The sequence below is a fragment of the Ursus americanus genome, chromosome 28, assembly GCF_024610735.1.
Source record: "Ursus americanus isolate L20-20 chromosome 28, mUrsAme1.1.p, whole genome shotgun sequence".
NCBI classification, from domain to species: domain Eukaryota; kingdom Metazoa; phylum Chordata; class Mammalia; order Carnivora; family Ursidae; genus Ursus; species Ursus americanus.
This window is the reverse complement of record NC_142154.1, coordinates 13,767,328-14,344,043: the sequence shown is the minus strand read 5'-3', so window position 1 is coordinate 14,344,043 and position 576,716 is coordinate 13,767,328. Positions and strand designations below refer to the sequence as shown.

The following is a 576,716-nucleotide window of genomic DNA, read 5'->3' as shown; positions in this document are numbered from 1 at the left end:
TACTGTGAAATTGATGACCATGGTGTTTTCCTCAAATTGAAGAACAGTGGGCAACAATGCCTCATTCAAGCTCTTTCTTTACACATACCTCCAATTCCTTAGATGTTGAGTTATCAGTTGTTGGGGTTGGCTGGCTCGCTCACTCTCTCCTTCCCTTCCCCACTCTCTCTTCTAATCTCTAGACTCACTAACCAAGGAAAGTGAATAAACATGACAATGGACTTCAGGGTAAAGAATGGTGGACTTATTGTGTGCATCTATTTTTATTAATGGACAATAAAAGGTTTTTTCCCTTAAGGAAAAAATCTTCGAGACAGGAGGAACTGAAGATGTTACAATAGCATGAAAGTTTTCAAAGTTGTAAGGCAGATAGAAAAATAGCTAACACAAGAAAACAGAATCCTAACCTAGCATGGGAAAGCAGACCATTGACCCAATTCATACCGGGCATCCCCAAAAGGCTCAAAATTCAGTGCTATCAGATAACTCTGAAAATGGTCATGGAAAAGTAGGTGCTAATACAAGGAGTAAATGAAAGTGTGTTTTTTAGAAATACTCAGATTCCCAAATCTCTCCCCATCTCTACACACTGGGTGATGTGTTCCTTCTCCACCCTAGCAAAAGATGAGCACTCCAGTCTTTGAAGAGGGAAAAAAAAAAAAGTTTTGGACTAGGTAAACACCAGACACATCTGAGGGCAGGTATCATATACAATCCAGGGGGAATCCCAGCACTGGGTGTGGTGGGACCCATAGCCCTTCATTGGCTACAGTGCCAGAATGCTCAAAACTTGACCTTCAAGGAAAAGGTTAAAAGACCTTTCAAATAGGTCACTGCCTTCTTCCAGAAGGAAAGACTGAAAGATGTTAACATTGGAGATTCCCCAACTAAATGGCCCAGTTACACCACACTAAAGCTCCCAGATGGTAAGCTCCAGTCAAGTTTTCGAATTCTTTTTTTTTTTTAAGTTTTTATTTAAATTCCAGTTAGTTAACATACAGTGTAATATCAGTTTCAAGTGGGGGTGCCCGGGTGGCTCAGTCTATTGAGTGTCTGACTCTTGATTTTGGCTTTGGTCATGGTCTTCGGGTCATGGGATCCGGCCCTGTGTGGGGCTCCACACTAAGCACAGAGATTCTGCTTGTCTCTCTCCCTCTGCTCTTTCCCCGATCAAATAAATAAATAAATAAAATCTTTTTTAAAAATTAGTTTCAGGCATACAAAATAGTGATTCAACACTTCCATACATCACCCAATGCTCATCAGGACAAGTGCCCTCCTTCATCCCCATCACCTATTTCATTCATCCCCACACACTCCTCCCCTCTGGTAGCCATCAGTTTGTTCTCTATAGTTAAGAGTCTATTTCTTGTTTTTCTTCTCTCTGTTTTTCCCAAATGGTATAGCCACTCTGGAAAATAATATGGACGTTCCTCTAAAAGTTAAAAATAGAATTCTTGTTTCTTAAGCACAATAAGTCAAAGGGAAATTATGACACCAGGAAAGCTTCTAACATGAAAGAGAGAGATGAGAACACATAAAGAGAAAAACTTGGAGGTACAGAAACATTCAAAGAAACTATCATTCATATCCCCTCAAAAATAGGAGAAAGTAATGCAACTAGGAACAAATTTTTTTAAAAAAATCATAATTAACAAAGTACAATAAGATAATATCCAGTAAGGCATTATATTTTAGGGAACATTTAGAAAACTAACCAAAAAAAAACTGTTAGAACTTAAAAGCATAACAGCAGGAATAAAAATATCAACAGAAGGGTTAGAAGTTAAAATTAAGGACATTTAAAAAAAACTAAGCACAGTGACAAAAAGAAAATAAAGAAAATATGTGAGGGGTGCCTGGGTGGCTCAATTAAGCATCTGACTCTTGATTTCGGCTAAGGTCATGATTTCAAGGTCCTGGGATTGAGCTTCAAGTCAGGCTCCATGCTCAGCATGGAGTCTGCCTGTCCATCTCACTCTGCTCCTCCCTCTGCTTGTGCTCTCTCTTTCTCTCTCTCTCAACTAAATGAATAAAATCTTTTTTTAAAAATTGTGAATGTTTCACATTTTCACAGTGTGTGAACAAGACCTACGTAAGACCTTCAGTATCTAAGTAACAGAAGTTCCAGAATAAGCAAATAGAGAAATTGGAAGGGAGGAAGTCATCAATGAAATAATTTGAGAGATTCCCTCAGAACTAAGGGATATAAATTTCCAGATGGAAAGACTCCCATCGAATGTTAGACATAATAGATGAAAATATGTCCAAACAGGCACATTGTCGTGAAAGTTCAGAATGCTGGTGACAAAGATAGGAGCCTACCATCTGGATTTGGAAGAAAATGGGTTGCATAGGAAAAAATGAGGTATTAGAAAGACTTTCAACTTCTTAACAGTAGCACTAGGAGCTAGAAGCCAATAGAATAACACTTTTAACAACCAAGAAAGAAAAAAAATATGTCAACCTAAAAGTCTATTTCTGGCAAAACTAATAATAAATAATGAATATAAACATTGCCAGGTGTGTAAGTCTCAAAAACATTTTCCCTCCTGGGGCACTTGGGTGGTTCAGTCAGCAGGGGTCATGATCTCAGGGTCCTGAGATGGAGCCCAACTCTGTGCTTCATGGGGAGTCTGCTTGAGATTCTCTCCTTCCCCCTCTCCCTTTTCCCCCTCTCCTATACCCTCTCTCGGCTACTGCAGGATGTACAGTACTAAATCAAGGGAATAAACCACAAAAGAGAGATGTAGGAGAGGAGAGAAAACAAGATCCAAACAGAAGAGCAGAGGGATCTCCAGAATCTCAGATGAAGATTGGGGCATTGGGAACTGAGCCCAAGGTGGAAATGGCAACCAGCCTCGCTGAGGGAAACTCCAGGAGAAAAGATACAAGTATTAGAATAGAGAGTATATCTGAAGGTCTTGAAAGGAGTGTTTGCATAGTCTTAATGACATAAACACTAAATTCTGATCTAACCAAAACTTCAAAATAACTATATCGGATCAATGAAAATATAGGGAAGCTATGAGTTGGCTTAAAACTGAAAAATCAAGAAGTAAATATCAGGTAAATAATAGATAATATCTATTATCAAAGATAAACAGCAAAGTCAAGAAAGTGGCTGCTCCTAGGGTGGAGAAATGTGGGGGAGGGAGGCAGGGGTCTACTGGTTTTCCTAACAAACCTTGTAGAACAGCTATGTCTCTATTAAATTGTGTGCATACGTATCTTGACTTTTTAAAGAAAGGGTGGCATTGTACTTCTGAATAAATTGCTGAAGACATGACACTAACAAAATATTGGCAAGTCTTAGAGAAAAACACAAAAATCCTTGTATTGGCAAGGCAGGAAGCAAAAGCAGAAAGGGAGCAATCAAAATTTGGTTTAAATGACTTCAATAGGGGCAACTGGGTGGCTCAGTTGGTTAAGCGTCTGCCTCCAGCTCAGGTCATGATCCCAGGGTCCTGGGATTGAACCCTGTGTCAGGCTTCCTGCTCAGTGGGGAGTCTGCTTCTCCCTCTGTCCCTCTCCCACTTGTGCTCTCTCCTTCTCAAATAAATAAATAAAATCTTTAAGATAAATAAATGACCTCAATATAAATTAAAGGTACACCTAAAGAAAGATTCCCTGGCCATCCAAGTAGCACATGCCGTGCAAAAGGAGTGGAAAACTTTAAGAAAGAGGAAGGAGAATCACCCATCTCTCATGGTATCAGTATTTGACTTTATCTGCAAGGATATCACGGAAAAGGTTCTCAGTCCCATTGTTGGGGCATATGTTGGGGTATGTTAGTTGGCTATCCATCCAAATTCTCTTGCATGCCTTTTGTAATTTAAAATCAATTAATTAACATATAGTGTATTATTAGTTTCAGAGGTAGAGCTTAGTGATTCATCGGTTGCATATAACACCCAGCGCTCATTGAATAGATTAGGAATCACTAACTGGCATAGTGATTCCTATGCTATTCCTATAGAGAGTTCTTAAACTGTTAGCAGCTTCACTAACTAAAACAAACCCTTGGATCTCAAGGAAGCTCAAGAGACATTAAAGGATAAAATGTTCCCAAGATAACTATTTCTCTATAGGGAAAAACATAAAATATGTTAAATTAAGTGGGGAAAAAAACTCCTCTGTTCACAGAAAGTATTGTTTCTGCCATAGCTCAGCCTTGCAGTGTCTTCAAAGATAATCCAGGTTTTACTCTACTTCACCTCCCCAGGAGGTGACCTGCAATCCCTCCATACTGTACTGCATACATCATGGCCCTCGATAGTCTCCACTTGGGGAAGGGATCCATATTCCCTACCCAGCATTCCACATCACTTAAATCTTCTTATGCCCCAACCACTGTCTTGTCACCCACCCCAAGAAAATGGGTAATTATGACGTTGATAGGACACTAGTAAAAATCAGTTATCATTAAAAAACAAAATGAAATAAACAGATGACGACAAGGAAGAGGAAGAAGAAGAAAGAGAAGGAGAAGGAGAAGGAGAAGGAGAAGGAGGAGGAGGAGGAGCAGGAAGAAGAGAAGGAGGGGGAGGAAGAGAAGGAGAGAAGGGAGAGGACAAGGGGGAGGGGAGGAGGAGGAGGAGGAGGAGGAGGAGGAGGAGGAGGAGGAGGAGGAGGAGGAGGAAAACCTGCTGGTTTAAAGTAGTTCCCACCTCACTTGCTGTAACAACTCATTCCTCTCCCGCTCCTGAAAAGCAATGTCAAAAAAATAAGGAAATGAGGGGGACTTTATCATAGTAAGATCAAGATATTACTAACCAATCACTAGGAACATACCCCAACAAATGCCCCAACAGTGGGATTGAGAACGTTTCTTGTGATATCCACACAGATAAAGTCAAATATGGACAGCATCCCTTCCACGTGCTTCTATCCCACCATTTTATGTTCGAAGACAGCTTGCCAGCCCCACCCAAAGAGTCATCTTTGCAGAGGAGGTATTTCTTAGAACTGAGCTGATTCTTAGCTTGAGCCTTTATCAAGTATACATTTAGAATTGTATTTTTATTTTATCTAATATATGCAATTGTCTCTTTTTTTCCCCCTAACACTCTCCCCCATTAATGGCTCCACCTAAGCTTAAAATAAAAACTCTACATCTTTTCTAACAGTTCGACCGCTTTTGACCTCTCCCTCCTGCTTTGCTACATCAGACGACATTTTTATTTTATATGTAAGCTCACATTCATGAATTTTCTTTCTAGAATGTGGTCTTGTAAGACTCATCCCATCATCCCAACGTGCTGTGATTGCTTTTGTCTTGTTCTGAGCTTCAGATCATGCTCACATTTGATAAGGTCCATGTATATCCTTAGTGATAAAACTGACATTTTGGTCAAGGGCAGAGCCAGGTGGCCAGCCACTCAAGATTTCTCTCTGGGTGGATCCAAAGGTATTAATCGGCTCTTTTGTTCTAGGAACATACTCCACCCCGGTCGTAGCTACACAAGAAAGCCATTCAAAAGTTGATATGACAGAGGGGCATGTCTCCTAATTACTTCCCAAGGCAAAGTCTTATCCAACTATGTCTCTCTCTTCTTTGAACACCCCCTGTCTGCGTGGTCCCTTTTCCTGTTCTATTCTTCTAGATTGTTGCATTCCATTGCTAATCATTTGGCTCTTTTCCCTCTTGTTCTGTTGTCGCCCTATGAGGAAGCATTCTTTCTCTTGAAATGGAGCTGCTTTAGATTTCTATCCTAACAGTTCATCTCTCATGACATAACGCTTAAAGGCCTCATCTTTGAAATAACTTCCCCTCTCTTGTCTATATGTCTGTCATGGGGGGGGCAGCAGCACAGAGTGGTTAAGAATACTGACTCCCAGGTGCACTTGGCTGGCTAAGTCAGTAGAGCATGAGACTTCTGATCTCGGGGTTGTAAGTTCAAGCCCCGCATTGTATGTAGAAATTACTTTTAAAAAGAGAGAGAGAGAGAGAGAAAGAGAGTACAGACTCCTGAACCAGATGACCTAAATTCAAAATCTGGCTGTAGCCTTTACTGGCTTTGTGACCACTTACTGGCTTTGTACCGTCTTTGTGCCTCCGGAATGTAGCTCAACAATTATGACTATCTCCTAATGCATCACCACCACCTCTGGGCATTTTAGAAGCCCCAGATCCTTTTCACATCTGTAGGGTAATGAACTTTAGCTTCCTTCATCCTCTGCCCTGTGGTTTCAGTTATTTTCCCAATCCTGTTTAAGTAAATGCTCATTCTATATGAAATTCAGACCCTTACTAAGCAAACACATCTTTATGACAAGCTTCCTTGTCCTTCTTGTTGGCTGGATTCTGCCCCAAAATTCCTCTTCTACAGAACCACCACTGGTCAGCGGAAAGTGCTTTGAAATCAGACAGAACCTGTGTTTGAATCATGCCTCTGCACTCAGATCTGCACAATTTGGAGCCAACCAGTTTCTTGCAAATGAGGCAGAGAATGATTTGGGTTCATGTGCAACTCCAAGTGACATAGCAAGGTACATTTTGTTTTCCAAAACAAGAGCTGGAAAGCTTTAACGGGCCACATGAAAATCATAAGATATTTCTGCATTAACAGGAAGGGCAAATTAATTCTAGGAGGTTATTTGATTCGGGCCCTGTAAGAGGTTCCAACACTTACAAAGATAGAGACGATGATTCAGAGTTTTAAAAATGGAACTAGGAAGGAAATGTTCTTCTGGGAGGGCTGAGCCTACAAGGGCTCCAATAGTGGTAGATATCAAATAAAACAAATTCTTATCCCTGAGATGTCCAACAGCTGTTTGCCATTTCCCCCTAAAAGCAGCAGGAAATTGGCTTAAACTGCAAGGATTTGAGTTAGACATAAGGAAAATATTCCTGACAGTAGGGGTTGTTCAACAATGGAACAAGTTAGCAATAACAATTGTGGAATGGGCTTCCCAGAGCTCTTTGGACATTGTACCCCGTTTGTCTGGGAGGTTTTCATATAACCTGGCCTATGGGAGACAGCCTGGGATCTTTCCAGCTCCCTGGATCTTAATTAGTTCAGCATGCTTTTGCATTAATAGCATTATAATCCTGGTCACAACTGATTAAAGGACAAAAATCAATTTCCCACTCGAATCCCCCAAACGAGAAGGTGTTTTGCTCCCCCATGCACGAGAAATGAGATGGTCCACACATTTTCATTCATATGTTTTTAATTTCTTTGGGGAAGTTAGAAAACGGAGATTTCCATAAACCAAAGTTTAGCTTAAGAATACATTGAATTATAAACTGGTGGAAAAGCTGAATAGAGATGTATAATGGAAACATTAACAGAGCTTTAGCAGTGATGGCAACAGCGTGTCACTACAATGCAAGGGAATCATGTTAAAGTAACTGCTATTGTAGATAAGGGGGTGCCGCTCTTAATAATGGATTTTTCATGCATTACTTCGATGCTTTTAACATTTTTTTCCATCATGAACAGTGACCTTGGAATAATGTGAAGAACCATATTTTGTATTTAACCTAAATACCAAATTTAAAGACTTAAATAGATAATACAAAGGGCTTGATTCCATGCTGCTAAAGATTGTGGAAGGTTGTAAAATGCTTCCACAAACTCCTATGTAATGGAAGTAAATCTTTTTTTATTGAAAATACGCAATGCATAACTACTTCCTTCCAACAAAGCCAGGAACAGTTCATGGAAAGGGAAAAATTGTAACTGAATTGACAGGTAGATACCATGTAGGGCAAAAAGGAGTGGGAAGAGCTTCATCCTCCTCCCAGAATTCCCCACACCACACCGCCCCTACCCCAGAGCCATCCTAAAAGTGGTTAAAGCAAAAATAGCTCTCTCGCAGTCACAGCCTCCAGTAACTTCCCCTAATCCTTCTTCCAACCAGACTGCTGTCCTAAGACTCTCCATCTGAATTCTATAACTCCAGTGTGTATCAAGGTAAACAAACAAAATTTACTGGGTATATATTTATCCTGGGCCTAGAGAAACTGAAAAGTGTGGATTTCAAGTTTGTTGACTCATGCCACTTCCATAAAGACACTTAACCATTCTTCCCCCCACAACTCACCCGTCTCCTGTGGCCAGCATACTTGTCACCCTCCACTTCTCTGGGTCTGTCTCTGCCCTGATCCTGCTCATATCACTGCCTTCCCTAGTCTCCTTCTTTTCAGGATCCGGAGGCCAACCAGCAGACCTGATATATTTGCCAGTCCCCTTGTCTGATGGGAAAGGGGTAGGTGACTGAAGGGCACACGGTCTGAGCCAGGTTGCCTCATGTTAAATGCTGCCAGTTCCACCTCCGTCTATGAGCTCTTGGAAAGCACATGTGACCTCTTTGCTTCCTTGTCTCCGGCTATAACAGGGAGATGGTAATACCACCTATTTCTTATGTTATTGAAGATTAATGAGTTAATACGCATAAAACAGACAGTGACTGCACAAGTAAACACAAAATAAATGTGAGCATTTATCTGACATTCAAGAGATAAGACCTTGGTTTCTCCAAAGTTTGGGATCACATTGCCAGAATTTCAGCCCAAGGCAAGCAAACAAAGGAAATCCTTGCGATGGTGGGTCCTAGATCATAAGTAACAAGTGTTCTGTCCATGAGAAGGGACTGGAGAAAACGGTGTAGTGCGTAATTGTGCATATGTGTGTCAGTCTGGTTAGCAAAGAATTTTCACCAACAAAATCCACCACCCAAACGATCCCTTCAGAATAACCTTAGTTCCAGCATTGGCTCCCTTCAACCTGTACGGCTTTGGAGAAGTCTGTTGGCCTCTATAAGCTTCATTTCTTCTTATCTGTAAGTAGAGACAATACTGATCTCACCGGAGTTTTAGGAAATGCAAAGGAGACAATGTGAATGGAAGGAGTTATATCAAAGGAAATTACAGAGAATGAGATAATTTGGCATATTGCTACTTTTTTAGAGAAATGCAAGCAGGTGAATAAAGCACCAGATAAAAGGGACCCACAACCATGTTGGAAAGACCCAGTCTCCAGGGAGGCTGTACAAATCCCCATTGTGACTATAGACCACAAGCAGGATCAGACAGACGATCGCATGTATCTTGTAAACTGGGGTGAAAGTTATCACCTGGGCTCTATTGCAAGTACCCACATATTCTAGGGAAAGATAGGGGGGAAAGCTAGGGGGGAAAGTAACTGAGTGAGAAGGAAGAGAGAAAGGAAAGGAAAAGAGCATGAAGGCTATAGTAGCTACACTTATTGAGCACTTACTATGGGCTAGGCATTTTCTCTTTTAATCCGTATCACAATCCAGTGAGCTAAGGATTTCTTTTTCTAAGTAGGCTCCATGTCCAACGTGGGGCTCAAACTCACAACCCTGAGATCAAGAATCAGACACTCTACCAACTGACCGAGCCAGGCACCCTCTCATATTCTCATTTCTGGTGAGAAACTAAGGCCACAGAGCTAGTAAGCTGTGGCTCCTGGGATCTGGGAACCCAGATCTGTCTTCTTGGAAGCTGGTGCTCTTGACCTTCTATACCCTCCTACCCAGCCAAGATGCCTTTCATATGCCTTTAAAATAATCAAATTAAGCTTGCATATTATCACAATCCAACTTGTCAACTACTGAAGGAAAGAAAGTAGCGAACAAAAGTAAGCTTTTAATTAAGTTGGCTTAAGAACTTGTTCCTTTGATTCTCCTGCCTGTGGAGTAAGCATTCAACAATGAACCCTCCAGCATCACACCCAGTCTCTTTCTGACCCACCTTACACTGGGCCTCATAGCGTGCTTATCTATGTAATATTTTTTCAAATCTGCTTCAGGAAAGCATCAGGCTAAGTGCTCAATGATACCACTTTGTGCTCAGACCACTCTTACTTCCAAAAGGCACTTCCTCTTGCAAAATCTCTGTGTTTGCACTCCACACAAAAGCCTGGAAACCCAGGAAGACATAAATCAAATCCAGCTCCACCACCAGAAGTACAACCTTGAGCAAGTTCCTTGGTAGAAGTGGTTCCTCACTTTTTATAATGGGTATAACTCAGGAGGTCTCATGAAGATCCAATGAAACTGGCATGTAATGTGTCCTGTTGGTCATGGTGAGGACTGATGACTTAGCCTACAAAGATGGCAGCTCTTCTGGGACCAGAATGTTCATACTATCTTTCTTCCCTGGAAAGTACTGAAGAAACCCCACTAACTTCTGGCTTTTTATGTATCTTTTTATCAAGTCCTGTGGTGGTGGCAGATAGTGTCCTTTTTGAATGTGAAGACTCATTTTTAACACACACAAAATTCACTGATGTCTCATAGGATGATAGCTATTGATTGAGAAAATGGCTGTCACCAGACCCCTTTCCCATATTGGGAATCTTGGTCTCTGGTTATTAAGCCCCTTCTGTTAAGAAATTCTCTCTCTACACACCATATAAGAAAATAGGTCTTTACTCACCAAATAGCAATCACATTCCTGCCTTTCAATCCTGCCTTCTGTTAAGAATTACAGGGTCACCTGGATCGGACTGTTGGCTATTCTGAAACTCCCCTGCTCAACTTTATAGAAAATGCCTTGGTTTATTCTCACAGATGGTTCATCATGTCCATTGTTCATGAATTTTTAACAGTTTAATACTCTGAAAACAACTTTATTTCCCTTTATTTTAAGTTCCTGGCAGAGCATGTGGGAAAGAAAAGATCTCCCTTGACCCTTTGTACTTACAACACAGACATCTAATAAACATCTACTAATTTGGTTCATGATGTTGAGATTTAAAGGAGATATTTGCATTCTCCATACATGCCTGACACTTTCCCAACTCTCAGTTTTCTCTCCCTAGAGGTGTTTCTTTTCATGGTCAAATTCAGTCAATGCTTCTAGGTGCCGATAATGCTCCAACACCAGCACCTCTATGAAACTCTCCTCCTCTAAACTCCTGACAGCTTGCGTCCAAGCCTGGCCAGGACATTCTGTCCCTAAACACACCGCGTTGGTGCCAGCTTACAACTCAAACCCTGGCATCACACCCCACAATCCTCATTATGCTCCATGCCCCCCCTGCTCTCACCCCTAATTTCCTCTGTTCTACTTGAATCATTCTCCCGTACTCAAAAGTTTGATCCCTGGGTCTAGGGATTATTTTTCTTTGTGTTTCCAACACCCAAGGGTACATTCGATGCTAAACCATGGAGTCCTGGAGGATGGTGACTGGCCAGCATCACTTTCTCTCCTTGTGACCTCCAACTGCTTCTCTACTTTCTCCACTTTCCTTCCTGCCGACAATATCGGCATTTTGCTTACAGCAAACAAACTCAGCGTATTCCAGGCCCCCACACCCACACAGATTCGCGTGTAAACCAAACACGAAGTAAATGGAAAAGAGAAGGGTTTCTATTTCCTATTACCTCCGCTATCTGATCATATTTCAATTCTAGACACGTTTTCCATTGTTATTTCCCTGGCTCAATTAGGTTACTGGAATTACAAGGCAAAGATTATGGATACGAAGTCCAGCGCCCATGAGTTCATATGAGATTAGGATGCTAAACAGTGGGTCCCAAGGATTTCTCCTACCCACAGGACTGAAATGATGAACACAGAGTACCATTAGACAGATAGAGATATAGATACGGATCCCGGCCATTTATTTTCTTACTTGTTGCCCTAATACATCACACAATTCGGGAGCCACTTTAGTGGTTACTCAATCAACAAAGACCATCAAACGCCGGTATTACTTTTTACCTAATTGCCTCCCTCTTTTTCGGAGGCTTGTACTCCACAGCCTCGAGCGTGCTTTGACTAGAAGGAAGGGGTCAAGGTGCGAAGTGACTGCCGTGTTAATGTAGGTGTCACATAAATGCATTAGCTCGGTGGACCAAATAAGGGAAAATATTTTGATGGGAAAATGGCATTTAGAAGTGTTAGTGCATTTAAAACATTTTCCCCGTGTGGTTACATTAGCAGACCTAAACAATCAAGGGCCAGGAGGCGTTGCAGCAGGGACTGTGAGCTTACAAAGTTACCCTTGTTCTGACACCTATTAATAACCACCTTTGGAGAATTATAAAGGACAGCGAAAAGAGAATTGTCTCTGTGCCTGCAAATATTCCATAACTATGACTTATACAGACCAAAAAAAAAAAATCTATACAGTATAACATATGTTGATTCTCTGCTGAATCAGAGGCTTTGGGCAGTAAGAAATCTATTGTGTGTGATTCTAGGGACCGGTGGCATTTGGGACCTTTTTCTGACATTTCCTACTTAAGAACCAGACGGGTTGCAAATGCATAATGTTCATTGGCAAAGAATTCAAAATATATACTTACTTGTTCCAGCTTTGAAAGAAGTTTTGCTCCCTAGACTAAAGAAAACCTCAACATATGGGGAAAAGGGAACATTTCTCATCTTAAAGCTTTTTTTTTTAAGATTTTATTTATTTATTTGACAGAGTGGGAGACAGCCAGGGAGAGAGGGAACACAGGCAGGAGGAGTGGGAGAGGAAGAAGCAGGCTCCCAGCGGAGGAGCCTGATGTGGGGCTCGATCCCAGAACACCGGGATCATGCCCTGAGCCGAAGGCAGACGCTTAATGACTGAGCCACCTGAGGCTCCTCTCATCTTAAACTTTTGATTCAACTGCCTCCTGCAGCAAGTTCTGGGAATGCCTTCAGTCCCACTGACGGCTTCCATTTTTCACTAGAGGAAGATGGTTTTGAGGGAGGGAGGGAACCTCAGGGTCTGTTGGTGGTGAGGGTTGTGCAATCAAATGTCAAGCCAGCTTGTGTGACAGAGTTAAAGAGACAGGATCATGCTGCATGATGAGAAGTTGCTGCAGCCAACCTTCCATTTCCACTGGCATTGTTAATTTGGGCACCTTGAAATCTCCTGCTACGGATGTTGAACATAAATGTTACTGGGAAACTGTTGTCCCTGAGGCAGAGAATTCCCAATGTGGATGACTAGCAGAAGGAGTTAAAGACCCTGTGCCCTTTTCTTGAGTCAGCTGCTAACAGGTCAAATTTGAGCACCTTCATCGGAAGTGTCAGCCTTCGAGGTATGCAGCTTCTTTGACAGAGCTCAGATTCTAACCAGGGGCCCTTGTACTTATCTTTGGGCAGCTGTGGTAAAGTTTACACCACAAGAGAGATTCCTTCTGGCCAAACCAGTAGGGGCTGTGATAAGCTAGTTGGAGTTTTAAGTCTTCCACAAAGACTTACGACGGATTATAGGGAAGACGACACCTCAGTGTAAGTTCAGCTCTGAGGTCAATGTCAGCCCTCAGACACAGAGTTGACTGGCAAGGAAAAGCCAGTTGGAGAGGGATGCTCATGGCGGAGGGGACATTGGTGTGAGGATGGGGATCCTGTGTGAGATGTAGGTCTGCAGGACCAGGCAACAGCAGAGTTACTTTGGTGTTCGGAGCTTGACAAAGCATTCTCTTCTTATTACAGATAAGCAAACTGAGGTACAGAATCATAAACTGATAAAAGTTCAGGATTGGAAAGGATCTCGGAGGTCATGCTGTCCGATCTCATGCTTCCTTGGGTGTCATCATCGACTTCAGTGGCACCGTATTTAGCATCAGGGCCACTGTCAGAGCATTAACTGAACAGCCCTCCTCAAGCATGATTCCACTGATCTTCCCATCGAGCCTCTGACGTGGGTATTATTAACCCATTTTACACATGAAAAAACTAAAAAATTAAATGAGTAGCCAAATCAAGAGGAGCCGGGATTTGACTGCTAAATGTCCTATTATTTCACTAATTGGTCACCCAATATCAACTTGAATACTTTTAACAACAGGGAGCTCAGTATTGCCCAAAGCAGACATTTTTATTTCAAGACAGTTCCCTTTGTGCCTCCATGAAATAAGCTGAATTTCTACCTTGTCATTGAAAGTCTGCCTACTGAGGTTTAATCTGTCTTTCATATAAAAACTCTGCAACCATCAGGAGACAGTAATTATGCATCTCTATGTAAGTCTTCTTCCCTTCAAGCTAAACTCCCTTCTGTTTTCCTCCTTAACACTTTCTGTAACTAATGACGTGAGATCCTAGCCTCAAACCCGAGCTTTTCTAGAGTAGGAACCATTTTCTACTCATCCCTTGTCCTCAAGACTTAGCACTGTGCCTGGTACAGAGCAAGTTCTCCATAAATGCTACAGGGTATAGTAGCTGATCAATAAATTTTCAATAGTAAGTGTTCAAGAAATGCTAAACATCTTGAATGTTTGTCCTCAAAGTTGTAACAACTTTTCACAGTCCTTTATAGACTGTGGAGCCAAAATGAAACAGAATCTCTGTGTGTGATCTGGCTTTTAAATTGGGTAAGACTAGCACATCCCTTCTGAGAAATGCCAAGTTACTCTTAAGGTAGCATAGGATGGTGTCAGGATTTGACTGCCTGCTTGCCCTGCTGACTCATGCCAAAATTAGGGGAAATGAAGCTCCAGGTCTTTTTGTATGGGCTGTTTATAACCCATGTCATGCTAAAACAGTAGCTTTAAAACCTAGGTGCAGGACTTTATACCCATTAAAGCTTATGTTAAGCCCATTGTCCAGCCTCTAGGACATTTGGGGATCCTGCAATCTGTCATGGAAAAGAGTCATTTCCTCTTCTGCCCTTGTTTTATTCTTGAAATGTGTGAAGCCAGACATCCATGATTTTACCCCCACCATGGAAGGAAAATCTTTCATGGCTTGGTTTAAGCTCCTCTTCGCCCACAAAGTGAAATTCCTTTAATTCCTCATTAGTAGATGCCTTCATCCCTGCCTCTAGAACCAATCCTGATCCTGGAAAAGAGACTTATAAGGAGCTTCATCCTCAGGATCCGAGCCTCAGCTCAACCTTTATCATCCAGCTCTGATCTCCTGGACTTCTGGTTAATTCCTTGGTATTCTGGTCCCTGGGTTGGTAATTAGTACATGAGTTGCATGTTAGTTCAATTAAGCTAAGGTATGTGTGGGAACAAACGAACCTCTAAAGCTCAGTCAATAACACACCCACGTTCGTCTCATACTTACGCAAAGTTGGAGAGTTCACTTGCAGACAGATTCCATTTCACAGTGCTACCATTTCAGCATATGGCTGCCACAGTCACCACGGCAAGAGAGAGAGCACAGGAGCCCACACTTGCCTGAGGTGCTTCCTTCCAGAAGTCACACAAGTCATTTCCCATGACACCAGTGGTCAGAACATGGCAAAAGGCCCCCACCCAATAGGAGGGAAGGTTTGCTGTGTGTCTTAGAAGAGTAAAATGATACAGGACTTGATGAGCACACAGTGTTGTTGCATTCTTCCTTCCTTCTTTTCCTCTGGGACCAAATTCCTCCCCAAACCAACCACAGTGATAAGAGCTCTACTTTTCTGGTGTTTCCCGCCTGCCATAGCTCTTATCATCACCCCTTCCTGGGTTTCTCACTGACAAGCTTGAAAAATCCCACATATCAGTACTCCTGCTACAAATAACAGAAAATTCTACACACAGAGATTTAAGGAAGAAAGGGAATTTATGACCTCACATAACAGCACAGTTTAGATGTAGATTTAATTCTGAATTCACAGCCCCGACAGTATCATTGGCATTTGTCCTCTCTCCAGATCTTGGGTTGTGTCTATTCCTATATTGGTTTCATTCTCAGGCTCCACTCAGGGCACCAGACTCACATTGTCACAACATCAAGGCATGTTCTGGAGCAGAAAGAGTAGTAAGTCCAATTCCTACCCAGCTCAATCAAAAGTGCTGAATACCTGTCTCCTTGCTCCTGATTAACGAGCCCAACCCAGCGAACATCCCTGAGCCAATCACTGTCTCTCATGAGATCTGCTGCTTTGATTGGCCACCCCTGGGTCACGTGATATGTCCTAGCACCAGATGGGGGACTCCAAAGGAACAGCATGCACACAAAATAGGAATATGGTGGATCCCCAAATGAAGACTTGAGCTTCTCACAACATAAACGAATAGGTGCTGAGAAGCCACAGAGAGTGACTGTCCACTCACCATCACTGAACTTTGTGTTAATCAGGCCCCACCTTGATGCTGACTGACCTGAGCTTCTGCTGCCATAGCCTTTCCCAGTTGACCTGCTCCTGTTCCAGCCCCTGGGAGATCTGCTTGCCAAGACCCACCCTCACCTCGGTAGTAGGTGGATTGAAAAGAGCCTGAGACCACCCTCAAGGTGAAGAGCAATACTTTATGCAACACTCTAAAAAGCAATCAATCCACCAGCCCTGAATTTCACTACCACCCAATTTACATTTCTCCATCTTATTTTATAAGGCTCTGGCGACGGACTGCCTCAATTGTCTTTCTGAAATCCATACACACTTCATCTCCCTGACTTGTAACTGTACCCAAAAAGGAAATGAAGTTATTAATCTGGCAAGATTCATTCTCAGTGAATCCATCCTGGTTTCTAAGACCACCACTTCCTTTTGTGAAGGGCTCACAAACCATCTTCTTAATAATCCATTCTAGAATTTCACTCAGGATTGACATTAAGCTCACAGGTCTATAGTTTGCAAAATCCCCTTTCCCCCTTTTCAAAAGCCAGGGCTGTGTGTGTCAGCCTCCTGTCTCTCAGCACCTCCTCCTCTTTATGAGACGCAGCTAATGGAGGATTTGCCTAATGTCTCTTAATGAGGCAGTGCGGAGCCAGGATTAGAAGTCAGCAGACCGTGAGGATCCAGCCTTTTGCTTCTCCTTTTCAGCTGTGATGATTTCCCCACCCGGTGTTTTGAGATGAGCGCTCTCTACCAGCATTGCCAAGCATGAGATCTCATTTCAGAGGCTGGCCACCTTCCCTCTCCCCCTTATGTGCCTCCCCTGGAGCATTGGAACAGGGCATCGAATGGAGAGACTGTGGCCTGAGGTCTCTGTGTGCAGCACAGTCCTGATCTCCAGTGAGGGACGATCCGTGTCACTGTCATTGCTGTGACTGATAAGCATTCCCCCAGTTCATTTTTGAATTGAGTGTTTGAGGGGATTTCACCTGGAGGTCCTCTGAATCTGAATGTGAAGGAATGGGGGGACTTGGGATTGCTTCTGTACCAAGTGGCAGGTTGGAACGGCCTCTTAACCCCCACCATCCAAGCACCCACAGTTTTCTGAACATCCACACCCTCTGGGTTGATCTCATTGGGCAGAACTGTCTTCCTTTCCAGTTTTTTTTTTTTTTTTTTTTTGCCATTTTCTTATGTGAATACGTTCATCTTTAAGTATCTATCAGCCCAATTCCCATCTCGTATTTTAAAATCTCAACTAACTTAGCATAAGCTAATCAGAAAATCCATGTTACGCTACCTTCTGAGTTCAACTACACAAAAAATCAAAGTGGCATTGGGCATATGGCTGGGACAAGTAGATCTGCAAATTGGTGCAAATGTACTTAATATTGATAGCACTGTAATTTCTAGAAGGGTTCAGAATCAGAGTGATGTAATTAGGTTTTATTGAAAGTTTTCCGTTAGATTTAAAAGGAAAGAGAGGGGGGAAATCAATATATTACCTTGCTATGAGGTAAAAATAAGTGAATCACCCGTCTGTCTTAATTTATTCTGTGAACTGAGGAGAATAATATTCACCTTTCTGGACGATATTATTCATCATGAATAGATACGGTGCTAATTTTTAAAGGCTAAATTCAATATTTCCACAAAACAGAAAGATTGTTTTTCACTCATGACTTACAATATAATTGAGTGTAGAAATGACGCATAAAATTTGTAGGGAACTTTTTAGACCAATCTATATACTTACCATGCCTTTCGCTTCGTGCCACAGTGTGGCTCTTATGAGCGTAAAGACCTTACAAGAAATGAGAATGCCAGCAACAAAGTAAAATAACAGACCAAATGATAAAATTCTGTCCCTCTTCATGTGGGGTAGAAGAGAGAACACATTTTATTGAGTGAAGAGGGCACAAAAATTTGAAGGGCCCAATTTGACCTGAACCACCTCTTAGTGCTGTAAACTGAGGCAGACCATTAATATCTCCAAGTCCCCCCATGTATAACATGGAAGTAATAATGCACACTTAGTGTATAAGTCAGCTATTGTTGTAATGGTGTCCTGTAACAAACAAGTCCCCCCATGTATAACATGGAAGTAATAATGCACACTTAGTGTATAAGTCAGCTATTATTGTAATGGTGTCCTGTAACAAACAAGTCCCCCCATGTATAACATGGAAGTAATAATGCACACTTAGTGTATAAGTCAGCTATTGTTGTAATGGTGTCCTGTAACAAACAAGTCCCCCCATGTATAACATGGAAGTAATAATGCACACTTAGTGTATAAGTCAGCTATTGTTGTAATGGTGTCCTGTAACAAACAAGTCCCCCCATGTATAACATGGAAGTAATAATGCACACTTAGTGTATAAGTCAGCTATTGTTGTAATGGTGTCCTGTAACAAACAAGTCCCCCCATGTATAACATGGAAGTAATAATGCACATTTAGTGTATAAGTCAGCTATTGTTGTAATGGTGTCCTGTAGCAAACAAGTCCCCCCATGTATAGCATGGAAGTAATAATGCACATTTAGTGTATAAGTCAGCTATTGTTGTAATGGTGTCCTATAACAAACAAGTCCCCCCATGTATAACATGGAAGTAATAATGCACACTTAGTGTATAAGTCAGCTATTGTTGTAATGGTGTCCTGTAACAAACAAGTCCCCCCATGTATAACATGGAAGTAATAATGCACACTTAGTGTATAAGTCAGCTATTGTTGTAATGGTGTCCTGTAACAAACAAGTCCCCCCATGTATAACATGGAAGTAATAATGCACATTTAGTGTATAAGTCAGCTATTGTTGTAATGGTGTCCTGTAACAAACAAGTCCCCCCATGTATAACATGGAAGTAATAATGCACACTTAGTGTATAAGTCAGCTATTGTTGTAATGGTGTCCTGTAACAAACAAGTCCCCCCATGTATAACATGGAAGTAATAATGCACACTTAGTGTATAAGTCAGCTATTGTTGTAATGGTGTCCTGTAACAAACAAGTCCCCCCATGTATAACATGGAAGTAATAATGCACACTTAGTGTATAAGTCAGCTATTGTTGTAATGGTGTCCTGTAACAAACAAGTCCCCCCATGTATAACATGGAAGTAATAATGCACACTTAGTGTATAAGTCAGCTATTGTTGTAATGGTGTCCTGTAACAAACAAGTCCCCCCATGTATAACATGGAAGTAATAATGCACACTTAGTGTATAAGTCAGCTATTGTTGTAATGGTGTCCTGTAACAAACAAGTCCCCCCATGTATAACATGGAAGTAATAATGCACACTTAGTGTATAAGTCAGCTATTGTTGTAATGGTGTCCTGTAACAAACAAGTCCCCCCATGTATAACATGGAAGTAATAATGCACACTTAGTGTATAAGTCAGCTATTGTTGTAATGGTGTCCTGTAACAAACAAGTCCCCCCATGTATAACATGGAAGTAATAATGCACACTTAGTGTATAAGTCAGCTATTGTTGTAATGGTGTCCTGTAACAAACAAGTCCCCCCATGTATAGCATGGAAGTAATAATGCACACTTAGTGTATAAGTCAGCTATTGTTGTAATGGTGTCCTGTAACAAACATTTCCTAAATCTCGTGGGTCACAGCTCAATAATTTATTTCACACTCATGAGTTTGTATGTTGGCTAAGGTTCAGCGGATTCTAGCTGGATTTGGCTGAGCTCAATGGACCACAGACCTTGCGTGAGGTGGTTTGCTCTCCATATTTTCATTCTGGGATCTGGGATACTCTCTTCTCAGGGAAGAAGTCGGAAACTCCAGTGAGATGAAGGGAAACACATGAAGCCTCTTACAGCCTTAGTTCCTCAGGGGAACATTGACACTTCTACCCACATACAAGTAATCAAAGCAAGTTTCTTGGCCAACCCCTGCATCGATGGCATAAGAAAGTATTTCCACCCATAGTGAACATGACAAGGGTGTGAGAGAAGGAAAATATGAGCAAGTGTTTCATTCTGTCCCACTTCACATAGTTGTTATAAGGATGTTCAAATGAGTTAAGTTATATAAAGCACCAAGCATATAATAGGCACACCAAATATAATGGGCATTGTTTGATCCTCAAATTTTGTAATTAAGAGCTCTAAAAATTATTAACACATTTTCTCAACCCTGATTCTGATGAGCCCTTACAGACTGGCACTGTAATCACTTGATACTCTGCCATAAAGTGAGTGATTTCTTGCTGAACAAATGTTTTACCCATTTGACGTCATGCATGTCAATACTCTGGATATGGCCAAGATGCAGACTGAGGAGTGTGTCTGGAATTGGCACTGCTTGGTTACATTGTCCTGCACTTATCTGGACAGATATGGACAGGTAGCTGCCCTTTGCTGGGTCAGCTGGTGAAACTGTTATGAGTGGTGTTACTGAATAAAGGAATCAATGAAAATTGTCACAATTTTTGGAGTATCTGGCAGATCTGCTCCTGGGTGAGATTTCGCGAAATTCAGAGCCTGCTTTTTTTTTTAATTGGTATTTTCCAGTTTGTTTGTTTGTTGTTGTTTTTAATCTCAATGCAGTTCCCTGCTTGGGGAAAAAAAGGATCACTTTAGAAAATACACTTTATGGTTTAAAAAAATCCTCATAGAATATTCTGGGCAGGCAAAAGCAGCCCTGAGATCCTGTCCAATGCTTACTCATTACTGCTAGAAGTACAACTCAATCTTCCTGCACCTACCTCTCCTCAACTTTAAAGGAAAAAGATTGGCTTAGAAAATCTTCACGATCTTCTCAAGATCAAAAATTCTATAATCCTAACTTAATTCTTGCTCAGATTGGCAAGTGCCTCCACGTAGATTTGGCCTGGATCCAGAGGTGATGTCAGTTGTCAGGGACATCCACAGGCAAAACCTTAGTGAAGTATTCAATGCAAAGGGTTTTGCTGAAACTGAAAGGCTGTGTCACCATTGGATTATTTTCTCCTCCTTTTTACCACCAACATTCAACTTCCAGCACACACCTCAAATCTCTTCATGTGATTCTCCATCCCCAGTGCAACCACCTTGCTCCAAGCTTCCCTCTCTCATCGGAACATGGTCTCATCATTGGCCCCCCACTTTTGCTCCAATCCATCCTGTTCTCCACCCGACACTCGGAAAGCTATTTGTAAAATCAAAATTAGATCATTCCTTCTTTTGGAACCCAATGCCTTCTTCTAAACCCTTCCATGGACTTCAAGGCCCTACAGCCTCTGGCCCCTGCCTCACCCCAACTTCTTCGCCCTCCCTCCCCTAGCCACACAGGTCTACTTTTCGTCCTTGAACACGTAAACTCACCTCTCAGCTCCCTTACTCCACCATTCTCTCTCCCTGAACATCCCCCCAGACTGTCAGGTGTCAGCTCCATTGTCACCTACTCAGAGAGCTTTCCTGACCATCTCATCTAGAGTCTCCCCCTGCACACCTGAGTCTCTATCATATCACATTCTTTAGACCCCTTATCGTTATGTGAAATCATCTTCTTTATTTGCCTGTTTGTTTCTTACCCTAGTACCTAAGCTCTGTCTAACCCCTGCTGGTTCCTAAGCAGCTAAAAATATTGCATGGAATATAATTGGGGCTCGACAAATAACTATTAAATCAGTTATGAAAGTAATGAGGTGAGCTGGCATATGGTATACCTCACCAGCTCAGAGACAGGGAGAATTAGTCTTCCAGTGGCTCTTTGAGTGATTGGGACTGTGTTCTCCCTGGAATCATAAAGCAAAAGTGTCTCTTTTTCCTGAGGTGAGTGAAGATTCCAGAAGTTACTGAGAAAGAGAGTTAAGGTTCAGATAGACTTCACTGAGGTCAATACCCACACCATTCAATGTCAGGATGGCTGTCTTGACCCAAGGAAGGGAAAGTTCCAGGGACCCAAAGGACCTAGGTAGTGAGTATCAAGAGAAATCATGAGTTATCCCTAGACATGATTCTAGCTTAGCCTTTAACTTCTGACTTCTCTGTGTGTGTGTGTGTAATGGGTCCCTTGTCCATGAAGTAGGAATAATAAGAACAATGATTGTCACTTGGTGGGATTATTAAAAGGACTAAATCAATGTATGAGAAAAGGCTCTAGTACATAATATGCACTCGGAAAATTACATCAATTAAGGTGTTAGGGGCAGCAAGTAAATTCCTGAATAAAAGGGGTTTAAACAACAGGAGCTCATTTTTCTTATATGACCTGAGGCTGGAAGTGATGGTCCCAGGGCCCAGTCACCACAGTCTGGCTTACATGAGATTCTGTCCACCTTCTCCATCCACACAGGTACAAAACCACAACCATGGCTTCAATCAGCGGGTCTCTCAGGATAAGTGCTGAAGGATGAAGGAAGGTGAAGATACTTCTTTCCAGTCTTCTCTCTCGGGCTCTCAGGGTCTCTCTGTTTCTTTCTCTCTCTCTTTTCAGGCAGTACCTTGAATATATATATATTTTTTTCCCTTCTATGTCCTCTGTGTGCCTTGCAGGTTAACCTTCCCAAACCTAGATAGCCTCCCTTGGCCTCTGCCTTCCAGTTGCATTTGGTTTCCTCCTCCCCTCCAGTGGGCTGCATACCTTGACCGAAGGCCACAGCTCCTATTAGGTGGCCCTCTCCCACAGTGACATAGTCTGTCTGGGTTCTGATGACCATTCCCAATGTGCCCTTTCAGTCTCAGGGTGGCAATGCTGATTCTAGCCCCACCATAGATCTCCTTAACCATCCCCTGTAAGCTTCCCTTAACCCCGCTCAGAACTTTGTAAACAGTCACTTGATTAAATTCTCCTTAATTACCCTGCCTGAGTGAGCCATCTGTTTCCTGCTGGGACCCTGACTGGTACAGGAAGAAAAATCTCTCTCAGAAGCTGTCCAACACTCCCATCCCTCCTCCTGCCTGTCTCAGCCAAAAAAAAAAAAGAATAAGAAGAAAGATCTTTCCTTCAGATCTCTCCCTAGGATTGGATCATGCAATGAAGTCTGGGAAAGCAAGTATCTGACATTTCCAAATAACCATGATCGGGTGGTTATCAGTTGGCAACCAATAACGTCTACCTTAGAGGTACCCCAACTCTTTACCAAGAGAAGGGATAATGTTGATGGGCAGAGTAGGAGAGAAAAGTCAGACAAGTGGCCCCACTCCTGGTTTTCTGGCAGCCCGCAGGAGTTCTCCTTGCTCATGGTTCACCCGCAGTTACTGCAGTTATGGTGATGGTGAGCAACAGGAACCTGCTCCAGAGTGAAGCCAAGGAGGACAGCAGAGGGCTGCCAGCCACCTGCCATGGGCTCATGGAAACTCCTCACAGCACTAGCAGTGGTGAGAGGAGCCTTTGTTGAGGGAAAACACAGACTTTTAGATCCTCATGAGCAAGCCTTGCTTTTCACACTGAGACCCAAAAGAGAAGTGTGTATTGCTGTGGTTGGGTTGTGGTTGTGGTTGTTTTGCCCCAAGTCCTTCCCTTTGGGTCCTTACACAGACAGAACACAAAATTCTTTGGCCAGGGAGGAAATTGCATTTACACACACAACATACAATTAACTCTTAATCAGCATGAGCTAACAGGACATCTGATATCAACGGGGACCTGGTAGGGATACGTGGATGGTCATCTACTTAGACTGGGTGTGGTCCTAAAAGCCTTTTTGCTTTGTGTCGCATATCCTTTTTGATTGGCCAGGATACAAAATCACCCTGTCCTCTGCCTTAGGAAGTAGTTGTGTTCTTGTTTTGTGTGTGTGCATGTGCTTGACAGGACTGTGTGTGTGTTATTTGGTTTTTAGGTTTTAGCCATTTGAAAATAATAGGGAAAGATCTTAATATAAAATATGATCCGGCATTGAACACATGTTATCTATCCATCCACCTTGGGTGTTGCATATTAACTTGATTTCCATGGTTTCTCCTTTGTTCACAAGCCTTTTACGACAGTCACCAAGGTTGCTAAATAGACACAGTTTATTATATGTATTCATCTTGTTTATTGAGTGTTTGTCTCCTACTAGAATGCAAGAGCAGGGATTTTTGAGTGTTGTGTCCCCTGCTATATCTCCAATACCTAGAATGGTAGCTGGCACATAGTAAATGCTCAATAAATATTCATTGACTATAGGATTGTATTGGTAGATGAATGAATGACTAAAGGTAACCTCTGACATTACCTGCTATCTGGAGCTTAGACAATGGCTGGCTCATGACGTCACTCTACACTTTGCCAGACAATATACTCTGACTAGCCAGTGACTGAGTAAGAGGCCTGGGGCTTTAGGGGTGCCATCTAAACATTCACTCACGTCTGGGGGCCCTTGAGGCCACCGGCAGAGGGATCTAGCCAGTAGCTTCTCTATTCGGACAACTCTCAGGTGAGTGATGGCCGAGCAGGTGAATGTACAGCCATGCCCACAGACAGTGGTCTCAGAACAGTCCTCTGGGGCATTGCCTTTAGCTAGCACAGAGGGTATTGCTGTTATTGACAAGTTTCTGGAAGCATCACGCCATATTTGACATATCCTCTAGACTGACAGTTGGTCCTATTTTTGTCCAGAGGAAAGGATATGTTCCAAAGACCAAAGCAAGGTCTTAAACTTCACAACAGCTGCCCAGTACAGGTGTTAGGAGAGGAGACTACGAGGAGTGAAGAAGCCTCAATTCCTTCCCCACCTGCGGCCCCAAGAAGACCAGACAAATGTGCAACGCACCTCCAGCTTCAGATCACCTGCTGGGCCCTGCACTGACAGACTCACCATCTTGGTGGACACACCCTGTTGCATCATTCCCAACTTAGAGGGCCAAGATCCAATGTTCTCCTCCGTAGAATCATCCTTCATGTCTATTACCCCCATGCTTCTTTCTGGCCAATGCCACAGCCTGGGAGGTCTGCTCGTTTGTATAGCAATGTTCACTCTGGCAAAAGCCAGAGCTAGGCATTTGACAAGAGGATCCCAATCTCTCTCCACTGAAAGCTGGCAGTAAATTTCTAATCTCCTTTTATCAGATCAGAAAGTCTTTCATTACTGGTCTCACAACCCTTTTATTACTCAAAAAAATATTAAGTGACCAAAGAACTTTTGATCATGTAGGTTTTATGAGTCAATATGTACACTATTAGAAATTAAAATTGAGAAGTGTTTAAAATGTTAATTTTAATGAATTCTAGAATAACGAAAATAAACTATTACATGTTAACACAAATAGCACATTTTAATGAAAAATAATAATATTCGCCAAAAAAACAGTGAGAAAAGTAGGCTTGTTTTACATTTTTATAAATCTATTTAAAGTTTGGCTTGATAAAAAACAGCTGGATTCTCATGTCCGCTTCTGCATTTTATCTAATGTGATATCACACAGCTTGCAGCCTCTGGAAAGTTCCACTGTATACTCATGAGAGAATAAAAATGAAAAAGGCAAAAAAAATCCTAGTATTATTATGAGAGTCATTTTGACAATTCTCATCTTATTTCCCTTGGGTCTATTTGTTCCCCTCCACATCGAGGCTCTGGCCCAAAGGGATGGGTACTCTTCTCTGGTGGTAGACTAAAGAAATTCATTTTTCAAAGAGATCAGTCTCCTTCTTTTTTCCTTGAAAGAAATAGATTATTTCCCCCTTGCTAGTTACAGTCATTTTGTCGAAATCAAGCAAAGTGTTCTACATCACAGGTTTAAGGAGTTTCCTAGGCACTAAGCATAAAAAGTCCATAAATGTGCTCTAATAGAATATGCCAATATCCACTTATACTATTATTTGAAACTGGTGGTTTTCAAACTTACCTTAACCATTGAACGCTCTATTTGAACGAAGTCATATAAGAAGCTCGTGAAGACAATCATGGTGAAGAAGCTCTGGTTGCAAGAGGCTCTGAGCCCCTCCTCAGCCTGCTGCCTCTCTGTGCCCCAGCACTGCCCCTCCTGCTGCAGGACCCCCTGAGGGTGAATTCCAAGGATTCTCTGGGAACTACAGAGCACAGTTGGAAAGCCAATGAGTCCAGCCGTTGGAGATCCATCCAGGGTCAACTTAACTTATGTCCCAGGCTACTCTTCAAAGTCTTGGCCCAATCCCAATGTCCCCTGTTCCAGATCCCAGATCCAAACCTTTTTCTGTGACAAGTCAGGCATATAGAAGTAACCCCAAGAGATAAAATTGAAAACAATAATGATACCATTTTATACTCATCATATTGGTAAAACTTTTATTCTAACATGTTAAATACTACAAAAGATAAGGAAAGCTAGGAGTATACTGTGCATAGAAAAGCAAATTGATACAACTTTGGACAGAAATTTGGCAGTTTCTAGAGTAACTGAAAATGTACATTCCGTACAATCCAACAGTTCTGTACCAATCTATTCTGTTTGGAGGGACTCTAATATGTGAACAAACAAGTTATACCCTACGATATTTGTTACAGTTTCTTTGTAATGGCAAACAAACAAAAAAAGTGGAAAAGATTAATCCACATTGATAAGGGAAAAGAAAAATAAGTTGTGCTTTATCTATATGCTGAAATACTAGGTAATAGTTTAAATGAATTAATTCAATATATATTACATACATATCATATATAATATATATATCAACAAGGGTATTTCTAAAACATATTAACTTAAGTGAAAGAGAAAACTACTAAATGATACTTCTAGCAAGTAACATTTATATAAAAGTTTAAATACTAGGAAATATTACGTAGTATTTTGGAGGTACTTATTAAGATAGAAAAGTATACAAAACAGCTGGAAGAATACAATGGTGGGTTTTTTTTTTTTTAGTATTTTATTTATTTATTTATTTATTTGAGAGAGAGAAAGAGAGCATGAGCAGTGGGAAGGGCAGAGGGAGAGGCAGAGGGACAAGCAGACTCCCCACTGAGTAGGGTGACCAAAACAGGGCTCCATCTCAGGACCCTGAGATCACCACCTGAGCCAAAGTCAGGTGCTTACTACTGGGTGTTTACCCCAAAGATACAGACGTAGTGAAGAGAAGGGCCATATGCACCCCAATGTTCATAGCAGCAATGTCCACAATAGCTAAATCGTGGAAGGAGCCGAGATGCCCTTCAACAGATGACTGGATTAAGAAGTTGTGGTCCATATATACAATGGAATATTACTCAGCAATCAGAAAGAATGAGTTCTCAACATTTGCTACAACATGGACGGCACTGGAGGAGATAATGCTTAGTGAAATAAGTCAAGCAGAGAAAGACAACTATCATATGATTTCTCTCATCTATGGAACATAAGAACTAGAATGATCAGTAGGGGAAGAAAGGGATAAAGAAAGGGGGGGTAATCAGAAGGGGGAATGAAACATGAGAGACTATGGACTATGAGAAACAAACTGAGGGCTACAGAGGGGAGGGGGGTGGGGGAATGGGATAGACCGGTGATGGGTAGTAAGGAGGGCACATATTGCATGGTGCACTGGGTGTTATACACAACTAATGAATCATCGAGCCTTACATCGAAAACCGGGGATGTACTGTATGGTGACTAACATAATATAATAAAAAATCATTATTAATAAAAAAAAAAAAAAAAAAAAAAAAAAAAAAAAACAAAGTCAGGTGCTTAATCGCCTGAGCCACCCAGGCTCCCCAATGGTGGCTGTTTCTTGAGGGATCAAAGGAGGTTTAGGACTGGGTAGAGTATTGAAAAGGACTCCTACTTTATCTGTGATGTTTTCTTTCTCTTTGATTGCGTGTGTGTGTGTGTGTGTGTGTGTGTGTATGCAAAAAAAAATGATAAAATGTCAACTAGTAAATCTGGATCATGATAACACGGGCAAACATTGTTTGATTCTTATTCCATATTTTCCAAACTTTTGGAAATTTTGAAAAGTGGAAGTAGCCAAAAGCAAGTGTAGTTCACTCTTTTTTGAATGCTTCGTCTGTGTGCAGCAGATTGGGTAACTTAATCCTCAAAACAACCCATTTAGGTGATTACTTTTAGTATCTGGGGAAATTTCAGGCTTAGAGCCCATGTTCTCGGCCCCTCTGCCATACTGGAGTCTACTTCCACTCTATTTCACCCAATCCTGGAACAAACCCCAGATCCTTCCTATCTTCTACAGCCTGGGCTTCACGTCTCTAAAAAATGATGCATAACAAGAACAGGTGTTGAGTTTCTGTAATAGTTACTCTTACCCATTTGTCTAAACATAGAATCACCAAGCAAGCTCCACGTCTGCGAAACCGAAAGTGAATAAGCTATTTATAAGCAAAATTGCCGGTGCTTGAGCCCTTCGTGGTAACCACGTCGCTCGGGACCCAGAGTTAGAGCTTTCCAAATCGCCACATGCTGGAGTCGACTCAGTGTTCGTTGTTATCATATTCCATCCTGGAAATGGGGTGGGGCAGGGCGGGGGCAATGGTTGTACCCACTCTGAACAATAACCGCCCTCTAGGGAATGTGTGCCAACGGCGGTATAATCAGATTTCCCCATCTCCCCAAGTGCCCACCCACCACAGGTAAAATCATAACGATAATTAATAATATTATTAATAATAATATGAAATCTCTGGCAGGTGACCTACAGCAGAGCTGACGTCATAAAAGTACCCACTCCAGCCCCAAGACAAAGTATGTTTAAGGATGGTCCTTCTTTCAGAAATGATACTGAATAAAGCAATAGTGCTGATACTTGTTTCATTTAAGAATTAATCAGAAGTCTGCAACATGTAGCTGGAATCATAAAAGTACCCATTTCAAGCCCATTGTGGTTTTAGAAATGATCCTATGTAAAGCAACCATGCTGATACTTGTTTCACTTAAGAATTAATCAGAATTCTACAACAGGAGGCATTTGGGGAGCAATTAATCTCCATTCACTCCTCTGTAAAGGTGGAGAGGGAAGAGGAATCCTCCCTCACTTCCTCCTCAGTGAGTGTGCTTAATGCTTCCCTTCTTGCTCTAGCATGGAATTCACAGAATGTCAGGGTAAAAGACCGAGAAGCATGTCCTCAGCCTCCAAGTGGCCACAGCCCAGTTTTGTGAAGGTCCTCTAGGTCAGTCCTGATTTCCAAAATTATCTACCTCTCCAACAAGAAAATTCACCTTTCAAGATTAAGTTCTTTTATTAAAGTAAAACAAAATCACAAAGAATATTCTTATGGCTAAATGTTTGTACACATTCATGGTTTTTATCACAGTGGCTCTACCCCCAGGAAAAGAGGAAAATTCCATCCAGCCAAACGGAATTAGTTAAGTTCACACTAGCATTAAACAAACAAATATGTATAAAGTGCTTGGTGGAAGCCTGGGACAGAGCGGGTTCTCAACAAAATAGTATTTTTTATGCAAGACAGCCATGATGGGGATTACATACGACATTTTTAAGATGTGGGAAAATAAAAAAGAACGTGGTTGAAACATGTCCACAGCCTACTGTAAAGTAAACATAATCTTTTCAAGAGTATGCGGCCAGTGATTTCATATGGTTTTTTAATATATTAAACTGGTTATTTCGGAGTAGCAACATGAAAATTTGTATTTGACTCATTTTGTTACTCTGTTTTCTAAGACTGAAGCCCCCTACGATTCTAAGATTGAAGGTGAGAAAATGCATTCTATTTTCAAGACATGTAATTCAGCAGGGTTACTAAAGTCTTCCTGCCTTCCAGGCTCCCTCCCCCTGAGAAATGCTATGACCACTACAAGAAGAGGCACTTGGAGCCTTCTTGGTAGCTCTGTAGACACAGACCAAGGCTCTGCTGAGCCACTGCATGCGCTGGGAACGGGGAAGAGAGCTGGTCAGACTTGACAATCCTACGCGTGGGTTTGCCCAGAAGTGGGTCAGAAGCCATCACGCTGATCTTCAGCACAGAAGCCTTTTTCTTTTCCCTCTAGGGTATTAGTCATTACAGGAGAAACAGAACACATGGCGGGCTCTAATGGAAAATCAAGAAGCGTAAGAGAAGCTGCCTTTCCTCCAAGACCCAGCTGCCATGGAGCCTGGTGATTTGGGTTAAGGAAGACCAGACTTAGGTCTGCACTCTGCTGATGACCAGCTAAGGAACCAGAGCAAGATTCTGAAGTTCCTTGGGTAGGTTTCTTCACTTACCGAGTAGGAATCATATTATTATCATACTTCCTAGGGTCTTGTGAGCACAAAATGAAATAATACACCTACAGTACTTAGCACAATGCCTGATGCAGATGGGACGCTCATCAAATATCAGCTACTGTTACAATTATTTGCCAACACCATGGAAAAATAATGAGCTATTTTCATACTTAATATTAAGTACTTTAAATCATACCATGCTTGGTATTTCTGTAGAACTTCTACAGTTTCCTATTTATTCTAGAACATTCGGGCATTTAGCAAATTTCCTATTTTGGATATTTACTTTCATTAAACTTTTCTTTTAGCCTGAAGACTAAAGAGTTGAAGCTCAAAAAAAAAAAAAAAAAAAGAGTTGAAGCTCAAAAGTTCACTATGTCAGGGCCCCTGGGTGGCTCAGTTGGTTAGGTGACTGACTCTTGATTCCAGCTCAGGTCTTGATCTCAGGGCTGTGAGCCTAGCGTGGAGCTTACTTAAAAAAAAAAAAAAATTCATCATGTCTATTTTTATCTTTAGTTGGCTTGATAGCTTTTCTCTAACAGAAAACTTCTGTGAAAAAATAAACAGAAAGATTATAACATTACTCTTCTAAAAATGGACTATATGGACTGAATAGACAGCCCAGTTTAAGAAAGAGCTATATTACAGAAATAGAAAGTTACAATAATTATTCTTAATGTTTTTTTGAGAAAAATGTCTATGGATTCATCATTCCCATTTTTGTTTGTTTTTAACTTAGAATTCCACTACACTACAGGCATTTTCAAAATATTTTGTGTTTATGTGTGTTGGCTGTTATAAATAGATGTACTGGGTCACTTATTAGAGGGAATGGAATAAAATACTGGAATAAAATTAGATGAAAAGTCACTTTGCACTCTTACCCAAGAGACAATATAAGACATCCCTGGGAAGCACCATACCCTAAAACTGAATAAATAGGTCCAATAAATATCTATGTAGATGCAGCAATAGAACGTTCTTGGTAGTTTTTATTTAAATATCCTGCTCTGTGGTACCCATAGCAACATTATTGTAAGACCATGGGATACAGAACATGTGAGCATTGGGTACATAATTGTTTTCCCTCCAATGGCTCCCCAACGTGAGAGACAAATGGGCCACTGAATTCTACACAATGTTCGTACCTTATCCAATCAATACATTTTCTCCTCAACCAATTCTATTCTAGGTCTTTCAGTGTAGGAAGCAAGGTGTTGTGATAGGCACTGCCATGCCTAAGTCTTCTTACTAGCTGCAATATCTTTTGAGTTTCCCCACTACTTAGCAGGTGACCCACCTTTCTTCTGCAGACTTCCATTGATAAAATATGGTGGAATGTCAGCACCCATTTGGTACCAGTTACCCATTTCAATACCAGCTTGACTATCTTAAGTTTTATTTTAAAGAGGAATCATAACTATTTATTAAATGCAATCTCATATTTTAAAGCCTCTTCTCTATTCCACTACAAACCGTGTAGAGAAGACCTGGTTAGAACAAATCATTGTATTCACGTCAGTTGCAGGAGGAAGCCACTGACGCTGATGGCTTCCCTGGGTCTCTCAGCATGAAGAGGAAAGGGCAGTAGGAAGCAGCTGAGTGTGCTTTACCTTACTAGCCTCACAAGGCAATTCCCCTTGCCTGCAAAAAGGGGATTGGTAGGGAAAGAAAGGGGAATACACAATCTTAGCCTTTACCTCCTACCTGTAGAACATTATTATGACCTATACCAGAGTCTTGGGACTTGAATGAATTTTCTTTAGACTTGTGTTACATTTAAATAACCTACTCACAACATTGCACTCAACAACATGACATACTCAGTGGCCTCCCTGATAATCTGATAGTGACTTCAGGATGGTGACCATGTCTCCTTCCACTTTGAATCTAAGACATGGCCTGACACTCAGGAGATAATCCAAAAACGGTGACTCAGTGAACAACTAGCTTTTTGGATAAAACCCAATTGAACTACACATGCACTCACACATACACCCGCCCTATCATCTGCTTCTCCGCCACGTTGCTTATGCCAGTATCTCTGCCTAGAATCTTTGCTGCCTTCCTCTTGCCTCTAAAATTACTCTCATCCTTTAAGGCCCCAGTTCAAAATTTCACTTCTTCTGCAAAGATTTTGCTAGGCCATGCCACTTTCTCAGTGTTGATCTGCCTATATATGTTTCGCATCACGTATGCTTCATAGTTTGACATAAGCTGTGGTATTTTTTGGTTTTGTTCATGCTTATGTTTTTGTCTCTGGTCTTCTCAGTAAAAGAATACATTACCAAAGGATATAGAGAGACTGTGTTTTTGACTTTAACAAAAGGCCCCGGACAACCAGAAATCCTGCACTCTCCTGATAAATGGGTAATTTAAAGAAGTATTTTAAATGGGTGATAAATGATAAATTTCACAATATTTTGGAAAACTCATTGGTAGTGTCTACTAAGGCTAAATATGTGCATATCCTATGACCAGCAATTAGACTAGAACTGTTCATCCGAACATGATGTCTTCATCAGAAATGTGTGTATATGTGCATATATGTTCTCCAAAACACATCACCTAGAGTGCTCTGGTGGTACTATTTGTCGTAGCTAAAACTCAACAATGATGCAAATGTTTTCATAATATACCTGCAAATGAAAAAACTGGTAACTATAAATGTATTTTTTATGTTTTAATTTTTTTAAGGTATATCGGCTATTTAAAAGCAATTTTTAGGGGAATCTGGCTAGCTCAGTCAATGGAGTATGTGACTCTTGATCTTGGGATTGTGGGTTCAAGCCCCTCATTAGGTATAGAGATTACTCAAAAATTTTAAAAATTTTGGGGGTGCCTGGGTGGCTCAGTTGGTTAAGCATCTAACTTCAGCTCAGATCTTGATCTCAGGGTTGTGAGATCCAGCCCTGCATCTGGCTCCTTGCTCAGGGGGAAGTCTACTTCTCCCTCTCCCCCTCCATCTGCCCCTCCCCCCCAAATAAATAAATAAAATCTTCAAAAAAATCTCTTTAAATCTTAAAAAGAACAATTGTTAGAAAAACATTGTATCTTGGGGTGCCTGGGTGGCACAGCGGTTAAGCGTCTGCCTTCGGCTCAGGGCGTGATCCCAGCATTATGGGATCGAGCCCCACATCAGGCTCCTCCGCTATGAGCCTGTTTCTTCCTCTCCCACTCCCCGTGCTTGTGTTCCCTCTCTCGCTGGCTGTCTCTATCTCTGTCAAATGAATAAATAAAATCTTTAAAAAAAAAGAAAGAAAGAAAAACATTGTATTTTAAGAATTAAGGACATATTGAAAAGCAAGATATATGACAATCACACAGCGAACAGGAGAGTGTGAACAGAAGTGTACTGTTACAAGAGACTTCCACTATGCATAAAGTGGTACGACAGTATTTGAAGCCAGTCTGTGATAAGACAGTGCTATATACTGTAAACTCCATAGCAACCACTCAAAAGTAAAACAAAACAAAAACTAATAATAAATAATGGAGAGAAAATAGAATCATCGCAAGATGGTACAAAAGCAGATAAGAAAACGGGAAAAATGTAAAACAGCTCAATCATAGATTAAACCAGAACGATTTGATAAATACATTAATTGTAATGGTTTAAACACATCAAGTAAAAGGCAAAATTTGTCAAATTTGATTCAAAGGCAAGCCCCAACCATAAGTTACCTACAAGAAAGATAATTTAAATATAAAAACAAAAGGGGTGCTTGGGTGGCTCCATTGGTTAAGCATCCAACTCTTGATTTCAGCTCACGTCATGATCTCAGGGTCGTGAGATCAAGCCCTGCATCCTGCTCCATGCTGGACATGGAACTTGCTTAAGATTCTCTCTCTCCCTCTCTCCTTTCCCACCCCACTCACTCATGCTCTCTGTCTCTGTCTCTCTCTCCCTAAAAATATATAATAAATGAATAAATATAAAAACAATGATAGGTTGAACATGGGAAGAGCGGGAAAGGATACATACGCAAATACTAACCAAAAGGAAGTTGAATGGCTACAGTAATAGCAGAGAAAGTAAATTTCGTAACAATAAATATTTCCAAAATAAAGGGGATGTCATATAAGGACAATTCATCAAGGAGATAAAACAAGTCTGTATGTGTATGCACTCATTAACTGAGCTTCAAAATACATGGGGCAAAAACGAGTAGGTCTAAAAGAAGAAATGAGCAAATCCACAATTGACTTTGAAATTTCAACATTCCTCTTTCAGTAATTGGTAAAGCAATGAGATAGAAAATCAGTAAGAATTTAGAAGATTGGACACCACTATCGGTCAACCCAACCTAAATAACATTTATAGATCATTTTCCAGCAACAGCTGAGTACACATTCAAGTGCACATAGAACATTTACCAAGACAGATAATATTCTCAACTATATAAGATGACTCAATACTTTTAAAAGAATTGGAACAACAAAAAGTGTGTTCTCTGACCACAATAGAATTCAATTAGAAAACAATAACAGAAAGACATCTTCAAAATCTGAAAATACTTGGATGTTTGGCAATGCACTTCTAAATGTCCAAGTGTCAAAGAAGAAGTTACAAGGGAAATTAGAAAAAAAATTAACTTAACAAAAATGAAAGCAAGATATATCTTGGTGTGATATCACTAAAATAGTGCTTTTGGAGGGCTATTTATTAGAATTAAGTACTTATATTAAAGAAGAAAAAAGAAATCAAGTCATTTATTCAAGTTTTAAACCTAAGAAACTAGGAAAAGAAAATTATATTAAACCCAAACTGATGAAGAAATGAAATGATGAAGAACAGAGAACTACAAAGTGGAAAACAGGAAAACTGTTAGTTGTTTGAAAAGTCAGTTTTTCAGAAAACAACAGCTCTAGCTAACCCAACCAGGAAGAGGACAGAAAATACACAAATTTGGGGCGACTGGGTGGCGCAGTTGTTAAGTGTCTGCCTTCGACTCAGGGCGTGATCCCAGCATTCTGGGATCGAGCCCCACATCAGGCTCCTCCGCCAGGAGCCTGCTTCTTCCTCTCCCACTCCCCCTGCTTGTGTTCCCTCTCTCACTGGCTGTCTGTCTCTGTCAAATAAATAAATAAGAAATCTTAAAAAAAAAAAAAGAAGAAGAAGAAAATACACAAATTACTTTTATCAGGAGTGAAAGAGTAGACTTCACTACAAACGTTTCAGATTTTAAAAGGTTAGTAAGAGAATATTATGAACAACTTTGTAACAAGATATTAGACAACTTAGATGATATGACAAACTCCTTGAAAGATGCAAACAATCAAAACTTACTTAGTCAGGAAGAATTAGATAATGCCAATAGCATGACATCTATTTTTAAAAATTAGCTTATGGTTATAAAACCTTCCAACAAAGAAATATCCAGAGCCAGATGGCTTCACTGGTGAACTCTTATCAAACATTTAAGGAATGCATAATAGTAATTTACACAAATTCCTCCAGAAAATGAAGAGGATGGAAAATCATTCCAACGTATTTCATGAGGCCTTGGTTTTGGTCATTACTATGAAATCTAGACAAAATTTACAAGAAAAAAACATACTTGCAGACCAGTATCCCTCATGACCATGAACACAAACTTAAAACAGACTAACACCACCAACAAACTATATGCTTATTTCAAGAGATGACCAAAAAAGCCATTGACAAAGTCCGACATCTATTCATCACTCAGTAAACTTCCCCAATCTGAGAAAGGGAATCCAAAAAACAAAACAAAACAACAACAACAAAACTACAACACCATACTTACTGGTGAAAAACTGAAAGTTTTCTCCCACAGAAAAGGAATGAGATTGTATGTCCACTCCCAATACTCATAATCCACCCTTCTACTAGAGGTTCTAGCTAGTGCAATGGAACAAGAAAAAAGAAATAAAGGCATATATATTGAAAAAGAAGAAGACAAATTTTCTTTACTCACAAACATGATCATCTAGGTAAAATAGTCTAAGAAATCTGTTTTTAAAAGCTACTATAACTAATAGTTTAATAAAGTTTATAGGCTTTAAGGGCAATGTTTAAAAAATCAATTGTATTTCCATTTATTAAGAATAAACAATTATAAAGGAAATGTACAAGTCATAACATTTGCAACAGCCTAAGAACATAACATACTTCAGGACACATTTAGCAAAATATGTGCAAAGCACCACTGAGAGAAATTAAAGAATACCTAAGTAAATGAAGCAACACACCATGTTCATATGCTCAGTATTATTAAGATACCAATTATCCCTAAACTGATCCATGTGCTCAGTGAAATTCTAACCAAAATATAAGAGGCATTTTTGTAGAAATAGACAAATTATTTTAAGATTTATATGGAATACAAAGGGCAAAAATACCCAATTTTGATTTAAAAAAGAACGAATTTGGAAAACGTACACTTTCTTTTTAAGACGTATTATAAAGCTACAATAATCATAAGAGCATGGTATTGCCATGAGGTTATACACATAGTACGATGGAATAGAACTGAGTGTCCAGAAACAAAGACAGATGTATATAATAAATGAATTTTCAAGAGATGCCAAGACAATTCAACGGGAAAAGGAAAATCTTCTCAACACAGGCATTGTAACCATTGTACAGCCTTACGTGAAAAATGAACCTCAATGCTTATTTCGTATCATCAATAAAATTAACTAAAGCAGATAGTAGTAGACCTAATGTAATGGCTATAACTATTAAATTTCTAGAAGAAAACATAAGAGAAAATCTTTGTGCCGTTCGGCTAGACTAAATTTGTTGAATAGGACAGAGACATGAACTACTACAAATATATACGAATTAGATTTCATCAAAAAATTTTAACTGTTGTTCTTCAAAACACTCTTAAAAAATGAGAAGGCAGAGTACAAACTAGGGTAAAATGTGTCCAAAACATCTATGTGACAAAGAACTTTTACCCAAAATATAGAAGAAAGAAATTCTACAACTCAATAATATGAAAACAAACTAATGTTTAAAGTGTACAGAAAAACAACTGAAGAAAATACATGAATGACAAAAAAGCACATGCAAATATATTCAACATCATTAGTCATTAGGGAAATGCAAATCAAAACCACAAGAAATTCTACTGTACACTCATTTTAATGGCTAAAATTAAAAAGACTAACACTATCAAGTGCTGGCAAATATGTGAAACCGGAAGTGTCTTATATTGCTAGTGGAATGTAAAATGGTACAGTCACTTTGGGGTTTTTTGGTTTTTTGTGGGTTTTTTGGGGGGGGGATGATGAGAATGTCTTACAAGTGATTATTATAATGATGGTTACAATTTTGTGATTATACTAAAAAACACTGAAGTGTACACTTTATTTTTTTATTTAAATTCTAGTTAACAAATAGCATAGTATGGGTTTCAGGAGTAGAATTTAGTGATTCATCACTTACCTATAACACCCAGTGCTCATCCCAAGTGCCCTCCTTAATGCCCATCACCCATTTAGCCCATCCCCCCCCCGCCCCTCCAGCAACCCTTGGCTTGTTCTCTATAGTTAAAAGTCTCTTATGGTTTGCCTCCCTCTCTGTTTTTATCTTATTTTAGTTTTCCTTCCCTTCCCCTATGTTCATCTGTTTCGTTTCTTAAATTCTACATATGAATGAAATCATATGATATTTGTCTTTCTCTGACTGACTTATGTCCCTTAGCATAATACACTCTAGTTTCAAGCATATCGTTGCAAATGGCAAGACTTCATTCTTTTTTTTCCCCACCGAGTAATATTCCACTGTTATGTGTATGTATATGTGTATATATCACATCTTTTTCATCCATTCATCAGTTGATGGACATTTGGGCTCTTTCCACAGTTCGGTTATTGTTGATAGTGCTGCTATAAATATTGGGGGGCATGCATCCCTTCAAATCAGCATTTTTTTATCCTTTGGATAAACATCTAGTAGTGCAACTGCTGGATTGTAGGGTACATCTATTTTTAACTTCTTGAGGAACCTCCATACTATTTTCCAAAGTGGCTGCACCAGTTTGCATTCCCACCAAAAGTGCAAAAGGATCCCCCTTTTTCTGCATCCTTAGCAACATGTCCTTCCCTGAGTTGTTAATTTTAGCCATTCTGACAGGTATGAGGTGGTATCTTATTGTGGTTTTGATTTGTATTTCCCTGATGCCAAGTGATGTTGAGCATCTTGTCATGTGTCTGTTGGCCATCTGGATGTCTTCTTTGGAAAAGTGTCTATTCATGTCTTCTGCCCATTTCTTAAATGGATTATTTGTTTTTTGGGTGTTGAGTTCGATAAGTTCTTTATAGATTTTCGGATACTAACCTCTTATCTGATATGTCATTTGCAAATATCTTCTCCCATTCTGTTGGTTACCTTTTAGTTTTGTTGATTGTTTCCTTTGTTGTGCAGAAGCTTTTTATCCTAATGAAGTCCCAGTAGTTCATGTTTGCTTTTGTTTCCCTTGCCTCGGAGACCTTTCCAGTTGCTGCGGCCGAGGTCAAAGAGGTTGTTGCCTGTTTTCATTTCTAGGATTCTGATGGATTCCTGTCTCATATTCAGGTCTTTCATCCATTTTAAGTTTATTTTTGTATATGGTATAAGAAAATGATCCAGTTTCATTCTTCTGCATGTCGCTGTCCAGTTTTCCCAACGCCATTTGTTGAAGAGACTGTCTTTTTTTCCATTGGATATTGTTTCCTGCTTTGTCAAAGATTAGTTGACCATTACAGCCACTTTGGAAAAGAGTTTGGCAGTTTCTTACAAAGTTAGATGTATATCTACCCTATGACCCAGCAATTTAAAATTAAAAAGAAAAAATACTGATACACAGAGCATCAGGATTAATCTCAAAAGCATTATAATATACTGAGTGGAAAAGGCCAAACACAAAATACTATGTAAGGTATGATTCTATTTAAATGAAATTCTGGAACAGACAAAACTATGGGGGCCAAAAATAAATATTAGTTGTTGGCACAGGCTAGAAAGGGAGGAAATTAATGACATAAAAACATGAAGGAACTCTTGAACGTGATGAGAATGCACTACAGTATGACTGTAGTGATGGTCACGTGACTGCATTTGTCAAAACTCATCAAATTGTCTCTTAAAATTGGTGACTTTTATTGTATATAAATTATATTTTAATGAAGTTGATCAAAAAGTCTTCAAGGAGAAAAATTGTATATATACATATATGTAAATACATACACACACACAGCACACACACATATACCACACATACCCATAGATACCCTTTTTGAATTAAACCTTTACACCCATGCAGAATAAAGTATGAATCATCCAAAATAAGATAACAGCCATAAAAATGGCGTCTTCAGAAAAATTTTATATATATTTGTTTGCTCCCTTCCTTCACACTCAGAAAAATACGATACTTATATATTTTCTATACAATGGTATATGAAATAATATTATCAGTTTCCCTGACAATCTACCCCAAAATGCTTACTCACTCCAGCCCTTGACTAAACCATACTAAAAAAATTTAAAAAGCTCCATGTTTTAGAGGACAAAATCAGACTATGGTTGATGGAAAGCTAATACTCAATCCATATTTAAATATATCTTATCAGACTATTTCATTTAACAATGTTTGTGAAGAGGTTTTCCATCTGATTGGAGAACTCTTTCTTAAATCCAAACTCAAAGCCATGGTGACTCCATCATCGTATTGTGACAAGAATGTACTATTTTTCTTACAACATACAGGGCAGAATTCAAGGTTAAGGGTAGAATACCAAAGACTTGCTTCATGAGCAATTTTAATGGTAAAGGAACCTTGACTTTTGCTTCTTACATTACTTCAACTAAAACTGACCTTCAATGTATGAAGATTTCATTTTCACAAATAAATGGCTGGCCTGATGTCTTTTATTAGAATCACAAACAGTCATCAGCCTGCTTTCAAGGCCACAATCTTTCTTTTAATTCAAACTACAGATAATACGGATAATAGAACGGAAGTCATGGGAGGGCACTAAAAGCTAAAGTAATCTTGTTTCTTAAGAACACGTAACTATTTACTTAGGGATCACATTGTGCCACTTTCCAACATTATCAACAGTTATCATATTTATCCTGTTAACAGGATGGATTTATTGTTTGTGTATAATAATTTGGGCCCAAGCTGCATTGATGTGTTTTATGGCATGTAGTCAACGCCGATATATTGCGGGTCTATAACCGCTCCATAAACTACAGATGCCATCATTGAAATGAATGAGCCCAAGTATCTACTGAGCTGTTTTTAATTATATGTTTATCTTTCCTCATTCCTTTGACTCACATTTTATTTATACCACATGTGGTTACATGTGGTATAGAAGCAATTTTAGGAGGTTTTGGAAAACCCTGAGCAATCATCTTATTTTACTCAGCAAAGCCACATTACTTACATTGACAGCAATTATGTCTCTATATATCATAACATTCATACAATTTCTGGTCCCTTCCAACCACACTATTTCCATTTGAATTCTCCTAAAGACAGAAGACTTTTAAATGAAGCTTATTCATTGGTCTTGAAATTTTTAATGATTCTCTTAATTGTGTTCATAGTTATAACCGTGACATAATATCTAAACCTAATTATTTAATTATAATATATCATCCTATGCTAAAAAGAATCACAAATATTTACTGAAATTTTCAAATCATCATAGGAAATAATTGCCTGTAGATGCCATTTAAACAGCTATGTTGATTAATAGAGTCTATCTATACACGTAATACCTTTGTTTTGACTTCACAGGGGCTGGAAAGATGGCACAAATTAAAATTCTCCTGCTGCCTCAGAGCCCCAAAGCCGAGGATTCTCAAGAGCTGACATGGTCATTTTCCACCTGTGTGGCTTCCAGCTCACACTTACCAACCTCACTCTATGCTGCTTGCGGTGCTATCTAAGTAACTTCCGGCGTTAGTTTGATGGGTACTTCAGCTGCTCATGGAATGGTAACCTCTCTCCTGGGTCCTCCTGGTGACCCCTCCCCTGAAGGCCAGGACTTTAACTATGAACTGTGGCTCACTGCCTCTCACTCCCCATGACAATGAATGCTAGGCTTTTTCTCCTGCTCTTACCCTAGCCTCCCCTATATCGAAACCTCCCCGCCCACACCTGAATTTACAATGCCCTTCAGCCATCTTACCTTTACACCTGTGTCCCTGTACCACCTGGTCCAAACTTCCTGCTTTCCCCAGAATCCCTTGCACTCAAGCCCGCTCGCATTATGCCAGTGGCTTTGAACTCTCACGCTGCCCTGTATTTTCATTTTTCTCCGGGCACTTAATTTCTGCATATAAATAACTACTATTTTATCTAGGTTTTCCTGTGCTGGTTCTGCTGCAGAGTATCATGAATAAAATATCACTGGGATGACTTCAGGAAGAGAAGGAATGTTCTCTTACAACATCATCTAATTGGGCAGAATCTCTGGTTGAAGAGAAGTTTGGGACTGTGAGTTTTATCATCAGGACGGGGCTCTTGAAAAATCTAACAGGTTGTCTAGAGATAGCAGAGATTAGCGAACAGTATTGAGACATTCAGAATAATTACCATTACAAATCCACTTACATACTTGGCACTTTGGACAGGTGAAGGGTCAAGGGCTTACAGAACAATTGTTTCCAGTCCATCCAGACAGCTGGATATAGCCAGACTCACATGCACGATTCAGTCCCCATCAGACTGGCTGTCACTTATACTCATAACACTGGCTCGAGATCTGTCTGCTTCGACTTACTTGCTATAAACCAGACATACACACCCAGCAGAGCTCATGGGGAGGCAGGCTCCTCCAGGGATATATTTCATCACAAAATGGAAGCCATACATGCCTTCCAATAAACATTCTTGACTCTTTGGAGAAGGAGACTCAAAAGGCCAATGGTTTGTTTCAAAGCCAGGAAGGAAGCCAGTTGAAAGCATTAGCTTTGTTCCCCTTTGTTTTTTAAAGAATTCAGGGCAAGCCTGAATCTGAATTTATAAATTCTAGGGGGTGGGCTTTATAATTTAGAAGTATGCATAGTGCCTCATTGTCTCAAGCATTTCTGAGAGCTCATTTTCATCTCAGGAAAGATTGAAATATTGCAGCTTTCAAGTTCATACATTTGTTGATTCATTGAACAGCTATTTATGGCTATGAATTCTGTGCCGGAAGTGTTGGGAATATGGCAGGGGGATAAGAACAGATAAAATACTGTCTTCTTGGTTCTTATGTTCTGATAGGGAGGAGTGACAATAAACCAGAATTCATACACGTCAGAAAGCCAGGCAGTCACAGGTATTATAAAGAAATAAGAAAAGGGTATAAGCAAGGCGAGGAAAGGGGGCAATATTACAGCCAGGACAGTCAGGAAAGGCCTCTCTGAGGAGCTGACAATTGAATAGAGACCGACGTGCCTGAAAAGAGTGACCCAGATAAATATCACGGAGAGGAGTCTTCCAGCAAAAGGAAGAGAAGGACCAAAGTCCCTAAAGCAGAGAGAAAAACAGCCTTCGTCTGTTCAGGGAGAAGCAAGAGCCCCGTGCGTCTGGTACTAAGAAAGCAAGGGAGAGAGGTTAATACTCTCCAGCATGGTCATTTCATATCACATTAAAAAAAAATTTTTTTTTCCTTAGCATGCCGAGAAAATGCTGCTTTAAATCAAGACTTTCTTTCCTGACCTCCAACCTGCCTCAGAGTCACCTTTGTTTGAATTAATTATTTAATCACTTTCATCACACATGACTTCAAGAACCGCCTTGTGTTTAATTCAAGACAGTTGGCTTTCCCTTTGAAGACAGATTAAAAACGGAGTGGCAGAATAGAGAGGTGGTGTCTTAAGCTTGAGGCGGCTTCAGAGAAGAGCGGGGCGGGGGTGGCCATGGTGCTTTCCTTTGATTCACAAGAGCTGTTTAGATTCTGGCAGTGACAAGCTCCAAATTTACCCAAGTGACAATGTTCACTTCACAGAACAGGGAGCCTGAGCTAATGTAATAAATAAATCAATCCAGGGTGGGAGCCATGCCTGTCCAACTCCCATCATTATGCGACCAAGGGGTTCTGGAGACAAGAGAATGGGGGTGGGGTGGGGTAAACTGGGTTAGAAAGAGGGCAAAACCCCATCAGCCAAGCCTCCTTCTCGGGCCAGTGTGTGATCTCCCCGCTGCACCGCTGTCTGCTTTATCTGATTTTTTTTTTTATTTTTATTAGACAGCTGTGATCTTCTCCCTTCAAACCCTTGTCACCACCGTTCGCAGGAATGTAAGTGATATGATTAGGGAACATGGCATCTTGTGTAATCGGTCATAATCACCGTCTGAGGGTTTCGGGAACACGACACCCACTTCTAGGGCTGCCCCAGAGCGGCGCACTGAACGACGGGAGTTGCACGCACGTCTTCACCTGCTCACCCTCGACCCTAGCAAGCCCAGCCTACCGGAAAAGGCTCCTCCGAGGGCACCTCTCTGAGGGAACGCATGCATTTGGGAATCCTTTCCTTTTTTAGGTTAGATGTTGCATTAAAACTTTGCACTGCCTCTGTCAACGTGTTCTGCGTCAGGGAATTTTCCAGATAACCGAAGAATTTACCTGGAAGTAGTCAAATAATTCATCTTGCAAAGCAAATTCCTGGAAATCTTTCAAAACAGGTTTTCATCGTCACTTGAGAATGGATGGCAAGCCTTCCTCTTTTCTCTGAAATAAATATATTACAATTTAATGGTACCTTGAGGTCAAAGGAGTCTCATTGTTATTGTATGAAATGATACAATGAAGTCCTCAGGATTTTTTAAAGGTTAGAGCCGTTCACCCCTTATAGGTTAGCCTCTGCAGGAAAAACCCAGTAGGGGATACTCGCTCTGCCCCTCTCCAGCTCTGTGACCTTGGACAAGTAGCTTCACCTCGATGAACTGGTTTCCTCCTTTCCAAGAAGGGACATGGTAAAATCAGTTTCTCAGAGTTGTCTCATGCTAGTTTGTGCTAGTCAAGGTTCTTAGTTGCAAAGAAGAGATGGGGAGTCTGGCTACTTTAAGTGGAGACTAAGCATTTGGAAAGGGAAATAGGGACAACCAGACAAGGAAAATGAGGAGGAACCAAGAAACTAGGCAGCACGGAGCACAGGAGAAGCCAGGCTACTGGCTGTCCGGTGAGAACACCTCACGGGACACACCGCTGTCAGATTTTTGCTGCCATGATAGGGGCACAGTGGTGATGTCGACAGTGTCTAGCTGTCTACCTACCATCTCATGCGCTTCTACTGCCCCTCAACTCACACCACAAAGATACTGCAACAGAAGAACGGGTCAGCTGCTGGGAAGACAATGAACATCCCACAAAACAAAGAAGGGGATATATGGTAAGCATCCCTCGAGGCACCTGGCACATAAGACGGATTCAGTAAGTGTCGCTCTTCTACTTCCAAGCCTTTTTCTTGGCTTGCTGATTACCAGCTAGCGCTTCCGGATCTCCCCTTCCCCTCCAAAATGATTACTTTTTATCGACGGAGGTGGTAAGCCAGATTAGTAAACTGGTCAGAATCCATGAAACCGAAAACGTTTAGCTTCCCAGTGAGCCCATAAAACATTTTGAGCAAAGTAAAGAACTAAATGAATTTAGGATATTTACAGACGTTGTTGTGTTAGACTTAGATTCTGGGTTTCAGAGGTTGAAGTGTGCTATTAGTGAGATCTAGACGGAGGGGGTGTCACTCTAGCTGACTTTTGTTCTTCCCTTTTATTCCCTTAAAAATAGTCATTGGAGAATCAGGACTGGCAGGACTTCTGGGTTCTACCTCCTTTCTGAGTCCGAAGCTGGAGTGAGTTAGTCCCATTTTTTTTTTCTTTTTCTTTTCTTTTTTTTTATGTTCAGTTAGCCACTATACAGTACATCATTAGTTTTTGACGTAGTGTTCCATGATTCGTTAGTTGTGAGTTCTATACAAGATAACATAGATGCAAAGCCCCCAGCCCCATAGCCTGGTACCTAATGGGTAAATTTTCATCAGATGCTTCTCACTCTTTACAGTGTGCTGAGATCTTGTTCTTTTCTCTCTATACCTGTGGGGTTTTAAAAATCCCCATGCCCAGACTGCACCCCAGACCAATTATATCAGAATCATCTGGGGAAGAATCCAAGGCACCAGTATCTTCAACAAGACTCAGGTGACTGTCACCGGCAGCCAGGTTGGGGAGCACAGTTTTCTACTCGCTCACCCCTTCTCACAGTTGCACGGAACACACGTGATCAGTGGCCCACGAACCCCATCTCCAGCCTTCACAACGTTTATCAGTTCTGTATTTTAGCTACCTCTAGTCAATCACTATGCCCACCATTACCTGAAATTCAGTAGCTGCACATCGCACATCTGAGTAGGCTTCCTCTCCAGCCCTACGTAAAATTACACTGATGCATCTTCAAACCTCCCTTCTCTATGCTTGGCCTCACCACTCTCCTAAGGCTGGGAATCATAGGTATTCATTTTTTTCCCATCACCTAAGGATTCATCAAGTCCCTTCTTTGCTGTGTGTCTCTAATGAAACCATGCTCTTTAGTACCATATCCCAGCTCTAGCACATCATACCTAGACCTCTCTATTGGTCCCCAGTTCAAATCTCTGTACCCTGCCTCCAGATTAAACTTCACTTCCTTTGTGACACCTCTTCTGTTAATCCATCATGACCTTTCATTTCCCATTGGATAAATTCTAAATTCCTAGTCCTGGAAAGCAAGGTCTTCATAATTTACAAAAACCCTATTTTACTCAACCTTCAAGTAATCAATCCATTAATCAAGTAGTAATCATTATTGATTAGTAGATACCAACCAACATCTCCCTTATGCACCAGCTTGATGAGAGGGTTCAGAGATTCCTGGCAGCCAAAATAGAAATCTAATCCTACAGTGAGGAAATGCACCTGTGTTTGTGTGAGCTGCTCGCCCCGCTGAGTGGAATCAGCTCCCCTAGAACACTAAGACTCTTCTAGAAATAGGGGCGCCTGGGTGGCACAGCGGTTAAGCGCCTGCCTTCGGTTCAGGGAGTGATCCCGGCATTATGGGATCGAGCCCCACATCAGGCTCCTCCGCTATGAGCCTGCTTCTTCCTCTCCCACTCCCCCTGCTTGTGTTCCCTCTCTCGCTGGCTGTCTCTATCTCTGTCAAATAAGTAAATAAAATCTTAAAAAAAAAAAAAACTCTTCTAGAAATAGCCTCTTGCACCCCACCATGGAATCCCAGAGTGAACCGAATGCAGCTTACCCAGGTTTGCTACTGAATCACATATCCTTTGTAAATAAATAAACAAATAAATAAATAAATAAATAATAGAAACAATATAGATAGATAGATAGATAGATAGATAGATAGATAGATAGATAGATAATAGATGATGATAGATGATAGATAGATAATAGATGATGATAGATGATAGATAGATAGATAGATAGATAGATAGATAGATAGATAGATAGATACCAATATAGATGGAGAGAGAGAGAGAGGAAGAAATCTGCCCCAGTCCAATCTCCTTTAAAAAAATCATTTTTCATAGAATTTGCAAACTCACTAACTTGTTCTAAGCACTACTATCTGCCAAACATATTCACTGTTTTCAACTGCTTTTATGCCAGATTCCCCTCATTTTATAGATGAGTAACAGATTTCCTGTAGTTAGGAAACTGGTTTTCAGAGTTAGTTAAAGCCAGGAATGGAATTCAGTTCCCTTTGTCTCCAGACCCAAAATCAGAACCTTTGAGCTCCAGGGCCCACTGAGCTTTAGAGCTGGAAAGAGGCTTGGAGATGCCGCTCTAATGCTCTCATTCTACTGATGAGGACATAGGTTATCTACATTTTACATGGTCTTGCAGGATGGAAGTGCCAGAGCCAGAACAAGAATTAGGTCTCCCATCTCCCAGGAGCTTTTGCTTCCTCAGCTCACAGGATTTCAAACAAAACTAGGTCCATCACCCCACCTGACCTCATGCTATTCTCACCACCTAAGAGTGCCCTCGGTTCCCCCCTTTTCATACCCAAATCCTACCCCTTCCTCCAAAGCCATCCTAGAACTTTCCTCCTCAAGCACACTGTGTTCCTCTAATTCTTCCCGGGTTTGATCTGAAATGGTCCTGCCTGTATTTGCCATGTCAGCTTTTAATCATGTACCTCTGGTATCATTTCCTGTTCATTTGTGGTGAAGACCATGTCTCCCTAATGAGATTTTACAGGCTTTCTGCAAAAGCCATCCAATTCTTCATGAGGTTCTCCACGTCAGTAATCCCAGAGGTCTTATGAGGGACAGCGTAGGTGCTCAATAAATGCATGCCAAGTTAAATTAAATTTCTGTAATACAGAAAACAGTCCCGATCATCAATAATAGATGCTTCAGCCCCCTGCATTTATTTTGCGAGTTGCATTTACATCTGAGCATTTCTCAGCATATTCAATGAACACCGAAGACTAAAGTTAAGACTCTGTGTTCTCCGCGGTGTTGGGTGACCAGAAGGCCAGGGATAGCTGACAGGTCTGTTTTCGTAAGTCCTCTTCTTACAACTGCCTTAAAATATTAATGTTGTTTTATTTTCACATATAAGTGAATCGATGTTTTTGTATCAATTCCAACATGGGTGGTTGAAAATGCACTTTTCTGAATTGGGTTGCTTTAGGTCAAGTCTTAAAAGAAAAATGTGTGTATGGATAAGTAGTTCGAGATTAAGTCTGTAAACAGCCCTCCATTTGCTAATGCTCTTTTGTCCTCTTGGTTTTCTATTTTGCAACAAAATAACTTGAAGAATGTTGTGACATCCAAATGTACAAATGCAACCTATAAAATTGATTTAAGTGAAAAATAGGTTTGAGGGTAACAATTAGGGTAAGAGTCAACAAATAATATAAAAAACATAAGGGGAAGGAAGGACTAAAACCTAGTGGCAAAATTCTGCAAATTCCAGCATCTATATTTTTTGCTCTTAGAAGCTTGCAGGCTTCATCTTTCTATGTGGACAACAGCCTGTGTCCCCTCCCTGTATGTGTGTCTAGCTCTTCACAAAAAGTATTAACTACCTGCCTCAAGCTTATACTAGGAAATTAACATAAGATATTTTCATTTGACCGTAATCACATGAAGCCCTCTCTAATCTCATTTGGCACATTACCCATCAGATTTATGGAAATTCTCAATGAACTCTGACACTGGAGTGTAACAATTGCATAAACTGTATGTGAGATGTGGCTGTGGTGGTCACAAGGTATGCCCTTGACCTTGGCTCCTGACTGAGTCTTTGCTGGGTCTACCAGTCACCCTGGAATCCAAAATGAAATGCACAGTAAAACCAGGCTTCCAAATACACGGCACTGGGGCTGATTAGAGGGAGGGGGTAAAAGGAATTAATAATGAGGGGAATTAAGATAGCCAGCAACTGCAAACAGCAGGGATCCTATTTCCACGGAACTTGAAAATAAAGTAACAATAGAAAGGGTAGTCCTCTAATTAAATAATAATTTTTTTCCTCTTTAATGGTGTCCATGTTATTTAATGCCTTGACTTCTTCAATCATTTGAACCATAATTTCAACATAATTATCAAAAGGAAAGTTGTCAAACTTAACAAGCTCACAATCTGACCATAGTAAGTAATATGTCACAGATGGGGGAAAAAAAATTTCTTAAGCCATTTGGCAACAAGGTGCACGATAATAAGATTGGTATTTGAAACCACGTTGGTAAGCTTCAAACAAGGCATGCTTTGCAACCTTATCATCTGCCACAGCTCTGAGTATTAGAAAGGAGATGGGGAGGGGAGAAATTACAGAAAAAATAATTATGAATTTCCTTCAAACTAAGCAGTATTATCATCTGAAGGGAGCACAGGACAGCGTCTGTAGTTCTCCACCGAGTTCAACCTGCGTTGTTAAACGTACGCATTTTTGATTCCAAAAACTAATGCTGTTCAGAGCACAAAGTCAGCCCTCCTGGTCTGAATGCCCACTCTGCCATTCCTTAGGAACATTGCTTAACTTTATTACACCTTGGCTTTCTCATTTGATAGACCTACCTCACCTCTTAGGGTTTGCATGAAGATTAAAATTATGCAATTTATACAAAATGCTTAATACTGGACCTAACCTACAGTTAGTGTTCAAAATATTGTTAACAGCCTCCCCCTCCTCCTCTTCCTTCTTATCCTCCCCCTTCTCCTCCTTACGCTCCTTATCTTCCTTTTCTTCCTCCTCTTCCTCCTCCTCTTTCTTGAGACATCTTCTCTTCAAAATAGGAACTTCTCCTCCTGACTCCTTTTCAATATATGTCTGGGTAAATGCAACCACTACTTTGCATTTTTCCACTATTTAAAATAGACTTAATTATTCACTGCTGGTTGGTGTCGGAAGACCAGTCTCCTCCCAACACGTGAGGAAACTGGAGTTCAAAAAAAATAAATGGCATACGCAAGCAGTAACCCCACGATTTACTGCTTTCTAAAATGATAAAACAACTCACGTCACTCACATCCACACATTATACCAAGTGGACTTTCATTGGTCAGTATAAATTACTACTCTGCTATTTGGAGGAACTCTTGAAATAAATTTTTCTCAGCTTCCTCAAGGTCTGTGTTAAACAAACCTGACTACTTACTTTTCTTATTGAACTACCTTGTTTGGATTGTTTTGATTTTGGTTTTTGAATTTTTGATGGCAAATAGGCAAGGACCAGAAGTGTTGAACACAACTCCACACCAGAATCACCATTTTTAGAACATTCTAGAAAACACTGATTTCCCAATCTCATTTACTGAGGCAGGACTTCCAGGACATGCAGTGCCTGTGACTCTGAATATTTAGTTTTGTCTCTGGCGATTCCAGATCTGAGGCAATTTTTGGGAAATGTTGATAGAATAAATCATCGTCTTCTAAACATGATGGTGTACAATTGTGGAGTGCAATGGAAAGTAGGAGATTTTATAGGCTCTGAATAAGTTTACTTTTTTTATTTTTAAAAAAGATTTTTCTTTTTTTAATAATATTTTTTATTATATTATGTTAGTCACCATACAGTACATCCCTAGTTTTTGATGTAAAATTCCATGATTCATTACTTGCATATAACACCCAGTGCACCATGCAATACGTGCCCTCCTGAATAAGTTTTCTGTTATTATTAACTCCTTTACCAATAAATAGTCTAAAGATATATCTTACTTCTTCACAGTATACAAATATATGTGTATATGTCTAACTAGTATTTTTCCACTCATGGTAGTTTTAATTCCATGTCGACCTTTCTGCAGCCACAGCAGCATTGAAACGGTAATTACCTGCTGCAATCCTGGTTTTATTGCCATTTCGATAATTTCATTATATGAGGATTACTGGTTTTACCCAACTTCTATGATGCCACCACAACTTACCAGTCAGATTGTTTTGAAAACAACTCCTTCTAAAATATCATCAAGAACCCATATGGACATATACACATTGTATAATTAATTTAAAAATAATTATTTAATTAAAAATTAATTAATTAAAAATTAATTAATTAAAATTAATCAATTAATTAAAATAACTTCAGTTTGAGAATTTCACATCACCCTTGCCCTAAATAAAGACAATTTAGGGTCACAAAGCCAGTTCCTGAACTAGAAATTATAAATGTTTAACATGATGCATGCCGCAATTTCTAAAAATGCCCTTCTGTAGAGAAGTTTAGAGCATGGAAGAAGATGTGGTCATACTTCCTATGGCCTGAAACCTTTGAACCACCATGCACTATTTTTTCCGTTTATTCTTGATTATGACCCATTTTCTACTGAATTTCCATATAACTTAAGAAACCGCCCCTCCCTTATGTGCCAGCGTAGTGAGAGGGTTCAGAGATTCGTGGCAGCCAAAATAGAAATCTAATCCTACAGTGAGGAAATGCACCTGTGTGTGTGAGCTGCTTACCCTGCTAAGTGGAATCAGCTCCCCTAGGACATGAAGACCCTCCTAGAAAAATAATCTCTTGCACCCTCAATGGAATCCCAGAGTGAACTGAATGCGTCTTCCCCACATTTGCTACTGAAGGATCAACCCAACATAGCTTTACAGGCCAGACAGCCTCCTGCTGTTGAAATCATTTGTCAGAAAAGTAGCTGTAGGTATCAGGGCTAAGCAGCACCCACACAGAAATAAGGGAGTGCCTCTTTGATTATTCAAGGGAAATATTCAATGAAGACTTTGCTTTATACTTTGTGTGAGCCCTTTGCTATTACTCTTTAATGCAATGAAACAAAGAAACATGGATAAGACATTGTAATGGAGTTTGAGCGAGTGTCCTGGGAATGCAAGGTTTCTTTTCTGCTATAATTGCATTACTGGTGCTGTTCCATTCAGCATAAATGTGGCTACTAGTATTCATCTAAAAGATGCCCTAAGGCTTAAACCTTCCCCAAGTGGTGAGTAAGGATGGTGGGAATGTGGTTGGGGAATTTAAAACCCACTCAAACATCATTAATTAGAAATTCCCTGATGAAATTAAACCTTTGTATTTTGTTGGGATCATTTCTCGACATTCCGAGTAAGTCTGTTGTTCTTTTTTTTTTTAATTGCAGCATACTCAGAGCCACGTTTTTAAGCATACCAAATTTCTAAGAAAACTCGCCAAATGAGCCATGTCTTTCCAAACCTCCAAAATGAATAGATAAATAAGTCGGAAATTTTGACAGAATTTTATACTCAAGTGGCTTCGATGTACCTAGCTCCAAGGCCTGAGGCTAGACTTTCAACCTCCAAATCCATTGTCATCGCTGAATACCCTGATCAGGCAAATGGGTGGAAGCGTGTGCCATGAGCATTCATGGATGTCAGAGCATTCATGATCTGAAAGCAGAGCAGAACAGTGGCGGGCGGGGAGGAGGGGTGGCTGCCATGCCTACAAAAGAATAGGAATTATTTTAGCTAATTTTAATTCTATTTTAGCTTCTGTAAATTTCCAGCACAGAAATAGAGGGAGGTCCTAGAGACTGGAAAGTTCAATATTCCACCCCAAAGAGGTCAGCAGCAATCCACCGACCTCATAAAATCCATCATAATTGTCACCTGGAAGTTGGTCCCTGTGACCAGTGTTTGGTCTAGAACATTCTTCCACCAATGCCTCCGTAGTAAGTTGCAGTCTGGGCTGTCTCATCTACCCGATACTTGATTACATTAATACCCGCTATTGGCTATTTAGAGCTGTTCATTGTTACTTATTAGTCATTACGGTTCACTGAGTGAATAATACGGGGAAGGAACTGTGCTAATCAATTTATAGATCATATCTCAATCTTCACCATAACTCTTTGAGATGAGTATCGTTAATCTCCCATTTTGCAGACGAGGAAACTGAGTAAGTCAGGTCACATACATAGTAAGAGGAAAAACTGGGAGGTCCAGCCCAGGACCACAGCAAAGGCTCTCTCAACATCTCCGGACATGGTTTGTTCAGAACTAGGCTCAGCACATTACCGTTTCTCAGTCTTTTGTTTTAATTAATTCTTTTATTTGAGTCCCCAAATCTAGATGCCTGCATTCTAGAACATGGTCGGTACTCACTGCAATATTACTGAATTGGAAGTCACACAGAAGTTGGTGAGGCCAGGGTTATAAAAAGGTGTTCATCTCATCGCCCAACGAATAAACTATAGATGCTGATGAGAGAAGCAGTCCAGTCCATTCACTACTCACACACACACACACACACACACACAATTATAGAATGTGCTTAATAAGAGGAATATCTTTTTTTAACAGCTTTCAACTTGTCAGCCAGTTTCATTCCTCTTCTCTCCAATGGCTTCATGAGGATACTTAGCTCGGGGACCACGGCCTCTAGTAGAGACCCTGATGGTGGATCCAGGAATTTCCAGGGCTTAGTTATCAACCATTACCAGTGCAACCGGTCCAGCGGTGAAGTCAAAAGTGCAATTGTCTAGGAGCCAGGAGAATTGTCTCCTAATCTTGGGTGGGTGACCTTCGGCAAATCCCTTGGCCCCTGGAGGATCTAGAAGATTGTATGTTTTTATTTTCCAGGTAGATGTTTCTTTACGAGGCAATTTAAATAGCTCTCCCCCCTTTTTTTTTTGGTAGCAACTGCTGATTCAATAAAATAGTAATTAGAAAAGAAGGTTTTTCTGTATCTACCTCTGACACGATAGTCTGAGAATAAGGATTGCTGTCTTTATTAGATAACTAATTAAAGCAGCAAGCTAATTTCAAGTGTCAGGACGTTATACATACGTGTTCAAGTTTGCATAATATAAAGATCTTGAGTATAACTTCCATCACAGAAACCACTTATTTCATTTAACAAAAGTAAAAAAAGAGGATTTAACTGTACTAATATTAAATCCAAGATCTGCTAAAGTGATTATGTCCATTGGATTTTATATACTTTTCAAATTCTGTGTTCTTTCCAGAAAATCACATTGATGGTGGTGGGGGGAGGATGTATCTTTCTTTAGTAAAAACAGAGTATTTGTACAAGTGAAAAATTAGGGTTAGAGAAAAGGAGGGAGGAGCTTGAGCTGTGTATCTTCAGGCCAAGCAACTCAGCCAGAAGGTTTCCAGATGCTTTGGCAGTGGTCACTCTCTGACCCAGAGAGTCTGAGGTGGGATGTCGAGGCCAGTGGGTTCACCCAAAGGCTTGCTGGTGAATTTGGGTAGCCATGGCCTCCCAGATGCTCAGGCAGAGCCAAAAAGACTATGAACTCTTGGCGTGTATCCACTAGTTCCAGGTACTTAGTGGAGCTAAGACGAAAGAAAACAACAAAAGCGTTCATAATGACTTCATTTTATAGGTATTTTCACCTTCTGAGCTAAATATATGTTTGTACTGTTTGATATTTTACAACCGAGATATCTTAATTTAATCATTAAAAGGGGACAATAAAGATATCGACAGCACTTTACAAATGATGTCTTATTTGACTCATTCATTTCAATAAATATATACTGACCCAGGCTTGGGCTAAGGCCCTGGGAATGCAAAAGTGAAAATGACCAGCTGTTGCCTTAAAGAACACTGCAGATTTTTTTTAACTTTTTCAAAATACAATTCATCTTATACTTTTCTCAAAAACCTATGCCTAAAAAAAAATATATTAACCATAGCTCAACAGCGTGGGGAACTGTGCCAAAAGAATCTTTAGACCAAAAAAAAAAAAAAAAAACCAAAATTTCCCCATCACAAAATAGAGCTACCCAGAGGATAGCTTATCTAATTTAACTCCCAAGGAATTTAACTAAAGATTTTCTACAGTATTAAAACTTACATATTGTACAGCCATTTCATTAGTTTTAGGGGTTTTTTTTAATGGAAAAGACAAATAAAACATCTATGGTACACACGTCTGTCATTTCCCCCCTGCATGTTATCTTCGAGTAGGACTTAAATGTACAAATGATGCTTAAATCGTGATACATATAGTATGTTCTCCTCTAGCACTCAGATTCTCTATCTATCTATCTGTGTAAATATACACAAAACAAAGTGTCTGGAATGGTACATATCATATGTAAATAGTTATGCTGTTGAGTGGAATTCTGAATGCCTTTTATGTTTGTTTTTATAAAATATTCTAATTTTCTAAAATGATGATGTGTAATTTTTATAATTAAAAACATAGATTTACAAGTTCCTTCACTTATTTTCTAAATTTTATGCAATAATTGTGTATTATTTCATGATCAGAAAAAGTACACATTATTTTTTATTCTTACATATAATATATATGTCTCATAAGATCACAATTACGTTTCAAACATAGCAAAAACAGATGGAAACACACGTACTTATTAATAGTGATTATCTACATGTCGTGGGACTAGCTGGAACGGATTTTTCCATTTTCTGATTTTTCACCTTTTTCTCTAAAATGAGCATGTGTTGATTTCATAATGAATGAATGAACTTTAGTTTGTAAATGCAAGTCAAAAGAGAAACGCCAGATTAAACTAATTGAAGTACATCGTTTTCTGATCTAAGTCCCTGAAAAGCTGTGATCTTTTATTGACAAAGTATGCTTAATGTTTGTGGACAAACTTTTAGAGTGAAAACAAATAAGCAATAATATATTTTATGACTGATTTAGAGCAAACATGAGCCCAAGTGTGTTCTAATAAAGAAAAATCGAGTAAGAAGCATCTTTTTATTTTTTTTTTTTTTTAATGTTTGACCAGGATTTCGAGTATGAAGCATCTTAAATGGTTACCACGTCATGGCTTTGGAGCCATCACTTACAGAGAGCATAGAACTCTATAAAGAAGGTTAAAAATCCAAGTGTGTTTTCATATTTCTCTAACTCAATGGAAGTGGGATCCATCAATGGAAAAATCTAACCGTATGTAAATGCAAAAGCCAGGGAGAAAGATGCACAAAGCAACAAAGTCTGACGAGTCTGAAAGACTCTCCTGGGCAGTGTGGGAATCTGACCCGTTCACAGATTATAGCGCAAGGTTGTTGCCATCTGACCAGGCAGAGAAAAGAATCCTGGTTCCCAGCATCACAAATGAAAGAGGGTTCGAAGTAGAGGAGCAGAAGGCAGAGTCTGAGTGGTTTTCAGGGCTGTGAAGGCAGCTCGGGATTTTTCCAGGTATCCGGAGCCTTGGCCACTGTTGCTTAGGGTTTGGATGGAGACTTTCAAGACAGAAGAGGTCGGTATCTAGTATGGTTCCCCACATTACAAAGACTCCAGGGAGGTCTATACCTTGGTGTGTATTTATTTCCTCACCTCAAACTTGGTGATCATTCAGTTATTCATAGAATGTATATTTATTTAGCATGCTCTATGTGTCAGATGCTCTCCTAGTTTCTAGAATTTTAAGAATAGACAGAAAAGTAACGTGGTGATAAATATCACAAAGAAAAATGAAGCACTGTAAGGGGATGCTCTAAAGGGAAAATGGTCCTGCCTCGTGCACTTTTGCTGGGATGGGAATTGGTGCAGTCACTATGGAAGACAGTAGGGAGGGTCCTCGAAAAATCAAAAATAGAACTAAGGTATGAGCCAGCAATCCTACCTGCGGGTATGTATTCAAAGGAAATAAAAACAAGATCTCAAAGAAGTTTCTAGACCTCTACACCTCCATGTTTATTGCAATATTATCCTCAATAGCTAGGGCATGGAAGCAACTGAAGTGTCTGTCAACAAATGAGTGGATAAAGAAAATGTGAAAATATATATATGTGCACACACACATACATGTATATACTACATCGTATATTCATATATATACATAACAGAATATGATTCAAGAGAAAGAAGGAAATCCTGTCATTTGTAACAACGTGGATGAAACTTGAGGTCATCATACTAAGTGAAATAAGCCAAACAGAGGAAGACAAATACTATAGGATCTCACTCATATGTGGAATCTAAAAATGTCGAACCCAGAGAAACAGAGAGTAGAATGGTGGTTACCGGGGTCTGGGGCGGAGGTGGGTGGTGTCGGGGAATGGGAAATGTTGTTCAAAAGGTACAAAATTCCAGTTATAAGCTGAATAAGTTGTGGGGATCTAATGCACAGCAGAGCGATTATAGTTAATAATACTGTATTATATACTTGAGACTTGCTAAGAGAATAGATCTTAAATGCTCTCACCACAAAAAAAGAAGTAGTAATTATGTGATATGATGGAGGCGTTGGCTAACCCTCTGTTAATGATTTTGCAAGACATAAGTATATGAAACCGTCTAAAGCTTACACAAGGCTATATGACAACCTTATCTCAATAAAGCTGGCAAAAATAAGAAGAGGAAATGGTCTGGGGAGTCTCTCGGGAAGTGAGCAGATTTCTTTTCTTTTTTTTTTTAAGATTTTATTTATTTATTTATTTATTTATTTATTTATTTATTTGACAGACAGAGACAACCAGCGAGAGAGGGAACACAAGCAGGGGGAGTGGGAGAGGAAGAAGCAGGCTCCTAGCAGAGGAGGCTGATGTGGGGCTCGATCCCAGAACGCTAGGATCACGCCCTGAGCCGAAGGCAGACGCTTAAGGACTGCGCCACCCAGGTGCCCCGGGAAGAGAGCAGATTTCTGAACGGTAGGAAAGAGTGAGCAAGGGGAAGAGCTACAAGAGCAGCGTGAGCAGAGGTTGGTAAGTTTGAACAACACGCAGAAGGTCATGAGGGCAGAAGGGCAGCAACCCCTGGGTGAGGGGTAGGAGGTGGGGGAGCTCATCATAAAGGAGCATTCTGCAGGTGATGAGAAGCCATTGGAGAAGGAACCAATGGGCATCTTTTAAGAGTTCATTCTGCAGAAAAGACTCATGGATGGACATGAGTGGAAACAAAGAGGAGACCAAGGAGCCACTGAGTTTTTTGGTTCTGACCCAGATTGGGGAGCTAGCAGTTGGAATGGCAAAAGAGGTCCAATTCTGGATATTTGAAAGGTAGAGTGGATAGGGCTTGCTGATGAAATGGATGTGGAGGAAGTTAGAGAGAGGGAAGAATCAAGGATGACTTGTAGGTTTTGTCTAACTCATTGAGTGAATGGTGGTGCCATTAAGACAGGGAAGATTGGTGAAGGGTAGGGTTAACCCTAACCCTAACCCTAACCCTTTGTAAACTCAAACAGAAAACATTGATAAGATTATGCCACAGGATTTCAAAATTGTCATCTCTCCTCTTATAATTGCAAAGAAACATCGCTTACGCCAAGTAGAATAAAATAAAGACCTCATTTCCTTTAGGAAATTTTCCCCTGATGAACCCCTCATGAAATTTCACCTATTATGTCGAAATGGAGTTGATGGTTTCTATCAGGACCCTCTTAAAGTCACAGTGGAGTGTTCCCCCGGGAGCTCATGTATTAAAATTGGAACAATGCAGAGATCAGCATGGCCCCCACACAAGTGGTGGGAGAATCTGTATCCTTTTTTGCACTGCCCATATCAACATTTTTAAAACTTGGGATCTAAATTAAGATGTCTTTCTTTGGTCTTTCAAATGTGTCTTTCCCTTAAAGTTTTAATTATTGATTGTTTTTTAATCTATTTTATAGCTTCCACATTCTTTTTTGTAAGAAATTTAAATTGCTGTCTTAGAGAGTCTGAAATAGGCTATTTCTGCCTGAAAGATTTATCATAATATTAGACATGTACTTTTTCCCCCATGAGATGAAAACACACACACACACACACAGGATAATTTTACATTTTTATCATGAAAAACATAGTATACTTCTCCACTTACGATGACATAAAATTTGTGTCTATTTCGTGATCTATAAGTTTCAGATCTGGGGTATTTTTACATTCATTGATCATCATAAATGTAGATATCTCAAATCCTGCTACTTACAGGACACATTTACCGATTAGTTTTAGTTGTTCATTCTCCATTTATTTTCATAAATTAAAAAAAGGGAACGATGTGGTTCAAAATATGACTCGTGATTCGTTGCAGGTTACCTTGAACGTTTGCTTCTGCGCAGAATATCAGTGAATTCTTTTTCTAGAGGCAGATGGAAAGGAGTGTCATGATCATGGACTTAAAACTCAGAGCTGGGGCGCCTGGGTGGCTCAGTCATTAAGCATCTGCCTTCGGCTCAGGGCGTGATCCTGGAGTTCTGGAATCGAGCCCCACGTTGGGCTCTTCCGCTGGGAGCCTGCTTCTTCCTCTCCCGCTCCCCCTGCTTGTGTTCCCTCTCTCACTAGCTGTCTCTCTCTCTGTCAAATGAATAAATAAAATCTTTAAAATAATTAATTAATTAATTAATTAATTAATTAATTAAATAAAACTCAGAGCTAGGTCGGAGTGATCTTGGGCCCTTCCCCTACGTCACTGAGCCTTTGTCTCTGTGTGTACCGTGGTGCTGCTTATGTTCCATTCTTCATGGGACTGGCCGCAGATTAACTCAATGGTGTGTGCAGAGTGTGTCAGGCCCATGGCGGGCACCCAAAATAGGGAGTGCATTTCTACGGTGCTATTCGTGAAGGCCGATGTGTTTGTGCCGTGACAAACCCAGCGAAGGTGTTTAGGCGCTAGAAAAGACAGCCAGAGTTTAGAAACAGTTTCTGGACTTTATCAACACACGAAACCTTTCGTTAATCTACACTAGGTAATACTAACTTTTAATTAATTAAGAACCTGGCTGAGTATTAAAATGCCTTACTATTTGATTCATGGAAATTGATTTCGAAGGCATTGTTTTGTCACACGAATGGTGCTTTCGATTGCGCGACCAGAGAGAGAGCAAATGACACGGGACAGCATCTAAACAAAAATCAGCAGCTACTAATGAGGCTCGTTAGTGATGCTAATCTATGTAAATGTTATTAATTGAGAACATCTATCTTTTATCTCCAACATTTGGTAATCAGGCAATTAAAAAACAATGACATTCCCGGTGGTTGTTCTTCCTGGGTTGTTTTGTTTTGTTTTGTTTTTTGTTGTTTTTTTTTTTTTAAGTGATCAAAGAGTTCAGAATAAGAAAAAAGAAAGTCCCTTATCAAGAGGTAGGCCTTGCCTTGGGCTACTAGGCCTCATTAAAAGCAGAAAAGCTCTGTTGATCACCAATTAACCTGATTTGTAGGAACTCTGATAAAGACCTCGAACAACAACGGGAGTTTTCTTACTGTGGCAAATGACACAGTTTGTGGACAAAAATAAAAGCAATGCATTGAAGAAGGAAAAAAAGAAAAGACTGTAAAGGAGTCATTGGCACTGAAAGTCAGTCTACACACAGGGGCCTGTGGTTTGCGGAGAAAGGAGGTTTTGCCCCTCTGGTGGCCTAATCTCCACACCCAGGGAATCAATCCCACCTTGATTTAACCAGGTAAAACCAGAACACAAAGATGCTTCTCCCTTTCCAGCATCTTGTAAGATCTCCACCTGCTTCCAGTTACAGCAGACGAAGGAGTTTATCAATTCTGTGAAAAATGATGGGGCCCTATTGAGTGTGCCCCCATTCCCGGAAAAATAAAATTCAAATCCAGGATTGTCTTGGCACCCAGTTGTCGAAGTTTTCAAGTATTCAGCTTTGTAATCTAGCACAGTTTTAAATTACGCTGGACGATTTACATTGTATGGTTTATACACCGAAGACCTAGTTAAGAGGAGAAATAGCAAAATAGCAATAAAGACAGCAGAAATGGGAACAGTTCTCTGTGAGGTAAGGCACTGACACGGCATACACAGCACTAAGCACTTGACCGTGACTCACTCCTACTGGTATTCACAACAACCCCATGACGTGCATTCCATTCCAGCGCTGGATGGATAGATGGTAGATAGCTGATGATGAAAGAAAGGAAAGGAAAGGAAAGGAAAGGAAAGGAAAGGAAAGGAAAGGAAAGGAGGAAAGAAAGAAAGAAAGAAAGAAGAAAGAAAGAAAGAAAGAAAGAAAGAAAGAAAGAAAGAAAGAAAGAAGAGAGAGAGAGAGAGAGAGAGGGAGGGAGGGAGGGAGGGAGGGAGGGAGGAAGGAAGGAAGGAAGGAAGGAAGAAGGAGGGAAGGAAAGAAAGAAAGAAAGAAAGAAAGAAAGAAAGAAAGAGAGAGAGAGAGAGAGAGAGAAAGAAAGAAAGAAAGAAAGAAAGAAAGAAAGAAAGAAAGAAAGAAAGAAAGAAAGAAAGAAAGAAAGAAAAAGATCCTGTATTTGGCACCTCACTCAAAATTCATAATTCATCAAGTACACTTTGAAATGATTTATTTCAAGCAGCTCCATTTGGTTCTGTTTTTCTCTTTCTCTGATGTCTTTAAGGTCTTTGAGGAACCCTTAACTATTTAAACCAAAATTCCAAGTTTGGTGGTCAACAGGCAAAGCAAAGTCCCAACAACAGAGTCAGTCCTCTAGGGATTCAGGCTAAGGCAGCCAAAGCATGGATAGGACAGCTGTTTCAAACAACTAGTCAAGGGGTATAAATCTTAGTGAAACCATTGATACAGTTTTAGAGGTAAATGTGTGTGGATATGGTATTTCTGGCTTTTTTTTTTTTTCTTTCCCCATTGTGCCAAATGGCCCAACACAGGCCAGAAAGCAAGCAGCCTAAACACTGACCCCCACGGTCATAAAAATGGTACATTTGCCTGATCTCGACCCACCTCAGGAGCAGACTAAGAAGGAACATTCTGCCAGGACAATCAGAATCTCTATTGCCGTCTGTATCATTAATTCTTACGAAATTATAGTTATCGATGGTTGTTAGATTCAAATCAGTATAAATTTGAACATATTGTCATTTTCATATATCATCTTTAAAATACGAAGTCTTCGAGAATTAGAAAGGTTGAAAATACTTGGTGTGGTACGTTGTGTTATTTCTTCAGTTTGATGGTCGAGGATAGACTGTCAGGACCAAAAGACAATTAAGCTCTTTAAGGGGCTGGACCACACTCGGACTTTATTCCTATCATGTGATGAATGATGCAATCAAAAGATTTAGGGACAAGATTGACTTCTCTGAGTCTTAATAACTGCATGTTGATGTGGGTGGAAGTGTAGGATATAGGAAAAGGCCTTAATCAGGCACTTGTTTTATCTGGCCTGAATGTTCTGAATGCTGGGTAAAATTTGCAGCCAAGTACATCTGAATGTTATGATAAGGCAGTAGTTTTCAAATGTTAATGTACGTAAAAATTCCCTGAATGCTTGCTAAAATTCAGTAAATCTAGTGGTAAGGCTTTAGAATCTGACTGAGCCTAAGAGGCGCCCCCTATAGGCATACACACACACACACACACACCCTAAGGGACAATTACAAAATAAACTCAAAACAAGAGCTACGGGAACCCATTGTCAATTGCACCTGAAAGCTAGACAATCCATCTGTGGAGATTTGAATTCATGTTACAATAACAGTTTGGTTCTCACATTCCCTCTTGACATATTTTGCAACAAGAAATTAATCACATGAGCCCCAAATCTAGAATATTGGATTCTATCTTCATTTTAAGGACTGAGTAGTATTGGAAACGTATGCACGAGGAGAGAGGGGACAATGGATTTACTGATGAGCGATTTGGGGGAACCATCAAGTGACCTGGATAGTGTACAGAGAATATAAATCACACCATCTGCATTTTTGTTGTTTGTGTTTTCATACCTCTTTCTTGTATGGTCACCTCTACGTGGTTTGAGCTAAAGGGGATCTCTGGACAACTGCCTGGTGACTTTCTGGCTGTCCTCAGGCCAGCAAAACCCGGTTACGTGGTTACAAAGCACCAGTAGGTAACTGAGGTGTGCGAGAAGGGTTAAACACTAGGGTGATGGGAAGGATGGCTCAAGTCAGGTGCACATAATCTAGAAAGTTTTGCCCAATAGCTGAAGGAAGCAGTGCTGAGAAGAAGAGAGATAAAGAGTAACCAGGATTGCTTGGTGAAGAGGCTCTGACAGCCACAAAGGGAGCAGGAAGGGGAGAGATTAAAAGTGACCTAAAAAGGGACTGCCCGACCAAAGGCCTTGAAGCCAACAGGTAATAATTCGAATGTGACCCAGAAGCTAATGGGAAGTCATTTGAGGGTCTTGAGAAAGGGAGAATGAAAACAGCAGGCATAAAAAATTATCGGAGGCACAGAAGATTGGGCCAATTGGAGGATGAGAGGCCAAGGGCTGGGGAAGGCTGACGGGGACCCCGGGCCACAGAGAGGCCCTACAGGAAGTGGCAAAGCCAGGAAGGTTAAATGGCTTGTCCGGTGGACCCCCTTGCGAGTTTCTTTGCTTGCTTATCAGTATTCTATATATTTTTATGTATACCCTGTCTTATTCTTAACACGAGATTTAATAAAGCTCATTTATCATGCATATCTACTCCACCAACTTCCAAAAGGGTTTACCCAATAAGCTGTAAGCCAAAATCAATGCACTCAGAATTTCTTGGGGCATGGATCTCAGGTTTCTATATATATAGAGAGAGAGAGAGCGGGTTTATATATATATATATATATTTTTTTTTTTTAACCCGCTCGGAAGTTGCTAACTTGCAGGGAGGGTTGACAACCGCTTTTCCAAAGGCAGCAAGGGGAACAGATGTTCTCCCGTCCCAGGGGCTCAACACTGATGACAAATTAGAGGGGTTCTTAGTAGCTAAGGCCAAATGGGACAGGCACTGGGTGAGCAGTTTTCCTTTTCAGCTAAAAGACAGGATAAGCACCAGTTTTCGCAGACCACATTTTGTCCAGAAACTAAACTCAAGGCAGAAGGAAGTGCATTATCTTTTCCTAAGGGTTTTGTGGGGAAAGTCTTAATGTCAACTACAGTTTTAAGAAAGTCTTGCGCACGCTTTGTCCAAATGTTCTCCTGTAGACCTTGGTAAGTCACCAGTCCTACACCGTTGGTGTGCAACTCAGGGAAGCCTTTACTCCAGGAAGCTGGACAAAATGGCTGGGCCCCCTCTCCTCCTCCTCCTCCTCCTCCTCCTCCTCCTCCTCCTCCTCCTCCTCCTTCTCCTTCTTCCCCTCCTCCTTCCCCTCCTCCTCCTCCTCCTCCTTCTTCCCCTCCTCCTTCCCCTCCTCCTCTTCCTCTTCCTCCTCCTCCTCCTTTTTCAATCTAACATGCTAGATGAATATAAGATATTTGAACAAACCTCTAGCAGATGCTGAATTGTCAACAACTCATGAAATAATTCTCTAACAAGAACCTATAGTGACAATATTTTATGATCTTATTTAAGTTGGAAACCATATGCTTTCAACACTGGACAGGAAGAAAAGTTAGTAATCCATTTCTTGTGGTTTAAGAGTGAGATTTTTTTTTCAAGTTCAGAAGGAGACCAACCCTATTCAAACAAAAACCGAACGTTTTTTTTCTTCAGAGAGATCCAATATTTTCATCTAAAAGTAGGTCTAACTCCTTTTGTAAAATTCAGATACCTGGTGGTGACCCAGCATCGTATGTCTTACACTGTAGAGACACAGCTAATTAGAAATCCATCTGGAACTACTACTCTGCCCAGATCTTACTCCCAAAACTGTGCTCCCCACACTGCCTCCCCCCTGCTTTCCATTCCACATTTTCATATTAAAGACGTTAGGACTGAACTCAGAACATGAGTACAGGAAAGGAGTAAAGGAAGAAAAACCAAGACACTGCACGATTGAATAAGAGTGGAGAAGAGAAAAACAGGACAGAGGCAGAAAAATTGGAAATTGGCAATTTCACATGTTTGCCTCGCGCCAAAACACCCAGATGAAAAATGGTTGTTTTAAAAAATCAATGACCTGGATGCTTTGCCAACATGATATCAAACACGAGGTCATCCGGGACATCGGAAAGGTTGAACAAATTCTATATTTTTCCATCTGAATGTTTAGCATCACATGAACACCACCAGACATCATTTATGGAGCACACGGCTAGGAAGATGCAGAAAGAGAATATGGCTTCCTTTGTCAGAATCAAATTAATCTTACTAATAAGGTAGAAAAGTTTAATCCAAAGAGGGGTCTATCTGGTTAAATCTGGATCGACGGAAAATATGCCACATACACACACACACACACACACACACACACACACACACCCCTAAACAAAGAACAGCAGTAATTACGCCCACATGAAAGAGGGGAATGAATTAAAATGGCAACAGCAGACCAGAGAGCTTGCCTTGCAATATGGCGAGATTGCTGTAGTTGTATTAAGACGTCTTAATTATATGATTGATGTGGGCTTCAAAAGAAAACTCAGAAGCCACACAGTGGCTCTAAGGGCATGAGTATTATCGAAAGGATAAAGACTGCTTCCCCAGAAGAAAATCACTCTAAGAGGAAGCCTGGGAGGTTTGCATGGCAGAACTAATCAATAATGTCTTGGTTTTATCTATATTAAGTTTAATAAAATTTGATGACATCCGTGATTGAAGATCACACACACAATTATGGCAACATCAAAGGTATTCAGTAGCCTACGTTCACCCTGAGAAGTATAGCAAATGAGAGCCTGAATGTATATGACACCGCCCAGGGAACACACAGACCCACATAGGGGAAAGGGACTCTGGGTGCCTCCTTCCATGTTTACAAAAACCTGCATAAGCTTTCTCACCAGCCTACAGAAGGCCCACCTTCCTCTCATCCTCCCGGGCTTCTGAGCTCAGGACTTGAGAACAACAGGAAAAAGAGCTTGCCACCAAAAGGAGCTCCAGAACCTGCCAAGTACACCAGAGTCCGCCCTGGATTGGTTCTGGCTTTACCACGTTCCGTGAAGCCAAGGGAGACCAGAGTGTTTCCAAGTAGACACAGCCGAGCAGAAAGGGAGGGATCTGGTGAAACTTCCACCCAGTCCCTTGCAAAAAAAAAAAAAAAAAAAGGGCGGGGCGGGGGGGAACTTCCTTGTCAAATTTCAGATTCAGCTCCGCAGAACAAGAGAAGAAACCGAGACCTACAATTACCTCCGCTTTAAGAGCTCAGTGCAAATCACGTTAATCCCCCGGACTTTGTACCACTGTCAAATTTTATTTTCTCTTCAACAGGTGTACAAATGGTTTGGACTGTCCTCACGAAAGCCATTCAGTTAAGTGAGCGTTCGCTGACTTTATATCAGAGAAGCAGAGCAACTGTTGCTGGCTTCTTCAACTCCAACTCTTGGACAGAGGAGATAATGAATTTCAGGACAAACTTTCTTATACTCACGTTTGATAACCATTTTAGACTTGAGGATCTCTCACAAGTTGCATGCCAAAGCAATGTGACTGACATGACACCTGAGAGAGGTTGGCTTTTTCTTTTTTACTTTGCTTTAAAAAAAAGTAGTTAGTTGCAGAGCACCCCCCCCCAAAAAAAAACAGTCGTAAAGTCATGATGATTATTAACCAGTCAGAAAATAACTCTGCTTCAAAAATAGCTGCTTTCCCCCAAAAAAAAAAGAAAAAAATAGCTGCTTTCCTAAGACTCTGATTTGGTTCTGTTTTCCTCTCCTAACTTTGATCAGATGAGAATTTTCTAGACGTCAGAGAGGTGATCTATTCTTGCCAAGCACAACACTTTCATTTCTCTATCCAAGTAAATAGAGAACCAGAACCCTAAGAAATCAACACACTATCATATTTGAAATACCCTCATTCTTCTAGGTTTATCCCACGGTATTTACCAGAAATTTTCTGAGGTCATTAAGACACCACAGGTAGGGGGACCCTCTTCTCCCAACATCACAGCCCATCATGACTGCATTGACAGTCAATCTCCCCACTGTTAAAAAGCTCAGATCTGCAGTTCAGATCCACAGAGAAGCAGAAGCCAAGGCAGGATTAGCCAGACAAGAGATTTGACCAGGGAAGCCTGGCTGACTCGGTCGGTAGAGCCTACGACACTTAATCTCGGGGTCGTGAGTTCGAGCCCCAGGTTGGGCGTGTAGAGATTACTAAATAAATACGTAGATGAGAGATCTGACCAGGGACACTTGTAAGTCCAGCTCCTGTGGTAGGAGCAGGCCAGATCCTAAGAAGGTTACTACCAATTTGTGCATTGCTTCACCCAGAAGACTTCACATCTCTCTGTCCCCCGAAGAAGCCAGCCGCACGTTGCATTTCCTTGCCCCGTTCGGAGACTCCGTATCTTGAGCTCGCCAGAGCCGCCATCCCCAGTGAAGAGTGATATTATTAGCTCTGATTGACCAGGGCTGGCGGTAAGAGAGGCAGAGTTAGTGTTACATGAATTGCACAGAGTGTGTATCAAGATGAAAATAAAAGCTGCTATGTGCAGACAGGAGGGGTGAAGGGTCCATTGAAAATCAGAGAGATTAGCAACTCATCACATTATTTGTGGGTTATCAGGAGACAGAGGTAATGAAAGTGAGACCTATATCCTTGATCAATAAGAGTTTGACTGCATTTTGAGTTCATTTTCCCCTGCCGAGAGAGAGACAGCAGGCTTACTATTGATCACCGTGTTAATCCATAACCAGACTGGGCCTTAGCCTGGTGAAGCAAGCAGGAAAAATAAGATAATAAGCAGGAACTCTTGATCTTTTATTATGGTGTGCTAGATAAAGAGAGTGCGGGGGTTCAAGGTGGAATACCTTAGAGTTAACCCTTACCTTCCCTCTCCATTCGGAATGCATGAGAAGTGTAGCCCACCTGACTCTGACTTCTATTTGACCTTATTTTGCCTGCTTCCTAACTAACCTGCATCAAGGACCCTTTTGAAAGATTGGAGACAGATAGTAACTAGGCCAAGGGTCCGTCACAGCCATGGAAGGCCCGTGGTCAGGAGGAAGCTCCCCCACGCCCCACTCGCGGAAGCCCAGTGAGATTCTGTATTCGCGGTAGCTATCGATATTTTACCGTATGTTTTACATCGTTGTGGGGATATTTCAGAGCCACTAAATCTCAGAATTTTTATATAAGTGAATTGTCAATAATATGGTTTGCTCCGCTGTCTAAAGAGTGAGCACCATTTAGCGTGTAGTTAGGCAAACAGGAAAAATAAAGACACATGAAGTTCTTTGCAATGACTCTACGGTCTCAGAAAAGACTACTGGGTCACCAAAGACAGCATTATAGGCGATCTAGAACCATCTTTGAAAGATAGCAGTTTATCTTTTCCTTCAAAACCTCCTGATCTAACCTCAATCCCTGTTCTAATTTAGGCATTTCCTGCCCTGCCTTATCTAGAAAAATATCAACTCTTTGTCAGTGACTCAATATTTGCTCACAGTAGTTTTTGCTGACATTTAGACCAGCCCGACCACTAATCCCTCTGATATCTTTGTACAAATTAGGAAAATGTGACCCCTCTCAGCAAGCACCGCCCGGGCAGCTGGGTAGGATTTCAGCCTTCCCTCCCCCTCTCCCCCGGGTCCCAGAGGAGACCTCAATACCCACACAGCAGCAAAGAAGGTGGGTTGATGGTGTGACCATAGCCAGTCCTGTTACACCTTGCGCAGACATGGTTTACTTTCCTCTCTGTGTCCTTGTCCCAACTCAGCTATTTCTCATTTAGATTGTTCCTGCGATGTTCCAACTGAGTTTCCATCTGGTTCTTCAAGATGCTCATCCTTCCACGCAACGAGCACCTCTTCGTAAATGGCAGCTTATGCCGCCCCAGAGTGAAGTATTCAGGAACAAAAGGAGAAGGGAAGGGTGTACGTGTCAGCACGTTAGTTTTGTGCGAGAGAAGGGGAGTTCCACTTTGGAAGCAGCATTCGTAAGCTGGTCCAGTTAAAATAACTGAAGGATCCATTTGAAGGTGACAAGTTTAACTCTACAGCATTCTTTTTTTTTTTTTTAAGATTTTATTTATTTATTTGACAGAGAGAGAGACTGCCAGCGAGAGAGGGAACACAAGCAGGGGGAGTGGGAGAGGAAGAAGCAGGCTCCCAGTGGAGGAGCCCAATGCGGGGCTCGATCCCAGAATGCCGGGATCATGCCCTGAGCCGAAGGCAGATGCTTAACTACTGCGCCACCCAGTCACCCCAACTCTACAGCATTCTCGAATGAAATGCCTTCATCATTTATCATTTTATCACTTAGCTCTTTCTCTTAGGATAACCAGAGAAGTTAAACAACTCGAACAAGTTCACGTAGTTATTAGGTGGGGAAAGTGGACCCTAAGCCAGAACTTCTGGAGCTGGAACCCAAGTTATTTTCACAAAATGAAGTTTAAAAACATTGAAACAGTGTAGGTTACTAAAAAAACTCTCTCTCAGAATCAAAAGCAATGGCTTTAAACTACCATCCTCGATGCTTGGGATGAATAAGGAAGGACGTCCCTCTGACGTGGGTGAGGTACAAAAAGTTCTCTGCAAAGCTTAAGGGTGTGTTGTATTAATCTGCATTTCAAATGAAGAAAAGATTGTCGAGGAAAAGATTTCCCTCCATTTTAACATGACCAAAGGGGGCGCCTGGGTGGCTCAGGTGGTTAAGCATTCAGCTCTTGATTTTGGCTCAGGTCATGATCTCAGGGTCCTTGGACCAAGCCCCGCATCAGGCTCCACGCTCAGCAAGGAGTCTGCTTGAGGATTCTCTCTCCCTCCCCCTTTGCCCCTCCCCCAACTTGTACTCTCTCTCTCTCTCTCTCTCTCTCTCTCGCTCGCTTTCTCTCAAATAAATATTTAAAAAAATAAGAAAATATGACACATGCAAAAGAATGTAAAAAGAGCAAAATATTCATCAAAGCCAGTATAGACACTTTATAGCATAAACCCTCAGGTTTTTGTTCTATGCTCATATACAAATGCAGATTCAGAGATAGAGACAGACAGTGAGAGAGGGAACACAAGTAGGGGGAGTGGGAGAGGAAGAAGCAGGCTCCCAGTGGAGGAGCCCGATGCGGGGCTCGATCCCAGAACGCCGGGATCACGCCCTGAGCCGAAGGCAGATGCTTAACGACTGAGCCACCCAGGCACCCCACAAATGCAGATTCTTGACAAAGTTGGGAACACATGCTAGATATTCCTTGTCTTGTTTTTTTTTTTTCCACTTAACTTGTAGGATTATTTCCCCATACTCTTAAATATTGTCTAAAAACTAGAGAATCGAAACTTCTAAATGTAGTCTTCCTCTGAATTAAATGTAAAGTCTCTTTCCCCATTTGTAAACAGGCCAACACAACTGGGTCAGATCCTGAAAGACAAGAATGATTCTCAAATAGCCACAGCACCATCAGTAATTAGAACATTCATTTCTTTAAACAAATCAAGGAAATGATCATTCCCAATCTGGCTCTCATCAAATACTAATTTTCCAAGTGGCTTAGCATATAAAACATAGAATAAGTCCTCTGCTCTGGAAGGATGGCTAGAACCACTAGGGTATGCTTCATCTCTGGGTGTCCTCTTGGTGCATTCAGACTGCTTGTAGCGGCCTACCATACTTTGAGTCCCTGTAAGCAACAGAAATGTATTTCTCACAGCTCTGGAGGCTGAGAAGTAGAGATCAAGACACTGGCAAATTCAGCGTCTGGTGAGAGTCTGATATCTGTTTCATACAAGGCTGTCCTGTACCCTCACATGGCAGAAAGGGTGTGGGAGCTCTCTGGGGCCTCTTTTATAAGGGTGCTAATTCCATTCATGGGGGCTCCACCCTCGTGACCTAATCATCTCCCAAAGGACCCACCTCCTCATACCATCATACTGGGGTTAGAATTTTAACACTTTAACTTGGAGAGGACACAAGCATTCAATCTCTTGCAGGGATTGGAAGACACTGTCTGTCTACTCCATGTAAATGTGCAATAAAATCACCCTTATGATTGATTTGTTTTTGGCTTCTCTTTTTACTTAACTTATTTTCCCTGATTTCAAGGGCTTGATTTATTTCATTAGCTTTTCCTATACCGGTTAAAAAAAAAAAAAAGAGTCTAAAGACTAATTAAAATGTTCATTTTTGCATTTGATCAGCCAAACTCAGGCCTGCCCTTTCCCTTGTGCTGTTCTTCTTCACCAGGATTCCACTATGCCTGTGATAAGAAGAGGCTTTATTCCACTAAGCTGGCTAATAAACACATATTTTTAAGAGCAGCTTGGGAACCCTGAAGTATTTTTAAGGCTTTTACCAATCCATGCATCACAATCTGGGCTGATCATTTTCTCTTTGCAAGCCCAGATAGCCTCCCAAGCAGGCAGAATCTCAGATTCAGAAGAGAAAACAGGTATAATTTCTGCAACAAATTTTCTCCCTTAACAATAGTGGTAGTTGGGGTAGCTGGGTGGCTCAGTCCGTGAAGCATCTGACTCTTGGTTTGGGCTCAGGTCATGGTCTCATGGGTCATGGGATTGAGCCCCGCATCAGGCTTCATGCTCACCATGGAGTCTGCTTGAGATTCTCTCTCTCCCTCCATCTCCCTCGGCTCCTCCCCCAACCTGTATGTTTTCTCTCTCTCTCTCTCTCTCAAAAAAAAAACAAAAACAAAAACAAAAAAAAACCAAAAATCAATAGTGGTAGCTGCCAGGCATTACAGTGGTGGACATTTTTTATTTATTCCAACTGTTTAAACATCTCTTCATTGTAGGTGATATTAGCTCCATTTGACAGATGAGAAAATGAACGCTCTTGGATCTGAAAGCCCTAATTAAAATGCATGAAATTTCCAAAATGGTAACAGTGGATACCTCATCTTTTACTTAGATGACTCAGCAGATCCCATTGCTTAGTGTGTCAGAAAGGGAAAAGCAGCCTGGAAAGGGGAATCTGTGGTCCTCAGAGACAACGTCTACCTGACTGTATGCAGAAATGTATTTACACTGGAAACCTTTAATCTTCACCCATAAAATGGCTTGGCATTCATGTTGTAGGTATTACCTCAGCATTTGAAAGGCAGCGGGACTGGACAGTCTCCAAAACTCTTCCCACTCTGATATTGTAGAATCCCTAAGCCACCCCACAAATACATTTGTCACCAAGACAACTGACAGTCATCCCAAATACTGGGAAAATCACACAGGATCTGTGCCTTATGGTGTTCCAAACACTGGGTTATCTTTGGAGAAGGAACTTTGACTCCCAAAGAAAAAAGCAGAGTGCTGTTGACTCTAGAGTTCATTATTTCAGTGGATAAGTTAGTGTTACTTCTGAGATCAGACTTTTGGTGATGGCATTCCAAATTCCCATTTCACTTGGTTCCATAATCAAGGACAGCAACCCCAATCTCATCTATTTTTGCAAATTCCCATGCCATGATCCTAAGAGAGAGAATGAGAGAGTGGTGTGATCTGTTCAGATACATCACACAACAAAAAGGTACTCTCTGGGACTAGAAGAATAAAATATTGTTCTTCAAATATATATATAAATTATATATTCAAATATATATTTTTTCAAATACATATGTGTTTATTTTATATATATATATATATATATATATATTTCTTCATAAAACATTCAAGATCCCTGCTTTTCAGTGATGCAACAATTCTCTAAATTCGTTTTTTTTAACCAGAAACTGGCAAAACAGAAATAGCACATGAGAAAATGAAGATCTCATGAGCTGTAAAGTTTATACTTTCAAGTATTTTGTTTTTTCATTAAGAAAATGGTTTTTGGGGGCGCCTGGGTGGCACAGCGGTTAAGCATCTGCCTTCAGCTCAGGGCGTGATCCCAGCGTTATGGGATCGAGCCCCACATCAGGCTCCTCCTCTATGAGCCTGCTCTTCCTCTCCCACTCCCCCTGCTTGTGTTCCCTCTCTCGCTGCCTGTCTCTCTCTCTGTCAAATAAATAAATAAAATCTTTAAAAAAAAAAAGAAAGAAAGAAAATGGTTTTTGAATATGCTTTTTTTCAAAGATTTTATTGTTAAGTAATCTCTACACCCAATGTGAGGCTCAAACTTAAAGCCCTGAGATCAAGGGTCACATGCTCTACTGACAGCCATCCAGGCGCCCCTGAATGTGCTTTTTTTCTTTCAAGATTTTATTTATTTATTTGACAGAGAGAGTGAACACAAGCAAGGGAAGTGTGAGAGGGAGAAGCAGGCTTCCCACCAAGCAGGGAGCCCAGTGCAGGGCTCGATCCCAGGACCCTGGGATCATGACCTGAGCCGAAGACAGATGCTTAACAGCTGATCCACCCAGGTGCCCCCCTTAATGTGCTTTTAACTCTACAGCTGAACAATAGAATATTCACCATTATAATACAGCAGGAATCTAAAAGAAAATGAGGAACCATTCTGAATTCTTCAGCAAGTATTATCCACGATCATGCACATATGCTTCCACTCATTTCTCCAACCTACTACATGCTAGAAAAAGATTTTTTTTAGAGACATAAGCCTATAAGGATAGGGAGAATGAAAGATAATATTAAAGCAATAAAAGTTTTGAATCTAGAAAGCAGGTGAAAGACTGGTCACTGAATTAGCAGATCCCAGACAACTGAATCATAAGCCAACCATAGGGGAATCTGTGAAGTAATGTGAATTACACTAACTAATCTCCAAGGGTACAAATATGCATGGCACCAAGTATTTCTGGAACTTAGAGTGACAGGGGAAGGGGAGGTGAGGACAGTAAAACAAGAAAAATTGTTTTAAAAATCAGCTTAAGAGCAAGTCAAATCTCTAGATCTTCTCCCCAGATCACACACCCAAAAAATTAGCCCACCCTCGCCCTAGAAAAAAAGGACTGGAAATTTAATCTCTGGAGTAAATTTTCAAAATATCTTAAGGCCAATGATCTCTAACTTAGATTTCTATACCCAGCCAAACTAAGTATAAAACTAAAGGCTAGAATTAAGACATTTTTAGACAGGTCTCTAAAATTTTCCTTCCATGAACTCTTTCTTAGAAAGCTATCATTTTATTCCACCAAAATGAAGGACCAAACAAATTGAAAAGGAGATGTGGGACCCAGGAAGCAAGAGATACAATTACTTTCAAAATGTAGATGTTTATCTCTCTCCCCCCGTAACAGTCTTAGGAGGGGAGGTTGGCTGTTGCTGGGCTCTGTGATGCCATTCAGAGACCCAGATTATGCCCCCCCACACTTCATAGTCATTATTTCAGGGCCAGAGCTGGGTCACAGTCATACCAATTTTCCAAGTCTTGGGAAGAGGAAAGAAAACTCAGGGGAGTGCGAGTACAATGTTTGAAGGTCCAAGCAATGAAGTGCCATATATCACTTCTGTCCTACTCTGTGTCACTCACATGGGCACATTCCCCTGCAAAGATCCGTTGGGGAATTTAGCCTCTGGCTGGGCAGCCACGTGCCCAGCATGCTTATTAGCAAAGAAGGGGACAATGGGAAGAATTGATTTCGGTCACATTTTTTTAAAAAAAGCAAATGTCTAAGACTGTGCATTCCAACTAATGAGTTCAGGAACATTATTACTCCAAAGAGGCCAGATAGGAGCAGAGACCAGTAAGAACACAAAAGATGTCACCTCCTCCCCCGCAACCACAAGGTCATCTTAGGTGTTACTTCCGAAAGAAGCAACAAGGAAGGAAAGCAAGCCAAAACATTGTGCATGGGCCCAAAAGAATCAGTTTTCCAGACAGTTTAAAGCAGATAAGACTGTCTTTCACTAAGCGGCACATTGAAAGTTCAATCACCCACCACCAAGACCACTATTACCCTCCGATAAGTTAGGTCGTCGTGGAAACATCCCATCAAATATCAAGAAATAAAAAGGCTGCAGATTCTTTGCATATCTAGGGTTAGTAGGTGTCAGAACCAATCTCCACTGATGGACATCAGCATGCTTCCAACTTTTTGTTTTAAGCAATGCTACCAGAGGGCGTCTGGGTGGCTCAGCCGGTTGAGTGCCTGACTCTTGATTTCGACTCAAGTTATGATCTCTGGGTTGTGGGATGGAGACCTGCCTGGGGCTCCACGCGCCCCACAGAGTCTGCTTGTGATTCTGCCCGTCTCCCTCATGTTCACGTCCTCTCTACCTCTCTCTCTCAAATAAATAAATAAATATTTACAAGGAATTTTTTTAATTAAAAATAAACAATGCTACCACGAATACGGGTGTGCTCACATGCACCTATCTGTGTCAGTACATTTGTCAGATTTGTTTCCTTTGGATCACATCTTAGCAATGAAACTTGAATTGAAGGGAATATCCTTTTTTTAAGGTTGTGGATATCCCTTGCTACCCTCTCTCCGGTACGGTTGTCCCAACTTACAACTGCACAGTAGTGTACGGGAGTACCAAGCTGTCCCATTCTAAGTGTTGGAAATACCTTAAATACTTCACAGGAAATTCTTATCCTGAAATGCCCCTCTAGACAATTTTGTTTTCACGGTGCATCGTGTCCATTGAATACAGATCTAAACGGCGAAACTAGTAGGGAAGTGTTAAGCTCAGGAATAAGTACTAACTCATTTCTAATCACTTACTAAGATGTTCTGTGGTCAGTGCGGTAGAAGAAATACCTAACAGGGACCCAGAGTCACTACACTCAATAGCTACTTCTAGGACTAGGAGCTGTGTGACATTAATAAGTCACTCAACCTCTCTGGGCATCAGTGTCTTTGTCCTTACAAAAATCGGGGATAGAGATGAACTTATAAATGTCTTGTCCCATAAAGTATCAGAAATCTTAATGATAATAAATGTTATAATTTTCATTTGAGTCAGAGACCCTCGCCTACAGGCTAAGCCATGCATGATTGCAGCAGAAAACTCAAAGGAGATGAAATGTTTCAGTTCGTACCGTCACCAAAATAATCTCACTGGAAACCTCATTAAGGATTCCCCTATGCAAGAGAGCAACTGCTGGCTTACATTCAGATGGATGGCGGTAACTAATGTAAAATTTTCAGCATCATTTCACTTAAATTCAAAATTCAGATTCAACAAACATTTATTGCGCCGGAAGCTATTCCACGTGAGGAATATAAAACAGTGACCCTGTCCTAAAGAAGCTGACAACATAGTTAAGTCATTTTCTCACAGTGGGGTTTTCAACCTAGAATCGTTTCTACTTAAATACTAGGAGAGAATACTAAGACTAGAAATGCCAAAATTAAATAAAATTTCCAAACTAATCTCAAGACTGAGGCTCACTTCTGGCAGTTACATGCAGATTTTTCTTCATATTTTATATGTTTGGTGTATTTTGTAAATAAATGACGTTAATAGATTTGAGCTCTGTGTGTTGTGTGTGTATACATAATCACTAATAACTGATACTAATTCAGTATTAAAATTAACTATTTATACATTTAATAATGCTTGAGTCAAAGTTTCAAAATTAACGGAGAAATATGATCGACATCAGAGAAGTAACATGTTATAAAATAAAATTACTTAATTTTAAAAATTAACTCCATCTAATTAACTAATACACCAATTAAGCAATATGTAATTAAGTAAGTTATAGTCCCTGCCACTTAGTCATTTAATCATAAAAGCAAAGCATTTTTATAAACAAATAAAATAAATATGAAATCTATTAATTGAATGTGTGGTTGGAGCTAAGAATAAGCATTAAGAATAAAAATTATCTATTTCCACACTCTGTGTAATCAGAAAGCAGGTCTTGTGATCCAGTGCATAATTATTGTATTAGAGTGCTTGGTATGGAGTGTGGCTCAGTCCCTTAGTTTGGATGCTGGCTCTGCCACATACCAGCAATTTAACTTCATCATGTTGTTTCCAGAATTAAATGAGATAATGCACAGATAGTGCTTAGCTAACCCTGGACACCTGGAAAATCCTAGGCACAATTGTTACCTAATCAGTCTGGGAAACAGTCAGCTTCATGCGTAATTTGATATAGAACAGAATTTTGTATACATGTATCCTTACGAACTAGTTCATCTCTGTGATTGGTACGGAAAGTAGAAGAATGGAAGCGCAGGAGTGTTCTTATTTGGGTAAAGGTCTATAAAGTCCTGCCTTCCAACAAAGTTCTCCTTTCTGTTTAAGGGAATCGGGATATTGCTACTGAAATTTTCACCCAGTGCCACTGGCAAACCACTTTGGCAAACTACAGTCTGATGACTGTCGGCTCACATTTCCAAAAGAGAACGGACGTAGATGGCTGCTTGGAGGGGAGACAACAGAAAAATTACTCTGGCTAACGTCAAGTGGAGAAAATCCGCTGGAAGGAGATTAGGAATGGGAAGACTGTAGAACCAGGTTTGGGAGCAGGGAGAAAGAGAGGCGAATCTGGAGGGTAGAATCAAGCTCACGATCTCCCTCACTGTAAGAATTTTCTGTTCAGAAGCCTCTAGTGAGGACGGTCTGAAGCCTTCTCCCATCTCTTTGCAAGGTTTAGGACACATGCCCCAGCCTGTCTGTACTGGGACAGAGAAAAGAAAGATGCGTTCTTTCAGACTGCGCTGGCAAGATACCAATCCCAGAACATAGCAAGGGATGGATGGATGCTGTGAGAAGTGTGAATGGATTCTGGGCAACCTCACAACATGGGGTGGTCACAGTCAAATTCACGAAGAATCCATGGAACTTCATGAAAATAAAATATAATTGTATTCAAGTCACTGGGTGGAGTTCTGGGGAAGCAGTGTAAGCTCCTTTCTAGGGAAGTTCAGCAACCACAATCTTTTTTGTTGTTTTTTTTTTTTAATTTTACTAATTTATTTGAGAGAGAAAGAGTGCAGGGGGAGGGGCAGAGGGAGAAGAAGAGAGATAATCTCAAACAGACTCCTCACTGAGCACAGAGCCTGACGTGGGGCTCGATTCCATGACCCTGAGATCATGACCTGAGCCGAAATCAAGAGTCTGTCACTTAACCAACTGAGCCACCCAGGCGCCCCTCAGCAACCACAACCTTTGGAAGGATTCATATTGGGAAAGGATGCGTAAAACCAGAAGACATCATAAACCTCCAGAGTTCTGATGTCGTTGAGGATTAAATATACACATGTCTGTGAAAATCCTTCATAAAACACAGCCCACTCGGCAAATGCAAAGTGATGGATCAGTCTCACTCGATATGTATTAGAAAGGTAGACACCATGGGGGCTCCTAGCTGGCTCCGTCAGTGGACCGTGCGATTCCTGATCTCAGGGTCGTGAGTTTGAGCCCCACGTTGGATGTAGAGACTAGTTAAAAAGAAAAATCTTAAGAAAGAAAGAAAGAAAGAAAGAAAGAAAGAAAGAAAGAAAGACCAAATATACATACAATTTACATACAAGAAGAGGTAAGATTTCTCTTCCCTCAACCATTGTTCCCCTAGCAACTCGCTTGTCTTTTTTTTTTTAAAAGATTTATTTATTTGAGAGAGAGAAAGAGAGAGAGTACGCGAGTGGGGGGGAGGGGCAGAGGGAGAGAGAAAATCTCAAGCAGACTCCCCTCTGAGCTCAGAGCCTGACGCAGGGCTCGATTTTATGACCCTGAGATCACTGCCTGAGCCGAGACCAAGAGTCGAGGTTTAGCCGACTTTGACACCCAGGCACCCCAACTCTCTTCTCTTTTAACAAGATCGTGTTTTAATCACGGCGAAAATAGAATTTTAAAGAATTTTTTTTTATTTTTAAAATTTCAAGAAACTGTAGTTAGAAAGAATACATACACTCAGGGTATGCTAAATACACGCACACACACACAGGACCCATTTTATAAACCTACTCATAAAATAATCCTACAGCTTTAATTGGTAATGTTCAGGTATGGCAAAGAAGGAACCTCAGAATGGGCAACGCTTCCCAGTGAGGCCCATCTCTGGAGCTGCAGTCACATAGGAATTCAGGGGATGTTCTGACATTAGTACTGGGAGGACTAATTTGTTTGCATCCGTTACATTTACAGTGCTTAACTTTTCAACGCCAAGAGTGTCAAATTTCCAGGAAATGTTTTATTCTCTCAGTTTCCTTTGTCTGCAAAATGAAGCTATCACTGAAATATTTCCAGGGAAATCCCAGCGGAGATCTTTATAGACAAAGGGGTAATTGCATAGATGGAATGAATTAGCTCTAAGACTCCGTACATGTAGGAAGGCAGATAATATTCCAATGATAGTGAGGTTAGCGAATTTGGGGTTTGAGAGGCAAAAGACACAGAGCAATAGAGATGCCTAATAGTGACAAAGAAGGCAAAGGAAGTTTTAAGGAGAAAAAAGCAGGTTAAAAAACATCTTTTCTGGGGCGCCTGGGTGGCGCAGTCGTTAAGCGTCTGCCTTCGGCTCAGGGCGTGATCCCGGCGTTCTGGGATCAAGTCCCAAGTCGGGCTCCTCCGCTGGGAGCCTGCTTCTTCCTCTCCCACTCCCCTGCTGTGCTCCCTCTCTCGCTGGCTGGCTCTCTGTCAAATAAATAAATAAAATCTTTAAAAAAAAAAGAAACTTTTCCATGCAATGTTCAAAAAATTTATATGTTTTACTAAATGTTAAAGAATCCCAATTATACTAAAGTTCTATAAAACGGAAACAAAAACAAATCCTGTTCATTTTCTTAATAACATTTTTTGATAAGTAGAACATACTTTGATGAAGTAGTTTATCTTTTTTATATTTAATTTTTATCTTTCTTAAAATGTCTTTAAATTCTAAGAAGTATTTGCCTACCCCATATGCTTAAAGGTGGTATCTTTTTTTTCTGGAAGTCTACTATTATTGCTTGTACTTTGAGTCCATGGTCCATCTGGAATTATAGCTTGTGTGTGGTATAAGTACTGTATTTCTCACTTGCCTATCCAATCGTTCCAGAATCATTTATGGAAAATACTCTCCTTTTCTTCACTGAATTGCTTTGTGTCTCTGTTGAAAATTAACTGACTACATATGAATGGGAACATTTCTGGACTCTTTTATTAAAGTCTATTTGTCTTACCTTATACCATACAACACTGCTTAAGTATTGTAATTTTACAATTGTAAATTGTAAATCATTGTAAATCAAGTGCTGAAAGTCCTCCCACTGTATTCTTCTTCTACAAAATGTTCTTGGTTAGTCTAGGTTCTTTGCATTTCTATGTAAATTTCAGAATCAGCATGTCTTGGGCGCCTGGGTGGCTCAGTCGGTTAAGCATCTGCACTCTGCTCAGGTCATGATTCCAGCGGCCTGGGATGGAGCCCCATGGTGGGTTCCCTGCTCAGTGGGGAGTCTGCTTCTCCCTCCCCCAGCCCTTGTGTTCTTGCTCTCTGCTCTCTCTCTTTCCCTCTCAAATAAATAAAATCTTTAAAAAAAAGAAGAATCAGCATGTCAATTTCTTTACAAAAAAAAAGAAGAAAGAAAGAAAGAAAAAAAGTCTAGAATAGAGTTATCACATCTGCCCTAAACAGTCTATCTCTGGACTTATCCACAAGGATAAGTACCTATTTAAATCTATCCTATTTAAGCCACTCTCATTGTGGATGTTTTTCACTGAAAACCAAACTTAATCATAATTGATACAAGCTTTGATTGCCTCTAATGGACAACTTGCTAAGCCCTGGACCAATCTTGATGGCCAAGAAAGTACGATGGAAGCAGCTCCTCCAGAGCCCCAAGAACCGATAGTAGAGAAGAGCTAGCTGCCCAGGAAAGTCAGAACGGGACCTAGAATTAGCAGAAGCTAAAAGGAAAAAGGGTCAATAACTCAGCATACATCTACCATCCTGCCGGCATAGCCCCAAAACTAAACAGGCTGGAGGATACATATGCTTTGGTTTGTTTTGGGTCTGATGTGGTTTTTTGAAAAAAAAAAATTCATTTGCTTTAAAATGTACGTCTAGCCATCCAGTTGCTTCTACATTCTGAAATAGAAACAATAACATCCAAAGCAAAGCATATGAAAGAGACATGTAGTGATCCCAGGGATCCCCAATCATGGTCTGCTGAAGAACTGGCAAGCCAACTCAGCTTTCGGAGAAGCCAGAGATCCTCGATCCTATGAGGACGAACTATTGCACCTGCCATATGAGGGAACCTCAAAAAGTACTTTGTTTGTTTCTGCTTTTTTTAATTTGATTGGCACTGACCAAACAACAAGCTTAAACCAAAATAGGAAGGGACGTGGTTTCAGATCAGGAAGTCACTACCAGAAAGTTAATTTAAAAAGCCAAGTGCTTGAGGCGATGACCTCTGCCAAATGTTTTCCGGAAACCCAGATGAAGTTAGGAAACATGGATGTGGCCGATGTACAAACCCCAGAGCAGAACCCAGACCAGTCTCCCTATTAATGCCTGATGACACTGCATGGGCTTTATAATTTGAACGAGATGTTGAGAGATGACTTAAGTCAGGAAGTTGGCAGAAGATCGAATTTCCTTGGAAATGTCTCCCAGCCTGGGTTGAACTCCCTGCTCTGAGCTAGCGGGCTGATCTTTGCTGTGTCAGGCTATGGGGGAGACTGAGAGACGTCTCATCCCATGAGCCGCCTAACCACATTTCAGAAGGATGCTCAGCTGTGGCGTTCTGAGGATTACTCCCTCTTTCTCCTGTGCCCTTCCCTGATGCCATCATATCACGGTCTGAATCATAACTTCCCAAGTAGTACAGCCAGAAAGAAACTTAGAGGTCCATAGCACCCAACATCCTCATTTCCAGATGAAGAGACTTGCAAATAAGTTCTGTAGAAATTTTGTTTCAAATGTGAGAGTCTTCCCTTGCCCTTAAACAAGAAACATTTCTGTTTTGTGTTTATCTTGTTTCTTTCCCATGGTTCATTTTGTTTCTTCTTCTGGAATCATCTATCGCAAAGCTCTCCCTCTGTATCAACCAACCAAATGTACTGAACTCTAAAACAAATGGAACGGAAAAGCAAAGACAGACTTTCAGTGTTGAAGTGTATGGGGGACATGACTGTGTATTTAATTTAAAGCAATTCACCTGAAGCATTATCCTCAACCTGATGGTACTGTTTTAACGAAAACCCTGTGTAGCTACAGTGTTGTGTCAGATTACAAATGGAATTAAGTGGACGGGATCCCAGGCTTCAGATTTACGATACCATGCAGGTTGCTTTAGGGAGGTCGACGGCCACGAATGCTCTTCATAGGCGTCACCCATGACTTCGTAGATCTCAAGTGTAGGTAGTTCCCATGAGCACCTCGGTAGACTTCTCAGGCAGTCACACACCCAAGAGGGCATCCTGAACTAAGGCTAGAGACCACCCTGCCTTCACATGGCCCATATCACCCCCTCACGTGGTGCTCTTAGAGACTACCCCTTCTTTATGAGCTCTGGGTCAAGTCATCACCCACCACTAGCAAGGGAAGAGGACTTTATGGGATGCCATTTTGTACGTCATCTTCCTTTCCTTCTTATTTTGTTTTATTCGCTTTTAATTTATTTTATTTAGCAGTATAATTTACATTTTTGTTAATCACTTTGCAACCTTTACGGGGCAAGGTATGATTTTTATTTTGTATTAATTATACTATATCAAGTGATACTACTCTGTGTGCACATAAATTCGGAAGTATCCCGGGAAGAGAACAGACTTTGGAATCATGCTGTCCTCCTTTAAATCTCTCTCCTGCCACTTAGTGCCTGTGTGATCTAAGATGAGGTATTTCACTTCTCTGAAATTCAGTGAACTAGAAGTGAGAGTATCTACCTCAGAAAAGGTTGTTAGGACTAAAGGTAGCATAGATAAAATACCCTGCACGTTGTCTGGTGCTGAGTAATCACCCATGTATCAATGACTATACTTAGTTATGAAGCTGATTACCCACAAGGTGTTTAGGGGTGACCCTATCTTCTTTTTTATTTTTTAAGATTTTATTTATTTATTTGACAGAGAGACCATGAGAGGGGACACAAGCAGGGGGAATGTGAGAGGGAGAAGCAGGCTTCCTGCTGAGCAGGGAGCCTGATGTGGGGCTCGATCCCAGGACCCTGGGATCATGACCTGAGCCGAAGGCAGACGCTTAACGGCTGAGTCACCCAGGCGCCCCCAGGGGTGACCTTATCTTCTAAACAGTATGGAGTACAAGCAAGAAAAGCAAACACAACAAGCAATGACACCAAACTAAAAAACTTCTCACAACAAAAGAAACCATCAACAAAATGAAAAGGGAACCTATACAGCAGGGGAAAATCTTTGCAAACTTTGGATCTGATACGGGGTTAATATTCAAAATCTATAAAGAATTTATACAGCTCAAAACAACAACAACCAAAAAACCAATCCGATTTAAACAATGGGCAGAGGAACTGAATAGACATTTTTCCAAAGAAGACATCCAGATGGCCAACAGATCTATGAAGAGGTGCTCTACACCTCTCATCATCGGGGAGATGAAAATCAGGGGCGCCTGGGTGGCTCAGTCGTTAAGCGTCTGCCTTCGGCTCAGGTCATGATCCCAGAGTTCTGGGTTCAAGCCCCGCATCGGGCTCCCTGCTCAGCGGGAGGCCTGCTTCTCCCTCTCCCACTCCCCCTGCTTGTGTTCCCTCTCTCGCTGGCTGTCTCTCTGTCAAATAAATAAATAAAATCTTTAAAAGAAAAAAGAAAATCAAAACCACAGCGAGATGTCACCTGACACCAGTTAGAACGGTTAGGCTCAAGAAGGCAAGAGAAAACAAGTGTTGGCGAGGATATGGAGAAAATAGAACACGTGTGGACTGTTGGTGGGAAATGTACATTGGTGCTGCCATTATGGAAATCTGTATGGAAGTTCCTCAAAAAACTAAAAATGAAACTACCGTATGATCCAGCAATCTCACCTCTGGGCATATACCCAAAGGAAATGAACGCAGGATCTCCAAGAGATGCCCACAGTCTGATCCTCATTGCAGTGTCATTCACAATGGCAACAACCTAAGTGTCTATCGGTAACTGAATGGATAAAGATATGAGATATATATACAATGGAATATATAATATATGTATATATACACAATGGAATATATATATATACATACACACACACACAATGGAATATATATAGCACACACATAATGGAATATTATCCTGCCATGAGAAAAAAGGAAATCCTGCCATTTGAGACAACATGGATGGACCTTGAAGAGATTATGCTAAGTGAAATAAATCAGAAAGGAAAAATACAAATACTGTATGATATCACTTATATGTGAAATCTGAAAAACAAAACTAGCTCATAGAGACAGAGTAGAATGGCGGTTTCAAAGGGCTGGGAGGTAGGGGAAATGGGGAGATGCTGGTCGCAGGGTACACACTTGTGGTTGGAAGAGGAAGATCTGGCGATCTAATGTACAGCCTTGTAATTAGAGTTAACAATACTGTATTATGTATTTCAAAGTTGCTAAGAAACTGGATTCTTAAACGTCCACACCACAAGAGGAATGATAATTACGTGATGTGATACAGGTGTTAGCTAATGCCGCCATGGTAATCATGCTGCAATATATAAATGTATCAAATCAATATGTTGTACACCTTAAGCTTACAGAATGCTTATAATAATAATAATAAATAAACAGGATTGAGCATTTCCTGCCAAGTTAACAGGGCTGAAACTAACTGCATCGGTACTGTATGTCTTCCCCTGTCCTAATGCAAAAGTGCCAACTACGACCTTCCCTAAGGTGTCATCTTGAGACAGGGAGCGAAGGCAACAGGAGAAGCAGAGGAAGAGGAGTCAGGAAGACTCCTTGGATGAATCACATGAATACCCAACAGTAACCAAGCCAAAGGGAGCCATACTATATGACTGGCTCCCTGCTTGCAAGGTCACTAGCCGGGATGGGTCTCAGTACCCATTGGCAACTTATAAGAAACGCCGACCAGAGTCTCTTACTGTGGAGCCCAGAAGTCTGTGATTTCACAAGCTCTCCAGGTGGTCTCATGCACACCAAAGTTGGAGCAGTACTGCCAGAAAATGCTAATGATAGAAGGTAGCTGCAGCCGTCAGCCGGTCCGGATGGAAGAAGCCCGTGACTCATAAACAGCATCTCGCCTCCAGGATTCTCCGTCTGCAACTGCAAAATAATATTTGAAATAGCCACTTTCACATGTTGAAAGTTGGCCTTACGAGGTTATCTTGAAAAATCAAAAGCTGTGATAAAACTGAATTTGCATTTCCGCAAGGCCACATTTAACAAGGGTCAAAGAGTGGCACCCCTCTTTCGAATAGTCTGTGCCCTCCATTTTGCCATGGTCCCCACCAGTCCCAATTATCATGGATCCCCACAACCCACCTAGAGACCCGTCAGCCCCCTCTCATGTACATTTGGAACGACCAGTCCGGAGTTGGTTCAACTCCTCGATCCCCCATTCAGAAAAATAAAGCTCATGTCAGAGAGTTTAGGAAAAGTCAGCCAGCAATTTAGGAACAGAATAATGTCTTATATAAATGGTAGCTGGTGTTACAATATCATTTATTAAAAGAAAAAAATAATTTGAACCAGAACCCTGGCTTGCTTCTGCATCTGCTTCCCTTGTGACTGTCCTTGATGTTTATTTTCATGAGATTTCTCCCACATCAGAATGTTATTGGAAAAGGAACACAGGGTGATTTGCAGACTTTCATAGGAAACAATCCAAAAAGCAGTTTTGCTCTGATACAGACTACATCTTGTTTTGGTATTACCTAGTCAAAATGTCTCATTTCTTCTTTTTTTTTTTTTTTTAAGATTTTTATTTATTTATTTATTTATTTGAAAGAGAGAGAGCATGAGTGGGGGGTCACAGGGAGAGGGAGAAGCAGACTCCCCGCTGAGCAGGGAGCCGCATGCAGGGCTCTATTCCAGAACCCCAAGATCATGACCTGATCCAAAGGCAGATGCTTAAGCCACTGAGCCACCCAGGTACCCCCAAAAGGTCTCATTTCTAACAAATACCAGAAATTACACTTGCAAATGGTACGCTTGTGTTTGTGCTGGAAGACATTTCTCACGTATTTGTATAACGTGGATATTTAGTTTCCCAGATGATTCCATTTCATGCAACCAGGTTTAGGAAACACTGATCTGTTCCACCCAACCATAATTCAATTATCCTCTCTCTGCCACCCCTGACAGACGGGGTGGTCATTTTTAAAATTATTTTTAAGCCAATCGAATTATTGGAAAATTCTTTCTTATGCTGAAGTGAAATTCACTACCTGCAATGCCTGTTTTCTACCTGATTCCGTTTGAAAGCTCTTTTAGGACATATTGCACATCCCACCCCAACCGTCTCTCCACTGATCTTTATTTTGTTTCCGAACTGAGATCTATTGCCGTCATCATCTTTAGGAGCAATGATGAGATTAGTCTTTTATGAATATCGGCAAAGCCAGAACTGGGTCCAAGGCAGTCGTGCTAGTCAAAGCTATGTTGGCCTCGCACCATTTGGTAACCAGATCTGGGCACAATTTTTTTTTTTTAAATGGGAGTTTCCTGGTCTAGAACACTATGCTTTCAGGTTTCAAGTTAATAAGCATATCATTGCATAATTTGTTTTAAACTCAGCCTCAGGGGCGCCTGGGTGGCTCAGTCGGTTAAGTATCTGCCTTGGGCTCAGGTCGTGATCTCAGGGTCCTGGAATCGAGCCCCATGTCGGGCTCCCTGCTCAGTGAGGTACGCTTTTCCCTCTCCTTCTGCCCCTCTCCCCATGCTCTCTGTTTCTCTCTCTCTCTCTCTCAAATAAATAAATAAAACCTTCTAAAAAATTTAAAAAAATAAAGCCAGCCTCCTATATGACTGGTTGGGTGATGAACCCAGGAAGATGCCAACATCACCCAGCCCAATGCATGAGCCATCTCTGCGTCCACTCATAAGCGCCAGGGCACTGGGAATGAGCTTGTCGGGCCCTTAAACACAAGGACTACAGTCCTGACAGAATAAGGGGAAGTACAGCATTGTATTCATTGAGGAGGAGGCTTCATGAGGGGTCGGGTGGTGGACACTATACCCAAGTTTTGACCATTAACTAGAGGCTGTACATGGCGGGGGTGCGGGGAGAGCGTGGATTGGTTTGTTTGCCTTTCAGTTTTGGTTTTGGTTTGCTTTGTTTTTGCTGGTCCCTGTTTCCCTGCATTCCTCTTCCATCTTCCATTTTAAAATAATCAATCAGTGAGGGGCACCTGGCTGGCTCAGTTGGTAAAGCACGCAATTCTTGATCTCAGGGTCGTGAGTTTGAGCCCCACGTTGTGTGTGGAGATTACTTACACATAAGATCTTTTAAAAATAATAATAAATGAATGAAAATTAAAATTTTTTTAGAGAGAGAGCAGGCTCCACACTCAGCACAGAGCCTGACACTGGGCTCTATCTCAAGACCCTGAGATCATGACCTGAACCGAAATCAAGAGTCGGACATTTAACTGACTGAGCCACCCAGGTTGCCCCTGAAAATTCAATTTAAAAACAACTGCAGCCTATAATTCCAGGGAATGCCCCCCCCCAAAATAAAGAATAAGAACTACAGAGTGGCCTGGCATGCTCAACTAACATCCGTCTTTTTTCCACATCTTACCTTACACAGCAGACGTCATGGAACCTACATATTGCAAATATGAGCTTGGAATTTCTGTGTCTTTGTCAGAGAGAGATGAGTTCATTTCCGAGGCCTCACAGACTCCTCCTAGGATTTTATTCTATGGGACTGCATCTTTGCGGACAATCATTTCACTGGAAATGCGTTTATAAGATGTGACTTTTTAACCATTTACAGAGTGGAGTCAAGTGTGTCAAACGATGACTTGCCTTACGTTGTAGATACTGTTTCAAATTCCGTTGGATGGCTGCTTCAAAAGAAAAACAAGTGTGAACTCCAATGTATGTTTTTATTTTTAAACAGCTCCAGCAAATGGAGTCCCTTCTAATTGAAAGTTACCTGGTGTAATTACGCAGCCTCATGAACAATAGCAAAGTCAGTTTGCAATCACTTGATTTATTTCAAGTTTTGCCACCCTGCCGTTATTAAATTAATTCACCTTCTAATAAAAATAATTCCTAATGTTGAGAAAATACAGATAAGTAGAGAGAAGCTTTATTAAGATCATCAGTATTAAAACTAAATCCTTTTTTCTCATTAAAGAAGATACAGTCAATTTAATTAATTCACATTAATCCCTAGTTGACATTAAATTCATCTAAAAATCTACACTCATATAGATTATTAACACGGAGCCATAAAAAATGTTTAAAATGATTAATATATAAAAGAAACAGTTCTAAAGATTCAAGTGATTATATTTTAAAATGTTCTACAGGGGCGCCTGGCTGGCTCACCCGATGGAGCATGCAACTCTTGATCCCGGGGTTATGAGTTCGAGCCCCACGTTGGGTGCAGAGATTACTTTAAAAAAATGAAATCTTTAAAATAAATAAAATAAAATGTCCTGTGGATGAACTAATCTTCTGAGGTCACTTTTTCAGTTTATCAAATACTTGTAATTTAGAAAAACAACAAATCAGTGGAGTAAATTTTCTAAGGAAAAAAAGTAGAAAATTTTACTAGGATATTGACTTAGGATTGATATTTCCTTCTAAATTAACTGAAAGTGATCACACTATAAAAATTGAGCCCCAAATGATCTTCACACTTACATCATTTAAATTCTTATTTTGAGAGACGGCTCTATTTTGTGATGATTTCTGATATTTTGTTCCTTTACTTTTTCTAGAAAAGGAAAATTATTATAAGGTAATCAATAGTTCACCTCCAGCACTGTCACATCATTCTAGATTGTAAAGCCACCTTATTTATCTTTATGTACGAACTTATTTTAATTGGACTTTTAGAACTGACCTCTAATTATGAGTAAATATCAGGTGGCATATTTTTATTCTGGCTTTATAAATCTGTTTTCAGGCTCTAGATCACTTAACAAAAAAATGTCATCGTGTATGTTTAACACGAATTTCAGATTGAGTCCTCATCCCAAGTCCCTGCTGATCAGCGTTATAAAAGCGTAACTTCGGTTCATGAGCTCCTTCACACAGACTTCAAGTCTTCTACCAGAGCAAGACAAGTCAAGCAAAATAACTGTCCTTTCAATGTACACTGACGTAAAGAACCCACCTTTCACATCACGTAACAACAACAAGAAATAGACTTGTATTTTATCCAGCTTTTCAATTTCATGATAAGCCCTAGAGCTAATTAATTTAATAGACTAAAAGATGCCAATTTTCTTTATTTACTTTTTTTGTCTCGATAAACATTAGTGTGCTTGAGTGGACACCTCTGTTTTCCTTGGAGTTTTAAAGCTTCCTTTCATGTGGGAGAAAAATGGCTAAATATGTCAGGGTTTATCAAACAGAGCCTTGCTTTTTTGGCTGGTCCCTTTTGCCTTATCTAGCAAACACATTACCCTCTCCATCAAAATGTGGCAGAGCAAACATGCGGTAGGCCCTCACACATAACCAGAGCTACCTTTAAACAGCCTCTGGACTCTTTAAACTCAGCGAGAAAGCTGATTAGGTCCCAGATCTTGCACATTATCTCATTTTTGATAGCTGTGCTATGAAAAAGCAATAAAGAAAAAGCCGTCTAATAAGAAGGCCAGTTAAAGTGTCTGCTTACTTAAGAGCTCTACTTAAAAGGAAGGGGGAAAAAAGAACTGTGTAAACTGGTTTAACTATTTGCAAATCTCAAAGGGAGTAGCATTCAAAAAAAGAATTTATATGTGAGTTAAAGGGGAATCATGATATTTCCTTAAATCTCAGCATTCGCATACAGGAAACAACTTCATCCTATCTGCGGGGAGTTCTCATATCTCTGTTTAGTACATTGTAGGCAACTTTGAAGCTGTTGTTTGTCCAAATACCAGAAAGTCAAAGATCCCTTCCAGGCCTGTGGAACAACCACAAAAAGAGACATAGGAAGTTATGTATATTTCACTAACATTACCTTTCCCTGATCCAAAAGAGTAACTTAATTAAAACGTGAGAAAATATCTAACCCTGAAGCTGATGTGAAACATCTGAGACTCGCTTCTCTTAGCAAATAGAGCAATGACAGATGATATTTAGGGGGAAATAATTTTAGCAATATTTCTCAACATTTTAACACATGAGCAAAGTACAATGCCTGTTTCTCTGCATCACAACCTCCCCAAAAGTCCAACTTCTCAGGACTTTACACATTTCTGATGCATATGCAGAGTGGAGACAGTCTTACACCATGGAGCAGATTGAAAAGAAAAGATGTGAGTAGGATGTGGAATGCTGATTTAAAGAGATGAGGGGTGTGGTTCAAAGTGGCAAGGTCAATGTTAACATGTGTAAGAAAACATCAGCTCCTGTCTGGGCTTGTTTGCAAGATTTCGTTGGGGAAGTGACATAAAATGAAAACTATTCGTACCCAAGGTTCTGCGATCTAACTGTAACAAAAGCAAGTCATATCTGTATCCATGTAGAGTGACTGGGAGGGCGTGAGGAGGGGTGCTGTTAGCTGCTTTTCAAGGACTCTGGTTTCACTTAGCTCAGATCTTGAGTTACTATCTGGAAAGGCAATAGAGCAGCTCAAAAACATAAAGAAAGATATTCCATAGTTGAGGTAATGCTGATTTTATTCCCCACTGAAACGGGCATTGTCTTAATTTCAAAACTCAACATGTGAAAAAAATCAAACCCTGAAAAAATATATTATTTATTTCTTTCCCTTTCACATCAAGATCCTAGTTTTTAATCAACCTTCTAACATATGAGGAAACATCCCTTTCTGTTAAAAATAAATTTCAACTCAAACAGCTTAATAGAGTGTAGTGCGTGCCACATAGAAAAAGAGTATCGTAAAACCCGGAGGATGTTAAAATATGCCACGAAGGATTTAGGCACATCAGGCAGAATGAGGATGGAATGTGCCAGCATCCTTACCAATGAGGGGCTGAGAAGTCAGTCACATCGCTGTTTGCCTTCTTAAGGCTCTTAGTGGAGTTTCCCTGTGATTTGGTGTACAAACAGCTCAGTGGCGTGCCAACCACGCCCTGGAGTTGCATTTTACTTTGTTTACAAAGAAGGTGACTTGGGGCGCCTGGGTGGCTCAGTCATTAAGCATCTGCCTTCGGCTCAGGTTGTGTCCCAGGGTCCTGGGATCGAGCCCCGCTTCGGGCTCCCTGCTCCGCTGGAAGCCTGCTTCTCCCTTTCCCACTCCCCCTGCTTGTGTTCCCTCTCTCACTGCCTCTCTCTCTGTCAAATAAATAAATAAAATCTTAAAACAAACAAACAAAAAAAAGAAGGTGACTTAGTGTGTCTGGGGCCTCGGGAGACAGGGACAAGGACAGTCATCGCTTTGCCCCAGGGGCAGTTTTGCACTCAGCACAGCCCAAGTTTGAGTTGCAATGCTTTAATAGGACCGCTTGCTAATTAGAGTTTAAGTTGTGGAGTCTAGGCACAACATCTTGGGTGACCATAACTAAAAGCACTGTTGTCAATAATAAAATTAATTAATTAATATATGCTGATGCATATATGAGCTATGATAATAGCAGGTGCCAATCTAGTAGCAAATATACAGCAGACACAGCTTTAAGAGCCCCATGTATTAGCTCATTTCCTACAGCAGCCCCTGAAGGAGGTACTTATTATAACTTCACTAGATGAGGAAACCAAGGCACAGAGAAAGGAAGTAACTTGCCCAGCGCTGCAGAGCTAAGAAGTGGGCAAACTTCAAAGAAGTTCCTTTGTAGATGTGTCTGTGTGTGAATACGTATTAAATATGATAAAAGTGCTCCCACTGGAAAGAAATGGGGTCCCACCCAATTTATTTGTCTCCCCAGGAGACAACATGTGGAAGTTGGTTTTTTTTTTTTTCATCATTAGGGGTAATATACATTGAATTCTATTCAAGAAACTTGGTGGTAGATGGCTTTTAAAAGGTTTCTTTTCAATGCAAACTGATGATTCGTAAAACATTTTGGAAAATGGCTGCAAATTGATTCACATGGTGTCTCAAAACTCCTTAGCTCAACTAATTAAAATGTGTAGATTTTGTTCGCCACAAATTGGCCTTTCCTTCGCCTTGCTTGATTTGCCTTCGTATCCCCTGGTTGACACTCTGTCATAGGTAAATACTTCCTTTGTCAGTCTACCTTTCACTTTTCTGTGGATATTGTGTCTGTACTTACTTTTGATAATGACTTTTTTTTCTCAGCAGAAGGATGCATGTCCTGGAGTTTTGCAAATATTTTGGTTTTTGTCATTGAACACCATCTAGGGATAAATAGCAATATCAAAAAATTTTTTAAATGCTGAATATTATTTTATCAGCAAAAAAGGTACACCATCAGAGCCTCTCAAACCTTCCCCAAATATAAGGGACACTTAAAATATTAGCTGGAATGGAAAGTATAGATCACACTTGATTAATTTCCTTACCACCATTATAAAGTACACAATCAGGCAAATCCACACTAAAGAAGTAGGGGAAATGAATGAACAAGTGGATGAATGGATGAAAGAGGAAGGGAGTTTTAATTACAAATGTTGCCACTGCTGCCATCACTGGGGTATACAAGATTTTTTTTTCTGCAATGTTAACTGAAGAGCTGATGAGAAAAATAACTACTGAGATGTGCTGAATCATTTGGGGTGGTGCAATTATGCATTTCATATCATTTTTAAATGCTATGACTCCTCACCCCCTGGTGCGGCATTGTACACTTGTGCAATTGACCACATTGGTAATGACCTTCCCAGCTGATCTAGAATGACAAAATGAAACTCCGGTAGACAGAGATACATAGCAGTGCTAGGATTGCCTTTCCAGGCTTCGCGAGTCAACTCAAGAGTTTCTAAAGGACGCATGTAAAAGTACCAAACACAATAAACAACAGCACCTCTATTACTGAGAAATAGCACACATCTGAGACTATACCTTTACACACACACGCACACACACACACACACACACACACACAAAACCATTGCTAACCAAATTAATAGTAATCCAAGAAGATGCACAGAAAAACGTGTTCCATTTTGGAAATATTTTTCAAGCACAAATTGGTTGGTACACATACATACCCATTGGTACTTTGTTTGTGTTCATTTTTAAAAGCCAAGGAGAAAGTTCCTTTAATCCAGAAATCTCATAGGAAGTAATTATTCCTTGGTCCTTCAGTAGGTAGGGCTATTTTCAGAACCACTCAGATGTGCCCAGATTATTCGAATCATTTAATTGAAGAGACCCAAATATTAGGGACGTTTATGGACAGTTTGTACTTGTGGGAAAAAAAAAATCCTTCCTCACTCACAGGGGTCAGGGTCTGGGGGAGGGGGCGCGGGTCATTGAAGCCGAGTAAAATCTGCTGCCCAAGGACTTCAGGACCTAATTCAGGACCTAATTCCCAGTGCAACTTCAGGAAAAAAAGAACCATTTTGTCTGCCTTCCTCCTGCTTCCATATCCCAAACCTGTTATTGAAAGAAAGACAGCAAAGGAGAAGAAAAAGAGAAGCCCACACTTATTCGGCATTTTCACCACCAACACCACCCCACCACCAAGCCACCCCCCCTCCAGTTAAGGAAATGTTAGTCCAGCCACAAATTAAAATGAATAATCTGATTACACTGGGGGAACCAGAGTAAATAAAGGTTGTGTGCCCTGTAATTATACAAGCTGAACCATCTCAGGAGGTATTTAAAATATTTGGGGGTTGCAGGTGGAGAAAGGTTTCTTGGCAGTAGTTGTTCATTGAAATCTCTTACTGGATTTTTTTTTTTTTTTTTGAAACCTAGTCTGTGATGCAGAGCCTGCTGTGCTAAATTATGAACCAAAGGCTTTGGGGTGGGAACAATCAATCAAAATACCTGGGGTAGTGTGTAATGTGCATGCTCTTGTCAGCATGAGCAGGCTGCCCCTGAACATAGTCCCTCAGCAGGTTAAATAAATATGATACTATAGACAAACCGACAGGATCACACGGCTGCATCAATCAGCTGTTGATAAAATACAATCTTCCTTTAATACACACTGAGAAAGTTATTTAACACTTACAAAACCTATATCCATTTCTTGTCCTTTTTTTTTTTTTTTTTTAAGTCTTCTTCCAAAGTGTAACTCTTTTAAAGGGCACGGGGAAGAAGTTGCGCGATCTCGGGTGGAGGAAGGGCATTTAATGGAGCCAAAGAAACAGCTGTCGAACCAGGGGGTGTACCGAGAACAGCTGCAGGGGTGGGGGAACTGGCCAGAGGGTCCGTGAGAAGGCAACCCACACCTGCAGCTGTGCCACGGATCTCACAAACCTAGACACCCTGTTGCAACTACTCCTGCAGGGAAGTCATGCAGAAGCAAACCCATGTTACTTCCATTCCGTTCTCATTTCAGCTCATTTCAGCTCTGCAGTTTGCCTGCATCAGGAACAGATGAGCGAACTATTCTGGGTTTCTTGAGGGGGGATGAAGGGGGGGGTTGCAGGACAGAACATCATTTAAAAGGCGGGGGACTCCGGGGAACTTAGAGAGGTGACCGCAATAGAGCTGATGGTAAAGGGGAGATCGCGGATGACTTCACGGCGGTGAAACTTGAGGGATCAGGACTAGGGAAGCAGGAAGACGATTGCCTTGAGTTAGCGAGAGTGCAAGCGCGCGTGTGCTTTGTGGCTTCAGGAAAAGCCTGTCTCCGAGGACGTATTCCACGCTCCCCACCTGCAAACAGGCGAAAACGCCAGGGGTGGGTGCCAGGACCCTCTGGAGCGCCGGCCCAGGCTGGGCTGTAATTTAAGTCCATGTTGACTTTCACCTCCAGCTCGCGCCGGGCCTCTGCCACACGCTCGCTCTGCCCCAGGTTAACCCCGGGGTCCTCTCCGTTGTCGCGCGTGGACCCTCGACACGGCGCGCGCCTGTGGCTGGGCCCGCCGGGGAGTGGCCGAGCGCCGGAGGGGGGGGGTGTGCAGCGGCTGCGGAGAGGGGGAGAGCCCCGGGTAAATACTGACAGGCTATCTCTTAACAAGTGAAGATTAATGTCCCATCTAAAACTAAGCTCCCCTAAGTGCCGTCGCGGCAGCAGAAATACTGGGAGTGAGGAAAGGCGTCGCCTGTCACTCAAAATGCCGATCTTTCCCAGCCTGTTGAAATAACCCGCCCGGGCAGCTAGAGGTGTTGACGGCCACGTTTGTCAGCGCGTCGAGCAGCCCCGGACCCTCCTCGGCGGCGACCGGAGCTCGGAACCAATCCAATCCGGGCGTCAGTGGCCTCCGCCAGAGCTGCTCCTCCCTCGATCACGCACGCCCTCCCCGCCGGCTTCCCGACGATTCGCGCCGGCGAGGGGCTGCTCTGGGGACCCAGGGGCCTGGGGTCCGAGCGACTTAGGTCACCCCCTCCCCTTCGCACGCAGGCTCGCCCGGGCGGCCACCGCCTCGTAGGCGCAAAAGGCGACCGATCGAGACCCGGCACCGAGCCCCGACCGGGACGACCAGCCTCTACCCCCTCCCACCCTGTCCCTCTGCGGACGCCGGACGCAGCCCCATGTCCTATTCAGAGGCCCGGGTTCTCTAGGCAGGAGGCGGGGAGGGATCCAGGTGAGGGAGGGGAGGAAGGAGGAATCTGGCTGCCTTAGTAGCGCTTTCAACCCCAGAAAGTGGCTTAGGGTTCCTCCCCCCACCCCCCACCCCCCCGCCCCGGGTGCGGATTCCGCTTGCGGTGGCGGCGACCGGGGCCTCGGGGACTCGAGGAGGAGGCGCTAGAATCCTTGTAACCTTTTTGGAGACTTTGCGCTTTCAAGAGCTCTTTACCTGAAACTGACACCCGCAAGCACTCTCCGGGGACCTGTTGGGCAGATGGAGTGGCAGGGCCAGGCGGGGCCTGTTGGCGAGACACGGGGACATTTGTCATGGGTGACCCGGCGCCTCGGCTTCTGAGCCCACGCCGGCTCGGGGAGGCCTGCGCTAATGTAATAAAGCGAGAGCGACAAGAGGAAAGGCCTCTCTCGCCCCGGGGCCGCCACATGCTCACTCCGTTTTACTGTCAGGGCTGGTCGAGGCTGTGGCTTCATTTCATATTCCATTAATATTTACAGCAGCTATTGAATTTCCCATTACAAAGTTCACCATACACACTGCTAATATGAAATTTTAATAGTATTGTGCACATTATGAAAAGTCCCACCATTAAGAGGGGATGCGGGAGGGTCCTAGGGAGAAGTTGCCCTGGGAAGTTATCCTCCACTGAACGTTTGAAATGCTCCCACCCGCCCCCCAAGTCGTTAAATGAATTCATTTGCCACTATTAACATAAAGATGTGAAACGGTGGGCATGTTATCAATATTGAAATCAAAAGTGAGGGAGGGAATAAAGTGGGTAAAAAGCTTGCCGGTTAAATGGAGTTTGCGAAGTTGTGCGTGTTGGTGCTTGGCCTCGCTTACAGTTGTCTCCACTCCTCTACAGAGAGCACTCCCCGGGGGGGAAGGAGGCGGGTGAGGAACCGGCGGAAGTTTCCAGGTCCTGTGGGGCTCTGGCTGCGGCGGGTCCTACGTGGAGGCTTTTGGCGCCGCGGGCCGGCAGGTGTGTGAGGCCGCCCTCTGCTCCGGGCTTCCCTCCACTCTTTGCTCTAGTTCGCAAAGGTGCAGTGCTGGGGTGGCCCTGGGGGGGGGACTCCCCCCAAGAACCGTGAGTATCATCTGTTTGACACCTTCTCAGGACTGGCGCCCGAAGTTCCTGGCAAAAGATTGTCCTGAGAAACCCCGTTCCTTTTCCAGAGTTCTGCCACCTAGCAGAAAGGGACAAGTGCTAACTTGGAGGGAAAGGGGGAGGTGGGAGAAGGAAGAGAATGAATCTGGCCTGGACTGTTGGACGTGTTAATGCACAAATGGGACCCCAAAGTCCTGCCGCCTAAAGTGGCCCAAAGGGTGTCAAACCCAGAGGCTCCAAGATGGCCACACCGAGTCCTGGGACAGGGCTTCTCTCCACCGCGGAGCGGTGGGCTTGGGCTGGCTCATGATCTGACACAGAGGAGCGGCCGGGGAGAGCGTCCCCTTCTGCAAGGGCTCCCAGGCCAGTGGACTAGGGGCTGCGCCCACCTCCTAGTCTTGTCCGAGACCCACCCACCTGAGTGCCACCCTCCAGCCACCCTCAAGCCACCCTCCAAAGTGTGTCCAGCTTTCCCAGTTTAGGCAAGTGTAAGGACAGGCAACTTCCTGGAAGCCCCAATCAGCCCCCAGACTCCCTCTCGCTTCTTGGATTTAACCCTATCCTAGAAGGGATAGTTAAAACAGAAGCAAAATCATACTTTATTTTGTTAGGGGGTGCCTATGATGTAATTTCTTTCGTCTGCCCTAGGCTTTCACACCCCCTGCCCACCCACCCTCGCACCATCCCCTTCCCCACGCTCCTGGGGTGTAAATTAATGGCAGTACTTGCCGCGCTACTGTGGTATCTTAATAGGCTACTATTTCTGCAATGAGAAGGCAATTTCTGAATCTTTAGGTTACTTTTCAGCTCCAGGAAAATGACAGTACCAGAAGGTAACGATGGGTGACATTTCCACAGGAAGATCTGGTGTTGATTTTTTTCCCCTGGGTTTTAAAAATTATTACTATTATTCTTATTACCCCAATTTTGTCTGTGTCTTTTTTTTTTCTTTACAGCCCCTAAATGTGTCATGCTTTGTCACATCCTCTGTGTGTGTTTTTAGAGAACATTTGAATAAAAGGCTCGATGCCAGGTATTGGTGACACAGGGGGTGGAATTTTCAGCCATTCCACAAAGAGTTGGCCGCCTCTATTTGCATAAGGTCAGAGTAGCGCTTCTGATAGAACTTTAGCAGCATCTCTGTCTCTTAGCAACACTCTTGCACTCTTGGTCCCTGCATTAAATTGACTGGTCCCTTCCTTTTCTTCCTTTCATTGGGAGGCTTACAATAAAATGTCACCCTTCCAACCTGTGCCTGTCACCCAGTAGGTCATCTGTATCTCCCCCTTCCCCCTCCCGTCCCCCTCCCCTCCTCCTCCCCTTTCTCTCCAGTTCCAATTAGACGAGGAGATGATTCATTTGGTGGATTCCCAAAACTGTTTCATTTTCTTGTGTTAATTAATATTAATACCATTTCTCCCTTTGTTATTATTAAAAAAGCCCTCGTAAACAGAGGCGTGATAAGGAGCAAATTGCCAGCACCTGCCGAACAATGGGCCTGGAAAAGGGGTAATAAGGCGAGTGCAGATAGAGAAAGCAAGGTTTGGGTCAGCCTCCCCACCCATTTAGTTGATGCAAGGTTGAGCGCAGCCTGAAAACCCTTGAAGCACTTGGAATATGCCAGGCGGCCCTCTTGGCTCTGGGATGGGATGCAGTGACAGGATCCAGATGCTGATAGGTGGTGTTAATGGAGGGTCACGTTTGGACAATAGTATCCATCACTTGCCTCCTGGCTCTCCTGTCACATTTCTGACTACTCCATCACTCAGATTTGGGATAGATTCAATTATTACCTTCACCCTGGCAACGGGATATACAAATCGATGCCTAAAGGACAAAATTATTGCTGTTATTTTTATTACTATTATTATTATGATTATTATTTTGACCGCACCTCTCCTCTTGTTCATTTTAAAAGAGGAAGCCCCTACATGTTCAAATACCCCTTTCCTGTCTTAGCCTACCAACAGCTGCCGAGTTCCTCAAGCCCACCGGATAATGGGCACTTAATTAACACAAAGAAACTTCTGTTTGAATGCCTGAATGATTATTGCTGATTTTTATAATATTATTGGTTGCCTAAATGAAATAGGGTCTGGATGTTTTCTCAAGTTTTGGAAGAGCCCAACTCAGGGTCTTGGGGCTACCTTGAAAAGCGCAGAGAACATGTTTCTTCCCTTTTGAGAAGTGTTTGCAACTGGGCAAAAACACAAGTTGAATTGAAAAGAGGAGGAGGAAGTGGAGACGGGGAATAGAGGAGCCCTGGGTATGGCCATTGGTCCTAAAGTTAAGAACTAATTTCTCTCGGGTTAAAGATACAGAAAATTAAAATCCTGAGAAGTTCTTCTTAAAGGGAATGGGAATCAGATGGAAGGAGTGGTGTCAAAGATCCTTTAAATTCTGTCTCTGCATCCTTGGACAGAGAAACTGAACTCTTTCTTAGAAGAGTGGTTTGTTTTCTGTAACATCCCTGGAGTGGGGCAAATGGGAAGGTAAAACACCCTGCTTTTCCCTGATATTTTCACAAACCCTGGCTTTGCTTTTTCCTCTCTTCTTCTAGCTTGCACGCCCTGTAATTCTTGCAGTATATTGCTAGATAATTGTGCAGGTAATGGGGTCTGAGAAAAGCAATCAGGGTTAGAAGTCAACTAGCTCCTCTTTAATAATTCACGTGTCATATTTCTTCCACTATGTCAAGTTTGCTAAAGAAGATGGACAGGGGCTGACGGGCAGCCGCTTGAGTTTACTATTCTAAGCCTCAGAAGGGAGGAAAACCATAAAAAGAGATGTCCCCACTCTTCTTACAAAGGGGCTAAAGCCGGTCAGACCTTCCTCAGTGTTCTCTATCCCATCTTGCTCGCCCTGCTTTCCAGCTCCTCTCCAAGCTGCCTGGAAGATTTGTAAAGATAGGGGAGCCAAAACATATTCCTGGGGACTTCGCCTATTTCGGTTTACCTCTCCTTACAGATCTGTCCCCTTGCCTCTTCCCCAGTGCATTCTTACTCTCTTCCAAGTGGCAATTCTGTTCTTTTTTTTTTTTTTTTTTTTTTGGCCACAATACAGAACACCTCTGCCAGGTCAATCTCAGTTACAGATGACGGCTCTTGTTTTAACTTTCCTGCAGATGACCTTTCTTATTTTTGCAACTTTTTTTTCCCTCTGGCACTGTTGGTGACAGCTTCACATATCTTCTACTTAAATCTCTGTTCTCTTTCTTTTGGGAAGGGTGGGGGTGGGGGAGCATGAGATGTGCGATTTTCTTTACTCTCAATCATTGGCTGTTTCTAGAAAGAGGGAGGGGCACAGTATATAGAAAGGACAAGAATATGTGAAATCAATGAAGTTTTAAGCATACTTAAGTTGGATTCTGGAGGACAAATTGATATGTCTGTGTGAATATATATATATATATATATATATATATATATATATATATATATATATATATATCCAGATTCCAGAAAGGGAGAGAGAACAAAAAGATACATAAAGATTTGATTCTTACTTAGGTGGTAAGACTTTGCCCCAATGCAGAAATGAGTATTATGTTCAGGGCAGTTTGCATTTCCCTATTGCTCAGGTGGCCCCAGCAGATTTCTAAGAATTCCTATTTACACAGACCAAGCCAGGGAGTGATTTCGTTTACAATTTCTCTCTCCCAATCTTTTCAAAAGCCAAACATTAGAGGAAGGCTTTCCATCCTGAGGGCTAAAACTTTTTCTTTGTGTGACTTATTTACTGAAAAGAACTCAAGAGTTGCGCAGAACTTTTAGTTGCTGGGTTGTGGATGGTCAGTCATATAAAGAGCAACTATTTTGCATTTTTCAGTTCTGAAGAGTTTTCAAACAAAAAGATCAGCATAAGTCCATTTTTGAGGAAACACTGTTTTATCTTCAAGTTACAATGATCACTAATGGCACACATCATGACAGAAAAATAGTATGTCCTATTCCATTCATTTGGTGACTTCAGTGCTATAAAAATGATCTATTTTCCAGGTGCCTTGCCCACTCAGTTTAATGGCTCTCTAAATTTAGCCCGTTTCTCCGGCAGATGCCCAGGGAGGGCAATCAGGATTTGTTTTTCAGCCTCAGTTGCTGTAGCATGAACTTTCCCAAATTGTAGTCACAACACTGAAATGCAGATCTATTTATCTGACAAAGTTGTTGGGGGGAGGGATGGTTCACTGAAAGTCCAGGGGAACAGCAAACAATGGTTTATAAAAAATCAGGCATACTTTGGCATGAGGAGAATAAATAGTTCTGGGGGGGAGAAAACCTTAAGAGTCAAAGATTGGTTTGAGGTTGGAAAAACTAAGTTGGGTTTGCGCTGGTGCAGGGGAGGGGTAAGATGTGTCTGAGATCACCACTCTCGGAAACCGCCTATTTAAAACCACTCTCTACAACTTTGTTGGGTCGTTACCTTTTATCCTCTTCAATCATCAGGCAAACACTAGAGCAATTTTTCAAACACCCCGCTGGACCCAGCCCTCTTTAGAGAGTGGGAAATATTGATGGACACTAGTTACGTATTTGCAGTTTAGCTGCTCTTTCTTCCTCCTCAAGGATAGACGTTCGTATTTTATTTGCATATATATTTTTTTAAGCCAGGATTGGGGAGGAGGCAAAGAAGGATCTGTAGGGGTTGGGGGTTTTGTTTTTGTTTTTGTTTTTAAGCTTTCTATAGTGTGCTAAGTATTGCTGGTAGAAAGTTTCTAGTTTTCTGGCTTTGATTAAGCTCCAGCCCTTCAAAAAAACGAATTTTGTACGGAGCCTTCCTTTTGAAACTACCAACCATGTCTTCTCTAGATTTGAGAGATGAGGATGGAATTTGGATACACGTATTACCCTTTTGGGGATACAACGTTGCGCCCCCAACTCCTTTTCTCCTGCACTTCTCCAGATAACTACCCTCACCCACCCCCAATTCAACCGGCATCCTCCGACCACCCCAAAGCTTGCAAGCTTTCTTCCAGTTGGGGCGCTGGCTTTGCGTTCCGTTTGGGGTCCCCTGTCCCACTCGGAGTTGACGGCAAGACAAGGCTCTGCAGGTGTGAGCAGTCACAAAGACAGAACTATTTTCCACTGGCGATGGGTGATGAAAAGCATTTGAAAAGCTGCCAGGGAGAAAGGGGAAGGGGAAGGAGGGCGCGTTCCCCACCCTGCAAAATCAGCTCCTCAGAGGGACCCTGAGCCCGCGCTACGGCTGTTGTGGTGACTTAGCAGAAACCCCCGAAGACGCATCTCCCATCTCGAAGAAAAAAGAAGTCTGCCCGATTTCATTTTTCTTCCGTTTTAACCAGGCGAGAGGGTGTGAACTAAGAGGCAAACCAAAACAACTCAAAGAAAATCTAATGCAACTGTGTACGGGGCACATCGTAGATTGTAGGCTGAACATCCCTATCGTTGCAGAGGTCCCCAAAGAAACAGTGTCCCGGAGAGAGGGAAATGCAGATTTCCTGCCTATAACCTAAAACACAAATTTGGGCGGAGGGGGGCGGCGCGAATTTTCGGGGGCGATCTCGGGCAGCGGAGGGCGGCGTGGCTCCCGGAGGGAGGGTCTCGGGTCGGGTCGGGGGGACCGCGGGCTCTCGGGCGCCGGGTGGCGGGCGGCGCCCCGGCCCCCCGCGCACCCACGCGCTGCGGCCCCCGCCCGGGCCGAGCCCGCACATTCCATCTCGAGTCCTGCTCACACCTATCATTTGAAGCCATCTTCGCTCTGTCTTCCAAACATCTCGAGCATTTGTGATTCCGCTCGCCGCTCCTCCTTACTGAGTTCTCCGTGTCTCTCGGCAACTTGTCATAACCTGTAATAAAATGCCCTTTCTGGCGGGAGGTAGAGTCCAGAGGGCAGCGGTTCTATTTTCAACTGATAGCCGAGGAAAGGAGCCGCAGCGGCCTCCCTTTTGTCTGCCTCCGGCTTTAACTCCTGCGGGGCCGGCCCCGGGCTCCCGAGATCCCGGCCGCGGGGCGCCCGCCCCCGAAGCCACCCCTCCATCCCCCTTCGGCCTCCGGGCTAGGCTCTGGGAGAAAGTCCTGGGCTTCTGGGACGGTGCACACACGTGCGGCTAAGGCTTGTTCCTCAAAATGAGAAAGGAGCCTGTTTGCGCTTTTCATTTCTTCTTTTTTTAATGGGGGGGGGGAGTGAGCTTGACCTCGAGGAACAGAACGGGATGGGGACAATTAGAATGATACCGAGGTCGCCTCGGCCAGCATCCTGGGAGCTTTTCACTGGGCTGGTTATTTAACTGGTCCGAACCCTTTCCTTAATTAGACCCATCCTGTAATTATTTTCGTAAGGTGTATTCGATATTTTTCTATCCGATGTGTGAAGGTTAAGGGTTCCCACGGCCTGCGATGTAACCTCACCGGGGATGGAGAGCCCGAGATGGCCGGGGACTGGGGGCCGGTGCGTGATCTTCACCGCAGGGGTGAGCGCCCTTGAAAGCGAACTCTGGCTTTGCAACTTCCCCTGATCCCCCCATGGTCTGGAACCCCTCTCCAGCAGCCGCCATTCTGTATTTAGAAGGACCCCCTCTCCTATTTCGTCCAAGCTGAGTACCCCCCTTTCCCGGAGAGAAGTCACCTTAGAATTCCCTGAGGTCGCCGGTGGGCGACATGGAATCGACCGAATATTTTTCATGCATCTTTCACCATTTGTGACAGATGTCGCCAGATTGGGGGGGAGGATTAGGAAGGCAGGCAAGGGTGGCAGGACTGGGAAAGGACTGGCAGGACCCAAACCCAGAATCCCTGCAACTATCTTCCTGCTGCCTTATTCTGTCCTTGGTTTATTTGTTGAAAGAAGGAAGTAGGGTGGCCAGTCATGGCGATGGTGTGAGTGTCCCCTCCCTGACCCCTGAGGCCCCATATCCAGCCCCAGAACTCTTCATCCAGGTCCCCCGGAACGAGGAGGAGGCTGTGACGTTACTGTCTTCCAGTTGTGAAGCAGAAACAGCCTACCCTTATCTTGCTCCCTAGGCCTGCCGCCCTGACCTTCTCAGGGACGCCTCCAAGAGAGATGTCCAGGGACTCAGGCCTGGCCGACTGAGATTCCCCACTTCCTGTGCCCACCCCCCTCTCCCAATCCACACACTCTTCGCTGATTTCTTTCTACACCCAGAAGCTAGAAAAACCTTCAAAACAATACTTGAAAAACCCAAACCACATTCTAGCCCCTCAAGAAAACCTGCAGAAAATGGCCAGCTGAACTCTGCAGGCGATTTCCTTTTCTGGGGGGAGAGTGGGGGAGGAGGAAGAGTTTGGGTCCTAAGCTATGATAAGAGACAGATCGTAGGAACATTTGATTGGAAAGTAGAGGCTATTCGGGATTCCTCCACAGGAAAAGTCCCTTCTGCGTAGTGAAGAAAAAACAAATCCATTTCTGTCTCCTGCACGGCAGGAGCTGGTGAGATCTAGTGGGGAGAAGTTTCATATATCTGGGCAAACTTAAGAAATGGAGGCTTTTAATCCCCCCAAAGGAGAAGGAAAAAATTAAGAGAAAAATAACAAGAAGACAGAAAATGCATTTGGGTCAGAGCAGTCGTTTTAGAAATACTCTCCCGCATTGTTGATTGCAATGCCTCGTTTCTCTTTTTGTTTTATTTCTCAAGCTTGAAGTGTGGGTCTCTAGGAGGGCCCCCGTTGTTGGGCATCTGTGGTTTTCTGTGGGTGCTTCCGCCTTTATGAAGGTGATTATTGCCGTCACTTTTACTCTCTGGACAAAGCCAGACTCATTTTCCCCTGCGTGTCCTACTTTTGTAGAAACTATGAGGCTGTAAACCCTAGACACCGTGTTCATTTCAAACACTGTTCAGAAACACTGAGGACATATTTGAGGATTCTGACAATTACAGTCCCATTCTCCCCCAGTTAGCTCATAGGCTCTATTCAAAACGCAGCTATTTGGGGGCATGTAAAAGCCAGTAAATTTCCCGATGCACAAAAGAAAATGGTGCTTTCTGCCCACTGCCTATTTCCACTCGAAAGTGAATAATGCCCCGGTTACCACCAGGCCTGACTTGATTTATCTTGGTTAATAGGATTAACGTGTCAGCCCCTCTCAAGAATTTCCAAATGCAGATCTGGAGTGTCCTGACTCGCTGGTGTCTTTTTTCCTCTCTGATGGGCGTAATGATGTACCTCCAAGCAGAGGGCCTTTGTCCGGTGGGAGCAGGGAGATTATCTGTCTCCAGTGAAATAAGGCGTGTTGTAGCCCCCTTTGCCAAGACCCAAAGCCAGAACCCAGTCACTATGAAATAATTGTGTCACTACCTCACCAGTGCCCTGTTCGCGTTTCATTTATCTTTTGACTGTAATTGAATGGTTGAAAAGCAAAAATGTAGACAAATTCCAGCTGTATTGAGATCTGTTTCTTCCTCCACTACCTCGGCCCATCATTAGATACTTTCCCTCTCTGCACAGGAGGTCAGAGTGTATAAATATAAATTGCATTTTGCATTACTTCTAGATGAGTGAAGCTGTCAAAGCAATAATATGAGCTTTCAGTCCCACATTCTACCACTTCTTTCCCATTTTTTGGCCAGGAGGTCATGTGCAAATTGAACGTGACAACCCAGAAGACATGTCCAACAGACTCGTATTGTTACTCCGCTCAGCCTCCTGGCTCATAACAACATTAAGCCCACATTAGTCTCCAGCCTCCGCCAGACAGGAGCTCCTAACCATGGGACCCAGGCTTCTCAGAAAGTTCGCTTCGATGGTGACATTTCGTCTGAAAGTGGTAAGCGGCGCTAACCTAAAATATTTTTCAGCCAAGATTAATGAGGATGCTATCCTTAGAAAGACCGGGCCAGTGTCTTATAGGACCAAAAAAAGGACAGGTGAAGAGCTAAAGAGCCCCCCAACACACACACATGCGCACACACACACGAAAATACAGTTGCTTCTATTTGAAATTATTGAAATTTTCCAGAATCCAATAGCAATGTGGTTGGAAATCATTTTCATTGTAATTTGAACAATGAAGATGTCACTCAGGAAGCCACCTTAAAATACAGATTGACCTTGGATTCTTAGCAAGGTCTGGTTAGCATTGTTTTAAAGACCCAATTGCATAACCCAAATTAAAGTTTCAGCAGCTTATCACCGTCATTAGAAGATAACCCTCCTCAAACTGTATTGTAGCAAAGGAATTAGAAATTTTCATCAATCTGAAGGAAACCGAATGGCTTGGAGGATTGGTAATTGGCTATCAATATGACCCACTCATGTCTTGCCCAGATTGCAGTTAACGCAGAGCTGTTGTTCGCTGACAGGGTGTTTGATGGTTTCTAGGAAATGAGTGGCTGTTTTCATTCCTGTTCCAAATGGACAGGTGTCTACATCAGAATTGGCAACCTGGCTGGCACGCTCAAAGAGTGGCCAAAGAGCGAATTGTTTATGGAGAATAAACTTCCCTCCCTCCTGTGATGCTTGTGCACACATGTGAGTGCTGGCAGTGGGGAGGGGGCAGGAATGGAGATACTGGAGGCAGAGGGATTGATACAGGTCCTTGAAACTTAAGCAGGCTAACGCCCTTTTTGTTCTGAGTGGCGCCATATGCAACCGCATCTCTCCTGAAGCTCATCTTGTGCTTGACCACGTTATACTCTAAGTGCACAAATAAAAGTCCATGAAAGGCATTTAGCCTTCCTTAAGATGCTCTTATTGGTCTCAACAACAAAATAAAATAAAATAAAATAAAATAAAATAAAATAAAATAAAATAAAATAAAATAAAATAAAATAAAAATAAAGAGTTTTTTACATTTTATTAAATAAGCTTTATTCTCATACATCTTTCTTTTCTCAAAGAAAGTTTCCTTACTTTTTATTATTTTTAATTATTTATTTACTATTATTATAATATTTATCTTCATTATTATTATCCCCTCCTGCATAGGTCAGATGAACTACATATGTTTAATAGCGAACGTGAAGAGGTGGTAACTTTAAGGAGCATACCTGCTAACACCTGGCCCAAATTAGAAAGTACCCCTCTTAACCTCAGTGGATACCATCACATTTTATCACATTATACCTTCGTGGTGACCTTCAGATCTATAAAAGTATTTGTCTCTCCTTTCACTTTTACATATAATCCTTACCTTCCCAAGTTATTACTTACGCAGACGATTTTTATTTCCTCAGTGTTACTAAGAAGCAATGCATGAGTCATATTATTAAGAAAAAATTAATCACTGTAATGCCCCAGGACCTGACATCCTTTTATTGTCTAACCTCTAATTTCACAAGTGTTAAAGTTGTTTTAAGTTTAGGAAAAGTTTTTTTAAAAAGAATTTAAAAAGAAAAAATACACCTGGGCCTATGGAACGGAAGCAGCCACTATGATTAGTTTTTCCAGATTTAAAAATCTGAAGCTTCCAGTCACAAGATTTTATCATTCTTTTCCTTTTTCCTAACTTTTCTCTTCTCTTCTTAATGAAATATTTGTGTAAACCCACTATCAATTTTTAGTTCATTTTTACTCCCCCACATTTCCAGAAATTAATGAAGGTCAAAGGCTGTGGAGTGAGGCCCTTACACCTCTGTGTGACGCCTTCTATGACCTTGGGCACATCCGACAATTCTCTGAGCCTCTGTTTCTTCATCTGAAATGTGGGGATATGAATAGTCTTAATTTACAAACTCGTTTGAGGACTTGCGAAATACCATGCTTTCCACATTTCTGGAAAGGAGTCGGTCCAAAATCAGTGTAAAGCGTCCTCATGCCATTTATGATGATAATGTAACCTAAGTATTAGAATCTTCATCTGTGGAGCAGAAATAATAGCAGTAAGGCTGTAAATAACGTGTGTGAGGCCTTTGGCGTGATGGCTAAACCAGTGCAGGCCTTCGGTAAAGGGGGTGGTGGTTTGTTGCTGTCCCACTCAGAGATGCAGTGCAAGTGAGTGAAGGACTCACTTTGGAAAGAAATTCATTCTTCGAGAGTTCCGCCTGGCCGTTCTTCATGTCTGGATCTAGAGGCTACATTAGTAGCTTTTGGCATAAAGGAAGCCAAGCTGAGAACAATGCCCAGTTATCTTTCTTTGTCCCCTGACCATAACGCGATACCTAGCCCTCTCATGAATTCGTCCTCACCAGGTTGGGGTGAGAAACCCTCCCATACACCAGAGTGGGGTGGGGTAGACAACCCAAGTCTACCTCTACTGCTGAAGAAAACAGACGACATGAGACTCAGGGAATGTGTTTCATTGATTCGAAGATGAGTCTTGAGAGCTGAAGGAAAATGTAGATAGAGAGTTGGAATATATTGTTTACCTTCTGAGACTATAAACTTACTTCTACATATAGGCTCCAACCTTTCCAGAATTCGTATATGAGGATAGACTGAGGTGCCATTTGAAGATTCATCTCAAAGGAACGCAAAGGGACCCTGAAGCCAACAGCCTCCAGCGCCTGCAGACAGAGCCAGGCAGTTCTGGGAAAATCTGCTCTGCTGGGAAGGAGCCATCAGCCCTGGTTCTCTAGGAACTTCACATTAAGCCGATAACTAAGTTTGATTTGGGCCCTTGGGGGCGGTGTGTCTATATATATGTGCAATAAAATTTCACATTGAAAATAATATTTCATAGCTTGGGAGATTCTCTTGTATATCAGAGTTCATGAGTATAATCTCCTTGGGGGCCGGGGGACTTGGCAAGAACTGGAAATTTCCAATCTTAAACCATTTATGTATAACACAACTAAATAAAATGCTTGTACTGGATGTGTTTAACACTTCTGCATATAAAACCACACACTCTTTGAATGATTAGAAAGAAAACCAGTTTGCTCAGACAGACCCTATTGCTGATTCATTGTATCAGATTTGCTGTGTGTGTGTCTGTTCCCACTATGTCAACTGCCCAGTGATATTTAAAACCTCTGATGTCTTCAGTTCAGCATGAAAGCCAAGTGGAATTGGGTTCACTCCATTCTCTCTAAACATAACTGCCTCATTCTGTAAGAGTAAATTAGATTTAGCGAAAATTAAAATGTAGGAGAGAAGAAATAACTTCTCTACCCAGTCATCACTGAAGACCCACATAGCCAAGTGTCTAGCATTTGCCTGTCATCTGCTTTTCTGACCATAGGGAGCAGCTCAAATGACAGGCACACAGATGGACACGTCGTGTGATTAATGGCATCTACCAGGCCTGGTGGTGAGGATGCAGGAAATGGCGGCAGACATGAGCTAGTGCCCTTTTTGGTTTAGTGCTCCTTCCAAGGTTTGAAGTAGAAAGGAATCAGGAAAAATCCCAGCCCTATTCTTCACTAGAAAATCTGAAGGCCCCCTTCTTGCCTTCTCCAGAATCACTTGCCAAGACCAGACCTTTGATGGGTAGCTATCCCAGCCCTCTGACCGGCCCATCAAAATTACATTCTCCCCCCCACCTTCTTTTGTTTCTTTTTCTCTAGTTCTTTGTTCTTTTTCCCTCTTGACTTTTTTCCCTCCCCTTTTTCCCAAGCATTGTCTCACCTCAGCAACCTCAGAGTGCAAACTAGCCCACCAGAGTGAGCTCCACTGAATCTCTAAGGAACAGATGGAAGTGGGTGAAACTGGGAAGGGTTTGAACAGGCAGCATGAAGACCTAGAGCAACCTCCAGCCTAGTGCCTCTGGATTTCACCCCAGCTACCTTCTACTCAAGTGGGTATTTCTAAATATGGCACTTCTAACACATCAGGAATATAGGAGACCAGTGGGGCGCCTGGGGGGCTCAGTCAGTTAAAGCTCTGACACTTGATTTCAGCTCAGGTCATGATCTCAGTGTCATGTATTGAGCTCTATGTCGGGCTCTGCGATGACTGTGGAGCCTGCTTAAGAGTCTTTCTCTCCCTCTGCCCCTCCTACCTCCCTCCCCCTCCACTCTCTCTCTCTCTTAAAAAAACAAACAGGGGCGCCTGGGTGGCTTAGTCCTTAAGCATCTGTCTTCAGCTCAGGGCATGATCCCAGGGTCCTGGGATCGAGCCCCACATCGGGCTCCCTGCTCTGCTGGGAGCTTGCCTCTTCCTCTCCCACTCCTCCTGCTTGTGTTCCCTTTCTCACTGGCTGTCTCTCTCTCTATCAAATAAATAAATAAAATCTTTAAAAAAAACAACAAGAACAACAACAACAACAAAAACAAAAAACATACAAAAAAAAAAAAAAAACCACCCAGGAGACTAAGATTCTACCACTAGAAATGGCCCAAACTTGATGCCATGGTCTTGGGATCATACCCAACTTGAGAATTCTTTCCTTTGCTGGCTTTTAAAAATTTAATTTGTTTTAAATAAGTAATCAAGACATGCAAAGGATAAGAAAGGGTGAAAATTTTTCCTCCAGTCCTATTTTCCAGCCCCTCCCACCCAAACTACCAATGCCCTGTTTTTGTTTTTAATTCATAGATTTTTTTGGAGCAACTTAGATTTATATAAAAATTGAATGGAGGGGCACCCGGGTCCCTGAGTCAATTAAGCATCTGACTCTTGATTTCAGCTCAGGTCATGATCTCAGTGTCCTGGGATCGAGCCCTCCTTTCCACTGGGCTCTGTGCTCAGAGGGGGGTCTGCTTGAGATTCTTTTCCTTCCCTCTTCCTATGCCCCTCCTTCCACTTGCACTCTCTCTCTCTCTCTCTAACAATAAATAAATAAATCTTTAAAAAAAATTGAATGGGAAATTTAAAAAGGTTCTATATCACCTTACACCCCTCCCCACCTTTCCCCCCCATTATCAATATTTTGCTTTAGTGTAGAACATTCATTAGAATTGATGAGCCAATATTGATACATCATTATTAGCTACTGTTCATAGTTTACATTAAGTTCACTCTTTGTGTTGTATGTTTTATGCGTTTTGGCAAATGTATAATGACACATATCCACCATCATGGTATCATATGGAATAGTTTCACTGCCCTATAAATCCTCTCTGTTCTACCTATTCATCCCTCCCTCCCCCTCCAAACCTCTGGCAACAGCTGATTTTTTTTGCTATCTCCATACTTTTGCCTTTTCCAGAATGCATATGGTTGGAATCATACAGTGTGTAGCCTTTTCAGATTAGCTTCTTTCTCTTAACAATATGCATGTAAGTTTCCTCCATGTCTGTTCATGGCTGGAGTGCTTATTTCTTTTTATTGATGCATAATATTCTATTGTCTGGATGTACTAGTCTGTTTATCCATTCACCTACTGAAGGACATCTTGATTGGTGCTATGCTAAGTTTTGCTAATTATGAATGAAGTTCCTATAAACACTCATGTGTAGGTTTCTCTGTGGACAGAAGTCTTCAACTCAGATGGAACTCAGAACCACCAAGGAATGTAATTACGAGATCCTATGGTAAGAATATGTTCAGTTTTGTAAGAAACCGCCAACCTATCTTCCAACTCAGTGTAGTTTTTTGTTTTGTTTTGTTTTCAGTAGTTTTAAAGTACATATTAGTTAACAGAATGGGTTCTTAGCCAAGACAGAAACCCAGAGCCCACCAGCAGCTCCTGGGAGACACCAAGCCAAGAGCTGTCGCCATTTGCAGGGACACAGAATCTACCTTAAGAGCATGAACTTGACCAGGCTACAAGGGCTTACTTTTTGCCTTGCTTACTTACTTGATCTGTGACCTCAGGCATGCTTATTTGCCCAACTGCAGTTAGGCTTGGTAACAGTACCCAGATTCTAGGATCCAAGAATTACTGAGATATCCCGTGCACATTTGGCACACCACTTGGTATAAGTGCGTGCTCAATAAATGTTAATTATTTGTATATCTTATTACAAAAACCACCATCTCTCCCCCAACCCCTTCCCAAAACAGCCAGTATATCTTTAGGGACGAATCTGTGTAATAGTACATTCAAGGGAGCCGGAGACAGAACAATTTGATATATTGTATAATCTGGTGAGAAAAAACAAAAAAATGTGCAGCAGCTAAAATAAAAAGAAATCAACACTAGGAAGGAAACGTCTTTAAGCGTAGAAGGTTTTGATGGGCAGAATAAATTCCCTCACTCTCCTCTCACCCTGGGTTCCCATTAGTGTTTTGCTGGCTCAGAATCCTCTGGGGCGAGTCCTGGATTATGAAATGCCCTCTCTCTGGTGTCCTGCCAAAGCCTGCTCTGCAGACACCCAGACTAACCTGGCACTGGCTCATGGTAAGAAGCCTCCTCACCCCGAGGGCCTGACTAATGCTCATGTTTTTTCCTTTCTCAGACAACTCCACAGGTGGGCTGGGGCGGGCGGGGGGAGGTTGGCATTAAGCAATCCATGTGGTTATTTTTTTTTTTCTATTTCTTTGGGCAATTCTTACATGATGACATAATGATATGTGCTAACAATGAAAAATACATGCACTGTGGCTGTATCTCTTTGTATTGGGTTTATTTTGGAAATTCACACACACACGAACCAGAAATCCTCTCCCGCGCATTCCTGATTAATAATCTATGGCTCCCCACAATGCCCACACACTGGTGGAGACGGAAACATTTGAGCGCGTCTACCAGCTGATTTGCCTTCATGATATCAGATGACTAGTTTTCCTGTTTTAACTGCACGGGCAGGGTTTAGGTGTCATGAGGTCAGAGTGTATGGAATTTTTTTTTTTTAACCAAGGGTAAACAATGAAACCTGATAACTTATTCAGGGCATATGGCTCAAAAGCAGGCACTCACTACTATGAGGCGTATCGCATTAATAAAGCCCCACACTCAGGGAAAATTTGGAGCAAAATCTTTCTGATTAACTGTAAAACCAAAATATGCCCAGCGGAGCTCAGAATCCTGCTGAGGAATTACAAACAGGGTACGTTTGAAAAGTTGAACCGCAGGACACGTGGGTCTGCTGGAGTCGTCCAGATCGATGGCCACAGCCAGGTTTTAAGACTGTTCAGCCCATCAGTCCTGTGGGAAGGAGAACAGGAAGAGGGCAGAGGGTCAGAATGAGCAGGGTCTCTCTTGTTCCTCTCTCCCACCCGACTCAAGGGCCTCACCATTCCAGTATAGTTTAATGGAGTCATGAGAAAAGGAAAGGGAGAACAGAGGAAAGAAAAAAAGAGCCAGTCCTCAGGAGAGATCTCCCACTCTAAATTTGCTTTGGGTACACACTGTGATCCAGGGAAATCCCTCTTCTTTTCTAGAAACTTCTGTGTGTGTGTTTTTTTTTTAAAGATTTATTTATTTGACAGAGAGAGCGTGTGTGAGAGCAGGGGAAGGGGCAGAGGGAGAGAGAGAGAGAGAATCCTTACACAGACTCCCTGCTGAGTGCAGAGCCTAACTCGGGGCTTGATCCCAGGACCCTGAGATCATGACCTGAGCTGAAATCCAGTTGGCAGCTTACCTGACTGAGCCACCAGGTGCCTCTAGAACCCTCTGTGGTTTAAGGTCCAGTCTGTTGAGTCTGGACCATGATTAATGGCACAGTATCCAGACCAAACAATAGAAACCAACTTGAGTTCTGGGTCCATCCCATGCTCGCTCTATGACTTGAGCCCTTCTTCTCTAAATCTCACCCTCTTTGGCTGTGAAATGGAAATGGGACCAATATTCTACCTCCCTTCCAGCTGCTGTAAGCATCACAGAAACTAACAGGGCCTGGTACGGTCTCTGACGTAGTGAGTGCTGAGTCTAGGTTTTTATTGCATTATTGTTGTCATCGTTCCTATTTTGAGTCGACTCCCCACTTATGGATGTTTTTCTGTCTGGAATAGGAAATAGGCAGGAAAGGGGTTCGTTGTAGCAGGGCTCAGGTATGGACACTAGGGCTGGGTATTTCAGTAGCCTCAGAGGCCACCACCTCTCCCTTGTCAGCCATTTAATTCAGTTCAACAAATGGATTTTGAGAACCAGGGTATGGATGAACATCCCATTGTCCCTGCCTGACCACCGCTTGGCCTGACCAGTGGAATTCTGCAAACATGGCTGTCCAATTAAAGTGATGTCATGTGAAGTTGGAGACAGTCCCTCAAAATTAAAGACTGGCCTCTCAATCTGAAATAACAGACATATTATCTTGATCCCTCTTCTCCCCAAAATATATATATTGTATTTCAATAAAATAATTTCTGTTCAAAGTCCTTCGAAAATTCTCTGGCAATTGCTATAAAATATATGTAGGCAAGAGTTGTGTCCCAGGTATCCTTTAAGAAAAACATGGTTTCAAATATTTAAGTCCTGCAAGGGCCTGTACACAGTTTGTCTGTTTGCATCCAAAGTGTTTGTCCGCCACTGTGTAGACATGGTTGAATTATGGCTATTTAACAATTTGGCATACAACCTCTGCTTCAATTTTCATTTTTTTTGTCTGGTCATGAAAGGGTATTAAAGCCAGAAATGAAATGATGGTGTGGGACCCCATTCTGATCCCCCAACCAAGCTTCAGAATTTATTCTTATGTTCGCAAAAGAGGATCTGTATCTTAGATATCTCGCAAAACCACTTGCCTTTATTAGGCCAAACAGAAAAACACATTAGGATAAGTAAGCAGTCTGTTAAACTGCGAAGTTGAGCTAATTCATTAAGAATTATTTGGAAGAAGCATGTGGGCCCACACTGCATTCTTGATGTCCTGTGAGTCAGGACTCCAGTGGCAGAGCTATGCTGGGCTCTGAGGAGGCCTTTTCCAGCAAATTTTCTTTCCCACTTGAAGCTGAATGTCCCTTGGTATCCTGGGGGTCATGGGGACATGGATGGATGGTTGCATGCAAGAGGATTGGGGCTTTTATCTCCAGGCGCGTTAAGAGCCCTGTACTTATATTTCTGTACCAATAAAAAGATGAGAAAGGGGAACATGACTTTGACCTTTAATTTCGTTTCATTGTCAACAAAGTGACCCTTGGCCTGGGTGAGAAAGTTAAAAAGTTGCTTAATTTTTCTGACTTTTACATCTTTGATGGAAGAAAGAAAAAGAGAGAGAAGAAAGAAAGAAAGAAAGAAAGAAAGAAAGAAAGAAAGAAAGAAAGAAAGAAAGAAAAGGAAGAAGAAAGAGAGAAAGAAAGAAAGAAAGAAAGAAAGAAGAAAGAAAGAAAGAAAGAAAGAAAGAAAGAAAGAAGAAGAAGAAAAAGAAAGAAAGAAAGAAAGAAAGAAAGAAAGAAAGAAAGAAAGAAAGAAAGAAAGAAAGAAAGAAAGAAAGAAAGAAAGAAGAGAGAGGGAGGGAAGTAGGGAGAGAGGGAGGGAGGGAAGTGGAGAGAGGGAGAGAGGGTGGGAGGAACAGAAAGGAAAGAAAGAGAAAGAAAGATAGTTTGAGAGCCACTAGTAAGGTATTAGTACATGAACCAGTGTCTCTAGGTCTCTCTGAGCTGTATGTACCTGATACTGAGGCGCGCTCTTAGAGAGATCTCCCTGCACCAGGTGAGCTTCTTTGCCAGTTTACAGGTGAGTAACTAATCTCTGCTGCATCCAGCTTATCTCTCTGGGCCGCCCCTTACCCCATATTCCGGTCCCCATACAGGGACAGGGAGACAAGGATGCAGATGTCTGACATATTCTTGAATTTCTAAGTTGTTTCTTAGAACTTCAAGGATTCTGTTGTAATAATTACAACTCTACCTAATCTTTATTCGACTTTGGGGAAAGAACCCCCGCTTGTCCCCAAATAGTTTCCCAAATACTGTCATTAAGGTTTTCAAAGAAATCACTGGCACTCCAACCCTTGATGGCCTCAGCAGCAGAACCTTCCCCTGCAGCCTTGCCCTCCACCCCCATCCAGCCCAGCCAGGCTCCCTTGAGCTCCTGTGCCAAAGCTGTTTGCTTTGTGGATGACTTTTTCTTCCCCTAACTCCTTCCTCTCGCCAACTTCCACCCATCATTCACATATCTGTTTTAACATGGCTTCCCACAGGAAACCTTCACACCCCCCATCAACCAGGACCTGGCTCTTTATCCATGCTGCTCTGGTTCCTGAAAGATGACTCCTAATGCACTTTATGCAACTGTTTTCTGAGTGCTAGGTTCCTGCTCTGGGAGCTCAGGGACTACTTCCTGGCTTTCCATTGTACCTCAGTGCTTAGTGCCATATTTGTACATAATAGGTGCTCAGTAATCTTTGATGGGAGTAAAAGAGAAAGAACACAGGAAGACACAGAGAGAGGAAGGGAGGAAGGGAGGGAGGGAAGACGAATGAGACAAGAAAGGCCAAAAGTGTGTCACTGTGGAGGCATTCCTAATTTGTCATGACCCACCGCACCACACAGACACACATGCACGGGCCTCTCTCCTCTGTTTTCCTCCCTCCTCTATTTTCTCCTCTTTACAGAAATGCCATTTTTTAAAAAAGATTTTATTTATTTATTTTGACAGAGAGAGAGACAGCCAGGGAGAGAGGGAACACAAGCAGGGGGAGTGGGAGAAGAAGAAGCAGGCTCCCAGCGGAGGAGCCTGATATGGGGCTCGATCCCAGGACCCTGGGATCTCGCCCTGAGCCGAAGGCAGACGCTCAACAACGGAGCCACCCAGGCACCCCCAGAAATACCAAAATTAAAACGAAGTTAAAGTTATTCCTGCTTCAGTGTGTACCCCAATTTGATCTTTTTTTTGGTCATTCTAGGCCCCCACAATTCAAATATATTTCAAAGCCAATTTAGTCGACAAGCATGAAACAGCATGTCTTTCCCACACACATCTCGATAAATAAATGACAAGATATGTTTTATTAAAATGTAATTCTTCATTTAAGTTTGAAAATCTTATAGAAGTTTTAAGTCATCAAATAATTCCATCTTGACAATGACATTGCAAAACTAGTAAAAGGAAGTCACCAGAAATCATATGATTCAGGGGTCAGGTAAAGACGAGGCATATCTCAGCAAAAAATCTAGAGAAAATGTGGTCTTTGGACAGATGCTTTACTTATAATTTTATTTCATTAGTAACGAATTTCTGAAGTGTCCGTCTATTTGATAAAGTGACGTCTATCGTATTTAGTAAAAAGAAGCCTTCCTTGCACCCAGGAGATATCCAAACTGGAACAGAGTTGTGTCGAACTCCTTTAGGACATTTCCTGTAGGTTAAAAAGTCCCAATCCAGGGGCGCCTGGGTGGCACAGCGATTAAGTGTCTGCCTTCGGCTCAGGGCGTGGTCCCCGCGTTATGGGATCGAGCCCCACGTCAGGCTCTTCTGCTATGAGCCTGCTTCTTCCTCTCCCACACCCCCTGCTTGTGTTCCCTCTCTTGCTGGCTGTCTCTATCTCTGTCAAATAAATAAATAAAATCTTAAAAAAAAAAAGTCCCAATCCATAGAGGACTATAAGATGAGCCACTGCACAGTGTATGAATTAGATATTTTATTTTATTATTTTATTTTATTTTATTTCATTTTATAATTTTTTAAGTTGGCTCCATGCGCAGCTTGGAGGGTGTGGGCAGGGCTTTCCCTCACGACAGTGAGATCGAGACCTGAGCTGAGTTCAAGAGTCGGACACGTAACCAACTGAGCCATCCAAGCACCCCAGTGTATGAATTAGATAAAAATATTTCCAAGAATTTTCCCTTGCTCTGGCTGAATTTCTCTTTTTGTGTGCAGAGAAATCAAGAAGATTTAGAAAAAAGAAGAAGAAGAAGAAGAAGAAGAAGAAGAAGAAGAAGAAGAAGAAGAAGAAGAAGAAGAAGAAGGAGAAGAAGAAAAGGAAAAAGAAGGAGGAGGAGGAAGAAGAAAGAGCATAGTACAATAACATCACAGAGGAAAATACGACAGGTTTGCCTGTGTTCTTGTTCACCTTTTACTTCCTCCCCCGAAGGAAGGTAGGGCAGGGATGGCAGAGCTGCGAGACAGGGCAAGAAATCGAGTGCACCGTAGATTCACTCACGACAGGAGATTTCAAAAGTTAGAATTACTAAATCTGGGCTGGAAAATAAGAGAGATTGACTTAGGCATTAAAGGTAGGTCCTGGCCAGTAAAACTGATAGATACTTATTACATTGTCCCGAAAGAGACTGCACTGCTCAGCATAGCTAATGCTAAGGAAATTTAAAGCAAGTTATAGAAAATACAGCTTCACCTGGTAGAATTCATTCAGAGGAATTTGCTGCCACAGGCAGTCATGAAATCAATCACGGAGCTGGATTTTTTCAAAGGGGCAGGATAATGTATGAGCCACTCTTCTGGCTAGTTGGGAAGGATAGAAGCAATCAATTCGCCTGCTTCTAGGAGATCACAGTTGATTACAAGTGGGGTCAGCGAAAAGATGTCCCCCGCACTTGATCAGGATAATTAAAAAGTGTTTGCCCATGCTCACATGTCCTGGAAGGAAATAGGAGATAGGATATAGAGATCAAATGACATGAGCCAATATGACAAATGTTTTTTGACAGGGACAGAGCATTAAACAACACAAAGATCAATTCCAAGAACTAATTATAGGTATTCCTAAAATGTTTTTTCATCAAAGCATTTTCTTCTGGTAATATAAGTATTACAGGTTTTGTTTTTTAATCTGATTCTCTGACCAGTATTCTTGGAATACATCTACCAAACCTGAAAACACTTAACATTCATGATTTTTCTTTTTCCCAGTGGAAAGTAGAGCTTAGTCAAAAGTTGTGAATGCACTCAAAATATGACCAAGACGATGGGAATTTTGACATTGTCATGACGAAGGTCAGTAATAAACGTCTTTGATAAAGTCACCACAGGGTAAATTCAGCATCTTTTTCTTTTGTAATCAATATCTCACCTCTACCTTACTTTTCTTGGAGATGTGTAGTCTCTAGGACATCACTCGGCACTATGGCAGATGTGTCAAAGCAACATTGCAGAGAAAGACAAATACCACATGATTCCACCCATATGTGGAATTTAAGAAACAAATGAATAAAGAAAAAAGAGAGAAAACCAAAAAACAGACTCTTGACTATGGAGAACAAACTGAGGGTTACCAGGGGGAGATGGGTGGGGATTGGGGGAAAGAGGGCACGGGGATTAAAGAGCACACTTCTCATGAGGTGCACTGAGTAATAAGGTACACAATTGTTGAGTCACTATAGGATACACCTGAAACTAAGATAAGACTGTATGTTAAAAAAAGAAGAAGGAGGAGGAGGAGGAGGAGGAGGAGGAGGAGGAGGAGGAGGAGGAGGACAAGAAGGAGAAGGAGAAGGAGAAGGAGAAGGAGAAGGAGAAGGAGAAGGAGAAGGAGAAGGAGGAAGAAAGAAACAGGGGCTCCTGGCTGGCTCAGTGCATAGAGTGCGCAACTCTTGATCTCGGGGTTGAGAGTTCAAGTCCCATGTTGTGTGTGAAGATTACTTAAAAATAAAATCTTTTAGGGCGCCTGGGTTAAGTCGGTTAAGCCTCTACCTTCAGTTCAGATCATGATCCCAGGGTCCTGGGATGGAGTCCTACATCAAGCTCCCTGCTTCTCCCTCTGCCCCTCCCCCACCTCGTGTGTTTGCGCGAACACATGCACGCGCTCGCTCTCTCAAAAATAGAGAAAATCTTGGGGCGCCTGGGTGGCTCAGTCGTTGAGCGTCTGCCTTCGGCTCAGGGCGTGATCCCAGAGTTCTGGGATCGAGCCCCACATCAGGCTCCTCCGCTGGGAGCCTGCTTCTTTCTCTCCCACTCCTCCTGCTTGTGTTCCCTCTCTCGCTGGCTGTCTCTTTCTCTGTTAAATAAATAAATACATAAAATCTTAAAAAAAAAAAAAATAGAGAAAATCTTAAAAAATAAAAAAATGAAAATAAAATAATAAACTCTTTTTTAAAAAAACAACATTGTACCTCTGGCATTCTAACTCATGATCTTTGGAGAGACACTAAAAAAGGCATTTCAGGTGTGGTTGGAGCCTGCATTTTTGTTTGGGCACAAAAGAATGAGACGCCATCTATGAAAAAGGGAAATTTTGCTTTACAAAATTACAAAACAAAATCCTGGGTGAGTCATCATAAAACCTAGTCTTTGAATTTCAATAGTGTCGCAGTCCTGAAAAGGCATCATTGTCACCTCCTGAGAACCAGGAAGTGTTATCTACTTTAGGGGACAAGGACCTGCCCACTTTTATTGCCTACGTTAAAAAAAAAAAGCAAATGTAAAGATAAAAGGTGTCTGGAAGTTTTCCCATGATAAACCACCACAATTTGAAATAGTAGTTATAATCTAAACTTAAAGGCATCCTTGTTTCCATAAGCATGTTTTATTAAAACATCATCTTGACTAAAGACTAAAAAAAATGAAAGTATATATCTCTGTGTTAATATCAGAAAAGTTTTCTATCACTTGCCTGGACACGGTATTGGGTGTCAGCTGGGTTACCTTGGGAAAACCACTTCACTCCTCTTACCTTGACATCTTCATCTGTAAAATAGGTACAACAACATGGCCTACTCCACAGGACTGTTGTAAATTTAAATCAATATAAAGGAAAAACAAAAAAAACTGCCTGGAATGTAATAAGTGCCTAGAAATTACTATTTTCCTTCAATCCCCAGAAAGCCTGGATTTTAAGGGAAGTCGTGTTTCTCCTGGGAGAGAGAGGGACAGTGGAGGTCATTTCCTGTCTCGTGGTTTTGGGGGTAAGAGTGAGAGAGAGGTGTCCATTGTTATACTCCCCCCCCTCCTCCATTCCCACCCGGTCCTCTAACCCCCTCTCCTGCCAGATTTCTCCTTGAATTCTGCACTCTGCCGTCAGCTAGGCGTTCTCCCTCCTCCCAGTCCTTCCATCTGCTCTTCCCTCAACCTGCAATAATTGCCTCTGCTCTCCCCCCACCAAACCCCGATTTGGCTCACTCACGCTCATCCATCACCCTCTGCTCAGATGTCATCACTCCCCACATCGGAGCGAGGTTCTCTTCATACGTGCACTCACAGCCCCCATGCTTCCATCACCACCTTTCAATATCCCTTCACTCTCCATACCGACCGTTAGACTGCAAGCTCCTCTCGGCCGGTATTTGGTCTTGTGCCCTCACCACTCCTCCCCGCCACTGGGCTTCATTTCTTTTTCTTTTTCTTTTTCTTTTTTCCTTTCTTTTTTTAACAATTTTATTTATTTATTTATTTATTTATTTGAGAGAGAGCAAGAGTGAAAGAGCTCAAGCAGTGGGGTGGCGGGGAGAGCAGCAGAGGGAGAGGGAGAAGCAGAGAGCCCGACTGGGGGCTGGATCCCAAGACCCAGGATCATGACCAGAGCCGAAGGCAGACACTTAACCGACTGAACCACCCAGACGCCCCTGGGCTCCATTTCTGACACACCATTCCACGTCCCAAGTGGCTAAAAGAAGCAACCAAGATCAACAGGGAGACTGCCCCTTCATAGAACCACGCTTTCTGTTTTCATTTGCCTTTATGCTGCCAAACCACCTGTTGATGAGGAACTGCTCAAATGAAATGGTTGTTCTGACCATTATATTCAGAGCCGACATGACAGGAGAACCACTATCCAGGTTGTGTGGAACTAAGTGGTTTATTTTTTATAAAACTAATACTGGGAGGGTGCCTGGCTGGCTTAGTCTGAGGAGCATGGGACTCTTGATCTTGGGGGTCATGAGTTCGAGCCCCACATTGGGTATAGAGATTACTTAAAAATAATAAAATCTTAAAAAAAAGAAAACAAAACAAATTCTGAGAAATCTATAAGGCAGTATGAATTGGAAAAGTTCAAAACGAAGTCAAATGCACGAAATTCTTTCTTTGGGGCTTAGTTAGTCTAAGAAGAAAGACTCAAACGGCTGTTGTTTTTACATAAGTCTAAACTTAACTGTTCAATCATATTGCAGAGTTCACATTTATCTGCTAGAATATGCAAAGAATATTAACCTCATAATCTTTTAAGTACAGATAGCATATACTTGGCCTTGTGGCGGGTGATTGGAATGAAAATAAAAAATAAATCGAGCAATTAGAAGACAAGTATAGACTGATCAGAGTTCAGTGGTGTTTACAATTAATTGATCACAGGCAGTTACAGGTTTCTTTGCTCCTTCTCCACTCCCATGGCTTTACTTGAATCGAAGAAGAAGGAGAAGGAGAGGAAGAAGAAGAGGAAGAAGAAAGAGGAGGAGGGGGAGGAGGAGGAAGAGGAGGGAGAGGAAGAGGAGGAGGAGGACAACCAAGGAGAGGAGGAGGAGAAGAAGAGGAAGAAAAAAAGAGGAAGAAGAGGGAGAAGACAAAGAAGAAGACGAAGGCAAGTATAGGAAGGTAAGGGTTGATTCAGGCAATTCAGCCTCCCATTCCACCCATACCTGCCAGTTGCAGTTAATAGAGGCAGAAGCATGGAACCCTACAGATGAATGATGCAGTTCTTTGTTCTCTCATTGTGACTGGAGGCTGAAACTACATTTAGAGATACATGATGACAGCTCTAACAATAATTAGCTTATTCAAGCTGGGGCTATATATGGAACCTTTGCTAAGCACTGTCCATGCATTATGCCATTTAATAATCACAAGAATCCTATGAGGTATGGAATAATTACAATGATACAGATGAGTAAGCGATGAAGAACTTTGCCCAAGGTCACAGACACAACTGACAATCAGCAGAGCCAATCTTCAAACCATTTGTCATTTGATTCCAGAGTTTTCTTCTTAGCTTCCAGCCTACACTACGGCCCTCACCCAATCTCAGATAATGAGATGTAGTGGGGAAAACTTGAGGTCTGGCATCTGAAGGCTTGCATTAATTATCAGTTTGAGTAGGTCACTCCATCTCAGTTTCATCATTTGTGGTATGAGAATAATCATATCCACTCCTCCTGCTTTCCAAAACTCCCATGATGATTAGGCAAAATGGTTTACAGGCAAGAACTTAAGAAACAGGAATGTGCTGTACAAATATCAGCTGATAGGGTTTATTTATGAGTGTAGTCTGTTGATGGATTTGTAGGAAATTGGTTGGTGCTTAGGGAGTATTTTATGTGTGACAGTCAGAAATGAGTTCCACCCAAACCAAATATGATAAGTGGATGATGGACGCAAATGATGGACTTTGCCCACACAGATAAATGGGTGTGATTTGAAGAAGGAAGTATCTGTCCTATGGCCATGCACTCCAGGCTTGGGGAAAGAGTAACTGTCGCCTACAGAAGAGTAGAACATCAAAGACAAGGTTCCTCTTCTGAACACAGTTGTGTTGGGACCAGCACTGCTTACAGATTAAGCACAGGCAAATCCGTTTGAATAACAGAGATTTCCTGGGAATTAAAAAAAAAATGATCTCACCTAAAGACTAGACCAGCATTTCCGTATGTATTTACTTGGAGAAGACCGATCGCTTGTATGGTTTCAAAATTTTGTTTCATAACCTTTACATATTCCCCCCGATATCTTTTTCCATGTGAAATGAAAATGCAAAAGATGTTATCCACTTCTATTACATTTCTGGGGAAATGTAGTGTTACAGAGAAGAAGGTAACTTGAGATCCAATTTCATCCATCGGATTTTTCCACCTGTCCTTAGCATCATAACTCTTGTTGCTTTTCATGTAAAATAACATCCTTGACTACAATAATTTATTTTCTGGTACTCAGCATATCGTTGAGCACTAGAATAGATACCTGTAGTTCTTCTCTGTTCAACATCCATTCCCTCTTCAGGTAATAGCACCTTGATTTTCCTTTAAGACACCACCTTCTTTCTCTGTCCTCACTCCTTAAGATTTCAGGGGGGCTCACTCCGTCTATTGTTTCCATTGGTTGGCCAGTGACCCAACCCTGACCAATCAAAGTGATGGTGGGTTTTTTGTGGTTTTTTTGTTTTTTTTAAGGCTGGGCATGGGACCCAATCAAGACTCTGGGTATTAATCCTGGAATGTTTGGTGTGACTACAGGGAAAGAAGCTAATCTTGTAAGATATCATCTTTGAGGTGCTCGTAGTCATTGTTGCTGCCAATTGAAGAGAACCTACTTGAGGACAAGGCCAACACAAAGAAAAGTGGAGCCAAAAGATAGATAGATAGAAGACAGATAGATAGATTGATCTTATCTATATAGATATATAGATATAGATAAGATAAAGATAGATCATATATATATGTAAGTCATATCATATATATGTGATATATGATATGTGATATATGATATATGATATATGATATATATATATGTAAGTTTCCTAAGGGCTTTATTGGTGCACTTATCTCTCCCTTATTCTTTTCCATTATGTGACCTAATACATTCTCTTTTTGATTAAGCCAGTTTCTAGTGAGGTTCTGTTACTTGCAGCTGAAAGCAATCTCACTAGCCCTGATTTATCAGTTGTGCAACAGTTCTATGAATTACATGTTTTTCTGCCAGGACTCTCATAGTTTCTCAGAAATAGGAAGAAGAGATCAAAAAAGAATTTATGGAGCAAGGATTTACTCCTTTTGTTTCATTTTCCCTCCCTGTTCTTGATCTTTCCTGAGTGTTGAGTGACAGTAACAGCAAACATGTATACAGCACACGCACTATGACAGGCACTCTTTTAATCCCATGTTTTTGGTATAATTATTATCCTCATTATACCAATTAAGGAAACTAAAAAGAATTTCTTTCAGTGTTTCAAAAGACATCCAAGCACTTGAGATGTAAGTTTAGCCTCAATGTAACACCTTCCAGATGTTAACAGGTGTTGTATTTGTATCAACATAAGAACCTACAGAAGTATTTTAGTTAAGAGTCAAATTATGTTCTTCATTCTGTCACCGCAAAGCTGTTGAAATTTGGAGAAAGTCACCTAATCATTCTTCCAAGCCAAAAAATCCTGAATGCCAGGAAATAGGAAGGAAAAAAAAAAAAAAAACTAGCTTGTGCTCTAGTATTGATCTTAAAGATCAAAGCTTTGGATTGTAGTCCCATTAATTGGCTGCGTGAGCTTGAGCATATCATGCCATTGCCCTGGGTGTCTGTAAAACCAAGTCAGTGATTCAACCTGCTTATCTCTGGTATGTTATGTGTAAGGCAAACAAGAAAAGATATTTAAAAGCGATTTGTGAAATTGAAGGTTCTTGGTACATGGAAGATATTGTGACTACTTCCAGTGTCAAAAATTTGCATTTGCCTGAAGATATGAACAGACACTTTTCCAATGAAGACATACAAATGGCCAACAGACATATGAAAAAATGTTCAAAATCATTAGCCATCAGGGAAATTCAAATCAAAACCACATTGAAATACCACCTTACACCAGTTAGAAAGGCAAAAATTGACAAGGCAAGAAACAACAAATGTTGGAGAGGATGTGGAGAAAGGGGATCTCACTGTTGGTGGGAATGCAAGTTGGTACAGCCACTTTGGAAAACAGCATGGAGGTCCCTCAAAAAGTTAAAAATAGAGCTACCCTATGACCCAGCCATTGCACTACTGGGTATTTACCCCAAAGATACAGATGTAGTGAAGAGAAGGGCCATATGCACCCCAATGTTCATAGCAGCAATGTCCACAATAGCTAAACTGTGGACAGAGCTGAGATGCCCTTAAACAGACAAATGGATAAAGAAGATGTGGTCCACGTATACAATGGAGTATTACTCAGCCATCAGAAAGAACGATTACCCAACATTTGCAGCAACATGGACGGGACTGGAGGAGATTATGCTAAGTGAAATAAGTCAAGCAGAGAAAGACAATTATCATATGGTTTCACTCATTTATGGAACATAAGGAATAGCAGGGAGATTGGTAGGAGAAGGAAGGGAAGAAAGAAGGGGGGGGTAAACAGAAGCGGAATGAACCACTAGAGACTATGGACTCTGGGAAACAAACTGAGGGTTTCAGAGGGGAGGGGGTGGGGGGATGGCCTACCCCAGTGATGGATATTAAGGAGGGCACATATTGCATGGAGCACTGGGTGTTATACGCAAACAATGAATCATGGAACACTACATCAGAAACTAATGATGTACTGTATGGTGACTAACATAACATAATAAATTTTTTTAATTTGCATTTGCCTGAATAAAAGAGAATATTTCCTTCATCATGATACTAGAGGATATGGCTTAGAAATCCCCCAAGCCACAACCAGAAAATAAGCCTTGGCTGGGGTGGGATAGGAAAAGAAGAAGAAGAAAAAGAAGAAGAAGAAGGAGCAGGAGGAGGAGGGGGAGGAGGGAGGAGGAGGAGAAGGGGGAGGAAAAGGTGGAGGAGGAGGAGGAGGAGGAGGAGGAAGAAGAGGAGAAGGAGAGGGAGAAGAAGAAGAAGAAGAAGAAGAAGAAGAAGAAGAAGAAGAAGAAGAAGAAGAAGAAGAAGAAGAAGAAGAAGAAGAAAAGAAGAAGAAAAGAAGAAGAAAAGAAGAAGAAGAAGGAGAAGTTAAGAACACAGTAAAGTCATCATTCTTTAGTCATAAGTGATGATTTTTCTTTCTTTTTTTTTTTTTTTTTAGATTTTATTTATTTATGTGACAGAGAGACAGCCAGCGAGAGAGGGAACAAAGCAGGGGAGTGGGAGAGGAAGAAGCAGGCTCCCAGCCGAGGAGCCCAATGTGGGACTCGATCCCAGAACACCAGGATCACGCCCTGAGCCGAAGGCAGACGCTTAACGACTGCGCTACCCAGGCGCCCTGATGATTTTTCTGACATATTCTATAGCTCGGCAACATTTTTGTGCCATCAACTTCTATACAGAAAAGAGTTAACTACTATAAAAATGACAGCAGAAATAATACCTGGTATCAAAAAAGCTGGCTCTGCCACTAGCTTATTTTGTGACCTAGGTCACAGGTACCCCTAGACCTCAGTTTCCTGAAGGGATTGAATTATGTAATGTGATGGGCATCACTGATGCTCTTTCGTCTCACTTTCAGGTACTTGGAAGACTCTATTCATCAGACTGCAGTTATGCTTGGCCAGGTGACTTCTTCTTGCCAATAGTGTATGAGCAGAAGAGATACACGCCACTTCTAGGCAGGGGACATCCCAGTAGTCTCTTCCCTTGCTAGGGCCATAGAGGATGCCACTAATTCAAGCTGGTCTATTGTAGGTGTAGCGCCTCCATCCCCGGCCCCTTGGGTGGGTATTTGGAAGAGTCCTTGCCAACTTGTAACTGGTATGAAGAGTGAACACGAACTAAACCTTTGCTTTGTAAAGCAACAAATATTTTAGTGCTAATTTATTACAGCAGGCATAACCTAGAATAATGAAATCGTTTTCTAGGGGCACCTGGCTGTCTCAGCTATTAAGTGTCTGCCTTCGGCTCAGGTCATGATCCCAGGGTCCTGGGATCTAGTCCCACGTTGGGCTCCCTGCTCGGCGGGAAGCCTGCTTCTCCCTCTCATGCTCCCCTTGCTTGTGTTCCCTCTCTCACTGTCTGTCAAATAAATAAATTAATAAATAAATAAAAATCTAAATATATATATATATAAAATAAAATAGTTTTCTCTTTTTTTTCTCTCCAGTCTCACTTGCTACAAATGCTATGCATATGTTTCCTATGCTGAAATAATGGGTTAGAGCAAAAAGAAGCTATGAACCCCACAGATCTGCTAGGATGTTTTCCTTTATAATTGTAAGCAGAGATGCAGATAAGGAGAGGCCATGGAGTTTCTCTGCCCTCAGGAGGGGGTATTCTAAAGATTTCCTCAATCTTGTTTTCCAATTCCTCCCACCAAGACTTCAAAAAAAAAATTAAAAGGAGTGTTTAACTTACTAAATATCAGAAAAATGGATATCAAACTTGGAAGACATATGTTAATGTAAATGTGTAGAAAATAGACACCTTAGTTTTATCACACTCAGATATTACACATAATGTATTGGTCATATCTATTTGCACATGTGGCCCAAGAAACTTGCATAGTAAGAACATTTTAATAAATCTAATAAGTAACATAATATTCCTGGCTATGCTCATTATATCTTTACTCTCAAAACCAAGAAGTTTGTTCAAACTGGTTGATGTATGGTAAATTTTATGTATTCATGTTTTGCCTAAAAGTCAGAACACCCATTCCAGGAAAATACAAAAAGGTTGAGAATGAGAATAACAGTCTGTTTGGAGCAAGGAAGCAAGTCAAATAAGAAGGATATTTTGTCCATGTTACCCTAAGACTTACATGCTTTTTATTGACATTCATAGAAGCCCTAGACTTCTACTTAAAATATAAAACATAACTGGATCCATCCTAAAAAACTCGTTTGCTTGGCAAATTCCAACGTGCCTTTACAACAGAAGCACAGAACATGAGTAAGGAGAAGGCAAGCAAGGAAGGAAAGAAAGTGGTTCCAGATCTACTCCTGGTTTCTCCTCCCCGGCCTCTCCATGCACGGTAGGTAGGTAGAAGGGGAAGAGGAAGGGGAAATGAGGGACATCACAGGAGTGGATGAGAGCAGCAGAAACTGGCAAAGTGAGCAACGTTAACATGATAAAGAAAAAGGAGAAAAGAACATGCAGGGCGTCTCATACAATTGCAAGCATGGTCAAGTCAAGGTGAAACAACAAAGCGACAAGCAAGGGAACCACTTTTTGACTTGACTCCCTCATGAAATAGCTTTGAAATCTTTTGGTTGAGATGTTCCTGCAATGGCTTATAGAGCTAAAGCCTCAGAATTGCAACTTAGATATATGGAGGACCGGCCATGGAGGTCACTTTGAGTGGTGCAAGAGGAGCCTCCAAATGCATTAAGAGAGACCAGTCAAAAGGCAGAACCAAAACTGGAGGGAAGGCCACGTGCAATTGAGAGGACAGTGGTCTGAAGGTTCAACATCTTCTCCAGAGTCCAGTTCTATACACTGTTAACGTATCCCATCTCGCCAGGCTCCTCCTGGGGTAGCAGAGAAGTCCAACCACGCTTTAGTCATACTTCTTGTCTCTAGATGTTCAGACAATCCCACCATACTGCTAATGGATAAAGACAGAGGTGCCCATGAGCAGGAAAGTGGTCTAAAAATGGAGGAAACAGAAAAACTCATAAAAAGAAGCTAACAATTTTTGAACTAGCTATTGCATGCCAGGTGGTAAGCTAAACCTTTTCATACCTTGTCTTTTCAAAAATCCTATATCATACTCTGCGTTGGCTTGATTGATAGATTATGAAAACGAGGCTCCAAAGGATGAAGTAAGCTCTCCAAGTTCTCATAGTTTGTAAATAAAAGAGGTGGGGTTCTGAGCCAGATTATCTGACCCAAAGGCCAGCTGCAGTCACATATCGCACCACAGAGAAGATGGGTGGCCACATCCCTCTACAAGTTGCTCTCATTAACTGTTAAACGCCTTGCACACTTCATATCCCTCAGTTTGGTGATTGGCTTCATTCTCAGCCACGAATACCTTGAGTGTGTCAGTGTAGAGATAACTTCTGTCCTTCCGCTAACCCTTGACTCATCTGGGTTAGTTGTGTCTACCTACTTAACAGAAAACCTGGGCCTTAACTTATGTAAAAGCAAAGACATTTGCAGAGAGAGCTTCAATACATATTTCCTTATAAAACCCTGGCAGATGTCCAAATGGGCTCACAAGTATTTCACAGTTAAAGAGTGGTTCAAATAGTAGCAGCAATAAATATTTGCAGAATGACTGAACTTCTAATAATTAAAGAGATCCTCCCTTAGAAACACTCTTCCATGAAACTGTTTTAGAAGAGGCTATAAGATAAGGAAAGATGTGGAAGGATATAAATTAAACTTTTCACTTATTCATTTTAATTCACACTCTCCACAAATATTTATTAGCCTTCTAGTCAATCCCAGACACTGTGCAACTTACTTCTCAGGGATGTACTAGTTATCTATTGCTGTGTAACAAATTAACCCCTTGGCAAGTTAAAGCAACAAACACTTATGCTCTCACAGTTTCTGAGGGTCAGGAATTTGAGAAGAGATTAGAGGGGTGCTTTTGGTTTAGTCTCTAGAGAGGCTGTGGTCAAGTTATTGGCTAGAGCAGAGGTCATCTTAAGACTTACAGAAGCTGAAGAATTTGAGTCCAAGCTCACTCACCTAGGTGTTCCTTGCTGTCTGTTACCAAAGACTCCAGTTCCTTGCCACGTGGGCCTTTCTGTAAGACTTCCCAGAGCCAGAGATCCAAGAGAAAGAAAAAGAGAGAATATGCATCCAAACCAAAAGCCACAATTGGCTTTTTATTTTCTAGCCTCCGAAGTCATTCTAGGTCACGTCTGAAAATCAGGCCCCACCTCTCAAAGACAGAAACATCAGAGAATCCCTGGATATAATTTTAAAACCATGGAGGGGAGCTGATTGGAGGGGAAACTGATAAAATTGGCTTTAGGTACTCGTCCACGTTTTGACTAATTACAATTACCCTGTGCTGTTTTATAATGTAATTTTCTATCCATAAACTATATATGGCCACGTGCTTGGGATGGGAAGGGAGACTAATTAGACATAGGTCCAGGGGGTAAGCATCCTTCTCTTTCTCACCCTCTCCATAGAAGACCGAGAAAGCATCAATTCCCCCATCAAGACATTTGGTGTCTTTAGCTGAGGGATGTTATTTTCCATTCAGTGTCAAGGTACAGCATAGACCCAAAGTTCTAGTCGGGCACCGTAGTAGCTAGCTGAAAGAGCATGGGGGAATGCGCAAAATGACACCGAAAAGACTAGCAAAAAAGATCATCAGGGAAGCTAGAAACTGCCACATAAATGTATTTGCCAATGATTTTCAACGTTCCAATTCATTTAACTTTTAATGGTCTGTATTTTGACCTGTTGAACTGTTTAGCAGATTCAGATTTTCACCATTGTCCTTCACATCAAATAATGAATTCTGAAGCAGCATATCCATCTGTCGGTTTAGAGGATGCGGCATCTCATCTCCATAGTGAAATCAAGTTCCCCTCACCTTTCAACAGCCAAAGCACCACTTCATCGTCAGCAATGTGGAAAGCCACAAATCAATTAAACTTACCTCGCATTTATGAGTGCCCATGAATTGCACTTAACAATGGTTTTGCAAAAAAAAGTGACCATGCCGGGTTCTCGACAAAAGCACGAAAGTCAGGTCATGGCACATTTGGGGTCCATGACACCTTCCCTCTTTGTCCTGTCTGTGACTCAAGCAGACTTCCTCACGTATTTTCTTTGGGCCCACTGCCGTATTCACTTTGCAATATTCCTTGTCGCTTTATTCAAATCCAAGAAGAAAACCACACGCAGGTTTCTGAAGAGCCACATGTGGCTTAGAAAGCCTCAGGTTAGAATGCAGCCCCTGTAATCCCCTCACAGGGGTAGAGAGAAAGCAACTCCCGAGAAGGTTCCGAATACAACCAATACCCCTTTGAGCGAAGTTTTGCATTTCGTTTTCTGCTTTAAAATCTCTATTGGCTGCACATCTGAGAAGGCTTAAGAATATAATTTATTCCATATAAAGTTCCCGGTAATTTATGCTCACTAAATTGGCAACATAGGAAGAATTTTTTCATTGACTACCATGAAGATTATTAAACGCCATTTCGTACAAATAAAGACAGTGCAGGTAGCCATACTTCGTACAAAAGGAAATATATTAGCAGCTCAAGTTTTAAATTAAAACAGTCTCTAGGGGCGCCTGGGTGGCTCAGTCGTTGGGCATCTGCCTTCGGCACAGGGCGTGGCCCTGGGGTCCTGGGATCGAGCCCCACATCAGGCTCCTCTGCTGGGAGCCTTCCTCTTCCTCTCCTACTCCCCCTGCTTGTGTTCCTTCTCTCGCTGGCTGTCTCTCTCTGTACAATAAATAAATAAAAAATCTTAAAAAAAAAGTCTCTAGCTTTTCATTTCCACATTTATAATTTCAGGTTTTGGATAACTCTCCCTTCACACAAAATCCTTCTCTAGATGGCCCACATTGTACCTTTTTGGTCTGGTTTGGTTTGGGTTTTTTTTTTTTTTTAATTATTTCTTTTATTATGTTCAGTTAGCCAACATGTAGCTTTGCTGTAGCTTTCAACGATTCATTAGTTGCGTATAACACCCAGTGCTCATCACACTGTGTCTTTTTTTTTTAATGATTTTTTATTATATTATGTTAGTCACCATACAGTACATCCCCGGTTTCCGATGTAAGGCTCGATGATTCATTAGTTGTGTATAACACCCAGTGCACCATGCAATACGTACCCTCCTTACTACCCACTGTATCTTTTTTAAGTGCTTCTGTGTCAAACTGGGTAAATCCAAGAAAACCTTCTTTCTATAGCTCACTTTACTTTCATATTTTTTTTCAAAGTCAGATTTACACCAAGATAATAGCTCATGGCTCCGAAATGCTTGCTTTCCTGACTCGTAAATATTAACTATTTGTTCTCAGCTTTGCTTTTCTCGGGAAAAGACAGAATTTAGTATCAGCTCTCCCTTTGTTTTGTCCCTGAATAAAAAACAGATTAGATCGATGTGCACAAAGCCAAGCCTCTGGTTGCAAAGGAAGAAATGTCTTCCATGAGTTATAGGAAAACTCCGGAACATCTAGATATTTAGTCACTACTCAGCGATGGATGAGTTTTTCATTTTCCTCCCACTTTTTTTGCACCTAATAAAGACCATCATGGGCTGAAGAATGATATTTGTAATTATTCCATAATGAGGTGGTAGCTCTCCCTTCCTTACAATTTCTTAGAAATGCCTGAGTTAGGAATATTGGATCAATACATCTGTTGTAATAATTAATTAGATTCTTAGGTGTAGCATGTATGCATGAACGTAATTCTCCAAGGTAAAAGAAGGTATTATATTGGCTTCTTATCAGAGTCTCAAGGTGAAGTCTGTTTGGTGGTCTCCATAGAGCCATTGGCTGGCTATCGACCAAAAGATGGATTTCCCATCTTTTGCATGTGTGCATCCAATCCCATTGGAATCTATTGGCATGGGCTTTCTGGAACATATTTTAACATTGCTAATAGGGAAGTTTGATCTTTGCCCCTGGAGACCCACAGCCCTCGAAGTTTTGTCTTTCTTTGAGTATATGCTGGGGGCTGGGTGATATTTCTATAGTATCTCAGCTGTCTGGGTACCAAGACACAGGTCAGTATCTCTGAGATGATTATAAGGCTCACATGGCCTCCTCAACTCAAAACAAACAAAAGCTATCAGCATCTTTACTGAAAATTTCTACTGCTCCCAGGAGCGATGAACCACAGTAAACACAGTGCTCAAAATGTGTTCTATTTCACTTGTGAATTCTTTTGCAATTTGAATTCTAAAAAGAGAATTCACAAGACAAATAAGGTGGTGGGGAGGACTTTTATTTCTTTTTAAGGGAGAATGTACTTGGAAAAGAAGAATGAGAAGATGTCTTGCCACTAAGCCAGTGGGAATTTGAAATTTCTCCAAGCCAAGGAGCCAATAGACTGGCTAAAACATAAGGTAGAATTCAAAGGGAGCTGATCATGTTTTGATCTCATTTTATGCTTTTCTTCATGCTTGCTTCCAAGATCTAATTGGTGACTATGTTAGAGAATGTTAACACGGAACAGCGGTACAAAGAAGGGCATCAAAACATCTTAGATTAATCTGTCTTCCTACATAGATCTTGCCCTTTCCCTGGGCAAGTGGCCATTAGGTACTAACTTTTAAGAATCCAGATTATTGCCGCTCCTTAGGTCACCCAAGTTATATGGAAGCCATAGGAAAAACAAGAAGTCTTCTTAACCAAGCTTTAGCCCAACTGAGAAAGTATCTTGGCCAATGTACGGACTATACATAAAATGACAAATAACAGCCACAATAAAACATATGCATGAAATTAAGTTTTGGTCACATGAGATTTTACATAAAAAGCCCAATACAGAGAGCCTGGTCGAGCCTTCCTATCATGCTGAGAAGTAACTAAAGCAGCAAACTACACACGAATTTGAAGCCTCTAGCACAGACGTTTTCAAACCTGTGGCTCTCAAGTTTCTTGGAGGTGACCGTCCAAGGTCAAGGCAGAAGACACAGTATAATATCTCTCGTGCTTTTGCCCTTGACTTCAGCGGGCTAGTCCCACTGTAAACAAAAACCAGTTGTATAAGAACTAGTTTTAATTGTGATTACTTTGTATAATTACAATTAAAAACCCAAAATGATAGGGGCACCCGGCTGACTCAGGCGGAAGAGTGTGTGACTTTTGATCTCAGGGTCCTGAGGTCAAGCCTCACCCTGGGTGTAGAGTACTTAAATAAAATTTTTTAAATTAAAAAAAAAACAACAGTCATTGCTCCAATTATCATTAACACCAAAGAAAACCCAGTATTCTTAAACTCACATCACTCCTTCATTCAGAAGGCATTGGGCTCTTATCATGTGCCTGGCACTGTGCCAGGGGCCGAGAACATAAGTGAATCAGTATACTCCCAGCCTCCAAGGAGCTTCCAGCCCCAAAGCAGAGAGAGAGACACATAAAACTAACCAAAACAGCGTGTTTCATCTGTTCTGATAGAAACGCAGTCACCCAAGAGGAAGTCAATGGTACCAGAACTTTTTGGCATACTTGCCAAGTTAGGAATACATTCTGGCAGGATTTCTTTTTCCCCCACAACGCTCAATATTCTAATCTCCTCTGATATTTCCACAACCTTGTCTACTTTTATGGGTCCTTCTTTCTGTCTTAAACCTTCAGTACATCCTCAGGACACAAGGAGCTGCATTTATTTACTCTAGAAGTCTAAATGTGGCTCGTCGGTTGGACTAAAAAGAAACTCCATCCTCAGGGAAACATTTTCATCCACTCCTCCCTGCCATGAACAGGACAGGGAGGCAGACGTGTGAGAGCCCTGCAGCTTCTCTACGCAAACCCCAGTAAGCCAGGGAGCAATGACCTTGACTATCCCTCAGAGAAAGACCCTGATCCGGCCCTCTCTACCTGCACTCTGCCCTTCCCTCCACCGCGTTCCCATTTCTCTCTCTCGTCCCCAGTCCTGCTGTCTCATCTGCCACATGTGCTGAGTCTCAGGTCAGATCACCCCCACGATGAAGTCCTTCCCGGGCAGTTTTCCATGGCAGGAGGGACCGCTCTGTCCTTCAAGCTTCCAAAACTCTTTGTATCAGTTGTCAGAATGGATTAGGTCCCATTTTCTTGCCTGTCCCCCACAAGCTTGAAAATGGCTTGAGGCCAGGGTCCATGACTTATTCATCTTTGTGTCTACAAGTGCCTTGCACTAGGCTAGAAACATCTTACGTGTTCGGTAGGTGGGTGTTAAATAAATGCCTATGTGAGAAAGAGTCCCCGAAGAGCAGGAAGATAACCATTCCTCCCCCTTCTACTAGGTTCTGTATTCTCCATGTTACACCCAGGGCCCTACCCACACTTCTACTTCCTCCCAGGACCCGCTTGCCAAGCCAGGGAGCTCTAAGTGCAGTATATAGGCCTGGGGTGTAGCCAGATAGGCACAGCCAATCTTGCCTAGCAGTGTTCCCCTAGGACTGGCTGCCCCAGCTAACCACATCCCTCCAGAGGAGTAACACACATTGGGAGAGTTCCTTCCTGCAAATTGAAGATTTGGATACTATCTGTCACTCTGCTCTCTTGAACCATCGTAATAATGACTAACTGGGTACACTGATTCTACAACGGCCTTAAAAATATTCATTAGATGCTCAGCCTTATGGCAATGCCTCAGTCTTGCGGAGATGCAACTCAGAGCTTACACCAGGCTGCCAAATTTCAATCCGAATCACCAGGTAGCTTTGCTCTGGACTCTCCCTTCTGTTTGGCTGAATGTGTACTGTTAGCCGGCTTCCAGCGTCCCACGGATCTGCCATAAAGGATGTGCAGAAAAAGTTGGGGCTGTCCTATGTCTGTGAACCAATGTTGGCACTTCTGGTTTGAGTCAGTGGGCTCTGCTGGGAAGGATCCTGCACTGGTTGCCCTGGGGCCAAGACTTTGGCTCCTTAGCATTTCAGCATCCAAATGGGTCCCGCCCCTCAAGGACAGTTTCCTAGCATGGTTTGCATGTGTAGTCACAGCCCGCCTGTGAAAAACAGGCAAAGATTCTTCTCACCGCTGAGAAAATGATTCCAGGCAGTCAGTAGAACAGAAAATAAAAATAAAAACAAAAACAAAACGAAAACAAAAAAAACACAATCCAGCCACCCTTCTGAATGTTTGTAGAGACCGACACATGTGTCGTTGCATCTAAGACAGGGAAAAACATCTGGATCTCCTAAGGAAGTAAGAATTTTGAGGGCGATCATGAAATGGAATAGTGAGACAATGGGGGAAGGAGGAATACAGTTATCTTCACACTCCCCACCCTTCGATCCACCCATCCTCCAAAAAGAAGAGAGCCTGAAATCCAGACAGGATTTCTCATATAGCCCGAATGGACACCTTTGTGATATCGACTTCATTAGCAGAAACTCTGTGGTGAAACAGTCTTGGTTCTGACCTTCCCTGTGTCACTGACTAGCTGTGTATGACCTTGGGCATATTACTTAACCTCTCTGTGCCACACCTATAATATGGGGATAATATAACTAATGGTGTCCTATGTTTGGTGCAAGAGTTAAGTTAAAGGACTTAAATAGGGGCACCTGGGTGGCTCAGTCAGTTAAGCATCGGACTCCTGATTTTAGCTCAGGTCATGATCTCAGGGTCTTGAGGTCGAGCGAGCCCTGCACTGGGCTCCATGCTGGGTGTGGAGTCCGCTTAAGATTCTCCCTCTCCCTCTGCCCCTCCCCCACCACTTACACAATAAATAAATAAATAAATAAATAAATAAATAAATAAATAAATAAAATAGGAATATGCCTGGATCACACAGCTGAGGGGTTCTTCAGATAAAAGTTAACAACTGATGCCACAGGTCTAACATTAGAAGTATAGGATACAGATAGAATTATCCTCATAATGGCTACTTGCTTCCACTTGCTGTGTGTAGGTCTACGTGGTAATGATTGGGGCAAACACCATAGATTTCGGTATATATAACACATACATTTATGTATCTACTTAAAGTAATACATATGTATTTAAAGCAAGCAAATAACAACATAAAGAGTATATAAATATATATTTATAGAGACTATAAATATATCATTATAGAGAATAATAGAGGGGTTCTAAGGAGAGTACTTTCTTTTTTTTTTTTTATGTTTTTTTATTATATTATGTTAGTCACCATACAGTACATCCCCGGTTTGCGATGTAAAGTTCGATGATTCATTAGTTGCGTATAACACCCAGTGCACCATGCAATACGTGCCCTCCTTACTACCCATCACCAGCCTATCCCATTCCCCCACCCCCCTCCGCTCTGAAGCCCTCAGTTTGTTTCTCATAGTCATAGTCTCTCATGCTTCATTCCCCCTTCTGATTACCCCCCCTTTCTTTATCCCTTTCTTCTCCTACCGATCTTCCTCGTTCTTATGTTTCATAGATGAGAGAAATCATATGATAATTGTCTTTCTCTGCTTGACTTATTTCACTTAGCATTATCTCCTCCAGTGCCGTCCATGTTGCAGCAAATGTTGAGAACTCGTTCTTTCTGATGGCTGAGTAATATTCCATTGTATATATGGACCACAACTTCTTAATCCAGTCATCTGTTGAAGGGCAGCTCGGCTCCTTCCACGATTTAGCTATTGTGGACAATGCTGCAATGAACATTGGGGTGCATATGGCCCTTCTCTTCACTACGTCTGTATCTTTGGGGTAAATACCCAGTAGTGCAATGGCTGGGTCATAGGGTAGCTCAATTTTTAACTTTTTAAGGGACCTCCACACTGTTTTCCAGAGTGGCTGTACCAACTTGCATTCCCACCAACAATGCAGGAGGGATCCCCGTTCGGAGAGTAGTTTCTTAAATTCACGAAACATGGACTTCCTTAGCTAAGAAACCACCCTCGCGAGAACCCTGAAGAAGGAAAACCTTAAAAAGTAAAGGAAAATGGTTGGGGCAAATAGTACACATCCCAATCTGGTAGAATAATGAATGGCTCTCTATCCTTGCTACCGCATAAGTCTGTGAAGTGGGTTAAAAAGAAAAAGTGGGGAGATGCCCTCCTTGCTCTGTCCTTCCACTAACACCTGCAGACAGGTCCTTCTGGTGATATAAATGGACAGCTCTCTGTTCCACCCTGAGAACATTCTTCCGGGGTTCCATGAGGAAATGAAACTTTGGAGTAAAGGAGAAGTTCTCCTTGTGTTTACATCGGTATCTCGCCCCATGTAAGAGGGAGCATGTTGGAGTGACTGAAATGTAACTGCTTGTTTTGGTGTTGCAAATTACATTATTTGCCATCTCCCAGAATAAATATGCCCACTGTTGCCCCAGATCCTAGGTGCTTACTTTTCTTTTTCCCTCTTTCTACCCGCCCCCATCGCTTTACATACAAATGCAAGTGCTCTTTTAATGGGACCTCAAAAAGGAATGGTTATCTCTTACCTTGTTTTCAGGGACGCACGACACAGTAAGCGCCTCTGGTTCCTCTCAAAAATACAGAAAGCACAAGGTCATGGCTCTCAGCCCTAGAAGCAGCAGGCTGTGCCATGGAGGGAATTTGCTGACCTGGCTGCCTTCGACTCTCAGCTGAGGGGTTCAGGCACTGAAGCCTCTCCCTGGCTCCCTGCAGACTGGGGCAGATCTCCAGGGAAGGACACTGCTGTGCCCCAGAGAAAGGCTCTGTTTTGCTCTCCAGGTGAGCTGATTTCTCTCTTGGGTCCAGGCTGGGACAGAAACTGGTTTCTAGTAGGGTCTGCCTAGTTTCATCCAGGCCTGGCATATTGCTAGCTGGCTAAGCTCGGTCAGGGCTCTCAACTTCCCTGAAGCTCAGTTTCCCCAGCAGAAAAAAAGGAGACAATAGTAGTACCTGTGTCTTAGGGGTGTGTGAGCATGGAAAGCGATAACTGAAGGTAAGGGGCTTGGCCATGTACAGGGCTCAGTGATGCAGTCCTGTCCCCTTCTTCCTATTTTTCTCCGTATCATTTCTGAAGGAATCTTTCTAGCTGTTGACGAGTGACTTTGGTTAATGCCAAAGGTTGACGTCTGGTGAAAATCACTGCCGGGCAAAGTTTAGAGATGGGAGGGGGATCAAAACTGTATGTAGATTTCATTAGGACTGGGCGGTAGACAAGGGCAGGGGGTGTGGATGGAGCTAAGCAGTGGGCCTGAGCCAAGGCATACATCACAAGCCCCGGTTTGTCTGCAGTCCTGGGTGAGAAGGGGCTTTTGTCGACCAGACCCACCTAGGTCTTGCTATTGATCCAGGGCAAGAAGAATGACGTCTTGCCCTGGACTCCTTAACACGTTCTAAAGCCCTTTCTCCCTCGGGTGTCTCGTCCTGATCACCTCCATGCAGATACGGAGCGAGGCAAGTGAAGGACTCTCGGTGTAGAAGACGCTGAGATACAAAACCAAGAATCCGCGGTTCCAAGCAGAGAAAACTGGGTCCAGATGTGGACCGGGTCCTACCCTTCTTCTGTCCTCAGCTGAGCCTTGAAATAATCTACTCCCAGTGTGAACCAAGGTCTCCCCCATCGAAGCCACTTTCCCAATTCTTGCAGATATTCCTGAGCTCCCCAGTGCCGTCTCCACCTGCTCGCTTCTGCAGGAGACCACGAGGACCAGGGGCAGGGAATTCTGCACACCTCATCCCCTGAGTACGCAGGAAAGGAAAAGAACTTGGCTTTGCAGAAAAGTAGATGTTGCTATGGGGTTGTTGGGAGGAGGAGAGGGGATGTGCTCCCAGCTCCCAGGACCACAGAGTGCATGCTCCTTCACCTTTCTGTCTTCAAGAGCAATATATTTTTTGGTTCCGAAGATACCTTAGGTCTAGCAAGCTCCGGAGGACGCTGAAGATCTCTCAGGAAAAGAAAAGTTCAGTTGGAGTAACATTGATGCATGTGGTGGATGCCAAGTTCCCCTTCTCCATGTCCTCCCACAACCCCCTCCTTGCCCGTGAGCCTGAGCGCGCACACACACAGGTTAAGTGAGTCCACACACACACACACACACACACACACGTGCGTGCCTGCGTTAGGTGAGTCCCAAACAAAGGCCATAAGTCTTTCCCACATGGCTGCAGAAGGCCAATCACGGTGGTTTTTCCTCCACGCAAGGCTTTGCCCCTTCTCCCCTGTTCTGCCTCTGGTTTCAGCCTCAACCTCCCCTGGACAGTTCTTTCGAGCCTAACTGATTTCTGCCCGGCACCGCACTGGACGGAGAGGGGAGCCCAGCCTGGCCGCGAATGTCTTAGCCTTCTCTGGCTGACCTACGTGTCTTAGACACAAAATGCTCAGGTCTGCGGGGTACCCAGCCGCACTCTGGTCACCTCCCAGGGCCTGTGAGGCACACTCCAGCCTCTAACACTGGCCTTTCTCTTTTCCTGGCTTTTAAACTAGCCATAGGGATCTTATTCAGGGCGTTGGGGTAGGGAGATTCCCCTGCCCCCTCCTCCCCCATTTCTTTCAACCTGCCATTCTTCTAACGACCTTGCAGAGCTTGCGCTGAAGGCCGGCCGATCCTGGCTGGGAGGCGGTGTAGGGGGTGTCCTATGATTCTAAATTTTGCTCTTTGCGCCGGGCCAGTGCGGAGCGAGTGGTTCCAGGGAAGAGTGTTGGCCTTGCGGTCACAGCGAGGACACTGCTGCAGGATAAGGGAGATGCGCTCAAGGGTGAGAGGGGTGAAGGAAGGTTCCAGAGGCCCAAGAAAGGTCAGAGGCTGCGGCAGAGACGGAGAAGGATCTTGCTGGCTCCAACGTCGGGCCCCGAGCCGCAGGGCAGAAATCCGAGGCTAGGGAGCTTGATCAGAGTCTGAGTGGGGGTGGGGGAAGTGTGCGAGGGGGCGTCTCAGCATCTGGCCCCAACCTTTGGCTCCTAGCCCTGGGGCAGAAAACTTTCCTATCTCCTTGGGACAATTTGGTACCCAGAGAGGCCAGGCCACAGCCCAGGGAAGGAGGAGGGGGAGGTGGCGCTGCCGAACCACCTCGAGCTGCGGCAGGAAGCGCTGAGAATCCACATCCAATGGAACAGAGAGGGCAAAGGCCTTGGTAGCTCAGCCGCATATTGACTTTCCCAGTTTCTGCAATTCCAGGTCCTAACCTCATCTCTTATTCGGTCTTGGCTTCGAGTTCCAGCCCACTCGGGGTGCCCCGCCGGGTTAGGGACGTCCGCTGACCGGGATGGATTCGCCGGGGGCCAGGTTCGTCCAGCTCCGCCCGGGGACGCGTCGAGCCCTATGCCCCCAATCCCGGCGTGGCAGCTCTGCCTGGTGGGCGGCTGGCGATGGCAGGAAGAGGACAGGCAGTGCAGGCCGCGAACACAACTTTTTTGAAACGCTTTGCTGTCCCCCTGAAAGGTGTTATAACAGCAATTCAATTACAGTAAATGGCGCGCATCGTCCTCGCAGCTGGAAAGTCGGTAACTAACTGTTACCGACCGGTGCAAAGGAATGCGGCTGAACGCACGTTACTTTTTTTTTTTTTTTATTCCCCGCTCCACCTACAAAGTCCCCCTCTTTCCGGCTTTTCTTCGCTCTCTATTAATTGTAGCTGGACCTCAGGTTAATTAACTCCAACGAGCTTAGTCTATCTGGACAGAAACACACTGAGAAATTGGCACAAGATCCTAAAAACTGGACGTGGCGTCAAAAAGATCGCCCGAAGTTCCTCGCGTTTGCTTCCACCGCTCTAGCGGTTGCCTCCAAGGAACAGAGTTTTAGTCTCCGGTGGCAAAGCCCGCCTGGCGATGTGACCACCTGGGCGTGCATGGGCACATGGCCGGGCTTAGGTCAGGGAGCCTGCTACCAGGAGATGGTGCCCACTAAGTCTCTTGCGGCCTCGTCTGCAGGCACCCAAGGAAAGGTCGGGTCCGTTTCTAGCGCGCCGCACTTGGAGTTCATGGAAGATAACAGATACACTGGCCATTCGTGTTATGGCACGTGCATTTCATGCTAGACTTTAAATAGCGGTCCATGAAATTAACAATATCCACAAAAAAGTGGCAAGGTGTTGGGGGGAGGACGAGGCCGGAAAGAGCGGCTTGCTTTCCAGGATAGGGGTAAAAGCATCGCTATACTCCGTATGTTAAAATCTGGAGGGAGGGATGGAGGAGGGGGAGAACCCCTCACGAGTCAGCCTCGGCGATCATTTAAATAAAGGTAAAATTAACATTGGCTCCCTGAAGTTAGAGAGTAAGATGCCTTAAAAGCGCATTTTATTTATGTCGTATTAAAACGGAAAGAAACGCGTTGACTCGCTTGGTGTTTCTAGTTTCATGACGTTGTTTAAAAACGTCATTTTACAAAAAGCCAAGATGGCAACGTGGGAATTCGAGTACTTTGTCTCCGACCCTGCGGGGCGGGCCTTCCCCAGCAGCCACGGGAGGTTTCCAACGCTGGAAATGCTCAGTTTTCCGCGCCAGTGGCAACGCAGCTGGAAGATGCCTCCGGTGGCTCCGCTTCTCCCTATCCAGCACTCGCTAGACCGGGGGATGTTTTAGTGCTTTACTCCTGGAGACAGCAGAGCGCGCGAGATAGACGTTGGGACGGGGTTCCGGCTGTGGTCGCCCAGCAGCCAGCTGCCCTGAGTTCTCCCCCTGAGCCCCGCACCTGCCCTGACCTGGGCGGCGCCCTCAGAGCCAGACTGGCCGGAGAGGTTCGGCAGCTGCAAAGAGGGGTGCACACTGGGTCTACTAACTCGAGGCCAGCCAGGCAGCGGCGCGCGGGGCCCAGCTCAGGGTTTGGCCCGAGACGATCCTGGACCAGAGTGCTTGGCGCCCGCACTGCGCTGGACGCACTGAGCTCTGGCCCACGGGCAGCCAGAGGCGCTTGGGTTGTTTTCGGCTTTGTTTGCTTTAAAACCTAGAGACGCGAGTTGCTCTCCAGCTCCGTGAAGCCTCTGACCTCCAGTCTACAATTCTCCGCTGGGCCCTGACTTTTTTTTTTTTTTGTAAGGCGAGAATGGGACAGCGACAGGAAGGTTACTCGCATGTCCTCAACTCCCGGGGCTGGCGATGGTAGGAAACGAGGACCCATCAATATTACCAGAGGTCACCGGCGGCCTGTGATTTGGAGTTGTCACCCTTGTCCCCGCCCCTGGAGTTCCTGGTGAAGTGATTGCAGAAAGGACATTCAGCGCGGGTCCCTTGTGCGGTCCAAGTTTCATAGGTTTCACCTCCCCTCTTGGTCCGAGAAAATCCCACTATTGCCGGCAAAGCGGGCAGCCCTCAAGACCGTTTCGCTATTGGGGTGTGTGTGTGTGTGTTTACGGAGGCTCCCGCCAGCTCCGCATTCTGCGGGAAGGATTACCCCCAAGACCTCCCACATTCCACCCAAGGAGACTGGAATCCCTCTCGGGCCCGGGTGAGGGGAAATCCCGGACACTCAGCTCGCCTGCGGTGGCGTCGGTGTCCGCGGAACCCTCGCCCGCATGCGCCGCCTCCCCGCTGGGCCCGGGCGCGGCTCCTGCCCGGAGGAGACAGAGTTCCCCCCTTCGGCCTAGGGTCCTTCCCAGACTCTCCTCGATTCTTCTGCTTATCCTGCTGGCCCCTTTCCACTCCAAGCGCTTCTCGGGGTGCCAGGAAAGGCCCCGTAGTATATTCACTGTACTAAACCTCTCTTTTAAAGCCCAGCTGGGGGGCTTGGTCCTTGATGGGAGACAGAGAGCGAGCGAGATTGAGGGCCCTGTGGGCGGCCCTTTTGTAAAGAGAAAGCACCCCTTCGTTTGCATCTCTGGTCGAGTTTTTAAAAGTTATACTTGGGGGGCTCCTTGGGGGGCTCAGTCGTTAAGCGTCTGCCTTCGGCTCAGAGCGTGATAGCGGCGTTCTGAGATCGAGCCCCACATCAGGCTCCTCCGCTATGAGCCTGCTTCTTCCTCTCCCACTCCCCCTGCTCGTGTTCCCTCTCTAGCTGGCTGTGTCTCTCTCTGTCAAATAAATAAACAAAATCTTAAAAAAAAAAAAAAGTTATACTCGGAACCTGCTATTTCTGTACTGTGATTCTGGGGGAGGGGGCGGGGTGGAGAAGCATATTTTGAGGGTAGAGGCCGCCCTGCACACATAGAGCCACCCTTTCCAAAGCCCCCAGGGCAGGCAGCTTTGTGTCTGGAATTGGCCATTTGGGTGTCTGCGAAAGCTCTAAATACGGGACCTGAGGGGCATGCACACTCCACTTTTCTCCACCTTCGTTCCAGAATCACCAAACCCAGGGCGCCCGCGGCGGAGTTCTCCCTCTCCGACCGGCACATCAGAGCTGCAGGAGCTGGGGCCTGTCCCACCGCCTGGCGACCTGCGGGGTCCTCCCCCCCGTGCCTCAAATCTGGGGTGCTCCCAGTTGCGTGGCCCCAAACGACACACGCTGGAGGAGCCAAGGATTTGAACTTGTAAAGCCAGTTAGTGCAACTTTCCCGTTTCTGCCCACCTGTTAAAGAACACAGGTTATTAACGGTTTGATTTGATAAGGCAGGAAACAGGAGACCTCCTTTCTATTGGTCTCTTCTCTACTGCAGGGTCCCTTCCCCAGGAGAGATCTAATATATGCACTTCAGGGAAGTTCTTAAGAATCTTACTTTTGCTCACTGGTCTCAGAGTTAATGAAATCCAACTATGACTCAGATTATTTCTCCCAAATACTTTCTTGTTTGTCTAAGATAGCCCGCTTAAACTTAAAATTGTCAAAGTGATGATAAATTAGCCCTCATTTTACTCTTCCTAAAGTTTGCTAAACCAGTAGAAACTAATTTGAGATGATTCTTATTTTGGCATACGCAGAATTGCTTCTGGTTGTTGGAAAAGTGTTCTCCAGCCCTAGCTGTCTAATCAGCTTTTTTTTTTTTTTTTTTTTTTTTGCTTCTACTGAGCCTGGTCCCATTTCAGAGTTCCTTAGTTTGATCTGTTCTCATAGAACACCCCCCCCAGTTCCTTTTATTTTCTTTCCCTGGTGGATCAATCACAGAGACAATTGATTTTTCTGTGTCCTGTTTGAACCAGATAGTGCTGACATCTTTGGGGGGTGGGCAAAATATGAGTGAGCATTAACTCCCATGAAATAAGAGGTAGCCAGGCCAATCTCCCGGTTTAGAGATTAAAGTTGTGTGTGCATCCATATATGTAAGTATATACTCAGGATTATACACCTGATCTTGCATACAACTGACGGTGGTAATAAATTTCAGTGTAATGCAGGAACACACACTAAATGAGAAATCATCTTAATAAGCCAGACCAAGGAAGAGGAGAGCCAAACCTAAATGTGCGGGAGTTGATCATTAATTATGAAATCCCAAACTCTCGAGCTATGGTCCTATACTAGCCAGAAAAGAATAATTTTCCCCCTCTTTTATGGGAAATAAGACCCTAAATTCCCTTTGACTAAAAGGAAGTTACGAGACAAGATGCAATTTTCTCTTTCTTTTCTGACAACTCTGTCATCTAAAGGATCACAGCCATGTCAGAGTATCTGTCTTGGAAAGAAAAGAGAGGGAGAGAGAGAGAGAGAGCTAGTGAGAAGCCCTGCAGCCCGTGGCCATCTTTGCATCAAAATTTTCCAGACCTCTATTTTTGATTGTGATCCCACTGATCTGAGTTTGAAATGCGAGCACAGTGAAGCCCCTAAGCCTTCAATCGTGTGAAATTTTCAAAAGATCTCTAGAAGCAATCTCAGGCTGCCTGACCCCTGACAGGCGCCGATCTCTTTATTCCTCTCTCTGCCGGCACTTCATTTCTTGGAATATCTTTCAGATTTGCACCTCCAGATGACAAACCTGAGTGTTTATTATGTGTACATGAATCGGAAATCTTCAAGCCCGCACAAAAGCACCATCTTAAACATAATATTTAATTTCCCAGCCTAAGTGCCTCCTTCTTTATTTGCTTTTCATTAGCTTAAATATTTTTTTCCAGGTCTCCCATGTGTCACTTTGATATTTAGATGATTCTCTCTTTTAATCATCATTTCCCCCTTGAAAAATCCCCTGTCGCTGGCGTCTGCGGGACTCATACTGCTGTGTCACTGTGTGGCGGGCGGCGAGGCCGCAGAGCCGGATGCAGAGCGGTTCTGGGTGTGGGGGGCGCCGATCCAGGCGGGATGGGGGCCCTTGAGATGACAGAGAAACGCTTGCTTTTAACTAGCGGCTAGAGCTGGGTCGGAATCAGTGGTGACCCTCCTCATCCCACCTTTCCAACTCAGGCCCTTTTAAATTCCTTACGTTATTATTATTATTTTTAAACCACACACACAAAACAAAACTGCAGGTGCCTTGCAAAGGTGCTTTAGCTGCTGGAAGTCTGCCCCAGTGCTTACGTCTCTGAGCGGGGGCTCAGCGTTTAGACTTCTCACCCAAATCAGTCAGGCATTCCCTCTTACCTGCCTTTCCGGGGAATCCCTAAATCCTGGAGCACTAAGGACACTAGAGGGAAAGGAGGGAGCTTCTTGGGAGAGGACTGCTTTGTTAAAATGCCCTCTACCAAATAATTCCACAGACAAGATTTTGGGGTCGATGACACTGCCCACCCCTCCCCCAATCTCAGCCCCAGGGCTGGGGCTTCCAATCCCAGCCAGGCACCCAGGTGGACTGAGTTGAGACAGAGTCGCACCCCACCCCCACAAGCAGGAGTTGAATCGCCACCCTCAAGTACAGTTCCAGGTCTGGAGGTGGTGGGCTATAGCCTGAACCACCCCCCCTCTGTGTTTGGATGGGCCATGTTGCTATGATTAACTTATTAAACCCCTTCATAATTATTTTAATTTGACTCCAAAAAATACTTTGGGCCGCATTGCGATGTGTTTGTATTTATCCATCCCCCCCATAAAACCTGTGTTAAAACAAATGTTACTTTTCTCTCTCTGTACATAGACCCTCCCTTTTTGAAATAGACCGCAGGGACTGCCATTAGATCGAATGGCAAGTCTTTATGGAAAGTGTTTTGCATAATTACATACCAAAGCCAGAACAGTCACCTCCACATTTTATGGGTCACAAACCATCAACAATTGCCACATTATTGTCCACGAAACCTTAGTCCCTTCATTGACGGAGCGGACTCCACTGCCTAATCTAGAACGAGAGAGGATGGAAATTTCTTCTAATAAGAACCCGAGAAGATTAGGTCCCCACTGACAACGTGTTTACATATAGTTATAAAGTTCAGAGGACCGACGGGGAGAGGAAAGGAAATCGGACGAGGCCTGATTAGGAGCGTCTCGTCGGTCTAATATATAGATAGCGCATCAAAAGGAGGGGCTGAATGCCTCTCCCCTTTTCAGATCCAACCCCTTTCCTACCTTTGTGATGCAGTAATTAAGATATTCTTATTTAGACAGACAGCTTCTCTGGTAACTGAATAATATTAGCTCCTTTGATGTCAAACTTTTGACAGTTATCACCAGCACTGGGCAATTTAGCACAAATGCCCTCCTTAAAAAAAAAAAAAAAGAAGAAGAAGAAGAAGAAGGAGAAGGAGAAAGAAAGGAAGAAAAAAGAAAAAGAAAAGAAACAAAGTAAAAGAAAACCCCCATCGGCTTTGAAGAAATCTGATAAGTGTGATCCTTAGCACCAAATGATCTAAATCGCCGCCGACAGGCCGCCCGGCTATAAATTACATTCGGTGTTACATAATGAAGCTGAATTTGGGTTTTAGCTCATTGAGCAGTATTGGTGGAAACTAGAGCGGAGGCCTCCTAACTCCTGCACCCCCATTCCTGACCCCTCAGAGCCGCTGCCTAGATCGGGAGGGAGGATAGCTCTACAGGGTCGGCAGGGTCAGGGCAAGGATGGGGGGTGGTTTCCGGCCGAGGTGGGGGCAGGTGCGGGCAGAGCTCCGAGCCCTTGGCCCCACTCCGGAGAGCCGGGCAGGACCAGCCACCTACTCCCGGGATGACACTTCGCCGTTGCCTTCGGAGCTTGGTGGCCAAATTTGGGATTTGCCAGATGGCAGGATTATCTTAGCGTCTGTTATATTATGGGGGGGGGGGGGTGCGGGTAGAGAGCGAAGGCAGGAAGTCCAGAGACCGCGCTGGTTCCTTTAAAATACACGCACGTTGCCTCTCTGCCCACTGTCGGGCTTGGACCCTTCCCAGAGCTCTGGGAGCTCCCAGCCGCCCTGCGACAGCCAGCAGGCGGAATCTCCGCCACCCCTGCCCTTCGGTGCCGGCCCACGGCCCGCATCTCTGTACCCGGGACCGAGTGCCCAGTTGCGCGGAGCTGGGGGAGGAGAGAGCGCTTCCCTCAGAGGAGAAAAGGAGGGGGATGGGGTGCGTAGGAGAGTTGGAAGGGAAGGGGGCAGAGAGGGCGGGTTAGGAGGGATGAGACTGTGACGGTGACACCTGGAAGGCACTGTCCTTGCGAGCGACACCTGTCAATCTCCGCTCCGGGGTCCCGGGGCCGGGGGCGGGGAGGCCGCGGGTCTCCGCGGTGATGTCATCGCAGAGTCCCTTCCCGGTGGAGGGCGGAGAGGACTGGGAGGGGCGCAGAAACACCGCGGGCTGGGAGAAGGGTGGGGGAGGAACAGAAAGAAAATAAACAGAAATCACTCTCACTCGCCGCGTCCTCTGCTCCGGATTTACTTGGAAATCAATAATCCAACTTTAGTGTTATTTCTGATCTTGATTGACCCGTGTTGCCTTTTCACTGGGGGAGGAGGAGGAGGGTTATAGCGTCCCATCCCACAACCCGCAATCCTCGGTGGGGAGCCCTGTTACCCCAAAGCCTTGAGGTGACTGACCCTCCTTCCAGACCCAGCTCCCTCTTTTCCTGGCAGTTGTTCCAAGAGCAGGCTTCAGGTTTAAGGAGGAAACACTTGGGGCTGAGTTTTGAAAGTCTTCCGATATTGCAGAGGGCGAGGGGAGAGTTAATTAACGCAGGGCTTGCTCAGCAAGTGGGAGAGGGGGCCTCAGCGTGGGTGGGCGGGCCAGGTCCAACACCCGCGTGCGCGCAGCGCGGGAGGCGTGTGATCTGGAGGCCGCAGCTCGGAGGCCCCGGCTGGGGGAAAGTGATCTGCAGTGGCTTCCGCCGGGGGGCTGCTGAGGTGCCCTAGGCAGTCGCCCGCAGGTCCTGGGGAAATTCTGATCTCCCACCTACTGCGCTCCCACCCCCACCCCACCGAGCACTACTGGACTCTCCCTCTTCCTATTCTTTTCGGCCTGAGCTAATTAGCAGCCTGCCAGCGGCCTGATTTATGGAAACGCTCGGGCGGGCGGAGACGCGCTGCTAGCCGAGTCCTAGCCGCCTCGGGGCGGAGTGGAGGAGGAGTTTCCACCGGCCTCCTCCGAGGAGTTTTCCCCCCGCCCCGCCGGAAGCTGGAAGTTGCAGTCCCTCCTCCCCACCCTCCACCCAGGCGGGTCCTGGAGGCCCCAGCACCCTCGGCGCCCCAGCCTGGGACTCCGGGCACCCTGGCGCCAGCGGGGCGGGCGGGGGCGGGGGCGGGGGCCGCGCAGTCTACTGCGGAGTCTCGGGCGCGCAGGTTCCAGCCCCAACTGACCTGGAGGGCAAGCTGGGGACAGATAGGGCGGGAGCCTCCCTACCCACGATCGGGTCTCCGAAAAAAGGGAAATCTGACCTGAAGGGGGGGAGGGGATGGTGCTTGAGGTCCGCACCAGGCCCTCGGGCCGGGAGGAGGCGTCACAAGCCAGGATGGGGCGGAATGGAGCCACTAACCCAGCTAGCCCCCCAGAAGCTAAGGACTGTCCCAAGGAAGGGCGTGGTCCACTTCACTCTCCCGACCCCCACCCCTCACTTTCTCCTGGGGTCTCATTCTCAGAGGGTCCTCGGCGTTGCAGCCTCCAGGCAAGAGTCTGGGAATTTTGAGTTAGGCGAATGCGGGGCCACAGACCGTGTCTAGAGCCACCCAGCCAGGCACTTGCCCAAAGACGCGGGCACCAACTTTTCGCCCTCCGTGGGTTTTTCTCCGCGGTCAAGCGGGAGGGGGGCCGGGGGTGCTCCCTGTCCTCCCAGTTGACCCAGACGTGAGGATGGAGAGAGAAACGGGTGGAAGAGTCAAGGGAGGAAGTGCGCTAGCACCTGTTACTGGCTGGTTCTTGCAGGAGTCTGGGGAGAACGCTAACTGACAAGCAAGGACGGAGGGCGGCAAAGGAGAGGGGGAAGCGTCTGTACCCTCCCCACCTCCGAGAAGCCTTGGAGGAAAGAGAGACTAGCCGACCCGGAAGGCCAGACACCCGGCCTGTTCTCCGGCTCAGACTTGGGATGGGATAGGGACATGGGGTTGCAGTCCCTGGAAAGAGAGCCATGCCCCAAGTCTGGCTGTGATGAAATATGCAGTTGAGGGGAAATGAGAGCTACAAGGAAGTGTGTAGAATTTATTTTAAAACACCCCACCAGTTCACCCTCCAGAAACCGTATCTGAACTCTGACCCCGGCATGTGCAGAATTGAGATCCTTCTCCCCCATCAGGAGACCTCCAAATGTCTGTCCTAGTGCCCCTCCTTGCTGGAGTTCCCTCCCAGATTAGGACCATTTGATGTCCCTGAGAACCCAACACCCGCCCCCCAGCCTCAGGGAAATATGATTTCCTGCTCTCTTCCTCACCTGCCTCCCTCCCCACCTCTGCCACCACCATTTCCAAAGAGTTAATAAGATCAGGGTGTCATTCAGGCCCTGGCCCTTCCCTGCGGGGCTGGAGAAAGGAAGTGGACACCCTCAGTGGGCTGGGGAGCCAGGCTGAGCTCCCGTCTATACCGTGGCATTCAGTCTCCTGAATTTCCAGCTGTACTGAAGGCTGGGTTACCTGCCCAGACATATGAGGGTGGCCCCAAACCGTGGTCGAAGTCCCAGCAGAAATGAAGACCCGCCCCCAACAAAATGGGGCTTCAGACAGTGGGGGGGTCTCAGGCTGGCTCGATCACCCAGGGCCACACTCCAAGCTCAGGGCCTCTGGGGGTACCCCCGCCTGCAGCTCTTACAGGCCGACTTCAGGACCCGCAGCCCGCACAGCAAATGTTGGCTGTTAGGCGCCCAAATAATATTCTTCATTCGTCTTTTTCAAAGTTGATTTATAGCAATCGACAGGTTAAAGCCTCATCTGACTTCATTACTTTTAAAAGCTGTCTATTTCACAACTGTCACTTTTCATCACTTAACTCAAATAAATACTTGAAGAAATGAATTGGAAGAGACTTTTAGATCATGTTTATAATTCTTGGTCGCTACGTTAACATTCCTAATGACCTGACCCTCTGAGTTTCTGTAGACTTCTAAATTGGGCTGACAATTCCTGCATTTGTAGTAGAAAACTTCAAGGAAGGTGAGGTGGCCAGAAATATCGGCTAAATGAAGTGCAGCTGGTAGGGAGCAGGCAGTAGGGTGCAGGCTCAGCAAAGCTTCCCAGCGGCTGCCAGGGCCCAGGCCCGGTGCCCAAGGCCACTGCGGAGGGCGGCGGCTCCCTGGGCGTTCCGGTGCAACGAACTGCTGAAAAGAGGGCCCAGCCTAACCGGCGCGCTGCTCGCTTTGCTCCCGCTTCGCAGAGCCGGGCTGCAAACCCATGAGGAAATTCATGCAGGATGGAAATGCTACTCATTTTGACTATTACTATTCTTATTTCGATCGTTTCAAAAACAGTTCGAAAGGGCCCCCACGACCACAGGTTGAGGATGGCCGGGTGAAAGGCACTTCCTGCCGGTCATCGTTGACCTAGAGTTTGTTAGATACCCAGGGAAGGCAAAAGTGTGGAAATGAAATCGCAAGGATGGAAATGCGTTCAATAAATTGAAATAGTTTCTTCTTCAATTTTGCTGCCCTTTGCCAATGCTGGGTCCTCCAGGGCTGGTGCCACCCCCCCTTCTCTTTCTTTCTGCCACCCACTCACACAGAACCATCTCTTAGAAGTAGGAAAGAGAAAGAAAGAAAGAAAGAAAGAAAGAAAGAAAGAAAGAAAGAAAGAAAGAAAGAAAGAAAGAGAAAGAAAGAAAGAAAAAGAAAGAGAAAGAAAGAAAGAGAAAGAAAACAGGAAAGAAGGGGGAGAGTAAAGAACGAAAAGGGAAGGAAAGGAAAATTACAGGAAAGAAAAAGAAAAACCTAGCCAACAGGAAAACTGCCTAGTTTGGAGGACAAAGCAATATCGAGTGCATAAGATTCTTTCCTTTAATTTTTCTTAAAACAAGAAAAAAGGAAGACGTCTCCCGACCCTCAGGTGGAAGAGTTGGGCGACTCCCTGGCGTGTTGGGGGCTGGCCTCCCCCTAACTGGGCAGAGTCCGAACCCCCACGCGCCGGTCCTGGAGGCTCTGAGGTCCCTGCACCCTCGCGTCCTCCCGGCCCGGGTCCCACCGCGAACACGAACTTTGCAGGTTCCCCGGAGTAAGAGCGCCCGGAGTGTGCACCGGCCTCGGCCGGCCGGGTCTTAACTCCCTGCCGCCGCCAGCCTCCCCCGGTCGTGGCCTCAGGCCTTCGCCCACCCTGCGGACCGGTTGGCCCAGAGGGTCTGAGCGCTCTCCGACTTTTGGTGCCGGGGCCAGAGGAAGCGGGCGGTAACCTGGCTCCGCGGCCACTGCCTCCCTCCGGGAACGCGGCCGGCGCGCTCGGCGGCCGGCGGCTGGGTGCGCTGCCGTACCCTGGAGTGCCACCTCGCTGCGGAAACTGGAATTGCATGGCCATGCTCCCAGCCTCCCGCAGCCTAACTTGACCGTCACCGGACTTTCTCCTCCATCAAAACCTTAAGGGAAGCCGAAACGCACAGGCCTTCTTCCAATCGGTTAAAAGCCATTATCTGTGACCGACATATCGCACAATGTCTGCACTGGGATGAAGAGAAAATAACAGGAGAAAAAGGAAAATACATAGGTACAATTTCACCAAGTCTAAGCGGTGACGCTGCTTTGATAGGAAAGAAAATAAATGAGAGATGTCTTCTTGGAGGCCATGGGTTCGGGCCGTCGAATGCGGGCCACTCAGCTGAGGCCAATGCAAATATTTCGAAGAAGGCCTATGACGTTATCCCTTCCCAATTATAATGACACCCAAATTCATTCATTCTGGTGGGTCGGACATTAGAGGGGCTCTGCCAGGCCATGCCAGTGGCCAGCCTACCAAACCTCCTACCCCCACAGCTTTCGACTCTGCTGACAAAATCACCACAAAATGCAGCCCTTAAACATAGACACCTGTCCACAGGTGAAAGCAGCAACGGCGAGAGGTTCAAATTACACTGCATTTGACCTTATCTTACCCAGTTGGCAACTTAAGAGGTTTGCCCCATTCTTAAGCCCTCATGACTAAAAAATTTCCAGAAGAAATAATTCACTTATACGGTGAGTCTTTGCTTCAATTTGTTTTCAAAGTGCACCATCCCAGAAATAGACGTTATATGTAAAAACAAATTTCATGAAACAAGATATTTTTCTGTGAAGATGCCAAACATGGTGTTAAAAGCAGGGAGTCTATCTTGTGGTCCTGAGAGAATTTGTGTAGTTTCTTTGTTTTGAGGGGGGCACAGTCATTTTCCTAATGTAGTTTTAACTACAAGTTTGCTTTTGGTTCTGTTTTAAGGAGCTCAGGGGATTCCAGATAGAATGATGACTCAACTGGGGACCATGGGGGCGGGGGAGTGTGTCTAAGCCCCTGCATTTTCCTGCCTGAGGAAACCCAACGTAGAGACCCTTTCTTGAATCTTAACCCTCCCTAAGTTCACAGGGTGGCAATGGAGGGAACGCTCCTTGGCCCTGTAACCAACACTCCCCATTGCAGATTAGAAGACTCTCAGAGAGCCCCCCACCCTTGCTCAAAAACTACAGGGCTGGGACAGGAAAAAAAGCCAAGTTGGTTTTCTGGTTATTTGTCCCTTCTCTATCAGGCTAGGAAAGATTCTTGACAGACCATACAGAAAAGAGGCCCCAATTTCTTAGCAGGACTTGAATGAGGATCCCTCACCCTGGCCAGCCGAGGAGGGGTGGCCTGGTCTCTGGGAGTCTTGGGGTTTTCTTGCCTTGGAGGGATGCTACCCTGGGGAGAAGGAAGCTGTTGAGAGATCTTGGGAGCTAAGAGGCAACTGCTGGAAGGGTCCTGGAATCCACTGAGGGACAACAGTGAGGAACAGGGACCAAAACAGAAGAGAGTAGAGCATTAGAAAATGAAATGCTTGAATCTACCTGCCTACAGTTTTGAGAAGGGGAGTCTCTAAATTAGAAAGATTTGCCTCTCTCCTTCTCCCTCTCTCTCCCCTTCCCTCCCTCCTTCTTTACCTCCCTTCATTTCTCTCTCTCCCACCCCCTCCTCTTCTCACATTCAGATTTTCTGGGTTGTTTTTTTTTTTTCACGGAATAATGCCTGGAGATGAAAAATGATTTTTATTGCTATTACACTTCCTACCGCAAGATGCAGTGCAAGGCGGCCGAGTTTGTATTACAACTATGTCACAATGTTTCACTGATGCAAAACATGTAGCCAGAGGGTGTTGCTAATGACTCCTGGATTAGAGCGAGATTGAGACTGGGAGAAGGAGAAAGAGTGAGAACAAGAGAGACAGAGGAAGGGAGAAGAGAGAGGAATTTCATTAGAGAAAGGGGGGAGGGGGAACACCATAGAATCAGGTCTAATAATCTGATCAGGATATTTTCAGATTTCAGTGTTCTCTCCAAGCTTGAGAGTGAGCTAGACAGAGACCAATATCCTTTTAAGCACCACAGAGGTCTTTCTTTCTTTCTTCCTTTCTTTCTTTCTTTCTTTTTTTTTTTTGCATGTTAATAACTATTAATTATGTTTACAGCCAGTTAGCTGAGAACTGTCCTTTGGAAAGAATCAAACTTCGGAAAAAGCTTAATATCTGATTAAAGGCCTTTCCTGGAGCCGAGGCCGCTCGGAAGGAGGTGGGGACCCGGTAATCACCCAAGCGGGTGCGGAGCGCAGCGAGGCCTGCAGAGGCTCACGGCCCCCGCCCGTGGTCGTGCCACACATGTACACATGCCTGTGACAGCCTGGTGGGCCCAGGGTGCCCCGCCGGGGCCGTGGCGGAACGCCGAGGCGCAGCCTGCGGCCCGGACTCGGGCTCGGCCTCTGCTTGGTCTTGGCGAAAAGGCCCCTCCGGGCTCCGATCTCCCCGGCGCCCTCCCCCGGGACGAGCTCTACTTAGGGAAGCGGGAGGTTTCGCGGTTCCTACCGTGGCCCAGGCCGGTCCCACCGCCCTGCAGTCCGCTTCTGCCCCCCGGGGCACAGCGAGAAGGGCATTCCCTCGGGGCTGCGGCCCTTTGAACCCGGGGAGCCCTCCGCTCCCGCCCGGGCGCGCGGAGCTCGCTCGGGGCCCGGCTGCGGAGCGGAGTGTGGGTGGCGGGTGGGGTTGAAGGGGAGTGCGGGAGGCGGGAGGGGGCGGAGGGGCGGGGGCGGGAGCCGGGCGTTAAGCCTGGAAGCTTGGCTGTTTACCCAAACGATTTTCCTTTCAGGCCCGAGACGCCAATGAGACAAGATCAAACTCCCCTCTTCGCTCTGTGTGTGTGTGTGTGTGTGTGTGTGTGTGTGTGTATCGCCTCCTCCAAGCCGGGCTTTGTGAATGGGGGCTCCAGGACGCCGGCTGGGAGGGACCAGGGGCCGACCCGGGCACCAGCGCCTCCTCCCGGGGGCTAGGAGAAGCCAGGCGGAGGGCGCCCCAGACACAGTGGTCCGGAGCGACAAAAGCAAGCGACAGGGACACAGGCCGCGGAGAGATAAGGGCCGCGTCCCCGAAGGCCGAGCGGGTAGACTTACGGTCGTGTGTGGGAGGGGGAGAGGGGAGAATAATATGAATCACATCCTCCTTCCAGTCCCTTAATTTCCGATCCCTCCAAAGCTTAAATCTAGCTCTTTGGGCCACTGATTTCTCGCCGACTCCTTCGCTCGAGATATATTAGTTGCAAATTAGGCCAAGGTTTTGGCGATTACGGTACAATGCAGGCCGAGTGACACGCGCCGCTGGGCCTGCGCCTGGGTCCCTCCTCGCGCCGACAAATGATGAGAAAGCAGGAGAGGATGGATGGTCTGTATTGACAAGACATGTGTCGTTTTTAAAGGGGTCCGCATCCAAGAATATCCATCAGCCTGGGGGGTGGGGGAGGGAAGCGGAGATGAGGGGACGAAGTCCCAGCCGCAGCGCAGCAGGTGATCGAGGTCCTGGGCGTGGCTCCGGCCCTGCTCCAGGGGCCATCTAGAACTGAAGTGTTGTTTGCAAAATAACAACACTACTTTTAGTGTGACTGATAATAAAAATGAGGAAGACGGCGTTGTATTTATTTAAGGTCGTAAAACAAAACCCGGCTACACGGCGTTGTACGTATACTGAGGGGCGGTGTCTCCGACAACTCATTCCTTTTGGCCTGGCAATTAAAAGCTTACCCAAAGAATTGTTTCTGGAAGAAAAAGGTGTCATTCCGCTGCTTCTGACTCATCTACTGTTGCTCCTCCTGCCTCGGCCTGCCCCTGATCCCCACGCCTCCTTCCAAGCACACACACACACACACACACACACTCCCTCTCTCTCTCTGTCCCTCTCTATCTCTCTCTCTGTCCCATGAAAAAGAGTCCCTTTTTTATGGTTTGTTTTTAAACGACGAACCACCATCCCCTGTCCCAGGATGTTCTTATTTAACCGAAATTCCCCTGCCCTGGCGCTGACCTGGGCAGACTGCAATAAGGACCTGCTAACATTTGCTTCACGCTTCAGTCTCTTCTGCTCCCGGTGGCCCAGGCCTGGACACACACCCTAGGGGGAGAACCGCAGAAGTCTCGCGTGTTTTACAGGCATTTTAGGGCGGAGGGCTGTGGCTCCAGGGCTCAGAGAGGGCAGGGGTAGCTGACCAATCCCTGGGCACGAGTAGGGGTCTTGGGAACCCTAGCTAGGTAGTGATTGGTCTGTGATAGACGAGTGTGAGAGACTGAGATGACCACGAAGGAGACCTGATGTGCCTCATGATTACCACAGCTAACATTTATTGAGTGCTTACTATGTACCAGCCATTGCGTCCATACCCCTGGAAGCCTCCAAATCTGCGGACAAACCATAGGGGCCAAGGGTAGGCCTCAGAGCAGGGAGGTCGGGATGGGGCAGGCAGGTAGCTAGGTAGGTGCGATTTGGTGGCCGGGGTAGAGGTTTCTACCCCGAAACGTATTCTCCGGGCCAGGAGAGGCGGGGCGCTGCTGGCCGCCAGAAGCGGGGCCAAGGCGTCCTCCCTCCCCGCCTGCGTTCGTCTGTGGCCGGGCAGAGGGAAGGCCAAACAGGTTCCAGTGACATTCCCACTTCTTCGCACTGGAACGCCGGAGGAGAGTAGGCTGGGCAGTGAGGGCCGCGAAGGCCAGGCCCGGGCGGATGGCAAGCGCTCGGCGCGCGGAGGCCAGGCTCACATCCTGGCCCCGGGGCCCGCGTCCTGCGCCTCCTCCCGCCCAGGTCGGGGCCGCACTGCTCCAGGCGAGGTGCGCCTCCCTCGCGGTGCCAGGGGGCGCTTGACCGACTCCGGGGCCTCGGCAGCCGAGAAGGGAGTCTCCGGCCTCCGAGGCCTCGTGCGCGCCCTGGGCTGCAGCAGGGCGCAGGCCGGGCGGCCCTGGGAGCACTCACGCCGCTCCCGGCTCCACCACACCCCGCGGGGTTTCTCCAGCTTGCGGTCCAAGGCCGCTCCCGAGAGCAGGAGTTTTGCTGCATTCACCGCCTCTCCCTCCCATCCCCCTAAAGCAGGGGCCGAGACTCGCCGGTGACCCCGTACCGTGCCCCGAGAGGGTGGAAAAAAGCAGGCGCTGCGCTCTGTCTGGAGACAAAAGGCCTCCGCGTTCAGGCTCCTCCAGGCTTACCGCGGCGCGTTTCGCACCCGCCTCCACCTATGTAGAGGAGGCGGGAGCAGGTGGAAGTGTGGTTGCAGGGGTGGCTTGGCGTAGAGAGCCTTGATTGATCCCAGAAATTGGACACCTTCGAGTCCAAGGGCAGAGCCAGGGCCCGGGCATCTGCTCCAAAAAGTCCCCCAGGACTCCCTGCCAGCCCCCATCCAGATATTCTTATATAAAGGGGGCCCCTCGTTGCTAGTTTTTTTCTTTCTAGTCTCCTTGCAAATCACCTGGCAGCTAGAATACGCTCGCCCCCAATATCTACCTACGGAGGTTACTTCTTTCCCTAAAAACGACTCTGGCTTTCCTTCCTCTAGGAGACCTAAGGGAGACTTCACTGGTTTTAAGATTAAAAAAAAAAAAATCTTTAGAATCTCTCTGGGCGTGAGATGTGGTTAGAACACGCAGAGCCTCCTGCCTCCCCACACGGACTCCCTGCTGCACCTGGAAAGCTAGTCCTGCGAAGAAGAAATAGTCTTTTCCTGCAGTCTATCATTTCTGTATTACAAATAACAATCGTGGAGCGAGAAATACCCCCGGCCTAAGAATATTGATAGATGATAGTAGCGATATTCACAATCGATCCTCTAATAGGCAGACGTCATAAATCATGTTCAATTCCCTGACAGCACAGTACTTCACTTAATAATATAATTAAGATTAAAACTCGAGAGGTATTGGAGTCAGCGGGTATTGATAGCTTCAAAAATTGCATTCTGGATATGATGGTGGAAGGGAAAGGGACCTTTGGAAAATAAAACCCCCTCCCCAGAATGTGAGGTCTTCCCTTTGCTCCTGTCCTGGGAGCCCCTTTGACCCTGCCTCCCCCCCCCCCCACACACACACCTTCCGCCCTCAATCCCCGTCTTTGATAGGTGAGCTGTGAATACGCTGGCTCTTTCCTAAAAATGTTAAGGAGGACGATAAAGAGAGATGGGGCTTGGCTTGGGTGGGTTTCCTGAATTTAGGAATCCTTTAAAGGTCCATTCCTTCATCCTTGAATCTGGAGGGTGGAAAAAAAATGTTTAGGAGACCTAGGAAATGATATTGTTTGGTCCTTTCAATAGGATTAATTTCCTCGACAGTGTTTCCGAAATTACATGTAAGTCACTGAACATCTGCAGGTATATATGCCAGTCCGCTCCATCCCTGCAGTTTTAACTGCCTGTGAACCTTTCCAGCACTGCTTTCCAGACCAAATCAGGCCTCAGGATGGAAACGAAAACTTCACATAAAGAGTAAAACCAGAGGGACAGGGTCCCGCGCAGGGGTGACGGTCTGCTCTTTGCTTCATGGATAAAGCTGATCGTAAGTGTGGCTAAAATTATTTCAAAGAGCAGAATATTAATCAAATCAATCAGAGCTGACAAATGAGAAATATTTGAAAGTCAGTGGTAATTTACAACTTTGTTATTAGTTAAGAATCGCCTGCCTTGTAGCAGTAATTAATAACATTTAGAGAGGAACCATTTGGAAATCCCCCTCCCATTCTTTTTATTTTCCCCTGTCTCTTAAGGAAGGAAAGAGAGAAAGGAAGCAAATGAGTGATCAGTAGAAACAGGAAAAACACTGAGTCGTTAGTGGGGAGAACAAAACTGGAAAATATAAAAGAAAGGGAAAAAAAAAGATTAGCCCCCTGGGGGGCCATCAGGAAATAAAGAAAATATAGGAGGAGGGGTAGTAAATCATAAGGGTAGTAACCATACCCCATGAGCAAGCTGGCTAAAGGTTGAATTTCAAATGGCCCAGAAACCCCATCAAAATGAACAGTGCCGCTAAAAAATCTTGAAAGTAGCTCAGCTCTGACTCAAGGCAGAGCTCAGGGCATTGTCTGTTTTGTTGTTGTTAACAATGTATTTCTTTATAGCTCAGGAGCAGACGTGTGCAGGCTCTTTCCAAATTCCATCCCTGGAGACCGGACTGGCTTTCATGTTTCTGGTGTTAACTCTCCTCTTGGTCACAGACAATCCCCTTCCCCAGTCTTACACTGATGATTAGATTGTCTCAGCCCCACCTAAACAACACACCAAAATAATGACTTGTTGAAAAACTATAAATCATTTCAATGTCTGAGCTTGGAAAGCCACTTCGGTCAACAGGCTTGCTGTGAAAAGGTAAAGAAATTTCCACCCTTCTCCTCACTGAGGAAAAGCTGCTGCTTCCCTGAACTTTTATTTGTTGGATGGGGGAATTTTCTAGATTGGTTAAAATAGGATGGGGGGGGGAATAACTTTGGCAAACTTTATCGGGTCTTTATTATAAGCCTCAGTCTTGTCTCACTGAGCTCAGGCTACAAAAGGTAGCTAGAGATTGAGATTTATTGGTCTCTAAATGAAAAGATTCATTTGATATAAGAGGTTAACTCAAAGTTCCTATACCGTGACTGGCTTCGGCAAATGCCTCTGTGGCGTCAGCACAAAAGCAGTTCAAAGAAATCTTAAAAACACACACAGATATAGACACACAAACACACTTGCCCACTTAAGCCGCAAATGCAATTCTCTTCTCTTTGTTGTTTCTTCTGTCATTACAAATCTCCAGCCTCTTTCTAGGTGGCTGGGATGGTTGGCTTCCCCCCCATGCACACGCAGCTGAACTTTGCCATTTTGTATCTTTTGCTTTTACTAGCAGTGAATGAAAGAATAAGGGGGGGGGAGGGATAAAGTAAAAGGGGAGAAGAGAACTAATTCAAATAAAGCAGAATACGTTTGTAAATGAGGTGGAGGGGAGAGAGAGGGAGAGAGGGGGAAGAGAGAGAGAGAGGGAGATGTGGATGGAGGAAAGTGGCTCTAGGATAAAAGTAGGCAAACTGGAAATTGATGAGATGGGTTTTCAATGATTAGAGTCTATGGATCCAATAGGACCCTGCAGAATATATGATTGTGTAGAGGGGACCAGGAGAGAGAGAGAATATGCCAGAGACTTTAAGGAGGGAGCAGGGAGAAGACAGCAGGCAAGGACCTGAGATCCTGTGCTAGGAGAGAACTATGGAGATGCTAATGAGGGGAAATTAACCTTCGGGTTGGGTCTGTGACATGGGCCTTCCATTGAATGCCTGACCCAGGGGCTGCAAGCGGCTTCGCTCTGCACCAGCGAAATGAGATAATCGCTCTGAAACCCACCAGTCTTGGTGCAAACGAGCTCTGAAACCCTGTTGTGGAGAGTAACTAGCAGCTCCTCCAAAGAAAAAGAAAACAAATGAAAGCAGGCAGAACCGCAACCAGGCACAGAGAGCAAACCTAGAGACATTGGGTGCATTTGTGCAACTGTGGAGCCCCCCAGGCTGGCACATTAAGAGGCAGGAGGAGCAGAGCCTGGGAAATGAGAAATATCTTCATCTCCCTTGCTCCAGTCTATCACCAAGGGCCCCGGATAACTGGGCCTTGGTGAGGCCACACAAGGGATAAATGGATTTTATCTCCAGGAACGTGGCCACTGGGCCCGAGGATTATTGCTTTGCCAGAGAAAATATATGGGGGTGGGGTGGGGATGGTGGGGAGGAGGGCTAAAGAACAGAGAGAGAAGTTGAAGAGGACAGCCCCCAAAACAAACAAACAAAAAAGAATTTCAAAGGGAAATTTGAAAAGTGGAGTGGCTGTGGTTATACGTCACAGACATGGAGACATTAAAACACACATGCATACACAGGGATTTTATTAAACAAACAAGCCAACAACCAAACGCACATCAAAAACACATTTGCTCCTGCTGGCATAGGGAAAGAGGGTTTGAAATGATCGTGGGGTTCTGGTAGGGCTCCTTCCGGCCTTTATGGCTGTGGTCTCTCCCCGCCGCCCCCCCCCCAGCCTTTTCACAGAAACCCGAAAGTCACCGATGGAGCCGGAGCCTCCCAGAGGCTGGGTGGGGAGGACTCCCTGTCGGAGGCAAAGGGGTCCTGTTTCCAAGTAGAGACATCAACAAACCACAGTCTTAGTGACAGTGACAGCGCAAAATTATGTTTAATGTTGCAAGGGGGAAAGGGGAAATATAAAATTAGCACAGAGAAAATGTTTCCCAGACCTTCTTTACAATTAGGGCAGTGGCATATGGATGGGCAAACGGTGAGGTCGAAGGCGACCTAACGGACCCACAGCATTGGGAGGAGGCAAAGATCCCTGCAGTCCCCGGGGGTCCTCATTCCCTGGGAGGAAAAGGAAGGCTTCTGGAGGGAGCTTAATGGCACTCTGCCCAATTGCTTCACTTGGTTTAGAACCTGTTTTTGGAGAAGAGAGGATATTCTAGACATTCTGTCCTGGTGGAGATTGACAGCTCAATGACTGGCCTGCTCAGTCCCAAAGCCACAGGGTTTTTAAATTAGTGATGAGGCTGGTGAAGGGGTGGGGGTGAGGGGTGGGCTGGAAAGAGGAAAAGGAAATGGGGGGGATAGATGTGTAGTTCAAGACCCCTCCCCCATCCTTTTAGGAACCTAGGTGGCTGTAGGGAGAAGGTAAGGGGAAGTGAGAATTATTTAATAAATTAGCAAGCCCCTTTCTGGAACTTGGAAGCAGCCCTGCCTCAACTGCCTGGTACAGGTGGGCAGGGTCCTAAAGCTTTCTCCTGAGCCCTGGGATCTCCATAGGCCCACCCCCACCGCTGCTCAGGACCAAGGGCAAGCAGATGCCTGCCAGACAGTGGAGGGGATTTGCCCAGAGAGAGCCAGGGAAGAGGGAATGGTGGTATTTTCAAGAAGGAAGCAGTTTCTGTTCAATGGCAGAGATTATATTCCCTAAGCTGCTTATTTAAAGAGACAGAGATAAGAAAGAGAGAGAGAGAGAGAGAATCCCCTTACCCCCATCCTGTTGTGGTTATAAAGAATATAATTTTGCCTTTGTCTAGAAACCACTGTATTATTGTGGTTATTAAACACAGTTTCCCTTCTTAGTGTCGGTCGGGGGGTGGGGGAGATGAGAGAGAGGGTGAATGGAAAATTCATTTGTCAAATAATACAAATTTAAAATGAACGTATTTTTAAAAACGAAACCTGGATGGAAAGGCAGGAGATGAGAGACTGCAGGAAGAGGGAGAAAAAAGAAGGAAAACATAGAAAACAGCCTGATTCTTTAAAGACTAATCTGTGCAGAATGATTAGGAAAAACAACTTGGGGAGGAAGAAAAAGCAACTGCCATTTCCATGACCTCAGGGAAAATGAGGGAGCAGCTATACCTTGAGGTTGTAGTTTTACACTTTGATTTTAGCAACAAGTATCAAAAGATCTAAACTAATTGATTGTCGAGTTCCTTGGCCCTTCTCCAAAGACCAATATAGATTTAATTGTATGTTGCTTAAAACTCCATTTCTCGAACAGTGTGAAACATGTAATAAAAGTCATAAACCGTATCGGAGAATTTTTTCCCCCACGAGCATAAAATACCCAACTGACACTTGGAAATCTTAGCTAATACCCCTAATGGGTTAAAAAAAAAAAAAGCCAGCTGAGAGAGGTAGCCACATAATAAAATCTAAACTGTTAATCCATTTTAACTCATTCAAAAAAGAACCTTCAGTTGCGGGAGGGATGTTTTTGCAGAGGAGGGGGTCGGGGTGAGGAGACCCCACATCAGCCATCTGACTTGTTCAAACGCGATCCATCTAAACCACGCTGCCCTAAAGGAAAGGAAGTTCTGGCCTTCCAAAAGACATCAGAAATCTCTCTAGCCTGGGAAGCAGAGCTGAAAGTTGGAGCCAAACTGCCTGGCCCGAGCTCTCCTCTCTCTCTCTCCCCGAGACTGGGAAGCCAGGCGGCGGCGGCCGTCGCTCTCCACCGGCCTCAGCCCGGCTTCTCCCGAGGGAGAGGGAGAGCTGGAGACGGGCAGGAGCTCCCCAAAGCTGCGCCACGAAATCGCCCCCTGCCCCTCCCCGGCAGCTCCCCCCCCCATTGTCCTCCGCTCTCCCCGACCCCCAGCGGCTGTTCCGTCTAAACCAGCCCCCGCGCCCCCCCCTCCCGGGCCCGGGGCATCTCCGGGAAGAGAAGGGTCCCAGGCACGCCTGCGCTTCGGTCCGAGATCAGCCACTGCCGCCAAGTTCGAAGCCGCCATCAAGCTGGCGGCTGCTTGCGGGCCGTGCCCCGGAGTGGCCACGCGGGCCGGCTGCAGGCGGAGATCTGTAAAAATCCACGTGAGCCGCCCCCTCCTCCCGCTGCCGGCGGCCCCTGACACGGCAGCATTGAAGCCGGCCCGGAGGTCCCCGAGGTCTCCGAGTGTGACAGTACTCAGCATAGCGGGTAGATGGCACAATTTTCTAACATTTAGAGAGAGGAACCCACGCTGGGAGCAATAAGTCCATTTAAAAGCCCTTTATTTAAAAGGAACAAAGATAACTGACAAGCGAAGTACAGAGACATCTCAATGAAATTTCCAAAGAAGAAAGAGAAATCAGAGGCCAAAGCAAATGCGAACTGGGCTTGATGGAACAGGCTAGCACTTTCCTCCCCCTCGAAAAGAAAGATAAAAGAAAGAAAGAGGTGGTGGTCACCGGGGCCGTGTACGTTAACGATCACAGTCCAAACCAAATTCTAAAAATCCACAGCCACAAAAACTTGAAAATGGCCAGGTGGGCTTTGCTGGGGCAGGTGGGAGAGAAGCCAGATCTGTTTAGGGGGAAAGACTTGGGAGTTTTGCCCTGCCTTGGAGCCTACACCCATCACCTTGGATTACAGCCGCCTCTGCTTTGGGTTGGCGGGTTTCGGGGAGCCCAGGGAAGGTGGGTGTGCCAGGCACCCGCTCTGGGCACGCTGGGGCCTCTCAGAGGGCCTGGGGCCCGAGGTTTCTGTCTTGGAGCTGTCTCCTCTAGAATCCTGCCCAGGGCTGGGCTGCGGGTCCAGCAAGGATCCCACCACCTAAGATTTGGTCAAAGTCAGGGTACTCAAGAGCCCACTCGCAGACTGAATCAGCTGCCACCCCTTCAAAACCAAGAGGGTCAGGAGAGCGCCCACTGACGTCTCCCGGCAAATCCAAGACAGCCCACACTCCATCGTGTGATCTAACCCGGTCACCACCAGCTCCCCACCTCCAAACCCCCATGCTAGGTTTGCCATGCCTGCCAGGAGACCTGCAGGCCGAGAGGAGACAGAGGAGGGGGCGAGAAGCCAGGAGAGGGGCGATGCCCCTCTGGTCTTCCCTGCTCGGCACTGGCCAGGCAGAAAGGGTGAGGCGGCCAGCGCCTGCGGGGGGTCAAATGATTGTATTTGGGTGGGTGCTCGCCGATGTATTTGCTGAGTAAACCTCCCTCGCTGGGCTGAAGACGAATCCCCGTTGATAAATCCATCATTACCGTTCGGATTCAGGGAGGCAGCCGCGCCACTAAATTCATCTTACATTTGTAGCGCTTTAATAGACATTTATTAAATGCTTTTAGAGAGAGGCATGGGGCGCGTGATTACATCCTAGTTATAGACAGAACATAAAGACCCACGTTAACACCCATTTGCAGGAAGGAAGGAAGAGGTGGGGAGGGGGTAGTAAGGCAGAGGGATAAATCGAGGAGAGGCGAGGAGAGATGGGGCGGGCAGGGGCACGGAGCCTGGGCGTTATTAGCAAAGGCTGCCTGGCAGGGAGCAAGGCAAGAGCCGCAGGAAGTCGCAGGCGGCGGAGCGGAGAAGTCCCCACTCGCTTGGCAGTTCCCTGAGCTTCCCCTTCCCTGGCGCCCCCCTCCCCCACGCACTTGGCAGCATGGGGGGCTCCTTTTCTCTCTACCAGGGCACAAGGGACATTTGCACTGCCTCCGTCGACCCCCTTCTGTCCCCACTCCCCCTCACACCTCCTTTACTTTATTCCAGGCCTCTCCAACTGAGACTGCTTGGAGCAGCCAAACTAGGGGGAGAGGAGCCTCCGCACTTCAGAACCCCCAGAGTTCCTTTAAAGCATCCTCTCATCGCCCCGAAACAGTTAGCCAGACAGCTGAGCCAGGCTTCCTTCAGCACAAAGCAGTCCCGATGGCTACAGGGCACGATAGCCCCGCTGCTCCAAGGGTTCCTTGGCCTGACTTAGTCATGCCCGTGGATCCCTCCTCCTTCCCCTACCAGGAGGGCTCCAGGCCACCTTTGCACCTCGACCATCTCGTGCCTGGGGACCTGCCCCAGACTTGCCCTGCGTCCCTCGACCTCAATCTCAGAACCTGGGCCTGCAGGAAGGCCTGGGCCTCCAAAGGGCCCAACGCCTTCCTGAGCGCCCCCAAGGCCTCATCTAAAGGCCCAGTCACCAAGCTCGTCAGTTCTGCGCGCGCCCTCGCTCCCCTGGGACACAGCCACCGACCTGGGCCAGGAAAGCAGCGGTCAGGACTCCGGGCCCTCCCTGGCTCTTGGTAAGGAACACTTCCGCTATCTCAAAGTTGCCATAAGAAAATAAATACAAGTGACACTGTGCTGGCCAAAGCTCATTAGTTCGTTGTCCAGGGCTAATAAAGGAACAGAAGCGCAAATTATAGAGTTCAGCTCCAACACACGCTCTGTCACCCGAGATCAGCGCACCGCGAGCTTGATTCCAATTGCTCCGAACTTGCTGAGCAGTTTGGCCCCCCCCACCCCCTCCTCGCGAGCAGGAGGTTGGTGGAAAAATATAGTTCCAAAGGGGGTAATGATCAAGCTTTTCCTCTCGGAAGCCTGCGCCACCTCATTTCCCATCAGTAATCCCAATAAAATTAACGTCGTGGCTGCAATTGAAAAGAGGAGGGCCCGCGACACTCCTGAAATAACACACTCTCCCCCAGCAAAAGGTAAAAAGCAAAACGGCCCTTTGTTCAGCTAATTAACGAAGGCCCAACTCCGAAAGCAGATGTGTTTGCTTAGCTAATCACAAGCATGTTTCTTTCAAGGAACGTCATTTCGAGGGGGCCGCTCCGGGGGATGGGAAAGGGGGACACGGCATCCCCCCAGGCCCTCTCTGCCTCAGGGGTCTCTCACCCCAGACTAAGATCCAGAGGCTGAAACCAGGCAGCCCATCTCTCACACCTTCTCCCCCTTGGCCCTACCCCAGAGGCCCAATAGGCACCTCAGAGCTCGACGGAATGCCAGGCCTGCAAGACGCGAGGGGGAAAAAATAATAAAAGTTTTAATGACACAGATGCCATATTAAATGAGGCAGTTTTACAGTTCACTTTGAATAGGACGCTAACTTATTACAAGTGTGTTATCAGAAGGACGATAAGATTTATAACTCCGAGAGTCAGCTTTTCGCCTTAATGACAATGGATGTTAAGGGGAGGAAATCTGTTCTCTATTAGAGAAGATGAGAGTCCCTTCCCTGTTTTCGAGCCCTTACAGATGGGTCCAGGAGAGCAGATACTAAGCCCCTTTGTGTCTCCTTATGAAAAATTCTCTCTTTCCCCTTTGGCTATGAAAACGGGTCTCTTTGCTGGGTGAGCACCTCGCTCAGCTTTTGAGCTTGAGAGAGGGCAAAAGAGAGAGAGAGCGGACAGGAGACAGGGATGGGGGTTGAAGGTGACGGGGTGGGGACGGTTCTCAGCCCTCCGGTTCATGCAGCAAAACTATTTCCCAGTCTTTCTTTGCCATACAAAAGATGGCTTTCCCCTAAACCAACACAGTAAGCAAACTTTAAAAAACTGGGGTCCTATTACAAACCAACGCCCAGCACTAACTGCTTTAAAATTACTGCATAATTAGATTTAGTTGAATTTCACCATTAATTAGGCAGCCGCACTGCAGGGAGCCTTTGAAATCTGAGAAAATGGGAAAAATCATCTGAAGCACGTTTTTAAAACCCAACTTCAATAAATCTTGACGAGGCCCGGAATTCAGAGACTACCTCGCTTCCCTCCCAGGCGGCTGAGGGTAGGGGTCTCCAGGCCCGGGCAGGGGCTGGAATTGGACATAAGGGGCGAGTCCCTCATCCGCTAAGAGCTCGGCCCGGGCCAATCCACTGTCTCTCCAAAGGCCCTCTGAAGACCCTCTCTGGGAGGCCAAGTCTGTCCCACCGCCGGCCTCGCCCACTCAAACCTATTAAAGAAAGGGGATCCTCCGCTGCGGGCGCGCTCCTGCCAGGGGCGCCGTCCACGCAGGCTCACACATTTCTAGGGCCTGCGACCACCCGCCCGGAACCCGCCCTCCGCCGCTGCGCGCCCCCAGTCAGCCCTCCGCCCGGAAAGCCACCTTTACTGTAACTTTGACAGGCAAGCAGCAAGTTCTGCCCACGCCCGGCGGGGTTCACAGCCCAGCCTCCACCCCCCAGCTGGACCCGGCCCGCACAAACCCCGGCGCAGCCCCTGCATTAATGAGCGCGAGCACTGACCAGGTCTACATACTGGCCTCTCCCCCTCCCCCTATACCATTCAAACATTTAAGATGCTTTGAGGAGACAGACTTTTGCTTTTTCTAACTTGGCTCCTGTAGGGAGGGGAGACATGAAATAAACTCTCCTAATTATGGGGGGGGGCAAGAGAGAAGGGGATACAGCGTTACCAGTATTTTCCCTACGAATTCTGCTGCTTTAATTACAGAATAATCGAGGACCGCACTCACTCACCAGCAAGAGTTTAAAAGAGGGTTTTCTGCCTGCAGATGGAATGGCCTTTAGCCGCCCCCCCCCCCCTTTTTTTCTTTTTGGTAACCAATGTGTTTTCTATTACCCGGCCCTGCCATGCCTGGCAGCCCGGCGCTCGCGGTGCAATGGGAGACGCCATGTTGGCTCAGCTCATAGGACCAAGTCAAAAGCGAGCTTCGAGGCAGAGTTTCACACGCTCGAGCTCCTCCTGACCGCCCCCCGCCCCCGCCCCCCGCCTGTCGCCGCTCCGTGCACATCCAGGGAGTGCAGCTCCGCGCGCCCGGCACCCCGGACTTTCCGGGGGCGCTGGCGGAATTCCGCCGCACGTAAGTGGGGGGCGGGGGCTGGGGGGCAGGCACTTTTCCGCAGCTGCTGCCAACTCCAGGCCCCCGTCCCTGCAAGCCGGCCGGATGCGAACGCAGCCGTCTCCGCGGGACCAGCCCCGGACGTCGCCCGCTAACTTTGAGCCCCAGCCCCTCGCGGCCCAGGGAGAACTAATGCAGAAGGGCCGAGGCAGGGCGACCGGGAGCCGAGCGAGCGGGCTACATTCCCCCCTCCCCGCTCCACACACACACACACCCCCAGCTCAGTCTTCCCCCAGGTTTGTTTGAAAGTGGCGAGAAGCAGCGATCGCCCCTCTCTCTCTCTCCTCGGACTATTGTTGCATTTCGCGTCTAACTGGGTTCTCTCACACCCCCGAGCGCCAAGAGGAGGGAGGGGGAGCGGGTTGGGAAAAGAAATAAAGCGAGCTCAGATCAGATGGAAAAAAAAAAAAACCCAGCAAGGAAAAAGAGACACTTAAAGGGAAAGAGTCGCCATGTTTAGCAGCTTTTTTAAAGATCTCGTCAATTTCACACAGAACGCACTCGCTGGGTCCCAGCCCTCGTCTTTTGTCCAGTTCAGTTGCAGCAAAGATCTTTTGTTCTAACTCAGCGTGAAAAGAAAAACTTTCTTTAAATGCAATAAACTTAAACCAAACTCAAGACTCTAAACAGATCCTCCTCCGGCCACTCTAAACATATACAAGAGGTTTTGTTTTAACCGTTTGAAAAATTTTGGGTCCTGTTTTTCTGCCTTGCAGACCCCAAGCTCATTGCTGAAACTCAGAGAGAGTGAGAGAGATTTCCAATGACTAGAACACATGCTTAAAGCATAATAAAACAGGGACTGTCTTTTGCTTTGAAAATCATAAATTATAATTTAATGCCAATAATAATTTACAACAAATGGCTGTTTACAATAAACTAACACAAAACAAACAAGGAAAAGGGCCTGTGTTTTACTTATTAGAGAAACTTCACACACTCACATGGATAGCACTTGCAAGAGGAGAAAATAAACAACAACCGACAAACCTCGAGCTAAAGGTCAGCGATATTCTGCCCTAAGAACATACTTGTATTTATGTATGTATATATCTACAGAAAGAAGCTGGGGGTCAGATGGGAGGACTCTGCTCAAATTCACAAATCAGACAGATTTTTCTGGTCTACATGTATTGACTGGAACTGAGTATCAAAGTTTAATACACTTTACAAAATGATCCCTTTTCTCCCACCTCCTCTACCCACCCGCTAAACCACAGCATAGTGAAGGATGGTGGGGGGGGGTGCTGGAAAACCTCAACAAGAACAAAATTGCAAGCTCCCACACACTGAGCTTCCTTCAAACCAGGAAAAGAGAAAGAGGAAAAAAAAAAAAAAAAACACCTCCAAAACAAAATAGTTACTACTTCCAAATCAGCACACCCTGTAAAGTTTCCTTCCTTCTTTCTTTCTCTTCTTTTTCTTAATTTGGCTTCTAAGGACAAAGGATCCCAAGAGCAGTACAGATTGTATCTACACAATCCTAAATGTCAAAATGTCGATGTGTTTTTATGTACATAACTCCAGTGGAAAAGACTCCCTTGACCTGTGGTCATGCTCTCACAGAATGAACGTAAAGGGGGGAGGGGAAAGGCAGGCCAACCGCAAGTTATCATATATACACTAAAAACAGACCCTTTAGCGCTCTAAGCTCTATCACTGAATTTGAAATCCTCTCAACAACCAAGCTAGATGAGAACCACAGAGTATTTTTAAAAATCACACCTACTTAAGGAAAAACTCACTGCAAACAACTGCCCTCTATTTACAATGCTGTGATTAGCTTGCTAGAACGGTCTTTTGCTTAACTGTCAGAAATGTACAAAACAGTATTTTTTTCTGATCATAAAATAGATACTGATTTCAAGATTTCTAATACTTTCCACAATACCTTCCCTAAGCAGGCACTTAAGTGTGACAAATATAAGGGCCTTTTTTTTTCCTGGAAAATCCATTTTTAATTAAAAGGAGGATTAGGTGAATGGGGGTGGTTTACTATATCAGTATGGCACTTCCTAAACCATAGATAAACCATTAACTTCAGCTTCTCCCCCCCCACACACACACCCAAATTAAACAGGCAAATACACTAGTCCACCTTTGAACAAACTGACTGAGGGGAGTAAACAAATGGACCCCCGGCCCGGCTCAGCGAGAGCTCACAGGGGCTCTACTCGATGAGAAAGACAGTGAGTGGGGACAGCCAAACAGATTTCAGATATCAAATAATATTTTAATTTCTGAATACTTTCAATTTTCCTTGGAATATAACACACAAAGACTCGACCAAACAGTTCAGTTATTATAACTTTTACAGTATACAGAAATGTTGCACTTAAAAAAAAAACCTTCAGTTTTTTTTAAAACACAAACTGTAAACTCTAAGATACTGAATCAATCACGTTACCTATAAGTGCCAACAGTGTTATTTTGTCATGCTGATTTCAATGGTATTTTTTAAAAAGGGAAAATATCAACAATTATAATACAAAGGGTTTGCAAATATACAAACAGATATAGGATTTTCGTAACAATTCAAGAACTAAGCGGGACCCAATTCAAATTACAAAAGTTCACTTTTTATTCAAAACCTCAGCATGTGTCTTGGACACATTCCTTGGCTGCCAATAGATTCCACAGTTCATTCTCTTTCTTAAAATATTTTTAAAAAGCTAGGTTTGTCGTGGTGTCTTTTTTTGGGGGGGGCAGGGTAGGGGAAGTTAAATGTTGTATGTGGTTCCTCCGGTTCTCAAATTAAGAGTGCTCAACTTCACCTAAAATTTTTGGTCACCACTTGTAAGTGCGTTTCCATCATCTTTGAGTTGCCTTTTAAAGTTTTATGTCTTCCTATGATATTTTCATGGACTCAGTTTTAATTCTTGCAGAACATATATTTTAAGGATACACAGTTTTTAAGAAGCCAAGATTATATCAAAACTTATTATAGAACCACAGAATAAACTGGTTTGGAACCAGAAAAGTACAAAAAAGAACAGCTAGAGGTACATAGACACAGGACAATTAATAATTTGGAAAAAAAAAAAAAGACTTACTTTCTCCATTCTGCTAATTTTCTCCCAATCTCCTTAAATGCACTTTTAGCAATATTTTTCAAAAATTTACCAAAAAAGAAAAAGACTAATTTCCTTTTTATACAAAAATGATAAGTAGCAAGTTGTTCTGACCGACACAGGAGTTTTTTTTTTTAATGCATTCTGTAAAAGTTCATTTGACAGTCTTTTTTTTTTTTGAAATTCACAGTCCATGAAATTCTTCCCCTCTCTTCTTTTAGCAAACTTGTAACATCCTTTTATATCCTTTCTTAACAGAAGGAATTTAAGCAAACAAACCAGTCTTTTGCCTTTTCTTTCTCTCTGTTTCACTCCCCCTTCTTATTTTGATTTATTATTTATTGAATTGCCATATACGGCCAGTTAAAACTGCTGCCGGACAGTAACATATCCCGGATGAGGGTTTCGATGGGGGTTTTACCTACCAAACGGACGAAAAACAATTGCTCTATGACTGAGGAGGAGACCGTGCGGAGGGAAGGGAGGCGAAGCAAAAGCTTTCCGAATCGCGTTGGTTGGTTGGGGTACTGGCTCCTAACGTATTCTTCCAAAGCACACTGGGACTTTTCCTGCAAGCTTTCCACATGGGCTACATCAGAGAGACCACAGGCATCTGGAAGAAAGTTTAAATAAAAAAAAAAAAAAAAGGAGAAGGAGAAGAAGAAGAATTCAGTCATCAGATTAAGAGGTTTGAAATGGGTCACATGAGGTCTGTGTACAGGGCTCTGTCAAACTGCCCCAACCGGAGCTGAAGCAAATGCCTCTGTACTGAAAACTTGGGCGGAGGGGAGCTGGGTGGGGGGAGGAGAGCACGAGATGATCCTGGGGTAGTTGCTTTAAAGTCAAACACAGCTCAGTGCACTGCAGGCTTTCACTGTCCCAGTCCTCAGGCTTGGTCACTGGGAGGCCCAAGCAAAGTGCATTGGGTGAAATCTGGCTCAAGTCAGTAAACAGACAGACAAACAGATGAACTGAAAACTGCCAGGGCTCCTCCCCCTCCTCCTCTGTAAATAATAGTTTGGCTTATAATTATATAGTGGGGGGGGAGGGCAACAACCTGGCCCAGCCTCTAGTAATGGCGTCCACGACCCAGCCTCAGATTCTCCCCAAAGAGGGCGACTCATTTTTCTCCAGTCTTTGAAACTGATTTAAGTGGCCCTTTAAAACTGATCTTGTCAGTATAGCCCTATTGAAGGGCAGCCATGCAAACTGTGATCTCTCTGTTCATTTGAGCTGTTTCTTTTCCCCCTTTTCTTCTCGCTCCCTTTTTCTCCTACCCCCCTTTATTTATTTATTTATTTTTTTAGACTCAGGTCCCTCCAAGAAGAAACCCCTCCCTGTTATCTTCAGGAAAACACTTTTCTCTTTTGGATATGTGAAAATACAATAAGTGCCTTTGAAATGAGAGGCTTCTCAGTGAAGGCAGTGCAGGTTGTGACCTGACCTTTTTGGGCTCCCCAGACAAGACTGGGGCTAACACATGCATATTGTGAATCCTTAAATCAGATATTTGAAAACAGCCGCCACTTCCTCCACCCCAAGAACCAGAACACACATGCAATTTCCTCATGTGTGTATCTAAGATTCCTCATGTAGAGAGAATGCATAGGTGTCTGTGGTCAGGAATTAAAAGATCTGTTTGCATAGGACTCCCTCCCTCTGCATTGGTACACTGTATGTCTCCCTATGAATCAGATAAGAAGGACCTTTATCTCTTTGTGAGGAGATTTGCATTCTCCACACAGGCCTCCACATTTTGCAAATAGTAATAAATTAAACTGTTACGACAGTATCAGGCATTTCTTTCCTTCAAAGACCAAGGGTAAGGCGAAGAGCGAACAATGATATCGAGAAATTAGCAACACCCCCATCGTCTGGGATCATGGGCTGGGTGTAGCAGGGTTGTGGCATGGGGGTGAAGGTGGCTGTGGGGTAGGGGAATATCCTGCCTGTCTATTTGCATCAGGCAAATGTTCTAGTTATGACAGTTCCCCTGAGAAAAATACTCCAGATCCAAGCCTCTCTCCATACAGCTCTTCCTTGCCCAGACACTGCCCTTTAATTGATTACTTAAGGACTTTCAAACGCAGAATTTGGGGTGGCTGTTGGGGGGGGGAATTATGTGTGAAAAACAGCAATGTATAACAGACAGTGGGTTAAGGACTCAGAACCTGCAATCGATTGAGCTAATGACTTGGGTCCCCAGATTTCTTTCAAACAATAAGGAAGAGACTGTGAATCTTTTTGTCTGCCACAGAACTACTCAGCTCTCCTAGCGTCCTGACTACAAGCTGTAAAAACTGCAGTTTCTAGGTTCCAAGCCCTACCAACACCCAAATGTTTGTTATTCTGAATTGGGAACCCCTCTCCCCTCTCAGCCATGACAAAGGGATCAGCTGACAACTTAGACCAAGAATGTGGAGGGGGTGATTTCCACCCACCTGGGATAGGCTCAACTCAGCCTGGAGGCAGCCAAAAGGCTCAGGTGTGGCCCAAAGTGGAAAGCCAGACACCTTCAAAAATCATTTGGCCTCAAGAGTTAATTAATATTAGATCTATTACTCACACAGGTTAAACTACATACAAACTAATTAGATTTCATAATGCAGTCAATGATGGTTTTATATCTCTGGCAACATTCATATCCAGCCCAAGCTGGCATACACTTTGGGTTGTTTGAGAACTGCCTTAAGTGTCTGCCTGGGGAGAGGAAGCAGGAGGCCAGAATCTTGCACCCCTCGCAGACACTCTGGACAGTTATGATGGCCCCTTTCTTCCTCTTGCCCCTTCCTGACAGCTCTTCCTCCTCTCCTGGCAGTCTGCATTGTTTTAATAAGAATATGATTTTGAAAATTGCTGCCCTCAGGTTGGATTTGCCTGGAGCCCCAACTCCTACTGAGTTAGCAGACAAACTTTTCCCCTGCAGGGGCAAACTTTCCCCTGCAGAGATGATGCCAGGACAGCTCCAGTGCCCAGAGGCATCTCCTCAAGGCTCAGCCAGGGTGACAGAGAGCGAGCCATGGGGTAGGGGAGATTGCACAGGCTCAGCTGGCCCTGAAGGCCTGGGCTAAGGAACATGCATCCCCAGTCTGGCAGGCCGGAGAGGCTTTCCCATGGCCCATCCTGCAAGCCTGTGTCTGAAGCCACCTTCCTCAAGTCCAGCCTTCCTCTCCTGTCCCCTGGACAGGCCTGGTGAGGCCGAGCACCTATACAAAGTTCCCACTCCAAGTTTGCACTCAACAGTTTGGCCTTCCAAGGGGGGAGGCTGGGCTCCCTCTGGGGACTCCCAAGTTCTCTGGGCCCTAACTCTGAGCTAGGAGTCCTTGGGCATGAGAGGGCAGGGCTCCTTCCTACCTGAGGTGAACAGGACTATGGCCTTGAGACAGCTGTATTCGGCGGAGTCGACGTGCAGCGCTTTCAGCTTCTCCACTTGCTCTTGGAAGATCCGTATGTGGTCCATAAAGGCGACCACTCGGTCGGCGGACATGGGTGAGGCGTGTAGGCCGGCGGCGGCCAGGAGCGGGGCGACGTGGAGGGGCATGGAGCACTGTGCCGCATTCAGCACGAACAGCTCGCTCCAGGTGAGGCGAAGCAGGGCCACCTGGTCGGTGATCTGCAGGTCGGGGAAGAAGGGGATGTTCCGGGCCCACTCGACGGCGCTGAAGAGCATCCGCGCGGCCAGTTCGCAAATGTTCTCGATGCCCATGATGTTGTTGGGCTGCATGCACTGGCTGCCGAAGCGCGACGTGGGATAGGGCTCCGCGCGCAGCAGCAGAGAAATATATCCGGACAGGTACGAGTGGCAGTTGAGAGGGTCCCCGTTGGTCAGAGCAAATTGCCCGTGGGTTGGCTGGGTGGGCGGCATCCTGCCCCTCTGCACCGCTGCGGGGAGGAAAGGAGACACCCCGCAGTTAATGACCAGCCTCTGTCCCCAGCTACCCCGGCGGGGTCTGCCCCAGCCCGACCCCCACCTAACCCAGACCCCGCACCGCGCCAGAACAGGAAGGCCTGCCCCTCTCGCCAGCGCGCCAGGGCCACAGACCTGGAAGTCGCCAGGAGCCCGGCAGCACTCCTCTCAAACCACCACCCAGGCAGGCTCTGGCTGCCAGAGCGGCACACTTGCCTCCGAGGCCCGCTCGGGGCTGGGCCGCCGAGGACCCAGAATTGACCACTTTGCCTCGGGGTCCCCGGCACTGTGGGCGGGATGTAGCATTCTGGGGGCATCTTTCTTCTTTACTGCTAAACAGCTGATATTTCTTATTGATTGGAGGAGAGGGAGCGGGAGGGGCGAGTCTGGGGGGGAGGGTGAGACGCTTTTGCAAAAAGACACAAGGGTTCACCCCAGATGGCCTGCGGCCACCCCAGAACAACTCTCCCCCAAACCCGGCAGCCCCAACCCCAGCCCGGCGGGGAACCCCCGGTGAGAGACGAGCGGAAAGCCGAGGTCTGGCGGCAGCCTAATCAGTGTGCTCGAAGAAAGAGAGACGGAGGGAGAGGGCGGAGAGAGAGGCCGGCCGATGCGAGAGGAAGCCGGGGAGAGGCGGGGAGCAGGCGGCCGGCGCCGGCGCAGCCCGGGTAGGGCCCGAGAGGGCCGGGGAAAGCTGGCGAGGCTCGGGCTCGGGCTGTTATCTGACGCCGGACCGGGAGAGTCGCTCTCGCAGAAACACAAAGAAAGCCCGGCGTTCGGTCGCCCTAGCCCGGAGCCCGCGCCCGGCGCCGAGCGCGCCATTGGCCGAGCACTGCTCGCGGCGCTCGGCGAATTTTATATCACAAAGACCCAACTCGCGCAGAGCGAAAGCAGCCGCCGAGGGCCCCTCGCCCACCCTTCCCTGCTCCCTATCGCGCTCTCCTCCTTTCAAAAGTGAAAGGAAAAAAGAAAACAGAGGTATCTTTTTTTTTTTTTTAGCAGAATGTTAATCCACGGAGGGTCACATGAGCGCTGCCCGGGCAGCAGCGTTAATACGGCGAAGTGCATAAAATTGCCATTTGTAATTTGAACCTCCTGTACAAAAGTACAATCTCAGGTTGTTGTTTTTTTTTTTGAGAGGGTGGGGGCTGGGGAGAGGGGTGGGGAGGAGGGACATATGTTGAACATGCAGGAAAAACAAGGGGAGAGAGAGAGAGAGAAATCGAGAGGAAAGGCAGAGAAGTAAACCAGGCTTTTAAAACAACAACAGACAACACCCCATCCCTCGCAGAAAGGCGAACTCGAATGAACTCGCAATCAATGCAAAGAAAATGAAACAGCCCGAAGAGAAAAGTAGAGGAGGAAATCAGTCGGCCAAAGCATGCGGATTTGGGGGTCTGGGTTCCAGCGCAGAACTTGCTTCTAGTATAAAACCCCTTTCAGCTGCAATACGAAGAGAGGAGCTTGGGGCTTCTGCGTCCTTACCCAGAGCAGGCTAGCCAAACGCACCCAGGGCCCCGGGACCCCAGGCGGGGGGGGGGGGGGGAGGAGAAATGAGAGGCCGATACCTTCCCGTCTCATGCCCACTTTGAGGCACTTTTTGAGGCGGCAGTACTGGCACTGGTTGCGGTGGTGCTGGTCGATGGGACAGTTCCGGTTGGCGCGGCACGTGTAGCTCAGGTTCCTCCGCACGCTGCGCTTGAAGAAGCTCTTGCAGCCCTCGCACGTGAACTGGCCGTAGTGCTTGCCGCTCGACTTGTCCCCGCACACCACGCACTCGATGTGCTGCTGCTGCTGCTGCTTGTCGCCGCCCGGGCCGCCGGGGCCTCCCTGGCCACCGGCCGCCGTCTGGGCCGGCGTGCTGGCCGGGCCCCCTTGGCCCGGCGTCTGTGGCGTGTGCGGGGCTCCGGGCGGCGGGCCGGGCACAGGCGGCGCCTGCGAGGCCTGGCTGCCCTGCGAGCCGGGCACCTCGTCCTGGGGGTCGCGCCACGTGCTGACTACCATTGCCATATCTATGGGGGCCGCGTCCGGACTTCCTGCTCCCCTGGCTGCGGGCGGCGGCGGCTCCCGGGTCTCGGGCTCCGGCGCGCCGCCTTTTGTGTGTGCGAGGGTGCGAGAGGGCGCGGGAGGGCGCCCCGGGTGGCTCGGGGGCTGGTTGGTTGAGGTTGATTAGTTTTTCCTTTTTTGTTTCTGCTTTTGCAAAGTTTTGTCGATTGCTTGTCTGGCCCGGTGTGTTTGTTTTGTTTGTTTCCCTCGGCTCAGCTTTGTTGGTTTCGGGGGGCTTTCCGCCCGGAGGGGAGGGGAAGGGGCCAGGGGAGAGAGAGTGGGAGCAGAACGTGGAGAGAGAGGGAGGGGAGGGAGAGCTGCAAGTCGATTGTCTGGCTTCAAGACAGAAGTAGGAGGCAAAAAAAAAAAAAAATCTCTCCAAAGATCTCGCTCGCTCTCACTCTCTCCCTCCCTCTCTCGTTCACTCTCTCGCTCTCAGAGCTGGTGTGCCGAGGAGTTGGAGTAGGAGGAGGAAGAGGAGGAGGAAGAGGAGGAGGAGGAGGAGGAGAGGCGACTGTCCGGGGGCCAAGTCCAGGGCAGCCCACAGTCAGCCATTCAGGAAAGCCATCGAAATCAGGAGGACTGGGAGAGCGGAGGCGCCGGTCGCGGGCGCGCCCAGAGAGCCGGGCAGGCCGGGGCGGAGGCCGGCGGCCCGCGGAGTGGCCGGAGCGCTGCCCGGGTCCGGGGGAATCAGCATGAAAGTGGTCCGCGTCGGGCGCTGCTCGGCGTCGTCCTGGCGCTGGGCCGCCGCCGCCGCCTGCCACGGGCGCCCGGCGCGCGCCTCGCTCGCTCTGGCCGCCGCCGCCCGCTTTCGCCGGATGGAGGCCGCTCGCCGCTCCCTGCGGGCCGCCCGGGCCGCCGCCGCCGCCGGAGCCGCCGCCGCCGAAGCCGCCGGGTCGGGCCCGGAGCCGCCGCGTCTAGCGCCGCCGCCGCCGCTGAAGTCGCTGCTGCCGCTGCTGCCGCCGCCGGAGCCGCTGCTGCTGCTGCTGCCGCCGCCGCCTCACACACATAGGGAAAGAGTCAACTCGCCGGCGGCGGGGGAGAAATGATAAAAGAGAGAGAGGAGGGCAGATCACCACCTAGAAGCACATCCTTCGTGCGCAGAGGGGGGAGAAAAAGACGGAGAGAAAGAATGAAAGAAGGGAAAAAAGGCAGCACGGCACCCGGAGAAAGGAGGCAACTCGGGGAGAGGAGGAGGAGGAGAAGAAAACACACACGCGCGCACGCACACACACACCGCGGAGAGAAAAGAACAGAGAATCAAAGTGATCAAATATGCTAAAAAGGGGGGCGCGGGAGGGAATGCGATTTATAGGCGCCGGGGCTGGCAGAAGTGGCTTCTCCGCGATCAGCTCACTGAGCTCTCTATATAGTGAACTTTGACACGACTGCTGCAACTTAGCGCACGTTGCCATGGTGACGGCGCGCCTTATAAGGCAGCAGCCGGGGTTGGCCTGGCCAGGCGCGCGCGCGCCGCCCCCTCGTCGTCATTGGCCGGAGCGCGGCGGCCCCGCCATGGCGGCCGCGGGCTCAGCCCGGTCCTAGCGCGAGCGGCGTCGCGGCCGCGGCGCGGGGAGCGCGGGGGGCCAAGAGGGGCGGGGAGGGGGCGGCCGCGCCGCCACCACCGCCAGGCGGGGGATGGGCCCGGGCCGGCCCCGGGCACGCGGCCCCCGAGCTCTCCGCACCCCGCACCGGAGGTTTCCGCCCCAGCGGGGAGAGGAGCGCGGCGCGCACACACAACGCCTCTTAAAGGCTCCGCGAGAGGCTTTGGATGGAATAGAGGACTTCGCCTCCCGCAACTTGGCTATGCCACGAAATCCGTCGCTCGCGCACCACCCGGGACTCCCGGCGCATCTTTGTGCCCACAATGCCAGAGAAAGAGAAAAGTTCCCCGGTTTCTTTGCAGAGGGATAGTGGGTGGGGGGCAGGAAGGTGCCGCGAACCGAGCTTGGAGGCATTTACCAAACGAAACATTTGGTCAAATCCGGGTGATGGTAGACTCTTCTTTTAATCAACTCTGATCACTTGTTTGTTTTTGTGGCTTATTTCTTTTTTTCCCTTTTCGAGGAAAAAAAGCCGTTTAGCGTCTATCTTTTCCTTGTAGGGTTAACATTTCACAGGTATGTGGCCTGACATTTTAATTGCTCAAATAAAGCATCTCGGATGCTGAGAAGCACAAGTAGACTTCATCTCATTGTCATGACGCAATTAAAATCAATTTTCCTCAACTTTATCCTCTCTCATTAGTTATAGCTAACTCACAAGCCAACGTCCTGCCACACACCCAATCGTGGAGAGAGGTGAATAGACCGTTGTGCCCGCTGATGGACAAGCGGAAGCAGCCTCCCAGCCTCCCCTGTGCATACCCTCTGTACACACATGTAAGCGCACATGTATCAGATGCACATTTGTCAATGTACACAGACAAAGACTTCAGCGACTGTGTTTCTAGGTCATGGAACAGTTGAGTACGAACTTCATTGTTCCTCAAGTTCCTTTTAAGCATCTATATAGTCATTAAAACACAACCAGAGATTCTTCTCCAAATTGGGAATAATACCAAGTCCAACTCACAAAAACCACACACAAGCCATAGTCTATCTCAAGAGATTGACTGTAATAAGAACAACTTCATAGCCTGTGCCATTCTGCTCAATGTGCTAAAATCATCAACATGCATGTGTCTCTGAATTCCAGGGCGTTTGATTTTAAACATCAAACATCTAGAATTGCCCCCACAGAATACACTATATTTCAACGCAGTACCCTTTCGGTTTGATTATGAGAAGTTAGTGAATTGTGATTATTCAACATTTATGGAACAAAATTTTGACACCATCATACACGTTTTCGCACAGAGAAAAACCGTAAACTGGTAAGCCAACCAGGTTTATGAACAATTAAAATATTTGACATAAAACACGCTGAGCTTCAGGAAACATGAACACATATAAAGGGTAAATTAATGACCACAGGAAAGCATCCTTGATAGTTCAAAAAAATCGACGAGATGAAAGATTTAAAAAAACCATAAACCAGACGTATAATTGACCTGTGCTGGTGTGCACTTTGCATTCAATACCCTTTACACACAGGCAGAATACAAGGTAAGTTCTAAGTGAAGATGCAGGCAGACAGGGGCTAGTTTTTAGGGAAGGAGAAACCCCCCTTACACTTCATCCCTGAAACCTTCTTAGCCCTCACCCCTTCTCCACTGAAATCACGTATTTCACTAAAGCTGCAGGTGCTGGGATTATCTGAAAGTTGTAAAACAAAAAACAAAAAACAACCCCAACTATAGTGGACACTGAACTATCATAAACCTGGTGTGTAATGAGACTGCCACAGAGAGAAGACAGGCTCAGAATTTCAGGTTGATTAGAGACACAATATAACTTTCTCTTAAAGAGGACAGAAGGATGGAAAAGAAATCATTTCAGAGGAGGTTTTTTTTTTTCTTTCTTTCTTCCCTTTCAACCCCTATGATTCAAGGGATTGCCTAATGCTACAAATGTCAGTAGATTAGGGGCAAACTCAGCAGAGATGTGGTGGGGCTGTGTTGAAATAGGAAATCTAATGGGCATACCCATCTCAGTTTAATAGAAAATGGGAATAATTGATTGTAGGGAAATCTTAATCTCTCCTCTTGAGTGCAGACACTTCCATAGCAAGATCACCTTTTTACAGACATGAAGGGGGAAATTTTCGAGGAGGAAGAGCTACCACAGTACACTTAGAGATTTTTGGTATTTGAAGTGCGCTCTGATGGCCTCAGATTTAAAATGAAGAATTTCCCAATCTCTTACAGAACTGAAACCTGCTAAAGCACACGACCACAGGGCTGCCATGAAGTCAGAGGTGTTTCACTCTGCATTTTAGGATTCATTCAGTTATGGGGATGCTATTAAAAATCCAAAAATATAAATAAATGGCCATATCAATTATAGTTAATTTTACCGCATACAAGAAGAGAAAGGACTGCAGACTGAGAAAAAAACAAAAAGAGGGGAAAATATTTTAAAATGTCTTCTTCAGAGATGCTCACTTCCCTTGAATAAACAGCTCTAAGACTTACAGATAAATATCAATATGTCGTTACTGTTCAAAAAAAAAAAATCCAGCCCAGTCTTTTATTGTACATGTAAATTTATTTTAATGAGAGGAATGGCAAGCTTTAATTTGGCCAGTGAAAGTTGGAAAAACATTTGTTTTACTCTGGTGGAAAAAAAAAAAAAAGAAAAGTAAACCCACCCAGGAATATGATTTTCTTGTAGAAAGTGGCCTGACGGCTGTAATTCTCCACAAATTAAATCACAATATGAATACAGACCCCAGCAAATGCCGAGTTTAACTCTGAACTCAGTAGAAACCAGTTCTGTCCACCAGGATTCATTGAATTCCTCCTCTCCCTCAATCTAGTCCGTGTGTGTTTTTCTCTTCCACCACACTGGAGCTCCATGAATAGGGAAAGGGGCTTCCATTGTGTCCCTCTGAACTTCCAAGTCAATGCAATTTTTAACCACTGGCTTGTGGTACTTTGAAAATCACCAGGGGCTGTCAGAGTTGGGTCCTCTGAAAAATTTACAGTGCTAAATCAGAGCATATGCTGGGAGGGAAAAAATTGCTTAAGATTGGAGCAAGTACAGTATCTGTCTGCCCCCTAGTGTAAGAGTCCTCGCTGCCTAAAATTCAACTTTAAAAGAAAAGGAGCTCTTAAAGGGAAACGACTTTGAGCTCACGTAGGCATAGGAGAATGAAACTTCTGTACATTTTAATCTGAATAATTCTTCAGGATTTAAAATTAATTGGCTCTGGCTTGGTTGGACCGGACTGGGATCTCGCCACCTCTGCGTTTCCCGAGTCACTGGCGGAGAGGTGATGATTTTTTTTTTCCCCCTGAACTGGGTTTATGTGCGTCCCCCTCACCCCCTCCTCTCTTTTTCTTTCTCTGTCTCTGTCGTCTCTCTCGCTGGCTTTTTAAAAATGAGGAACCGTTCCTTGAACGTTCTGGACAGAGCACAGAATTGCTTCTTAAGTCAGCCTGACGCGGTTGCAATAGACAGCAAAAAGGTAAACGTTTGCCTGAAATCCGCACGCCAGCTCCACCACCCCGCCCGATGGTGAGTACCCTTCTCGTTGCGATTCTCCTCCTAGCTTTAACCGAGCTCTCGCCTCCCCGAGCCGCGGCCGAGGGCGCCGGGCAGAGCTTTCCTCCCTCCCTGCCTGGCTGGCTGTCAGTTGCACAAGGTTGCAAAATGAAGCGCAGAGGCAAATCGAACAGTAAATTCTGATACTTAGTGCGAGCCTCGCAGCTCCTTTGCTAGCAAACCGAGTCGTCTGTTGCTTGGAAAAACACGCTTACAGGACTGGCTTTTAGTTTGCTCTATCGAAGGAAATGAGTTTGAGGAGACAGGACGAGGAGATGGGGAGGCACCGCAGTCTTTACGCTTCGGTTTAATCATATTTTGGCAGCTTTGCAATTGTATTTTTCCCCTCATCCCCCCTCCACCACCTCTCCTATCACACACATGTAATAAAATATGGCAATGCATTGAATTGACTGCCCCCCTCCCCAAACCTCTGAAACCACAGTCCTAGGCATTTCATACACGTTAGCAAACCGATATTTTGAAAAGCCCCAAGTCATCCCCAGCCCCACACGGCACAAGGAGAAAAGTGAGAAAGGAGAGAGAGAGAGAAAAAATACTGTAAGTAAACATACCAAAACCATATTTGCCTTGTTCAAGGTCCCAAACCGCTTGCATCTTCCTTCTAAGCAGGAATAACTCTCCTTTAGTTTGGCGGGTGAAATAAACGCTTTGTTGGCCCCCTGAAAAGATGGGTCTTTGATAATTAAAGAGAATCTCCTCCTCGGTGTTTATCTAAGCGATTGTGCAAACTGATAAAAAGTAGGCACTAGCCTGCAGGGAAAAAGAGGAAAGGTGAAGGGAGAGATCTTCCACCTCGAGGAAGTGCTTCCCCATGTATTAGGCGTTCTCAGCCCTGGGAAACCCTGCACACTAACTTTAGAGAGACGAGGTTTCAGGGAGCTTTGTACATAGCTGCTGAGGAATGCAAGCCTCGCCTTGAAGAAAAAAAACCCCAAACCGTAGGTAGGAGATGTCTGGAGTGATCCTTGTCTCTCATCTCATTCCTTAGAAGGAAGAGTGCGTTGTTACACCTTGTTTGGGGCTGGAAAGACGAGACTTTAAAAACACCCGTCCAATTGAAAAAAATCTCCCAACTTAATGAGTTTAGTCGGAGGCTGGAGCAAACGGCTCAGCCTCAGCAGAAAACCGCCAACAACTGTAGGCGATATTGCAAAGCAGGACGACCCAAGGCACAGCCAAATTCCACTGTTTGGGGTCGAGAGGGATGGAGGCTAATCCTAAAGCAAGTTGGAAAAAAACAGAGGTGGGAGAGGAGGGGGAAAAAGCAGCAGCCTAGCAGACTGGCAGACAGGCTCCCCTCACCCTGGATCAAAGATAGAACTTGAAACAGGAGGGCAACATTTTTCCTAGGAATCCGTTGGAATCCTCATTTTTCTACTTTTAACTCATGTCCCCCCAAGTGATTTTTCCCTCTCCCCTGCAGATCCGTGCCCCCCTTTTCCAGTCCCCATTCTAGAACTTTCCTGAGGAGGAAACCTATTTCTTTTTGGGGGGAGGGGTTCCCAATTTCAAGTCTTCAAATAATGAATGCTTAATTAACCCCCTCCCTTCACCCACCCTCCCAAATGAAAAAAAGGAAGCAGGAATACAGTAACTAGAGAAAATTGGGAATAAACTATGTTGCCTCTTGCAGTTTTAATACAGTTTTAACTAATGGATTTTTTTGTTTTGTTTTAAGAGAAGAATAATGGGGAAACACGGATCTTTTATTTTAGGAAACTGTTATGGTAAGATGTATGTCAGACTTGACAAATGGAACTAACGCTCTTCGGCTGCTTCTTGTCCTTGTCTTAAACAGGAATTAAGTTAAACACAGTGCTGAATGTTAATTACATGTTTACTGGCTAATGAAAATTACAAATGGTTTTGCCACCTCAAACAATGATGAAAACTCTGAAGACACTGTAATTATATACTTTGAGGGAAATAACTCAGAATATTGATCATAAGAAGTGTAAATCTTTTTTTAACTATTCATTAATACCATAAATATGGGCTACAGAAGTTTTTCCTTGTGGTTTGTCTCATCAGTTATATCGAGTGGATGGATGGTGAGGCTTCTCTGGGGAGGTGGTGAACTCATTCTCTTATAGAAGGAGGCCACTTGTGTAACTGGGGGGGGTGCCCCCTCCCTTCCGCCCCCGCCCCCTTTAACCCCCGCAGAAGGTCGAAGGATAGTTCAACAGGGGGGCTGGGCTCAGGGCAGGTGAAGGTGATCACTGCCCAGCCTCTCCCCTCCCCTCCCCTCCTCTCTCCTCTTCTCCCTCCTCCCTTCCCTGCCAGGTCTGATCGATGACCGCCTTCCCCAGCCTGGGCGCCTGTCGGATAACCTGGCATTCGGGTTCCTTATGGAGGACAACTCACCGCAACCCCGCGACGCTGCCCTGACAACTTAAGTTCCTTCCTTCAGAGGTGGCTAGGTCAGTTCATTGCAAGAGAAGAAGAAGAAGAAAAGAAAGAAAAAAAAAAGTTGAGGTGGAGGGGGTTATTGGGTAAGGTGGCTTAGGCGGCGAGACCAGAACCGGTTTCCCTGGGTTGGGAGAAGTGTTTTTTTGTTTTAACTTTGGCCTGAGTTGTAACTCTGCACTTTGTACCGTGGCAGTCACTCCGATCTTGGGGGTCAAAGGTGAGGGCTGCACTAACCCTAAAAGGCTTGCCTGGCCTGGCCAGAAGGCGGAACGTGCAGAGAGGTGGGGGTGTTGTCAGCCATACTGCCTGACGCTTCGGAGGGGGTGTCTGTGAAACCCACACGCGGGGGGCACAGAACCGAGAGCCGGTTTTAAGTGCAATATTGAGGATTTTTAAAAAGTGCCCTAGGCTTGTGGGACTGGAGTCCTCTTTTTCCCTGAGAATTCCCAAGGCGCTGGTCTTTGTCTTAGAAGGAATGGAGTTTCTGAATGGTGTGAAAGGGACAGAGAGGGTCGCTTCAAATCGATTTTACTTGTCCTTTCTGTCTTTTCGGATCAACGCCCTTCAATGGGCACAGAGGTGCTCTTTCAACCAAAAACTTGTGCTACATTTTCTGCCTGTATTGGTGCTAAATACAATAAGCACTGGGCAGAGTTTTTTTCTTTGCTCTCCAAAGCAAGAAAGCACCCTAATTAAATTGTTTTATATGGACAGTCAAGACGGACCAATTAAGTATGCATTAGTATAAAGATATAGTCTGCAGATAAGGCAGTTTAGAAAATCAGGAGTAGGACAAAGGAGAGGGCGCTAGCTTTGGGGAGGGGTGCACAGACCCAGCAAGGTCGCTCACCTTCCTCCCTGGGCCCGAGGGAATTGCAGAGGCCCGGGCCCCAGGTGAGAGGAGAGCAGGCCTGCTAACAGGTGGGCAACAGTGTTGCAGTGTTTCAGGCCCCAGCACCCCGGCTGAAGAGCGGTGGAACCCAGGGGCTCAGTAGCTCTCACATCTCCCTACTCGGACAATGTAGTCATCCGAGGTGGCGGTCCCGCAGGAGAGGCGAGTCGGGGTCGGGCCCATTGCCTGGGGTCCAGGTCCAGGGCGCGACCTTGCAGTGAAGAGTGTGAGCCCAGGGGAGGCTGGGAGGGCCAGGGGGACGCGGACACTTGCCACTGCCACTGCGGCGGCCGCAGCCCTCTAGCACCCAAGATCAGGGTAGGAGGCCCCCTTCCAACACATCCAAGCCCAACGCTTTTTCCGCTTCTAAGGAAACGGGAGCTTTCCTGCGAGGAAAGTGAAGTTCCCACCCAACGCCATCCGGCCTGAGGGGCGTCGAGGACCAGTCGCAGAAATAGGGGAATGACCGAGGGTCGGAGAAAAGGTAGCGAGAGCGGCTCCTTGTTCGGCGAATGGAGATGCGGGCCTCACCACCCTCTCTCCGCCCTCTGAGGTGTGGGCGGGCAGAGTGCACCTCGCCCAAAAGGCGACGACCCCCAGAGCAGGGGTCTGGGCCTCCCCGCGTCCCGGCGCAGGGCTGTGATACGTGGTCCCCGGGCCGCGGGGGCGCGAACGCAGCGCGCTGCCGCAGGAAGGGCGCGCGGGGCGCACAGGGCGCCCTTGGTCGGGGGAAGGGGGGGTAGGAAAGAGAAGAGGCGAGAATTAGACCCTGGGGAGGTGGCTGAATGTCAAAAGTAAAAAGGTTGAAAAGGCAATTTTCCCGGCGCGCTTTCGCCCTCTTTTGCTGGTTGCCGAGGCCGTAAATCAGCGGCCGGCGGCGAGGGCGGGAGGAGCCCCCTCGGCGGGCTCGGCGCGGCCCCGCCCGGACCGTGCGCACCTCCCGGTGGTCCCCGAATCGATCCGAAGCCTAGCTGAGGATGTCACCGCACTAAATATTTACTGATCACACACAAGTAGCCGGGGCTCGAACGATTTTCCTCTGTGAGGAGAGCGCAGAGAGAAGGGTAAATCATTTTATTAGTGTGGATAAAGCCCAGAGCACACTCCGGGCTGGAGTGTTTTAAGATGTGTCTTCAACGGGATGAAAAGAGTTAGGGAAATCGATACGGAGTGATTAGAAGCCCCCGGGGTGACGAAGGGGGCCCAGGCTTTCCGGGATTTGGCGAGGCTGAGAAGGGGGAGCAGCCCTCGAGGGGGGCGGCCGGACCACCGCCAGGGAGCTCCCGGGCGCAGGCCTCCGTCCGTCCCTACTCGACGGGAGACGCAAGGGCGCGGCAATCCGCAGGGAGTCCGCCGCGGCCCGGCTTCTCCGGGCCGCCGCCGGGGAAGGGTTGCGCGGGCCGCCACGGGGCCAAGGGCTTGGGAGCCACGGGCTCCACGCTGCGAGTGACAGTGGTCAGGTGGCCACGGGAGTGCAACGCAGGCCCGGCGCGCTGACACTGGCAGGTTCCCCCACAGCGCGGTCTCTCCAGGCAGCCTCCTGGAGTAAAGGTGTGACCCAAACGGGTTGCATTTTTCCGCCCCAGCCGCGACCCGCAGCATCCCCGAACTTTCTCCTTGATTTATCTCTGCCCCTTTTCTCCTTTGATGTTCCCAAAGAGGACGCAGCGGCCCAGCCCCGCTGGCTGCCTGTCCCTCCCACCCACCCAGTGTCTAGGGCGGCCGCCGGGTGGCGGAACCCGCTGCGGGCCACAGGGCTAGTGGATGGCAGGTTCGGGGCTCCTGGGCAGGTGGGAGGAAGTCTGAGGCCGACGAGGAAGGCAGGGGCAGGGTGACAAACACCAGCGAAGCCCCCAGCGCGTCTTCGTTCTTTCCAGGGCGGGAAATTAGCTTTGGGGGGTATCAAGCCACGCTCCAGCGGTGGAAATCGGTCTGTGGCCCCAAGGCTGGGTCCAAGAGCCTCAAGTGGCAGAGGAGCGAAGGCTTTCAGGGCTCGCTGAAGTTAGCAAGGCTTTGGGGGGAGTTTGCTGGGAGGGAGAGGAAACCTTCTCCCCAAACTCAGGCAGCAAAGTCCTGGCGTGAAAATGGCTTTTCACTTCTAGAAGCGGGTCTCGCTGGCTACTGTGAACAAACCTCGAGGTTCGACACAGCTGCAAATAATCAAGAGGACACTAATTTTGGGGGGGAAAGGAGGGGCGGAAGGTGAGGAAAGGGGAGAATCTCTTTCGTTTCTTCTTCCTTTTCCAGCACCTGACCTTATCTTAAAAATCTGCTCTTTCTGAAGAAGCTGATGGATTTATTTATTTATTTATTTATCCCTCCTCTCCCCACCCCCCACCCCTACCCCGCCCCCAAGATTGCTCGATTTTCTTGGCAGCTTGAGGAATTCAGGTTGCCCTGCTTGGCCCCTCAATGCAACAGGAAATATAACTTAAGATCCAATTAACCGTTTTCCAGAAGGGTTAATTTTTATTATTACTATTATTATTTTTAATATGAATCCTAATGGATTGGAGCGATGTGTTCAGGTGTGAGGCTATTGGTGCCTGGAATGCCTTCCTTGGTAATCCTCTAATTCCAGGGATGGGAGCTCTAGAGTATGGCTGACCTGAGGCTGTTAGGAACCGGGTCTCCTCCATTAGCCCTTTTTGGTCTTGGTCAGAGCGAAGGTTAACTACACTAATATACCAAAGGGGCTGGAGCAAAGGAGGAAGAAAGAAAGGGGAAGGAAGGGAAGAAGAGAGGAAGGTAAGAAAACAGGGAAGAAGGACAGGAGGGAGGAGAAGAGGAGGGAAAATTCACCCTAGTTGCAGGGATTTAGAGCTCCCTGCCCTTCACTGCTCTCCCCCACCCCCATCCTTCCTAGGAAAGCAGGTTTCCATTCAGGGAGACAACAGTCTCATCCATCAAGGAAGCTCACTCCATGGAGGTGGGCTTTAGGAAATAGGAACACATAATGTAGTGAAATATTTTCTTCCATGTAACTGACCACCCAGCTCACTTTAAACAATGTTTCTAACATGTCTACAACAGTAGATTATCGTGGGAGGGGGTTTCAAAACCCCAAAATCTACTACATATTTTACCTGCTTTCATTTAAGTAAAAGCTAATTTAGAATCTTGCCAGTAGCCAAATTATAGCCATAAAATCTGGATGAGATTAGGAAAATATTCATTCTGCTGGCTTTAAACCTGGTGGCATTTTAATGGGTAGTTATATAATAGTTATGTGCACGAAGGTGTATGCGCATGGGTGTGTATATATATTCTTATGGTGTTAGAAGCTCCATGATGGATTAAAGGTTCATATACTCAAGCACTAGATAGAGGCTGTCACTCATGTGTACATGCCGGGGTCTGGCAGAAAGCAGTGCAAAAAAGAGTTTTGAATGAGCTCCTTGGAATCACTATTGTTGAGATACAAGCTGGAGCAAGTTAGTAATGGTAAAGCTATTGTGCCTTGCAGAATCATAAAAAGACACTTCAAAGTAAAAACGTCAGTTTTCAGTTTGGCAGCTTTGGCAGGGCATTCAAACAAAAGGTGAACGTCTTTTGCCTAATATATATTTAAAAATTCAACAACATGATCCTCTATCTTACTTTTCAATGAATCGAAGCACTAAAAGAGTAGGTTCTAGATACAGATAGGCTTGTTGCCCATGTAACCAGGTCTCATGTGGGCTCTACATGCTTTTAATATTATGGTGCAAGGCCATTCCCGATGAGAAAGTTCTAAAGACATCTAAAGCCATGTGGACATCAGCTCTGATTTAGAAGTGGACAGAGTGAGGAAAGATCATGTAATGCTATATTTTCCCCCCTTTTTCGCAAGAGCCTGGTAATGAAATCTTTAAAATGACAGTTCATTTTTGGTATGTCAAAAAAAAAAACATTAATCAAATGATAGCAAGTGCTAGTCACTTAAATGTGAAAGTGTTAGTAAGGCAGATATCCAGATAAATTAATATTGTTGATTAGCTACGTCAGTGTACTTAAATAAAATACAAACAGAACAACAAAGGGGGTTATCTGATTTAATTTCCTCTAGCCGCAAACTCAAGGTGAATTTTGGAAGGAGGAAAGTAATTTAAGGATTAATTTTCATTCTACTGGTTTTTTAGAAAGCTGAAAGAAAAGTTTCAACATAAAGCATATAATTAAAGAAGTAGGTGAACAAAGGCAGACACACAGCCATAATAGAAAAACATTATGTGTGAATTTAGGAAACATAACTAATTAATTAATGAATTTACCAACTGCATTTCTCCTCTTAAAAGGCTGATTTCTTGAAATGCTGAAGGTACACATTAAAAATAAAGGACTTCTGTTCAAAATTAAGAGGAGGGTGTTTAACATGGTATTTAGCTCCTTGAGCATAGGAAGTTTCATCTTGAGAGTTTACAAAGTATAACATTTAAATAAAATGTACACGGGTCCTTTTATTTTGAATATAGGCTAGAGAAAGGTACTTTTCCCATCTGTCCATTACAATTTGTAATAAATTAATCAGCCTTATCGAAGAGATTATGAAGTGCTTGACTGAGGTAAATTGATTTAGATGATATCACTTAAAACAGTTTAAAGCAAAAGTGAAAACATAAAAGGAAAGGAATATTGGCTTCAGTGAAAAATGTCACATTGGGTATTTCTCGATAGGACCACATCATATCATATGTCGGGGGAAGTTAAAAAATTAGGCAACCCTAGTTCTTTGCAGAATGTATGTTGATAGCTTATTTACTAACTCCAAAAGTTATGATGCAGATTTTCATTTTGCATATACTTTGTTGACATATTACCTTACAATTAGAAGGAAGTTAGAGCATGGTCAGATGCAAGGGGCATGGGGGGGAGAGGGGGGGCTAAAAAGTAGTTTTTTTTCAGTCTCCAAGACTTAATACTTATTTACTCATTGATTCTTTTCATATGATATTGGTTGATTTAATGGCTTTTGAAATCATACTCTATTTTGCTAAAGCCTACATTGTTTTTAAATGGAAAACAAAATAAAAAGAATCAGATTTTTTTCAGAAAGTGCAATTCAATGTTCAGTTATTGAAGAGCTACTATTTAAATTTCCTAGGTTCTATTTAAAACAAATATACAAACATCTAAACCTCCTCTTCTTAGCTAATAACTCTTAACATTGTTATTGCCATGGCTGTGGATGAATATTTTACATAAGAGCCTTTAACTCTCTTCCTATTTACCCTGGAAATGCATTTAATTTATCTTTTGTGCTTACGTGCTTTAAAAAGCATTAGTCAATATGCAAGAATTATTCACCCTCTTTTAAAAACCAGTGAATAAAAATTCTGATCATAGAAAAGAGGTGTGCTGTTTACTTTGAAGTTTCAGGAACATATAAAGTTTTCTTAATAAACTAGAAGAAACTCTATCCTAGATAAATTTAAATAGGGCAGCTGTGGGGTATGGTTTATATTCGTGTCCTTCTGCCTTCTTGCCTTTGGCACTAAGGTATCTGGGTTTTTGTCTTCACACACTGTCTATTGTTAACAGAGTAGATTTTGAGATTAAAAAAAGAAATTTCAAATTGTCTTGCTTTTATACCTTAATGCATTATTAAAAATAGTATTCATTTCTGTGTCCAAGTTTATATGTCTAGGCAATAATGAGGATGTGAGGTTCTGCAACCCCCTTGCCCCCCAAAAACAGAAACAAAAATAAAAACATTACATAAATACCCTAAAGAGAAAAAAAACCCCAACAACTTAGGATTCTCTGTGTTGAAAATACAGGCACACTGTTTTTTACAATGGAGCTCTTAGTAAGGATTTTTTTCATCTTAACTATCAACCAGGATGTGACACTTCAGTTTTATATATAATTTATAAATTTTGAACAAGTTTTAACAACATATCATCACAGGCTTTTTGAAGTGAAGGAAGATTTGAAAAATCAGCCTCCAAAATAAAAGGCACAAGTAAGAGACAGGGCATAGTGGCTTGCCTCCATTTTTAAAGATGTTATGAAACTTATACTTTAAAAATTACAATAACATGCATTTTCATTGAGTGCAAAACAGGATGATTATAGGAGAGAAAAGAAGAAGAAGAAGAAAAAAATTCCCTCCCACTCCTCCCCACCAAACAACAACAACAAAACACAAACCCCAATCCTAAACCCCACTTAAGAAGCCCCTTACCACTGTGGGGAAAGTTTCTGTGTAAGTGTGGGTCCTGCCAGAGCTCCTAGTTGGTCTACTTTTTAAACACGGCAGGCAGCGGTTACACTAGTCAGCAGCCTGGCAGCCTTGAGAAGGAGGCAAACTGTCGGAGCTCCACTGCAGTTGACCTACCACTTAGAAGCAAACTTTGAAAGCAACTGTTGAAAGTTAACCTTCCCTTTCCAAAGGAGGTTTTCAGAGGCTGGACAGTGGGAGCTGATATAATCAATTTTATTATTTTCTAAGTCATTCCTAACTTTTATGATCCTTCCCCCCCCCCACCCCCCTTTACTATCTGTCTTTGTGCCTCCAGGGCCAGTGAAAGAGCAGGGCAGATTCTAGATTGCTTTCAGAGTTTGCCTTCTCTGATGATGGATTACCATGTCAATTTAAACGGCATAGGATTAATTTGTTTCAATGATTTCTCTTTAGGCTGAATGCCAGCCGTTTTTCTATCTCTCTCCCTGCTCTTCAGAACAACAACCAAAAAAAAAAAAAAAAAAAAAAAGAAAAAAAAAAAAAGAAAAAGCCTTCTTTCCATATTCTAAGTTAGGAGACAATAATAGAAATAGACAAGTTAGGTGTAATGTTGCAACGCAGTTATAGGTCTGAGTGTTTTTATCTCTGCCTAAGAGGCTGAAACATACAGTCAGTCACATTAAAATGAAATTGGACTGAACATTTATTCAATAAATACTTGTAGATAATCCAGTGCCGAGTGCTTTTGACACATAAGGACTTAATTTGTCTTGGATAACAGGTTATTAATATGGCACATTTAAACTTGCCACCTACAATAGGGTTATTGAGATCTATAAGAAACTCAAATGATCATTGGGAAGAATAATTTGAGGGAGAAAGGGAGACTTTTTTTGAGAATGCATATCTTTGTCATACACACATACACACTCATGAGTAACACATATGTATTTCAGATCACATGGACAAAAAAGATCAATGAAGTTAAGAATAATTCCATTCATTATGCAGGTATATCTAACCTTTCTCAAGTAAGAATGTGTCAGGGAGTTTTCCCATTTGAAAGGTTTCTAAAGTGCAAAAGAAAAATGCTGTTCAAATCCTATTTCTTTGCAAGACCAAACCCATTATGAGGTTGAAAATGGCACAAAAAAAAAGCACTTAGGTGCAATCCAAAATCAAACGCTCCTTCCACATTTTTTGCCTGGACTAACCTTGCAGCCAGATAGAGCATGTTGCCTGTAGAATAAAGGCAATTTAGGAGAAATAATCTATCCCTAAAGTGATTATTGCATTTCTTTCCCGAACGGGAGGTCCCCCAGCAGATGCAAAGGAACAGGAGAGGGGGTTTCTCCTATGGACTGAATGTGCTGAGTAAATGTGGCTATTTGAACGCGGGGCTGCATTTTCATCACCCTCTTTTCTTAATTGCCTCTCTTTTTCTCAGCATTCTCCTGCACTGAAATTAAACATCATAGTTCAGGATAATAAATTGCATTCCGAATATGAACACAAATGGATTTTCTAGCCTTCCCCTTTTGCTAAGCCCTCTCAGATGCACAGGCGGGCTTTCTTTGAGAAGGTTCTACTTTCTAAGGACATATGCAATCAGAGGCCAGTGACTGTCAGAACTGGAATCTATGCGATTTTAATTTGTAAAAAAGTTGTTGGTTGTTAACCTTGGAGGAGATTGCGCATCTCTAAGAAACCGAATCTTTGAGAGCTCTCCCTGGGAAATGATGTTACACATGAGCAGAAAATCCAGGCAAGAAAGGCTAATTGAATGAAGAGAGAGAATTAGGTTAAAAAAATAGAGTACAATCTAGTATCACATTTTCAGTAGTGTAACTTGAAATGAAGGTGTCTTCAAGTTGCCGGTGATGCCAGAGTGTTTAGATGTTGGCCACAGATGGGGACACCTATTGAAATGTGTCTGAAGAAGATTAATAGGGCTTGTCACTGTTGGGAAAGCACTGCTTTGCTGTAAATTTCTACCAGCACAAGATGAATTACCGATGAACGCTCACTTATCAACCCCATCACTATCGTTCGACACTAAATCAAATTGAGAAGTTATCTGCAATCAGAAAATTTCTTTTTAAAATAGACATACACCTTTAGGCCCCAAACCCTTTAATAATCCCACTCAGAAAACAATTCCCGAGCCCATGATGCTTCTTTAGCTTGAACAAAATCATATCTTAATAATGAATATATTTTTAAGTTCACATGCAACAGACCGCTAGCTAGCCAATAGCAAAGTCTGATAGTATTTTAACGAGGGTATGAAGGCTTCTTGGAAGCCTGCATTTAATATTTCATAAAACGCATTTTCTTTGCTTTGAGATATTTCTCTCCCTTACTTGGAAGGCAAAGAGGAGAGTGGGTTTGCTGTTTTCCTGTTCTAAACCCTGTCCCTGTGAGCTATTTGTTATCTAATCCTTTGGTAAGATAAAATTATGAGAGAACCACAAGTTTAGGTAGAGAACAGTAGAATAGGATTAAGTGGATAATAGTGATAATTGAGGAAATGAATTTATTCTTTTATGATTTAACAGTGTCTTATGTCTAAGGTGGCTTATTTGAGAAACAAGACAGTGCCATTATCTCTTTTATTATCTGTTAACCAACTCCAGGCACCCGGAGGGTTTCCAACCTAGGAAGAATAATGTTTTAATAAAACCATGAACCCATGAGGTTTTATCGGGTTCTACCTGTTTAAAAATTATCTTGTGTGCATAACCCACTTGGTTTTTACTGCAATTCTTCCCAGGCAGATATTTTGAATTCCCATTTTGCTGATGAGTAAGCTGAGACTCTGAGAGTTAGCCAAGGCATGGAGGCAACAGGAGCTCAGCCAGAATTCATAACTATGTTTCCTAGGTTCCTTTCAGGGCCTCTTTACTGCTAGTCATTATGTGCATGAAGAAGAAGAAGAAGAAGATGATGGAATGAATAGCAGGTAGCATTTGCTGTAGACCACAACTATGGGAAACAGATATTCCCCTTCATTTAATCTCAATACATTCATTTAAAAAATATTCATTTTGATCTCTATCCAGCTCTCTGAAGTAGACACAGTTATTTCCATTATCCAAGTGAAAAAAGCCCCAGAGTCTTACAGAGTTTAGGGACTCACCTGAAACTCACATTGCTACTACACTGGGGACAAGTTATTCAAGTCCAAGAAGTCTACATTCAAAGCCCCTGCCCTCTCCTATGCTCCTGTTCCTAACTGTAAGGAGTCTTCAGTAGCATGGAGTGGTCACAAGAAATCCCACTTATTTTTGGGATCTAAAAATCCCTCAGACTCTGAGGCAGTTTGACATAGCGGAATAGACCCTGGTTTGGAAACAAGGAGACCTGAGTTTAAGTTCTAGCTTTACCAGTTACTGTGTGACCTCAACGTCTTTGGTTTTTATGTTCCTCATCTCTCAAATGGGGCGGAGTCAATGAAACTGTGGGCATTGGTTTTGGATGTTTTCTTCTGTCATGGTGCCTTGGGGGAATGAAATGAGTGAGGAACGGAAATGGCAGCCATGTCTGAAGAGGTGAGTGGGGACGGGGGACGTGTAGGGCACTTTGAGAAGGTGTGGCTTCCATCCCTCAGACTGGAGACACTTAGCATCAGACGAGGTCTCTGCTTTCTTCTTCTCTGCTTCCAGAGGGCAGTGAATACTTAAGACAATGATCATTCTTTAGAAAACCATACAATTGAAAACTTACAAGAAAAACTGTCCCAGATTGAAGAAGAAAAACCCGAGGTGTGGAGCAGTTTAGGGGACTTATGTAAGGTCACCCAGCTGATTGGTGACAGGGAGAAAGTGGGCTCCTTTTCTCTCAGCCCCCTAAACCAGCAATCCACTCCCATGCCCCCCCCCCCCCCCCAAATCTTCCTAATGCTATGCTCCTTATTCAATGAAAACATACTTTAGATCATCTGGTCACATCTCCACTATAACTTTTACTCTATTTTTGATACGATGGGTCGCATGGGTTATTATTGGTTGCACTATGATATCTTCCTGGATCGATCCCACAATAACTTTTCACAAAATCTCTTAAGTTAGCCAGCCAAACAGTCGAAACAGCAAAGAAGAATCACACGGTAATAAGACTATGCCACAATCTCCATTAGGTCACCATAATATTCCAATCTGTATTTATTACAACCCTCCTCTGATGCTTACATAACCAAACTTGCTAGATTTATATTCCCTAATGGTTCCCCAATGGGAAAAACCTGTGTTTTTTATCTTCCTTTTCCTGTCCCAAATCACCCTTTCACATACATTTGCCTGCTTTGGGACCCCCTGTCTGGGTTTCATCAGAAGTTGCAAGACAAAATGTGCATTATTAAGAAATATAAATATTTTCAGAAGCAATCAAAGGGATGAAAGATTGATTCAGCATGTAGATTGGACCTAATTCGAAGCAGCTTTGTTCTAATGAGGGCTACTGGGATAGAGTCAGGGAGCTGTTGTGGCCACCAGTTGGAAATTCCGAAATCATTAGGATAATTGTCAGGATTTCTCTTGCTAGGTTTGCTGGAGTATTTTTTGCAAGGTGTCTGCTCTAGTCTCTAGGCTGTGCCACCTTCTTCGTTACCCTTAGGGACTCGTGGTTGTTATCTTTGAGAAATCATGACTAATTCCTTCTCTTTAGAGTTTAGATCAGTGAGTACCTCCCTTTTTCACGACTGGGAAGTTGGCTTAGCATTAACTTTCATAAGAACATTTTGGCCTGGAGGCATCTGTATTACAATTTCTTTCTTGGCTTCATAAAAGGTATCACATTATCTACCTGGTCAATCTCTATTGGCTTTCAAAATAGAGACATGGAAAACCCTAATAAGCCTCATTAGGATATCTGCTTTAAAAACAACAGGCTGCCTCATTTAGCATGTTGCTTTGAAATGTCCCAGCAGAGCTGGGTGGTCACTGCTTGAATACAGGTATTGCTAATTTGGGATCTTTGTCAGTCTGGTAGCTCTGAAAAAAAAAAAAAAAAAAAGCGTAATGTGTAGGTGGGATTTTAATACACAGGGGATCAACCCCTTATTGTTGTATTTTGTTTTTGTTTTCCTTCTTTCTCTCCTTTAATCCCACTTTTTGTCCACATGGCCATGTGTGAGAGATGGCTTGATTTTCTTGATATGGTTCAGCCATCCACAGCTGGAATTCCAAAGAAGACTGAAAATGTCTTTAAAATCAACACAACTCAGGGAGCCTCAGAGAACAAGTTTTCCTTTGTTGTAGGGTATAGTATTATTTGCTGTAGGTTTTTTGATATACATTCTAAATTAGGCCTGCAAAGGCATGCTTCATCTTTAATTCATCACTCTCAGCTGAAAGAGATTAGCAATGTCTAGCACGCACCCCTCGTATGGTGCTGACCTCATCAAGTATGGCCTGAAATTAATTAGCCTCATTCATTCCAAATGGAAAAGGATAATGGAGCAGCATTTTAGAGATGACCATCACAAATTGTTTGCAGCATATTTAAAAGGCCCCTATTTTCAAACCATGTAGATTAAAATTCTTTCCAGGGCCAGAGTTATCAGGGACTCAGAGCAAAGCCCGGTCAGGTTTCGTGTATGTATGTATGTGTGTGCGCATGCGTGTGCGAGTGTGCGTGCCTGCCGAGTTGTTTATTGTATGAGTGGTAGAGCCTGTGTATAGATGTGTCCGTGTTTAGCTGGGTTTGCTGCCTCGTATGACACCTGGAGTACTTGACCAGCAAAAATCTGATGTTAAATACTGTTTTAAAGGATGCAGTAATAGACTACGTTAGCGGATCTTTTTGTGTGTGTGTGTGTTGCCATGAAGTGGATATGCCCGCACAAACTTTGCTATTTTCCAGTAAGATGCTATTCATCGTCTAATTTCGAAACAGAAAAGCCTCTTAAAGAAATGCTCAATTTTCGTATTTTGAGTTATTTTTGAAACTCTCTATGACTTTTCCCAGTCTTTATTGTTTGATCATATTTCAAAACATGATTGAGGACTAACTGGGATTAGAGAATCACTTAAATTTACCATCTTTCTAAGATTAGCTGATTTTTTTCCCTTTTGGGGATTGACTAAGGGAGGCCAAGTTTTTGAATATCAAAACTGCTTTCTTTTCTAGCCAAAAAAATCTTGACCGGGCTTCTTTGGGATTCTCAAAGATGTTGTAAAGTTTATTTTTATGAGCAGTCATTTGGGGACTACAGATTAGAAGAAAAAGAAGGAAAAAAAAAAACCATGACATTTTCTGTTTTTAGGTTTTAATTTTTAAAATAACATAAAATGTGGTCAATTTATGAAAAGGTATTACTAGTATTTGGGGGAATTTTATCTAGTGCACATTTCTTAAGGAAAAAAAAAATTCATCCCAGAATAACTTTGTTTAGTTAAATTAAGAAGTAGAAGTTTGAAGTAATGTAACTTGAAAGCTTCCAGTTAACTGTTAGAAAAATGCACTTTTAGGCCAATAATCTTTTTAGGGTGCATTGATATATTAATCTCCATATGCAGGTTATTTAAGTTTATTTCGTCTTTGAATAAAAGAGAAACTGGAAGCATGTTGCCCCTATCTCTGCAAATGTAGGATTTAGAAATTTCTCTAGGCTCACTTTTGCCTAATTTTCTCATCCCAGAAGGCCCCTTTATCTAATGGGTATGTATCGTTTATACGTACAAGATTATCAATCACGAACTGTGAACCTATCATTTTGACATAAAAGATCCATCCTTAAATCTCCTGAACCCTCTAGCATATAATTTGAGGAAATGTGCTAGTTTAAAGTCTGGGTTTCTGACTTCTGGGGGATGAAATATAAAAATGGAGAAAGCTTAAATTATATAAATTTGATTTTAAAGTCACAGTTTAACTGAGCCAGTGATAAAAGATGATGCAGTGCAGATCTTGAAATGTCGACAGAAATAGATAATTTTCTTAATTATCATCTGGTCAGTTTGGAATTTTGTGGTTAATAAACACAGTATGAAAGAAAGAGAAATATTTGCAAAAGTAGCTTGACTCCTTAAAGCATGTTGTCCAAAATACAGTTTCCTCATATTTTTTTTATTATTAAGACAAAGAAATGCATACATTGTGTAATATTGTTATTTGCTCAAATAGTGAACAGCATGTCTCAATTTTTATTTAAAAAAATTTTTTTATCAACTGAGGTGAATATGGCAGAAAACCCATAAATATAAGGATTAGGGCTGCATGAAATTTGAGTTCATTCAAATGACAAACCCAAAGTAAAACCCAGATGAACTTACCAAATTTCATTTGCTATCCACCTGAAACTATAAATCCTCTTCTGGCATTTGAGAGTAGAAAGGAGGTGCACTGAAAATTCAAACCAGGTTTTCCTCAACCTGACCCAGACTCACTAACTTTTAGGTAAATTACAGTTGTGTTGTGACTTCATAATGAAACTTTCATCCCACTTTAGCTAACGATGAATAGATGATGGGCTGGGGAAGAGAACCAGAAGATGTTTTTGGAATTGCTGTTTGTGTGTTTTTTTCCCCCCACATTTTCTATAAAGTTCAGAAGTAGGGAAGAACAGTGTATGAAGCAAATTTTCAATGATGTATGTGGAAAGATGACTGCATAATAGACACAGAGGGGGAAATTGACCGTGAAATATACATAGGATTTTTAAAAAAGGAGAATCCCGGCAAAATCCTGTTAACCAACATTTCTTGAGTGCTAACTGTAACCCCGCACTGTTTTAAGCACTACACATGTGGCGATTCAACTTGGTTTACCATAATAGTACCAGACAAACACTATTATCTCTATTTTACTGATAAGAAAGAGTAGGCGCAGGGAAGTTACATAACTTGCTCTGCCCAAGGTTACACCGCTCTGAAGGGGATCTGAACCCCAGAATGTCTGGTTCTGGAATCTCCGCACTCCAGCACAACACCATGCTGACCCTGCATCGGAAATGCAATTACCATGTTGTTTGGAGAAGAAACAGAAGAATGGGAGAAATATTTTCCTATTTTTTAAACTACTGAGAACAGTAGTAAGTTTAATGGGAAAAGCTCAAGTAGAGAAAGCTCAATTCTAGTCTAACCTTATCCCAGAAGTGGGAGGGGAACTGACATCACAAATCTCCCATAAGTCTTTGCAGAGTTTCCATTTGGAATGTGACGTAAGTAGGATACCCTAGGGCTGAGGAGATAGAGATAAATGGGGTAGAATTTTTTTTGAAGATTTATTTATTTATTTTAGAGAGAGAGTGTGTGTGGAGAGGGGGCAGATAGGCAGAGGGAGAGGGAAAGAGAGAGAATCTTTTTTTTTTTTTTTAAGATTTTATTTATTTATTTGACACAGAGAGAGACAGCCAGCGAGAGAGAGAAGACAAGCAGGGGGAGTGGGAGAGAAAGAAGCAGGCTCACAGCAGAGGAGCCTGATGTGGGGCTCAATCCCACTGGGATCACGCCCTGAGCTGAAGGCAGAGGCTTAACGACTGAGCCACCCAGGTACCCCAAGAGAGAGAATCTTAGAATCTGTGCTGAGTGCGGAGCCCAACCCAGGGCTTGACCCCATGACCCTGAGGTCACTACCTGAGCCAAAATCAAGAGTCTGACACTTAACCGGCTGAGCCACCCAGGCACCCCTAGAGTGGAATTTAAAGGAAAAAAAGTACAAGAATGACCCAGTGAGAGATTGTGGAGGAAAGATTAAAAAAAAACCAAAAAACAAAAATGAAATAAGTAAAACTTGGAGAAGCATTAGTTAACGTAAAACTCAACAGGATTCCAGAAATATTTAGAGGAGAAATTAAGGCCTAAAAATGTCATGAAGGAGATAGCAAATAGGTAAAAAGGAAAGTCTAAGAGAAAAGCAAATTAAGGGAACTCGGATTTTTTGTCAATAACTTGCCAGGTCCATAATGAAAGCTACATTGTCCTGGAATCCTGAAGAGATTTCACAGGAAAGACACATTTTGTTCCCTGCCTTGTATAGGTTGACTTAAAGACAGGCTGAAAAAAATATGGTTTAAAAACTGCTTTATAAAATATATAATGTATATACATATGTTATATTTATAAGCTATAATCATAATAACGTGGAATGCCCCATAATCTTTATATTCATGTTCTCATTTAATCCTCACGATGAGTTGCAAGGTATCTATTACCGTCTGCACTTTATAGATATGGAAATTGAGGCTCAGGGAGGTGACGTTGCCTGTCTTGGGTCACACAGCCTGTAGTGTACCCCCCCCCCCCCACCCCGAGTGTTCCCAAGCCTGGACTAAGGCCTCCCAGAACACCACACGGGCTTCTCTTGCACAGCATCCCTAGGACTTCGCCCAGAAGATGACGTCATAAAACAACTGGTTTTCGGCCAAATTCATTACGGTGCATTACCCTCAAGGAACGTACCAATAAGAACACATTATGCCAGAATGAGACATAGCCCAGCTTCTGAAATCTGGCTGGCATCCTCTAAGAGGTGGCCCTGTCTGCTCAGCTCTTGCAGAAGCTGAGCCTGTTAGGTAAACACCCGGATGTCGGCTCGGGTGTGGGAACAAATGATAGATAGATGAACATTCGAAAACAGAACGGATCTCCCGGAGCAGGCCCCAAGCCTCCTGTGTTTACAGGCCCCCAAATGAAATCACCTGGCTGTTTATAGGAGTCTTAGTGCTGATGAAAAGACAGCTACACTCCAAACTTTCCCCTGCCAAAGGAGAAAAGTTCCAGGTTCTTTAAAAAGTATGTAAAGCATCTGATCTGAACAGTGGCAACAGCATTTGGGACCAATTACCCAGATTAAGAGGCAACAATGCTCTGTTTACACTTTGTAGCCGAGAGCCCTTTGGCTCTGGCCCACAGGCTAGAGATCACAAATTACACAAATTTCAGCCTAACTTGACTTCTCTTTTGACCTAGGTGTCTGAGTGGAGAGAAGAGCAGATAGAAAAGCCTTGTTGCTGTTTGCCCTAAGCTTCAGCAGATGGGAAACCGAGTGTTGTCTTCCAGGTAAGGCATTCAGTCTTCCATTCCTGCAGTGAAAGCAATGGATTCTTTTATCGCTCAGGGAAGGGTCTGCCTGTGTATGATACGTCCGGATACAGTGTTTCAGTCTGCTACCCCTCCAACACCATTTTTGCGAAAGAAGTTAAAAAATAAAGGCTCCTTGACATCTTTTGGTTAGTTAACCATAGCACTCCAGTTCAGCTCCATTTTCCAGAATACTGTGGATTAATCAGTAACATTTGGTAGATCGTGAAGTTATGCCGGGAGCATCGCGCTGCTGAGCATTGGTCAGAGGTAGATGGCGGCCAGTAAAGCCGTTGTGGGAAAAAAAAAAAAAAAAAAAAAAAAAAAAAAAAAAAAGAAAGAAAAAAAAAAAAAAGGCACCATTTGGTCCAAAACTCAGAGGCTGGTAGGGATTTGAATCATTTGGGCTTGAGATTAAAGTTCCTCCCTTTACAAAGGAGGACCAGTCCCCACTTGGCGTAACCCTGATAATTCCAGAAGTTTCTTTGAAAGTTTTCCTCTTTCCTTTAACATAATCCTGATGTGAAGGGCTTGACCTTGCCGGGGGAAAGGAACCACAAAGGTCAAACAGCAAGGAGGAGAAACAGGAGGCACAGGCCTGCCAAACACAGCGGTGTGGAAAAGACAAGCCATTATTTTACCAGTAGGCATAATGCGCATGTGTTCAGAGATTTATAATCTGACCATTCTAACACCACATTTAGACCATCGCATTGGAAACATCCATAGGCAGGGACTGAGCTCTTTGTCAAGTTCTCTAGGTTGGATGGTCATTTAGGAGAAAACAGGATGGAGGTGGCGATTGTGCAGTATTATGGGAATCTTAATGTTCAAAGCATTTTTCTAACTCGAGAATCCAGTGTCCGCTTCATGGAGGCTGTCTTCTGAGACAACTTCTCTTTGGTGGCATTTCCAGTCCCCTCCCGTGTCAACACATTTTTCTGATAAAAACTGACCAACAATCAACAGGGATTTTTCTGACCCTGGTTTATCTCAATAATTTATCATTTTCTGCAGTGTCAGAGCTTCCTGACATTTACAATTAACTCACAAATTAACTTAGAAATGATAGTAAGCTCTCAGCTAAATGATCTAGTGGCCACTGGGGACCAGACCAATTTTCTAGAATAAGGTTAGGACTAAGTGGCTCTGGAACAATGCTGAGGTTGGTTGTGTAGAAATAGTGATTAAGTGTGAGCAGGAATCTAGGGAGGAAAGGGGAGATTTTATCTGCCCCTGATTCCATTAGTTACTCGGTCCTCTGATATTTCTTCATCTGTAAAACAGGGGTAACTGGTTTTAAAAATGTGGCAGAATTCAAGGCTCCATAATGGAATCGAGAAGTCTTGAGTCTTTTCCTCTGAAGGAAGCTTGGCAAACACTGGTCCAACTTCTCACCGATGCCAGAGGTCTGGAGATAGGCAGACCGCCAGGCTGACGTGGATTCAGCAATTTGTAAGAGTTGTACATTTAAGGCAGGTAGCATGAAAATGTGAAGGTCTGGGTGAAGGCTGCCAGACGGGGTCAGCCACCTAAAGACGTGGGAGGGGCAGGGCTCACTCTCCCCAAGGCTACCACTGTTGGGAGCTTTTTTTTTTTTTTTTTAAAGATTTTATTTATTTATTTGACAGAGAGCGAGACAGCCAGTGAGAGAGGGAACACAAGCAAGGGGAGTGGGAGAGGAAGAAGCAGGCTCGCAGCGGAGCAGGGAGCCCGACGTGGGGCTCGATCCCAGAACCCTAGGATCACTCCCTGAGCCGAAGGCAGACGCTTAACGACTGAGCCACCCAGGTGCCCCGGGAAGCTTTGTTTTTTAGAAATTTTTGTTCCTTCTATGGGAGCAAAAATCTCTGGAGCCTTTCTGTTGGGTTGGATTCTGTCCTCAGAAGCAGCACAACTCAACCTCATCCCTCTACCATACGACAGATTTTCAAACACTGGAAGATAACTTTTGCCCTCCTCACCACCTCAAAGCCACCAGTTTTGTTTTATTGGCAAAATTCTCCAGTTCCACATACGACCGGGACTCAGAGGTTTTGTTTTCTTCGGTTGGCCTTGGTGTGCCAGATTCTCTTAAGAAACGTCCAGCAACAAATAAAATACTTTGAAGTCTCATGACCAGCACTGTCCACCACGTCATGTGACGGGCTTTCAACAGAGCCCTGAGTCAGGGAGGAGTCCGATCCGTGGAGTCAGATCTCAGCCATCTAGGGCTTGTACAGGGGATTTATTGCATTTAAGATCGTCTCATGTTTATCCCCATTAAATTGCATTTTGATTTGGCTTTTTGGTAGCTTATAGAGTCTGTCTTTCTCATCTTTGGTTCCTTTACAAATTGACTAGCAGGTTTTTTACAAAGTTGTGTGCTGTTGTTGTTGTCGTTTTGTTTTTTTAAGTAAGCTCTACGCCCAACGTGGGGCTCGAGCTCACCACCCCAAGATCAAGAGTCGTGTGCTCTACTGACTGAGCCAGGCAGGTGCCCCTCTTTTACAAAGTTTTGCCCAATCATTGATCTAAATATTGTAGAAGCCAAGGGTTTCTGGAGCTTCTAGTGTCTTTGCTGTCACTAGTCATTATGTTGAGAAGAGTTACAGGTTTATTTCTTCAATTAGCTCATAAGCAGTGATGAATAGTAGGGTCTCTGGAAGTAGATTTGCCTGGGTTTAAATTCTGGGTATCCTGATATACCAGGCGTGTGACGGTGCGCATGCTGATTTAATTTGTCTGTGCCTCAGTTTCCTCATTTGTAAATGGGGATAATAATTTAACTCTCACATATGGTTGTTTTGATGATTAAGTGAGTTAATATACTTAAGGCACTTAGACTAGTGACAGGCATGTAGCATGTACTATTTATTGTATAAAGGAAATAAATCAAGACAAGGTCCCTAAGGATAGGGACCAGTATCTCATTTATAGCTGTATCTCCAGAGACTAGTACTGTGCCTGGAATATATTTGGGGCCAATATATTGGATAAATGGACAAATGAGTTTCCGTAGTGTTCTGGACACTGGTACAAACAGGCAATATAATCAATGCTAGGGTTTCTAATGCTAACAGATTTTCAATATTATTATAACAAAGATCTTGACTATGGAAAGAGGTTGTGTATATTCAACCTCAGACCATCATTGTGGTGGTTATTTTGCTGCATGATTTTTCTGTGAACGATCATCAGTGTCACCTGTGTCTTTCTTGATGCTAATCTGTTGTCTCTGGTTAGCATGGAAGGCCGGGAGAGTCACACACGGAAGTCCAGTCTCAACTCAGAAAAAAAAAAAAAGAAAAGATTCTGCTCAGTTTGCTTGCACCAAGCTGAGAGGGGACACTGTGTATTTTTAGCATGAAAAGAAGCTTAACCAAAGCATGCTAGCATTCCTGAGTCAGATCTTCACGTTGTTTAAACTTTTGCAGATTCCCCAGCGTTGGGCAGACTCATTCAAAACTACATGCTCAAAAAATTAAATGTCTTAAACATCATCCAGGGCAGGGAAGTTCCTGCATTTCCCTAGCTTCCCATTACCACCCAAACTTCAGTGCTGACATCAGGGTAGGTCTTGATTTAAGTGCATAGCAACATAACGCTCCCCTGGGTTCCGCTTCGGTATATTAAATCCGGTTCTCGTTGGACTGAAAATTTAAATCTTTCAGAGATCTTTTTTCCATGTAATTCCCTTTGAACTTCCGTCCATGCTAACTTTAAACACGTTCGGTATTTTCCTCCTCCTATATGAATACAGTCGAGCTCAAAGAAGGAAATTCACCAGTGTTTTCTCCTTTGTATGTGTTCAATAGGTACCCTTGAAGCAATTACCTACTGGGAGACGTGGGAGGAGCCACCCTGTGGGAGCAGGGGCCACCGGTAATATGATACGTGGTTGTTGTGTGTGTAAAGTGCTAATACTTTTGACAGCGACCATCCTGAAGGGGTGTAGCAAGTCATTTGAAATTTGTACACAGACTGCCCTATCCATTACGCATCACCCATATCATACCCATAATCTCCCAAGGCAGATATGCTATTACACTCAGCGGGCCAAGGTCTGCCTGTGCTTATATACACACAACTCCCACTGACTCTGTGCCACCGAGGCACTTCAATGGGAGTTGTCAGCGGCATAAATTTAGCCCGGGACCGTCACAGCCACAGCGGGCGCAGCTAAACAGAGAGACCTGGCTGTGTGTTAAAAAGGCTGAGGAAGAACAAAAAAGCTGCCAGTTTTCATAAGAAATCTTATCCCTAGAGCGTTAAGAACTGTAGCCTGACACTCGGCACGCTATCCTCGTCCCACAACCTGCCGATCCCAGGCTGGGACTTGGAAGAAGCTAAAACAGAGGGGCCGTTAAAAAAAATGGTCTGCTACAGGGCATAACGATGGTTTGCATCCAGCCTTAGTATGTGAGGGAGGATTTCCCCACCGGTGATCCTCAGAACATTTATTTATCAAAATGTAAAGGAACATCTTGGAACCAAGGACCCTCTTTAAATATAGAATATTTAAAATACATAGAGCAAGGGTACAAAGATGCCCCGCTTTTGCGAGTTACTGGTTTATCCATTTGAGTCACATGGGGTCCTGGGTGTTCTGATAAGTAACATACGTAGCGTCGTGCTAACGTGAGAATTGCCCTGTTAGTCACTTCATGGTGCCGTCTGCCATGTTACTTAATGTGATTCTCTGGGAGCTCTTTCTTGGTCTTTCACACATCCCCACATCATACCTTATAAGTGACCAGGTGTCACTGACCTCAAGCATGCAGTAAATTTCAGGATTTTAATTTCGACTCTGAGCCCCTGCCATTGCCAACAATGAGGTCTACTAATTCTAATCATGAAAAATGCTGAAGTCTGGTGAGCAGAGCCTCTGTTCAAGTCCTTGCTTCGTGTGTCTTGGGTATGCTGCTTGACATCTCTAAGCCCCAGTTTTCTCGTCTGTATACTGAGGTGAATAATACCTTGTTTGTGGTGATGCTGTGTGGACAGGACCAGATAAGATGTGTGAGGCACTCAGCACAACATAAAATCTGTTGAATGAATGGATACAGGTGTCATACTGTATGATACACAGAAGGCACTCAATAAAATCCCCCATCTCCTCCTCCTTCCTCTCTTCGTCCCCACCACAGTCTCATAAGCTGACGTTCATGCAAGCCTATGTATATTAAGGAAAATACTGCCTTTAAAGAAAATAACTTAATTAAACAGTATTCCGTGAATGACAAATGACCACACAGTTAACAGAACACATTTAAAGCTATACTCATCCTTTGATTGTTGTTATAGAGCAGATAAGCATGATCTATTTAAAAGGAAAATGAAAAAATAGAAAATAAGGAACCAAATTAGACATTCAGTCAAGTCTGATTATTGGTTACTTCCAACAGAGATTTTAGCTGAGTATAGGACCCTTGCATCTCCGTTAATGTACAGTGGTTAGGGATGACCATTTTAAGAAGTCGAATGCATAATTCATTCACAGAGATTCTCTTTCTTAGTTTGGAAAGACCAAAAGTCGGGCACAATTCTGTTAATGCTGTAAAACTGGTATGTTTCATGATAATGAATTTAGAGACAGAAAACTGTCTTTGTCCTGAATAAATGTAGCTTTCCTGTCATTTCTTCATTTTTTTTTTTTCATTTCTTCAATATGAGGACCCTAGTTGGGAGTAGAATTAATCATGTGTTAAAAAATTACATCACTCTAAAAGACTTCCACTCATTCTACAAAAGGTAGTCTAGGTCATTTTTAAAAACGAACGCGTTCTCAAACAGGAAAAAGTGCAATAGGTTAATTTGAAAAGTATGAATAATTCAACATGGAATCATGCATTTCTTTTTACATATTTTCCCATATAAAACTGTTGCTTTATCATTGTTAAGTAAACTCTCGTTGGTGCATGTCACTTCCTGAAAGCTCTGATAGGAGATGCAGTATTGTGGTTAGTAGAATAAAGTAACAACTGAAGTTTAATATGTTTGGAAAGAGCACGTGCTGGTGCGCGCGCGCGCGCACACGCGTGTGTGTGCACGAACAGACTTTTTCCAGTTCACAAAGTTGAAGTTGCAGTTAGAAAAGGTTGACAGGGCACCCGGGTGGCTCTGTGGGGTAAGCGACTTGGTTTTGGATCAGGTCATGATCTCATGCTTTGTGGGATCGAGCCCCAGGTCAGGTTCCTTGCTTGGTGGGGAGTCTGCTTGAAGTCTCTCCCTCTGCCCCTCCCCCCACTGGCTCTCTTTCTCTCAAAGTAAATAAATCAATCTTAAAAAATAAAGAGAATGTTGACAGTGAAAAATATTTGAACAGGATTTGTACAAAGTTTAGGGGATTTGCAGAGCTTTGTGCCTACGAATTTGGTAGTGAAGGTGACAGGGCAGCCTCTCCTACCTGTGTAATCAAATGAGCAAAAATACAAGATTTACTCGTATAAGTTTAGGTAGTAAATTAAGCTCTAAACGGAAAATAAAATTGATATGCACACACTCCAGATAGACATGGGGAACTCCTTAGATGTTCTTTGTCTTATCTGAGATAATAGAAAAATAGTAAAATTTACAGTTGCCTTGTACCTTCTAACTTCACTTCCTTCTCTGTGGGGCTGACCATATGGCCTCTCACGTCCGGCTCACGGTGCGTCGGTGAATCTTGTTTAAGAGACATTCTTTTTACGAAGCGAGGTGGTCCCCCGGCTTAGCCACAGTTTGCCTCAGTTCGAGGGATCCCTCCACTCAGCCCGGCGGAGGCGGATCATGGTATCATCACATCAGCCTGCACGGAATCGATTTAGGACACTACGCATTTCCTCAAAAATTAAATTCCCCGTGAAAACTTAACAGGACCAACAAGGACATCAGAAAAGCGTTTTGGGAAAAGTGCCAGAAGTTGAGCGAGAGGGAAGGCAGAATCCTTGGTATCAGGGAGAAGGGGAAGAGGGTCAGACGGAAAGAGAAGCGAAAGGAAAAGCAGGGCAGGAGGAGAGACACGAAGGAGAGAAGGGACCTAAATTAGAACAAGAGGCTATGTTTATTAATAACCTTGCTGACCCACAGGCCCCTGACACAAAATACATTAAGTATTGTTGGGACACTCTGCTCTGTCACTGCAAGGAGGACCAAATACAATAGTGTGGGAAGCTGCAAACTTTCTGAGAACAGATGAAAAAAAGAGCCACCACAACAGAAAAAAGCCAGACTAGGGCGAGGGCACAGACTCACCAGCTGGAGCCGTCCTACAGCCCGGGTTCCCCTTTACTTTCCTGCAGCACCTTCTCTGGCTTCCACGCTTCCAGCAAACTAGAATGGAAAACACACAAGACAGGTTTTTTCTTTGCTTGCAAAAATAATACATGTCCATTGCAAAACGTTTGGAAATTATGGAAACACGTGAAGAAGTAAATAAAATCCGACTGTAGTCCGGAGGCCTTGGTGGCTCAGTCGGTTAAGTGTCTGCCTTCCGGTCGGGTCATGATCCAGGGACCCTGGGATCAAGCCCCGCATGGGGCTCCCTGCTCAGTGGGGAACCAGCTTCTCCCTCTCCCTCTCCGCTGCCCCTGCTTGTGTTCTCTTGCTCTCTCGCTCTCTCTGTGTCAAATAAATAAATAAAACCTTAAAAAAAATAGACTATAGTCCCACTACTTCTTCCTCTACATTTTTTTTTTTTTTTAGAGCGAGAGAGTGTGCACCCACGCACAAGGATATGGGGAGTGGCAGAGGGCGAGGGAGAGAGAATCTCAAGCAGACTGTATGCTGAGCTCAGAGCCAGAGGTGGGGCTCGATCCCACAACCCTGAGATCACAACAGGCTGAAATCAAAAGTCCTAGACTCCACCCACTGAGGCACACCGTGCCCCTCCTTTATGTTTTTACCGACATGTACGAAAAGTAAGATTGAGGCCCTGCTATCATCCACTTGTCTGTGATTTGGTTTTCCTTTTTTTAAGATTTTATTTATTTATTTGTCAGAGAGAGAGAGAGAGAGAGGTAGGCAGGCAGAGAAGCAAGCTCCCCTCTGAGCAAGGAGCCGGACACAGAGCTTGATCCCAGGACTCTAGGATCATGACGGGAGCCAAAGGCAGACGCTTAACCGACTGAGCCACCCAGGCGTCCCTGTGATTTAATTTTCCCATCTGACAAGTCATAGTAAGTATTTGCTCCTGTGTTGAAACGATTATAAAGCATGATTTTTATGTTGGCACCCTGCTTATTTGTAGGTATCATAATTCAGTTGACCTCTAGGTAGATATTCACATCGTTTATTAACTTTTGGCCTTTATAAAATCTTTGCGCGCATCTCCATTTCTTCTGGAAATTACTATAAGCAAAATTCCTGGGTCAAAAAGGCTTTTTTTTTTTTTTTTTTTTGGCTAAGATTTGCAGAGCTGCCCTCCAAAGTGTTTATGCCAATTTATATTCCCACCTGCAGTGAATAAGAATGCAGAATTCACAAAACCATCATTAAGTCTCCCCCAAAGATAAGAAACTTAGAATCCTATTATGATTTGTATTTCTTTGATTTTTTTTTGTGATGTTAACTTTCATGTTTCTTGGCTATTTGGCTTGTTTTGTGAGTGTGTAATTTGCCTGTTATTTGCACTTTTATTTATTTCAAAATTTACAAAATTGAGTTTCTGTTAAATTGTAAAACTTCTTTACATGTTAAGTTTATTAACTCACTATCACGCACTGCAAGCATTTCGTCCATTTTATCATTTGATTTTTAATTGTTAATAGATTTTTTAAAAGATTTTATTTATTAGAGAGAGAGAGAGTGCGAGTGGGGGGGAGACACAGAGGGATAGAATCTCAAGCAGACACGAGGTTCGATATCATGACCCTGAGATCGTGACCTGAACTGAAGTCAGGAGTTGGACGCTAAGGGACTGAGCCACCCAGACACCCCAATTGTTAATGGATTTTTTAATGTATATGTTTAAAATCCAAGCACATAAATATTTTCCTTTATTCTTTCTTCCTCTGCTTTTATGTTCAGAAAGACGTTGCGCATCCCAGCGTCAGATAAATATTAATCTACATTTTCTACTGCTTTTGTGGCTCTTTTTATTTTTTAAAAAAATGTTTAAATATCCTATTTGTTTGGAGTTTTTTTGATCTGTGTAGTAAGAATCTATATACAACAACCTCTTTTCCTTACTGATCTAAATCTTGTATGTTATTTATTGGGCCTGTTTCTGTATTTCTTTCTTTCTTTCTTTTTTTTTAAAGATTTTATTTATTTAGTTGACAGAGATAGAGACAGCCAGCGAGAGAGGGAACACAAGCAGGGGGAGTGGGAGAGGAAGAAGCAGGCTCCCAGCAGAAGAGCCTGATGTGGGGCTCGATCCCAGGACCCCGGGATCACGCCCTGAGCCGAAGGCAGACGCTTAATGACTGAGCCACCCAGGTGCCCCTGTTTCTGTATTTTTCAATTTTATTTCATTATCTTCATGTCTTCACCGCTTCTTCTGCCAAAACCCTCCCTTTTTTATTTTTACAATTTAAGACTATGCTTTCATATCCAGTAATGCAAGTTTGTTGTCCTTACAATTAGTTTTCTGGGTTACGCTCCCCTCTTTGTTATTCCGTAAGAACTCATCCAGTTCAAAATGTGCGTGAGTACAATTTATACAGTAACGTGTGGGCACTTGAAGTCCTTAATACTGAGTTTCCTCGGCTACAAGTAAAACATGCCTCTCGTTTATCTTTTCCTGCGAATTTCTGCCAAGTTGTAGTTTCTTCATGTAATATCTCACTATAGTCTCAAGTTTATCGATTGTTGTTGTGAATACTGTTTCTCTATTAAATTTTATAACTGCTGAGGGAAGTTGCCTACTTACATATATTTTTTTTTACTTACATGTTTTTATTTGGCATTTGCCACTTTTCTACTTTTTGTCCACAGAGTTTGCCAGTTGACTCTTTTGAACCATATAGGTAAATGTTATCAGCTGCAGATAATGATAATTTTGTCCTCTTCCTTGAAATGACATAATTTCTTCTTCATTTTTTCCCTGTCCTATTGCAAAAGATTAGAACTTTCAAATTATTTTAAAGTATTCTTTATTGGACACGCCTCCAATATTTTGCTACTAAGTAAGATGGCCTGAATACATTGTATTTCTGAAGAACTCTAGCTTCTGGAAAGTGTTTTTGGCTTCAAATGGCCATCTCCCTCCCGAACCTTCTGTTCACCGGCCCCCTTGGATGTCTCTCAGCCCTCTCTTCCCAGAACTGAACAAGTCTTACCCTTTTCCCTTGTTTTTCTTTTAAAGGTTTTATTTATTTATTTATTTATTTATTTATTTATTTATTTATTTATTTATTTATTTATTTATTATTTTAGAGAGAAAGAAAGATTGTGAGCAGGGGGTGGGGTGGGGGAGAGGCAGAGGGAGAGGGAGAGAATCTCAAGCAGAGTCCAATGTGGGTCTTGATCTCAAGACCCCGAGATCACGACCTGAGCTAAAATCAAGAGTCAGATACTGGGGCAGCTGGGTGGCTCAGCCAGTTAAGCATCTGCCTTCAGCTTGGGTCATGATCCCGGGGTCCTAAAATTGAGCCCACATAGGGCTCCCTGCTCGGTGGCAAGTCTATTTCTCTCTCTCCCTTCTGCTCCTGTGCTCTTTCTCTCTCTCTCTCTCAAATGAATAGATTAAAAAATCTTAAAAAAAAAAAGAGGGTTAACCAATGGAGCCACCCAGGCACCCCAAGTCTTACTCTTTCATATGTAAGAATGTTCTATTTCTATGCAGACAACCTCACTGCTTACCTACTGATGCTTCTTTTCTTAATACCCACATTTCTCAGTCCAACATATTCATCACACATCAGAACCACTACTGTTTTAGTTAATGCATCATAGGAAACGACCAGGCTATTTTCTGCCAACTTAAAAGTTAGTGTCTTATGGAAGAATTTTTTTTTTCCTTTAATGTTTACGTTTTAAGAAAATGCTGAACTATTTTCTCACATAGGAATTATTTCATTAGAATTTGCTGACTTTTTGCCAGCAAAAAGCAAAAATAACCTGGGATTTTGCAGATGCCATGTGAAGAGGGTTGGTTCCATGGGTTAGATGGGTTAGAACAATATGTAAAAGCAAGACTGAGAAAAAGAATGGCAGGAGTGGTTAGCAATGGCGGGGGTCACCTATGCGGAGGGAGAAGGGTGAGTGCCTTTGGCGAGGGGTCAGGTCTCACAGCCGTGGGAAGTGGAATGGTCTCTCTATCACTCTGAGACTCCATTTCTGCAACTCTACATTTGGGGTCATCACGTGTTTTGCAAGTATAATGTAAGAATGGGTGACGATGGGTCTAAAGCATCTGGTAGGACACTTGGCACCTATCAGGCACTTGCTAAGAAAAACGGCAGGCTTCTGGCGAGATTTGAAGGCAGGATGATGGACCATGTTATAGATAATAAAATGGAAAGAAAAGACCTTTCCCTGCTACACAGTTAACCTGAAGCATGTTCAAGAATTTCAGGATTTAGGGGCGCCTGGGTGGCTCAGTCAGTTAAGCATCTGCCTTTGGCTCGGGGCACGATCCCAGGGTCCTGGGATCGAGTCCTGCGTTGGGCTCCCTGCTCAGCAGGGAGTCTGCTTCTCTCTCCCTCTACCCCTCCCTTGTGCTCTCTCTCTTGCCAATAAATAAACAAAAATCTTAAACAAAAACTTCAGGATTTAGCCAGTAGGCAGTGCTATATGTGGGGTCGGTTCCAAAGGTCCCCAGCCTTTGCCCAAGGCAGTGGAAACCCTTAGTCCTTCTCTTTTCTATCTGGTTTGGCCCTTTCTGTGAATGCCAAGCATCACTGGACCCCGCTTTCCCTCTTACCCTGATGGAGCATGAGCTCTGAATGTTTAGATTTCAACCACCTCTGAGCAGGACCAGAAGGGCTCCTCATTTTGATAATATAGTAAAATAGTCATTGAGACCATGTGCCTGGCATTTAAGAACTTCCTTGTCACCTCGCCTTAACTTTTCCAATTTGTTAGCCTGGAAAACGCCCTTATTAGTATCAAACTTAGGTCTTACCAAGGCAGGATAAAGTTTTTCTTCTATTTCCTGAAGTGAAGCTTGCGATCTGGATTAAGTTTTTTTTTTTTTTTTTAACCTGGCGGGAGGTTTCTGTATTATTATTGTTTAAAGTCAATTATCTTTTACTTCGTGTTCTTTTTCTGTTGTTTATTTTATCTGTCCTTCTCTCCCAGAGGGGCAGAATTAAGGCCCCCATTTGGTTTTTATTAGTGTAATCAGTTAATAGCTCTTCTATAATGCTTTACTTATTGTGTTAATTTTCTGTAGTTATGTCCAGAGGCAGCTTCCTGGAAGACCACATTAAAAAAAAAAAAATCTAACATTTCTTCTTTAATGGGTCCACTTAGCATTTATAGTTTCAGCTAAGATTATGGAACACTGTTGATTTACAAGATTATTGAAAATATATATAAACTGCAGCTACTATTTTAAATATATCTGTGGTAACTCTAAAAATTCCATGAGTATGGTGAACGTACAAACACTACCCCCGGTGTTTCTGTTGACATGGCTTATCACACCAGTTCTTTGGATTTATCTGGAATGTATTAGAGGTATGGGTGTATGCTGTTCCCATACATGGTGCCAGTCACTGAAGTTCTATTGTGTCGGTAGCTAAACTCTGCTTCCCAGGGACCACTGTCCAATTGCTGGTGAGGTGTTTTCTGTTTTGTTTTGTTTTGGTTTTGTTTTGTTTTGTTTTGTTTTTAAATATTCTCCACATCCAGAGCAGAGCCCAATGCAGGGCTTGAACTCACAACCGTGAGATGAACCCCTGAGCTGAGATCAAGAGTTGGACGCTTAACCGACTAAGCCACCCAGGTGTCCTACTGGTGGGGATTTTAATGGGAACATGTCCTGCATGGACGCTGGTACTGAGAGAGTAGTCCTCAAATTAAAGGGGAACTTCGGAGCAGAGCACGGGGACAAACTAAGTTACTTGAAGGGTCACAAAAAGATTAATGATCAATGTGATAGTTTGAGTCCCCTGGTCTGAAGCAAAGAGAACATGACTCAGTGGTTGGCATCAGTCGTTCTAGACCCGTATGGGACACTAATTAGGTCTAGACCTTCTTGAACTGGCTTTAGACCGACCTTGGACACGAACTTGCTCAACTAGCTCTCAGGGCCTTCAGGGCTTCAGTTCCCTCTTCCGTAAAATAAGAAGTTGGGATGAAGGTTCTAGAGTTCCTCCCAGCTTTCACTGTCTCTGCAGTGTTCCGTCAGTTTGGCTCTGTGCGCACTCTCAGTGAAGAGGAATCTCCAGCACGTGACTGAATCAGGATTAGAATGCCTTCCAGTCCTTGTAAAGTCTTGAGAAATGAACAGGGCGCTTAGCACAAAATAGGGGCCCATCAATGCTTTTATAATAAATCCATTTTTATGGCGATGCCTAAGTGACATTCTATTTTGGAGAACTGTTCTTGGTCCCGCACAACGGTTCTGAGCAGACGTGGGAAGAGCATCAGAGGGTAAGTCACAGAGCCCTGCTGTGGGAACCTGGGAGAGTCACTTTCTCTCCTTGGGTCTTTCTCCCTTCATTTGTCAAATGGGGGGGGGGTGGAGAAGAATCACCAAGGTAACTTCTAACTAAGGAAGTCCGTAACCTTGTAAGAATTGGCTGCCGTGTAAAGCAAATGAGAAGGTTCGGATGTTCCCCCAACATCCGGTGCCTAGAGCAGTCGGAGTACGTTAGCTGCCACTGAGTGCTTGCTGGGAAGCAGGACATGGGCTTGCTATGGAGAGAGGCTGGGAAGGAGAGGACAGAAAGGAGATCTGCGTGCTAAGGGTTGGCTGGAAATTTTATGCAAAGAAGGAAATGAGGTTTCCTAGGATTGCCTCTTTCTGAGCTACAGAATATATCCAGTGCTGTGTTTAAAACAGTGCTATGTCTAGTTGTTAGCCCAGTGTACCACCTGTTTTGTCTGCCTCCGTACCCTGCCAGGGCTGGTGATGTTTGAGAACTTTCCTTCCAGGCGGTGTCATGAAAGCGGGCAGTGGAAGGCCACACGGCAAAGCCAAGACAGAGCGTATTTGAAAGGAAGAGGGAAGAAGCCCATATACATTTCAATGGAAGTATTTTTAAGGCATTTCAAGGAGGAGTCTGAGAAATCATTACAAAGTTTAAAAAGGAAGAATCTTGACTTTGGTCTGATTTTCTTCCGTAAAGCAATTAGGTCCATCATTTTTCAAGGGCTAAGTGGAACATTCTAATGGCTGGACCCAAACACTTTCATTTGTGTCTTGGGACTTCTAAATTCCGAAAGAAAAAAAGTTTAAAAATGTATTAAGGTGATTTTTGCAGAGGGATGAATGCATAAAGCATTTGCTGGTCAGCTCTCGTCAAGTCTACAGCAGCATGGTATAGCTGAAATTAAGAGCTAGATGTAAGTCATGCAAGAGTCCCACTAATAGCACCGAACTAAGAAATCTGTAAAGTTGATTTGATGGAAGGGGAAAAACTGTGAAAGTATGATTGGAATTTTCCCTTCCCATTGCCCGTGGGGATTAATGGGAATGTATCCTCTACGAATTTCTTCCTCACCAGCCTGGTCCATGGGATAGGCATCCAGGTAAGGAGAGGATATTTGGTATGTGTTTGTTTGATGTTAGATGTGAACGAGTTAAAGATTTAACGCTGAGCTTAATGGTTTCCTTTAGCCCGAGACTGGAGACTCTCATGGGCCATACCCGGAGGGAGTCTATAGTGCGCACCTTCCTACGACTTCCATATGCCCCAGTGGAAATAGAGCAGCAGTGGGGCTCTACATAACCCTAATGATATCAGGTAGGAGCCCATCAGGGAGTTGTTCAGGTCTGTCAGAGCATATTCAAATGCAATGCATTCACATCATCAGAGAGGGTACATCGGCCTGCCTGTCTATACGTTCCTTGCTGATATTAAATTTGTCCAGGGACTTTTCAAAATTACACGCCACCTACCTGTACTCCCTCCCTTAGTGAATAAACATGCCGAAGATGTGGAGAGCAAATCAGAATAATGCAGTTGGTGGAAGTCCTATAATTGAAATCATTACTGCTTAAGACACCATCGCTTTAATCAGCCCGATCATAAATCAGGGCTTTTCACAAGTGAAGGTTTAAAATAAAGTGCTGTTTAAACCAACCGGGTCTCTTAAAAGGCAGGATGCGATTGGGAAGCTCCAGAAAATGGATCAAGAAGTGGTTTCTGAACAGATACACTAGTGCTAGCATTTTATCTTCCACTTAATTTAAAAAAAAATTACCCAGTCCTTTCTTAGAAATTACATATTGGAGGCCTGTAATGGCCAAGCCTTTAACCCATTAAAAAAATTTACTCTCAGGAACAGTTAATATTTGACGTTTAATTGCTTTTTCTTATTGGAGAGGAAAATCTGTTTCTTTCCTTCCTTTCTTGATTGACTTTTCAAAAATCACCTTGTGAGCTATAAAGATGGAGAGGAGTAATTGATTTTCAAAAACTCAGGTGCACGCACATGTATTCACATATGCGTGTGTGTGTGTGTGTGTACATTACATCCTCTGAGTACCAGGCACTGGGGCTTCCCGCGCAATCACTGTGCAAGGCAGGTCTTACTGTTTCCAGTTCACAAGAGAGGCGGGGAGGTGGACTGCTTACATAGGGTCACACAGGTAGTGAGTGATGGGAGGCCGAGTCTTCATTCCGCCAACCCTGTTGCCTGCCTGTAGGGGCGCTTCATACCCAGGTGTGCAGACACCCATGGAACCAGGACCCAAAGCCGGGCCAATGATCCCCATCATTGGAGTAACTAATCCTCTCAGCCTGTTTAACCAGCACCAGGTGCTGGAATTTAGCAAATAATGCCACGCCATCCACAAATGTCGAAAGAGCCCAACTCTGATTTGCACCTTTTATGTGAATACTGCATTGTAACCGAGCTAGGAGAAACAGTTGAACCAGCCTTATCAGTGATAGCAACTTGGGAGAGATTTCTGCTTGGAGAGTTTTATGTGGATTGAGGGGGGGGGGTTGGATGTTCTCTTATTAGAAAAATGCCCACACAGACTTCAGATGAATTTCCAGGGCTCCTCAGGAGTCTTAAAGAGGGGGTCTACAAGACATTAGTGTGGAAGGGGCAAGGAAAAGTCTCTTTTCAGTTACCCTGAGTTAGAAAATCTCCATTTCAACATTGTCAATCCCTCACCTTTTATGTGAGGTAAATTCACTACCAAAGGCCAAAGTGTTTCCTTCCTTCCTTCCTTCCTTCCTTCCTTCCTTCCTTCCTTCCTTCCCTCTCTCCCTCCTTTCCTTTCCTTTCCTTTCCTTTCCTTTCCTTTCCTTTCCTTTCCTTTCCTTTCCTTTCCTTTCCTTTCCTTTCCTTCTTCCCTTCCCTTCCCTTCCTTTCCTTTTTCTTCCTTCCTTCCTTTTCTTTCTTTTCCTTCTTCCTTTTTTCCTCCCACAAAACCAGGTATTATTTAGGTCTCTGGCAAAGCCGCACAAACCAATGGCTCCTCCTCAGCTTATGCCTTTCAGAGCTCAGGTGCTATGCCTCATTGGGTTACACCTGCCATGTTTTGTGGGCAGATGTGGGCTGTGTCATTATACATCACTCCACCTCGCAAGAAAATATTTATGTATCAGCCTCACCAGGTCGCATTTCCTCTGGGATTGCTCCTGACTACGCTGTCTTCGTGCCAGTGCGGGCTGTTGCATGGCTGACCTTCACGGGACCGCAGGGCATCCGCAGCGAGGAGGAACCCGCTCCTTCCCCCCTGACTTCACTCAGCTGGAAAAGTACGAGGTGTGTGGCTTGAGGACGAGACCTTTCTGAGAGGTGGAGTACAATACTTCTCGAAAGGGCTTGGAAGGGAACGGGCAGATGCAGAGGGCATGGAAATTTGCACCATTCACAGCATTTGTGTGTGTGTGTGTGTGTGCACGCGCTAGATCTGGTAAGACAAAAGCTTATTGTACCAAGGTCTTTCTGTGATTTTTAATGTTTTTCCTTTTTATTCCTGATACGTGGCAATTTCCATTGTTCCTCAGGTAGTGGTAAAAGTGAGTCTTAGATAGCTGTGTGGTAGGGTATGTGGTCAAAACCCTTTCTGGAAACTCATTGGGCAGTGTGTGTGAAGACCATACAAATTTTTGTGACCCTTGATCAAATAATTTTACTCCTGGGAATCCATTCTCAGTACCAAAAAGAATGCTCAATGATGTTCTTTAAAGAATTAATTAATTTTTAAAGTTTTATGTATTTGAGCAATCTCTTACACCCAACAAGGGGCTCGAACTCATGACCCTGAGACCAAGAGTCACATGCTCCACCCACTGAGCCAGCCAGGCGCCCCTCAACGATGTTCTTTAAACTCTTGTTACAGGACTTAGAACCTTAATATCAACCTAACAATGTGGGAAATGGAGCTATAAAATATTTCCTTGACCCAACATCTCCTAATCATCACGGATATGTGGGCGAACTATGCTCGGTCATAATAATAGATAACATTTATTGTGTACTGAATGTCTGATAGGCAATGTGTCAGATCCTTTGTAGTCACTGCCCCCTTTGGTGTGCTTGCTAGATTAAGCTAGATTTTATTTTTTTCTCCATTTTACAGATGAGGAAAGAGGAAGGTTAATTGGATTATCTGAGGTCAACCAGCCAGGGTGAGATTCGGGCCCCATCCTGGTTGACTACGGAGCTCACACTCTTAACTTATCATTCCTCATGATCTGCGGATAATTTAAAGTAAAAAACAAATATTAGCCACCAACCCCGACCCCCCCACATACACACTCACAAAGTAACCCCAAAACTCCAAACCAAAGACAACCCAGTATCAACAAACACAAATCTGACAAACTCTGCTCTTCTGGGAATCACATGGAAAAGTAAATAGCAAAGCTTAGCCCAAGAGGAAGAGCTCAAGTAGGAAAAGCTTATCTGCAACCGGCCATTAAAGGACAGGTATCTGAGGCAACAATGAAATGTTCAAGGTCTTTTCTCTGGATGGGAATTAGATACTCTAAGTATGATCTTATACTGAGAGAATCCAATGAATATTCTTCTGCCGACTTAAGGAAGTAAATCTTACCAGGGAGCAAATCTTGCTTTGAGGTGCAAAGGACTTTGCCCAGAGCGACTGGAGCCTTCTCTGGAGGACTAGGGCCTAGACCAGTGGTCCTTACCTTATTTTGTGTGAGAACATATTTGAAAATGTTAATGGCATCAGTGATGCCTGCCTCCGGTAAAAACACATGTATTTATATCCATGCCACATTTTGTTCTATGTCTATTGACTTTTGAACTCTTTTAGGCTCGTTACTGGTTTGAGGATGTGAATTAAAATTTCCCTCTGTGTTTTTGGCTTGCAGAACGTTCTTTGTCTCATGCTTTGGGGAATGTTCTTTCGTTAGCGGTTCAGACACTGATGCAGTTTCTTGCGAGCCTTGTGTACACCTGCATAAGGTCTGTAAAGTGAGTGTAATGAATAACTGCGTCTCACTGTTTTCCTTAATGTGACAACATGTCATTGTGAACACTTGCATTTGGATGCGAGGCTAACAACTGCCTTTTGGATTTTCCACGTTAGGATGAAAAAAAAAAAAAACCAAAAAACAAAACGCATGCCACACATCACCAAGAATCAATGGTTGTGCCTGGCAGTGTAATTGGGAAAAGCTTTGGAATGTGAGTGGATGGTATTAAGAGCCGCTTTCCTTCCCGCACCTGCAGAAATGCGCTTCCATTAAACACACATGTACCAAGTGCATGTGTGTAAGGCACAGTGTCAGACAGATGTGAAAAATGGGTGCATGAGGCCTTTGCCTGAGATTCTCCCAGGACTCCGCTGTGCTGAGCTTGGGAAACGCTCAGGCACTCTCCAGGCACGGTTGGCTGTGCCGCTAATAAGATTACAGCCGGGGCCTGATTTCATTCCATGAAATATTTTCATCATCAGGATGAAGAAAATTATTTTTCACCATTCCCGAAGTGGAAACATTTGCAGTATGAGTCCCAAAAGACTTCATGTGTCCTCTCTACCTGTTGCTCGGGATTCTGCAAGAAAGGAGTCAGAAATACCAGGGTAAGAGGTCATTGGTCCGTCTTCTCCAGGAACTTCCCCTGGGCAGTGGTCTCTCTCTGCCTCTTTTCCAGAAGACGGAGACGGCAAAAATCTGAGCCAGTGTGCATCTGGCCAATTATGCAATGCTCCGTCACAAGGGGAAATTCCTTCCTCACCCCAGCTGGTGAACAGTTATGCCCTGGAGCCCAGGACGGACATGCCTTGTAACTTTTTAACCTAGTTAGTGTAACTGCCAATATTATTCCTATTCATATAAATGTCTAATCCTTTCTTGAATCTTGCTAGACTATTTGCCTCAATGATATCCTGAGGCAGTGAATTCCACAGGTAGATTATACGCTGTTTTAAAAAGTATTTCCTTTTATTCATTTTAAATTTGTTACCTTTTAATGTCACAAGATGGCCCTTGTTCTTGCATTAAGGGGCCTGGCGTACAGGCATTACAAATTCAGCTTTAATTTTTCCAAGCACTCCGCCTTCGTCGTCTCGTGTTCCATTTTGGCCTATATCATCTTGATTCAATGACGTGATTGACGTACATGGTCTCATACTACTTTGGACACGTAGCGAGGCCCTGGGAGAAAGGTCTCCTTGACACTGAATGTTACTTATTGGACAAATGTTTATTCAGCACCTACTACACCAGGCGCCCCTCAGAGATGTTCTTTGTGGGAATTGTTGTAAATATTGGAGAGACAGCTTTGAGTGAGACAGGGTCCTTGTTCTGAAGGACCTAATTTTCTAGAGAACACAAGCAGCAGTAAAGTGAATAAGGATGAACTCATGGCTTTGGGTGCTCATAAGTACTATGGGAAAACCGGACAAGAGTGATTGGCAGAAGATGGCAGGGGCCATTTCAGATTGCATGGTCAGGGAGCAGCTCTCTGAAAAGGGGACGGTTGAGTTGGCCATCAAGGAATCATCTAGCTGACATGTCCATGAAGGCGAACCCGTGCTCCTAGACGATGCCTGGCATGAGGCGAGATTCTCATCCTCATTTGTTGCGTGATGAATAAATCAAGGTTAAGGAGGGAAATCGTAGTTTCAGAAATCGTTCAGTAAGTTACTCATAGGCCCAGGAGTGACATTTCTCGAATCCCTACGCCCTGTAACTCCAAAGACTGTTGAAGTAGAAAAAAACATGGGAGTGAGGTAGTTAGACTCGGTGTCAAGCCCTTCCCACGTCCCCAGGTACTTCCCTTGTGTGACCTTGGGGAAGTCACCTGGTCTCTCCTCCAAAGTGCTCTCATTCATAAAAATGGGAGTAAAATTTCTTTGGGATGCTTGCGTGGCTCAGTCGGTTAAGCATCTGCCCTTGGCTTGGGTCATGGTCCCAAGATCCTGGGATCGAGTCCCGTATCAGGCTCCCTGTTCTTTGGGGAGCCTGCTTCTCTCTCTCCCTCTGACGCTCCCCCTGCTTGTGCTTTCTTTCTCTCTCTCTGCCAAATAAATAAAATCTAAAAAAAAATTTCCTTGCTTCATGGCGTGTGAAGCATTGGAGATAAAATTACGTAGCAGCTAGTTCTTTATAAACGACCAAACGGTATAGAAATGTTGGCCATTCTGGAGGGAACTTGTTGTGCTCAGCCCTGCACACACTTTTTTTTTCTCCTTTCTGGTTTTCTCTCTCCCCTATTTTTAGCCTTGCCTCTGCCTAAAGCTCATCATGGCATCCATGGTACTTAGCTTTTTGCCCCAGGAGTGGCTGAAGTGAGGGCGGTGGCAGAAGGGGGGTTACCTTTCGGAAATATTGCCTAGATCTTAAGGGTTTTAAAAATGAAATCAGGTGGGAGTGCCTGGGCGGCTCAGTCCGGCAAGCATCTGACTCTTGATCTCAGCTCAGGTCTTGATCTCAGGGTTGTGAGTTCAAGCCCGGCATCGGGCTTCCCACTGGACATGGCACCTACTTAAACAAAACAAAACAAAACAAAACAAAACAAAACAAAACAAAACAAAAAAACAACGGCATCTGGCGAAGCTGTTGTTAGTTGAAACGGGACCAGAGGTGTATTTCCAATAGTGATTGCTTCCATTTTTCTCGTGTGCTGCTTGGCCCTCCGGGGTCAGGTTAACCAAACTTCTGTACACAAAGACAGAGGTTTTGCCTGAATTTCTGAGGGGATCCTTCCCCCAGAAAATGAGGCTTTGGCTGACCCGATCTGATTACCTGCTCGGAGCTTCTCTCTGCGTTCCAGCATGATAGTAGGCATCTAGCATTTCCTCACGCTTCCTCCTGTTATTCTTTCTAATTGCCCCTTAATTTACTTTTTTTTTTTTTCCATTTAGGCAGTTGGAAGTAGAAGCATGTGCAGCTCTGCATAATAATGTATTAGGAAAGCATTTCAAGGAATAAATTATTAGCATTGTTTACATGCATGGTTCAAATTTACTGGCAAATTGTTCAGGCCTCGGTTTTACGAGGTAGCTGCCAGCGAGGCTCCTTCTGGGTAAAACCCTGAAATAGGAGAAGTTTCCTTTTGGTTTCCCTCACCCACACGTCCTCTGCCTTCTTCCTCCCCTTTCAACACCTCCCTCCGTTCCCGCCCCCACAGAACTCTGTGGGCCCGTCAGGCCTTTTACACCTTCATGTGAAGACATTTCGTGGCTTCTCCCCCCAGCGCGGGACCGGCCCCCAATGAAAGTGAGGTGTGCGAAGGAATAAATCTTCAATGGTATAATTTTAGACCCTGTGGCAACTGGGAAGGGCTGCTATTTTGGGCTGTGGGGCTTTCTCCTTGACCTGAGATGATGTTACTTTGCCGGCCATTGGCGCAGTCGGCCAACCCTGCGCGCGGCCCTTGTAGCAACGTGCCTGCCATTCCTCGGGGATGCTTCTTCGTTTCTCCGCCTAGCCGCTCTGTGCATTTGTGCAAGGGCGCGAATCTGGCCACGTGCGCCCACCTGGGCTTGTTGAGGGGGTGGCACGGGCTACCCCTGAGGGGCAGCAGAGACGGAAGGCACTTCCTTCCACGGAGGGGGCAGGGAGGCTTCCTGCTCTGGTCATTGCCTGTCCCCCAGCTTCCATGCTTTATCAGCTGTTTGGTGACCATTGTGTGGGTCACCCCCTCTCTGAGCAAGGTGACCAGGCGGTCTCTGGGCCGCAGCGTCTGGGTACCCCTCCTGGGAGGCCTCATTTGAAGCTGCCCTGGGGGGAGGGGTGCATCCTCACCACGATCCTGACCACCCTGCTTGCTCCCTTCCCACTCAAGCTCCTGATACAGTTGCAGCCCGCAGAGCCTTGTCCGGGCGGGGGAAGCGAGTTAGGACTCCTGCAGCTGACGGGCAGGACAGCTACAAGAAATCCGAGGGTGGCCAAAACAGTGCTTTCCAGAAAGGGCCAAGAGTCTAGCCAATATCATCACTGGGGAGAATATCTTGTTCGTAGTTTTTACAACCTAAAAAGTGCACACAAGACCCAGAGATCATTCAGGAAGGAGGAATAAAGTCTGTAAAGAATGAAAAACATGGGAACATTTTTTTTTCTTTTAAAGGATTTGAGCTTATTTGTGCCAAAAAAGAGAAAACAGAAGCCTTTTATAGGTATGGAGAGAATGTGAGTCTCTCTTCTACAAGTCTCCAGCCATTAAAAAAGGGGAGAATTCCAGAGTTGGAAAAGACAGAGAGAGAGAAAGAGAGAGAGAAGGAAAACGGGGTGGGGAGGGGACTAGGATAAAAGAAACTGACTAAAGAATAGAAAAGACAGTGGCTGGAGGGTAAGACAAAGGGAGAGACAAAGATCAAGAGATAATGCTGCCTTCCTTATCTGCCGTCAAATTAAATTTTTTTTTTTGAGAGGAAAGGAGGGGGGAGAGAGAGCTTGCCCAGGGGTAGGGGGAGAGGTAGACGGAGAGGGAGAGAAAGAATCTTAAGCAGGCTCCATGCCCATTGTGGAGCCCAACGCAGGGCTTGATCCCACGACCCTGAGCTGAAACCAAGAGGTGGACACTTAATTGGCTGAACCACCCAGGCGCCCCTGCTGTTAAATTAAATTTAACAGCTATTTTGAGAACCAACTATGTCTTTTCCAGTTCTCTATTTCTCTATGACAGATCACCCTAAAATTTATTTACTTAAAACCGCAACCATCATTTTTATTATTATCTGTCAGGGTGCTGAGTGTTGGCTGGGCTCAGCAGGGCGGGTCTTGTGCAGCCTTTCATGAGGCTGAGGTCTGCGGGCAGCCCGGGCTGGGGTCATCTCCAAGGCTTCCCCACTGACACGTGGGGACGGATGCGGGCCCTGCCTGGAACCTCAGCTGAGGCCATCAGCCGGAATGCCTGGTCACTTTTCACAGCAGCTCGTCCCTGTGCTCCATTCCCGGCCTCTCAGGGCTCCAGAGATGAGTATCCGAAGAGAACAAGGTAGAAGTTGAACCCTCCTTTCTGGCCTGGCCCACGCACATGCTCTATGGGTCCAGCAGTCAGTAAGGTCAGCTCAGATTCAAGGAGAAGGCACATAGACCCTTCCTATGGATTTGAGGAGTATTTGAGAACTTGTGGCTATGTCTTAAAACTGCTAAAATGTCCAATCATGAGGTCATCTGTTCTCAACCTTCAAACCTCCAGAAGCTTCTTGTCGAGTTGGAGCCATGCAAGTCAGTTAAATAATCAGGGCAAAGGAATGAAATGTCCATTCCAGCTTTATTCAAACCCTAATGTTTGTTCTTAATAACTTCTTATCCTTTTATCTGTTTTCTCTTCCCCTGCCTCATGTTCATTCCACCAACCATCCTTCCTTTCAATGGCATCTTTCTTCTGTGGTCCTAAAACTCTTTCCATCCCTCCATCTCCTTTGGTCATCACTGTATGCTTTCCGTGCATGAAAAAGATTTACCTCCCATTCCCCTTCCTTACATTTTGCTTCTCTATGGCCATTTCTCAGACCAGTGACCTCTCCCTGCCCTTCCCTGCCCCCCTCCTCACTTGACTGCTTAAACTATGTATCTTCATGTGGGGTTCCCTCTTTGTGGCCACTGTCTCCTGCCTTCTAAAACCATGTCTTATATTCCGTGTAGCTCATGCTTTTCTTCTCTGCTCTGACTTGTCTTCTCCTAGGTGCCATTTGTCTCACACAGTGTCCCAGGGCAATGGACCCTGGCATGCCCAGCGCCCGGCATCTCCATCAGATGCAGCTTTGATGGTGTACCATCTTCATGGTGAGGCCTTGTCCACAGCCACGGACTTTCAGGCGGGATTTGCTGCTCAGCTGATGACCTTTCTCTGGTAAGAGTTTCCCATCATCTCCCATCATCACTGAAGAGACTTTTTTCTCTGCATCTCAGTCTCTGGTCTCCAAATATTACTAACTGTAGATATTCACTTAAAAAATTATTTATCTTAGAAGGTAAGAGAGGGAGAGCATGAGCAGGAGGGGCAGAGAGAGAGGGAGAGAGAATCTGAGCCATGGAGCCCAACTTGGGGCTCGATCCCTGGACCCTGAGATCATAACCTGAGCCGAAACCAATGGTCGGACGCTCAACCGACTGTACCACCCAGGTGCCCCTAGACATTCACTTTTTTTTTTTTAAAGATTTTATTTATTTAACAGAGACAGACAGCCAGCGAGAGAGGGAACACAGGCAGGGGGAGTGGGAGAGGAAGAAGCAGGCTCCCAGCGGAGGAGCCTGATGTGGGGCTCGATCCCAGAATGCCGGGATCACGCCGTGAGCCGAAGGCTGACGCTTAACAACTGAGCCACCCAGGCGCCCCTAGACATTCACTTTTTAATCCCTATGTAGGTTGGGGTCCTTTTCTCCTCTAGTATAAAAGTAATATATAGCCACTGTAGAGAATTCAGAGCACACAAAAAAGCAAAAACAAGAAAAAGCTGTTGTGGGTATAAATGTTGTTATGTTAAGACCTTGGTGTGGGCTACTGTTTTCCCTCCATATTTATAATTGTTATTTAGAAAAAAAAAAAAACAGAATTACTACTTAGATGGGCAATGCTTTCCTCCAAGTTATTTGCTATTTTATAGAATCAGTTGTGACAAAACTAGAACCTCTGGCTCCAGCTCATTGGACCCGTCTGGGCCATGAGGCCCTAGTGGGGCCAGTACCTGCCCTTTCCTTAGTGCTAAGTCAGATGATATGGGGATCTATCTGGAGCCCTAACGTCACATCAAGGTGGGATTAGAATTTTCACTTTGAAGCCTGAAACTTTATGGGAGATGGTGTTTTGCAAGAGACAAGTGGAGAAGACCCAGGAGCCTAGAGGCATTCCGTGGATCCTGGTGCTAATTCCTGCGGTGAATTTCGTGCTCTAGCCTCATATCTCAAACCCTCCACCTGAGTGCTGGAGCTGTGTCTGTGGGATGCTGACATTTCCCCTAACAATATCAGAGCGAGGGGACACTTTTTTGCAACCTGCTTTTTTCATGTAACAATCATTCGTAAGTTTTTTCTGCATCATTATAGATTCTTCGAGATTATGATTTTGGTGCCCTCACGGTGACAACTGTAGAGGTTTGAATATTTATGAGGAAAGTGGAACATACTGCTGAAACTCTGGCGTTAGATAGTATTGAGTCCAAATGCCTGCCTTGACACGTAGTTTGCTATGGGACTTGGGCAAATAAATCACTTAAACACTCCATCTCTGAGTCCCCATCTGTAAAATGGATGTAACGATATGGTCCAGTGATGTAACGAATCGAACGTTCCCGAGACACAACCCGCCACAAAAGTAAGGGTTTGATAGCTTTTTCCTATAATTATTAATTATCATAACCCTAAATCCTCTGTAATTACTCATGAACAGCCCCCATACTTTTTCAGCACTAGAAACAAAGCCGTGATGAACTTTCCCAAATATTTACACATGATTTTCTTGAGTTAAGTGCCCATGAGTTGCATCATTGGGTCACAGATGACAGACATTTAAAGAGTTCCAAACTGCCACTGCTTTCACCGAATCGTCTAAGTGGTCCACAACCCAGCCTTTCCCATTTGTTTTCCTTGTCCACAGTTTCAGAGACAATGTGTCTCTTTCTGTGTCTAGGATTTGCTATAATGCTCGCCTTCCAACGAATTTCAAATATTGCCACATCTGACATTTAAAAAAATTTTTTTTACATCTGACATTTAAGTCGGAGCTTTTTCAGGTAGATCTCACTTATGGATTTAGTTATTCACTCACATACTAGATGGAGATTAAGTTTATGTATAGACTAGGTTTATAGGATAGGTTTATATTGTCAGAGCTGACTTGTGTGCTGCTAACCATGGAGAGGGCTTTGGAGCTTTGAGGAAGAGTTCTAGATAGTTCTAAAGAAGTCAGCTATTGACCAAGCCTGAACAATATCTAGAAAATCCTTCCCCTCTAGGAACAGGGCTATTTGAAACAGGAACACCTGATCCTTTGACCTGCTGGGAATGATCTCCCACCTGCAGACCCTACGTACCTTGGCTCCAATGCTCAGGAAATACCAATGTGAAATTCAGTGAGATGCTTCTTTGAGCCACCCACTCTGCTGTGCACTGGAGAGAGGAAGAAAACCCAAACCCAACATGCTTCTTGCCTCAAAGACCATTGTCTGTTGGACAAGCAGATGTGCAAACAATTATAGGTCATAGTTAAATTTGCCGGAATGGAGGAGTGTAACTGTAAGGAAATCCCTGAGCCATGGTCTGTACTGATGGTCTCCAGAGGGTTTTGGTGGGTCCAAGGTTACAGCATTTAGAGACATTTTTAGTTGCCAACAATGAACGATTGGAGATTTCAGGTAAAAATGTAGATTTCTGTCTCACCTTGAAAAAAATTGGAAGTATTAGCAATACTGAGGCCCCATGTTACCATGACAACAGTGAGGTGTGGCTGACCCGTTAGCCAGGGCATCAATTCTCAGTCTCTCTCTCTTTTTTTTTTTTTTGGCACAGTCCCCACCACTCCCTACTGTGCTACCCTTTGCTGCTTTTCTTATGTGTGCTATCTGTATGGGCCATGAGTTTCTGACCACAGGCCTAATTAAGCGGGTGTTTTTAACCTTTCACAGGCTCTCAGAGAAGGCACGGAGAGGTCTGCTAGAGCCCAGGATGGCAGGGTAAGCAAGAATTTGCTAGGTAGATAGGTAGATAGGTGGAGGGAGGACCATCCATGGCGGGCAGAATAGCATGTGCAAGGATACTGGGGCTGGAGCATGGAGGTCTGGTTGGGTGATGACAGGCAGATGGGCTGGAGAGGAGTTGGGCATTGGAAGGAAGGGACTGAGAGAAAGAGTTGGAGAGTCTTGCAACCCATTGGCTCTTGAGCAGCCTGCACACCAAAATAAGGCATTTAGATTTTTTTTTTTTCTGTAAAAACTAGATCTGATGCTTGAGAGAAGAATAGCTAACAGAGTTTCTATTATCTGTGCTCTGACACCATGGTGGCACCTTGCAAAGCATGTTGTGCTCAGAACCTCATTCAGTTCTGATGCCAAGCCCAGAAGACGTGCGCTTCTCTTACCCTCACTTTACACGTGAAAAAATGCTGCTAGAAGGAGGTTGGTGAAGTGACTTCCCCAAGGTCAGACCAGTAAGTGGCAAAGAGGGAAGTGGACCCTAGGCCCAACTACAGAGCTTGCAACTTGATCGCTAGGCATCCAGGCTTCAGAACTACTACCGTCGCAGGGAAGGCAGGTTGCTCTGGGAGGGTGTCAGGAGAGGCCGACAGACGGAGCAGGGTGGCTGGGTGTCTGCTGCAAGGGCCAGTAGGAGAGCAGGAGAGCCACACGGGGCTGCGTCTGTGCAGTGCAGAGGAAGGGGCATGTGGGTTACACGGGGGACGACCCTTCTTCGTGGGATGTGCCCGCCATAGGAGTTTCCTCTTACTCCTTTGAATTCTCAGGGCACTTGGTGTCTCTTGCCCAGGGCTTGCTTAATGCCCCCATAACAGCTGTGCACATCTTACGGCCTCTTGTCTAGTTCAAGTTTGTAAGGGGCAGGAGGAATCATGCTTTATTTGCCTTAATTTTATTTTTGCCTTGCTGAGCACAGTGCTTTCATAAACGAATGAATTCCCCAAATTATCGTTTTCAGATCGTTTCTCCTTCTGTATGCATTTGCGAAGGCTGTGGCAGGTTAAACAGTTTCTCTTTTCAAACATGAAAATAATTTCTTTACACGATCTACTGTAAACTATTTGAAAATACGAGGGAGAGGAAGACAGGGAAGCTGTTTAAAAGCAGCAAAACCCTTTAAGAGTCAATGTCACATTTATTGTTATAAAATATTTTTCTCTCTCTGTTAGACATCTGGTTCCCATTACGTACAGTATTGGGTACTTGAGTTCACCAGGCATTTTGCATACCAAGCAGTGTGCATGTGAAATCCGCCCGACATCCGCCAGTTCATATTTGCACCATGCAAGTCCTACTTTACATTTGCAGACAACCCTTCGATCACCAACTTAATTCTTCCCAATATGCTTTCGAGGTTATTTTATTCATCCTCAGCTTGAGGACCAAATTGCCTACATCTGAGAAATGAAGGACTTAATCACGGAGTCTTTGCTTTGTGTCCCTGTATGGTCCAACTATCTATAAGCTTGCACCAAAGTCAATGGAACATCTAAATCCTAAGTCTATATTTCCCAGCAACATTGACCCAGAAATGAGAAACACAATATGGAATGTTTGCTAATGAGTCATGAATTTCATTATAATTGCTTCCACATTCAGGATAGCGCCCTTAAACCATCTAATCTTGACATATCCTGCAACAATCCCATGTGTTGTAAATGATTTTGTTTTATTCCTTAGGTTACTGTTAAGGGCTTATTTTATGCTTCATTTCATTTTCTTAAAGAAAGCCGCACACGTGTGCGCGCGCACACTCACTCTCTTGGGTGCGCACGCGCGCGCGCTCACACGGCATAGAGGCTTTTGCCTCCATCTCTATTTTTTGAAATAAGATAATTACAAAACCAAAAGGAGCCGTCGTCCTTTGGTTTGGAAATAAAAATAAACACATTTAGGAAGAGAGTTGCAATAGGGTCTATCGTGGAGTTCCAAGTCAGGTCTGTGAGGTTTAAGGCCAGAAGGGACCAGTGTCTGGGCCAGTGGCCGCCTGTCCCCTCCCTTTCCGCATGGAAGGGTCTATGACTGCGTGAACGGAGACCGCTAGCATTCAGTACAGTAATAATGGAAAATTAAATACGACTTTTAAAAACTGCTCACATTATAAAGTGATCTATTAGCATTATATGACTTTGGCACTTAAAGTGACTGATTCTAATTGTACGATTTGGCCCATGGCAAGCATTAAAGAGCTACAAAATCTTGTGGGCTTTTTTTTTTTTTTTTAATCTCTTTTGGGGTATTTTAAAGTGGATTTTTTTTTTTTCCTTTGGAAGAAAGCTTTGTTCCTGCCACGGAAAAGGTTGTGCAGAAGAAATCTCTCAGTCCTGATAGAGCCAGAGGTAATTATAGTTTCTTTTTCTTCGATTCATGAATCGATAAGGCAAATATTAAGAACATTTTTGCATTTTTTCCCTCCTCCTTTTTTATTAAGTGAAACTCTGCCTTTACAGCTTGGGGATGTTCTCCTGAAAAAGTAAAGATGGATGGCCTTCCCTGATAAGCTTTCCTAGCAATCAGACAGGCATTCTTTCCCTGCACCTGGTGATCATAGTGTATCCTGCTGAATCTGTTCTGCACGAGCCCGTGGGTCGCTGAGATGACGTTGCATGCCGTACCTTGAGCTGAACTTAATTTAAGCAAGCTAGCACAAAACAAGGGCGACTTCTGCGCAGGTCTTTTTCTTAGATATACTTACTAAAGGGTTTGCAGTTTTCAGAAAAAGAGGGATGCATGTGGGGGAATGTCATTCATCTTTGAATTAGACTTGATGTTTACGATATGTACAGCCTTTTTCATAATTCTCAAGGTATGGACTACAGGAAGCTTATTAACTGAACAGTATTGGAAACGGTAGCTTTTTATGCTGACGGAATCCTTTTTGAACTTCTGTGTTTAAGCCAAACTGAAGTTTTACTTTAATCTATGTGCCTATGCATTTCTTGCCGGCGGTTTTCAGATCTCTCAGTTGTCGAAAAATTGCCTACTATGCTTCAGAGAGTTTTGGTATAATGACCCACATTATTATCCACTTCACCAACAGTGGGCTCTTGAACACATAATTTAAAAACTCCAGTAACACTGTTAGAGTGTAAATACCAGCCTTATTGATTTGAAAAATTCTTTTTCTGAAATCGGACTTTTTTTTTTTTTAAAGACCATGCTAAAGCAGAAAGAAGTTTAAAGGCTCTTGTGAGTTTTTCACTCACACTTCCCTATAGCTTGTAATAGCTCTCTTTCTTCCAAACCCTGAAATCCACAGAAGAGAGCAGAAATACTTGTTATTGACCTAAATTAGGATAAAAGGAAGAGAGAAGATAAGATCATAGCCGTCGGCACTTTGTTTATGAAAACATCATTTTGACGATGTGCTTGAATCAGGCAAAAGTAATGCGCCTCCCTCCTCTTCCAGCATATTTGAAATGCCAGCCTGATCAGACCTAGAGAGCAATGCCCAGAATTAGGGCATTACCTTTCCTGTATGCTGGTGTTGTACAGGATGGCATCATTTAATCGTGATGGTTTTTCTTCATTATTTTAGAAATACTCACCATAATAAAATAAAAATATACAGATGTATACCTATAAGAACAAAAAATAAATTTGTTTTTATAAAAAGTTATCATATTTTATTTGAAAAGTTTTAGGACTTGAAAAAGAAGTTGTGAAAATAATTCAGAGAGATCGCCTGTTCCCTTTTCCCAGTTCCCCCAAAGATAACATCTCATATAAACATAGTACCTTGTCAACATTAGGAAATTGATTTAATAGTGTTATCCTATTTATAGACCTCATTTGGACTTTAGCAGTTTTTTTTTTAAAGATTTTATTTACTTGTTTATTTAAAAGAGAGAGAGAGAGACAGAGAGAGCTCGTCACACAAGCAGGGGGAGGGGAAAAGATTGAAGGAGGGAGAATCTTAAGCAGATCTCATGCTGAGCTTGGAGCCAGACACAGGGCTCCATCTCACGAGACTGAGATCATGACTTGAGCTGAAACCAAAAGTAGGACGCTTAACTGATTGAGCCACCCAGGCATCCCTGGATTTCAGCAGTTTTTATATGCATTCACATTAAGGGTATATATACCTAGGGTGTGTGTGTGTGTTTGTAAAAGAGATTTTATTCATTCATTCAGAGAGAGAGAGAGAGAGCACAAGCAGGAGTGGGTGGCAGAGTGAGAGGGAGAAGCAGACTCCTGGCTGAGCAGGGAGTCCCGAGGTGGAGCTTGATTCCAGGACCCTGGGATCATGACCTGAGTTGAAGGCAGATGCTTAACTGACTGAGCCACCCAGGCGCCCCTCGAGTGTATATTAATATGTGGAAATGCATTAACCACCAGCGCTAAGGGAGCATCTCTCACTGATGAGTGCTGACAGTACGCAAGATTCTCAGATGATGTGGTTTTGTATATCCTGTGGCTGACTAAAGAGGAGGTAGATTTGGTTGTATTAATGAAGACCTCATATTATTAGCTATATCCATATATTAATTGACTAATAAAAATAATCAATCCTATATCAAGTGCCAACTGGAGATACAAAGATGGTGGCACTGATTCCGCTTTCAAAGAACTCACAGAAGTAGGTAGGAAAAGAATCAACAATTACACCACGGAGAGTTGTTTACCATAGGGCAAATGAAACAGCACCCCGTTACTAAGCACCTACAAGTGCGTTAGCGATAAGGGAATAAGATGCATGCCTCTCTTGTTCTGGATCATACGGCTGAGTGGAGAAGACAAGACTGGTAACGAGTAGTGACAACAGAGAGCCTACCACAGGGCAGGGGCTCAAAGTGGGTCGGTCCTGACCTGGTTCAAGGGGTGCAAGAAAGTGACTCAAGGGCATGTCCTGTAGCCACAATTGGCATTTCAAGATGTTGAGAGTGATAGGATCTTTGAGCCAGCTTGTTCCATTCAGAGCCTAGATAGCGTCTTCTAGTTCTGGTGTTGCATTTGAGCAGATGCTTTGCCAACACATCATTGTTTCTTAGAACTGACTCAAAAGTTCTTTTTTTATTCTTGCTTATTTTTATTTTTTAAAGATTTTATTTATTTATTTGACAGAGAGAGATAGCGAGAGAGGGAACACAAGCAAGGGGAGTGTGAGAGAGAGAAGCAGGCTTCCCGCTGGCCAGGGAGACTGACACGGGGCTCGATCCCAGGACCCTGGGATCATGACCTGAGCCAAAGGCAGATGCTTAACGGCTGAGCCACCGAGGCGCCCCCAAAAGGTCTTCGACATCATACTTGTTATGCTAGATCTTCCCTACTCAACCCTGGCAGGCCTGGTGCTGGGCTCACATAGCACATGGGTTGGAGAGACGTCTATTTTCTAGCAGTAAAGCGGAAGTGGTTCCCTAGAGCATGGTTGGTAGCCAGTGCTAGAGAAATAAAACCATTGTATGCCTTAAAAATTGAGGTTCTTTATTCCAAATGTAACAACACTATCACCCTCTATCCTCCTACAGATGTGATTATGAGCATTTCCTGCTTGGAACTCCTCAATTGCTTTCCACTGGACTTCAGGTGAGATCTGGAATTCCTACTGTAGCCTGTGGTCTACAGGGTCCTGTATGGTCTGGCCAACCTACCTATGTCCTCAGCCTCATCATAGTCCACTTTACTTCCAGTTCCCAGGGGTCCAGTCTCACTGGACTGTTGAATGGCCCTTTAATTTGCTAAGCTGTGTTCCACCCCTGGGCCTTTGCACATTCTGCTTCCACAAATGCTCCCTTCCCACACATACCCTTTCTCTATACCTTCATCTATAACCTCATTCTTCAGGCTTCTATTGTAAGACTTGCTATACTGAAGCACTTGTCTCTATGAAGTTCCCACTAAGAGTTCCATTTTATCCATAGTTATGTATCTTTATCTATACAATCTTATATTCAATGATAGGACTATGTATCTGTCTCTCTTATTGTACTGTGAGTTCCATGCGGGTAAGGATGATGTATGTTTTTGTGATTATCTTCTCGAGGTTCAATAAGTATTTGTTGAATGATTTATTGAATGGATGCATGGATGAATGAATGAAATAATGACACATCCCCTGATTTCTCCCATAAGTTTAAGTAATGTCAAATCTGGGATTTGGACATATGTATAAACTCTTCATTTTGGGTTCATTGGTTTGGGGCTCATTTCTGGGGTCTTTCTCATGTTCAGACCAGCTTTTCATAAGAAATCATGGTTTGGTTGTCAATTTTGCCCACGTCTGTGGGTTCTGCTTTGCATGTTTTATCTGATCTAGTTGTTATTTCAAAAAGGTAGCGGCCATTCCTTATCAACATGGTGGCCCTTCATTGGCAAAGAATAGCCCAGAGCTTCTTCGACAAACTCAGGGCTCTGGGCATGGCACGGTGGTATGTTGGTGACCTTGACAGTGGGAGTACTTTGGCAGACAGTTCCAGCACACCCTTGGAAGAGTTTGTAGCTGGATTCTAGATCCAAATCCTGTCTTCACTGGCATCAGGATGGGAGAGACTATAATGAGGATAAAGGAGGCTCATTTGCGAATATCAGATCAAAGAGGTATTTGGAACAGGGCTAGAGATAGAAGTCAGGGACCATTCTCCACAGAGCAGTGATCTTTGAGCTAATTCTAGATTGACGGTCAGGGTTGAATGAGTTCTATGGGAGTATGTGACAGGTAAGGATGAAACAGAGGGCGTGGTGTGTGTAAAGGTCTTGGAGAGAAGTTTGATGAGAAGACTCAACCAAATCTCTGGAAAATTTGGATACAAACCCATGTCTCTTGAAAAGAGTGATCCTTCCCCTGTCCCTCAAATTTGAATTATCTAGGTCATTGTTTCAATTTTGTGGCCGGTCTCTACCTAGTCTAAGCATATGTTAGTAATTAAATGTAGATTATTTATCTTATATTTAGGTAGGTAGGTAACAATGCAGTGTGAATTCCATCCCTTTTCTCCTTTCCTTGTAGGTTTCTATCAAGGTGTGTGTGTGTGTGTGTGTGTGTGTGTGTGTGTGTCCTTACATTCATTTGTCAATCTTTCCCAGATACGAATGAAGCTCACAGACTCGTTTATTTTAAGAGCTTTGAGGTTCTGGAGGGTGCTGCCTGTGGTGAATGCGTAGCTAGTATAAAGACAGCATGACCTGCCAGGAGGGGTTTAGATTTTGGAGTTCAACGCCTGGGGTCAAAGTTGAACTTAACGTGCGTGCTGACTTGTGATTTTGGGCAAGTCCCTTAACCTCTCTGAGCCTCAATTTTCTCCCTTCTAACGTTGAGGTGACAATAAAATTATTTGCCTCATTTGCCTCATAGAATTATGTATGTGATGTGATTTACATGAAAGAACTTCAAAAATTATGAGGCACTTTGTACGTATCAGGCATTATTGTTATACAGTAAATGGACTCTTAAAAAATGTGACTGGTTACTGCAAGAAAGTGCCATACGTGTGGATGAAAAATTCCCAGGCTCATTGTCACTTGAAAGTTTACAATAACATATTTCAAATATGGCAGCAATGTGGCAGCTAGACATTCAAACATTTCTCAAAGCGATGAAAATTTACAATTACTATGCTGCAGGTTTATCATTGACACAGCAGTTCAGTGTATAAATATTGAGAAAGAGAAGGTCGGTCCCCAAATGAAGACTGGTAAACCCTTTGATGTTTAGCAAGAAAGATATCAAAGTGAATTTTCCTGGGATATTTCTGGGTAGCTCATTTTGTAGTATGCTTGGAAATTATATAACCTTAGAATCACTTTTCAGGATATAGTAATAAACTTTCTCGAAAAGTTTTATTGAACTAGGAAGTGGCTAGAGTAACTGGGAGGAAAGGCAAACATGTTTTATATGTAACAAAAGACGATTTCAAACATCAATTTTAAAATATAACAAATCTAAAAATGCACGTCCAGTTCAATACTAAAAAAATTAGTGAGATCCTTTTGCTATAAAAGTGATTTTCTAGAAACTCAAATAGGGTTCATATTAAAGAGGACAGGGGTGAATTTGTTCCACAACACAAGCCCAGAAAATGTTTGGTGGGTAGTACAAGCTGGGTTATTGATGAATGGTGGGGAATTTGGAATGTAGAACTGGAACCATAAGTAACATCCTTTTTTTTTTTTTTTTAAGATTTTGTTGATTTATTTGAGAGAGAGAGTGTGTGTGTACAAGCAGGGGGAGGGGAAGAAGAGGAGGGAGAAGCAGACTCCCTGCTGAGCAGGAGGGCCGATGTAGGGTTGGTGCCCCAGACCCCAGGATCATGACCTGAGCCAAAGGCAGACACTTAACCAATTGAACCACCCATGGAACCGTAATTAACGTCTGGATAAGAAAACCACTATCAACTATTTTATTTTATTTTATTTGATCTTTTCACCATAAACCATTTTAAATGAAGATAGTTTTGTTTTTGTTTCTGTTTTGCTCTGTTTTTCCTTCTTTCCTATTTCTCTATCTTGCCGAGTTGGGACATTTTTTCCCCCCTTTCCTCTTGAGACTGTCCTGAGTGAAAAGAAAACAAATATTTAAGTACTATATAGGAACAACACAAATGATGTTGGAAATGGGCCAACCACAAGCGATTGTGGTCATTGGCTGGCTGGTCTCAAAACCTCTGTCAGCTGCTGCATGTAGGAAGCTCAGGAATGTTTTCTGGTCAACTGAGGAGATCAAAGTTTTGGATCTTGAAAAGACAAGACTTTTGGAGTGGGGGAGGGCGCAGTACACATCACAGTGGTGAATACATTGTAGGACTAACTTCCACCACCCAAGAATAGTAATGGCATTGGGATCCCACAACTGATTAGTGGAGACCAACAACACATTATGGTCAGTTGGAGCCTCGCTGGGCCCAAAGTCACCCCAGAGCACTTTGCGAGAGGACCCTGGGGTCTTCACCTGAGCCTGAGACAGCTGCCATTTGAGCTTTCCCGCCTCATCCACCCCAGAGCAGTCCAGCAGCTGGATGGTTCTTGACTATCAGAATCTCGCTTTTACCATTCCTTGAGAAATTTGGTGTTTTCCTCTTTCGTAGAAAGTCTTTTGCGTGGAGGTGAACCCAGAGTTAGGGGTTGCTTAGCTCCAGCCTCAAAATGCACACACTGCATCTTTAAGAAATAGTTTACTTGTGAATCAGTAAACGTACCAGACAAAGCAGCCATTATTTATGCATTCCTGCATACCCGGCAAGGTGAAAATAATAGAATAAACATCATATACTTCATTATGATATCGGTTTACACTTGCAGGGTACACAAAAAGAGGCCATTTCATCAAGCTAATTGCCTGAAAGTAAAAGAGAGAGAACTTTAGCTATTAGTCTATTATGGGGCTTTTTTCTTAATCACAAATAGGGGCCGTGTGTCCCTGGGGGGATGTGTATTCTAATTTACAATTGAACTACAGATCAGAGCAATCAATCTTGGGCAGCACTTTTACAGTGTAATTGCTGCAACAGTAACAAATAGAAAAAAAAAGAAGAAGAAGGAGGAGAAGAAGAAGAAGAAGGCCTAGCTGAGCTTCAGCTTGAAGTGGAGATATTTCCAGGCAGTAGTTCAGGGTGGGAGGGAGACAAGACCCGCCACAGACATGAATATGCAATGAGGGCTCATTAGCTGCCTCGTGTTGCCATGACGAATGGCATTATCCCCGGCCTGGTGCTGTCTAAACATGAATTTTATAACGACCCATTTATCATGACTTGTCATGAGCTTCTGTACTGTACTTTCTTCCCGCTCACACACCTTTCCCTAGTAGGACGGGAAAAATCTTTCCCTTTTCTATTATTGTTTCCTTTTGTATTGATTTCTGGCCCTTCAAGGCAAGTGCTCCAATGTAGCAACATGCTCATGAATGATTTGTGACTTCAGAAAGTTCGAGAATGAAAACTCGATTAGTCATTCCATTTTCCCTGCGGTCATATGATTGAGAAAAAAGTTAGAGTCCACTTTGAAAGAAATTTCTTAATGTGTGAGCTTTCATTTTACTGTAGCATTCTGACACTGCAGAGACTTTTAAAATTTAAAATGAACTACGTTGTCTTCCTTTCATTAGTTTTCTTCCTTTTTCTTTTGTCCTGTAAGAACCTTTCAGTATCTTCCAAGTGGAACTCAAACGTTTAGAGGTATTTTCCAAAAATCTTGGCGCAAGGACTGAAATGCTTACGAGATTTTTAGAGCTTAGCATTTTACAGGTGCATGAATTGATTTCTCACTCAGATACCTGCTTAGATTGTGGGGACGAAGGTTGGCTTGTTCTTTGATGGTAACTTCCCAGGACATACGTTTTATTAATAGCAAAAAAAAAAACAAAAAAAACCCCCAAAAACCAAAAAACCATGAAAGCAATCTCCGTTGATAGAAACCATGAGGTCTGTTTGAATATTCAGCAGCCTCCAAACTGCTATAACGCGAAGGCTGGACTCTGTGCCATTGGCCAAGAGCGTGTGTGAGTGCCTCAAAGCTAAGTCCCACAGCTGATCAAGCATATGGTTCTAGATGGGCAGAAGCAGCCTCGTAATACAGACCCGATCAGCGGGATCATTGAATAGACTACTTAGTTACCATAAAGAGAGTATTACTGAGACATTTCTCAAGGTACAGGAAAGGCACGGGAATGTAGGGGAGGAGAATCTGGGATTGTTTTGCACACCCAGGGGTTATGGCCATCCTAATTTGCAAACAGAAAATAGCTGGCCAGATCTTTTTGAGTGTGGCTATCTCTCTTGTGCCCCTGAATTCTGAATTTTTTTTTTAAAGATTTATTTATTTGACAGAGAGAGACAGCAAGAGAGGGCACACAAGCAAGGGGAGTGTGAAAGGGAGAAGCAGGCTTCCCGCCTAGCAGGGAGCCCGATGCGGGGCTCGATCCCAGGACCTTGAGATCATGACCTGAGCTGAAGGCAGATGAGCCACCCAGACACCCCCTTTGAATTCGATATTAACAGTAATGATACTTCTACGTGATAGCATTTAAACAATAATACATAAAATTAACAATAAAATATTTTATATATTAATGATAATTACGTACTTGCGAGGCATTCTGCACTTCCAGAGCTCTTTCATCAGATCCTCAGGTTAATTGGGGGCAGGGTTATTATTTCCATTTTAAGGAAGTCATAATTGAGGCTCGGAGCTTAAGTGACTAGATCAAGGTCACACAGTTAGACCATGATGGTGCTGGGGCTCCACGTCAAGCCTTTACATTTCTAGGTTGGTGTTTCTCTATATCCAAAGTCACCAGAGCAGGAAATTGTTCCTAAAATGTCATCTTTTTTGGGATTTAGCAGTAAGTGAGTACGTTGGGAAAGGAGCCCGTTGAAAAGTTGGCCATCATTTACACTTGAGAGCCTGTTATTCTCCTAAACTACTTACTAGAAATTGAAATTAGCACGTGCATGTCAATTAAAATTAAGTTGCCATTCCAACCATTTAAGTTGAATTATCTTTCATCATTTGAAAATGCAGATAGGAAGTGTTTTTCAACATAAAGACTTGGGTACCATTCTGGCTGGTATTCTTGTGTTTTGAGTCTGTTGGGCATTATATATATTTTTTTTTTTTTTCAGAAGAAAATATCTTTTGTGTTTTCCGCTATGAATGAATTAAACAGGATTGTTAAAGATGATTTGGTGAAGAAGGGATTAAAATATTGGCAAATGATATTAAAGAACATTGTGATTATGACTGAGCAGATTAAGACTGTGTCTATATGACACCAAACATCTGGATGAAAATGGAAAAAAAAATTATAAAATCCTTGATTGTTTTCTTTACTTGACACTATACATCTGGATCTTTAAAAACATCTGGGTTTTTGACTCTTATTTCCCAGGTTTTCTCTGGGTGTTTGGCGTCGTGTACAGAGAGGTGGAGAAAAAAAAATTAATACTGTTATTACTGAATTAGAGAAAATGATTGCATTTAATTAATCTGCAAATATTAACTAATTATTCTATTTAACATAACATTTAATGAATAAAATCTTCCACCAGGCAAATAAAATAAGAAAGAAAGATGTAATTAGGTGATTTAAGAATAAAACTTGGCTTAAGGCGTATTTCAATCTTGGTCATAGTTTACCGACGGCAATTTCCTTGGGCAAAAATCTTTTTTGGTCTTCCGACAACAATTTTCTCTCTTAGAGAGTCGTTTCTCCATGTGTGATGAGGACCTGTTAATTCACAATGTGTTTTGACAATAGTAAAATTTCATAAACACTTAATAACATATGAGATACATCTAGTAATAGACATTTTCTTTGCCAAGCGAATTATCCGGCCTGATAAAATCAGTGTAAACCCACTCTCCAACCAGCCTCCTGACATGCCCGAGGCTGAACCCCGAAGAGGAATCGAATGAAAACAGGACTTCAAAGACTTCTTTGCAATGAAAAGCACCTTATGTGACTGACTTTTTTTGTGATCTCATCTAAAAAAAGTTATTATAATTATTGAACATTTCCTCTGTTGCTTATTCTCAATCCAATCAGTTATAATGAAAATAGTCTGCTGGCTTTTTATATTCTCAAGTTTTCGGAATGATTAGTGCTTCCTTGAGATATCCCATTAATTGGACACACAACCCAGATAAAAAGGCTGAAACCCGAGAGTATATAAAAAAACATAAGGTTGTTGCAATTTAAGTGCCTTCAAAAGATCTAATTTGATTTTTAAAAGCAGTTCTGCAGATGTGAAAATTAAAGGCACGCAGAAACAAGATGTGGTTGAATGAATGTGTAGGTAAGAAACATTTAGAGGTTTCAGTAGCCTTACTCCGAGTTTTTTATTTTTTATTTACTTTTATTTTTTTATTTAGCTGTTAGGTTGGAAAGATCGAGCCTACCACACAATAGAAATTGCTGAATATTATGGGTCGCTATTTCTTTATTGAATGGCCCCATTTTTTTCTTGCCCACCGTATTTCTGGAACAACTTGGTATTTCTGCGCGCAGGTTTTCAATCCTAGCACCCATCAATCAGATTTCAAATTCTAATAGAGTGAAAGGGTCTCTGCATTTGGTTTGTCTTAGCTGTTTCATCCATGAGCTTGTCCCCCTCCTACCATGAGCAAAGGGTACACTTACTCCCATTAAAAAGAGAGAGAGAGAGAGAAAGAAAGAAAGAAGGAAAGAAAGAAGAAAGGAAGAAAGGAAGAAAGGAAGAAAGGAAGAAAGAAAGAAAGAAAGAAAGAAAGAAAGAAAGAAAGAAAAGAAAGAAAAAGAAAAGGAAAGGAAAAAAAGAAAAAAGAAAAGAAAAGAAAAAGCTCTTCTACTGGCTCTAATGACATCTTCAGTCATTAATGAGTTAATAAAAATCTCAAAGTCATCTGGGGCTAGATAAAGAGGAAGAAAGAGAAGTATTGTACTGTAATGACAGGCTCCCTGGCTGCCCTCGGAGATGTCATGGGTCAGTCATGTTAAGAATGTGTGCGTCCAATCATCTGCTGATTTTTATCAGCAAGCCTTCCAGCAGGAACTGACAAGGGCCAGTTTGGGAGTCACAATGAATAAACAATGACTTTTTGGATTGTTGGGGGCTGTGCAATAGAGTGAGGGGTTTACAGGTACTAAAACATGATGACATCAGCAATCAATATACCAATTACTGGACAAGTTATTAGATGAGGCATTCCCGGGTCTTCGGCCGTCTTGCACTTTGAAGAGGCCTCGAGGAGGGAGACTCCCTCGCTCAGAGGCAGCCAGGGGACCGAGACCCAAGGCCCTGAGCTAAGAGGCCAGCCTTGCTTCTCTGGCTGAAGCAGTCCAGACCTGCATGTTTTGAATTGCTTGCGGAGCTTATTAAAAATACAGATTCTTCTTGAGTTTCCCTCCTAGAGCTTCCATCTCGGGGCTGTGGCTCGCTGTTTATAACCCGTTGGATCGGGCAGGTTAGGGAACCCCTGTCCCGCTGCAGCTCTCAAAGTGGAGTGCCAGACCAGGAGCATCAGCCTCACCGGGGCTCTGGCTAGAAATGCAGATTCTCGGGCCGCCGGGGTGGCTCTGTCGGTTAAGCATCTGCCTTCCAATCAGGTCAGGATGGAATCTGCTCAGTGGGGAGTCTGCTCGTCCCTCTCCTTCTGCCCCCCACCTCAAATAAATAAGAAAAACCTAAAAAAAGAAAAATGCAGATTCTCAGGCCCCTCCCCAGACCCTATCGAAACAGAAACTGGGTGTATGGCTCTGAGATCTGTTTAGATGCGGCCTCCTCGTGATTCTGATGCCCCTTACGGGTTTGAGACCCAAAGCTGTACAGCAGAGATCCTCACCAAGGGTCATGCTATCGTCCATCACCTCTGATGCCCCTCTTGAGCGATCTGTTACTCAAACTAGCTAAGAGGGAGAAGTGTGCAAATACGTGATTTCCTTAAAAAATTAAACGAAGGCAAACCCAAGCTTATCTCCATAGTACGCACCCTCCTTGCACCCTGCTAGGTCTTCTTGAATGATATTGATGCGTGAGTGACTTCGATTATAGAAAGGGAAGAACAAACCTGGCTTTCGTCTATTATTTAACATAGAAAGGGGAAGTGAATTTGTTAATAATCTTCAAAGGCAAAAAAATCATCTGTAAGCAAAAAAAATCAAGGTACGTGGCGCATCCATTTGCAAATGTAACTAATATTTGTCTGTAACTAATATATGCCCACAGGCTCTTGCGTTGATCAGAGAGATCTGCTTTAAAAAATGGCCACCTAAACATGCAACTGTCCCAGGTAGGAGAGGAAAATGAGCATCACCTAATGCTGGCAAATCACAAGGGGAAGAGGAATGGCAAAGCTTTCTTGCAGGGAACTTACGGATGTCTCTCATTTTGGCTGAGTCTCCCTGAAGGGGCAGCCCAGAGCTTGCTGAACTCTCAAAAGAGGTGGGCTAGTCTGCCAGACGCGCAATAGGTAAACATAGTTCCCTGAGTCTATTTCAGAGAACAATTCCAAGGTTCTAAACATTAACACTAAAAGAAGTCTGGGCCAAGTGAGAACATTCAGGTTAAATTTGAATTAAATAGGAGTGCTTGCAGCCGGGGCCCCTACCACGTTACTATACACTGTAATTCTCCAGGAGAGTGTTGCCCAATGGATTTGATCAACAAAACCCTTTTATGAAGGATAATATTATAGAGTTAGTGTTTCAAGGAGTAAACTTTAGGCAACATGGATTCATATGTTTTAAGATGGCAAACACCTGTGGGCAGAAGGTAGTTATTCTCTCTGTTGTATAATAATGGCCCTCTTTCTCTGTTATAATTTATTAAACCCTACGTGCCTGGCGTCAACGTTAATTATGTGGTGGCTTGAAGCCAACAAGAAGGTTCATGTAACCATCACCAAAGAGTTAAGTAAGTTGTCCAGCTAGTGATGGTCAGGTTAAATCATCCCTGAATTTTTGGCGTATCTCCCAGAACAGGTACTCATTAAAACACGCACACACACACACACACACACAACAAAAGTGAGTGAGAGAGAGACAGAGACAGAGAAAGAGAGAAACAGAGGGGAAAAAAAATCTGGATTTTACTAGTGAGATTACATTGTGTTTTCACAAATGAGAGGTAATTCCATCCCAACTCCTTACACGTATCCAGAGATTTCATACGAAAGCGGATGTGTCCCTAGCCTGATACTGGAGAGTCCTTCTGCTCCCCATTGACAGCATTGCCCTGGTAATTTCCAGCTCCCTGGGCTCTAGATGGTTGTGGTGGTGGAGCCGTGTTGGTTCCCACACTGACTATTCCTGAAGGTGAGAGGTGCCTGGGGATGTGGATTGCAGAGGTCGGGCAAGTCGGGACCTTAAGCCCATCCTTGGTTGTAAAACTTCTTCTCTTGAAGTTCTTGCCAGAGCTGTGTGTTAATGCCAAATGTTAATTCTTGCTGGGGACACAGTGTCTTATAAATGTTATGAAAGAATATCATTTTTCCTGCAGAAGTGAAGGTACTTTTAAGGCCATGTTAAGAAAGGGATTCGTTTTCCAAGTAACATCTGTAGGTCACGTGCTTGCCTATAAACGGCTTCTTTGCTAAAATCCTGCCCCCCCACCCCCTCCATTGTTCCTCCAGAGTTGGAAAGCAGTCTCACATGGAAGAAAGAATAGAACTTAAGGGGCATCTGAAAGATGTGTAAAGATGAAAAATAAAAACCCTAAACATAAAACACCCCACCACCCATGCTAATATGTGTCCCGTCTTCTCTGCAGTCCTGCAAGTCTATGCAAGACTCAGAACTCATTAGGATATGTCTCTGAATGAAAAATAATAGAGCAAAGTCAGCTTTGGGAGGTCTTAAAGCCCTATTTTCATCTCCTTTGTAAATATATCCCTGTTGACACTGCATGTGCTTCCCAGCTTTGGAGACACAAGGCGTTTTGCAGGAGGGCGGTCACTCCACACCCTTCCAGGAAGGAGCAGAGGTTCCGCGGAGTTAACTGGTTTACCTACCAACTCGTCTGGTTTGTTATGGAGTTGAATATTTCTCCCCTTTCTATTCTTTGAAATGGTTTGAATTAAAATAGCTTACTCAAGGTCACTGCAGGCATATGGTCCTGCTCAAAACTTTAAACAAAACATTAGTTTTTACAACCTTTTGTAATTTGGTATTGTATACAACATGGTTATATGCAGAGTTTCTGTAATCTTTTCAGTGGTGACAGAAATATGAGACGCAAATTTATAAGCCATTTAGTGAAGCATTTAATCAATTTCATGCATAGGAAATAACTCCGATTGCTTTGCTTTATCAATCTTTCTCTCTGGGAGAACTCCAGTCAACGTGATCTCCAGACACTGGCTGGGGGAATGGGGGCAGTTGGGGGGGCTGGGGGAGCAGAGTGCAGGGACAGGGTGGGGGAGGGGTGGAGAGTATGCACAAACCTTTCAATGCACTTGAACTATCAGGGACTTCTGAAGTCTCCCTGCCAGGGCTGCCAGCATCTCTGAGCCTTCTAGAGGCTGTGAATCAGACACATTCTGTGTATATTTGAGACAGAAAGTACGGGTCTAATGTTTAGAAGTTTTCGGGGCCTTTTACTGCAAAGTTACTCATTAAACCCCCTTTCTCGGAGTGCCTCTCGTGCTCAGCAGGGCGGACTGTGTCTAGCTTTAGGCTCAGAGACATAGTCAGTGGTTCTTACTTTCCAACACATGAAAAAGAAAACAGCTTACATTAAAGCTGACTTCTGCATCAGGGAGTCCAAGCAACATGCCCCAAATAACTGAAAACCCACCGAAGTGGTCTTTTACCAGCAGAGATAGTTTGGCAGTTTCCAGAATATTTAAACTGCCTTTTGGGGTTCCTGTTTTGATTCTCTTTTTGAATGGCTTAGAAGATGAATCCAGCCCTTGGCTACATAGTGGGTTAATATTTTCTTTTCTGTCGTGGGCTAGAATCCCTCTTATAACACTTTACCCCAAACACCATCAAGTTCTTAAATGAAAAAAAAAATCCCAAGGGAGCAAAAGACGATCTCGCAGTAATCACTGTCTGCTAAAGTGTTTTAAAGTTGCATTAGCTCCACCTTTTCCTCTAAGATTGGAACTCATACAAAGGTACTGTAGACATCGCTTTAATTTAGAAAATAGTTTGCTTCCATTTACTTCTGAACTTAGAAAAATACTCCAAATATTCCAAAATATTCCAAATCAGCTCCATTCATGGATCTCATTTCGGGAAGATATGGCATTTCACGCTCCCTTTTAAATATGACACACGCCCCGATGTCCCTGAAGTGGCCGTTCAGCGGCATGCCACTTGATGTTTATTTCGCCCTGTGATTTAAGCTGCGGGGACCACACAATTGCATGGAACAGAGTTGCCTTAGTGATCCTGTAGGAAACTGGTTAACTCTGAGGGAGATTGGCCAATGGAGGTTTGCATGTCAGTCTGTCTGTCTGTCTATCTATCTATCCATTGCCGTTCAACCATTAACTCCTGGATTAACCCAGTGCCTCACTGACTTTAAAAAGGAACAAAAAAAAAAAAAAAAAAAAAGAAGAATCATTTTAGAGGAAAGAGGTCTTTGGTATGAGAGCAGATATTTGGTGGGAAAAAAAGTGATTCCTTTGGGCCAAGGTATTTAAAATTTTCACAGAAAGTTTGAAACTCAAAACAATGACCATACACTTACTGTCTTGTGAATATTAGAGTTTCTAAGGCTAAGGCTTAAGGCTAAGAGCCTAAGGCTAACATCTTGCCTGCCACTACCTCCAACCTCAGTTGCTTTCTCCAACTTCCTTGACATGATCTATGGAAGCAAAGGTTTCATTTTTGTTTTTGTTTTTCTATCCAAAGAACCTCTAAAACATAGGTCATATTCGGCAACATATCATTGTGTCCTTGATAGTTTCACTCATCAGTGTCTTAGAGATCTTTCCTTGCTGGTAGAAACAGATATATAATATATCATTCTTTCTAAGTGCTTCAGAAATTTCCCATGGGCCATACCAATGCTCATTGCATCATTCCCATATAATGTGTGCACGGATTCCTACTACCTTTTTGCTGTTTTACACAGTGCTGCAGTGACTATCCTTGGACATACTTCCTTATGTACTTGGGTATTTCTCATATACCTGTATGTATAACATTCATAATACTCCTATGTTATGAGTTTTGTCTAGCATGGGTACTTAAAGTGAAATTGCTGGGTATGCACATTTTATTTTCTGATAGTTACTGCCAAATTATCTAGCAATTTTAATTTTTAAATGAAAGTCCTACTAGAATCTCCGATATGACTTTTCTCAATTCTACTCCAATCTACACATCACTCAGCCACTCTTATTCTTTGTTAAAAACTTTGCCTTTGCTTCTCCAAGAAGATGGAGACCATCCAAAGTGCCTTCTCATTGAGTCTTCCTTGTTCCAGGGCGAGCTGGGCCAGCCCGCCTAAACACCAGCCAAATGTCTAGAAGTTGGGCTGCTCAGCCCATTGAGATGGCCAGCTAATCCGTGATTGTATGGCAGTAGTCAAAAAACCAGACCAAACCAAACCTATTATTCATCCTTTTCAAATGTGTTTGTAAAGTCAATCACATATTTCCATTTCAATCATAGCATGGATGCCAAATTCAAGGAATTGTTTCAGCCAGTTTCATATCAAAGACCTACATATTTTTAGCATTTGAGAAGATAGCCTTGTAACAGACTGGTGTTTGCTTAGGACTTCGGGCCTAGGAAGGACATTGTTCTGGAATGACTTGCTAAGAAACAACTTTCCTTGTCTCCTTCACTCAGTGAATTTTTGTTTCCCTCTTTAGTACCTGATACCCATGTCCCCCTCTCTATTCTCCATTGCTGCCTCTTCAGACCCTTCTCCCCACCAGCTTTTGAAACAATATGGAAGCTCCGTATTCACCCCAGCATACCCTCCTCTCTTCCATCCATTTCATCGACTAAATCTATGAAACACAAACCTAGTTTGGATTCGCTCTTATTTGCAATATTTTCTTATTATTTGGACTCTTTGTCCTCCATGGATTTGTCCCCAGATCAGTCTTTTAAAACATATTTTCTCCTCCTTTATATATCGTTTACTTGGTAAAACAAAATGGCCACGATTCCCTAAATCTTGCTGCCTCTCTGCTCTTCCCATGCCCTGGAATGCCTTTCCCTGAACTCCAGAGGAGACCTTATTCTCAAAGTGGGGTACTTAATGTGGCTTCTGCCATCTTCCTCATGTTCCACCAAAACTAGTGTCACCATTATTTGGGGGGACAACTAACAAGGAAGGGAAAACGGAAGTCAGATGTTGGGCTAGGTCTACGTGAAATGGCTGGACTGACTATAATCTCAATAAAGGTTAAGCAGATTCTAAGTGATGGATAGTAATGTGTTTTCAATTCTACAGGCTAAAGCAGAAAGTGAGAACGTAATCAAATTACAGCTGTATTAAAATGTTAGGCTACAGCAAGTTTCTATTCAGCTCTACTCTAGCGCAAGCATCTAATCAGGAAATGGCCGACTATGTAACCCATGAATTGTTTGTAACTCAGAACCTTTAAGTGCAATGAAGCTAACCCCATTATATGAATAACATATTTAGTCTATATTATGTATAGTAATTCATGGATGAAAATGATACTTTTGGGTCTCTTAGTAGAGCCTGTACTTTCAGCTGATTTTTAAGATAAAAAGATTGATTTTCTATAGTTTTTATACTTTTTTGCCTGTCCCCCCTCCTAACTAATGGTATGGTTTGGTTTGGTCTGGTTTTTTGACTACTACACTTATAAGTAGCCTAATGTAAGTTAGCAAAGTTAGCAATGGACCAAAATTTTCTTTTCTTTAAAGACAATTGTCAATTCTTGGGATTGAATTTCCAAAAACCCTAAAACTCGCTGTTAATATGTATTTCTAATAATGAAAAATTAGAAGCCAACTACATGTCCAAGAGTCATAGATTGATGCCATACACACAGCGTATCAATATTGAAGTGTTATGCAGGCAAGAAAATGCTATGAAGTCTTTAACCATATGGAAAACTAGTTTTGACATAAGAAAACAGAAATGGCAAACCCACACGTAAGCTTAACTTGCTATGCATATGGCCCATGAACTTGTCAGGGTGGTAGAATTGCAAGTAATTTTATTTCTTCAAAATTTCTTTTATATAGTAAAATAGTGAGTGCGTGTCAAAATCAAAGCATTACCCTGGCTGTATTGCCCCCAGCTGAGTGGTGACAATTGAGCTGGAGGAAGAGAATTTCTTCCTCTGTTATCCCAGAATGGGGCTGGAGGGCTTCCTTCTAAGTAGGGCAGAGCACGCGTTGCCCTTACAAACAAGAAGAAATTGCACCAACTCCACTCAAGGAGACTGGTTTAAACAAACACTTGTAAGAAGAAACTGATGCTTTAGCACAAGGGTAGAATCCCCCCTAGCTTTCCCAGCTACTCTAAACACACCCGTGTCTCCTGATCTCGATGGACTGATTATCTTGGGGGGGAGGGGCAAGAAACTAGCAGATGGGATTGCCAGAGTGCTTTACTCATCTTCAAGGAATTGTGGAAAATGGGAGATTTAGTGGAAATTGAGCATGTGCAAGTGGTGATTTACTTCCCCAAATATTTCACAGGTGACTTTTGAAAATGCTTGAAATACTTAGAAAGCCCATGAATTAGAGGCCGAGTTTCCACAAAATTTAGGAGAAAATCTTGATTTACTATTTTGTAGTTTTTTATCAGAGGGTGATGGAAATCTAGAATGATAGAATGGGAAGGAAGTTGGCGATGGAAACAGAGCTCACTTGGGTCCTGCATGGGTTCACTAAGAACACTCTATGTCATGCTGACTTATTTTGTCTTTAAAAAAAAATTTTTTTTAAAGATTTATTTATTTTTTTTAGAGAGAGAGAGTATGTGTGAGTGGAGGGAGGGGCAGAGGAAGAGGAGAGAGAGAATCCTCAAGCAGACTCCCTGCTGAGTGTGGAGCCTGATGTGGGACTTGGTCCCAGGACCCTGAGATCATGACCTGAGCCAAAATCAAGAGTCAGACGTTTAACCAATTGAGCCACCCAGGCGCCCCTGACTTATTTTTTCTGATAAGGTGAATACAGAGTAGGAGAGGGACACTGTAGGTCAGTGCTCTTGAAAGTGTAATGTGTGGAGGGATCTTGTTAAAATGCACATTCGCATTCAGTATGCCTGGGTGGGGTCTAAGATTCTTCATTCCTTAGAGGCTGCTGGTTCACGGACCATACTTTGAGTAGCAAGATTTTAGATCATGGACTCCAAATATGGCCTGTTGAAAACCAGATTCCTGTGCTGTATGTCCAAAGTTGCTGATTCATGGCAATAGACAACATTTTTTTCAAGCTTCCCAGGTAATTCTATTATGCCATCTCATAAGAAACAACAGCTTTAGGGGCGCCTGGCTGGTGCAGTTAGTTAAGCGTCTGCCTTCTGCTCAGGTCATGATCCTGAGGTCCTGAGATCAAGCCCCACCTCAGGCTCCTTGCTCAGTGGGGAGTCTGCTTCTCCCTTTGCCTCTGCCCCTCTCCCCCACTAGTGCTCGCTCTCTCTCGCTCTCAAAAATAAATAAATAAAATCTTAAAAAAAAAAAAGAAGCAATAGCTTTAGACACTGCATAACAAGTCACAATATCTTATAGTTTTGATTACAACAAATTAGGTATATTTGTAACTGGTTGGACTTTTATTCAATCCTAGATGAAATTAATTCCTTCTACTCTCTACAACTTCTTTACCTTGTACATACTTCTCTTATTGCATGTTTCACCTTCTCTTCTTGTACGACTTTGCTTCTCCCACGCGTGCCCTCCTTCTTACTAGCACACCCCTAGTGGACTACTTTGTATGCTCAGTTACTTCCTTTTAAACTGAACTGGGGACTGACTTTTTCTGTGCTCCTGAGCTTCGGGCTGTCATGTGGCCAATGACCATGATAACACTTTCTCTATTGACTTTGAGGAGGACCAAATAAGACACAGCCTGAAAGAGTATCCAGAGCTTGATGTTGTAAATCAGGAAGCCTAGGTTCTGGGCTGTTGTCTATCAAATTTGATGTGACCTCAGACAGCCATCTGAGTCTCTCCCACAAAGAGCAAGAAGGTTTTCGAAAGTATGACATGCTAAATAAACTGGGGAGAGTTTTATTATTCATGGTTGGAAAATACATTATTTTTTTCGATTGGCAAAATTAATACCCCCAATTAATTGAACAGCGTTTACTTAATGTCATTAATTTTTATGTGAATTTTCCCACTAGCAGTGTTTTTTTTTGTGACTATCTATGGGAGGGGTCCAATAGATAAGCACCGCCTTCACCTGACACATGTGCTAAATTCTCCTTCCCTTGCATGATTCTAGCTGCGGACCATAGTTTTCCGACCTTAGCTGCTACCACAATATGTGGGGACTACTCTCTTCCATGTTGTGCAAAGCCATTGTGAAAGTCATTAACACCTTCCATGTATGCTAGAGTTCCAGTTTTCAATCCCTCTTTGGCTTCGGCCAGAGAAAGAATACAACGACTTCGCTTTCTGCCTCTAGGGCCACCGTCTCCCACTGGGCTGTGAAATCAACATTCCTGTGAAGATGTCTTATTTGTAGCATTCTTTCCCTACGCATGTGTAGATTTCAGAGAGCAGAAACACAGACATCTCATTTTTTAAATTAACACATTTCTTTTTTCAGGGTTAGTCTGCCTAGCTGAAGACTTCTACTGAAGAGAGTCCAGCTAACTATGTTCAAATATGAACTTCTCAAGGACCCAGAAAAAGATCAGTTGGAAATGGCAAAGGCTCAAGGGAATATGGCGGACTAGGAAGATGGGTTCTGATGGCCTGGGCTCTTCTGACTTTACAGCCGTCTTGCTGGGCGATGTTAGGTAAGTTAGCTCACCTCTCTGAGCTTCAGCTTTCTTCTCTGGGCAAAGAGATGAAAGGAGGCAATCAATTCTATTAGAATCTATCTTGGTAGGAGCAGAAATCTTTGTTTTGTTTCCCAATGTACTCAAATGCACTCCTACTATGTGTTATCTGCACATAGTAGGTGCTTGATGTTTGTTGAATGAATAGCTTCCTTCCAGAGTGACAGAAAACACAGAGGCCTTTCTCTAAGCTCTCTTTGCAAGTGTCTTCATGTTCTCTGAAAATGAGGCTTCACCGGAATATTCTTATCTCTGCTTAACAGTCAAATGGCCCCAGCACTTTGTTTACCATGTCCAAAAAAAAAACGAGTGGCACAGTGGAAGGTCTAAGCGTTCTGTGGACTTTTACATCATCCAAAGTGTTTATTGACTCGAACGGAAGTAGATGCAAGTATTTGAAGCTTCAACCAAATTTAGTCTTTTTTTTTTTATTTTACTGTTTACAAAACAAGATATTTTATGGATGTAATTTATACATCGAATAGAAGAGGGCTATTCCCAATATTATCTTTATCTTCTAGACATAAATAACAAACAACTCCAGTAATCAAAATTTACTACAATTGTAATAGAGTTTGGCAGAGTTTATGTATTGCAGGCAATGCTAACATAACGCCGACTTCCAAGGATAGAGGCCAGGATTTTTAGTTTGGCTTTGTTAAATGGAAAAAAAAAACCCTACTACTGTATTTGTAGGTTTTACTACATTCAAGAGATTAATTTTCATAAATAAAATACTTTATGCCGGCTTCTCATCAGAAAGTTGAAATTATCTGAGGCAATGTAACCACTAAAAACTTGTATACTATGAAAATATTTCAATAATTAATGCATGCTCCATCTAGAGTAATTGACAGGAGGTCATAAACGTAATGGGCCATCTGTGTTTGATTTGTACAAGAAAATGCTTAAAGGGATAGGCAGGTAATTCAAGCTTCCTTGGCAAGGAAGATTTGTTCCAACTTCTCCAAGTAGCAAAGCCATTTAGTAAGGGGGTTTTCCTTTCTTAAAGTCTTTTCCAGACTTCTGCTGGAGCTATGCCTTTCCTGCTGCTACTCATTCTAATGCAACAACCTCGTTTAGAGTTTTGGCGTATGCGTGGATCACAGCCATCCTCGACAATTATATTCGGCTCTCCTAACCATTTCAATAGTAACTTGAAAGCCATACGGCTGATTTAAAAAAACCAGAGGCTCACTCCAATGCTATGCTTTATCATTCATTCTGCTCAGTCTGACCACTTCGAAAATGTGTTTTGTAATTTTTCCTCAACTGTCAGTAAACCAACACACTTGCCTATGTCTGTAAACAAAGAATAACGGGAACACTAGGAATCTTAGTAAGATTTCTGTAATTCACTCCTTTGGGAGTGGACCAGAATCACAATATTTCAAGATGTAAAATGGTCTTGGTGGACATCAAAGAAGGTTCTAGAGCTCTCTGGAAACCAGAGAGCACTGAATAATGGCTTGCAACACTGTCCTGAGATCCAGACCTACAAATTCATTCAAGAACACACATTCAGCTGGAATTTGCTGAGCATTTATCGTCTGTCAGGTGTTGAGAGAAGTAATGATTATGTTGCAAGCCACCTGTCTGATTGGCTGAACTAAACCAATGAGGTCCCTGCGTTCATGGATCTTACTTTCTAGTAAAAGCATAATTTTCCTTAGCTATCTCATAGATACCATAAACGCTATGCCTAGAAAACTAAATGTGCTGTCTCCCCTAACTACTTCCCCCGCAGAAATCTGTTTCTCCTCCTGTATGTCCTGAGTTGGGAAAATGTGGCACTATCTCCTCGGGTGCTCAAGGCAGAAACCTGGGATTATCCTAGGCTCTTCTCTTCGTCTTTCCTCTTCACCAAAACAATTCGCATGTTCCGTCCGTGCTATCGACTTACCACTGTTTGAGCCTGCTTCCCTTTTTCCATCCCTGACTGTGACACCCTTAATTCAGTTCTTAATATATATATAATTTTTTTGGTTTGGAATATTGCAATAGCCCACAGTATTACGTGCTTACCAATCTATTCTTCATACTATTGCCAGAATGATATTTTCAACATTAAAATGCTAATGCCGTTATGTCATTTCTTAATAAAAGTCCTTACTATAAGAATACTACAATTGCCTCAGAGGCAAAACTGGGCAACTTCTTAACATGGCAGAAGGAAGACTTTTGCAAAGGTAGGCTGGGCCTGATTCTACGGGGCCACCTCTTGGCACAGATCCTGCTCTGTAGTCACACGGAAGTGTATTCTCTGAGCACGTTAGGGTACCTTACTACCTTTGAATGTGTATTTCCCTTTTCTTGGAATCCTTGTCTCTTCACCCATCAAACTCAAGTCACGCAGTTGATGCCTTTTTTTCTACACAGCTCCTCTTCCCTGATACTTGCCTGGGTTATTAGTGGTGCCTTTTGGAACGTTCTGGAACATTCTATGATAGGTAGCATTAGCACAGATCTGTCTACCTGGGTCACAAGATCACAGGGGCATGCATATGGGTGATGTGTTGAATAGAAGGTGTTGAAGGACAGTCATCATGGACCCAACCTTGAGCTACGTCTGGTCTAAGAAGTAACAGAGTTTAAAACCAATTCTCATGAGTATTTGTCTTTAAGTGGGATTGGCAACAAGATGGTACCTTTCTTCTTTCTCCCATCCTATTATTTATCTGAAACAAATGGTTTAATCACTCCCATTCTTCTCTTTTCGAGGCTAATTTTTCTTAAATGTCTTTAGCCTTTGAGTACGTTTTAACATTCAGTTATGTCTGTTCTGTCAACTCTTATTTACAAACACATGGCCTTTAACAATTTTAACCTGTGCCTGTCACATTTTCCAAAAACTTCTGACAAAGATACAAGAAAAAAGTTCAACTTATTTTATTCTGATTTTTGAAATACAAGAGAGTTTTTCAGTTCCACTATGGTTCCACATAATACCAATTGGCTAAATAAAAATTAAAAGTAAATTAAAAAACTCAGAGTCCTCCCCCGCCCCCGCCAAGCCCAATTCCTTATGTATTTGATGTCACAAAGATAAACTATCTGGATGTTTAGCTGAAATTTTCGTTTTTCAGAGACATTTTTCTTTTTGAGCAGGCATAACCTCTCTCTTTCTCTCCTGTACAAGGAAAAAAAAATACCAGCTATCCTTCTGATTTTAATCAGAAAATAGAAATATAAAATATAAATTCAATAAAAAATCTGAATTCAGCTCTTTACTATTTCCTGAACATGTGTTCATTATTGTTAATAAATAAAGTGCATGTTCAGAGTGGTTCAGAAAGCTAAGGGCTTTGGGGCGCCTGGATGGCTCTGTCGGTTAAGTGTCTGCCTTCGGCTCAGGTCATGATCTGGGGTTCCTGGGATAGAGCCCCGTGTCGGGCTCTCTGCTCAGTGGGGAGCCTGCTTGTCCCTCTTCCTCCCCGATGCTTGTGCTCTCTCTCTCTCAAATAAATAAATAAATAAATAAATAAATAAATAAATAAAATCTTAAAAAGATAAAGAAGGGCTTTGAAAATTGTTACTGAATATTGTTAACTATATACTGAAGCAAAGGGGTCGTTTGTATAGTATAACTCTGTTATACCAGGAAGAAAGTGCAGTAGGCGGTTAAGGAACCTGCATTTGTGATTATTTCAGCATGGTTAAGGGCACTCAGTGTCCCGTGTTCTATAGGATGCCACGGAAAGGGGACCCAGGAGGGTGACATGGATCAATCTTTGTTTCTCTTCCTGCACCAAGCTTATGGGGTTGATTTTGCCTTCAATGCATAGGACTAGTTGTTCTTGATTTCATCCTGACGATCCGAAGAATTTTTATGTATTTTTTTCTATACATTCAAACACTAAAAAACCCCAATATTAAACAGCTACAGACTTTGCCACCCAGATGTTTAGAGTTCAAAGCAAATAACAGTATGACAGACCAGAGGCAACTTAGCCATCTATCACACAAATTCACAGCCTGATGAGACAGCAGATTAAAAGCTTAACTGGGGATAGTTTGAGCTTTTTGAAGTAAGTGCAACAGTGTTTTCCACCAGAATCTAGTTTCTTCTATTGTTTTCTGATATTATAAAAGCAATGTATACTTGTTACAGAGAAAAATTAGAGTATAGAAAGAGCAAAACTAAAAACATTCATTCCCAACCTGAATTTTCCCTCTCATTACCAATCAGCCATTGGGATCCCATTGGTATATATCCTTGCAGGTACATAAAATTGCACCCTGTTCTACATACCCAGACCTACTTATTTAGTATCATTTTTTAAAAAGATGTTATTTATTTGACAGAGAGTGAGAGGGCACAGCAAGGGGAGTGGCAGACAGAGGGAGAAGCAGACTTTAGTGCTGAACAGGGAGCCCGATGCTGGGCTCGATCCCAGGACTCCGGGATCATGACCTGAGCCGAAGGCAGATGCTTAACCGATGGAGCCACACAGGCATCCCTAGTTAGTATCATTTTTATGGTTTCAAAATATTTCATTTTCTGGATTTACTAATGTACCCTTAAACAATGCACATTTATTAAACATTCGGGTCGTTTCTAACTTTTCTCTCTGTCAAGCTATTGCTGTAAAATATGTATAGCAAGACAACTTAATTTGTATAATCATCTCAAGAGGTTTATGTACTTGACTAAGAAACTATTGTTTGTCAAGAAGGCATATTATACGCTACAAATCAGTCCACATATCTTTAAAAAAAATCCAAACATACAGAAGACTGGGAATAAGATATAAATACATCAAATTAGCATGATTCTTTATTTTAAAAACTTGGATGATATGCCTTGTGAGCAACCCAGTTCAGTGTTTGAGATTGATGGGTAAAAAATGTTTGGAAGGTGGGGTGGATATTTTAAGGCGATGAGGCTATTATAGGACAAGCGTGGACTTTGGAGGTCAATGGACAGGGGTTTGAATCTCAGCTTTCGGACTGGGCTGGTCATAACTCTTTGAACTTCAGACTGTGTGTAGGTGGGAACCCCTTACACTATAGTTGGCCCTCTGTTGGTCTGGGGAGAGTTGGCATTCTTTTAAGTTCGTGGGGACAAGTAGGGTCTCAGAACACTAGGTTGGTAAATGTAGGATGGGGAGGAGGAGAGGACAAGAATGTGAAGGAAATACTAAAATGACTCTGTGTGCCTGAGAAATGGGGAAAGAACTTGGGGGTTGAATGAGGAGAAAGAAAATGATAGCAAGTGCTGTACTACGACTGATCCAATGATGATGCTGATGATGATGGTGATGATGATGATGATAGTGATGATGGTGGTGGTGGTGATGGTGATGATGGTGATGATGGTGGTGGTGATGATGGTGGTGGTGATGATGGTGGTGGTGATGATGATGGTGATGGTGATGATGATGATGGTGATGATGATGATGGTGATGATGGTGATGATGGTGATGATGATGATGATGGTGGTGATGATGATGATGATGGTGATGGTGATGATGGTGATGATGATGGTGTCAGCTAACGTATAGCACTTAACAATAATGATGACAATAGCAGCTCATACTTCCATAGCCAAACAGGGTCTGTTAAGTACTTTAAATATATTCACCATTTAATCCTCACTACACCTTATCTCACCTAGCTCCTATACCTTTTGTAAGAATTAAATAGGCTAATATATGTAAAGCACTTAAAATAGTGCTTTATAAATGTTTGTAAATAAAGTCCCTCTTTTACTGGCACAGAGAGGTTAAGCACCTTGTCCTAGGCCGCACAGCTAGTCAATGGCAGGAGTGGGGTTAGAACCTGGCCACCTGGCTGGAGCCCATGTTACCTTTAAGAGATCTTTGGCCAAAGGGACAGTGATAAGGTGCAGCTGCCCCTTCCCTGACTTCATTTCACCCACAAAAGAAAAACAAAAGGGATGCTTCCTTTCTCCACAAGAATGGCCAATAAAGCTGAAGTGTTCCAATCACGGGCACTCAGTGTCCAGCTGGTGGAGGCATCACTGTTGTGCCATTTCACCTTGTCTGACACACTCCATCCCTGTGGTCCTTTTAGGGTGAATTGGGTGAGAAGGGCACTTTTTTGAGAGGTTTGGTGTAACATTATTTAGCAAAATGGAAACAAACTATAGACCCAGACTGTAGAAATGTCACCATTAGTGGGAAATGATTTAAAAGCTCCTTAAATAACTAGTGGTTCCAAGACCACTGGGTTAAGACTGGGCTAAGGTCCTCTATTTCTTGTCCTTTTCCCAGCTCCTCTTCCCCTTACCTTGCTCTGCCCCTCAGTTATTTTCTACCTCATCACCCTGCCCCCCACTGTAATGATAATGCTAATAGCAATAATGCTGAGAGCTCATAATTATGGAGCTCTTATTATATGCCAGGCACATTCATGATTATCTCATTTAATCCTCATAACAGCCTTCTGAGTAAGGAATTTTTTTTAACCTAGTTTATATGTGAATAAATTGAGGTTCTGAGAAGGTAAATCACTTGGCAGTAAGTGGAATTGGAGCCCATCTGTGTCTTGTTTAAATCTGATGCCACACCTTCTCTTTTCATCACCCAATGCATTGGAATCACCTCTACTGGGCATTCTGTTTTCCAGCATTACCTGATTCTTGGAAGATAAATAGGTAGGTGTGCATAGGATTCTGAGTTAAATACTCTACAAGTTTTTTGCTTCCTATAACTTTTAAAAATTCTGCGCATTTTAATTCTACCATGGGCAAAAAGCTGTGCTAGGTACACTGTGGGGTACAAAGAATTATTTAAAGAGAAAGATATCCTGATCTTTGTGATATATATATGTAATTATAATATAAATGTGTTAGCTGTGGAGGTATGATGCTTAGCTCCATGAGTGCAGTTACAATATAACATGAGTATATAATGCCTGAGACATTTAAGCAAACTCTGTACTCAGGCAAAAACTTGTATCCTGCAATTATCTGCATTGTTTAAAAAAATAAGGATAGAGGGGTGCTTGGGTGACATAGTTGGTTAAGTGTCTGACTCTTGGTTTCATCTTTGGTCATGATCTCAGGGTCCTATCCTGAGATCAAGCCCCATGTCAGGCTGCACACTCAGCATGGAGTCTGCTTAAGACTCTCTCTCCCTCTCCCTCGGCCCCTCCCTCCTGCACACTCACTCTCTCTCCCTCTCTTTCAAATAGATAAATCAATCTTTAAAGAAATAAGGATTGAGAATAAATTTTAGAAAACTCAAATTCAAAAGTAACAAAATACAACAGGAATGTAGAGGGAGAAAATTAATAAAGATGAAACCTAAAACTAAGGAAATAGAAAACAAGCACAAAATGGGATAAATAAAATCAAAATTAGTTTCTTTGAAAGTTTATTGAACTAGATACACCCTTTGACAAGCCTGACAAAGAGAGAGAAAGCAAGATAAATACAGCATCATCAAGGTATATAATGACAACTATGGAGATGAGAGAAGTCACTGGCAGATGTTAGGTATAACTCTGTAGAAATAAATTTGAAAACCCAGAGGCAGTGGGAAATTCCCTAGTAAAAATAAAAACTCTTAAAATAACTAGTTTAAGAAACATGAATAGACCAATTATTAGAGAAGAGATTGGAAAGTAAAAGATCTATCACTGAAAAAGGCACCAGACGTAGATGGTTTTACAAGTGAATTCATTATGGTTTTAAAGAAATCAATCCCAGCGTTATACAAAATCTATTTGACCATACAAAGGAAAGATATGAAAATAATTTTGTGAAGACAGATTCTCAACAGTATAGGGGTGAATGGATGGCTCAGTTGGTTAAGCATCTGACTCTTGGTTTTGGCTCAGGTCATGATCTTGCAGTTGTGGGATTGAGCCCCATGTCAGGGCTCCACACTCAGTGCAGAGTCTGCTTTGGATTCTTTTTCCCTCTTCCTCCCCCTCTGCCTCTCCCTAGTCATGTGCTTTCTCTCACTCTCTCTCAAAGAAATAAAATCATTAAAAAAGAGTGCAGAATTTGAAGACCAATTTCTATAAAAAATTATAAACAGAATATTAGCAAATCAAATCCATTAGTTCATCTAAAGCATATGACACCATTACCAGATAGTGTCTATTACCAGAATATCAGAAGCCATCTTGACTATTCCAATTTTACATAAATTGTGGAAAGGCTTCTAATTACTTATAATGGATATGATGGTGGCCAATTAATGAATTCTTAATGCGTAATTCTTTAACTCTGATACTTGAATAGCTTGGAGATTGTAGACGTGAGGTAGGGAGGGAAGGTGGACACTGGGGGAAAAGAGAGAGAATCATTTAGCTTTCGGCAACTGCATTAGTTATTTGTGCTTACTTATTTAATTTTTAGGATATGCAAGTTGAAGAGAGGAATGATAAATAAAGAATGAACCTGTAAGGGATATTTACCATGTTCCAAACCCTGGGGTAGGTGGTCTACATACACTGTCATTTAATGGTTGAATCAGGTCTGGGTTAATATGCAAACAAAGTATACACGTGCACACTCACATCAATGGAATGCCTTCTAGAAGCAGTCATTAATCACAGAACAAAAACAACATACCATTTTTTAAAAAGTTAGTTAAGAGAGGGGCTTATATAGAAAATGTTATTATTGAAATTGGCCCCAAATAAACACTTCAAATACTTTACTGACAGATGCCATTCATGAAGCAAGAGAGACAGCAATTTCAAGTGACATGTGAGTTCACAGATCCTGGCATGGCTTTATAAGCTCATTAAAATGATTTTACTGGTTGAAACCACAGAGACACTGATACTCATGCAGCAAAGATATCTCGGCTCACCCTGATTTTTCTCAGGCTGTCTTAGCACAGTAAGTGTCTGCTGGTTGTGCCATCTCAGAATGCAACATTTTATAATCTCACGATGCTGGGGCTGAAGCTTTCTTTTCTATCTAGCAGAACTGTATCCAGAGACCCTTGGGATCCTGGGGAGGTTGGTGGGTCCCAAGAGAAAGGAGGAAATCTCTGGACATATTTTTGTCACCAGGCAGTCTCCCAATTGTCCCTTCGAGGATGCTTTCTGCCTCATTTGTCTCAGGCATTGCCTGGGGGATGATTTTGAGGTTTCTCTCTTCTGTTTGTCTTGAGAAAGGAGATTCTCTGCTACAGTCATCTGTCTTTGAAGACCTGGTGCCTTCTTATGGGGAAGGAAGTACTCTTCCTTATAGGGCGGAAGAGCAACAGAGCAGAGTTCTGGCTAAAAGATATTGGCTAAGCAAATTTAAACAAAGCAGACTATGGACACCTCAGACACAAGACTCTGTAACGTAACCAGTTGGAGTGATAACTATTAGGTCAATGACTGTAAGTGTATCCTATAAACAAGGATTATAAAATTTAAATAGGGCTTTGCCTCACAATTATGTCAGCAGCCAATGATGATAGCGAGGGAGCTACCCTGTCTTTCTGCTTCATCACTTAAAGTGACAGTATCCAGCTTTCTTCTCTGCATCTATCATAAAGACACATTGATTTCCTTTCTGGAGAAACACATATTTCTTTTCTCCTGCTAAAAAGATAAATCTGACAGATTTTAATCAAATGTAGTTGTTCACAACTACAGAAATTCGTTCAGTGCCACATATGAAAACAAAAATACACCAGCAGCTAAAGAAGGAGTTTTTTTGGCCAAGTTTATTTGAGGAGAACACTTGTGTTAAAACACACATGTACACACACACACACACACACACACACACACACACACACACAGGTAGGGAAGCCTATGCGTCGGTTAATATTTTTCAAGATAGTAGTATATTATTTGTAGTGACATCAGTAAATGCTGGTCCCCATTAATATTTCATTAAACTATGCTGTCCAGATTCTCTGTTTAACCCCAAGATGCTGGACTATTGGGTCTTGGTCTTAAAAATGAAGTCTTTCCCAAGATGAAAGTTGGTTTTCAGATATTTGAGATATGATAGAGAAAGATGAAGAATCTTCATGTCTCTTATCCAACAGACTCTTATCACTGTATTTTTGCTCAGTATTTGGCTATGGCTTGGCCAACTGTGCTATGAAGTATTTGCATTATTTTATAATGTATTTCCTATGCATTCTGAGTAGCTCTTAGATACACTGTATCTAAGGAGAGCCCAGATGTCATACATATATTTTTTCTTTCGTGTTAGACATTTAAGCTGATTTTTTTCTTAATGTTTTTTTCACATAAAAAAGTCTGTGGGAGAGCCACTTAAAATCAACAAAGCTTGATGTTTTCTGCATCTCATTCATTGAGTAATTCGGTTCTTCTCAGTATAGATTGTACATGAACTGATTTTTAATGGTACTTTTCTAAATATTTGAGTCTTTGGCGTATTTTGTCTTTTCTTCTCAGTATAGATATGACTGATTGCATTTTCATTAGAATGGAGAGCTTGGATGTCTCCTGTTCACACCTAGGGGCAATTTCCGGCCCAGATATCGTGGCATAATATATCTTATTTCAGCTCATTTTTCAGAAGTGAAGAAGAAGAATCCATATCATGAATGAAAGTATACAGGTACAGTTTTAATCGACCATCAATCCAATCCTGCCTTATAGGGCCCATCATTTCAGTAAAGTTTTTTTCATTCTAGCCTCATAATTTTGAATATTATATTAAGATATATGATTCAAGAATAATTGTATTTGGAAAGAAAAGTATTGAAAGGAAAATTATTTTAATAATCCTACATCGTGATTCATACTTTGAATATATATATATATATATATATATATATATATATATATATATATATATATGTATATATGTATGCATTTCACTGGGCAAAAATAGAAAACTATCTCTTTTGAACGTGAGCTTTAAAAACCTCACTTAAGTGTGCTTCTGCTATCATATCTAAGTTTGTGAAAATTACAAAACATTACTATTTATATGATAATGTGCCCTATTCATGAATCACCTGCAATGCATTATTGGGTTACCTTTGACAACCACCTTGGTTTAAGAATGAGCTCACAACTCTGATATTTGTCCATGATATGCCATGTAGAGATTTTTTTTTTTTTCTGAAAAGCATAGGGTGATCTGGGAAAAAGGGAAGAATGGCTAGATCAGAAGTTACCTTGCAAGAATAATATTAGAAGAGCGTGGCGTTTAAATTGTAAGAGGAATAAATTAACTTCCTAAAGCAAAAAGTAAGAAAAGGAAGCCACTGAAAGTGGGTGAGCTGGTTCAGTTGAAAATCATGGTGTCCTCCTTAAGCCTCAGCCAAGAAATTGGTGGTTAAAGATTTGTCCCAATTTTCATCCGGTACTGGTGTCCTTTGAAAGTTTAATCTAAAATGAAAGGCCATCCCGACACAGGAAATAGGTGATTCTTTCCTGAAAGAATATTTGTGATGCCCCAAACCACAGCCACTGGAAGATATGAAGGCGAGCACAAAATGTTACCTGGATCATGATTTATATATGCTGAACAGACAATAAAGTCGCCACCCTCCTTTGCCCCTACAGAAAAAGCTACCGGCTAGGTATAACTACAACATAGTATTTCGAAGCAATATTTCTCAAAGTTTTTTCTTATTTACAAAAGAAGCAATTCATTTTGTAGGACATTTCACACTGGCAAATGGCCAACAACAATTTTGACCAAAGCTGGGTGCAAAAGGTATCGCAAAACACAAAGCGGAAGAATATTTAGGGGAGGTGAGAACAAAAGGGAAGATTATTCATCCTTCCATACGGCTTTTTAAAGCCATTCACAATTATGTATCGTTTATGGTAGTTTCTATAAAATTTTTTCCATTGAGAAGGCAGAAGACTGAATAAGTTTTGTGAATGCACCACAAAAGAAAGAGAAGAAATTCGGAATGACAATGGAATTGAGCTGATTGTTTGAGGATCTGCGCGTGATAATGACACTGTTAACCAGGAGGATGGAGAATGTGATCTCGTTTGTTTTTCCAGAAAGGGATTTTAAGAACTTAACCAAAAATTAAAGTCTCTAGTGAGTGTGAACATAAGCAATAACAGTCCTACCACAATTATGCATCTGATTGAAAAGGTACAGTATATCAGAAGTCTCAGAGCCAATGTTGGTTTTTCTAGCTTATGTGCATGGAAATACACTCACTTCAAGAGAGAGGAGAAAGTGGGGCTTTCTCAATGTGTATTTAGAGAACTTCTTACAGTACACAATTTAGACCATATGTCATGCCACCAATTCACGTCATCGGCCTCTTATAATTAAACTTATTATTTAGAGACATTTGGGGCTAAATGGGATTCTTGGAGGTTTCACAGTTCATTCCCTAGCTGCCAGATCAAGTCCTTTTTATTCCAGCTAAATTGCAAGGCATTTCATTCACCCAATTATTCACAGATCTTCATAAATAGCCCCACTCCCCCAACACACCACTACTTGACAGCTTTCAATCTTGTGTCTTTTTTTTTTTTTTTTAATATTCTCTACCCTCAATATGGGGCTCAACCTCATGACACCAAGAGTAGCCTGTTCTCCTGACCAAGGCAGCCAAGCACCCCCTCAATCTGGTGTCTTAAAGATGAATGTTTTGTAACTTCTTTATTTGGGCTGGCTTTCCATTTGTTATGGAAATTATTCTTGGAGCCCTTTCCAAATTCTCCGTAGCTCCTTACAGTTGGGAGGTCAAATTATGGCAAGACCATGCAAACCTTGGACGTGAAAAGACCCTAGGTTGAGTCTCGGCGTGGCCGGGTCCTAGGTATTGAACCTCAGACAAGTTGCTACCACTTTTAAGCCTTGACTTTCTCATATGGAGGATGACAACGACGACGCCTACCCCAAGGAAATCACGTGGGCTAACGCAGCTAATGGGCTGAAAGCACCAGCCGAGAAGAACTCACCAGACGATAGCTTGCAGAAGAAGTAGAATGACTCGGGGCTTTGAGACTTCCCCTCTATCATCTGCATCCTGTCATTTCTGCTCATTTTATCAACAAAGCCATGTACATGAGCATGAGACAGGTTTTTGTGTGTCTTCCTTGTTTTTTCCTGACATCCTCCCTGCTCGTCTGGTCGCAGACCACTCTGAATTCGGGACCTCAGAACTTTAAGAGATCAAATCTTGTCTCAAAAAGTCTGACTACAGCAAAGGAAGTCACTCGCGGGGTTCCATTTAGTGAAAGTACTACCCTGATTCAATGAACAATATCCTGGAGGCTGAAAGTAGTGAATTCTGCCTCCAAAGCGCTCAGCCTTCCCTAGGATTAGTTGCTTGGCTGTCTTGCTATGCAGCTAGTAATTCAGAGATAATCATGTTACCAAGATGCCATTTAATCTGTATTTGGCATATCTCAAGTTTTCATCTTCATTAATAGAGCCATCAAAGTTTCATTGGGCCTGACTGGTATTGGACACACGGGTGATTCACCCAGAGGGGGGGTTTGCAGCTTGCATGGAGAGACTCTGCTTGCCAGATGGCAGCTGTTAATCTGCCTGCATCAGGGGTGCGAGGGGGGGGCTAAGCTCTGCTGGCCCCTGGCCAGTGGGGCTGTCCCTCACCTCCGATGACACATCGCTGCTGGCCCAGGCTAGGAACCTGGGCCCTTGGGGCACTGTGGGTTTTCCGCTGCTTGCTGGCCTGAAGTCACCTGGGGCAATGGATGCCAGATGCAGGGAAGGTCCTGTTGCCTCAAGCATAGCCCACTGAATCAAAAGATTCCTGTGGAAGCAGTATGGTACAGTGGACGGGTGCAAACCTGGGAGTTGGAGAAACTTGGCTTAGAATCCTGACTCTACCAGTTAACTAGCTACGAGAAGTTAGGCATATCACTTAACCTCGTTGAGCCTCAGATTCTCCCATTTGCATGATATGAACCCAATAGTGTCACCATGGTAGGTTCTCCATAAAGTAGTGAGAATAGGGGAGCCGGGTGCAGACCAGTCCTACAGTCCCATGACCCTGTCCCACTTGTGCGTGTAGAGCCCTGGGAAGCTCTGATCAGGTCCCTGCAGGGGCTGGATGAAGGTGTTCATCACCGTGTTGTTCGTGGTAATGAAGATGTTCATCATTGAGGGGGATACGTAATGGGATGTCAGGGAGGCTTACCGTGCAATCCCATGTAGCGGTGTGAGGTAGTGTAGAGGACGCTTACAAACTGTGCTAGGTGGAAAAGGAAGGAAGGAAGGAAGGAAGGAAGGAAGGAAGGAAGGGAGGGAGGGAGGGAGGGAGGGAGGGAGGGAGGGAGGGAGGGAGGGAGGAAGGAGACAAAACAAAGTCTGTGGACATCATTCATATAAATTAAAAACACACACACACAGAACAAGGATATACTACGTGTTTTATGAAGACACATACAAATTCAAGGATATCTTCAAACCTAATACTTGCTTATGGGCTGGGGAGGAAAATGGCGGAGGCAAAGGAGATAAAAGGTAGTAAGCAAGTAAGTGAAGGGCCCAGTACAAACTTACAATGACAATAAATCGAGGAGTAGGACTTACTCAGTGTTCTGCCCCCGGATCTAAAAGAAGAAGAAAAGGTGAAAAAAGTGTGGTGGGAAGGGAGAGGAATTAATAAGAGAGGTGCTTTGGGGGCTGCAGGGTCAGAGCGTGAGGACGGGCGCTGTAGGCACTGCAATGGCGTTCCGTGAGGGTCTCTTTCTCTCTCTGTTGAAGGTGGGCAGAATCTTAGGGAACATGTGATGCAGGGATGAAGCAGAATGGCCTGAACTTCTTATTCGCTGTTATCTGAATTCTCAATCTCCACAGACCCTAACTGCCTAAAGGCACTTCCCTAATTTTTTTTCCAATTCTCATTACAGACCCAATTTTTGTGACTCGGTCACTGTGGAGTTTTAAGAAGGTGTGGTGCTCATTCTTGTTAAACCAGTTGAGAATTTCCTGGATCCCCAACTCTCTGCCCCTGCATAGACGTGCACCGCTCTTCTCATCAATGAGACCTTTGTGTGCCGTGGGGCCGAAGGATATTACTGCGTGAGAAAGAACCACAGGAAACTCCCATCGTTTTTTCTAGAGTCTGAGGGGAAAAAATGTAAATGTGTAATGGGGCACACTCTGTAGTCTCCTTTTGTTAATTTATGAATTGGAAGATGAATGTGGATTTATTGGAATAGTATAATTAAGTGTCACCGTAGTATAGAGCATAATTATGACCAATATAATAAAGCAGAGAAAGAAACAATTTCCCTCCTGAGCGGCATCATCCCTATAAGCCTTGCTTCTTCAAAGCTTTGCGTTCATTTCCCTTAAATATAATAAGTAAGGCAGACGTCAATAAAGAACGTGATCTGTAAAGGAAGATGGAGCGATCTGTAATGCACGTCCTGTCTTGGCAGCTAAATTTTTGAGATAATATTGAAGATGAAAACCAGCAAGACACCTCTGGGCTAAGAGAGGCTACTCCCGTATTACACTTCTGTTTAGTGCCAGTGTCCCCTTGTCCTATTTTTTTCTTCTCTTTTCCTCCCTTCCTCCTCCTCCTTCTTCTCTGTTGGCCAGATGCCTTATCCCGCTGAAGGTGATGACTTGTTCAAGAATAGGTATGTGGGGGCGCCTGGGTGGCACAGCGGTTAAGTGTCTGCCTTCTGCTCAGGGCGTGGTCCTGGCGTTCTGGGATCGAGCCCCACATCAGGCTCCTCTGCTATGAGCCTGCTTCTTACTCTCCCACTTCCCCTGCTTGTGTTCCCTCTCTCGCTGGCTGTCTCTATCTCTGTCGAATAAATAAATAAAAATCTTAAAAAAAAAAAAGAATAGGTATGTGATCCAGGCTCAGCCAATTCAAGCTTCCCTGGGACTTTGGTTGGTGATAGAAAGACAGAAGTGCTCTCATATCTAGAATTGCCATCTAGAATCCAATGTCTGAAGCCGGAGCAAAACAGAACAGCAGCAATAGTGAGATGGACAGGTGCCTTACCTGAGTGCCTGCACTCAGCCATGCTCAAACCCGGGGCTGTCTAGACCCTTCACTTCTGTCAACTGATCAATTCCTCTTTTGACTTGAGCTGATTAGTGTTGTCTTTTTGTCATTTGCAAACCAAAGATTTCTGAGTAATGCGCCAAGCAAGTAAGGTAAATACTGTCACAGCGGGGAACATGTGCTCATTTATCAAACATGTAGTGTATGCTTCCTTGATGCCAGAAAGACCCTTTGCATAGCAAAATTCCATGCCTTATTTGAATCATTGTCAAACAAAGAGAACACATCTACGTGTTAGTTCAAGGATATCTGACATATCTTTGGCTATCTGAAGAAATGTGTGTGTGTGTGTGTGTGTGTACAGTATGTGTGTATCCTTTTTCTTCAACAACTACACAGTAGTAATATGACCATATGCTGGGGTACCTGCATCATATAACATAATGACATAATTCATGAGTCTTTGCCAATACTTTCATTTTCGCGAGGGCGTGAAGAACTGGTTTTGTGTTCATGGGCCGATCAGCTGTGTGACCTTAGGCAGTTTACTTAACTTCTCTGAGCTTTCCGTGTTCATCTGTAAAGCTAACATAATCTGTATCAACTGATTGTTGTGAGTAACACACAAATAAGTTTGTGTAAAGTACTTAGTATAGTGGCTGGCACACAATAAAATCATTCAATATTCAATAATTCGATAGCCATCGTTAATACAATTGTCACCGTAGTCGCCATCAGCATCATCGTGATGAAGGACACTTCACCAGTAGTTTAAATAATTTGCACGCATGTAGGGGTTTATGTACCATTTGCAAAGTACTTTTTTCATCCAATTTGATACAGTGAGCCTACCCTGCCGCACAATACCCATTTCACATTTTGGCTTCTTGCAAGTTCTTTCAAAGTTTTACATGATATCTGAGTCTAGTATCCAATATAAGGGACTGAGAAATGCATCCATTTCAGCAGAAGAGTTTAAAAAAAAAAAAAAAGAACATTTTTAGGACAAATGTGGCCTGGTCCTGCATTCAGTCTTTAATCAAGGCTAGGAGTTTAACTGCTTCATAAAACTTTGGTTACAGCTGTTACACCTGTGAGCAGAGCAAATCAGGGGAGAGGAAATGTTATTTTGACCAGAGTGCCTTCCTTTTCTTTTCTCTAATAGATCACTGATACCAAAAGAAAAATTTGAAGCAAACTCTTTTGCTTTCTGTCATTGGTCATTTAAAATATTCTTTTTAAATTTTTTTTTCAAGTTGGACCTCTTGAAAGACTATGTGTGTTTCATGTTACCAGCATAAGCAGATTGTTGAATTTGATGCATTTAAATGTTTTCTTTGTTTGTGGAATTTTTTTTCCACAAAGGCACGCTTTCAAAATGTTAAAATTATGGCTCCATGGTATGATCTTTTTGGTTTTTCTGCACAGGAAAATACTTTTGGCTTAACAATTGGGTAAAAATCCTCAATTGTATTGTTTAAGGGAAGGTTATACTTCTGATCTCACACAAATTTCTAGAAAAAGGAAAGGCCTTGATTTACTAATTGAGCAACACTTACTAATAATTCTCTTTTTGCTTTGGACCCGGGTGTTGTTTTATCTAAGTCAGGGAAGAAACAGCCTCTTTATTAACTGCTAAGGGGGACAGTGATGCTGTGGAAAGTGGGAGTCATACCACTTTACAGGTATAAACTTTAATGATCTCTTGCATATAAAACCAAAAGAAACCAACAGGCATATAAAACAAAACTTTCGGGGCGCCTGGGTGGCACAGCGGTTAAGCGTCTGCCTTCGGCTCAGGGCGTGATCCCGGCGTTCTGGGATCGAGCCCCACATCAGGCTCTTCCTCTATGAGCCTGCTTCTTCCTCTCCCACTCCCCCTGCTTGTGTTCCCTCTCTCGCTGGCTGTCTCTATCTCTGTCGAATAAAAAAAAAAAAATCTTAAAAAAAAAAATAAAACAAAACTTTCTTGGGTATTCAGATGATTTCTTCTTGGTCAGAGCTCCTGCCAGAAGCTGGAAGTAGTGCTGAATTCAGAATGCTTTCCCTCTGTTTGGGCTATTCACGTAGCCCCGTTACTAAGTGACTTCTGATGTTGCGATACTTAAAAAAAGAGTCAAGAAGTGTTCTTCATTCTGTCTCATTGATTTACTGATTTATCCCACACCTAGATTCTTGGAGTAGTTTATCAAGAGCACTTCTGCATCCTTCACTGTACCTAAGGTGAATGCCAAGTTCTGGACTTATATATTAACCCTCATAATTACAGACAGCGATCATTATATGAAGATGAGTAATAATATTTAGGCTTTATGAATACTTGATGCATTTTGAAAGACATGGAGCCAGATTTGCCTAATGCTTAAGCAATTGCTTAGTAGTAAATCAGGCATCTTTAGAAGCTGTATTAAGATATGCTGCAGAAGTTTTCGGTAATGTCCCGAACGTTAGCATTGGTGGAAATCTGTTCTAGAGAAAGGAGCCATGGGGACAGGCTACCCATTCAGCTTCACATGATCAATGAACAGTTTAGGCAGCTTACTGCCAAGTATTCCGTAAGTGATTCTCAAATTTTAAATTTAAACTCTGCAGGGGTGTCTGGGTGGCTCAGTTCGTTGAGTTTCTGCCTTCTGCTCAAGTAGGTCATGATCCCGGGATCCTGCCTGCTTCTTCCTCTCCCTCTGCTTGCTTCTCTCCCTGCTCGTGCTCTCTCTCTCTCTCTGTCAAATAAATAAATAAAATCTTAAAAAAAATAAACTCAGCAAATATTACTCATATGTTTCAGGTGGGTGATATATGCCCAGCTCTATATTCCATACATAAAGGGAACCTGGATGTTTTTGGATCTCATAGCTGTGGGCACACATAAGGCCAAGTTAGCCTTAGTAGCTCTTGAGAACCTCTCCAGGACCGCCCACAGGATCTCCTGCGCATGCCCGGTCCCCTCCACTGCTCCATCTGGGTGCCATCAGGCTTGGCAGTTCCCCACTGCAGCTCAGCATGGAGAGCCTGAGCTGCTGAGAGGTCTCTGGTGGAGTGTGTATGGTTGGGGGGGGGCGTCCTTCTGTCCGTGTGTCACACTTTATCACTTCAGCCCAGAGGCGACACAGTTTGGACCTGAGTCTCACAGTGGCTTTCATCAAAATAGACCTGTCAGCCGCGTCCTGCAACGGCTCTCTCTCAAGTGTCAGACTGAGTTTCCAGTCCTGGGAAACCCACAGCCTCCTCCTCTGTGCACCTGGCTTTTCATGTCCCCATGGATGTCTGTTCTCCAAAATTTGTCTCTTTCAGTCCAAACCTCCAACCACATTGGACATGAACTCATGCAAAGAAATGGGGATACCAAGATAGGGAGTTTGTGGCTCCATGAATCTCAGTGTAAATTTCGCTACTGTTAGTGTACTTTATTCTTAGAGGATCATTTTGGAGGATGGCCTGAGTATAGCGATGATTTGGGCTCAAAGGGTACACAGACCCAGACACATAATAGCAAGTTTCTCTTTGATCTTGTGGTTACGACGATACTGTATGCTAAAGAAATATGGTGGTTGTGGGTACAGAGACCATCACAGACAGTAATAGGAATTTACAGAAATCTGTGAAAGATCCACACGAGCTTGCCATGATGATTTGTCGGGGTGGTTCAGATGTCGAAGAGATGGAGTGTTCAGTAATCAGTGACTTGTGCATGATATTTGCATAAAGAGAACTTTAAAAAGGTTACATTTCTTTTCTACTTTCATATTTACTTTGTGTTAAGGTTATAGGATCTCACTGGCAATGTTGCTGATGCTATTTTTGTGAACTCCCAACTCCATGTTTAAATGTAGCCAGATGGAAATTTTGAGCAACAGCAACAATAAATATATCTGACATCCCTGTGACTTTCAAGTTCTGCTATGCCTGAGAGTCAGGGAAGGCTGTTTTTTTGCCTTGAACTCTGAAGGAAGAAAGAAACTTTTGTTTATAAATTTCAGAGATTTTTGTCTTTGCACTTACCACGAAGTCAAATGTAGATATAATCCACTTTAAGCGCTTTTGGCAAAATTTCAAATATGCTTGTTTTTTGATAAGGGGGAAAAATCCCAACTTTTTGTCAACACAAGTCCTTTACTCTGTGTCGTATATGACTTCTGTCGGTCAAGCTGTGATCTTGTGGGCTTGTGGAATACTGATCCGGTACAGGAAGTAAGAGCCAGATATGTAATCTGGGCCATCTTTCTGATCCATTTTAGTTATGTCTGATTCTAAATTGAGTTATGTAGAATTTAACATAACAGGACCCTGTTTCTATATTCTTTATGCCTGCCTTCAAAAAATGTAAAATTTTACGCGCCAATCTGAGTGAAATGATCTGAGGGTATTCAAAATCAAAGATTATTTAACTTGTGCTCCAGTGTGTTCTATACTGGACTCCTTTACAAAGATATTTGATAACCGAACAATTGTGTATGTGTGTGTGTGCATATATATATATATATATATATATATTTTTTTTTTTAACTCACCACGCTTAGATGTGTGAATGTTAGACTGTAAGCGCCCCAAAAGGGCAGGGTGGGGTGTGGTGTTCACTTTCTTAGCCCCATAACACCTGGTGGAAGGCTCTTGAGAAGTAAAATGCCAGTTTAAAATTGTACGGACTGTATTCCTGAAGATGTCTGACGGTGACCTCTTACAACCATCTGGTGAGATGGATCGGACAAGTCTTACAATCGTTATTTCACAGATGATAAATCTGAGCCCCAGAGAGAGCAATTTGTGATTCCCTCCATGTCTTCTACTCAATCTTTTCCTTGAGTCCTAGAGCTGGAGCTTTATGTTGAATGGGAGGGGCATCACTATACATGGGTGATGGGGAAAGGGCATGTCTGAATTCATGAGTCAGGTTGGTGACAGTTGGTAGAAGCCTTACTACGGAGCCACAGGACTTTTCCATTACCACCGACACCTCACCTCCTAGACCGGGGGGAAGCATTGAACTACATTCGCAACAACCACGAGCAAACCTCGGCAATGAGGTTTCCAAATGGATGTGGAAATGCATCTCTGGCCTTTCTGAAAGTGGTCCCCAGGGTGCCTGCCGTGTGTAGTAGTTTTTCCTGAAGCTTCAGGATCAGTGTTTGAGGTGCTGGACCATCTTTACCTAACTTCTACCTGGTCTTACTCATTACAGGTGGACAGGAAGCTGTATTGTGAAGGGGTCAACAACAACGAACAGGACTGATTCAGGGCATGCTACCTTGGATCTTTGGGTTACAAATATTTATCTAACAAAATGTTCTTATCTCTCAGAGTCCCCATGAGAGACTTAACATTTCACTAAGTCTTGCATAGAATTCTAGGATGGACGATGTAACAATTTGCTTGTCCCTTCCTAATACGTTTCCATCCTATTCAACAAACGGTTTAGTGAGCACATATTACAACATGCCAGGTGACTGTATTGATACTGGGATGGAAATATGGTGGAAAGTGACACACGCACTGTCCCTGCCTTCACAGAATATATAAACTAGTGGGGTAAAGAAGACAAGAAAGGAATGAAAGTTGGATTCGTGCGATGAATGAAAACAGTCCCATGAAATTGGTGTGTTTTTCCAGAGAGGTAAGCATGCTGGAACTTTCTGGCTATTGCAGTGTAGATTGCCTGAACTTCTTAATGTGCTCATGGGTAGGCTCTGGTCTTAGTAACTATAAAATACTGTGAAAGTTCCATGACCTCTTTGGACCACAGTTTTGTCATTTGTGAAACATAGGGATTGACTGGATGATTTTGTAACTACACTTATCATGGTGAACATTGCATAAAGTAAAGAAGTGTCAAATCACTACATCGTATGCCTGAAATAAATATAACATTGTATGTCAACTGTGCTTCAATTGAACCAAACAAACAGATAAATAAAAGTCTTTTCAGTGAAATGTTGAAAGCTCTTCCTCTAGAGTCAGGAGCAAGACAAGGGTTCTCTCTCTCACCACTCTTGCATAGTTCTGGAAGTCCTAGCCAGAGCAATTAGGCAAAAAACCAAACCAAAACAAACACAAAACACAAAACAAAAACAAAACAAAAAACCCACCCAAACCAGAAAAAGGTAGGAAGGAAGGTAGGAAGGAAGGAAGGAAGGAAGGAAGGACAAGCATCCAAATTGGAAAGAAAAAAGTAGAATTGTGTCTGCTTGCAAGTGATATGATCTTATATGTAGACAATCCTATAGCCTCCACCAAAAACATCTTCGAACTAATAAAAGAATTCAGTAAAGTTTCAGGATACGAAACCAATATACAGAAATCAGTTGTGTTTTATACACAAACCTATCTTCAATTCTATTATGATTTAAATGGAGTTATTATTTATTATCTGAGAAAGAAATGAAGAAAACAATTACATTTACAATGGCACCAAAACCAAAAACAATAAAATACTTAGAACTAAATGTAACCAAGGAGGTGAAAGATCTCTACCTGGAAAACTATAGGACTTTGATGAAAAAAATCGAAGAGGACAACTAAATGGAAAGATATCCCATGCTCATGGGTTGGAAGAGTTAATATTGTTAAAATGTCCACACTACCCAATGCCACCTATAGATTCAATGCAATCCCTATCAAAATCTCAATGGCAGTTTTCACAGAAATAGAAAAAACAATCCTAAAATTCATACGGAACCACAAAACACCCTGAATAGACAAAGCAATGTCGGGAAAGAAGAACCAGACTGGAGGCATCATATGTTCTGATCTTAAATTGTGTTATAAAGCTATTGTGATCTAAACGGTATGGTTAAAAACAGACACACAGACCAATGGAAATAAGTTGAGAGCCCAGAAATAAACCCACATATATACATACAGTCAACTACTGTATGACAAGGGAACCAAGAATACTCGATGGAAAAAGGGTTGTCTCTTCAATAAGTCGTGTTGGGAAAACTGAATAATTATATATGAAAGAATAGCATTGGATCCTTACCTAATACCACTCATAAAAATTAACTCAAAATGGACTAAAGACTTAAACATAAGACTTAAAAATGCACAACTCCTAGAAGAAACCATAGGGAAAAATCTCCTTGACATTGGTCTTGGCAATGATTTTTTGAATATGACACCAAAGGCACAAACCACAAAAGCAACAATAAACAAGTGGGACTATTTCAAACTGAAGGTCTTCTGCACAGCAAAAGAAATAATCAACAAAATGAAAAGGCAACCTATGGAATGGGAGAAAGTATTTGCAAACCATGTAACTGATAAGGAATTAATATCCAAAATATTTAAGAAACTCGTAAAGCTCAAAAACAGAAAACCAAACAGTCTGGTTAAAAAATAGGCAAAAGTCCTAAACTGACATTTTTCCAAAAAAGACATACAAATGGCCGGCAGGTATATTGAAAAGTGCTAAATGTCACTAATCATTATGGAAATGGAAATCAAAATCATAATGACATCACCTCACACCTATTAGAGGGGCTGTTATAAAGAAGACGAGGTGACAAATGTTGGGGGGGATATGGAGAAAAGGGAACCCTCGTGCACTGTTGGTGGAAACGTCAGTTGGCAGAAACACTGTGGAAAACAGTTTGGATGCTCCTCTAAAAAAAAAAAAAAAAAAAGAGACTACCCCATGATCCGACAATCCCACTTCCGGGTATATCTCCAAAGGGAATAGAGTCAGGATCACAACGGGCTGTTCAATACAGTATTATTCACAACAGCCAACACAGGGAAACAAACTTAGTGTCTGTCTATGGAGGAATGGATAAAGAAGTTGTGGTATATATATATTCCTGGGAATCTAATGTAGAAAAATAGAAATAATACAATAGTATAAATATTACTTAGCCACGAGAAAGAGGGAAATCGTACCATTCTAGACAACATGGATGGACATTGAGGGTGTTGTTTTTTTGTTTTGTTTTGTTTTGTTTTAAAGATTTTATTTATTTGGTAGAGAGACGGCCAGCGAAAGAGGGAACACAAGCAGGGGGTAAGTGCAGAGGGAGAGGAAGAAGCTGGCTCCCAGCAGAGCAGGGAGCCCGATGCAGGGCTCGATCCCAGGACTCTGGGATCACGAGAGGGCGTTGTTTTAAGTAAAATAAGTCAAATGAGAAAAACAAGTATTGTATGATCTCGTTTATTCGTGGAAGCTAAAAATGCTGAACTCATAGAGACAGAGTTAGAATGGTGGTTACCAGGGGCTGGGGGCTGGGAGAAATGGGGCGATGTTGGTCAAAGAGACAAACTTCCAGGGGCATCTGGGTGGCTCAGTCGTTGAGCGTCTGCCTTCGGCTCAGGGCGTGATCCCAGAGTTCTGGGATAGAGCCCCACGTCAGGCTCCTCTGCTGGGAGCCTGCTTCTTCCTCTCCCACTCCCCCTGCTTGTGTTCCCTCTCTCGCTGGCTGTCTCTCTGTCAAATAAATAAATAAAATCTTTAAAAAAAAAAGATACAAACTTCCAGAATGAACAATTCCTGGGGATCTAACGTACAACATGGTGACCATAGTTAACGACACTATATTGTGCACTTCTGAGTTTCCAAGAGTGGATATTAAATGTTCCCCTCCCCCTAAGCAAGGTAAGTATGTGACGTGTTGGGGAGGTGTTAACTAACCCTATTGTGTAATCGTTTTGCGATATGTACGTGTAACAAATCATCACGTTGCACACCTAAATCTTACACAATGTTATATGCCGGTTGTATCTCAGTAAAGGTAAAGGGGTGGGAAGGCTGTTCAGTCCTAAGTGTTTTTGTTGTATTATTGCAATAACTAACATCTATAAAAGGCTACATATGCGCCAGGCACTGGACGTGTGGCTTTTTGGCATTGTTACATTTAAAAAGTAATTTTTGTGAGTCTGCTGTGTAAACCCGGCTACCATATCAAGAGGGGTGTGGTGTTAGTAACCATCGAGGGAGCAGATGGCTTTGCCCAGATATCTTTCTGGATTTAGATATTTTGAGACCCTTTTTGAGCGAACTTGTATCACATATAGAAGGATCCGCGTGCTGTTTATATAATATTCATATATAAACTCTTTGTTCATGGTGAAAAATGATCCATTTGACGCCTTGCATTATTTAAAAGCTCTCTCAAGACAAATAAGCAGTTTTCAAGGCAAAACAGAGTCCTTCCGTCTGTTATGGCTATTTATTTAAATGCCCCATAGCCACATGTCTCCGTCAAGTATCTCCTTTCGCAAAGTTGTTTTGGTCTTTTTGGAATTCCTTTGTGTCATTTTCCAACATTATTGAACTTAATTACTACGTGACTTACTAGGCAGACGTGGTCTTCACCTACCTGCTAGAGGATTAGGGCGCCTCCCTTTTAATCGTGTGAGAGCAGGGGAATGAGCGATGCCCTTGCAACAGGCCAAGAAGCACACACTAGGAGAAAGAGGTGGGGCATTCGATGTCCCACTAAGGTGGTAAATTAGTTAACTGATCATGATCACATTACAACACTAATGATGATGGTAGAGGTGGTCCTGATAGTAGCCATTATGGGTGGAGCGTCTCAGAAACTTGGTTTGCATAATTATTTTATTTAACGCTCACAACAGCCAAGTGAACATGGTGCTAATATACCCGTTGAGAGAGGATGAAACTGAGCCTCAAAGTTCGTATCCACCTGTTCTGATCACACGGTCCATAACCAGACAAGCTGGGGTTTAAGCCCAGTTCAATCTAATTCCAGATCTTTGGCTTTTAGCTGCTCCATGGGACTAACTGAAGACCTTGGCACCAGGATTCCTTTCTAAGAGACGAGGTGAGTCTGCTATCCTATCTCTAATTCTATGATGATTTAAATGGAGCTATTATTTATTATTAAAATATTATCAGTCGGTAAATAGGAAATTGTCTTAAACAATCGGAAAAAGTAATGTTACACAAATGTCACAAATGTTTAGCAGGTGAGTGTTCAGTCTGTGCGTGGGAAGGCAGCGTGATGCAGGGGAAAGAACATGGGTGTGAGGTTGGCCTGGCCAGGATCTGGCCCCCCCTGGCCAGCTGTGTGATCTTGGCCAGTCACTTACCCTCTCTGTGCCTCAGTTTCTTTAGCTATAGGGTGAGGCTAAAAATAGCCACCTTAAAGGAATGCTGGAAACTCTGGAGATCATAAATGACAAATCTGTACAATGCCCAGCAAGGACAGTACAACATTGCTTCTCCTCAGTAAAAGGTAGGAAGTGATACCATTTTACTTCCGTCCATACACACCACTGGTTGCAATCAAGCTTTTGGGATAGAACTCTAACTCCTTAACTCAGCCTAAAGGCTGTGCCCGATTTGATTCCTGCCATGTAACCAGCCTTATCTCTGGACATTCTCCCTCTCACTGGGCTCAGATGGGCCAAGCATTACTCCTCCACCCCAGGACCTTTGAATATGCTCTGTCCTTGGCTGAGAATACTCTTTCATCTTTTTAGTAACTCACTACTCTTTCTCATCCTTTAGGTCTTGGCTCAAATATCACTTCCCCAGGGAAATCTTCCCTGAACCCTAGAAAACATTAGGCTCCCTCTTACATACTTCCTGAGCTCTGTCTTATTTGGGATACTCCTCACAGTGGTAATTAAGTACTTAAGCGAGTACTCGATGAAGATTCATTGAATGAATGAAGAAAAGAATAAATGAATTACTGAATAAAGGATTGTCTTATTTCAAAGATTCCCCTTGGTGTTTCCTGACCTGTTTTTATTAGAAGAAGACCATAGGACGTGAGCCATGGAGACTTCTAGCAAAGGCACAGGCTTTTGCCCAAAGTGGTGTCCTTTTCACTCTTGATGAGAACAAGACTTCCCCAGGGACCATTTGTTACCTGTGGCACGACAGGCAGCCTCGAGGACCAAATAAGCTGCCTTGGGTCTGACCAGAGTGATACCCTGGATGAAAGAAACATACCACCTCTCTGAAACAGATGCTTTGGTTTATGATGGAAACAGAGGAGCCTGCAGGTGCGGGCTGGGCTGACACGGGCTCTGCGGAGAATCATTAGAGCCTCCTCCGAGATGCGGATTGACTCTGTGTTTAATCAGCCACAGGCAGAAGAAATGGCTTCATTTCAGCTCGATGAGAACCAGATCACAAAAGGAAGATAGATGGCCAATACGGTTCATCACTACGAGCATATTGTCTTAATTTGAAGGAACAGCCTGGCACCCATTCTAATCCAGGAGGAGAGTGTAATATGGCTAGCAGCAAGGGCCAGCTAGCTCAAGTCTCAGTGCGCCCCTTCAGGAAAAGCTCTCGTTTGTTTCTTAATTAATATTTTAAGGCAAGGGAGAGCCATAAGACACATTCCTCAATCATTTGAGAAATTCTCCTGCTTGGAATTCAAGACGCTTGAAGGAAGGACTCTTCTTCCCTGAAATATCTGAATCTCTATCTTTACCAAAGTACCACGGCCCATGAAGGAAGGGCCATTTGCTGGCTGTTTGTAACACATGGTCATGTGTGCAGTTCATCTGGAAATAGACGCACGTGTCGTGATGAGCCCTGGGTGTTATACGTAACTAATGAATCATTGAACGCTGCATTAGAAACTGACAATGTACTATACAGTGGCTAACTAGATATAATAAAAAAAAAAAAGAAAAGAAATAGATGCAAATAGAAATAGTACCATGTCTCTGCACGCGGATACCTGCTGGTCACTCGTGGGCTCTTATTTCCAGGGGCTCAGTCTTCTGCTTGCCTTTGGTGCTCCAGAGCTCCTACTGGGGAGGTGCGGAAAATGGATATTCTGTTCAGAGGCAGTTTGCTCGTCGATGGCCTGAAAATGCCAGAGAAGGGATGTTTAAGCTCTTGCAGGAGGAATCACACGTATCTGAACTCCGCGTCCTTGCCAAACCCCTCTTATTTGAAGTGAAAGCAGATAATGAGCGGTTGGGGTACTTACAAACAAGTGGATGTTTTAGAATCATTTGGTATGTGTCACATCCATGTTTTCATTCTCTCCTCTGAGCCTGAGCACAAAGAGCTTTTACAGCCCTCCCCACCCCAATGACTATTTTCCAGATGTTCTGAAACAACATCAAGTGACCCAGTTTACCCCTGAGAGGTTTATAAAGGTGCATTTATGGAGAGCCCGGCTGAGCGAGGCTGAGATGTTCGCTCGGCAGCTTAGTCCGAGATAATCTCCCGTGAACGTCGCATCAAATCTTCCTTTACCTAAGGCACACTGAGTATGGTTTTTAGAAAAAGATATGCTAAGTACTCCCAAAGTGAAGAAGAAACTTAAGAAGCTTAACAATGGATGTAGAAATATTATCATCAGCTATCGGGGTAATAGTATCCAGTCATTCTTCACCTACAGGCATGGATTTGGGCTTCGGCAGATGAAGACAGGACAGTAGAAGTCCGTGGGCTTAGTGCATTTAAATATCAGCAAGACGAGGCGAAGGACCTTGTTAGCATAAAACCTGAACACATGTCATTTGCTTTTTGTGCTGCATGGGATGAAAAAAAATATCACGGTTGCAGCCATGGAAGGAGGCATGCTGGGGTTTTTATGCAGATCGCTGAGACAAGAGAAGTCCTCATTAATGGACAGGAGATCGTTTCATTCTTTGCACATGGGCAGCATGCACCAGAGCAGTCCGTGGGACCAGAACCCAGCTCTTTGCCCACATAGTGGAGACGAGCCATTTCCCGAGGGGAGACAATATGCTGTCTTAAATTCAGTCCTACAGAAAGAACCTCCCATTCCTTCCAAACACGGGCATCCGGTGTCGTGTCAAAATCTGGCGAGAAGGTGGCATCATTCTTCCCCAGCACATCTGCTGTCTGTGGATGACATTCAGTGGGACCGGTCCCCCCCCAACCCCCAAAGTAAGTGACATGCCAAAGCCTTGATGTGAAAAGTACTTAATGTTCTATAGTGTGTCAGTTTCCCAGTGGCTGAGGTGCAAAGTGAACAACCTTCCTGGCATGACTTCCATGATCACTGGCACCGAACCCAGTGCAGTCATCCCCTTGAGGTCCTTTACACGTGAAAGGGAAAGTGAGCACGTGTAAGAGGCTCCTATTCTCTGCCTATCTCAGAAGGCCTGCTCTTCTGCAGCCGTTCACACCACGGCCCTGTGACACGCCACCAGCTAACAGGTGACGGTCCCTTTGCTGAGTTCAGAAAAGCTGGGAAGTCTTGGCCCTCACGTAACATGCTTGCCACAAACCGTGGTAAGGAAGCCGAATTCCCACTTTCGTGCGGCCATGGATGCCTTCTCGAGATAAGATAGACTGCTCTTTGGTTTGGAAACCTGTGGCGTGGAACGTTAAAGAGCGATCCTTTTGAGTCACTTGGCACGGCTGGCACTTTTTGACTTCTGCAACTGCTCTGCCCATAGTCAGAAACACCGGTTCCCTTACCCTTATCTTCACATCCTTCAGCGTCCGTGTTGTTCCTGGTCATCCAGTTAGCTGCTTCCTCTCATTTCACATCCTCTGACAGTTTGGGGTGGTTTGAGTTGAGTGGGGTGGACAAGGGGAAATTGGCGATTTCCTCTGCCTCTCGTAGAGTTAATCTCTCATCCAGATCCTGCTAAAACATCTCTCTCAACGGCAGTCTTTATTCCTGGTTTAGCAGCATCCCCGTAGAGAACAAGTTTCTTCTTTACAATGCTCCAACTGAAAGTCCAAATGATAGATGGTTTCCTGAGCCTGAAGAAGACACTTAAGCACTTATATTTCTTTCAACAATTTATTCCCGTTTGAACAAGACAGTTGATTTCTCATGTTAGCACGGGGCAAGCTGGGTATGTGTGTGCAAACAAAAATGTCTGGCATCCACTCAAGAGTTGGGTGAAAATCAGGACCCAGAAAGAACGTTGCCAGCCAGAAATACTACTTTCTTGTGTCCACTATTCGATATCTGGGGGTTTCTCTCCCGTCTGCTTACATTTCCTCTGTTCTTAAAAGTCCTGTCTGGGTCTGCAGAGAGAACAAAGTTTCTTACCATGGATCTTTGGATGTTTTCTTCGTCTGTCTACCCCGGTAGGCCCAATAAAGGACACTTCTAGTTTTTAATCTGCTTTCTTATGCATCAACCCCTCCCCTCCTGGACACCCCACCTTGTGTGCCTGTAGTAAAACATTGGTTTCGACTAACATGTTTTGTTCCATGTGCTACATCTGAGCCACTAAATATTTCCACGAGGAAACATTTGCAAGCATCTTCAAAAAGGACGCCTCGTTCCTTACCCCAAAGAAAACATAGCAAAGTTAGCACATGTGTTTCTAGAATCCCTTTGCCTTCATAAAAGTCATCTCTGTTCTCCCTTTCTGATCAGCAGGGAGAGGTATATATGCCCACATTCTCTTCCCAAGGGTGAAGCGGTGTATGTTTTGCCGTGTGTACTTGGCCCACAGAGGCTCACAGGAACTCTCACACAGTTGAGCCTAGTAGTGATTTTTATAATCTTGTGACAAGTTTTCCAACCGGCAGGTTTTTGGGGGACTTGAGACCTGCTCCTTCCATGGGTGCCTCTCAGGGGAGCAATGAGAACCAGAGGCAATTGGTGCTTCCCTCCCACATTGGCAGTATTGCGCCGGGAGTCCGAGTGTCCAGCATTCTCCCCAATAAGGAACTTTCCCGAAGGCTGAGGCATGTGACGTCTAAACAGAAATCACTGCCACTCAGGAAACTTCTATCCACTTTCTTAGGCGCTGCCTGCCCATAAGCGTCATCTTGGTAAAGTGTTATAGAAAATTTATGCCTCATCACAAAGAAACAGCTGTGAATTGCCACAGTCCCTAACTTTTGAAAGATGTTAAAGGAAGGTATTCATTTCAAGCCAGTCACTTCAGCTACAGCTCTCCCTCCGTGTTTTAATATCGTGGTGTCTCCTTCTGGTCCTGTAAGTGTTCCCTGGTTTCTCTCTAGGACTGGGGGAAACCGGGACGCATAATTTACGACTCCTATTAAGAGGGTTGGCTGGACGTGTAGACAAGATGTCAATAATTATTTCTGGTGGGGCCTTCACATCAGAGGAAGTGCCTCTGTAGCATGGCTTATTTTAACAGAAGACAGATATGCCTGACCTGGGTTTTATGACAGATGTCAAATATATCGAAGTGTGTTGTGAGGCTGATCGCCTTATTGGCAAGAAAATGAAAGAGCACCAGGAAGATGGATGGGAAGCTTTCCTCGAGGGGTTTCCTGTCTCTTTGCGCAGGTAGGACAGTGAACCTGACGAGGGACCAACTGGCAGGCCCGAGGGGAGACGTCAGTGAGACTCGGAACTTGCACCTGCCCTTGAGACTTGGAAGCAAGGGTCCCTGCCCCCTGGAGTGATATCGGGATGGTGGGGAGTGGGTGGGGGAAGAGGGGGGACACTACGGCCATTAGAGGGAGGCCCCCCGACAGCGGGCACCTCCTTACATGTGATACCCGAGGCTCCTCCCAGACCTGCTAAAAAAAAATCTTGGTTCTCCAGCCTTCCCTCCTGAGTTCAGCTCAACAAAGACTTCTGGAGAGCTTACTATGTGCCAAGCATGGCCCCGGGCATTAGAGAGTAGTGCTAAACACCGCATGTTCCAATCAGACCTCCCCACCTTCGTTCTTCTGGGTCCTTCTGCCTGGGGGAGAAACAGAATCTTAGGGTCACTTATTAGCTGCTGGATGGTTAGGGGCTAAATTGATTCACTTCTCTGAGTCTTGTCTTCCTCATCTGGAAAATGAGCCTCATAGAGTTAAGAGGATTGGACATAGAAGCATCTTTATGCTTGCCCCAAGGATGATATATACAAACTATCAAGGGGAGGGGATGGCCACTCCGCTATTTACTTTGATCCACAAGGCTGCTTTTTGGGTAATTTATATCACTTGCCACTAAATTAACTGCTATTAGATCACAAGCTTCCTATGTGTCTAAACCCTGAGCTCCCTTAATCAACTATGATTATCAGAAAACTGTGCCCTTTGGGACAGATGAATGACAAAAAAGGACACCTCTCCTCCACGTGGATATATCAAGCACCAGGTGCTGGGCTAGGTCGGTGGAAGCTGGATCTCGCTTCACACAGTGCTGGACACAACATGCGTACTGGGTAAGGGTTTTCAACTCAATTTATTACAGCCATTGCTGTGCCGAGAACGACAGCCTTCTATTTTCAACGAGGCTACTTGAGTCATTGGCAAGACATCATGGATACATTGTAGATTAAATGTAAAAGTCACCACAACAGTATCTTCGCCTTCTCTCTCTCTCTCTCTCTCTTTTTTTTTTTAAGATTTATTTGTTTATTTTGAGAGAGAAAGAGCAAGAGTAGGAGGGTCAGATGAAGAGGGAAAGAGAATCTCAAGCAGACTCATGCCGAGCGTAGAGCCCAATGTGGGGCTCAACACCAGGCTCAATCTCACAACCCTGAGATCATGATCTTTGCTGAAACCAAGAGTCCGATGCTTAAGCCACTGCACCAGGCGCCCCTCCACTTGTCCTCTTAAAATATTTCTTCCTCAGAGTCTGTTGTTGAGAAAGAATGTAGTATTTCATTCATTCTGGGTTTACTGGACATAAACTGTTACAGGTGTTTTTTTGGTCACCATGAAATATGGGGTATCAATAATAGCATGGATTAGGGAAATGCATGGAGAAATAGTGACACAAATTATTAAGGAAGGAGACCTATGTCTTTACACACATGCGACTCCCCACCATTGGGTAAGGGGGACGAAATAAAAGCATTGAGAATGATTTACAGGGAAAGTTAGTTGTGATATAGAGTGTTGGTTGGTTTAGCTATTTTTCTTGTTGCTAATTCTATAAAGATAGTGTGGATGCTAAAAGTAAAATCCATGATAGATGGAGGAACTGCACAGTCTTCTGTTTTGCACTTTTAAAAACAGGTTTTATTTATTTATTTGTCAGAGAGAGGGAAAGAGAGCAGGCACAAGCAGGGGGAGCGGCAGGCAGAGGCAGAGGGAGAAGAAGCCTCCCCAACCGAGCAAGGAGCCCGATGTGGGACTTTATCCCAGGACCCTGGGATCGTGACCTGAGCCGAAGGCAGATACTTCACCGTCTGAGCCACCCAGGCGTCCGTTCTGTTGTGCGGTTTTATTTTGTCCCATTTTGTAGTGATACCAAGAAGAGCAATCTTAAGAAAGTAGATCTTGTTCGTTTCCCATGTTTTCCCGAGTCCCCTGGGCTTTTGACCACAACCGTCTAGAAAGAAGAGGTGTTGTCGGAGGAGAAGTGGGACAGGGACCGTTTTCATGGGTGTCATCCTCCAAGCCAGCTGCCAAAGTGGTTCAGGGCTTTCTCTACACAGCAGAAAATGCGAGACTCCCTAGAACGAAAAAGCGGGATCTGGTTTCGCGTAAGAGTCGGGAACAGGGTAAAAACTGAACCGAAGGAGGAACTGGTCTGTACGTGAGGCACTTGCCTTTAGTGAGGGAGTAAGGACAGATTTGTGGCTCTTCAGGACGGAGGGGAGTCGCTGTCTATGCCTATCTGTTTGGCGGGCTTGAAGTATCAAAGGAGACGTGAATGCTTTTCAGTTTGAATCTACAAAACGTAGGATCCGTCACGGAAGGAAGGAGCAAATGGCTTTTCAACCGCGAGAGAATTTCACCAATTGAGATATTTTTCTTGACTTTATTCGAATACCTCCTCCCCCTGCCCTTTTTATTTCCCTCTGAATCGGTATGAAATTCGTTACATGGTCTTAAAGGGAGAGAGGTCTAATCGAGGTGTAAGGTGCTATGAATAATAAAAAAACAAAAGTGGGGGAGGGTGTAGAAGTCAGCACTGCTACATTGCTCTAACCTGCAGCTCATCTCAGGCACTTGTCCCCTTTTCAGAGAAAAATATACCCTTCTCCTCCAGGAAGCTCCGCGTCTCAGAGGCCTTTATTAACTTGATCTTTGGGAATAGTGTTTTAATTTTTTCCATAATCATCATGCAAATTGATCAAGATAGTCTCTGGAAAGGAAAAGGAGTGAACCCATGGCCTCATTAACTCCAACGCTGGGAGGGCGCACGCCTCTGGGGGCTGGGGTCCTTACGCACAGCGGCTCAGCCCTTCTCTGTCTGTGACCCCAGTGCAAGCTGTGGCTGCTCCCAGTCTCGCTTGTTCAAATTGCTTCATGCATCTGACTCCCTCACAAACCAATGGGAAATAATTTGAAAGGTCTCCCAACCTTACGAAAGAAACATTTGGGTCCTGCAAGAATCCAACCAAAATTTCTTAGTCTCCAATGACCGAACGAACCATACCATTGATGCACGATGCCCGTGTTCTATCCAGACCTTACCTTAAAGACATTGGGCTCTCAAATCGCTAAACTTTGGGCCATCAATGGAGTCAGCACTAAAATGTGTGGCTCAGAGGCATAATTCTGCATGTTGTTCTGCTGAATGAGGAGGGCTTTTTAAAGAGTGTGTTTTAATTTTAATTTAACAGGGAGAGTGGCAGAGACGAATAGATCTGTCCAAAATATACTTAGTAACAGATTTTTGAGTTGGGTTATTAATTTCGTGTAAGCAGTTCCTCTTTTTATTTTTATAAACTGTAAAATCCAGGAGAAGCAGAATCAAATGTAATATGCTTCTATTGATTGGCCCGCTATGTGCCAAGCAAGGTGTCAAATGGTTGCAAAGGCTGCCCCATTTGTCCTCATCTGACAGAGGAGACTAAGGCTGTGGCAAGAGGTGACCTAGCTTGCCCGGCTGGAAAGTGGCAGAATCATTTACAGATCTGCCTCATCCTTGGAAAGGATTTGATGCAACTCTTCGGAAATTAACTTTTTCGAGCCATGTAGAGCTAGGCTGTTTCCTCAGTGGACCGTGTCCTACCAGTGAGTAGTAAGGAAGTTGCTGTAACTCTGAGAGTCATGGGGTGCCAGATACTTCCAGGTGAGGACGTGCCCTCAGTGGGTGTGCAGCATTTTGCCTTCTGCCCACTAGTACCTTCCACTGGTTAGTTGTATCGGGGGCTGAATATCGGTCTCTTCCTCTTTGGGGGAAGACTGTCCCTTCTAGCAAGGTTCAGATGCGGCAGGTGCTCCTGAAGGGGGTGGGGAGGGAGGAATAAGGGTACTGCTAGCTGGATTAGCTGACGGAAGTTTGCCTCTTGAGTTAAAGCCGGGCCTTAGGTCCGTCTCCTGTGGGAAAATCCCTTTATCTCAGCCGTAAGCCATCCAGGTTGCAAGTTCTTTCAAGTCGATTTGACCTGTCTTGAGGAATTTAATAACAAATATGCATTGACATCCAATCTCTGTAAGGTGTTGAATTGGAAGACAATGAAATACATCTTCCATCCACATTTGTTGAGTTTCCACGATGTGCTAGAAACTGTGCTAGGTACTTCAGATGCAAATATAAAAGGGCCTGATAACCTTGTAGGGAAGGTGAACTTGTGGACGAATGCATGGAGTTTTAGAGAGCTGATCCACAGCAGAGCAGCCCAAAGGAGTGACTCGAGGAATGCTTTAGAGAGGTGGTAACCTTTATTTGAACTAGGTCTTGAAGTGGTTAGGAATAGTTCTTCAGATTGAAAAATTGGGGAAAATGCAGTCTATTTTGAAGGAGCTTTGTGTTTCCTCTGACAAAACGAGTATGCTATCGCCTTGGAAATAGCCATGAACATGGGGTAATTGGTTGAGGTGGTGGTGGACAATGGAGGTGAACTGGCACTATGGTTAATTTATCTGGTGGGATGGTCTTTTCTCAAGGTATGCTGAGAAGAATGCTGGTTCCTTGAGATGTTAATTTGTATCATCTGGGAAAACAATACCAATTAAAATAAATAAATGTATTTTAATAACATGTAGGGAACTCTGGGTTAGGCTTTTGGATGGAGTTCTTTCCTGCAGGACTTCTCAGGGCCTTTACTAGGTTACGCTGCATTATAAATTTCCAAGAGCTTGCCTTAAACCTATTTGTCTTTTCCTATTCACAGTGTTTTCAGGGTTCCCTGGATCTCACAGTGAAAAATACTTTAAGGTGGGGGCAGCTGTCCACAGGGTTTAAGAAGTGAATGGTTTCTATTTCAGAAAGAACCTGGGCACCTGGGAGGAAGAAAGCCAGCAGTGACAGACTGGACACAAAGTGACCTGTAACCTAGAAGTTAAAATCTTCTGGGCAAAAGAAAATAAGGGTCAGAATTAAGGCACTGAAGATGTAAAGAGGGGAATGGAACGGAAAGATACTTAGCAGGTAGAATGGATACTCTGTGACCATATGGGGGTGAATGAAAAAAGTATTTGTGGGTGACTCCCTGGGGTCTAGTTGGGAAGCTCAAGCACCGAAGAGACATTTTGAGTAGAAGGTGAAAAAGCTAATTTGGGATGTGATAGAATTGTGGTGTCTGTAAGGCCTACAGATAGAGTTGGTCAACTCATCCAACAGTTGGAGATACTAATCTGTGGCTCGGGAGACACATGGGTATAATTTTATCTTTCTGTGATGCTTCATCTGACTCTTGATTACCTAGCAGGGTCTAAGGGATCAGTATAGTTCACATTAAATGTTGCTTGACCATAAATGTATAGAAATGCAGGTTGGAGAGAGCTGTGTTGAATAGAAAGCTAAATACAAACCATTAACTATATATACTAACATGTGCCTCTCCCAGAAACAGTGCACAGGGAAAAGCAAGCAAACAAACAAACAAACATATATAAATATATAATATATATAAATATATAATATACATATATTATATATAAATTTATATATATATAAATATTTATATCTATCTTTATATCTATCTATCTATCTATCTATCTATCTATCTATATTTAAAGAAAGAAAAAGAAAGACACAACCCTTGTTCAAGGAGCTTGTTATCTTAAGCCTACAGAAGATATGACAAGTGGTCCTATTACCTGTGCTAGGATTCTGGACCTTGCACTTGCTATATGACCTTGGCAAGTTAGGTCACTTGTTAGAGCTTGGATTTTCTCATTTGTCAAATCATATTTATGTAGAATATTACTATCTTCCTCATTGAGGAGTTGTAAAGATTAGCCCTGGTTAAACAAAAATTGATTTACTGCATTTTGAATGTATAAAATAAATGTCTTTAGGAAATAATGTATGCATTGTGATCTATTTAATACATTTTACCATTGCTTTATTTGATTTTCAGTTAATGCCAAATAATAACGTGTCTATTTGAATTGCAAAAATCAAGCTGGTTTGAATTAAAGAAGTGTGAAAAATTCTTGGGTTGGCAAAATACGTAACACTTTCATCAATTAGAACTAGGTAAAACGTGTTAAAAATAATGAAAAGTCCACACTTTAATTGAACTGGCTTTTTCATGAGCCTATATTTTTATGAAGCTTAATGAAACAAAAATTGAAATGGTGCCCATTATGAAATCTGTGTTAATTGTTTTTATTTCCATAAAGTTCACATGATTACAAAAAGTTTTGCAGTTACGCCAACTAGAAATGTACTGTACCTGCGTTTTATGTTCTCTGGATTTATTTTTGGTCATAAAGACCAATATTCATTTTGGCAAACAGAGCATTTGCTAAATTGAAAACTTCCTTGAAACGCACTGGAAACTTTGGACATAAGATTGCCAAAATGGCAGGGTATTTTTGTCAGTCTGACAAAACTTTCTTTGTTCTTCCTCACTTCATCAAGAGCAAGACTGCTTCTCCACTTACTCTTATACCCATACGGCCGCAATCTTAAATATCTTTGCACTAGAAGGCACTGCAATATTAATTAACAATATAGTCTAATTATTTACCCTCGTTGGTTCCTACAAACCTCTACAGTATAATCAGTGGACTCCCTTAAGGGGTTTCACGGTATTTGGGAGTGAAATAGGAAGGTTTGTGACTGACACGGGCTCACGAGTGTAATTAAGCATAACCTACAATTCACCTGCAGGTCACTAGATCAAATATAACGTATCCGGGCAACGTCCAAAGACAGGTGAGGATGTTGACTGACCACAGTTGGGCAGCATACATAAATGAGTGGAACTTTGATTTTACTTCCAGGCACCTCGGAGAACATTCCAGGGGTTTCTGGAGGCCAAGGGAAAGCAGAGGGTGGCCAAATAGGTCATTTTGGACAGTTCTCAAGACGAAACTCCGTAAACCACACCCGAGAGCCGCAGAGCTGGCTGATGGCATTCTGTGACGATCTCTCCCTACTTCTGGCCTAAGTGCTAGCCTAGAGATGCAGAAAAATATTTTCTAGCTGTGAGAGGTGGGGTGTGAGGGCTCTTGTGTGTCTAGCGCTGAATCATCAGGACAGAATGCCCTCCGGAAGCATCCCAAAGAAATGTTTCTAGGCCCAACAGGATGGTCAGATCTGTGTGTTAAACCTTATATCCTTGGGCTTACCTGGCATTGTTTTAAAATATTTTATTTATTTATTTATTTGAGAGAGAGAGAGAGCATGAGGGGAGGGGTAGAGGGCAAGGGAGAAGCAGACTCCGTGCTGAGCAGGGAGCCTGACTCAGGGCTCCATCCCAGGCCCCTGGGATCATGACCTGAGGCGAATGCAGATGCTTAACCGACTGAGCCAGCCAGGCACCGTTGTCTGGCATTTTTTAGTAAGGAAAAAGTTTCTTTTAGAAGGAGACTCAAAGCATTCATTGGTCTCCACAAATATGTCTCAGAAAGAGTAGTAGTTACAAAACTGACTTCACGGCATAAAGTGTCCAAGTGTCACCCCACCCCCACCCTTTAAAATTTGAATCGGTGTCTGAGCGCCCTACACAGATCGAAATGTCAAATTGGCTGACCTGCGGAGGAGGGCAACAGCACAAGCATAAAGTGGTAAAAGAGCTTGGGCAATGGGAAAGGGTAGTAAAAATAAAATAATATTTGATTCTAGACATTGAAACTCATGACAACTCAGGGCCCATTCGTTGAGAGACAACGTAAAAGATAAGATGAAAAATCTAGTTTGGGCTAAATCTGGAAGCCCTTGAGTATCTCGAATATTCTTTTGAAATGTGGAATACAAATGGCGTGGTTGAAACCACATACAGCAACTCAATAAGGAAGGTCTCAATTCCCCTGGAGTCTGAGTGGGGGCAGGTATTTGCTGAGACCTCCCTGATTGACATTCCCCCTGAAATTTTGGTCAAGGAAAGGTAAGAATGCAGAGTAGAAACGCGCTTGGCTTCATAATTCAACAGGTGTCAGCAGTCAGGAAGGTAAACCAAGATGTGAGAGGCGTATATGCGGAAGATAGTAGATGATGCCTCCCGCGGGTGATCTGTGAATAGGAAAAAGGATAAAGCAACCAGGGATTGTGGTGTTTGGGTTTCTGCCTGTGGAAAAATGACAAATAGAATCCTTGCCAGCTGGAGACTCTGACTCACAGAAACATGAGAGGTCATGTGAGATATAAAGTCAAACAGAAAGAGTTATATATACACTCAAAAGGTTTTATTTTATAATGTGTTAAGCTTGATATTGGGGGATTGGTCTGGAAGTCGGTTGAATCTGCCAGAATGTATTCCAAAACACACCACATCTGTTCCAGTGGATAAGCTGTCCGTCCATCCACTCATACAACAGTATTTATGGAGCTCCTACTACGTGCTGGTCCCTGGGATAAGTAAAAACAGCCGTGTTCCTGACCTCACAGGGCTGACAGTCAAATGACATGGCCGAGGAGGGATGGCCCTGGCTGTCCCATTGGGAATGCGGGCAAAGGGGGGACCAATATGAGGTGTGGAGGAGAGGTGGACACGCCCTTGTAGGTGAGGGGCAGTATTTTATTTTGAATATTAAGAGAAAGGAGGAGCCATGGAAGGGTTTGAAAGGAATGATATGATCAGATTAGCTTCCAGGGGTTCTCTCTCAACCTCCAAACAGTGTTCTCCAGATGCCCCATTTCTCCCTACTGCCCATGGCCATGGGTTTTCAAATGACCTCCGGAAATTGATGAGTGCACGAGAACAGTGGTGACAAGAAACCGGAGTGATGGGAATGGATGAAGAATCTTTTCTTGAGTTTGGACCCTCATGATCTCACCACCGGACCACACAGTCATTCTCTTTGATTCTCTTTGATTGTCTCTTTCCTCTCCTTCCAGACCAGTCTTCTCTAAGAATTGCTCATATCATTTCCTTGTCTAGAAGCCTTCACCAGCTCCCTCGTGCTACAACTACAGACCTCCTTAACAGAGCAATGAGGCCCTTTGTGGAATGGTGCTTATCAGTCTTCCCTGTGCTGTTACCCATGATGTTTGCACAGTGGAACTTCCCAAACGGGTTCCACAGCAGGCCCAGTTCAGTGAGATATTAACCAGTGCTCTGTAGAAAAATAGGAAGGGGGTTCCACTAGTCAAATAAATTGATAAAACAAATCCAGCATTATAATACTATCCTGTCCTTGAGATTCATAAGGCAATTAACCTTACTCAAGGCTCTGATAAGTCCTGCAAAATTTCATTGAACTGAGCATTTCCCAAGCCCAGTTAACATCAAATCCCTTTCTGTCACCATGGTGAAAAGTTTGGGAAACACTACTCTGGCTAAACTTCTCACTTTTGCCCAGTTGGTCTATTTAACCCCTAATATGCCTTTTGAATTTCTCCTGGCATGGCTTTCCTTATGCTATTTCTCCTTTTGCAAAATTCCTCATTTTCCTCTCCCTCGAAGCACGTCCAACTCAAATGTCACCTCCTTTGTGAAGCCCACCATGATAATCCCAACTCAGACTGATGTTGCTCTTTTCCTCAATTTTAAGGCACTTTTAATCTGGGCCATTTGGTATTTATTTATCACCTCATATTGTTCCCTTTTATGCTTACAGTGTTGCTCTTTCCATCTTCCGAGTCACAAAATTAGCTTAGAAGTGTCTCGAAAGGACTCATGGTTTGCCTTTTACATAGAAAGACGAAATTATAAAGAACATGGGTGTTGGAATAAAACAGTCACGCTGGTCACATTTCAGCTAACCAGCTGCATGACGGTGGGTGAGTGACCCAGACTCTGTAAGTCTCAGTTTTCTCACCTGTGAAATAGGAATAATAAGCACTGTCCCTGTCGGAGGTGTTGTGAAGATTGAAAGAGATCATGTAGAATGTCCGATGTATTGAAAGCAATCAATACATGTCAGCTACTGTTACTCTAATCACCGTCACTATCATCAGATAACTACTGCAAGAACAGTTCTCCCTTTGTTATTGTGACTGTACCCATCCAAAGTTCCAGGCTGTCAACATTTCTGAATCTTCTGATATTTGGCATCCAAAGAGGCTGCCTCTGTCTTTGCGAAGGCAGAGAGAGGTATATCACCTGTACCCATTGCCTAGCAAGGAACCGTCTTCCGCCCGGAGATGGAAGCCCTGTGGCTCTCACAGCCAGGCTCCCTGGATCTTCTGGTCCGCCCAGATTGTAATAGTAAATCCCATCCGCAAACAAGGAATTAGTCCAACGTATCTGATTTCCGCTTCAGTGTAAATGCTGTGCACTGGGTGAAGAGGGGTTTGATCCTTGCTTGGGGCTGACTCGCCTGCCTGGTCTCCGCGGCCCCGACGTCAGGACGCCTACAGCTGCCGGTCAGCGGCCGGGCAGAAACAGCACTTCCTTTGCTTTACGTGAGGTTTCTCTTGAATCTTGACACGTGATTGTCTACGATGTGATAGTTCAGCAAAATAAAATGTCAAGGGACCTTTTATGTTTTCCACAGTAAATATACGTGAATGAAGAACAAGGAGCAATATGTATGTGCACATGTATTTTTCATTTGCTTAATGTTTATCGCGCACCTGCTATGTGCTAGGCAGAGTTACAGGCCGTTGTGATACAGTAGTAAACAAGAGCCGGACATCTCTATCATAGCGGAGCTCCAATCTCCCCGGGAAGGCAGAAAACAGACAAGTCAACCAATGAATCTGTAATATGCTGAGTGATGCTCTGTGCTATAAGAAAACCACAGTGGGGTGGGCGGATGGAGGGTTGGGGAGGTCAGGCAAGCCCTCTGTGTCAAGACGAAATTCGAGGGGCGCCTGGGTGGCTCAGTTGGTTGAGCGACCGACTCTTGGTTTCGGCTCAGGTCGTGATCCCAGGGTCCTGGGAGCCCTCGCTGGGGGAGTCTGCTTCTCCCTTCCCCCACGTGTGCTCTCTCTCTCTCTCTCTCTCTCTCAAATAAATAAATAAATAAAGTCTTAAAAAAAAAAAGATGAAATTCAAGCAAAGGTAGGAAGGAAATGTGAGAAGCCCACAGGCTGAGGAACTCTGACAAGGAAAAGGCAAGAGAAGAAAGCCGAGATAAAGGGGACCGACGAGAGCCTCATCCCCAGTAAGACTCCGCCTCCAACTTGGCACCGACAGCACCGTCCATCCAGGCGTGGCGATCAAGACAGGAGTTCTGGAGTCCAGCAGACCTGGCTTTGAAGCCCGATCCTACCGCTGAACCTTACGCGACCTGGGGCACATCACTTAGCCTTTCTAAGCCTTGTGGCGTTGCTGGGTGAAAGGACAGGCGATGCTGTATTGAGCCTCTTTTGCGCCGAGCTCGGCGTACAGCGGATGCTCGGGAAGTGATCAACGTAGAAAGAGATACGGAGAGGCACATGGCTGCGGATGGCACGTATAGATGGGGAGAGAGATGGAGATAGTCGCTGAAGGAGTTCAACTTGAAGCCCTTGGCAGAGTTCACCGGAGGAGCAAGGGCGTCTCAGCCAGAGTGCCTGAATAGGATCTGCTGTAACTCTACACAGCCCGAGCCGACATGCCCGCGGGTAATGTAATGAAAGGTGTTTTCCTCCCTTCGGGACAGGTGCTCAACTGATACAATTTAGAGTCTCAAATTCCAGAGCTTAATTGTTTGTTCTACATACAAGTTCGCCCAGCTCAGAACACCTGTGGACTAAGTTCTTTTGATGCACCAAAGCCTGTCTTTTATTAAGCTCTTTGCCAGCAGTCAAAATAAGCCCAAACGTCCATGTGTCGCTGGATATGCACGTGGACGTAAAACAAGGGCGAGGACTGCCCGGCAAGCGCTCGAAATAGCCAGGGAATCCCAGGGCTCTGGAAAATAGGGTTATGTGATTAATGTAACCAGAGTTAGATGTAAAATAAAATTAAATATTTTATATATAGAGAGAAACTTGCCTACACACACATAAAATTCCCTATTAGTCATACTTGAGGTTTAAGCATGTTGAATCGATAAAGAATGATTTAGAACGGATGGTTTTCAGCAGCTGGTTGTGCTTTCAGTCTTCCATAAAGAAGTTAAAATTAATTTTAATATGTTGATGGTGCTTATTGATGATAATATTCATAATAAATATCCATTGGAAAAATTCTCTGGCACATCTATGCGACAGAGAGGTCAAGAATGTTAATGACAATCACAACTACAAAATGCAATTCAGTCAATTACTTTAATTAAATCTAAAACTACTTTATGTCTTCTCATTTATATAGTAAACGGCTAGTGGGGAAAAGGGCATCATCTTTATCTGGTTCATTTTAGAGGCCAAAGATGTGGTTTCGGACTGTGTTTTAGCATTTGTAGCTCTTCTATCCTTGTGAGACATTTAAGGTAATTATGGGACTTACAAGTAATGCTGCTGCTTCTATCATGGAAAAAGAGGTGGAGATTTCCTTTTGAATGCCGTTTTATAGAAGGAGAGCTTTCCCTTCACAGACGCTAATCTTGTATTTACGGACTAGGTTATATTGGCTAGAGCCAACATTCCAGGGGAAATGGTAGAAACGTCTACATTTCAGTGAATCCTTTTTAATTATATTGTTGGGGATCAGAAGAAAAAGGAACACAGCTGTCTGAAGTTCTCACTGCCACACAGGTTCAAAGGCTTACAACTCTCTCAGTCGTTATAGCCAAACCAAATGCTTTTTCAAAAAAAATTGTGGCGTCATACAAAACTTTGTGTTCCTTGTGCATTTGCGTTGTTCAAACTGGGGAAAAAAGAGGGGTGAGCATTTAGAAAAAAGAAAAACGAGTGAATCAATTGATTAGCAACTCATTCAGTCTTTGAACAAATAGCTATTTAGTGCCTACTGTGTGCCAGAGTGTTGTGGGCATCCAGATATACCTGGGAAGTACACAGATAAGATCCTGTCCCTCCCCTCAAGGGGCTTCCATTTCAGTTCGGAGGAAATGAGAACACAAACGAGTAAAGTGAATACCAGAGAGTGGCAAAGACTATGAAAAAAGAAAAAAAAACACAAAAGCATGTTGGTGGTAGGGCCACCAACGTCTTCAGGTTTGCTTAACACTGTCCTGGTTTTAGCACAGACAGTCCTACATCCTGGGAAGTGCCCTCGTTCCAGGCAAACTGGGATGATTGGTCGTCCTCCACGTGGGACAGAGAGGGACTAAGAGGGAGTTTCTCTTGGGTGGGTGGTCAGGGAAGGCCACTCTGGGGAGGTGTCATGTGAGGTAAGACAAGAATGACGCAAAACTGCGGTCTTCACTAATCTGGAGAACCCTCAGGAAGAGACTCATCCCCTCCAGATGACCCAACAAGGGACTGGTTGCTTGGAGAACATGAGTAAACATGTAGGGAGGGTTTTCTGTGGGCCAGACAATGTAAATATTTTATCTTATTTAATTTACAAACCAAGTGGTAGGCATTAGTACTCCCATTTTACAAATAGGGCATAAAACGATTACTGTTGTCTGCAGTCTTGAGGCTCATAAGTAGACAGTGGGGATAAAATCTTGCTCAGCCAGAGTGCAAAGATCATAATAAGTAGAGTGAGGAGTGAGTTTGAACTCCTTTGGGAGGACGATTCACTTCCTGCTTGTAGAGAAGATAAAAACAGATCCTTTATTTCATGGAGCCCAGGATTTTGCTGGATAGCCCATTGAACCTCTGCTAAGCAGGATTAGCTTGGACATTATTCTTTATCTACTCTAGACCTGACAGCTTTTGGGTTAAGCAAGGTCTAAAGGGTGGAATACCTCTTAAAGAACTCAGGATGTGGAGGGAAATATGAAGGGGTAGAAAGATGAGAGTTGGAGTTTCCACAAATAACAGACAAGGTGAGAGGCAAAGAATATAATTTCTGTTATCATTACCGTGATCCTGTTTATATCTGGGCTTGTGTTGCCTATGGACCAACGGGAAACACATATCTTTGTCATTATTTAGTTTCTGGCATGCGTGTATTCCTTAAGCCTTTTCAGAGCAGACTGTGTATTATATCTTTGGATTTTCCACTGCAACTGACATAGGTACTTGCGTGTAATATGGAATCCATACATATTTGCTGAAATTCAAATATTTGGGGAATTAGCATTCGTATCCTAGTAAATTTCAGATTATAATTTTAAGTAATTTTCTACAAGAGGATTCCTGATGACTCACATCTGGGTTTGGCAAACAACTGTTTTGGACTTCAAAAGGAACAACATCCTTTGCCATAGTTACATTTTAACTCAACCCATGCCATGATTACATACTTTGAAGATATAAATTTATTTAGATTAAAAATACAAGTATGTGAGAAATCAATTCTGAAAAGGAAAACTGAGGATATAAAAAAATTCACTCCTCCATAAGAGCAGTAAAAATACTGACAAAAATCATGAAAAGCAACTTTTTCAAGCTCTGGAAATTAACCAACGGTTTGCAGTAATCTAAAGAGTGTTTATTCAAGAAAGATGGCTAAATCATGGTAAGAATGGTGAGTGTAGTGGCATTTTAACTTGGTCTCACTCCATTCCACTCTTCCCAGTTCTGTAGTAGCTTGGAAAACCAACAGCCTCATAAGTATGGTAGCTATAAAAACAAGTAACCTAGTAGCCACTGAAAGAGGAAAATGGTTTTGAAGCTCCCCAAAGGCCCCCTTTCCAGAAAACTGTCACTATTTGACTTGTCTTGCAGTTTGTCTTTATTTGACCTGACTCAAGCCTCACTCTGTACAAACAGCCTTTTCTCTAGGGTGTTTGTTAAAAACAATCTGTGGCATTGTTTAACATGGCAGCTCTATGAGTTGCTGATAGCAGTTGGAGCTACCAAGGGACTGAGCAAAACATTAAAAAGGAAAAACTGGGCAATGAGGTGTCCATAGAGGGTTTTGAAAAGCTCCACATATTCTTGAAAATCTAGAAGCCCACATGCAAGTGCACGCCTAGGTACATGCCCAGGAAAGACCCAAGGAGGCTCCAACTTCTCACCTCTGTTGACCTTGAGTTTCTGGGTAGGCAGGAAGTGAAGGCTGAGGTGGAGTTCTCAGCTATGTGGCTGAGCATTGAAAGTACCCCCTCCTCCTTTCGGAGCTCCTTGGCAAAGGCTGGGAGATTTATTGATTGAAATCATTTGTGGAAATCTCATCTAATCATGAGCTGACCATTTATAGACACTTCAGTGGCTGCACATGACACAGACTATAGACTTTCAAAATTGTTTCAAGAAAGTCACTAAGCAACTAAGCAGCAACAACATTAAGAACTTCAACAGCAATAAACTCTAGGCAGGGGGAGGGGAGGGGATGTTATTTCCAGAGTAACACATGATATAAATAGATAGATAGATAGATAGATAGATAGATAGATAGATAGATAGATAGATTTTTTTTTTAAACTGTCCAGTTTTCTAAAGCAATAGGAGAGTATGGCTCACACCCAGGGGAAAAAAAGTCAGGGAAAGAAGCTATTCCTGAAGTAGACCAGATGTTGGACTTCATAGACAAAGACTTCAAAAAATACTAAAAGGAAGTATATGTAAATAATTAAAGGAAAGTATGAGCATGATGTTTCACCAAGAAGAGAATATTAATAAAGAGATAGAAACTGTAGGGGTGTCTGGGTGGCTCCGTTGGTTAATCATCCGACTCTTGGTTTGGGCTCAGGTCATGATTTCAGGGTCGTGAGATTGAGCATTGCATTGGGCTCCATGCTCAGTGGGGAGTCTGCTTGAGATTCTCTCTCCCTCTCCCTTTGCCCCTCCCCCCTTCATGCACTCTCTCTCTCTTTCAAATAATAAATAAATCTTTAAAAAGAGAGAGAGAGAGAGAAACTATAAAAAAGAACCCAATGGGAAATCTAGAGTTGAGAAGTTCAAAAATTGAAATGAAAAATTTGCTAGAGTAAGTTAAGATGTTGATTTTAATTCCCAGAGCAACCACAAAGAAAATAACAACAACAACAAAAAAAAAAAAACAGTAAAACAAACAGCCAGGACATTGAAACAGCATACTATAAAATATTAAAGTAACACACAAAAAAGACAGGTATGGGTGAATAAGGAAACAAAGAAGGCATGAGATGTATAGAGAACATACAGCAAAACGACAGCTATAAATCCTACCTTAGCAGTGATTACCTAATGTAAATGGATTAATCAGTTCAATCAAAAACAGAGATTGGCAAAATAGGTAAAAAAAAAAAAAAAGACAACAACAACAAAAAACCAATTATATGCTGTCTACAGAAGACACGCTTGGAACAAAGACAAAAATAGGTTGAAAGTAAAAGGATAGGAAAATGTGTACCAGGTAAGTTGTAATCAAAAGAGAGCTGGGGTGTCTACACTGATTCAGATGAAATAGACTTCAAGATAAAAACTGTTACCAGATGTAAATAATGACATTTGATAAAAATAAACGTATCAGGCCATCAGGAATCCTCAGCAATGATTAAGTTACTACTTGTCCAACACAGAGTCCCAAAATATATTAAACAAAAAACCTGACAGAATTGAAGGGTGGAATAGACAGTTTAACAGCCATAGTTGGAAATAAAACTATTTCTATTTGAAAATGACTGATCTTGTTTATAGAAAATCCCAAGGAATCCACTAAAAAGATATTAGAGCTAATAGGTGAATTTTGCAAAATATAAGGGCAATATACAAAAATCAATTTTATTTCTATGCGCTAGTAATGAATATTTTGAAAATAAAATTAAGAAAACAATTTCATTCTTAATAGCATAAAAAAGAGTAAAATATTTAGGAGTAAAATTTAACAAAAGAAGTACTAGACTTACATGCTAAAAACTGCCAAATCTCACTGAAAGAAATTAAGGAAGAGCTAAATAATTGGAAAGACATGCCATGTTCATGGATTGGAAGAAATAAATATTGTTCAAACAGCAGCACTTCCCCAGATGGTCTACAGATACAACCAATCCCATTCAGAATCCCAGCTGCCTTTTTTTTTTTAAATTAATTTACAAGCTGATCCTAAAATTTAAGCAGAAATGCAAAGGACTCACAATAGCCAAATGATCTTTAAAAAGAATAAAGTTGGAGCGCTCACATTTCCCAATTTAAAACTTAGAGTGAAGCACATTGATCAAGACTGGGGCTCTGGTATAAGGGTAGACAATTAGATCAATGGAATAGAATTGAAAATCCAGAAATAAATCCTCACAATGTACAGTCAACTGATTTTTGGCAAGATTTCCAAGACAGTTCAATGGAGCAAAGAAGAATCTTCTCAAAAAATGGTCCTAGGACAACTGGAAATACATATGCAAGAATGAAATTGGACCCCTCCCCCACACCATACCCCAAAATTAACTCAAGATGGATCCTGGACCTCAAGGTAAGAGATCAAACAGCAAAACTGAATTAGACAATGGTTTTCTGAATATGACACGAAAAACCAAAAACCAAAGTAAAAGGAAAATACAGGTAAATTGGACTTCCTTAAAATTAAAAAAAAAAAAAAGCTTTTATGCTTCAAAAATCACCAATAAGAAAGTGAAAACACAACCTGCAGAATGGGAGAAAATATTTTCGAATATATACTTAAATATATTTCAAATACATAATATGTATATTTTATCTAGAATATACAAAGTATTCTTACAATTGAACAATGGAAAGACTAAGGATCCAATTAAAAAGGAGCAGAGGGTTTGGGCATTTCTCTAAAGAAGATAAACAAATAGCCAATAAGCCCATGAAAAGCTGGTCAATATCGTTGGTCTTTACTAAAATACAATTCAAACCCACAACGAGATATCACTTCCTACTCACTAGTATAGCTAAAATATAAAAAAGCAGACAATAGCAAGTGTTGGTAAGGATGTCGAGAAACTGGAATCCTTGTACATTGCTTGTAGAATCGTGAAACGGTACAGCCCCTTTGGGAAACAATTTGGCATTTTCTCAAAATGTTAAACATAGAGTTACCATAAGACCCAGCATGCTTACATGTATACCCAGGAGAATGGAAAACTTGTCCACACAAAAACTTCAGGAATATTCTTAGCAGCATTAATCATAATAGCCAAAAAGTGAAAGCAACCCAGATGTCCATCTATGGATGACAGGATAAACAAAATGTGGTATATCCATATGATGGAATATTATCATAAAAAGGAATAAAGTGTTAATACATGGTGCAACATAGATGAAAATGTCATATGAAAGGAGAGAAGCCAGACACAAAATGTCACATATTGTATGATTCCGTTTATATGAAATATCCATATTGGGCAAATGCATAAAGATGGAAATTAGATTCGTGGTTGGTAGAGGTGGGAAGAGTGGGAGATGGGGAGTGTTGAAAATGTTCTGAATGTGGACCCCAATGCGGGGCTCCATCCCAGATCCCTGAGATCGATACCTGAGCCGAAACCAAGAGTCGGATGCTTAATCGACAGTGCCACCCAGGTGCCCCTTAAAGGGTACATTTTATGGTATATGAATTATATCTCAGTATTACTGTCATACAAAATACTAATATGCTTTATAAAATTAAATTCTGTAGGAGAAAAAAATCAAGGTCATTAGGTAAATTTCTATAAGATAAAATAACTGTGATAGGGATTCAGAATTGTCCTCCAATATCCAATTATCTCCTGGTACTCCTATTTGTGGTCATAAAGCCTTTTAACTAGACTGTGTTTCCCAGCTGCCCTTGCAAGTAGGTGTAGCCATTTGGGTGACTTCTGGCCTATAGTCTAAGAATGAATGTTTTGTGAAACTGCTCCATTGTGTCCTTTAAAGAAAGCTGCTGGCTCTCTACTTCATCCTTCCCATTTTAGGCAGGCTGAAACGCCAACATGGGAGTGGTGAGCCATCTTTAAATGGCTGTCAAGAGTAACACCCTAGGGCATGATGGAAAAGAAAATGGAAGGAAGTTGGGTTGCTGGGCCTTCTTGAGGACCTCTTCCATACACTAGCCTTTGTTATTCTGGACACTTTTAAAGCAGTCAAACCGATCTTCTAATTTATATAATAACTCCTTGGGCTGAGGGCATGATAATTTGTTAAAGACTTTTTTTCTTTCCGTGCGTGGATCTATGCTCAAATGGTTTCAAATGCACAACTCTGAGAGTACAAGGATAAACAAGGCACAGTCCTTTTCCTCTGAGAGTTTGAAGTATAGTGGAAGAATCTGGGCATGAATAGCTAATGCAAAATGAAACAGCTATGAAAGCAGAGATGCAAATAGAGTTCTGTGGAACTATATAAGAAATTGTGACTCAGGGCACTTGGGTGGCTCAGTCAGTTAAGTGACCGACTCTTGATTTTGGTTCATGATCTTAGTCTTGAGATCCATGGGGGCTCCACGCTTAGCAGGGGGTCTGCTTGAGATTCTCTCTCTCCCTCTGTTGTCTTCCCCGCCCCCCCCCCGCCCGACCTCCCACCGTGCACATGTGCGCATGCGTGCACTCACTCTCTAAAAAAAAAAAAAAGACGTTGTGACTGACGGAAGCTGGAGAGAATGAGCCGGCATGAGTTGGAAAATCCATTTGCAAGTGGATGAAGGTAACGCAATTTTTCCTTCCATTTCATATGCTCTCATCTTCTATAATGTGGTTTTGTATCTGGATAATTGGAGCTGTTAATCTTTTCAAAACCTTTTTATTTTGAAAGAATCTTAGAGCTCTGGAAGAATTCAAAGTTAGTACAGAGAATTCCTTTTTTTCCCTCTACACCATTCACCCAGCTTGCCCTAATGTTAACCTTATACATAATCCTAATACTGATACTAATCCTGATACTAAGAAAGTAACTAAGGGTGTGTGTGTGTGGAGAAAACTATATATAATTTATATATATGTATATATATATATAAAATAAAGTATAACACTATTAACTAAACTCCAGACTTTATCAGATTTCCCCCATTTTTCCTGTAATATATGCACTTTTTTTCTATCCTCAGATCCAATCCAGGACCCAATATCACACTTGGTCTTTAACTTGAAATTCTCCTTAGCCTGATTTACATAACGGGCTATCCACGGAGTCTCTGTCCAGGCCATCTGAAATCAAGAAGCCTGGAACGGGAGCTCTAACATGCTGGTCGAGGCTCAGATCAGTCATTAACAAAGCCCTAGGCCTGTCAAGTGGACGGTTTGGGGATCCAACATGAAAGCACTCTGAAAATCATAAACTGACTCTCCTCCAGCGAGATCATTTATTCATTCCTCTGTCATTCGGAAAACCTTTCCTGAGTGCCAGCCGAATTTTAGACACTGTGCTAGGCACAGCGGCCACAGGACCCATGACTCCCATTCATCTTTTGCCGGAGCTTCTCGTCTCATAAGGCTGATCCTTAAGCATTTATCGAATGCCTCCCATGGGTCCTATGCTACTTATTGTTCACTTTCCGGGAGAGTGCACTGTCTGAATAATCCACTGCAGGCCTGAAAGAGTTAACGTGTTGCAAACACCTCGGGCAGGGCCTGGGGAGTCTCTCCCTCCGTGAAGCCCGAAGATGCATTAGGGCTCAAGTCCGTATTTTCTTTTCCTCTCTGTTTATGTCTCTGTTTTCTGTAAAGTCTCCTAAACTGCGGGAGGATCTACCAAGTTCTCTGACAATGCTATAAATTTCATTAAGAAGATGAAGCCTTATGGGGCAATTAACTCCGAAAGTGGTACAAAGCTACAGCAAGGAGATACTGGCCTGGAGTACTTAGCACTTAGCCCCGAAATGGAGATAAGCCCTATCAAGTCGGGGTTGTGTTTAATGTTCGCTGCCGCTTCCATACCACAGCTACAACCTAGCGGTCACCGTGTTAACACTCCCCAATATCTATTACAATTAGTTTTTGATTAAGAGGCCTTACATGGCTTTTGAAGCCTTTTATGTTGTGTCAAATGGCCAGTGATGGAGTGACATGCGCAGACACCTCCCCGTAACAAAGCATCTTGTAAAAGGTTTCAAGTGAACTATTTTATCATCCTAATGGAAACCAGATGACTCTAACTCCCCCCGCCACCCCGTAATTTCAACTATTTACTGAAGAGTCCTTGTTTTGAATTACTTAAAAGATTTATTCTTAAATGCCTACCTCACGCATTAAGAAGCGCTCAGAAAGGAGCCGTTTGGAATTTGGGAAACGCTTTTAAAGGTGACTGGGGCAATTTTCACAGGAAATTTATTGTATTTTATTTTATGTTTTCTCTTGATTTTTAAAGGAGGAAATACCTCTGTCTTTTTCTAGTATTTAATTATTATTTTAATCATTGTGTGGGAGGCCTCTTTCTGTGGAGTTATGCTTTCTCTGCTGGGGTTTTTAGGCAATAGCCTTAGTTTATTTTTTAAGAGAGTGGTCACTGGTATTTTGTCAGGGGAAAAAAAACAACTTCATTTAGTTACGTAAGATTTCATTCTGCACAAGCACAAAATATATGTTATTTTTATAAAGGTATAGCAGATCAAAGAGAGTAGAATTATTTAAAAAATTTTTATGATCTGTAAATATACTTGTAAATTTCATGAAAATAGTATTTAAATAGGACATAACACGTGAATGTGAAACATATCAGCGTTTTTCTTGACTGTCTTTTCAACGGCCTTTTTGACGTTGGCCACATACTTCCCTTTGAACCTCAGTTTTGTCATCTATGATCTGGGGTTGGCCCACATGCGCCCTGAGTTTTCACTCACCTCTAGGAGGCATTGGTTCTGTGATACCCGATGTGCTGGAGACTCTTGGCTCCTGGAGCACAAAGGCCTCATCCCGGGGAGGCAGTGTGTATACTGGGTCCGAGTCCTGTTGACAAGTGTGTACCCTTCCGTGCGGGTACCCAACTCAGCAAGACTCAGATTTTCCCGCGTGTAAAATAAGGACAGTGTTCTCTACTTCAATTACAATTACAATTGTAATTTTAATTTGGTTCAATTAAAAAGTAAAATCAGGTGTGTCGAGTGCTCCATAAATGGTAGCCTTTTGATAATTTCTATTTTCCTTTTTTTCTTTCATATTCTGTCTTGTTGAACAGTATCTAGCACAGTTTCAATGAGCGAAATTACCATAATGTTTGTTACGTACATCATTCTATTATAAGCTCTTAGTGAGCACTTGTTACGTGCTGGGCGTCCTACTAAGCCTGAGAATCCTGAGATTAGAGGCAGAATCCTTGCTCATGTGCAGATTGGGCCACAGACAGTCGATAGATAATTTTATTTATTTATTTATTTATTTATTTATTTATTTATTTATTTAAAGATTTATTTATTTAAAGATTTATTTATTTATTTCAGAGAGCGCGCAAACGTGCAAGTATGTGTAAGTGGAGAGGGGCAGAGAAAGAGAGAGAATCTCAAGCAGACTCTCTGCTGAGTGTGGAACCCAACACTGGGCTCAAGTCCTGGGGCCCTGAGATCATGACCTGAGCTGAAACCAAGAGGCTCAACCCACTGAGCCAGCCAGGTGCCCCAATAGAGAATTTTCATAGAGTCAGAGATGCGTGGAGGAGAATCAACCATCCGGTCCGGATTCCAGTTGGGGCTTTATCATTCATAGGGTGACTCCTTTTCTACATGGTCCCATAGTCATCCCAGGTAGTCTTCTCAACCACCTGCTGAGCGGAGCAGGCCAGGCATCATCAGCTCCATTTTACAGATGAGGACGCTGAAGAACTGAATTTTTGGATCTTTGATTACAGTGATTAATAAGATTCATCAGATCTTTCAAAATAAATTTTGTTACCATCAGTGTCATTGCAGTGAACACATGCAAAGATTTAGACCAAGAAAGAAAGCTGTAACAGGTTCATTTATGAATATTTTACTTATCAGAGTCTTTTTGTAAGTGTTATTGGTCTGGGGTCCATTCATTCTGTTCATCTATACATTCATTCTACACGAATGTGCTGCTTTCCAAGCACAGGGAGAGGTGGTGGAAGTTCCAAGATTGGAAGAGTTCTCAGAAGAGTCATCGAAGAGTTCATAGCCCAGTGGGGATGTATGTCCATCCATGGTACCCGTGACTGTAGATATGGGTGCAGAGGTGGGTGCTAAGACAGAGCTTGACAGGGAACATGGTGGAGAGGCACCCTGGACAGAGGAGAGGGCTTCGGTGAGGTTTCCGGGAAGAGAAGACACCTGAACTTAGCTGAATTTTATGGGACAAATAAGGAATTGCCTGTGTCAAAAGTGAGGGCGATGTGCATGTGACTTTAGGCTAAGAGAGGGTAGGAGAGATGAGAAACCATGGTTTACAGGGTCAACTGTCAATGGTGAGGAGAAACCACGGGGGGCACGGGGCTGTGGTGAAGGAGGGAGGGACCAGACCCTGACGCCATTAGACCGACACCTGTCTTTCCACAACATCTTCAGGAACAAAATCCCACACAGCCTCTGTCGTTTATATGAAAGTCTCACATTTAACTAGTAAACATGCCCTGTACCTTATTTTCTTTTCACTTCCTCTCAAACCTGTCTCGTTTGCTGCTTTTGGCAAGTCTGGTTTTATAGTCAACCTTAGCAGTTGGTTAGAGGCTGTTATTAGTATAACCAACCTTAAATAATTTGATTTTCAGGTTGGGTACGTCACAATATCTCCTGTGGGCTTGGTAGCCAAACTACGCATTTATTTAAAAATTGGTTTCTTCACATTATATTTGAAAGTAGTGCTACTCACTCAGCTGTAAACCATTAGGCCACGTATATAAAAGTATCTCATTTGACTTGTATTCACAGAGTTCTGAGGATAAGGTTTAGGCCCTTACAGATATTCCAGTTTTCTATTAAGTCTATTGTCTTATTTTATTAGTTTTCTTTAAAAAATATTTTTATAGAGAACAATGTGTTTGAAGGAGAAAAGAGACTGCAAGAAATTTTAAAGCTACATCCATACCCTCTTCCTCCTCCGTAAATTTTCAGGGACTTTTGTTTATTTATTTGTTTATTTTACATTTAGACAAGGGATTTAAACTGGGCTGGTATGGTCTGCAGTAAATGGGTAATGTTTGGCCCAAGGAGGGTATCAATGAGTTGTCAACATTTAAAAGTCCAGAAATCTAGAAATTTCACATGAAATCTGGCTTCCTTAAAAATTTTTTAAAATGTGTGGTTCCTGGGTGGCTCAGTTGGTTAAGCATCCGACTTTTGGCTTTGGCTCAGGTTGGGATCTCACGGTCATGAGATCGAACCCCGCGTCGGGCTCCGTGCTCAGCACGGAGTCTGCTTAAGACCCCTCCCTCTCCCTCTCCCTCTGTGCCTCCCCACTGCTCTCTCCCTCTCTAATAAATAAATCAATCTTTTATAATGTGATGTCACGGACTTACAGGATAGCACGCTGTGGGGCTCAGGCACATTCACTCCCATGGTCCTGGGGGCTCATCTCACTCACCAAGGCTCACTGTCTTGTCCCCCTGACCAGCCCCCCCAGGCCTTTGCCTTCATAACTACAACTCTGGCTTGGCATTTCCCAATAAAACATGAAAGTGAAACTTATGTCCACACCAAAACCTACACATGAATGTCCATAGCAGCGAGAAAAAGATCAGGGGTGGTTGGAGGGAGGGACGAACAGACAGAGCAGGAGGATTTGTAGGGCAGTGAAAATACTCTATATGATACTATAAAGATGGATACATGTCATCCCATATTTCTCCAAACCCACAGAATGTGCAAGACCAAGAGTGAACCCAAATGTAAAAACCATAAACTCTGGGTGAGAAGTATGTGTCAATGTGGGTTTGTCAACCGTAACAGACGTACCACTCCGGTGGGGGATACAAGCAGAGACGTATGGAAGTCTCTATGCTTTCCTCTCATTTTTTCTGTGAACCTTAAAAAGAAGTCTTAAAAAGCCCCCCCCCCACCAAATAGGGGGAAATGCCAATCAGCACATGCAAAATTTAACCCCCCTAGTTCAGAAGTTTTAATAGAACACACAGGCATAAAACTGAGAGAGCTAATACTTTTAGAGAGACCTTACAGGTTAGTGAGAAAATAGATTTCTTGATCAATTTCATAGACTGCCGCAGGAGAACAACGCAACAGTCAGTGATGGGCTGAGTATAACTTCTCAAATAAAATTTTCACCCAGAAGTTTTCTTCATGATCTTGTGTCTTATCGTGACCATCTCAAAACTGCTTTTGGGGTGTGAATCCGAGAAATGGAAACACGGAATAGTAAGTTTTCACTCTCTAGCTGCCAGAAATCCCCACTGGGTTTTTTCTTATTTTGGGGGGGGGGGGGGAAGGTTCCTTGGCACCTACTTTCCTGAGCTTGGTTGGAAGTGCTAAGTTTTTCCTGGTGTTAATTATTAATGTGACCTGTTTATGTTCCAGTTATCCAGCTAACCATTAATATCTGTTTACTCATTGATGACCTTTGCAATTTCATACTTCTCCCTTGGCTGTAAATGTCAACCCCCCCCCCATTTTTTTTCATATGTGCCATGTTCTCTTCCTATCTACTGGCTCTCTCCAGCAACTCCTTCACAAAGTAAAATAGTATGGGGCAACACAAATGTGATATTCACATCTATGAAAGACAAGTGCTTTTGTGTTAAGAGGGCTAAGACACAGAACGTTCCTTTTTGGAATGAGCAAGAAATACCCACAAATGGCAGGTGCAAAGACTCCTGGCCCTGGGGGATGGAGGGGTGGTGGTGGAGGGGGGTGGGGGGGTGGGGACAGAAATTGACAAGAAGAAAAGTTCTTTTGCTTTAGTGGAGAGAAAACCAAGGAGGGGACTCTGAACCAGTCCTGGGGAACGGAGCCCGATTTTCTTTTTTTCCAAATGTCAGTATAAGCACTTGCACATTCAAGCAAGCCTGCAGGATTTATCTCTAGTTCCCCAATCAGTCTACATTAACCCCAACACTAGCAAGACATTACCATTCCGCTCCCTTGTAATGGCTAAAGCCGAGATTAAGCAATGCAGCTGGATTAGGGCTGCAACTGGTGACCTTAATTTTACCCATCATTGGAGCCTGTGTATATTTGACTCGTCTTAATTGCATTTACCTAATTTAAACAGACAATAGCAGCGCACGAAAATTTTTTTAGCCCCAAATAATCAGAAAAGGAAGAGGAGCTATTTTTTAGAAACGAAGCACAGAGCACTCTAGGTCTGGCCGCTGCTGGGGTAACAAAAGCAACGGTTTTTCTTTGCTTTGCTCCATTAACATACCAGCACAGGGAAGGACCCATTGAAATATTATTATCTTTGCATAACAATACAATTTTAAAGTCTCACGGCGCTTCTTTATTGAAATGTTTTAAAATATTAATATCATCCCGGCCATAAATAACCATTATGGCATTCATAGAGATTAAAGTTTTGAGATATGCCCTGGGTGTACATTCACATTTTCTCGTTCATTGAGTTCTAACTTCAGTAAAATTAGTTTTTTTAGATACAGCCCTGAACACTTGCTGTGACTGTCACTTCGTGTTGAATTTATCATATAGAATTTAAGGCGGAAGACTGGGGAGCAGTCTGTCACAAACGATTGTATTCGTAATCTTCGAGGGTCGGGATGGGGGCTGGGGAGAAGATAAGCATTCTAGAACACTGCTGCTCTTCATCGCCGAGACCATTCATTCGGCTCCAGCCGCGGGGGTGGTGAGGGGATTTGCGTAGACTGTATCATGCGTTTTCTTCAAGTCTGCCTCTGTGTTGGGCGGCTACCCCATACTTTATGCACAGAAATGCCTCTCAGGTTTTCTTGGCTAAATGATCACTCAGCTTGTCTTTCCCAGTGAGTTCGGTAATAAATAGATATATGGGCTGGACGTGGGGTGTTCTGACTTAGTTAGATCCTCTCGTGTCCTAGAATAGACACGTGGACTCAATCATTGCGCCAGCTACAAAACACAGACTTCCAAGGAAACACAGGGACCAGGGTTTTATGCTAAGTTTACAATGACAGGAGCTGAAAAGCAATTCAAAGTTAAGGTTAGTGTTGCAACTTCATGTCAGTCCCATGCATCTAGGGGGAAAAACGGTCCAAAAGCACATGATTTTCCTCGAAGACTGAGTGGCTATTAGGGGAATTTGAAATTATAGGTAAGTAGAACAGTCGAGTTCATCCTCGAACTCGTTGAACGTGTAGGTTTTGCTCTGGGAACAAAGCAGAGTATTTTCCCAAGACTGTGATTCAGTGGTGTATATTTTCCCTCTGATGTGCAAAGCAGGATTTCTTCACAACCTCTGGATTCTGGAAGTCGACTACCCTTATTAGCTTACAGATCTCTATCTGGGTATCAAAAATCAGAGGCTTTGAACTTTGCCAATCAGAATCCCACATTTACATTTCCTGTCCATGTCACATGGTCAACAAGCTTAATTGACACGTGGAAAATTTCCTTTGCACATCTTATTCAAGGCAACGCTGGAAATTTAGGTTTCTGGAATGTGCCGGCAGCTCTGAGCTGTCTTGGCTTCTCCACTGTTGGCTTGGTCCGTGGCCCAGTATGATGCAAGCTGTGCAGAGCTCAGAACTCAAATTAACTGCTGGGGCAGTATTGGGAGTGTGCTTGGGCCCAGGAGCTTTTCAGACAGGTGGAAGTGGGGGTGGAGGGGGCTCCCAGCTCACTTCCCACTGTGAGGCAGAAGTTACCATTGTTTGGAAAGACTCGGGCCATTACATTCTGCAGGAAACCTGTCCTCAGTCCCACCCTGCAGTCTCCTGAGGGGCCCTTGCCCAGGGCCCCCATGGGGATCCTGGGATTATCCCATTCATAGCACTTACCACATTGCATCGAAAGATCCCCTCCTGTATCTCTTCTCCAACTAGACCTCGGCACCCAGCACAGAGTCTGACACACCGAGATGCTTTCTAGAAGCAGCAGGGGCATCTAGGTAGGCTGTCGGGCTAAGCCGGACTAGCCACTGGAATGGTAATAATAATTAATAATAATAATAATCTTCTCATTATTGCACAGCTACTCAATGGCTATAACTGCTGAGCTGACGGATTTTCTCTGTCTCGAGTTTACAGACGAGAGACTTGGCAGGGTCGAGTACGGTACCCGGGCTAAGTCAGGAAGCAGGACAGCTGAAGGGGAAGAGCTGGAATCCTGATGCCTCCTACTTGATTCTATCTTCCAACTGCACGCACCTCTGCTTGAGCTGAATAAAGACACTATTTCCATCATCACAGTTTAGTCTGGTAGGAGTCACAGCGCCCGTGATGTCCAGAAAGAGGATTCTTGTTCAAAAAGAAGGAGGTCCAGGCCTTGCCTCTGTCCCCCTTCTACTGGCACTCAGATTACCTTTTTTTCTATTAGTTTTTAGTCTCCGCAGCATTTCCTTCTTAACATTTTACAATACATTGGTGGCGCCTCTCTCTCTCTCTCTCTCTCTCTCTCTCTCTATTGGTGGTCTCTTTAAATATTCCTACCTGAATTAGACTCCTGGCTTTACCACGTCTATCTGTGCTATCTTGGGCAAGTTGCTTGCCCTCTTTGGGCCTCCCTTTCCTTATCTGTGATCCATGTGCATGGGGCTGTCTTGGAAAGCAACTGTTCTATTACTTGTAAAGATCCAAAAACAGTCTGAGAGGGGGAGCAGACACGAGAGACCATGATTTATCGTTTCCCTCTATCCCTGTCTCCTCTGGGTGACGCTATCCCGGCCTGCACAAGCCTTCATTACTTCCGTGGCTCTGCTTCCCATGAGTGCTTTGCGGGTGCAGGGAACAGCTGGTGAATGTTTGCTGAGCCCGGATGCCTGCGCCTGGTCCTAGCATCTAGTTGCAGCCATCTCCTGGTGGTCCAGCCGCTTCCCCAGGGGGTGGCTACAGATGGGGGCCAAGGTCCTGCTAGGAGCTTGGTCTTCTGGTCTTCGCCCCCCTTCCTGGCTATCAACATCTCTCTCCCCTTCCCTTCTTCCCTCTCTCTCTGCTCTCAAAGTTCCCAAGCTTCTCCCCTCTCCCTCCCGGTGGGCATGGTCTCCTCCCAGCGCATGGGGGCTTTGGGGAAACAAAAGCCAGGTGTCTTGGCTTTGGCCTCTCAACACGAACGTCCGCCTGGGGCAGGAGCACAGAAAGGCCTGGCTTCCTTTGTAGAGCAGAGAGCAGGCAAACGCCGAGATAAAAACACAAATTAATATATCAGTAAATTATCCTGCCACGCTGACATACTCTCTAATCAGGACAGGGAAAACATGGGGAGGATGCCAGCAAAGAATCTGGAGGAGGAGGGAGGAGCCAGCGAGACAAGGGCTGGAGGAGGAGCAGACTTTTGGGAGGCTTCAAAGTCTGAGCGCTTCCCCCGAGATTTCACCGAGTTTGTGGGGAGCCACAGCCCGCTGCCCGCGGAGGGACGGGCAGAGAGGCAAGACAGAAGGAAATGAAGAATAAAAGGAACCTAAGAAGAAAAAGGGCAGAACAGGCAGGTAATGACAAATAATCGAGAGGTGCGCATGACTGAGAGCTTACCGTGTGCCAGGCACAGCTGGCGCTCACCCTGGATGCCGTCTGACTGTGCTGCCAGCGTCCCGGCACCTTCCGTACCGCGCATGCTCGCTGTTATCCCCATTTGAAAGATGAGAACACTGAGGGGGACATGAATAAAGCTGAGCGGACATGGCCAATTTCCCACCTCTAGTGATGGGGCTGGGTTTTCAGCCAGAGAACCTGCAGCTGCACTTATCCACTTTGCTCTCAGGCTCCCCACTAACAAATCCTTGTTTTGATCAAACAGTGGTGCCGGAAATTAATTTCATCGGCGGATACCTGTGAGGCCAAGAAGACATGAAGAATAGAAAAGAAAGGGGCGCCTCGGTGGCTCCGTCGGTTAAGCGCCTGCTTTCAGTTCAGGTCAGGATCCCGGAGTCCCATGTTGGGCTTTTTGCTCAGCAGGGAGCCTGCTTCTCCCCCTGCACCTCACCCCAATCATGTTCTCTCCTCTCTCGAATAAACAAATAAAATCTTAAAAAAAAAAAAAAAGAATTGAAAAGAAAATGAGGCTTTACTCCCAGGACTTCAATATGAACACACGTTCCAAAGTGAAGAGTAAAGCGATCCCATCCTATTCCAACCAATGAAGAGTTTCCGTAAACATGGCCTCGTTGGCTCTACCCAACGCTGTCAGATAGACCAAACCCAAGTATCATTGCCATTTTACAGATTTGGAAACTGAGGGTGAGGGAAATTGAATAAGAGGCAGAGTTCAAGACGGAACACAAATCTATTGGCTTGAAATTCAATGCCGACGGGATGGTGCGTGTTATCTGTCAAGGTGTCCCCCAGCCCCACACTCGGGAGCTGGCCCGAGGAGGGGAGGAATGGAATCTTCCTTGACCCCATGCAGACTGCTGGGCTCACTCAGGGGCAACACACGCTCAAGATCAGATGGTGGGGACTGTACAGATGGGGAGGGAATGGAGATTTTTAGGAGGGTGTCAGTTTCAAGCTTTAGATTCAGCAGAAAGGGAGAGAGTGGGGATTCGAGATACAAAGTGAATGTGGCGGAGGAGAGCAAGAGCAGCCAAAAGGCGCAAAATCATGAGACGAAAAGGAAATGCAGGTGGGACCGAAGAATGGCTTCCGACTGTAGAATGCTGGACATGCAGTTTGGAGAAGAAAAAGATGGGAAAACAAAGTAGGCGGCGCAGAGGGAAGGAAGTGGAGAAGAAAGTGAACATGTGGACAGTTTGGAAGTTGTCCTCAGGAGCTAGAAACGTTGCCTGGAATTTGGACAAAACGGATGGCTGTGTTAAGGGAATATCAAGTGTGGGGGCAGGAGAGGAAACACCTGTGTAAAGAATGGTGTGGGAGAATCAGGGCCACACCTAGACCAGAAGATTCGGGCAGACCGGTGGACATCATTATGATGAGAACAGAAAATAGCATCGCTAAGTTTTGGCCAAAATAAAAGAAAAAAAGGCGGGCAATGGGAAAAGGAAGGACAAAACAAAACAAAGCCAATGTTCTTTTCAGAAGTTGCTAGAATCATAACAGAAATGTTTCAGCCTTAACTATTAGACCAACATTTCCTGAACGTGGCTGTAACAGCTCCTCCTCTTTTTTTTTTTATTTTTTTTATTTGTAAAGACCTTCTTTCATATCTTGTGGGGCCATTCTTTTATTGGTATAACAGTATTAAGGTAAGCCTCTTTTGCCCATAAATTCACCCTCCCGAATTATAGTAGGTTTTGAGTTTTCAATCGTGGCTAATAATTCTTCCCTTTTTTGCTGCTTTCACGGTGTCCGCCTACGTATGACATCTGGTAAGGTATGGGCTGGAAATCCAGGCTTGTCAGCATTTTCCCTGTGTACCTATCCCAGGAGGGTGGGTGTTGGCTTCAGGGACGCTCTGGGAGTGTCTGCATCCGCCCCGGGCCCTGATGCTCTCCTGGCGATTTTGCTGGCCCTCGGGATTTTTCCTGCTTACTTCCTTGGTTCTTAGCTTCCATTCAGAAAGCAGAATTTTCCAGCTAATTGACCTCTAAATAGTTGAAGCATGATTGTGTTATTGCTACTAATATTGGCATTGCATAAAAGCAACAAAATCAGCCTGCAGATTATACACTGCCGAAGCCCTTTAAACAAACAGTTAATCCAGAGATTAGACTGCATATTTCGAGGACGTTTTCAAATTTTTTATCATGCACACACGCTCATCTGATGCTTGTAACAGTGGCGAGCATATTGTTTGTCAAATGATAGTGTGCCATAGTGTGAGAAATACAAGCCAACCTACCGGTGAAGTTAAGAAGCCAGGAATTCGGCCATGATCAAACACATTCCTCTTCTTCCTACAACTCCGCCAGGCTAGAGTGTAAACTCACCGGGGGAATTTATGCTGTTTTCCACAAGTGGAGTCGATGGAGGCATTGCATCTTTTTTGAACAAACTACAGACCCAGAATTTACACAATGTAGACATTAAGGTTGACCTCTTGCTGTGAGATGGGCTATCACTAGCCCCAAAGGTTACTCCAAAGATACTTCTTTGGGTGAAACTAAGAGAGGGCATTTGAATCCAAACAGTTGCATGGAAGGAAAAGAAAAGTTAACACTAAAATGGCTTCCAGGTGAAGGGAAAGAATGGTGTCACTTTCTGCTACATTTAGAGTAATTTGTTTCACACCAGGCATTACTTTTATCCCCCCCCAACCAATATTTTATCATGAAAGTTTTCTCTTGAAGAATAAAATTTACTATGGAAGGTTTTAACCAAGGAAGTTGAAAGAAGGAAACAGTGAACGTCCAGACACCCACCATCAAGATTTCACAATGAGTATTTTACTCTGGTTGCTTTATCCCATATCTTATCATCTGTCCATTCTTCTACCCGATCATGGTGTCCTGTTGATGTTTTCATGTTGATTTTGGATACATTTCAAAACAGGTTGTAGGCGTTGATACCCTTCCCCCACCAACCAGGTCGGCATGCAGATCATTAAGTAGAGTTTAATATTTGTTGACAGGATTTTGTTTTTGAGGCAGATCCAGTGTCATGGACAAATCATAAGTTCATCTTTAGATTTATTTTGGCAAATGGACACAACTCGATAACCCAGATGACTGCCAAAATCTGGAACATTTCCATCATTCCAGAGAGTTCCCTCATGCCCAACCCAGCCAATCCCTGCCCCATCCTCCCATAGACAACTGGCATTCTCATGGTTTTTTTTTTTTTTTCACCATAGATTAGTTTTGCCTGTTTTAGATTTTGATATACGTGCCATCATACCATAAGAACACTTTAAGTAAGGCTTTTTCACTTAGCATAAATATTTGGAGATTAATCTATGTGGTTGGGTGTCTGGGTGGTATATTCCTTTTTACTGCTGAGTACTATTCCATTGTATGAATATTAGCACTGGGTGCTATTTTAAGAAGGATAAAATACATAGTACCAGAGAAAGTCCAGGGAAGAGTTTCTAAGATAATGAGAGGTTGGGGGAGGGAAGGGGATTTGAGATATTTACAGTAAAATAAAGGAGCACATTTAAAAAAAGGACATGAGAACTCCCTTCAAATATCTAACATAGGGGTCAGCAAATGTTTTTGGTTAAGGCCAGACAGTCAATATTTCATGCTTTGTTGGGCCATATGGTTTTTGTTACAACTACTTAATTCTGACCTGGCAGTAGAAAGCAGCCCCAGACCATGTGTAAATGAAGAAGTGTGGTTGTGTTCCAATAAAACTTTATTTGTGGACACTGAGATTTGAATTTCAAATATTTTCATGAAGTATTATTCTTTTTTCAATTTTTTATAACCATATGAGTAGTTGAAATCCATTCTTAGCTCACGGCCCATACAAAAACAGGCCACAGTTTGCCAACCCCCGATAGAAAGGACGGTCAGACCAAAGAAGGAATAATTAGGACTCTGTTTAAGGCTAGTGGGCAATATGAAGACTGAAAGAGGCAGATTTGGCTCAGAGAACTAAAGATCTTTCTATTAAGTCGTGTTGAAATGTACCCTATGTCCTCACCCTGTCTCTCTCCCCTGTCCCCACTGGTGCCATAGAGCTAAAGGGACAGGCTCCAGACCCAGTCTCTTCATTCAATTCCCCAGCTCCTCTCTGTCCAGCTGTGTGACCCGGTGCAAGTTATTTAACCTCTTCCTGTTTCCTTTGATCCATATATAATGGTAGAGGCATTGTAAAGACTCAGTAAGTTAGTAATTACAAGTCCGAAGAACAGCACGATTTACAATCAGTACTCCGTATACATAGTACAGCGTCTGGCATGTGGAGTGTGAGAAGTAAGTGTCATTATCATAATAATTATCATCCTTATATTGTTCTGTTATTACCCCCAAGAGGCTGGATAGACACATATGAGAATTTTGTTGAAGGAATTCCTACTGTTCATGGTAGGTTGAACTAATAGATGCTTAGATGCTTTCCAGTTCCAATAATCAAGTGTTCTCTTCAATTTAGTGCCTGAGGCCTCAAACCTGAGACTCAACTGCTGTTGAAATCCAAGAAGACACAGCACAGTGTTTTAATCATTCACGTTAGCTAGCCTGCACAATAAGGCAAAAGAGTATTTCGTTTCTACTTGATCTTTCCCAGTCTTGGATCTTGCACTTACCTCGCAGGGCACCATATTAACTATAAAGACTTCGGTAGGTGTTGACTGGTAGTAATGGTACTTCAATTTTTTTCCACATGAGAAAGTGAGAGGAGGGGTCTTTGCTTTGTGATGGGAGGTGAGTTACACCAAAAGCATTAAACAAGGACAAGATTCTTCCCATGAGCTGTACTCACCTACTTGGCGATGCTGAGTACCCGGACAGCCGTGGGAGTATTGTGAGACTAGGTCTGGGTGTCGAGGGATGTCATGTGACTGTGCCCAAAGCCGCCATGATCGCTGCTGCCTGTCGGGAGGAGAGTGATAAAGGTAGAGTTGGCTATGGCGGACCTCCATTGGCCCCTCCTCACCTCCCAGTTACAACTCTTGTCCTATATCATTGTCTTTGTTTACTTGCTCTCTGACATTTGTGTTCCCAAGCCTGTTTATCTTTATTGCTGTCTGTCTCCTTTGCCTTGTTTTCCTCTGTTACTGGCTGGAATGACGCTCCCCACGTCTAGGGGCGGTAAACACAATATGCAGTCACAAAAGAGAAACAGAAGAGACCTGGGGGACCGTTTATGGCAACGTATTCACTTTCTAGATGAGAAAACCAAGGGTCCGATAAGATAGGACCTCATGCGATCCTCATGGTTTCCAGTCCAGTGCTCTTCTCATTGCGCCACATTAATCTTTGTCTAGAAGCAAGATCTAGTATGGCGCAGTGTTTGGGAGGCATGCGCCCTACATTCTTGCCTGAAATGCAGACTTTTGACACTATTTCCACAGAAGGATATGTTATAACTGGAATTATGGTCTCTATTATATTGAACATTTACAGATGACATTAAGAAATATTACATATTAAAGCCTAATCCATTTTTTGGAATTCTGTTTGGGATGTCCTTTTTGGAATCTCAAAACATGACATCAGTTTCAACCTCTCCACAACTCCAAAAGCTTAGAGGGAAAGATGGGAGGTGCTGACCACAGCAATCCCCAAGTAGTTAAGGTGGAAGGGAGAATGCAAAGCTTTCTGGTGATTGAGGCTCCTAGCCATTCGACAACCACAGGAATGGGGCTATCCTCCTTACCTCTCTTACTTCCATATCACTCAATAAACATTGCCAGTCATCTCATATGTTTTTTGACGCATGAAAGAATTCGAATCGACACTTAACCATTTTCCACCTTAATCACTTACACGGTTTATAGCACAGGAAACACCAAGTTTGCACAAAAACAATATCATAAGAGTTACTGATTTTAGGAGTAAAGATTATCGCCTCCCTCCTAACTGACTTTCTGAACTTTTTGGATTTGGCAACTATGGCTTTGAATGCAAATGCATTCTGCTTTTTGTCGTATAATGAAAAACGACACACTGATATGAACTATGTGGCTGATTGACCCAAATTCCTTTTTAAAAACATGGTATAGGGGCACCTGGTTCGCTCAGTCAGTGGAGGGGCTGCCTCTTGGTTTCCGCTCAAGTCATGATCTCACGGAGGGTGAGATCCAGCCGGCCTCAAGCTCTGCACTCAGCGGGGAGTCTGCTTGGATTCTTGCCCTCTGCCCCCCTTCCTAAGATAAATAAATAGATCTCTAAAAAAACATAGTATATCCCTGGAATGAGAAAGCCATCTCACCCCCTTGTATGAGATACCTATGTTAATGCCTTATTCACTTAAAGAAAAGGTTCTTTTTTAGGGAGAATACAGAATTGTGCTGTCAAACAAGCCGAAGGGACAGAATTTGTTGATCACAGTGGAGGCTTCAAGAGCGCACATCTCCATTAGAGGTGTTCCGTGCAGGGTCACAGAAGGGTCTGCGAAAGATAGCCAATGAGACGTCTGATTTTTCTTTCCAAGTCTTGTCTGTTTCCTTCACTCTCTTCAAAACAGCCTTAAGTAGACATATGTCACTCGAGGTCAAAGTAAAAAATAAAAAATAAATAATAAATAAAAGTAAAAAGAAGAAAAAGGGAAAGACCTAGCATAATGAAAGTTTTCCTTTATTATCCGATGCTCATGCATTTTAAGTACTCACCCAGATGGGCCGTACAGAACAATATTCCACGCTGTCAAGACTTCTGATTCCGACGGCAAAAGCCACTGAATGAAATAACCGAATTCCCGCCATGGAGGAAAAAATGACTTTAAAGTTGTAGCCGAAGTATTTGTTTAGCGTGGGGAGAATCAAGAGTTTCTGGTATTTACAGCGGAAAACACAACCACCAGCGGCCTATCTTTCGGAACAAGAATGCATGGTTAAATTGGCCCCGCTTGTCCTTAGCAACCTGAACTCAGAGGCCACATTTTTTCCTCTCTAAGAAGCAAGTTGGAACTTGAAAAGTATGTACCATGTCGCGAAAAGGGAGCAGTGAACTTTGCTCAGGTCTGCAGCCAGCGTTGAAATCTGAACCTTCAGAGGTTTTGGGACTGGTGCATTCCCTGCCCCCTTCCTTTGAAATCCCTGTCTACCCAGTGCTTTTGCAAAATACCTCCGTCTGGGGCCGGAGGAGTCCCTGCCCCTACAAGAAAACCTGCTCTGTCTACGTATTTTTGATGTCATTTACAAGGAAGTCCTCCCAACAACATCCAAACATGAAATCCAACTTTGTAATTAATGATCACATTTTACCTGCTTTTTATATCGCTTGAGGGCCATGGAGAAAGATTTCTTTTTTTTTTTTTTTTTTTGCCTTTAGTTTGCAAGTAGCTTTCAAAATTTTTAAGATTCCCGGTGGCGAGATTATCACCGGTTGGAAAGATTTCCCTTCTATGACTAAGGGGAAAGATCTTGAAAAGCCACTGAATTCAGGCTGTTTGCAGTATGAATCTTTTCACAACGGCAAGTTACTTGGTAACTTGAGCTGTGTTCGTTCCTGAAATTCTTTCACATAATTGAAGATTAATTTGATTCCCTAGATTGTTGAGGGTTGTTGACAGTGGGGGGCTGGGGTGGGTGGAAATAGATTATTCAAATCACAAAGAAGTAGGTGTGCCCTAAGTGACTGTTCCATTACTGCTCAGAAGTGTTTGCCTTCCTCAGTATTCAATTCAGACTCCCGTGCTGTACGATCATGCCGCCGGGAGAAAGGAGAGGGCCCTGCCGATGTGCGGAGAGCAGGTGAACCTCAGAGAAACTGAAATATTTTGTCGAGAGAGTTTTATGCATTAATGGCCCCTCCAGAATCCATTACCGCCGAAACAAGCCAACTCAAGGGCTCTGGCTTTCTCAAGTGTCTAATGTAAACAATATGAAAGTCAATAGTGGGGGACATTCCAAGATAGTATGAACACGATTGATTTATTGATGGTTGCACAATGGGAGGTTATCTTTCGTTAATTGACTCGGTAAATAAACTCCTAGGCCGCAGGGAATGGGGGAAAGTAGCTGGTGGAGGGGGAAAGGTGAGCACCTGGGTTGCAATTTTTTTCAACTCCCAGCCTGTCTTGGTAAATTCCAAATACCACTCCCGCTGCCAACCTCAAACACAGGTTAGCAGAGTTAATTCTGCCCAGAATTCAGTCTCCATCCCCCTCCTGAGGGGAAGATGCAAAAATCTTGTGTTGCTGTCAACGTTTGCTTCAGGAAGATTCAAAAGCTAGTAACACTAGATGTTAAAGAAAGAGAGAGAAAGAGAAAAATGCACCGACTCAACTTAGTTTCAAATCTAGAAACATTTGGAAGATGCAGGTACAGCGGGTGTGACACGTGTAACCTCTGAGCAGTGAGTAGTTGAACGCTGGGGAAAACACGGCGTTTGCTGTTGACCCTCATTCTGCAGCCCTTCCCTGGAAAGCCTGCTCTAACTTGGTGGCCCCTTCCTGGGAGAAAAGACAGGAAAAAACACACCCCCGACATATGCTGTATAAATTCGGGGCAATTCCCAGTATCGTACCAACCGAAGTAGCATCTCCGGGTGGATAGGTAACATTTTAAACTTGTTTATATGGATTCTCTAGGGGACTTTGATTTATTTTGTATTTTTTCGAAGTTTTATTTACTTTAGTCATCTCTACATCCCACGTGGGGCTCGAACTCACTACCCTGAGATCAAGAGTCGTGTGCTCTTCTGACTGACCTGGCCAGGCACCCCCTCTTTTGGGGATTTTAAACTTCCATCAGATGTGGTTTAAAAATTAAAAATTCTCATGGCTCATTCCTTTCTATCTTCTGGAACTTTTCAGAAACACCAGCTTCTCCTTTCACGATGGCTTTCCTTCTGTCCTCTTAAGGCATTTTTTTTTTTTTAATATGGGCATTCCTTCATGCCCGGACTTTCCCCTTTCTCTGTCCTCTGCCAGATCTCCTAGTTCCCCCAGCTACTGGCTGTGCTCTCTGCAGAGGAGTCCAGAGCATGAGTCAAATAGCATCACTTCCTGCGAGAGCTCATTTTCCATCTCCACCTATGAGCCTGCCCCAGCTGCCCCGTCAAGCATCTTTCTTCCTGGCTTCTCTCTTTCTGTACATAACCCCTCGCCCTAGCTTCCCTTATCTTTGGTCCTAAAACTTGCAGTCCACCTTATTTTTCCATTTCCTGTACCTGTCCCATCTAGTAAGTTCTCAAGTCTTCTAGACTTGAGAAAGCAAGTCTGCTTTCTAAAATTTATGTACTATGTACTTAATACATACTTACATACATACATACATACATACATACTGAATACATACATGTGTATTATGTACTATGAACTTATCCAGTTTAACCCTCCGGACTGGAATAAATTAATCCAGGGATTGGCATGTGGGGGGTAGTCAATTCATGTCTGTTGAATGGAGGAGTGAATGAGTGCGTAGCTTTGCCTGCTACTGTATTTTTTTCCCTGTGATAATCATCTCTGATCATATTATTTCAGGACTCAGAAACTATCAGAAACTACTTATCTCCCGAATTAAGTGTAAGCTCTTTTGTTCAAGACACCCACAATCTATGCCCCCTGCCCCCCCCCCCCCGGATTTCTTTTTCCACCAAGCTTCAACACATCCTATGCTCAATCCAAAATATTACTGTTTCCCCTAAAGTCTTCATATCTCGCTATCTGCATGTTGTAGCTCACCTTGATTTTCTTCAGCCAGAATGTTCAACCCTCTTTTCAAGTTCAAGTGTCGCCGGGTTCTTAAGGTCCAACCCAAATGCCACCTTCTCCATGCAGCTATTTTTAATTTCCGTATGCCTCTCTCTCAGCCACGCTGGATGAGCTCTCAGCCTGTGTCATAGATATTTCCATACCTGATTTATTCTCTCCTAGTAGAACGGAACCCACTTAGTGGACAGCAGCTAAACCTTCCTTCTTTTCCTGTGTCTGGATCCTCGACCCCTCCTACATAGTAAGTGGGCACAGAGTACTGTCTTTGAATTACAATGATTGTTATTTCTTTCTCGTTGTTGTGGGATTTTCTCTTCCTCTTTTGATTGCACGTTGTTCAGCCTGGTGTGCATATGTGTGTGGTTCCCCCATTCGTTCACCCAATTGGCTCCTCCGGTCTTGAAATACACATTTGTTCACCAATATTTTAAAACCGTCTTCAGGATGAACGGAGGTATGGCGGAAAAGCTTCTTCTCTGTGGATCCGTGCAGCGTGCTTGGAGTTTACCCAACTTTATGCTCTTTCTCTGCCCCTTTTAATGTCTGGGAATTAGTTACACTAAAGTTCTACTGCGCGAGGAGCTGCCTGCAATTTGAGATGCAAACTCCAACATCGTGGGCTACTTTTTAGAAGCCTGTGGTCATTTGGGGGAACAAAGGCACTCCTGTTTCCTCTTCTCAATAACAATTAAGACATCAGATTAATAGAATCTTTAAATTCTTCAACGATGCTTGCAGAATCCTTTGTGTTTGCCTTAACACAAAAGAATACTTTCCAAGCCATAAAGGTCACCCAAGAAATAAGAGAGAGACAGCTTATGAATTGGGTTTGCTGGTAGATTTTTGGAGAATGGCATGTGTCCTTCGCAGTGCGTTCTGGCTTTGGAACTACTTGGCATGGGAGCATTCTGTGATCTACTCCAGAGAGGCATTTCTTGGGCAAGGAATCCCCTGTGGGGAAAAGGAAGGGACCTGCCTTTAGGACAAGAAGAGGAAAGGAACTACTTGGCATGGGAGCATTCTGTGATCTACTCCAGAGAGGCATTTCTTGGGCAAGGAATCCCCTGTGGGGAAAAAGAAGGGACCTGCCTTTAGGACAAGAAGAGGAAAGGGGGAGGCATGGGGGGGGAGAGTTCTCCATTCGCATCCAGGGTTCACATAACGAGTGTAAGATTGTTGCTAATGGGATTTAACCACAATACCTCTCCCTAACCTTGTCACCAAAAAGTAGTCTAATGCTCCTTTTTTCAATACCGTCTGCCTGGTAACTATGCAGAAGTCTGTTCTCCCAATTTTCTAAGTGGTAATCCTAGAATTATCTTGGCTCAGAAATAAATGAAGAACTCGTGTACAGGACTCAAATTTCCCTACAGGGGTTGTAACTGAAACAAGGCTTAAGTACCAGTACACAAAACCTCTCGAGCAGTGGACAAAGTGTCAATTGCTCAACATTGTATCGGACGAGGCCCTCCGTCTTTCTTTTTTATAAAGCTTGGGATCAAGTTTGGGTAGGGAGTAAAAAGCAAGGCAATTTCACTCCTTGAAAGGCTCGCTAGCTGGGAAGGGTAGAGCTCTATTTGGCTCTGTGGTGGTCTCTCCAGGAAGCTAAAGCCATCGGGCAATGAAATGGTAAATCGTGTGTGTGTGTGTGTGTGTGTGTGTGTGTGTGTAGGAGTGTGCGCAGGAGGAAGGCAGGTTTAGGAAGATGATAATAATTCTTAAAAAGAATCTGGTCAGGAGAAAAAAATAGAGTAGTTACACGGTATGCAGAGCAAGGAGCCTATCTCTGGACCACCTGTAGCACATGGCGAACAATTATTGTGATACAGTGCAGATAGGGCCTGGATGGATGCAGCCCAGCTAATCTCTTACACGCCACATCCCCTCCCTCTGGGCAGCAATAATATTAATAAACCATCAGCCATGTATTGAGTCCCTATTCTAGACCAAACACAACGCTCTAGTTGTATCATGTCATTTGGTTCTGATAACTGTGCTCTGAGAAGCAGATAAGGGGGGGGGGGTTGCCCCAGATCAGGTAGCTGCTAAGTGATTGAGACAGATCTGAATCTAGTTCTCTTTCTGACTCTGCTTTTCGGTGTTTCTATGTCCCACCTCCTATTCTGTTCTCTGCTGCCCTGGCATTGCATGGTTTTAAATTCATATAGAAAAGCACTTTGACCTCAGAGGAAGGCACAACACACACACACACACACACACACACACACACACACCATCTATACCTAAATCTGCATTTTAAGTGGACTGGTATCCTTAGGAAAGGAATAATGAGGGACTTTCATTTACATTTTAATTTACATTCAGATATCCTGGAACTGTAACTTGTACTCTTCTGTTTTTTTAAAAAAAATCCCTTTCCCTTCTTTTATTTACGGTGATCCCTGGAGATTCTGCTATGCTCATGTTCCTAGATATGGGACCACAGCGGTGGGACAGTGATGAGCAAGATAGAAACACACCAGAAAAGGAAATGAAAGGGTAGAACCAAGGGGGACAGAACCAGCTCTCAGGGGCTACTTCTTCCATTTTGCATAGCAACCTTACGGTCTGTTCAGTTTGGCATCTTTGAATTTTAACCCCGGGTGAGTCAGGTAGATGACGGTGAATAATTGCAGGGAGAAACTTGATTTATAGGAGGGTAAAGGATTTGACTTAATCCAGACAGCGGATTCCTCTTCTAAGGGCATTTTAGTGCAAGGCGATTTTCCCTTTTTTATAGCTATCCTCTTCCTGAACAGGTGAGAATCAAGGATGGTATCTTTTGGAAGGCTAATATTCTTTCATAAACAAACAGATTATGAATAAGAAGTAAATTTCCTTGGATGGCATAGTTGTTAGTTTAATGTCTTATATGAAGAAGGGATTCGATAATTATTTGGCAAATCAAATGCGGAAAGAAACATTTGGCTATGGAGGACCTGTTAAGTTTTCTGCCCAAGCAGACAAACGGATGTATTCAATCTTTTGCAACCTCTTTGAGCCCACTTGGACAAGCTCACCTCCCAGGCTCTGCTGAGCTGTAATATTCCATGGATCTATACTAGCCAAATTACCTTTCATTTCTGGGCTCATTCTTTGAGGGATGGGCTGAAGTGGTCGAGCAACCAGAAATCGGCTGTTGAGCCCAGATGTAGTTATAGATAGAAAACAGAATCCTTCCTCCCCGCAGATCAAAGAGAAAGAGCTCTTAGATCTGCTCCAGTTTGAAGCAGATGAAGAAGAGAAAGAATACCGAGGATCAAAAATAGTGGTGTATATAAGAATCTAGGCTTATTACAGAGACCTGAGAAGCAACTCTCCGGAGGACGGTCTTGCTGCTAGTTACCTGGGATTATTTAATTACAAGCAATTCATGATTACCTGTGAACGAGAGAAATAGAGTGGAAAACTCCAACAGTAGATGTGGTAAAATCGCCTTGGGGATATTCTGTATGATTCTCCCCCCAGAAATTTGCCTTCCTAATTATGTGATGCTTAGCCCAATATTAAAAATTAGTTGGTTTCCCCAGGGTATCTCTGAGGTTAAACTGCAGAGGGAGTTGGTTGAAGAGCATGCCCACTGGAATAGGGAATATGAAATATTTTCTTGCACTTATATAGCAAAAAAAAAAAAAAAATCCCAAAGTTATTTTAATCTTAAAGAGAAGCATAATTTCCAGCACCTTCCCAGCTTTATGTATTGCCTGGAATGCTATAAACATTTAGAACAATTACAGAAATGAGATTATGTTTACTTAGGTGCATTTTTACCTTGAGAATGTCACGTCCTCACCCCTATCCTTCTTGAAAGCCATAGCCAATAACCACATCTGAGACTCAAGCGCAGTGTCCTGAACATAAGATGATCCAAAATGTTTGTTGAGTAAGCATGTGCTTCAGCTTAGGAAGGGTCTCATTCTGTAGCACTGAAGCAACAGATTAAACAAGATTGAAACGTGAAAGGTACGGGTGGCTTGGGGATTCTAGACCCTTCACCCACAGAGTTGTTGTCAGAGGGGCCCTGGACTGTGCTCCTGCCTCCTTTCCTTTGTTTCTCTTAAATTTAAATGATTTCATATTCTAATATTACTTAGGTGTGTCGAGCTTGAAAGCAGGCACACTCCTTAAGTCTCTGACTCCGACACAACTAAATCTGTAACAAATTTACAGACTGCATTCGAGCAAAATGACGAACACCACATTCAAATTAACAACATGGATTTAATGGGATGGATGACGGTTTGCTGACATTAAATCTCCACTCATGGCATTAATATTGTACTGATGGGCATGCAGAAGAAGTTTTGATTTTAATCTGCCTATATTTGTGTACGAGACTATTATCTAGCCCTTTTCTCTAATTAAACGACTGCAGAGCTTTGGTGCACACAGCCTACTGCAATATCCCTTGAACTTCACTTGACATAAATACATAATTTGCTTACTGGGTTTTGTGGGCCTGAATAGTATACGGTTTTGAGAACTTTCTTTAATAAAAATGTAGTGGAAACAAAATTGCCAGCGCCTTTCCCAGAGCCTTGAAAGGAAACTATGTGCACAAGGAATCCTGAAGCTCAAGGTTCATTATCTTCATGCTAAATCCATTTGTGTTCTGGTATCAAATCCTTCTCTGTTGTTGCCAGTAAAGCAGCAAGATCTGGCAACAGTTAGAAGCGGCATTAAATTTTTTTAAAAAATTGATTGGTTAAGCAACTGCCTTTGGCCCAGGTCATTGGTTAAGCAACTGCCTTTGGCCCAGGTCATGATCCCAGGGTCCTGAGATCGAGTCCCGCATCAGGCTCCTTGCTCAGAGGGAGTCGTCTGCTTCTCCCTCTCCTTCTGCCTGCTGCTCTCCCAGCTAGTGCTCTGTCTCTCTGTCAAATAAATAAAAATAAGATCTTAAAAAATTTAAAAGAAAAATTTTTTTAATTTTAAGATAACTTTAAATGGCACATTCGTACTTTTAAGATTATGTTCAAATATGAACAGAGCATTAAGCATTTTTCATTGATAAACACAGAGATGGCTGAGAAATAGCTATTAAATTCTTTCCCCTGATAAATTCCTTGGAGGAGGGATACCGGACAAAGTTTTAGATTCTTGCTACACTTTGCTATTGGATTGTCAGTAAGTCAAGATGTGGGGTGGAAATCGAGAGGTTAGGTTAGCACCTCCCTGGGACAGCTTTTCTTAACCCGCCTGATTTCTCAGAGCTTGAACTTTGGGCGCAGCCCCCGTGACTTTACAACCCTTGGGCTCCATATCTTGCCTGGCTCCTGGGCTCACGGCGAGGTTGGGAGGACTTGTGGGCAGGGAGGGCCAAAGTGAACCTCAGGCTAGTATTTCTCCAGGGGCCAGAGGGACAAACAGAATCCAGACATCAGGATCTGTCTCAGGGGCAGTGTCTCAGAGTCCAATGATTGTGATCAAGTGTGTTGTAAGTCTGAACTTGAGGTGCCTGCAAACGGCCAGCGAAGGGGGTATGGAAGGGCCAGACAGGCAACGGAAACCAGGGTCAGGAAGAACTTAGAGCTGGGACAGTGGTTGGTCTTGGTCTCCCTGCCTTTTTTCCCCGGTACGAATCATATCTATAGGTTGTGCTCCTAAACCCTGGGTGTGAAACCACAGTTGGGGACAGGACATGGCTATGGATCTTTCTTACTGGGGAGATTCTGGAATTATTTTTACTAGAGCTGACTGGAGAATAAAATGATAGCCAATATCTTCCTTCCCTCCCGCAGGCTCTCTTCCTTCTAAGTCAGGAGAATCTTCTGAGACATCCCCATGGTGCTGAGATCTATAATACATATTCTGATGTGAGCTTGGTTCCAAGCAAATGTTTGTCTTGGAATATTGTGAGGCTTGTCATCAGACACCCTAACTTTCTATCTCCCTCCCTTATGGGGTTACTGTGAAGTTCAAGTGTGATTTGTAAAACGTATCACTCTCTACAAGCTTATTGCAGTCTCATTTCTTTCCAATAGATCTGTTGGTTTTTAATCTCACCTGAAAATTGGTTTCAGGTGAGATTACATCACCTGATATATACTTAAAAACTTGAGATATAATTGACCTGTAACATATATCAGTTTCAGGTGTACAATGTAACAACTTGATGTTTGCATATATTACCAAAGATCACCAGGATAAGTCCAATTAAGATCCATGAGCACACAGTACCAAAATATTTTTTTTCTTGTGATGACAAATCCTTTTTCTGTTTCCTTTTTTTTTTTTAATGTTTTTGTTTCTTTTCTATTTCTGGTGAAAAATGATTCCATTGGAAATTTTATATCAGAAAAAAAATATTTTTAGAGAAGGGAGGGTTTCTCAGATTTAAAAGAGAATTTTTCTTTTTTTAAAAACTCAGAGCTGTTTGAGCTAGTAAATCAACCTCTTTATCTAATCAGTTAGGCCTTTCATACAATACACTCAACTAATGCTTGGGTAGAATATGTATTTCCAGTCACATGAGGTCTTATCAGTTATAATACAGAAAAAGAATTAGCCACTCTTCTACTGAAAGAGGATACCCGTGGGCTCATTCATTTTTTTCTTGAAATATTTGAGGAGAATCTGAAAAAGCTTATGAAGTAAACAGCTTGTTTTGTTCAAGGAGCCTTCTCTGAAATAGTTAGCAGGGTTCATCTGATGACATTAACTGGTAATTTCCATGATGTCAAGGGCACGCTGGAGACTGAAGAAGGGTTAAGCTGACTCGCACGGTCAAAGCATTACAGTAAACTGACTTGGCAGGCTACCCCTCAGGTTGGCACCTTTCACCACCTAATCACCGACAATCCGGTTTTGTGGTGTTCACTGGGCTACTTTCTCAGAGGCCAGAAGACGTGAGGCAGACGTGGCGGGAGGTTTAAAGCGCCATGAAGCTGTGATGCGTAGATTTCTAGGAGACCCTACTCAAGACCACCTTGCCATCAAGGGCCGCCCAAGGATTAAAACATTAAGGAAAACCTTTTTTGTTCTGTTTCTTCCCCCCCGCCCCCCCCAGAGTGTTTCAAAAAATGAACTGAGTTTCTGTTTACCTTCCTGGTGCCTACTCCCAAGTTTCTCAGATAGGCCTTTCTCTTAAAACCTTTTTAATCCCTCATGTGATTATCGACTCTTCTGTGAAAGAAGTCAGGTTGGCCCAGGAACTTCACTGAATAAAGATGAGTTTATATTTTAAAAAGGAAACAGCTGGATGGCAAAATCCAGGGTGGGAGGCAGCTCTTGTTTCATTAGCGAAGGGAAGTCTGAGGGCCCGAGGAGAACAACTGGGCCGGCAGCCATGGCGGGGAGAAGAAAAGGAAACACACGATCATAAAGAACTAATCATGAAAAATGGAAAGTGACAAAGGGCCAAGAACAACAAGCAATAAATAGATTTGGAAAGAGGGGGAGAAGTCGAAGAGGAATGCACGGCCATGCTTAGGAGAGGGGCAGCGAGAGCGTGTGCGTTTCATTTGAAAAAAGAAAGTCATCATTCTGAAAATCATTAAAAAGTCCTATGGAAAATGTGTGAGGGGAACTTTGCCGACCCAGGTTCTCTTTCGGTTGATGTCACGTCAGAGTGTACTTCGGAGCGTGGGGAAAAGCAGAACGGGAAGGAGGAAGTTCACGTTCAGTGGTGCCAGAGTGATTGTTGGTTTTTTTAATTTTTTTTTTAAATTTTTTTTATTTATTCGACAGAGATAGAGACAGCCATCGAGAGAGGGAACACAAGCAGGGGGAGTGGGAGAGGAAGAAGCAGGCTCATAGCGGAAGAGCCCGATGTGGGGCTCGATCCCATAACACCGGGATCACGCCCTGAGCCAAAGGCAGACGCTTAACCGCTGTGCCACCCAGGCTCCCCGTTTTTTTTTAATTTTTAATTTCTGCCTGATGGTAGGGAAAGGAAGCAGTTAGTTTGGCTACGTAAGATCGAAGACTATACCCAAGCTGGTGTATCAGGGGCTTTTCTAGAGTAACTTATACCCATTCTAGCCTTAAATAGAAATACCATGTATATCTTTACCTGGGTGGTAATCACCTAATGCCTATTTGTATATAATGAGGGAGCGATGGCTTATACTCACGGGTAAATCTCTAAATATTTTCAGATGAAATTAGCATGAATTTAAGGAGGACCTAAGAGGAAAACCAGATCCTCCTCTGTCCATCTTGAAATCTCTTCAACATGGTAAAATATGCAAACATGGCCGACAGTTCAGGCAAGCCTAGAGAGAAGACTTTTTTTTTTGTTTTTTAACTATTTAAAGTTTTCCATCAGTTATAGACAGCACCTTACCAATGAAATGGTGCTGGTCTTTTATTTGGGGCATGCTTATTAGGTTTTTTTTTTTCTTTTTAAATTAGTTTTTAATAGTGGCATTTGTTTAAGGAGGAGAAAATGCTTGGTGTTGAGTTCTGGAATGTACATTAATCTTGTTAATGACACCACAGTTCATGGTTGGCAAAACAGGACTTTTGAATCAACCTGTTTTTTTGTGGTAGCTATACTTGAGAAATAAGGCCAGGGAGCTAGAGATACATGAAAAGCGCGTGAAGACAAGATACAGGATTTCCTATGATTTTATGTTGTTCTTAATTAGGAAGCATATTGGCAGCAAATGCTAACATGTGTTAGGATGTTTAGTTGTAGCCAAATAAATGTTTTCTATTACAACTCCGAATCCCATTCCTAGTCAGAACCCATGCTGTTCTGATCATGGCTCACAAAATCCCTTTACAAGTCACCTCAAGGGCCAATTTTCTTTTGGCTCCTGGGGCAAAACCACTTTTCGCCACATGTTTTCCTGAAGGGTCATCTTCATCCCAGGGTAGAAGTCAAGGAATGAAGTGTGGTGACCTCTGTTCTTGGAACTGCTTTGCTTGGTGGTAATGAGGAGTCCTTAATCAGTGAAGTCAGTTTGACCCCAGAGTCGGAACTGGGTGTCAAGGACCCAGAGCAAGTAGCCTTCCAGTGATGTTAACACTTGTCTTCGTGGAGGAGGAGGGAAAGGGAGAAGATGGAAAGTGTAGCAAAAAAAGGTGATGAGGTAAGGTAGCTACGTTAGGGAGACATTTTCTTGTCTACACAAGGAACCATGGAATGTTCATTAAAACCATTGCAATGTTCATTAAAAGCAAGCAGAAACTTGGCAAAAATCTAAGTGTCCATCACAAGGGAATGGATAAATATACTCAGGAATGGAATACTCTAGAACAGTTAAAAGGAATGAGTTAAGACTATCTGAAACAATGAAGCCAGCTCTCAACAACATTTTCGGGGAAAATAATCATGTTTCAGAATACTCAATGTATCATGACGGCATTTGCATGAAAAAACCACAATAAAACAATGGTATATATTTGCCATGGGCTCATAGAAACTGTAAGACTATCCCATCAATTCTGGAAGGATATGTATCCAAAGTAGTTCTATCTCAGAGGAGCTAGGGAAGGAACCACGATTGCTAATAGGGTCCGTGAGAATCTTTTCTCTTTAATAGTAGATTTTTTTAAGAAGAAAATATTCATGTTCTATTCCTGAAGTTAAAAATTAATTGAAAAAGGGAAAAAAGCGAATGATTATGAAACCGTTACCTAAAATTCAATATCAAAACATTTTATCTACACTTGAATCTGACATTGCAAGCAGGATATAGAACCTCTGTTGTACTTTGAAGGTAATTGGTACATAGATGATTCCATCTGGGTCTTAGAAATCTTTAAAAGAAGAAGAAGAAGAGTTTCTATAGGTGGCCTTTTCATTGCTGGACCTGGGAAATTTCGCACACACTCATTTACATAGATGAAATAACACAGGAGCTGCATGGTTCCTGCCCCTGGGTTGGAAACATCTCTCACTTTTTAATGCCAATGAATCAGTGAAATCCTGGTTCTAAGGCCATCTTGAGGTATTCATTCAGTATGCTGTGAACCCGTACCCAAAACTATTCAGCTCTCTCTCTGATTGGCACCTTTACACACTCTAGTTCCTCCTTCTGGAACCTTCCTCCTCCAGTTTTTGCATGGCCTCTGTCCCCACCTCATTCAGGTTACTTCTATTTTTCTCCATCCCAGAGCTTTCTTTGGTCTCTCCATCATTCTTCCTCCTGTCTTTGTAACCATTTACTTCTCTCTGTGTATTTACTTGTTTTCTCTCTCCTCCTCTAGAATGTACGTTGTGAGACAGAAGGGACTTTATTTTTCACCGCCATGCCTCAGTGCCTGGGACAGCATCCGGAACACAGAATGAACATCTCACTAAATATTTGTTCACTGAATTAACAGGGCCACGGTGGGGTTTTTGTTAACTTGTTATACATCCACGTGTAACATTTTCAAAGCCTTTGAAATTATTAAATCATTTCTCTGCATTTTATATTTACAACTCCTGCCATTCTTAAGAAGAGTCAGCCATACATCTAAACAGCCTTTTCTTTTTCCTCATAAACAATCCCACAGAGGATATGTGTTCAAAATATAACAAAAAAAGTAAGAATATACACCAAAGTGCATTCATTTAATGAAAGAGGATTTTTTCTCTATTCTTAAATGAAGATCTTTAACCAATATACAGATCCTTCGTAAACCATGAAATGAAATGACTGACTATTCAAACTCATCTTGAGAAGAAAAACTGTCATCTCCAAAGCAGTAAAATCTCCATAAAACTGTGTAAACTAATTACTAGGTTAAGTAAAATCACTGGAATATATCAGGACCTTCCGATGTCTCCAGGGCAGACATAATACAGTAATTCTTGAAAAGTCACTCTGGGAAGATACTGTAATAGGCAGGATGAAATCAGTGTAATAGTCTCACTTAGTTTTGGTCCTGAGACTTATAAAGAGACTATTGGTGGCAGATCACATGCACAGGAGAGATGCCTGTTAATGTAGCATGATGCGAGATGGCCTTTTGAGATCAGTGGGTCATGAGCTCAGTGGAACTTAAATGAAGACGATACAGCCATTTCTTCTGCTTAGGTGCTGAAGGATATTTACCTGGAATCTATTTCAGTGTGTCCTTTCACTTCCTTGTCCAAGGAAGTAGAAAGTTTCTTGTATACAGTGCTTTTTTATTTTAGGTTATTACCTGCCTTTATGTTTCTGTGCATGGGTAACAATTAAAACAATAACAAAACCTACCAGAAGCCTCAAAAGAACAGATACAAAATGAAAGACCTCATGTGCTTTTGAATTAGTGAAAAGTTCTATACCTTAGGATGGCAAACTGATAATTCAAGGTAAATCACTAGGATAAACTCATGGGAATATTGAATGTTTATTTTATTAGGTAATTTTATATAAATTTGTATTTGTGTATACTACACATATGCTGTATAAATATATACATTTATTTACACACACACGCACGCATGTTTAAATTGGTGACATCGTTTGGCCAAACCCCGTACTAATCTTATACTCAACACAGACAATCATCGCTCTGGATTATAATCGCCTGTTTATGTATATGTCTTTCTCATACTCCTTGAAAATAAGGAAGGACTCTCACCTTATTTGCCTGTTCCCTAGTGTCCAGATTGTGGATTAAATGAACAACGCTTCACAGAAACCTATCCGTGATTCCCTTCACATAATCTTTTCCTCAAGGTGTGACTCAAAAATAGAAATTTGATCAGAACAGTGTTGGTTCTTATAAATATAATTTCACTATACACGACAGTTGACTTCCTCATACTCCCTCATGGGGATTTCTACCCTAGCTCAAGGCGATCATTCATGAAAGAAAAGTGGTAGGAACCAGATCTCTCGAAAGTGATGAGTATCAGACCGCAAGCTCAGAGTATGGCAAACGAGGAGTAAATCTGGGCAGACACATTAACGGGTACCCAAATGGCTTGCACTTTAGAAGCTGTATACCCTCCCCCCTCCAATTAAAGTGGAGGGCAATCTTTGTGCTGGTTCCGTTCTTTCCTCTGTGTCTGAACCTGCCTGGTTGGCCTGCGCGTCCCTTTGGAGTTGATAATGAGGTTCAAGAGAGTGGGATAGCCCTCACTAAGCATGTCACTCCTATTTAGCACCTTTTCCAGGATGGCAGCCGCCATTGTTTTATTATGTCCCTGATCAGCTGTCACTATTCATAAACTAATCACTGCCATTAACACGTCACGCCTCAAGCCAACTGCCCCTGCACACTGGGGCGGTTGGCTGTAAGCTAAGCAGGTGTCACCTAGGAATGACAGGACCACAGTAAAGATGGGAGGTCTTCATGATGAAGAGGGACGGGTCATATCAAATACTTCTATTTTTTGATGGACTGTAGTGCAACGGGTAATGGTATTTCTTGTTCAATTTGCATAACATTAAAAGAAAAAAATCTTATTTGAGATACTGAGCTTTCAATACTGGTAAGTTTGGAAACCAAAATGCCATGGAAATCCTTGGCGACAATCACATCTAGGTTGTGAAGGCAATACTGCATTAAATTTGCAGCCAAGTCTAAAACCTTCTTGAACAAGCCTTCTATCAGATCTTCATCTGACAAGCATTTATTGAGCACTTGCTATGTGATACTGAAATAGGGCTGGCCCAGTCAAAATCCCTACTTAAAAAAAAAAAATCACCAAATAATATATACAGTGACTATCCCTGACCTTTACTGAATTCCTGACCATCGGTCTGTCCTTAACACTTATCTTGATTTTGGACAACTTTGAGTTTCTTACTATTTTCCATATTGATCAGGTCTCATGTGTATGGATTGGAAAATGAGTTTGCATTGGAAAATACAATGATTTAATAAAGTTTATTAAGAAGGACAATATCTCTTAGACTAATTAGTTATTTCCTTCACCACCTTCATTACAAGGGGGTACCATAGTCATACAACCAAAAGAGGATTCAGAAAGTTGATTGGGAATTTCAGTGTCTTTGGAAAGTGTGAAATAAATGATCATACTTGGGCCGAGTAGTCTTTCTGCCCCCTTCCCTCCTGTGTATGCAGTAGAATTGCATCCATGTCCATTAACTTGAGCAAAGTCACCTGTTAGCCCTCGGCAAAAATATAAAATAATGAAATAAAATCACATAACCTGGGGGAACCAATTTTGCCTTTCATTGCATGAATTTCATGTTTTCTTGGGAGTGACAAGTGTTGGATGAGAGGGTTTGCATCTGAAAACCCCTCAGTTTCTCTCAGCAAACCCCCCACCCATGCTCTGCTCATAGTGTGAGCATCTCGCTGTGTATGTGTTGTGATTCTGGGACACATACAACACGACACTGTTTACCATGATCTTTCAGGCATGCATCTTTGATGCTGCTGGTGGTTTAAGGGATTTTCAAGGGTAAATTCAGTGTTATCTTTATTTTCTTTCAAGATTTACTAATTTATTTTAGAGAAAAAGAAAGAGCGGGGGTGGGGGGGCAGAGGGAGAGGGAGAGAGAGTCTAAGGCAGCAAGGAGCCCAATGCGGGGCTTGATCTCCTAACCCTGAGTGCACGACCCGAGCCAAAACCGAGTCAGACAATTAACCGACTGAGCCACCCAGGCGCCCCTCAGTTTTACCTTTGAATCTAACCTCTAAGGGGGTATGTTACTGGATTACAAACCAAAGTACGGAAGGCTACACCATCCTGAAGTCTACAGAAAGTCAAGATGCCCATCTTACATGTCCAGATTTGTCAGCTAGTTTTGAAACCAACCTTCTGTTGAGGAACGTAAATATCTCACACTCTCTCCCCTACCAGGAAGGCTTGTACTGTCATCCGCTGTAACCAAAGAGATACAATCAAGCCTCACTTTTGTAGTTTGTATTAGGAAAAATGCTTTCTATTTTCTTTTCAAAATCTGTAATGATGACATATACTACATATGCTTGTCAAAATGGATCCTCCTTTCTCCTTGGAACTTGTTATATGACCTGCTCTTCATCCTTCCCCAGTCACTGGTCATGCCCCGGGAATCAGAAGTGTGGATTTCAAATGGGAAATGGAATGTTTCGTGATAAAGCAGTCACTCTATTAATTCATTGGAAACAAGCAATGGGGCCATTTTAACTTTAATGGTGAAATAAGGAATCTGAGAGGCATGCCTTTCAAGATATTAGGGAAGTATCAGAATAAACAAATACACTTCTTCAACTGATGTGTGGCCCTTTCTAAGGAGACTTAAGTGTAAACCTGTGATTATTGGTTATATTATTTGCCAGGGAAAGGCATCCTGATGGATTTGAACTTGACTGGTTCAAACTGACTTCGTAAGGTCACGAGAAAGCAAAATAATAATAATAATAATAATAATTGTTTTATAATTAAGTTGCATTCAAATGTTATCACTCAATCAATCACCTTATCAGATTGGCTCCTCAAAACGTCACCTGGTTCTGTACTGGGCTCAGATGGAAAGCAAAGATGACACTAATATTGGCTCCTGCCTCCAACACACTTATAGTCTACTTATGGTTTTAGAATGTCAACAGAGAAAATGGCTAATGACTGCTAGACATTGTGCTGGATATTTTGCCACTTATGCTAAAATAATATTTTTGATGAAAACCTGGTTAAGACACTGTAGATTCAAAATCAAATCAACGCGTATTTGACCAGATCTTCCAGTCGGAGGGAAGAGCAACATTGGGATTTCCAGACATCCAAGGAGCTGAGGAAGGCTGGCTACAAATTTGAAAGTTATGGAAATTAGAGTAGATACTGGGGAAATGCTTTCCCAAGGCATGTGTCTCTATTAATGTGTGGGCATCTGATGGTGCTCGCACTATGTGAGCCATTTGTGGGTAAGCAGGACGCTGATTGAGTCGAACACCTCTGTAGGTTGTGAACAATCGAGGTTGAAGACCCTCCTTGACAAATAAACAACAAAAAAAATTATTAATTTAATTTCATGATGGCTACCTACCCTCCTTGGCAAAGTCGACTTTTTTCTTCACGCACACCCTTGGAGTCTCTGTTGACTCCCTAAAGCTATAGTTAGGACGGCATTTATTTGAACACTGAGGCTCCCTCTCTAATCTATACCATGGAGACAATCAGAAGACTTACCTTAAAGGATTTGGGGGGTCACTTACAAATATGTATAAAAATAGAGTATTTATCATTCTTTTTTTAAATAAAGATTTTTATTTATTTATTAGTCAGAGAGAGATAGAGAAAGAGAGAGCACAAGCAGGGGGACGGCAGGCAGAGGGAGAAGCAGACTCCTTGCTGAGCTGGGAGCCCGATGAGGGACTCAATCCCAGGACCCTGGGATCATGACCTGAGCCGAAGGCAGACGCTTAACTGACTGAGCCACCCAGGCGCCCCAGTATTTATACTTCCTATAACAATACTTCTAAGTACTATCAAATGCATAGGTATATGGCCCATGGTAAGCACTCAATAAATTTTAAAAAAAGCAGTTACTACTAGAGATTGAGATAAAGAGTTAATGAAATAAAGCCATGATATTTGCATGTACAAGATACAATAGCAGCAGGGCAGGAGGCTTGGCTAGATGGAATTAAAGAATATCTTAAGGGGAGTATTTTAAAAGTAGATGGTATTTAAGCTGGCTGTTGAAAGAGAAAGCAAGAACTTCTGAAGGGAAATAGCGTGAACAAAGTTTTGGACCACGAAAGAGAAGCAGCTGCTTTTTTTTTTTCCGTATCCCACACACTGCAGTGTTTTTCTCAGTTTGCCCAAAGTCTTGTTTTATGGATTCTTGGAAATATTTGCCTATTTTTTATGTTTACCTGAGCATAAGATCTGTCATTTGGATTCTAATTATGGAAAGCCACACATCAACAAAAAGGTTCTAATAAATGCTATTATTCATCAGTTAGTATTAGTATGGTGGAATACTTTATCACTTATGCCTTGGATGTAATGATTTTAAAGTTTTGCTCATCCAAAATCATCTTCAGCCTTACTTGTAATTGACTCATCCCTCATATTTAATTTATTATTCAGTTCCCTATTACTTTCGACAGGGCACGGGAATCAGGCAGAAGAATGGGAGAGAGAGCATACAATTAGAAAAATATGATCTCTGGGAAACAATCTGAGGGTTTTAGAGGGAGGGGGGTGGGGGGACGGGCTAGCCTGGTGATGGGTAGTAAGGAGGGCACGTATCACATGGAGCACTGGGTATTATACGCAAACAATGAATCATGGAACACTGCATCAAAAACTAATGATGTACTGTATGGCCACTAACATATCATAATAAATTAAAAACAAAGAAAAATATGATCTAGAACTTCTTGCTACTTTATATGAAAAATGAAATTCGAGACCTCAGCATCCAAAGAAGAACATGTGAAAATTCAACCATCCTGTTAGAAGAGAAGATCAGGGAGCCACCGCTGTGTCGTCAGAGACTTGGTGGCTATCTGTTGATTTTGTCTGTCATTGCTGTCTTCATTCAAGGAAGGACACCTGAGCTCTCCTCTGGGGAGCCACCCTTGCTCAGTCTCAGTCCATGTTCAAGTGGGGTCTGGCTAAGTCCATTTCCTGTCCTCCTTCCAATCGCAGGCATGGGAAACAGCCCATCTCAGCCACTTGGTCTATCTCTGCCGGAAAACTGACCTTTGAGTGGAAAGACGAAAAATGCAAATAGGCTTGGAACAAACTCTTTCTTGGAACAGCACCTTGAAGAGGGTGTTTATGACTTCCTATGACCCAGCACCCTGTAGCAATCTAGTTCCTATCTTTTGTCCTTCTATGTCCTGAGTGCCCAGCTTTGGCTTTCTATGAGCTCTCTGTCTTATCCCAATAATTTTCCTCTTTTCTTTTGCTTAATTTAGTTAGAGTTTGACTGATCAACTGAGTGAGAGTCTATGAAGAATTATGCAAATACGGGGGAAATAGTCATAGATGCCTGAGCTCAGATTCCTAGAGACCATTTTCTCATTGAACCAGATTTTTTTTAAAGGATTTATTTATTTATTTGAGCAGGGGTGCAGAAAGGGAGAAAGAGAGACAGAGAGAGAGAGAGAGAGAGGCTTAAGCAGACTCCCCACTGAGCATGGAGCCTGACACGGGGCTCCATCTCACGACGCTGATATCACGACCTGAACCGATACCAAGAGTCAAATGCTTAACTGACTGCGCCACCCAGATGACCCTCACTGAACCAGATTTTTGAAGTACATACTAAGTGCCAGGCACTGTTCTAGGCATTAGATTCAGTGACAAACATAAGAAAGTATTGGGAAGAATAGATGCTCTAACAGATGTTGGTTGCTGGATTTTCAGAACCTACATTAATGGGTTAATGACATTCATTCAACCTTGAAGATGATTTTATACACCATCCTTTGTGAAAACTTCTGGTAGAGTTGTTAAATAAAAAGAATAAGCATATTAACAGCAGTCCAGGTATACGTTTTAGAAAAGAGTTGGTCCTGCAGAAAAGCAAATAGAGTGTTGATTTAAATTTCTCAATGATCAAAGTGTTAAGGTAATTGGTTTTGAATAGAGCCATCTATGAGATGTATCCATATAAACAACAAAGTCTGTAAATGTGTAATGGACAAAAAATAATAAAACTATCAAAATAATGTATTTTCTTTATACCAACTCTATCCATTAATTTTTTACAGTTTTCTACCATGTAACATTACCCTTCATAAAAATGATATTTTAAAATGAGATGAGGTTGGCAAGAGAAACAACAGGTAGTTAATGGAAGGAGGATTACAAAGCTGTGCTCTGCTGGGTGAGGGAGAAGGGAAAATAGAATTCATCTGGGGCTTTCTCTGAGCCAGAGGCCATGGTCCATAGGCTTTAAAGGGGTGAGCAATGCTCAGAGGCAGGGTTTTTATATCTTTGACTATTTGCTTCCTTTCTCTAAAGAAATCAAGCACAAGCTATTTGAACTAATGGAACTCACTTCAATATGATACAGGATAAGCTGAGTTGTGAACCTCCCACATACTAAACATTTAAAAAATTCACCATGGATTCTTGGATGGTTGGATAATCTCTAAATCCAGACAATGATGTTTGTGCTTGAGACAGTGGGAAGGATGTGGGAGAGATCAGAGTTCTAATTCTTTTTTTTTTTTTTTAAAGATTTTATTTATTTATTCAACAGAGATAGAGACAGCCAGAGAGAGAGGGAACACAAGCAGGGGGAGTGGGAGAGGAAGAAGCAGGCTCATAGTGGAGGAGCCTGATGTGGGGCTCGATCCCATAACGCCAGGATCACGCCCTGAGCCGAAGGCAGATGCTTAACTGCTGTGCCACCCAGGCGCCCCCAGAGTTCTAATTCTGATTGTGCTTCACGCCTGTAGCAGTGTGACCGTAGGCAAGGTATTTGACCTACACATGACTAGATTTCTTCACCTGCAAAGCCAAGGTTACAATTCCTAGTAGTACATACTTGGGATAGGACAGTTCTCTTTCTCCACCTCCACCCTTGATTTTGTTACTCTTTCCAATTAGGAGAACATGACTTACTTACAACTAGGGACCATAACACTATTATTAAAAGAGTTGCGCTTAAAATGTCTAGCATCCTTTGATATTATGTGTTAAGTAAAAATTTACATGCTTGCAATTTCTTTTTTCTAATGCTTGCAATTTCTAAAAAAAGAAACCAAACAACAAAATTGAAAGTTTGCTTCCTTTCGCTTACATTAGAATGAGAATCCACCCTAAAGTCCAATTTTTGGGAAGGGAATCATCTGGGATATGAATTCTTTATTTCTCCATTTCTCCAATAAACCCCGAGCACCTAGTAGATATTTGGTTCCATGCTAGGCATTTATAATACAAGGATAAGTAAGACAGAACTCTCAACTTCAAAGAGCTGGAGTCCAGGGCAAAGGTCACACAGAGAGAATTATATATAGTAAACATAGCGGAGAAGTGCTGAATAGGAGCACTGAGGGGGGAACCTAATTGGTGGAGTGGGTAGATGGTAAGAGGCGAGGTTTCTCATGGTGGTAGTAGGGACATGAAGACTTTGTGCATGAGTTGGGATTATCTAGGTGGTCTAGGTGGGGGAAACTGGAGTGGGTGAACCAGAAAAATCAAAGGCATAGAGCAATAAACTCACATGAGTAGGGGAGGGAGTGGGAGGATGTCCCAGTAGACAGTGCTATGGTACCCAAGGCTAGAAGCTGGAAGCCAAGAGAATAGTACCCTTGGAGAGGCAAGCAGAGATAGTGGAAGTTGCATTTTCCTGGCCAAGTTGCTTAAGCTTTGCTCAGTAGAACGTGAGAAGGCAGAAATATTTTAGTTCTGCCTATGGGATAGGCTGTGAGGGTTTGAGCCAGGTCATTTTGGTGGGACATAGAGTGGTGGAAGGTGTTGGGGATTAGTAACATGTAGGGATGAGCGTAGGGGCATGAAGAAGAGGGGAGGGTCCAGGGTGACTCCCAGCTCTGAAGCTTTGGTCCCTGAGGTGTTGCTGTTATCAGAGGTGGGAAATACATAGATACCAATGAGTTTAGGGCTCAACCTTAGGCATTCCACGACCTGACATATAAAAGATGTGCACCATCACATTATAGGTTCCTTAAACATTGGGCCATGACTTTGGTTTTTTTCAATACCTCCAGGGATATTTTATTGACCTGAGCTGCATTTATGACTTCTGTTGTATGGTGAAGGCCTGCCCGGAGAGATGAAAAGTGGTGAAACCTGTATTAGCATGAGCTCTGTTTCTTTGTAGCCCTGGGATTGCGGACAAGTCATTTTAGCTGTCTGGACTTCCTGTTCCTCTTTGATAGAATGAGTAGATTGGACAAAGAATTTCTAATTAAAAAAAAAAGTTATTTGACTAATTAGAAACCGCCTAATGTGGTACCTCCATTTTTGGCATTCCCCACTTGTGCAAAAGGTCCCCCTAAATTTATAAGGCACTTAACATTTGATGCCAGAAAGACATCTTAGCTCTCCTAGACTCTTACAGATATTCTTAGCTCCTTCTCGTCAGGAAATGCTTGCAACTCTTCAATGGTGTGACTAGCCCCCAAAGTGTGTATTTTCCCAATTTTCAAATGTTCCCAGCCAGAACTTGCCTAGACGAAGCATAAAGCCTTACCCACAAAGCTTCCACTCCCCTCCCTCAGCAAACTGCCCGATCCAAACAGTGAGCCACTCCCGCAGTGGTAGGTTCTCCCATGAAGGAGTGCATTAGAAATAAAGCAACATGTTTTTCAAATCAGCACATATACCAAAAAATATATTTACTTAGTCCTGCTTAATGGCTTTCAAAGAGCCATTAGGCTCAACTGAGTGAAAATTATATATTACCAAAGCATGCACAACATATCCTAAAATAGACGTCTGACCTGGACGTACAATAGGAAAGCCATTATCTTTTTGAATTCTCCTTCACTTTTTTTTCCCCTAAGAAAATTGCGACATTTTAGAGCAAAAGGGTACATTTTCCCAAAGGTTTTCGTGTTTGCTTGCTTTGTTCCAAATCTCAAGAAAGAACCACGTAGTGCATTAATTTCTTGAGTGGTCTTAGTGAGGGACATTCTACTGCTCAAGACCTGGTAGACTTTCCTTCTTAACAGAGGAACCAGCTAAGCATGAGGAACCTAAGAAGATAAATGAAAAGTGGAAAATGTCTACGGGATAGAACAACAGCATTAGCGGGGAAAAAAAATATACAAAAACACCCGTTCCTTTCCCATCAATTAGAGTTTGAAGCACTTTAATTTGACAAACTTTATATGTAAATTAGGAATCTGTCCCACTGCTATCTGGCACCAGAGAAAGCAGCGGCCAAGGGGTTAATAATCACTGACAACTTTTTATTTAACAAGCAGTTTTGTCATAGAAATGGAAACTGACCTGGAACATTAGCAATCAGAATGAAAGGGCAGGCGAGCAGATCTGGAAAACTCACCATTGTATGTGAAAAGGGAAAGTTCTTATGGATTTTAGAGAGGCCAAAGGAAAGGGCTTATTTTATATTTGAGAACATAGTTTAATTTAGATTTTTAAGGACAAGTCACCCCACATTCAAAATCCATATAGAATGGTTGAGAGAAACGGAACAATACCTCCATTTGATAATGGAAAGCAAGGCATTCATATTTGACAATACAGTGTTTATAAGACATATCTCATGGTGGTTCTGCAAGAAGTCAATGTGTAATTTAATGTATTGACTTCTATTTCTAAAGAATCATGTTGTTTACCTGGTTATCTTAGGGGTTACTGGTCCACCTTGAACCGTGTTGGTGAAAGACACAAATCAGCCAGTGTGTACCTGCCGACGATTTCCAGAGTTTTACCTGGAGACACCCAGAAGCAGAGAATCATTCATGGAAAAGGATGTTACAGTAGCAACAGCTCTGATTTGGGAATCAGGAGATAGAATTCAAAATCTCAGCCCTTTCACTTAAAAATATGTGGCCCTGGGGAAGATAGTTTCTTCCAGGGGTTCTTGACCACAGCTGTACAACGAAACCACCTGTCGAGCTTTATATACACACCTATACACCTGGGCCACACTGCCAAGATTCTGGTTCAGTGGGTCACAGCTGGGTCCCTGTATTGTTCAAAAACAGCTGGGGTCAGTAACTACTGGTACAGTATCCTCATTTGTAAACTAGGAATCCCATTTCCTATCCATCGTGGAGGGTGGTTGTAAGGATCAAATACAATGATATGTTTAAGGCACCTGCAGCATGCTCAAAAGGGCTTCGTTTCTTTTTCTTCCAAGGGGCCTTGGTTGTTCTAGGTCAGGGCTCCCCAAAGGGGGTTCCGAGGAACAGGAGCCCCATGGGATGCTCTATGGAAAGACTGCACCTGTCAGTCACATTTGGCAGGTGCACATTTTGCTCCCTTCCAGACTGTTACCGGGACGCTTGGCACATTGGAAGTTCTGAAAGCACTGAAGTCAATGAACCATTGGACACAGGGTTTCTCCAAGGTATTTCACCACCAGATTCCTTTTCAACTGGCAATTATTAATTGGCGTTTCACATGACACGCTCTGGGGATCATTCCTCTTTATGATCTCAAACTAACGTTCTAACGTTTTGGAACCTCGCTCAGCGAATTTGCTGCATGTGGTGATCTGATTAAGACCCAGCCTTTCTCATCATCCTGAAGAATATCTGCTCCTTTTCTGAGCTATTAGTTTAAACGGACACTCATATCAGAAATGATTCTGTTTAACTATTGTAGTTTTTACTCAAAGTGCCCGAGTTTATGAAGGCAGAACATAAATGATCTAGAAAAAAAAATGAACCATCAATTGAGAAGTAAAATTAATAACTAAACAGTAGGAAGTCACAAGCCCACAAGTTTCCCAATAAAGGAAAGACAGTTATGTTATGTGAGATCATACCTTACCCTTGAAACCAGAGGAATGGGATAAAATTAGAAATGCAAGTTATGGTTACAGCTAAATTAATCCAAGGGTCAAAAGACTTTGGTAGACATTTTGCATAGGTGCACCAAAAAAATAAATAAAAAATATACATATTATATATGGGAATAGAGTAAATACTAGACTTAATTAAATAGGAAAATGTCATATTCTTCATCTAATGAAAAAATTGTGTTTTTAATCTACTTTGGGGAAAGCCAAGAACTTAAGAGCTTTTGGGAAACTGAATATAATGACATAAGTTTTTTGGCAACATCATTTGCCTGGTCTGCACTTTTAGCTTAAGTGGAATATCTGGCTTTAAATATGTCCTTCTGGAAACGAAAAGACAAAGTGACAAAGTGTATCTCTGGTTGAGGTATTTTTGTAGAAGAATCACCTACTCCTTGAAGCACAAGGAGTAGCATCCACACCGATATGTGGTCTTGAGATACATAGGGTGTAAAGTTCATGTTCATGGTCAGGTTGGAGAGAGTTTGCAAGAAGAATTTGCATCCGGTAATTACTTAATTTTTCTTTTCAAGCATCCTGCTTTTGCAGGTTTGGTATGAAAATCTCGGAAGAACAGCTTTGCTTGTGAGCTTTCCGATATTTCTACTCCGGTCCTGGCCAGAAACACTGTGAGAACACCCTTTCATTTGGTATTTGAGCCCTTATGCCTCTGTTCCTGGCTGCAGACCAAAGGGAACAAACACAACTGAACATTTCAGAACCTCAAAATAGTAAACTAAAAATGGTGTGCTCTGCTTTTGGTTCTAAAAATGATTGACCCCGGAGCCTTGTTCCAAACAATCGGGTTGATCCATCTCTAACGTGGATTACTGGGTTTTAGAAACCATTGGACAACAAGTTTGTGGGTTTTTTTTTAATTGATAACTAAAAACAAACAAGGAAACACAAACAAAAGACAAAACAAAAACACCCACATGACCAAAATGATTGTAATACAGGTATCAGGTCTCTAGAGCAGAGGCTACGTTTTATGAACATGCTTTGTGGGCCAGGATAAATTAGTGTAAATGACAAGGGGATTGGAGTCTGGAGTATGATATTTGGCCTTGGATGTTGACTTGATTAATTACTAGCGGAGTGTCTGAGGCACCTTTCAGAGGCTCAGTTCCTTTGGGTCAAATTAATAAGAATAATGGAAAATAACTACAGTGATTTTAACCGGGGCGTTATGAGGTGCGAAGCATTTTAAAAATATTTAAAAAACAGTAGTGTGACTATTACAATGATATTATGAAAGTGAGTGCATCCCAATTACTAGAAGTTTGAACTTCATGGTCAAACAAACATCTGGATTCTAATCCCCATTCCTCTGCTTTCTGCTTCTTGGTCTGTGTAAGTCACTCACCATCTTTAACCGTGAACTTTATCATCTGTGCAATGGGGATAGTGTTGTTAAAGTTAGTGAAATAAGGTATATAAGAAATCCGGCACATAGTTACTGCTAGGAAAAAATCGGTGGCTGTTAAGAAATGTATTAAGTGATGATGATGGTGGTGATTTTATATGCTCATAATTCTGGGAGCCAGTCTAAATACAAACATAAGCTGAATCGATCCTTGAGAACTCTCTGGATCCTTCTCCCATAAAGTTACGCACTCTGTAGAATTTTGCTGGGTGAATGGACACACTGTGAGGTTTACAGAGCTTATTTGGGCAGACCCAAAATATGGGTTGGGCCACATGTGGAGGATCTGGTGGGGGAAATGGAAAACACTTGCTAGGTTGATGCCAGGTATGAGGCAATGGTGATCTTGGCATTTTTAGCATCTCATTTTCGCCAGTCAGGAGAGGGAGGTGAAAAAGTACAAACATACGTAAAAGTCATAATAAAATTGTCGTGGAATTAAAACATGAAACCCACAATCTCTTCATTCCAACATAGCAGTATTTTGTTTCTAAAAGTTCTTTTTATACTAGGCATTCCATAGGAAGACTGTTGTCTTCCAAACCCATACTCACTGCCAGAAGCCTTGCCAGCCCAAAATATGACTTGTATCTTCTTTACTTGATATCCCCTAATACATATTAAATGTAGGGATTTAGTAAACATTAGACATGATTAAATATTACAATGTCATATTCTTTATCCAATGAAAACCGTGTGTTTTTAATCTACTCTACGGAAATGAGTAGCCTGCCATCTTTAAGGTATCAGTCACGTGATATTTACTCTTCCTCCCTTCATAGTCAAAACACTTGAGAAAATCCTTGTCATTGATCACACTTCTTTATGGATTTTGAATCCCTGGCTGTCTCCACCCCCTAGTACTGAAGGGGCATTCTTCATAGACAACTCTGCCCTTCCAAGCACCATATCCAATAACATTTTGTGAATGTTCTTTCTCCTTTGCAACTTTGTGTCATTGATTTCCTTCTTGGACCCCACCCCGCCCAGCCACCATTTGCACTCTGCTGCACTATTCTTGTTTCCTTTTCAATTCCGATGACTCCTTTTCTCCGGCCTTAAAGGGCTTGCTCAGGATTCTGTCCTCCATCACCTTCTTTTTTGCCAGAGACTTTATCTTCAGGTAAACCCATCCATTCTTGCTACTCTGGTTAGTCCCTCCATCCTGAGGCTGGGCCACCATATTTGTTCCCTCTATGTTTGTTATCTCCACCTGGGTTTCCTCAAACTCAGTCTATAAAATCAAGAATCATCAATTTGCTCTTCGAACTAGCTCTCCTATCCCTTCCTTCTGGATTCAGTAATTTTGTTTGTACATGGAAATTGTCTTCTCCTGGTGTTAAAACCCCCCAAACCTCAGTATTATCTTTGTCTCTCCACTTGTTTGACCTCCAGATTCTAGAAGTTCCCACATTTATTTGTAAGCTCTGTCAATTTTATCTCACAATGTCTGTCACACTTATAAGACAGCTACGCTGATGCAACGATCTGTGTGACACTCTTTGTGATGCTTGTTCGTATGTTTGCAAGATAGGCGCTAGACCTTCCGCCATAACTCCTGCATTCCAACAGGAAGAACGGGGAAGATCACAGAAGCAAAGGGCGTCTGCCAATTTACGACAGTTTTCCTGAAAGCAACACCCAACAATCTTTGCTTACGTCTGTTGACCGGAACAGTGTTGCATGATCACCTGATCTTGTAGAGGCAGAGAAATGTGTTTTAAAGAATCTGGACACACTGCTGCTCCAATACATTAGAGTTCTATTTGTAAGGAAGTGCAAAATGATATCGGGTAGGCTATTGTCAAAAGGGTATTGGGTGGACTCGACAAACCTATTCTTCTGACTTCCCTATGTTTTCTTCAAATAAACTTCCACTGGTAAGATGAAAGAGCCTAATACTCCTTATTGACCACCACCATTACTTTAGCTCACGTCCTCATCATCATTTTGCTTGGATGGTTGCCAGGCAAAATGGACACACTGTGTCTGTGCTTTGTGGCTATTATTGCACCTGTTCACCGATTCCTTTATTTAACAAGAAATTGACAACAAGCACTGTGCTGGGTGCTAGGGATGAACAAAACCATAACCATTGGTTTCAGGGACTCAGTTTCAGGGTCCTACTGTCTCACCAGTTGATTTCAGTGCAGCACAATGATAGACATAATAGAGATAGGCACAAGGAATTACAGAAGCAGAGAGAAAAATGGGACTAATTCACTCTGGGAGTGGCTGAGAAGACCAAGGAGGTGATGTGAGTTGAGCTACGTATTATTAGGAGTTTCTCAGGACAACCCAGAGAGACATAAAAATAAATTTTCTATTTTTGTAAACTAATTACCAGGGAAAAACAAAGTGGTTGTATACTTGACCTCACTCTGAATTTAATTTTTAAAGAAAGTAATCATAAGCGAAAGCAATTTTAAATATAGCATTATAGGGCACAGTATTGATAAATGAGAGGAAAACTCGTTCTTAAAGAGTGTACCACTCACTTACCATGTCCTGAAATTAACTGAGAACTCATTTGTCAAGGCTGCACCTACCCTACAGAGAATTCTTCCAATTAACATCAAAAACGATCATTCTTAACCTCTCATGCATTAAGAAAATCTTGTCTGCACCCAATGTTCTGTTCATAATCAATGGAGCCCTTTATGTATGTTATTTCAAATTTATCACCTTGCATATTACTAAAATGAATGGATTAATAAATGAATCTGCTGTGGGTCCAGAAGCCAGACTTATTTGTTGTCTTCTGGTTCTCATGGGATTTTCTTTTGGTCTCTGTGACATTTCACTCTGCAGTTTCTCATGGTTTGGGATATTTATTGATAGCTACTGACAGCATGTGTTGGTATGCAGAGATGGACAATGGCTCTAGCCGAAAAGTGGACTTTTTAGGGGATCACTTATCCTCTGAAAATGTCAGGTAGTCGCTATCAGACTATGTTAAAAAAGCAATGCAAGCATTGTGTTATATCAGTTCTAATGGTATTACATTGCTATCAAAAGAATGAATTGAGCTAAAGTAAATGATAATACCTTGTGCTGGTGAAGTTATTGTAACATTGATACATTCCTAAACTCATTGAGGAATAAAATAGTGCCACATTCCTGGAGGCCAATCTCATGATGTGTAACATGATCCCTAAAATATTTATATCCCTGACCCTTGATTGCACTTGCAAGAATCTACTTATGGAGATGATTAGAAATGTAGAATCGTGGGCAGGGCTTGGTGTAGAAGGATGGCTATCAGAGCGTTAAGTGAATGGCAGACCATGCATGAGATGGAACATTATGTTGTCATCAAGATTTGTATTTTCAAGTAATTTTGTTTGCGTAGGAAAGTGCCCATTACATTCAGTGATAAGAAAAAGAAGACAGTTGTATTAAGGTTTTATCTATCTATCTATCTATCTATCTATCTATCTATCTATCTATCTATCATCTATCTATTATCTATCTATCTATCTATCTATCTATCTATCTATTATCTATCTATCTATCTATCTATCTATCTATCTATCTATCTATCATCTATCCATCCATCTTACATGCACACAGACACACACATCTTTCAAGAGACATTTCTCAAAATACCAACAACCCTCTAAGTTTAAGTGATTTCTGTTATCATCTTTAAATTTCTCTAGATTTTAGAGATTTCTATGTTGAGAGTATGAGTTTCATAATCAGAAACAAATCACTCAAAAGAAAATCCTAACAAGGATCATGTCAGAGAGGAAGCAGGGATTGCTTATTGGCCCTTTTCATACCTATGCTGTCTGTGCTGATCGTTCTCAGACCTGCACACAGTGTGAAGTCTCAATTCAGGCTCTGGCCAGGACAGGTGCTCCAGGCTCTGAGCAAGGCTCCCTGTTCCCATGCTCTGCCCTCATCTCCCCCAACCTCCAGACCACCCTGAGATGTCTCTTTCTAAGTACAGCTATCGCCATGTTACTTCCTGTCTTAAAACATGGTGAAAACCTTGCTGATTGCCCACAGAAGAGACCCCAACGCCTCTGCTTGGCACCAACCTTACTCTTGGGCTTGATATCCTTCCTGTCTCTCCATCTTCTTGCACCCCAGCAAAAGACACCATCAAATATCTTGCTGGCACACTTCCCTTTGCTCCCCCTCCCCCAACTTTATCTGCAGTTTGGCTCGTTGAAGTCCTACCCGTCCTTCAGAGTCCTGCTCAAATTCCCAGGGAGTTCATTCAAAATTCATCTCTTTCCCCATTAGTTCCTCCTTGCACTTTGTTGATCTCTTTTATTACATATATTGACATTTTACTCGTTCTATGAGTACTTGTATTTTTTGTGTGTGTCTTTGTTTTTATATTGAGCTCTTGATTTTTACCTCCCCTCCCCCAATGATGTCTTCTTTTGTAATCTTTATGGAATGGCTCTTCCACATAGTATATATCACCATCATCTGACGGTTTGGGGACACAGAGTGCTGGGTCTCATCCCTAGGTCTCTGATTTAGTATATCAAGGGCGGGGCCTGAGAATTCCCATTTCTAACAAGTCCCCAGGTGCTATTGCTGTTGCTGCTGGTATGCGGACCACACTTTGAGAACCAGTGCTTTTCAATATTGGGAGAAAATGGACTAATGTCAACCTTGCTGTAGCAGATGGATGCAGAAGATAAGAGTGCAAGAATTAGAATCAGAGACTTGGGGTTGAATTCCAATTTGACTACTTCTTGCCTGAACAAATCTTAACCCCTCTGGATCTTCGTTTTCTTGTCAGACAAATGGGGATATTATTATTTGATCTACAGGCTGTTCTGAGAATTGCGAGAGATCATGTTTGTAGAGTGCCTAGGAAATGGTGGCTATTATTATTATTAACCCATGTAATCTGTGCAATAACTTTATAAAATGGACTTGGCCACCCTTTTGCAGATTAAGAGGTGGAAGCATGGAGAAGATCAATAACTTACCTGAAGTTTTCTACCTTATAAACGGTGAGACTGGGATTCTAATTTAAGTCATTTTGATACTTTCTACTCTACCCTAATATGGCATATCATGCATAATGCACGATAAGAGTTCCATGAGAGAGTTCCTAAAGTTGGATTTCCATATTTATTTGTGTAAAATCCTCCACTGGCAATACCACATCTCAAAATGTTTTCCTGGACTTTCAGTGTAAGACTGTTTCCATTGTTATGGGTACAAGTGCAATTTCCATCTCATCTTAAGAGGCTATGAGAAAATAACAAATCCAGTAAGTAAAAGTAATTATTAAAGAATAAACCTACAGGGCGCCTGGGTGGCTCAGTAGGTTAAGCGTTCAACTCTTGGTTTTGGCTCAGGTCATGATCTCAGGGTCGTGAGATCGAACCCCGCGTTGGGCTCCGTGTTCAGCATGGAGTCTGCCTGAGATTCTTTCCCTCCATCTCCTTCTGCTGCCCCACCCCCTGGCCCACTCAAATAAATAAATAAATCTTTTTAAAAGATCCTTTAAAGAAGAAACTCACATTATTAAATTAAAACCAAGCTGAGTAAGCAAAGTGCCATTTTACAGTTCTTTGTTACTTTGTGGCATTATTAGTTTCAGGAACATTATAAAATATAGTTTTTCTTGGGGAGACTGGAGGTATATTTTATAATAGATTTTATGATAAATAACTTGATTTCAATAGCACTTTTGAATTTGTTAGACATTAAAACAATAGAGAAAGACCATTTTTATAAATTGAAAATTCACTTTGTGTGAACACTAAAATGCTAGGATTTGATTTCTTTGTTTCTATAGAAACAAAAGAAAATTGAGATTAAAATAAGCTAAAATGGAATGAAGTTTTGTGAAACAGATAAAGGAGCTTATTTTACTTGTTCCCAGTGTAATGTGTTAAGATAAAATCTTTATTTAAAACCCAAGCTATCTGTGGACACTTCTTCTTTTTGAGGAATAGTTCAGTTGAGACGGCGGAAGGGGCTGTTGGCACAATGGTGAATGTCAGGATTTATACCAACAGAAAATCCACCGTGTGGGCTCTCGTTAAATGTATATGGTTTATTAACATGCAAGCTAACTTGATCATATTGCTCAAGATTTTTTCTTTTTTGACCTTTTAATGGGAAGAGTAGAAGATGAGTGAGACCAGTTTCATGGGTGTAAGACTTGTGAAGTCACATGGGGCCCCACACTCACAAGGGCCTCACACTTGGTTTAATATTCTGCTGCTTTCATTTTAGGATTCTTAATTTTTGAACACGGGGGGCCCACATTTTCATTTTGTACTGGGTCCTGAATATTATGTAACCAACCCTGAAGACAAACATTATTTTATATCCTTTTTGACTCTCTTTTCTGAAAACTGCCCCCCTTCATTCCTGCTACAGGGATACCATAGGCCGCCATCTTGCTCAGGGTGACTGTACACCTTGGCTGTGCTCGATTGGTTCAGAAGAGGACACCTGACTTTGGATGGGTCAATCAGAGCCCCTTCTCATGGCAAAATTGATTGGTCCAAAGATGGACACTTGAACCAAGCTGAACCAACTTGTAGGAACTTTGAAAATTGGACTGGATAACTGAGCTACTCGATTGTTAATGGCAGTATTTCCCACTATTTGGCCTTAGGAAAGAAGAGAAAACTGGTTTCAAGAGAGAATATAAAGAAAGAGGTGGACATGAACATGCTTGCAAAAGTGAGGACTAGAAAGAAGGTCTTGTAACATTCCTGGATCCATTGATCTCTGAGGCCCAATGGCTTTCTCTAGGTGGATTCTATTATTTATTATCAAAAAGTCCTAACTATTACAGGAATGAAGAGAAATTTTTTCCCATTTACTTCTGTTTTGTCAATTCAGTTCCAGGGAAGGCTCTTCTTATTTTGAGAGAATAATCCTTCACCATGCCGCCCATAATCTTTTTCCTGAAATGACTTTATTTTCTGAGGTGTTACAATCTTGCTGTCTCAGTGACCTGCAGACAGAAGGTGTCCCCACCGGTAGTGTGTAAGAAGTGAGTGGTCTGTGTCTTCATGCTTACATTTATATGGGCTCTACTTATGTGGCAGGAACAACTTGAACCTGACAGAAGATTGAAATGTGTTTGCAACCAAAGAACCTGCAACACAACCCACCTTTCATCAGGAATTTTGCTCACAGAGAACACATGGGGGGTGGCAGAAAAGAATCAGAAGAGCCAAATCAAGCTTGGAGCATTAACGGTGGTGTTATTTTAAGAAAGCACTGTGCTCACAGTAATGATGTCTATACCAGCCCATAAAACCACTCAGACTTTTCTTTCTTTCTTTCGGACAATATGGTCCAGTGGGAGAAGTTTGGGATCTAAAGGATACTATTCTTTAACTTTATGATGTCTTCATTCCACCCTTCTGGATCTCAATTGGAGGATTTGCAGAATTTAAGTCATAATTTCCTCTATGAAACCTAGGAGGTAGGATGTGGACCTATAAATGGCATGTTGCAGAAAAAGGTGAGGATATGCTATCTACCCACTTCACCCCTCTTGCTTCCAGACTAATCCAACAGAGGAATTAGAACGATTTATCTTTTGCTTTCCCATCATAGAGGCATAGTTGCACTTGATATATTTTCCTGTTCTTCTGCCCCCTATTAAACAATCTAATATATAACTTAAAATATCATTTCTTAGAAATGTATCATGAAATGTACTGAGAAGAACGTCTCTGCGGCATTTATCTAGCGGGACCAGTAATGCTGGGAAGTGAGGCTTCCATAGGAAGAGGTAATCAAATCAGGAAGATGAACCAGGTAGAAGTAAAAGCACCTTTGACAGGAACGTGTCTAACTATATAGATGTTGATTGGGATGTGCTTGCCCGCCAACAGAAACATTAATTCAACTGGCTTAAATGATCAGGATATTTTTATTTGTTTATTTGCTTGTTTGTTTGTTTTTAGAGAGAGAGAACACACACAAGTCAGGGTGCAGGGGAGGGAGGCAGAGGGAGATGGAGAGAAAGAGAATTCCAAGCAGGCTCCACACCTAGGTAGAGCCCGATGTGGGGCTTGATCTCATAACCCTGAGATCATGACCTGAGCTGATATCAAGAGTCGGATGCTTAACCAACTCAGCCACCCAGGCACCCTGATGAGGATATTTATTATGTCGTACAATAAAAAGTCTAGAGATAGGGTACTAACTCTGGGTTTGGCTTATTCAGCAGTTCAATGGCACTACCAATAACCGAAGATTCTGCATTTTTCAGCTCTGCTATTATCAGCATGTGTATGACTTAGCACTTCATTTAGCAACATGGACAGGGCAAGGGCAGAGAGAGTGAAAACCTTTCCCAGAAGGCCTTGACTTTTCTTGCTTTCATGTAACTGGTAGGAATTTCATTCACTGCCCATTTCAAATTCAAGCCCGGCTAAGGGAGAACTATTTCTATGATGGATTCACCCCAACAAGTGTGGGACTTAGACTTCCCTGAAGGATACGAGTACCCAATATCTGAAGACTACTGGGGTTTTACAGACGAAGAATAGGGGGAGGATGCTTATAGGGAGAAAACAATAGGTAACCTGTGACAGTAGCAAGATAGCGTCAGAACAATTGTAGAATATTCCAACACAATGGGATGTGTAGTTGTCCTAATTTAAGAAGCTAAAAAAGTGGCCTTCCTTAGACTTGTGTTTTCCTTCATCTATGTTATATCAAAGATATCAGATAAAGTTCCGAGATTTTAACAAGGAGGAAAGAGAAATTCTAAATAGTGAAATCCCTCTTCAAATCTCCTTAGCCTCCTGGGTTTTAAATAATTGCATTTGATTCAGCCTTAGTGTCTGGTATAGGATTTTTTTATTTGGCCTGGTTTAATCCACAGCATGGCTCCATTCATTTGGTCTGTTCTTATTAGTTTGTTTGGTTTTGAAATCTACAAGTTCACATACGAAGTATCCATTTGTCCCCATCTAGTAAGTGAATAAACTCATTTTGAAATTTTATTAACTTTTCTCGAAACTTCCAAAAATTGTGAACTGCAATTAGCAGTCCAAAGAGTAATTTGAGATCTAACTCAAATCAGGAAGTACTCTGTTAATGACAGATTCACCTTCAATATATTTGGTGATGTTTCATAAAGGAAACAAACGTAAAATTCTACCTGATACAAGTAGTATTTGCTCCTTCTACTTTTATTACCCCCACTTCCTTGGCTCACATTCAGATCTTCTCCTACCTGGACAATTCCAGTAGCTTCCTAATGGCAATCCACCCATCATGTTGTTCAGAAGACAGCTTTCTGAAACACAAATATGATATTCTTCCTTTGCTTGGACCTTCACTGACTCTCTGTAACTTACAAAATCAAGTCCATGATCTTTGGTTGGATGCCCAAGAACTCTGAAACTTTGTTTCTATCTTCTATTATAGCTTCAAAAGTTACCAATTCAGTAGAATTTGAAAGTACTTCCAAGGTTACACTCACTGTAGACTCCAGGCTTGGGGTGCTGTTTGTGGTTCCCCAAATACCCCATATTCTTTCCTGCTTCCAGATATTGGAGCATTCTTTTTTTTTTTTTTTAATAATGATTTTTTATTATATTATGTTAGTCACCATACAGTACATCCCCGGTTTTCGATGTAAGGCTCGATGATCAGATATTAGAGCATTCTGATGCTACAATTCAGATTATAGTTTTCCAGCTATTCTGCTCAACAGGATCCTATTTATTCCTTAAGATGCAAAGACTCTCTTCCCAGTGAAGACTTTCTGGAACTCATCTTTCCCCCGCCCCCTGCTCCAGACAGCCTGCGGTTATACTTTGTAAGACTGTCGTTGTGTTTGTAGTTCAGAATTTGGACCTGTCCATCACATGCACATTTAATATAAACTCTAATCCCCACACGAGATGGGGCCTCACTGATTGGACCTAAAGACACAGAGAGATACCGGTTAGGGGGCCTTCAACAGGAAATGGATGCATATGAAGAGGTAGTTCTTTTCGGCAACATTTTAAAGACATTGTATAAATAAGTCTGATCAAGACAGATTTAGGTTCAAGCTGTGCGTTGAGCATCTCGTGGGTGTTTTCAGTCATACTATCTCAAAATAACAAATCTGTTAAGTATTATATAGGTATATGGAGGTTATGAACATTTTAGAGGTTGAATTTTTGCAAAAACTGAAAGATCTTTATAGTTCAGTGGTGATATTTTAAAAAGTTCTACCATCTTGTATTCATTGGAGATTGGGTAGTTATGTTAAAGGCGGGAGGTTGAAAGGTCTAGGTAACTTAATAGATTTTCTGTTTGGTTCATTCTTTGGTTCTCTAACATGAGTAAAATATAACTACCAAAAATAAAAAAAACTGCATGATAAAACATGTTTATTATAGTTTAGGGATAATTTAAAGTACATTTTAGAAGGGCATTCCCACCCCTTACATAATTAAAATAGTGTGACATCTTCCCTTCTTTTCTCTGAGCTTGTTGGTAGCAAAACCCATTTATCTTTGGCATCTTCCTAACCTACTGTATAAAGTTTTGCACTCAAAATACAGATATAATGAATATTTGCTAAATAAATAAATGAAATTATAAATGTTAATGGTTTTTATTATCATACTATCTGGACGTTGCCAAGGATTTTGAACACAGTTCAGGCTTACTCTGCAACAAAATAGTCTGGATTCTTTTCTAGTAATTTTTTTTTTTATTTGACTATAGTCAACTCACAATGTCACATTAGTTCCAGGTGTACAACATACTGATTCAACAACTCTACATGGTATGCTATGCTCCCCACCGATGCAGCTACCATCAGTCACCACACAACACTACTAGAATATCTGTACTCTATCAACTCATTAAAAGGGGCATCAATAGGGAGATTTTCTTGATTATAAGGAAGCCCTCTCAAAGGTGTGTTTGCAATCGCATCTGTATTTCCACACCCAAGATGCAACAGATTGGCAACATTAATGTTTTGATCCTTCCCATTTGGCTGAAATTACATTGAAAACCAGTAGGAAATTCAAGTTCTAGTGTTTCCCATAAGAAACAAACGAACCTCACACAGCTCTTCAACCGAGAGAAGTCATTTTCCAGTATGTCAGTTGCTAGACCAAAGACCTTGACTCTCCCCTGCTGCTGACTTTTTGACTCTTTCCCTGTTCCTCGGCATCATCATCATGGTAGAGGCTGACCCCAGGACCAGCCATCCCATCTATTCTGTTCTCTTTTGACAGCATCCCCGGCAAAATTCCTTGTTAATTTAGACGTGGATATATGGCACAAAACAAGAAAGTGACTCAAAGCAACCATTTCTTCCCAGAAGTCCCAGATTGGGCTCGATGTACGGTGGGCTCTGGTTCTCAAGGAGCGGTGTGTGTGACCCAGGGAGCACGTTAGATCTGTGCAGGGTCCTGGCAATCTGCATTCTTAACCAGTGCCAAGGCGCTGCTGATGTGAGTGGTCCCCAGACTCCACATAAATGTAGGCTGAGGTAGTTCCAAGAGGTAATTAAGCAAATGAAGCACAACTATTTGGCTGTGATGCAGTTGGGTGATTCTGCCTTACACATATGTTTGGTGAGATAGAGCAGGGCTAAGGCAGAATGCTGGGTTCAAATCCCAGCTCGATTACTCACCTGTATGTGCTCGCCAGAAAGTTACCTCACCTCTTTTTGCCCTGGTTTTTTCAACTCTTAAGTAGGGATAATAACAATTATTACCTCTCAGAATCTTGGTGGGATTAAATGTGTTAATACATGTAAAGTGCTTGGAACTCTGTCTGACACACCATAAATATTATGTAACTGTTAGCTCTGACTCCGTTGGTTCCACATCTTCAAAATTAGCCTCCCTTCCCTCTGTCCTGAGGTCACACTATATTTTGTCTGTTTCTTATAGAACCAAAATGCTCCTAAATGCTTAGGAGTGAGGGTATAGTTAAAGACACTGAGGACTTTTGCTCTCTTGTGTTAATCCTCTCCATTAAAAGAACCAGAAGACCGCATTATGAATTTATAAATTCACTTAAGTAAAGACGGAGTGGGAGATCGATCCCAAAGGACATATTATCAAAATTGGGCTCCAGATGGAGAATTTATATGATTTGGTGTAAGTTTAAATTTAGAGTTGTTTTATTCCAAAGCTGGAGAGAAGAGGAAGGAAAATGTGGGCCTTGGCTAGTTAAATGAATGTAAGGAATCTTCTTTATTTCCAAAACTATTAGATTATTCAGAGAATCTGTCCTTTATTTCAACGAGCTTTCTGACTTCTCTCCTTAACTTTTAATGTTTAGTTTTAAAAGTCTTTATTATGAAACAACTCTGGTTCTTAATAGGATGAAAAAAAGAGTCAGAGTGGGCAGAGATCAGAACTGTCGTGGAAACAAGCCTGGGCTAAGAGAACAGGTTTGAAGGTCCAGGCTATAGGTGACAAGTGTCCTGGGTGTCTCAGTAATAACCCCTCTGCCTCCCTTTTCCTATACTCTTTCCTCTTCCTTCCTCCTTCCCTCCCTCCCATCTTTCCTTCCTTCCTTCCTTCCTCCCTCCCTCCCTCCCTTCCTTTTCTTTCTGCCTTCCTGTCTTTCTTTCTTTCTTTCTTTCTTTCTTTCTTTCTTTCTTTCTTTCTTTCTTTCAGAGAGAGAGAGAAAGGAGGGGAGGGGCAGAAGGAGAGAGAATCTTAAGCAGGATCCACGCTCATCATGGAACCCGATGCGGGGCTCGATCTCATGACCCTGAGATCACAACCTGAACCGAAATCAAAAGTTGGACCCTTAACTGACTGAGCCCCCCAGGAGCCCCTCCTGTCTTGTTTCTGACCATCATCTTCAAACGGAGCAACCATTCACTTTTCCTTTTTAACCAAATGAGAGAAAGATGCCGACAAGTCCCATAGTGGGTATCAGTGGGGCCAGAGTGGATGAACAACTCTGCGTTTAGTGAGAAATTTCTACATTGGAGGCTCTGTTTACTCTTACTTTGCTATTTCATCTTACTGTGGCTTCAGAGTTTCACCCAAGAAACACATGCAAGGTTTAAAAATAACATGCTAAATAAATAATAAAATAGCAATACAGGATCTTTTCCATGACACAGAGGAGATACGATCAGGGCCAAGTGGCCCTAAATTAACTCATTTAAAAACATGATTCTTCCTTGGGTTATGGTTTTTCTTTCCTCCAATGGTGTGCTGGTAAGTGTTTAACAACCAGCTCTTTGGAACGAAAGCTCTTTTGTGGTGTTGGCTGATTTCCATAATACTCCCACCATAGCCAATGCTGAGCTACCTTATGATGCCCCCCAAAAGCAGACTTGGGAAGAGAGGCGCACATGGGTTCTCGGAGGCTGTTCAGGCCAGCTTTTGCACATGTCTGCTTATATCCCAGAAAAGATTAGGAAGAGGCCAACCAAAGTCCCGAGAACCGGCATTCAGAGCAAGATCTATGGCTTGCTTCGGCCAAGGTGAGGGGCGGCATTCGAACCGGCTAGTTGGAACAACGTGGGCATCTGTCTAGCATTGGATAATCCAGCCAATGCTCACTGTTACACTAGTTTAGAGAAACGAATTAGGCAAGTGTTTAGACATTCCTCTAGGTGTCAATCTGGATATGTTAAAGGAAACCTTCCCAAACTGTGATTTTCTAAGGTGTATTCTTTCCTCTTTCTTTAAACTGTTAAGGTATGTCACTCGATGTAAACTTGTATTGGAAGATTTAGCCGATGAGTCCAAATTCTTCAGTTTCTTATGCTTTGGAGGAATTCATTGCACATTTATCTTCCCTGATGTCATATCATCCCAACTGTGGTGTGAGGATGAGGTTAGCTGGGGCCTGTCTCCAAGGGACGAAGTGAAGTCCAGAACACAAGGTCATCGGGCCGCTCTCAGAGTCTGTGTGTACACAGTCTAGCATGCAGGAATATGAAAGCATTGTACGTGTGATGCATTAAAAAGGGAAATTAGGGGCGCTTGGGTGGCTCAGTCAGTTAAGCAGCTGGCTCTTGATTTCATCTCAGGTCATGACCGCAGGGTCCTGGGATTGAGTCCTAAGTCCAGCTTCCTGCCCAGTGGGGCATCTGCTTTGGGGTTCTCTTCCTCCCTCTGCCCCTCCCCACCCCCGTGCATGCTCTCTCTCTCTAATAAATAAATAAATCTTAAAAAAAATAAAAAGAAATTAGGGCAACTGAATGTATAGTGCATAGTTCTGACAGGGGCAGAGGGAAGGGTGCCATGGACAGGGAAGGCTGCCCTGAGCAAGTGATATTTGCACTGAGATCTGAAGGAGGACCAGGGCCCAGGCACTCAAAGATTTCAGTGTGAGGTGGGGTGTCAGGTTTTGGGCATAGGGGACAGCTCATGCTGAAGCCCCATAGTTGGAGGGAACGTGGTGCATTTAAGCTGATGATGGAAGGCCAGGCTAAAGCCTGGGAGAACTTGGGGAGCCTCCTGCCTCTCCCTCTCTCTCTGAGCCTCCCCCCCTGCTCGTTATCTCTTTCTCTCTCTTCACAAATGAATAAATAAGAAATCTTGAAACAAAACAAAACAAAACAAACTTTCTTCCCCCGCCTCTCCCGCACTCTCCTCCCCCACACAACCAACACACCGGATCATATGCGAAGAGAAAGAAGGTGACCTTGCCAAGTTTCATGGTGAGAGCCCATCTCTGCTTGAAAGTCGTTGCTTTCTGGTAACTAAGCTTCTCTCAGATAAATGCTCAATCTTTTGGCTTTCCTCACCTTCTCGCTACTCCTTCTGAAGATGGCGTCTGTGTACGAGGAGGCTCCCTGTCTTCGAGACAGTGGGAAGATGGTGGACCAGATTCACAGAGGGACTCTGGGCACACCTGGAGTATGATGAAGACTGGCAGGTATGGCTCACGCCCACACATCTTTTCATGTGTCAGTCCCCTCATCTCACAGGATCCGTGCACCGTTGTGTCTTCATTCTGACTCTAGATCTCTGTTAGCTCACAGTGCAACCCAGTAAATCTCCTCATGGAGGACTGTGGGAGCTTCTGAGACCGGACAGGCCACAGGCTGAGCATGGAAGTAGTGAAGGCTCAAGGACATCTGTCAAACCCAGATACCATCACGTGGCTCCAGCACCCAACAAGGTCCTTCTAAGCAGAATGAGATTTCCCAGATTATGCCAAGGAAGTAGGCAAGGCCCTCTTCCCTTAACCACCCTAAAAATATCTGGTCATTTCTAACACACATCCAGATCTGTTCACCCTATTCCTTTCATCCAGTATTGATTCACCAGAATTTAGCTTTACACGTGACTTCCCTGAATAAGACTCTCATTTTCCACCTTTCCATACATCTAGGTGGGCAAATGACCAAGTTCTGGCTAATGGGATATTAGTGAAATGGTCAAACTTGGAGAAGTGTCCTTAAAGTTAGCAAGTGCAGTCTTCTTTATCCTCTTTTGTCTTTGCCGGCTGGGATGTAGATGAGATGGCTAAAGCTAGATCTTGGACCATGAGGCAGCCTTGGAAAGGAGGGTATGGTAGAGTCAAATGAGAGGTGGAACCTGAGTCTCTTATACCGAGGAATGTCATCCCATCCTTGAACTGCCCTTTTCCAGACAACGGCACCAGAGAGAAATACATTTCTATCTTGTTTCAACCACTATTCAAATTTCCTACCACTCAGAATCAAACCTAATTCTGATACATCTTCTCTGTCTCTCATCTGCCTCCCATCCTCTACCTGAGTTAAAGAATAAATTTCCTCTTCCTCTTTCTGACTGGCAAAGGCATCCCTCCTTCGAGAAAGCAAAGCGCCATGACTCAACCTTTTTGATGGAAGTGGGGCCCTTTCTCTGGAAGAATTAGATGATCTTATCTTCCAAGCTTGACTCCAAATAAGTTAACAAGAATTTAAAGGAATGTAGAATTTTTTTCTTTTTTTAAAGATTTTATTTATTTGAGAGCAAGAGAGCACAAGCAGAGGGGAGGGGCAGTAGAAGAGGGATAAGCAGACTCCCCAGTGAGCAGGGAGCCCAACACGGGGCTCAATCCTGGGACCCTGGGATCATGACCTGAGCCGAAGACAGAGGCTTAACTGACTGAGACACCCAGGCGTCCCAGGTTCTTGAAGAAGGTTTAAGATGAATTATGGCAAATAAGGAAGCCAATTTTTCTTTTCACCACGTGTCAAGTACAGTGTGAGTGAATTTGCTATCCTGTGTGTGTACATAAAACCAAAGTTGTAATACCAAGTCGTTTCCTTTTGAGTTATCTCTCATAAGAGTGCAAAATGAATGATAATTGAAGTTCAAATTATTTGAGATTTGAGATGAGTGTATCAATGTGGAATTTAGCTGGCTATCAGCCCGAAGACTGGACCTTAGAGATATACCATATATACAAAAGATCTTGTGAGCAAGTGATAACTCTCTTAAAATGAGAACTAAGAAAGATAAAGTCAAATGATCAAAAGAATAGACCTCCCACAAATCAGGTGCTTCCCAGCTTTTTGGGCACATGGCATTCCCGCAGCTGCTCTCAGAGCCCCTTACGAAGTACCAAATACAAATGCAGGCACGGGACATGAGGCATTTCAGTTACACAAAAATCCCTCTTCATCAACCAGATTGTTCCGACTCACTTCAGATACGGTGATTTCCAAAATACCAAATACATTTTTTTGTTTATTCGTTTCCAATGTTAAGCTCAGACTTATTGACTCCAGACAGAGAGTGATTATATGGGGGGGTATTGTATCAATATTGCCCACAATTTAGATAAAACCGGGCGCATATGGCGTGCAGGCACACGAACATGTGCTCACACATACAAACACACACCCGCAAACACCCACAGAACCTATGAAGTGCTAACACCATGAAGTATATTCGCGCATGCGTGCCCCTCCAAGACTAGTCCAACAACCTGCTTAAGCTTGATGGTTTTCGCTCTTAGAACACTATGGCTAAAAAGTGGCTTGTTGTTTTAGCACAAAGTTGGGACCACATTCTCCAGGTACTCATGGAGTTCTGGCTGGCTCGCTGACACCTTCTGTAGTATTTCAGTACTTGAATCGCGGAACATTGAATGACCGATGACCATGAAGGGAAAGTTACAAGAGAAGGTTGCTTTCTTCTGTTTGGTTCTCTTTGATTTTAAAAAATTGTGGGGGGGGGTGGGGGAGATGTGATCTTTCATTAGATAAGGATTTCTGTCCATTGCTTTTCTTTTTATGCTTGGCCTCACTCATGGGGCTGGTGGCCCTGCGTGGCCTGGTGTTGACACAGATTGGCAGCGTGAACCTTAAACTGTTGTAAACACCTATAAAATGTGGCCTTCCTGGCATGGTCAGTGATGAGGCCTTGACAGCATGACGCCCGTCATCTGATAAGCGAGGGTCAGGAGTCACTCGATTGCTTTGCTTTTTCTTTGGATGTCAAAGAGCCAAAAGCTTTTAATGTTTTTAATAAGTAAATTACCCAAACATGCACAGTCTTTTGCACATATTAACTCATCAGAGGCCAAAGTGAACCAGGGAGGGCCCCCAGAGAGGTCAGGGGCTGTGCACCTGGTATGTTATAACCTTGAGACCAAATTTCGGTGAGAATCATCCAGGTATCCGAGATCGATTTTGGAGAGCTGCCATTGCTTGGTGATAGTGGGATCTTAGCAAGGACTCACAGAGCACAATTTTAAGTGAATGGTTGATGCCTTTCCAATGTTGACAATGTCTGCAATCCAGGGGAAAAAGTTATCAGCAAGACTTTGATTACAGAAGAACATTTTTTCTGACCGCAAAATGAATTTTAGTGTTAGAATTAGTATTTCAGGTCATCCTCTCGTGTATATATCATGTCTGTTTTATAATGTCTTGGAGATGGAGGTGACCAGATTTTCTTTGTGCCACTATTTGGGATTCGGTGAATGTGAAACCAGGTGGCTAGGCAAAAAGATAAATGATAACAAGGGTTCCTCCATAGTCACCATGTGGAAAATAATTCATTCCATGAGTCATAAACTCATGAACAGAAATGTCTTGGGAATTGATACTGATAAATCTTTAAACTCTTCCTGGTCTTTTTAATGTCACTGAGGATGGGATGGTGGATGGCATCCATTTGAACATGGGGATGAAACCCTATGGGTAAATAAAGGGAAGGGGGTGCCTCTTGGATGTAGGGGTTTTTCCTTAGCTCACCTCCTTGGATTTCTCCTTGTGTTTCAGTGATCACTCAGGAGTGGATGGGGAAGAATCAGCTGGGGCATTTTTAGGGCTTTTGGGAGTAGCTATTTACAACCTGAAAATTCTGCACTTACAGAGGCCACTTCACGTACATAATCCTGTAAGATTTCAGAGCAAATCGGTGTACTTTTCCTGGTATTTCATCAGTCTCATCGCACTTCTAATTTCAAATTTAGTACTGCAGGTAATCACAATGTTGGGAAGGACTCAGTTCATGCAACTCAAAAGCCAGGTTTTCCTTTCTGATCACAGATTCCAATCCAACAATTTGTAATCCGTGGATACTTCTAAGTTGAGACTTAAAGAGATATCTCAAAAAAAAAAAAAGTGGAAAGTCAAAAGAAGATGTTGAGTGTTGACCAACCCAAGCGAGCTCAGGCTCTCTCCATAGGAAGGAGGCAAGTGGTTCCAAATGAATCGAATTTTTGCCCCTCTCCCCTTTTTTTCCATCCACACTGTTTGATTCCGTTCTGGGCAAAAACATTTTGTAGCAGGCAATAACAAAGTTGATTTTTAATTTTTCCAGCACTGAGGGGATGTCTCATCACCCAGAGGAGATGTGATTTTTTTATCCCTTATCTAATCTTTACCATTCTGCCTTTAACACTGGGGAGTAGTGATGGCCCAATTTCTAGCACCAATTTCCTCTTGAAACTTTGGTTTTCTTTCTCACTTCCAAAAGCTTCCCTCCTATTCCCAACTCCAAACAATCCATTTTTTTGGACTTCAGAGCCAGTCTCCACTCAACATCTGTGTGAGTCTGACAGTAAAATCCCTCAGATATACATGGTGGAAGATGGGTGTAGTTTTCCTATTTTCCATCCTATTCTTGAGTCTGTGTCACCAAATTATGATTTGACATAATTCATAGGTTCATTTTTTTAACTATCCTTTAGGAGTTTATGTCATTAAATTTTTCCACCTTCATTGAGATATAATTGATGTATAACATTTGTAAATTTCAAGTATGTAATGTGGTGATTTGATACATATATATTGCAAAATGATCCCACTATAAGGTTAGTAAACACCCTCATCTTCTCACATAATTATGATCTGTGTGTGTGTGTGTGTGTGTGGTGATAACATATAAGATATATTCTCTTAACAACTTTCAAGTATATAATACAGTATTTTTAATTACAGTCACCACCCCAGAACTTATCCATTTTATAGCTGGTGGTTTATACCTTTTGACTAACATCTCCCCATATCCTCAACCCCCAGGTCCTGGAAAACACCATTCAACAGAGATTTCATGTCCACAAATAATTTAACCAACTAAAGGTGTAGTGCACTCATGGAAATTGGATATAATTGTGAGATGGGGCAACAAATCTGGGGTTCGACCTGGAGTTTCCTATCCCATGTGACCTCCCAAAACTGGCCTTGCAGAGATCATACTGAAAAGATAGGCTTCTGAACTTTTTTTCTTCCCAGATTGATGCATCAACTATATTTTCCCCACAGGAATATCTAGTATCATCTAAGTGGATAATTAACATTCAAGGTGCTAAGACCATGTCCACATGATGAAAAGTGTTTTGGAAAAGAATAAATGAGTGCATTACTAATGAAAGATTTTTTTCCTTTACAAAAAGTCACTGAATTATGCTATCCAGACAGCCCACTGTCTGATAATGCATTGATAAATGAAGGGGTAGACAATCACATTAAGAACGTCAGAACATCTTTTGCAATTCTCAACGTCGGTGTTCAGAATCAACAAGCTATGAACTTTCTCCCAAAATTAGAGTTAGTAACCCACCCAATTGAATGGCAGCAATGTGCTCAATTAGAGACAGAAAAATGAGAGACCTCCTCTCTGCTCTCAAAAGCCGGTAGTGTAGAGAAATGTTTTTCCAAGTATTTTGGCGGAGACCCACATTGAGAAATACATTTTATATTGCAACACACACTTGAGGATGCATGAAGGCACGTATGTAACAAACAAAAATGGTCAATGTCATGTTTCCCTTAGTGCACACAGATAGTTCCTATTGTATTCTATTTCCTTTAAAAACAAATGCTACTTGCAAACCACAGAAATGATATCTTCAACAGAAGGCTGTGACCCACAGTTTGCAAGAGAGTCATTCAGTAATGACAGTCCATCTACATTTTTGATGCATGGAGCAGATAGAGTATGAAATTCTCCAAGAAATTTGGATTCGTAAGCTGGGTGGACCACAGACTGGGCTAAGGACACACTCTGTGGCATATGCTAGAGGCTCAATAAAAATTCGATAAAATAATTTATAGAGCATAGTAGAAAAGAAGAGGTATTGCCGATGCCCCTAGCAGACTTGCAGAACAATGAGAGGAGGAGTAGCCGAAGTTGGACACAGATTTTAGGCTGATTGCTAAGGAAAATGGCCTATAAGTGCTAAATATTTTCTATAAAAAAGAGTGAGACATTGAGGAAAGTTCAAAACCTTTTGTGACAAGTGGATCTCGATTTGAATCCCAGATCCTCCAAACTGTAAATGTGGGCACCTTCTCCCACTCATCTGGACCCTAGTGTTCTGGTTGTTAATGTTGGGGTGAAGCTATCTGATTACCCAGGTTATGATGAGAATTTCTAATTGTGCATATAATGAATGTTATGGCGCCTACTATGTAGTAAGTGCTCTATAAATAAATCATAATATTCTTTTGTGTATCAGATGTTGGGTAAGTTTACAAGCAGCATTTGCTTTTGCTCAACATCTGGCTTTAGCGTTCTATCATGCTAACGGATCTGTCCTTCCAAATGTTCCATCAGGCCCTGCCATACCTTGTCTGTCCAAATTGTTAACTAGCAGATAATCAAGATGAGTCCACCTTTGTAAGTGGTGAGAAACCAAGAGACCCCAGTGGAAATGGTGATTAAAGACATGGCACAGACGTGCCTGGGTGGCTCAGTAGGTTAAGTGTCTGACTCTTGATTTTGGCTCAGGTCATGATCTCAGGACATGAGATGGAGCCCCTCATCAGGCTCCGTGCTCAGTGGGGAGTCTGCTTGGGATTCTCTTGAGAGCAGAGAGGAGGTCTCTCATTTTTCTGTCTCTGATTGAGCACATTGCTGCCATTCAATGGGGTGGGTTACTAACTCTCCCTCTCCCTCTGCCCCTCCGGCTCATGCTTTCTCTTTGTCTCAAATAAATAAAGAATAGATAAAGAAAACCATAAAGACACTGCCCTGGGTTGTGCTGGCTATGACAGGAAGCTGTTCAACTCCAGGTCAGCATAAAACCCTAAGTTATCATTAATATTACTTTTAAAACACATGTTTTGGGGGCCATGTGTTCAGGAAAACCAGAAGAAATGATTCACACTGCATGAAGTGCCATGTTCAGAAGTGCATGGAGAGCACCTGAATGGTTCAGTCGGTTAAGTGCCTGCCTTTGGCTCAGATAGTGATCCCAAAGTCCTGGGATCGAGTCCTGCATTGGCTCCTGGCTCAGTGGGGAGTCTGCTTCTCCCTCTATCCTTCCTCCCTGCTCATGATCTCTCATTCTCAGATAAATAAATAAAATCTTAAAAAAAAATGCATGGAAGTGACCCATGCCTGGTTGTATGGGCTCAGTGGGAAACTCAGGGAAAGAAAATTCTGGAAGGTTAGTGCTTTTGGTGCCTTGATTAGTGCTTGGTCATGAAAGTCTCCACACTGGACACCTCCCACTTAAGCTTGATTTCGTTGTCCTCTCCTTCCCTTCCTTGCAAGTTATGTACTTTCATATATTAATACAATTGGAAAATGTGTAACATCAGCAACTGTAAATAAGTATACGTACTCAGCTGTATTTTCATATGTGTGTCTAACTGGGTGGTGTCTTAATGAAATGAAATTTCATTATGAAATTTAAAGGATGAATGAAATGAATGAAATGAAAATTAAAGGATTCAGGATTGTCATTGAAGAATTCTTAATAAGATAGCTCTGTAGGGACATCTGGGTGGCTCAGTTGGTTAAGGGTCCGACTCTTGATTTCAGCTCAGGTCATGATCTCAGGGTTGTAGGATCAAGCCCCACATTGAGCTCCACGCTGAGCAGGGAGTCTGTTTGAGATATTCTCTCTCTCCCGCTGCCCCTCCCCCTACTCTCTCTCTCTAAAAAAATAAATCTTTAAAAAAAGATGGGTCTGTATTCATATTATATATTGTATAACATGTGTATATGTATTGTATATATACGTATACATATGTGCATTACCTTGACACCTGTCAAATTTTAAGTACCATGGCATATTATTGAGGGTGTCAATGCGCTTAAGGATTTTACCATTTTATTTTAACTTAGTGACAAAATACAACTTCATATATAGAAATTCTGCATATTTGAAATGATTCATAATTTAAAAAGCAAAGAATAAGGAATTGACATCATTTGTTTCCAAAGAACGTATCTTTTTCACACATACAATTTCAAAAAAATAAAAGATAAGAAAAGCAAAGAAGTGTCAATTAGAATGCCTGGAATAGTTGGCTAAAATTTCACAATATAAACAAAAAAATATCTATACAATTGATAGTAGAGGGTTGGTTGTCTCTGCTATAAATTCTTGATAAGGATAGTCAGAATCGGTACTTCTCCAATGTTGGTGCACACTGAGTTTACTCAGGATATAGGTAAATAATATGGATTTTGGAAACCACCAAACTCAGGTTTGAAGTGGAGCCCAGATATTGTTCATGAGCTCTGTGGGCAGTTCTTCTGACTGCACCTTGAGAAGCTGGTCTAGAATAGTTCAAATGAATTATATACATACATATATTTGTTTTCTAATATTCTAGATATCAACAAAGTGCTACACATCTTTTAACATTTAATATTTACTTGAATAAACACAAAGAAGTAGAAATTTGAAATATTCCAATCTAGTTTTTGACTTAGTTTCCCATCTTTGCTGTACACCTTCCACAAATACCCCAGTTGTCTTTCCTGAGCTTTCTGAAGCACCTCTGAATTCCACATGTGCCATGAGTGCATACCTGTATGCACACAAGAAAGGTTTGGCGTTCCATTTCTTCTTCTTTCTTTCTTTTTTTTCCCCAAAGATTTTATTTATTTATCAGGGACAGAGAGAGAGCAGAAGCAGGGGGAGCAGTAGGCAGAGGGAGAGGGAGAAGCAGGTTTCCTGCTGAGCAGGGAGCCTGATGCAGGACTTGATCCCAGGACCCTGGGATCATGACCTGAGCCCAAAGAAGATCCTTAACCAACTGAGCCACCAAGGAATTCCTGGAGTTCCATTTCTTAAAGCATGTATATATCTACCTTGATTCTTTAAGTGCTAGGAGTACTATCATAATGTAGAGTATCTATAAATGATAAGAGAAATTTGTGATCTCAAATAACATACATTTTATGTAATTAAAAAGGGACAGCACCCTAGATATACAACAGAATCTGAAGTCAATCATTAAGCACTGGCAGGACTCTATACCGTGAGGAATTACTTCTGGCTAACTCCGAGAAGATAACTGCAAAATGCAACACAAGCCATCCCATAGCGACTTAGCACTGCAAACACACTCCATTCTATACAAAATTTCCATACTCCTTTATAGACTGAAAGGCTACCTGGACAGAGGTCTATCAGCCAGATGGTCAAATGACCTTCACTTCTACTTTCCTTCTTCCTCTGGTCCTTCCATTAGGTCTGTAATTCAGGAAAGTCTCTTCCAGGGGAAGGTAGAAGCTGACCTCTCAGACAATTCTTTTCCTCCCTGTCCATCTCCCTTCTCACCCCAGCTCAAGATGCATCATAGAAACATCCTTGGTGTCTTTTCTCTTCCTTGTTCCTGAATGCTCTACAGAGCTCCGTGTCTTTGGATAAAATGCCAAGTCAAGCCTGAAGATGATTTGCCGTGGAAATGGACCATTAAAATACAGGGGATTAGGGCAACTAGGTGGCTCAGTTTTTAAAGTGTCCGACTCTTGATTTTGGCTCAAGTCATGATCTCAGGGTCGTGAGATTGAGCCCTGTGTTGGGCTCTGCACTCAGCGTGGAGCCTGCTTAAGATTCTCTCTCTCCATTTTCTTCTGCCTCCCGCTGCCCCCCCCAACTCACGCACGTGAAAAAAAAAGACACAGAGGGTTGAAACAAGATTTACATTTCATATATCTCTAACTTTGTCTTTCCTAAAACTAATAAGGAAAACCAGGGAGCTTACATAATTCCTGTGCGTTTCCACAGCAAATGAGTTTATTTCTACAAAATGTTTTGTAATCCATAAAACTGTAAGTAAGTAAGCACAATTGGACATCATTATTATCGTTGTGGTTGTCACCATTATTCCTGCTTGGTGAGCAGTGATAATTCTAAGAAAATCAGAGGAGGGCTGCGTGCTAGGTTCAGGTTGGGAGAGTAAGAGAAAAGTACCCAGATGGCTGCAGTTCAGTTCATGGTGGGCCTCGGGAAGCTAGAGCTTCGTGTTCCCCAGCTGTGGAGGGGCTGAGTTAGGAATCAGAATCCTTCTTAGCTTTTTTTTTTTTTTTTAAGATTTTATTTATTTATTTGACAGAGATAGAGACAGCCAGCGAGAGGGGGAACACAAGCAGGGGGAGTGGGAGAGGAAGAAGCAGGCTCATAGCGGAAGAGCCTGATGTGGGGCTCGATCCCATAATGCCGGGATCACGCCCTGAGCCGAAGGCAGACGCTTAACCGCTGTGCCACCCAGGCGCCCCCCTTCCTAGCTTTTGATCCCAGATCAAGGTGTGTCCTTGAGGCCCAGCTCTGAGAGCTTCACTCTGACCCTCAGAGCCCTGTCCTTGGTCTAAAGGGCTCATCTCTGACCACTCCCTCCTATGAATCCCTTTTCTTCTCACTGTTCCCTCTCCAGCCACTGCTCTGCTGTTTGGAGATGTTCCTACCAGGAACCAGGAGGCCACTTTCCCAAATGCTTATTAGAAACAGAGGAGAAAAAGGTAGGAGAGAAGTCCCTCATTTCCGGCTGCCCAAGACAATTCTCTGAACACCCATTACACATGCTGGCAAAGCTTTGATCGATCATTCCCCACTGGAACAATGATAATCTCCAAGGTTGTATGGGTTATGGTCTTTTTGGGAAAATGCATTCTGAGATCAAAGCCATCAACTTAGTAACATACATTTAGGACTTAACCCTACTCACAAATTGAGAATAACCTTTCCCCTGTGTGGTAGTATAATTCCACAGGCAGAAATTCTGATATCCCATTAAAAGAACTCCAAAAGCAATGAGGAAAACACTCTGGGAATTACAGTATCTTTTTAGTGACTAGAAAGAGAAGCTACAAACAGCGGAAGGACAACAAAAAATGAAATCTGTGATATGTATGGGGAATTTCTCACTCATGGAACTTGCTTCTTGAGAAATAAAACACCCATGCAATGACCACTCGTGGTGACATTTTCTTTGGTTTAGCCAAAAGATTTAGACTTTTCTGCAATCATGTGCTGAGAAATGCACCTCATTAAAAATACAAAATTAATATGTACTGCTTTATTCTTATTATATAACCATACATAATTGGTGAAGAATTATTACAAAAATAAAGTGAATAAAAAGAAAAAGATGAACTAAAGAAATATAATTCTAAGAGCCACGGATGATCTCTTCTAATATTTTAGAGAACATGTGTAAATATACTACTCATGTATTTTTTTAAAATATTGTATTTGTATTGAAGTATGTAATCTGCTTTTTTAAAGAATATAACCCACATAGCTTTCCATGTCATCTATGTTGTAATAATTAAAGTGAATATAGTTACTATTTTATTTAACTACTCCTCCACCTTGACGTTTAGGTTATTGCTATATTTTCAAGACTTTATTGTTGTATGAAGGCATATTTATCTATTTTAGATAAGAAATTGATCAGATATTTAAATTATTTTGAATAGGATATTAATAGAAGAGATATACGTACTCCCGTGTCTAGTGCAGTATTATTCACAATAGCCAACATATGGGAACAGCCTTAGTGCCCATGAATGGATGAATGGATAAAGAAGATGTGGTATACTGGGGCGCCTGGGTGGCTCAGCTGTTAAGCATCTGCCTTTGGCTCAGGTCATGATCCCAGGGTCCTGGGATCGAGCCCCGCATCGGGCTCCTTGTTCATCGGGGAAGCCTGCTTCTCCCTCTCACACTCCCCCTGCTTGTGTTCCCTCTCTCCCTCTCGCTGTCTCTCTCTGTCAAATAAATAAATAAAATCTTATTAAAAAATGTGGTATATATACACAATGGAACATTATTCAGCTATGAGAAAGAAGGAGATCCTGCCATTTGCAACTACATCATTGGACCTTGGGGACATTGTGCCAAGTGAGGTAAAGCAGACAGAAAAAGACAAATTCTGTATCGTATCACTTAGATGTGGAATCTAAAAAAGCCAAACCATAAAAACAGAGTAAAATGATAGTTACCAGGGGCTGCGCAGTAGAGGGATAGGACAGATGATCTTCAAGAGAGCAAACTTGGAATAAGTAGCAAAAACGTCCTAGAGATCGAATGCGGAGTATAGCGAATAGACAGTATTGTATTACAATCATCAAACTTGCTAAGAGACTAGAACTTAATTATTCCAACCACCAAAAAGAAACTATGTAATGTGATAGAGGTGCTATTTATGGCTGCAATGGAAATCATATTAAAACATGTAAATGTATCAAATTAACATGGTGTACACCTTAAAATTACACAATGTTATATGTCAAATATATTTCAATTAAAAAAAACCCACATGTATTAACAGGAAAAAAAACTGTTTTGAGCAAGTGAGTTTGGTTTTCTAAGTCTACCGGTTTGACCATGTTGCCTGGACAATTCAGATAATAAGATACTGAACACCTGATTATTTCCATCAATTGGAAGAAACAACTGGTCAATTCAGTGCATGATGTTATCTCCCCCCCTTAAATGGGAAGGCATATCAAATTCTTAGGATAGCTTACAATCTCATCCTGCCTTATGCGAGACAGAAAGTGCTAGCTGACAGAAGACACAGGTCAGCAACAGGCTTTCATTTCTCAGATACCAAACGAGAAAGAATTCTTGTATCAATTTTCTTAGTTGAATCTGTAGTTCTCTGTTAATTTCTCAGGTAAGTCCAGTTAGGGGCTACCCTACCGTTTTCATATCCCTGACGACGACTTGTTTATATGCAATGTTAGTAAAGACAGAAAGCAATATAATGTTGCTTATCATAGATGAGCAATAAAGATTTGGTGGATGGAAGGGAAGACACAATTGTATTTCAGGGTCTTTATGGGATCAGTCCTCAGCCAGAGCAAACTCATGGGGCTCTGCATCAGAACTGGTCACTATTCAGTTAAATTAACATCCAAACGAGCTGGATTCTTCACTCTTCACTCCCTAGCCATCTATGCCATCATTTTCCAGACAGATTGATATGATTAGAAAAGGGCGAATGGAAATTAGGAAACGCGAAGAGGCAGAATGTGTAATCCAAGACTGTGAGTGAATGCTTGTAGATGCTCAAACGGACAGTTTTATAGAGACCCCATCTGATTAGATATGAATCTATACACAGCACAGATCTGTTCGTATTCACGTTAAGGGGTGGGGGGTGGGGTGGAAAGCAGACGCAGCACCAGCTGTTTACTTCGTGACTGTCATTATTTTCATATTACCACCTGTTGAATTAGAGGTATTAACACCGGTTGATTTTGCCTGTGCATCTATTTAGTGAAGCGTTCTTAAATGTGAACACGGTCGGGTAAAGAGCCATATTAACGGACTGTGATAAATAAAGAAATCACAGAAAGTTGTCCTCACTAAAAGTTTCTAATAAATAAATGAAACAGCCTGGTGGGTGCCTAAAAGCATTTCAGAACCACTTCAGGATGAATGCTTCCGAAAGTTCTAGTGCAAACAAGCAGCATTTTCTTACCACATTCTGACTTCGGTAACCAGGGCAGCTGACCTTAAGAATTCGTGCTGGGTGTGACTTCGTGGCCACAGACTAACATAAAGAGAAGGCATTTCGTTTTAAAGGGTCTTTATCCTGCTCTTTATTTAAAGTGCAAAAAAATACAGAGAACTTAGCATGCTTTTTCCTTTTTTTTTTTTTTTTTTGCTTTAATTGGCGTTTCCGTGCGGGGGTGTTGTTAGTTATTGAAATTTGTATTTAAGACTTGAGGAGAAGTTCTGCAATTCACTTGTGTTTCCATTGCCAATAAGTTTATGATTTGAAGTGATTATTTACAATGTTTAAAAAACCACAAACAAACAGAGGTGCCTGAGTGGCTCTGTGAGTTAAGCATCTGACTCTTGACTTCAGCTCAGGTCATGATCTCAGGGTTGTGAGATCAGCCCCAAGCTCAGCAGGGAGTCAGCTTGAGTTTCTTTCTCTCCCTCTCCCTTTGCCCCTCCCTCTGCTCACTCTCTCTCTTTCAAGTAAAATTTTAAAATCTTAATAAAAATTAGAATACCATCAGACCTACGTAACTATTGAACAAAGAATATGGAAACAATAAAGTTCTTATCTTTCCTAAATCACTTCCCTCAATTTTGGCTTCCTCATTAATAATGTTGATACGATACTTTAAATCAAAAGGCTTTGGCCATCTCTAAATTAGGTATTAAGGTGAGATGCAAAAAAAGACACTTCCTTTTCAGATGGATACTTTCTCTGCTCCCATTCAGAGATTTTGATACTACATTAACTTTAAAGACACATTAAATATAAAAGCCACAACAGTCTTTTGATACTCAAAAAGATATTTTTTTTGAGGTTGTGTGTAAAATGCTTCCAAATAATTAATTATAAAGACTTTCCTTGTTACAGGATGAGAAATTAAATCTGGTTTGCATCCACCTTTGGGTATTCGGCTTCACGTTACATTTGAGTTTTCAAAGTTTCGGCTTCCTTGAGTAAAGCATCTTAGCGGCATCCAGAAAGCTCTCCCGCGTGATGCATCAGAACCACAGGGAGAGCTCGTTAATGCACAGGTTGCTGGACCCACGCCCAGAGTTTCTGATTCAGCAGCTTTGGGCTGGACTGAGGATCTGCATTTCTTTTCTTTTCTTTTTTTTTTTTTTTTTAAGATTTTATTTATTTATTTGACAGAGAGACAGCCAGCGGGAGAGGGAACACAAGCAGGGGGAGTGGGAGAGGAAGAAGCAGGCTACCAGCGGAGGAGCCTGATGTGGGGCTTGATCCCAGAACGCCGGGATCATGCCCTGAGCCGAAGGCAGGCGCTTAACGACTGCGCTACCCAGGCGCCCCCGGATCTGCATTTCTGATCAGATCTCTGATGATGCTGAAGGCGCCGGTCCTGGGACCACGCTTTGAGCACCATTGCTTTGAAAAGATTCAGGTCCGTATTTCCTCTTCTATGCTGTATTTTTCAAGTACATGTGCAACAAACAACCTTATAGTTTTAAGATTAATCCGACAGTACAGAGAGAAGTGCCTGCTGCCCACTGAGGAACCCATTGTCTTAGGAAGTTACACAATCCTCATCTATATCACTCTAAGTGATTTTATTGATATCCAGCCATTCCCTCGAATTCCTCACTTGGGAAATGTTATATAATGATAAAGCATCATCAAGCAGCTAGGGAGGCTCTGTTTAAGATATATGGTGCAGGAATGTAATTAATAATTTGCTGAATGTGGGGTGCCTGGGTGGCTCAGTCGGTTAGGAGTCCAACTCCTGATTTCAGTTCAGGTCACGATCTCAGGGTCGTGAGATCGAGTCCCACGCTCAGTGTGGAGTCTGCTTGATATTCTCTCTCCCTCTCTCTCCACCCCTCCCACTCATGCTCTCTCTCTCTCTCAAATAAATAAATCTTAAAAAAAAATTTGCGGAATCAAAACAGAAATAAATCGGTTAGGTCCTTTTGAAAGAGTATATTCAGCTATATATCACTTTTTCTGTTATTCTCACCGCAGATTGCAATCCGAGAACATTAGGAGGGAAACCACTTTCTTTGTATTCTCCTCTCCTTTAGCCACCATGTTACATTTAACTTTTCTCTAAGATCTTGTTGGGTCTTTTTATCCTCAAGAAGCCTAGGAGGCAAGGAAGAACAGAAGTCGCTCTCTCCATTGTACAGATGAAGATGAGAGGCTCAGGAGGGCTTTTCCTAAAGTCACCGAGCTCATAAATGATGGTATAAGATGGTGGTACCAAGGCTTTGCAGTCCCAGGATTGGGGTGGTCTTCACTGAAAGGGGCCTTCACCCTCCGTGCGAAGGCAAACAAAGGGTTACATGCAAGGAGCGGCTGTCTGCTCAACGCTGACATGTTGGGTAATGAGAAAGAATCCGCTGTTGGGCCGCGAGAACACCTCAAGCACCAGCTCTCCGTTGGCCCTGCAATCAAGAACTTTGAACACCTGTGGAGTGTCCCCTCACCCAAGGAGCCAGTGCACCTGTTGGCCACTGTCTTTCCACACTCGGGTCCAGGTAGGAAATCAGAGCAGAGTCCAGGTAGAGGTAGTCCTAGGACCACCTGGGTGTCTGTCCCTTGTTTTCTCCTTCTTCCTTGTGTTACTACCCTTCTTGCCCAGGATCTAATGGTTTCTTCCTGTGCCTCACTGCATCTTAAAGCTGAGGTTACGAACTCCAAACCTGGACCACTTGCTCCACAATGGGAGCTTGGCAACGGTCTAGCCTGACTCATCGTAACTCAAGTATCCTTAACCTCATCTAACTGACACAGAAGGCAACCCAATACATATTTGTAGAAGGAATGAATATTGTCCAGAAGACAGAAGCAGGTCACTGATTGACATCTGATAGTCAAAAAATCATGCCTCCTTTGGTGGATACTCTGCTATGGACTGGGGGTGTGTTAGTGAAGGAAACGGAGCCATCCCCTGCCCTTAAAAGATTCTAGTAGGGAGTACACACAATTAAACAAGGGATGGCTATGCATTTGATGGTATGAGATCTGGCAGATGAAAAGCTCTTACAGCCTCTAGGCTCTGTCTTCAACAGAATCATAGGATATCCCAGAGCCCTCATATCGAGCTGATATTGCAATCTGGAGATTTCTCTTCGAGGCTCCGTGTTAGCTAAGAACTCACAGCCTCTCCCTGTCTTTTGCTCAGCCTTGCTCTCTTCCTGACCTTATTTGGCCCTGGGTGTAGGGCTTCCCAGGCTCCTGGCATAATTTCGATCCTATGTAATGACATCAGCATCAGTGAGTAGCAATAGCAGCTGCGTAGACCTGTCTGTAAATTAAAGCTATGACTCTGAACTTGGGAAACCAAGGAGGCACAGCAGGCCTTCCCTTTCAAACACCTCCCAGTCATCCTGCTGAAGAAATCTGGATTTGCAGCCTCCCTTCAATCCTCTGGAATAGAAGGTGTGAGAGAGACTGAGTGATCGAGGGTCCAATTAAAATTGTCCCTAAATGGAGGTGAGAATTTCAAAGGCCAATAAATGTTGTGGAGTGCAGAAACACTGCAGGGTCTGGATGTTCAAGTAATAGTTCTTTTTCTCAGTTTTGGAAAGAAAGTTGTCAATCTAAAAAAAGCAGTGTTGAAGAACATGGTAATTAATCTAGCCAAGTGTGGCAAAGGCGAAATGTCGTAAAGCATTTTTTTTCCTCCTAAGTAAAATCCCACTCTTTGGAAATGGCTGAGTTATAGAAACATCTGGGGGCACTTTTTGGCATGAATAAGAAGTTTGGCCCTTAATGTAAGGTTAATTTACTCGGGATGAAACCATAGCTATTCAACTTCCTATCACTCTTTCCAGAAAACCCTGCAGCCTGGGATCCTCCAGCCAGAGCTCATTTACATTTTTTATCTCCCTATAGTCAATTCTGAAATTCCAGTGGTCATGTTCAGACATAACTTACCAGAAGAGTTATTTCATTCAAAAACATCTTAATTTTCAATGACATCTTGAATCTCCAAATCTGTGCTATGGAGACTTCTTTATTTTGACATGTTCATTCTGGTTTAGTAAATTTAATGTTGATGAAACCAATTTGAAAGCTAAAACCTATGTGTTCCACCCCCCACCCCATTGGATTCCCCTCTCTGAGCATGGAGGGCTCCTTCTTTCATTACCCTTTCTATATATAGACTTTCAATTTCTATTTTTAGTATTTGTCAACTACCACGGAAAACGTGGCTTCTGCTGAGCCAAAGTTGGAAATGACATTTTTGAGAACTTTGGGAACATTGGCAAGGATCCCACCAAGGTGTATACCAAAGAGGGCTGATAGAATGACAAAATATTCCCCTTGAGGGCTGAGTTACATGGTGGAAAGAACCCCACTTGGGGAGCAGACTGACCTCGTTTAGATCCCAGCTCTGCCACTTTTTCATTGTGTGATTAACTTCTCTACTGAAAAGAGGGGATTATATCATCCTCTTTCTTGCTGTGTGAAGATTAGAGTCTGTGAAAGGCTTAGCACAGTGCTTGGCCCATCGTAAAAGATGGATAAATGGAAGCGATTGTCATTACCACTCTCTGTTGGCAAACTCGTCTAGGATGCATTCGACCCGATTCACCTGGGGTTATTCTAATTTTTCTGTTGAGAAATGGGGTGCCCCACACAGATCCATCCTTTAAGTAAATGCTTGCACAATGCTGACTGGTTCATAGTACTGGGTCACTGGGTAGAATGTACTTTCCCCTTGGAAAGTCAAGGGCTGCTCAGAATTCTCAACAGTGGAGGGGAAAAATAACGACTTAGAAAGCAAGAGCACACAGGTAACAAAATACTTCAAGGAAGGAAAGTCTAGATCTAAAAATCAAAGATGCATTCTTTTGTTCAGTAAATATTTAATTGCTTAACACGTGCTGGACCCTGGGGGGGGATATACAGTCAGTGGATTTAAAAGTTACAGTCACCCTTAGTAATATTTTTTTTCTTTCTGTATAATTGAACTCACTCAACTTAGGAGCCGAGATTTCATCTCAGTAGCTAGAAGGTGCGTGTGACGGTTAAACTTTAGAACCCTTTCATGTCCTAAAGCTAGCTTAGTCACTTCTCCTTTATTTCGTCACTTCTAATTCACTCAGTCTGCGCGCAGGGGTGCCCTGGGGACACACTGTCTACGTTTATGGACGGGACTGTAGATCTTGAAGACACCCCTGACCTTTGCTCTACCTGACCTTTGAGGGAAGGCCTCCGCCCTTATGGGACATGTTACAGAAGTGTCTCTGGTCAAGGTAAAGAAGTCTCTTCCAGCACTGCTCATGCACAGCGAGGCCGTATTCCCGCTGGCTCTGAGGGTGTGAGCCTCTTCAATCCCCATCTTGGAAGGTCAAGGTATCATTTTCAGTCTGGTATGCAGGAGATAGTTGATCCCACTAATAGAAGTGGAGAGGGACACTAATGGATTTGAGATGTCCATTAGATGCTTAGGTGAAAGGTGGGCCTGAAACTCTGGAGAAAAACTAGAGATGGGAGATTAACATTGGGGAAGTAATCTGTTCCGTGTCGGGACCTGAAGCCACGAGGTCAGGAGAGGTCACAATGGAATGTCAGCAGTTAGATGGTTGGGACGAGGATGCGCCAATTTCCACAGGAGAGGGACTACCTCCCACCTGTGGATTCAGCCTCCACAGACTCCGGATTCTATCTCATCAGGAGGAACGGAAGTGATTTCCCCTGCCAGTGTATTTTGCGTACCCCTGTTCTTGCTGGGATGGTATACTGTTCTCTACTGGGGTTCCTGTAATCCATTCCCATTCTCACCTGATGTTCTTTTTCATGGGGAGGGGACAGTGGCTGGGAAACTGCTCAGCAGTGCGCAGGGCACCTAAGTGACCCTGGTGACTGAGCACATGGTGTCTATGGTACCTGGGAACAAATACCATTCTAGTATCTAATGAGGCTTCTGAGTCCATCACAGATGAAACCGTTCAAGCCCAATATCCAAGCCCATCTAAGACAAGATGGTAGAGGGCAAACAAAAATGTAAATTCGAGAAAGTTCAGAGCCATGGAAGCTGATGTGCAACGGAGAGGTGAGAAGGAGGGGTTGTAAAGTGAGCTCTGGGGTGGTGCTCCTTCATAGGTTTTCCAGAGCTCATCGCCCAGGGGCATCTGACTCAGAGGTTCTTGCTTAAATCCTGGACTAATTCCAAATCCTATTCCCTAATTCCTTGAACTCCTTCCTGTCTGAGTTTCCTATGGGGGGGAGGGGGCTAAGATCACAAAACTTTGGTCCTTGTGGTGATTTTCTGAACCTTAATTTTTGGATTTTCCTGGCAATTGCTACCTGCCAGCTTAGGCCTTGAACTTGGTCTGTTCTCCCTGCCAACCTCCACCCCCACTAACAGTGGCTTGGTTCCACTTGTTGGATTCCCATTGCCAGTGCCTTGTCTAGGTCTAATCTCTGTTTCTGGGACTTCCGTTGGAATGGCTTTCCTAGCACTGTGGGTCTCTCTGGTCTTCCGGCGCTTGTTATGTGAGTTTAGACTTGATCTTCTGCTCAGCGCCTGGAGTTCCGATCAGTCCAGGACACCAATCTTTGCAAGAATGATGTGTGCCTCTTATCTTTCTTTTTTTCTTTTTTTTTTTTAAGATTTTATTTATTTGACAGAGGGAGAGGCAGTGAGAGAGGGAACACAAGCAGGGGGAGTGGGAGAGGAAGAAGCAGGCTCCCGGTGGAGGAGACTGATGTGGGGCTCGAACCCAGAACTCTGGGATCATGCCCTGAGCCGAAGGCAGACGCTTAACGACTGTGCTACCCAGGTGCCCCATGCCTATTATCTTTCAAACAGCCTTCAGTGTAGACTCATAATTCTTATTTTGCAGGACACAAAAGGAGGCTCACAGGAATTCAGAAGCTTGCCCAAGGTCACATAACTAGGAAGTAGCCAGCCCTAGGATTAACTGTCAGATTGGTTTGGTTCCAAAGCTCATTCTCTTTCCACACCTACAGGTGGCTTCCCAGGGAGTGTGGGGAAGTTAGAAAGGTGAATAAGACAGTGTCCAGGAAGAGCAGGCCACGAGTCTCAGATCTTTATGGTACCCTCAAAGGAATGGGCTTGCTAATGACTGGAGTGGAGAGGAAGGTCCTAAGTGTGAAGAAGTGGAGGGAGATTCCATGCCAGGTTTCAGAGGAGGTGTCAGCATAACACTTATCACAAGGACCAAATTATGCTCATCAGGACTTAAAATCAAGACGAAATGCACCCTGTCTCCTAGAAAAGGGTGCTAGGAAAGAATCGTAATTGGAGTGACGGTTGCCGGATTCACCTGACCTCTAGACACGATCCTGTTATTTCTGGGAGGTTGAGACACACATGCTGTGTACGTTTGTAGCAAATCTGCCCACATTAGTGGGCCAGGGGTCTTGACCACCACCTCCGGGAAGTACGAACTCAACATTTGTGAGAAAAGCACAAATGTTGCGTCTCTGGATCGCTATGAATAGAAACGGCTCCACTTTGCTAGAGGTTCCTGATGTAACGCATCTTTATCCAAACTATGGCTTTTTTCCTGCCTTAAGTATATGCAGAATAGCTAACATTCTTCCTTTTCCTTTTAGAAGGCGGATTAGTACCACCTGTCTCAGCTAACATTCATGGGATTCAGCAGGAAAAACAGTATTAGGGGAGGAAAGCTCCTTTGAATGCAGTATTTTAGGATTATTTCTTTGGTTGCTAAACTGCTACCTTTGTTTTCAAAGGTGATGAGACATTTTCTGGCTGGGAGACAGACATCTCAGAAAGGTGTCAAGTTAAAAGAGGGCTGATGAAAAGATTTGAGCCAGAGCCCTTGGAGGGGGGTAAGCGATCGATCGTAGGGGTTGCTTACACTTGCTTCTTACTGTTACAGTCGAGGGAGGGATTGTGGTCATCACCTTGCTGCCCCATCCCACCCCTTCTTCTATGAAAGGTATTAACCCGGGCTCCCATTCCAACTGGATCTTTGCCATCCAGACCAGGCTGCTCAATGGTTTCTCCGTACAGGGGAAAGGGGGAAGGTGTCACGTGTAGAGGTTCAAAGGGCTGTCTCTGAGCTGGGAGTCCTGAAATCTGCTCTTGGATTTGGCATTCAACAGGAATAGCATCATGGACCAGGTATTTAACCTTTGGCTGCCTGTGTGGTGCCCTTTTCTAAAATGGAGATAATGGAATTCTCGTGCAGGAGCATTGGAAAGATTAATGAGTTAATGTTTTGTGAAGTGCTTTGAGATTCTCAGATGAAAGGTGCTACATAATAATTATTATAACACTTTGTTCTTACATAGTGCTTTTCTTCCAGGGAGCTCAAACTGCTTTACCAAAATTATTTCATTAATCCTCGCAGCATCCCTCTATGGCAGGTAGCAATTAGGATCCCCCTTTCTCATCTCAGGAATCTGGGGCACAAAGGAATAAATAGACTTGGCCAAGGTCACCCAGCAGGTTATTGGTAAAGTCATTGGCTAAATTCAGGTCTGATTCATTCATTCACACGTTTGTCCATTCATTTACTCATTCACCAAATACTCACCCACAATTATATGCCAGACACTTGAACTATTTGAAAGGGGGGTATGTCATACAAAGTTAAGTAAATATACATTCTTTGCCATTGAAGAGATTGGGTTAGTCCACTTAGACAACTAAATAATTATTTAAAAAATATAGCAAGCATGTCCTATGATGGAGTCTACCAGTAGAGAAAAGGAAGTTGGAGAAACATATCCCAGATAAGAGAAGGAAAGAGCATGATGAGTCTGGGGAGAGAGACCCCCCTTGGCATGACGAGAGCACAGGGAAATTGGGATAGAGGAGTGGGCGAAGAAATTTGAACTTTATGCACAAGGCAATTGAGAAGCCTTGGAGGTTATTCAAGTAGAAGGAACGAGGTCAGCTTTATATTTAGAAAATTAGCTCTGGTGGCTGAGTATTAAGAGATTTGGATGCAAAAGAGACCTGAGTCCAGAGACCAGGAAAACAGCTCTCTGACTCAGAGTCCAGACCAGTTACTAGGTCATTCTCAATGGCATTATAAGCTAGCGCTTCAATGTTGTTTTGAAATTCTGCACATGGTACTTCAAGAAAACAGCCATAACAGCATTCTTTCATGGCCAGGATGTTTTCTCATGTCAAGAAGCACCCAAATGTCTTTAAAAAAAGCAAACCATCTAGAATACAGCTTTTCAATGATGGTACAGTGAGCAACTGTCATTCTTCGGCTCTGAAATCCATCAGGCAAAGTGGTTAAGTCTACATCAATTACTTATTATAATAGAAAGAGAGCCTTTGTTATGCTATTTGTTAAGTATCTCTCCAAATTAGATACAAGAGAATGATCTTCAATGCAAAAGAGTGTTCATTTGATTTCACATGATAAAGCATTCTGTGATTAGACATATTTATTTGTATTTTCGCCCATCATTATAACCATATAGTCAATTTTAAGAACAGTTTCTTGATCACTTGTATTTTTTTTTTCCTCGTTAAACGTCTTTGAAGTGTCTGTCAATGGAAAATGGTAAAACCATCCTGCCTTCGTTAGAGGCTCTTCAAGTGGTCTTTTCAGGTATGGATGGATTCAGACCCACAAGCCACCTGTGCGATGGCAGAGGAAGAGCCACTTGATGCTCAGCTACTTTGCGTCCGGTCCCTTTATTGCCAATCTTCATGAAGAGCAGTGAGCTGGGAAAAGTCATACACTCAAAATATTCTTCAAAATTAAAATCCTGACACACGGCCAGTTAAACTATTCTGAGCCTTGTGGATGTGCAATAAATGCATTGACTAGCTGGCAATGAGCTCATTTAGAATTAATATGTTTCTTTAATAGTCAACAAAGCAAAGAGGCAGCCCACGGAATGGGAGAAGATATTTGCAAATGACACTACAGATAAAGGGCTGGTATCCAAGATCTATAAAGAACTCTCAAACTCAACACCCAAAAAACAAATAATCAAATAAGATAATGGGCAGAAGATCCAAACACTTTTCCAGTGAAGACATATGAATGGCTAACAGATACATGAAAAAATGTTCAACGTCATTAGTCATCAGGGAAATTCAAATCAAAACCAGATTGAGATACCACCTTTCACCAGTTAGAATGGCAAAAATTGACGAGGCAAGAAATAACAAATGTTGGAGAGGATGTGGAGAAAGGGGAACCTCTTACACTGTTGGTGGGAATGCAAATTGGGACAGCCACTTTGGAAAACAGTGTGGAGGTTCCTCCAAAAGTTAAGAGAGCTACCCTATGACCCAGCCATTGCACTACTGGGTATTTACCCCAAAGATACAGACTTCGTGAAAAGAAAGGCCATATGCACCCCAATGTTCATAGCAGTGTTGTCCACAATAGCTAAACTGTGAAAGGAGCCGAGATGCCCTTCAACAGATGACTGGATAAAGAAGATGCGGTCCATATATACAATGGAATATTACTCAGCCATCAGATAGAATGATCACCCAACATTTGCATCAATGTGGATGGAACTGGAGGAGATTACAGTAAGTGAAAGTCAAGCAGAGAAACACAATTATCATACGGTTTCACTTATTTGTGGAACATAAGGAATAGCAGGGAGATTGTTAGGAGAAGGAAGGGAGAAATGAAGGGGTATCTAAGAAAACTAAATGATTTCTTGAAAACATTTTTCAACTCTGGATGGGGTGGAGTGGAGCTTGTGCTGGATATTGTGAGGAGGTTACCAGGAAATTCTACTTTGTAAATGAACTCAGGTAATGACCTCAAGGAAACCTTATAGTTCAGGTAGAGAAGCTTATTCTAATTCATTACAATTCAGAATCATTAATAAAACTGTCAGTATGTGCTTCTCATGTTTGTTAAATTTACCTTTAGGTGTCTTAAATCCATGAAAAGGCTAAACTATAATAAAATTCTTAAGATTTAGCTGACGTGTTTTCTCCTTGAATTTTATTCCCATATGTCTAGTAATTCCTTCCAGTATATTTAAAATAATTCCTGTTCCTCATTGGCAAGGATATCCTTCGAAGGTTTTCAGCATCTCCACCCCTATTAGCTACGATCTTCATTTGGTATTTGTAATCTTTCCTCATGCATCCATTGCCCCATTCCCATGAGCATCTGGTCACCCACTGATGTATCTGAGGCAGTAAACCCCACAGTTACATGATGTGGGCTAGATTCTCCGTGTGAAACACAACTAGCTGAGTTGGATTTTTTCCCCTGCTGCTTTAGGACCTCAGCATCTTCAATTCTTTGGATTCATCTACATCTGCATTTTATTTTATTATTTATTTATTATTGAGAGAGAATGCACATGAGCTGGGCGGTGGGGACAGAAGGAGAGGGAGAGAATCTTTTTTTTTTTTTTTTAAGATTTTATTTATTTATGTGACAGAGAGACAGCCAGCGAGAGAGGGAACACAGCAGGGGAGTGGGAGAGGAAGAAGCAGGCTCCCAGCGGAGGAGCCCGATGTGGGACTTGATCCCGGAACTCCGGGATCACACCCTGAGCCGAAGGCAGACGCTTAACGATTGCGCTACCCAGGTGCCAAGAGGGAGAGAATCTTAAGCAAGCTTCACATCCAGTGTGGAGCCCAACTTGGGGCTCCATCTCACAGCCCTGAGATCGTGACCTGAGCTGAAATCTAGAGTCCCACGTCCAACGGACTGAGCCGCCCAGGTGCCCCCATCTGCATTAGATGGTTTGCTACGTGCTGTTCTGCTGTTTAGAAGGAGCTGTTCTTAGGGATTCCGTGCTAGGTCAATGGGTTCCCTTCAGGTATATCCGGGGCCCCAGGGAATTTTCCTTCTTTATTTTCCCTGAAAGCGGATAAGTGATGATGGGAGTATTTGAAAGACAAATGGAAGCTACCTTTTTTTGAGTGGGCACCAAAGATTGAGTGGTGAAGTCGAAAATTCTAGGGACAACACGATTATGCAAGGACTCCCTTTCTAGCTCCAAGCTGTGTGTCTGCCATTACGGATGCCATATTCTCTTAGTTCAACTAAAAGAAGTTGCATGAGGACTTCTAAGGGAGGGAGAAGGGCAGAAGACATAAAATGCAAACCATTGCTTCCGGGTGTTTGCTTGCTTAAAAGTTCCTGTCGAAAAGACTGGGTAACTCAGAGTGACGGAGGTCGTTGGCATGGGAGTAGACACAGAGGTGGAAGAGGCAGAGAGAGTGAATTCAGGAAATTACAGGCAGTCAAGGGATTCCTACCTGAAGACTGAAAGGTTGTCAGATGCTGCCCCAAGGGCGTCCTGTTTTAGCAACAGCTTTGGCAATGTCACTTTTAAAGTTGTCTCAACTGTTGTTTGGGTGGGAAATGAGAAAGCATGGAGATACAGAGGCTAAAAGGGCAGGGCTCCTAAGCTGTTTTGTGATTTAAAAAAAAAAGACACATTTACTTGTTTTTCCAAATTAGTGTGTATTGGAAAAGTAGTTTCTGGGTGAAGACCTCTGGGGGTAATTTAATGAGCATACATCTATTTCATGTTGTGTTACGTTATATTCTGTCATCAGGCACATATATTATTGTTCGGCCCTTTTTTCAATCCACACTATTTCATATATTCTGCACATCGATATTACTCTTGCCGTAGTCATTTTTAATAGTTATCTGTGCCGTATTTAGTCAAGCTACTACATTTGAGTTGGCTTGCATCTAAATTTTAGACTTGGTGATCTTTCTGATTTTAAAGACCGTATAAATTTACATAATGTAATGTAGAGTGTTTACATTGCTGTCTAAATTAGATACCGGCTAAAGGTTGCCCACTTTTTCTTCCTCTTAATTCCCAATTGGATGCAACCCCCAAACTTTGAGATTTCTGACTCCCAGTGCTCATCTCCAAGACTATCAATCCCAAGAAGGTGATTTTCATGTAATAATTTTCTGCTCATAGTTTTAACCTCTTTTGGTGCATTTCTATTATTTCTTTGTCCTTACTGGTGGTCGCACCAGCTCCCAGTTTAATATCATTTGCACATTTCATTAATATGTGGCTTACTCCCTCTTCGAGATCCTTAATAAAGATGTTAAATTAGATTGTATCTGACATTGACCCCTGGGGCACTGCAATGCTTTAACGATATCCCGTTTTCCTGTCTGCAGTGTATAGAATTCTTGCAGAATGCATGAGGCACAGCTTCAACCTGGGATAAATCTTCAATTTTAATTCTAAAGCAGAAGTCAAGTCATGTGGTTTGGGATAACTTGACATTGCCAGAGAACATACTTGTAGTTGCTAGGAAGTCATATTTTAGCAATTAAGTACAGGTTTGCCAGAATTATATGTCAGATTGCCAATCTGCTGACAATGACAAGAGATAGTCTCTCGATCCTGCTTAATACATTTCAGTCAAACTGAGAAGGGTCTTGTTTTTCAAAATGAAACTCGGCTTTTTTTATTTCAAGGCTAGCAATCATCTTTCGCCAGCTTTTAAACAGCATGCTTCTTCTGTGTTTCAAAGCAGTCTTATTAAAGAAATGGTTGTACCAGTACACCAACCTACATAGGCTTCAGGGAAGCCTACCAGGTGCCCCACTGAGAATCGGACAAGAAATCAACTTTCAAATTTCAAGAATTTACTAAAAGCTCTTCTTCCAAATTGGAAACATGTATTATTTTTTTTAATAAAGAAGGTATAATACCATATGATATTCTTGGCACAAAATTTAACTCTCTAGACGTACTTGGTTTAATTAGAGAAATCTCTATATTTATATCAGATGCAAGTTTTTCAAATAAGTTATAAAATAATATCTTAAAAATTGGGTTGCGCAACCCAAAACGCCTATGAAATGGCACCGACTATGGTTAAATGGAAGGTATTCTTTAATCCTATCACCGTCAAGCCCTCCAAATCACTCCAAATGATCAAATATTTTAAAAGTCCCCTGCTAAACATTCTCATTAACTTCTCTCATTATCATTTACAGGAAACTTGTTTTGCGAAGTTTTTGATCTCCTCTTGGTCATATGCATTATATTTATCTGCTTGGGCTGCCATAGACCGGGTGGCTTGAATGACAGAAATTCATTTCTCACAGTTCTGGGGGCTGGCAAGTCCAAGATCAAGACACCAGATGATTTGATTCCCCAGTGAAGACTCTTTTCCTGGCTTGGACACACACTCTCATTGTGTCTTCACGTGGAGGAGAGAGAGAGAGCAAGCTCTCTTTGGTGTCACTTTTTGAAAAAATTTTTATTGATTTTTATTTATTTGTCAGAGAGAGAGAGGGAGAACACAAGCAGGGGGGAGCTGCAGGCAGAGGGAGAAGCAGGCTCCCTGCAGAGCAAGGAGCCCGATGCAGGACTCGATCCCAGGACCCTGGGATCATGACATGAGCCAAAGGCAGCCGGCTTTAACTGACTGAGCCACGCAGGTGCCCCTCTTTGGTGTGACTTCTTATCCCATCATGGGGGCTTCACCCTCATGACCTCAGCTAAACCAAATGAACTCCCAAAGATCCCATCTCCAAATACGGGGACTTAATATGAATTGTGGGGGAAGAGGGAACATACTCAACCTATAGTACATATTCAGACAATTCTTTAGTTTCAAACAGAAAGAAAAAAAAAGATCAAAAGAACAAACATAACCAGAACTTGACATTGGCCTTGTAAATACAATTTTTCATATCCATAAGCACAACCGAAAGTACATTTCAGCACCAGTCACACGAGGCCACATCACTCTCTGAGGTGATGGAGGGAAGATGCTCTACTCTTCTGGGGGTTCATGCCTCCAAAAGGTTTTTCAAACATGCAATGTCTCCTTATGTCTTGAAGAGCACACTTTTCACCCACTTAGCTCATTGTATTTGGAAACCTGAGTTCCAGAACATCCAAGAGAAATTCTTTTGTCAGCTGCCGCCTCCCTTTTTGCCTCACCCACACCCCATGAAGGATCACTGACCTCACCTACTTTAAGAAGTAGGTAATGATTCAGGCAGCTTAGACAATAAAGAAGAGTAATCAGGTAATAGAATGGAATATTTAATCCAGTGGTTGGGTTTTGGTGGTGGAATATAGATATAGAATATAGGTATAGAATATAGATAGTTTCTGAAATTCCTGGCTTCTATTTTGAGTAAATGATTGGATATAGAGCATTTTGTTATACTCTCTTGACCTTAAGGATCTGACAGTTTAACTGGCAAGGTAAAAGTTGTCTTTAAGAGGAATTAGAATCATATAAGAGGTAGGACCATCTGGGTGGCTCCGTCAGTTAAGCATCCGACTCTTGATTTCTGCTCAGGTCATGATCTCAGGGTCCTGGGATTGAACCCCACATTGAGCTCCTCACTCATTGGGAAGTCTGCTTGTGTCCCTCTCTCTCTCTGTCCCTTCCCCTGCTTGCTTTCTCTCTAAAATAACCAATCTTAAAAAAAAAAGAATCATATGAGATTTATAGTTTGATGCTAAATTATGCAAAACAGAGAAGGGCTCAAGCAGTGAGTTAATGTTCCTCAGGGCCTTGCTTCTGGTTCTTTGCTGGCTTCCAGATTTGTGTTTTTGTCTAGAGTCCCTTCCCTTAACCTCTACGTTGTTTCATCTGACTGCCTACTAAACATTGCCACCTGAAAACCCAAGATGATGAGAGGGCCGGAAGTCAATGGTAGGCCTTTCTTTTTTACTCTGTCTTGTGAGATGGGGCTCAGCACACTCCTTGGGAGGATAATTTGACCTTGTATAAGCAAACCAGTCTGTTGGGGACTGAATGTGTCTCCCTCAAATTCATATCTTAAAACTCTCACCCCCTCTGTGATAGTACTTGGAAGTGGGGACTTTAGAAGGTACTCAGGGTTAGGTTAGGTCATGAGAGTGCTGTCCCCATGGTGGGATTAATGCATTTATAAAAAAAGAAAGACAGAATTTCTCTTTCTGTCTCTACCATGTGAGGAAACCACCAGAAGCCAGTCCTCTGCAAGCCAGGAAGAAGGTCCTCCATGGCAGCCGACCATACTGGCACCCCATCGTGGACCTCCAAGCCTCTAGAATCATGAGAAGTAAACGTTCATTGTTTTAGCTCCTGAGTCTGTAGTATCTAGTTAGAGCAACCCAAACTAAGTCACAGTCCGTGTGCAGATGTGGCTGTAAGTGTTAACAGCTCCTGTCTGCCTAGCCAATTAATTTGAAGGCTTTTGGTTACGTTCATACGCCAAAGTAGAAATTTCTGAGTGTTCTGCAGCCGTAACAGAGCTTATGAGACTCGAATGCTCCTCTCAGTAAACCCACCGTGCAAAACTGAAATATTCCTGCTGTGCCTTATCCTTCTTCTTTCCTTGGGGGGAGAAGTACCAAGCGCAAATGTTTCCCTCTGGTTCCTAGCAATGGACAAACACTTTATATATGAAGTCCTCGGGAAAGAATGCCCAGAGCTAGTCTCTTGTGTGGCGTAGAGCCAGAGGACAGAGAGAGCCAAAGAAAAAGCAGCAGAGAGAGGCATTCTTGTACCTTCGTATAAACCATGACAGGCTTTCTTCCTTCAAGTGGTGTTTGCCCACTTGTCAGAACTTAGTAGAATATCATAAACCATATTTTTCTTAGATCTTATGTTTATACTACTTCAGTGCTAGAAAACCTACTTCTAATTATTATTTAGTGTCTAATAAAGGAGTTATTCTATGTGGAGCTTATGATGTGGTTGGAATCTTCTATTTAAGCTGCTTTTTAGAATAGGTAGTTTTGCTACTAGTTAAATGTCATTCTGGGCCTTGAACTGAAATGTTTCCCAAATTATGCAAAAAAATAATGTATCTGGTAAATTCCTTAGACACCCAATAGACACACATCAAAGAGAAATCCAGTATTAAAAATAAATTTTCTCTTAGATTTTTCTGGTTTACAAACTACCTCACTTGTATCTTCCCACTTGGCATTAAAATGAAATATCACCGAAAAATAATGAGAAGCGTGGCCTTGATTTTGAGTGCATGCAGTAGTGGACAGAGACCTCTGATGGATATAGAAATAACAGAAATCTACACAGCAAAACACGCACCATGAGGATGGGCAAGTGCACACACCCACCTCTGGCTGCCCATCCCTCCTTTGGCAAGGAACTCAAACTTAGGGTCATAGTTTCTACATTTGTCCAATGAGGTGCATTGCACTTACTTGGTCTACCTCATAGAGAGTCTGGGTTGATCATCTATAAAAACTATAAGCCAGGTAGTGTCATTCTCCTTGCACTGAAGCTTTCTCTGAATCTCTTTATGGTTTCCCACAAGTCTTTGAACAAACTGCATATTCTTACCATGGCTTCAAGGCTTTGCATGACCTGGCGCTGTTTCCCTTGCCAGGCTCCTCTCTGACAATTCCCCTTGATTATAACTTCCTTTCTGCCCTACTGGCTTTCTTTTAGAACCTTGAATTCACCCTAACGTTCCTCGCGAAGGAAGGACCCCTGACATCCCCAGCTAGATCCCCGTGCCCTCCCCACATCCCATGCTAAGTCTAGTCCCTCTGACCTCAGGTGCTAGGTCTTCCCCCTTCTCCCCAATATCCTGAGCTAGGTAAAGACCCCCTGACATCCTGTGCTAGGTCAGGGACCCCTGCCATGTGCTCCTAGAACCCTCTGCGTCCTCTCCTTCAAGGACTCACCTGATAGTCCCAAGTACCTCGATTCTTTATCTAAATTAAATTACATGAGATTAAGATCGATCTTTCCCCCAGACTGTCATCTCCATCAGGGCAGGGTCAGTATTCCAGAGCCCAGCAGAGTACTGGACCAATAAGCACAGTTTTTGAGTGAATGATGCTGGTAATAACCAATTTGAAACTTCATGTGTGTGAACTGATTAATTACAGAAGCAAAAGTGTAGATACTCTTTTTGAAAACATCCTTACAAGTAAAGATGGACCTGTGGGCCTGTGGGCCTGTGGGCCACCTAGAACACCGCCCCCCTCCCAGGCAATATGTTAAGAAATTATGGCTCAGTTCTCCACAATTTTGGAATTTTTAATGTAAGTGCCTGAGTGTTCTTTCCATTACCAAGGAAACTCAACAATCACAAGTGTTGGAATTCAAGATATTTTAATGGAAATGAAATTCAGATAATAGGTATACTTGCTATCCAAGCAGTCACCTTTCTTATTTTGAAACCAAATGGTTTTTTTTCCAACTCTGTATTTAACATTTAAAAATAATATTTGCTTTTTACATCTCAATAGTAGTTAACATCTGAAGGATTAAAGAGGAATTGTTTTAGCTGATAAGCATTGAATTAAACTTGGAGAAACTTTTTTTTTTAATCTGATGACCTTCATCATGGTGAATCTGCCTAGGTTTTAGTGCAAATCAAATTTTCAAATACTGCAGAGAGAGGTAAGAAGATACAGCTTTTCAGCTCTGTAATAATTTTTTGGATTATCAGGACTTATTTAAAACTTCCTTGGCATAAATCAGTTTAAAACTCAGTCTTCAGTTTTTTTCTTTAAAAATGAATATTCAGTAAACCCTAAGATTTTAAGGCAGAATAAGATTTGTTTAAATGTATGGGTGAAAGTTGATTTTATTAAACTGACGTTTTCTCACCGAGGGTTTTTTTTCTCTTAAGGCTACCTCATTGGAAAGCTGAGTTAAAAATAACCATTTCTATCAAATCTATACATGCATATAAAGTTGTTTGTTTGCCTAACATGACAATGGGAAAAAGAAAACAAAGCATTCTGACCTGGAAGTTCCAAATCCGTTTTAGTGACTTCACAGCTCCAATTTAAGGTGATTCTAGAAGGAAGCCATGAGTTTCACAGACAAGACTTTTTTTTTTTTCTTGCTAGGTGGTCAGTTTGTGCAACAAGTAAAGCAGCACAATTTCAGAGGTAAACAGAGAAGATAAGAAAGAGGGTGTCCACGCATTTTTTTCCCCTTCTGTAAAGTTCAGATCATGCATCATCTCTAATGAGCTTGATAAAGCATAGCAAGGCAAATGTGCCATAATTCATCATGTTTCCCATTTCAAAAGTGACAGGCAACCTAAGGGAAGAAGATTTTATTTTGTAACAATAAAAGAAGGAAGCAAGATAATCACATTTAAAACAATATCTGCAAAGGAACCCTTACAATCCACATCACCTATAGAAAATCGTCTTGTTCTACTGGGGATTTGTTCGGTTAATGCTGTACCGAAACTTCCATTAGCGCCCATAAGCAAAACAGTTGATTTTTATATTTAATCCAAATGTAGGAGAAAAAAATGTCTTTAGAAATCGCTTCACATTTTGAGGACTAATGGGCTGGTATTGTGAGAAACAGAAGCAATGTTGGCAATTGTTAGAAAGGTACCATGAGCTTTCATGTTATTTTGTTAAATGGTACAACATAAAATACTGAAAGAGCCAAGTGAAATCCATTGTGTAAAGAACCAATATATACTTCTATCAGTTCTCTGAGGCTGTTTGCTTAATTCTAGAACCGATTCAACAAAATACCTTCTCCAAAAATGTATCTCTTTTTGCTTCAACCATGCCTTTTGGAAATCAGTCATATATATATGTATATAAATACACACACACACATATATATATATATAATAGAGACCTGAACATCTCAGACTGCACACAGGGAGAAGGGTTGGTAATCAACTGGATATATTGCACATAATCACGTCTCTAATGCCTCAAGTATTCTGCCTTATCTGCAAGTAAGCAAGGGAGGATGAAATGTGATTTGGTCCCTATAAGAAAAGTAAAAGCTCCCACTGGAAAGAAATGCTAATTTGTTTACAACACCGCAAACCCATATCCAATCACAAAATATACCACTTTTTAAAATGGCTAAAGAAGGCAATTTGTCTTTATTAAGAAGTGTAAGGATCATGTTTATTTTAAGTTACTATCTGCACAGTAATGAACAAGTAGCAGGAATGCTATGCAGGGAAAGTAGCTGTTTTTGTTTGGAATATAAGGAGTATATTTACACGAAGATTCAAAATACAGAAACACAGTTGCGTCTAATTAATTACAATTAGTGAAGACCTTGAATCTTCACGTTGAAGTGCTGAGGGTCAAGGGCTTCAGGGTTAAGATAGAGAGTGTCTTCTATATCTTTCTTTGCATATTAGAACACATTATATTTGGTAGATTTAAGGGCAAAACGTCCTGTGGGAATTATAGTAATTGATTTTATATGGTAGGGATAGAGGGAATAGAGCAAATTCCATCACTGTTATATCCTAATCATTGGTCGTTGCTTAATGGCATTCCAGTGGTAAACAGCCTGACCTACTTGCCACTGAATAGTTAATATGCCAAGGCATATTTTAAGCAACCTTTGTTTCTTTTGGGACCCAAGAAGAGCTTAGCTTCTCACCCTTGCCTTTGAGTTTTTTAACAGGAGGGAGAAAAATGAGAGATCCAATTATGTACATATATCTGGTCAACTCAAATTGATTTTATATAATGAAACAAGAAATTGGGGATGCCCAGGTGGCTCAATCGGTTGGGCATCTGCCTTTGGCACAGGTCATGATCCTGCAGTCCTAGGATCGAGTCCCTCCTCGGGCTCCCTGCTCAGTGGGGGGCCTGCTTCTCCCTCTATCTGCTGCTCTCCCTGCTTGTGCTCTCTCTCTCTCTGACAAATAAACAAGTAAAATCTTAAAAAAAAAAAAAGAAAGAAAGAAAGAAAGAAAGAACGAAAGAAATTGAGTTTCCCCTCACAAGTTTATTCACCTGTGTTGTTACCCAAAGGAGCCTTACTTTAAGGACTAGGACATTCTCCCTGCTCTCTCAAATAGAAGTTGAGACTCCTTCATGGGCTCCCATTCCTTCCTCTCCTGTTACTTTAAGGTTATTGCAGGGGATGGAGATGGAAATGCTTCTCTAATACGTGGGCTCATTGTTGAGATTGATAGGTTTTACCCAAGTGGACTGATCAGTAATACGCCACCCTTATCTCAGGGACTGGGGACATTCTCCATTATTGCAAAACACCTCCCTGACAAGTTTTCAGTACTTGATTCTAAGAAAGGCATTTGGGTGACTGTAGTGTACATGCTTGAATTTGCTCTTTTTTTTTTTTTTTTTTTTTTTTTGGCATTTCTCCTTTTCCTTCCGATCCCCTTTCCTACCCAGGGACCATTATGTTCTTCATTTTTGGAAAGGAAACTTTTAAATTTCAACCTACGGTCATCCTTTGATTATTGGATCTTGCTCCTCATGTCCTAAATAATTTCTTTGATTTATTGATATTCCCATCTTCACACAGATGCTTCACTTGCTGTCCCTTCAGCGAACAAAGTCTGAGCGATGTATCTTTTACTATTCTCAAAGAATCAGTGATTTCAGCCATTTCTTTTTCTTAACTTTATATTTTGTTCCAGGGGCTTCTAAATCATGTGGAACTGAGAAATGATATTTGATATACACCGCTAGGATCCCATAGAACTGAACTGAAATGTACAATTCGGGGTTTCAAAAAGAAGGGGGAAATAACAGTCTTGAGTTGTTCTCTTAAATAATATTAAGATTAGAATTAATTTTAACAAACATGGTAGCTTTCAACGTCCAGTGGAAGAGGATCCATTGGGACACAATGTGACAGTGTCTCTGAAGAGAGTGGGCTGAAGACGGCTAGCGCTTTATGCACATCTTTCTTTATGGGGCTAGACTGACATGGCCGACAGGGTCTCCACAATTTCCGTAAGGACAAATCAGTACATTTTTTTTGGGGGGGGGAGTGTGGGAGGGTTGAGAGGCACCCTTGACAAGGGTGCAATCCACTAGTTAAAATGCTGTTATCTGGTCTTTCCCCATCTAGTCACAGCCACTAGACCTTTCTATAGTATTCCTGTCTTTGATTTTTGGTTAACACTTTCCCAGACAGATCTGCCAAAGGGGCATTGTCAGCCAGCCAGAGAAAGCCTGTGTCCCAATAAGGATGTCACCGGTGAGGGCTTGGCCACGGGGCTTTTCGGCCGCCCTGCTAACGTCATCACTCTCTGAGGTGAGGTGTGGATGGAGAACATATGATCCAACAGTCGCTGGAGGGCAGGTTTCTTCAACTGAAAGTCAGAGCTCTTTGTAACATCAGTTGGGATTTGGTTGGAAAGGAGCCTGTACCGTCCGTATGGTTCGTGCTCGCTCATCTCTGGATTGTTCTTGTGAGGAGTGTTCAAGGTTTCATGGCTTCGCTCCCTCCCTGCTTCGATACCAGCAATAGTGAAAAGTAGAGAGACATCACTGCGATGTAGTTTATAATGTCACATCCAAGGAGAAAAGGGGGAAAAAAAGGTGACCAAGCGGTATTTCTGGCTTGAGGATTTGGGGAATTACCAAATAGTTGAGCTTCTAGTAATTCAGGAGATGCAGCAAAAAGATTTCTGTTGTTAAGCAGGAGGCGAATGATCTAGCAAAAATGTACCATTTCCAGGCCAGGCAATTAATATCCTTTAAATCAACTTGGGAAGGAAGGGAGCCCAGTCAAGGTGTTGTAAAATTAAAAAAAATAATATATATATGTATATATACACACATATATATGTATATATATTTAATGTGTGTGTGTTTTAAATTTCCTTCTGTATTAAAAATTATGTTAAAACTGAATTTCTTTCGTGTTTCCAGACAAAACCCGGGATAACCGAATGTCTTGGCCTTCCTGAGTAGAACTGTGGGCGTGATTGTCAAGTAACTGTTTAAAGATGCTTACAAGAGGTATTTATTTCAATCAGGACCTAAACTTCTATGAAAGCCCCTTTCTTTCCTTCCCTGCTTCCGCTGCCACAAGTGCTTCTACCCAGATGGGTATCAGAAAGTGGGATTCAGGTTCGGGCCCTGCTGAGCCAGGGGAATACTCGGTCTCCTCATTTAAAGCAACTGGATTTTTCGCTCTTCGAATGTAGGAAACCTAATTACACCCTGGTAAATTCTCTTCAGTCTACCAAACACAGAAAAAAAACAGTGACAGAATCTAAAAGGCCAGAAAAGAGAAAAGAGTCCCTCAGACCTAATGAATCCAAACTAAACACCTCTCCACAGAAATGTCAAACATTTCTCTTAGCACAAAACAAGGCTTAAAGAATGCCCTGCTTTTGTCTCTGGCCTAATTCCTTAAGCAGAGAGGGGGATTTTCCTCTGGGAGTGTTATTTCACAAAGAACGAAACAGCAAATAAACAAAAGACTCTCAAAGAGAGAGAGAGTATAAATAAAATTCATGACTCTTTAAAGAGTTTACACTGAAAGAATGTGGGGGATTATTTACAATTAAAGCATAGCCTCTGGAATACAGTTATTATAGATATAAAACAAAGAATAAGAGTTCATTTCATTTTGTTCACAGGAAAGTGCACCTGACTACTCGGAGTTTGAAAAAAAAATCACAAAACTTCACTTTCTCAAGTTCTCTTATTTTTGTTGTACGCACGTGTAAAACTTCTTACGTGACGGACAGAGCGTTTCTCATTTATTTATACATTCCTTTTAAAAGCGGCAGGTGATACCTACTGCTATTTGATTAAAAAAAAAAAAAAAAACCCAAACAGGTCGAGAGACAAAGTTCCAAGAAAAAGTTTTGTTGTGGATGTGTTTACAAGGAATTATCCACATTTTCACACTTTGAAAATGAGCGCTTTCGGTGGCAAAATCGTCTTCAGTTGAACAAAGGAAAAGTCGTAAGCCACTAAGAAAAAAGTTGGAATTAAGAGAAAAGTAAGAGAAAGAACAGATTTAGGACTATCTGGTTTCCTGGCAAATCATCCGATAACACAATGGGGTTGTTAATAACAGAAATGGGGGAAGGGGTAAGTTGAATACGAAACAAATGCAAGATTTTGGTATTAATGTAATAGGCAGACAGAAATAAATGGTTATTAAGATAAGAAGCAGAGGCTAGAGAAACCACTTGATTATAAATTATAGAGCAATTAGTCCCCTTTTCAAGTGAGTGTGTATGCGTGTGTGTGTGTGTGTGTGTGTGCGTGTGTGTGTGCGTGTGTATTAGGCATTTGAATTCTAGTTTTGGTGTGACTTAAAAAAAAAACGCAGATGATAATGTTAAAAGCCATGAAACGGGGACCCTTTGGACAAACGGCGTTTGAAGGTAGAGGTCTAGTAAAAGTATGGTCTTCTTAAAAGCTTCAGTCATGAGCCTGGGAGATGGGGTGAGGATTTAAGCCCTTGCAGAGTTTACAGCAAAGTTTAGATTGAGTCTTATCCTGACGTGCCTGTCTCAGTGAAATGTCTGAAACATTTGGCCCCATGAGATTAAAAGAACAGAGCTTATATTTAGCATCTGCTCCCCCCCTCCAACTCCAACTTTGCTACTAATAAAATTCAGCTCTATGGAAAAGAATTTGAATTCCAGCTGGGCAGTTTTCAAAATAAGATGAAAAGTTAAGCAGGCAATTGGTGTGTATTTAGGGCTCAAAACACCTTGCCCCCTAGAAGACTTGAAGGAGTTAATCCCTTCTCAAGATAATCCACTAAAGAGCATCCTTCATTATGATGTTAAAAGCAAGGATCAGTGCTGGGGAGTCTAACAATAGGACAGGGGGCTTTTCAGTCCCAACCACATTCTTCCTAGGTTAGAAACAGAAACTGCTGTGATTGCAGCAGAAAAATAGAGCAGGACTTTTCTCTTATGTTAAATATTCAGATGGAAGGAAGGGGAGGGGTGGGGGGGGGAACGTACCACATGAACTAAATTCCTCATTGGATAGTTTTTCTTGGAGAATTAATATTTCAGATTATTTTAAAAATTGTACTCTCATGAGAGGAAAACAAGTTTTTAACTCCACAGTTTGGGAGCACTTTGAGTTCCTGCAGAAGTGCATTTTTGATGAAATCATACTCAATTACATGCCCCCTCTCCGCTCACTACAGCCCCCCACCTTGATATGTTCAATGAACACAAAACTCACTCTAAACTTTTTACCAAAGATGCAAGCTGAAGTTATTTGGTCAAAATTTGATCCTGTGACGCGTGACGTTTCCAACTTACGGCCAGATTTGATTTCTCAGAGTCTTAATCATTTTCCATAAGTGAGAAGACAAAGTATTTAGTGTTTGTAAGCAAATGAATCTTAAAAACCCGGTTTAAAAATCTTGTTTTCACTATATTTTAGTACGTTTCATCGTGTTGATAATACAATTTACTGTTTGTTCTTGCTCTCAAAATATTGTGTAAGAAGGTAGTTTTAAAACTAAAAAGGATTCCTATAAAAATCTTCAATATAAGCCCATATCTTAGGTAACTCAGGACGGCAAAAGTTGGCTATCCCAGGCTATGGGAAATGTTTTCTTTTTTTTTTTTTCTCCCCCTTTTGTAAAGTGTAAATACATTATTTTGTAAAGCATATTTGTTTTAAGGAATTCATCCTTACCAAAATTGAAAAAAGACAGGGAAAGTTTTTTTTTTTTTTTTAAAGTGTGTTTGAAGTGGAATCAACCCGCAACTCATGAATGTGTGTTCGTGTGCTTCGCCTTCCATGATCTCTTTTGTGTTCCTATGGTGTTCCAGGCATCTGGGCTCTGAAGACCCTGAGCTCTGGTTGCAGCCCTCAAGGGGCCAAAGGTGGACAAGCACAGCTCTGGGGGGGTGTGACTGAGCATGCGCTGGAGTGGTAGTAATCATCAGAGCTAGAAGAAAAAGAGAGAAGGGTTGATGGGATTTGGACTTGGATGAGTTCAAAGAGCCATCTGGAAACACTGGGAAGACAAAGAATTTGAAAGGGAGAAAGTAGGAATGCTAAATAAATAGAAGCCCTTGAAATGTGGTCGAAGACCTGCTATTATATAGAGAAATATCAGGAGCTAGTATTTCAAACAGGATTTGATTAATATTTTATTTCCATGAGAAGCACCATGAAAAAGGAAGGACTTTCGAGGTCAGAATTGTGGCACTTATCAACCGTAGGACTTGCTTCTCTACTCTTATTTATATTCAATGAGAATACTTATGCCTGCACTATAGGCTAGCATGAAGATTCTCAGAGACGGACCATCAAAACCTACTTTAATCATGATACACAGGTGCTAAAAACAAAACCAAAACCAAAACCAGAAACCTGGAGTTGGGCAGACTCTGTAGGTGTTCACTATGTGACTTGGGCAGGGCCCCTGCTCTTCCTAAGCCACAGTTTGTTCATCTGTGAAGTGAGAATGGTACTAACTCAAAGCGTCGCTAGGAAGATACAATAATATGGTCCATAAGGGACTCAGTGCCTGGCTTATAATAAGCTCTTAATTAAGTTCAGTCAAAGCAGCAAGCACATATATTGCAGAATGTCAAACATAGAGAAAATGCATTTGAAAACTTAGATTCTGTCTTCCTTTGTAAATATAGGCTTCCATATTTTCAAGTCATATGCAGAGGGTCAATTCAAGGAGTGCAAGTGTTACTAAGATTTTGCTCTTATAGCCAAAGTATTTTCTTTAGCCCATATCCCTGCAGCTGAATTTTATTAAAAAGATGTAAAAAGTAAATTAATTAATGTGAACTCTTCCCTTCATCATACATTGATTGAGCCGCCATTCATTATGAAAATGAAGCAGGATTTATATAGTTTACCTTTTACCTGTTGTTACCTCATTTAATCTTCCTGACGTTTATGTAGAATATTAGTCTCAGTTTTTATTTTAATAGATGAAGAAACAGATTAAAATGCACCCAAGAGCACCGAGCTGATGAGTAAGTCGCAAAGCCAGAATTGAAACCTCAAGGCTCCTAGTTTGGATATCTTCTCCATGGAACATGGAGACAGCATTGCAGTCTTCTTCCACTTGGTTCTCCCAAAGCCCGACATCCAGGAGGTTCTAGGAGATGCTGGTGGGCTTGGACCCTCTGCTTTCATTAGCTGCTTTGTGAATGGAGCCTCCTGGGTTCCACCATTGTTCTATGACTAATCCTACCCGTACTGTCCACACGGAAACTACACCTACTACCACTGTCTAGAGGAAGGCTACTCTCCTGATGGAACCGAGGGATTCTGCTAAGGATCTAAACATACTGTATGTGCACAGGCCCTAAGACAGAATGTTCTATAAGTGAATGACCTAGACTTTTGCCTTGAGAAGCAAGTGGGGTTGGATTGGAAGAAAGCCCTGACATTACTTAGGCAAACTATGTTCCTGGCAAGCAGGCCGAAGACTGAATCTGAGTATTTTTCACCTTCCTAGAGTACCATGCATCAGATAAGTGTTCAATACTACTAATTGAATTGAATTCATTTGACAAAATAAAAGAAAAAAAAGTATGGGTCAAGAAATGTTCTTAGGTTAAGAAGCGATCTTGAATTCACAGCTTAATCAATAATGATTTGCAGATTCATTATTTCCCAACTTTAAGTGGGTGCTGCTGTCTGCTTAGTTATTTTTAAACCTTTACTAGATACATAAATACTTTCCTCTTTAATGAGAATGAAGCTGGGCAGTCTGCGCCTTATCATGAAATTCCATTTTACTCACAAATGTTTTAGTTTAGACTTTTAAAAAGTCATTAATTTATTGCCTTTTTTCTTATCGTCTTAAAAAAAGGGGGGAGTATAAAGGAAAGAAGCTCTTATTGGTGAGAAGACAGAACACATTTCCATCAGTCGAGCCAATAATTCAAGCTGCTGATTATGGCAATTAAGGGCCAATCTGGAGAAAGGTGGACAGCCCTGGGCTACACAGGGATGGATTTTCAGCAGTGGGAACCCAAAATCTTTGGTGAAATGGGGAAAATATTGTGCAGATGTAAGTAAACTGGGACATTGACAGCCATCAGAAAATTGATCACCTAATGTCTTTTGTCATCAGCCCCTCTTCCTTGTGACTGCATGTTTCTGTACGTGCATTTGACTTTAATTATTTTATTAAAAAAATTTTTTTTGATCATTGAAGTATAGTTGATATATAATATTATATTAGTTTCAGGTGTATGACGTAGCAATTTGATAGTTCTATACGTTGAGCAATGCTCGTTTTTTTTTTTTTTAAATGATTTTTTATTATATTATGTTAGTCACCATACAGTACATCCCTGGTTTCCGATGTAAGGCTCGATGATTCATTAGTTGTGTATAACACCCAGTGCACCATGCAATACGTGCCCTCCTTACTACCCATCACCGGTCTATCCCATTCCCCCACCCCCCTCCCCTCTGAAGTCCTCAGTTTCTTTCTCATAGTCCATAGTCTCTCATGTTTCATTCCCCCTTCTGATTACCCCCCCTTTCTTTATCCCTTTCTTCCCCTACCGATCATCCTAGTTCTTATGTTCCATAGATGAGAGAAATCATATGATAGTTGTCTTTCTCTGCTTGACTTATTTCACTTAGCATTATCTCCTCCAGTGCCGTCCATGTTGTAGCAAATGTTGAGAACTCGTTCTTTCTGATAGCTGAGTAATATTCCATTGTATATATGGACCACAACTTCTTAATCCAGTCATCTGTTGAAGGGCATCTCGGCTCCTTCCACAATTTAGCTATTGTGGACAAGCAATGCTCGTTTTAAATGCATTCTTGAAAGAGATTAATAGAGATAGTTTTCAAATAAGTACTATTTATTACCAATAATAGAACATTTATATCCCACAAGTACTCTTGCTCACATCTGTATTTTGAGGCAAACATCAAGTTGACATGCAGTAAAAGCCATATTTTAATAGATTTTTTTTATTTTCCAAAAACAATAAATAAGGTGCTTAGTTTAAGTATGTACACACTGGCTGCCTACCAATTAAGATGTTTTAAATTCAATTAAATTTTAAATTATGAAAGCCACGAGGGGCAGCGCAAGGATTCTTTTTAACATCTAAGAAATTTAAATGTTTTTTGAAAATTACAGAAATATCCAAATCAATCACTTTTTAAAACTAAAAAAATAAATAATTAAAAACTGAGAGTTATTAAAGATGAACTTTTTTCCCCTGTCACTTCGCAGAGCTGAATTAAATATCTCCTATCATAGCCAGAGAGAGCTTTTCTATGTAAATACACCTTACCAACATTTCTCAGATTATTTTAACATCTTCAATCTTAGACCCACAGTGAGAGGCAGAGTATAAAACGGTCCCCAGTAATCCTTGCCTGCTGGTATTCATGCTCTTGCATAATCCACCCCCCACCCCCTTGAGTGTGGGTCTGCGTCTTACTTCTAACCGATAAGGATAGAGCAAAGGTGAAGGAATATCATTTCTCTGATTATATTATGTAAGATGAGAACTTCTGTCTTCCAAGCCAACTCTCTTCCTTGCTGGCTTTGATGAAGCGAAGTGCCATGTTGGATAGATCTTTGTGGCAAAAAGCTGAGAACAGCCTTTGGCCAACAGCCAGGTAGGAACTAAATCTTTCATCCCAACAACCCAAAAGAAATTGAACGATGCTAACTGACGACCACATAAGTGATCTTCCCAACCGAACCTTCAGCTCCGGTGAAATATCAGGTACTATGAGATCAAGATGCCAACATCCTGAAAGAGAGAACTTAGCTGTGTCCAGATTCCTAAGCCACAGAAAAGAGATAGTAAATGTGTATTGTTGAAACTGCTAAATTTGTGGTCGTGGGTTATGCAACAAGAGGGGACTAATGCAGGCAGATACATACACATGAATGGACACTATTTGGTTTTTGAAATAATTGTGTAAGTTTCAAGTGTGCAGTGTATTAATTTGATATATATTGCAAAAATGATTACCACCATAGTATTAGCTAACACCTGTGCCACATCACATAATTAATATTTCTTTTTTGTGGTGAGAACATTTAAGATCTACCATCTTAGCAACTTTCAACTATATAAGACAGGATTCTTAACTATAATCACTATACTGTACTGTAGATCCCCAGAACTTACTTGTCTTATAGCTGGAAGTTTGTACTCTTTGGCCAACATCCCCATTTTCCTTCATCTGCAAGCCTTTGGCAATCATTCTAGTATGATTCTATGCATTTGGCTTTTTTTTTAGATTCCACATATAAGCGAAACATACGGTATTTGTCTTTCTCTGTCTGACTTATTTCACTTAGCATAATCCCCACAAGAATCATTCATGTTGTTGCAAACAGCAGGATTTCTTTCTTGTCTCATGGCTAAACATTATTTAATTGTATGTATATATCATCTTTTTTATCCATTCATCCATTGATGGACGCTTAGGTTGTTTCCATGTCTTGGCTATTTTGAATAATGTTGCAATGAACATGGGAGTACATCTCTTCAAGGTCCTGTGCTCATCTACTTTGAATATATACCCAAAAGTGGGATTGTTGGATCATACAGTGGTTCTATTTTTAATTTTTGGAAGAAACTCCATACTACTTTCCATAGTGGCTGTACCGAATTACATTCTCACCAACAGTGCACAAGGGTTCCCTTTTCTACAGATCCACTCCAGCACTTGTGATCTCTTGTCTTTTTAATGATGGCCATTGTGATAGATGTCAGGTGGTATCTCATTGTGGTTTTGGTTTGCATTTTCCTGATGATTAGTGATGTCAAGCACCTTGTCATGTACCTGTTAGCATCTAGATGCCTTCTTTGGAAAAAAAAAAATGTCTATCTAGTTCCTCTGTGCATTCTTAAATCAGATTGGTTTTTTTGTTGTCATTGAGTTATATGAGTTATTGATATACACCTTTTGAATATTAACCTGTAATCAGATATATGTTTGCAAATGTCTTCTCCTATTCCACAGGCTATCTTTTCATTGTATTGATGGTTTCCTTTAATATGCAGAACTTTTTTAATTTGATGTAGTCTCACCAGTTTATTTTTGCTTTTATGGTCTTTGCTTTCTGGGTCAGGTCTTTCTTCCTTTTTTTTTTTTTTTTTTAAAGATTTTTATTTATTTTAGAGAGACAGCACATAAGGGGAGGAGCAGAGGGAGAGAGAGAGAGAATCTCAAGGAGACTCCCCGGTGAGCACGGAGTCTGACTTAGGCCTTGATCTCACCACCCTGAGTTCATGACCAGAGTCAAAACCCAGAGTCAGCCGCTTGACCGACAGCACCACCCAGACACCCCGGTTTTTCTTTTTTCAGCAGAAAAATTTCTGGAAGAATGTTTATGATAATACTATTTTTTTCTTTGGATGGAGTAAAATCAGACAGACAATATTAAACTATCTGGGTTTTCTTTATTTTCTGCAAGGGATATGTCCCGAAATGAATGTTTCAAGGCTTGTATTAGGTTCATAGCTTGAGGTGAATTGAGACTGTTACCTATAGGACTTAAAATATATTCCAATCCAATTTCCAGGCCTATCCTCATTGTCTCAAGTATGGTTGTGTGAAACACTTCTCACTGTGGTGTCTTTTATTTTTTTATAATGAATAAATTCAGTTCCATTTTTTCCCCACCGCTCTTCATTTCATTCGAGAAGAGGAAAAGACAGGAATATCAAACCATACTCTCTTACTGGCTCTTAGGGATCCACTTAAACTTTAATAAAGTTTAAATTTACTGATGACATCAAATGCTTTTGAGAGCTAATGAGCATTCTCTCCAATGCTATTCCTCCTTTATCATATAGCTATTTCAATTCTTCTATTATCTAAAACACATGTCTAACTCCTAGTATTTTTCTGGAAGTAAATTTTTAACTGTTAAATAATGGAAAGCCCAAATATGTATGATCCTTTTCTATAAATCGAACTATGTACAATGTGGTTACTCCCTGGATTCATTAAGACTTATTCTCAGCAAAGTTCGTGCCATCTTAATCACAGTGATCATCCAGAAGGTGACCAACAGTAGTTGAGCAAGTTGGCTACTGTACCGGGGATACATATAGCTTTAGAAACAGTGAAAATATGTGCATTCAACAAGCCACATAAATGTCGCTCTTCGGAAAGTACCAACTGGTAATCATTGCTTTTGGCGCTAAGGCACATTGATTTAAAAAGTCTGGGAAATGTGTCCGTACACATGAAAAAACTTCATGACTTTTCCTTTAATCTTCATTTTTACTTTGTTTTCTAGAAGAGTTCCATGTGACCTGTGCCGACATAAGGCATATTCAGAGCCCTTGGCTTTCTAGTTGGCAGAAACAAACATACACACTGCCAACACCATAGTACATTTACTTTTTTATGAAGTTGAAAGGCTCACAGGACTCGGACATGATTGGAAATTGCATCATAAAGTAACTATGAAAATATAGTTCACTTTATTCATAATCCATGTATCTCACGATCTCGCTGAAATGGCCTGTGTTTCTTAACTTGATCACGCCACCTTCCCTCTCTTGGGCACACTTGCCTCCAGCCTCTCTTATTTATTCCTTAGTGTCATGGCAGGGGTCTTTCCTAAGTGGGCTCAGACACTCCAGCAGAGGAATACTGTTGTGTTTCCCAAAAGAACAACTTGCATGAGACCCTTGGTCACCAGGGCAGCCTTGCCACAGGGCCATCTCACCAACAATTTCATGACACATTCCTGGCCGTGCACAGAATATTTTACCAAAGACAAGCAACCAGAACACGATGCCTGCACAATAAAGCCTCCCCCCCCAGCTTCAGAAATGAGTGACAAGAATTTCATTAGTCAAGGAGATGTCTATTGAAGCAATGCAACAGTGATTTTATTGCCGCTAAGTGGGAAGCTTTATTGTGTATGTATGTGTTTGCTTTTAATCATTCCGTGGTACTCAGATGGGTGGTATAGAAATGTAAAGATAATGTTTTTGAAAGGTTCATGCTGTTGTTTAAAAACATAAAGGAATAAAACTTAATTAACAAAAAATAAGTTCTACTGTTGTGTAGCCTGTCTTGGAAAGCTTGAGGATAATAGAAGAGATTTTCTTATTAATTATTAATACCAATCATTAGTTATTATATCCTTTAATCTGGAAAGGAAAACAAGAAACCTGACATTCATCCTGAACAGTTGCTTTTGTTCTCTCGAATTTTTATGGAAAAGGGACATCATGGATTTCGAAGGCTGTCTTGTCTTATATGAATAGGCCCTCTTACTGCATTTTTGGACATCCAAGTACCCTCTCGCCTTCAGAATCCCAGGGCACAGCCCAGGGAGCCTTGTCCTTGCAAGCACCAAGTGACCCATTGCTTCCCCTGCCCCAAATCCACAATACTTGTTAATCAACAACTTTTGAGGCATCTCATTTTATTCCAGTTATCTCTCGCAGTCTTAACAGTGTCTCTTTGGTACCCAGCATACGTATCATTTCAAGTTTCAGTTCTCAAGTCTGATAAAAGTAATAAACCCACACTGCCAGCGGTGGCACATTAAGCTGGTAAAATGGGTTTCATCTTAATTGGATATGAGCACTGTTATCGCTAATAACCCCAGGATACTTCTAATTGGACTCTCTCTCTCTCTCTCTTTTTATTTTTGAAACACTAATCGCATTGACCAGCCTAATTTCTTCATCCCCCCACTCTTCGAACCCAAATTTTGAAATGCAGTATAGAAATATTCTCATTTCAGGAGGTTATTTCAGTATTATTTCTTTGTATTAAGCCAAAAAAGGTGAATGCTTTTGTAAAAATAAATAAATAAATAAATGGTTCCTTTTTAAGTTTTCACAAAAAAAGAAATGGTAGGAAGACTCTGCTATTGGCATCGCAATGATGTCTTTAATGTCGTTCGGTTAGCTGCCAGCTTCACCTCAGGACACTAAATTCTCAATTTTGAGTCCTTTTTAAAAGATAATGGTTTCCTCTGTTGAATTATTTAGTGTAATTTTAGCTCAAGTTATATATCAGGAAAAAACCACTATTTTAGAAGTTATCACATGCGCAAATATTAGATTTTTGTCTCATCTTGATTTTACAAATATTGGTGAATATATATGAACATTATAGGAATCTAGGATGTCACGATTTTGGTTAAGAGAAAAAGGATGTGACAAGACTTCTTCCACAGGTAGCTATAGTTTGGCTGCTTGTAAGCACACACTGACATACACACGAAGGTAGGAACACTCGATTCCACTATTCCATGAGATCAACTTGAAACTAAATTTCAACACGCAAAATCAACTCCAATATTTCTTTGTACGAGTCTCTTTAGAGTGCCAAGGCACATCCTTGGCACCAACAGAATAAGAAAATAGGAGTCTTAAGAGGGGTTAAAGGAATGAAAAACAACAAAAAATTTTGGATTTCACAAACCAGCAATTTTTTCTTCGATAAGTATAAAAATGGAACACTGCATATGTTTTAATTGTTGAAAAATGTCATGTGAGCCATCCACTGGCAGAAATAATTCATTTTTAATGGACATCATAATTTTTCTTGAGCAATATATATTTTTATCGGCTGAGTGCGGGCCTTTATAATTATTATTACTATTCCCATATAATTAAAAGCCTTTATGTAGATATCATTAAATAATTATAGATGTGCGAAAGAAATGCTTACCATTTTTTCCAATCCATAAAACGATGATCAGAAAAAGTATTCATTAATTTATATTTACATTTTTAGCAATTAAATTAGCAATACCTGAAGCACAGATGAATGTGGGTGAAAAGCTTTAATAGAATCTTTTCTAATATCAAAGCTATAGTGACATCACATATGCCTTTTATGTTGACTTGGAAAATTATGCATCATTGTTACTCTGAAAGGTATTTGAACAGACAGTCGTGTGTTGTGTGTATGTGTGTGTGTGTGTGTAATATATGTGTATGTCTTAGATGCGGGAGAGATGGTATATTATATACACATATATGAATGTGCATATATGTACATATATGAGACATATAAGATGTATACAGAAGAAAGGATATACGTATTGTATAAAACAAACATATATACATGCACACATATGCATATGGTGGTGATGATAATGATGATGATGATTTTATAGCTGGCAAACATTTTAGTTCCTCCGGGACTCATTCTTGTTTTTCTTCAGTTTAAAAGACCAAAATTACATAATTTCCTAATGAGATTTTGGAAAGAGTGAAGCATATCCAAACTCCAACATAAGAAAGGGCACTCCTCCACTTTTCTTGAAGGAAGATGGTAGAGAACAAACTCTCTTGCTCTATTTCTCCCTCTCACAGTGTGATCTCAGAGGGATTTGTTTATTCTCCATCCATCAGTCAACCAGAACTTCTGGAATGCCGGAGGTCTCTCTGGAAGACACTCTGCTGGTCTCTGTGGAAAACAGAGACTGATGGTGGATGTGTGACACATGAGCTCTCTCTTTTTATATATACATTGAGAGAGAGAGTGAAAGCAGGGCAGAAGGGGCAGAGGGAGAGAGAGAATCTTAAGCAGACTCCATGCCCAGTGCAGAGCCCAATGCGGGGCTCGATCTCACGATCCTGAGATCAAGACCTGAGCTGAAACCAAGAGTCAGACGCTTAACCAATTGAGCCACCCAGGAGCCCTGACATGAGCTCTCTTCTTAATGAACGCATCATCTGGTTGTAGAAACATTATCCATACATTTAAAAATATGATTTAAATGTAAGGTGGACTATTAAGTTATATATGCATCATCAAAACTAGTCATAACTACAACTTTGACCAAAAACTTTATCAGGAAGGCAAAAGAAAGAGCTGCAATTGTATGTAGTCTTGCTTTGGGTATATGTTCTTATATGTGTTTTACATCCGTTACTCTAATGTGCGCATTAAACATAGACAAAAATTGTAATAAAAAATAATGAGACAAAAATCAATATTCATAAGAGTTCTAATACTCTGTTGCTATTCACCCCGTGGGGCCATTTCCCAACTCTCAAGACAACTGATACAGACAATACATGATTTTTTGATGCTTGTTGTGGGTTAGGTCATTACGTTCCACTTCACTGGTGTGGTAGGTAAGGGTAGTCCATCCTGATGGAAGACAGAGGGTCACAAAAAGCATTTCCAAATTATCAGGGGTATATTCTATCTCCTACCATAACTGCAGGTTCTACCATTCCTTACGCTATAATGACTTTCATTTTCACAGGACATTTCCATCACCTATACACCAAACAGTTCCTTCCTAAGGTATCAGACCTTACTTCTCCCACCTTTCTCCTTCCCAACATTCCAGTCCCTTGTCTTCAATTTCTGCTCTTTCCTTTCTAAACTCATCAAAGGTGCTAGATTCAGCCTCTTTCCTAATATCCCACTTTATGGTCTGAAAAAATCAAGTACCTTGCCCAAGCTCAAGCAGACTGTGAAAAGCAGGGTAAGAGCTTGTGTTGCCTCTACCATTGGTATTGTCTTTCGCTTAGAATCAATGTGATGATGATATGCAGAGTATTCATTCAACAGGCCACCTGTTCTGGGACCGGCATTGTACTGGGCTGTGAGGACACACTGGTTAATAAGATGGGCTAGGAGCCTATAGAATAGGAAACTCATATTCTAAAAGGGAAGGATGTGAAATAAATAAGCATGCAAAAAAAGAACAAGGAAATCTCAGACAGCAGTAAGAGTTCGGTAATTCAAAAGAAAAAACCTTGAGTGCTAAGATAGATATTTGCTGGGAGGTGGGGTGTATTATTTACGTGACCGGGAAATTGTCTCTGAGGGTGTGGTATTTCAGCTGAAACCTGGATTATATAAAAGAGCTGGTGTGAAAGCATGGGGACATTCCAAGCAGGTTGTAGGACTTTCAGGTAGAAGTAAACTTGTTGTGTCTAAAGAACACAGAAACAATTATGGTGGCTGGATCCTAGCGAAAAAGGAGGAGAATAGCATGAGATGAGGTAGGCACTGTGTAGGACCAGAAAAACCAGGATGAAGTTTGGATTTCATAGTAAATGCAGTAAAAAGTTGAGGGAGATTTTTAAAATGGGGAGTGACATGGTCTTACTTACATTGCTTAAAGATCACTCTGCCATGTGGAGAATGGATTCTAGAATTAAGGAAGTAGCGGCAGGGAGACCAGGTAGGAGGCAAACAAAGGGAGCGTGATGGACCAGGGTTATAGCAAGAGAGTCAGAAGAAGTGGTGATGGAAACAGAAGGATTCTTTGGTTGGGGAAAGAAAACAGTCAGGAATACTAGTCTGGGGCTAGAGTCACACTTAGTCACACTAAGTATACCGAGTACGCTGTCACAGACTAAGAAGAGTGAGAATGGAAGTTTGAGGGGTGGGGAAACCATGAGATCTGATTTGGCCACAGAAAATTTAAGATACATATTTAAGATCTAAGTAAAAGTGACCAGTAGGCTGTTGGATTCGAGTCTGGAGCTCAGTGGAGAGGCAAGGTCTAGAGAGAACTTTGCGAGTCAAGAACCGATAGATGGTGTTTAAAACCAAGAAATGGAATGAGAGGGGCCCCTGGGTGGTTCAGTCAGTTAAGCATCTACTTTTGGCTCAGGTCATGATCCCAGGGTCCTGAGGTCAAGCCCCGCATTGGGCTCCCTGCTCAGCGGAGAGCCTGCTTCTCCTTCTCCTTGTGCCCCTCCCCCTGCTTGTGCTCTCTCTCTTTCTGTCAAATAAATAAATAAAATCTTAAGAGAGAGAGGGACGAATGGAATGAGACCATCAAACATGAGTGAAAATACACAGACAGAGAAGGGATGAGAGTCAGGGTTATTCCAGCCATTACAGATGAAACAGGGGAAGGGGGTCTAGAGGAGGGAGCTGACACAGAGTGGCCAGTATGGTATACCTCTGTGCTTTAAAAAAAAAAAGGCGCCCAGTGGCCCCCAAATTGTATTTGCTCAATCACACCAACATCTACGTGAGTGTATGCCCTGGGATAGCACTAAAGTAGATTTGGGGCTATAAAAATAATTCAGACTCAACCACCTATTGGGAAAGAAAGATGGAAACATAAACGTTTGCAGTACTGTTCAGTAGCTTGCTTTCTTTCCTTGTCCTCTTTAGACCTTAACACTGCAACATGACACCTGATATCTTAGCAAAGACAACTCCAGTGGGGGCATCGGTCTTCTGTCCTCTTTCCCAGACTTTACCACGATGAGAATGCAGACACCTAAAGACGTGTGGGGTGAGCTGATTGACCGTTTTGAGACGCCATGAAGACACTTAATGCTCTTAGGGGGAGGAGGAAGGAAGCTGCAACAGATCGGCTGGGTGGTGGTAAGGCCATAGTGGGAGGGGAAGGGACCCTGGGAAGAGGGGTCCAAGTTGAGCCCAAAGTGAGTTTTCTTCCCAGTTTCTAAGAGTTTATACCCCCTCCCTACCTCCTTGCCGTTGTGTCCCCTTATGTTCTGCTTTCCTCTATGGAATGTTAATTGAACTAAACATACCCCAACCATATATTGTGTTTATTACGCAGGTAACGTAGATTCTCCAGTAGTTTTTAACAAGACTCTGTATGTAAAACAGGGGTGAAAACTCAAAACGCCTCATCTGACCAGGCAAGTAAATAAATGATCATAGCTACCATTTATTGCACACCTACTGTGTGCTGGGAACATTTTGATGTTATTTACACATATTATTTCATCTAGTCTTTCCAAAAGCAGGGAGTGAAACAGCCTTGGGGAGTCAAACCCGAGACTGGAGGAGAAGCCACGCCTCCATCTACCATTTGCACGTGAGAAAGGGGGTCCTGATGGTACATTATCTATAATTTTAAAGACAGAATCTCTAGATTGAAAAAATATTGGATATATATGTATATATACACACATTATCCATATACGTATTATACATATATTAGATATGCATATTATTTTATATATGCATGTTATTTTATATATACATATTTCATATGTATGCTTTCGTTTGTATGTACATTTTAGTTTATATGCATACTTCATTTTACGTATCATGTCGTATCATACTCTGTGAGAGCCAAACCAGGTGCGTTTGTGGGCTGCTTCTGAACTCAGTGGGTAACCTCTGGGGCATAAGGTGTACACTCAGTTCAGGGTTGGTAAGAAGAGCCTTGGAGTTGGGGGAAACCGTCATATGACAGGGCATCTGGCTCTTCATTTCATTGTTCTGTGAGGCCCTGGACTGACCTAGAAGCTAGGGCTACGCTGTCAGCTAAATAATGCTCTGCTGGGCTTCGGCTGTGTATGTCTCAGGTTTATTGCAATATTAGGGGCTCAGTTAATGCTGTAAGAACTGAACTTCGGGCTGCACCTGCTCACAGGGAATGGGCACCACACAATGCTCTTCCCTACTTCCGACCTCCATGGGAGCACCTGACCCAGCTCAAGAACTAATTATTTATGTAATATCTACAAGCCAATCTATGCATTTTTCACACTAGGTATAAATGCTTGATAAGAATACAAATGGGTAGCCTTAAACGGGACATTTTCAGGTTGTCCCCTTAAAGGGGACATTTCAGGACAGGGATCGGTGCCTTTTAGTGGCTTTTAAAAGGTGTTCTTTGGGGCTCCTGGGTGGCTCAGCCGGTGAAGTGTCTGCCTTCAGCTCAGGTCCTGATCTCAGGGTCCTGGGATCAAGCCCCACATCCGGGTCCCTGCTCAGCAGGGAGCCTGCTTCTCCCTCTCCCTCTGCCCCTGCTTGTGCTCTCTCTTTAACTCTCTCTCAAATAAATAAATAAAATCTTAAAAAAAAAAAAAGGTGTTTTTCCAAGCCCCAGAAGGCTGAAAGAGGGAGGATGAGGAAACATCCTTCTCCTTCCGCCCAGCACCCCTCCACAAACCGCCCTGGCTGTTTATTTTTGCTATCTAACTGAGGCTCTGAATAATATTTCCTTTGAAAAGGGGGGTTCTTTGGCAGTGAGAAAAGTTATCTGGAAAATTAAATTCTAACGCTGAAGTTTTAAGCATCAATTATTTTTAATCTTCACTTCCTGTGAAAGTCGTGGGTTTTTTTCCTGCTCATGAATAAATCCTCGAAAAATAAAAAGATGCACAGAGAGTAGCCACATTTCTCCCCCCCAGGCATAGAACGATAGGATCCAAACTTCTCAGCTGGAATTCGGGGATGGTGAGTCTCCCTCTAAACTGCTAACACGAGACACATACTATTTTCCTGGCAGGATGCTATCGTGCCATCTGCTCCGGAGCGCCATGCCAACCGGATGGGGCCACGCAGGAGAGCCAGTGGCGCTGGGAGTGAGGCCCGAGTCAGCGCGAGGACCCCGCTCGTGCAGCAGTCCCTGAGTCAGAGCGCAGGCTGAGCACAAGAGATCACATTTGTGGATACCGTAGAGAAAGACCTAGCAGCAAACATCCCGATCCTGTGCCCCATTTCCCCGTTCACCTCTCTTCTGGCAATCCGCAAAGCTGAACCCCACATAGACCTGGCTATCTGGGGGTTACTGGAGACTTCCCTGTTTGCATTTATCCCTTTTGAAAAAGAACAACTGGTGTCTTTTTTCTTCCCTTATTTGCCCGTAGGGAAACCATTGCAGCCAGTCCCCAGAGCAAATCTCTTCACTTTGCAATTGAATCTTGGTGTATGATCAGGTGAGGTCGGGGGTCATAGGGCTAAAGAGAAACAAGTAGGTGCTTGACTAATTCTTAGACCTTCCTTTGTGTGTTCTCTCTTTGTCTCTTCTTTTGCCTCCCCTCCCTTTCTGTTGACTTCTGCTGAGTTCATTTTCTGGAAATCAGAGGGCCCATGACCTCAGTCCAACGCAGGCATTTTTCCCAAAGGGGGTGGGGGAGACCTGCAGGGTGAATGGTTACTGATACTCCGTGAAGCTGGGCCATACACAGGCGTATCCCCCCCGCGTGGCCATGTGAACTATGTGCGTGCAAGCTCACGTTGTCCACGGGCTCTTCAGCCGTGTTATATGCTCTAGTTCAAAGGCCACTTTAATTATCTGCTTCTGACTCCCCGTGAATATCATTAATTGAAAAATACCCCCACTGCATTTATTAAGTACACTATGTGGCTTCCTTGATCAATGTGGGGTTTCATAGGCGTTTCCAACTATAGGAAAAGACTGTAGGGGTTCCACTGCTCCCTCTGGGAGTTCTTAAGAGCTATGAGGACCCCAATTTGGGGGCCACTGTTTTAAGTGATGGCATCCTGGACCGGAAACCCAGAGATTTGGACTTCGCTGGATCTGCAGCTGAGGACCTGGCCTAGAATCTTTCCTTTTTCCCTCGTAAAGTGAAGTACAGATGCAGTTTTAGGTAAGGCCCCTTCTGGACCCGTGGTTTTGCTTCTCCTGGATCTGTGCCCTGGGCGAGAGGTGGGCAGATATCTACCTATCTCGGGGCCATTTCTAGCTCCCTCTCCAGCCAGAGCTGCTTCTGATGGGAAGCGTGTAGCCCTTTCCCCATTCCACATGCGTAGAGCAGCAGAAGAACCCTGGGAATCCTGAAGGAGATCCCAGAGGTGTGCAGGAAGGAACCGAAGGCCAGAAATGAGATCTTCTGCTTGGGAAGCGTGAATGACCAGCAATGCACCTTTCTGCCTCGAAGAGCTCTCCGCGATTAAATGCCTCTGAACCTGACGACATCAAAGACAACTCAGGGTGTGGGGCTGTGTTGTGGGTGTATGATACCTGTTATCACTACTTAAGTCTTTCTTCAAACATGGTATTGAGTCCAAGAGTCTACTTAATTATTATTAAACTAAAAACATGTTACATTCCAAAGATATTTTGGAAACAATAGATTTGGATATTTACTGGTGGCTTCCAACATTTCAACAAACTTGTATTTAGGGAGCAGCTGGTGTCTGCAAGCCTGAACCATAAAACTGGTGTTTAGAGATGAAGCTGATAATTCTCCCACTCATTTACAAGATTACACTTGGGGGAAAGATTTCACCTGAGCGCATCTCATGCCAGAAGCCAGAGAAATGCACAAACTTGGGAAAACCTGGGACGTGTGTGCCATGAACTTAATGTATGGGGTGATTTTTGTCTGGGGTAGAAATAAACAATTATTGAGTGGATGTGCATGTGGCGAAAATCTGATTGCCGATGGGAAGTGTGTGTATATGTCAAGAATGACATTGGTGGTAGAGATCACGATAAAGTAACCCAATTGAAATCTAGTGGGAAAACATCTTCTAAAAGTTATAGTAAATTCTTAACCCGTTGGACCACTTCTACTGGAATCAACAGAATGAATCTCACAGGTCTTTTTTAAAAAACTCTAAATTCCACGATTCTATGTAGACCAAATTAAGAAAATGTTAAATGGGGTATGGAGCAGTGCATAATCCTTGCTACGAGTGAGTCAGTTTTGGCCTTAAGATACAACGGTTTCATGCTCCAGTCATGTCCTGGAAAAGAAGTTCTAATTCTAATTACTTAAACTAAAATAATGAGTGTAGTTTTATTGCTATCATAGGTGAATCTAGGATCCGAAGAAACGTTTACATGAAAAGCAACACATCTCTACTTCTCTCCTGGATGGACATGAAACAGATGGGTAACAGGCTGGTGACCCTTAGCCTTCGATGGTGTGAGGTCAGGTGGGGAGGTGGGGAGGATTTGCTCCAGGCTGCACTCCCCATGGCAGCCCTGACCACATAACCCCTGTCGGTAGAATGGCCACAGCACAGTACTTAAGCTTAGAGATACACAACCTGTCTTTCAATCTTAATCATCTCTGTGTCCTTTTCACCAGTTACTCCCTTTCTCCAAATTTCAGTTTCTTTCTTTGTAAGTAGGTAATTAAAATTGCTTTTCTGTGGGGATTAAATGAGATGATAGGTGTCAAGTGTCTGACACACAGGGAGTGTCGGAGAAACACGCTAATGTTATTATTGTCATCTATTTATTTTACTTACTTACCTTGAAACTAAATGAAAAGTTAATTTGAGCACTTTACGAAAAAGTCCCTGCATGAACTCAAGCTATCACTGGTGATAGAATTATTTTTCCTTCTCAAATTAAAACTTTTCAAAACACCAATGAGAGGAGAGATTATCTATAAAGACTTGAAACCTTAAGTTTTTATTTTCGGCATGTCTTGGGCCTGCTTACTTTTTCTGTTTTTTTTTTTTTTTTAATATGTTATGAGCATTACAGAATTGGAAAAATGATTAACAGCCTAAAAAAATATAGGCTTTATAAATCCACTTAGCTTGAGAATGACTTTCTGGGGCAACTGGCCTTTCCAAAATAAATTTGCGAACTGCATCCTTATAAAAAAAAATTGGAATTTGGCGAGGCGAAAGAATTTGGGCCGTATCAGCTTGTCATTCCAAATTTAAAAATATTTAGTCTTACTTCAAGATAAATAGCAACAATTGAACTTAAGCCACCAAGAAAAATAAACATACAACTTCTTGAAAATGTACAAATAACTAGATGGTTTAAAAAATGTTATCAGGACTGTCTTTACCGCTAACAAGGTCTAAATGAAGCCGTGGCCATAGATAATGTTTGTCTCTTGCGTCGTGACTGTCCTGACAGGGGGCTGCCTAGTCGGGGGATAGATGAAGCTCAGCATTCACAGGCCTTGGGAGCCAGGATGGAGAGACTCCAGCTGTCTGCCAACAAGAACCTGGCAGATCTTTGGCAAGGTGGTCGACAAGTCCTACTCTGAGATATCGGGAAGGCTTGGGGAGAAGGTAAGATTGGAACTGAGTCTTAAAGAATGGTAGGACAAGATTATACTGTCCCCCTCCAGAGATAACAATGTTCTTTCCTTCCTCCTCTCCACCTTCTCCACAGACCCACTTGCTTAGAGGCGTGAGGGTTGGAACCCACGGACAATCATGGCAGATGGGTGATCATAGGAAAAATCAGCTTGACCCCTGAAAGCCCTGACTTGAGGGTAGTAAAAACCAGTATTGAGGGGGAGCCTGAGACTGATGATGATTTCCTGAGGTGACCTTGTCTTCCTCAGGTTACCTGATGAAGGGCAGAGCTCTGGAGTGAGCCTTGAATTTGAATCTCTCCATTGCCAGTTGTTACCTATGGCCCTGGGGCCGCATGCATGCTGGTCTTTGACCGACGTCTTTCGCATTTGTAAAATAAGTATGTGAAAGTTGGATTATTGTGAGGCTAGGTGATTTATTATTATAATAATTATTGTTATTATTTTTTAGTCTGCAGTCAGCCAAGTACATTACCCTGATAGGTAGTTTTATTTATATACTAATATTTACTTTGAGTCTAGTTTCTTAATGAACTCAGCTAAAATCACAGGTGCCACAGACCTATGTCCTAGGATACCCTATTAAATCTAGGACACTTCTTTTGGAGTCAGAAATAAATTTTTTAAAAAATCTCAGGAACCTCTGTTACCAGTGTTTAGTTGGATAATCACTTCAAGGAATATCTGGGGTCATTTTGTTTACAGGAAATGGGTTTAAGAGAATGCTTTTAAGGACATATTTCTTTTCAGTTTGTTATAACTTTTTGGTACTCAGTACCCAGAGTTTTCCATATTAAGATTTATTCTCTCTAAAAGCATTAGTAAGTACAGAATTAAACCATCGGGTAATAACTTAAATGATTGCGATGAAAAATGTGACATTTTTTAAAATCCAAATTTCTAATAATTTCCTGTTGTTTTAAAACTCGTAATACTTTTTGAGTTATAATAATCAAACTGGAATTTTAGTTCTAACCACAAGTAACGATATCTCAAGCAGAAATTAGAGAACACAAAACAAAAATTTTGAAAAGAGTCTGAATTATTGTCAGAGTGGCAAAAACTGTGAAAAAATAAAAATCTCCATCACTTGGCTGTTTTGACATATTTTCTCCTGCTGATAACACAAATATGAAAGAATTGACTGGATATGTCTGATCTCACACAGACAATTAACTAACTTAACAGAACAGCTACTTGCCTTACATCTATGGACCCCTGGATTGAGCAAACAAAACTTAATCTAAAATAAGAAGAACCAGGGGCTCCTGGGTGGCTCAGTCAGTTGAGCATCTGCCTTCAGTTCAGGTCATGATCCCAGGGTCCTCTCAGGCTCTCTTCTCAACAAGGAACCCTCTTCTCCCTTTCCCTCTTCCCACCTCCCGCTCGTGCCCTCTCTCACTATCTCTCTCTCTCTCTCTCAGATAAATAAATAAAATCTTAAAAAAAAAAACAAAAAGAAGAACCAGATTATACTTTATGCCTTTTTCCCTTTTTAATATTCAAGAATGTTGTGGTAATAGTTGTTGTAGTTATTTTCATTGACAAACTTGAGATTGTTCTGGTAACTGGTCCAGCTCCTGACTTCAGAGTGAAACACGTGGCACAAACTGGGAGGATCATATTCCCCATTCCCTGAAACCAGAGTGGCTGGCACAGAGTGCGGCATGTGGCCCACGCTGGACCGATCAGAATTCTTTCCTGGGGTTTGTTTTGCTGCAACTAGCAGAGCATACAGGTCTTTCTTCCTGGGTTGATAAAGATATGACGCCATGACTCAGGATGTGCAGTAAAGGGCTAACCTTGCCTACAGAAAGGTTAGCCCATTTGCCCCCAGCTCCAAGGAGGCAATCTCGAAACCCTTGGAGTGTCCTGATTGATAAGAGTGTCTTTGTTTACCTAAAGGTCTTGAGCCAGGACAGATATTCTATGCTAACAATGTAATTTTTGGTGGAAGGCCTTGGGCCATGTGGGCCAAGCTCTAGAGGGGTTAGAGACTAAGATGATTGACGTGAGTGATCAGCCTGTCTACATAGCCAACTCCTAATAAAAACTCTGGATAACGAAGCTTGGGTGAGCAGTATTATGTACATGTTGCTACATATTGTCACTAAGAGTAATCTGTGCTCTCCAATCACGCCATTCCGCGGGGACAGAACTGGAAACTCCGTGCCTAGTATGTGTTGGTTCTCACCCTATGCGCCTCTTAATCTATATCCTTTCTCTGTGATAAACTATAACCACGAGTATAATGACTTTCCTCAGTCCTGTGAGCCCTCTACTAGTGAATTATTGAAACTGAGGGTGGTCTTGGGGAACCTCTCTGACATTATATGGGACATCTGTGTTCTCCATCACTGGAGAAAGTTCTCCACTATCCCGGTGAAAGGCTCAGAGAGAGAAGCAGAGATGAGACAGATGATAGATGAATGGAAGAGACGAGAATGAGAGAAAATAGTAATGTGTGTCTGGTTCTAATTCTTGAGACACTTCAAGGTGCCTTAATCATTTAGTTATTTCTTTGAATCTGTGGAATACCCCAGTATATTTCCAGGAATCCAGTCTCTCTCTCTTTTTCTCATTTTCCTTCAAAGAGTTTATACTGCATTCTTGAAAGTTTTTAAATTACTCTATCATTTTCCAGTTTCAGTTATATTTAGCTAAAACTATGTCATTTTCCATCCTTAGAGAAGTGAGTGTGATTAGTAGTAAAGTCCAAACAAAATAAAGCCTTGTAAATATTTTTGGACCTGTCAACAAAGTTATTGAAAAATATACTCATTTCGAGCAAATTAATCTAGAAATGTGTACATTACTTTGATAGGCCTCTTGAACCCTCAAGTTATTTCTGAGATGCTGTTAGAATAAGAGATTTGAAAACAGAACTTAGTATATAGTATGCTAGTTTCATACTTTTTGTGAGAATTTTCTAATAGATAATTTTCCGCATTTTGAGCTCTCAGCATTGCTTTTATGAAATAAGAGATAGAGTTTCATTTATCTAGGGATCTTAAGCTAGACATCAGTGATGATGCTCAAAAGAGACTATTCTAAACCCAAAGAGACTGTTTTTATAGAAAATGTTACATTCTTCCACAACTAAATCCCAAATATTAGCCCACAGAAGAGCAATTAGCAAATATGTCATCTATAAAAAGTATGAACATTTAGACATTTATATTGTTACTATTTATCATTCCATTGATGGACAATGGACCACATTCATTTTGTGCCTGATACCAGGCCAGGAACGATAATTGAATTTCCGCAAGTATTATCAGCATTCCTTGAGCTTTATGGAAACAAAAGGAACTTTCTTAATTTGATAAACTTATCTACAAACACTTCAAAGAAAAATAATGTTTGATGAGAAAGTATCAGGAATATTCCTTTCAAAGTGCAGAATAAGACAATGAGGTTCCTTATTACTGTCTCTAGATCCTAGACAGCACATTATACAAGTAAAAGAAATATGAACCATATTACTGCAATGAAAAATTACCATGATTACAGGCAATTTCAGTTTTTTGAGAGTGTAAAAAATTTTGGAAACTTGACCGGCACAAGGTCAAAATTCAAATATCAATACATGTATTTAATTGTGTGGTTAAATACCAGCATGACCCATCAGAAAATACAATCGTTCAAGGATTCCATGCCCAATACCCACCAGGTATCGAAGAATAAATCTAAGAAATGGATGATCTGAGTGGAGATTATTGTACAATAGTATTGAAAGGACACAGAAAAGGACTTACATAGGTGGAGATATATTACATAGATGAGAAGATTTATTTTCCTAAAGAGATCAATTATACCAAAACTAATCTAAAATTTTCATTAAAATCTCAACCCCCCCCCACACACAGAGCTAGTCAGTTCATATGGTACTAGTTCTTGCATCTTAAAGAGTCAGGGCCCAAAACAGCCCAGGTGATTAAGAGAAAGAATAATAAGCAACACACACCTAGTTAGGGATGCACTTATTTTAAAGCGATCATACTCAAAGTAGTGTTCTGGTGGTAAGCTGAAGGTCTCTGAAACAGACCCACATAGACATGGGGAGTGGATAAGAGGTGGTCTTGCACACCAAAGGGAAGAGGACAGGCTTGCCTGTGAAAGGAAACAGATAAAGATGTACATAGACAAAAATAAACTTCAGCTGTTCAAATCAGGAAGCAAAGCTTTAAGATTCTTTTATTTAAAGATTTTATTTATTTATTTGACAGTGAGAGAGAGAGAGCACAAGCAGGGAGAGCAGCAGGCAGAGGGAGAGGGAGAAGCAGACTCCCCGCTGAGCAGGGAGCCCCAAGGCGGGCTTGATCCCAGGACCCTGGGATCATGACCTGAGCCCAACGCAGACAGAACCACCCAGGCACCCCGAAATTCTTAGACAAAAATGAAAGAGGATATATTTATGATGCCATGAGAGGAAATGTTTTAAACATGAAAAGTGCAAATCTGAAGAAGATTAACGAATTAGATTAGATTAAATTAAAATTCTTCTATGAAAACTCTTCTCTTTGTTTACGGACACCCCATAATATTTTTAAAACCCTACATTCTAAGATTATAGATTTTAATACTTATAATTCCTATTAAGGGCATATTAAAAAGTCTTCCAAATTAATCAAAGATAAGTAGTCCCTAGAAACCTGAGCAAAGGATATGAACGTCAGTCATGAAATAGGGTGCCTGACTCAATAAGAAACATTTGGAAGAAATGCATCCCTTCCCCTTGCTCTGTGATGAGGGGAATACAGATTAAAATGACAAAGACAGATTGTTTCAAACTCAGCAGATTGGCAAAAAAGAAAAAAAAAAGGAACCTGAAAACACCAAATATTGGAGAAAATGTGAGGAAAAGGGAGGTTTTTTTCTTTCTTTGTCTTTTTTTCTTTTTAGATTTTATTTATTTATTTGAGAGACAGGGAAAGCAAGAGAGATCACAAAGGGTAAGGGAGAAGGAGACTCCCCGTTGAGCAGGGAGCTGGAGGCGGGACTCGATCCCAGGACCCTGGGATCATGACCTGAGCCGAAGGCAGATGCTTTTTTTTTTTTTAATGTTTTTTTATTATATTATGTTAGTCACCATACAGTACATCCCTGGTTTCTGATGAAAAGTTCGATGATTCATTAGTTGCGTATAACACCCAGTGCACCATGCAATACGTGCCCTCCTTACTACCCATCACCAGTCTATCCCATTCCCCCACCCCCCTCCCCTCTGAAGTCCTCAGTTTGTTTCTCAGAGTCCATAGTCTCTCATGCTTCATTCCCCCTTCTGATTACCCCCCCTTTCTTTATCCCTTTCTTCCCCTATCTTCCTAGTTCTTATGTTCCATAGATGAGAGAAATCATATGATAATTGTCTTTCTCTCCTTGACTTATTTCACTTAGCATTATCTCCTCCAGTGCCGTCCATGTTGCAGTAAATGTTGAGAACTCGTTCTTTCTGATAGCTGAGTAATATTCCATTGTATATATGGACCACAACTTCTTAATCCAGTCACCTGTTGAAGGGCATCTTGCTTCCTTCCACGATTTAGCTATTGTGGACAATGCTGCTATGAACATTGGGGTGCATATGGCCCTTCTCTTCACTACATTTGTATCACTGGGGTAAATACCCAGTAGTGCAATGGCTGGGTCATAGGGTAGCTCAATTTTTAACTTTTTAAGGGACCTCCACACTGTTTTCCAGAGTGGCTGTACCAATTTGCATTCCCACCAACAATGTAGGAGGGATCCCCCTTCTCCACATCCTCTCCAGCAATTGTTGTTTCTTGCCTTGTCAATTTTTGCCCTTCTAACTGGCGTAAGGTGGTATCTTAGTGTGGTTTTGATTTGAATTTCCCTGATGGCTAATGATTTTGAACATTTTTTCATGTGTCTGGTAGCCATTTGTATGTCTTCATTGGAAAAGTGTCTGTTATCTTCTGCCCATTTTATGATTTGTTTATTTGTTTCTCGTGTATTGAGTTTGAGAAGTTCTTTATAGATCTTGGATACCAGTCTTTTATCTGTAGCATCATTTGCAAATATATTCTCCCATTCCGTGGGCTGCCTCTTAGTTTTTTTGACTGTTCCCTTGGCTGTGCAGAAGCTTTTGATCTTGATGAAGTCCCACAAGTTCATTTTATCTTTTGTTTCTCTGGCCTTTGGAGATGTGTCATGAAAAAGGTTGCTTTGGCCGATGTCGTAGAGGTTGCTGCCTATGTTTTCCTCTAGGATTTTGATGGATTCCTGTATCAGATCGAGGTCTTTCATCCATTTGGAGTTTATCTTTGTGTATGGTGTGAGAGAGTGGTCAAGTTTCATTCTTTTGCATTCAGCTGTCCAATTTTCCCAGCACCATTTATTGAAGAGACTGTCTTTTTTCCACTGGATGTTTTTTCCTGCTTTATCAAAGATTAGTTGCCCAAAGAGCCCAGGGTTCATTTCTGGGTTCTCTATTCTGTTCCATTGGTCTATGTGTCTGATTTTGTGCCAGTACCATGCTGTCTTTGTGATCACAGCTTTGTAGTACAGCTCGAAATCCGGCATTGTGATGCCCCCAGCTTTGTTTTTCCTTTTCAACAGTTCCTTGGTGATTCGGGGCCTTTTCTGGTTCCATACAAATTTAAGGACTATTTGTTCCAGTTCTTTGAAAAATGTCATCGGTATTTTGATCGGGATAGCATTGAAAGTGTAGATTACTCTGGGTAGCATGGACATTTTAACTATGTTAATTCTTCCGACCCATGAGCATGGGATATTTTTCCATCTTTTTGTGTCTTCCTCAATGTCTTTCAAGAGTGATTTATAGTTTCTAGAATATGGATCCTTTATGTCTCTAGTTAAGTTAATTCCAAGGAAACGTATGGTTTTGGTGCTATTGTAAATGGGATGGATTCCCTAATTTCTCTTTCTTCAGTCTCATTATTCGTGTATAGAAATGCAACTGATTTCTGAGCATTGATTTTGTATCCCGCCACATTACTGAATTGCTCTATAACTTCTAATACTTTGGGAATGGATTCTTTTGGGTTTTCCATAGACAGTATCATGTCAGCTGTGAAGAGAGACATTTTGACTTCTTCTTTGCCGATTTGGAAACCTTTTATCCCTTTTTGTTTTCTGATTGCTGTTGCAAGGACTTCTAGTACTATGTTGAATAATAGTGGCGAGAGTGGGCATCCTTGTCGTGTTCCTGATCTTAAGGGAAAGGCTTCCAGCTTTTCCCCATTGAGAATGATATTTGCTGTAGGCTTTTCATAGATGGTTTTTATGAGATTGAAGAATGTACCCTCTATCCCTACACTCTGAAGGGTTTTAATCAGGAAAGGATGCTGTATTTTGTCAAATGCTTTTTCTGCATCTATTCAGAGAATCATATGATTTTTGAATTTTTCTTTCCGGATAAAATCTAAGACACTGATAGATTTGTGAACGTTGAACCACCCTTGCATCCCAGGGATGAATCCCACTTGGTCATGATGGATACTCCTTTTAATGTACAGTTGGATTCTATTAGCCAGGATCCTGTTGAGGATTTTGGTGTCCATATTCATTAGGGAAATCGGTCTGTAATTCTCCTTTTTGAGGGGGTCTTTGCCTGGTTTGGGGATCAAGGTAATATTGGCCTCATAGAATGAGTTTGGCAGCTTTCCTTCTGTTTCTATTTTTTGAAATAGCTTTAGGAGAATAGGTATTATTTCTTCATTGAATGTTTGGTAGAATTCACCAGGAAAACCATCCGGTCCTGGAGTTTTGTTTTTTGGAAGGTTGTTTATCACTGTTTCAATCTCGTCATAATTAATTGGCTTGTTTAAAAAATCAATTTCTTCCTGTTTCAGCCTCGGTAGTTTATATACCAAGTTTATAAACTTGGTAGTTTATAGTTTATTCCTGTTTCTCTTGGTAGAGAAGGCCTCTATCTCTTCCAGATTGCTTAATTTATTGGCATAAAGCTGTTGATAAAAGTTTCTAATAATCCTTCCAATTTCATTGGTGTTGGTTGTGACCTTTCCTTTTTCATTCATGATTTTATTAATTTTGGTCCTTTCTCTATTCTTTTGGATAAGTCTTGCCAGTGGTCTGTCAATTTTATTGATTCTCTCAAAGAACCAGCTTCTAGTTCTGTTGATCTGCTCTACTGTACTCCTGGTTTCTAATTCATTGATTTCTGCTCTAATCTTGGTCAACTGCTTCCTCGTGCGTGGATTAGGCCTGTCCCTCTGTTGCTGTTTCAGCTTCTTGAGGTGAGAATATAAAAATTGCATTTTACACTTTTCTATTCTTTTGAGTGGGGCTTGGATGGCTATGTATTTCCCCCTTAGGACTGCCTTTGCAGTATCCCATAGGTTTTGGACCATTGTGTTTTCATTCTCATTGGTCTCCATAAATTGTTTAAATTGATTTTTGATTTCCTGGTTTATCGAATCATTCCTGAGCAGGATGGTTCTTAGTCTCCAAGTGTTTGAGTTTCTTCCAAATTTTTCCTTGTGGTTGAGTTCCAATTTCAAAGCGTTGTGGTCTGAGAATACGCAGGGAATAATTTCAGTCTTTTGGTATCAGTTGAGACCTGTTTTGTGTCCCAGAACATGGTCTATTCTTGAGAATGTTCCATGGGCATTAGAATAGAATGAGTATTCTTTGGTTCTGGGGTGTAGTGTTCTATATATATCTATGAGGTCCAACTCATCGAATATGGCATTCAAAGCCCTTGTTTCTTTGTCGATTTTTTGCATGGGTGTTCTGTCTATTTCTGATAGTGGAGTGTTGAGGTCCCCTACTATTAATGTATTTTTATCTATATGTCTCTTTGTCTGGTTAAGCATTGGCTTGTGTATCTTGCTGCTCCCCTGTTGGGGGCATATATATTTATAATTGTCATATCCACTTGTTGGATACATCCTTTAAGAATAATATAGTGCCCTCTGTGTCTCTAACTATAGTCTTTAGTTTAAAATCCAATCTGTCTGATATGAGAATTGCTACCCCAGCTTTCTTTTGAGGTCCATTGACATGAAAGATGGTATTCCATCCCTTTACTTTCTGTCTGAATGTATCTTTAGGTTCAAAATGAGTCTCTTGTAGACAGCAAATGGATGGGTCATGTCTTTTTATCCAATCTGCAACCTTGTGGCACTTTATGGGAGCATTTAGGCCATTTACATTGAGACTGAATATTGAGAGATATGATTTTAATGATGCCATGTTGCCAGTAAAGTCTTTGTTTCTATCGATTGTGACTTTCTGTTCTGTATCACTCTTGGGCCTTTTTACCTTTATAGAACCCCCCCTTAATATCTCCTGTAGGGCTGGTTTCGTGGTTACAAAATTGGTCAATGACTGGCGATTCTGGAAGGTCTTTATTTCTCCATCAATTCTGAATGACAGCCTTGCTAGATAAAGGATCCTTGGCTGCATGTTTTTCTCTGAAAGAGCTTTAAAAATGCCCCCCCCCAACCCTTTCACTCATTCCAGGTCTGTGTAGACAGGTCTGATGTAATTCTGATACCTTTGCCTTGGTACGTGAGAAATTTCTTTGTCCTGGCCGCTTTCAATACTGTATCCTTGGATCTAATATTTGTGAATTGCACTATGACGTGATGTGGCGTAGGTTTGTCGTGGTTGAGCTTGGGAGGGGTCCTCTCTGCTTCTTGGACATGAATGTTTGTTTCCCTCACTAGATTAGGGAAGTTTTCAGCTACAATTTGTTCAAATATCTCTTCTAGACCTCTGTTTTTCTCCACCCCCTCGGAGATGCCGATGATTCTGACATTAGAACGTTTCATTGAGTCAGTAATCTCCCGTAACCTACATTCTTGCACATGGATTTTTTTAAGTCCAGATTCCATTTTATCTTTCTCTTCTACTAACCCATCCTCCAATTCGCTGATATGTTCTTCTGCCTCATTCACCCTGGCCATCAGAGCCTCTAGTTTTGACTGCATTTGGCTCATAGAATTTTTAATTTCTGCCAGATTCGCTCTCATTTCTGCCCTTAGAGATACTATATTCTCATTAACATTTTCATTAATATTTTTTTCAAGTCTGCACATCATCTTGACCATCGTTACTCTGAATTCCATTTCTGATAATTTGGTTATATCCATATCCATTAGTTCTGTAGCAGAGGCCACAGACTCATTGTCTTTTCTTTGCTGGGGGGGATTTCTCCTTCTCATCATTCCGATGAGGAGAGGTTGTGGGGTTGTCCAGAGCCCAAATTAATGACTGGGACCCAGGCCGTGCGCCCTTGTTTTATAGGGATCTTAGGGATGTGGGCTTCTTGATTTTTCAGCCTACCTTCTGGGAGAGGGTCCTGCCGCGCCGATACTCAGGCAACCCTGTTTGGGTAGAGTCTCTGTGTCCCCTGCGAGGGGGGATGGGGATGGGCACACTGTGAGCCGGTATTTCCAGGCTTTTGTTCTCTGGCGGCTTTCCCTGGCGGTTTGCTGTGCCTCTTCTGAGAGTCAGAGCAGCAGTGGCAGAATCTCAGCCTCTGTCTCAGAACAGAGGGATCGCGGACCATTCTCCACTGGGCCCCTCTGGCCACTTTAACTCCGTTTCTGTTGGTGCTGCTCAACCCTGCAGCATCCCGGGATGTGCACCCCACACCCGGCGTCCCAGCCCTCACTTCTAGGGCCAGCACGTCTCTGTCCTTAGTGTTTCTAACACCGCCAGCCGCCCCCGCACGGGCTCCCGGAGCTCCCGGTCTCAGTCTGGTTCCAGTGACCGCACCTGAGCTCCGTTTCAGTCTGGTGGCGCGTGCACCCGGCTCACGGTCTCAGTCTGTTCTCCCGCGGATGCCGGTCCATGAGTCCACCTGCTCCCCCGTGCAGGTGGCTACCGCTTTCCGGCGTCCAAATGCGGCGGCTCCCTCCCCCTTCTGTTTATCTTCCAATATCTGTGCGCGGTTTCACGGCTCCCCGCTTCGTACCTCAATACTCAGCACTGGAGATGTTCATTTGTAGAGATCCAGATGTATCTTCCTGCGTCTCAGGCTGATTCCGTGGGTGTTCAGGCTGATCTGGTATCCATCCAGCTCGACTCAGGGGACCGGCTGAAAAAGGGGTCCCCTACTCCTCCGCCATCTTAACTCCCTCTCCGAAGGCAGATGCTTAACCGACTGAGCCACCCAGGTGCTGAAAAGGGAGTTTTCATATACTGTCGTAGGGGCTGTAAATTAGAACAATCACTGTGGAGAATAATTTTATAATATATATCAAAGCAGAAGAATCTCATTCACTCTGACCAGCAATTCCATTTCCTGAGGTATTACGTTAGAGAAAGCAGCACCCTGTACATCATAGCTTATGACATTGAATAACTGGAAACTACCTGAAGATATGTCAACAGAGGAATTCATGAACACAGTTTATTCCCACAAGGAATGCTATATAGCAGTTACATTATGAAGTAGTTGTCCCAGTAGTTCATTCATTGACTATATCCTCCATTCTTGCACCCCTGGCCTCCTTCTGTGGGGATTCTCTTTATTTGTGGTTCCCTCTCTTTGGAACATTCTTTCTCCCAGATACCTTTATGCGTCATTCCTGTGCTTTACCTGGTTTTCTGCTCTCATGTTACCTCCTTGGAAGACCTTGTGTGAACACACTATACAACATCGCACCTCCCTGACCTGGATCAACCTTTGACCTCCTATAGTTGCACGGGGGCTTCTCTTTGCCCTACAAAAATAGATTCTGCTTCTGGGAGGGCATCTGTCACTCAGGGGACAGTGGGTTAGTATTCTTTGAAGCAATACATAGATACCAACTTAGATGTTTCTGGGCTCCTTCACGCAATTTAAGTGCCCCCTCACATTCATGTTTCCCTGTGGAAACAGACTGGGAAGATCTTCCTTCCTACTCCAGACCCTCTCCCAAAGCCCTGGATGAGCAGAAGCATGAGGGGCAAGAGGACAGCATGAGAAACCCTCCAGCCTCCTTGCTCCCTTGCAGGTTGCTTTCCTGGGACCTTCCACGAGGGGTTGTGCATGAGGACCAGGGACTCATCCAGGAATAAGAGAGAGAGAGAGCTGGCCGTGCCCTCTGAGAGCACTATGGAAGCATGAGCAAGAGAAAAAGAGCCTGTGCTCAGATCCCAGTGAACTCGTCTGCTTCTCCTTGAACTTTTTGCAATATCATCTATGCTGGAAATGATCATTTAAAGCCACAGTCTAGCATAATGTTTACATCCCGAGGGTTGGAATTGGAGTCATTAAGTCTTTCAAACAACAAGGTAATGTTCAACTACTGCTCTTCTAGGAGAGGGTGTCATTTAGCACACGGCAGGGTGCTGATGCGAGCTTGTATCCTGGGAACGTGGAAGGCTTGGTACCTCTTCTTTAACCTAGGGTTCACCTTGTCTTCCCTGGAGTAGCCTGAGAATGCCATCTCCTGAGTTTCTTAAGTTACATAGCTAAATTTTCTTTGAATTACTTGTGTTAATGGAAAGAATACAGGCTCCGGGATAAGGTAGACCCGGGTATGTGTTGTAGCCATAGTACTTCCTAGCCATGTGACCTTGGGCAAGTTGTTTCATTTCTCTTGATCTTCTTTCCCTTTCTTCAGCTAAGTGATGGAATTATAAAAAGTCTCCTACCTCTGGGTTTAGGGGGTTGATACATAGAAATAGTACATGAAAGGCACCACCCCGGTCCAGTCTGGATAGGCAAAAAGCGTACTTTCTGGCATAGTTCCCATCCTACCTCTCTCTGTGGACGTATTAATTCTCCATCGTACAAATCACAGGCGATTACATTGAAATGAACGTTCTCTTCCACAAGCCCAGAGCTGGGAGGATTTTGTTTTTCCCCAGTTGGCTGAGTGAGGTAGAGGACAAAGAAAAGCAAGTGATGTTAATAACCTATACCGCTCACGTCTTCACGGCGATCTTGTAACCAGATAACTTTCTTCTTGCTGCATGTGTGAGCTAAATCTACCTAGTCAGCGAAGAAGTAAGAACGAAATGACATGGGAAGAAAGGCTGCCTCTGGATATGGAATATCCTTGCCCGGGAGAAACTTAAACAAAAATTAAAAACGTAAGTCTTCATTTTGAGGGATTTCTCTATAGCCGGTATTCAGAATCATACTGATAGAGCTCCATTACACATCAACCCGTCTAGAAACCCCTCATCCAACATGATCATCTAACAACTAAATGAAAGAACCCAGATGATCACTTCATTTTGATGAAGAAACCCACACTACTTAAAGATTAATTTGAAGTAAAGAGGAATGAGTTTTAACCCCCTTCCCCATGTTTCAGAGCCTCCGTATAAAGAATGGTCATTCTTTTCCCCTGTATTTTTCGACTGGCTGGGTTCTCTTTGCACCTGGAAGTCCCTCTGCTTGCTGTCTTACAGTGTTGTGGGGTTAGGTGTAGTGGGACCCGGATTCAAGTCATGGCTCTGACACTTCGTAGATGTATGACACCAGCTACCTTCCAGTGTTTAGGAAACTGAGCCCCGGGGAAGTTATGGCTGTCCTTGTCAGGGTCTCGAAGGATTAAACCAGATAATTTCTGAAAAACATCTGGGATACAGCAGGTGCTAAATAAATAAGATTTGCTCTGGTTACTGTTAATCATGCTCGTCTCTGCTCTTCTCTCAGGAAAAGCTTGGGGCGACCTGTCACCCTCTACCTCTCTATTTGTGCTCAACAGGCTAAGGAAGGCAGCCAGCCTGATTCTGGTACCCGATGTCAAGAACTGCGAACGCTCGCAGATTTAGAGGTTTTAGCCGCATATTGTTTTTTTTTTTTTATGATTTTATTTATTTCTTTATTTGAGAGAGAGAGAGAGCAAACATGAACGGGGGGAGGGGCAAAGGGAGAGGGAGAAGGAGATGCCCCATGGAGCAGGGAGCCCGATGTGGGACTCGATCCCAGAAACCTGGGATCATGACCTGAGCGGAAGGCAGATGCTTAACCGGCTGAGCCACCCAGGCGCCCGCAACATACTGTTTTTTAAAACATTCTTGACGGGTACTTGGACATAGCTGCAGCTTGGTAAACAGGTTGGTTCACTTGTTTAATGCTCCAATCTAGACTCCTGGTTACTGCCTTCTCGTGTACTCCTGACTTTCAACTTGCTCCACTCCACTGTCATCCTTATATACACAGAATGTCCTCCTCGGTCTTCAGCCAATTCAGGTTCATTATCTGCAGATATTGAAATTGAACCTCCTCAAGACAGGTCTTTTATTTTTTTTTTTTTAAGATTTTATTTATTCATTTGACAGAGAGAGACTGCCAGCGAGAGAGGGAACACAAGCAAGGGGAGTGAGAGAAGAAGAAGCAGCCTCCCAGCGGAGGAGCCTGATGTGGGGCTCGATCCCAGAACACCGGGATCACGCCCCAAGCCGAAGGCAGACACTAACGACTGAGCCACCCAGGCACCCCAAGACAGTTCTGCATGGTTCCGTCATCACTCCTGCGCATACCCTCTTCTAACCTTTATATAATCTTGGGCTAGAACAGTGATTCTCTAGCTGGGGGTTATTTTGCTCCCCACCCAGGGGACATTTGGCAATATCTGAGGACAGTTCTGGCTGTCACAGCTGGGTGAGAGCAGTGCTAATGAAGAGGCCAGGGAACTTACTGCAAAGCACAGGACTGCCCCTGCTAACAAAGACTTAGCCAGCTTAAAATGTTAAAAGCCCTGATTTTGAGAAACTCAAAGGTAGGGTGACTACAGGCTTTTTCAATCAAAGTTGGACATTCTGGGTGCTCTTCACCATGAAGCTTAGATAACAGGTGTAACCTGGGACTTGGTATTGCAGGTATATGGGATCTGTGGTCCCCTATCTTGAGTTTGTTTTCTTTGGGATCGATCAGGTACTGTTTGTAAGTATCATTTTAATTTGCTTTCTTGACTTGCTGTTAAGCCTTTTTCACCAGTTAGACTCTGAGCTCCCCAAAGACAAGAGGTGTGGCCTCTGCATCTTTCCCTTCTCCTTCTAAGGCTTTATACAGAATCCCTACTTGATAAACCTTCTTGACTGACTGTGCTTATTTGTAATCTCTGCTCACAATTGGGTCCTTGACAAAACCTACTATAAACTTCTCAACCATCAATTATATTATACATCAAAAACGTGGGTGAAATGATGGAGAAGAATTCAACAAATAGCGTTGCTCATAATGTAGAGAAGATTCTACCTTCTATGATATGTAATTTGATGAAATATGCTAAGCAAGGTACAATCCCTATAATTGGTACTCATTTAAATTACTCATGTTTACTGTAAATGTTTTTACTGCAAAAAATGTACTTCTATTGAATTAGATAAAATTTTATTATTGAAAGCATGGTTAAACAATTAAAACGAACAAAGATATATAAAGTTCCCCAAATCTTGCTCAGGATCGAGTAGATATATAATCACTATTAGTTCGGTTTGCCTTCCATTACAGATAACGCTTCAACAATAATTTAAAGCCATTTAAGTTGCTTTGTAAGTTTTTAAAGTATTGATTCTAGGGGATTTTTAAAGTTACTAAGATGGTTACAATTGGTTGGTATAGGGGCGCCTGGGTGGCTCAGTCGTTTAAGCATCTGCCTTCAGCTCAGGTCGTGATCCTGGGGTCCTGGGATTGAGCCCCTGCGTTGGGGTCCCTGCCCAGCTGCTTGTCCCTCTCCCTCTGCTCTCCCCCCACCCACCCCTGCCTGTGCACATGCGCTCTCTCTTTCTCTCAAAAAAAAAAAAAAATAAATAAAATCTTAAAAATATTGGTTGGTATATTAGTTTTGCAGGGCTGGGTAACAAAACACCACAGACTGGGTGGCTTAAATGACAGAAAGTGATAGTCTCACAGCTCTGGAGGCTGGAAATCCAAAATCAAGGTGTTAGCAGCTTTGGTTCCTTGTGAGGGCCATGAGGAAGGATCTGTCCCAGGCCCCTCTCCTTTTTTTTTTTTTAATAATAATTTTTTATTATGTTATGTTAGTCACCATAAAGTATATCCTTAGTCAGGCCCCTCTCCTTGGCCATTTGGAGACATCTTCTTCCCTCTACATGTATATCTGTGTCTGAACTTCCCTTTTGTATAAGGACACCAGTCATATTAAATTAGGGCCCATCCTGAAGAAGTCTTTTTAGCTTGATTACCTCTGTAAAGACCCTGTCCCCAAATAAGGTCCTTTTTTCAGAGGTACTGGGCATTAGGACTTCAACATTTAGGGGGGTCCGCTTCTACCCATCACAGCTGATAATGAAAGAAATGCCATAAAGAGATTATGAGCTACATTTAAATTTTATACAAAGAATGATTTTATAGTACCTTACTATAAAGAGAAAATTGGGGGGTCACTACAGTTTGGAAATATGAGTGATTAACTTCATATTTTGGGCTACTGGATAATACATTAGGTTTATCCTTAAAGATATGGAAAAGAAATTTCCTGAAGAAGTCACATAGATAAAAATATGAACATCTTTCTTCCGAGCAGCTCAAAATACTTCGCCTGCTTTTAATCCCCCCCCCTCTCAAAATCTCTTGGGTTGGATATGGGACATCCCATAGGTGACAAAACCGAGGTGAAAGGAAATGAGATCATTGGTTTCACACCATCTTCCCTTTCTAAAAGCAGAAATAAATTTGTTCTCTGCATTTGCTTTATTGGAGGTATGTCTGCTTGACGAGTTAGAGCATGCCAAAGATTATGGGATTCCAGGACTGTTGATCTTTAAATGGATTGTATTCATGAAATAATCAGGGTGGGGGCGGGTCTCCAGGGCAGTCCAGGGATCTACTAGGATGGGATCTGCGCCAGGTTAAGGGCTGTGGCTTTCTCGGAGTACAGAGAGCCGCCGTCTGCCCGTTACATCAGGCTAGGAAGAGGAAATTCAAAGATACATGGCTATCTTTATATAAATTTATGTATATTACATGTAATGCATATATGCATTAAAGATACATAATATTTAGGTTTCCTCTTCCTAGCCTGATGTAGATACACATGACATGTAATAGGAATATATTGTGTAGTTAGAGTATAAAACATGTATAATATTTCCCTCTGTCTGACAAGAATGGTGGACAGGGAACTGGCTCCCCACCCCATCCTACCACTCAGTTTGCTAGTGGACTTTAGGCAGGCCCCTTAGCTTCCTGGGCACCTGTTTTCTCAGCTGTAAGATCAGAATATCAGCTTGGGTGCCGGCAAGGTCCCCTACATCACAATCTGAACAGGGAGGGAGATTGTTCCAAGTATTAAAAGCAGTTCTCCCGTGGTGAACCCTCCTGTTGCATGGACCCTCAAAGAGCAGTAATTCGGTAACCTCGTCCCGGCCCCTTGGCTTATGAAACCTTGTTGGGGGTGGGGATGCGTCAGTGTTTCTCAAACAAAATGAAGAATTCTCCAAGACACCCTAGCGCTGACCTCCTCACCTTGCCCACCAGCCGTCCCTCCCCTTCCCTCGCCCCTCCCCGGGCCCCCACTCCTGGGATACTCATCAGCCCCGCGGAGGGCTGGCCGCAGCGGCTCCGGGGTTGACGCTGTGAACTCTGCAAGTCGGAGAGCGAAAACCTCCGCACCCGGGGTTTGCCTTTTCCGAACAGTTTCAGCGATTGTTCAGTGCAGGGAAGTTAAAAGGAGCGGGGTCGAGGACTGAGCTATTTAAACAGAGGCCCCTTTATCTGCTTCACCCCTACCGCAGGGCAGCCTCCGCAAGTTATCAGAGTGTCATTAACAGGGACAGCTGCTGGTAAACAAGGAGGATGTTGACACCAGCGCCTCAGTCAACAGGAATTTAACTTTAATCTGTCCCTTTGCTTAAAGAAACACCACTCTCTTTCTCTCGGTACCGCGCATCATTAATTTATCTCCGTCAACGTTCCGAGAGAAGGCTGGCATTGACTCAGGAAAACCCGCTGGGATAGAAAATTAATAAGGTGCTAGGGACATTCACCTTAGGTCAATTCGAGGGGACACGGAGAGAAAGAGATGTTGTTCCGGAGTTCCCTGCTTAGCTGGAAACCGATCCTACATATTTATAAAGGTGAAACTGGAGGGCTGCCAAGCGCCTGCATTTAAGTCATTAACAAATGTTTCTCTTTAAGTGGACACCTCTTGTTCTAAATATATTTGACAAGAATGCAAAGAGTCATCTGGAGGGCACAGAGGGCACCGCTCGGGCCTTCGTTTGCACGGCCGGCGGGGCTCGCAGGCCTGGCCCGCGCCGCTCCCGGCTCCCCGCTCGGTGCCAGCCGAGTTCACGTCGCCGGTGGGCAGGCTGCCAGCGCCAGCAGCTCCCCGCTGTTTAACGACAATGGATTTACTGCTTCTCTGCATATTGGTGTTATTTTGTATAAACAAGGTTAACAGTCCTTTTAAATTAAATGCACCACCTGGTGACTGAATGGGTGACCTTGCCAGCTCTCTTCACCTGGCTCGGAGAAGCCCAGGATCTCGTTCTGATTTCTACCTGTAGCTCGGGATGCGATCGCCTTCCCTTCTTATTTGAAGAGGCGGCTTTGTCCGCTCCCTCGCGCTCTGACCCGGCCTCGGGCGACCGGCACCCCCGGAGGCGCAGGTGCGCCCGGCAGGTGAGCCCTGTCCGACCCCCTCGCACAGTGCGCAGGTCGGCTCCAGGCGGTGTCCGGAGTGTGCGCGGCGGCCGCCGGCCCTGGAGCTCCGGGACCGCCCTGATCGGGCAGTCGGTGTCACAGGAGAGTGACAGACGGCCCTGTGGGCCCTGCCAAGGCTGCCTCCAAAATAGGGATCTCCAGAGGGGGCAACACCGTGAAAAGGGTTCTTTGTGTTTCACTCTCGCGTGGTATTGCTCTAATATAGGCCTCGGCACTCTCCCCACCCTCCAGGAATTTGAACACCTGGAAAAATTCTCCCGGCTTTACATGTGAGGAAATTTAATGGTATAAACAAAGTCAGCAGGAAGCCTCCTTTGATATGGGAAGGCGGTGGTGCCGAGCTGAACGGCTTGAAAGACTTTGCCTGGGAACGTCCCCTGCAATGCTGAAGGATGGCTCGGAGTCGTGTAGGAAAATTCAGACACAGAGCGGCACTGCTTTGGATGCATCTAGAAACTTCGTCCAGAAATTTCAAGCAAAAGACACTTTAGTTATTCATTGAATGAAAGGCACCTTCTCACTCCCTCCTTACCACTTGCCACCCCCCCACACACCCCCAAAGAGGGAGGAATTATTCAGGAGTGCTTGCAGTCCACCTTAACCTGAATTCTAGACCTGTTTGGCAGCCCTATTGCTATGCAAAGAAAGAAATCAGATCCGGAGAGGTGCGGTGACTTCCCCAGGGTCACCTGATCCAGAACCCAAGTCCCCAGGCCTGGAAGTCCAAGGCAGTTTTTGCTGTGTTCCCACGGAGTCCCTGCTCTGTCTACCCAGAATGTGTACTGTGAGCCAGAGACAGTGGAAATTCATTTTTGATCTTAGCAGCATAGAAGTCACTGGTTAAACAGCCTCTCCCCAAGGTTTTCTTAGCAGTTCAGATTGGAATAATGGAAATGTCTCTCTAATTAGGCAGAGTAAAGTCACTCCAGTGATATAATTTTCATTGCTAGAATTCTAACAATTTTATATAAATTTTATTAAAAAGAAGTCTGAATACAGATTTAGGAATACCTTTCAATGGGTGAGGTAAAATATGTCCCCTCTTCCAAAATTTCCCTGATGAGTAATTTATATGTGTGTGTGGTGGGGGTGGGGGGGGGGTGTAAAGCAACCCAATATTGATGAAATCCATCATCTGTACTCAGTAGGGGCTGTGGTCTATTTCTAATGGCATTAAACATTTAGTGTGGACATACAGGGTGCTGGGTTTTCGGGGGCACAGAAACGAACAAGGCACAATCAGGAGCTTGCTTAGTTAAGGAAAGATGGAGAGACTCAATGTATATATAAGAAACCTCTGTAGTTGGGGGTGGGGGCAGAGCTGAGGGCTCATAACTCTGGGCGTCCAAGCAAATTTCACAGAGCAGAAGTGCTTCACCCTGGACTATTTCATGTGTGTTACTGTGAAACAAGTCAGAAGGAAGATATTTACCTTAGTGATTACCTGTGGTGATTACTGTTTGCCAGGCATTCTCCTCGATACTTGGCCTAATCCTCATAACAGCCCCACGAAGCAGGAACTGTTATCAACTCCACTTTCATGTGGGGAAAGTGAGGTGTGGAGAAATTCAGACATTTGGCCAATGTTTCATAACGGAGAAATTCAAACCCAAGCAGTCTGGTTTGAGCCCACATTATTATGCTGCCTCTGGATGATTCCGTGGGCATTGTATGGACATAGCCATATATTACTTTCTTCCTTTCAAACAATCTATTTTCTAGGAACTAGTTATCATAATGGGACACATACTTAAAAATTACTCATTGCCAGACACTACTGTGGGCTTTTTATACAATCCTCTCATTATCTTCTCCTCCCAAAACCCTGTAAAATAGAGATTTCTTCATCTCACAGTTAAGGAAACTGGGCCATTCGTCACCATGATGGTCTGCATCATCATCAATGTCCTCGTCATCACATGAAATAAACTTATTGCAACTAAATCCAAAGAGTAATTCAGAAGTATCAGATCTTCTGGGACAGGAGACACTTCGAATATTCTTCTCCACTGGAAGACCAAATTCCCAGACTTTTCACTTAGAAATATAAGGCACGGAGACTGTCATGGTAAACAACCCAGGAAACAAGATAGGCCCATGAAGACATGGACATCTTTACAGTAGAAGGGGGCTTTGTGGAGATATTAGAGCAAAAATTGCATGAGGGAAAGACAGTTGAGAACTGGAGTTGTCAGGAATATAAGAGGTCATTTCTAGCTAATCCTAAAGTGACCCTTCTTTAGGGCAAAGAGATTTCTGTTACTTTGTGGAAGCTGTTATCGGAATATAAAGCATATTACTTCACAATAAACTAGTTCTTTTCTTGGATTACTCACCACTGTGACCTCCATCCTCCACTTTTCCTACTGAGGCAAACATGGCCCGCTTACTCTCCCTGCCCCTAACCCCTAGTAAATCTACCTTAGGTCAGAAGAGCAGACCACTTCTCTGAACCTCAAACCAGGTTAGGAAATGAAGAAGTGTTACCTGGTTAGTGTTTGGTTTTGTTTCAGTGCTTATAAGTCAGATCTACTGATCTTTCCAATTATGAAAAAATAATACTATATAATAATAAAGAAAATTGGGAAAACTATAGAGAAGAAAAGAGACACTCATTGAAAATACCACAGCTGAAAATACGTTGGCATTTTTCTCTTCCAGTCTTTTTTCATGTGAATTTTGGGAAGAAAAATTAGGATCACGGTCATGAGGTTTTGAATGCTACTTTTATACTTCATAAACATATTTCACTATCACGTATTCTTGAAAATTTGTATTTTCAATGATTATATAATAGTCATTATTAGGATTTATTATAGTTTTACATAATACAGATTAATAATTCCCCTATTCCTGGATACGTAGGTTATTTCTAATTGTTGCTGTTAGAAATAATCTTGGCTGCCTATGTGATTCGCCCTTGCCCACATGGATTGCTTACAAGTGAAGCTATTAGATCAAAAATCGTGCACTTTTGCTGTCTCATCTGGAATATGAACATGCCTAACACATGAATGAGTTTGGCGGGGATAGGATAAGATTCGAAAGTTGAAGTACACGCAAATTTTGAAGCTATATTTGGTAACTTTTGTAAAAAAAAAAATATATATATATGCACATTTTTTCCTAAAACTGAAAATTACGCTAGATTGTCTTCTATATTCCTCTCTGAGACTTCCTTTGTATCATATGTTGCTTCCTTTAAGGTTGGATTTCTGCCTTTTGGATGTTAACAGGGGGAAAAAAACATATTGGAGATGTTAGAGCTGAACATAACCCACCACGGTTTGGAATTTCTCTAAGGTAATTTAGAAATTCTGGTTTGTCAAGTATCTAGTCTCTTTTGTATTTTTCAAGAAGGCAGGCTAGGAACAGCAGAAGATTGCTATTAAAAAAAAAAAAACACTTTTACCAGAATTTATAAACTCTGGAGTAATAAGCTATTAAGTGGTACCATTATGGCCCCAAAGAGACAATATGAATTTCTAAGGCATCTGACTTTGTCTTGCTTCATGGCTAAATGAATTTGCATGGCCACTTTATTTTTTAAATTTTATTTATTTACTTGTCAGAGAGAGAGAGAGAGAGAAAGAATCAGACCACAAGCCGGGGGAGTGGCAGGCAGAGGAAAAAGCAGGCTCCTCGCTGAGCAAGGAGTCTGATGCGAGACTCGATCCCAGAACCCTGGGATCATGACCTGAACAGAAGGCAGATGCTTAACCAATGGAGCCACCCAGACGTCCCTGCTTTGTTACTTTAAGTGGAAGTTATGTTTGACGGTGTTTATTGTCAGAGCTCCTGGATCACCCCTACCCCTTGCTTATCTATCGCGGACTCCAGCTCTTCCTGTGGCATGGCCACCTGTTATGCCACCACTCTGCCTGGCCCACAGTATGCTGGATGCTCCCAGGGAGCCTGGTATCCCAAAGGACCTGTCTGCATCCCTTCGTATCCGCTGTGGTTGGGTGCTCTCAGCTTTCCGCTTGGCCTTGGTCAAAGCCACCATACACTCCACCTCTTCAGTTCTGGCCCGGATGCCTTGCTCCTGAATACAAATAACATTGGAGTGGGAAGCTTTTCTACTCAACTACGGACATCGTTGAACAGATTTCACTTTAATGAAATGAAGTGGAGCCTGAATTTATCTGGAAATGTGTGGAATCAGCAGAGAGTAGTAAACACAAGTCTAGGGAAGTGGAAAACCATTGTGTACGATTTCGTGTTTTTCACTCCCCGCGGGTATTCGGGCATTATTGTAAAGAACCGTGTTTTCAAACCTGCCAATAACAGAACAGCTCTTTATTCATTGTGGATGAGGCTTCCATTGGGAGAGTTGAAGCTCTCGTTCCTTTTTTGCCAACTAGAGAAGCTCTTCACAGTTTCGAGCTTCTGTTTTCTGACTCCCACACCATAATGGGCGATGTTAGATGTATTTCCCATAGGATAACCTCAGGGCTTTCTGTGGGAAGTCAGACAGTTTCTATGGGGGCTGCTGGTGGTGGTGGCATAAAATGACAGTTCACCAGAGAAACAACCCCAAGGAAAGGGGAAGTATCTGCATCCCGTCCATCTGTCTTTCCTCTGTGTGTATTGTTGCAAACAATAGAATCCACTCAAGTAAGTTTACACAGAAAAGGGATGTAATAATGAAAATTGGTAGCTCATAGAATCACTGTTGGGGGGGAGATTGCTGCAGAAACAGAATTGAGGCTAAGTTTCCAGAAACATATCCCTCATCAGGCCGCAAAACCACAGCATGAGCAGACAATCGTCATGGCTCCTTCATGAGCAGAAGACTCTCAGAACGTTTGCAACCCTGCTGTGCCCTCCAATGATGGAGGCCAAACCTACTCTGGGAACTCAGTGTTGCAACCCAAGGCTGGAGGCTTCTGTTGCCACACGCACCCAGAAAATGGAAGCTCCACCAGGAGTTTGAACAGAATGCTCCTAGCCGTGCGTCTCATGCAGGCAGCGCCATGGGAGATGCAAGGGACGCTGGGAATTCGAGTGCTGATTTCGCCATTGGGGTGTGGGGCATCGCAGTAGAGATTCTCGGGTTTTGCCCTCCAGCATACACGTTTATTCAGCAGGAAGATGTCCTCCCACTTCTAGACGTGAGCTTGCAGCCTAGCAAAGTGGTTGACTACCTGGGCCTCAGAATCAGTCAGACATGGGTTCCAATCCCGGCCCTGCCTGTTGCTTTCTGAGTGAGTGTAAGATGTCACTTCCCCTGTCTTTCTTTCTCCTCCGTGCCTCAACTTCCTTATCTGCAAAATACACTGACTACCACATACCTTAGAGGTATGTGACAAGAATTTCAATGAACATCCATGTAAAACCGTTAGTGTAGTTTTTTACAATGCACTGAATTTTCAAAATCTGGTGGTTGTCGTTCCAATTACTAGTAAGGAGGCTGCAGATATATGGTTTGAAAGGGGGAAAAACCCTTGTTACCAAAAATCATCTGTTAATAATAATGATGATGATAACAATAATCCCACCAGTAACAAATCAGCCTCTACCCAAGCCACCCAAGTTCATCTTAACGTATCTTACAAGATATTCATACAAGGAATGATATGGCCATAGCTGAACAATGGGAAAATGTGAGTCGAGATGCTTCCTCAACTGTTTCCAAAATAAACAGTTACAGGAAGCTCACTCCCCTCTACATGAGAGCTTGAGGGAGGGGGGGAGACGGAGGAGGCTCTGTTACTCTTCATTCTCTGCAGGAGATGTGGGAGCGGATCGATACGGGCCTAAGTGTTTTAGCAGCACGTTTATTGAGTTTGACAGCAATGACAACGTAGTACCCCCAAATCAAATGATGAATGGACACGTCTCTCCCTCTCATACACACTGCTTCTATTTTCCCCTCGAACCTCCCGAGTGAACGCCAGTCATACAAAAAGCATGCCGAGTGGGAGTTGAGATCCACCAGGGCCAACATTACCCAGGAATTCCAGATTTCCAGAGTCGCAGAGGGGACCTTCGCTAGCCAAAGGAGAAAGAACAAAAAAGACTGTATGTTCAGTAGTTATGGGTCAGATCGACTGGGAAAGGCCTGCTTGGCCACAGCGTTACATTTCTTGCTCATCAAGCCGTGTCTCTTTCCCGTGGTGTGGGCGGCAGGCAGAAGGAAAAATAAGCAAGCAATAGCTAAGTCTACTGCAAATTTACATAATAAAAGGCAAAACTTTTTTTAATGCTTCCATGCAACTGTTCGAAGTCCTATTTCGATGCCATCCCGTTCCCCCTCTTTGCCGATACCCAGATGTTTCCACTTGCATTGGGGGCCCCGGCAGGCAGCATCCAGATGTTTTGAGGGGGCAGAGGAAGTTCTTTCATTTGTGGGAAATTCGAGAGGTGAAGATTCATTGGCTCATGTAATATTAATCTTCCTACACCCGGAATTTGGAGTCGAGCTGCTTGCCCACTTTCCCAGTCCTGTGTGGGGTCATTTCACTGGGGTGGCACGGTGGGGGAACCCATGGGGCTGGGATGGCATGAAGAAGCTTCCAAAATATCTACCACAGTTGGGTTTGCCCTAGGCAACTCCTTCTGTTCTTCGAAAGGTCATTTCGTAGACAAGGAGGCAACGTCAGGCCAGGTCACCAGCACAAATCCACGCTGGTTCTCCTGCAATCTCTCCAAAGACTTGCTCTGGAATCATGGCGCTCCTGTACTAGAAACCTGCCAATTCTCAGCTCTCTAGAACAACAAATCTTTACCAAGCAAATCTTTTCGGTAGCTTTTGAATCTGGGATTCAGTTGTATTTCATCTTCCTGCCCCCCTGCCCTCCTGCCTGTTCACTTTGTCCCAGCCAGACTGTTCTGTTACTCAGATAATCTTTGCACACTCCTGCCCGCAAGAGCGGGTGGATGGGGGGGGAGGGTTTGCCTCTGATGTGCCCTTTGTCCAAAATGTTCTTCCCCGGATGTCCCCATGGCCCTGACACATTTCATTCAGGTCTCTGCCAAGGGTTCCCCCCCCCTTTTTTTTTTTAATGTTTTTTTATTATATCATGTTAGTCACCATACACAGTACATCCTTGGTTTCCGATGTAAAGTTCGATGATTCATTAGTTGAGTATAACACCCAGTGCACCATGCAATACATGCCCTCCCCACTACCCATCACCACCAAGGGTTCCCTTTTTGGAAAAACCTTCCATTTCCGTGCTGGGTGAAATATCAGCACCCTCCACCACTTCCTGATTTACTTCTCTCCTGCTCCCCATTTCCTATCACCTCCTGACGGAGCAAATAATGATTTGCTTAATTGATCCTGCCCGTCCTTCCCTACTAGAGTCTAAATCCTGTGTGGGCAAGGCTGGAGGCTGTTTTGTTTCTTGCTGCGTATCCATGGCCTAGAACCCTACCTCACACAAGTCGGGCCCTTTATTAGCAATATTGTTGTTATGCTTATGTTTTCATGCAGTTTATGAAAGATTTGCTCATCCTCCAGGGACATCAGTGGGACTCCTGTCCTCTTCCACTCACAATGGCTCTCTTCCTGAAGAATTAGGGGAGAAATAGGGGCACCTGGGTGGCTCAGTCAGTTAAGGGTCTGCCTTCATTCAGCTCAGGTCATGGGATGGAGCCCCGCATGTGGCTCCTTGCTCAGCAGGGACTCTGCTTCTCTCTCTTCCTCTGCCCCTCCCCCTGCTTGTGCTCTCTTTCTCTCTAATAAATAAATAACAAAATCTTAAAAAGAAAAAAAGAATTAGGTGAGAAATGGAGTGAGCTATTTCCTAAGGTGTTCAGAGCAAACATTCAATGGTCAGGAGGCAATTAAGGACTTTGCCCTTTTGCTGCGTCTTTGGAAAGTGTAACCACCTCATTTAAAAAAAAAAAAATGAATAACAATCCTGGGGGTCTAATGCACAGCCTAGTGACTATAGTTAATACTATGTATTGCATATTTGAAAGTTGTTAAGAAAGCAGATCTTTTACAAGTTCTCAGCACAAGAAAAGAAATTGTAATTATGTGTAGTGACGGATATTAATTCGACTTATTGTGGTGATCATTTTGAAATACAAATCATTAGGTCGTACACCTGAAACTAATATAATGTTATATGTCAATTATATCTCCCAAAAACTGAGTAATAGAGACACTACATCCCTATCATCTGAAGTGATGCTTTAATGTCCTTTTTTTCAAGAGCTGAGCTTCCGAGGAAGCCTGAGAACATTTCTGTCCCTGCCCCAACTCCATCCATCTGCCCTTCTGGGCCCAGCATGGCATCAGATGTATGACCTCTACCCTGGAAATTTCAAAGTCATTCAAGTGCTATTTTTTTTACCCTGTAAATATAATCTGATCTTTTCCTGAAATTTCATTTTAAATACGTGACAAACTTAAATGCCTTTCCTTTTTTTTTTTTTCAGCTTTCTTTTATTGGTCACCCTCCGTAAGAATCTTCTGGACTTTGTACTTCATGATTGCACTCTGAGGTTGCTTCCAGTCTGATTCCTCGTTGCTTTGCTTAGCCGTGAAGACACCGAACCCTCAACGTAAGATCCCTGTCAATATTTGCAAACCCAGTGACTTATCCCTGGGGCCTCCATCTTACAGCACAGTAGGGTGAGGTTGCTAACTTCCAGCCTTCCATCTCGAGATGGCAACACCCTGCTTTGTTACCTTTCAGGATTTCTTACAAGTTGCTAGGATATGTGTTCGAAGAGTGTGATTGCTTTTGTGTGGGACGAAATAACAAAGATAATAGGGTGAATATATTTCCTAAAATGAACCATCGAGTTTCGATTTTGAAATTCTCTTTGTCAAAATGGTTTCCTTCTCAGCAAGTTACAGCTTTCTGTGTAGGAAAAAAAGAGCAGGGATCTCGCCCAAAAAAAAAAAAAAAAAAAAAAGAAAAGAAAAAGAAAAAAGAAAAAAAATGTGCACAGCACCCTCAAGAAACATAGGGAAAGTGAGTATTAGCTATGGATACGCTGACTCACCGTGCCCCAGGTATTGACCTAAATTCCCTCTGATTATATTAAGGCCAAAGGAGGGCATTTTAGACCTGCAGTAAGTTCTGCAGTCTGACACAGAAACACACTGACTCAACACCTTCTTAGGTTAGAGATTCAACGTTCGACAATTGCCTTTCAAGAACGGAGAAAATCCTAGCAAGTCACTGTCCTTGGTTGAATGATGCCCAGAGAAAAGAAAAAAAAATTGAATCTCCTTTCCATTTAAGCAGTTTTAATTCCTCAAGTTAAGCAGAGAAAATAAAGATGTGCGATTGGGAGTCCAAGGCCACCCTCGGTTTTCTACTGAGTTTTACCCCAGCATCTGCTCCGATTTCTTGTGTTCTAGCATTTCCATTGTTCAATGTTCACCTCTTTTTATATTTGGACCTTGACGACACAAATGGAGATACTGTGTAGTCTATTAAAATAGGATAGATAGCTCACGGTTTATTATTCACAATTTTTAAAATCTGTATTTTTTGCTGTTAATAATTATATTGGAACTTAAAATCCGAGGCATCTTCCACCAAATGGTCTTGAATGATGCCACCATTTGCTTAATTGTGCTTTTGGTAAATCAGTTGCAAGAAAAAAATCTCTTGATGGAATTTCAAAGATCTCTTTTGTAGAAACACTGGGGTCCTGTAATTGCTTGAGTACAACTATCCAGTCTGAGAGGATGACCTTTCACCTCCTACCCAAAAAAGAGCACTCTGGAGAGAGGGGTGCCGTAATCTGGGTTTAAGGCTTCTTACCAACGTGTCGAGAGCCCGTTTCCTGGGCCACACACGAACAGTGGCCAGAAAGCCCAGTTTCACCATTAACTTTCGCACTTGCCGGTGTCGCTCTTGAGAAACTCTCCTGCTTTCAGTGAAGAAAGGATCTTACCCAGGACCCCCTCGCCAGATGGAGATGTGAACACAGGGAATCTCATAATCAGTTTGTAGGAAACTGTTCAGAGGGAGAAAGGACAGAAGAGATTAGAGCTCAAGGAGCCTGGCAAGTTCAAGGGTGGTTCTAGAGTGGGCAGTAATGTCACCCATAATTCATTTGAGCACCGGGAGAACGGCTGAATCCTGAGTCCGACCTTAGGACACCAACTGGAATGCTTCTCCGGGAACAAGTGGACAGAGATTTCACCACCTGTTGAATGAACTTTTAAAGCAAGGAATGGAATGACCTTAAAATGCTGGGTTCACCTTGGGAGACGTGTTCCCACACTTAAATGAAAAAGTAGAGCCTGGTTTTGCAAGAATAATTGCGGAATGGCAATGTGTGCTGTAAAGAAAGACCATTTCTTACATTTTCTTCTTCCAGGACAGTCAACAGAGAAAAGTTCTGTTTTCTATCTGTAAAAACCTAAAAATCAGTCTAAAAATCCCCACAGTTTGTTTGTTTGAGGAAGAGCTCGCTTTTATTTGTCCATGCAAACTCAAGTTCTCAGTGTGGATTCTCTACGTTCTAGTAAAAACTCTTCCTTAGCTTTGGGCTCAGAGTTTTGTTGGCATTTCCATGTGGGCAACAGAGAAACTTCGGTTCTGCTTTTCCTCAGAGCGTCAGGGTATGGGTTGGAGGAGTAGACTTGGCCTTCTCTGTTTTAATGACAGTGTTTCTAGTGAGCCTGGGGGTCAGTGGCTCCAGGTTCCCCACCTAGGCCAGATTCCATCAGGGTTTTTGATCAATTTTACATACTGGGTTTCCATAAAGGTTCTCTTTTTCCTTCAAATTATGGTAACAGACATATAACACCGACTTGACCATTAGTGACGGTGTTGGGTCATCATCACTAGGGGGACATTTTAATCACCCCCAAAGGAAACCCCATTCCCATTAAACAGTGATTTCCCGTCTCCCTTCAGCCCCCAAGCCCTGGCAAGAACCACTCATCTGTTTTTTGTCTCCAGGGATTTTGGGACTTGTTTTTATATTTCATATAAATGGAATTATACAGCATGTAGCCTTTTGTGTCTGGCTTTTTTTTCACGCAGCATGATGTTTTTAAGCTCATTCATGTTGTAGTATGCATTAGAACATCAGTCATTCTTTTTTCGTGGACGAATAACATTCCATTGTATGGCTCTGCCTCGTGTTTTTTATCCACTCTTCAGTCGATGGGCATTTGGGATGTTTCCATCTTCTGGCTATTATGAACCAGGCTGCTATGAACATTTGTGTACATGTTTTTGGTTGAACATCTGTTTTCAACTCCTTCAGATATATCTAGGGATGGAGTTGCTGGGTCCTATGGTAATTCTCTGTTTAATGTATTGAGGAACCCCCAAACTGCTTTCACGGTGGCTGTACCATTTTACACTCTTGCCTGCCATGTATGAAGGTTCCGATTTCTTCACGTCCTGCCAACACTTGTTATTGTCTCTCTTTTTGATAGCCATCCTCGTAGGTGAGAAATAGTATCTCACGATGGTTGTGAATTACAGGTCTCTCATGGTTAATGATGTTGAGTGTCTTTCCATATGCTTCTTGGCCATTCGTATATCTGTAGAAACGCTTTCTTTTGGAGAAAGCGCTTTGTATTTTCAGAAAAAAAGTGGTAAATTACACGGCCATGAGCTGATTTTTCTAGCTCAGCCTGGTCCCTTGGAGAGACCGCCATTGGCCTTGAAACAGAGAGTTCTACCTGCTGGTTCCTTGTCATGTCTCTTGACTTTTGTAGCTAAGATTTGTGTTCTCTCCTCTTCCTTCTGTCCAATCCTTTAGTACCTCTTCCATCACCAGCTTGATCTGTAGCTTTGCTCCTTATATTTATCTGGACATGGATGTTAACAGCACGTGATCCAGAGTCCAACTGTGAGAGTTAAAATCTCATCAACTCCACTTCCAAGCTATGGGACCTGGAGGGAATTTATTCCCTGGGTCTCAGTTTTCTCTACTTTAGAGCATATGTACGTAGTACCTGCCTTATAGATTTGTTGTATTAAAGAAGGTAATGTCTATAAATTACTTTGCCTAGAGCTTAAACATTCAATAAGAAGTACTTTAAAAACATCACACCTCTCTCTCTCTCTGCATTTTAGCTTCCTTGGACCGACAATCTCACAATCCCTCCTAGGTCTCCTGATGGAGGCTGGATAATATGACTTTCTAGTGTCTTTAAGATACTCTAGGTTAGGACCATCTTTAAAAGCATTGGGACTCAATGCATGATACTGAAAATCATGTGAATTAGCCCCTTGATTTAGAATCTGTTATGCTGCAGTTCATTTCTGGTGGTATAATATGTTTATTTCTGAGCAGGATGCTTAATGACATCATCTATGTTTTACTGAGTGCCAAACGTGTGCCAGACTGTGTGCCATTAGGTGCTCGTGTATATTGCTAATCCTAGTAACGATCCAGAAAACTGATGTTACAATAGTCCTGCCTTATCCACGGGGGACACATTCCAAGATCCCAGGGGATGCCCGAAATGGTGAATTGTACCGAACCCTATATATATTATATTCTTCCTATATATACAGACACACACATGATAAAGTTTAATTTCTAAACTAGGCACAGTAAGAAATTAACAACATTAACTCATAATAAAAGTGATCAATTAGAACAATATTGTAACAAGAGTTCTGTGAATGTGGTCTCTCTCTCTTAAAATATCTTACTGGACTCTACTCACCCTTCCTCCCGTGATGATGTGAAATGATAAAATTCCTTCACGATGAGATGAAGTGAGGTGACTGACAGAGGCATTGTGACACAGCGTTAGGCTACTACTGACCTTCTGACCATACGTCACAAGGAGGATCATCTGCTTCTGGATTGTTGTTGACTGCGGCTAAGTGAGACCCACGATAAGGGAGGACTACTGTATCACCTCTTTTTTACAACTGAGCCTAAATGGAGGTTCAGAGAGGTTAAGTAACTGACCCGAGGTCTCAAGATAGGTTCATAAATAGCAAGGATAGAATTTAACACCAGGTCCACCTGACCCCAACTTTTTCTGCTCCTTCCTTGTCACCACTCCTGAGAGTAGAGTGAATTGCTAATTTAGGTGCTGCCTGGAATGTCTGATATTTAAGCGGAAAACTCTGAAGGTGCCGGCACCCATGAATACTGACAATATGACGTCCCAACGGTAAGTCTTGACCAACTTAGCTCCTCTTTGCATCCTTCCCATTCTCCTCTCCAGTCATTCTTGCTTCTTCTTTCTACCAGATGATGATGACATGCAATAATAAAAAAGAGAAGAAAGTTCTGCTTTACATATGGAGGTAGAAATTGGGTGTGTGTCATCTGTTGGAAGGATTGGGAAACGATCCTCCAAGAATTAAGAGCGTTTACCTGAATCAAAAAGAACTTGTAGAATTAGGATTTTGTGTACATGTGTACCTGGTTCCTGAAAAGCTACAATATAAAGCAAAGGGCCTGCAAGTTTGTTAATGAAAAGAAGGATGTTGCCTGGGATGAGGAATTCACATTTGCAATGTTTAATGTAAAGCCAATTATAATATGAAATTAAGATAAATTCAGCCTTAAGTCATTCAGATAATTAGATAAACAGAATTTATATTTAATAAGGTCTAATTAGCATATTTCTGTATCATAAATTCTAAAAAAATAAAGAAATTTACTATCCACTTTCTTTCCATATGGGTCTGAGGTGGTAAAATAAAATTTAATCTTGGGTACAATTCATCTGCTACGACTTCCCAAATAATGATTTCTATATTTCTTGTTTGACAGTACAAACAATGTCATCCTAGGACCGTTGTGGGTGGCAACTGAGACAACTCTGGCACTCACCTGGGCCTGAGCTCCAAGCTGAACCCTCCCCCACTTGGCACCGGAATGCATTTGTCTTACTATCTTTCCTTTTGACTTCTTCCTTTGTTCTGTTTACCTGTTTACTACAATTCTCATGTTATCTGGGTGTATTGTAACTATAATTCCTGTTGACTTTTTTTGTGCCTTTAATAGAGTAAAATAAAAAATATATAGTGTAATACACACTTTGATAAGTTCTGGACAGGATACTTGAGCTCTGGATGTCTCCAGCGTGTCAGGTTTCCCATGGTAGTTAAAAAGCTGGATTTTAACCCTATCCAGAAAGAATAATTGAGTTGAATGACCTCATTTCTTAAATTCCTCAGGCCATGGTATACTCATGGAAATGAGCAAATATTGGAGAATTCTGTATTTTCCAGATGCATCTATTGGTAACGACTCCTATTTAAAATGGCCAATGGGGCCCAAGTTTGGAGAAACAACTGAGGTGACTCCAAAATTTATGCAATGTTAATACACTCTGAAAGATATGTAATAAAAATACAAGGTTCAAATTTAATAGTCTTTGAACTAAACAAAGTACTTTAGAACTTCAATAAATTAAATTGAAGATTAAAATTCGTATTTATATCTTTAATATTAAAAATTTTTAAATTCAATAAGAAATTAACGATGTCAGGGTTTGGGCAGGAAAGTGTCCTGTGCAGCCATCACGTGCATTCTCGCCTTGCTTTGTCCAAACGATGTCAGAAGTGTAGTTGACAGTAGCCTCATGAGAACTTTTCTTTCAGAGCTTTTTGTAAGTTTACTTGATCTTGGGCCCATCTGGACGTTCAAAAGGACTTTGCTTATCTGCAAATGAGCATACTTCTGGGCACAGCTGCGAGAGGAAGAGCCACCAGGAGCATGGGCCATAACTGGGTCAACCTTTGGCTGGAGTGCACAATAAATAGACAAGGGCAGCAGAGAGCGGGTCAAACTGGCTTGAAATGTTGCGATGAAGTATGATCATTTATACTGTGACCTCAGAGGATTCTTACTCCGTAAGAGTTGACTATAGGGCCCTGTTAAAAGATGTCAAAAACAGCTACTCGCACATACTTGTGAAATAAAACCGATTTATACTCACACAGAGGGGTAGCGATTATAAAGGACCAAGCAGACTGCAATTTACACAGCTAGATCGTTTTGATTGAAAACGGAAATTCCAACAGAATGTTGATAAAGAAATTTCACATATTGTTCCCCATTCCTTCTAAACTTAGTTTTAAGCTGTAAAGTCTACGCATGTATCTGTCTACACAACGTACATCACTTAGCCACTTTGGGCCCAGAGGGATGTGGGTGGATCTGGCAACTTCTAGGGAAAATTCCCCGAGAGGAAATCGCAATGCAGCAGCAAATCACTCTTCTTTGTGTCTTTTGCCTTTTTTTTTTTTTTTAATGACACAAGTTTTAAGTTGTTCCTGGTAGCAGCTCCTGAATTCATCTGCTAAAGGTTGCTGCAGGATTCCAGAAAAAGCAGCTATTAGCAGCAATTGAACACTTGCAGGAGAAACAATGCCCTGGACCCCAGTGGGGTTGTCATTTTGTCAAAATGTGAAGCTGTGTTTGATTTTACGTTACCAAGCCTTTTTCCGAGAAGGAAGTTAGAACGTATTGCTTCTAGAGAAGGGGGAAGGTAACACAGTTTTGAAAAAATGCAACACCAGGTCACGTCGGGGAGAATCGCGGTGTTTACTACCTACTGGGAATGAGTTTCTGTTTCTGAACTCTCCATGACTTGGTGTGTTGCTGAATTGAGAAGATTGGAGGCCAGAGAAGAGGTCCTTGATTTCTTCGGGTCCTATCTGTATCCCTACATGCCACATTACCAGCCACCGAGGTGTGTGTGCACGAAATGCCCAGGGAATGAAATATACGGACAAAACGAAGGAGGGAGGGAGCAAAATAAAGTACTCACATTTAAAAAAAATCAGTAAGACTTAACCCTCTTGGTAATATTCGTCTAGCAACCTTACGTGTAGAATAGCAGGACCAAGCTATTGAAAACAGAGTCCACATCCTTTTCTTCCTTTAGGGAAATGGGCTGGGGATGCCACATACGTTCTCTGTTCTGAAATGGAGATATTTATTTCTCAGATCGAATTAAGTTAAACTTTTAAAAATATTACATTTGGCACTGTAGGAGTCAGTGTTTTCCTTACGTGTTTTTTTTTTTTCCTTTCCCCCAAAGATTACTATTTTTTCCCTGCCAACCTTCGAATTCAAACGGGGGTTCTCATGGCTTTGGAGTTTCTGTTTGCATCATTAGTCAGAAATCCCTTTTAAAATGGGTGAATTAATTTGGAAGAATTAGGTTAACAAGTCCTGTCTGAAGTGCGCTGGTTTACGTTGTGGTTTGTGGTGAGTTTATGGAGGTTTTGCGAGAAAACTCCAAGTGCTGAAAGCAAACCTCTCTCAGACCATAGTGCCTTTCTGTACTAAGCACAGAATTTCCTTTTGTGGTCTGAGGTGACGTGGCTTTGGATAATAAATATCTGTAAAAAGATTTCCTGAGGTCGACTGCAAGACATCATTGACACTTTAAGTAGTTGATTGCACGGCTTTCCACAATGGAATTTGAAGCCTTTTAAACATATATATATATATATATATATATATATATATATATATATGTATATGTGTGTGTGTGTGTGTGTGTGTGTGTGTGCGTATTAAAGTAACATCACTTTGTAATCATGTCCTAACAGATAATAATCATCTGATCCCCTATTAGTTCTAATACTCCACACTGCTTTTTGGTTTGTGGGCCAAGAAATCATGCATCATTGTTTTGTATTTCTTTCTTTATCCTTTCATTATCTTGTGTCTCCAACTTTTAGACCAGGAAAATACAACCTCGTGGCTCCTCAGTTATCAGAGTCCCATTAGGAGTTTGAGAAAGAAACACACACACACACACACACACACACACACGTACGCACGCACGCACCCTCCCCCCCACGGAAACCCGCAGCATGCTCACATTAACTGTGGGAACTGGTTTCCATTAATGTGTAATCAAGAAGCAGGCCGCCCATTTACCTTGAAAACTAGAAGAAGAAACCCGTCTCTCTCCCTATATGCTCTTTCTGATGATGACTTCCCATCCCCGCACCCCCCACCCTGCCACCCCCCCTCGCCAACCTGTTTGTCAAACTTGGCTTATCAGAGAATAAATTCTCTTTTTGTCACAGACCCGGTAACGAATCAGGAGAGGTGGATTTTTTGTAATGAGGTAAAATATTCCAAAAGCTTAAGGCTCCCATTGCCGTTGACCTTTAAGGCATGTTGCAGCAAAAAAGTTAATTCACTTTGCACATGTTGCGAAGCAACAGGTGGTAGACAACCACGGGGGCTGCCTGCATTCCTCCGTTTGCAAACTCCGGGCCCCTGGTATTCTGGGATTTACACCACCTCCCCCCAGGTCCTGACTGACAAGCTAATCGGTGTGCTGGGAAGCAACGAGCTATTGATTGCACTGTAACAGAACACCACCCCGACAATGAAACTGCAATGAAATGCTTCAGCGCCGAAGAAAGGGAGGCCATTGGACTGTAGGGCAACTGGAAGAAATTTGCTTGTAGGTAGTGCGGCAGAAATGAAAAGGCTCTCAGGAGCAGGGCCTTGAAAAGCCAGGTTATTAAAAAAGCCACAAAGCTGGAGTCTGGCTGAGTGGAGGAAAATAGTTATGGCTCAGCTAGGCGTATCTAAAAAGGAGAAGGGAGGAGGGGGGACAGCTTTCAGAATTGCGTTAATCTCTCGAGTGCTTAATTTCTTTTCTTTTATGGCAGCTTGTGGTATAGCAACAAGTATTCGAGCAGTTAATAATTTTAAACAGTTTAGCTTTCCTTAGGCAATATATCTTTAGCCTTAATTAAAATTTTATTTTAGTCGGAAAAATATTAAAATGACATTACGATCCATCCTCTATGATGGGAAATATATGATGGTATGAATATTTTATTATACAAACTATTATTAAGCAGCTGCTGACATATTCTCTCTTGAGTTCCACTTCAGTTGTTTAGAAGGCATTCACTATTTCTTAATAATGCCCCATCAGCTTCCCTCTGAAATATTGGAACGTGCCATATTAATTAGACACAGAGTCCAAATGCTTATGATTTTTTTTAATACATTGAGAGGAGATGCATAAAGCAGAGCGAGGTGTTGGAGCATTGGATAATTCATTGAGAAGGTGAGACTTTGGAGAGAAATAGTCTTGGTGTAAACTCAAGCATTTGTCACAAGCCACCACACAAATTGAACTTGGCCATCCTGGTTACATGTCTTATGCTGGAGGAAAAAAAAACAAAAAAAAGAAGACATCTTGCACTGTCACCAAAGCCAAAGAAGAAATACAGAAGCTGGAACTGATTTGTCTGTAACCTTTATAACTTTTTATCTACCTGTTCTGAAGTTGTGTGTGGGTGTGGGTCTGGTGTATGGAATTTTACTGGTAAAACATATCTCTGGAAATTACCTCTAACCTCCAAGTAGACTGAATAACCATCAATTTTCATCTATAGTTCCGTCTTTCATCTCTGCATGTAGGGCCTACCACGATGGCATGGAAGGGCTCCTTCAAACTAATTAGATTAATTACAATTTCCATTGTGTGTTAGAAGGACACACTTATCATCTCCCTCCCTACTGAAGCCAATAATTGATTGGATAGTGACAGGTTGATAAAATCCTCCTCCTGCCAAGATGAAGGAAGGCCTGGATCCAGGACGTCACCGAGGATTCGTTTTTGAAGCTGGAGTTGTTTACAGTGCTTGTGACTTTGAGGATGGAGTCCTTCAGTCTTTGCATCTTCACTCTTTGAAGAACTGGCTACACTGTGTCTTCTAAACATAGCTAGTGTGTGTGTGTGTGTCAGTGGGGGACAAGGGACAGGAAGAATGGGGTAGAGCAGATGTGCGTGCGTGCATGTGTGTGTGTGTGTGTGTAAGGAAATGGGGCCACAGGGGAAGGGACAGTGAACCCGCAGTGAGGACGTGTGGGTTTAAGTGCCAATCCAGCCACTAACCAGCTGTGCACCTTGAGAGATTTACTTTCCCCTCAAAGGGACCCGATTTTATGATCTATAAAATGGAGAGGGAGGATTTATTCAATTAATATTTATTGAACATCTACCGTCTAGCATGAACTCTGGTAGATTCTGAGGATTCAAAAGTGAGCCCAGAGAGGTGGCACGTGCCCTTCACAGGGCTTTGAGTCCATTGGGAGAGAAAACATTAATCAGATGTCTACATTAATGCAGTGAAGTTCCAACAGCCAGAACTAGATGGCAATCTGAGAGCATGGGCGGGGCGGGGGGGGGGGATCTAACCCTTCAGGGAGGAAGTAAGGCTTGAGCTGAGGTGTGATGATTTATTGTCCAGGTAGAACAAACAGAATGTGCAGGGGAGAAGTGAGGCGGGTGCCCAGGATTGGAAGATACACAGCAAGGCAGCAAGGGCAGGGGGATAAGGTTGCAGAAGTAAGTATATGGCAAGAGGGTACGTTATGGTCAGATCTGAGTAGGAAAAAAAAAATGTGTGGGAACTTGGAGGAGAAGACGGAGAGAGGAAACAGGTCAAGCAGGTAGGTAGTTCTTACAGTTGACCCGTCAAGACTTGACGGTTGCCCACACTCAGCGGACAGAATGAAGAGATATTGAAGAGACACCACTGGAAGCACTTGGTGATGAGTTAGGCTTAAAATTTAATGAGAACACGTCCTCCAGAATGGGCCTTCAGATGGAACGATCCATTGGTTGGCGAGATCCTCGGTAGACTGGGAACACTGCAAGGGGACCAGATCTGCAGGAAATGATCATGAATTTGGTTCAAGACACAAGAGTTGGAGGGGGAATTTGATCCGTCAAAGAGGATAATGAGATGAGCCCTAAAATCTCTGTCACCTGTTGAATTCTATGATGTTCTGAGATGGATTTGTTCACAGAGGAGTGCGTCCCAGATCTCATTTGGAAGGGGGCACGAGGCCGTGGAAATGCCATCAGCTTTTCTCACAGATGGGGCCCCAACCTCAAGTAGCAGTTGGTTGGCTGAGTAACAGTCATGTACCTCAACTTCAGTTTCCTGGTATCAATTAGGGCCCTGCCATCCCTTTCAAGGGTGAAATGAGCATTAGAGACACAGTTGGCACCATTTCTAGCTTGGTACCAGACACAAAGAAGAGCTAGACTTTTTTTAAAAAACCACTCCAAAGTTTGCTGTGATGAGGGATTCATCCATATTGTCCTGTGTCAAAAAAACCCCACATATTATTCCAGACTAAAGGCCCTGTATATGAAATCCACTTGATAAAAGATTACTTGTAGGTAACAAGAACTATTGTTTAAGGCCCAGGTGCCCTTGATCTCGGGCTATTCTGCGCCACGTATGGTGCTCAATGGAGTCAAGTTACACGTAAGTTTCCCCAGAGAAAATTCTTGGGTTGAATTTTGGCAGTAACACATAAGCAAGATATGTTTTCCCATGGGTTCTTAGGAAAGGTACTTTCTGGCCGCTGGCTGGGGTGCCACACATGTCCCCCCTCTACGTAGGAACACATGTCCCCGAGCCAAAGCGACAGAATGCAAGTGCTCTGGGAAGAAACTCGCTTCCGTCCTTGTGTGTATAGTAGACGTGTCCGTGTGAACACTCAAAATCTGGGCACCTTTATTATTACTTAAACATCGCCCAGAGTCCCCTTCACTGCCACTGTTTTAGTCACCTCATTAAATTTCTTGTGGCCACGTCTGTCCTGGCCTGGAGGCTGAGAGGTGACCCACCACACCACGAAGCCAAGATCAAGACTTCACTTTTAAACTTCCCTTTGAAAAAAAAAATGCAAGGGAATTTTGAGAGGTTTGAGGATTCCTGGAAACTCATTTCCCTACCGCTACACAAAGCTGGGCTGATTATTTCAGCACTTTGAAAAGCTTTTTGACTTTTTACTTTCTAATATAGAAGAGTAAGAAGGCTCTGCCCTCTGTAAACTCCCTTATTCCCCCAAACATTCCGAATTGCCTACATTTCAGTTCCAATTTGTTATTATATCCAAATGCCACACGTGCTTCGTTCATTTAAAAAGAAACCCTATTTAAAAAAAGAAACTCTATTTTCTTCCAGGCACTTAAAAACTTATTAGCTATCTCTCCCTCTTCTTCTCCCCAAGTTTACTTACTTGTTAGCAAATTGGATTAGTTTCATCAATTAAAAGAGCTGTGGTCATGGGCACAAAGCTAACGATTGTTACAGATACTTGCTTAACACTGCAAAACTTCCAAGGTTTGCTGCAAAGGATTTTAAAAATCGAGAGGAATTAATCTGGGCTATCCATGTTAACTCCTGCTCACAGGGCTTGAAACCTCACCTTGGGTCCCCCACCTACGGATAGGTGAGCCAGTTAAAATATTTGAAATTTGGGGGGAAGATAGAGAATGCTGGCCGTTTTGTGAAGCAAGGAATGCATTTTCCTTTCAATTTAGCAAGTGCTTATCGACCATGCAAATGATCAATAGCTTCTGGATCTATTAAAATGACCCAATCCTGCCTTCAGAGAGTTTTGCATTCCCCCCCCCCTGCTTTCCAGTGAGGTAAGAATGTGCTTACGTGAATAATTGGCAGTTGAAAATATGCCAGCTTCATTCATGTGGAAAAATTAAATTTGATATTGAATTGAAGTTATTTAATGCATACAAATATGGTTTTCTTTATTTTTTAATGATGTTGTCATGCCTATTACAGCCAACGCATGATTTTCTGTATTACTGGAACACAGGGAGAGAGTGAATAAGTGACTTTGCTGGCCAATCATTTCAACAGACTTTCCTGCTGGAAGTTTGGAAGATTCCAACTGATCTCTGATTTCTACCTTTACCTGCCTGAAGAGCTGCTAGTAGAACGGTGACCAGGATCAGCAGTGGGGAAGGCAGAGGGGGACCGAGGGAAATAAGGACCCACTGGGAATTATTCCCTGAATAATAATGGGACATATAAACATTGGCTGAGAAAGAAATGGAATCTGGCTGTTGAGCCAACAAAGCCTTTTGAGGATTCTGTTTTGATGGAGAAGTGAGGACTTATGTCAACATTTGGAATTCTGCACTACTTGGGGAATTAATCTACCCTTCCCAGTGCTATATATGTGTTCTATCAGCACCAACAAGAAAAGAAAGAAAGATTTGATAACACTCACGTTCACTATAGTTACAAACTTTTCCCACTGGAATTTACCCCAGCCTTTTTGCTCCAACTGCCACTTTCTTGGCTTCCTAAAACACAACCGCTGCTGGGTCTCTTGCGTTTACCCCATTTTTTTCTATAGACTTTGCTCACCTCGAATATTTCTTTGTTCTCACGAGTGCCCTTCTGTTATCTTTCTTGAATTACTCACTTCCTTACCTACAACCTATCAGCTGGTGACATCTCAAACCATGGCCAATCTACAGACTTGCTTTGGTCAAGTTCTCTTATTTCTAGAGAGAGAAATAAGCTGAAGCTACCTTCACACACACACACACACACACACACACACACACACACACACAGAAAAGAAGAGAAGGGGAGAAAAGTGAAGAAAGATGGTAGATCATGGGAAGAGGGACTAACCCAGCGGCTGGGAAAGAGGAGAAGACCCAAGATGCCCTCTCTCTCTCGGTTTCTCTCTCTCACTGGCTCTAGTCACTGCTCACCACTGAGGACTGCCTCTGAGGATGTACTTCATTCATATCTGTGTATCCTTCTTTCTCATGACAAGCTTCCTGTGTTTCCTTGTGTCTTTGAAGACTTTGGAGTTTATCCACCCCCAGTTCAAGCTACCCACAAAGACGAACTTGAATTGTGATCTCAAACATGAACCCTTAGGTGACTCCATTAACTGTGGCTGCTGAAATGTCTATCACAGATACATATGCAGGGGGACCGTTCCCTGTAGTGGCAGGGATCCCTGGACATACAAACATTCATCCTAACGTGTATGTTACAAAGTTGGCTCTCTCGCCTATGTTCTCAGCTTTAACGTATTCCCAGAGTGGGACTGACCATCCGTGTACCTTCAACCGGGCAAATCTCTCTACCTTTTCCATTCCTACCAAAAGAAAAACAAACCCAACACAAACATTATATCACTGCTTCTGTTCTCAGGTTCAACATCTCAGTTATTTGTAACCTGTCTTAGTTCATAATTCCTTGTTGTCACCTAGCCACTACACCACATAATTGTTGTAAAATGCCACATAGATCCATTTCCCCCCCACCCCCATTTCCATCACTACTCGAATTCAGGTTGTTTTCACTTCTTCTCTGCATGATCACGTGTATTGCCCAGCTACCTTTTCCTTTTACGATTTTCTCTTCCATTTAAGTCATTCGTCAGGGATGGAATGTTTGTGTGCCTCGGAAATTCATATGTTAGAGCCCTAATCCCTAATGTGGTGGTTTTAGGAGGTGAGACATTTGGAAAGTGACTAGGTTTCAATGAGGCCATGAGGGTGGAGCCCTCATGATGGGATTAGCGCCCTTATAAGAAGAGGAAGAGACACCAGAGCTTGCTCTCTCTCTCTGCCATGAGAAAGCGGCCATCTGCAAGCCAAGAATGGAGCTCTGTCCCCATAAGCCCAATGATTGGCACCCTGACCTTGGACTTCACAGCCTTCAGAACCGTCAGAAATAAATGTCTGCTATATAAGTGCCCTGCCCCCTACCCCCAGTCTGCCATCTTTTGTTATAATAACCCATGCTAAAGAAGACATTATTCTTTCAAATAACCAGCTAAAAATTCCATTACCACCATGATAGGGGATATCTGGGGATTTACTTTTATGGTCCATTGCTTTAAATTTACCTTGTTTACTCTGAGATCCAAGCCTGTTCTTCCATTATCTGGTCTTCTGACTTCACCCCTATAAGAAGAATTTCTTCACTTAGAGGCTTGGCCTCCTCCCAGCCCTCATGTCCCCACGGGTGGCTAGGTTTTGCTCAGTTGAATCCCTTGTATGGAACCATTTCCCCTAATGAAAATGTTTCCCATCATTACGGGCTTTACGTTTATGGTATTAAAACAGTGCTTTAGCTTTTAGTAAAAATAGCATCTTTGTCTCTATTTTACTGTGTTTTCCATTAAAATGAAAGTAATCAGCTAAGTTCACTTACTGTCCAATACCTTGCTTTAAAATGGTTGCATTCTAACTCCCCTCTCTAGAAGCCCAGCGTGAGGTTGCCTCTGGAATCAACCACATCATCAGTATCCCCCTTCGGAGGCAACAAGTCTTCCATGATTACGTGTGAGAAGCTAAAGGAGGGTGGAATTTAAATAGACCAGAACCCTTGAAATATTCCAGAAAGATGCCAGAGGCCCTGCACTAAATCAAGTTGTCTGCACACAATGCAGAAAAGTGAGGACATTCACTTTGGGGATGAAAATCAACTTAATTTATTGAAAACCGCATTCAACATCAATTATTCACCATTCATGGTGAACTGCTGACTCAACTATTTTTTTTTCTTTATGGGGAACAATTCGAGGTCTCCTTCAAAGCCAGCGCATGGGTCCTTGGCTTACTGTAAGCTTTCGATGAGCTGTGATATCAGAGCTGGTATGGTCCATAGCAGCTGCTAATGCGGTACACGCCGGTCATTTGCTGTTGACAGGCATTAATAAAAACCTAATTTGAGGAAATTATGAAAAACCTACTCATTATGCAATCTGGTTTATGTTTTGGCATGTGGCAATCATTGGCTTGATAGTCAAAAAAAAATCCTCATTTCCAGAGCTTTATGGCCTATGTTTCCATTGCAGACCAGCCAGAGCCCCTCGCTTCTCCCACGTGTGTTTGATCTCCTAATTGGCTCAAGACATATCCACAGGTTTGCTTTATGATGCTGCAGGCCTCAGCCCGAGCCGAGGTGTAACGGACACAGGAATCCAGCTTTGCCCTTAGAAATCGTACTTCGCTGTTACAAGAAACTTAATTCTGACCTGTCCATCAAGTGCATTCACCCCAACTGCATCCACGCTTAACTTGTTCCTTATGGTCTCTGTGGACGTTCTAGTGGCGTTAGGAGACAGATTGCCCAAATCTGGGAGAACAGTTCCCATTAGTTTCTAGTTTGCACAAAGGACAAGTACAGAGTGACCTTTGCACGACTTGTACGTCCTCTGGCCTTGACTGTAGCTAATAAATAATATGTAAAACATTTGATCTTTTTTAATTAAAAGAGACTTTCCTATTAATGGTGCCCTATCAAATTTTGTGAAGATAGAACATCCTAACATTCTGTTAAGTCAGAAAGGGTTAAGAAAACTTCAGAATAATCTGGCTTTAGATTCTGGGCTTCCTGCTTCCTAATGCTGTTATTTTTAATATTAAACTTTAAAGAAAATAGTTGGCAATTTTGCGTCTTCAGTAAAGAATTGGTTCCTCTCGGTTGGCCTCTGACTGATGTCATCATAAAAGTTCCCAGATAAACAATGATAGCAAAGTGTAGCCTTAAGCTAGTCAAACAGAAATGTTCCGGACAAAGGCCGTCCTGTGTTATCTGCCTTATCTTTTTCTGACTTACCATATGCTGCCCTAGTCCTTCCTTTCTCCCTTTCTCCCTCCTTCGTTTCCTTCTCTCCTCTCCCTCCTCCTTCCCCCTCCTGTCCCTCCTCCCTTCATCCCTTTCTTCCCTCCCTCCCCTCCTTTTCCTTTCCACCCTCCCCTCCTCTCTCTTTTCTTTTCTTCTTCTTCTTCTTTTCTTTCTTTCTTTTTTTTTTTTTTGGTATCTGATTCTGATCACTCTTTCTTTGTCATATGCACTGACTTTTGTTTCAATCAGAAGTTCTTAAGTATCAACTGAAATCCAAAAGCAGGAGGTATTTCTCTGCTAATACTACAAAATAGGACTGATTCTCTTTTTTTTTTTTTAAGATTTTTTTTTTATTATTTATTCGACAGAGACAGAGACAGCCAGCGAGAGAGGGAACACAAGCAGGGGGAGTGGGAGAGGAAGAAGCAGGCTCATAGTGGAGGAGCCTGATGTGGGGCTCGATCCCATAACGTCGGGATCACGCCCTGAGCTGAAGGCAGACGCTTAACCTCTGTGCCACCCAGGCGCCCCAGGACTGATTCTCTTATCCCTTCAATTCATCAGTAGCAAGTCCATTCTAAATAGAAATCTGAAGTAAATGAAACACACAGGAAAGACAGCATTTCCATTCTTCTATTTTCCAAAGTTCCACCCCTGGAGATCTGTGCGTAAAACTTCGTGTCTTCTAAAACTGGAGGCATTACAATTCCTCTGGGAGAGGTAATGTTTTTAAAACTTCCTTTATCATAAATTATTGAACATACACCATAGAATGTTAGGGTCAAGGAAGCTGACATGATCTTGGTACACTCTTTCATTTTGTAAAAAATCAACTTTACATAGGTCTAATTTACAAATGTATTAAGTGTTCAGTTCGATGCACTGTGACTAACATGAACAATCAAGGTATGTAACATTTCAAACGTCCCCCCCGCCCCATTTCTCTCAGTACCTTTCTAGAATTTTCTGTAAGTGGTATTATAGAATATGTGTTCTTTCGTGTCTGGCATCTCTGAATCCACGTTTTCAGATTCATCCATGCTGTGACAATTGTCAGTAGTTCTTTCTTATTGCTGAGCAGTATTTCATTGTATGGCTAGAGTCTGATCCGTCTGTGCATTCACCTGCTGATGGACATCTGTGTTGTCTGGAGCTATCATAAACAGAGCTGCCATGGACATTCCTGTTCAAGTCTTTGTGTGCGATATGTTTGTATTTTTCTTGGGTCAATACCTCGCATTGGGATCACAGGGTCCTATGTTAGTAAGAATACGTTTAATTTCATAAGCAGCTGCCATTTCTTCTCCAAAGTGCTTTTACTCTCTTACACACCCGATCCAATTGTTTCATATATTTGCAAACACCTGCTATTTTCAGTCTTTTAAAATTTTAACTATTCTAGTATGTGAGTAGTGGTATCCCATTGTGGTCTTAATTTGCATTTACTGGATGACGACTGCTCTTGAACATCTTTTCATTTTCATTATTACTCATGTGCCTTTGTGAGGTATTTGTTCAAAGTATTGTCCATTTTCAAGTTGGGTTTTTTTTTTTCATTATTAAGTCATAAGAGGTATTTTTTTTAAATGAATGTTGGATACATAGTGAATATCTCTTCCAAGTATCTAATAGCATAAATCCTCATCATTATTTTCAAAAATCTCTCAGTTATTTTCAATTGTCTATTCCTTCAGATGTATTCTGTAAAGATTTTGTTATGTTTAGAAACAATTTACTTTAAAATTAAATTAGAAATTATTAAATGTCATTGAAATGATTCAGTGAACTTCAGGGAAGCTAAGCAAATTTATAATGTTGTCTTCCCTTCCAGTCCTATGACTAGAGGTCCAGTATGACTTCCCATTTATTAAACTCATATTTTAAATGAAGTTTTAGGTTCTTAATATAGTCCTATAATATTTTTGTTAATGCTTAAATATTTTAATATTTATTATAATGTAACAGAGATTTTCCTACTGCATTGCATAACTGTATTTCTAGCTCAACTATTTTGCAAGAAAGTTGCTCATCTTTGAATATTTATTGCATTATCTGGGACAGATCATCTTTCAGTAACCACCCCCAAATCTTAGTTCGACACAATAACATTTATTTCTTCATCAGGCAAAGTCCCTTAACAGGGCTGGACGGTTCATCAGGGGAGTTACCTGCACGTGCTGACTGAATGACCCAGATTGAATTTACCTTGGGACACTGCTATAGAAAATAGATGTTTTCAAAATTGACTTAGCCAGGGAAAGGGACATTGCAGAATTGAGTATTGGCAAGAAAATGCTTTGGCCTAAAATGGACATGGGTTACTTCTCACATTTCACTGGCTAGCACTAGTCATATGGCCGTGACCATCTATAATGTAATTAGGAAGCCAGACACTCAGAAGTAGAGGAGAATAGGGGCGCCTGGGTGGCTCAGTCCGTTAAGCATGTGCCTTTGGCTCAGGTCATGATCCCGGGGTCCTGGGATTCAGCCCCACCTTTGGCTTCCTCCTCAGCAGAGAGCCTGCTTCTCCCTCTTGCTCTGCCACTCCCCCCTGCTTGTGCTCTCTCTCTCTCTCTCTCTGTCTAATAAACAAATAAAATCTTTAAAAAAAAGAAGTAGAGGAGAATGGGATATTTGTAAACAATGGTATGTCCTCCATATTTATTTTGTTGACAATTCTTTTATTAGGTGTAAGATTATTTTCTTGAACTTTTGGCAGGTTCCCAGTGGTTGTTTTCATTAACTTTAAATAATTTTGTTGCCTCCTTCTAAAAGAATGTGGAATTGGTGAAAACTTTCAAAATGATTAAAATTAACAGTAGTGGTATGAGGACATTTTAATCTTTCACTTGAAGCTAAAGGGCATACCTCAAATGTTGTACCAGTAAGTGTGAGCTTTGCTGTCACTTGGCATAGAAAACTGGAGATGGAAAGAAACTTCAAAACATAATAAAAATAACTTGTATTAAAAAAAAAAGTATGTTGATTCTCCACGTGATTTTTCAAAGCCTATTCCAGTAATTACATACTTTCCCTTCCTTGATCACTTGGTCTTATGAATATCAATATGTTGTTCTATGTTAAAACCATCCTTACAGACGAAATCATTCCTGATTTTGTCTTTTGCTGTGATGATATATTTGATTTAATGGGATTTTATACAATAATATTTTTTCTTAACATTAATAATTAAGATTCACTTGGAGCTTTCTTTTAGTGTTATCTTTGTTACTCTTCAAGGTATCAGGAATTATTGCCTTTAAAAATGAATTGAAAAACATTTTATCTTTTTACATGCTCTAAAAAGCTTATATAGTATGGGAAAAAGAAAAAGAAATGCATCTATCAAATTAGATAGATATCTTCCTTGGAAGTTAATCACTGGGAATTTTGTGATTTCTTCTTTTATCTTTTGTCTGTTCATGTGCACACATATTCAAAACTTCTTATATTGATTTTGATGATTTATACATCAGTAAAGTTTCTTTTTATATTTTCAAAGTATCAAAATTTTTCTGTATTATTTAATGTTTTCATTAAAAAACTTTCATATTCAAATTTTTGTACTTATTTTTTTCTTATTGTAACTAGACTTGACAATTATTGGTATATTCCCCTCAAATATCAATTCTTAGTATTTATTTTTCAGTTCCACTAAGTTTCATTATTCTAATTTATTGACATATTACCTTAGTTTTATTAGTCTTTTTCTCCTACTTTCTTTGGTTTTCATTGTGTTGTTCTCTTTCTAACTTTTTGATTTGACTTCGTATTTTTTCCTGTTTAGTAAGTGTTTGCATCTACAAATTTGCTTCTAAATATATCTTAGACTACATTTATAACCTGATGTTATTTAATAGTCATATATATATTTTGTCTAATGGGCTTGTAATTTTATTTTCCTTACCTATTTGAGATTCTCTAGTGGGTAGGATGCATATGCTTTTCAATTATTTTGGTTGTTAGGATGCAATACTTTGTTATTAATATCTAGCTTAATTGTGTGGGTCAGAAAATGAAACAGTTTCTATTTACTGAGTTTTTCTTTGAAGTCTAACACTTGCACAATTACTATTTTTTTAAGGATTTATTTATTTAAGAGAGAGAGAGAGAGAGAGAAAGGGTGGAGGGGCAGAGGGGGAGGGAGAGAGAGAATCCCAGGCAGACTCCCCTCTGAGTGCAGAGCAGGACGCAGTGCTCGATCTCACCACCGTGAGAGATCCTGAGCTGAAATCAAAGGTTGGATGTCCAACTGACTGAGCCACCCAGGCGCCCCACTTGCACAATTATTGTAAATCGGTGATCCCCATATTTTAGGGTACATAAGAATCCCTGAGGTGTTTATTGACATGCATGTATCTAGGTCCTCCCTGGAGATTAGGATTCATTAGAGCTGACGATTTTCATTTTTCATAAATAGTCAGTTGATCCTGGAATAGCTATATTCAGAGAAATGCAACTATAAATGATGGAGTGACACCTGAATAAAACCCATATTGTCCATTTGGTGGTGGGGGGGGGACAAAGTTCCATATTCCATAATGGGTTTTAATTGTATTTTTCAAATTCTTAGAAATGACTTTAGACATTATAAGGAAAATGAGATTTAATACAGAAGTTAAGTGTTTACAAGATCACTGAAAGTGCTCAAGGGATGGGACACAGGTGGCACCTTTCAGAGAAGCTCCCAGAATACCAAAGAATGGACCCAGCAGGGAAGCTACTATTTCTGAGTCCACTGCTTCTGTTGTCACTGCCTCTTGATGCTCAGGAAGCTGGAGACAATGGAAACTAGGACACTGCTACCATCACACCTCAGCTTCTGTGGTCTAGTTTACAGATAGAAACAGCCAAAAAGGAGTCAGAGATCTGACAAATGTAACATCTTCCTTCTGCCTTCCAAATCCTGTATGATGAGTGCATCTAAGCAACAGGACTAATCCACGTCTAGAACTGAAAAGGAGCCTGAGGGTGATAGCTTTTAGCTCTCTAGTCTCTCCCACTAGAAGCACAGTGGGGTAGAATTCGAAAGCAGCAATGTACAGGTATAAACAATATGTTTTAAGGGTGTAGCAGTGGCCCTGAAGTAGAAAGAAAGACATCTAGAAGGAGAAATCCATGCTATGGTATATGGTGTATATGGTTTATGATGGAGAGGGTAAATTAAAGATGGCCTCAAGATTTTTGCCATGCAAGACCACTAGATTGGGGTGGCCACTGAACGAGACACAGAAGTCAAGGAGCAGGGGTGCCTGGGTGGCTCAGTTGTTAAGCGTCTGCCTTCGGCTCAGGGCGTGATCCTGGGGTCCTGGGATCAAGCCCCACATCAGGCTCCTCTGCTGGGAGCCTGCTTCTTCCTCTCTCACTCCCCCTGCTCTCTTGCTGGCTGTCTCTCTCTCTGTCAAATAAATAAATAAACAAAATCTTTAAAAAAAAAAAGAGAAGTCAAGAACCAGTGATGTGTGTGTGTGTGTGTGTGTGTGTGTGTGTGTGTAAAGGAATATACGTAAAAGCAGGTAATAAACATTATTTTATACATTTTGAGTTCAAGTTAACATGGAACTCTTCAGAGAACATCCATATCTAAGGGACTATAAAAGTTGGAGAGAGAAACAGTTTATACATTTAATATATAGGAAAAATCATCTCCCATCCTGAAGCTATCAGAATAAATATAGAGGAAGATTTAAATAGATACAGTATCTAAGTTTAAGAAAACGGGAATATATGAAAACTGTTTTCAGAAAGATAAAGATCAAGAGAAAAAAATCACTTGCTGTGTTGGGACACAGAAGACATGGATTGAAGTTCTAGACCTGTTTTTATGTGGTATGTGACTTGACCAAGTAATTTAATCTTAATAAACGTGCTTTGTTCTCTCCAAAATAAGATGTATCAGTTAGTTATTGCTGTATAACAAAATTCTTCCAAGATGTATTGGCTTGAAATAATAAGCATTTCTTTAGGATTTCTTATGAGTCTGAAGGCCAGCTAGGTGATTCTTCTGGCCAAGCCTGGGATTACTCATCTAGGCAGTTGTAGATTGGGGGGTGTGGCCCTGCTGATTTTGGCCAGGCTCTCTCACATGTGTGTGAACTGACGAGCTGCAGGCTGATTTAGAATGGCTTTGTTTAGGACAATTGGCATCTCCTCTATATCATAACAAGCCTTGAGCTTGTTTTCTTGGCAAAGAAAAGTTTTAAGAGAAAGTGAGTGCACTCCTGCCCTTATGGAGCTCATCTGCTCTTCCCACCTCATTTTTCTAAAGTCATCATGAGAATCTTTCCTTAGAGTTTTTATAAGTTATTTTTTTTTAAAAAAGTGTATATTCCAATCTCCATGGGACATGAGAGTGGTGGAACCTGAAATCAAGGCAGAAAAACAACTATGATGAATGTTTGCTAAGGCTCTCGGGGAAGACAATGATTCATTTATTTACCAACCAAGAGTTTCTAGCTGCTTTTACTACTGACCGGCAACCGCCTAGAAGTCAGGATGGTCCAGAAGACTCCTAACACATATTTCCCTGACTTCAAACATCTCTCTGCCAACCAGGGAAGGCCGAATGCATGTTCCGGAGGCAATCAGAGTACATTTCAATACTAAATCCTCAATGACAACTGTGATTTCAATGGCCATATTGACCAGGAGGAGCCCATGTGGACTGAAATGTCTCAAGGAAATTTTGCAGAAGAATCTGGTCCCGGTACACATTTGAACAATATCAAAAGCATTCTGGTCTACCCCAAATTGGACTTAAAATTGGGTCAACTCATGAATGTGTCAAAGTTAGACTAGCCACCCAAAAATCACACAGAAACTTGTTTCTTTTATTCTTGCTTTTGGTAGATACCAGTCTCTTGTATTTTCATCCCTACTCAATGCTCTATCACTCAATGCAGAAGAGAAGACACCTAATTGTAATCCATGACAAAGATTTTAACAAGTTAGTGAAAAATCTACACATTCCTTTATGAGAGACAGTCAACTTTCAAGAGGGAAAGAGGCTTGGGGGGGCGGGTGGGAGTGTAGTGAAATTCAATAGCTCATTCAGTGCTGAAATGTGAACACTAAGGCCACTCTTTGGATAAATTCAAGCCAGATTTGGCCTGCAGCTCTCGCTGGGTCATTCCCAGATGAGAGCAGGCCTTCAGCCTGCACCGAAGAAGTGCGGAATAATGCCTCTTTGAATTAGTTTCAAAATAGTGCTGCAATGCAGACTGACAACTTCTGATGCCAAATGGCAAGAAGTACACATAATAGCAGTCTGTTAAAGAACCCATAGTACCACTAAAGGATATAGTTCTTAATATAAATTATGAACTAAAAAAAGAAACCAGAATAAACTGGCATCAGATGACTAGCCTAACCGTGAGACATCGGGATTTTTTTTTTATCAAGTATCTATGAAATTAAAAATAATAAAAAAAATAAATAGTTGCTTTATCACTTACAATGACATATGGCTTTCCTATACAAAATTTAAAATAAATATAGTATGTTTGCAATCAAATAAAATAGATTGCTGAAAATGTACATACTCTGCTACGTGTATAAAAGTAGATCTTGGCGTAGTTGGCTGTAACTTTTAAGATTATGATTCTTTCTGAGCAAATCAGAAGGACGGTTGCGTGCAGAAATTTGGATTTTTTTCAGAGGCACAAATTTCAATCCAGTACTACTAAGAATCTGCGTAGGATCAAGTCATTTATGCAGCTGAGTTGTCTAGTGGATGGACTAGCATCTACCTCTCGAACCTACCTCTTTGTAAAAAATGACCATCAAGGGATAAAGAAATTGTAGGCATAACAGAGAAGCAGCCCAACTGTGGTTTATGGCTCTATATCTAGAAAGCATGTGTGAGTCCTTCGGCCTGCAGTACAACAACCAAATTTATGCACGCTTCCCTCCCACAACAAACTTAAGGGTCTATGCAAATGCTCCTGTGAGAGACCATCTCTCACCATCTTTAAAGCTTTCTGTACTAGTTTGCTAGGGCCGCTATCACATTGTACCCCACATTGGGGTGACTTAGAGAAATTTATGTTCTCATGGTTCTGAAAGCTTAGAAGTCCAAGAGCAAGAATGCTTCAAGATTTTTTTTTTTTTTGTCCTGAGTTCTCTCCCTTTGGCTTGTAAGTGGTCGTCTTGGGTTTCACTTTGTCTTTCCCCTTGTGTCTGTGTCCTGATTTCCTCTTCTTCTAAAGACACAGGTCATAGTGGATTAGGGTCTGCCCTAACGAATCATTTTAACCTCAGTGACCTTATCTACAAATATAGCCACGTTCTGAGCTACCAGGGGTTAGGACTTCAACATATGAGATTGGGAGGAACACAATTCAATCTGTAACACTCTCTCCCCATCTCTGCTTTATTCTTCCTCACATATTTACTGCCATCTGAAAGTACATCTGCATTGGCTTAATTGTCTGTTTTTTCCATTGGACTATAAGGCCCCTGAGCCTTAGAAGGTCTGGGATCCTTGGCTCCCAGGGCCATGCTAGCATTTCAGCATGGAGACCATTGCCTGGCCCACAGTGGGCACTCAAGTATTTGTTGAATGAATGGCTTCAGGTGCTCAAACACAGAATGTTGGCAAACATAGGTATGGGCTGAAGTCTTGGGACATATTCCTCTTAATTGTCAAAGGCCTCTTTTAAAGCCAGAAACCTGCACCATCCCTAAGTAAAGCTTTACAATCTGTGGTCAAAATGTTTGTGAAAGCTTGCCAAAAATATTTTACCCGAAGTATATCTTTTTTTTTTTTTAAGTATTCAATGATTTTAGAAAGAAAATGATGGTACTGTTGGATGGACTTTTAAGAATGTTTTTAAAAGAAAAGCAAAAGAAATGCCTTGACATTTCTTTTAAAATGTTGTTTCTCCCGAAACCCCAACATCTGGATACCATGGGCCTACTTTCTGTCATCGGTTAAATGACTGTCTATCCTTCCCAGGCTTCTCTTGTAATGAGTTTTGGCACGTGGGAATTAATTTCATTTCCCTTTTCACACTTAAAATAAAAAAAAAATTAAAAAAGCAAAGGAAACAAAACACACTCACTTGCCTTTTGTAAAACTGTAGTTCTCCCAGATTTTCCATAAAGGTTCCAGAATGGAAAGACAGCCCCTCTACTACTTTTATGGAGAACTTAATCATTGAAAAAAATACAGGAATTAGAGACCTTGCCAGATAAGAGGGGCAAACTAGACATTTTAAATGCCTGCTTTCACCCTTGGAGATTTTCTCTTAGGAAGTGGTTCTCAAACTTCCTAAGTTCATGCAGATCTGGTGTTCACCATCAGTATTTCTGATTTAGTAGGTAAAGGGATAGGCCTGAGAACTTGTACTCCTAACGATTTCCCGGGAGATGCTACTAACTGTCTGGGGACCCTATTTTAAGAACCAATCCCTAAGAGATCAGGATGGCCTCGGAGCGGTGGCTGTTGACTTTTATCAGTAAATTTTCCGAAGGCCAAGGTGATTCTGATAGTGTGCAGGAAGATGAGGGTTGAGGGTAAACAGCAATTACACTGTACCTCACTCTTTACCTTGCCAATATTTTCAGAGTGCCTACCTTCTAGAAAGAAGTCCTATTAATCCACACTATTCCCGCAGCTCCTCACATTGGGGAGAAAGTGTGCAACTAGACAGATATTTAGTCAACAACAACAAAAATGTATCTTAATTCAGTTCTCTTATGATGACTACTTCCCCTATAACTATTTTAAAATTAGAACAAATAATACAGGCTTATTGAAAGAATTAGAAAAAAAGTTAGAAAAAAATAGAATAATAGAGTGAATTTCTCACCCCGCCGCTCATTTGATCATCCCTCCATACTACTCTGCTCTTGTTTCTCTTTAAAGGTCTTAACATTTAGGGGTATCTCCCAAAATATAGAAAACGAAATCTGCCTCTAGTGAATCAGTTGGTTTTCATTACAGAACTAGGTACTGGTGGGGGCAAGGGTAAGGATGCTGTCATGACGCTCTAGTGGCCATGGCCTCGTTATCTGAGACCGATGATGGGCACATTCACGAACAAATGAATGATCCACCGCCCTCCTCTTCATGGCACCTTCCAGGACTGGGGAGAGGCTCGAAAAATGTTCATATGGTCCTAAGCTTTTGTAAAATTGGCAAAACTGTAATACATTTTCGTATTTTTTTCCCAAGTCCCCTCCTTCTTAACCTAAATTGAAGACATTTCAGGTCCCATCTAGATAGAATTCTGGCCTATCTATTTATAGATAAAATACATTTGAAGGGTAAAAACCACGACATCTTTCCCCATAAATTGTATACTCTTTTTTTGGAAAAAGCTCCTTTGATTTTATCGAGGAAAACAGAATGAAACAAAAACAGGAAGCACTTTTGTGGGAAGACATTTTACTCTCTCATAATCTATCCTTAATAGATCTATTGGTATCTATTGAGAGATCAACTTAATGAAGTTATTTGTGTCTCTTAGCTTTTAATTTAATAATTCAAGGCTACTAGCAAATTCACAGATCAAAGGTTTAAGCCTTAATTGGTCACTTGCCTTTGCATTTGAAAGGCTGCTTAATCATTTAAAGGTAGTTACATTATGGGGCGCCTGGGTGGCACAGCGGTTAAGCGTCTGCCTTCGGCTCAGGGCGTGATCCCGGCGTTATGGGATCGAGCCCCACATCAGGCTCCTCCGCTATGAGCCTGCTTCTTCCTCTCCCACTCCCCTGCTTGTGTTCCCTCTCTAGCTGGCTGTCTCTCTCTCTGTCAAATAAATAAATAAAATCTTTAAAAAAAAAAAAAAAAGGTAGTTACATTACTGTTGTTAATATAAATTTCATGGCTTTTTTCCTTTGATTTCTGTTCAAATGCATTTTCCAGGTATCCTCCATTTGCTCTCAGTCTGCCTGGTCTTCCGATCCAATGACATTGGTCCTGATAGTAATTAGCATATTGTTAACTGCTCTAAACCTCAGAGTCTCGTCTGCGGATAGAGAGGCAGAGAATTGCACCTTCCTCCCACTACTTACTCCCAATCTGGGACTAAATGAAACAAGTACATTAAACCCAATGTCTGGCAAATGCTGGGATCTTCGATGAATACTAGTTGACTATGCATAAAGGAATAGAGGACCAGAAGCTATTCAGACAACTTTGATTTTGAAATATCAGGCCAAATACATTGTCTTCCATTATTTGCTGAATCAAGAAAAATGCATGCATGTTGTTTTGCTTTAAATACCCAAACAAGTGCACCCAGATGTAAACTACCGAGCAGCTCATAATGCAAATCTTGAAGTCATGCCTATGCCTGTCAAATTAAAAAAAAAAAAAATCAAACCATAGCATACCACTAATGACAAAAACGAAAATAATGGTCTCATGAATGGAGGCAAGTCTATGTAGTTGATGATCTGATAATCACATAGTTAATTTGTTCTTTTGGTTGTCTTATCAATAGGCATAGATTATTATCTGACTCTTTTGAGTGTAAGGATTAGTATCAATCAAACTACGGGTAAAAATAATCTTGTTGACTCTGGTATATATTGCTGTTTTATATTACTATTTTCCTTGGTATTTATTCTCCACTTTATACTTTAGTACAGAACCCCGAGATTTTAACTGGACTTACAACTGTCACGAAAGATAAGATTACATTTCCCGCCTCCTGTGAAGCAAAGTGTAGCTGTGTGACAAGCTTCTGTCCAATGAGATGAAAGTAGAAGTGATACATGCAAGTCCCGAGGCTTGTATTTAAAGCAGGGACTGGGGGCATTGAGCCCTTCCTGTCCCTTTCTCCACCTTTCTGGTTAAAATGTACTGTATGGTGACTAACATAATATAATAAAAAATTATTATAAAAAAATTAAACTTGCTGAGAAATAAAAAAAATAAAGACAATTAGCAAACATTAAAAAAATGTAAATGAGTATGATTGTATGGTATATGACCTGTATCTCAATAAAAGTGTTATAAAAATTAAAATAAAATAAAATGAAGACATGGAAAAAAATGGAGCTACCATCTTGGATACTGGGTGAATTCTAGAATAGAAGTCATGTATATGCAAAAGGAAAATGAGAGCAACGGGAGTTCCTCTGAACTGTGTGGAAGAGGGCCACCACAACTGCTTTGATTTGCCTAAGACAGGAGATATTAATTTCCTATTTTCACCCCTGTTATTTGGAATTTTCTGTTACGTACAATGAAACCCAACCTTAACATATTAGTCTTACTGCAGAAGTGTTCGGAGGTCAAATAAAGACATGGCATTACAGGGACTTCCTTGTCACTATGAATTTCTTGAAATGGTGTATTTCTTTCCAACTTTAGTTGCTCCTTGTTTAGAAGACAAACAGTTACAAAGACAGGACAATTCTACATCATATGTACTTTAATTCTTATTGAAGGAAATTTCTATGAATACTAGAATATATATGAGCAATAGATACATATAAAATTAAGGGTTTATGAGATAAAATCATAAAGTTAATAGTAAGAGAATATAATCCTGAATTCTTGCATTTACAATCATAGGTATCTTTGTAAGCCACCTGGAAGTCCTTTGTGGAAGAGGTAGGGAGTAAAGAACAAATCAACATAACAAAAACCCTTTGAGACAATAGTATGGATGCAAATTCTAATTGGTGCTAGCCAGATTATCCCTGGAAATGCTCTTCACTGATATGAAGGCTGTGCTTTTTTTGTCCACATGCGGATGGAGCTTCTGCAGTCCCTAGTATGAGCAAAACTACCCCCTTCTGCCTGTTTAGCTCTGGTCTTTCCTTTGATCAGGTGGTACCAATTTAAATGTCAGCTCTGTGCAGGGGGCACCAGGCATTGGCCAGAGGACAAGCTGAGACCACCAGTTCATCCCATGCAAACAATTCAATAGCTAACACACGATAACCTTTGGTGTTCACAGCTCAGGAAAACATCTTCTCCAAAAAATGTTCCAAGTCAGAGAACCTTTGAGGCCTTGGGATGTGCACGTACGTACACGTGCACACGTGCATGCCCACACACAAACACGCACATGTATGTTTTAAAGAAATGAGGACAAGAGAACTGATTTATTCTGAAACTTTCCATCTTTGATTAGATGCATTCACATGATAATATACCAAGTAGTCATTTTACAGCAGACTCTGAGGAGTGCATGTGCAACCGTGATACCATTTTATGAATACATTTCATATGGATGTTATTTGGCTGGGCCTAGAAAAAAGCCATATAAAGCAAAATAAAGAAAAAATCAAATTTCTAATCAGTTTATGAATATGGGGAATTTTCAGCCAAACTTATTGTAAGGGTAATGTAAGCAGGAAGATGCAAAAAACAACAATAACGAAAAACAGAAGAAAGAAAAGAGAAAAAAAAAAAAGAAAGGACGTCAGTTAAGTGGAATTTAAGTTGTCAGGCTACAGTGTAGAACTCCATTACCATATCTTTCTTTTTTTTTTTAATAGTATTCTCTGAAAAGCACTAGATGTAATAAAGTCAATTTAAAATTTGTTCTACCAATCTTTTGCATCTGTAATTTTCCCATTAAACGTAAATGCCCATGAGGCAAGCTATTTGCATTACATTGCATTTGCAGTCTTTAAAACAAACTATAAATCCCCTCCTTGTTTCATGTGATTGATGCTGTGTGTATAAATACCACTATAAACCTCAAAGGGGGCTAACAGTGACAGTAAATTAAAGTTTTCAAGTCTGGCAGCATCTCAGCACTCCAGCCCTTGATCTTAAGCAGCGTTGTTAACCCCCGCCTCATTGCCCTCCTGAACTCACCTTTTTTTTTTCCTTCTTTCCCGCTCTGCCCCCCATTCTGATTTCCTTGGGAAACACCTTCCCGGCCATGCAAGTCACACCAGGGCAGGGATAGGCAGTTAATTAAATTGAGGCTTGGCGGCTTGCTGGAGAGTGAGGGCCCTGCCTTGCAGCCCTCCAGTATGGTAGCTGAAGAATCTTGGAGCCCCTTCCCTCTGTAAACAATGGTCAGCCACAGAGATACTGATTAACTGGCAAAACCCCCATGTTTAGCTGCTTTCATGGTGACTGTCTTCTGCTCAGTGGACTTCCCACCAAGAGTAGGAGGAGACATGTTGACAGAGAAGGGTTGCAGGCAAAAAGGAGGAAAGAAATGTTTCTAACCCATATTTTTCAATTTTCATGTATTAAATCGCCTCTCTATCCTTATTCTTTTATCCTTCACTTTAATACTACATAACTGATAGAATTATTTCTTATTAAAACTTAAAGCCTGACAAGGAAGATCTTTACCTATATAGGAGGACTTACTTGAAACGTAAACAAAGCTAATGCCTCTCTGGAATTTCAGAGGACCCCTTGTTTCTGTAACTAATTGGTGGATATAGCTGGTAAGTTTTGTCCTGTCTGGATCTTACTGCAGTAGGACTGACTTTGGGTAAAATTTAAAATGGTGATCTTGAAGAAATTATAAATGTTGACTCACTGACTCTATTTGCCTCCCATCTCAATGTGGGGGGGTTCTTTTCTCAACCTTTAACAGTAAATTCCTTGACCTACCTCATGTGATCACTCGCAAAAAATTGCACCAAGGCTAATTGATTCAGAGTGCATTGGGATTTCTCATGGTTATCTCAAATGCTCCCCATAATTTTTTTTTGCATTTTCCCCAGAATAAAAGGAACATAATTGTAAAATCCCATATCAATTTTTTTTCTAGCTGTATATGTCATATATGACTTCAAAATAGGAATGTAAATTAGTAGAACCTCACAGCTCATATATGCAAAATTCTTGAGGGAATGGTAAATCTTCAAGGATGAGTAAATTATTCCTCCAGAAGGGAAAGAAAAGACACAGAGGGAAAGCAATTGGGAGGGGGGAACGAAAGACAGAGGTAGAGAAGGGAAGGCAATGAGACAAGGAAGCTAATTAATTAATTTAGGCTATTAATCTAGACCAAATGTCCTTTGACGATCTCAGAATCAGTGGTGTATCCCAAGTGAATATTGACAGGGACATTGAAATATATTTGGAAAAGAATACTTATGTGGCTTTTCATTTCTTCGATGATCTTTTAATAATCTAGGTGGAAGAATCCATGAAATATCAATACTGTGAGGAAAAGCTGCCCAGGAGAGAATTCTGGAGCCCTCTTTGGTCCTTTTTCTTCCAAACGACATAGTTGCCCAATCACGGAACCTGCTCCTTCTGTTGCCCAGACATCCTCCCCAAGAAGGTAGCTTATGGCAATCCACACATTCTCCTCATGGTGCTTCGGTTTTTACAAGTCTTTCATAGTCCGGTGATAACAAAAGTGAAAACTACCATTGACTTGGTTAAAGATACAAATTTTATCAACATTTCCGCAAATGACTCATTGAATTCATTTATAGCCAAGTAAAGGAATGCTGGAAAGGGGTAGGAAACAGCTGTACATTGCATCTCCACTATGTGCCTGCCACCTCATTTGGTGATTCACGTTTATCAACCTTTGTAATAATCTCACGAGACAGTCTCATTTTTAATAATATGGGGGAAAAATAATGTAAAAAAAAAACTTGTTTGAGGTCCCCAAAATGATAAGTGATAGGGTTTGGGAGGGATTTTTTTTTTTTTAATTTCCTTCAAAATTTTTAATGGAGCATTTTTAGAAATAGAAAATGTGAAATTCTTAAATACAGATCCTAAGGACACAGACAGAGACACCAGTATCTTCCAGTAAACCACTGGGTCCATGTGATTTTGAAGCTACATCATGTAAGAGTTTGCAGTCTGGTAGGAAGCTCTGGTCCTCTCGTCACTGCCTCATGTTTCTACTGTTGGAAATAAACAGAATAAGGAACTAAACTCTGTGTGTGTGTGTGTGTGTGTGTGTGTGTGTGTGTACACATTTATTGGTATCAAGGGACCAAGAAACAGAACTGGACACTGAGAGAAAAAGGTATATTTTGGAATGGGTGGAATTTGGCATAACAATTAGAAACAAGGAAGGCTAAATGCAATATTTTAAACTTGTCTTCCTCTGTCTTCCCTTCCCCTTCCCAATTGCTCTTCCTCTGTTTCTCTCATTTCCCTTATGGAGGAATAATTTACTCATCTTTGAAGACTTGCCATTTCCCCCAAGAATTTTGCACACATGAGTTGCGAGGTTCTATTAATTTAATTCCTATTTTGAAGTCATACATGAAACATACAACTGGAAAAAAAATGACACATGATGTTATAATCATGTTCTTTTTATGTTGGGAAAAATACAAAAAAATACGGGAAGCCTCTGAGTTGCCCCAATATACCCTGAATCAATTACCTTTAGAGCAGTTTTTGAAAGCCATCATATGAGCTTATTTTCAAGATCATATGACAGCCCTTTACAAAAATAGACATTACCTCTCCGTACCTGCCCTAACATAAAGGTCCTCAACACAGATTCTTCATTCCAGAATTTTCCTTGTTATTTTCACTCCCAACTCATAGATAGAAACTTATCCATCTTGTGTCCCCTTCCTTTGAAGGTACTATTCTAGGCTAGAGACAGTGATAAACTGATTCCCACTCTAGTGCTATCAAAAAATAACCCTTTTGCATGTGTGTCTATTTGATCAGGAAAATTATTGAAAGTCTTAAATCAAAGGAAGAACTATTAGTGGAAAGTACCTAATCTATATTTAGTTTCCCTCAAATGACAATTCAATATCTCCAGCAATGAAGGGATGCGGAGGTAAGTATGATCTTGAAGGAAATAGAAGTGTTGTCCTGTGAGTAAGCTGAAAGTACATTTGCCCACTGCCTGAGGTCTCCTCCTTTCTGTGATTCCCTGTCCTGGAGAACCTGCAGACATTTCAAGCTGTGAGTGTGAATCTTAGATGAATTTTTGGTGACTTTAAATGTTCATCTCAGGCACTGGGAATTGATGTTCTCATGTCCATTGATTCAGTCAATATTCTTTGATGATTGCTTACCTTTCCTTAAATGAAACACATAGAAGGGCGATCATCTTTAAGGAGAACACAAAGTTGAATAAGGTATACTCTCTGCCCTTAAAGAGAGTGTAGTCTAATACTATTGAATATGAAATAAAATGTGATAAGTACATTGCAAGGAATACAAAATGTGATGTGAATTCTGATGCATTTGTGTCATAGGATCATATCCCTTGTCCTTAAAGGGTACCAAGAACAGGAAGATTTGGTCCTTGACTTCAAGAATTTTCTCTTATTTGAGGAGACTGAATATAGAGGTAAGATTGAAATGCAGAAATATTTGTAGGGGAACATAAACCAAATTATTATTGATATCTGATGGCAGGGACTGAAGTCTAGTTCACAGGGAGGTTATGAGTACCTGTAGCATGTCTTCTGTTCTGTCATTGTAAGAAATTGATGTGGAGAATCATGTCATTGAAGATGTATTTATTTCAGGCAATATTAAGTTTTCTTTGATTCCACCGACGTTTGTCGAGTGGATCATGTACCAAAGTGCGAAAGGAATACGGAGTAGAATCAGGATCAGGGCACGGCTGAGAGTGACTGAAAGTATTTTATGAAAGGGAGGTTTTGTCTCAGGCAAAGGAGAAGCATGGATTGGAGCAAGGTGAGTTTTCCTGAGTAGGGGAAAGCTATGGGTATAGACACCAGCAAATGAAGGAGGCAAGATGGCTGACTGGTTGTCATGGCCAACAAAGACAGTTCCGGACAAAGGATAGAGAGGTGTGAGAAGTTGGAGGGTGTGGCTGTTCCTACTTCAAGCCGCAGGTTGGCGGCCAACCAGAAGGTCATGATGATCACCGTGGGGACTCATGTCTCTGGGCTAGGTGGGGATTGAGGAAAATGGGAGAGCTCATGGTGGGTCTACTTGGGCAGTCGCTCAAACCAAGCCCTTTATTTACAGGTGGAAATGAAGGTCCAGTGGTGCCATATCTGAACTTTCAAGGAAAACTTAAAAACTGCTACCTTTACTTGGACTCTCAATTTTTAAATATCAGCCACTAATTCAAATTCCGGATCCCTCCCTACAGATGCATTAAAGAAAAGAAGAAGAGAAGAGTCTATCCCAGTCCTCCTTGGTGACATTAGAGGGCTCTAATTTAATTTGGTTTTATCGAAATGTATTTCTTTTTTGATCTGGCAATATAAAATGATTGTGAGTAATCCTTGTTGCTATTGTGGGGAACATGAACAAAATTCTTATTTTTCTACTTTGAAAAATGTCCAAGGTATTTGGTCTATTTCATCCCTAATTACCTTTAGGAGGAGGACATATTACACATTAGAAATATAAACTGCTAAAGAGTGTAGACAAAATAAATTTGTAGTTTTGATTCTGCCATGGTTCTGAATTTTTGTGTTTTTTTTTTCAATCTTGAATATATGTATGTTCAATGCAATATATATCTATATATATCCTATGATACAAATGCTAGTCAATATATGTATATATATTCATCCCTATTATATCATCTATGGTAAAACACATTCCTCTGTTTTATTTTTCCCTGTTACGCAAAACCAGAAGAATATTGCTAACAAAATAACAAGCCCAGAATCTTCATATGAGTCATATAATCAAACCCCACTGTTGACACACATTCTATAAACAGAGAACATCACAGTTGAAGCTCATACCAAAAAAAGAGAGGCGCAGCTGATTCTGTTGAGTAACGGGACATTACAGAACCGAAATTCGGCTTTATTTCAGCTAAGCGTCCATGTTCTGACACCTTGGGGACTCCGCAAGTGCAGCCTTTGCACTGACCAATGTCAAACCCACCCTCCTTTGATACTATGAAAGCTCACATCTTTTCCGGTCCTTACTGTTTTGCAGGAATTAATGGATTGTTATTGCTTAACTGAAGACGACAGAGAGAGAGAGCACGTGCTCCTACCTGGCTCTCACGGAGGCAGCAATAATCATAACGACGGCTTGCTGTATTAAGATATGTGGCACCAAGTACCCATTTCGGCCCAAACAGACTGCAAGTCCATCTCTCCTCTTCAATCACCCTATTAATTTGGAAATGCTTCGATCTAAAATTCAGCATAGGAATCTACAGATCCTACCAATTAGAATAAGCCACCTTGTCCAACTAACACTGCCACAGTGCTGTTTGGTTTAACAGATAATGATAATTTAACTTGGAAATAATCTTGTCGTTGTAAAAAGAATTAAAATTATAACTCTTCCACATTCTGGGTGTGCAGCTTTCTATGGACTGTGGTGTGCCGAATTTCAAGTAATATTCCTCTGTCGCCCCATATCCCCAGGTCCTGGATAAAAATGAAATGTGCATTTCATAAGAAGATCCCAGCGAGCAGTAATAAGAAAAAGTATTCAATCATAGTCAATTGGTTAAAGCTTTGGGGAAGGGCTCGAGCCACCATCTTCTTTTTTCATAAGGACACGAATAAAAAAAAAAATAAACTCAACTAAAATATATCTCAGCCTCCCAGCAGATCCAGCTGGCTAGGGAAATAGATGGAGTTATATCGGTAGTAATATGAAGATAATTTCCAATGGATTATTTTAGAATTAGCGGAGGCATCACCCATCACCTCAGCTATAATAAACAAAAATTCTAGTCAATGTAATATAAGTTCTTTTAAGCATAACCTGAGGTCATATCAAAATATATACCTGATGTCGTTGTCTCCCCCTGCAAATAAAAAAAAGGATGAGAGGAAGTGTATTTTTTCCTTTAAATGTATGAAAAACCTGGCAACACTAAGCTTTTGCAGTATCAGGATTTCTATTTTCAAAGTTGTCAATAACACTGAAAACAGAAATTGCTCAAAGGATATTTTGATTTCTTAAAAAAATTGAGAGAAATATATAACCATATATTTATATATTTCTAAGTTTCTTAGGCCTTTGAATTTGCTTTTTTTTTTGGAAGGTGAAAGCATTTTGTTCATAAGGAATTATATTATGCTAGATAGCTGTAAATAAGTCAGTGTTCAAAAACAATAAATAATCCCCAAGTTGGCCAAATATATTTTCACTTTGGCTTTTGTCTGCACGAAAGTGAGACATCTTCCAAAATTTTGAAATCTAAGAAGCAAAACCCAGACTGCCCAAGCAGACGTGTTTTTGTGAAAATCTAAAATAAAGCTTTCTTTTTACCTACCAGGAAACCTTTTGTACAGCCAATATTATAGCTCGCGTATTATGCCACTCCAAAAACAGTTGGGAACTTTCATTCATTCTGATTCACTGCAAAAGGAATTTCACCCTGTCTCAGCTCATTATAAGCAGATGCTACTGAATATATTGGGAAAAAAAATCAGTGGCACCAGGAAAGTCCAACATTAAAAAAAAAATGCTTTAAACAATAGTTGTTTAGAGATACCTCAATGGATCCCAGTGCTCCGGAACCTTCTCCTGGGTTGTGAACAATCGAAGATTTATTCGAGCTCTCTGCACACTGGGAAATGAAGACCCAGAAGCTCATTATCATGTCTATTAAAAAGCAGAAACTGGGGTACATCTAAGAAAAGATGTATTACTTTTTAAACCGCACTGCAAACTGCAGACCAATAGGGACTTGAACTATATAAAAATACTCTCAGTAGTAGAGGAGTGGGAAGGGGGTGGGGCGGAGATTCACTCCCCCAAACAGCAGGAAAATACCATGCCATGAAGTTCCATTGTTGTCATGGCTTTGGAAAAATGGCTCTATCGGATTTTCCTGCAAAGGGATTTTTGAAGTCAGACTTTTGGTTTGGTGAGGGGATGAGATACAGAAACTCAAATAACTTAGCGAACCATGCTCTAGAGGAGGCGAGGGAGGGTTTGATTATCAGTGACCAGTTAAATTCTAGTTAACCCCAATTATAAACCTTCACCTTTGCTAATTGGATTAATTTGTCAGTAGGCAATATACTTATAAAATGTAGTGGAGCCAACTTCGTGCCACTTGATTATGAGATAAAAATCATTATTGTGGCATGGCTCATTTCTTAAGAGTAGATCTATAAGAGATTTCTGCAAAGGTAGAACAAAGTTGAATTTTACTGTAAAGTTGGAAGACCCATTTATTATAGCTATTCTCTGAAAAAAATATGCCCAGTAAGCAAATTCTCTCTCAATTAAAAGCTTTCTAAACTGAGGGTTTAATGAAACCTTAATTAAAGCCAATGGAAAAGTCATGTTCAGGAAAAAAAAAAAAAAGTAAAGGTACTCAAATGTGTCCTTTTATTTCCCTGTTGACTGATTCAAGAATACTGATTCTGACTCTTCCAATTTTTTTAGTGTGTTTTGTCCACAGAGAGACACAAACCAGAAAAACCTGTTGCGTGTATACAGTCATCTCACCCCCCAAAGACAAGCAGTGTCTACGTTCTCATTAAAATAGTAAAAGATGTTCTGACACTGTTTCCAACAGTTCATGAAGACTGAGAGCAAAATTTGCCAGTACGATTTGTTGGACTCAATTTTAATAACGAAAATATAATTCTAGGTTTCTAATTCTGTTAGAAAAATCTGTGAATGGGTCCAGTCTGAGTAAAATAGAACAACAGTGTCAATCATGTGTATTTCCCTGTGGTGGAAATAAAATCTTTCAAAGTGTTCCAAGTTGGAGTGAACAGAGAATCTGTTCTACTTGGAAATATGTTAATAAGGCTTAAAAATATTGTGTTTTACAACTGGCTAAAGGGCAAATAGCTATCGTCAGCATCATCTGTCTCTTGGGTGAAGAAGTACCCAACTGCCTAAAGAGAGACACAAGGCTACTAGTGTTGGGTGCGACGTGTTTCCAAGTACAAGAGAAATACCGTGGCATTTTCTGCTTTTATCTGTTTCACAAAGGGAGGTATGAGAAATGAGATATTCGATAGATATTCCGAGGGGGTATAGATTGTATTTAGCAAGTCACCCTTTATTTTTTCTTTTGTAATGAAGGTGCTAAGAATAGTACTTACAGATTCTTCCCCTTTATAAACAAAGTAATTTATAGGAAGGAGACAGTAAAAATGATGGGATTATGGAAATTAATGTGCTTTCTGTGTATGTGTGTGTATGTGCATGTGTGTGTGTGTGAGAGAGAGAGAGAGACAGAGAGAGAGAGAGGGAGAGGGAGGGAAAGAGAGAAATCAATCTAGGATCAGGGCATTGAATGTACCTTCCCTATAACCCAATCCAGACCTCGTCATCACCTGTTGACAATAGAGAAGAAAGAAAGCCAAGCGTCAGGATCAGGGCACAATAATGCCTGTTGACAATAAATTATCAAATCAATAATCATGTTTAGCCAATCCCTTTGTGTAAAACTGTTATTATGATTCTAGTGCCAGCTGTCTGAAACTTTAATTTAAGTGCTTGCTTGAGGCTAGACATTTGGAATGCTAGTTTAGAATGTTTTATAGCCCAAGCAATATGTTTTACTAACCTCAAATACTGTGATGATGGTTTAAATGGTGACTATAATTTGTACGTGGGGGGCTCCGGGGTGAGTTTTGCTTTCCCAGGAAAGTGTCTGCTGCATCAACAATACAGAAATTTCTGGGCTATCTGGAGCAGCTAATCCCAGGGCCCTTGGAGCTGCGTCTGCCTGCCTGCAGGTAAGCACCACAGGTGGTGAACTTTTGGAAGTTCCTTCATGTTGCTGCAAACTGGAAGTTTCTGGAAGTTTCGGTGGAAAGCACCGTGTTGGAAAAGAAGACATGGGTTAGCGTCTGGTGGGCCAGGAAGTTTTACTCTGTCCCTTCGTCATCAGCTACTCTCTTGACCCTAGACCTTGAATAAGAAGGCAAAGCCAGATCCTGTCTGGTTGTCAGCAGCACGTATTCACCTTTCCCTAGCAATCAATCAGCCACGTGCTGGCATATTAGGAATATACAATTCTACTTTCAATATAGTAGCCTCCAAGAGAAGACCACTTATAAGAATTTTTGCAATTGTTCTTATGATGCGTAAATGTGTGGACCATGAATTTTGGAAAAAAGATGGCAATTGAAGATGAGAAACTTTATAGTGGAATATTATTAAGATAGTATATTCTTAATAACATTATTTTTCCACTTATAGAATTTACAAAGCACGTTATATCCATTATCTCAATATTGGAGTAGCATCTTTGTCATGATAAAAATCTCATTTTACAGTGGAGGAATCAGACGTTTAGAGAGGTTATATGATCAGCATGGTCATATACCTTCAAAGACCAAGGTTCGAAGATGAATGTTCTGAGTCAACCAGTAACACATGCAACTTACAGATTTTTGCAATTCCCTTTTGATGCACCGAATCATCAAAAACTCTAATAAATAATCAAAATATTAGCAAAGTACTTTTGATAAACTTTGTCTTCCATTTATAGGCACCAGAACAACCAATAAATATATTTCAAATTCAATGTCTAGGTTTGCAGGAAAATTTTTTCCAACTGAAGATCCCTTAATATCTAATAGTTCTTCTGAGCCCATGATAGGTACTTAATAAATCTTGGGAATAAGTTGACACCTAAAATACGAACCACATTGTCTCTTTTTCTGCTATAGTAACAGTCTAATTGAAGTCCTAGAAATGTTTCTCGAAGTCCTACAGATGAAATCTGCTGGTGAAGACAGGTGGGAAAACATGCCAAAGCTGGGGCAAATATCAACTGAATAAATACTACTCTGACAACAAGTCTTTGTCAAGCTGATTGACTCAGACAATAGTAATTGCTTCATAAATTATCCTAATATAAAGAGCTGCACGTATGTGCATTGGTCATATGTATGGCCAGATGCATTTCTGAAAAAAAAAAAAGTGTGATCATGTGTAAGTCATCCGCTAGCACCGTTCCTGGCACAGAGGACAGTCATGATATTAAATTTATTAACCAACACCAAAACATTTCACTTTATGGGAACTGGGGAGGCTTACCTCTTGAAGGAATACCAGAGGAAATGTGCTAGAAAACAATAACTCTGCTCTCTTCTCAACATATTTGTTTCGTAATTCCCGATGCTTACATATGCATTTATATTGAACTGCATCTGAAATTACTATGCTGAGAAACAAATGCTCTACTTAATTGGCATCTGCAATACAACTTTTCAATTAATTTATATTTTTTTACACAGACAAAGGCAGCATTTACACAATATAGGTGATATTTACAACGTTAATGAATCTGCGAATGTTTTTTAAAGAAACTAGGCAGAAGGGACATATAAAGAGCCCCGTAAGCATTATCTATCTGAGTAGAATGAATGAGCTGGGTCAGAGCTGTTGATCAATAGGTAGTCAAACCAGAAGATCTTTCACTGGAATGTTTCACTGTTGAGAAGATCAGGCTTGGGTGTGCCCAATGTTCCCATTCTTGAAATGCAGTGTGCAATGATGTCGATGATGATGAAATTGGACTCCAACTGAGTCAGTTCAGTGAGTTACTGGGTTAGTTACATCAGTGCTGAGTTTCCACAAAATCGCACGGACCAGTCATTTGGCAACAAAAAGTGGATATTAACACAGTGTAATATTTGAGGGCTGGAATTTTGAGGAGAAATTGACATGACTTTATTTCTTGCTATGTCTAATATTTTCAATTGATTTTCATGCAATGACCCATGTTGATGATATAAAAAATGTTCATTCTGTTTACCATTAGATGGTAAGATCATGAGTGATTTTGCTTTTATTTTTTAAGTACTTACATATTTTCCTCTAAGATAATTAAATTTTCTTCTACTGCAATAATATCTTTCTACTTGTCTCCACATACAGTCACCAAGTTTTGCCTTTAAAATGACTCAAGAGGGGCGCCTGGGTGGCGCAGCGGTTAAGCGTCTGCCTTCGGCTCAGGGCGTGATCCTGGCGTTATGGGATCGAGCCCCACATCAGGCTCCTGTGCTATGAGCCTGCTTCTTCCTCTCCCACTCCCCCTGCTTGTGTTCCCTCTCTCGCTGGCTGTCTCTATCTCTGTCAAATAAATAAATAAAATCTTAAAAAAAAAAAAAATGACTCAAGTATCCAGCCCTCATGTTTCATTCCCAAGCATCTACGCTGGCCCAGATCTTTATGCCAATATTTTGACTACTGCAGAAGTTGAGTGAAAAATCTGCATTCTACTGCTTTTCCTATGATCCTTAAATACCAGTATATTCTTTTGGTCAGTAACTCTCCTGCTCAAACTTCTGTAGGCCACTTTTTTTCACCAACCTTTTACGTAGAATTCATGCATCCATTTATTTGCTCATTTACCCACACTTTCAATAAATAGTCTGTGATTACCAACTACGATGTCAAGAGAGTAGGCGCTATATAAACTGCAAATAACAAGTTTATGACTTCTGCCCTCATGAAGTTGGAAATCTAGTTCAGGAGATAAGACACATGAAAACAACTTTAGTGTGGAATCAGATAGCCTGGGTCCTGGAATCAGGTTGCCTCAGGTAGAATCCAGCCTCCACAATTCATTAGCTGAGTTTCTGGGCCAGTTACTTAACCCAGCTGTGCCCCAGTTTCCACATCAGTAAAGTTGGCTGAATGATATTGCTCATGTTAAGGGATTATCGTAAGGATTACATGAGGCAGGACTTGTAAAGTCTTGTGGCATCCTGGTTCAGCAAAAGCACTCGAAATGTGTTAAATTGAGTGGTTAGGGGAGTAAGTAGAATTCAAGAAAATCGAAACAAATCAAAAGAAAGAAGGAAAAAAAAAGAAGGAAGGAAAAGAAGGAGTTGAGACTTTTCAACTCTCAAAGAGGGGAGGAACCCTTTCTACAGGCGGGTGCTTATAGGAATCACATGGCCGACGTGGTCTTGGAGCTGTGGCTGGAGGGATCAATTGGAATATGACTGATAGGTGAAGGTATGCAAGGTCTGGACTGGACCAGTACAATTTCCTGAGGAGTACTCTTCCCATTGTGCCAGCTCACTTCCATGTGACTGTCCTCAGGCTACTTCCCATGGTAGTCCTTCATCTGACTCAGGCTGAGCTTTCTAGGGATGCCTTTGCTGAGCAGAAAAACATCAGATGCTGTAGAGAGGGATTACATGCTCCTTGCTCCTCCTTATGTTATTATGTTGCACTGAAAGAAAATGCCTATGAAATTCTGTACTTGAGGTCAAGTCCCTTGTCTTTGCAGATCTAGCACCTACTACACTGGCTGACCCCACACAGACACTCGAAAAATGCACAGTGATCTAAAGAGCATCACAAGTAATCTGGGTCTCCTAAGGAAATGGTGCAAAGCAAGGCCGTATAACCTGGTTTACTGTGTGAGATTGCTAATATAGTTCCGTGCTTCACCGGGCCAACCTCATTCACTTTGGAGCGAGAATGGATCTCTGAATCACACTGTGAACTCCTTTGAAACTTCAAGAGAAAACCCCTCACCATCAGTTGATGGGATTTCTTAGCATTTTTCACCTGGAGATGGCCTCAAATTTTAGTGTCAGGAAACTCCTCCTATTGGAAGAACATTCCAAATTTTACCAAATTCGATTGACCTTAAATAGGACTCAAGAGCTCTAAACATGGGGGCAGAAGGCAGGTTTCTAGGAACCTTCTTCTCCAGGCAAGGAAAACAATAAAAGTCATGATGCAATGAGGGTGCGAGGGCCACATGTGAACACTTCTTCTCCCTGCCTCTTTGACGATGTTAGATAATAAAGAAACAAAACGACTATTTTTAAAAACAATTTTCATTCAGAAATACACACACACACACACGTCTCAAAAGATAAAAGATTATTTTGGAATTTAAAAAAATGCTGTCTCCATTATATTTTAGAACCAAATAAAGTTCAAGTACGTTTTTCACACTTACCTTACTTTTATATAATGCATTAAATAAGTCGCTTAATGCCTCTCAGACAGAGTCAGCAATTGCATTCCTGTAACTGAGGTCAAAATCTCATTGAAGAGTTGTGATTTTTGGATTGATTTATATCATTTCTTTATTCACTTCTTCTTCATTTATTTCTTTTCTTCCTTGACCCAGAGAAGAGGCCACCAACTAACAAAAGCCCCAATGCCATTGAAACTCTGGACGAATAATACTGACCCACATTAGCAAGTTGAGAGCCCTATCTCATTCTACACTGTAGAGTACAAAATTATAGAATAAAAATAAAGAGGTTATCAGTCACACAATTTGTCTTCTCTTGCAATGCAGATTAAATGGTTATAACTTCGCTGGACTCCAATCTACTTGACATCTGTCAAAAGGCTGGGGTCATCTTTCTTCCATTAGCAAGGGTCTCCATTTCAACAATCCCCACCATACCCATATTCATGTCAGATACAATTGTCTACTTCTTGTCAATCTTCCCTGTTAATGGGATCAACAAGGGCTGAAACCAGACATCTTTCTCTTCTGTATATTGAAAAGAGAAAATGCTGGTTCTTTTTAGGGACACAAGAGCAAAGAGTAAAAGGGAAAGCTAGCTCCTGGACTCCTTGTCATCTAATGTTCTCTCTTATTTATTTCCCAATGCAGAAGCTTCCCATTATGCCAACTTATAAGATGCAGGATTGCTTTGCAACTAAAAATGCTGTCAGTGACCCAATTCCAAAGGCTCCATTTGTGGCCATGATCTATCCCCTTCCAAATCGCTATGGTAGACAGTGAAGCTTTTGAACGTGCAAAATGAAGCTAGGCACTGCAGAAACATAATTTGCCTTTGGAAATGATGGGTAGACTTCTGCATCTAGTTTCAGTGCAAAGAAGCACCCAATTATGATATACTTGACCCATCATCCTAGCCTCAGCCACTAAGCAGATCCGTGACTCAAAACAAGTTCCTGGTAAATCCCCAACTGATGTATCTGTGGTAGATTTCCAAATGTTTTGGAGAAGGGATGAAAATGCAAGTTCTTAATCCATACTTCTGACTGCTTCTCATTGTTACTGATTGTGATCAATCCTGGATTCTTTCAGAGGAGACAGGAGTCGGTTTTTTACATAAACCAATTGTCCCATCCCTTGGTATGTGGGAACAAATTCACGAGTTTCTTTCAGATCATCTATCCAAAATGCAGTTTTGAATCTCAGAATCTTGTTGGATAGTTACAAAATCAATAGCATATGACAAAGGGGATGGTTAGAAGAGGAAATCACATGTCCAGGATGCATTTTGAGACTAAAGGCCAACCTTTAACAGCAAAGCCCTGTGAGTACTTCTAACCCAGAAGATCACTCACTAAATCATGCTTGCACCTTTTATGAATGCTCTGTGCTTTTTTTTTTTTTTTTAACATAAAAGCTAAGTTCAAGTGGGTGAAGAACACTTCTCTAAGCAGTTCCAGGGATTAACTGTACAATTTAAACACCATACAGGGTTTATGCATTTGTTTCAACAGTCATTCCTATGTGTTTATACTTGCATTTCTATCTTTAATCCATAGAATCAGTGGTAAGAAATGAATAAAACATCTCAGTGGAAGCAAACACAACATAGCTAAGGAATGTAATGTTTTTGCCCCATTGGCATAGGAGAGTAACCTTGATATTGACATGGTATATATTAAGTATTATGTTTATTATCATGTATTGCTAAATATGATGTACATATTTTGTATGCATATACTATGTATTTGCATATACTATACTATATACATATACTATACTATGTACATATCTATACAATATACATGTACTATACTATACACATGCACTATGCAATATACATGCAATATGCAATATCATGCACTGTACTAGATGCATGTACTATACCATATACATATGCTATATGTATATAGCATGAACATATAACTATATATGTTCATTTTATAAGCTATATGTCACTTTCTAAAACCATAGGTTAACAGTATATGTTTAATATAATTTAATATGTTTAATAAAATATAAATATACATGTTACATAATCTAGATTTAATCAAAAAAGTATCTTTATTTAAGCATACTCCAGATACACAATGGCTGTCTGACATTGGGTAAAGGTTTATTTTGGCGATGGACTGCTCAGTGCTTTGAGAGGTCCATTTCCATAAGCCAAGATCCCGACCCCCCCACCAATGCCCCTCAGTCCAAACACATATACTCTATTTTAAAATTATTCTGCCACTTTTGTTAGATGGAGTTTGTGAACTGCCAAATCACTGAGTCATGCCCCCTTCGTACTCCTCTGAAGTCTGTGCCAAGTTCTGTTTCTGAGGCAAAGCAGAAATAAACACCTTTCACTAGTACTTCACTCTTATGGTAAAATATGAGGGCATCCTCTCTCAGACTCTGCAGAGCAGACTCTGAAAACATCCCTTTCTGGATTTTCTGCTTTTCTCATTCTATTTTCTCCCAGAATCTGTTTGCAAAACATTTTATGGAATTGGCAAGTTATTTGCACTGCTTTTGCATTGCAGTCTGACTAATTCAATTGCAATTATTTGTAAACTGCCGCCATAACTCTTCCTTGGCTAATGTCTGCAAACTGTTTACTAAACAATAAACTTAATCATGCATTCATTGTTGCAAATGTCTCCAAATGGCTTCAGAGTAGAGCTGACTTGACATTTTTGCCTATTTGCAAAGCCATGAAGGATGTTTTCTGAATAGACAGTAAGTTCTATAACATTTAGTCATTCTATTTCCTACACCTCTTCTGATCTATTGCAGATGGGATGGCCTCTTTTATGGGTTAGCCAGTGTGCTGTGCTAACAGTGGTAGGTCCAAAACAAACAGGGCTGGGGGTAAGACTCTGGTAGCAGTGAACGAAGAGACAGTATGACAGCATGATCTGGGCAATAGTCAGGTTTTATAAATATCACATGAGTATCACTTAGCATATTAGCCGAATTACTGATATATTTAAGATCCTGTATGAGACTCCTTGAGGGGTACAGGCTGTAAAGACAGTGCCTCTGCCCATGGAGGCTCTGATGGGATGTGAGAACAAGAGGAAGAGGAAAGATCAAATCAACATCTCACTAACAAACCTAAAGCTCTAACAGACTCATGGCGCTGTTACTAACAGTGGACAAGTCAGGATGAGGAACTGATCTGGGGAGAAAGATGATAAACGTGGCTCAAAATAACCTGGTCTGACCCAGCAACCGCATATTTGGCAGAAGAGTGTATCAGAAATGTTTAGCAAGTAGTTTGGAATGGAGAGTGAAAAAGCAGGAAAGGTCTGGCTGGAGACACTGGCCAGGGGACATTGGCCATGGGGTGTGTCTGACTCTGGGGGAAGGAGAGGGCAGACTTTTGGGGGGAGGGTACTTTCTGCTACCAGTAGGAAGATAGAAACTTAATGAAAACCTTAAAAAATGATGGAAAGAGGATGCAGTTGTAACATGGGTCATGGAAATGAGGGGAGCATTTCAAGAAGTCTGAGGTGTGGAATGGCCTGTGGCAGAAATGCTGCTGACAATGAGAAAAGCATACCTAATCGGGGATGGAGAAGAGACAGAAGATACACTGAAAATGCTGGGAGCTAGGATGAAGGGTGTCCATGAAGTCCTTGTGAATACCAGGAGCCTCCTCCCCTCCCCCCTCCCCCCAACTGGAGAAGTTTAGCCGCAGAAAAGGAGGGACGCTGCGTAGCAAGCCAGGAACATTTCTTCAATTTGCTCATTCTCTCCCTCTTCATAATTTTGGTTCAGGTCATCTCACCTAAACCTCCCCCATCCCCACTCTCTGCTTACGAAGTTGCCCACCACATTAATGGGAAAAAAATAGAAGCAATCAGAGGACAATTTCCACATATTTTATCCTGTGTCTATATCCACGGAGTGTCACTCGCCTTCTCCTCCTGGTACTACGAATAATGGTCTCAACCCTTCGGTCAAGCCAACCTCTTGTGTGCTATATCCCATCCCTTCCTTTCTACTCTAGAACATTCCTCCAGCGATTTCCTCCTCTCCTTCATCACCCATTTTGCCTTGTTTGTACGGAATGCTCGAATTTCTCACACCTAAAAAACACCCTCCCATGATTCTACATCTTTCTCCAATTCCTACTCCATTTCTCTGTCTCTACTCACCGTCTGTAATATGTCTCTTCCTCCTCTCTCTTGAGAGGCATGTCACACCTCACCTCTTCACTGAGACAGCTCTTACCAAGGGCAACGGTGATGCTCACGTGGCTAAATTCATGGGTGAATGTGTAGTTCTCATTCGAACTACTCCTTCCTTTCATGATTTGTGCTTCTTTTGGCTTCCAGAACACCACTTTCTTTTGATTCTCTTCCCACATCACTGGACACTGCTTCCACTTTCTTGCTGGTACCTCCTCACCCTCCTGACTTGGGAACATGAGAACACCCCAGGGACTGTTCTTTCCAATTCTTTTCCATCTCTACACTGACTTCCTACGTGTTCCCATCCTGCCTTTGGCTTTAAGTATCACCTAAATGCTGGCGACTCCAAAATCCTATCTCCAGCCTGGACATCTGCCCTCAACCCCAGGTACTATGTATCCACTTGCCTTATTCACTTGAACATTCAAATGGTGTTTCAAACTCAACATTCCTAGAACCAAATTCACAACTCCCCGCTAACAACCAATCTCCCAAGCCTGCTTCTTCTCCAGTCTTTTCTTAGCAAATAACAACTTCATCCTTCCAGTTTCCCAGCTGAAAGCAATGCAGATATTCATCTCCTTTCTTGTCCTCACATCTCCAACGCTATCCATCAGCAACTCTGAAATATATCTAGCATCTCATCACTTCTTGCCACATCATTGCTACCATCTTGGTCCAAGTCATTATCTTTTCTCGCCTAGACTCTCTACTTCCATTCCTGACTATCCAAGTCTCTTCTCAATGAAACAGCCAGAGTGATTTTCTGAAAATATTGTTTATGCCATCCTTCCGCTCAGAGGCCTCTAGTGGTTTTCCAGACCTCACCAAAAGTAGAAGTCAAAGTCCTTTGCATGACTTCAAGACCCTACCGAATCTGGGCCTGGTCATTCTTTGCCGTCTTCTTCTCCTTTGCTACCTTCAGGTCACTCTACACCAGCTACGCAAGCCTCTTGCCTGTTCCTTTAACAAAGAAAATATCTCAAGACCATTGCGTGTTCTATTTCCCCTTATTGGTACATTCTTCCCCCAAATCTATATAAGGTTCTCCTTACTTCATTAAGTCTCTGTTCAAATGTCACCTTATTGTGAGGCTTTTCCTATACAACATACTCGTGCTCACCTTCAGCACTCCCTAGCCCTTACCCTGCTTCATTTCCTTCCATATCATCCTCTGACCTGCTATATTTATTTGTTTGTATATTTATTGCTTCCACTCAATCGCATGTAAGAACTATGAAAACTGGAGCTCTGTCTTCATCATCAGCTTCATCACTGTCTTCCATTGCCATCACTTAGAAAAGCACCCAGCACAGGCTTCATATGTAATAAATATTTGAATGAGTAAAATTCAACTGAATACAAGGTCAATGGTGCCTAACACACTACTTAGACCATCATATTGGTTTAATAAACATCTATGAAAAGAATGCATGAATCAGTTTCCAGGACTGGGGAGGCATGGACTCACTCACAGGCAGAAGGCAAGAGCCAGTTGGGGAAAGACAGATATTATGAAGTAGTTACTTGGATAACATGAAAATATATTATCACCAGGTAAGCCCTGGAACTAGGCACAACAGGCAATTTCACACCATCTGGTGGTCAACACGATGGGTTGTTGACCGGGTGACCTTCTCAGGGTGGGACTGGGCTTCTCAGCACCAGCTGATGAGAGGGATTCCCACATCAGGGATTATCAAGAAGCCGAATCCACGAAATCAATCAAATTTAGAAGATAGAATGGTTCACCATAACCAAAGATTCAGACTAAGTTGAAGGAGGAACCATGGCCGGTATCAGATTCTTGGGAAGGTGGCATTTGAATCAAGCATGGAAGAGACACGATGGTGGATTACCTTCAAAGAAACAAATCAGCAATACATGGAGATTTTTGATACAGTGGAGATGGTATTCTAGGCCTAAAACCCAGGCTCCAGTCTGGCATTAAAGGTACAGAGAAACACAGAGCATGACTATATCATGTGTCCCAGCTTGAAATCCTATTTATTCAGTCCCAAACACAAACCTTTACCCGATATAACCAATTTCGACCCAGGATGGGTGTCTGACTGCAAGAGATAAGGCCGTCAGTAAAAACTGCAGAGCTAGAGTCCCAATTGGCCAGTTCTGCAAAGGCCTCATCTGGGAAACCCATCGTTCCGTTTCCCAAGCCGTTCCACTGGAATCAGGGACTTTCCTCTTGTAAAACTGGCCACAAAATACAACTTATAAAGTGCCCCAAACCGCTCCGCCAGACCAGCCAGAAAGCACAACTCCTCTCAGCTTTCTAAGAATGCCTGCTATACAATGAAAAACATAAACCCCAGCTTCCACACGCATGCGCGCTGCAGTTGGACGGGAACGAGCACTTCCTCCCGCCCAGCATCCTCCCCCCACCCCCACCCCACCGCCCTGACAGCGCATCCTCGCATCCCGGCAGCCACAACTGGAAACCACCCCCTCCGTCTTGCCTGGTCCCCAAGCCGGGGTGCCGACTTCGGCTCTAAAACTGTTAAAAGTGAATAATCAAAGGTCATTGAAAAAAAGGTGACACTTACTTGAATCAATGTCTTCTTGAGGCTTTTGAAAGGTGCAGCAGGCATAAAATTTAATATTGATTGTTGGGGCACATTCCATTCCCCCTTTCAGAGTCATTTCAGAATGACAAATAATTCGTTTTGATCCGTACGGGGCACGTCTGTCTACCGGACACACATGAGTCCCCGGCCCTCTTAGTGAAGCTCAGCTCTCTTTTTTCTGGCCACTTCTCTGAGTTGGTTCTCCCCTCCTTAAATTTCTTGGTTCCTGCCGTCCCCTTCTGCTTGCTCCTCTTAGCTCCTGTTCTAATTTCAACTGTCATTTCCCCCGCTCTCCCGAGTGCTCTGAGCTCCTGTTCTAATTTTTCATGTCTTCTCCCAGTGCTGCCCTCCTTTCTGTCTCTCTGACCCTCTCCTTCTTGCCTTCCCTTTTTCTCTGACTCTAACTCTTGCGTGTCCCATCGGAGGCTTTGCCTCAGGTTTCACTTCGGCTCCGGTATCCTGCATCCTGTTTAACACAGCCAATAATAGGATGTCCGATCTGCTCTGCATAAATCCCAGATTCACAAAAATAAAATAGGAGTTTTTAATTCACGTTCTTCGACACCCGCATTTGAATCTCATCTCCCCTCAATATTTCCTCCCCCTCCTTCCCTTCCAGCTTCTACTTGCAGTTCGAATCATGCAAGAAAATCTCTTTTTATATTCCTTGGTTGATAAGAGCAAAATACAGGGAATTGGTCTGAGAACTCTCATCTCAATACAATTCTAGTCCAATTTCATTTTCTAAAGAAGTTTGGATGGATTTCCAGTGAGTATCCAGGTAAGTGTGAGCCAAGATCTGCTGGGAGCCCATCATTTCTTCCAACAATACTTAAATGGATAAGGAAGTGAAGGTCATGTTTTGTAAGTGGCATTGCTCAGGGGTCTTTCTCCCCGTCTGGTTTGCGGACAGAAACAACTGCACTCTCGTTAATTACACATGGAGTGATTTGCATTATTTGCAAACTGCTTCACCAAGTGTGTATATTGGCTAACAATCTGGGTGGAATTTTGAACACACTGGTCTGGCCTGGAATGAAAGAAATGTTCAACAAATGTGGTGTTGGGATACGGAAAGGAGCCTTGAATATCCAGGCTCCTTAAGACAGGGATAGTAGAGAATTCTATCTACATGTTGCTTCTTAGGAGCAGAGTTCCTCCTGTAAAATTTTCCCAGCTTGGGGGATCTGAATAGTTCCATACTGAAGCATGCATCCGTGTCCATATTAAAGGTTACAGAGACTGTGTCAGGATACATTTTGATTTCTAGGTTATTGTCTGAAGGCAAGGGTATCTTTCAGACTTATAAAGAATTTTCCCATCACTGCTTGGCAGATGAAAATAACATAGTCAACCACCTGGTCGTTTCCAGGAGACTGTTTTCGTTTTCTGTAGTTGCCGGTCCTTTTGGCAAACCACCTCATCTGAAACATAACATTTTACATTTGTTGGAAATATATTCATACATTGGGAAGGAGAAAGTTTGTTATCAAACAGGTCAGAGTTTAAAACTGTCCACACTGCATCTTACTCTTTCAAGAAGTCATTGAGTATCTTTCTGGAACTAATTTTGAAGTGCTTTCAGAAGTTACAAATGACACAATTCCTTGGCTCTGTATTACAGTTACTATCTTTACAGATGGTAAATGAAAGTTTGGGGTTACGACATTCAACCCACATGGACTCAGTAAACTCTCTGAGTGTCTACTTTGTACCCAGCGCTGTGATGAGGGGTGCCAGGGTCATAAAGATGAATAAGCCCAAGTTCCTTCTCTGGAGGTGCTTCCAGCTAGAGGTCATGTCAAGGGTCAACCAAAAAGCCTTAACCTCATCTGAAAATCTTAAACCCAAATACTCTTCTTCACACAATAACCCTAGAGTTAAACCTCTCCAGGGCATCTGACTTCTAAAAAAACCCAAAAACCAAAAAACAAAAAAACCCCATAAAACACAGGAAGAAAAAACTCTACATATGTTACATTTTTCACTCGCGACTTACAAAACGGACAGAATATATACAAACTTCTCAGGTGGTAGAGGGAAAAAAAATAAAAAGACCAAATGCACATTTAGCCCCATGTAAGTTTCTGATGCTTCCCCTGCTTTTAATTAAGTAATTTTCCTTTTCTAACAATCTCCAGGTTTTTTTTTTTTTTCCATGAGAATGAGCAGAAAAACAAAAACATGGGGGAGGGGGAAGACCCATCACTCTGTTGAGAAACAGGAAGTTATGTGAAACCTTGTTTGCCCTTTCTGCTGTGAAGAAGTTTGCCGAAGAGCTGTAACCCTGTGCTCTGCTATGTAAGCCACCTACAAAAAAGGCAGAGGTCAGCGTGGGAAAAGAAGGGGCGCCCTGGGCCCAGAGTGACAACAAAAGTCAGGGCTTCCAGGCATCTCAAGACGAAAAGTAAAACCATTGAGACTGTTGAGTAGTTCAGAGCTGCTTGCTTTCTTCTTCTTCTTTGCTTTCAGACTCTCTTTCTCCCCCTCCTTTCTTTTCTTTTCCTTTTTCTCTTTTCTTTTTTTGGGAGGGGAGGGGGGTTAAATTCCCAATCATTATGAATCTATCTACATGTTAGCTCTTAAATATTAAGAATTAAATATGCTGATCTTTCCAAACATAGTCTAGGGACCCCAACGGACTCAAAACTAAACCAATCGCCTGTTTTGCTGCCCTAGAATGCTTCCGTTGCTGGGTTCTCTCTGCTGTTGTCTGTGACGATGAGCACGAAGAAGGAAAGCCTCTCTAGAAGCAGAGTTGCTCACGCTGCCCTTTGCCATATTTGTGGGGTTTCCTAGCGATGCCGCAGGGGCCTCGGGGTCACCGAAGAAGGCCCTGGGGCCGGACTCCAGCAGTGTCTCTTTTCTGTTACATAAATTGGGGTTAAACTTATTGTATGTTTGAAGAAAGGGCTCTGGCGAAAAACAAATTTTGAAAATGATTGATAGAGGATATCCTGACTGCAATGCCCTGAAATATCCAGATAATTGAAGGGTATTTTTTTTTAATTGTTCTTGTTCCTTTTGCTTCCCCTCCCCCCCCCTCGGTTTCTTGATCCTGCTGCCTTTTTCAGCTCACTATATGCATTTCAGTACAAGATGAAAATGTCTTTATAGCTTCAATGCTTCCACATGTACTGGAAGAGAAAATTCTGAGTTGGGGCCCAAATGACCATATGGACTCTCTGAAAGTTCGGCTTCTGCTGTTCAGTGTCCCATTCGCTCCCACTGCGGCAAAAAGGAAGGTCCTTATGGGGATGTATTTATGTTTTCAGGCCACAATGTCATTTTCCATTCCCACGGATGGGCTCAGAGCAGTGGATTTCATATTCAAGTCTATGTAGCAGTAACCCCTGGAGGGCTAATGAACATGGCTTTGCTGGGCCTCTCAGCCCCCTCACTCCCAGGACTTCCTGATGAAGCGTGTGCAGAGCTCCTTTAGCTCAGCGTCGGTGTTGCCACGTCCCCCGTATCGCTCCCCAGAGGTGATGTGCTGTGACTCCCGAAGGAAGGGGGGGGGGGTTGGTCACCGTCAGGTGGCTTCTGGGTGATGGAGACAGAAATCGTGTCCGCTGCAGTTCTGGTGTTTAGAAACGCAAGATCGGGTGCCGTTGGTAGGTTTCCGCTGAGAGCGCTCTTCCTGGTTTGCAGACACACAGCAGTCTCCTCCATCTGTCCTCTGGTCGCTTTGTTCAGTCTTGCCTGTTTGCGGCACCTCGAGGGGGACATCACGCTCCCTCCTCATGGCTGTGCCGGAAGAGTAGCAGGTGGATGTCTGTGTGTCTGTCTCACCAACGATGATGCAGTTGTGTCCACGTTTGTGAATCAAGTAGCCTTGCTCGGCTGTGGTGTCATCATCTGAAACTATATTCCCTGCACTGCCTTTTCCACGAGGTTGTTGGGACATCACAGGAGGCTTCCAGGGAAAGAGAATCTTGGCCTCACCGAGTGGTTTCACCGAACGTGGTCCCTGCTCGAGCAGCCTCAGCTTGACCTGGCATCATCAGCCGGGCAGGGAGACTCACTTGGAGCACCGCCGACTCAGAGAAACATTTCTAGAACTTTCCCCAGTGCACTTGTTACATAGACCAGTTTCCAGGGCTTTCCTCTGAATTTTAATTCAGAAAACTGGAGTAAAACCTGAGAATGATAAAAAGGATAAAGCCCTGGGAATCAGTATTCTTATTTCATTAAAAAACATTGTTTTAAATGAGTGCTCCCAGTGAAACTTCTTTTCTATGGCATTTACTTTGTCAGTAGTATCAATTTAATGCGTCTTTGCAAGTTGCTTGCTGAGTTAGGTAACCATTGGTTGCTCTTCTCCATATATCTAAATCTCTGTTTTAAGGCCAAAAAAGAAAGAAAAGTTGCCTGAATCCTTTTGGCTATTGGATAGTCGAAGGACAGGGAGCAATTTTTTGGGTGTGGAAGGTGGATAAGGAGGACAGGCAGTCAGAGAAGAGAGGCAGATAAACCAGCCCCCAGCTGCTGCTTGAAAACCAGGAATTGGTTTGAAAACCTCTAGAAGTTCTAGCTCCTTCCACACTATATGGCATCACGACTGTTTGCTTCACAGTTTCCCCACAAGGGTTTGAACTTCTTTTCAAGGGCGGGGACTGAGCCTTAGCCCCCCACCTCAATATATAGGTGCTCTCTCTTCCAGGTCCATGAGTGAATATGCACTGGGCAAGGGGGTAAGAGGACAGGCAGGAAGGATTTAGTTTGGCGCCCGATTATAGAAGATTATAGAAGACCTTAAATGCCACGATAAACAGTGTGTGCCTAAAAGGTGTTGTGATGCTTAATAATTTAGTTGAATGGAGGGAACTCTGTAACCCGATTGGTGTTGTGAAAGTCCACTTGGATGAAGACACGGCAGGTGGGTGGAGGAGAGTGTAGAGGTCAAACCCAGAGGAAGCCAATACAATGGACCTTGTAAAGAGATGATCTAGACCAGAAAGAGGGCTTCTTCATGACAACACAGAGGGCTGAGGAAGATGGCCAAAGGAGACAGGGCAAGACTCAGCCTCTAATCAGAGGTGGGGGTGAGAGGGGCAGTTAATGGCAGCTTGAGCTTCTAGTTCATATCCCTTGGGGAGAGGAGGGTGTGTAGTTAATTAAAAGCTAAAGTGCAGATTGTGTGGCTAAGACTATGAATTTTGTTTTCAATTGGAATACTATGGAATATCCAGGCCCATTGAAAACATGGGTTAGCGCCTCAGGAAATTGGTAGATAGGAGACCATTACCATTTAAATATTGATGCTTTAAGTGCTGATGGGTTCCTCTAGACTTTGTTTATTTTTGTCAGCTTGCTTTCATCTACCTTTTTCCCACTCCCATCCATATGTAAGTGCTATTAAGGAGAGTAGATGGGAAGGATAAAAGTTGGTAAGGGTAAACGAAGAGAATTGTGGAAGCAAACACCTATCATATGCTCTTTGGATGATTCGCCTATTTCTGTGTTCAACCTTACTGACTTTCTACTGTTTTCTATATGGGTGAAGCTTGTCTTCACTGTGGTGTCATAAACAGAAAATTTTGAAAAAAGAATTTCACAAAATGACACCTAGAAATCGACAGTTGGGCAATTGTAGTCATTCTTTCTTTCCTCAGGCATGTTCTAGGCACTTGGATATCACATGCCGGACACTGGTTTTGACCCTGGATATTGCAATGAACAGGACAACACCTGTGCTTAGAGAGTTTATATTCTTATAGAAGAGACTTCGGTCAACCCAGTACACATGTTTGGGAGTTCTCTGTAATATAGCTAATATATTTCCTGCTGCCATTCACAAATCCATTTAACACAAAGGGGGATATGATGTGCTCTGGAGGGTATTTTATTATGTGTAATCAGTCTTTTCCCTCTGATGTTGATGGAGGGATTTCCATTCCTTCCACTTCAGTCAAGATGAATCTCACCTGTCACCGGATTCACAGAAAGACCCGTGAACGATTTGCTTCACAAGGAGATACTCACTCTTGTTTTTGGTCTCTGAAAGTCACAACGTTGGGCCAAGCTTGGAAATAGAAGCAATTATGCTGCTTTAACCAACCTTACGTTTATCTCTGGGTGAATGCACTTTTATCCTTCTAATCATCATGTTAACCATCTGTGGAAAGGCATAAATTTCAGATTCCAGAAGTCTGGTGAATCAACTAGAACATAATTAAACTTAACCAAATCTCTTCTTTCCTCTGGAGTGCTCAGCATCCTGCATAATAAGGCCATGGCTGGGAGAGTGCATTTTGAGTGGCTGTGAGTGTAGACTGAATCCACTGGACTTGGAAGGCACTGTAGACCAGCATGGGTTTAACTCGCAGCTCTGCCACTTACTAACGGTGTGGCCTTGGAGGCTGATTCACTTCTCTGGGTTTAATGTCCTTCTCCATAGCGTGGTTATAGCAGGATCAATCTCAGAGGGTTGATGTGAAGGCTAAATGGGATTGCATATATAGATTTGGAGACATTTGGGGTGCCTTCCCATTTCTCAACTCACAACCTTCTTTGAGAAGTACCACCAAACAACGTGGATGAGCCTGGAGTGGCTGTATTGTGGTATAAGGTCCTGTCTCCCCACCCGCTGTGGACTGGAGAAGTGGACCGTTGTCCTAAACCAGACCTATCAGATTGTCTCTTCCCATATTTGGCACCTGCTGTTGAGAGACTCAGAAACTGGGAGCTGCTGAACTGACTTAGAGCAGTTCAACCTGGAAGCTCAATGGATTCCTGTGTCTGGATCTCTGGGCTCCCTGATTCTTCTCTTCCAGGATATCATTTCTTCCTTGAATTTCATGAGATATCCCATCGTTCTTCCAATAGATCTCATCCTTACTCGGAGTTGGATTCTGATTACTCACATCCAAAAAAACCAACCAAACAAACAAAACAAACTTAAAAGTGTCTACTATTGAACACTTGGGGTTCTTTCAAATCTGCTTCTTCTAGAGTTTCCTGTCGCAAAAGTTGCACCTCTGTCTATTAATTGCTCAGCTGGACCTCTTCACCTCTTCCTAACAACTGTCTCCTCCTTCAGCATCATATCTAGTCTGTCCTGAAACCACTTTGACATCATTTTTTCCCAAATATCTTTTTCTCCAAACCCTTCATTTCAGTGACCATCTGTCACCTAGATTCATCTCTTTCAAGATGGTTTTCTCCATTTCTACTCCAGCCTTCCTTCAGTTCCTTTTCCAAACAAAGCCAGAGGGAGGGGGATTCTTCCAAAAGTAGATCATATAAACTGCATCATGCAACCCCTCTGCTGAAATCCTTTCCATGGTCTCCTAATGACCTTGGAGTAAAAACTCAACTCTGTCATTCCCTCCAGGGTCCCACTGCTCTAGGCCCGTCCGCCATTCCAGCTCTACCTCCCACTTCTCTTGACCATGGTCTCCTACTGACCTTGGAGTAAAATCTCAACTCTGTCATCCCCACTAGGGTCCCCCTGCTCTAGGCCCGTCCGCCATTCCAGCTTCACCTCCCACTTCTCTTCACCATGATCTCTGCCCCCCAGTGCCATCCTTGTCTTGGTTTCTCCAAAGATCCATCGTGCCCTGAGGCCTTTTCATGCATGATTTCCTCTTTTAGTGCTTTTCTTTCAGATGACTCTCTTTCAACCCCCTTACCTACTCATCTCAGTCATTTTCAGCAAGACCTTCTCTGACCCCCGACATCTGAAGTCGATCGCCTGATAATATATGTTGTTTCTAACTCTGATAGTAAAGAGACTCCAGGCATCTGTAGTCATGGATGTATTTGCCTCCTCTCTCCCATGAGACTGTACGCTCCGTGAAGACATGGAGCATGCAGTTTTCACTCCCCCCCTCAATATCCAGTGACGTAGGGCGTTAACATAGGATACCAAGACGGCTGCCAAGGCATCATGAAAGGGACCACAGGAATGAGCAATGCTGCTTACACCAAGGCAAGGCAAGGCGAGTGGGCATCTCTCAGCCTGCCAATCAACTTGGAATCAAAGAATCATGGCCATCAAGCACTTGGGCACTTTCAGATGAAAACTCCACTTCTCTCTCTAACTGCAGAGTTGTCCTAGGCAGGCAATGCAAAAGGAGAGAAATAAACCAAGGTCGATGAAAACGCTATTACATTCAGAGGGGATATTTTCCATTCGTTTTAAAATTAAAGTCTCATGCAAGCAGCAGAAAAATACACCACAGATTCTTTAGCTTGATTGTTTCAACTTTTAATAGTAAAGTCAATATGTGCCTCCAACTAACTGCTGGGGGATTGTTCTGTGATTGCCAGGTTGTTTTATGTATGTGAAGCAACAAAACAATATAAGGTGACAAACAAAAGATGGAGAAATATATAAAAGGGGGAAAAAAAAGTTGGCTGTGTGCTACCTCGGGCTTTAAAACTCTTCTTATACACTTCACCGCGAAGTCTATTAAAGCAAAATATAGTGGAAATACAATGTACTGCAATGAATGTCTTCAAACTAGCAATTTAGCGCAAAAGCTGAGGGCAGTTCTTATGCACCGACTTTTAATACCAAGACGATTTGTGGTCTCACAAAGTTCCTGCCTTAGGCAGAAGTTGTGCTGGTTCTAATAGGCCTAGTTTGTTGGCTGTCAGAATAATGGAGAATTGGGTAGCGGAGGGGCTGGATGCTGTAAACAGTGGAGATAATTAGAAGGTCTGCGGGGAGGATTGTGAAGCTGGTTTATATTCGGTCGCAGGGGAAAAGGTTTGTTAGGAAACTGGGTGGGTGACACAGTGTCGTCTGGGTCCCAGAAGGTTTATTGGGGGAATTTCCGTGGGTCACTGGACAGACTGGTTTTCTTTTGTGATTCTAATGCTATGGCTACTACCACAAATATTAAGTTAATAATAGTATTATTGGGGCGCTTGGATGGCTCAGTTGGTTAAGCGTCCCACTCTTGATTTCGGTCATGATCTCAGGGTCCTGGGATCGAGCCCCGAGGCGGGCTCCACACTCTGCAGAGAGTCTGCTTGTCTCCATCTCTCTCTGCCCCTCGCCCCGCTCATGCATGCTCTCAAAAAAATAAATACATCTTAAAAAATAATAACAATATTATTGAACACCTACTACATGTGTGGCCCTGCTTACTGAGTTCTTCTGTATCCCCATTCTATAGAGAAGGAAATCAAGGCTCCGAAAGGTAGAGCTTTCTTCAGTGTCAGACACGAGCAAGGCGTAGAGTTCGTGATCATGGAGAAACCATGTTCTCCACGCCATATTGGGCCGTCTTCCTGTGCAGCAGGGCTGGTATCACCAATCAGAGTGTTTTCAGGGAGGATCCTATGCATTAATGTCTAGTTTAAATTTGCAATAACTATAAAACCAGCTGGCTTTCCAGACAAGGGCTGGCATCCAGAGTGAGGTCTCTCATGACTAATTATTAATCATAGTTCAAGGGACGAAGTTTGCTAGGGATTTATTTTATTTTCTGTAAACTAGTATGGGATCTAGACCGTCCTTTATCATAAAGCTGTTTTTCACTTCTTGGGGCAAAGTTTGTTTTCCTCCCCAGGAGGACCGGGTGGCCACATCATTGCAGCCTTCAAGGTGTGACCCCCCCGCCCCCACGTGGCCACCTTGCCAGGTGAGTCACAGGCAAAGAGGGTAAGAAAATCCAAAGGAAATTTCTCATAATGTGTGGGAACCTAAGTGACAATTCTGCAGTCCCTTGTGGTTTTGACTTTCACTCTGCTTGTAGCTTTAAGTACACAAGACAAGTCACCCACCCAATAAGGGACGGGCACCAGAATCAGTGGCAACCTCTTACCTTAGGGAGCTCAGTTACACACTTGGACTGATTCTGTTTTTCTTAAGTAATAAATAGTAATTAGCATTTTCCAGCACATTGTGGAATGCCTGCGTTCTCCCTCATGAAGGCTATAACAGAACTGGGGAATTGACAGGCAGCGGGCGAGTGATGTTACCATGTGTAGAGAGACCAAAGAGCCTGGGATTGAAAGGGGGAAGTTGAGAGATGGCATTATTATAAGTGTATAAAGTACTGAAGGCTGTGATTAAGGACTTGTTTACCAAACACTGGATCATTCGAACAAGATGGCTTCAACGAGAGACTTTCCTACATTGCTCGCTTCCAGGCAAAATCAGCTTTCCTTCGTCTTGCTTTGCATTCACGCTCATAAGAATTTGTTTCACTGTTGCATTGGTCTTTTATTCAGTCGTTTAGGAGAAGTAGCAGGTGTGGGGCAAAGAGCATGAGTGAGGGATAAGAGGATCCTGGCTCTGCCATTGTTTCCACTGTATCTCCAAGGCTCAGTTTGCTCATCTCCAAAATGGGAATGCTAGGTCTTACTGAAAAAAGGTCTTTTGTGAAGGTCAAATGGGAGAAGGTATAATATACAAGTGCTTCATAGTTTGTAAGGGGGATTTATAGGGGTGCTTTTGTACCCCTCATTGCATGATTTAGACCTGCTTTTTCCTTGAGTTGTTGCTGGAAGAAGCAGCTTGAGAGCTTGACAAGGTGTTGGTCGTAGCTCACCAGCCCTCCCCTTAGCTTCTTCTCCGGGTCTCTGTCTCTCTAGCTTTCTGGGCCAGAGCTTCTCTGATGCTGTGTTAGGGCCACGCATGATTTCCTCAAACCACCCATGAAGAAACTGTTGAGCAATTGGGTACAAGAGGCAGAAGAAAATGATACTTTATGCTACACTCCGATGAAAAATTCTGAGACTCGTTCTCCTTGGACTCCTTGGAGGGCCCTAGACAGATGGAGCCCGGTGCCCACAGCAGTGACTGACTCGACATGTCCCCTGGTGGGTTCTGCTCCACCAGCTGCTGTTTTCAGGGTCGGGAAGCCCTGCCTCAGCCTCTGCTCCCTGGGGGACCCCAAGGTCAGGTAGGACTGTACCACGGTGTGCAGCCACGCCTCTCCAGCCTTCTATATTTGAGGCTCCGAGATGATCACAGTGATTTTATCCAGATCAAGAATAATCATGAAACTATGTAGCTCATCTGTGGCCAATCAAGTTCAAGTGAGATTCAGAATCCGGCTCAGGAGCTCGGGAGTTCCAGGTGTTTCTCTCAGGCAGCAAGGAAAATACAAGCTGGATATTCTTACCAGTGTCAGGGTCACACTCCCGGGATTGAGAAGCCATGATGCAGAAGCCCTTAGCTCCGATATGCTTCCATATAACCGATTTCTCCATTGGCTTGGCCAATATAGTAGCAATGGTCCGTCCACCCTCACCTGGACAACAGTCATAGTTTCCTAACCTGTTCCTTGCATTTAGCTCCCACCTTTCCAACTATAACTGCCAATCAGCAAATAAAGCAGTCTTTTAAAATTCCAAACAAATCACGTTACTCCCTGATATAATATCCTTCCAGTTCTCCATTTTTCAGAATGCAATCCAAAATTCTTCTCACAAATGCCAGTGCCCTTGGAATCTGGCCCCTGCCTCCTTCTTCTGCTCTCCCTGCCCTCCCACACCACACTCAAGACCCTCAAATCTCCGTCCAGCTCCTGGACCTCTTTGCTGCCTCAGGTCCTTTGCTCCTGTAATTTCCTCGACAGGGGGGCTCTTCCGCCACTGAGTCCTGAGACTAGTTCCTTCTCCATCCGGCCTCTGGTTAAATGTCATGTCTGCAAGGAAATATTCCCTGACTATTACTGAGGATTTTGTCCTCTTCCCACCTGCCGTCACTTACTCTCTATGGCGGGGGGTCAGTAAAATTTTCACTAAGAAACAGTAAAGCAGATAGTGAACATCGCAAGTTCTGTGGGCCATAAGGTATCTGCGGCAAGTATTTAACTCTGAAGTTCTATGGCTACAGCAGCCATAGACAAAGCATAAATGATTGGGAGTCGTTGTGTTCCGATAAAACTTTATTTACAAAAACAGCCAGTGGGTGGGCTGGATTTGGCCCCGAGGGCCAGAGTTTGCTGCCCCCTGTGCTATTGCTTAACCCTTTTAGATGCCTTGGTGGCATTTATTGCAATTTAAAAATAATCCTGCGCTCATTAACTGGTTTGTTGTTTGTCCTTCCCAGCGGACTGTACATTGGATAAGGAAGGAACCATGTCCCTTTGGTCTATCACGATGCTCTCAGTGCCTAGGAGGCTTGCTGGGTACAGTAGATTCTAAATCCATATTTGTCAACAAACAAACAATGAAGTATGTTTCTTTTGTTATATCTCAACGCTGCATCTTACATATTTATACTTCCTTCACAGCCCTGATTTCAATTTTTGATTGCTCAATTTACCTGTTTTTTGCAAGTTCCATGAGCATGGAAACTATGTCCATCTTATTTAATTAATTGATACACCCCTCAGTACCTAGCATAGTGCTTGGCACATAAACATCCCAGTAAGTAGGATGAATAAATAGATGAATAAATGTAGATTATTTCCATGGGTAAAGGAAGTACTGACCACCGATTTTGATAAATGTTTCAAAAAATAGATCGTGGTGCCTGGGTGGCTCAGTTGGTTAAATGTCCCACTCTTGTTTTTGGCTCAGGTCGTGACCTCGGAGTCATGAGATTGAGCGCCATGTCGGGCTCCGTGTTCAGCGTGGAGTCTGCTTGAATTTCTCTCTCCCTCTCCCTCTTCCCCTGCCCCTCCCTGACCTCCGCGAGTGTGCACACACATTCTCTCTCTCTAAAATAAATTTAAAAATCTTTAAGAAAATAAAAAATATATATCAATGTGAGAATGCATGCATGAATGAATAAATGTGTCTCCTGGTTCTGCATAGCTATAATTAAAAATTTCTAAAAAACTCTCCACATTAATAAATCTAAGGAATCCTATGAGGAAAAAAGAAAACTAGTTATTTGCCATTGTCTAGATCAGACTCTCTAATCACTTATAGATTTGGTAAGCAGACACATTTTCAGGCTTTATCCAAGTAGCTTCTTAATAAATGCAAATTCTCCTGAAGGGTTGACCCCGAGGCCACGTGATACTGGATCCACATGGAGGTTTAGTGTGGCACGTGAGGACCTGCCCTCTTTGCCTGGTGGTTCTATCGTTCTCTGCCGCTGAGAAATGATTTTGTTGACTTGTGGATACAACCATGTTTCTGTCTCCTTGGAAAAGCTTAAAACCGAATTTAAGGAATGCAAAACTGGAAAAAGACATACCGTATCATAATCCAGATGAAAAAAAATAATAAACCACGAAGAGTGTGACGATGACATGTCCCAGTTTGCGTGGGACGAGCATTGTTTTTGTCATTTTTTTTTCCTGGAGTCATTATTAATAGTGTCTCTTTGTCTTCTCAAAAGTGCCTGATTTGGACAATAAATTATCTTGTCATTGACAACATAAGGAATAAGTTACCTTTCTTTCCTAAGGACAAGCTGGACATGTTCTGGGTACCCAACAAGTCCCTGGAGTGGAGCTTGAGAACATCAGGCTGTCTTTCCTGGCCTGTTGTGGATACTATTCCTGCTCATGACATCTATGGAAGTTTTGGCAGGAATTACAGAGACGGTTTCAGCAAGGCAAATTTAAATACCTGATTTATCTTCAAGTCAAGTCTCTGGGCCTCGAGGAAGTGCTGGAGGCCTGATCTCTGCAGGTCTGAAATGTCTAACCCAGAGTCTTGGAATTGTTGATGCCACGAGGTGACTTAAGTCTTCACAGAGGCACCCCAGTATTTTAGGTGAAGGGGTTACACTGGGAAGAAGTTCTTCCTCCCTGATCTTTCAGCAGCCATTAGGAGACTCGGTTATAAATTTCTCTTATCCAGTGAGTTAGGAATTATGGACATTGATGCCAAGGGCAATGGTTACTCTGCGCGGGGTTTCAAATCCTGGCTCAGAAATCCATTGTCTCTATTGTCCTGAGCCTCTCTGTGCCTTAATTTCCTCACCTGCAAAATGGGGATAATTATAGTCCCGATCCCCTAGGGCTCAATAATTCGAAGATATTTTACTACACACTTGCTTATTTTTCGTAATTCTCTTGAGAAGACTCTCAGTCTTTAGGTAAAACTGTTTCCAAAAGACTTGAGAAATGTTCACTGCTGAAATTCCATCACATGGAATTTTGTACAATATCTATATTATATATCATCTTATTGGCATGTTTGCTTTCAAGTTCATGGAAAGGTTTCAATTTCCTTAACATTTGCCTGATTGTATGATGTCCCCAAATATTTTGCAATTTTGATACCTCTGTGAACCTAGGGCACAATAAAATAAATTAAATTAATTAGAGCAGATAATTATTCTAGCTAACCATCATCTTGCATAATGCATCAATTCAACCCTGCTTCTTTGTTCCAAAAAAAATCCAGTTTGACTGACACATAAGAGTAAAGTAATATAAGGTTCATTTCTATTTAATAGCATCTGATTGTATTCTCTCGATAAGTCAGATAATTAAGTAATTCCTCTGTAATTATTAGTATTAATTTTATATATCCTTTCTGGTTACCAGAATTATTATTCCTTCTGTAAGAGTGGCAATTATTGTTAATTTAATTCCATATTCTACATTGACTCCTGGTAAATGATTCTGAATTCTAAAACTGTTGTGTTTGTTTAGGCCCTAAAAACATGCACTCATATAACTTTTCCATTTCTTAGCTCATTTAATTTGTGATTTAGTTAGGTAGTTTTACAAAGTTAATTTGGTCATATCTGAAATCTAGACATTGTTGTTATTTGCTCTGTAATATACAATTCATGAACAACAATTATTTTTTTCATTGTTCTAGAATCATTTGTTTGTTACTTTTGTGAGGATTATCAGGATTCTTAGCAAATACCTTGCATGATGCTTTCACTTTACAAATACGAGGCCTGGGGAGGTTTGGTGACCAGTCCAGGCTCATAACCCAGCCCAACTGATATCTGTCTTGTGTCTTTTAATGTTCTTCTATCTTCCCTTCAGTTAAGAATGCTGCTCTGCTTTCTCAAACCTCATTCATTATCTTCAGCCTTCATCCTTCAGACTGAATATGGTTAGTCCTCAGCTGTAAGACATGGGTGGTCATCAGCTATAGGAGGAAGGAGTGGGTTCCAGAAGGTGTTGATTTGGATTTGGGGCCAGCTCCTGAGGGTTCTTGGGTAGGTGAATGGTGGAGGTGGGTGGGAGGGGACAGGAAGGGACATGAGGACCTGTAAAGAGGGACTGCTCTGCGTTCTGGAGAGCGGGATAGAGAAAGTGAATTGATTCCTTCAGAAATGACCTAAGAGCAGCAGTCTAGAAGGCAGAGGGAGAGCCACAGGTAAGCAGGTGACCCATTCTTTCTGTTGTTGCCATGTTCTGTCTACTTCCACTCTGAAAGCTCTCTCAAAGCGGCCCCTTCCTCTCCCGTCTCCCTGTGACATTCCCATTCAGGCCCCCACTGTCACTGTCCTAGGCTATTGTGACATTTCCACACCGGGTTTTCCATCTTGGCCTCTCAGTGGGGTCCACTCTGCAAACCCTCTCCATCAAGGCTTTCCTATGGCACAGATCTGGCCGTATGGAGCGCTTACTTTCTTTTACTCTATTTTTTTTTAAAGATTTTATTTATTTATTTGAGACAACGAAAGAGAGAGAGAGAGCACGTGCACAAGCGAGGTGAGAGTCAGAGGGAGAAGCAGACTCCCCGCTGAGCAGGGAGCCCGACACGGGACTCGATCCCAGGACCCCGAGATCATGACCTGAGCTCAAGGCAGACCAATGACTGAGCTACCCAGGCGCCCCTGGAGTGCTGACTTTAAACCTCTTTAAAACTTAGCAGATTCTATTGTCATGAAGGGTGAAATCCAAACAAGCCTCTTGACATTCTGGTCCTCAGACATCTTTCTGGCTCTACTTTCAGGGCTCCCAGCCATTCAGCCTGACCACTGGCCAGGCTTGCCTTTCTGAGCACATCATGGAATGTCCTCTCCCATTTCCTTCCCCGCTCTCCTGCCCAGCAGAAGCTGCTTACGGGCTCATTCCAAATGCCACTGCCACACGGATTCTTCCTTCTCCTCTTCCATGCAGAATGAGATGCTCCCTGTCTGGGTTTTCCCCATTTCCCTGCGCGCATGCCTCCAGAGTAAGGTGCCGGTTCCCCTGGAGTGAGTCATTTATGCGTGGGTCTGATTTAGCATTGAGCGTCCAGGGCCTACTGCCAGACTAAAGGCCTAGTAACTTCTTAATAAATAGTTTTGAATGAGTCTTTTGTTTATTGGTACAAGTTCAGGGAAAGGCAAAGGTACAGAAACAAAAAGACGCTGGCGTAAAGTCTATAGAAGTCATTCAGCGCCAAGACAAGTGGTCCAGGCTGGCGGAAGATCTCTCCTTTATGAAGTCATTGGGGGACTCAGGCTCCACCCATGGGGCGTTGTCAGGTTGAAACTTGGGTCACAACCTTGCTGCAGTCCAGCTGGCAGGAAGGGAATGGAAGCATGAGGGAAACAATGACTCAAGGCCCTGGCAAGAAAATGGCACACATCACTTCTCAAATTCCTTCTGCCCTGAGTCAGTCATATGACCCCATCTCAATGCAGAGAAGGTGAGGAAGTACCATTTATTCATATGTCCAGGAGATAGAGGAGGACAGTTTTTGGGAGGCAGTTAGCAATCTCCACCCAGTTGACTCTCTAGCTTTCTTCAGAGCCATATCACTGCCCTCCTTCACCAGATCCCGTCAGGCATCATGGCCTCCAGACTTCATGTTGTGTGTTGAGAAATATCAGTCTACCTGCAAATGTGTCAACTGCCTGATACCAACCAATCTTCTGTCTTTGCTTTTTCTCTTTTTCCTTTTAAAAATTACCATAAACTTTCCTACTTAAACTGTCAAGCTTTATTTTCTTTCTGTATGAGGAAAAAGTTCCTGTACGTTAATTTTGTCTTATTTCTTTGTTTAATTAGACAATCTCTATTTGGCATAACCCAGGCCTGATTTAAATTTCTTTTTTTCCTTGTCTATTGTCTCTCTTATGGCATTTTCCAGGAACTGTACTAATTTAGGGGATCTTTTATCTCGATCAGCCTCATCAAGCAAAGAAGGTAATTTTTTTTCTGGAAGTGTTTGTGAAAATTCTTTTGTATGGCTACTTCCTCTTATGGGTTGTTCTTTTGTACTTCTTACTTAATGCCATTGCTGTTAGCTCTTACAAGGATGCTCTGAGCAGCAGTGCTGGTTTGAGAGACACAGTGCCTGAAACAGCTGAATTTTAAAGATTTCTGGGTAACACCTGAATGATCCCCGTTTCCCCTTTGACATTCCTAGGTAAGAATTCACTTTCATATCAGCATAAAAATGTTATATATCAGTATAAAAATGAAAAAAATATATTTTGAATGTATCCATATATTTTTAAAAATATATATATATTTATGCTGATGTATATTATGTATATTATATGTAAGAGACTCGGCTGACAAAGGTCAGCCTTGAGGAACCCCACTCCTCTGCTCCCTTCATATCTTCCAGCATATCCACCCCATTGAAACATTAGATTTGGGTTTGGTTTGGTTTTGTTTTGCACTTCCCACTACATTGGAACATATGCTTCCTGAAATTTCTATCCTTTACATAGTTTTGGGCAAACTTTTCCACTCCTATGGCTTCTGAAGCTAGACCTCCAACCCCCAAGTCTCTCCTACTCTCATGACTGAACTCTCCAGTGACTTGTAAATTCACCATCTGCTTACCTGTGGAAAGGTTAATGTGCTCTCTGCCCCCACTGACCAGTTCTTTTCTCGAGCAGCCAAGACAGAAACCAGGAGCCCCCTCAGCTCACCACTCCCCAAAAGTCTCACCCCCAATCCATCAGTGTGTCTCGTAAGACTGTTGGGGGCAAAGGTAGGCATCCGTGTCCCCTGGGTTCAAATTCCGCTGCCGCTTGTTGGGACAAATGTTTTAGCCTCTTTCACTGACCTCTCTGGCGTGGGTCTCGCAGGTTCCACATCTGCCTCCATGTGGGGATCAGAAGGACCTAAGATGGTGAACTGACTGCACCATAGCCTATGAAGGAGCGCTGTGGAGAACACGTCTGAGCCCAGGCATACAGCGTTAGAGGCCTGTCCCACCTCAAGCTCACTTTTTCCCTTCAGACTCTGCTTTCAGCCCACCTGCCTCGGCATCTAACAGGAGCACAAGTGGCCGGAGGTGACGCTCCTACCCTCTGTGGTATTTTCTGTCTGGCTGATGGCTCTGGAAGATAGTCCTGCCCTGCTCTCCCTCACCAGACACACACACACACACACACACACACACACACACACACACACACACACGGGATACCCCAAGGGTGCTTCTCTGGGCTTCCTTGAGTGTTCCTCTATCTTCTCATTCATCTTTCACGATTATACTTTATTCTTCTGTTCTCTCCTCTTTCTTTGAGAAAGCAAGCTCCTTGAGGACAGGCATTATGTCTTTCTCTCAAGTGTCTCCAGCCCCTTGACCAGGGTTATTTTTGTTGTACAGTTGGTTTGTAAACTCCCGGATGTTGGGGAGCGTGTGAGTTTCTGCCAGAGCCTGGCATCACGCACAGTGAGTGCTTCTTGAGAAACGCTTGAGAGGGGAGAAATTGCCCCGGCCTCCCGGCCTCCCCAGCCTCCCCAGCCTCCCCAGCCTCCTTTGCAAAAGGGCTCCACTTGCAGGGAAATGTTCCCCCAGTCCCTCCACCTCAGACAGGCGCTTCTCAGCACCTGAATGGCTCTGGCTATCGTGAGTCAATTGTCGTTCTGGTAACACTGGAGAATTTTTGGAAACACTTTCAGAACTTGGGAGCAGCGAGAAGCAGACAGTGCGTGATTGCATTGGGACTCAGGAGCAAACCTCAGCTCCCCGGCCGTGGCCGGGTGCCAGGTCTTGGCGCTAGTGAAGACAGAACAGCCTTTTGAAGTGCTGCAGATTGAAAACAGGGAATCAGTTAACATCTCCCTAAGCAGCCAGTAGTGGGAACAAGGAGTGTATTTGATAATGGAGAGATGCTGGGAGAATGGCCGAGCCCGTGCCTCCCTGGTGATAGAGCGTGCTGCAAAGCAGAAATTAAAATAAGACGACTGGGGAGTGGCAAAGCTGTCTTTGGTAAAAGAGTGGCAGGCAGGCGTGGGGGTGATTCGTAGCAGGAAATCCGGCGTGAGCTTTGAGGGCCTTGCAAGGCTGGCGCTGGCATTTCCCTGTTGGTACTTGTGATGAACTCAGATTGCTATCAGAGTCCTAATGCCAAGTACCTCCCTCACTCCTGGTGATGGATCTGGGGGGAGCTCTGAGCCAGGGGGTTGGCTGTGGGGGATGAGCACCTCCTTGCCTGTGCACTTCACTACCTTTTATGCTCTCTATTCACGGATGTCAGTATTAGTCATGATTACAGGTGGTATCATTCATGATACAGGAGCAGGGGAAGGCAGCAAGAGCAAGGACTTCAAGTTTGAGTTCAAGCCCAAGTTTAAATCCAGTGCTGTCTCTTATGTGCCACAGTAAGGACATTACTTGACTCCTTGGAACCTTCATGACTTAATATGTTAAGCATGGGAGAAAAATCATACTGAACTCTTAGGATCCTGAGAAGATGAAAAATATATACTGTGAATGCACCCAGCTCGGGTCAAGTTTGTTCGTTGTGAATCTAAACCTTTTTCTTTCTTTCTTTTTTTTTTTTATCTGAAATGTGGACACATTTACAAAACTGCTGCCACATGCCTGTGATTCACAACCACAAAAATCCTCTCAAGCCTTTTCATATCAGCCCAAGGAAATCAGACCCCATGCCACCATACTGAAATAAAATCGCAAGCCTGTAGCGAGACCCAAGAAGCAATTAGAATGATGGGATGGATCTATTAGTTGTTGACCATCAGAATTCTTCGTGCACATTGGTGTATAATTCAAAACCATGTTCCTCATTTTGGAGGGAGAATTTTCCCAAACCTGCAAGGAGGTGTTTCATTACCATTTCGCACTGACATCACTGGAATGCCGCTGCCTGTGTTAGCTGCTTACGTGAATGCTGAGCTGGAAAGAACCAGCTTCCTTCTAAGAACGTAGCAATTCCCCCATGAGTCCAGGTGTCACTACCCAGACTGAAATTAAAGATCAAGTGACTAATTGCAGTGGGTACTGGTGGGCCAGTCAAAGCCTAGACATGTCATGCTACTGTGACTCACAGGACTTGACCAGAAACAACCCCCAATTGTCAACATCTAGACTCAGACTCTTACAAACCAGTGGAAAGAACCATATCCCAGACTAACGAATTTCCCGTTTTCATAATACAGTTGTACTAAGTGTACTGTGTGCTCTTTGTAATCTAATTTCAGTTGAATTACTTTTTACAATCTGCTCAAAATGTGTTTACGACAGAGAATCATTATAGGAATAATTTCTTTTCCTCTTCAGCTTGCCTTTTTCCCCCACTCCTTCTTTTCCTCTGTCCCTACTTTGAAATGTGCTTCCCTCTGTTAAATATGTCAACTGAGTTGAACAACCCACGTTTCTTCCCTGTTCATTGTATCATCTCCTCAATCTCTTTACTTTGCCCATCCTTTTATCGAGAAAAGTAACTTCTTTTTCTTCAAGAGTTTTCCAAGAGGTTGACATACCGGAGTTAAAGTTTTAAGGACTTCACCTTAAATTATGTAGCCTGGAACTATTTCCTGAAGATTTTCTATAACAGTCACCTTCCTAAGCACCTGGCATAGAGAAATATAAACCATGAAGGTTACTACTCACAAGGAAATAAAATATACGATGTGAAAAATTTAAAAAGGTGCCCATTTTGGTATGGATTCATTCATTCAATACTTGCTCAACTATTTCTTTAATTTTTAATAACATTTAAAAATAGTTAAAGGCACGTAAGAACTTGAAAAAATAACACAGAGAGTTCCCATGTACCAGCTTCCCCCAGTAAAACATCATACATAGTTGTAACAGGTTCCCCAAGCCAGGAAATTGACATGGGTACAATAACTATTTATTATACAGACTCTATTTGCATAAGTGTTTTGAGCCTCAAAAAAGTGTGTTTCAAGGACGAGCTTCTCAACTGGGGGTGATTTTGTCATCAGGGGACACCTGGCAACGTCCAGAGACGTTTTTGGTAGTTACAACTGGGGAAAGAAGTGGTGGTGCTGGCATCTACTGAATAGAGGCTAAGTATGCTTCTAAACTTCCTATCGTACATAGGACAGCCCCCAAAACAAAGATCTGGTCCCAAATGTCAATAGTGCCACATTGGGAAACCCTACTTTAGAGGAATACAGCTCTCATAGCAAATGCTTCTCACTTTATCTTCTCAGCATAATTTATTAATTTTTAAAAAGATTTTATTTATTTATTTATTTATTTATTTATTTATTTATTTATTTATTTATTTATTTATTTGAGACTGGGGGTGGGCAGTGGGAGAGGGAGAGGAGACTCCCCCCTGAGGAAGGAGCCCCATGCGGGGCTCAGTCCCAGGAACCCAGAGATCATGTCCTGAGCCGAAGGCAGATGCTTAACAATTGAGCCATCCAGGTGCCTCTTCTCAGCATAATTAAAAACAGAGAATTCAAACTCAAAGATCTATAGGGCAGCCTGGGAATGGCCGAGAAGAGTACAGCAGACCAGAGTAGATTGTAGAGAACCAGGGAGCACATGCCTTGTCCAAAAGAAACAGCTACTGGTCAGCTCACGTGGGGGTTTGCCATATGAAAGCAGAGACCAATTTCGCTGGTCATCAGACTTTTTCCTTAGAACGCAAACATTTGGGTTTTGAAGTATAGGTTCCTAATATGAATTTTCAAAAAACAAATCCAGAGAGCCATTATGTTTGTGAGGATGGTGGGGGCAATATTACTGCCAGGGCATGGTGTAAGGTTAAGGTTAAGGTTGAGGTTAAGCTCCGTTAAGGCCCGAGGTCACTGCTTATCTGTGTGCTTTCTCAATGTAGCCTATCCCTCAGCCTCAGTTTCCAGTAAAATGGAAATAGGATTATTTTCATAGGATTATTTTGAGAATCACGCAAAATAAAGTGTGTGAAGAGCTTAGTATTCTGCTTTGGATGAGAGGGGTATGTAATAGTTGTGCCGTAATAGGACAAAGAGGTCAGATTTATTGTCCCAGCATCTTCTTCCCTGCTCCTTGCTAACGAGTCGCTGACACCTTGCACCAGGGCGAGCTCTTCTCAGCGAGGAGCAGCTGATAGCTTATAACTGCCACAAAAGCTACCATTTGTGTAGCACTTTATTGACCATACCACGAGTATGGCATCTTCCGTCAGAACAGAATCTCCTGATGCTCATTTCGACAAACATCCCATCCTTCTTCGACTTCGTTGAAAGGTACATTTGACTCAGTGCAAGCATCACTAATTGAACCATTTTGATTGAATTGGACAGGAGTGTAAGTGATGAGACTATGTCAAAACTCTGCTGAATTCATAGGTATTTTCACTTACAAGGGATGTGCAGGCCTGGGGGTCACTCGTTACATCCCCAAACATTTGCATCTATTTTTGCTTTACTCCCGGGGTGAGCTGTCTGTGCTCCCCAGGGGATTCCAACTTAACTCAATAGTCCCTGGGCTTATAGTTTGTTGACTCAAGTGTGGCATAGCTGCTATCATTAGCCACATCCACTCTGCTCTATTTTCCACAAGTAAGACTTAGAAACATAGGATTCTTGCCTATCACCCAGACCCTGAGGGAATTTCTGACCCACATTGTCTTGGAATAACCAGGCTCTGGGAATTAGGGGCAATTTTAGAGTCAAAGTTATAATCTGGGCCAAAAGCTGCCAATGAGCTTGGGTAATCCATGTAGATTCTTTATTTTTTAATTTTCTTCAAATGTCAAATTGGACCCTTTCTTTGATAAATAACCAGACACCTGGAATTAAGTAAATTCTTCAGAAGTCCCTGGGTGGGGAGAGTGGTGATCATTGAACAATAGTAAGCTCACAAGTAAGGGGTATGTGTTATTCACAAGGGATACACAGTTGAAGGCACTTGGATGAAAAAAATAGCTCCCCATATTTCTTAATCCTTCATTGTAGTATCTTTCTCACTTTAGGTGAACTTGGAGATTGTACTGATAAGGACAGGTTGAGTAAGGCATGCTATGGTAACAAAGAATCAACAATCTAGGTGACTTAAAAACAAAGAGGATTTATTTCTGTCTCGTGCTTTATGCCCAAGGAACATTGGTAGGGAGGGGAGGTGCTTTTTTCTTATCATACCTGAGGGGCCCTGTACCTCCATCTGATGACAATATCATCTTCATACCATGTTTCAGGGTTCATGGTGGCAGGGGAAAACATTTGGAGAATCACACACTGCTTTTTAAAGGCTTCCCCTCAGAAGTGACCCACTTTGACTCTTTTGTTGGCCAAAGCAATCACATGGTACATGTGACATCTAGAAAAAGAGGAGAGCCAGAAACTTTGGTGAGCTTTAGTACTTTCTACTATAGTAGATCTCAATCTAGTAGATCTCTATTAGAGATTTTTTCCAATATTGTAGATCTCAATAACACTAAGTGCCCTACGTATCATGGATGGAAGAGAAAATAAGAAGCAAAGCGAAAGCTCTTCAAAATTATATATACACATATACATATGTAAAAATTTATAAGCATGTTTGTATACATCATATATACATATATATATGTTAAATCGAATATATTTTTATTTATACTGTTCCATGAGTCAATAAGTTTGGGAAATGATCTGTAATCTATCACTCAAAGATTTACAGCACCCATTGCTTTTTTACTCTGAAAAGTAAGGCAGCAAGCAAATTTAACCTCTTTAATGCCAGTTTTTTAGGCAGCTTTATTAAGGTATAATTTATGTAATATAACATTCACTAACTTGAAATAAATAATTCAGTGTTTTTAGTAGATTTACAAAGTTGTGCAGTGCCCATCACGACCAACTTGTAGAACATTTCTGTCACCCCAAAATGTCCCTTATGCTTGTTTACAATTAGTCAATCCCTGCTCCCACCCAGAGAGGCAGTCAACCAATAATCTGCTTTCTGTCCCCATAAATTTGCCTCTTCTGGACATTTACTATAAATTATACAGTATGTAGTCTTTTTTTGTGTGTTTGGTTTATTTCATTTAGCATAACGAGATTCATAAACATTGCTTCATTTATCAGTAGTACCTTCTTTTTATTTTTGGATAGTATTCAACTGTACGAGTGTTTTCTTTATGCGTTCATCAACTAATGAAGTTTCTGCTTTCTCCACATCCTCACCAAAAATTGACATCGTCTGTCTTTTAATTATTATCATCCTGATGGGTGAGAGGTAGTAGTATCTCATTGTGATTTCAATTTGCTTTTTCCAGACAACTAATGGTGTTGATCAACTTTTCATATGCCTGTTAGTGATTCATATATTTCTTTAGTGAAATGTCTGTTTATAAGGATTGGCATTATTTCTTTAAATATTTAATAGAATTTGCCAGCAAAGCTTTCTGTACCTAAAATCTCTTTGTGTAAAAAAATTTTAAATACTAATTTAATTTCCTTATAGGTCTATTTCATTTTTCTGTTTCAGATAAAAATAATGTTTGGAATTTGTGTCCATCTAGGAATTTATTTCTTGTCCATTTCATTGGAGTTGTCTAATTTTTTAGTATAAGTTTTAATAGCATTCCCTTTAATCTTTTTAACTTTCATAGGGTTGGTAGTGATGTCTTTGCTATTATTCCTGATATTTGAAGATTTATGTTTTTCTTGTTTTCCTTTTTTAGTCTAATAAAAATTTGTCAATTTTATTGATCTTTTCAGATAACAACTTTCTTTTTCCTATTTTTTTGTTTTCTACCTAATTGATTCTTAATTTAAGCTCTATTATTTCCTTCCCTCTATTGATTTTAACTTTAGGATGATAGTCTTTTTCTAGTTTTTTATAATGTAAGCTTAGGTATTGATTTGTAATCTTTCTTCATTTCTAATATAGGCACATTTGGATATATTATGTTTTCATTTTAATGCATTTGAAATATTTTATAATTTTCTTTGTGATTTATTCTTTGAGCCATAATTTTTGAAAAACTGTGTGTTTAATTTCCAAATATTTGGGGGTTCCTCAAATGTCTTTCTGTTGTTAACTTTTATTTGAATTCCATTGTGGTCAGAAAATATGTTTTGTGTGATTTCAATTCATTTAAATTATTGAGACTTGTTTTATGCTCAACATATAGTCTACTTTGGTGAATGTTCCAAGGTGGAACTTAAATACAATGCATATTCTACTATAAGTGGGTGTGGTGTTCAATAGATATCAATTAAGTCAAGTTAGCTGATAGTATTGTTCAATTCTTGTGTATCTTTAATGATTTGAGGTCTAGTTGTTCTAGACCAACTCTGAGTATACTGTAACTGAGAGTATAGTAATGAAATCTCCTACTGTTACTATTGAAATTGTCTATCTCCTTTCAGTTATGTTCGGTTTTGCTTCATCTATTTTGGGATTCTTTAGTTAGGTGCATAAATGTTTATAATTTTTACATCTTCTTGATGAGTTGACCATGCTGATTATTAGGAAATGCTCTTCTTTTTCATAAGTAATTTTTTTAATCTTAAAGTGTATTTTCTCTGATACTGTATTTTGTCTGGAATTGCCGTTCTGACACTCTTATGATTACAATGTGCATAATATACATTTTCCAACCTCTTATTTTCAATCTGTTTGTGTCTTTGAACTTCAAATGTGTGTCTTTAAGACGTATAGTTTGATCCTGAGGTTAATCCAGTGTGACAATGTCTGACTTTTTGTTGGACTGTTTAACCCATTTACATTTAATATAATTATTGATACGGTTGAATTTACTTCTGACATTTGCTATTTGTTTTTTGTAAGTGTTCTTAAATGTGGCAAGTCATTTTTTCTCTTGCTACTTTTGAGATTCTCTTTGTCTTCAAACTTACTATGATACGTCTATGTATGGAGCATACATATCCTATGTTTGTGGTTTGTTGAGCTTCTTGGATGCGTACATTAATGTTATTCATCAAATTGAGGATTTTTTTTAATAGACTTTATTTTTAGGGCAGTTTTAGTTCACAGAAAAATTGAATAGAAAGTACAGAGTTCCCATATATCCTTTCCCCTTATACACTGTCAGTATCCCACCCCACAGCGGTACATTTGCTGCAACTGATGCACCTAAATGTCATGTCATTACACCCAAATTCTATAGTTCACATGAGAGATTACTTGTGGTGTTACACATTTTAAGCCTTAAACACTTATCCATTTATTTTAGAGAGAGAGAGCATGAGGGAGAGGGGCAGAAGGAGAAGGAGAGAGAATCTCAAGCAGACTCTGCACTAAGTGTGGAGCTCAACACAGCGCTCGATTTCACAATCCTGAGATGTTGACCTGAGCTCAGCTGACACCAAGAGTCAGACACTTAATCGATTGTGCCACCCAGGTGCCCCACATTTTAAGGCTTTTGACAAGTATATAATGACATGTATTTACTATAGTATCATATAGAGAATTTCACTGCCTAAAAAATCCTCTATGCTCTGCCTATTCATCAAATTTGGGAAGTTTTTAACCATAATTTCTTTAATTTTTTTCCTGCTGTTTCTTACTAATTTCTCATTCTGAAATTTCCATTTAATATATGTTGATATGCTTTATGGTGTCCCCTAGGTCTCTGAGGCTTTGTTAATTTTTCTTCATTCTTTGTTCTTTGGATTAAATAATTTCTATTGATCTATCTTTTATTTCACCGATTCTTTTATTTTTCAGATAAATCTGCTAAGTTTTTCATTTTATTGCAACTTTTCAACTACTGAGTTTGCATTTGTGTTCTCCCTACTCACTCTCCATATACTCATATGCCTCAAAATATATATTATACATGTATCAATGTTTGTCTTTAATATGTATAATGTGCATATATAAATATATATATGCACACACACATATATATATCTTTCAGAGATACTTTTTTCCTTTTATTGACACTGTCTCTTTGATAAGTCCTTGTTCTCATACTTTCCTTTAATTCTTTAAGCATGATTTTCTTTAATTACTTAAGTATATTTTAAATAATTACTTTGAAGCCTTTGTGTGCTAAGATTAACATCTGGGTCTCCTCAGAGAGTCTTTATTGACTGCTTTCCCCACAAATGGGTCACAATTAATGTTTTCTTGTGTGTCTTATAAGTTTTCTTGCGTGTCTTATAAGTTTTGTCTTATAAGTCCAGAAAACTGGACTTGTTGAATAATGTATTTTAGCAACTCTGGATTCTGAAACTTCCCCCCACCCACTCTTGTTGTTGCTATTTGTTTGTTTCGTGATTTGCCAGGAAGAATTCTGTGGATTCCATTTTCCAAACAGTGTGTGACTGCTGATAGTTGTAAATTTCTTTCTTTCTTTTTTTAACCTTGCTTTTATTTTTAATCTCGGATTTACAGAGGTTGTCCTGAATTCATAAATCTGTCTTGATTTTGATGATCAGCTCAGCCAGTGATTGGTCATAGGTTGCTCTCAAACACTTCAAGCCAATAAGTCTTCTACCCTTTGCCAATGGACCTGAATTTGGAGTTAGAAATTTCACTCAAAGTTAAGTTAATTTAAAAGTCTTCTTTGGGGGCGCTTTGATGACACAGTAGGTTGGACGTCTGACTCTTGGTTTCCTCTCAGGTCCTAATCTCATGGTGGTGGGATCAAGCCCTGCATTGGGCTCCGAGTCTGCTGAAATTTCTGTCTCCTTCTCCCTCTGCCCCTCTCCACTGCATTCTCTCTCTTTCTCTCTCTCTGAAATGAATAAATAACTCTTAAAAAATAAATTAATTAAGAAGTCTTCTTTGGCTTTTATTTTCCATGTCTTTGCTATGCATGCACAAGACTTGACATTCAGCTAAAGATGTAGTGGTAGTTGGGGCCCTCTCTGGTTTTTCTTGAGAGTGTATGTAGTCTTGGGCAGATGGATAGCCTTCCAGACTGACAGGGTTATGTGAGTTCTTCTCAAGACTCACTATACCTGTCTTATTTTCCAGGTCTAACTGGTAAATTTCTTGTCCACAGCTTTTAGATTTCCCCAACCTGAACGTCACCTCAATCTACATGCATCACTGGTCACCTCCCTTTATTTTCTGCTGAAATGTCTACATGTGGGGCTTTTCCATATTTCATCCTGAGTCAGTCCTCTTTGTCAGTGAAGCTGATGGTTTGCATGGCCTACTCCACACTGATGGAATTATGGAGACCACAGACTTGATGTGCAAGGGATCCAAGCAGCCTCAGGTGAAAACAGCTCTTACCTGAGTTCTAGTAGTTTTTCTTTAATAAATCCTTCTCAGTTTGCTAGATGCCTTTGGTTGATTTCCAAAATATGATTGTTTTGCACAATTTTGTCCAGTTTTACAATTTTAAGAGGAGGGCTTGCTGGACTCCTCATTCTATCATTCTGAATGCTCATCTCTTTCTTGCTATTTTAATCAACATTTCCAAGACTCACTTGACAGTAATACTCTTCTTTTAAGCAACACCTGGTAGCAGTTGGTGAATGTAGGACTTCTTGCAGACACTTTGGGAAACACTGGCATGGATGAAATGGGCAGAGATGATTTCAGTCTAAATTGCTTTACACAGAGTCTACCAATCATACCTCAATCCATACTTGCCAACACTTCGAGGGATGGGTAGGAACAGGGATTTAAGTGCTCTAAATCGGATGGCAAACTGTGGCCCAGAGCCAATCTGCAAATATGGGTTGTTTAAGCTGTTAGGAGTTAGGAGACGACACCTAGAAATCCAGATTCAGATTTTTCTCTTCAGAAAATCTCATGGTACTATGCCATTCCTACATAGCAAAAATAAGTTACTAAGAAACATTTAAAACCATACAGTTCCTCATGGACTAAGCACACTTAATTTGTGAATTATCTGGACCCACAAGTCATTTGAATTTATAGCATCATCACCCAATGAAAATATTCAGATTAATGAAACTTATTTCCTCATATTCTGCTATCTCTGATCAGGCCTCAGGCTCACCTGTGGCAGGATACTAGCTTCTAGCTTCTTGTTCAAGATCAGAACCAAAGTGGCCACATTCTCAAGCTTGATTTTCATGAAAATCAATGGTTTGAGTGTGCAAGATGGCTGGTCACTATTAATGGTATTCTCAGTAAAGAAAGGTAGAGCCTTCTGGCTTTCACAGTGATAGACCCCCTAATTTTTTTTTTTTTTTTGTAAGCTTTGGGCTCTGACATGGATATGTAGGTATACTTGGGTGAATTTAAGTTGCAATCAAGCAAACTTGTAAATGAATGCAATCAGTTGGAGAAGGAGCTAGCAGTGTATGTAAGAAGCGAGTGTCTCAGTAGTCAGGAAGCCCTTCTGAAGAGATGAGATTTCACAAATAATTTTTAGAGTTGGGGGGAAACCTTGGTAGAGGGCGAAAGACAAATGGTAGAATTCAAAAGAAGACAAAACAGTGGTAAATAAGTGAGAGAATCAAAAAGCTACTGAGAACATAGTCAAAGCAAAAATGAATGAAATGAACATCAAGGAAAAGAAATGCTAGTTTTTAAACATTTTCCTAAATTCTTTCTGGTGATGAGTGTTTGCAGCCTACTCATCTCCACGCGCTTGGATAGGGTCTCCTTCCCCTTAGCAGCCACTCTCTTCTGTACCCCTTCTACAGACCCTCCTCCCCTAATCCTCCTTTAACATTCAGGAAAATTCCAGAGCTTTGCAACTGTTAGGAAAGGTGGCTGGCTCTCAGTGGTTCCATTGATTTCTCTTCTTTTCCCCATGAGTTCCCAGTTCACTCCCCTTTTAGTTACTTAGCAGAAATGAATTCATTTCTTTCCTCAGGTTCACCGTGGAGTTGAATGTAAGACTTTAAAGCCTTACAAAGTCACCGGTACCGTGCTGAAATCAATATTAATCATCATATACGGCTTGATACTGTAATTGAATAGTTTTTACACAGATGATATTAACTGATAAAATATGGCATCCTCATGAGAAAACATTACCTTGAAATATTAGCGTTATGATATGTTAATTTCTTTGGAGGATATGACTACAGATATATGAGCAGAGGTAAATTTTCCAGCACTTCGGCTGACAAATTCCATGTCAACATAACTCTCAAGAATTTGTATTACTACTTGGCGATGACTTATATGATGATGTATAACAACTTAAGGGGTTTTAAAATGCAGTATTTTGACTAATGTGGTTTGGTAAATAGCATTTGTGATTAGTTCCTTTTCTTTTTCTCCCCCCAATTTCTGTAATACTGACAAAAGCCTGTAATAATAATAAAAATCACCTCTCCAAATGGAAAATGCCCCACTCCATCACCAACAGTTCCTGGGAAGGCTCCAAGTTCTGTGCAGAACAGAGATCTGGGAGCCCTGCAAAGTCAGATACACACTGTACTCATTGTCACATTAACGCCTCTCATTTCTATCTTGGTGTTTGGACTCCAATTCTAGTTTCTAAGGACTTTTGCCATGGTGATTCATTCTACATAAACCATATGACACCAAGAGAGGCTCTGAGCCCTGTGTGCTGTCGCTGAGGAAAAACTTAGGGCGAGTCCATCATTCTGATGCCCTTAAACAGAAGTGTGAACCTGTCCCTAGAGAGCTTGGGTCAGGAATGTGCCTACACTTCTTAGAATTTGGCATAGTTTCATAGATTCTGTCACTTTGAGAGACAACTGAAGCAGAAATGGTGGCCATTTGTAGCCATTTCATTTACCCCGATGAAAAAAGTCCCAGAATCCCCTTCTCCTAGGAATTGAGAAAAAGAGTGGCCTCTTGGGATTTCCCTCCATACCGACCATCTCTTCTCAAAGGAGGCCAGCATCCATTTCCCACTCATCTGCTGGCCCATGTCCTTTGGAAGCCGTTAACTCTCAACTAAGATTTCTCTCATCGAAATCTCTCCTCTTTTTCTGTTTCTTTGCTTTAGCCTGGCCCCCTGATGTCCTCAGAGAACGAGAATCTTCTCAAGAACAGCGCGGCCCAAGTAGAATGGGGCCACCTTTTGTAGTCAATACAAAGTTGTCTCTAGACAATAAACACATGTTTACTACCTTGGGGAAGCAGAGTTTCCCAGCCCCTCCTGTCTGATCTGGCACGTTGAAGGTAATTGACGCAAAGTACAGCAGAGCTCACTCATAAATTATTTGCAAAGGAGATTTCCTACTGGGGCTCTTGAACACTTCACATGTGTTTGGCTCTAACACCGCCATTCCCATTCCTTAATCTCAAGTGGAACAACGACCTTGATATTAATCTGTCTTAAGGAGAAGCATCTGGAGGCTGGCTAATAAAACTTCAATTTGATGGAGGAAAAAGACTCTCAATCAAGCCTGCTTACATAGGCCATAAGAGCTGCTCCTTGTTGTTTGCCTTTGTCCCAAAGCTCTGTCCATTTGATGAGGGTGGTGGGAATATCTCATTCCTGAGCCCTCAAGTTTGGGACACAGTTCTTTTGACTACTGGTAGTAAATGAAACTCCAAATCTTAGCAAAACGTTCATCTTTCCCATCGTTTCCTGTCCTCTTGGAGCCTTCCCCAATCCCCCTTCATCTCCCTTACCTTACACTTCCCATCCTCTATTGGGCTCTGCCCAGATGTTTGGGCCCTTGGTGTGATGGTAAATAGGTAACACTCTTGATCTGGGCAGCCAGGTGCTCCCGGGGTACCTTCTAGAGAGCCTCCCTATCACTACACTTTCGACATAGACCAGCTGAAGAGGCATGGCAGTGCCAGAAAGCATGACAGCTGGCCTGCCTGATGGATTGGAAGCATGTATATCGACCTCAGGGACTGCATTTAGGGGCTCACATTTACTCTCCAGGAGCAAGACTGTGAAGAAGAGTGGGCTTTAGACAACAGGAGATTTTCCCCATTGCCAAAACCGTCTCTTTGCTCTAAAGAAAAGTTTCTTCACTTTTATGTTTAAAACCATTGACCCATCATTGACATCAGGAAAAGAAAACTTGAATCTGTTTAATTAAGAAACTTCATTTTTCAAGTAGTTTTAGGTTCACAGCAAAATTGAGAGGAAAGAGATTTCCCATGTACCCCTTGTGCTCCCACAGGTATTACCTTCTCCATTATCAACATCCCTCTCCCCGCCCCCACCCCAGAGTGGTGCATTCTTTTAAACTGATGAACTTACCTTGACGCATCATTATTGCTATGTTCAAAGTTTACATTATGGCTTGCTCTTAGTGTAGTTTCTCTGAATTTGAACAAATGTCTAATGACACGATTCCATCGTTATCATATCGTACAGAATCGTTTCACTGCCTTAAAAATCTTCTGTGCTCTGCCTGTTCATCCTTCCCTTCCTCAACCCTTGGCAATCACAGAGTCTCCATAGTTTCCCCTTTTCCGGAATGTCATATAGCTGGAATCACATATAGGACATAACCTTTAAAGACTGGCTTCTTTCACTTAGTAATATGCATTTCAGTTTTCTCCAAGTCTTCTTATGGCTCAGTAGCTCATGTCTTTGCAGTGCTGAATAATATTCCATTGTTTGTATGTAGAACAGAGTTTTTGTTTGTTTGTTTGTTTTGGTTTTTTGTCTTTTTGTTTTTTTTTTTTATCTATTTGCCTACTGAAGGATATCTTGGTTGTTTCCAAATTTGGGCCATTATGAATTCAGTTGCTATAAATATTGTTTGCAGGTTTTTGTGTAGACAGACATTTTCAACTCATTTAACAAATAGCAAAGATCGCTATTGCTGGTTCATATGGTAAAAGTATACAACAGCTCTGGCTTCCTCAAGCATCCTGTTGTCTGTTTATTTCATGCTCTTATAGTCTGGCTGATTTTTCACAGTATTGTTGGGCCATATCAATGAAACATGTCTAAATTAGAAGCTACCTCTTTCCAGCAAAAAAAAATATGGCACTCTTTTATTATTTTCTTAAGTGATAGCTACACAAAATGAGAAAAATGAGGCCATTGAAAATATTTTAATTCGAATAAACTCTTTTTAGCATTCTTGTGAAGTGGATGTGATATATGATCCTCGATAGGCCTTTTGTATGGTACATGCTGGTCTTGGCTGAGTCAGGAATAGTGTCATTGAAGGCCTCACTCATATCACGAAGTGGTGGGCAAGTGAGCCCATCACCTACACAACATATTGATGCATCATTTCTAAAGTGTTTCTATTGCTGGAATGGACACTGCAGCAAACCAACACTTTCTCTTGGGGATAAGGTATTGATAGGGTGGAAGTTTTCTAGCTTTCTTCCTCAAAAGGGACAAGGATGGCGAGACAGGTGCATATCCACCCTCATTGTTCAGTAGAGTGTTGGGAGCAGTGGGGTTTAGTGATGGAAAAATCACAAGTCTTAAAACCAATAAGACACAGAGTTTGTTTGAATTTCGGCTTTGCTACAGCCTAATTATGAAACCTCAGAAAAATTATTTCTTTGAGTTTCATAAATTCTTAGTGTTTAAGTTTTCCCTTCAGCAAATGGGTTTAATAAAGCTACTCTACGGGTTTATTGGGACAATTTATCGGAGGTCATTAATGTAGAATTCTTGACACATAATAAGTGTTCAGCGTTAGTTAACTTGGATGCGGCATTGGAATTCATCGAGACCTTTGTGACTCAAACAGGTCATTCTAAGATAAAGCGGACAATTTAACGGCATATTCTAGGATTTGACTTTAGATTGTCCTTTCATTTCTGGGTTTAAGCATTCCATTTTTATCCTAACTTTTTCTAAATTAAATATAAATAATACATGGTCAGCAAAACGGAGTTGCTATCCATAACCAAACATTTGCCGACAGACTTTTTTTCTGTATCCTAAATGTGTAAAATAAAAGGAGAGGCAAAAGGAGGTAAAAATTTTACAATCTAAAGGAATTACTGGATCTGTATCATGCTGATTTGAAACACATGAACTTAAATAAATGAGTAAATGCAAGCACACACACACACACACACACACACACACACACACACACCCAGGCCTGAGAGCGAATGGCTGCTTTGAGATTTACATTACCTAAAATGTTTTGTGCTACACATAAAGTTAAGCATTGGAACTACAATATTTTAGCTTTAGCACAAATGCTCCGTATGATGTCATTGTCCCACACCATCACCCAATCCCGGAGTAACCCACGTAGAAGCGGTTTTATGTCTTCTCTCTCTAAATCTGTTAGCATTAACATAAATGTCGCAACTCTGAATGTAGCCTCAGAATTAGTGTCAAGATTGCATTCCAGCTGCTACTCTGGAAGGCTACTGAGGCTCTCGCTCTCTGGGCCTCAAAAGAAATCTTGCTTTCAGAAGGCAGGGCAGGAAGCTTGAAAAGAGCTCCATGCTTGTACATTCACTGTAAAGAAAAGTGAGGATTATCAAACAGGTCTGCGATCGCTGAAGAGTTGCTAACTATGTCTGAACCTCCCCTCAAACACACGCATATGTACACACGCACACACACACGCACACACACACACACTTGTCCGAGTTGGTTTCCAACAATTCTAGTCATGAAATGTTTCACATTTTCTTTCTTTGCTCCTCATTCTTCAATTCTGTTTTTCGATTCAATTTTTCACATTTTAGGATCTCTGAAAAAGGTACACCGTATCGATAGCATGTCAAAATTTAGTTGGTAGCATTTTTTAGCATTTTAAATAATAGCATTTTTAGCCCATAAAATAATAGTGTGTTCTAATATCGAAATTATCTTAGATTTAACAAATAAAGCAAATCAGTTATTTTTATTTTTCAGCTATCAATGGTTCAGATATTAGTGAAAATGATTCCATTTGGGTTTTTCTTCAAGTTTCTCAAGATCCAATTTCTCAGCATGGGACCAAGGACTTCAGTGTTGAACACTGTAGTTGGTTTCTTTAGAAAACATTACGATTTCACAAGATGAAGAATCTTTATGACTTCATACAGGAGATTTATGAAAGACTTTGGTCTCACGAGCACATATTCAGTTGTCCTTCATGCCCGCAGATGCATTTTGTCTGGCTCTGTTATGCGAGTTTCTATCGCCTGTGTCCTACCTGTGTGCATAAATTACCCAGGCTTCCCTTAAAAACGGTAATAATATGAAAACCCTTCTTCCTGTCAAGCTCATTACCTGTCTTATCTCATTCTTTCCTTTGGCAGCCTTGCAAAGTACATCTTACTATTCCCACTTTATAGTTACTCCCCAGCCCTCAAGGATGAGGGCTGTTAAACACACAGTCGCAGCTAATGTGTTGGATTAATGGAGTTGGGTTGGAGTCATGTCTGTCTGCCTCCAAAACTCTTATTTGCTTTGCTTCACTGGTCTATGTTTTTTTCCCCAGCTTTAATTTTGAAGCCTGCATCCTTAGGCTCTGGATGCAAATGCCTTCAATCATACTGAGCCACTGATGGTGGGGTAGCCAGTTTATTGCATTGATCTCCCTGCCATATACCCCAGCCCTGCCATATACCCCAGCTGTCAACTATTCCTCAAAAGGTGTTACACAGGGTTACCTGGGTGGCTCAGTCAGTTAAGTTTCTGACTTGATCTTGCAGTCCTGGGATCAAGGCCCACATTGGGCTCCACACTCACTGGAGAGTCTGCTTCTCCCTCTTCCTTTGTCCATCTCCCCACTCGTACTCTCTCTCTCTCAAATAAAGAAATAAAATCTTTAAAAAAAGGTGTTATACAGCACTCCACTAACCCTGCCTCTGTGCATTTCATTCTGCTAGCCCTTTTTTGCATCCCAGCAGCCTTAAGTGAGTATTTATTGAGCCCCTGTGCTGTGATCTGCCCTGTGCTAGGTGCATGGCCAAAGCATTCAACTTTCGAAACTTACAGCTCAAGGATGGGAATTGGGTAGGCTCTCTGTTTTTCTTCTTACCTCTGAGTTCTCAGGAACATTCATTCACTTAAAAAAATATATTCGACATTTACTGGATACCTGCTATGTTTTAGACCCTGTGGGAGCAGCAACAAATCAGCGGTGGCCTCAGTTCTTCCAGAGCTCAGAGTCCGGTGCAGAAGAGAGGTGGACGGGCAATGAGATTTCCTGTGTGATTGTAGTGGAAGGTGCACAGGTGGCTCAGAGTAGAAGCATGTTGACCAGATTGGGAAATCGTAGAGGAAAGACCAGAGAAGATGATGGTTAACTCATGGCCGCCAGAGGTAGCAGTGAGACTCATGCATGAGCTCCGATCCAGAGAGTTCTTCCCACTGGAAAGCTTGTATTACTGTTCTGATCTGCAGTTGCCACAAGAGCTCTGATGAGTATTCTCAAGCTCTTTGCATTATCTATGGTAGCCCCACATCTGAAGCCATAGGAGGATTGACATGGCTGCTTTGATTCGTTTTTGGCTTGATTTAGATTGTGTTACTATTTTGACTTCATGTTGGATCCTCCAGTCTCTCAAAGGAAGTGAACTCCTTCTTTAAATAGCTTCATCCTTGTGAATGTTCACGCCAATGAATCGGAATAGAAGCCGTCAATGAAGAAGTGCCGAGTTATGGCCCAAAAGGGATTTATGCTTTTACAGGCTCTGCCTGGATCGATCAACATGATGAACAGTTATCTCTATGCATGAAGAAGTCATCATTTCCAGGCTAAAAACCATTCAAACTTTTGGACAAGTTTTAGGCAAAACTTTTGGTTCCCATTTCAAAAATCTGTGTTTGACTTTGGAGAAACTCAGGTCATTTGTTATGGATTCTTCTCACTTTTTAAAAAGCTTATCTAAAAAATATTATTTTATGTACCAAAAAAAATTTTGGAGGCTAGACCGTCTTTTTAAACCAACAGAGTTATGTGCCAGAGTATGTAAATAAGGACCACAAGTGTATGGTTGGTTCAAATTCAGAAATGATAAGGACTTGGGCTTATAACTGTGCAATGTGGACAGTGGCCAGTCAGCTCTGGCCAAGCCAAGTAATGACCCAGGGAAAGTTTTATATTGACTACCCTTTTGACTGCCTTAAGTTGCAGATTGGCCATGCTCTTCCTGGATAGAATAAACTACCAGACCTTGGTGTATTTTAGGCTACATTAATGGAAAAATCCTACTAAATATCCCTCTTCTCTGTGTTAGTGAACCCATAGAAATGATGTCCATGCCCTTGAGAAGGATGTTAGAAAACTGGAAGAAATGCCCAGAGGAGAACTGGAGTTTTGAGGGACTATTAGATAGAGTCAAAGCAACTGGGGTGTTTAACTTGGTTAAAGAACCAATGCCTGCCAATACTGAGTTAGGTGTCAAGTGAAAAAAAGAGAATAGGTGTAGAATCACATGTTAGTGTAATGTAGTGTAATGTAGTGTGTGAGTGTGTGTGTGTGTGTGTGTGTGTGTGAAAGAGAGAGATTGGGGGATATTTGCTATTCTATGCCCATTATGTAAGCCACCCATCTGTAAGTTATGTTATCCCACTCAATCCTTATTGACAACCTCACACGATATGTTTTATCATCCACACTTTATAGATGAAGAAACTGATGACCAGAGAGTCTAAATCAGTGTGTCCAATCTTGCTCAGGTAAATTTTGAACCTAGAAGTAATTCATTGAAACACCATGCTCTTTCTACAATACCAGCTTAAAGTCCTACAACAATATGTTTGGCCAATATAATAAAGATTTTTTTAAAAAAAATGAGTTATTAAAACTAAAAAAAAAGGAAGTAATATTTTTTAAACAGTAACAAAAATGGTGAACAAAATTTAGTGGCTGCCAAGAAACAAAACAAAACAAAACAAAAATACACTTAGGTCCCTTTCCAGTGAATTTGTCCATGATAAGCCTGAATGAAGAAGATTCAGTGGGTAGATATGGGTGATGTTCAAGAGCCACAGGATTCCATTGTTTCATTCTTTTGTGGGTGAACTCCCTGGAAAGCAGCAAAACACACAGGATACACTTTTTGATCCATGACTTTCCTTGTCATGCCTGGTCCTTTAATTTCAGTAAGACCACTGTATTCTTTTGAAAAACATCCTTAATTGGGATGCCTGGGTGGCTCAGTTGGTTAAGGGTCTGCCTTCGGCTCAGGTCATGAACCCAGGGCCCTGGGATGGAGCCCCACATAGGGCTCCCTGCTCAGTGGGGAGCCTGCTTCTCTCTCTGCCTGCCACTCCCCCTGCTTGTGCTCTCTTTCTCTCTCCTCTCTCTGACAAATAAATAAATAAAAGGAAATCTTAAAAGAAAGACGTCCTTATTAAGTAATTTCAGGTGGATTTACATAAGGCTAAGACATTTAATCAATTAAAAAATTATGTTGAAATCTTTTTTCTTTTCTGACATTCATGATTTATAAACCTTTAATCCCATTGGCCTAGGTTTTTATAATCTTAATTCAGGGGACCCATTTTCCTAGGCTTGAGTCAAATTCCTTTTTATTTAGTCAATCATTGTAACAATGGAAATATCACTTTCTAATACATTCTTTTTGCCTGAAGTTTAACTGATTCCAGGTTAGTTAAGTGTGGAATGGGAAGTGATAAAATGTGATGACCCAGGCTTTGCTCACTGGCAGAAAAATTCTTGAACAGAAAGGTTGGCAGTTAACAGAGCTCCATTTAAAAGTACTTAACAGAGTGGCAGTTCAGAGTAAATTTGGACCTATGGTCACTAAGCCCTTCCACTAACTGGTTTATGGCTTTGGACACTGTGTCCCTTACTTAGGCCCAGCTTCCACAGTTTTCCTTTATTCTTGCAAAATGAAGGAGGTCAAAACCAAAGAACATCAGGTCTGCTTCCTGCTAGAACATTCTATAGGATTATGAAACACACTTGAATTTTTAGATAAATATATTTTCAGATTTAGTATGGAGGTTTCGTTTCTTTATAAATCTCGCGTATTTTCTGAGGCACCTGGGTGGCTCAGTCGGTGAAGTGACCAACTCTTGATTTTGGTTCAGGTCCTGATCTGAGGAACATGGAGTTGAGCCCTGTGGAGAGGTGGGGGGGGGGGGGGGTTCTGCGCTCAGCAGGGAGTCTGCTTGTCCCTCTCCCTCCCCCCACTTGCACTCTCTCTCTCTTTCTCTCTAATAAATAAATAAATAAATAAATAAATAAATAAAGTCTTTAAAAAAAACCGCATAAATTCCTCGTATTTTCCAGAGACAAAGAATGATGAAAAGGCAGGGACAACTATAAGAGGGGAATGAAAATTTGAAAGGAAGGAAGAAAAGGGGAGGAATAGAGGCAGCATGGGAGTGGAAAATGTTCGGCCTGATGGGAGGGGGGAGGGGAGGGGGGGTGGACCCTCCCCCCCACCCCCGCGGTGGGCGTGGAGGGGTGGGGGTGGGGCCAGAGTCCAGGGAAGCCATTAGGGAACCTAAATTGCTGACCAGAGCAAAGGATTCAAAGTTGGGTTTTTTTTGTTTTTTGTTTTTTAAAGATTTTATTTATTTATTTGATTGGAAAAGTGAGTGAGAGGGGGAGCAGGAGCAGGCCGAGGAGCAGAGGGAGAGGGAGAAGCAGGCTCTCCGCTGATCAGGGAGCCCGGGCTGCACTGATCCCTGAACACCCCCCCACACACCCGCATCATAACCTGAGCTGAAAGCAGATGCTTAACCGACTGAGGCACCCAGGCCTCGGAGGATTCAAAGTTCTTGTTTCAATTCTCCCCTTCCCTGATCCTGTAATACTTTTCAAGCTGGATCGTGTTTGTGTGCAGTCACCTTCCCCCAGAAAGTTTGTGAACACTTGGAAAACTGGAATCACTTAGGTCTTTTATCCTTTATCCTAGTAGCACAAGGAAGTCACACAATAAATAAATAAAAGGGCAGCATGATACTGAGCTTCTCTGGTGAATGAAAATAAACGAGCCTCCTGGTATTTTATTCTGATGCAACTTGCTTCTTCCTCCACCTCCGGGGCTGCTGAGGGCGGTGGCAGGAAGAGGTTCGGGGTCGGAGTTTCTTCTTCCATCGCTCCCTGCTTGTCCCAGGTCACCTGCTCCTCATTCCTTCTCCTCCGTGTCTTCTGGAGCTCCAAGGCGACAAGCCTATCAGGCAGAGTGGCTTTTTTATTGCCGGGCTTCCCGATGCCCGCACCACACAAATAATCAGACAGGAGACTTCTTTGGTTGACTCCAAGGACAAATGCTCTGAGGTCCAGAATTCAAATTAGGGTGGTCTCAGGATTTCACAATATTTTTCCCGCTTGGTATAAAGGCTCAGCAGCTGGTGGCGCGGCGGCCAAATAACGTGTGAGTCTATCTCCGTGGTTTGGAAACAAGGGTCGTTTGCTTCTTTCAGACTTTCTGGGGCTTGGAATCATGTGTTGTCTCTGGTGATTCAAAGCATAATAGGGTTGATACCTGTTATATTACTCTAGAGCATTCTGTCACTTGGCTGGTTAAAAAGGTGGGAGAGAAGGGTGGCAGGAGGGAGGAAGCTGTACTTGATCCTTATGGAAGCCAGTTAAAATTAATTGGAAAAAGCTTTTAAAGACCCAAGATGCAGACCAAATGTATCTCCAACCCGCGGCCTCATCCCGCACGGAACACGGAGGTCACCGCGAAGCTGCAGATTTATGCAGAAGGGTTGGGTGATGGAAAATGAGACAAAAGCATTTGGATTTTATTATTCCATTTACTCTGACCCTGGGCCACAAAGGGTTTGGAGAGCCTGCTTTATGTATTCAGCTGGTTGCCACACTGACAGGCATTTGGAGCCACTTAAATAAGCCACCCTGGTCCCACAGCTGCAACAGCACCGTATCAAATATAGGTTAGGGTTGAAACGGGGAGCCTGCGATACAGCGTCTCCAGCAGGTGCACCGGGAAGTTTTTGTTTGTTTTTCTGCGGCCCCTGATTTTTGGAATAGCTTCTTTATCTGCCCATTGAATTGGATTTCCAGCTAACTTGGATACTGAACTTGATTTGGTTTTTGCATAAAGCTCAGGCACCTTTGGGGTCGACCCCTGTTTTCCAGGAACGCTCTGTCTTTTCATGGAGTGTGAGTTGGATTTCAGAGACCTTGGTGAGGTGATGGTTTGGTTTTGAGATTCGTGCCCACCTGGGTACTTCTTTCATTTTTTTAAAGTTGTCTTCTCACAGCTCATGGAATTCTTTGAAGCTGGCTTGTTTGTGGGAGCTCCTGGTACAGCTGAAAGGCAGACCAGGGAAAGAATTGAACATGGAAGACTGTAGAATTGAATCCACAGGCGAGTCTCCGTGAAAGACAAAACCTATGTCCTGGGTTTTCCGTTTAGGCTTGGACACATGAGGACTAAACAGAGGAACCGAGGGGAAAAAAAAACTGTAACAGGAACAGTTTGGTCTATGCAGGCAGAGCCTCTAGGGCTTCAATATGTTTCATATGCAAACTCATCCTAGAACAAGATATTGTTTCCATTTTACAGATGTCAAAACTGAGGCTGAGAAAGGTTAAAAGATGTGTCCAAGGGTTACATGGCTAGAAAGGAGCAGTCTCTCAGCTACGTGGCATTGCCCACACACGTCCCTCTTTTTATAACAAAGCCTCTGCTTACTGCTAACAGAGGTACAATTACCAAACACAATCCAGGTGCTCGGATTCTGGAAACCAGAGACACCCAAATGTGTGGGGGTGCACCAAGAGTGTGGGGCTTGAAACACCCTTTGACCTTGAGAGCAGACTCCTTCAGAACCCCAAAGAGAGTGTGGACAAGCTAATTGAGGATATCTGTTTTGTTTCATACTGTTCCTCTTGGGTCTGTTCTTCATAGAAAAGCCATCAGGACTTTGAACTATTAATCATTTGTCACAAAGACTGATTTTACCATTCTTCGCCTGCCCCTCCCCACCCCAGACACTCCCCCCGAAACACCCCAAGAGTTCTACAGTGGTATTTTCATTATTTGCTTTTTCTTCCCATATTTGAAAATCAGGGAAAGTACCAAAGAAAAGTCACAACTATTGAAATCACATTATTTCTTTTAATCTCAGATTTGTGAATGAGTGTTAATGAGTAGATTTCAAATGGGACTCCAAACACAACTTTCCATAAAAAGATTCGAATACCTGCAGAAAAATAAAGGAGTCGTTTAATAAGTTTTGTTTTCTAAAATAATTTTTTAGTTTTTTGATGCAAAAGACACATAATGAATGTATTTTCTGCTTTAAAACATGCCTATTTAAAATTTTTAAAGAGAAAATACGCATTTGAATAAAATACAAATAATATTGTACTCTTTAGGGTATGATAGTAAACCAAGAACATTTTTAGCTATATTTTTTCACTGAGATTTTTTTTTCTGTTAATCTCGTAAAGGTGAGAATAGGACTCATCTTTCCACATAGAGATGCTAAGAGTTGGGCACTTGACTTCCTTAGAGATTCCCCAGGATTCAACAGTGGCTTGTCACATTCAAAGATGGCTCATGGCTTGATTTTCAGGGGAATCTTTTTGAGGCATGCCTACTGTTCCCCCTTTTTGGAATCAGCTCTCAGCCGAGTTATATGCAGCCTACCCCTTCCCCGATGCTAAAAGAATCTGAGGTAAGCATCTTCATATGCCAGGGTTGGGAATTTGTCAAGCTTCTTGACAAGTTAGTGGTCCTGAGCTGGGTTGAAATAACGACTGTGCTAAATTCTATGCGAACAGTTAAAAATTCAAACATTAATTTGTTGGTCAGGTTTTTAATACTTGTTTCAAAATCAGTGACTAGAAGAGCAGATGAGCTTAATCGGCAGAATGCTAGATGATTTTTTAAAAAGGCCTTATTTATTTGAGAGAGAGAGAGAGAGAAAGAGAGAGAGAACGAGCAAGAACAGGGGAAGGGACAGAGGCAGAGGGAGAAGCTGACTCCATGCTGAGCAGGGAGCCCGATGCGGGACTCAATCCCAGGACCCCAAGATCATGACCTGAGCGGAAGGCAGACGCTTAACCAGCTGAGCCACCCAGGCGCCCGCTAGATGATTTTTGATGGAACCAAATCTGGGGCAAAATGTCAGTGTAGATTGAAGTAGTCCTGGGTATTCTTCTGGTTCCCCTTCTGCCCACTGTCGTCCTTTTCTTGCCCTTCAGGTATTTGAGGCTGGCAAATCCCCTATTGTTACACCCACCCAAGCCTCCTGTTTCCTGAAGCACTCTTGCCTCAAATGAACATCCCCCCAACCTCTAACTCCTAATCTAAACTTCCCTTTCTCCAGTGCTGTTAATCCCAACTGGCTGTTCTGCAGAAACGTGCGTGCTAATCGTGCGAGAGTTGCTTATGCCGAAATGTGAAGAAGTGATCAACTAGTCTTAGAGCAGAAACGGAAGCCTTTTGAATTAAAATGAGAACCAGTGACCATGTTTATCCACACTGGACTCTAACTAGAAATAATATTTTTGTCAGGGGAAGATTTCTAAAAGCCTCTTCTAAAGGGCAGATGCTCCCTCTTTTCCTTCCTCCCAGTTCCCGTGCTTTAGATGAATATGGGTCAGACACTTGGCATTCCTTTTGTGAATGGTCTCTGATCTCCGCTCTGACTCAGGCCAAAAGAGGTTTAATGCATATTTTTTCACTGGGTTGACCAGGTATCTTGTTAGAACTGGCTGCTTGGGTATTTTATAGTGATGTTCTATACCATCGTGCTGGGCGTTTTTGATAATGCATTGCTTTTCTTTGTCTTCTGTTTGGCATAATCACTCAGAAGAGAGTTAGGGAGTAGTTGGGGGTTCCATTAGACAACTTGGAGTGCAGGGTGCTTCATCTCAAGATGGCCTGAGATCTGGGGGCTCCTGGGTGGCTCAGTCTGTGAAGCGTCTGCCTTTGGCTCAGGTCATGATCCCAGGGTCCTGGGATCAAGCCCCGCATAGGGCTCCCTGCTCAGCGGAAAGCCTGCTTCTCCCTCTCCCACTCCCCCTGCTTGTGTTCCCTCTCTTGCTGCCTCTTTCTCTGTCAAATAAATAAATAAAATCTTAAAAAAAAAAAAAAGATGGCCTGAGATCTGTGATAAGGGTCTCAAAAAACAGGGTGGAAAAGTCACCTCTTATTCCTGACAATTCTGAAGCTCTTTTCCTACGTCGTTGGCTGGGCAGCTGGGCAGATTAGAAAGCCGTGTGAGCCTGTGCAACTTTTTTAAATGCACCTATCGTATAATAAAAACTGGTGGCAATTCTTGATGACCTTTGTAGAAATTGGGGCACCTGTGATTGAATTGGCATTTCCCTCCCTGAAAGCACGGCTTTGGAATGCCCATCCCGGCTCACTCGCGCGGGCTGGAAAATCTCTGGATTCGTATTTATCGTCTCCAGCCGTCAGATAGTGTTCATTTGTGGGGGCACGACGATGGCTTCCCTTCAGCTTGGATTCTGAAGTTTAGATGGAACGTCTGCCAAACTAGGTGGGGATTTTATACGGTCTAAAGTTAGAAATGCTCTGAACTTGATACACAGCTTCCCTCACCCCGTATTTTGGCATTTCTAGGAAATGTTACATAAAGGGAGACCAAAAGTTTTTTGATTCTACATTACAACTCTGGCAAATATATCTGTTATTGTGGTGAGACTACATGGAAACCATAAGCAGCACAAATTACTACCATGTGAACGGAATTCTTGGTTGGGTTAGTACCCTTTTTTGCAGACAAAGAGAGACCAAAAAAAAAAAATGCAAATTTCAAGCCAAACAAATTCACACTTTTCTTAAAGCAAAAAGCCTTCATATAATTTGGAACCACCAGTCTGCTGGAGTAATGTTCTTATATGTAAGTGGAAATCCTTTTTGATATTTACACTACTGATTTCTTTAATCTCCACTTTGGAATTAATAGACAATAACATCGGATTGCTTCTTCGGCTGCCCCAGCTCTTGTGCATATTTACCCAAGTGTCTAGAGTAGGGATTGTACACATATCTCTAATCCACCTGCCTGTGTTAGTTAAAAGCCCAGATAAAATCAGCAGCCCTTAGATCTTAACCTTTTAAGTCTGAAATGTTTTTAAAGTCTGGCCATAGCAACTGAAGCTGGGGTGTGCTCAGGGAGGGAGGGCGAAACCGAGGCGGGGAAACCAGTCGGGGAATGGGTATCTAGAAATGTTCTCAGCTTGAACTACGGGTGCATTCAAATAAGCCAAAAACGTTATGATCGTAGTGACCACAGCTGTCCCAACTGGGAGGTGACTCTCAGGAGATGGAAATTATCTATCTTATGATGCACTGACATGGTCCTGTGCCTGGAGGGTTGGCTGTTTATCCCAACAACTTGAACTCACTTTCAACTTTCTCTATGGGTGTGTGTTGGGAAGGGGTGGGGGAGGGAGAGCGAAGTATCACTAGGTCCAGATACTCTAATGACAGATGCTGAGTGCCCTGAAAAACTAAAAACACCTCTTTGGTTCAGCATTTAAGCCTCTGGAACAATCGTTGTTGACAATTTCCATGTCCTAGTTTCCCAGACTTCACTTATAGATCTAAACGAACAGACTAAAACCGAACAAGAGATACTTGAAACTTTTATTGAACACAACTCACCCACTAGTAGATCAACTCTTTCTACCTTGGTATTCTCTTATTCTCCTTGGAACAATTGATCCCTTGAAATAAATTAAGTGGTGGTTGATGTTGTTTCAACATTGGGAGGTTACGATTTTTCTCTATCATTTACTTTATATTCCTTAACTAAAGAAAAGAGCTCAAATCCAAACAAAAGAGAGCAATTATAGTCTATAGTGTCTTTGACACTTCTCGTATGGTATATGAGTGGAGTTAAACTGCCATATGCTTTCTAAGCCACAGAGCCAAAGCAAAACTGGCAATTGTTCATGAAGAAATGATCAAAAGATTGTTTCCCGCAACTGTTTGTTTAACATATTTAGTTAAACCGGTTGATACCAACAGTCTAGCGTTTCTTTACCTGAAGAGTTCTTTATTAATGACCATTTCTTTTTTTTTAGAAAGGATATTTATTTATCTATTTATTTGATAGGCATAGAGAGAGAGAGAGCACAAGTAGGGGGAGCAGCAGAGGGAGAAGGAGGAGCAGGATCCCCACTGAGCAAGGAGCACAATGCGGGGCTCGATCCCAGTAGCCTGGGATCACGACCTTAGCCGAAGGCAGATGCTTAACCGTCAGAGCCACTCAGATGCCCCATTACTGACCACTTCAGCTGAGCCTGCCAGTGGACCTGCGCCTCTAGGGCAATGATATGAGCGCTCATCTTTGCATTTCTCATCTCATCTCCATTTCTCCTAGAGGGCAGACACCATGTTTCCTTTACCTCCATGCTGCTAGCATCCGGTGGATGCTGAGTACGTACTTACCACGTGACTGCTTGAATTATGGAATACTAAAGCCAACGATGTTTGGTTAAAACACTCCCACAAATTCCCACTCCAAGTTTAGTGTGTGTTTGTTTGGTTTTTGAGTGAGTTCTTGCTTACTGCTGCTCCCTGAAGACATAGGGCAGTGGGATTAATTCGACAGTTTTTTTCCACTGAGTGGGAACAACCATTCTATCAAGAATGTGTTTGGTCGGTAGGCCTGGGTGGCTCAGTTGGTTAAGCATCTGCCTTTGGCTCAGGTCATGATCTCAGGGTCCTGGGATCGAGTCCTGCATCAGGCTCCTTGCTCCGCTGGGAGTCTGCTTCTCCCTCTGCCTGCCACTCCCCTTGCTTGTGCTCTCTCTCTCTCTGACAAATAAATAAATAAATTCTTAAAAAAAAAAAAACACCAAAAAAAAACCCAAAACATGTTTGGTCTTGGTCTTGGGGTTGCTGTATACTTAGCCCAGAGTTCTCCAGGTCCCTTTCTTTGATTGGCACCAGCCATAATGGTTGAATATGCAAGCCATATGTCAACTTGAAACTGACTGCCCTATACCATTCCCTGTATGTATGTGCATTATTCCACATCAGGCTCATATTTGTCGTATTATAAGACTTAGTGATGCTAAGAACTTAACTAAGCTCATCTAGCCTCTGAATGACAGAGCAAGGACTCAAACAAGGTTTGTGTGCCGTGGCTCACAATGAATATAGTCTCATTTCTGCTCCTGGCTACTTCTGTCCTACACTGTTGGTCTTCTGGAGTGTTTATCACTGTCCTGTCAAAATGCATCAACTCAACAATAAAAAGACAATTCAATCTTTAAAATGAGCAAACGACTTGAAAAGACATTTCTCCAAAAAGGTATACAAATGCCCAATAAGCTCGTGAGAAGACGCTCGATGTTATCGGCCATCAGGGAAATACAAATCGTAAAGGCAAGAAGATACCACTTCGTACCCACTAGGATGGCAATTAAAAGAAAAAAAAACAAGCAGGAAAATAACAAGAGTTGGTGAGTGTGGAGAAATTGGAACGCTCATTACTTTGCTGGTAGAAATGTAAAATGGTACAGCCACTGTGGAAAACAGTTGGCCACCTTCTCAAAATGTTCAACATAGAATTACCGCGTGACCCAGCCACTCCACTCCTTGGTTTGTACATCCTAAAGTGAAAACATATGTTAAAAAAAAAAAAAGGCTAGTACACAAATGTTCAAGCAGATTATTTGCAATAGCCAAAAAATGGAAACAACCACATGTCCATGAGCTGATGGACAGATAAACAAGATGTGGTACACACATACGATGGACTATTAGTCAGCCGTAAAAAGGAATGTGATACTGTTACACGCCACACTGTGATGAACCTTGGAAACATTATTCTAGATGAAAGAAGCCAGACACAAAGGGAAATATATTGGATGATTCTTTCTATATAACATCGTGAAGTGAGTTAGGGCAGGTGTCCTGGGGACTTTTAAAGGGTGGGATGCAAGACCACGTACCCAGGAATTTCTCTTTGTTCTGAATTCAGTAAGGCCTGCAATTCTGAATCCACATGACCAGGCATTTATGGTCGGTAAAAGCACAAATTAGCAATTCTCCTTAGGGTCCTGGAATAAACCCTGAAGCGGAAAGCGGGTGCTGGGTGAACAGGGCCCAAGACACGCCTAGAAAAACAAAGGCCTAAAGCACCGAGGCAGATTTTTGTTTGGAACAAGGATTCTAAAACGGATCCTCAGAAACAGCGTGAATCAAGACCGTAAATGTGAGAAAGGATTTGGCTTTGCATCGTAACCTTAGGGTTATTCGTGTATGAGTGAGAGACCAAGAGGGTCCCACGCTCTTACAGAAGGGCTGCGGGATGTTCATACACTTACCGCGTATCCAGATGTGGGTTATATTGCCAGTTTGTGCAAGAAAGTATGTCGGATGACTGTGGAAAAAATACCCTTTTTGACTGTGTGAGTGCATCTTTCTTACCCTCTTCTTCTGACTTTCTCTCTCAATCTAGGCTCAACAAGGGTCCCCATAGACACAGAATAAAGCAGTATTGTTTGGTGGGGGATTTAATTTCACTCCATCACAAGCGACCATCCCAGTCCTGTCATGGCAATTTGTCACACTTTTTTGTGCGCTCTATCTTTCTGAAGTTCCATCTCTTCTGCCGCCCACTGCATAATCTCCTTCTCCAGGACAAAGCTCCCCAACATAATGAAAGAGGTGGAATTGGGAACGGAAAGTCAATGGACACAGTTATCAATTTGGGCCCCACACCCCCCTGACTCCTGGGATTCCGCCCCAGCAGCCACAGAGGCGCTAGTGGGGCCTGCTGTGTAGGAAAAAAATGGCACCCCCACCACGTTTGCTGAGGCCAAAGGAAGAGCTGGTGGCCGCTGGGCGATGTAATCCAATGTCTTCCTGAAGGGACCACCACATAGAGGAATGCTAGCGGCCCCCCATCAGCTCGCTCCGACGCAGTCATACAGTGCGTTAGGACACAGCGGATATTTGGGGCTGTCTCTGAATTTGTTCTGAAAGGAAGATTTGGGGAGGGCATCCCAGCAAGCGTAAATAGGATCCCAACCCTTGGTGTTTGTTTCTAGCCAGGACTTACGGCTGCTGGCACAAAGCAGAATATATTTTGAGATGACTTCTGGAATACAAAAGTATCTCAACCCAAACCTGGCCATCTCTCATTTACGGAAACTCAAGTTCCAATCTTTAATCAAACCTGGTGAAAAGAATCTCTTTAGCAGTCACGTCTTAGCAATGTAACAGGACTTATTTTAAGCATTTACAGGGCATCCCATACGACCGGTCTCTCTTCATTTCCTGCTACCGTTATAGGGGTGGGATTTTCCTTTTTGTCATTGGTCCCGTCACTGTTCTAGACCTCCACAGGGTCACCACTGAAAGTGTTAGTGAGTCCCTATGAATTTTCCCACGTTCCAAACCATTTGAGCCAAGGAGCCTGTCTTCCACAATCATGGAAAAGAAAATTGATAGTGCAGGTAATAACACTCTTCCGTATGATGATGTTTGTGATCAAAAGCATAAGGGAAGTCATTGCAAATGTATGAATCCTTAATTCACCTATGACTCTACTCGGCAGTTCATAGTCAGTTATGCTACTTTATTTATTTATTTATTTTTAATGTAACCCTTAGCTCTACTAAGACAACAAGGAAAGTGTTATGTTCTGGAGGGAAATAACCCATTTATTTTTTTCTAATAACTTTTAGAAACATATGGGGTGGGAGCAGATGTGGATCTGACACTTGGCTCTGTCACTCATTAATTATATGATCTTGGGGAAATTACTTAACTTTCACGGTCTCCTAATTGAAAGAAAAAGGAAATAATAATCCCCATACTTTAGGGGTAACTTGAAATTCGATAAGGTAAGTTGCAAGCCTGAACGCTACAGCTTATAATATTATTACTTTCAGATGTCTAAAGATTATGATACATGTAACTATATATCATATATATAATTATATTATTATATATTTTATTCATAATATATATTTTATTTTTATTATATTATGTTATATATTATAAAAATATATTTAAATTATATTTTATATATTTCCATCTATATTGTATGTTATATATAAATACATAAATATATAATATTTATATAATATTTTTATGCATAAAATATATAAAATACTATAAAATATATGTTTACATAAAATAATATGTGAAAATATAGTATATAAAATATATGAAAATATAATACATAAAATATATGAAAATATAATATAAAATACAATATATATTTAAAGATATATATCTGATATGTCTAATAATATATTGTTATAATTATATATCTGATACATATGTATCTTACATCATTTATATATATATCAGTTATATATATATCTCTGTGTGTGTGTGTGTGTGTGTGTGTATGTAGCTTGGGCTCCTAGTTCTTTAATCTTTTGCTGCTATTTAAAATTATTTATACCCCATTTCATTTCCTACCTTAATTCCCATCATTCACATAGTCTAACACATTGGCCTCTTTTCTCTTTTTTAATTAAAGTGAACCATTTACCACTCTACGGACTTTTCACTTACTTTTCCTCTCTCTGCAGTGTTCTTAGCCCAGAACTTAACACAGCCGAAACCTCTTTATCTGTTAGGACTCAAAAGTCACCTTCTCAAAGAGACTTCTCTGGACCATCAAGTGTAACCTAGCTCCAGCCTGTTACTCTTTATCAATCACGGTGACTATCGTGTCATTATTGTACTCTTCCTGATGTAAACATCATATGAAAAATGATTATTATCTGCTCCTTCTCCCACTTAGACTGTAAGCACTAGAATGGCAAGAATCAGTTTCTTGAACACCGTCCGAGCCACGGCAGCTGGCACAATGCCAACATGCACTAATCGCTCAACAAATATTTGTGGAATGAGTGAATGGCTTTTTACGTACACAGACAATTGAGTTCTTTTGAACCATATTTACCTCTGCCACGCTTTCTTTCTAAGTACACTCACATTGGGCGTATGATTTGCAGAGTAGGATGTCATTTACCTGGGTTTCAGCCGTGAACAGGAGACATACTCCCAGCTCTGGAGCTCACTTGGGAAGAAGACAGACAGGTGGTAAGGACCAACAGAGCAAGTGTTCAAGGAAACACGGGCTTGGGGACTGTGTGAAGCTTCATGTAGGAATCACCCTCTGAGTTATGCCTTGTTAACTTGGTCTTAAAGGTTGGTAGAGTCCTTCATAGGAGCTAAGGGAAAGGGAAGAACTGTTTGAACGAAGGAAAGCCTACGAGTGAGCAATCACACAGCTGCATGACAGGGGGGAAGATGTAACATTGCAGTGATGATTTGTCAGGTGTGGCTGGAGTGCAAGCTGGGACAAGGGGCAGAAGTGCGAGTTTGAACAGCTAGATTGGGGCCCATCATCAAATACCTTGAAAGCTGGACTACGGAGGTGTGCATTGTGTGGTAGGCACTGGGAAGCTTGGGACTTTTGTTCCTGCTGATGATCTTGCCTGATATATGCTTTTTTTTCTCTCTGCCACAGATTTAGCCTTCCTTCACTTTAAAATTCACCCTCAGCTCTGTTGATCTGCAGTGGGACGTTTAGTAATGCCAGGAGACATTTTTGGTTGTTGTAACTAGGCGGGTATACTGGCATCCAGTGGCTAGAGCCCAGAGACGCTGCTAAACGTCACGTGATGCACAGGATAGTCACCACCCCCCAGAATGGTCCAGTCCAGAATATCACCCTAGTGTCAAGGTCAAGGCAACCTGCCTGATTGCTAGGACTTCATGCTCTTAATTCAGTCTACACCTCTTTGTTCTATCCTGCCTGTAGAATTGTTAAATAGAAGACCAGGGTCCATCCCTTTGAGTCCTCAGTTCAGAGAACTGTTCCTGAGAACTTGAATGCAACATATACTGAGTGCTTACAGACCAGGAGAGAGAGAGCAATTGCTTCCATCTCAGGCGTGACCTCTGAGGGTGGAAAACCCTCTTCTCACTCACACTAATGATAACATGTCTTGTGTGGTCTTGGATAAGACGCACATCTCTGGTGGACTCTATCAGATTCTCTACGAAACTTTGTTTGACTAAAGAATAGTGCAATGAGACTTGGTAATCCAGTAACTGAAGGGGTCAAGAAAGGACCCTGAAAGTCACTGGGGAACCTTCAGAGCATGCCGGACACAGGGATCTGGACAGAGGGGTCTCAGATGGAGTGAGCTCTCTGCCAGCTAGGTTATGGCAGTCTTGTTGGATACAGGCTTGCAAAGACAGTGGCTTTGTGCTCCCATAACTTTGGAAATTCACTGAAACAGCCCCAAGACAAAATTGAGGGAGTCTTTCCTTCCAATGAAACGTGGACTCCAGGTGGTGTTTGTGGGGGAACAGTCATCAACAAGCCAACTACAGAAAGACACAATCCTACTTACCAAAGAAGCATCTGGATTATCAGTTACTTTGGAATTCTCTTGCTTGATCAGGTAAAGAGTTAAGTGATGGAAAAGAAAAGAGGAAATCTCAAGGGAGGTCAGAGGCAGGGTAACAGAAGAGGGGTAGAGAGACGAGAAAATCTCACGATGAGCAGTTTCCACCCCAGGGAAGTTTCTGTACAGAGAGGTAAACATCATCTGTCTTAAAGGATTCTCTTTTGGGGTCATGGAGACAATGCGCGTTCATTGTATAATGAAAGGCTGGCAGACGCTTATGCCATAGGTGGCATTAAGAGTTTTATAATATGAATTAGAATAATGGGGAGCATTTACAAGAGAAATGATTTATTGGCATAAATTGATGAAAATCCACCTATTCATGGAGCTAAATTTTGGGGAAGGGGACAGAGAGATAGGTCTTCAGGGATGTGATATTCTATCTTATTCTGGTGACTCTGTCCAAACAAACCCTCTTCCCTATCTTCAGCTGGCCAGCCATCAGCTTCACTGCACAATCCGGACTAGTGTCTGAGCTGCACGCCCAAAAGCTGGTATAATATTTCTCCAGGCAAACCTCTGGGTGGTCTTGTCTTGAGCAGAGAGAAAAGCAGATAGCAGGAGGCTTTCCAGATTCCTCTTCCAAGCATCAGTCTTCAAAGGAGAATGACCCACCTGAGAGAACAAAGTATTTCCAAGAGACTAAGGGGAGGCAGAAGCCTGAGGTCAGGCGAGCCCAGAATGGAGGCCTTGCCCCATAGCAGCTGTGCTGCTCAGCGCCTTCCACTTTTGGCTGGAAAGATACTTTTTTTGGTGTTAATTCCTTTGCATTTCTTTCACATGCACTATATCCATGGAACAAGAGAAAAAAAAAATCACTGTGTCGAAAACACAAGTCTTGTGCAGTTTGGGAGCCCTGAATCATGTAGGATGGTTAGCTTTGAAAAATTATTTTTATTTTCAAAAGCATTGGTGGCTTGGTATCAGATGAGAGATGCTAACTTTGTGTGCTGTTTGATCCTGAAAAAGGTTTCAGATTCTCTTTGGGCATTTCACATGCGGAAGCGCAAACCGCCCATGCTAAAACAATCGTGATCATCTTTGTACTGAATCAAATTATCTGCCAGTCTCTCTACTTCGATGAATTTCTATATTCACTTCTAAAATATAAAGCTTTCACAGCCTTTTTCGAGGATTCAGGATCAGTAATATGGAAAGAGCAAAATGTCTTAGCGCCAGTGTGGGGTGACGGACCCAGACCATGCTTTTATTTAAATCATCATCCATCAATCACGGAGCACTGATGATGTCCGACACCATGACAGGTGGCTGGTAACTACCATGGACCAGACTTTCACAACTGCTTTCACAGCTTCTCATGTGAAGACACGTGGGGAGAGGAGAAGAGGGAAACGATTGCATTGACGATAGAGGAGGATTCTCTAATAACTTTTGTTCTCATTTATCGATATTCCCAATATATAAGTCAGTATAAAAATCCATTCATTTAGTTTTTAAAAAGATTTTATTTATTTATTTGAGAGAGAAAGCATATAAGTCGGGGCAGAGGGGTGGGGGGTGGAGCAGAAGGAGAAGGAGAAGCCCCATACTAGGCTCGATCCCAGGACGCTGGGAACATGACCTGAGCCAAAGGCAGACGCTTCACAGACTGAGCCACCCAGGCACCCTAAAAACCCTTCATTTAAAAAAAACAAACAAACAAACCCAGAGGAGAGCGGGTCAGCAACTGGCTAAAAGTCCTGTTCTGGGGCAGAGAGAAGATTCAGATTCCTAATTCCAAGTTCAGTTTCGTGTGCCATTTGCACAATTCTTGAACTCAATGCCAATCTTGCCCTGACTCTGTTTTGAAAACGCAGCTCTGTCTTGGAGGAAACAGCCCTCCAAGAGTTTTTCTTGGCTGCTGGCTCTGAATGCTGACCTGACCTTCTCTCCTGCAACTTTTACCCCTATGTGACCTGGTTGTGCTGATGGATGGCCATGTTGGTGCTGGTGATGTCGGCACCCCGGAGAACATGGGAAATAAGCTAAAAAATACATTCAGTAGGATTATTGGTGGGGTTGAATTGAAGTGACACGCTTAGCACAGTGTCTGGCAGGTAGTATATTCCACAATCAGTATCTATTATTATTTATTAGCACAGGTCAAGAGCTCTAGATATTTACGAATCAAGATTTTTTTAATCAAAGCGTTCTTCTGTGTATAATTATTTTAAGTGACTTGGGGAAAGAAGGTTTCTCAGAGCAACCTGTGAAAGGGAATGAAGCTGGTTTTTAGGGCAGCCATTGGGCAAGAGAAAATATTAGCAGCTGGAGACCTTCTCAGGGCTTGCGATAAGAATCATATTTCACCTGAGAAGGATGGTTTCTCAGGCTGTAAATTGACGTCCAGTCCAAGAGTCACTCATCATATCATTTAGCTCTTCAGGGGGATTTTACTCTTCAAGGAAAATGAGGGTGACAAGCAGACGTAGATGGTCTTGTGAAGAGTCTAGAAATCATGGGTCTCCAGTTCACACAAAGGGTCAAAATGACAACATAATGTGTCTGGCTCTCTGTCCCCTGGCCAGGTGACTTATGGAATGATGCCACCAGATGGGTTACAGAGACAGCAAAAGGAAAACAACAACAACAACAACAACAAAAAACCAGTCATCTTCTAAAAGAAATGGAGGCATCTTGTTCAAACAAATGCTTTTTGTGAGAACTAGCTGGCTTTGCACAGTTCCTCAGCAGCGTCCTTTGTTAAAGGCACTATACATTCTATTTTTTTATTATGTTCAGTTAGCCAGCATATAGTACATCATTAGTTTTGATGTAGTGTCCAATGATTCATTGTTTGCATATAACACCCAGTGCTCATCACAACACGTGCCCTCCTTCATGCCCATCACCCGTTACCCCATCCCTCACCCCACTCTCCTCTGAAACCCTCAGTTTGTTTCCTGGAGTCCATAGTCTCTCATGGTTTGTCTCCCTCTCTGATCCCCCCCCCATCAGTTCTCCCTCCCTTCCCCTATGGTCCTCCGTGCTAGTCCTTATGTTCCACATATGAGTGAAACCATATGATAATTGTCTTTCTCTGCTTGACTTACTTCACTCAGCATAATCTCCTCCAGTTCCGTCCATGTTGATGCAAATGGCAGGTATTCATCCTTTCTGATGGCTGAGTAATATTCCATTGTATATATGGACCACATCTTCTTTATCCATTCGTCTGTTGAAGGGCATCTCGGCTCCTTCCACAATTTAGCTATTGTGGACAATGCTGCTATGAACATTGGGGTGCACGTGCTCCTTCTTTTCACTACGTCTGTATGAAAGGCACTATACGTTCTAGGACAACCTGGCTTTACTATGGGGAGCATGTGGTGACACGGATACATGTTTTTAAGAAGATTTTCTTTAATGTCAGTGAAGGTTACTAACTCTGAGTTAACGATCAAGACCATCAATTAATTACAATAGACTTCATTTCTAATTACTTGGGTGGTAACCTTCACTCCCTCACACCTATCCAAACTCAACTGCCTAAGAGTGGTATGTGTGAGATAGTCAAGTTCAAGAAGTTTTTTCTAGGGGCGCCTGGGTGGCACAGCGGTTAAGCGTCTGCCTTCTGCTCAGGGCGTGATCCCGGCGTTATGGGATCGAGCCCCACATCAGGCTCCTCCGCTGGGAGCCTGCTTCTTCCTCTCCCACTCCCCTTGCTTGTGTTTCCTCTCTCGCTGACTGTCTCTATCTCTGTCAAATAAATAAGTAAAATCTTTAAAAAAAATGTTTTTTCTAATGAGCATTGATCATTAGTAGTAAATACTGCCATTTCATTCCTAAGTGACTATGTTCTTATTCCGTACATGTCTCTTTGCCTACTATTTGTAGGGTCCTGTGGTTGGCACATAATGGACTATACTAAGGGCGCTGTCCAGAGTCTGAGAATTCACAGTCTAGGGAAAAACGGATAAAATAATATCATAAATACAATGCAGAGCAGGCCAAAGAATTCAAGGTAAGTAAGTGGAACGTGATGAAGGAAAGAAAGAGTTGAGAGAGAAAAAAAAAAAAGTGCCAGAACGGGCCTCCCTGACCTAACCCATTACAGCGAACATTACTGGTCCCCAAATCCTCAAGAACCACAGCTGGAGGTCTAGATGTGATGCACCAGGCACAGCCCTAAGCATTTGGAGACCATAGGGAAATAAAACAAAGATTTTCTGCTCTCATGGTGCTTCAATTCCTGTGGAAGGTGGGAAGTGGGGATAGGCAATGATCAACACAATAATAAATTATTTCCAGACTTGCTAAGTCCTATGGGGAGAAAAAAAAGGAAAGCAGAAGTGACTCCACCTGGCCTGGAATCCTTTGCCCAGCTTACCAAGCAATAATTACCCTGCCCTTGCCATACTCTTTGCTAGATGAGGACTAGAAATGAAAAGTATCTGTGGAATAAATTGTTAGGTGATTAAAGTGTCTTATTTGAAGTTAGGGCTGTATGGACGGATGCTAATGCCATACCATTTGTGCATGACAAATGCAAGAACCATTAATTGGCAGAGGTCCTCACATATATATGCACGTATGAATATATGTATAATCATGGTGCTTCTGCCTCTAGATTCAGAAAAATGAGAAGCTGAGAGTGTTAACAAGGTACATAGGGAAATAATAATGAGGGAATGGATTCTGACTTTGTCCAGTCACGAAAGCCGGTTTGACCATTTTTCTGAAATCGACCAGTGGGTTTAGTCTAACACCTGTTCGATTCAGTCAAAAATGTCAAAAATTCTGTGACTGAATTGACAGGTGTTAGGCTGACCGACTGGTCAATTCCATCAAAGCAGAGGAAGCATTTGTGCTTGTAGATACATTTCAGACCCAATATAGAAAAAGAGAATTTGGGGAATTAGTGAGTAATCTCCTTGAGGGCCATTTTGACTCAGAGAATCGGTAATAAGTCAGCATTTTGCACAATCACTCCGTATCAGTGGTGAATTGAGCTTACCGCCCTACCTGAAGAATGGTCCCTCGCCATCCTGAAAATAAATCAGTGCTATTGACGGTGCCTGTCCTGATGGTCTTGCACACTTGACTGCTATGATTTCGTTTGTGCTTTCCTTTGAAAGCCCAGGTTTCCGCGCTTCTATTTTACTATGAATGAATTCTCAGGAGGGTGCTATGGAAGGGTATGAGTGGAGTAAATCTGCATTTTTGTCATCATGGCCCATCAGTCTCATGGATCAAGTAGAAAAATGCGCATTTTTAATATTTTTAACTCAGCGGTTTTTCTCACAGTGGTCATTTCTTAATGACAGGTGGAAGGCTCTGAGAATAAAAACCTGGCACGTCAAGGCAAGTAAATACATTTAAGTCCGTCCTGTAGTGTACATTTTCTACGAAGACAGACAAATAGAGAGGAACATCCTCCCAGCTCATGGCAAGTTGTTTCAGGGCTTGGTTTCTGGCCTATGCGGACAAGTACGAATTTTAAGAAACCATCACGATGGCCCAGGGAGTCCTCCTTTGGACCCCTATGTTCAGGAGACAGGTTCATCTGCATAAAATCTACCACGTGAGAGACCAAAAGGACTAGCCAGGCTCTCCCACGGTCTGAAGTTAACACTTGGCTTTGTGCAACCCACTCTTTTCTGAACTTGAAATCCAATTGGCCAACAATTAAAGCCAATTAGCACGTGAGGAAAATAAACCAAAGACTCTCCGCTTGTGTTTTCCAGGGCTGATAGAAGGCTAGTTAGCTCAAGGTATTAGCATAGCTGTGTATCGGGCCCGGCATATAACGGAGACTAGTTGGCTTAAAGTATTAGGAGCCCAGCGTCGCGGCTGGCGCGGCAGAACCGTGTTATTCTGGGCTAACAGCTGCCAAACATTCTTAACGGGAGATGAGGCAGATGTCCAAGGACAATCAAAGAGAGAAGAAAGTTTAAGCCAACGTTTGCCTATCTCATATTCTCTGCTTGATCCTCAGCCTCAAAGACAGGGCACAGCTGCTGCACTTCAAGGTCCAGAGGCTGCCCCCCACTCCCAGCCTCCCCCATACCCCCTGCTTATTCTCCGAGCCCAGCGCCTGGCTTTCCTGTCCGGCCCCCCTGCGCATCACCTCCCTGGAAAGAGGGTCTTCTCGGTGCTTTTTCAATTTTCCGAACGCTCAGAATGTTTGGGTCAGAATTCCATAGTGGGTGATAATCGTGGGATTTGGGACTGAAAAATCTCCACAGGTCACCCCTAAACAGGCCAGCTGATCAGGAGACAAGATACATTCTGGCCCAAGCTGTACGTTCTTTGAGGTAAGAAATCACCGGTTCAAATACAAAGCGAAGAAAAGAGGAACAATCCTTGTGGAATCTACATGTTGCAGACTTACTCTTAAAGCTGTGGACGTTCTCTTTCATTGTTTGGACGGTACAAGGAATGTGGGAGTAACAATTGGAGTACAAAGGCCCGTTGTGGATAAACAGATAACATGCAAGTGGACTGAAGTCACTAAAACATTGGCCTGTTGCTCTGGCGGGGCGGGGGTTCCCCGGGGAAGGTGGGGGGTTCATTTCTCATCATTGCTAAGAGGCATTTCCTGTCGCATGGTATAGCAGTACGCTTACTTGCTAAAACCCTTTATTGTTCTACTTTACACAGCATGTAGAAAAAAATAGACAATTCTTTCATGTTGCTAAACAACATCTGAAATGAATTAAAAAGTAGAATCTTCTCAGATAAGGAACCTGTGTGATTGCCAAGATTGTTATACCTACCGTTCTTCCACTGATGAAGAAAAACTCAATTTTTAAAAAAGATTTTATTTATTTATTTGAGAGAGAGCACGTGTGCATGCACGAGTGGGGTTAGGGACAGAGGGAGAGGGAGAAGCAGACTCCTCGCTGATCAGGACCCTGAGATCATGACCTGAGCCGAAGGCAGACGCTTAACCAACTGAGCCACTCAGGGGCCCCGAAAAACTCCAATGTTTACGTTTTAAAAAAGAAATTCAAGATGTTCCCTTGCAAGACCTTCTTGGGAGAACTAAGCCCTGCCTGGCATTTTGCATGGACCATCACCTCTGATAAGTGATATATATGAACTTGCCGTAGTGAATTCTAATGATTTAATAAAAATATCAGCCCTACCTCCAGTCCACGCCTGTGAGCCTCTAGACGGGTGTGCTGGCTTAGACACACTAGGTGGCCCAGTACCAGGCCATAGGATGTGCCCTGTGTGTTTATTGAACAAATAAATGAAATGAAAAATGAAGGGAAGAATGAACGAGGAAAATTGCATGCAAAACCCATTGAAAATACAGACAAGGGGATGCACAAAGAAATAATACAAAGCTGGGGCACCTGGGTGGCTCAGTCCGTTAAGCAGCTGACTCCTGATTTCAGCTCAGATCAGGATCTCAGGGTCCTGGGATGGAGCCCCGCATAGGACTCCCCGCTCAGCATGGAGTGTGCTCAAGGATCCTCCTTATTCCTCTTGCTCTACCCATCTCCCAGGCTTGCTTGCGTGTGTGCGCTCTCTCTCTTTCTCAAATAAATAAATAAATCTTAAAAAGAAGGAGATCTTTATTTAAAGAAAAGAAAAGAAATAGTACAAAGCTATATTTTTAGTAGATTACCTGAAAAGAACTCAATATGAAATAGTGTCTTTTAAAAGCGCTAACTCGTTAGGAGTTCTTTTATTTCCACAGAAATATCTATTTAAAAATAACTATTGGAATTAGAGAGGGTTTTTAAAATTACATCTATTTCTGCCCCGACAACTAATTACAGGGATAACTTTCACACATACTACCACTGCAGGTGCAAATATTTAATTGTGCGTGCAAGCCAGGTGGGGAGGTGGCTCCTTTACTGTGTGTTCAATTGTGTCTGCTCTAGTTGCCCCTTCAATTAGCTGTGGGTGCAAAAAACAGAGACCTAGCCGAGGCCCTATTAAAATGAGGCCTATATATTCCACAGCCTTTTATCTGTGAGGGGGAAGGGGTTGTGCCTTTCGCATTTTATTTTAGTTGCTCCTAGCTGGGGCCCGGGGGAGTCACTTGGGCAAGCTAGTTAGCCAAGAGCAGCTGGCCTTCGCCTGATAAGAATGGCACACAGTTGTGCAGAACACGGTCCGTTCCCCTCCGCAAGCTTGAGCGTTAAACCGGGCTCTCTCTTTAGAGCCCCACGGCTGGCTTATTCTGAAGGTACTTGAAAATCATGTGGCGTTTGTTCCCGTGAGATCAGAACAGGAAGGTTTGAACAAAACATTTGAAACAGGCGGGCCCTCCATCCGAACTGAGAGTCTTACTTAAGTTAGCAGATTTCTGTGACCCTGAGAGTTGAGGTGGTTTGGGGAATACGGACACATTTTGAGCTCTTGATCTTTTCTTTTTTTTCTTTTCTTTTCTTTTCTTTTCTTTTCTTTTCTTTTCTTTTCTTTTTTTAAGATTTTGTTTATTTGACAGAGAGCAAGAACACCACCAGGAGAAGGAGCAGAGGGAGAAGGAGAAGCAGACTCCCCGCTGAGCAGGGAGCCTGATGTGGGGCTCGATCCCAGGATCCTGGGATCATGACCTGAGCTGAAGGCAGAAGTTTAACCCACTGAGCTACCCAAGTGCCCCTCGATCTTTTCTTTTTAATGTAAAGAATTCAACAGGCTCTTTGGGAAGGTAAAACAATCATACATAATTCTGCCTGGTTAAAATGTGACCAGGGCTTAGACTAGGATATAATCAACCTGGTGTTGAGTCCTACCTGTGTGGGAAGGGATTGGCGTGATGAAAACAGCAGAAATTGGGAGGCGATGACTCTGAGTTCCAGCTTTCCTCCCCTGGCTGTGTGACTTTAGACACGTTGCTTAACTTCTCTGATTTGGGTTCCTTTCCTGTCAGATGGGGCCACTCATGCTTACCTCACTGGGCTGTATGAGGGCTAAAGCAGACATACTTAAAATACCGGGGGTGGTTCTGAGTCCATGATGGGTGCTCTATAGTGAGAACTTCTTTGCCACTCCCAGAAGAAAAAGAATGCTGAGGAAATTTCTATTCCACTACAAGCGGGAGAGCTCAGGGAGGGAAACGCTAGACATCCTGGACATACATCCAGTTTTTACCCTTCAAGAGTTGGTGACCATGTTCACGTCTGCAGCGATGTATTACTGGATTTTTGGCTGGAGCAATAAATCGCAGCCCTCTAAATCTTAACGTTTACATTTTTAGGGAACTTAAATATGGTTCAATAATCTCCCACCATTCTATTTTAAAAGTTTTCCTCTATCATCTTGGGCTGCTTATTTTTAGGGGTCTATAGATTTAGAAATATGGGGTCCAAATGTTTGTTACAAATTCTTATATTCCCACCTAGTTTTGAATCTTACCATTTATTTACAGTCCTTGACTTTTTATGGTGCCGATAGGGTGCCATGTATTAAAGGTGATTTGAAGTTGTGGCTTCAAGTCCAGAGTCTCCAGTCATCTTCCCTGTCCCCCAGCCCCCAACACACATGCCCCAAGTCTTTCCTGGGCTTTTCAATAATCCATCATGATATTTTGGATGCATGAATGTTGAACTTGTTAGAGAGAAAATGCTTGGCCTGGGCATAGAGATTGTAGGATGCTAACACTAAGTTGCCAAAAGAATGTGGGATCATTAATAATGATGTCTTCCCTGTGATATAATGGGATCATCAAAAATATGTACCTAGTGTCTGGGAAATTAATAGCAACTCCTCCGTTAGAAATCTGGGTAGTTATTTCTATTACCTGACTTGGATATACTGGGGAGGGCTTTTGGGTAAGAGATCTGTTACCACTTTGCTTTTTCCCTGGATAGAGATCTTCAGTGAAGGAGACTTTCAAATTCAGAGGAAGAAAAAGTTTGCTCATAGGATACTTTCGAATTTGTGGTAAGACCCGGGATAGAGGTCATTCTGTTTGGAATGAACTCCAGTTTCTCTTGATCTTGTCTTCTCTCTGGGATGGGGACAGGTATGCGGGGCACTCAGCTGTAACAGAGACACGTATACAAGGAAGGCCCTGAGCCAAGGTGGCACTTCCACTCACTGTGAAGTGTGAGAAGCCAACTCTTCCTCACCAAGAGCCCTCGCTTGGGCTTCATCAATGGCTCCCACCCATTTTCCCAACTGCTCTTCTTTGGAGTTTGAGAACAAGTTCCTCCTGACTGCTCAGAAGTGATAAGAGTTAAGCCCACTGGGAAAAGCTCTGGGAGTTTATGACAGGCTTACAGCGATGGGAAAATGTAATCGACATCCAACAAGACTATTTTTCCATGGTAATTGTATGTAATTGCTAGAACTTCCTCCTGATGAAGACCAAAAACAGAAAACCTTGTGTCACTTTGAATGTAAAAGCATCATCATAATAGATAACAATAATAATAATATTAACCATTTATTAAGGGATCACCATGGGCCAGGAACGATATTAATTGCTTTGCATATATTACATATTTCAATTTCTGTGTTAATTTAAAGTCATATTCTTAAAAAAAAATTAAACTACATGGGACCGAAACCTCCATTTTACTTATGGTGGAAAACCTGGTGTCCCCCTAAAACCTCAAAGACTCCTCTGAGTGTGTGTGTGTGTGTGTATATATATATATATATATATTTTTTTTTTTTAAGATTTTATTTAGTTATTTATCTGACAGAGAGGGAGAGAGAGCACAAGCAGAGGGAGCAGCAGGCAGAGGGAGGGGGAGAAGCAGACTCCTCGATGAGCAGGGAACCCGCTGTGGGGCTCAATCCCAGGACTCTAGGATCATGACCTGAGCCAAAGGCAGACTCTTACCTGACTGAGCCACCCAGGCACCCCTCCTCTGAGTCTATTTTTTATTGTTGCTTTTGCCCTGGTTTGACTTTTCTTGAGTTCCCACTCACTAGCCTCTTGCCTCCTGTAGCTCCTCTCTCGGCTCCCCGGTGACACAAGCATGAACCATCTCAGCACCAGTTTTCCAAAAAACCCATTTGTGATAAGCATCTGTGTGCACAGCAAACTTCAATAAGGTGGAAGAAAAGGATTACTTCACAGCAAAGCAAACAACTCAAAACTTAATGTTTGTCATTCTTACCTAAGAGGGTCTCTGCTCCCCCCACCCCCGGCCGACTCATTCCCCCCTGGGCTTTGAGACAGAGCAGCTCTCCTGTACAAATGACACAGGTGTGATGGGAAGGGAGCTGTCCTTTCTGCGCTTCAAATTTGCCCAGAGTAGGAACGAGTGGAAGGTGGATTCCGAAGGGCTCACCTACTAGTTGGAGGCCATAGAAAGAGGGGAGCTGGCATATAGAAAGAGATGTCCTTTATTAAATAGACTAATCATAATAAAAGAGAACTTGAAATCAGTCTGTCTCTTTCTAGAGATGTACCAGACAGCATGATGCCCATAATGAATGATACTGTACCATGCACTTAAAAATGTATTAAGAGGGCGGATCTCAAGTTATGTGTTCTTTACACAATCGGAACAAACCAAACTAGAGCAACCTTGACTTTCTCTAGTCAGTGCAACTAAAAAGAAACAAAGGGGTAGTTCTATTGAGTAAAGAACAAAACCACAAACAGAACAACCTATTTATTGGTTAACTCATTGAAAGAGTTCAATGCCAGTCCCATGACTATACCTCCGTGTAGTGGAGTGGTGTGTTGTGACTGTTATTTTTTTGACCAAAATAGTCATAGACAAGAGTGTGTCTGAGCCATCACCTTTGTTTCATAGTTGATCCATTTGGTTCCATGTATATAAAGAAACAATTCCAAAGTATATGTCTTGTTACACAACATTTTCCCTTTTCCTGTATTGATTCTTCACAGTGGGCCAAGAGATAAGCACTGTGTATTTGGCACTGGGCACTGGGACAGCCTGTCATGGCACAGGGAACAGAGGAGAGACAGAGACAGAGAGACATGGAGAGACAGAGAGAGAGAGAGAAACCTGAAACCTGTTTCAAATAGTCAAATCACTTTGTAATCCAAAATATGGTTTGGAAACATGGATTGGGAAACCAAAATCATGGTGGATGGAAACAACCTCCTTGCTCAACGACACTTGGGCAGCATTAACCCTGGTATTTATTGCTCGTTTTAACTACAGTGCCTAGCAAGCACTTTCTCAGCCTACATTGCAAAAAATATAATTCATACGCCTAATATTTTGCCCCAGTTCTCCTTGCATATTTTACAGTGTTTGAGACTGTTTGTGTGTTTGCTATATATCAGTTGACACCTCTGTAAGATCTTTATATTGAATGCCTTTGGCAACTATGTGCCAAATAATAGCATTACCATTTGTAATGTTTGTAGCGCTGGTTTTCCTGTAAGCTTTGCTCTGTGCATTCCAAGTAGGAAGGATTGAAAAAAACCTTATTGATACCTCTTCCTAAATGACCTTCCTCAGTGGTAATGAGTCGCAATAACTATTCCACCCTGACTTTCCTGTTCTCTTCCATTAAAGACTTTAATCAATTAAAGAAATGTTTCTTTTCTTTTCTTTTTTGAGATGCCATTGCCAATAACACAGTTCTTTTTCAGGATTCTCCTTGAAATTCATACTTAGGTTTGGAGATTTTGTTTTGTTTTATTTTATTTTATCTTATTTTATTTTATTAATTTTATTTTGTTTATTTGAGAGAGAGAGACAGTGTGTGAGTGGGAGGGTGGGCAGAGGGAGGGGGGAGAGAGAGAATCTTAAGCAGACTCCATGCTCAGCGCAGAGCCCAACACAGCGCTGTCCCAGGACCCCGAGCTCGTGACCTGAGCTGAAACCAAGAGTCTATCACTCAACCAACTGGGCCACCCAGGCGCCCCATGGCTTTGAGATTTTAGATGTGTGTTCTCCATAGTACCCAAAATCATTGTTTATTTTTATTTCAAATTCTTCCTAAAGAGACTTTGAGGAGGTTTACACCAAAGACAATTAAATGATGAATTAGATGAAATTACAGAGAAAGAGAGACTCAAAGCCATGTGAGAGATGGATACTAACATTATTTCTAAAATGTAGATAGATCCAGTTCTATAAATCATCCAGAACATAAGCTCCGCAAGAGCAGGGACTTTGGTCACTGCCAACCCCCAGTGTGGAGTTAAGCGTCTAGACATCAGTATGTGCTCATACGCAATTGTTATTTGCTGAATCGATATTAAATTCAGTTTGGGTTTTCCCAGAAGCTGATGCATGAGGGGGAATGTGATGGGAGGTATGTGTCATTGTAGAGAATTGTACATTTAAAGGAACTCAGGGTTCTGCTAGTTGTTAAAGCCCTCATTTTGCAGATGAGAAAACAGGGAGCTGAAGAGGGAATGCAGAGGAAAAGTTCTAGAACGCATACCTTCTGTTCCGCAGTCAGAGAGCATTCCCCTGCATCGATGCTGAAGCAGCTAACCACGTTCATTCTATGCAGAACAAGCTACTGATACGGCTGCTCTGAGGGGACCACAGGGTGTGTTTGTGTGTCCATGAAAGGAGAATCCTTTTGTTCCAATTCATCTATCTTGGCACGCTCTGCCCATGCCTTTGGAAGTGACCTGTTTCGTAGTTGTAATGGAGATTGGAACGTCTTGCACTTGTCTTCACCCATGTCTAGGGGCCCAAGAACAAATACAATGAAGTGACATGCTATACAGAGAGATTAGGTTGGAAGAATATTGAAATTCCACTATTTTGAAATATGTGAGACCAATTTATGGACAAAATTCGACTCCTCTCTTTTAAAAATTAATATAATTTGTGACCTGGTATATCAAGAAGTTCCGTATCTAAATTTTATTAAAAAATATAAACAAATTAAGGGGCACCTGGGTGGCTCCGTCGGGTAAGTGTCTGAATCCTGGTTTCGGCTCAGGTCATGATCTCAGGGTTGTGAGATTGAGTCCCACCGAGGGCTCTGCACTTTATATATATAAACAAATTAAGTTCAGTATGAGTTATTGTATTATCCAGCTGCATGTGGGAGGTGGCGCGCATAAGCACATAGTATCTATTTTGTCTTCTTTGGAGAGCCCTTGATTTTACTTTAGGAAATCAACATTTCTCCACCCCCATGCTATGTGGTTATGGTAGGACAGCCCCTCTCCCACCTCATTCAATATGCATACACTATAAATATGGACTTATGACCCAAGTCAAGCCACCGAGAGCCAAGGTCCCCACCAATTCAGTTCAATTCAATCTCCTACATGCTGGATATCTCTGACTATGGTCTTTTAAATCTTTACAACGACGATCTTTAGAATAATTCAGACGCATCACGGAAAAGTTTAAATGATAGAAGAAAACTCAATTATGATCAAGAGGAATCCAAAGTAAAATACAAAAACATGCCCATACATTGACGAGTTTCCAATAATGAGCTGAGACGAAAAGACTTTTCCATTTAATTAAAAAATTAAATTAACCAGAATTTCAATCCCTGAGGATAGAAATTCATTTAAGTTTGTGGATATTTTTCAAGGATTTTACCTTTTGGAGACAACATTTTGCTTAGTGCAAATTAGTCAATGAAAGGAGAAGTTATAAAATATTATTTAAAAAATAAAATGCTTGCCCTGAAGTGACACAGAAGTAAAGGAAGTAAGTCTTCCCCAGCTTTAAAAGTTTATAATGCTAATTAACCAATTAATTAAGTAATCAAACAAATGATTTTTAAGTATTTTTTCCTGGACAGTTAGTCTCATTTATGTAGACTACCCTTTTTTCCTGTTGCAGCATTTTCTAGTCTGTTATGCAAAAACAAAACAACCACAAAGTACATTGCATGATCAAATAATTTTGAAATAAACTCCATTAATGCAACCAGTTTGGGCTGTGAACGTGCACAGGAAATTTGCGATAATTAGTACAATATACAAAGTTTTCTAAATTTATTTGACTCTCACAGGTATATATATATATTTAACGCCCATCTCTCAAGGCTGGTCTCTTGTGCCTTGTACCTACTAATTAATATGTATTAAACAATTATTTGCACAAAAGGCCCTCTTCCCCGCAACACATGAATTAATGATACCTACCTTGGAGCAACTCATGCCACCCTGAATATGTTTTGCAAACCCAGCTCCGAGTCTAAACTTTAAGGAGGTGTGATATCTTTCCTTTCCAAGAATTACCATTAGATTTCCTGGTTCTCCACCCTCTGGTAAGCGTGCATTTTTTTTTTCCCCAAAAGCTGCTCCTGGGATCTCAAAATGATGATGAGCCCTGTTGGGAAGCCCGTTGGTTGGCCAACGAAGGGGAAGGGGGGATGGCCAACAATAGGAGAAGCAAAATAACTACGAATACACTGTATTCAATAGAAAGGACTCAGAAAAACATTATGGAGTTACATACACTTACAGTTTTTATTTTAGAAAATGCCCAATGGCCCATGAGAACAATTCCCTGATATGGCCAATCTATTTGTATTAACTGACAAAATGCCTGTTTAGCTCTCTGCTTTCAGACGGCGATTGCGTGCTAACTCGTATGACTGAGGCTTGGGGTGGGGGGGTGCTGCGTATTATATTATGTATTATAATGTGATCATTTCAGCATTCAAACTCCAGATTAGGAATTTGACATTTTAAAAATTCCACCGAAATTGGACTACAAAATATAATAGGCTTAGGCACCTGCTCTAATAAGATTGCATAAAAATATCCCAACAGCCTTACCATAAACATATTTTACAATATCAGAGTCAAATTTTATTACATCATTATGAGAATGTTCCATGGGGCCACATGATTGGCTGTAGAAACAGAGCCCGATGCTGATATTGCCACACCAACATGCCATCACACTTCCCTAATAAAAGTTTTATTGTATCCCCACGCACATTAAAAACAACACTAACTGCATTAATACATTGTAATTTACTTTTTTGTTACAGAACAAATAACAAACCTGGTGCTAATGAGATCATATTTTCCATTATCCCAAAGCAACTGGGTATATCCAGTCTTTGAGGTTTTGCCTCAAAAATGAAGTGCCCTCTTACTGCACAATGGTGTGCGCGAGTTTAGAATGTTTTTATTTCTTACCCTACTCATAGACATCACATCATGTCCCAAACATCTGTGTGTGTTTGAATGAGACAGTTATAACATTTCTTGTTTGATTTTCATGGTATTATACTTTTCTTCGAAAGGGCATATACTTTTGTTAGAATTGTCTTTTGCTTTGATAGCTTTTTCATGTCCCAATAAACATAGGTGTATTTGCAGCTAACACACAGATACAACTACTCATTGTCACCACTTTCCCCTTTGGCTGCCATCTGAGCAGTTGTAAAGGTTTTTTAGTACAAAGTTCCAATTTGGCGTGTATGAAGTACCAGAAAGAATCAATTCCTTATAAGACATGGACGATTGTGTTTATAACATCTTGTGATGTTGTTTCAATGAAGCTGTTAAATGATTAAGGTTGCCCCCCCCCCCCGCCGCTTATATAAATTTAATCACTAACAAGGTGCATTGTAACTTTCTTGGTCTTATTCAGCTCAGCGTAAAGTGACTTATCATCCAGACACTCGCCAATGCACACATTCTCCTCCTATCAAAGTTTCTGGGTGTTTGTTTGGAACAGGGGTGATGGTGGTGGGCGGAAGGAGCAAAGTGTAGATTATGCTTGAGGGGGAGAAATTTCAGAGATCCGAGAAGAAAAGTAGGAGTGCCACTTATCCAGAGATAGGATGCTTCTCTATTGTAAACTTCAAACTGTGGTTATCTGGGGCCATTTTTGTTTGTGTGGGTGGCTCTTTTGCCCTCTGACTGTGCGGGCTGCACTCTATGCATGGTGGGCAACCCAGGTTCTCTGGATAAGATAGAGGAGAGCATTTCTGGATGTATGAGCCTAAGGATTGCTCTTCACAAAGTCTCCCGGGGCTTATACACGTGGCTGTCACTGGCTGCTTTTCCAACATTAGGCGATTTAAGATGGTCTACCCTGCACACACACACACACACACACACACACACACACACACAGTCACACACATGCACACACACGGATCCCTGTTGGACACTCAGGTTTAGAGGCTCATAATGATATTGAGTAAATGGTTTCCTAAGTTTCACTTTCCAACGAGATGGAAACACTGCCAAAGCCTATTCGATGTAGTCATTATAAAATTGTTTCAGATTCAAAATGCGATAATCCTTATGTCATCATTTCGACAAGTACAGATCATGATTTTTGCATGTGAACTACACTGCAGCTAGCCATTTTAGGAAATTTAGGTGTAACTTACACAACCTCAGAATAATCATGTGCGTCCCCAAAATTTGAATTTTTAAGGTTAATCAGAGTCCATTTGGGTATTTCTATGTTCTTACATCTTTCTTGGGAGTATGTAGGACCACGTTACTCAACTAGGAAAAGCCCTATGGAATTTTTTTTATTGTTTATGAAACGATACACATATACACATATAACTTTATAAAGGAAGAAAATAACAACAGTAATAATGAATAACACCTATGGAGCACTTATTGTGTGCCAGGTACCATTTAGAGGTGTTCAACTTATTTATTCATTGATCTGCAACAAACAAAGTCCTCTGGGACAGTAAGTGTTACCATCTCCATTTTACAAATGATCAAATGAGACACAGAGAAGTGACGTAACTTACTTGCCTGGTTTCAAAGAGCTGGGAAGCTGAGATTCAGACCCGAACAATCAGGTCCATAGGCTCTTGCTCTTCTCCTCTACAAAACATCCAATTAAAGTGCTCACTTGAGGACTGACTTTGGCACCAAAGGATGAACTGTAGCTTTCAGGAAGTAGAGAATCTCTCACCCACATCAGTGACTCCGACGCTGTGAATCTCCCAAGTCTCACCATATTGATACAGCTTTATCCAGAGGCTAGAGGATTGTAAAATGGCTATAGGCTGATCCAGACCTAGGGTCTACCAAACAGAGAAGCATTTTGTCAGGCTGATGAATTACTGTTTTAGACCATTAATTCATGTCTCCATTCATCCATCAATCCATTCATCCACTCTTCCAACTTTTCTTGAGTCATATGCTTCCTCTTATTTTTACCTCCCCCTTCTTCATGATAAAGACACTAGACAATTTTGATTCTAAGCCCCACCCTCTTCCTATTTTGATTTAAATAAGTACATCTGAATTTGACTCACAAGCCAGCCACTTAATGTTTCTTAGACTTGAGCAAGTCCAGATCTTCATCTGTGAAAAAGATATGCTAAAAGCTGCCTGCCTTTTTTTTTTTTTTTTTGGAGAGGGGAAGAGATAATGAGATATTGAGATATTGAGAGAAATGAGATAATACATATATATCCCCAAGAATATAGTATTAGGTCTTAGGTCAATATTTTCCTTAAAAGGAAAACTAAACTCTAGTACCAGTAACTGTTGAATTCAAATCATAAATAATTAGGAGAATATATAAAAGAATGTATTCTATCCCTTTCTAAGTATAAATGCAGTGAGAAAGTATTAAAAGCAAACATTTAACTATATTAACATGAAAATTTCTGCACGATAAAGGAAATTATTTTTCTACTTTTTATTTTATTTTATTTTTTTAAAAGATTTTATTTACTTATTTGAGAAAGAAAGAGCGAGTGTTCATGAGAGAGAGCATGGGTGGTGGGGGCGGGAGGAAAGGGAGCCTGACACGGGGCTCCATCCCAGGACTCCGGGATCATGACCTGAGCTGAAGGCAGACACTTAACTGACTGAGCCACCCAGGTACCCCTGCATGATAAAAGAAATTAAATTGAAAAAAAATCATAATCTATAATGAGTTCTTAAAAACCAAGTAGATGAACCAATAGAACATTGAAAAAAGATAAATATTGATACCTCTGAAAATTATTGCAGGTAGTCAATGGAAATATGAAAAATTTTCACTGACACTGACAAAGAAATAAAAATTATTTTTATTTGGAAAAGAAAATTAAAGTTTCACAGAGACTCTCTTGACATATTAAATTGGTAATTTTTTATTGGCCAAGGCAAAAAAAATTTTTCGTCATATTCTTGCAAGAGTGTAAATTTGCCTTTCTTTCAGAAAAGCATTTGGTTGTATTGACAGAAAGCCCTGAAAAGGTGTATATGTTTTTACTCAATGATTTTTAGGGTAATTCTGAAAATCAAAATACAAAAGCTGTGCAATGATTCATGTAGGAGGGTTACATTGAAGCATTATTCAAAACGATAAAAATTTGCAATGAATTAAATATGCAAGAATAAGAGATTCATTGAATGAAATTAATTATAGCGAAACTGCAAGAAAGAAAAATACATGGCCATTGAAAGAATATTAGCTGAAATGGGAAATATTCAGGATGTAATGTTCAATTTTAAAAGGTATGCTAGAAAACAAATGCTACGCAGCGTGGCATTCTAATTTTCTAACACATGTGTGTAGCTAGTATGTGTCCACATACTAGATGGGTAACGAGTCCTCACATGTTTTAGTTCTGTTGTTGTGCTCAATGGTTTCTATTTTTTTTTCATTGAATCCTCACATCAACTGGGAATTGATGAAGAAGGAAAACAGGAGGTAAGTAACTTACACAATGCTATGGTCTGAATGTCTGCTTCTCCCCAAAATTCATACGTCGAAATCCTAACCCCCAAAGGTGATGGTGTTAGGAGGTGGGGACTGTGGGAGGTAATTAGGTCCTGAGTTTGGAGCCCTCACGAATGGGATGTGTTCTCTTATAAAAGGGATCCCACCGAGCTACCCGACCCCTTCCAGCGTAGGAGGATATAAAGAGAAGTCAGCTCTCCGGAAGAAGCCCCTCACTTGCCCCTGTTGGCACCTTGAACTTCCAGTTCCCAGAACGGGGAGCAGTAAGTAGCTCCTATTTACAAGCCACCCATTCTGTGGTACGGATGGGTGAATGGTGAAGGTACTCAAAGTCCTCTCTTAGTGAATGGGGCGACCAGGATTCCATGTACACGTTTGACTTAAAACTTGTGTTAGTAATGGGCACGGCTTCAATACGTGCTCCCATCAACTGCGCTTTAGAGGGAAGGATGCCCTCAACCCAGTTGATAACAGTGGATGTGTTGGTTTTCATTTTCCTCTTTACACAGTAACCGCATGCCTCTTGCCTGTCTGATCCCTATCACAGGGAAGGATAAAAAAATCATTGCCTTTAGAGAAAGACAGATCGACCTTGAAGGGTTGACTTCTTCACTTTGTAATTCTGTGGTCTTGGGTAAGTTCCTTATTTCACAAAATCGTTATGGAGATTAAGCAGCATATGCCTGCAAGGGACAAAGCTTTACAAGGCTCTTGCAAATAATAAGTGCTCAATAAATGGTAGGAAATAGATGTGTATGTTTTTTTGCCAAACTTTCTTTAATGAACGTATTACCCTTATACTCAGAAAAAGTGCAATAAATATTATTGTCAAAAATGAAGTAAACCAATGACCTGATGTAAGCCTCCAAAAGTTGTTAAAAAAAAAAAAGAAAGAAAGAAAGAAAAAGAAGCAAAGCCACCTTTGTCTGGATGCTGTATGCCAATTGTGGCTGCTAACCACAGGTGGGTATGGAAGCCCGGAGGGAAACCAATTATGTGCAAATCCTTTGACTTAATGAAAAATAAAATTAAGCGACTAATACCCAGCAGGTACTTAAACATCACCTAATATTATAAAAGCCAGTGTTTCTTAAAGAGGAAAAACGTCCCTGGAGAAACTGGAGAAAGAAGAAGCCCCTGACCCAGGAAGAAATTTCCTATGTGTGGGACTTTTTTCACAGCATGCCCGAAAATTACCAAGCAGTTCCTCCTATAAACTACTCATTTGTCTGTGAGGGCAAAGCTTTACTCAGACCTCAAAGCAAATGCTTTTGTCCAATGACTAATGGTGTTTAAATTCAGGGTCTGGTATGTCCTGTAGGGCAGTGAGAATTAACATTCATTGAAAAACTTTATTTTTTTTTAACGTGTAAAGACACTGTCATTCATATTTTATCTATATCAACTCATCCAAGTCTTGCAATCACCCAGAGGGAAGATATTACTGTTTCTCCCGTTTTACAGATCAGCGGAGGATATACAGCTGAACCAGAGCCCGTGACTCTTCTATTTGAAGAACACTGGCACAAAGAAATCCATGTCATTTCCAAAGAAAAGAATTAGAGGCCAGGCAAACTCAGAGCTTCCCCCTTTTGGGTGATCAAGGGGTCCTACTAGGTGAAGAGAAAAACATCCATTAACCCTCATTGTTCTATTTTTTAACCAAGTTAGCCAGGAGGGGTTGGGAGTCACAGGACACGGGAAGTCAGATTGGGATAACCTAAAGAAGGGAAGTGTGTGTCTGAAAATGTCATGGTGGGTTCTGCTGGAGTCTGGGACCAGGCTGTGGAAGAGAATTCTCATCCTCTTCCCCACAAGCGTGACTCTAGTTGCCCGTTCTCTTAGAATCGCTCCTGAGGGTCTCCGACATCCTGGGCATGGCTGTTAACTGATTTCAAAATCAGCAAGTTGAATGGTTCCCCTGGGGGTTCTGACCCGAGGTTCCCAAGTTGTCTCATTTTAATTGCTTCTTGCTCATCAGTGTTTGGTGACGTTTCCAGAACTTCCCTTTGAGGGCATGCAAGAACATTCTCAGATGGAAAGTCACACGTATTGCAATGGCTGGGAAGGTCATCTGATCCACTCTTTCTGGAATGTTTTCGAGCTTGAGCGTAGTGGAAAGGAGAGCAAGGTGGCTTGTCACGTTGTGTTTACCAGTTGCTGGGTCAAACATTTTCTCCAGCAATCTCACTCTTTTTGACTCCCACTCTGTCTCTGTCTACCCTCCTCTCGTCCTTCTTGCCCCTTTTATGTCTTTCTTTGTCTCTCTCTGCGTGTCTATGTCTCTGAACGTCTCTGTGCTGAGGTCCCCCACCCTGTGTTGTGGGTGACCTGGCGCTGAGGCTGAGGAGGGCTGGCTCGCGTCCTTCTCGTGGAAGCAGTGGCATTTCTCATCCAGACCAGTGGCTTGCAGTTCCAGAACTGTAACTACACAATGCATACAGCTTCCAAAGGTTTCTGTGGAGCTTTTCATGTAAGATGTAGTTATTAACTCTCCTTCGATGTTTAAAGACCCAGCCAGTGGGAGTGAAACGTGGCCTCTCAGCGCGCACTGAAGAGCTGAGGAAATCTCAGCTGATCTGTTATCTCTCAATGCTTTAAAGGTCTTCGACTGGGAGATTAGAACAAGGTTACAGTGACAATTTGTTTACACGCAGGGAGAGATTAAGATCTCGTTGAAAAGGAATAAAAATAACATCATCTTGAGCTGTCACAGCATGAGCCCCATTGTAATCAACACTGGTCTGATTTCAGGGATAATTTAAGACCAATTTATTATCTTAATTAAAAAAAAAAAAAGAAGAAGGGAGAATTCAATGTTTCAGATGCCAGTCAGATTGTTGGACGAGGACGCCCCCGGAGGTGCCACGTACAAAATCGAACCCTTACAAGAGTCCAGACCCAAATCTTCTTGGTGGATACAAATTAAGGGGGAGGAGGGATAAAAAGTTTTTCTTTTTCTTTACTTTATATTTTTTAACTTCTAGCATCAATAACAGATTAAAAGGCAAAAACAGTAACTCGTTCATATTGACCTTTCTTAAAGACAAATGGGTAAAAAGGCGTAAGAAAGGCATTCCTGGGCCATCTTTTTTGTGAAAAGCCTTTGGTATTTAAGGTGAAAGTCTCCTGACTTCTTTTTTTTTTCTCCTTTCTTCCTTAATGAAACCTGTTCCAGCTCTGCTTTTGGCGGGCCTCCTTGTCTAATTCCCCTCGCAATGAATTCTTGCACTTCAGAATTAGCTGCAGAAACCGGGGTGGGGGGGGCTGTGGGGGGGCGGCTGGGCCCCAAACGGGAGGCAGGGTGGGAAGCCAGGCAATGCCACCACCCACTGGCCTGGCCCTTTCAAAGTTCTCGTGCCCGGTATAAACCTCACTTCTGGCTTTCTCTACAAAAGCCACCACGAAGAGCGCCCAACGCACAGAATGAATTAGGCCACAAAGAGCCCTTTGAGAGGGCAAAAGGAAATGCCCCACTGGGAAGCCAGGTGGACAGCAAACGTTCCCTTTCCATTACAAATGAGTTCAGGGACAGGGCCACCCCCGGTGGGACTCCCAGCTCTCCCAAAAGCCAAACCCAACCAGCCCACTCATTTGAAAACCAAACATGTTTCCCTCGGCCTCCCCCCTCCCTGTTTACAAACACGTTTACAAGTGCTTGATAGGTGACCTTATTTACTTAGTAACCTGTGGATTCATTTATCTTGAAATTAGTAGGTAATGAAGTGGAAAACCTCAACAGCCCTCCCACTAATTAACATGATAATAAGATTGTTTTGCCAAAGAGGTACAATTAGCATGTATGAGAGAAAGGGGGCGAAAGATCAATAAAATGTCTGAAGGGTACTGCTCCCAGGTCTGCAGAAGAGAACAAAGAAAGAAAACCACAGATTTTAAGGTTGCGTCCATTTAAACGGATCTAACTCTTAAGACTGGACCCTCCCGCAATGATCTGATGCCTCCTGGAAGAAGAGGTGGGGGGGGCGGGGATTGAAAGGAATGAATTATAAAGCATACTTTTTGGTGCAAAGTGCTTTGAAAAGAAAAGGGAAAAATTGTGGAAAGTTTCAGACGCCGATCCTGGATACGTTTTGATGGGGGTTGTTGGGAGGTGGAGGGGGGTGTGAAGAATGTGGGCGGATAATTACAGCCATAAAAATGGTTCCATTTGCTCCTTTTTCTACCCCCAAAAGTCAAACGGCTTAGACATAAAACTTCGAAGAGATCCTTCTTGCACATCTAGTGTCAGCATACATTTTCATGAGGCGCTTTCACGCAGAGAATGCACAGCTCAAATATTTATTTATTCCACAGACCGAGGTGTGTAGAGTAAATAAATATGACTTTAAAAATTGCCTCAATATGTATTTACCCAGTAGACTCATTTCTTGGGTAAATTACGTGGATTTGGTAACCTTCCATGACATTTTCCCTTGATTTTAAACATACACAAACAAAGAATTTAAATGTCCGAAGTGTCTAAATAACCTAATTGAACTTGTGACACAAACCAGGAAGAGCCGGGAGACTGGATGGTGCTGGAAAAACGCTAGGGTTGTTTGAGGGATAAACTGAGGAGAACTTTTAGAAGATTAACAGCAACCTGCATTGATGGAGCCTCACCAGTCCTCGGTAGGAAACTCTTTTTATCTAAAGTGTTCTTCATAAACATAAAAATGATCTTTATTACATCTCACCATCCACGCTCTTCCGTCCTCTCTCAGAAATGGGTTTTCCCACAAAATTCCACAAGCAATTGTTCCCAAATCCAGCACTCTCCATTGTACCATCCGGTCTTGCCTTTCATTGGGACAATCGTAATTCTAAAATCCGTTCATGGCCCATCGTTGTTAGAACCGGAGGGTCTGAGTGTATCAAAAAGGAGTGTTTGATCCCTGACAAAGAAATGTTCTCACCACAGTTTCAAATGGGAAATCTGATAAAGAAATCTGATAAAGTCAGATAAAGGACAATCTTCGGCAGATTTTTCTTTTTCTTTTTTTTAAAAGATTTTATTTATTTATTTGACAGTGATAGAGACAGCCAGTGAGAGAGGGAGCACAAGCAGGGGGAGTGGGAGAGGAAGAAGCAGGCTCCCAGGGGAGGAGCCTGATGCGGGGCTCCATCCCAGGACTCCGGGATCACGCCCTGAGCCGAAGGCAGACGCTTAAGGACTGAGCCACCCAGGTGCCCCATCGGCAGATTTTTCAACCTAACTACTTGAGTGATGTTTTCATTTTGGAATTATTTAGAATGATGGCAAGTCGTTTTGCTTACTCCATTAAAGGAGACCTTTGGAGCAAGGGGGTTGCTATTTCTTTTCTTTTTCTTTTCTCTCTTCCTTCCTTCCTTCTTTCCTTCCCTCCTTCCTCCCTCCTTCCTTCCCACAACTGTAAGTTCTGAAAAACTGGCCATCAACCTGTGTTGTACATTGATTTTAATTTTAGGTAGATTAGTATTTCTTTAGAGTAACATCTTTGGAGTAGATGGGGAAAACCCATTCTTGTTTTCTGAGAGGCATTTGCATGATTTTTTAAATTGTCCTGGATTCAATTAGGGAAATCAGTGTCTCTCGTATTGGGGGGCAGCGAGAGTCAGGGGATGAAAAGGGAGCATTACTTAAAAGAAGCTTGGAAGCTGCTGCCTCAGCGGACATGCTCTTAGACATTAAGCAGCAGTGGTAAGCAGGATGAGGCTTGTACGTGTGGGTGGATTCCCAAGGACAGATTTGAGCAAAGGGGCAGGAAGAAGGAAAAGAGAATGATCTGTGCACTCTATCTTCTTGCTTCTACGACCGCACACAGGTTTGGTGAAAGACCAATGTAGGAATTACCCTGACAATCATCCACTACTTCAGTGACCAAAAAATGAATATTTCCTGCTTTATAAATATACACACAGACCCCTGCACAAGTTCTCGGCTTTTTCTGATTTTTTTTTTTTTTTTTTTTTACCCCGTAATACACCCTACCGTTGACTTGCCAGGTTGAAGAATGGGGGAATCCTTACAATGACAAATCAGGAAAGCTATTAAAAGCCATATGCTAAAAGGATTCCCAATCTTTGGGACTTTGACACCCCATTTTTTCTACATTCACTACCCTTGTCACCCAACCAAATAGTCACATCCATAGAGGGTACATGCTAATTCTAAAACCCAAGTGAGTTTTTTTTTTTTTAATTATTTGAGAATAACTTGAGGATTTCTCAGTATCTCTAGAGATCATTTGAGACACTCTGGGGTGTCGTGCAATGTCGCCTGGGTACAGCTGTCCTAGAAAAAAAAAAGGATTTTTAATAACTGGAGCCAATTCCTCCTAGGAAGAATTCCCTTTGGGTTCTGCAGTTTAGCTTCCAATGCAAATTCCTCATCTGTGAATAGTTAGAACAATATGATGTAGCCCAGGAGAGTTAGAACTTGAATTCGTTTCAGAGAAATGTACAGTTTAGAGTAATGGAAACTATCCCATGTTTGTACTGGGTAAATCTTCAAGGAAGGAAACAAGAGTCTCCATTTTTTAGGTGCAACACACACCCTCTCATCTTTGTAATCACAACATAAAGTCGAGGTTAATGTCCCCATTGTACAGATGGCAAAACTAAGGCTCAGAGAGCCATGTAACTAATCATCTCAAGGTCAAAGGAGAGATGGGATTTGAACCCAAATTCTTCTGATTCTACAAAAGCTCTTACCAATATCTTCTCTTCTCTCTGGGGATGAATGCTGGAGGCCCTCCCAAGGCCCTGGATTCTGTCCCCAGAAAGCTACTATTCTTGGAGGACATACTGTATCGGCAGATTTTTGTTAGTAATGTTTAAAACCATGACCTATCGTGAGCTGCTAAACATTTCTTCTTCCGGCTAAGACTTCGTACAGGCTGCACGTAAAGGTTCTCACGATTTAGCAGTGAGGCTCCTTCATTTGGTTTTAATGACTTTGTAAAATAAATACCTAAGATTGTTCCTAAAAAAAATAATATATATTGTTTCAGTGGGAGAATATGGAAGATATAAATTTAACTGCATATGATTCCCTCACTCATTGTTAAGGGTGCACATGTGATGAGAAATTTTTAGAAGGGCTCCGATGAGCTGGTTCTAATGAGTAGCCTTTTTGGCCTAGATTTATATCTTTCTTGAGAATAGTAGTAATTTTAGCGATTCTTTCCAGACTTTTTTCTTCTTTGCATATCCACCGTACAATTGGGATCTTGTCTCAAGGTGTGAAGCCCTGGCAAAGTTGTAAAATCATGCCGTCTGCCTCAAATCCCTGTAACATACCTGACATGAACAAGACCGGATACACAGACAGCTTGCGAGATTACAGTTGCCTCCCTTGTCACTCAGCTGTGTAAGCTCGGGCCATTTTGGCGTTGCTCCGTTGTTTGGACAGCCCTGTGGAAGTGTTGGTTGTTGATCTTGTGTTTCATCCACACACTTTCTCAGCCACGTCACTTTGCTGTTTGAAAGGCAAGCAGGGTGGCCCAGATCTCACAATTCCCCAGCAGGTCTCCAGCTCTCCCAGGAGCTATGGGTTTGGAAATGTGTGAGGTCAGCAGCTCGCTTGGAGCTGCACAGGCCCAGCGAGGGTGGGGTTTGGAGGCCATCACCGTTGTCTGGTAAGGACGGAACCCCCGTGCTGGCTTCAACCTGGGGCCAAAGGGAGATGATCAAAAGTGAGGGCTGGCAGGGATGGGAGCAGCTGGAACACGTGTGATCTTCCACTCTCGGGAGGGAGCAGAGCGATGGGGTGCTATCATCTTGGAATTCAGGGAAATTTTAGAGGAAGAGCTTCCAGAGGCCTCTGTGGGTCGAGGTTGTCACGCGTTCATGCTCTGCACCCCGGTGGGTGACTACGAGGCACTCTCCCCACTCTGCTGTTGGGGACATTCACAAAGACAAGGTGAAGGGGCCCATGGGATGGAGACGTAGGAGCACTCTGCCTCCTGATCCACCAGCGTTCTCAGTCCAAGGGGCTGCCATGACGCGACTTTGGGCTACTAGCCAGCCTTTTTGGAAGGCAAAATTGATTCTAGTGTTCAGTAGTTGGGTGAATGGGAGTAGGACATTATCTCAAATGATGCATTAGTGATTTTTACTTCATTATGTTTAAATGATGAGACTCACGAGCGCTCTCCACGAAGTCTGCTGTGTGTGTCTAACACTCACACGTATGAGAGCTGTTGCCTTCTGTTCTGAATGACGACTGTGGTGCAGAGCGGGGCAAGGCACGGAGTTCGAGGTTGGATTTCTCCCCGAGTTTTGCCAGTCCTCAGTGGGCTTCTATTTCCTTGTCAGCAGAACAGGGACAAGCATCTTCTTGAGGGTTTTTAGGAAACCTGAGAAGTGTCTGTCACCATCCTGGCACATCGGGGCCCTCCTGCAAGAGTGAGTTTCTGTATTTTTTGTCGGGCCTGTTTTTGAAGGACGATTGTGCACAGAAAGCACCTAGCAGAGGCTAAAGTGAAAGTATAAAAATGGACATGCGTATCCTTAGTGATCCCTTTCGAGAAGAGAGGATACAGGTCCTTAACATTTGTGCTGAACAGAATGTCCATGAATTTGTCCTTAGGATTTTGTCAAAGGAGGGGATCTGGCCTCCTTGCTGCCTATTACAAGTCCTAGAATTTTCTAAAGCTGTGGTTCCTCCCGCAACACTCCCATAAACAACTGGATAAAGAATTAGCCTCCCAAGACTCCACTTTGAGACATGAATTTGCCAGAAGCCATTCCTTCATTCACTCATTCATTCAGGCACAGAGTGGACCGTGGGAATGTGACGGCCAGCGAGACAGACAGGATGCCTGCACTCGGGGGGAGAGATGGGAAGGAATGGGATGTAAAACAAATCAAATAAACAATGTACTCAGATTCTGTTGGCAGCTGCAAACAAAACCATGCAGTGACTGTATGAAGGAGGACGACTTGACTTCAGACGAGGAGGCCAAGTTAGGTATATGTGAGGAAAGGACATTGACGTTGCCGCCTGGAGGATGCAAAGGTTCCAGCAGATCTCCGTAAGGGGAAAGAACATTCCAGATTGGGGGGGGGGCAGCACAAGTATAGGCCTAGAAGAGGAGACAAGCTAGATACTTCTTAGGAGCAGAAAGAGGACCAGTAGGGCTTGAATGGAGAGCAGAGTGGGTTTTGCACGTTGCTGCTTTCCAGCTGAGCAAATAAACGAGATAAAGCATGTATTTCCCCTTCCTTGTTCTGGGTGGTGAGTTATACTTAGGAAAATAAGGGCATGTTCTGGCCCCTTCGTTTATGTTTCATCTCCACACAAACTTTTTTTTTTGAAGGTTGCCATTTTTTACAATTTTTAAAAATGAATTTGAGACAAGGAGAGTCACCACAGATGCTGCGTATTATAAAAGGAGTTTGAATTGGTGAGAATGGGTTCGTTGGAAGACAAACTGACCCGGATCTGAACACCTACTGAGCCACTCATGAGACGTGTGTTCTTAGTTAAGGTATTTATTTAATCTCTCTGGGCCTCCATTTCTTCTTCTCGGAAATAGATTCAAGACTTAACTGCTAAGGCAAATATTTTATTTAGTGCCTTCGACTGGTTTGGAAGAATTAAGCACATCGTTCAAGTTGCCCTCGTCACAGGTCTATGTGACAATACCGCCATATTGAAGACCCTCCCAGCAAATGTCTAGGGCCCCCTGGAATGACCATATTCCATAAAATATGTATCTAATGGGATTGTGAGGAAAACACTTGTTCAAAGAAGAGGATAAGTAAAAGAAAACAGAGCCACTGACTGAAAAACCATTTGGAATGAAGGGAGCCTCCTGCCCAGGATGGAGGTAAACGATTACAAAGGATATGGCTTTACTTCCATGAGCAGTTTCTCAGGTGACCATGGTTAAGAGTCATGCCCATTCTTTGACAGACATTCATTGCAAAATGGATTACCAGAAATTTCCTTTGAAATATGTGACCATGGACACTGACCCAATTGCTTGTTTCCAAACACAGCTAACGCTCCAACATGTCTTCTCTTGAGTGTTAATGTCTTCAAGCTGAAATAAGGGTGTGACAGAAATATGTTTGTAATGATGCCACGGTTTCAACTGAAGGTATTCTGAGCCCTTGGAAGCACCATCAGTCTCAGGAGATGGAAGAAGTAATTGGAAAGAGAAATAAAATCAGAAGGACTGTGGTCCATGCTTATGGACCATGTTTTCTGCAAACGGACACTTATGCGTATCTCACGAGGACGCTTGCCTTATGGCAGAGGGCAAACTCTCCCTTTAGAACACATGTAAAACTACCCGAAATTCTCTGAGTGACAGCTATGCAGTGGGAGCTCTCCTATTGCTTTCCTACTCTCTGACTGCACATTTAAGTATGGATCCCAAACACCTCGCGGGCTTCATCTTCTAAGTACTAGGTATTTAGAAGAAAGGTGAATGGGGGCATACAGCAGTCCGTGTGCATAAGCAACACTGAATTCACTACTCTTCTTATAAGGGGGAAACCAGTTCCTCCACAAGCCTTTCTCCTTCCTCTTCAATTTGATAAACGCTTGGCTCTTTTGTCAGGTCAGACCAACTCTAGCCGACTTGTGACTAAAAAAGCCTTACAAATGGATTTTCAGTCACCGCTCAACGAAGCTGGTTGACAGAGCTCCACGAAATCCTTCTGGAGGGAGGCAGGCTTTTAACTTGATTGATGAAATTATATCTAAATCTAGTAGATTTGGGACTTCAAAGGCATTTTTCCCTACTTAGGGCATCCCGGATGAAGGGCGTATGCTATTTGTACCAAACTCCCAGCCTCAAGTGGTTCGCAAATTGACCCCTTTGTAATAGGTTAAAGGTTTCTTGCTAGATAACGGGGGTTCATTTTGATTAATTATGTCAGGGAATTAATGTATGATTACTAACTTTTAGCAGACCCTGCTCCTTCTGACCTCGAGCTGCTTGTTTGTGTGGCTGGTTGTAATTTTCGACCGATGGGTTAGGAGGGGTCACTGTGTGGTCAGCATATTTTAAACAAAGGGAGAAAAAGAGAAGCAGAGGCTCCCAAATGGAGTGGACACCGCAGTT

The 576,716-nt window shown here is 42.4% G+C and overlaps 2 protein-coding genes and 2 long non-coding RNA genes across 40 annotated transcripts; 1 reads left to right on the top strand and 3 right to left on the bottom strand.

Annotated features, from left to right (window-relative positions):
• Positions 1-58,186: 58,186 nt before the first annotated feature.
• LOC123790804 (uncharacterized) lies at positions 58,187-153,938 on the bottom strand. Of its 3 annotated transcripts, none has more exons than XR_015722115.1 (5): positions 153,604-153,938; positions 91,278-91,362; positions 86,678-86,948; positions 84,018-84,198; positions 58,187-58,711 (listed from the first exon to the last, which is right to left on the bottom strand). It is a non-coding gene; the product is annotated as an uncharacterized LOC123790804 (long non-coding RNA). The 3 variants fall into 3 exon arrangements; XR_015722116.1 differs by lacking the exon at positions 58,187-58,711 and adding an exon at positions 75,823-78,616; XR_006779204.2 differs by lacking the exons at positions 58,187-58,711; positions 84,018-84,198; positions 86,678-86,948; positions 91,278-91,362 and adding exons at positions 111,120-111,661; positions 116,469-116,596; positions 116,751-116,992 and having other exon boundaries at positions 153,604-153,931.
• A 14,529-nt stretch (positions 153,939-168,467) lies between these two features.
• NR2F2 (nuclear receptor subfamily 2 group F member 2) lies at positions 168,468-181,991 on the bottom strand. Of its 3 annotated transcripts, none has more exons than XM_045795424.2 (3): positions 181,890-181,991; positions 173,569-174,096; positions 168,468-170,827 (listed from the first exon to the last, which is right to left on the bottom strand). In XM_045795424.2, exons 1-3 carry the CDS (start codon positions 181,930-181,932, stop codon positions 170,553-170,555), a joined length of 846 nt encoding a protein of 281 aa, XP_045651380.1. In that variant the 5' UTR covers positions 181,933-181,991; the 3' UTR covers positions 168,468-170,552. The 3 variants fall into 3 exon arrangements, with proteins under 3 accessions (XP_045651380.1, XP_045651379.1, XP_045651383.1); XM_045795423.2 differs by lacking the exon at positions 181,890-181,991 and adding an exon at positions 175,690-176,131; XM_045795427.2 differs by lacking the exon at positions 181,890-181,991 and adding an exon at positions 174,257-174,609.
• On the top strand, positions 177,254-451,459 carry LOC123790808 (uncharacterized). Of its 31 annotated transcripts, none has more exons than XM_087856677.1 (18): positions 200,747-200,806; positions 204,625-204,691; positions 215,520-215,646; positions 217,465-217,624; positions 224,969-225,136; positions 227,907-227,954; positions 230,250-230,311; positions 233,441-233,498; positions 251,104-251,296; positions 395,014-395,137; positions 395,758-395,847; positions 410,929-411,052; positions 411,344-411,425; positions 413,030-414,134; positions 415,305-415,385; positions 416,375-416,532; positions 428,516-429,599; positions 443,545-445,613. In XM_087856677.1, exons 3-9 carry the CDS (start codon positions 215,637-215,639, stop codon positions 251,120-251,122), a joined length of 525 nt encoding a protein of 174 aa, XP_087712803.1. In that variant the 5' UTR covers positions 200,747-200,806; positions 204,625-204,691; positions 215,520-215,636; the 3' UTR covers positions 251,123-251,296; positions 395,014-395,137; positions 395,758-395,847; positions 410,929-411,052; positions 411,344-411,425; positions 413,030-414,134; positions 415,305-415,385; positions 416,375-416,532; positions 428,516-429,599; positions 443,545-445,613. The 31 variants fall into 31 exon arrangements, with proteins under 31 accessions (XP_087712817.1, XP_087712816.1, XP_087712815.1 ...); XM_087856663.1 differs by lacking the exons at positions 200,747-200,806; positions 204,625-204,691 and adding exons at positions 448,124-448,225; positions 448,834-451,459 and having other exon boundaries at positions 208,110-215,646; positions 443,545-443,670; XM_087856674.1 differs by lacking the exons at positions 200,747-200,806; positions 204,625-204,691 and adding an exon at positions 208,110-215,431.
• LOC123790807 (uncharacterized) lies at positions 202,416-319,129 on the bottom strand. Of its 3 annotated transcripts, XR_015722114.1 has the most exons (4): positions 318,364-319,123; positions 316,512-316,621; positions 278,844-278,993; positions 202,416-208,120 (listed from the first exon to the last, which is right to left on the bottom strand). It is a non-coding gene; the product is annotated as an uncharacterized LOC123790807 (long non-coding RNA). The 3 variants fall into 3 exon arrangements; XR_006779206.2 differs by lacking the exons at positions 202,416-208,120; positions 278,844-278,993 and adding an exon at positions 301,717-305,376 and having other exon boundaries at positions 318,364-319,114; XR_015722113.1 differs by lacking the exons at positions 202,416-208,120; positions 278,844-278,993 and having other exon boundaries at positions 307,521-316,621; positions 318,364-319,129.
• Positions 451,460-576,716: the final 125,257 nt, after the last annotated feature.

What these genes read in the sequence shown, in the direction of transcription:
- NR2F2 (XM_045795423.2), bottom strand. Translation starts at nt 176,131, where the DNA reads ATGGCAATGGTAGTCAGCACGTGGCGCGACCCCCAGGACGAGGTGCCC. An exon ending in AGTGGGCATGAGACGGGAAG is followed by an intron (nt 174,097 to 175,689) that starts GTATCGGCCTCT and finishes TCCTCCCCGCAG; the next exon opens with CGGTGCAGAGGGGCAGGATG. An exon ending in CATAGTCCTGTTCACCTCAG is followed by an intron (nt 170,828 to 173,568) that starts GTAGGAAGGAGC and finishes ACTTTCTTCCAG; the next exon opens with ATGCCTGTGGTCTCTCTGAT.
- LOC123790808 (XM_087856663.1), top strand. An exon ending in CTCAGCTGGAAAAGTACGAG is followed by an intron (nt 217,625 to 224,968) that starts GTGTGTGGCTTG and finishes GTCTTCTCCTAG; the next exon opens with GTGCCATTTGTCTCACACAG. An exon ending in CAGCTGATGACCTTTCTCTG is followed by an intron (nt 225,137 to 227,906) that starts GTAAGAGTTTCC and finishes AACCTTTCACAG; the next exon opens with GCTCTCAGAGAAGGCACGGA.